Here is a 439,659-nt window from a genome sequence, read left to right as displayed (position 1 = left end):
TGTACTGGTACATACTCGATAGATTTTTGTGTTGTACTTGGTCACCTTCCGACGTTGCACACTGACTCGGGCAAGGCGGTGCTACTATCATCAATACGACAATTGGCCATTGTTGGTGCGAAATGAGTGGATTGACTACGTGGAATGATAACTATCTATGATGATATGAGTATTGAAAAGACAGTACTCTGCGCCGATCACCTTTGCCCGTGTGTTATTCTTCGCCCTCTAAGCTCTCGGTGCGTCCCTTCAATTCAACAATTTCACCCACTCCATAATCAATTGGCCAGGACCCATCGAAATGATCTTCAAATTGGACAGCCGGTCGCGGTTGTTGGGTATTGCCTCGAGACGGGGTCTCAATAACGTCTGATGTTAAGTCGTCGTCACGATCTTGGTACGTGCCTTCCGAGATATCATGGACAGGGTCACCGCCTTCATTCTGACCACCTTGAATCTACTGGGAATGTACCCTCACAATCCTGCCTCCAGTCTCGCTCTTGTCGATTTGTTCCCATTCATTGATGCCTCCTAAGAGTATTCTTCTCGTCCTCGAGGACGCGCAAGTCTGCACGCAAGCCTTCAATGGTTGCTGCATCGGCCTTCTGTTGAATCCTGTGTGCGGCATCTAGAGTCCCTTGTTGTGTGATGATGCGATGGACTGTAGTTGCGAAAGTTACATCACTGTCTCCTACAGCGTATTCGATATGTAAATAACCGCCGGGACTGACCCCGGACTCTGCCGACCCTATGGCCTGGGTTCTCGGTTGAAGTGCTTCATCAAGCTGGTCCTGTAACTTGCGCAGCGATCGTTTTTGAACGTCTGAAGGCTCTTCCCTGAGCGCAACAACTTTGATAAGCTCAGCTCGAGCCGCGGCCAGTTCGACTTTTTTCTCGAGTGAACGTATACTCTGCTCCAAAGCACAAACGACGCTATATTGCTGGGTGATCTCGCGTTTCCCCTCTTCCACTTTTTCTACTAGCCTTCTATTCTCTTTCGTAGCGTTCTCCGAACTTTCTCTTGAACTAGTACACTCATGGGCAAGAACATCGTTTTGCTTAGTGGGTCCGAGGATCTGCGCTTCTTGCTCATTGGTAGAAGCTTTGAACATTCGCATTTGCAGCTGGAAGAATTCGAACATACGCTGGAACCTAGTAAGTCGAGAAGTTTGCGACACGACAAGACTACGCAGTGACGTGATCTCAGCATTGAGACGAGTCTCCTGAGTGCGAGTCTCGTCCGGGACTCTGGCTTGGGTTCGAGCCTGTAGTAAGCGAAAGGCCATTGTTGCGTTGTATTCGTGTACTTTGGTGACGTCTCTGCTCATTGTGTTAATTTCAGTCTGTAACGAAGCGTTCTCTGCGATAAGCTCCTTCACTCTTGCGACAAATGCAGCTTTTTCGTCTGCCTCTGTATCCATGTAAGCACTGCGAGGGGAGTACAATCTAACGTGGCCCGGCTCAGTAGTGTGCAGACGCTCGTTCCCGGAGGCGTGATCTGCTGCGGCGCCTCTGAGGACTCTGCTCTGCTCAGTAATGCCGATGACCTGTTCAGTGATGTCTTCAACGAGCCCATTGGTCACTCTGCTCTGCTCAGTAATGCCGGCAACATGTTCAGTGTTATCATCAACGTGCTCGTTGGTCACTCCGTTCGTCTCGAGCCATGTCTGAGCCCTGATAAACCGCTTTATGCTTGATATGTGTTCCTTAACACTGGCTGGACTTGGATATTTCAGATATACATACAGCGCATACAGCGCGAAGGCCACATGAAAAGCCAGAAAGATTACACGGCCCATACTTAAGTAGAACACCTCAGTAGATGTGCCACCCTCAATCTCAGCGCTGGCCACTAAGATGAGCAGGAAGCCATACAACATCAACAACATACCACCGGAAAATGGTGGCACCAGCTTTTCTATCAGGGTCTCCGATCTTCCAAGTAGGCTGCTTGTCGTAGGTGTACTTTTGTCTAGTTTCTGCGCGTGTTCGTGGTTCTGAGCCGCAGCTTCACTACGGGGAGCCATTCTCACTACCGCTGTCTTGAATAGTCTGCTGAGATTGCTGTGCCTTGTATAGACCTGGAACAAACGGAGTCTGTTCCGCGCTTATCTTTCCAGGATGGGATAGGATGTGCTCTACGATAGAGTCTCACGTGTCTTAATCCGTCTTGAAAAAGGCGTGTACGAAGAGTAGAAGTCCAAATGGAAGCAGTGTCTTGACGCGTGTGATAATCCAAGGTCGGTCCGTATGTGCGGTATAACGAAGAATGAAAGAATGTTGCCTGGATATAGTTCCCAATGTCAAGTAAATTGAATGATACTTAGATAAATGTGTGGGCTTGAGGTTCTATATATACTTTTCATCATGCCTTACTGAAATGCGGTCTGATACTCTCCGATCTCATCAACAATAGACTTTTTGCCTTCGCCATCGGAAGCGGCGATGGTCAGTAAATGCCTGTCTCTGACTGGGTGGACGAGATCTTGGCAAGTGCAGTAGGCGTTGCTCCATTGGTATGTGGCGAGTCAAATCTGCTTTGAGTAATCGAGATACCCCTGTCGAGTTCGCGATTCAGGCAGGTGCCTATGGTGTCGAGCAATAAGCACGTATCGTCTATTCAAGCGACCTCGACTCCGCAGGACCACCCGATTTGCTTACAGCCGTTGTCTACTGACGAGAGTAATGGAGTACAGAACGGGTTGGAAAAGGAAACATTACTTGACCTTGGTATGGATTTCTGCGTCAGGACGTTTAAGCGCTGTAGACCGACGACTTTCTTCAGACTACGAAATGGTGAATATGGAAAATTTCAGCGAAAGGGTTCTGATGAAAATTTTAGATGCTCCAATACGAAGTCCTATATGGATTTCAGATTTCATGGTCAAGCAGCCAGTATAACCACATGAAGATATCATGATTCGGTGATTTCACATGAGTAGCCGCCGTATGTCCGGTAGCATAAACCCGACCTCAGCCGCTTCATTCGATCTTGGTCACAAGCTTGCCAGTGTTTTCACCAGCGAACAACTTCATCCAGGTCTTGGGAATGCTGTCGAAAGCGGTCGGCACGACGGTTTCGCTCTCTGCGCCAAGCTGGAGCTTGCCTTCCTTGTATGCCTGGGCGAGCTCGCCAATCATTGAAGGAATTTTAGCACCAGCGTCAAGGACAATGAAACCTCTGATCTCGATTCTGTTGGTAATGATCTCGGACCTGGTGAAGTGTGTCAGTACTCTGGCAACTAATTGGTGCTCACTGCATCAATCTTCAATATCACGGAAGCACTCACCAGCATTTGAGTCCGTAGACATCAGTGTGGTTGTTGTAGCCAGAGATAGCACCGCACGCGGCGACACGGCCATACGTGGCCATTCGAGTGAGCATGAGGTCAAGAATCTTGCCGCCGACATTGTCAAAGTAAACCTCGACGTAGCCCTTGGTAGCTTCCCTCAAGTCTTTCCTGAAGGTGGGACTCTTGTAGTTGATACAGAGGTCGGCACCCAGGCTTTCGACCCAGCGGCACTTGTCGTCAGTGCCAGCGATACCGATGACCTTCTTGCAGCCGAACATCTTCTTGGCGATTTGGACAACCATGCTACCAGTGGCACCAGCGGCACCGCTGACAACGACTGTGTCCTCGGCTCCAGCCCGAACAATTTGGAGTCCGTAGTACGCCGTAAGTCCAGTGAGGCCAAGAGCCCCAAGGAAGTGAGTTTCGCTCAAGTCACCGACCTTTTGAACTGGGGTGCAGGTAGCTGCGTCAAGAACACAGTACTCGACCCAATTCACTCCAGACACAACAAGACTACCCTTGGGGAACTTTGATGACTTGGATTCGATGACTTCGGCAATTCCACGAGCGCTCATAGGAGCATTGAGCTCGACAGGCGGGACATAGAGGCGCTCACTGCACAAGTATCAGAATCATGAATTCATGGTGATCGAGGACAATAGATAATAGCTAACTTACGGGTTGATACCCTTCTGGATCCAGCCTCTTTGAGCAGGGTCATTGGATAGATATAAAACCTTAGCCAAGACCTGGTCCTCCTTAAGCTCAGGAAGAGGTGCTTCAACGAGCTTGAAGGTCTTCTCATCAGGCATATCCATTGGCTGCTCTGCCAGGATCCATTGTCGAGTCGTTGTAGGAGTCATTGTGCAAGATGATGTTAGTAACAGCGATGATTCACGCTGCTGTATAGGACGAAAGAAATTAGAGAGACAACGTATAAGAATATAAAGTCGGAAAGAAGTCTCAATACATCTATGTGACAAACTAGGGTAGGGGTCCTATGAGTACCTATATATGTAGTGGGCACATAGACACCCACACATCACACACGAAGAGAGTACGTGCGTACGATACATCGCTCTAGCATGAAGCACTACTACCGGGGTTGGCTCCATCCTCAGACCCCTCTTCAAGTAAGTCCGTCCACATAAGAAGCTAAATCACTAATGCTTAGAAATGAATGAAATGAAACAACAAAAGGAACATTCTACCAACACCGAACCGACCTTGATGCGGCTTCAGGGCAACAAAGAAAGTCGACTTTGAGCCTCGGTTCGATAAGGTAACCATAATCAATGCTGAGCTGGAGCTTACTGTCGGAGCGACCCGCTTTTCCCGTTGCGACGTCGCTTCGGAACGACTTCTACAATAGGTTATACCATGGTTCATCACTTAGAAACAGAGTGTTCATTTGGCGAATCTGCTAAATGTATGCATGGGATTCTTAGTGCACTAGCTCCAAAGATTGAGGGGTCGTGGCCAAGCTCACTAAGGTACATGCTTCACTCTTGTTGCACAACTTCGAGCATCAGCCAATCCTGGATGTGGTTAACGTCCGTGAGTGCTCACATTCAGTAAGTCGACATTCAGTATCAACGATGGTAAGATGAGATAGTACACATTCATCAGAAACGCCATCTACAAGCACACGATCCTTGCCTACGGCTTATGATACCTGAACACGTTGTCCATGTCATGTCCTCGAACCCTTGCCATATTTTGTGAGCCAAACGAGTCCATATTACACTATCCTCTCTACTCCGTAATTGCGTTTAAACACTCTTGTGTGGGCTCGACCAAACCATGATGCCCGCCAGAACACTCCAGCCTTAGCGACGCTTTGCGTACGGCTGCCCTTGCACCAAACTTGAAGCAGCGAAAGGAACCATTCTACGTACTCCAGGAACACCAGCCCATATTTTGCTCATATAGGAGTAGAGAAAATCCTCCATTGCACCCCACGACACGACCTCCAACCCGCGAATAGCACTCTTGAATGTGTTGCTGAAGGATAAAGCCGATACCATCAGCTAGAACTTGCCCGCGATGAACTTCTTCTGATATTCATCGGCACCAATCCCATTCTCTCTGCTGGTGGCCGAACCTGCTTTGTTGCCCTTCGATCCAGCTTTACTTCCACTCTTCCTCTCAATCTCCTCGACACGACTCAAGTTCGAGTAGAAGGCACGTACTTTGTCATGGGCGACCACTTTACGCGCATCGAATCTCAATACTTGCAGTCCCTGCATGGAAGTGGCACGACTGAGCGCGACGTAGGCTTGTCCTTTCTCGAATACCTTGCCCAAGTCGACTTTCACGCGATTCAGTGTCTGGCCTTGTGCTTTGTGAATGCTCAACGCCCATGCCAATATTAGCGGGATCTGTAGGCGCGAGGCCTGGACTTCACCGTCAGGCAGCTCGATCTTCCACAATTCAGGCTGGCATAACAAGTCGCGAGACGTGTTGTCAGAAATAGTGAATCGTACAAGTGGGTAGATCTGTGAGGTGCTACCAAACAGATTATCCTGCAAGCGCTTCTGTGCACGGCTCTTCTGATCCGCGATACTATCTGCAGCTTCCCGGAGATCGTTTGCGCCTTGGTTCGTGAGCTGATTAGCTGTATAGTTGTCGAACTGCGTCTCCGACATGAAGCCAATGACTTGACCAAGTGAACCATTTACCAGGGTTTCATCAATGTTTTTGATGAGCATGACTTGTGCACCCTTTTTCAGATGGATCGTCTCGGGGGCCATGCAATTTTGCAGTAGCTTGTCGCGCATGACCTTATCTGTTATGGCGCCACCATCACGAGCTTCGTAAGTCTGAACTTCTCCGACAAGTTGTGACATCTTTGAGCCGTTTGCCCGCTCCACTTCATTGCGGGTGGGAAACAGCTCCGTAGAATCAATGCTGTCTTCATATTCTATCGGGCGGCTTAACTGCGAGAAAGCCTTGATTGAACTAGGAGTCAAGCGCCCCTCTCTCATCTCATTGAGCATGCCAGCAAAGACGGGGTCCTTTTGACGGAATACGTGGTGAAGGCCAATGGTGTGTTCAATGCTGGTGTTCCATGTTGTGGCGTCGAAAGCAAATTTGGCAACCTTGCCACTGTCAGGTACTGGCGGCAGCTGGAAGAAATCACCGGTGATGACGAGCTGAATGCCACCGAACGGACGGCCGTTCTTTCGCATTTGTCTTGCAATGGCTTCAAGTTTATCGAAGAGTTCACCATCCACCATTGAAATCTCGTCAACAATAAGCACCTTAGTCCTCGTCCATCGGATTTTGGCTTTTGCGTTGCGCTTAATCTTCTTCACAAGTTCTGGCACGGGTTCCTTGCCCAAACCAATTCCAGCGAAGGAGTGCAGTGTGACACCGCCAACATTGCAGGCTGCAAGACCTGTAGAAGCGGTGACTGCAACGCGATCAGGTTCTCTGACATATTTTTTGCGCAATGTAGCGATGATCTCGCGCAACAATACTGATTTACCGGTACCAGCTGATCCGGTGAAGAAGACACTCTTCTTTTGCTCTGACACCAAGTCGAGAACGTGTTGTTGCTCTTCGCTGAGAAAGACCCGGGCCACGCTGTTGGATTTCTTTGCGTTTTTGAGGGCGGGCTCAATGCGAGACTCGTCGACCTTGATCTTCTTTCTGTTCTCCTCCTTGAACTTCTCCCTGGCTTCCTTCATGGCGCTCGTTGTCGTGTTCCATGGGTATTTGTGCTTATCTGCTGGTGTTGTGTTGTGCGCCATACGGTTTCGTGAGCCTGTCTCTGACTCACTTACAGGAGGGGGCCCATTTTGATCTATCTGGCTTTCGGCCTTGACCCAAGGTAATTTGTTTCGTTTCGGCACAGGAGGCAGCTTGGCGGTATTTGATACTGTTGTTCTTCGTGCAGGCGTAATGCCATTGTTCAACGAAGAGTCCTTTAGAGACAAAGCTTGTGGCTGGGCTGTGAGATGTTCTGGAGGGGATGATGACCACGGCAGAGGAGCACTGCTTCCTACATGCCTCAAGGCCGCCGACTCCACTGACGCATGCCCTGAGTCGCATCGTGACATGCTGTCGTCTGAACGTTTCGAAGATTGCTTCGGTAGTGTTGGATAAAACATGCCGGGCACTACAGTCGGAGTCGTGTCGATTACTGAAGTCGTTGGTTCCTTTGTCAATGTAGGCAATGCTGGGTAGGTAATGGTTGCTTTGCATGATGGGTCCTCGATGTCGAGATCGATGTCGTCGTCGAAATCATCCTCGTTGAAGTATTCACAGCTGGTCACCTTGGGAGCCGCACACTTGATTGGAGAGTTTTCATCAGTGACGATGGCATTGCGTTGTGAGCCGCGTCCGTCTTCGAATCCTCCCAGATTGCCGCTTAAAGCTTTGGCAACACCACTTGATGTTCGCTTGATGCCTACATTGCTTCCTCGATCCGAGTGGTGTGTCGAACCATTGAGCTGAGAGGGAACGCTGGGGCGAAGTATGGTTTGACCAAGGCCCATGTTGACCTGACTGGCTTTTTGTACAGTCTGCTGTATCGACTGCTGTTGTTGCCTCTCCTGAGGACTCGAGGAGAAGATATTTGATGTTCTCTGCTGCGTTGATGGCCCTTTCTTGTGGGCATCGACAGCTTTATGAAACATGATGGCGCAGGTTGAGAAGACCGATGTTCGTGCTCGGAGATGGTGTAAAGTCGATGGACATGAGGTCTTTGATCTAAGACTCCCGGAAGGTCGCGTCGATCTGGAAAGTGCGAGCGGCGGGTTGCACTTGCCGCTGAGGCGGGATTGAGGAATGGCGGCCTGGACTCCTGATGAAACTCCAGTATAATGCGCGGATCCCTTCCCAGCTGTGTAAGTCCGTCTCCGAAGCATACAGTGGATCAAAAGCAATGGAAGGACGGAGCCCGTCACCAAATATCAACCACAACAATGATGTTCCTCGTAATCACATGCCGCGCACGATTTCGATGCCGCTTCTGACACGAACGAGAGCTGGGGCAAACGCGTGAAACGCGATTCGGCTGACCTGCCCCTCGACCCGCCGAAGATCATCCGAGTACTTTATGCCGAATCGGGCACACAGGCTCGACAGGGTCCTTTCCGACGGTTATCCTTAATTCGCAAATGCGCAAAGGGTTCAGAGTTGGATGGTGGCATGACTGCCGCATGAGAGACGAAGAGCTAGCAGACCCTCAATCCACGGCACGTCTGATCCAGTGCAGGCTCGGTGGCTTGCTCCCCGTCAATTCCAAGATGAATGTTTTGATTGTTCATCCTGATCGCATTGATTCATCACTTCTAATCTATCCTCTCTTGCTACCACCTTTACGTCTACAAGTCAGCTAAGTAACATTGACACCGGTGACGACACGCTCCCATCATCGTGAACGGAGGAAAAGTGACATGGAAAAAACACGCCCAACAGAGACCAAAAGACGAGACAATGACACAATTGCCGGCATGATGCCTAAGAAATGGGGTATAGAACGGAGTGCAGCTAGATGAGAATTGCCAAGTTCATCAACATTGATCATCAGAGATCAAAATGAAAAGGAAATCATCCGCGGGTAGAGATAGAAATGATGAAGAGAAAAGCTACAGAAACTGCAGGAAATAAAAGGTGTCTTTTCGCTCGCCCACGCTACCATGCCATTCAATTGGATGAGGAAATAGACCTTTGGATAATCGCTTCGACGTTGCAGAATGAAAGGGTATGATGATGATGATGATGATGATGATGCAAGGAAGGACACGAGGTGCACAACGAAGCGCACCACCACCCCTCTTGCACAAGAAGTAGAAATCTTCGGACGCTGTAGACTTTTGAGATCTGATATCTCAAGAGAGTGTCAACGTCAAATGTCAGCTTTTGTAAGGAGATTGCATGGATTCACGAGACTCGGGTGCATCATTGCAGCATCTAGCCCTGGTAGCCACCGTACGCGTTGGCGCCGTAGTTGCCGTGTTGTGGGGCGCCCATATAAGGCGCAGGAGCCTGACCGCCGCGACCGAACCCGCCCGCACTTTGAGGCATTTGGCCGTAGGGCGCCATACTGGGAGCGCCAAACGGTGCAGGTGCTTGGCCAAAGTGAGTGGTAGGGGTAGCGGCTGTGCATATGGACGTTAGTGCGCTGCTCTCGCCGAACAAGCTATAGAAGACTAACCTTGGGGAGACATGGGGGCAGGGGCTCCGTATTGAGGGAAGCCGTATCCTTGAGGAGTGGGAGGGAATCCGCTGGATGGAGCAGTGGCAGGTGAGTAGCCATCGAATTGACCAGTTGGTGGGCGATCCTTGCCCCACTGTAATGAAGGTTAGCATTACCGTCATCTCAAGTGCTTGATGTGTTATATACTGACGCTACACTTCAATGGACGACCGTTGACTTGATAGCCGTTAAGCTGGCAGATGGCCATGGCAGCATTCTCGTGAGTGTCCATCTTGACAAAGGCGAATCCACGGTCAGACTGGAAACGAGTCTCGGTGACGTAGCCAAAGTTCTGGAATAGAGGAACGAGGTCGTTCTGCGTGGTGTAAGGGGTAAGATTGCCGACGTAGCAAGTGGTCTGCCATCCAGGAGTCTGTGCAACGATTGTCTCGTAAGACTGAACACCGGCGGTGGGGAATTGGTGGTGTTGAGCATAAGGAGTGGTAGGAGTCATCCCCATCTGGACCATGGCCTGTTGTTGTGCGAAAGAAGGTTGGCCCTTTTGGTTGGCCCAGTTGCAGCGAATGGCGCGCGAGCCGAGCCATTCGCCATCCATTGAGCTGAGAGCCTTCTCGGCTTCGGCGCGGTCCCTGAAAGCGACGAAGCCGTAGCCACGGGAGCGCCCAGTCTTCATGTCCCACATGACACGTGCCTCGGATACGCTTCCAAAGGCGGAGAAGGCCTGGAGGAGGACTTCGTCGTTGACCTCGTTCGAGAGATCACCGACAAAGATGTGGAAGTGGCCCGAGGTGTCCTCTTTGTTCGTGTTGTTGGACTGATATGCCCAGTTGACGCGGATTTCCTGCATGTCATCAGTATGGCTGCTACGTCGTCTGTATGTCTCGAAAACCTACAGATTGGTGGACACGTCTGCCGTTCAGGGTCTGCATGGCTCTTTCCGCAGCGAGAGGGTCGTCGTATTCAACAAAGCCGTAGTTGAGTCCTTTTGCTTGGAACTGATAGCAAGAAAGTGGGTCAGCAAATCTGTCAAAGTAGATTGTGAATGCAGAGTGTTGTGCTATAGATTAAAGTTGCGACTATCATGGTCAATGAGAGAGAGTGGAGGCCGTGTTCTCCCAAGCAAGTGACAAACAAGTCATGTGTTACTGATCAATCTCAGGTATCACATGTGAGTAGCAATCAGATGCGCACGTCTTCTCTCCCAACAAGTCAAGCCAAACGGGGGCAAAGAGTCAAATCGCCATATAGTAGATGTTTTGTTTTTGACTCACTGGTAGATCTGCACGCACATTCTTGTCGGGGATGATCTTGACATTCTGAACATGGCCAGTTGTCTCGAAAATCTGCCTCAAGACCTCTTCCGTAACTCTTGGATCCAGTCCTCCGACATACAAAGCACGCTTGTTTGGCTCGGGAGCCGCACGACGCGGGCCAGCGCTGTTGGGGGACATGATGCCATTGCCGCCGGGAGAGGTGACTGCGGTGGGCGCGGGACCGACGTTTTGAGGGATGCTCAGGGGTGGTGGCATATGAGAGCCATTGTAAGGTGGTTGACCCGGTGCTACACCGGCCTGGTGGGGCGGGAGAGAAGTGGTAACGCCTGACATGTCGGCCATTGCGGGTATGGTGGGGTGGGTGAGTAGTGAGGATGGATTGTCGAGAGATGAATGCTCCGTAGGATGAATTTAGTCCTAGTCTGGATGGAGAGGAGGTGGAAGAGGAGGGTGCGAGCCTTTCTGCACTTGGAAGCCCAAAGACTTTCTGCAGGATAGAAAACAATTGGCCAGGTAAGCGAACAGACGGAGAATGACTTCGGCAGGAGTGTTGGCGCCGAGATGGAAGAAGCTCAAGGGGTTGAGAAAAGTCGGGAAATAGGATGGATGGTATCAAGGGACAGGTCGAAGCGCTTCAAGCAATGTGGACGAGCCGGAAAAATTGGCAGACAAGCTGGAAAGCAGAGCAATCAGGCAGGGCAATGCAAATGGCTGAGATCTGTCTGAATTTTGAGGAAAATAGACAAAGTCGAGAGGCCGGTCGGACAAGGCGGGACAGGAAAGACAAGTGCAAAGGAGAAAGAACAAATTGGCTCCTGCGGCTCTGCCAGCTTGAGTCAACGGGAACAAGTAAATGTAAATGTGACAAGAAAGATCAGTGAGAAGAGAAAAGACGTGTAAAGGTGTGTAAAGGTCGGTCACGGAGGTGTCTCGAGAGCGGAGCGCCGAGAGCACAGCTGGGCATGGAAAGGGCAGGCAGGACAGGCAGGGCTTAGCTCAGAGAACAGGGTACAGCTAGGCAGGGCAAAAGTGAAGGTTCAGGTAAAGGGCTCGTACCTCTAAGGAAACGGTGGCACAGTAGCCAGGGAAGCTAAGGCGAGAACTGGCTCACAGGGCAGAGTGCTACTACTGCAGGTTCAGGGTAAGTCTGGATAAGGGTAAGATGCGCAGTGCGATACAGTCCAGTACGGCAAGCAAGAAGATAAGGGAACAGCAAGGTCAGGCAGGCAAAGCAAGGCGAAGCAAGGCGAAGCAAGGCGAAGCAAGGCAAAGCAAGGGTGAACCAACCGGTGAACGCACAGCTTTGCATTAAGGGTAGAAATTCGAAAAGAAAGCAGACGATCACATCAGAAACAATTAATTACAGTAAGGCAGCGACGACCCGAGCCTTTCCATCTGTGCACCCAATCCACAGTACAAGCACATTAAGTACCTGTCTGTCCCTCTAAACTTTTGCCAGATGCTCACTAAAGCATACTACCGTACCGTACATTACCTCCGTACGCCGGACCTTTGCCATGTGCTTCGGGCTTGCTTTCCACTCGACAACAGAGTCCTGTGCAATTTTAGTTCTCGATGCGCGCTCGCCGCGCTAGCGTCACAGTTCAAGAGTTCAAGGGTTCAACAGCAGAGCCGCAGGGTTCAACAGCCGGTCGAAACTTTGTGCGTCAAACCACACCACCCGTTGTTCCTGTATGTCTCGCCAGTGACTGCCGAAGCCTTTTTCTTATTGGTTCCTTTCGAGAAAGCGATCCCCGAGTCATTCGAGCGTCACATCCTTAACCGCCGTGCTTCGTGTGCTTCGCGTGCTTCGTTTGACATACCATCGCTTTATGTTGGCCAACCATGGATGAACAGCAGCCTCTAGCCGCGTCTTCACCCCTTGATCAACTTGAAGCTCAGCTCAGTCTAGTTGTATGCACTGTCCCCGCTCTGAGGAGATTGCGAATGGATTGCTTACTTGTGGAATATAGTTGGAACACACTGGCCGTATATTCGCTGGTAGGGTGAAGAGCCGAAAGACCCATGGCGTTGTTGATAACTCGTCTCGGCTGAGACAGGTCTTGTTGGGTGCGGATGGTAGTTTTCATGATGCTCTTGACATGCTAGAGTCCGAGCTGGTGAGTTTCATCGCTTGAACACAATGACATTGTTATTTGCGAGCACAAAGCTCACGAATCTGTCATTGATAGGCTATTGCGAGGGCGGTTATGCGACGCGATTTGGCGGTGTGTCGAACGGCGCTCGAATCCCGAGAGTCGGATGCCCGCACTAGCAAGCAAACGGGTGGCGATGGTGAAGTAGATACTGCGAACCCGTCTGGCAACGATCAGACAGACGCGCAGGATCTTGATGTGTCGATGACTGGAGATGAAACATCGAAGTTATCGCCACAAGGTCAAACCTCAAGCGCGCAAGAGTCGACCGGTCTAGTTGCGCAGAGCCAGTCCCTTGACCAAGGATCGGGCGAGGAGCAAACCAAGCAGAATGACGAGCAGGGTCAACAAGATCCTATGCAGATTGAGATTCCTTCTGGCGAACACCAAGGTGACAATCAGACCGACGTTGCAACAGGGACTTATAGCAATTTCGACTTTGAGTCGTTGTTCAATGATCCATCTGCTCACCCGAGCCCGGATGTTGTGCAGCAGACACCATCAGTCAAAGAGGCATCACAGACTGAACCCACTTCTACGTCCAGTGCTCCAGATCAGTCACAGACAGCTTCTAGACCCGGCGAGAATGTCGTGAGTAACGCTAACGCCGACGACAACATCGACACCATTGATTTTGGGGACCTCACGAACTTTGACGGTGGTGACTCCGGCATGCAAGGTGGGGATGACAACAACGACAATATATCTTCTCTGCTCCCTGGTCTAGAATCATACGCCAATGCTTCGACCAATCCCGCCGAGCAGCAGAGGCAAGGCCAACAAGCGCAGAACGCGGCGAATCAGGACTCATTCAACATTTTTGATTCGGCAGACGGTCCAGACTTTGGAAGCGCCATGGACGACAATACAACCATGAACAACAACCAAACTCAAGCACAACAGACTCAGGCCACCCAACAGACAAACGCCAATATGCTCGGTACTAATGACAATAATTCCAACGAAATGACTTCGACGCAAGCAGACGACACGACAACAACGGACCAGCAACAGCAGGAACCACGAGACGACACTTTCGACGCGCTCATGAATTTCGATAATTTCGACATGGGCAGTTTCGGCGACGATATGGGCGAGGGAGGACCGAATGACGGCAGCGCTTTCGACGCCAGTTTCTTCGATATCTAGAGGATTATCACCTTCCTCTCATAGGCCAATCTTGGCTTGGTCTTCACGCGAGTCGAGATTGGCTGGACGTATGGAGCTTGCTTTTCTGCGGCGGGGCAGATCACTTCTCTTTTCTTTCCCTTTTCTTCTCTCCTGCAGATACCCACAAAAAAGGAGACTTTTCATACCATGAGGATTGCATTATACGCAGAAATGCGTTGGAATCGGTTGCATGTTACTCTCTACTTTAGGAAGAAAAACGTGGCGGGGAGTTTTGCTTGGAGGTCCGACCAAACATTAAATGAGCAAGCGAGGGGATATCACAGTGACAGATGAGATTCGTAGACATACAGAAGTGAATGCAATTGTGATTTTTGAACGGAAAAGATCCCCAGTAAATCGCTGCGAACCCCAACAAGTGAATGTGATTGTTGATATATTGGAGGGTGATAGTGACGATGACGATATGAAAGTGGAATGAATTGAGACTGAGCAGAAGGTGAAAGTGGATTCAATTAAGAGTAAAGTACCAGCTTCACCGTCGTCCTCACTACTACTACCATTACCGCTATAGTCACTATCAAAGTGAAACACCGTTGACATTACCACCGGCATTACGACCACTACCCTTGTCGCCAGGTTCTCTGTCCTGCCAGTCCGTCCATGCGCATCCTGTCTGAAGCTCGTTCACTTCCGCTTGACTTCACTCGACCGGATGTCATCAAGCACTGCCCTCTTCTTCTCCTTTCGCTACACCCGTTCTAGTCAGGAGCGTTAGCATCAGCCGCCTCCCTTCTTCCTCCATCCCTTCCTTCCCTCAGGCCCCCAACCACTCAACACCGGCAGCAGCAGCACCATTCCCCCGAATCCTCTTGGCCATATACGGCACGCCGTCAGCGCCGACCCCCAACTGCATATTAACCATCAACGGACCGATGAAACAATCAGGCAGCTCCTCGCCGCCGAACCACACACTGCGAATATTCCTGAGCCTGCCGAGCGGCATGAGCAGATGCGCGAGCTGCTTATCAGGGTAATGGCCGTCGACGGTCATATCCCTCTGTTCAGCAGCGACAGAGACATGGTTGTTGTCTTCGAAGTGCAGCGCGAACGAGCGGAGGGGGTCGTCGGCGGCGTTGCGCGCTACGAAAACGTCGACGAGGGACGGGATCAGTGTCGCGTAGCGCCAGTGCGTGAAGTCGAGCTTCAGGTGGTCGATGGAGCGGAGGATGGCCGGGCTGATGAAGGAGGTCAGGGGTGGGGGCACGAGGGTCGGGTGGATGCGTCCGGAGACCGTCAGGGGTGTTTCGCGGATGACGGACTTGATCTCGTCGTGCATTTGGTGGTTGACTAGTAGGATTGGGGGCGTGGAGAGGGTGGGCAGAGCGGGGATGGTGCCGTCGCCACGGCTGCTGGTGTTGAGCTGCGTCATATAGGTCTCGAGTGCGCCCTGGCTTGCGTCGTTGACGTCGACGATTTGCTGGTAGATGGACCGGCGGAGGTTCAGGGGGAGCTTGAAGAAGGTCTGGGCTGGAGATGTCATCGAGGTGATGATGTTCTCTTTGGATTCCTCGGGCATCTCGGCGTCCAGCATGACTTGCTCGACGCCGTGGAGGCGGCCGACCGAGCGCTTGAAGTTGGCGAGGAACTTCTTGATGCCGCAGGAGACAGTCGGATCGGTGGCGCAGTTGATCAAGTGGAAATTGAAGTCGTCGGCGCGAACGATAAAACTGAAGACTCGGAGGCTGTGGCCGTCTTGCCAGATACGTGCGAGTTGGTCGAGGAGGTGCTGGATGCCATGGAACACCAGGGCGAGATCCTTTCTGGACAGACTGACGCCTGCGTCAGTGACCGTGACGTGGGTCAACTTGCGCAGCAGATGGGGACTGATGACCGAAGTCACGGTGGCGCCAATGACGCCGTGGTAGAAGTTGAGTGGTGTTCTGTACAAAACGGGGAGAGCCTCCCGTGAGATCTCCTTGTTGACCCGAAGGATTCCAGGACATGCCTTTAGAACGAAAGGAGGGTTCCTGTACCTGGCCACCTGTCTGGCAACAAGGCCCTGGGTGTATGTTTCAAAGTATCTCTCGATACTGCCAAAGTCGAGTACCATTCGGTAAATCATCAATCTCAGCTCCAGAGGGAGGTCCATAAATCGAAAGGGATTGAGGGTTCTCTCTTGCCTCCTTCTTGCTTTGCGCAGGATATTGAGTCTTGTTGCGGTGGCGGACAACTTGTAGTCCTCCAGGGATGAAGTGTCCGACATACTGTATGAGTGGTGGGAAAGGGATAGATAGACAATGACAAAAGCGGGATTAGAACGATCAATTAGAGATAGTGCTGTAGCAGAATGAGAAAGGATAAACAGAAGATCTTGTCTGAACCAGCAGACGAAACAGTAGTTTTAACGAAGAAGCAGAGAATATGATAGTATGAGGAAAAGAGGAACAAGAAGAGACAGGAGAGTAGGGAGGATCAAATAGTAGCTACTTGAGGGGGCTGGGGGCTTGCACGCCGCACTAATAGTGATGCTATTGTCGATGCTATTGTCAAGCACCGGCAGGCGCACTACTGGACTGCACTAAGAGGATGTACCAGCCACCTTCTTTTTTTTATGCTCGTCCTGAGGTTTGGGCTCTAAGGAGCCATAGATCCACGCAAAGGGGTGGTCATGCGTAGAGGTGCTGGTACCACTTGCGACTGTGTAGGCTGCGTGAGATAGACTTACAAAAGCATGCGCCTTCAGTAATTCCAACAGACCAGTCTATGCAGTATGTAGTATAGTAGTGACCCCACTGCATCGTCCGTGTGCATCGCCCTGGCCAATGTCATGTGAAGAAATCGTAATCTTTTGTGAGAAGAGAGTGGCTAGGAACACATACATGATGTAAAAGGAATGGAATGAAGCACCGGCATTGCAGCCCGTTCAGACACCTAGCTGTTGGTCACCTCCAGGAGATTCGTCATCAGACCTCCTTATACAATCTCTTCCTGACCGCGAGAGATCTCCGCCTGACATGAGTACCAACGTCGCAATATATCCTTCAGGTCCACCATCTCTGTATCTTCGGTAGAGGTAGCATCCCCTACAATTGTAGTGACGGTTCTTCCCCTTCCGATCCCCTTTTCGAGATCCCAAGTCTGACGTTTGGATGGTTCAAACTCCTCTGCCTCACGTCTCGCCGCGTCGCTACTGAGCTTATGCGATACCTTGAAAAGGCTCTCGGTGACCAGAATCCCGGCTGCGCCTCCCTTCTGCTTGCCCTTGCCAGAAGGGCTTCTGCCCCTCGATGCTATGACTTTGACACCTTCCATCCACTTCCTGAACAGTGGCCTGAGAGTGCAAAGACAAGCGGCGCAAATGCCCAGTCCAGGCTCCACCACTGACCATATGAGCGCATTAGTACTAGTATTGTAAAAGCGCGGCGTGGGCTCCAGACCAGGTATGTACCATGTCCTGACGCAGCTAGCAATGGAGCTGAAAATTGCAAGTCCGATGAGCACGCAAGCCGAGATTTTGGTTGGTCGTGGCAGGAAGCTTCTCCAAAGGACACCAATGGGGAACAAAGCAAAGATGAAGTCGATGAGTGAGTTCAACACGGCATGTGCAACGGCAATGTGCTTGAAGACATGGAATGGTACGCAGAGGCCCGGCGTGAAAGTCTTTTCCAGTTCCTCCCATGAAGGTATACCGCACATGAAGATTACCAAGCCAATCAGCGCAAGAGCGAACAGCGTGTAGCACGCTGTTGCAAAGATGATGGTGTATCTTTGCCAGCGTTCGCGTAGAAAGCGGAGGTAGTAGACCGATAGAGAGAACTTGAGAGTAATGGTACCGGCAATGTATAGAGCTTGTTCAGGCAATATGAGCTTGCGCAACCGTTTGTTAGCTTGCAAAATCACCCGGGCTTGAATAAAGCTTACCACTGCTATCAGCTTCGAATTATACAAGATCTGCACTCCGTCTTGCTCCAATTTTGCCATGGTGATGAGCACGCCGCATTCCGCAGCGTACGAGCCCTGAATGGAGTCACTATGTTAGCTCACTTCGTCCCTCTTAATGTGCTAGTAGCTTGCAGTCATAGGTACTCGAGGGAGAATGCACACTCACCAGGGTTGCCACAGCCCACCAATCGTCCCAGCCCCAAGATCTGAGCATTTTGACCTTGACCCAAATACGCAATGCAAGACTGATACAAGCCAACGGTAGGAACGTACAAGCCACGCCTGTCATGATACGAGGTCTGCTGGGTGCTGGGGGCACCAATGCCTTGAAAATCATGTCAGGAGTCATCTTGTTGTGGTTCTGTATGTGTGTGTGTGGCGTGTATGATTGTAGGCGGTGGTTGAAGATTTTCTGAAGAAGACTTTCAAACCGTTGTCTAATGTATGACTCTTGTGAATAGCCAATCAGGTGAAACTTTTAGGCATGATTCTGCGCAAGATCACTAGTAGTGAGGGTACTCGGTCACAGGATACCCAATGTGTGACGAAAGTGAGGTGTAAAGCGGCGATGTGCTGGCCAGCTTCAATGACCAATTACGGGGCCTTATGAAGAGGCTGACGTGTTTCTCATGCGCGATTGCCTGAGGTGTCGATTGTCCTGACGAGAGTCAGCTATCCTTTGTCGCAGGCATGGAACGTGAATGTTTGTGACATGAGCTCCATCCACATGAAAAGGAGTAGTCGGCTACCATGAGTACAACCCTCTTCACTAGTGGATCTAACGCTCACTCGCAGCTCATTCTTATCACTAGAAGATAGTAAGCACATGCAATGCCCATAGAACAAGGCAGCCATAGTGAGTATGAGTCAGGTGGATCGTGATCGAAGAGCCTATTGTGGTTTGCAGACCGAGAGGTTGGAATAACTGTTGGAAATCGTGAATCTAATGGCAACGACGCTTTGAAGCAAGACGGCCGTAGCGATACGTCCAGAGCGATCAAAGTTGATACAACGTTATGATTTATGCCTAGAGGAGAACAGACTGGCTTACGATTAGCGAGTACGCTTGATGATGCTCTCAATCTTGTGCTGTAAGGCATGTGCAACTTGTGGCTTCGTAAAGCAAAGAAGCCGGGTCAGCAGTAGCAAGCGAACGCCTTGACGGCCATCGTCCTGCTCTAGCATTAGCTCCTGGGACAGGGGACGTAAAAAGATATGTGCTGATCAAGTCAATTGTATGAAAGTTAGGAGGATACATGAGTCCAGAAAAGTGACTTGCGGAAACAGTGTGTATTTGATCTATAAAGAAGAACAGGTCCGAAACTAATTTGGTCCGTACTTTCCATCTGTGACGCAGGCATGCGTTAGCTTGGAGGAACTCTCATGAGATTTGTCTGGACTCACCATGGGTATCATAACCTACCCGACCTCCTTTGTGACTCTATACTCCTCGACGCCTGAGCGCCATGTCAGGATTTCCTAGCAGTGTCACCACTACTTCTACATCATGGGTTGATTCAACGGATTGGCTCCTAAGGGCCGGTAATCCCGTTCCTACCCACCCGATAGACTCTTATTGCGAGATTTTTTGGTCTAGCGACTTTCTGGTCTTTGTTCATGAATTCGTTCCGTGTTATGCAATGTCCATTCGTGGGTGTTCCTGTCTCGCCTCTCTAGTCAACCCTTATATCGGGGTCACGACTCATCGCCCTCGACGCCTTCAAGCAAAATGTATTCAAGGATGTCGCTCAAAGTCAGTAAGCCTCGCAGCTTTCGATCTTCGTCAATGACGACAAAGCGATGGACTCGAGACTTGCGAATTGTGTCGAATATCGAGTCAAGACGGTCGTTCAAGGTGCATGTAAAGATGCCCGGGAAATCCTGACGGGTGTGATTAGCAAGATTCGAAACCGGCAACGTCGACAGAAGGGGAAGGAGCGTACATCGGAACGCTTGAGGAGGGCTTCGCCAACGGTGAGGGAGAGATCGTCATATACACCACCCTTGATTAATGCAATGACATCCACGGCCTCGAAGACATTGACAAGTGTGCCTGTGGGGAGATCGCGTCAGCGTTGATGCACCTCGTCGCAAGTCCCATGAGTCTTACCTTCATCGTCCAGGATAGGCACGCTGCTGATTGAATATTTGACAAACAGCGTGATCACATCCATGACGGGAGTGTCCATGAAGGCAGTCTGCAATCCTTCGGTGGTGGCACATCTGACATCGGCCAGGCGCTTCCTCAGCATCTGTGTCTCTTTGACGTTGACCGCCACGAACTTCAGGATGCGATACTGGGTGACGACAGATACAATCATGCTTCGGTTCGTCTCGTCATCAAAATCGACAAGAGGAATACGGCGAGCACGCGACTCGAGCATACGTCGGCACGCGGTATAGAGAGGCTGCATTGGGTGAGCAGAGATGGTTTCGAGGGGTTGGACGCCAATGGCCTTTTCAATGTCGCGAAGGGAATTGAGTCGGAATTGATCAATGGTGCCGAGCGAGTCGGGATTCTGCACGTAATATTGGATCACATTGATGTAGTCTGAAACAGTCAAGAGACCGGCGAACGTCGAGGTTTTACTATCCCATAGTGGCGCTGAGACAATGCCTGTAAAACAAAAATAAGTATGGAAAGCGACGACAGTGCCGCGCAAGGGCAGACCAAGGAACCGCAGTGATGCGTACCATTCTGTATGAGGATATTCAGACTTTTCTTGACAAGAAGTGCGGTGTCGAAGACTATAAGACGGAAACTGAGGGGCAGGACATCGTAGCTGGTGCGGACCTTGAGGAAGGCTCGTATGGTACGCTGTGGTGAAGCGTGCGGTCAGCGCCTGGGTCATTCATATTTTATTTGTAGTCAGACTCACCAAGCCCTCGAGCTCTTCTTGATCCAATGGACTCATCGGTCTAACACGGAAGCTGAGATTGCTCTGCGCGGGTTGATCGTGACTCTGTTTCGGATCTCCAGAAGCGACATGCGCGGTGTGGTCGGTCGACCGTGGCCTCAGGTATGAACTGGGAGCGACAAAGGGAAGTGGACGCTGCGGTGCGCCGCTGTCGGAGCTCGATGACGCCGAGGAATTGTTGCGCGAGGAGGCTGCTGCTGCTGCTGCGGCGGGAGTGGTGGGAGATGCTGGGCTGCCGGCCGCGATTGCAGTTCCTGTCGAGGTGGTAGAGGTGACGGTGGTCGCAGGCGGGTGGACAGAGGCGGCGGGCGCTGGTGCAAGATCGGCCACTGAAGGTCGTTTGTGGGTATGCGGCGTGTGCTGTCGATGAGTGTGAGGGTGAGGCGGGTCGTGAGCTTGAGGGTGATGGCGCTGGTGGGGCTGAGGTTGCTGCTGGTGATGGTGGTGGTGTTGGTGGTATTGAGAGGTGTGTGGAAGAGGACGAGGATGGTGATGGTGGTGTTGCTGCTGCTGACGATGACGTTGTTGCGGGAGAACAGTCTTGGTGGGAGTGGTTTGGGTGTCTTGAGAGTCGGGGTTATTGGGTGAATTATCAGCTCCCTGCGCTTCCTGCTGTTGCTGGTCCTGATGCTGTTGCTGTTGTTGGACCTGGATTATATCCGCCGTCGTCGTCGTTACTGATGGCGGCGTCGGATTGTGCTCGAGCGCAGCATCAGCAGCTTCAGCTTCAGCTTCAGCTTCAGCCATTATTGTGTCTAGCGCTGCGCTTGGCTGTGCCGTTGGAGTATCCTGGTCCATTATGGGGTAAAAGCAAGGGAAAATAGGGACACTGAGGTGAGCAACCGAGCCCGTCGTCGTCGTCGTCGTCGTCGTCGTCGTACCGCGATTTACTTGGCTGCTCTGTTGCTCGATATCATCTCTCTCTGTCCGAGATCCACGCACTTGTCTTCGTCGTCCCGCAGAGGTCCGTCGTCTCAGAATTTTCATAATCGGATCTGGAGCCAGCGAGGATCATGAGATGCTATCGTCCTAGACCTCTTGGCCCTCTGTTGATCGCCGCTATCACTTACCTAGTTGTATCTATCTTTGCGGGGCTCCACAACTACAATAATCGGGACAATATATCACATGATTTTGACAGTAATTGCTGCACACTACTTCGTAACTTTGTAAAGCAAATAATACCCGACATACTCTCGGGCTTTGTCACTGCTGACCGAGCATACCTTATGTCCCGACAACTTCGTGGGCGACATGTCATGCTCGTGCGAAGGGACCTCCCAGCCAAGCCATTTCCTCCCTTCCCAATCATAAAAATCCCCGAGACCCTCTAAGTCATAGTACTCCATCTGCTACCCTTTCTTCCACCTAACCTTACTTAGTGGCCGGTTCGGGCTTCTTGTCTTTCCTTGCTGCTTCTAAAGCCGCAGGGTTGAGCTCTGGACCTGGCTCGGGTTCCTCTTCTTCGAGGATGTTGCTGGGCACGCGATCTAGGTACTCTCCGCTCTCGTGGAGAATCTCCTTCTGCTTACCGATGATGGCTTCGGTCTCGGTGATGCTGCCTCTCTGAGTCGGTGGGTCACCTTCGACGCCGATCGGCTCCGCCTTGCGGTCGACCGTCTGTTGTACGGCATGGTTGTCGAAGCGCACCACCATACACGACAGGTTGTCCGTGGAGAAGCGCGCGAGAGCGTGGTCCACGAGAGCACGAGATGCCGCTTGCGGGTCTTGTATAGAACGGATAAGGTCTACCGCTTCTTGATCCGAGCATACGTCCCAGAGCTGCCACTCACGTCAGTAAACATCCACTCTGATTAGCAGAGACATTTATTCACTCACCCCATCGCAAGCCAAGATGAGAAATTCATCAATGTCCGGTTGGATCACAGTCTCGGTGGTGTAGGGGTGGCCGGTGACCAAGTCCTTCATGTACGCATCGCCCAGCGCACGAGTGACGGCGAGCACTCCGTTGACACGGTTGTTCAAGATCAAGCCTCCAGCACCTGCTATCCGCTTACCTTCGTTCTCGTCGCTGCCCTTGTGATCATAAGACAGACGCAGCGCCTTTCCGTTGCGGCAGAGCACGATGCGAGCATCGCCCACGTTAGCAGTGTAAAGGACGCGTTGGCGTGTAGCTGCTTGTCGTAACTTAGCCTCATGCTCTGTCATGGCAGCAGCCGAAGACGAGTTTGTGCCTTGAGTTGCTGCATCTGCGTTCGAGTCCTTACTTGACAACGAGGACTCCGATGCTGCCTTGACGGCAGCGGCCGCGGCGGGAGCAATGGCTGTGGAGCCAGTGGCAGAATGCGGGTTGGGTATTCTGTCTTCCCAGCGCAGGACTGCAGTGACAGCTGTGCAGCCACTGTTCTTGAGCGGGAGCTTCTCCAATTGCTGATCCACAGTTGTGAAGGTCATGTCCAAGAGTTCTGGAATAGGTGTGTTGGGGTGTTTCCGGATGATGTCCTCGAGCAGAACGTGAACCTTTTTGCCACACCAATCGGCGGCGAAGGTACCAGCGTGGCCGTCGAAGATTGCAAAGTATCCATTATCGGTCTCGACAACATCTGAAGAGTCGACAGAGCCAATAGACCCCGAATGAGAGGCACGCTTCTCCCTTTTTGATCCGAGAGCGGGTGCGGGTGTGCTGAGGAAGTTGTAGAGATAGGCATGTGTGTCCTCCATCGTTCTTCGACACTTCTTGTTCTTGTCTTCGGTGACTCCTACTCTGAAGGTGGATCTCGCACTGGGTACGGATTCACCAGCAGAGTTGTTGAGAGATCCCTGGGGAACACTGAGGGCGGGATCCGTCCTACCAAGCTTCTGCATGGGTGTCTGAGGCTTGTCGCTCTTGTCGTTAGGCGAACTGCTGAGATGCAATGATTGTCGGGCACTCGAGAGCATATCCCTAGCTCTTGACACGCCGCTGCTTCTCCTCTTCTTGTCGCCAGGAGGGCTTGACCCCTCGCCAGATCCCTTGCGCGTCTTCTCGTCAGCGCCGTCCATCGTAGGGCTTTCTGTAGTGGCCATGGGCTGGTTCTCTGAAATGTGAGAGGTATCAATGGCGGATGCGTCACCTTCCTTGGATGAACCAAACATCCTGTTCAGAAGGCCTCCTTGACCGGAGAAACGACGGTTCTTGGTCCCTGCCAGCGTGATGGTGTTTATCTAGAAGCGGCCGCGATCGGATCCGAAGCTACAGCAGAGGTACGAAGCTGTCGGCGGGGACGATGCTTTGAAAGAAGCAGACTGCACTCGTGGATATGCTCGGATCGAAGTGCAATTGAGAGCAATTACCAATGACTACGCTGAGGTGATGGAGGCGACTGAAGGAGATGAGGTGCTACAAGGCGGGTTATGATATCAGCAAAAATAAAAGCTGTGGTGTAGCTGGCGCTACCGTTGACGATACGGATGACACGAAGATGAGAGGAGCGGGATGCGATTGGTGCCACTGTCTATCGCGACGTGAAGTAGCGGATGATTTGAGGCTGCCACACGCGCCTGCTGTACGGTAGGTAGAGTGAAACCCCAAGTGTGGGGCAATGAACCGATCAATAGATAGATGAGAAGGAAGGAGAGGAGGAGGGGAAGGCCTTGTGTGGGACAAAGGACACGCAGGTACCCACCGAGGTTTGATTAATTTTAATTCGAGACCAAAGCCCAGAATCACGGATCCGAGGAAATGCAACTCATGTGGGTTGCAGCAAGGTCGGAAGATGGAGAAGCAGAAAGGCAACTGTATCAAGGGGATGGGTGAGGAAAAACCAATGTGAAGGTAAGGTATCTCGTCGTAATGATGGTCGGATTAGTTGCTTCTCCTAAAGTGGAACAGAAGCGTGCCTAGGTCGGTGCCCAGGTCGCTCAAAGAGGGGATGTGAGTGACGTCGCAATCGGGCGCTTGGGCCGCTGTTTCCGTCCGAGAGACCAAGAGAGAGCGCCTCGAACACAGGAAGCGCACAAGACCAGAGCAGCGCCAGCGACTTTGTGCCGGGAACATTCAAAGGGGAAAAAAAAAGGGTTCGAGTTTCGTGTGAAGCTGCTCGAATTGCCGGTAATTGTCGTCCTTGTAGCGGCTTTGCGCTGTACAGTCCTGAATTTGTACAAAAGCACAATAATAACGTGTATCGTACCTACCGTAACGAAACGTGAATATCTAACGTGGTCCTTGAGCCACACAGCGTCCGCTTACCTTGTCCACCTCAGTCTACTTTGCTCTCATCACACAATCACTGCAAAGACAAATTTTTATTTCCCTATCCTATTTCTTTGGATCGGCCGCCAGTCATGCGCGAGTGCCGCAAGACATGAGGACATTGGGAACGATTTCCATGCAGGGTTAGCTGAGCGTCCTTACCCAGATGGTTAGCGCGAGGTCACTGCCTGGTCCAATCTAATTCGCCAGCTCTCCGGTGCCACCACCCCGCAGTAACCGCAGCGCAGCGCAGCGCTCTCGACTGCCTATCTGCATTATGTAAGGTCTGCTGCGGAAGCGTGGAAGCAACAAAGAAGTTGGGGTGTATTTGTTACACGCAGACGTAAGAGAGAAGTTATGACCCTGTGACGCCGTGTCATGAGGCCAGTAATAGATCTCCGGCGATATCTCCCCTACCTCGGGGCATCTACTAGTCATGTGCTGCATCGCTTGTTTCGCGGATATCTTAATAGTGTTGAATAATGTATTCATATTCACAATGCTGCATGTCAAGGTGGTCCATGTTCATGCCTGGGCCAAATGCCTAAATGCGCGCCGAACGCCCTGCCTGCTAAAAAGCTCACATGCTATACTCCATCCCATTGCCATACAGGCGACTTGCCTCATTCACCGCCTGAGACTGTCCAGACGGGCTTGGAGATCATCATCTCCAGGGTCGCCGCCGATGGCTTGTGCGACTCTTCCTTCCGGCACATCCTGCTTCTGGATGCCAGATGGAGTTTCGCCGAGCTGCAATCTTGTTAGAAGGAGAACAGATGTGTGTGTAGATATGGTAACTCACTGCCTGCCCGAGATCAACACCGATCTCATCCAAGACTTGGTTCACAACCTCCTCTCCCTCCTCTTCGTCTTCAAGGCCGGTGACGTCGTCAATGGCATCGTCCATCATTTCCTGTCGCTGATCCATAATGTCGTTTTCTCGTTCAAACTCCATGGCTATTCTCTGCAAAGCCGGGAGGTTCATCTGTCGGTTCATGCTGCCGAGTAATTGGGTGGCACCCTTCATCGACTGCATCATCTGCTCGTTGCTTCGAACGGTCTGAACAGGGTGTTAGTGGGGTGTGATGACAGGAGGGCTGTCTGAAGGCGCGATACCTGGATCCGTAGGGAGATGGCCTGAAGCTGCGTGCGCATCTGATAGAACTTCTGGATATATCTTTGAAAAGCCGGGTCAGTCCTGAATGCCAGCGCCTGAAGTGCGCGTTTACTGCGGTGTCGCTCACCTCCTCGTCCTGACCAAGTCCTTTGCCTGGATCTTGACAGCACCCATCTGACCATTTTTGGCATTCTTCTTGATGTCTTGAACCAGCTTCTTCTCCTGGTTCTCAAGCTTTGTGCGCTCGCGGTCTAGCTCTCTCTGCGTCTTCTCGAGCGCTCGTTGATGTTTCCGTAGTCGCTCTGCCGGCGTCATGCGCTTGCCGAAGGCCCACTCGATGACCTGCGGATGACATTAACGACGAGTCCGATTGACGGACGATGAATCGAGTAGTAAGTGATACGTACATTCATTGTGGAATCGGTCGACAACTGTTCAAGACTGAAAGAGTGACTTGGTGGGGGTGTTTTGGAGAGAAAAGACACCACCAAAGGCCAGGCAGAAGCTTGGGCGCAGTGTGACGCTGCTTGTCTCCAACCCGCTTCAGGTTGTTTGACTTGACCCCAGGGCAACGGCACAGTAGACTGAGGCACGAGTATCACTCACTACCAGGTAAGGTTCAGGTATCGTTACCTTAGGGCTCACAGGCGACTTCACGCTTTGTGCTTGCAGCAGTTGGAGATGGCAATGGAGAAAGGGATCCGAGCGTCCCCGGCAAGCGGGCCGAAAACTAGAGTTTCATCCGACAGGGCTGACTTTGGCTGCTGCGGCTGCCTCAGGTTTCAATGTTTCAATCCTGATCTCGCCATTTCCCTTTCTGACTACCTTAATTTTTTGATCATCTTGACGTACTTCATCCGCATTTCGCGCCACCATCTAATACTCCCGCTCCAGAGATCAGAAGAAGCAGAGAATACAGACATCATCTGAGATGCACTAGACCTGTTCATTAATACCAACTTCACATCGCAATCATGGACGGAAGTGATCCCTTTGTCAGCGGATCCGCCTCACCTGCCGGAAGCTCGTCTTCCAACCGTCGAATCTCTGGAAGACCGAATTACATGACAGTCGGCTCCGGATCAACGTCAGAACATGCTGCCCGACTCGCTGCAATGCTGGACCAGGACTCGGGATACGGTGGCAGTGAAGCTGATGCTACGAGCATGGCCCGGGGATTCAACCCTGGCATGACCGAGGACAGATTCACGCCGTCGTCGCCCGCCGGACCCGGGGGTCCACAATGTAAGACTTCCCGTTGACAAACCAGCTGTGTATGATGCTGACACTCACAAACAGCCGACCTGGAGAGGAAGGCGGTCGCCAGCCATGTCCACCAACTATTCTACAACCAAAACCGCACTTCTCTGGCTCGCGCCATCCAGCAAACGGTGGAAACACTCAAGAAGCTACAGGAAATGAACTCCAAGTGGCCCGCGCACTACCCTACAGTCAAGCGTCCGCGAACTCCTAGTCCGACTCGTCGACCCGACGTGCGTCCCGGCCTCATTCATTCTCAGACAACCTTGGACAACCACCGCGAATCGCCACCCTCAGCGCGGCCTCTCGGCCCACGTCGAGCAGGCACCTCCCTGGGCGAGAACAGCCTCGAGGCAGAATCCAGCAAGGATGCCGCAAGAATCAAGGAGCAGGCTGCCGTAGATGCCCCCCGTCTCGTCACTCCCCAGTTGTCGCAACAATTCTCAGTCTTGAAAATCGAATTGAAGATGGAGGGTCTGGCGCAGACAGAGATCGTGCATTCTCTGGAGAAGCAATCAGTTGCCTCTTTGCTCGACAATCAGATCAACAATAGTATCCGACACCTGTTCAACTTAAGAGAGCGCATCGAAGACACATCGAGTAAAGTCCTCATCACAGGAGATCTCAACGCCGGCAAATCCACATTCTGCAACGCCCTGCTACGAAGAAAAGTATTACCTGAAGATCAACAACCGTGTACTGCCATCTTCTGCGAAGTCCTCGACTGTAGGGAGAATGGTGGTCTGGAGGAGGTCCACGCTATCCCCAACGGCTTCGTGTACGACAGAAACGACGAGAGTACCTACGAAGTCTTTGAGCTGAAGCAACTCGAGGACATTGTCATCGACAATGAGAAGTGGAGCCAGTGCAAGGTTTATATCAAGGACATCCGCAGCGTCGACCAGTCGCTGCTAAACAACGGTGTCGTCGACATCGCTCTCATCGATGCACCTGGCCTGAACAACGACTCGCTGAAGACTACCGCAGTGTTTGCGCGGCAGGAGGAGATCGATGTCGTCGTCTTCGTCGTTTCAGCAGCAAACCACTTCACGCTTTCGGCAAAGGAGTTCATCTTCAACGCCGCGCGTGAAAAGGCATACATGTTCATGGTGGTCAACGGTTACGACAACATCCGAGACAAGAAGCGATGCCAGGAGATGATCCTGAAGCAGGTCAACCATCTCAGTCCCGCCACTTTCAAGGAGTCCTCAGAGTTGGTCCACTTTGTCTCAAGTAACGCCATCCCTGTTGCTCCACCTGGAGGGCCACCAGGGGGATCTGGTGGTAGTGGTGGCAGCAGTGGGGGCTTCTCCGGCCCTGACGACGGCGATGGCGACAAACCATCCGATGACGAAGAAAATTCGGGCAAGCATGGCGAGCCCGGTTCCCCGCCTGATTCGAAGAAGGGTAAGGGCAAGGAGAAGGAGGCAATCGACGATTTCAACGAGCTCGAGGCTTCGCTACGTCGCTTCGTGCTTGAGAAGCGGGCCCGTTCCAAACTCGCTCCCGCAAAGACATACCTGATGAACCTTCTTGGCGATTTGAGTAGTCTCGCTACCGTCAACCGCGATGTTGCAACCAACGAGTTCGAAAGAGTGTCCAAGGAGCTTAGAGAACTTGAGCCTGTGTACGAACAGTCAAAGAAAGCCCGTGCTGAGGCTGGTGATGGCGTCGATCACACCATTGAGCGGACCGCATCAGAGATCTATACAGAGACGCGCGATACTCTCAATTCTGCAATCGCCCGTGTAGGTGAGGCCGACCTTGGTGTACGCTACGAAGGCATGTTCAGTGCGTATCAATACGCCGACGACATCAAAGCAGCCATGCTCGACTCCATTTCAGGAACGGTACGCGAATGCGAGGAGTCTGCTCGGGGAAGAACCGTGCAGGGCGTCAATGCGATCAAGTCGCTCGGATTACTGCATCTCGGTGATGACTATGTCGACCTGACCTTCCGTTCAGAGATGATGTTCCGCAGCCGGAAAGACGCACTGGCTCGACAGATTGACATTGATGTTGAGGTTTGGGATTTCTTCGACCTAGCATCGCTCTGGGAGCGACAAGAGAAGGTGGCAGGTACCAGTATGGCCGTCACCGTCGCGGGTGTCGTTGGAGGCCGCATGTTCGGCGGTGTGGGATGGCTTGACGGCGCCCTCGGTGCTGTGAAGGTCATGGGTGCCAACAATCTGAGGAGACTCATCCTTCCTGGTCTCATCGTTGCGGGTAAGTTCCTGAATACGTTTTGTCTTCATTCCTCAGCCGTCGCTAACCATGTTTCACAGCTGGTCTCGCAGTATCATATGCTCTGAACAGCATCCCTCACTCCTTACCTCGTCGGATCAGTGCTAAGCTCTCCCACGAACTCGATGAACTCGACTATGTGCATTCGAACTCGACCCGCATCAGTGGCGAAGTCCGTCGTGCACTCAAGTTTCCTGCTGACAAGCTCCGCGAGGGCCTGCAGCGCGGCGTTGAGAAGCTACAAGAGCAGCGCAAAGAGAAGGTCAAGTTGCAAACAGAGAGCGAGGTGGCGAGGAAGTACTTTGGCAACTTGGTGAGAGAAAGCGGTGACATCAGGGGTAGAGTGGTGAGGGTTGACCTTGAGGGCGTCGCGCCTGGCTTCGCCGGACAGTACGATCCTTGAGCATAACGAAAAAGAAAAATCTCGAAGGCGTGTTGGAGTTATTGGGAGGAACCATGTGAGAAGACGGCGACGGAGTGCAACGAAGTAGGCGACCTGGCAGGCAGGGATACTGTCAGGCAATGATTTCAGGTTCCTAGGATGAGGGATGGTCGATGCTGTTTCCTGCATCCAACTTTCTCTTCTCTGCACACATAACAGCGTCGAATACCCCCTTTTTGGAAAGAAACAAACGAAGTAATATATCAATGAACACCATCTTTTCTCGTTTACCTATCATGATACATCCGCCTGCCCTCTGCTTCAGCTACGCTGTGGCTCTGGTGATTATCTGGACTCTAAGAGTGGCATGACGCTTTCCCTTTGTAAACCCCGATGTTAATTCCGCCCAGCCCTCGAAGGTGACCATAATACACTTAATTAGACAAACCACCTTGATATACACTTGTACATACCATCGACCGCGTTCGCGTGCTTTCTTGACCTTGAACCTGGTATCGGACCTCAAAGCTCACGTGCGCCCGACACTCTACCAAAACCATCATCATGTCTCTGTCATAATCGACCCTCCCATTTGCCTGGACGGAGGCCTTTGAGCATCGACAGCAATCGGTCAGGAAAAGCATAACCCCCCGGTCGAAAAAATGGCCGATCCACGCGCGATAATCACGCTGCTACTTCTCCTCTTCATCCTCTTCTCGCCAGGACCCAACACCGGACCGGCAGAGAGTCAACACCCGTCGGCTCGCACCCGTTTCGCCGCTCTCCTCGCCCGCGAGCACCGCGATCTCGACCTCCTGAACACCACGCGCTATGGAGACTTTGCGGCGGTGAAAGGAGGCCATGGGGGCGGAGCCGAGGGTCGTTTCTTCAATCTCACGGGTCTGCAGCGGGAGAGTGGGTTTGTGTGGGACAGGCTGGACGACGTCAAGAGGAGGAGCAGAGATATGACTGGGCATGCGTTGGGCAAGGAGAATGAGGGCTTGCTGGATGGCTTTGATATGATGTTTGTCAAGGATCCTGCTAAAGAAGGTGGGGTGGATGGAGGCACTCATGGTGGGCGCGAGGGATTGGCGCTGTACAAGAACATCACTGGTGTTGTTCACGGAGACTGGGTGCGTTCGCCGCTTGAGAAAGCGGGCATGGAAAGGCCGGTCCTTGATATGAGTGAATTTGCTGCCGAGGGGCCATTTGGACCCATCGACGTCGATGAGTTTGGAAGAAATGTCAGCGACGAGGCCAAGGCCGGATGGCTGCGTGTTGTCTTCGAGGAGAGTGATGATGCGAGAAGTCTGCTGTCGAGGGTGGTGAGCACTGATGTTGACGGAGACGGCAAGAAAGAGATGGGTACGGAGAGGGATGTGTTGAGAGAAATCACCGCGAGCATCAGTGTGGGCGGCGACGATATCGGTCGCGAAGGTGAGTGGGTTGCGAATCTGTATGGTGTTCACTTCCTCGAGACAGGCAATGTGGTGCTGGCCACTACATCCGACAAGTTTGCGGGAATTTTTGCACTGCCGCACATGACTGTGTCCAGATACAACTATGGGCTCACGCAGCAGCTGCTGAATCGGACGCTGGGCGCAACAATTCGCGAGCAAGAAGATGGCCTCATACATGGCTTCAATCCCTGGTCTTCACTTCCTGACGGCCAAAGCGACAGTTCTGCGCCGCTGCCCAAGTGTGAACTCGTTGTTTATCTTCAGCAATATCCCGTCTCACTTCCTGCTTCGACTCTACCCCTGATCGAGACGGAGCTTCGTCATCCTACGGGCGCTTTCCCACCATCACCTCGCGATATGCGCTTCTCGCTTTTGGCCTTCTCGCCTGACTGCGGCTACATCATCGAGTCCAAGGGCCCACCAGATTATGTCATCAAGGAAGCCAACCACCTCGTCGGCCTCAAGGTCGAGGTCGAATGGATGCGTGCTCGTCAACATATCCTCATCTTTTCGCTTGCTATTTTTCTGCAAGTGCTGCTGCTCGTCCGTCAAATGCGCGATGCCAGCACGCCGAGCACAAGGAGCAGGATCAGCTTTTACACCATCGCTATGCTGGCCATGGGCGATGGATACACTACCATGACGCTCTGTCTCGCCAGCTTGTTCGTGCAAGCTGTATGGGTGCCATTGATCGGAACGGCATTCCTTGCGTTCATGAGTGTCAGCTTCTTTGGGATGAGGTTCTTGCTGGACATCTATACCGTGCAAGCCCCAGAGAGAGAAAGAGTCGAGAGAGCGAGACGCGAAGCAGCCGTCGCTGCTCTTGCTGCTGCTCGTGCCGCGACTGCTGCAGATGCTAACGTTACTGCTGTTGCCAGTCCCGCTCCACCTACACGCCCGATCCCTATGATTACAGCTGCTGGCGCAGACACACTGCCCCTGCCTGTCACGGCGCCTCGGCCGATAGATACGGGTGCGACGCCTGTCTTCATCCCCTCGGACCAAGACATAACCCAACCTGACTCTCCGCCACCAGCAGGCCCTAACGCGAATCCCACCAATACCACTACCACCACGACAGGAGGCGGCGGCGTCGGTCCCTCAGGTTTCGGCGCCCTCTATACCCGTTTCTACCTCCTCCTCTTGATCCTCCTATTCCTGTCCCTCAACGCAACAAGTTGGCCACCAGCACCAAGACGAGCCTACTTCACCCTCCTCTCGCTGACATATCTATCCCTCTGGCTCCCTCAAATCGCGCGCAACGTGCAACGCAACTGCCGGCGCGCCCTCCGCTGGGACTTCGTCATGGGCCAGTCCGCCCTACGCCTGGTTCCGTTCTGCTATTTCTATGGCTACGCATCAAACGTCGCATTCGCCGACGTCGACACACTAGGTCTAGTGATCTTGATCACATGGGTCGCGCTGCAGGTCGGTCTGTTGGGCTCTCAGGAAGTGCTGGGTCCCCGATGGTTCTTGCCCCGCGGATTCGATATCGTGGGTAACTCGGACTGGGTGCCCAAGGCGTATGATTACCACCCGGTTCTACGAGATGGAAACGACGGCGACGAGGAAGGTGGCGGTAGCGGTGGCAGTGGCGGTAATCTTCCCATGGGCGCCGCTGAAGCATTTGCCGTCGCTGACGCCAGTGCTACTTCCTCTCCTGATGTCGCTAGTGGTGGTGGTGCTGCTGCTGCTGCTGCCGGACGCGCGAAGACGCGCAGCGCAGCCAGCAGTCGCCGAGGCTCGGAGAGCAAAAGCCGAGACAAGAACAAGCGAGTGTTCGACTGCGCGATCTGCATGGGCGACCTAGAAGTCCCTGTGTTCCGCGGCGGCGGCGACAACAACAACGGCAGCAACACGAGATTACTAGGGGCCTTAAGCGGGCTGTCATCATCATCAACGGGAGGAGCAACAGCAGGAGAAACATCACTGACGACAGGCGGCGGCAGAGCGCTACTGCTCGAGAGGAGAAAATACATGGTCACGCCGTGTCGACATATCTTCCACACAGCTTGTTTGGAGGGGTGGATGAAGTATAGACTACAGTGTCCTGTTTGCAGAGAGGAGTTGCCTCCTGTGTAGATGGATGTTTTGCTTTCATAATTCCATGTCTTGAACTAAGGTTCTTCTATTTCTCTACTTGACCGCGTGTGTATAAGTCCTCGAGACTATCGTGTGCTGTTTCGATCTGCGTGATGAAGTCCTATCGCACTGTGGTCAACTAGCCGCGGCCTTTCATGACGCATGCTCTGTGGCGACGAGCGACCCTTCCGTCCACAGTGATGTTCAACAATACGAGTCTATAATACTTGGAGTGTGTATCACAAATAAAGCTCCTTGCAGCTCGGAATGTTCCTAAATCTCGACCTTCGCGCTGCATGACCGGGTCCAGATCGCTTCTGTCATGGGCGGTGAAGAAGCTGGATCGGTGGAAGGGGGAGTGACAAGTCAGGCCCTCTTGTAACACAGCTGACTGTTCTTGCCAATGGGACGGCAAGGACGGCTATGGCATAGATCCTCAGTCCGAGGTATGAAGCGTCGTGCACGGCTTTACTTTCAGTACCGCGCATTAGAGGTAAGAGATGGGAAGGGGGTCGCTATTAATTGCAGGCGACCTTCTTCGAGAGAGTTGTCTTGGGGCCGGTGGCAATGTTCAGGTCTCTTCGTCATCGCCAAATGAGAGCTTGATCGGCTTGCCCTTCTTCTTGGCCTTTTTCGCCGGCGCTCGTTTCGTCTTGTCGCCGTCGCCACTGGTCGTGGTCGTCTTCTTCGGATGCTGGCCATGCTGCACTTCCGCAGCATCGTCATCATCGCCGCCGCCGACAACCTTTGCCACTTTCCTCTTTTTGCTCGGGGCGCCCACATTCACGACACTCTGTTTCTTGGATCCATCCCTCAGCGCACCCGAAGCTTTGGGATCCGTTCCCTGTAATTCCCCCTCGACCGCACCGCCAACATCCTCCTTTGGTTCGACGGCAGCCCCGAGACGACCACCTACAGAGCCAGACTCGCCCTCGCTCTGTGTCTTCAACAGGTCCTCATACTCTGCTTTACTCAGGGTACCGCCTTCTTCGTCGACGTATGTCGGCGCGTCCTCTTCGTCGGCATTGGGGTCGCGCAGACGTTGCGGTCGGGCTATTTGTCTCTCGTGGCGGTCGCCGAGGCCCGAGTTTGCCTCTCGCATGCGACGCAGGAATGCGGGCTCTTGCTTGTTGAAGGAGAGGTCTTTGGATTTTATGTTGGCCATTTTTTTATTTGTCTGTGATGGTTTGGTCTAGATTATTGTATGCAGATCACGTGTCTTGTGCATTCATGAATCTCAGGTCCCTCAGTAGCATGAACATGCAAGATGATATTTCGAGATCACGGGTGATTGGTACGGACAAGTCAGATCGATTGCACTTGGCTAAAGCACTTTTGCGATACAACCAACGCCAGCTTGTTCGCAAAGTTGTTGCGGCGAAAGACCTTGGTCCGAGAGTGGTCCAAGTATCCAGAGCCTCTCTCTCACTGCCTCCTCAAACACGGGGTTATGTGCTGGAGGATGGAGAGTGGGAATTGGCGCCAAGATATCGATGCGGCCGGGCAGTGGTGGGTATTGCGTAAGCTCGAGGACTCGATAATTAGTGCTATTTAAAACACAGACCAGCCGAGGGGGAGTCTCTACTGGTCGGCATGGGGAAATGCATTGGTCGAGGCGTAGTTGATGAGCACAACTTCTAGAAGGTGTCATGTACTCGACTTTCTAGCAATAAGCCAGTGTATAGTACCGGGTTGGCTATATGATCCGGAAGAATACAACTCCCACGAACGGAAAGGAGTAAACCTACTACTTACGGTACTCGTGCAGTACTGTTCCTTAGGTTACCGTACTCTAAGGTAGTTTGCCAAAGCGAATAGACGGCCGTTGAACCCTGAATGTCCCAAGCCGGCCTACGCAAGGTACAGTTCAGTACACCGATACAGCACAGTACAGTATTGCTTCTGTGCCAGTTGCTTGTGAGCCGCTGCCGCCGCCGCCGCTACTAGAGTACCTGTGTGGAGTTACCTTCGGTTGCCTTAGAATTAGTACTGCGCAGTAGCTCGCCTCAGCCAAAGGTCTCGGTGCTTTCTACTGCTTCTGGTGCGTGCTGCTAGTTGCTTTCACTCTGCTCCCGCTCCCGCCTGCCCTCTTGCTTGCTACTGCTGTTGCTACTGCTGCTACTGTTGTCATATCCTAAGCCGGCCAGCCCCCTTTCAACGGACGAGCTTGACTTGCTTGCTTGCAATTACACTTTACTTGCAGTCGCGCTCCCCAAGGAACCCACCTCCGAAGCGGCAGTGCGACACCCACACATTTACCCACACAACTCTATTCGACATCTGTGCACCGGTTGCAGAACTCCTTTGCATGTTTACCTGGTGCATGGCTACGTCTTGAGCCCCTTCTCGATTCTGATCCCCGAATTTGCTCGAGGTCGAGACAGAATATACTACTACTGTACAGAAACGAAACACGAAGGAGAGAAGCCTCTCCCGTCGCTCGTTACTTGCACACTGTCTGCATTTCAACGACAGCTAGCATCACTCTCGTCAGCATTGCGACGCTTTTAATACTCTCCGATACCCTTGCACAGTCCTTTTGGTGGTCTGTCTTGGTCACTTCACTGGGGAATTGCGATAACGTTGAGCCTGTCTGGCTACACCTGATCCATTTCAAGTTCCGGTGACGTTTCCCTTCCACTTTCTTCCTCGTCGGCGTTCAAGCTTCGAACCGACCTCACACTCAACATCTTTGTGGACATGAGTTTCATACAGAGTGTGAGGAAGCGCCTGCCCTCGACGCAAAACATCCCTACCCTGGATGGGCTTTCGAAAAGCGCAGAGAAGATCTCGCCCAGATCAATTGCTTTCTTCCGACGCCGCATACGTCTCAAGGACAACTCGCGCATCTCCGTCCCCCTGGGAATTGTACTTTTATTTCCTTGCATTGTTTTAATATTAATCCTTGTCCTCGTTGTGCGGCATCCCTCATCGCCGGGTAGAATCCTCGTTCCCGCAGGCGCGCCGCCGTCCATCAGGTATGGTTGTCCTGTTGTCTAGAAAATCAAACGCCTCGCTGACACGAGCTGCTCTCATAGGAAAATCAGCGAAAAGCATGACAAAGTCTTCGTGACGGGCTGCCTCGACCCGGAAGCCCAAGCGGCATCTGCTCCCCGTGCTAATGCCGCCTTTGTCGTTCTTGCCCGGAATAAAGAGCTGGAGGGCGTACTGCAATCGATCAAGTCCGTCGAGAGACATTTCAACAGGTGGTTCCACTACCCATATGTCTTCTTGAACGACGGAGACTTCAACTCGACCTTCAAGGAGCAGGTGCAGAACCACACCAGCTCGCCCGTCGAGTTCGGCAAGATCGAGCCCTGGATGTGGGGCTACCCTGACTGGGTTGACACCAATGTCGCAAAGGAAGGTATCAGAAAGCAAGGAGATGCCGCAATCATGTACGGTGGCATGGAGAGTTATCATCACATGTGCAGATTCTACTCTGGGTATGTTCTCTTGTTGTTGCCATAAAGAGGTCCCTGCTGACAAGCACGCATAGATTCTTCTACAAGCACGAGCTTCTCAAGAAGTACGACTGGTACTGGCGCGTCGAGCCCGAGATCAAGTATTTCTGCGACATTACCTAGTATGTGCCACCCTGCGACCATACACATCTTATCAGTGAGCTGACCGCGCGCCTTCACAGTGACCCATTCCTCGAAATGGAACGCCAAAATAAGACCTACGGCTTCACCATTGCGGTCAAGGAACTCAAGGAGACCGTCCCCAACATTTTCAGATACGCCTCGGCTTACAAACGTGTCAACAACATCACTTCACAAGGTCTTTGGGAGATGTTCCTGGAGCCAAAGCCCGAGGAGAAGCAAGAAGAGCTGCCCAAGGATGATCCCAAATACAAGAAACCCCTTCCCGAGGACATCCTGCGTACCGAACCAGGTGCCGGCACTCTCGAAGATGTCGATCCCGAGGCTATGGAGGGCGAGACTTACAACATGTGCCATTTCTGGTCCAACTTTGAGATTGCCAGACTAGATTGGTTCAGAAGCAAGGAGTACGAAGACTTCTTCCAGATGATGGACCGCAGCGGAGGTTTCTGGATGGAGAGGGTGAGTGCATTTTGTATGATATTTTGACACAGCATCGGTATGGCTAACACGACACAGTGGGGTGATGCTCCTATCCATTCCCTGGCTGCCGGCGCCCTTCTCTCGCCCTCGCAGGTCCACTACTTCCGTGACATTGGTTACCGACACACAACCATTGCACATTGCCCGGCCAACGCACCAGCACGACAATTACCTCGGCCTCCGTTCTTGGAACAGACGACGACTGACGAAAAGAAACGCATTGCAGAAGACGAGTACTGGGAAGACTGGGATACCGAAAAGGAGAACGGAGTGGGCTGCAGATGCAGATGCGATCCCGAAGTGCCCGAAGTCGAGCTCAAGGAGGGTAGCTGTCTGCCTCAGTGGGTGGACGTGGCCGGCGGGTGGATTACGCCGGCATAAACGGTAATTCTGTTGCACGGAATGGCAGGATGCTGTGATACTTGGGGCAGCTGTAACCTCTAACCTCTATGTCTGGCATAAAACGAGGCGTTGATTGTCTTGACGACAGCGAGCGTGCACGGAATCGGAGTTTTCTTCTTCCTCTTTTCTGTTATTACGTGAGAAGACGGCAACTGAACGGTACATATGAATACAGAGCTGGGTTCATCATGTATTCATTTGGCCTTGGTCCACATGTCAAGGTGGTCTGAGTGCTGAGGAAATGTGTAATGTGCTGACCACTTTCTTACCGCCATGCAAAACATGGGTGAAAACAGGCACAGTAGAAGGACAGAGCAGAGAGAGTAAAAGGGTGTTATAAGGACACTAGCGATGGATCAAAGGACGGTGAGTGGATGAACGTGGGTTTCGGGCGGCCTTCACATGCACCTGTGCACCTTGTTACGGTGACTTGTGATGCCTTTACCCTCTTCCCACCGAAGCCCAGCTGCCTCTTATCGCCGGCTTCCCCCGCAATCATGTCGATCATGCACGGGTTCAGACAACACCATTCGACATTCGACTCACACCTTCCAAGTCGCTACCTTATCCCATCTTATTCTCTCATCGTCAACGTTGCTCCTGCTTGTTTTTCCGCAAGTACAAGCCTGTGACTACTGATTTGAGTGAAAGACAGCTTGATTGCCTCCAGCAAGTTCTGCCTCCCATCGATTACAGACACAACTGAGACAACCAAGCTCTATTCCCATTCCCATTCCCATTCCCATTTCCCCCCTGTTCGGGATACCTTGACTAACACTGCCCCTGCCCTGCTGCCCTGCCCCTCACCTTCCTCCATACATACCTTTCTAGCCAACGGCATCTTAGCATTTTCAGAATAAAAACTATCCACCGGTAAGCACCTATCACAAGACGTCTATCGATGCTCACTCTTGCACGGCTCAAGTGGAGAGTAGAAATATCATCATCGCTTCCGTTCTTACCCTTTACATTCCACCGCATACACGCAAGCACGCACGCACGCACGCACTCTCAAGATCACATACACAATTTGACGTCAACAATACTTCTGCCTTGACCCTTCTTTCCATTCTCATCTTTCGAGCCATCTATTCTGCCTGACATGGTTGGGTCGACTTTCGATGCTGATGCTGATGCTGCAGAGGCCGTCAGTCCTCCAACAGTCGATCTAAAGCTCGAGAAGGCCGAACCGTGTGACAGTGAAGCTCCTTCTCAACCAGCTTCGTGCTATCGTGACGACGTGCCAGAGTCGAGTCTCACACAGGCCCACGATCCGTCATCAACTCTCGAGTCTTGTCCTTCCCTTGATCACATATTGAAATTCCCCACTTCACCCCAAGACACTTTGGACTTTGTTTTACCTCTTGAATATACTGCAACAGCTCAGACTGCTCAGACCGCTGCTGATATGTCAAGCCCGGAGGATCTGGCTGTCGTCGACGACGGCCTCGGCCACGGAGACAGTGACTTTGACGACATGGCGTCTACAGCCTCATCCGAAGCCTACTCCCCAGAATTCAATCCATCTTTACGCTCCCTCATCAGTCGTGTCGTGACACCCGATGCCTCGACCGAGCCGGACGAGCTCAGTCTGAGTGGTGACACCGTCTCCAATGCCGACACCGTCAGTGATCGATTCGATGGACAAGATGACATCTCCGACTCGGTCGATGATTTCACTCGGATCAACCTCGACGATCTGCCCCTTCACATTCGCGGTCGACCTCACGAGACAGAAGAGCTGGATCAGGGCATCATGATGAGCGATCACACCATCGTCCCTTCCACTCATTCTGCAATGACTGAGCGTCTGGCCATGTACGAGACGAGCTCACCGGCTTCTGCTTCTCATGCTGTCCGTCCCGTCATGCCCTGCCCTGCGGCGACCTCGCACAATATCGCGGCCTTTACAAAGGCCGATCAGCCTTATGTCATGCCCGATTCTCCCTTGCATTTACTCTTTGTCGCTGGACAATCCCTTAACGAGGACCATCAACTGCTCGTCGTTTCCAAGATCATGTCTGCCATTACCGGCCATGCTGTCATCCTTGACTCCATCACAAAAGTGTCGGGTTCCACTTCTCATTCCCTTCTCCCTCTATACAATCAACAATTCCGTGTCACCGGTCCAGGAGCAGATGCCGTCGTTGTCAATGTCGACCACGCCGTTGACTACGATCTTCAACGAAATAGAGTCGAGATGAAGAGTGGAGCCATCCTAGATCTCGGCATTGCTGAATTGGTCCCACACATTGCCATCTTCTTTCACACCGAGCAATGCTTGAAGCATCCCGAACAAGCCCGGCACACCATCGAGGGCAATCAAGCCTTGGCTGGATCTCTGGCTCTCGAGCTTTGCTGCAATTATGTTGCCTTGCTTGAGATCTCCGCTCCATGCAACGATGTTCTTGTGCCCTCGCCCGTGCTGAAGGCTGCCATTAGATCTGATCCGCCCTTTTCTTTCCTATCTCTGCGCAATCATGATGGACAACATGCCACTTCGAAACGTAGACAACCGCCTAAAGTCATCTCTCTGCACAATTTTGTCCATGATGTGAACAACGACGACCTGAGCCGTCATCTGGCCGAATGCAGCAGTCTACACCACACGAGTACAGCCATGTACGAAAGTGAGGATGCTGGCACGCCCAGAAGCATGTTCAAGACCAGGTGCCAGATGAAGCAGGCCTTTGAACAATCTCCACTTTTAGGGAGTATCACACGCACAATCAGATTCCTTTTCATGACTTCGTTGGCCCTCTACGCCTTGAGCACAGCAGCCTCGAAGTATCTGAAGTCTGATGCTGTTTCTGACTTGTCAGCACGTCAGGGCGCGCTTGCGATGGCTTTCAACAGGTCATCGGTAACGTCTGTTGATGTTGCAAACGTCTTGCATTATCCAACTACTACTGGGGTCCAGTCAGGCTCTACCACGATCGGTCTTTCTTTTCCGACCAGCATCAATGTTTATGTTGCCAAGCCAGATCAGCTTTTTGTTTCTCTGCCGAGACAGTATAGATCCAACGCCTACATTGGCCTCTTCAGAAACGACAACAGTATGGTCAATTACAATGCCACTAGACTTATCGGAGGTGTATACCAATTGCGGCTCAACCCCTATGATGCTCACGGTCAGGTCATCCTAGACGTCCAATCTACCGCCAGTCCGCGTATCAATGAGACTGTCAAAGTCTACCTGGGAAATCGGCTTGCCCAGCGAGCCACATATGAGAACGTTGCGAGACAAGTACAACAAGACCTTCAGCGGGACGTGGTAGATGCTTCATCTGCTGCGAGGGCGTTTCAGGACAAATTGATTAACAATACTCATGACGCTCTCAAGACATCAGCACTACGTGCGAGATCACTACGCAATGGTGTCGCTGGCTCCGTTGCAAACGCAATGCAAGAGTTGTCGAACAGCACTTCGTCTCTTGTCTATTCTGTCAGCAGCGTCATGTCATTCGTCGTCGAAAAAGACAGGCAGATGCTGAGCACAGCCAGCTCGTTGGCCAATAATGCGTCAACATACATTGGCTCTCTTGTCATGAAACGTATCCCAGCCAAGGAAGGTCTGAATCGTGCTCGGGTCAACTCCCTTAGACTAAAGGAGCGACTCCTCCGTAAACCTTCTGCGCCGTTGCGCAACGACGCTGTCCCAGCGTCTCTACTTGCGCGAGTCAAGTCGTTCGGTTGCAGGGTCAATCAGCAGACTTCGCATATAGTCGCCGACACGATTCGTCCTGGAGTCACCCGTCTGCTGGCTTTACGCCACAAGTCCTCAAAGCAGCCCAAGTCGGATGCTCAGCCTCTTGGTACGGGACCTCGACAAAAGGCGTTGGTTCAACGCCATGGGCTCAAGTGCCAGGAGCAGTGCAGCAAGAACATGATGGGCGATGTCAGCTGCTCTAGGTGCAACAAGGGACCGTCGCATGGACTGGGCGAGAAACCCAAGTGCAGGAATGTCGGGCCTGCTTTCGAGGAAAAAGCCATTGCTCATCCAGAAAGGAAATAGTTCTTCTGATCTATATTGCATCCATGGAGCGGTGACTGTTCACGCGAGCAGGTTTGTGTATTGGGGATGGGGTTCATTGAATAATGACGGGCTGGAGCTACTGGCGTTTTGTTTTGTTTTCTACGAGAGATCCAGGCTCGGCTTTGGGTGGGATGACAGAAATAAACGGATGACTCGACAGCATTATGGCCTTTTCTCCCTTGTCTGGTTCCATTTTCTGTGCTCTGTTTCTGTTTCCGACATTCATGGATCTTTTTCTTTCTGATGGTCCGGCCGGCGACTAACGGGGACATTGGGAAAGGAGGTACCAAGGATGAAAGGATGGGAGGGCACAAAGCGTGGGATCAAGGACGACTCGGAACAGGAAAGAATGGCTGGCTGGTTGACTGGCTACAAGGGAGTTTTAATTCATTCTTTCTTATCTTGTTTCTGTTGTGATCGGGTATTTTATACTACTGACGATACTCATTTTTCCATTCTCTGAAGTGTACCTAGCCTCACTTTTCTGTCGCGTCGTCCTCTTGTCCTTGTTCCAAACTGGTCAGGTTTGATATGCTGTCACTATCACTACCAACGGAGACTCGCTTCGAACCGCAAAACACCTCTTCCTAGCACCCTTAATTCCAATCCTGTCAAGCTTCTCCAGACAGCCCATATCCCACGTCCCGAATCGCACATCATACTTCACTATCCAGTAAGTCCCCATCTTAGAAGGGTAAAAAGAGTACCTAACCAGACAAAATCAACGAAGTCGACAAAGAGAAGATCAGTAAAAGCAGAGCAGTAAGTAGGGCAACCCTGTCCAGTGCAGTCTTTCAACTTCACAATTCCCAACTTAGGAGATCGTCACTAGTGCGCTTGTTCCTCTTTTCTGAATATCAATGATGCGTTTGGGGGTGTTTATGCATCGGTCGGGTCAGGCTTTGTTTTCTTCGTGTCGGTTTTAAGGCAGCGGTGGCGCTGGGCTGGGAGTAAATATTGCTATAGTTGCTGTTGTCATTGTAGATTTAGAGTGAGAGAGGATGAATCGAAGAGACAAAGAGGAAAAGGCGAACCGTCTCGTCATCAGACGAGTAAAGTAAGTTCCTGCCTGCTTTTGCTCTGTTCCTATCTATGTGTCTTGTTACGGTACACGGAGTTCTTGTACTGCTGGACTTGCGGAGCCACTGCGTCTCGTCTAGGTGGTTTCTCGCGGCGCGTGGTCTCTGCTCTTTCGTGGATGGAGTAAGACGACACTCTATACAGTAAGACGTCGAGGTGATGGGCAGAGGCATAGGCAGAGGTATGGTCGACGGCATAGCAAAGACGATTGCACAAGCTAAGGTACAGGCACAGCAAAAGGCAAAGGCAAAGGGAATGGCAAAGAAAAAGGGAGCATGAGAGGGAACAGAGGACAGAGGTTGAAACTGACACGGAGATTGAGGCTGAACAGAGTGATAGAGCAAGTTGGTAGATAAAGAGGTCAGTCGGTGGAAACAGAACAGCGGTAGGTAGGGTAGGCAGAACCGGCCAAATTGCTAGATCAGATATTAAGATATACTCCTCCCTCCCTTACTCTCCCGTTCCCTTTTTCCCCTTTAATCCCATTCCTCGCACTAAACATAAACACATAATCCTCCCCTGCCGCATCCGGATCAATGGCCACTGCTGATGGAAAGCACATGTACATCCCCGTCATCCCCTTTCCCCCACAAAACAAAAGGTCTTTGCTTTATATGACTCTAGAGAAGAGAATCCCTTTTTTAACGTAAAGTGTCCGCCGCTTTTGATCATGACCAAGGATCGGTTTCGCTCTGCAACATGCTGGGCATATCTGCAACGACACACTCGACAACAGCTAGACCCAGAAAGACATGGGCGAACGGAGTCCCTCTTGACACGCAAGCAGACTCCGTCAATATCTTTATTTTTTATTTGTGCTGGCTTCCAAGGTGACATTGGTCGCCAGTCTGTTTCATGGGGATCAGCCAAGGGTATATCGTCAGAACGTCGAGCAGAAACATCATCAAATTTCACGGCTTATGCCGTTGCGCTTGGAAACCTTTTGACTGCCACTGATGACCCGTCTCATCAAGAATTCCGCAGATCGCGTGGTGTCAAGAAAGACGGCGTGAGAGCATTAGATACCATCTAAGCCCACTCACGACAGATCCGCCATGTTGATCTTTGAGCCAACAAAGTCCCATAGCATCTTGATGAGGGCGTCCGGGAGCGTGTATAGATCGACGTGGAACTCGCCGTCTGGGATAAAGTCAGTAAAAGTGGCCAGGCTCTTCTTTTCGAAGCAACTTACTCTCGACATCGTTCTTGGTGTATGTATCATCGCTCTTGTTGTCATGCACCATCTGCACAACATGCAAAAGGTCATCCTCGCCCAGTCTCTCGAGACCCTCAGCGAGCTTCTCCATGTCAACCTGCGTCTTGGCGCTCTTCTTCCTCTTCTCGCCAGCACCACCGGCAGGTTTCGCGACACTTGCAGCGCCATTGACTGCAGGCGCCGCATCACCAACAGGCCCACTCTCTCTTAGACGTTCTAGCAACTCGGGCTTGGGGTTGCGGAAGTTGAATGGGTGCTGAGCCTCGTAGCGCTCAGATTGGAAGTTAAGGTCGTGGAAGATGGTCTGCTCGCCCTTGGGTTGTGCGAAAGGGGTCAGGGAGATTTGCATGTCGAATTCACCCCATCCTTGTTCGGAGATACGGAAAGGAGGCTCCTTCTTGACTACAAACCCACGGAGAGAAGCGGTCAGTATGAGTCCTGTTGCACATGTCTGCTTGAGCGAGAATAAATACCCTGCTTGGCCTTGGGCCCGAAAGACTCGTGCAGCTTGTAAGTGACCTTGTCGAAGCAAGTGGCCGGTAGCTCCTCGCCATCCGGGCCGACAACGAAGACCTTGATGCTCCATTCACGCATGGGATACCCCTCCATCACGGAGGGTGTGTCGGGCCTGACAGCGAGAGCTCAGTCAGTCGATAGTCTTTGCTATTTTGTACGATGCAGGAAGTGAAGGAAGCCCAAGAGGTAGGGTCGCATGTGTCTTCCACCAATGACAGATGCGGTGTTTGCCATGAAACATGGTCTGACACGATACTCTCGGCACAATATATATGCTTAGAAGAGCAAAATGTGGTGATGCAAGCAAGAGACGAGAACGAAAAGAGGCCGTGTGACTCAGTGTCTATGCTAGCATGCAAACAGACACGATGACGATGAAGCGAATAGAGAGATACAATGACTTACAGGACATGTTGCTCAGTGACGAGCTTGACAGTTCTCTTAATCTGTGAAGGAAATACCAAATCAGAATGCGGGCTCCGTCCTATTTACTTGAGAACTTGCAAAAGAAAGGGAATGCGCTCACATCAGGCATGGTTTCCGAGCGACAAATTGTCATACAGAGTCAGAAGCAATAGTGTGCGATCAGGATAATGGTATCAGTTGCAGGATATGAGACTGCAATTGTGGTAGATATTGTCCAGACAGCTGTGGAAACTCGATGGCTGGTGGTTGTTGTCGCGCCTGCAACGCCAGAGTAAAGTAGGTACGTACTGACAGTAAGCTGTAGGGCGAGGAGGGTAGGTAGAGGGGGTCAAAGCGTCCTGGGCCCTTGTCATGGCGGGGTCGAATCACATTGCTCCTTGTGGAGGGCGTCACAGTCAACAACAAGAATGTGTATGACCAGAAGCAATAGCGGCCTATTCAGACAGTGTTGTGCTTGCAAATGAAGAGTGAAATTGGTTGGAACGCAGGGGAAGCTTCTTCGCTGTCACAGGCAAAACTCCACTTCAGTGATCTGCTATTGACCATTCCGTCGCATGTGATCAACATCACTCTTCTCTCGAAGTAACAACTCCTCCCATGTCGCAGTCTAGATATCGCCTGTCATACGTGACAAGGGCAAAGGAACAGCATGGACTATGCATACACATAAGGGAGGATTTTTGGGATACATTATGCCATCTGTTCTATCTAAACACGCAGACAGGAGGCGCGTGGTGATGCTCGGGTGTGAGCATCATCCTCCCCGACTCATGTCACATTATCTGGCATAGCTCAAAACATTTGTGATTCGTGATAAACTTGGTGGGGAAAAAGGGGATGAGATTTGTATGGCTTATGTTCAAGGCATAATTGTTCGATGCTTTGGGTTGGAATGGTGCTTGGGGGGTTTCGTGTGCAGGGGATGTGTGATAGATGCCCATAATGCCTCGATGCGAATAATGCTTGCTCTCAGAATATGGGGGGAAAACACCGGGGAGAATGAACCAGACGGGGCTCTGCAGTGACGTGTCGAGGGATGACCTGCTTGTCCAGAATGTGAAAGCGTGATTGTGCGCATGTCATAGCACGGGAAGCTGCTTCGATCGACGCTGTATTTGGAGCTAGCTGCGTGTGTGCAAGAGGCTTGTTCAAGTCAAAAGAGGTTCGCCAATAAAGCGACAGACCAGGATTGCAAGACGAAACCGCTTACTTGCTCTCCTCCTCGGGCTTGGAGAAGAATTTCTCGTTCTCCTGCTGAGCCTTGATGAAAGCCTCCTTGAACAGGTTGGCGTTCTCGCTGTTGCCGAAGCGGATGGCGAGGGTCTGAGCCTCAGGCTCACCCTCGCTGACATCGGCAGATGCGTTCCAGACCCAACTGCGGTCAGAGCCGACGTTTGGTGAGAGCTTCATGTCAGGGACGACTGTGGCATATATTGTCAGACAAGGACTAGACCACAGACCAATAAGCTCGAAAAGACTTACCGTAGTGGTTTGCGCAGACCTTGAGGGTCTTGTCTCTCCTCATGACCAATCGGGTGCGGCCGTTCTCCTTGTGCTTGAGAAGTCTGACCTCGCCGGTTCCGCGCTCCTTCCACTCTCTGCTGTCGCGGTCGAAACGGAAGAGCTTGGCGCGCATCTTGAAGCTGACCTCCTCGGACTCCTCGTTTGTCTTGGTGTCGACTTTCTCGGTCAGGTGGACGACGGGCTCGAAGTGGACATCGACCTCCTTCTCGGCGTCGTCGGCTCCCTCCTCGGTGGCCTGTGGTTACAGAAATGTCAGCGCTGCGTCTCTTCTTGCTCTTGTCGCTGTGAAGAGAGAGTGTCGTTGTTTCCTTACCTCCTTGGTGGCCTTGGCGCTGCCGCTGGGCTCATCGGCACCCTCGTCGGTCTCCTCCTTCTTCTCCTTCTTGGGGCCTCCACCGAACATGCTGAAGACGTTGTCCTTGACAGCTGTGGCGGCAGAGCTGGCTACATCGCTGGCTTGCTCGGTGACGGTCTTCTCCTCGGTGGCTGTAACCTCCTCCGTGGGCTTGACCTCCTCGGCGGGCGTGGTGTCTGCTGCAACCTCGGACATGGTGACGAAGGCTTATTTGCGAATGCCTGAAAAGTGGCGATAGGATGGGAGTGTATTGTTGGGTTGATGTGGTGTGATGAGAGGCGAGTTGTGATCTGTGGGTTGTCTTTTGTTATTGATTCGCACTTTGTACTCGGGGGGTCAAGACTGTTGTACAGCAAGGTGATGATTTCACTTTCAGGGACAAGAGAAGAGGGGTTCTGAAGAAGTAAAAATGACGAGAGGGAAGATGTATGAGAGCTTGACAATGACGAAGGGGGGTGACTTACGATGCTTTCTACAAGGCGGTGAATAATACGACCAAGAAGTGGGATTTAAGCCGTTGAACAAAGATGTGTGATGTTTGAGCTCAGATTGCCCACATTAAAAACAGTTGCCCCGCCGTGAAGAGAACAGAACCTGGAAGAGACAGCGAGAGACACTTGCGTGCACTGTCCATGTCCACATCTCTCGCCGCCCGATTTCCCACTCGACTGCCAAGATAAATTACTACCTTACCTTACTTGTACCTCGGGTACCTGCTCTACTTGGTAAGGAGTACTGGTTCTCAATCAGAAGAAGCATCATTGACAGACAGAGACAGCTTCATTGATACGCCGGAAGTCTTCTTATTGTTATTATTGCTACAACTACAACTAAGGTACAGTACAAACAGCGAAGCCCGGGCAGGGCAACTTGTCTTACCTTCTTGAAATGCCCTGTCTACCTTACCAATCTTGCCCTGATAACCACCATGGCCCCATTCGGCCAGCCATGTAATTACCGACACAATCCCAAATACACAATGTGTACTATTGTATGCATATTCCATATCCCCTACCGACGATGCCATAATTCGTGTCCAGCGTCAAAATCATCCCATAGTATCAAAGCCATTACTCGCCCGGGGGCCCACTTCGTTCACTCCGAAGTCTCCTGCTCTCCTTCGATGGTCGCTGCAATACTGACCCCACCCGCCTGACCCGCGCCGTCGTCATCGTGCTTGACCGCCATGCTGAAGTCCATACCGTCAAAGTCGTGCATATTGAACTCCATCTTATCGAAGTCCAGTCCACGTCCGGGGCTCATGAAGGAGCCAAGGTCGGAAAAGTCGAACGCTATTCCTCTGCCGGGACTCGCGCCGCTGCCGCCGTTTTCGCTCAATAGCTGTGTCAGTTGTCGCGTGAATGGCGTCATCTCGCCCTTGTTCGCTCTCGAGGGAGACGACAGATTGGCGAACCGACTTGGTGTGGCAGGGAGGCGAGGCGAGAGACCGTAGCTCTGCTTCTCCGCAGAGGTGAACGTTGGCAGAAAGGCACCGACATTGTTGCCGTTCGAGCAAGTGCGCGGAGTGAAAGCCTGTCGTGCATTTGAGCTCAGAGTCTTGAGACTGCTGCGATTCGGAGTAGGCGTCTTGAGCAGATCATCGAAGCTACCTGGGCCAACACGAGGAGTCTTCTGAAGGTTCTTGCTAGGTGTCGACTTGCGAGCAGCGCCTGGACTTCTGAACATACCCGGGGAGCACTCGAAGAGGTGTGCCAGGTCATCGTTGTCTTCGCCCGCTGCTGGGGGAGGCATGTTCTCCTTGTCCGCCAGGCATGGATCCTCGACGTTGGCGACCTCAATAATGGTGCCACTTGGTGGCTTTGAGCCGGGAAGAGCGGTGTCATCGAGAGTCTTGTGTTTCGAGTTGCGTGGTGATGGGAAGAGCAGACGTCGAGTTGGCTTTGGTGTCAAGTCTTCGGCGGCTAGATCGATGGGCGATTCCTGGGTACCTAGAAAGCTACGGCCCGCGGGACTGGACTGGATCGCGCGATGAAGGGCTGCATCGAGGTTTGAATGGGTCCATTGATTTTCTGACTGCGTAGATCTTTGCGCAGGCTGCTCACTGTTTGCCCTCTTATGAATTGCAGGCTGAGGGGCTTCAGGTACTTCTCGCAGATCATCGCACCTGTTGTTGATATCCGGCTCCTCTGCCGGGGCCGCCTCCGTATAGGTCGTGGATGGCGGATCGCAGAAGAAGTCAGATTGCGGAAAGTCGGATTGAGGGAAATCAGACTGCGGTTCCGAAGGACCGTTGGGATCGGTCTCGGTCTTGCGCCTTCTGCCCTTGCCCGCCTTCTTGTTCCACTTATCCGCGGGACGCATGACCTTGTATTTGTTGAACCACAGGCCACAAGCTATATTCGTCAGTTGTAGTTTCACTCTAAAGGTACAAGTGTGACCTACGATTGCAGACCTGAAGGGTGTCATATCCATGAACCTCCATTGGATCTTTACCCTTGCGTGTCGACTTGATTATACGATATTTCTTGATCTGGCCTGTTTGATCGTCACGTTCGATGATTTCTGTGCCCATCGTCACCCCGTCAAGCTCTGGTCCGAGCTGGTCAGGGGATCCCACAATTACCTTTGTGAAAAGTGCGCGCCATGTCGGCGTCTCGATAGACCCACAGTGGCCACAATAGGCCGGAAGTTCGCCTTGTGCGATGGCTTGCACCAGCTTGTCAGCGATGGTCTTCTTCCTCTTGGCGCCAGAACCGCTACGAGGTGCCTTGGGTAAGAGGCCATCGTCTGTTGGAGCAGGGGACGCCGCCTCTGATCTCAGCGTAGTGCTTGCGCGGTTGAGAGGTGGCTTCTCGAAGCTCGACTTCTCCTGCGACTTTTCTTTCTGCTTGGGTGGTAGGGCTATGGATGCTCTGCGCTCAGAGGGAGGTAACACTGCATTACGTGCCTTTTGGCGAGATAGTTCGGCGGCGGCATCTTGTGCGCTCCTGCTCTGGGACACGTGCATCCTCTGTGGCAGGAGATCAGGCGGGCCAGGAGTTTGTTCGATGAAATCAGAATATAGCATCTGAGGCCGAGGTTCCCTTGACTTGTAGCGCTGGGCCATCTGTAGGTCCTCTTCATCCACCTCCCGATCCTCGTCGTCATCATGGCAATCGAAGGCCGAGCTCATGTAGCCCGAGTCCATCATGGGTTTGGGAAACGACAACATGGTGGGCAGGCCCGGGCTCGAGGGGTCAGGCATCATGGGCGGAGACGAAGGCATATCGGCGGGACTACCGTTACGCACGTTGTCCTCTGGAGAGCTCATGGCGGCATCGGAATGAGTAGGCATGTCGACCGGCTGACTGTAGGGCGAATTGTATGATTGCGCTCTCGCAAGTGTAGACTCGCGGCGAAGGAAAGAACCCTGTCGATTCGTATTTGGATTCAGTTGCGGGACTGGAGTGGGAGCCCTGGGCGGCGGCTCGAGGGAGTTGAAGCTGGTCATGCCTGGACGAGTCGGCACCGGCTTGTGGATGCGGATTGACGCTGCGGTACTGGCGGTGACGCGAAGATCGGAAGGATTGCCGCCAAAAGCAGACTTGCCCCTCCATTCAGTCTGGGTGACCTTGACTCTCTTCCTGGCCGGACCCTCTTCCTGATTCTGCTCGTTCTCATTGAATGATTCCCTCCTCCTAGCTGACCGGTCACTTCTGACAGAAGCACGTGACAAGGATCTCGCGTGGGTCGGTTGGGGCCCATATTGGGACAAAGCGGGACTGTTGACACGACTGATGGGTCCGGCATAGGACTGGTTCTGCGTCGAGAAAGATGGTTGATCTTGGAAGCTCGCAGTGGAACCTTGACGGGGTCGTTGGTGGTATTGCATCATGCTCTGGGCATCAAAGGCGTTGGCGTCGAGGGCGTCGTTCCGCACTGACGTTGGGGTGGAAACCTCCTCAAACGGGGCGCCAAGAGATAAGGCAGATGCTTGAAAGGAGGCGGACCAGGCATTGGGATCGAAGCCGGCAGACATGGCAGGGCTGATGCCACGGTACATTTCCATACTCTTGACGTACTCGCTCTGAACTGGCCTGGGCACGGGGACGAGTCGTAGCTTGACCTCGAGGGTCTCCTTGACACCATTAGAGAAGAGGCCCATGACGTTTTGGCACACGCGGCCAGTGATCATCGTCTTGGACTGGTGTGCTGGAGCATTGGGAGTCGGTGACACGGCGGCTAAAGCAGAAGAAAGCATGCCTTGCCCGACGAGCGGCGTTTCGTATTCGGAGTAGTCGTAGGCATAGATGGTGAAGTCGCCCTGGTTGAGTCGAGATAGCAGTTCCGGACTGGCAGAGACAATGGCCTGGATACATTTTCGTAGTTCAATGACACCGATCTGTGTGGTTTCCTCGATCGACACGGTAGGGATATGAAGCACTTCGGGAAACCTTGCTAGACAGTTGGTTTTGTTCTCGTTGTCGAAGGTGTAGAGTATCTTGACTGCAGAGTAATCACGTCGATTAGCGCGTCCTCAAGGCAATTGCGGATCAGAACATGATCAGAAGCTGGACCTACCTCGCATAGGACGCGTCGGGATGTCTCCGAACATACTGCCTGGGGACTGGGCAGACTCCATGTCTGGAGTGAACGAAGCTGGAGAAGTCATGTCTGCCTCAACGAGACGGTATAGTGATGACGAGGAGATGTGGCAGAGGCAGGACTGCCGGGATATTAGAGGGCTACCGGCAAAAACGGCTAGTCAAGTGCTACGGCATGCCTGGCGAGCAAAGCGAAGGGAAATTAGAGATTGATAGAGACGAAGAAAGGGAAGTCACGCGTGAGTAGGAAGGGATGATTGACAAGAGAGTATAAGAAATGAGTGTCAGCAAGCAGTTCATTGGTGCAAGAGCAGCGATGAATATGCGGAGAAAGTGGTTGGTGGGAAGAGATGGTCTTTGCATCTACCGCACCGCAGTCCGTAATTGATAGATTATTCGTTGTTGGTAGCGCAGCGTGTCTGGACTCTAAAGACGCGCTCATCCAGCGCGCACAGCGCGTGCTTGGATCGACATCTAACACATTGAAGATTGCCCTGACCTCATCTGCCGACTTAGCGCGTTTCTGGAATACCAAGCTTTTATACTGCTGCACAGTGCCTGGCACATAAAGCCTGCCGAGACTTGTGCTAGCATGGACCAACGTCCTGCTTTACACAAGGTGATGTACAATTCCATCCGATCCACCGACACAGCTGGTCTATACGATATCACAGACGTAAAAGCTCGAGTCGGACAAAGCATATGTTTATCCAGCACACCTAGAGTCATCATCAACCGTAGTACATCGAAGAAGGCTATTAAGATTGATTGCTAGAGGCAATTTTGATACCAATACTCTGTACTCGGTGCATCATATCTCGCAGGACTACGGCATGACTGGCGTAGATCATAAATAATCCAATTAATCTCACAATACAGTAAGTACCAAACAGAAGACTGAAGACACAAGAAGGTCCTTTGCGCACCGGACGATGAACACCTTGCTACCTGGTATACAAGGCACGGAACATACGCCATATTCTCTACAATCCTTACTTTTTGCCTGTTGGACTATTCGTTTTGTCCATCAGATCCCTATTCACCTCTGAACTGGAAGCAAGTAGACACTTTGTAATCGCCATCCCGGCTGGAGACAGCCTTGCATACCGCTGCCTTAGATATTGTTCATCTGACAAGATATGCGTTCTTAAATGACTATTGATAGCCGTACAGCAGTTTAGTGAAGTGACCCTGGATTTTACCGTCAATGCTCACGCTTATTGCGATAGCATCGTGGATTTTCTCAGTAGAACAGGACTCTCTTCTCGCTTTGTATACCTCGAACATCCTAAGCGCCATGGGCCTGGAATAGGTAAGATACGTTCATGGCCTGGAATGACACCAATTGAACATGGGATTGATTGACAAGCACATGCGGCCGTGGTGTGGGAACATTTTCCAGTGCTCTCCTCTGTCCCACCGACCTCGAAAATCTTGCTCGGCGGTGCTTCCGCATCAGGAATGCCGCCAGCTTTGGACGGATCGGCGGTATCGTCGCCAGGTTCCACAGACCAGCGCTGATCGGCGTAGGGGACCGACGGTGGAGCCCCTCTTGCCCCTCCAAAGCTCCACGCCGGACAGCAGTGATGCGGGGTTGAGGGCAGCCACTGGGGATAAGCAGAATGATAATGTCGATATTAATGGGTCCGCTGAGGAAAACGAGCCTTCGGGAATCAGGAAGAACGGCGATCCTTGTACTTGTGGCATTATCCAAGCTGCGGATATCATTGTTCCGTCACCCTCAAGCAGTCATAACTCGCTGTTCAGGTTCTCCTCACCTTCCATTCTTACTCCAATCCCATATACTGCTCCTTCCCCACGGATCCATTACTCTGCTCCACGTTGCCATCGCAGAAGATATACCACCACTACAGGATACGCAGTACGACAACAAACCGTATCAGCTGTTGCCGTAGAACACATTAGCAGACAATCTCAATCAATCGACACACCAAAAAACTCGTTGGCTATACCATCAATATTAAGCGGCGAGATGTCTAATATTACGGTGTACAACCCTGCAGCCAAACATTTCATCAACGATCCTTCCTCTCTCGTAGTGGCTGCGTTGAAGGCATTGACTCGAACAAATCCCAATGTCGCTCTTGATGAGGAGAACAAAGTTGTCTACACTCGTCCTAACGGTACCTCACAAGTCAGCATCGTCAGTGGTGGTGGCGCAGGCCACGAACCCTCTTTCTCTGCCTTCGTTGGTCATGGTCTTCTCGCTGGCGCAGTCTCGGGAACAATCTTCGCCTCTCCTTCTGCCGAACAAGTGCGAAGATGCATTCAGAGACGAGTAGACAGCACGAAAGGTGTTCTGGTCGTGGTCATGAACTACACAGGTGATGTTTTGAACTTCGGCATGGCAGTCGAAAAAGCAAAGGCCAGCGGGAAGAACGTTGCCATGGTGGTCGTAGGCGATGATGCTGGTGTGGAAAGGAGCAGAGGCGGTAAAGTAGGAAGAAGAGGTATCGCCGGAACAGTGCTTGTACAAAAGATCGCTGGCGCACTAGCAGCAACAGGAGCTGAGCTGAAAGATGTTCATTCTGTTGCGAGCCTGGTAGCCAACAATGTCGTGAGCATCGGCTCTTCGCTGGCCCACGTCCATGTGCCAGGCCGTAAAGTGGGCAGCGAGAGTGATGAGGGGGAGCTAGCATTTGAGGAGGCAGAAATTGGTATGGGCATCCACAACGAGGCTGGTGTGACACGAAGTAAAACCGACCTGAAAGGAACGGTGAAAACCATGCTCAAGTATATGCTTGACACTACGGATAAAGAGAGGGGATTCCTTGACATTAAGAAGGATGATCAAACTGTTGTGTTGGTCAACAACCTCGGCGGGCTCAGCGTGCTTGAGATGGGCGGCATCACTGATGAAGTGCTGGCTCAGCTCTCTGCGGACTACAACATCAAACCTGCGAGGGTCCTGAGTGGAACCTACATGACCAGCCTCAATATGCTTGGGTTCAGCATTTCAGTGCTAAGGTTGGCCGATACGGGGTTGAAGCACAGTATGCTGCAACTTTTGGATGCACCTGCGGAGGCGACAGGTTGGTCAGCAGCTGTCAGCACCAAATCCTGGGAGACAAGGTCAGACAAGACTCGGGAAGATGGGGATGGCGACGATCAGGAATCGAAGCCAAGCAATCTCACAAGTATGCCTACGCTCTCTTCACGTGGTGTAGTAGTACTAACGATGCTTTTCAGTGGACCCAAGCGTTGCGAACAATGTTCTAAAGACCGCACTCGAGAGAGTTGTTGCTGCCGAACCAGACATCACCCACTACGACACCATCGTCGGCGATGGCGACTGTGGAATCGGACTCCGTCGTGGCGCTGAAGGGATCCTCGACCTCATCTCCGGTGACAAGCTTTCTACTTCCGACGCTGCGATCTTCCTGGACCGCATCATTGGTAGTGTTGAGGTCAACATGGATGGTACAAGTGGAGCTATCTACGCCATTTTCCTCAACGCCCTTGCAACTGGTCTTCGATCGCAGAGCAATAGTGGCGAGCAGAAAGTCAACACAGCTATCTGGGGCAAAGCTGCAGCCTTTGCGCTGGAAAGCATGGGCAAATATACGCCGGCGAAGCCTGGTGACCGAACGCTTGTCGACGCACTAGCGCCATTCGTCGAGACTCTCAAGACGTCGGGAGACCTGAAGAAGGCAGCCGAGGCGGCACAAGAGGGCGCCGATCACACCAAAGGCATGAAGGCATCTCTCGGCCGTACTGTGTACGTTGGTGGCGAGGGGCAAGTGCACTATCTTTTTCAATACCAAGTAATATGAACATGAGCATGCTAACGTGGTAATTCTAGGTATCAGCAGGTTCCTGACCCTGGCGCTTATGGTTTATCGAAGTTCTTGTCAGGTTTGGCAGAAGGCACTAGATAGTGCATAAGGCTATGTCATGGGACGGCATTACTCATGCTGTCGCACTGGGAGGAAATTGCGACGCTGTATTGCGTGACGATGAGCACTCTAGATCTCTGGCGTATCTTGTGATGATCTAGGGCTCAATCATATCTAATCCCTTGCTCTGTATATAAGCTGCTCCAGATGTACAAAGTGAATTGCCCACACCACGGCTCTATTCACTCATTATCCCCTCGTGATTTATCTCCATGCCAGATGGATACCGAAGAAGGGTTTATCTACAAGGCTGTGCCTCTTCGTACCTTTCAAGACGATAGTCCATTCTGCAAAAAGGCAATCACCCTTTCACATAATCCATCGACAACGGTATCAGGATCACCATTGAGGTTATGAGTAGCACCAGCCAGCAACTCCTCACTTCCAGCATCAACAGGACACTTGTTGTCCTTCATGACCTTGATCCATCTAGCAAGCATAGCCTTCCTATCCACATGCTCAGGGACAAACTCATCCTTTTCGCCCTCGAGTATCAAGAACGGCACATCAACCTTGCCAAACGTAGCCTTCAGTCGCTCGTCAGAAAGATACGAAGAGAAATAATCGTCCTGGCCCTTCCCGTCGGGGCTCGACAGACTGAGCCATCTGCGAGCGCTGACGGGACACTGCCCAAATATCCCCGCCGCCTCCGACTGAGGCAGACAGTCCTCGCCTCGACCCGTGGACATAAAGTGCTGCGCCAGGGAATTGACCATGGCGAGTTTCTCGGCGCCCATTTCCATGACCAAGGCCTCGGCGTCAGAGACAGGAGCTTGCAAGATGACGCCGTCGACTTTCGCCATTGGAGGCTTGGTGGTTGTGGCGGTGTGGCTACTACTGCACAGATAATGCAGCGAGTCCTGACAGCCCGTCGAATGGCCCATGAGCACGACCTTGCTGCGGCCCCCGCGCCGGAAGTATGACACTATAGAGGAGATCTCGGCGACGTCGCGGTCTAGCGACGAGGTGCCCCAGCCTATGCCTGCGCTGCTGAGACTGGTCTGCGCTAGGCTCCAGTCCGTGGGTAGGCGCGAGGCGAGTGTGAAGGGGTATTCTACATTGTGGTAGGTGTCGAAGAGGCCGCCGATCCAGAGGAGTAGGTTCGGTGGTGGGGTGGTGGTGGTGGTGTTTGTGGCTGCTGTGGTTGGCTCGAAGACGCTGACTGGGGGGATGTGGTGCAGGATGCCTTGAGTTGCTGAGGACGCTCTTGGTGACATGGCGACTGATCAACGCTGTTTGAGTGTAGAGATCAATTGGTCTCTGTAGATGTCGGCGATTGGCTGATGATGCAATGCAGGTTGAATTCGAGGTCGGCGATAAGAGGAATAAACACCTTTTATCGGCGTAGCGGAGTGTTCGGCGCCGGTTGCCGCAAAGATATATTCTTGATCAAAAAACGTTGAATTTCAACGTTGTTGGCACTGTGGCGGAGTGGTTAACGCGTCAGACTCGAAACTCGGAGGTTCACCTCCTGGGAAATAGTTATCTGATACTTTCGGGTGCACAGGTTCGAGTCCTGTCAGTGTCGATCTTTTTGCTTGTGCAACGTCTTCCATGTTCTTTTGGAGATTCGTCATGCTTATGGCTCGATCGCCAGACGTAGACATTTGTCCACTTTCTTTTTGCAGAAAAGCTGCTGCATTATGTGGTGGTATCGTCTCGTGTTCCAGTGCAATGTAAACGAACCGAGGGAGTGGACATGTACTTGTACTTGTACCATACCAGAGTGCCTCGCTTGTCAAGGCTTGGCGTACGATAATAGTACCTAGACTTCAGCTTAATTATTGATTTTATGAAAATTACTGGGACAAAGTACAGGAGATTGTTCGCATCACGAGAAGCACATCAATGTAGAGCCTTGCATAACCTCGATGTGAATATCGATAGAATCCTGCGAATATTGCCTTGATGAACCATGGCTTCGCAGAGTGGTCCTGTCCCAATTTTTACGTGCCGGTCAAGTTTCGATTTCCCTCGACTTCCAAGTAGTGCATGCCTACTCGCAGAATGTATTGCTTATCGACCAGGGTAGTCTCACTCGCACATGGAGTCCAAAATAACAACCCCTTGTCGAACATGATACAGCACACAACTACACGTAGATACACGACGTCCCAGCTAGCAATGACATTGTCTGAGGAGACAAGATTATCTTTAGTAGATTGGGACAGGAAGAGCTTATTGCCCGTTCCCGGTGGTGTTTTTTCTTTGCAAGGTTTGAGTGGAAGATATCGACATAGCAGTGACAACATCAGAGAGCGAGCTTCGGAGCCTGAGTAGGGTGTGTACAGCTCTTACACGACCACCAGCAGCCGATGACGGCAAACGGTCAGATTAGGATACAACGAGGTGGACCATCACTACGGTAGTCAGGTAGAAGATCCCAGGGTCTGATCAAGTAACCTTGATGTCGATACATGGCTGGTCTCTTCACAACGCGGCTTGGTCGAAGTCAGATAGGTCAGAGCAAATGGCGAACACATAGACACTAGAGGACGAAATTGGTATACATCAAAGTTCGAACTCACTTGTGAAACGTACTCGACTGCTCCCCATGCCAACGACTCTTCAAAGGTGGACTGCCGCCAAGTGAGCAGCAAAAGGCATAGACCCATGAAGCGGACGTGCCTAGAGGCTGCCTCAGTAACGCGTGGATACACGAAGGAGCCTAGAGCATATTTTCACCATGGATATGTTTAGGGCCGGATAGATGCAGATTGATAAGGTAATGATTCGATCATTGAATCGACAATAGCCGCTTCGGACACGGAATTGGATATTCGGCCTCGGGGAAACAGACAGTAGCACGAGATGGTGGAACGAGATGAGACAGCTGAACGCGTTGGAGGAGCGCGTTGTTGTGAGTCTATGCGTACGCGATGGTAGGGATGGACGTGCTATAGACTTCCGCCCTGGGCTATGCGGCACCCTCGTCGAGGCGTGCTGCATGTCGGATATTGTAAATGTGAGCCAATAACAGCTTTCAAAGTGCTATAATTCGATGCCTGTGTTCCTGTTGAAAATCCGAGCTGTTGTTTCACATCAACAACTTCTCAAACGAATCATTTGAACATGATATTGTCCTGTTCCTTCTCCAAGCGGTGTTCCATAGCCATGGAGAATAAGGTCCGATAGCGTGTCCTGCAAATTCGAGGCTGGTCTTGGCTGGCGTCGTGACATAACATGCGATGGTCTAAGCGCTAATTGGTCTTTCGACGCGTTGCGCGACCTTAAATGCTCGCATCCCAGCTCTTCTACACCATCACTACACATACCATCAAGAGCCTCTGAATCTACTGCTCCTCCTGACTCTACATCTCTTCAATTCGTCGGAGACTCTCATAATACACCCTCTACACTCCCATTCGCCACACAATGTCTGTCCAGGTGACGCCGTCGAAGAAGGTTCGCGCTCTTTGTCCCCCGAAAGATTTTCTTTATATCGCGTACTAACGCGTCACTGCAGGCTGCCGAAGCCATTGAGAACTTCAAGATGGAGTCTCCGATCAAGAAGCCCGTCTTCGTCCAGGAAGAGAAGGAGAACGTCAGCGACGACGTCGCCGTCCCTGTCAAGGGCATTCCGGAGGACTACCAGCCCAAGGTCGAGCCTGCTCAACCATCAACCGCCGCCACAATCAAGGACGAAGAAGCCGACGAGCCAATTCTCCAAGAGAACCCTCAGCGATTCGTCCTTTTCCCCATCAAGTATCACGAGGTACGCGAAAAACGAAGAAAACGCGTGCGTGACGCGTCGAAGATGACACTAATAAAGTACCCAGATCTGGAACATGTACAAGAAGGCCGAGGCATCATTCTGGACGGCAGAGGAGATTGATCTCTCAAAGGATCTTCACGACTGGAACAAGCGCCTCAATGACGACGAGCGCTTCTTCATCTCTCACGTTCTTGCCTTCTTCGCCGCGTCTGACGGTATCGTCAACGAGAACCTCGTCGAGCGTTTCAGCGGAGAGGTTCAGATCCCCGAGGCACGATGCTTCTACGGTTTCCAGATCATGATGGAGAACATCCACTCGGAGACCTACTCATTGCTCATCGACACATACATCAGCGAGCCAAGACAGCGCAGCTACCTCTTCAACGCCATTGACACAAGTAAGTTTTGCTTAATCATTACATCATCACATCATATACTAATCTCATGTCAAAGTTCCTTGCATCAAGAGAAAGGCCGACTGGGCTCTCAGATGGATCTCTGACAAGAACTCGACGTTCGCCCTTCGTCTCGTCGCTTTCGCCGCCGTCGAGGGTATCTTCTTCAGTGGATCATTCGCTTCCATCTTCTGGCTCAAGAAGCGTGGTCTGATGCCTGGTCTGACCTTCTCCAACGAGCTCATCTCTCGTGACGAGGGCATGCACACGGACTTTGCTTGTCTGCTGGTGCAACACCTCAAGCACAAGCCCGAGGAGAAGCTCGTCAACGCCATCATCACACAGGCAGTGGCGATTGAGCAGGAGTTCTTGAGCGACGCTCTTCCCTGCGCACTACTGGGCATGAACGCCAAGCTCATGTGCCAGTACATCGAGTTTGTCGCTGACCGTCTGCTGCTCGCTCTCGGCTGCGCCAAGCACTACAACTCGACCAACCCCTTCGACTTCATGGAGAACATCTCTCTTGCTGGCAAGACCAACTTCTTCGAGAAGAGAGTCGGCGACTACCAGAAGGCCGGTGTCATGAACAGCGCAAAGAAGATGGCCGACAAGAAGGACGGCACCACTGCGGCAGCGGCGGCCGCGAATGCTGTCACCGGTGACTTTGCCTTTGACGAGGACTTTTAGTCGTCAAGACAGGCGCGGCCAATGTGGCATCTTTGGATTCTTGTTGGGTTTTGGAGTAATGGTAAGCAGTAACAGCGTCTTCTGCATGACGGGGCGTTCAGGTGCGGTTTCGGATATCAGGAGGATCATTCCCTTTGGGAGGATAGGCTTACAGAGAGCGGGTGCCTCGACCCACGAAAACCGGCTAGACCGGCAAATTATCATCATCACTTAGGTTAGATTATGTACTTTATGCTCAACGCAGCTCAATCAATGAAAGATGTTTAGACTGAAGGAAGTGCCGTATGCCGTCTCATCGTGTCACCTCACCCCATCTCGGTGCATATTAAGATACTCAACCCTTGCTCAATATATCTTATTTCCTCACAAGCACCACCACCACCACCATCAACACGACGACGACGACGACGATCTGACGAGTACCTAGACGTCGACCACAAGTGACTTTGATCTGCTTCAGGGTCCGACTCTGTCGGCCAGCGAAGTTCAAGGTACGGTATGCACGGACTGCATGAGCATGACGTCGTCATAAACGGGAGAAGAAAGTCGAGCTCAAGGGTCCAAGGGTCAAGTGTGTGTGGGTGGGTGAATGGTAACCTTAGGCCACCTCAGTGACCACTCCATTAATACACCAGAGACACATCTGGCCGCTTGAACCACGGCCATGCCGCCTCATTATTTGCATCAAACGCCATCTCAGCACTCGCAGTGATGGTGGCCCTTTCCAATGGCTCACCGCGAAGTCACGAGCCTCTCTGAACAACCACTAACCTCGCTCGAGTCTACCCTTCCCGCCGAAACCCAGTAACCATCCGCATTCATCCGCTACAATAGGACAACGGTATCCCGGTCTCATGGCAGCTCGGGGCTGATCCTCTTACCTCTTCTTTTCCTTTGTATGCGCATCGAGGAGGAGACGTACAAGTAGCCGGAGACGAAGCCGAGAAATCAGAAAGAGGAGACAGAAGGCCACAAGGAACAGGACGGAACAAGCGACCCGGCGCGCATTATTGCGGCGGCGACACAATGGCGGAGAGAATACCTGCTATCCGGGTCACTGACCCTCAGAGCCGGGACACGACACCGCAGAGTCCACCGGTCGCGCAGACCCTGTTCACCTCCAATGCATCCGAGACTACTGCGTCGCGGAGCGCATCGCCGAGTGACGGTATGACAATGCTCCCTAGTGAAAAGCGCATATCTTTCTGGTGGAGGGCTTGTATGTGGCCGAGTCTTGGATTGCAACTCGAAGGCGGTCGCATTCAACGGCTGGCGCGATGAGTTGATGCGTGAAGAGGAGCGAACATGAGAAAGAGGAAAACAAAAGGGAGCCAAGGATGACGGCGACTCGGAATGGCCATGTATAGTAGATGCTTGAGAGCTGACGCTTTGTTACACAGGCAGGCCGAATTCATCCAGTGGCGGCGTAGTCTCTTCACCCGCTAAACTATTACGCTCATTATCCGGTACCGTGACGAACCAACTACAAGGACAACAACAACAGCAGCAACAGCAGCAACAGAATGCGCCTACCAAATCAACGTCGTCACCGCCACCTCCCTTAGCGCAACAACAGACGTACATCGAGAACAGAACAACGTCCCCTGATGCACAGAGTTCTCAGATCGATCCTTTATCCCAAGTACGTCGCTGCCGTTTGCCCCGAGCAAGGCGGGAGGCATGTAAAGAATGCTGGCTGACACATTTGTCACTTCGTCTAGTACATCATCCGACGGACCACATTCCCGCAAAACAACCCACCGAGCTTGTTGCGACCTACCACGTCTGGCAACTCTGGAGGCTCGAACACCTCCGACGACAAGCAGGCCGATGACAGGGCCGAAAGTAATGCTGCGCCTCCTCGTCATCATCATCTCACTAGCCGTGCGGATACCGTACTGAGCGTTGCGTCGAAAGAGAAAAAAAAGGGTGTTGCATTTCTCAGTCGCATCATCGATCGAACTAAAAAGAGAGACACAGACGATGACGCCTCGAGCAACTTTTCCGACGCCCAATCCGATCTACGTCCGGAAGGTATGGAGGCAGAGGTCTTCTCCCAGCCGATAAATAACATCGGGTATGAACCAAGGCATGCTCAACCCCCGGCATACATAAGAGTAAGGTCAAAGTACAAGAAGGAACGCGACTTTGATCGTGTCTTTCTCGCGCAAGAGCTTCAAGGATCCAAAAAGCCGGACAAGCAAGACGATGCAAAAAGTATCAGAAGTGTACGAAGTCGTCGCTCTTTCTCTCGCGCCAGACCTACCGAGACTCCCGATACTATCTGGGCTATGCAATTCAGCAGAGACGGCAAGTATTTGGCAGCCGCTGGTCATGATAAGATTGTTCGCATATGGGCCGTCATCTCCCACCCCGGAGAGCGACGTACCTCCATGGACGATAGTGGCTCTGATCACTCGCATGCTAGGCACACGCGACTCAGCGCTCCTGTCTTCCGAAATCATCCCGTCCGCGAGTTCGAAGGACACACAGGGTCCGTGCTAGATCTGAGCTGGAGCAAGGTATGTGGATGCGATCCTGTCTCATGATATGATGCGTCCAGTGCTTACCGTCTCACACAGAACAATTTTCTCCTCTCATCGTCCATGGACAAGACCGTACGGCTGTGGCATGTCAGCAGAGATGAGTGTCTATGTACATTCAAGCATAATGACTTCGTTACGTCAATTGCTTTTCATCCGTCGGACGACAGGTTCTTTCTGGCTGGCTCGCTGGACGCCAAGCTGCGGCTGTGGAGTATCCCTGACAAGACCGTGGCGTATTGGAATAATCTCAGTGATATGATTACTGCAGTAGAGTTCACGCCCGACGGGAAATATGCAATAGGTGGCTGTCTTAATGGCGTCTGTATGTTCTACGAAACCGAGGGTCTGAAGTATCAGACACAGATACACGTGCGGTCCGCACGAGGCAAGAACGCCAAGGGCAGTAAGATCACCAAAATACAAGCCATCAATTATCCGCCGAACAGTAGTAATAGAGTCACCAAGCTCCTCATCACAAGCAACGACTCGCGAATAAGGCTCTACAACCTTCGCGACAAATCCCTCGAAATCAAGTTCAAGGGTCACATCAACGACAACAGTCAGATTCGCGCTTCCTTCAGTGACGATGCGCGCTACATTGCCTGCGGCAGTGAAGACAGCAAGGCCTACATCTGGACCCTGAACGTGGAAGATGGCGAGAAGAACCATCAGCGACCTATGGAATATTTCACAGTCAGCGACACAACAACAACCTGCGTCGCTTTCGCACCCACCAAAACGCGACAGCTTCTCGGGAGATCTGGAGATCCCATGTATGACATATGCAACCCGCCGCCAGTCACCCTCCTAAGCAGGGAAGAAGAGCACGCCGGATCACGGCATTCATCGAGAGCGCCAACGGAGGACGGTGGCTCTCCGCCGGCATCCGAAGCGAGATACAAACGGCCAGAGGAATCGCCGTCTTACCTCGCACGCGCATCTCACAAGAACGGCAATATCATCGTCACAGCCGATTTCGAAGGACGCATCAAAGTCTTCCGCCAGGATTGTGCTTGGGCTAAACGAACAAAGGATAATTGGGACACTTCATCCATCTTCACCAAAAAATCGCTCCGAAGGACCGCTTCTATTGCCACTAAGGGCAGCAGTAGGAGTCTGCGAAGTGCTCAAGGCTCGGTCAAAACACAAGCACCTAGTGAAAGGATCTTGTCTTGGAGACAGGGCATCACTTCTACACCGAGCGTTGCTGGATCGTCGATGAAGAGTGGTAAGAACGGGGGGAACACAAGTCCAAGGAAAAGCAGCAGTCAATTATCTGTACGATCAAACAAAACCCCAGGAAGGCCCGAGACTGCGAGATCCGCAATGGCTCACCATCCGCTCCCGAACGGCACTAAAGGTAGCAGTACCTCTTCTCCCCCCAAGACAGCGCCCGGGAGAACGGCAACAAAGCAGTTTGAAGCACCGAAGCAGACATCTCAACCACCTACGCCAACTTCCCAATCGAATCCATACCTGCATAACTTACAAGCGGACGACCCCAACCCCTTGGGCTTGCATGGCGACCACTCTGCCTTGTGGTGGAAGCTAGCAAAGAACTCGGCGATACTGCATCATAATAACCACAGCAATGACTCGCAGCATGGCCACAACAGAGGCAGGGCCGCAACGAGCCCTGGTCTGATGCCCAATGCGTTGTCAAGAACGCCAAGTGCGGCAAGCAAAGTCTCGACTCTAAGCATAGAGCGAAGTGACTTTTCGGGTAGCGGTAGTAGTGGCGACGAGTTCGTAGATGCCTTGGATGAACCGCACCCCCACCAACATGCCCACAACGACCATCATGAACCCATGGGAGACTATGAACAAGACGCGCACGATCTCCAGCACCGCGGATCGAATTCAGAGATTGTATGCAGGAACTGCAGCAGTAATAGCTTCAAGGTTCGAAAGAGCAGAGACGGACAAACAAAGCTATGTTGTGTCCATTGCGGGCTCCCAGCGTAGACACAAGAAGTGTGGTAGGTCGGATTTATGAAGCACCCTGGAACTCGGAAAGCAATATTGCATATGGATTGGTGTTCATCATGGTACGAGATATACGTTTTGACGATTGGGGGAGACCTATGAGGAGTTGGGAAACCAATCTGTACAGACCTTTCTACAGATGTACAGTACAGTACAATAGAGACAAGAACAAAGCACGTAATTAACTGATCAGTAGACGAGCTCAATTCAGAGCCATTATTTAAGCAGCTGCAGGTCATAATTATATTGTTTTTCGCGAAGAACGCGTCACCCTCGTCCAATCATGTGCGTTGCACGCAATCATTAATCTCTGAAACGTGGGCATATGATGAAACATGTGGGGTGGGGTGGATTCAAGCTGAGACTCCAAGCTCCCCAATACGAGCTTTCCCCGAGCCATGTGTGCGGCTTGCACATGTATCAACCTAAACACCTACCAACACAAGAAACCTCCTCCCTCTGTGACTGACAGACCAATCTGGACGAGACGCTAGACTCATCTCCTCCGCAATTTATTACAGAATATAACACTCTCAACATGTCTGAAGAAGACAGTCCTCTGGTCAAAGCCCTACCTCCGGCATCTGACTACCTGACATATCTTACCATTGTCGAGTACCAGCTCACGCAGGAGAATCTCCCCACCCTTCACAAAGTCTTGCAGGACGAGCAGCTCACGACTAACATCGGATGGGATCTTGTCCACTTGCTCATGCCGCTGCTGCCGGACTCGGAGCAATGCCTGCAGGATATCGCACGCCTTGGCAACCCGCGAGAGGTGATTCTGAAGGTCACAGAAGCTCTGCGCTTGATTGACTTTGAAGGCCTCGCACCAGACTCGGAAGACGAGCAGCAAAAACATCCAGCCAGGACCGAGCCTGTCGTTGGTCATGTTGATGCCGCCACTCACGGTGACTCGTCTTCAGTCACCCAGGCGGCGGAAATCCCTCCGCCGCTTCCGCTTCCTGTCATGCAGTTCACCAGTCTGTTATCGATGTTGGCCATTTTGCATCCGCGAATCAAGACGCAATATCCCAGCCGCTTCCTGTCCACTTCTCTCCAGGCCGTGTTGGCTGCCTTTTCTAACGCAGTCAGCCACAGAGAGGAGCTGGTCAATGCTGCGGTTAAATTCGTCAAGGCGATTTCACCCGCGGGGAACAAGCGTCCAATGCTGCCCCCGAGGAAGAGCAGTCTGAACCTACTCGCACCAACTCCCGCAGTTTCGGCCCCGGATCCAGAACCTGACGTTTCCGCCGATGGCCCGTCCCGTAGTGAGGCGGACATGCAGTTGCGTTTAGTCTATTCCTTCATCACACATTTGCTTGAGGAATATGTGCTTACGTTTTCGTCTGATCTCGACGCTCCAGGCCTTGCCTGGTGCAGCCGCCTGCAGGAAAGGATGCATCCTGAGCGCACTGTCCCCGGAAGAACGTCAACCACCGAGTTGTTCTCGGATGACGAAGGCATGAAGACACGCCTGACTGCCGTGGGAGAGTTGATCGCTCTCTCGAGGGATCTTGATATCAAGGCAGAGGATCTAGCTCCCGCGATATACAGTGACGAAAGCGGAAGCTTCGGAGATCGCACACGCGAAGATGAGCCTCCGACTGCAGCAACGGATATTCCCCTTGCTAAAGTTGGCTCCCTGTTCCTATTCACTGCGGCTAACGCGGGAACAGTGCTTTATGCCACTCCCAAGCATACAGATCACATCAGCATCTTCCCTGATCATCACAGAATCCTTGGGACCTTTGTCTCGAAATCGCCAGAGATGGGCGCTACGGTAGGCACAGAGCCCGAAGCTGTACTGGATGCACTCCTTGCCCTTGGAATCCTTGCCGTTGAAGCCAACCAAGTCGGTGAACCCGCCGATGACGAGCAGTTCAACCAGTATCTTCAGTATCTGTCACTAATCTCATCTAATGCCCCATCGCCAAGCCTTCGTTACCACGCCTTTTACCTCGCCTCTACGATTCTGAGATCGAATCCTAGCGATGTCGAACGGTTGGCCTTTATCCGCGATACATTAGAAAACTGTCCGTTCGAGAACCTCAAGGTAGGCGCTGTCTCGTGGATCAAAGGCGAGACCGTTGAGGCCAACCCACCGGGTGTCTCGCACGACCAGGGGGATGGTAATGCATTAGTCTTTGCAACGCCAGTGGCATTAGATTCACTTGCACCATTCCTCTTTCCCGATCTGACGCGCGAGTTCACCTCGCCTGATATCGCAGAGAGTTACATGCAGTTTGAGCAAAGTCTGAGCTTCTACATGGCCACACTGAACTTCTACTTCCTGCTACTTTCAGCGCCCCATCTGCACGAGACTTTGGCGATTGGGAATCTGAACAACAACAACGATGTCGGTGGATCCTTCTTGCATCCTTTGAGGGTCGCGGCGGCTAGATTCAGGGAAGAGAGCAAGGAAGGTGGTAAGCTGAAGGATGTCTTTGAGGATTCAGGAAGTGCTGCAGCAAGACTAGCGGAGCTCGAGCTATTGGATGCCACTCTAGAAAGAGTGACCAAAGCCGTCGCTGCACTGAACAAAGCGTAGGAGCTGAGGCTATTTACAAGAGGCACACACATGGGATTTCGGATCGAGGCACAGAGATAGGAATGGAAAGACACGTGTCGGGTCAGGAGCGCCATCCTGGCCCTCAATTCCGATATGATATGATATTATCCGAAATATAGTATGCGATATGCCTGAGTTTACTATGATAGAGGGGCTTAAATCTACCCCATCAACGACTGCGGGGCTATTAATCCTGATCACACGAACCAAGTCCGATATGCCGAGCAACAAATGTTGATCCGCTGCGCCTACCGAGTCATACATGGGCAATGAGAAAAATCATGAGTAGCAACGTGCATCAGTGTTACTGTAGCCTACGGAGAATTCTCGCGGTTTGGGAATAAACTTGGATGTATTGTTCAGATAATTGTGGCTAGTAATACTGTACAGTACAGTAATGAAGTGTGGCCGATAAGATGAATTGCATTTTCCAGCTTAATCTGACGGGGGTGGCATGGTTCAGGAACAAGTCGGCTTCGGCATTCGTCATGCATTTGCATGCGCAGACGGACGGACAGGACGGAGCTCGACTCTCTCTCGGGTTTGATCGTCCTTCGGCCCTGCTTGATAGCTGTGAGGCATACAGTGCGGTTGCAGTATAGTACATCCGAGCTTTCCCACCGTTGTTGAGGATCTCATCTGGATATCGTGTTCGAATCTGAACTGATTAGGCGTGCGTGCATCTGCAGTCCAAGTACCTGTTCCCATGCACCGGCCACATTGGGTCACAACAAAGACATCCCCGACCATTGGCCGGATGTGCTGTTGTGCAGCCAGCGAGCGCGGGCCCTTTTTTTTTCCCTCTTTGCGTGCTTGCTAAGCATCTGTGCTTTTTTTCTTGGCTCTGATTCACTCGTTGTTGGATCACCAGATCCGAAGTAGCGCCTTCCTTCACGTGCGATAGTGGGTGCTTCTGGTGAAATGCTCGCTTCCACGCGCGGGATTGTTACAATTTCTCGACTCAAACTCTTGGAGACAGAGACAAATGGTCGAGTGTTTTTGCCTCGAACAGAGAGCCGTGTTCGACATGTCGAGTTGCCGAAGCAGGAAGCTGCGGATCCTACGTGAACCTTCCCCATACCCCGCATAGTTTAATCCCCCCCACGGAAGTCTTCCGTGCCGATCCGTATCCCGAAATGTGCAAGGGGGGCTTGACCCTGTTTTGGAGATGCTACTGTCAATCGGTTCGCGATCCAGACTTGGGAAGTCAGTGTCACTGCGCCTCGGAGAGAGCTCAGGGTTTGGGGGCTTGCTTTGACGATGTTTACCTGGCGCAGGTGGTAGTGTGTCCCGTGCTGTAGCGTGGTATATCGTGTTATCACGGCCGAGGTGCAGTGATTCGACGTATTAAAACCCCCCAATCCTTCGAGTTTTCTCTCGAGGCGTCAGTCATCACCCCCAATTTCAATATATCGACCCAGCTCAACAGGCTACTCCAACACTCACACCACCACTGTCATCACTTTCCACATACAGTAGTACAATCTACTCGAAGAAAAAAGATTAATTGTCCAATTAGTTTGAGAGGATAATCAGTCATATACCCCTGCTCCCTCCATTCCAATACTTATAATTGAATTGTAAATTGCTTAACCTTTCCTTTACTTTTTCCTCCTATCGGCAATAGTGTGCTCTATTCCTGGGAAACATAATTGATATCAGTGGTGTTACAATGGCATCGATACTAAGACAGGCCAGCAGGACTTTTGCTACCAAAATGGCTTCACCTTTACGAATGACTGGCAAGGCCATTGTCGCCCGCGACACCTTGCCTAATGGAGGTATGAAAATCCCACTCTCAGCTGGAAATATGCAGAGATAGCCCCTCGTAGTCTGTACACAGTCTAGCCATTTGACTGACACACACTGGGCAGGATGGAAGATGGAAACAGTTACAACCAGACCCATCAAGTCGAACGAGCTGCTCGTTGAGATGGTAGCGAGTGGCATCTGCCACACTGATGTCGTCTTCGGCTCCATGCCTGCCAACCCTCCAATGGCATACTACCCTCGCATCCTGGGTCACGAAGGTACGTTATCACAATGCAGTTATGCAGTAGACTTACCGAAGCTGTTTTTTAAACTTTGGACCCCTCCATCCCACTTCCTACCCCGCACTATGCGGGCAAATGTTACACAGCATAAAACACTAACACAACAACAACAACAACAGGTTCCGGATACGTCAAGGCTGTTGGCGACAAAGTTACAGTCGCAAAGCCTGGCGATGCTGTCCTGCTTTCGTTCGATCACTGCAAAACATGTGCGACGTGTCAGAACGATACCCCCTCGCTCTGCTACGAGTTCAATGAGCGAAACTTTGGAGAAAGCCCCTGCTTCACCAGCGAGACAGTCGACGGGAATGACACCCAGGCCGAGTCTGAGATGTCGGGTCGCTTTTTCGGCCAGTCCTCCTTCGCCAAGTACAGTGTAGTCAGCGACCACAGCGTCGTCAACGCCACAAACATCATCAAGAGCAAGGAGGAACTACAACTCTTCTCACCTCTTGGCTGCGGTATCCAGACTGGTAGCGGTACCGTGATCAACGTCGCCAAAGCTCAACCCAAGGATGTCATAGCCATCCAAGGACTGGGTGGTGTCGGCTTGGCTGCCATCATGGCAGCAAAGATCGCCGGATGCAGAAAGATCATCGGTATCGACATGGTCGAATCCAGACTGCAGGCAGCCAAGGAGTTCGGCGCCACTGATGTTGTCGACACCAGCAAGCTTCCCGCGGGCAAGACCATCATCGACGTGATGCGGGAACTCGGCGACGGTGTTGGTCCGTCCATCACCATTGAGACGACTGGTGTGCCATTCTTGATCAAGAACGCAGTCGAGCAGACGAGAATGGGAGGCAGAATCGTCCAGGTCGGCACTGCACCTCCAGACTTCGCGCTCGAGCTCCCCGTCTTCAACTTTATGGTTGGAGGCAAGATCCTCATGGGTGCCGTCGAGGGTAACTCGAAGCCTGACCAATACATTCCCCAGATGATCCAATGGTGGCGAGAGGGCAAGTTCCCCTTCGACAAGCTATGCAAGCTCATGCCTGCCGACGACTTCTTGCAGGGCTTGGCTGAGATGAAGACTGGCGAGACCGTCAAGCCCATCCTCACCTGGTAGAGATGGAGACATTGTCAAGGACAAAGTGCATGTCTTTTATAGCCCGTCATTGGAAGAGGGAGCTTTTGTTCTGGATATGTGAATACCGCTGATATCCCTTTTTCTTGTTTTACTCTTCACGAATTGGATGGAATTGGTTCTTGTGGACTTGGGCTCACCTCACCATTAAGTACTCGTCGCTAGGAACGCGGGGGGTCTTTTGGAATCATACCACCCGCTCGTCGCCGGCGACTGAATTGATTAATCATGAAACAACGTATATTGCCAACCAGGGTCGGCCTAGTGTAGTCGTTACTTGACGTGACGCACAACGTGACCAAGTCCCGGTTGTCATAGGTATCGTGTTGCAGATCGTAGGGGAATCCTTGACACTGCCGAGCGGGGTGAGTCCCACCCGCTCGGCATATCTTGCCCATTCTCGACTTGCTATGATGCACTTGCACCACCACATTCGCAGCAATACGTAGCGTGCCAGCTTCCACTGTCGTCGCGTGGTTGCTGGTTTCTCCCGTCGCCGGCAGCCGACGCTGATGGTGGGGACGAGGGGCAAGGAGGGGGACGTCTCTGGACGTTTCTCCACTCTTTCTCTGCTGCTATCCCAAAAACTTCACGAGGAAGGTACAAGCCAGCACTAAGCCGGGTCTGCATACGCTACAGGACCCTGAACCACTCACTTCCGGACCACATTCAGCCAAAGTCGCAGTAGACAGACCCATCTGAGATACACTTTTTGTCCATTGTTTTCCCTCTGAACGCCGACTTCGTCTACCGTGTGGATCGCAAAGTGAGATGATCGCGTGTATTGTTTCTGCAAAGTCGGAGTGACTCAAGTAGGTAACAATTAGCCCCGGACAACAATCGCCCGTTTGTTGGCTATTATTATCCTGGGACGAGAGACAGAGAAGGTCCAAGGAAAGACAGGAAGACGAGCGGCTGTGGATATATATCTCATTCATCTTGGTCATTTCGTCTTCTTCTCTTCTTCCTTTTCTTGCAATACATATATCTATGAGTGATCGTGTCTCTCTGCATCCCCCTTCTATACTCCGTGAAACGTGGAAACAACTCGACGCAGGCATACTCCCCGAACACCTAGGCGGTCCCAAACAACAACCCAGCATGTCGGCCGCCGCAAGGAAGATCAACGCCGTCGTCATCGGCTACGGCCTATCAGCCAAGATCTTCCAGATCCCACTCATCCTCGCCCTGCCCGAGACCTTCAACCTCTACGGAGTCGTGCAGCGCAACTCGACCCAAGCAGCGACCGACCACCCAGGCACCAAAGTCTTCAAGACCGTCGACGAAGCCGTGGCCGACAGCGCCGTAGACCTAGTCGTCGTGTCCACGCCACCAGCAACGCACTTCCCGTTCGCCAGCGCCGCCCTCAACGCGGGCAAACACGTGCTCGTGGAGAAACCGTTCGTGCCAACCGAAGCCGAAGCACGCACTCTGTCCGCCCTGGCAAAGTCCAAGAAGCTGCATCTCAGCGTGTACCAGAACCGGCGGTGGGACCTCGACTTCCTGACGCTGAAGGAAGTGCTGGCCAAAGGCACGCTCGGCGAAGTCGCAGAGTTCGAGTCGCACTTCGACCGCTTCAGACCCGAACCCCCGCAAGATGCGAGTGCGGCCAAGGCGTGGAAGGCAGTCGCCGACTCGCCTGCTTCGGGCGCGCTGTGGGATCTCGGCCCCCACTTGATCGATCAGGTGTATTCGCTTTACGGCGCGCCCAAGAGCGTGTATGCCGTCTTGCAGGTGCAGAAGCGCGGGCTGAAGACGGCAGACTGTCCGCATGACGCTTGCACGGTTCTGTTGCGATATGGCGAGGAAGGCTCAGAGACGCTTGTCACGATCAAGGCGTCTACTATCTCTGCGGGCCCGACGCTGAGGTATTGGGTCAGGGGTACCAAGGGCAGTTTCCTCAAGGTGAGCTTTGTTTCGCTTTCCTTTGCCAATAGACTTTATCACCCGAAGCCGAAGAAATGTACTGATACGTGAGCTAAACAGCACTACCTCGACCCTCAAGAAGACCAACTCGTCGAAGGCCAACGTCCAGGCGACAAGGGCTTCGCAATCGAGCCCGAGAACCGCTTCGGTGAGTTCTTGCTTTTTTTCTATCCCCTTTCGAGGCCGTCCCTCCTTCTCCCTCCCTGCTGCTACTGCAGAACAATGACCAGTCTGACTCCCATGAAAAAAAAGCCACTCTTACTCTCCACGAGCCCGCAACCGACACCTTCAAGACCGAGACGTACCCTTCGCTGGCGACGCCGCCGACATACGTCGAGTACTACCGTCTGCTCGGCGAGGCGCTGCAGGGCAAGGGTCCCGTGCCCGTCGACGCCGACCAGGCGGCTGACGTGCTCAAGATCATCGAGATGGCTGTCGAGAGCTCGAAGACTGGCAAGACTATTGCTTGGTAGATCATATTCTTGCATTGTGTCACAAGTAGAAACTCATTTATGATAAATGCATTCCATTTTCAAATTGTCACTGTCCCAAGGAATACCTGCTACTAAGCTATTGTGAAGTCATGTTAAGCAAGGCCTGTCGCCAGCTTAGAATATACCTGCTACTGAGCTATTGCAAGTCACCTTGAGCAAGTCAGCCCTCGAGATACCTGATTTGATCACTGAGTGGTTAAGCATACTCCCCCGTGAACGCCATAAGAAATAGAAAAACCCCTCACTCCGCCTCTGCTTCTGATACCATGGCTGTCCCAAGACAATAGGTTATATCAATTTCTGTCCCGGACGTGATGCTGGCAGCTGAGACTTGTATTCATGATCACGTACTCCGGCTGTGCTTGCCTTTCCGTCATCCTTGCCAGAGCCGCAGATTGCTTCACTCGCAAGCTTTGTGACCGACAAGAAGCCTCCGGTGGCCTCGTGCAAGACCTTCTCGTACATGTCAGAGTTGGCGATTCTGCACCTCCGTCCGCTGGCGCTACTCTCGAAATGCTGCAGAAGCCCAGTGAGGCTCTTGAAGCTACGGCTGCAGGCTGTGCACCTTTTGGCTACTTGCAGGTGAAAAGTGCGCAAGTGAGAAGTCATGTCACTAGCTATGAGGAACTCTGCGATGCAGTCGGGAAAGGGACATTCGTATTGGCCGAGTGTACCAGTGCGAAAAAGATCGGTCTTGTAGTCGTGATGACTAGGGTCCCAGAAGCGCGAGTACATGAGGTTGGAGTTATCATCCTCGATTCGAGTGCGATCGCGAGAAGCTTGGATAGCCTGCCAGTCACGTTCAACCGATGTATTTGGTTTGGCATCTGGAAACAAGGTACTGGTGGTGTTGCTTGCGGCCCACACGCCACCCCGAACTAAATTTTTGTCAGTTGTCACCGGACTGGGACCACTGGGTGAATTGGTGGAGAGCTTTTCCATGGAGTTCACCATGTCTATCTCGGCGGTGTCCATCTCGGGCTCGAGACAACGAATGCCAGTCTGGCTGATAGTGTCGTCTGTGTCTATCAGTAAGACACCGCCGCCACCCGGCTCAGAGTCCTCATCATCGTCAAGGTTACTGCTCTGGTAAAGCAAGCCTTGTCTGCGTGACTCGCCAGCAAGTGTTTTGTGGCCCTGAAGATTCGCAGCAAATCTTTCGGGATCCTTGAGTATCTCTTTGACGATATGCTTCTGCTGGCGCTCAGTCTCGATCTGGGAATGCTTGAGGAATTTACAGTATCCTCCCTCGATGTGATGGATATACTGAGAAGCTCTAGCAAAATTTCCTTTGCATCGTTGGAATGTCATCTTTTTAAGGCCATCGTCCCATGCTGGGCCAGATCCCTGGCACTCGATTTGTTGGTCTGCTTGATGCTCCTGGAAAGCTGCTAGTCAGGCATGGAAAGATGCTGTGACACTTTTGTTGACTTACCCTCTTCTTGTGCAGATCTCTGCCACCGAGACTCTTGAAATCCAGACCACAGAACTCACAAACAATGTGCTTGAAGACCCTCTTGTTCTGGGGGTCCTTATAGTCCCGTCGCAGCTCAAGTGAGATTAACATTTCGTGTACCTTGTGATTGAGGGAATCCTCCCAGTCGATGCAGTCCATTCTGCAGATCTTACAGTAGTAAGGATGATCGACTTGTGCTCGTTTGTGGTCGATCATGTCCTGCTTTGTGTCAAAGAGGCGGGCGCAGCCTTTGTAAGTGCACCCGACAGTGGGCATCGCGGGTTCCGCCATCTCGACTGTGGAAGCAGTGCCTTGACTACAGATGTGTAATGTTTTATGGTCTTTAGTTCTCGTAATTCTGACCAATGATGCAGAAGGCAATAGAGAAGAGGATGATGAAGATGGCGTTGATCAACATAGCTCAGAGTTTTGAGTGGATGTGTGTCTTGAGCTTGCAACTTTTAGTGTGGTAAGCGTGGTGATAGATTAGGATCTGAATGGAAAAGAAGTGGATGGAAGTTGATGTAGAAAGTGAAGTGATGTGGAGAGAAGAAATGGGAAAGGAAGCAGGTGCCTAAAGTGAGAAGATCAGACCGGCAAAACAGGAAAGTGCTACACAAGTAACGTGGCAGTACACCAAAGTCAAGGAAAGACAACGTTAGCACCGAGTGGCGAATTTGACCTGTAGGACAAAGATTTCTATTCGTACATGCTTGACCAAGAAGTCTCTATGGTCCTTGATTAGGCAGAGAAATTGGTGGCTTCTCTATGGTAAGCCACCGTACTAACCGTCTCCTTCCCGAGAATGCCATGTATACAAAACGACTTACGATACGCCGTGCTCTCCAAGCTCTTTCCAAGCTCATTACCAGATAATAGGTGCCATTAAGCCTAGAAATCGTGCAGGAGCGTCGATTTTCGTGGTAGGGTCAGTCCAACTAATCACAAGCATTTTTTAGGGGAGTCGTGTTAGATCTGTGATCAAGAACCGCTCAAGTTCCAAAACAAGTGCAACGCTTCTTGCGCTTGCCAACGCTGCCGGTTACGATAAGGGTGCTTGGTCTTTTCGTAGCATCATCTTGCGACGCATTCGTAGCCAGAGCCATCTCGCGGAGGTTGCCTTGGCTTCTTTGGAGCATTACTTGGTGCCTTACCCTCTCCTGCCTCTCTCTCATGCTCAGGGGACGGTCCTCCCTTTCTACGTATGCCCGTCGATCGAGCATATGACCACTTGGGCTGCGGACGGCTGCGTCATCGTCGACCAACATGGCTGGGTCTATCAGTTCTGATAGATGTCTGATATGTGGACGTGAAGGCTTCGGTTGGGAAATGTGCTGGATCTCGTCAAGAGTGCCAGTCTGCAGGGTGGGAGATGATTGTGGTCCGAAGAGGGATGCTGAGCGAGAGTCGGAAGGCGAGTCTCCAGCAAAGCCGCTGACAACGATTTCGTTGGGAGTGTTGCACAGTGGACTTGGGAAAATGAAGATTGGGGTTGCTGGGGTCATTGGTGAGCTTGCAGTCTTGGAAGCTGAAGAATGCGCCGAGCCATGTGGTGTTGATCTTGGAGTGTGCTCGGGGAAGTTGGTCAGAAGCGGTGTTGGAGTGGTCGGATTGGAGATGTCATTGGTCATGGGGGTAGTAGAAGAAGCTGAGGTTTGGCGAGAGGCTGGTTTGGATGTTTTGTTGCCCATCGTCTAAGACTACGAGCTGGGAATAGCTTTGGGTCTGTCAGATCACGTCTGCTTTTTGGTGCGCTTGTCATGCTATCAGGGCGATACCTTTGTTGAGTTCTCGGGTTGGTCGCTGCGAGGGTGATCTCGTTGAGGACATGCAGAGGCGAGAGTCACTCTCAGATCACGTGTACAAAGGAGAGTGGGCTACCGCAACGTATTTGAGAAGCATGAATTGGTAAAAGGATTGATGCGAGGAGATGCGAGGCAAAGAAGGCGTGTCGTTCGACCAGGTGCGCCAGATCGCGAATGTTGTCGTTTAGTACCCGAATCGGGCTAGATATAGACGAAAGACGTGCGTGCGATTGTAGCCATCTCGTTGTGTCATACGCTTACGAACACCATTCTCGAAATCGTAAAATGTATGGTGCATACTGTCAATAGTCTCGACTACTTTAGATCATATTCCTCGTTTGATACTTGTATTATATATAGCAATTGGTCGATTAGAAGCGAGAGAAAGGCAACCTATAGGTGTCAGCACGTGCAACATGTTCATAGACCAAAAACTGGGATTGAAGCTTACCACTTGCCGCGGAGGGTAATGACAGCCCAGTCACCCTTCTCGTCGGTCTCCTTCTCGATCTTGGTACTGAAGGAGATGGCGCTCATGATGCCATCACCGAACTTCTCGTTGAGGACAGCCTTGTAAGAGTAGCCGTAGTTCTGGATAATCTCGAAAAGTCTGTAGACCAGAGGCTCTTTGGGAGGCATCTCCATGGTGCGGCCACGGTCGGGGAAACCAGAGAGTTGCTCTTCAAGGATGGATTGGTCGATCTCGAGGAGCTCAGAGAGGTTCTTGATGTCCTCGGGCGAGGCTTGCGCCTGGCCGTAGAACAGAGCAGCGCATGCTACTTCCTCACGGCCGAGCTTCTTGGCAATGGTCTCGAAAGAGAGGTTCTTCTTCTTCTTGGCTTCGAAAAGGGTGGGTGACGAGGCAGGCAGGCGGGGAATGAGAGAGGTCTGCAAGGTATGAGCCTAGAGGATCAAGCATCGAGGAAATGCTGTGGAGCTTTGGGACAGAGTGTCTGACGTACATCAAGGGTGGCAATCGGGAAGCCAGACGAGGTTCCGGAGGCAGACATGATGGAGGTGGTAGTGGTAGTCACGGATGTAGTAGTGGTCAAGAAGAAGGAGAAAGCAGAGCAAAGGACTGGATGAAGAGCGGACGGTCACGGAAAGGGATTATATATATGCTGATCAAGAGGGGTGGCTATTACTGTACAGTAGACGGGAAACTCTATTACACTTTCCAGACGGCAACAGATGTCTCGACTTTGTAATGGAAATAATGAAATAATGCTATGTGGACATGGCGTGGGAGATAACTCGGAGCTGCTATCACCCACCTCGGGCTTCCATGTTTACAGAGAGTCACTCCGTCATACCTGTGTAATGCGGGGCAGAGAGGGGAGGAGAGCTGTCGGCTCTGGGCTTCTCTGTTCATGTCTTCTTTTCTTTTGTTCTGTGACATCGCAATCTCACACGGGCATGCACTGCTTCCGTCTCGACAGAGAACGAACATGTGGCATCTCCTCGGACTTCCAATTGTCTCAGGGCAGGTAGGTGGCATTTCTTTCGTGAAAGCTTCGCTCGACACAGTGTACCTGTACAGATACAAGCAGTAGGTTGGCCCATGCGGCCGTGAAGTTCTGCCTGGTCAGTGCGCATCGCGGAAGTTGAGCCGCCGGCGAGGGCGACCTCTCTCTTTTGCCAAGAAATAATAACCATTATACACATCAGGGACAGAGCATGCCAAGGCCTGAGATGCAATAGAGCAGCTGCAGCTTTATTGTCCTGGTGCAGTAATTAGTCTACCATACACATTATATCCACCGTCACCACCACCATCTCACCCGCCAACAGTCACCGAACATCAATCACTGTACTCTCGCTCTCGCCACCGCTCTCTCCGCCCATCACCTTGTCACCAATCCCCAACCAAAAATGGCCAACCCTCCGACCGCAAACGGTGAACCCAGCCGCATAGTCCCTCACTCAGCCTCGCGACCCAAACTGCCCCCAACAGGCGACGAAGAAGCCGGCGCGACACTCAAGCTGGGCGCCTTCGAAGGCGTGCCGACGCTGAACATGTCCGAGGCGCGCACCATCATCAGCGCCGTGGTGACGCGACGACGACAGATCAAGCAGCGCGTGCCGGAGAGCGAGACGCTGCTCAAGACCCAGGAGTACCTCGAGTGCTTCGCGCGCTTCAAGCAGCAGGAGCACGTCACCGCCGTCGAGCAGCTCATGGCCTCCAGGACCGAGCTCGAGGGCTTCGAGAGGAGCCAGTTGGGCTCGCTGTGCCCCGACACTGCCGAGGAGGCCAAGACGCTGATTCCCTCTCTCGAACACAAAATCTCCGACGAGGATCTTCAGGATCTGCTGGATGAGATGATGAAGATGAGGAATTTCGTCCAGTGATCTTTTTCTATCTTCTCTGTTGAAACACCAATCGCAAAAAATATGACATTATAACGGAAACGACTCGTGGGGAAAAGGCACCGGAAGCTATGCCTAGGTTGTGGGAAAAAGGGAATCAAGGACAAGGAAAAGTGGCACACACCAGAGAAGAGGGATACGCGAGCAGCATAGAGTCCACAGATAAACCCGGCACTCCATTAAAATCCACCATGTTGTCCCTGTTTCGGACAACTAACCACACGAATTACACGCCTACTCATCCTACACCTTCTTCTATACCACAACACAAGATTCCCACCCCTCAACATCTCAGCCAACAAGAACCTGAGCCCAAAGGCAAAGCCCGACAGTGAACCCCGGGCAAGGGGCACTCACAACCAAAAGACTCATCTCAGGCAGGAATGGCATCAAGCATTTATACCCGGCGTTTGTTTTTCCAATGATTCTTTTCGAGCCTTGATGCGGGGACTAGGGCGGGTCGACAGGCGATAAAAAGGGCGTGTTCAGACAATCACGTTCATCTCGATTACGGAGCCTAGTCCCAGTACCGGGGCGCAGAGGAAGACTATGCTTGAATGCACAGAATACAGGGGTTTTCCTTTTTCTTTGCCCCATTCGTTTTGCCCCTGTTGATGGAGCAGCGCAAAAATATCGGTTACAGCGATGGAGGAGTCGGTGTCTTGGTTTGCCAACTTCTTTTGCACCCGCGAAACTGTGTATATATGAAACTTGGCGGACACGGGCTTCTCCCTGTCGAAACATGCAGTCGCATCCTTACAAAATCAAGAAACATATATCCTCATCTTCCCTCTTCATCAAAGGTCCATCTTGGCCATCTCCATCTGCAGGCTGAAAAGGATTGACAAGTCCAGAAACTGTGTAAGAGCGGAAACGTAAGCTGTTGATTTTTTTGGTGTATAGATATTGGTGTTCTTCGGGTATTGTCCTCGTAGCAAACCAAGAGAACAAAAAGGGAAAAGAAGAGAAAAAATTCACAAGAATGAAAAGAAAAGGGAACGGTTGAATCCTCTCCATTTCCTCGCTCCTTCCCATTTTCCTTCCCCTGCACTTATGCCTCTCGCGCTGTCTCACGACCATCAACCCTTGACGATAACAAATGCCCCCCTTTTGCACTGCGAAACTTCACAACCAAAGTGTATGTGAATAGAAAGAGAGAAAGAAAACACAAAAGACAAAAGTCACCACGAAACGCCAATGACACCTTGCTCTCCATGTACACCTGCTCTGACAGCAGCAAGCCAGGAAGAAAAGAAAATTGACCAAGAAAACCTCAATGGTCATATACACAACAAAGTGAATGGATTTGTACCAATTGCGACAACGTCCCAAGTGCCATCGCAGCAAATCTATCGTCAACAAGTAATACTCCGCCCTGCGCTCCACGAAAGAAACAACGCTGATAAGACACAGCCTCAGTCCCTACGTGTGGGCGAACCAGAGGCCCTTGGTGTTGGGTCCGGATCTGGTGTTGTTACATGATGGGGTCTGGGAGTCGGGTCTGGATCACGGTCCGAATCACCTTCGCCGAATCCTGCCGTCTGCTGAAGCTTTGGTGTCGTCGCGGTCGCATTCATTTCAATTCCCTCCACCTTGTTTCCCGGTGCTTTCGGGGATACCTCCGGAGGTGTGAGGCTGATGCCTACACTCTTGCCTGTTGTCATATAGCCTTTTGGTGAAGGCGAAGGCGGGTCATGTGATGTAGCATCCGAAGCCTCGCTGTCTTCCGAAGTCGTTCCAGCCAATAGTTCTTCTCCAGAGACAATACTTCCACGGCTGTTCGTGCGCATCATCTCTGTGCCTAGTTTGGAAGATCGGGACTGTATCGTCTTGCGAGGAGACTTGGCCCTTATCTGCGTGTTGCCGAGTTCCTCGTCTTCGTCGTCCCCAGACTCCGCGCACTCGTGGCGGTCCTTCTCGAGTGAACGCCGCTTGGCCTGTATCGCCTCGCTGGATCTTTGTTTCCGAGGGGCTAGGACTGGGGTCGTTTCCAGCTGGCCAGGGGCAGATACCTGCTCAGTGAGGGATGGCAATTTGATTTGAGCGACCTTCGATTGACTTGCACTATCATCGGGAGAGATGCCAAGGCCACCAAAATTGCGCTCCAAGTCCGAGTCATTCCAATCGTTCGTTGGCTCTCGACTGATGATGACAGGGATTGAACTGAACTGGCTGTCCGTCTCTCCGAACGAGCTCTTCGATCCTATCGAGTCTTCTCTACTAGATCCGCGATAGCTCGTGGTAAGCGTTCCGAAGCCAGACAGGGAGCTGGTCGTCGTTGGACTCTGATCCGGCATGGAAGATTCCTTGCGAAGACTAGAACGCGGCAACATTGACACCTGAGCTGGTGTCCAATCTGGAGGAGGAGGCCTCCATTGGCACAAACGACTCATAACTTCAGTAAGCTTTGCAGTGGTAGGCGGCTTCTCGACGAGTGCGTCGAAATGGTGTGTTCCTTGTAGCTCCTTCAGATAGCCAGTTATACAAACGATCGGAGTGTGAGAATTGGCGTTCTTCGTATCTCTGATCATCTTGGCGACGTCTGCGCCATTGATCTGAGGGAGTCTAAACTCCATCATGATAATGTCAAACTTGACTTCACTCATGGCATATCGTGTCGCTTCTGATCCATTGGTCACGGAGATCGTCCGACAACGTAGCTTCTCCAGCAATCTTTCCATGACGAGCCGCGAGACGGGATGATCCTCACAGATCAACACATCCAACGGCCTGAAGACCGGCCCTTCGGCTAGGGTGACTTGCGAAAGACGTCGCGAACTTTGTCGGCGTCGTTGCACCCGTAGCAGAGCTTCAGTCCGTCTCGTGCGTTGCTCCTCGTTGTCAGAAGATGATGGCGACACGTCGAAGGCCATGCTTCGTCGTTTATGATGAGGCACCATCTCTGGAACTGAATCTTCATCTTGCGATCCTATCGTCAGACTTCGTTGACGAGATGACGCACTGCTATGTCTCGTTGGGTATGAGAGCTTTTCTTGAGAGCCAGCTATCGATCCCGAGCTATTAGGAGGCTTGGGTATCTTGATAGGCGAAGAGGCAGCCGAAAGTGACTTGAAAGCAGCGGGAAGCCTTGGAGCATCGAGCATGTTGCTACCTTGGCCGGGACTGTTGATCTGGTTGGCCAATGCTGAATTGGAGCCAGAACCGGAAGTCTTGCGACGCTCGTGATGGCCAGCACTGAAGGAGACCAACAATGGCGATGATGGCTGGGAACCTCGGCTAGGTGATGAGTTGGATTGACTTAGAAGCGATGGTGAAGCTGGACGATTGTTGCCTTTGTTGGAAGAGAGCGTGCGCTTCAGAGGCCCAGGCATGATCGGACTGGACTCCAGTGATGGTGCAGGAGAGACTACAGGGGGAGAACCAGGAACTTGGTGCGAGTTCTTGCTCTGAGCTTGCATTGCTTCTGCACGGAGTTTCTGAATGACATCCTTGTTTGCTTTTTCCAACACTGGCAAATTCTTGAACTGGAAATTACCAAAGTCATCTGCTGCCATCGGCTCACTCAACCTACGGCTCCGTCCGTCCCTCACATGAGGGGGAATATGCAGTGGCATCAGGCCACGCTTCAATGAGTTGACTTGTGTTCGAACCCTTGAAAGTGCGTCGTGCGGTCTTTCATGATACTCTGCACCGGGCGTGCCTGCCGGCGAGGAAGCTTGATCCTCGAATTCAGCCTGGAAATTTTGCAGTGTGGCGCCTCTGCTATCAAAGTACTCAGTGTCTTCTGGATTCGCAGGCGCAGGGATGAACGACGCATCATCTTCCATCAGGTGGTCCCAGTCGACATCAGCAAACCATGGGTGTGCGCGTATCTCGTCTCCACCAGTCGGATACTCATCCTCGATATTCGCTCCAAGCCGCTGTTTCGGGTCTGAGTTCATCAATTTGTTCATAAGCTCCATGGCCTCATCGGAGACTGGCCATTCTTCAGGGTCCGGCCAGTCTATATTACGTGCCAAGATGTTTTGAAACACCTCTTCTGGGGTGTCGGCATGATAGGGTGGATAGCCGTAGAGACACTCAAACATGATGCAGCCCAACGACCACCAATCACTCATCTCATCTTGACCGATACCCTTGATCGTTTCTGGGGCGAGGTAGTCTGGTGTGCCCACGAATCTCCTGGAACTATCTTGTGGGTCGAAAAGCGCCATGTGAGGTGGTGGCATGCCAGACAGGATTGGAGGTGTGCTGGAGAGACTCCCAGTGATGGTGTTGGACAGAGTCGGCTGGAGCATGATCGGTTCAGGAGATTCCCCCTCACTCTGTTCCTCTTCGATAGGTGTCCGTCGGTAAGGTTCCTCGGCTAGGGAGAAGCGTCTGAACATATTCTGCAGAGCATCACTGTTCTCGCTATCACTTCTGTGTCCTGAAGTACGTCTGTTCGCCTCACGAGAGGTTTCTCGAGTGAGGCTAAAGTAAGAAGGCTGGCCCATCTCGCCGGTAAGAGCTGGTGTGAAGGCCGGTGTGACGACTGGTGATGCATTGACATTGCAATCGAAAGATGTAGACCTTGATGATTCCATGGATGGAGCCCGATTCGTACGGGTCGACAGGCTCATCTTGAGGAGATCTGGGGCTTCGGCAGTCTTTCCATTCTGTAGCCTTTTCTGACGTCCGATCAGGCCCATCCTGGACAGACCGAAGTCGGTGAGCTTCAAATGACCCTTGGGATCGATGAGCAGATTGTCAGGCTTCAAATCACGATGGACGATCTGCCTTTCGTGAAGATGCTGTACGCCCATCACGACCTCGGCCACATACTTCTTCGCCCACTCTTCGGACAATCCGCCGAGCGTCTTGATAAGAGAAGCCAAGTCACCGCCATTCAGATATTCCATTACGAGATAGAGGTAATCCTTGCTGGAGAAAGTCCAGTACAATTTAGCAACGAAATCGCTCTCGCCCTGCCACATCATGATAGCACGCTCGGCTTTCACGTTGGTGACCTGATTCTTGGCTACCATGTCAGACTTCTTCAGGACCTTGATGGCGTAGTAATCACCCGTGACCTTCTTCTTGGCCAAGTAGACACTTCCGAAGGCACCTTTGCTGATCGGCTTGATGATCTCAAAGTCCTTGATCGATGTCTGGACGGCGCGAGGCTGTGGATTACTGCTAACCGCGCTCAGCCTTGGTGACGGCGGGGCGCGGAAGGACTCAGATAGTTGTGCGGAGGACTTGCGACGATGACTGTGATGATGTGAATGATGCTGCGCACGGATAACCGGGGATGAAAAATCGCTGTGGGACAGCAGGGGTGATGTCAGAGGTGATGGGATGCTGTCACCCCCACTCGGCATCCGCTTTGCCATACGTAAAGGAGAGGATGGTACGATGATACTTCGAGTCGGCGAGGGCTGTCTGCTATTGCCCTGTAAGCTAGGTAGCGCCAAGCTCCGCCGTTTCCGTTCTCTCGAGCTTGCAACGCGATGTAGACCAAGAGAGTCAGGGCCAGGGGAATCAGTGCGCAGGGTTGTCGATGCAAGAGACGACCGTACGCTTGAGTCACTGTCCGCACCGGTGTCACTTTCTGGAGGTAGGATAGAACTACGTTTGTGGTGAAGCAAAGAGCTGAGCACACTTGATGTTCCATATGAGCGAGGTGTCCTTGCTCCATGAGGGCTGTTGGATCGAGATGAGCCCGCAGCGGAGGGAGCTCTACGCCACGAATCCGACAAAGAGGAGGAGCTGGGTGCATCGGGTAGTACAAACGGCATGGGTGCTGTACCAATGGCAGAGCTATAAGACCCAATCACAAAGTCATCCGGAGCATTGTCCCTGGCTCTCGAGGGTCGCTCTACATCCAAGGCTTGGTCAAAGTCCTCTTCCTGGCGGTCGGTAGAGGAGGAGCTTTCGCTCGAGTCGCTGATCTCGCCTGCTGCAATGCGGGACGCTTTGGCAAGAGCCTCATCAATGCATTCCTGTACCAGTATGTGGAATTCAATCCTGAGCCGCTCTGCGTACTCCAGAACTCGTCGATGGCGGAAGACGGCCTCGACTTTGGCCTTGGATAAAGTGGCAGTGTCGTCGCACAGAAGCGAAAGGCCCGACTCATTCTCCAGAGTTCCGGCGCTCGGTGACTGCCACTGCATGACTTGGGATATTCTACTCTCCGATTGTGGTGATTGTGTCCGAATCTCCGCATTCGGCAGGCCGGAGACATCCTTGATGGCTGGCGTACTAATTTCAAGTGCTGTATCGCACAGGTCAAGCACAAGCTCCACGATCCGCGCTAACGGCCGGCGAACAGCAAATGAGCGGGCTCTCTGGTGGCCGAGACCGGAGCCCGACGAATCTCGAGATCTGGCGCGAGAAGCTGCGGCAGGAGAAGCACGACCAGACGAAGGACCGGACGAGGGCAACGACATTGGGCCTATGAGCTGGCCCTTGTATTCCGCCTGCAGGGCAGGAGGCGGTGACGCCGAGTCATTCGAAACAGGCCGAGATGGGCGAGCTTGCATCTCCAGAGCATCCAGAACCCTGACTATGGACGAACGGTGTTCGGTCAGTGACTCCTGGACCATCTGGACTTCCATTTCGGCGCGGTGTTCCTGCAGGCACAGCTCTGTGTGTTTCTCAAACCACCACGGAGTGATGTTGCGTTCGCAGATTCGACATAGCGCGGGAGGTGGCGGAGGATGTTGTGCAGGATCGTCACTGCCCATTTCGGCGAGTGTGGTCAGGTATTGTGCGAGTACATGGGCTCCGATCCCTAGACCTTCGATCAACACGTCCGGCAGATCAATGGTAATCTCGCGACGGATGGCAGGTTTGATCATCCACATGGTGTGGCTTTCCTGACCCGTAGTTCTATCATAGACCATAATGCCCTGGGCCTCGAGGTTCACCAGGTGCTCCACGGGCAGGGGTTCTTCGACTTCCTCGTCCAGAATTGTTTCCTCGTCTCTTTCTTGGCTGTCTCCTTCCACATTCTGGCTGGTGCGTCTGGAAGCGTGTATGTGAGTAAGGCATTTCACTGCAAAGCGAATGATGCGACTTTTGCTGTCATCCTTGCGCATGGCCTCGATAGAATCGGCGAATATTGTAGTGTTGTCGTAGATTATATCCGACATGTGTTTGCCGGTGATGGTCAAAGGGTCAACCCCGGTGAGCTCTATCCAGGAAGGGCTGATCCATCGGATGGTGCCGTCCAGGTTCATGTCCATAATGGCATTGAGAGACTGCTCGGCGGCTCTCTTGAGGTCATCTCGTTCCTCGCGGATATCCTCGCTGATAGATCGTTCCATGATTCCGCGGGCAATTCCAGGTCCGAAGGCCTGCTCCTTCAAAGCGGTAACAGCAGGGGGAACGAGTGTGTTTGGGCTAACGTCCTCGGTCATGTCGACCTTGTCACTTTGTGGATGTGAAGTCATCACGAATGTATGCGAACCTGCCCCAAAGGGCAGCCAGAACAGGCCTCTAAGTCAGCGTCTCTACCATGACCATCGTGATTTTACACCAGGATGGTAGCTGTAATGATCGCGCAGCAGCTGGAATAACAAATTCGTGCTGATGCCGTGGCGATTCGCTGAGAAATTGGAGGTTGGGCGAGATAGGTTGAATCGTGGTGCAGCGGAGTCGCAGTTGCTGATCGCCGTCACGGCCCTCGGAAGCTCCAAATCATGCACAAGAACACGAGTAAGGACAAAGCCACTGCTAGACAGGTGTGCAAAAGAAAGGAAAAGATCGCGGGGGAGACAAAGATTGCAGCAGGACGACGTGACACGTAGCTTCTTGCCAGATGATTCGGAGATTTCGCAGATTTCGCAACTGCAACCCGACTCGGATAATATTCTCTGAAATGTGAGAGAAAGAGGAAGTAGCAAAGTGGATTGGATGAGAAGCAGACCAGACAACGACACACCACACACAGAGACACCCACGCCCGGTGCGATACAGTGATTGATTATCATTAGCTGCTTATTCCCTGCCTTAGCCAATGAGACGAGCGCGAAGGACCCTCAAGGTTCCAGCTTACAAGTATTAGTGAAATGCCCCGCAAGCGATGATCCCGTCAACCCGCCAGCCACTCCCTCGTTGATTCGCCTAAGTCATACCTCACCTTATCCTCGGCGGTGTCGTCAACTCAGTGTCGCTATCGTATTGCCCGCGTCAGACTAGCCATGGGGCACGTCAGATGATGTATAGATTCTTTCTTCCTTTTTACCTTAAGGTATGCAATTGAATGCGGGTGCGGATGCGGGTGCACTTTTGCAGTGACAGATTGCACTCCCCGTAGCATGGCTCGCATATCTAGACAGCATTCGAATACGAGTCGCTGCGTGCTACCATCATTCCACCATCAGCAGATCTGCAAGGTCAACTATTCTGACACTATGAACTCATGACCTAGACACGGCGAACGAATGCACGACCCATGTAGGTAGCTTTTGTGCGGCATCTTTGACAAAGCAGCACGACCCCTCTTGCCGTCCGCATTGACAACTCAATACATACCGCTCCAACCTTGGCCTCACCGCTTGCTAACTTAGACAGCATTTTGCCTATTGAGCGACTGCCAGATCTACAATATTGCTCCTCACAGTTCGCGCAATGCTAGCCATCTCGTGTTCTGCTGCATCTTTTTCACTGACTAAGAAGCGATCAATTTTGACCCGAATCCCTTGGCGCCTTCGAGAATGTTGAATCTCCCAGGGGTCCATGTGTATGGCCGAGTGCCAAAACTTCGGACTTGCAGTGCTCACCTCAGTGTAGTAAGATAGTACACATACTGCACACCAAATTTAGGTGCGCCGTGACCATGATGTGGCTCTGCGCTACTTACCAGGTAGATCGTACAACAGAGCAGAGTGACTGGTGTCAGAGCTTGAACATTTATCGACATATAAAAGTAATCTACCCCTATCACCATCTTTGCCGGACTGCCGGGTGTGCTGTCGTGGTCGTTGGCACATTTAAGAAGTAGGCAATAGCCGGACTCTTCCTTATTCGAACTCGCAATCATCTGGGCAACGGAATCTCGGTCCCTGCGACTGATGCATATACCGGTCTGTGCAGTGTCTCTCTCTGATGGTCCCGACATACTTGTAGCTGCGTTGCAGGTCCGGCAAAGCACATGCTCACCTGAGCTGACAGGTTCTATCAAGCCGTTATGATTGATGACTCGAGACACCGCATTTGCCGAGCCCAAAGCTAGAAGCTCGCAATTGACTCGGTCCTCGTGTGCGTCTCGAGAAGCTGCACGACGAACAGATGATGCCGCATTTTAGACCAAGAACGCAAAACACAAAGACATCGACACTTGTACAGCCTTGACAGTAAAGTTATGAAAGCCGACTAGCATAATGATCTCAGAGGGTTGCGACGTTGACAGCTCATGTTCGATGCCAATCCATGTCAGCAACTGATGATCCTCTAGTCACCTGCTAGTACTCGCCTATCGATTTACCAGAAAATCAGGGCGACCCTGTCTTGGTGCCGAGCAAGGTATCATCGCAATCATTCAATACAACACGGGCCCTAGAGAGACCGGTCTATGGGTAGTTCGATGTCATCCAATACTTCCGCTTGCTCTTGAGTGATAGATTGGACCCAGACCTGTACTTCTGTGCACGTGGATACGCTAATTAATGTGCTTCTCGTTGTGTGCTCATCTCTACTGTACTTCTCCACCCGGAGACTCGGGGTGTTCGATGTACAACGCTAGGTAATTTAAAAGAGCACGTGCCGTTAACAGATGTGCTTGAACAAGTGCAGTTATTTAGAGCTCTGCTTCCTCTCTCATAGACATCTCGGGCACTCAGTCTCTCATACTATATAATATCTAACATAAAGCCGGTAGCAGTCGAAAATAGTGGTAGGACATAGGCAATCGAATAAGGTGATGACAGTGTCGCTGGGAGGGGAGGTACTTTGACAAAGCCTAGATCCAAGTACCGAGTACTCGACGGTACGGTACAGTACATAGCGGTACGAGAACAAAGGTTCCTTCAATACCCCGCAACCACATTAGGCAAGACGGATCTCTCTCCTCTCGATCTTCAAAATACTGTATCCCAATCACATGTCCTAATCGAGCCTAGCATAGAGATGCGATGGATCGAACGCGATCATGACGCCAACGCGATCTTGCGCCAGGAATATTCATTCGTTCCCATCGGCGAGACTACTGAGATTCTGTTCTCTTTGGCCGTGGGCTTGTATAGGTAGCTCAGCCGGTGTTGACTGTTCGTCAAGCGTAGCTGATGATGTCACTTTTCACTTGCTATAGACTCATGTTGTCGAGTGTCTTGGGTCTAACCGTGAATATAGAGTCAATGACGAATAAATATTGTCTGCTATGCAGCTCTTCTTGCAAGGTAAGGTAGAAATAAAGACAGAGATACTTGTCCTTGACCTGTCGCATCTTACACATAATCCATAAGTATCGTGCTAGCACACCTCATAAGTTCAATTTTCGTCTGTATACACGGAAGACTTGACCAGACCTTCGAAAGGAAAAGTCACGCAATCCCATCTCGTACAATCATGCCTCCAAAGGAAAAGTACACCGACCCCAAACTTCGCGACGAAGTAAAGGAGGAGATCCATAAGGGCGACAAAGGCGGTGCTCCAGGACAATGGAGTGCACGAAAAGCTCAACTGATGGCGTCAGAGTACAAGAAGCGAGGCGGAGACGTGAGTATCCTGCATTATCAAAGACCACAATAAGTCCAAAGCATTCATACCCAGCTCTGAAGGAGAAGACCTTAGATCAATTCATCAGTGAATACTCGAATCATCCCAGGAGATGCTAACCCAGAGACCTTAGTACAACACAGACAAGAAAGACCAAGACTCGTCGCAGAAACATCTCTCCGAATGGGGAGAGGAAGACTGGCAAACCAAAGACGGGAGTGGCAATGCCAAAAACGACGACGGAACCGAGCAGCGTTACTTGCCGAAAAAGGCATGGGACAAGATGAGCGAGAAGGAAAAGAAAGAAACCGACGAGAAGAAACAAGAGGGCAGTAAGCAGGGCAAGCAGCATGTCGGCAATACTGCAAAAGCCAAGGAGTCTCGCGAGGAAGCCCACGAGGACGCCAAGGGAAAGAAGCACGATGAGGAAGAAACGAAAGCGTCGAAGAAGAAGGGTGAAACCGAGTCAACGAACAAGAACGAAAACTCCGACCAGGATTCGGATGACGAAGAGTACGACGACGACGACCATGACGACGAGGCGGCTGATAGCGAGGACGAATCAAATAACGAAGACGAGGACGAAAATTCCTTGAAGCCAAAAGGTCAAAAGCGCACTCGATCCCAGGAAGACGACAACGAAAACGGAGACGACGACAACAGCAACAACAACAACAAAAAGCAAAAATCCGATAACAAAAGCAACGCAACAGTAGGCTCAGAACACGACCCCGCCACGCCTCCCGCCCCAGCAGGATCCTCGACCCGCCTCCCAAAAGAAAACCAAAACGTCACCTGGAAGGCCCTACCAGGCTACATCCAAGGCACCGTCGTCGAGATAGTGACGACCGAAAAACCAGTCGATGGGAAGAAAGTCAAGGGCAGCGAGAAGGGTCCTAGGATCGTGTTGAAGAGTGATGAGTCGGGCAAGATTGCTGTGCATAAGCCCGAGGCTGTTTTCTTTGAGGACTAGGGGGATGGTTTGGACGATGGAGGACTAGAGTGGTTGAGAGTAGTGTGCGTGTCGAGAGGATGTAATGGCTTTGTCATTCGAGCGTAAAAGTGTATGTTGTGATGATAATGTCAATTAGATAGACCTGTCATGTATATCGTCTTTCGAGTAAGCTGCCCAATGATCTTGTCTCACTACACTTGAATACTGAAGGTGTTGCAATACCATGCCCCAACCTTCATACATCCAATTTCCTATACTGCTAACCAGATATCGATAGTACCTAACTAGACTGTTAGGTAGAAATGGCACAGGAGATATTGGAAGTTGTGTAGAATGAAAATGGTAATGCTTGCTTTTTGTTATTGCTCATATTGTCCATGTGCAAACCTAGCCAAATTAGAAAAAGGCGATAATCCCTTCCATTATCTATCATCGTCCCCCCGAATATCCCGCTTGCACTCATCTCTCTTTGATATATGAAAAGAAAAACGTATGAAAATAAGAAGGCATGATTATACATCATGTTGAACCGCTTAAAGGGCAAGAGCACCGAGGGCAATGGCGCCCATGAGGACAGGCACAGCGGTGGCAGCGGCACCGCTGTTGGCAACCGTGGTCTGTGCGGCGGCGCTGGAGGCAGCGGCGGAGGCAGACGAGCTCATGGAAGAGGCAGTCTGGCTGGCGGATGAAGCAGCTGAGGAGCTGCGGGCAGAGGCAGAAGAGCTGACGCTTGAGGCTGCGGAGCTTGCGCTGGAGGAGACAGCGCTGGCAGATGAAGAACCGGAAGCAGAGGCGGAGGAGGAAGCGCTGCTGGCACTGCTGGAAGCACTGGCGCTAGCGCTTGATGCAGAGCTGCCGGAAGCAGATGATGAAGGAGAAGCGGTGGCGGTGCCGCTGGACAGGGAGATGTCGGAGGTCGACGAGGCGACGGTCACGGTGCTGTCGATGACGAAGTAGGGAGTGAAGTTGGTCTTGCTGGTGTCGGAGTCATCGACGATCTCAATGGCGTAGTCAGAGCCACGGGTGATGTCGTTGGGAAGAGTCCATGTGTAAGAACCACTGGAAGCAAAGAGTGTCAGCAGGTCGCTTGACGAAATCTCGAGCAAGTGTCCATTGTTTACCTGTTCTGGATGCCCTGGGCAATATAAGTGCCAGAGGTCAAGGCGCTGCTTGCGCCGGATCTGAGGATCAGAGACACAGTTCCGGAAGTAGTGGGAGTCCAGGTCAAGTCCAGGCTAGATCCAGCGGCGGTATTGTAACCACCTTGGGGAACATTGAAGGCATTGTCAGCTGCAAAGGCAAGGTAGGCCTGAGCCAGGGCAGCGAGGACAGTCTTGGTGAAACGCATGATGCTGAAATATTATATATTTGAATGTCGATATCTTGGATAGTTCTTCGTAACGACAGTATGTACTCGTACAAGACCTTTATGAATAGCGACAGTAAGTACAGGATATCAGAGAAACTGGAAGAGAGGTTGATTAAAGGAAATAAGATACCCCAAGGCGTTGCGGAGCAGGATCATGCCGTTTAAGATATCTGAGGGAGCAACCAACCTAAATTTGCCTCTGGAGCTTCAATGCTTACCGCGGCCCCAGGCTACTGTAGACAAAACTGCCATACGCCTCTGTGATTATGGGTCATAGCCCAGCCGGAGACGCAGGCGTCCTCGGCGTCCAATATTATGCTGTGGCGAGAGCAGACTAGACAGGTGACGGAAGTTGAAGTATGGAGCTAAGTTGCCAGCTAAAGCTCGCTAGGCGCTTTATCTCGCTCCTAGAGTTGCTTATAATAGGATTAGGTTGGGTGGCCGTTCGAAATAGGGGCTACGGCGCCAGGGTCTATAGCCATTTTCACAATGTTGATGTGAGAGTCTCTCTCGAATGTGCAGCCAGCATTCTCGAAGTAGACATCCATCCTCGTATATAGCTGTATGTACAGCAGATGTGTGTCAGCGCAGCGCCTTGAACGTCAATCGCAAGAGCACTGATCTCGGGTTATCGTGGAGCACTTCGACCAAGAGGCACGAGCCTACCTGTGAAATTACAGGCCGCAAGTGCCCCCAAGTTTAGCGACCAATAGGAAGTGCAGTCAGCCCGGCAGACCCGGAGTGTATACAAAAATGGAGGCCGAGAGTCCCTCCATCTGCAGGCACAAGTGCTTTGATCGTCGTAGAGTGAGGCTTATTTAGCGCGGCCGACGCTCTTGGGAAAAAATCGCTCACGTGTGGACGCTCCCGCGTACGTTGGATGTCTTGATCGCAGTGGTACCGTGGTCTATTAGTCGATCCGCGGTGGGTTTTGGTAGCTTTTACCTCATCGCCACCATGCGGTTGCATGTCCACGCAAGTTGCTTCGAGTTTCATGCTTCACGCTGACAATTGATGCTGGAAATCACCTCTTATGGTGGTATGACCGGACCCGTTGGGCGATACTTGCGGGGTCGAGTTCGAGCGTTTTGCTCAGCCTGTGTTTGTACAGGTACTGTCCAAATTATGCATGCATCGGCAGGGACCTTGGTCATGCACTAGGGTGCGCTGTACTGAATCGCGAAGTCGATATTGCCAAGAAGCCGGAGACGAGACGAAGACGACTTGAGCAACGAATATGAAAAGTATAAGTATGAATGCGAATGCTTGTGAAACAACAATAATGGAAACGAAATGAGTCGTGACTTGATGTGTATAGCGGCAGACTGAAAGGTGTAGAAAAGCAACAGCATACGCTACATTCAAATGGGAGCGCTGCAAGATATATATCAGTCTCTGATCTGTCCCTTGCTCCCCCCTTACGAGTACAGTGACGCGTTGTGTGCCTTGTGCAGCTTACCCTATGGATACTTGAGTTTCTAACTTTGTAACACATACGTTCGAGGCGGAGCATGTGGGATCTGAAACGCTTCACGCTTCGATTCGTAGACCGAGGAATTATTAGAAGCGTGAGTTAGCACAGTCGCGGTCGCGATACTTATTCGTATAATCAACAAAGCTTCCAAACTAGAGTTGATGCAGTACACTTATAGATACTGCTATAAAGTGATTGTAGTTTGCGGACAGTCACTGAGCACTGGGCACAGGACACTGAGCATTGTTTGTTGTAAAATTACTCAAGCCAGAAGATAGAAAGAATAAGGAATTTAAGGAAGAAATGTTTTTGAAAGTAGGTGATCCGAATGTACTACCTTATGATCCAGGAATAGATCAATGCTCAATTGCGTATTGGGTCTTCCGATCTTGTAAAAAGCAGCAAGTAAGAGATCAATCCCGCAGGGTCGGAGAAGAAGAAACCATCCCAGTGTTATGGTATAACGTGGATGCGGTTGGATCCTGGGGTGGAACTTCGTCTCCACAAGTGAGACATCACGGTGGCACATGTCAACTGTTCACTAATATAGTATACCAATCTACCATCGCGTATCAGCATGGCCTTTTTATTTATCTCACATGTTGCATTCTATGGAATCCGTCCTCGCGATCAGCAGCAGTAAATTGTGTCATAGATTCAACTGGACATCGAACAAGTGAAGCGTCTCTGCTACTTGTCATATGCCACCCACCTTGCTCTATAGAAACGTTCGAGTTAGCCTTCCTTCCGTAACGCCGCATTATAGTCATAAGAACCCAACCCAAAACTCCTCGCATGTTCTCAAGAACTTTTTTTACCTGTACCCAAACGTGATCAATCAAATGTCCTCTTGAGCCATTCGTAGATGGCGAAGATCAAGGCGGAACTAGGCGCCGATCGGAAACAAGTAATGCCGCATCCTCTATACATTCCCTTGATGCCATGCTGATGCCATAGTGCGCGTCCGGCTGACCAGAAGGTCTTGCGCTGTCTGCCAACCATCTCGCTCACTTCCTCCGTCTGCATGCGTGACTTGATCGTGTCTGCGGGGTAGAAGAGGAAGTTATAGCTGACCCCTGCTGCAGCACCGGCAATCATTTGCTGATAGAAGTGCAGTGGTTCTTGCTTCTCTTGCTTACCGGTCGCAACCCCGTGTATTGGCTCTCGAAGCTTCAGGAAGGCGGCGGAGATAGCCTCGTATGCACCGAACCAGGCCGCTGAGCCACCAGTCTCTCGCAATAGTGTACCCATCTGTCCATGCCAGAACCCTGCCAGTCCGTGGTGTCGGTACACCGATGCAATCAGCTGAACCGGCCCTGGTCGGGCGACCATTCTCCTGTTACTGTCGGCAGGTACTTGCATCTTGCACTTGATGAGCTCAATCGGAGTGAGAAGAAGAGAAGTGAAGGCCCCTGAGGCGGCACCGCAGGCTACGAGGGCGCCCAATGGAAGTGATTCCGTACTTGGGTAGAGCGTCATTCGCAGCGCATTTTGGGCGAGGCGGTACTGTTCAATTGAGTCAATGATCTGACACTTGGAGTATCGAGACCGGATGGGTCACACGTACACTGAAGAAGAGACTGCTTGTCTCGACAGCTGCTCCGACTAAGGGGGCGCTGATGCCTCTGTAAATGCCGAGAACGCCATCATGCCTAAGTGACTGTCGAAAACAGTCAATTGGTCCAGTGTATCTCAGCGGGAGGTGATCCGGTTGAGACTGTAGGCGAACTTTGACAGTGTCGAAAGGGTACTCGACGAACTTTCCGGCGACGCCAGCTGTTGACCCAAAGACAATGTCCTTCAGCGCGTCGTGTGCTTTTTCAGAGGAAGAGCTGGGAGCGGTAATGACTTTCTTGCCATCTCTGATAGCCAGCACGTCTGCGCCGGCGACAGGGTGAGCTTCGCGAACGTCCATCGAGCAGGAAGGAGCCTTCTTTATAGGGAAAGTGGGACAGGGGTCTACTGGTGAATGGAGAGAATGTTGTAGCAGACAAAGGAGATGGCACAAAGTTGTCTGATGTTATCGAGGGAGCATGGTATGACTATGAGAAGTTCAGGAAGAAGGTGGTCAAGCGGTGAAAGATGGAACAGCAAGGATGGCGCTGGCGAAGGTAGATATGGTGTAATGCAGGAAAGAATAGTCTGCCGTACCCCACACACAGACACAGGAAAATGGTGAGACAGAGAAATGAGTTGAAAAAGATAAACAAAGTCGCAGTATGCGACGACAACCCCCAAGTTACACCGAAGCGACGATCGATGTGTGACTGAGGTGGTATTGATGTCGTACTCGCGTCTCTTCTGGACAATCTGGTAGCGAGGAAAGACCCGAATGTGCAACGCGCTTCTGGAAGAAACTGGGAGATCGGGAGAAGGAGTGGTTTGGTCTGTTATTTTGGCCTCACTTTGACTCCCACATGGCATCACAGCATCATTCAGACTTTCCGACCTTTTCTGCCACAGTGGAAAAGTGGGCATCTCTAACTGTATAGAGCAGGCGGTGACTGATTTTTAATCTGATCCGCATGGAATTATCTGATCCGCCTCCACTTCGCGCCCCTCTGCCAAGACGCTTGATTGGTCTTGCATCGTCAACTTTTCTTCACTTTGTTATCGAACTGCCGAGGCCTTGCTCGAGAAAAGACCATAGTTCATACAATCGCACGATCATGTCGACCATAGTGGCACAGCAAGCCGAGCCCGGCAAGATCGCTCAAACCACCGGAATGAAGAAGAATGGTAAATGCTCACCTGTCAATGATGCCTGTCTCCCAGGATGTGTCTAATACTCGAGTCGCAACAACAGGCAAGCAATGGCACGACGTCAAGAAGCCTTTCCGACCCACCGCAGGCCTGACTGCATATGAAAAGCGCGCCGCAAGAGACAAGGAAATTGCGCTTGTCAAGGCCCAAGAGAAAGAGATGAAGGAGGAGAAGGAAGCTGAGCGACAGGTGAGTAGAGTAGCACCATGAGACCTTCTGTCGGACGGAGACTAACATCTATCTCGCAGCGACGCATCCAGAATATCAAAGACAAGCGCGCGGCCAAGGAAGAAAAGGAACGATATGAAAAATTGGCCGAGAAGATGCACGCCAAGCGTGTAGAACGTCTCAAGCGCAGGGAGAAGAGGAACAAGATGATCAAGTCATAATTTTCCTCCACACGTCCTCTTTCCCTACGGCAAGCCGTATTTTATCATGAAGTGGAAACTCAGAGGAGTGAGTTGGTTGGTTTACTAGTCGGCCGATATAATCGGCGTGGACATATGGACGAACGTGCCATACGTGATGCATTCAAAAGGCGTTTTCTGGATCAAAAGTCAAAAGGATACCCAAATTCTCTTATTTCTATCGTTTTCGCAAAGAATCATTAAGGGGGCATCGAAGCCTAGGGAAGGGAGATTCTGATTAAATAAATAACTCCAGGAGCAGGCGTTGATTGGTAGTTGCTGAAAACATTCAAGCAGGAAAACGGGCACGCATTAATTTTTGGACAGCGATAAGTGCAGTAGACCACGAGTCAGAAGTATGAAGTCTGCGAACCATTTTCCCCCCTGTTTTTAGATCACCGAACAATCTTCATAATTGGGTATCCGTGCTTGCGCACGCTGAAAGATTACAGTACCTCTCTCAATTTCAATTTTTGTCTGACAACAGTCTTACCTCTGGTTGCAATGAATTACGACCGTGTGATAGCATAATAGATCCGCATCTGGAACAACTACAGTGAACCATTATTCTGATCGTGTGGTCGCATCAAATCTGACAAGTCGCGTGGCAACCGGCATATCGAAGCCTCGCCCGTTCCAACAATGCCCTCGACCGTTCTTTTGCGAATTGCATGAGGTACTGTGTGTGCCGTACGACGCACGTCGTGCGCATGCGAGTGCATCGGGTCCGCTCCATCGACGAGCGCGGAGTGCAGATGTGGAGGCTTGCTGGGAAAAAGATAAAAATGAAGACATAGACTTCAGGCTGTAGGCCATGTATGGTAAAGCAAGGTACAAGCATGCCTTGAGATCTGATACTTGTGTACATGTATACACATTCGACTGGAGTCAAGCTTCTGCCACGAGCTTTGTGGGTGGGCGTATGTGTGCCTCGACGTACTTGTACTTGTATATGTATCAAACTGTGTGTCTTGCTAATCCCGTCCCCTGTGCTTTTAGTGCTTGTTGTGGCTAACCTGAAGACTGACGCCGCTGACAGACCGACGTTGTCCCTCTATACCGGGACAAAGCGGAATTTCGATCTCGGTTCCACCGAGGAGGCTTAGCAACACCCGTGTCTGCGAACGATGTCTCTGAAGCAGCGTTGCAGACGGCTTTTGTTTTCAGGGGGAAAATTATAACCAGATCACCTCCACCCGCCGATAATCACATGGAGATACAGCGAAGTACTTCAAGAAAAGATTTGATAATTGATCATGAATTAGATAAAAACTCAAACTAGGATATAATGTTCGAACTCGCAGAAGTGGTTACAGAGAAAAGGAAAAGTAAAGAGGCCCCCCCCAAATGATGTCTTCTGTGCCCGCACAATATGGGACTAGGTGGATGCTCTTTTGACCAGAAATGATGAGGCAGTAATCCTGCAACGCCTCAATATGCACCCTATGCCGTCTAGCCGAGTACCCAATTTCTAAGAAAGCCCCCAGAACAACGCCTGTGTATTGACATCTATCCGTCAGAATACATTGCTGAAGCTTCGGCTCTATGCGCAAAGCTCGTGGAGAGATGGATCTCGTTGGTTTGCGTTCTTAATAACTGTAAGCTCAGGGCTGCCCTTTGCAGAGTCCTGGCGAGCAGCACCTTGAGAGTGAGGCGAGGCACTCCGTACCGAGTTCTTCTCGATAACAGGCTCCTCAACTTCGAGAATGTCACAAATGCCAGACATGCTGGACATGCCGTACATCTCGGGCTGAACGTGGGAGTCCTTGCGGCTCTCAATGGCCTTGACCTGGAGAGGGTTGATAGATGCAGCAGCGCCGGAAGCAGAAAGTCTGCGAGCGACCTCGTCAAGGTCATCCTGAGTGCTCTTTGGTGCAGGAGTGGTGGTCCTCAAGAAGCTTCCTGCTGCATTGCGTGGCACGTAGCTGTTCTTGCGAGAGGCAGCTTGTGACATTGGAGAGACTTCTGTGTACTTGAGGTCGATGGTAGGAACAGGAGGGAGCTCATCCTCAGGGTTGCTGCTGCGCCACCACTTCCTGGAGGAACGACGAGAAGAGATGCTGGCAACACTGCCGGCACGGCTGGTGCTTGACTGGATCGAAACAGCTGCCACAGATGCTTTGGTGGCAGTGGAGTTGTTGCGTCTGTGAATGGTGGAAGTGGTCTTGTCAACTGCGGATGACTTGGACATATCGATGGATCCAACGTTCTCATGGGGCCTGGTCTCGACTTCCTCGTTACGCTTCACGTTCTTGCTGTTGATCTTGAGACCGTCGAACATCTTTCCCCAGACAGATGGCTTGCGGCCTTGAGGTTGAACTGCGACTGAGTGACTCATTTTGAAGGGGAATTTAAGATATTAAACAAAGACTATCGCTCTGTATGAACAATGTAAGTGAATGAGGATGGTCTCGAAGACGGATGAATCGCTCTATGCTGAGACACTCTAATGATTTGCAAAAGAAACTCAGAGACCTGATAATGTTGATAGATGAGCGTTGATGATCGACATTGTTCTTGCGTGGCATGCCCACTCTTATATCAGAATCAGCAACGTTTAGAGGTTCGCAGTGTCCGTTGTTACCAAGCTACCGAGTCGGGACCTCGACCGTTGGACTCGATTACGGTCAAAAAAGATAGGCTGCACGGGCTGAGAGCTTGGTTGGAACAAGTCTACCAGATCCACCGTTCGACTATTGTTACTCCACAAACCGTCAGATACGCCCTTAGACTTTGCACTGAGCTGGGTGTAGATTGTAGACCTAAGCTATTTCAAGCCTATGGCGGCGCCTTGCAAACTGTCCCCGTCGATATTGTGTAGCTGTGGCTTAACACTCGATAATTTGCAGGTTCAAATACCAACATTAGATCATTACCATACTTTTTGCATTGTGAAGTAGGGAATATATGACGACGGGGTTCATGGTCTCGCAAGCCAGTCCCATTACCGAAACGGTCATGGTATCAAGCACCTGGGTGCAATCTCTGCACGTTTGCATCTCCAGCCGATACATACCTCGGAGAGGCTCTCGTATAACGGGGCAAGCGCCGTCTCAGGGTTTCGGATAATGGGGTAGACGCGTGTGTAGAGTCCGCAAGCGGTATGACAGCGAGGGTAAGGGTAAGGTATAGAGGTGAAATCCGGAGGTACGCTGCAAGGCTGCGCTAGTCCTGATCTTATCATTTCTGAGAGGCCCAGACCAGTCAAATTCGTTGTCCAACCAATCACAATCATTCGCTCTTCGACATCTGGTACCTCTATACACAGCACATGCTTGTTGTATATCTACTTGTATGCCTAGTAGCGGCAGAGTCCAGCTGAGATGCACAGAGCCTGAGCGTTATAGTGGTCATGCAGACCTCACATTCGATCCAGAGCTGTCTACATGACTGTGTGCGCAGCTCATGAAATGGCACAGATAACCTCCATTCGTATGCCTCGTTCGGAGTTCTCTCAGCAGCCAAATGGAGAAATGATGGCGAAAATGATCTACATTCGCCAATACCTGAATTTGAACTATCGCCGGCTCGGAGCGTGCTTCCCCAGATCCAAGAATCCATATCAGCGATCTATTGCCTCATCGAGCACGACCCTGTCGATATCAGCGACTGCTTTTGTGGAGTATAACCTTACGGGTGTACGCAGCCATCGAGACAGAGAGTAAGACATCAAAAGCAGATTTCTGAATCCTACTCAAGGGATTCTTCTGAGGACAAGTTCTGGCTCGCCCTCTGGCTCTAAATTAGTCCACAGTGCATTACTGTAAAGAGATAATGTAATTGTGCAGATCAAGTCGTATGATTGTCTCACTTTGCTTTCCTGACTCATCCCTGAGAAGTTGTGCAAGATAAGCAACGCAAACCACCTCTTCAACTTGCTCCCACTCGAGGTACATACTGAAGACCGCGGTACATCTTAAACCCGGGAACTGCGGCCTCGGTCCGTTGGCATCTACCTTGAGGCAATTCGCCGTAGCCAAAGTGTCATCGTCCTTCTTGAAATCTCGCGAAATGAGGTCTTCGACGCCCGCAACGCCCTCCTTTCCACATAACGCTCTATAATGACGACGAGGCAGATGATCAAGAACACACCTAAGCACAATATCAGGTACGTGGCGGGAATGAAGCGCGATATGCATTCGGCCGTATAATATGCTCCGCTTCTCGTTCGTGAAAAATGGTATGCGAAGCCGGTACCAGACAACTCATGTCCTGAGAGATCGAGACTAACAAGAATGCAAATCTATTGCTGGACTTGGGAAATCGCATGCTCGAGTGTCTCAAATATCATCAACCAAGTATGTGAATTTGGAAAATTTCACGGGTTGAAATCAATAAGTCACCGTTGGACATAGCCCTATCCGGGGGGCGGCACGCCTCATACGGCAAAGGCGCTGCCACACAGGGAGTGGCCGATGTCATATGTCTGAGATAATTCATAATTTCTAGTTACCGGTCGTTCAAATGGCTCCTTGGCGAGTCGTAACAACAGTTTTCCTCCATTTTAATCCCGTCTTACCCAGACTGCGAATGCATGATCCACAATGGACCAGACTGCGAATTGCATACAATTTGAGATCGATCCGGATCCTTGATATGAGACAGGGCCACGCGACACCCATCTGAGATTTTGTTGAACATTCAAACGTAGATGGAGAGCACGAACGAAGAACCAAATGGTCACCTTCTCTCTGGACTGGCACAAGACCACCGCTGCGAACTTATCGAGCGAGACGGGTATAATCGTGGATGCCCCCATACACACAGTAAGCGGCTCAGAAAACGGTTCCAATTCAGCATCATCAACTACAATGAGCCGTTGCAAAATTTACCGTCGTGAAAGCCATGGCAAAATTCGAATACATGAGCCACGGAACAAGAAAGCCACCTTTGAGACTCGGGACTGGAAGAGAAAGGAGACACAGTGAGCTCGTTACCGTGCAACTACCGTATTATTGGCATCTTTCGGTTTATTCCCCAATCACGTAGGTACATCCTGTGGGACCCATCCACACTTCATGCCGACGATTTGCATCTACATCTAGCCTGCCATTCTCAACAAAGGTCTCTTTGACCGGGCTTGGGTCATCCGGATAGGACACTGTCAATTGGCCTTGTAGTATAAGGTGCGTCGTCAGTCCGGAATGCTTATGAGGTGGATAATATGCATTCCTGAAAAGCTCAGCGATCCTGTAGGTCACAACAATGTCGCATGGTGCTTACGGTCCATCTCTCCAGGTGAATACGTGCTCGAACCCCCATGATCCTACTTCGTTCTCTGCCTCACGCCGAGACTTGGTGGACATTGTGGCGATTAGGCAGGTTGTTATACCGTGGACGATTCAGCGACCGCCACAGGGTGCAATTTATGGCTGCTGTGGTGGAGGAGGCGTGCAGCGAGGTATGCTACGTCATACATCGCACAACTGCTGTGGCAGCGCCAGCATACCTTACCAAAAGCTCATGTGGGGTAAAGTACCGTACCTCCTCATCTGTTGCTTTACGGCCTCGACTGCCACCACAACACCTGCGTTACACCTGGCAACTCCTGGTCCGAGCTTGCCAAGTGGCTACTTGTAATATACTGTTCGTGAAACTCAGGTATCAGTCTACAATCTGGGATTTTATGAATGAAATAGCATTTCATAAACACTATTAATATCTAGACTTCTTTGGTGTGGCAGTTCACAGAGGGGTCAAGGCTGGTGCTTGGTCCGAGGTCAGCTCAACACTCACTCTTTAGCAGCTCAAGCTGCATACACCAACCGACTTCGCAGACCACATCAGCATTATCTGAAAGATGGCAAGCAACCAAAGTCCACTTTTCTGTCCGGAGATATTGAAATATGCCAGAAAACTTCACGAAGAGACTACACCAGCCACGGTCGACGGCGGTGCGACTCAAAGCGGTCAAGTAGCACTAAAGCCAGATAACAATCATGTGGGCCTTGATGCGTCTATTGAGACTTTCGACGACTTGTTAAAGTATCTTTCGTCACCCCAATCAGATGCCATGGCACCAGTGGCAACCGACACAAGTTATCCGCTGTCGGACTATTTCATCTCTAGCAGCCACAACACATATCTTTGGGGAAATCAGCTCTATGGGAAATCGAGCGCAGAAGCTTATCGAAACGTCGGCCACCGAGTTATACGTTGTCTCTCGAAAGGAAGCTGATTAGAGCAGGTTTTGCATAGAGGCTGTCGATCAGTCGAGATCGATGTCTGGGACCCGAAAGACGATTCCGACTCAGACACCTCTTCGAGCGATTCCGAATCAGAGATTGGTGATGGGGAACAACATTCCCGCTTGGGAAGGCTAAGTAGGAAGGTAAAACGGGAGGTTTCTTTGTTGAAGTCCAAAGCCAAAGCGGAAGGCACGTCTGAACGGTCAGAGAAGGTTGTGACTACCAGGCAGCAGAAGCAAGGTGTTGTGCAGGCACCAGCACCAGCATTGCATCGCGAGCCTCGCGTGTTGCACGGTTACACGGCAACGAAAGAAGTTGCTTTTAGGACTGTTTGTCAGACCATCGCCCAACAGGCCTTCGAGAAAAGGCGAGTCTCTAATTCGGAGTCTACCATGCAGCAAGTATTGACATGAATTCAGTGATCTACCTGTTATTGTCTCCTTAGAGGTACATGCATCCCCACCGCAACAAAAGATTATGGTCGAGATCATGAGGGAATATTGGGGTCCATATCTGGGAGACCTAGACGTCGAAGTAACGGAGAATACGCCTTTACCTCTTCTGGAGAGCTTGCGCAAGAGAATACTTGTCAAAGTGAAGTATTCTGCTCCGAAGAAGGGACAGGAAAAGAAAAGTCTGGCTGTGAACGCGGCAGTGGAAGGCGACTCGTCGGATGAGGAAGCACAGGATGAGGCGGTGCAACAAGGCCACATCATCCCCGAACTCGGCAACATGGGCATCTACACTCGAAGTTACCACTTCCAAAGCTTTGATCAGCCGGAAGCGAGATACCCTACCCATGTATTCTCGTTGTCCGAGAAGAAGCTCCTCAGTACTCACAAACAAGATGCTTCGGCTTTGTTTCGTCATAATCAAGTGTGTCAGTTCTGAACACATCTAAGACTTACACTCACTAACAGCGCAGCGCAGAAATATCTCATGCGAGCCTATCCGAAAGGAATGAGAGTCACTTCGACGAATCTAGATCCTGCTCCGTTCTGGAGACAAGGTGTGCAAATGGTCGCACTCAACTGGCAATACTTGAACGCGGCATTGATGCTCAATCATGCTATGTTCCACGGGACAGGCGGTTGGGTGCTAAAGCCCGAAGGGTATCGTAGTGAACATCACGCCACCTCGCAAAGATCTGCCATCAAGCGTGGAATATTGGACCTGTCGATTGAGTTTCTCGCTGGCCAGAAAATTGGTCCAGCGAACAAGTTCCTCAAGCTGTATGTAAGCTGCGAGTTGCACACTGAGGAACCCGACGAAAGCCAAGGGAGCGAACTACCAGAAGGTGTACAGAGCAAAGAAGGTCAGATCAAGGCTCGTACAGAAGCCGCTCGTGGATACAACAACCCCGATTTCTGGCGCCAGACTTTGCGCTTCAAAGGTGTGCCAGACATCGATGAGGAGCTGACATTCGTACGGTACGTTTTCCTTTTCCTTACACATATGTCATATGCTAGCCGCACGCACAAGCATTCCACTACCTTACTAGCCCTCACCGCTGCTCGAGAATTTGAGCATGTTCGATACGCTGGCGAAGGTTTGCTGTATGAACGACTTTGAACGTAGAGGCTCCAAGCTGTGATCAATTAGCGGTATGCCGGGACCAGCTGTAGCCCAAGCCCTGCTTCTAACATGAACCATTACCATGGTAACTGGGGCTCTGGAGCTAGTAAGGTTCTGAAAAAGCTGTGGTAGCCCAGGTGCCTGGTTCGAACACATGTCACCTTGCGCCAATTTACTCACCCCCCGCGCCACGCAGGTCGTGTCTGTGCTTAGACTTATCGCTTTTGATCGATCAATATGGGGAACGCTGCTGACGCCATGAATAGATTCAAAGTCAAGGATGATGAGACACTAAGTCGGGACGACATGTTTGGATGGGCGTGCTTTCGACTCGACAGATTGCAGCAGGGAATCCGACTGCTCCACCTTTACGATCCCGAGGGGGAGCTCACTGACGGCACTTTGCTTGTGAGAATCAAGAAGAACGTGACCGTGGCGTGAGATTGCTAGAATGGCACATGCCAAGCATCGATACTCAGGAGCTTACCTGAGATCTGTTTCGGAGACTTCGCGCTTCTAGAGCACCTAGATAAATTGCTACGTAACCCGATCGCGGTGTATACAAAGAGTGAGTTGCTCTGGTCGTAAAGATCGCTTACGTTTATGCTTTTGCAACAAAACCCTCAATTGCCAATTTCTGATGAATGGTGAGCTGTGCGGCCAGGATTGAACACAGGTCACACCATCAATCATTATGACCTTAGCATCGCGACAATTGCTATAGTAATTGGAAAATGCATGCTCGTCTCTATCGGAACATGACATTCATTCTTGAGGCTGTGCACTACATCGAAGGTGAACCTTACCTCGAGCGCTTAATGCGCACGGTCGAACCATAATGCACCTCTCGACAAATATGTTCGCAGCGAGACCGATCCACCACCGTGGCTTTCCCGGTCAGTGGATGGAAGCGCGGTCAGTAAGGTACGCAGAACAGGCTACCTATGCGACGAGATAGGACAATGTGGAATCGGTCGGCTGTCGCTACTGCCCCGCTACGGGAAGCTTAGCCTGACCTCGCCAATCGTCCCTATCATGGTGTACCCATGATTATTCTTTTCTTTTGAATCATACGAGAGTGCGTCAAGCATGCGCAACTTCACGATCGGTGAACGGACATCCGCGGGAATGAGATTTGTTTTCTCTCTCGATATAAGACAACTCTGCGTCAATCGGCCCATGATGGCAGATTGAGCAGCGTATATATCATTGCAGGGTGTGGAAATATGAGGAAAACCGAAAAGTGACAGGAAATTTGGCGTTTGGCGCGCGGGAGGGGCATGCAGAAGTGCATACCCGCGACGCAAGAGCCACCCATCGCTCCCAGGCGAGAAGCCCGGCATTGCGAATGAAGCAGACTGATTCAGACTTGTCACCCTCTCCTCCCGAACATGCCTTGCACGAAGCTGAATGGGTACACCTCTGCCGCTCGAATGGTGGTGAGCGATTCCCGACATGAAGGAGATGTGGGAGGTGCAGGATAACCACCTCACTCATGCCTTTCGAGTCTTAGCAGTTATCATGTCGTGTCAAACTTGGTGAAACTAGGAGACAAAAGTTGCACAGGTCATGCCAACGAGAAAACATGATGTAGCGTGAGTATAGAGCAAACGCCACTCTTTTCCGGCAAGCAGTCTACGACCCACAGCATCCACCGCAATTTGTTGTGACAGTACCATTAACCCGGAAACTTGGCTCGATTAAATAGCTAGTGCATCGTGTGAATGCAGATTGATCTCACGAGCGTATCGTCGAGCGGATGACGAGTCTGTCATCAAGGGGTATAAAGCCTACCTTTCACGTCCATGGTCGATATTACTTACCATACAATCGCTTCCTCAAGCATTTAGTATAGTACAACAAGTCACACTCAAAGCTTCCGTCCTTACCAAGTCATACCGTTGACCAATCATTCCATCATACCATTGAACCATTGAGCAACCGATCTACCATCATGTCTCTTGATATGTACCGATATTCTTTCTTCGAGAGATACGGAGTGGTGCAGCTCAACCCCCTCGAGGCATCCGATGAGGAATCACTCCCAGATGATGACTGCGAATTCCCCATCAGAGGTCCTCCTATGACCACTTGCCCGGTGAGTGTGCGCTTTTGCAGGCTCAGCATCAATCCTCATCTTCATTATATCGAAGCTGACTTCTGACTGTGCATCTTGGCAGGTACCTGGACGGAGATGTCCCACATGCAACGCCAAGGGTGATGTCGTCTGGGTCATCCCTGGCAAGAAATGTCCCAAGTGCGGGACCGCTGTCAACTAGCTAGCCGGTGAGTCCAGGAGATGAAGCTGCGTTGTGAGTGAACGGATGCATGCTCATGCTGGTTCCCAGACGCCCCCCGATGCGTGCACTCATCGCCACCTCGACTTGTGGCGGTCGAGAACTATCTGCCTCGATTCCGTCCAGAGCAGATACTTTATACCGGTTGTCGTCCATTCCCTGAAGGTTGACATGACAATTGGTCGCAGATGTTGACATCGGGCGGTATGGGATCTTCGCTTATTACACTGAATTCTTGCGAGCATGTTTTGCTCGCGGCGTCTTGGCGAGCAGGGCATAAAGTACAAGAGATCGGAGCCAAGCAATTGCGGAACAAGTCAGAAGCGCAATGATTGTTGCTGCTTTGTTCTTTTCTTTTTCATCTGGGAGTATTGATAGCGTTGGCATTTTATCAGGCGCAGTATAATTCATTGGGAGTCCTGGAGAACACGGTCTTCCTGAGAGCTTGTTACGGCATGCAGCGGTTGCAATAGCAGGTGTACATGGCATGGGTAATTCCCTCTGATAACCAGTATAGTTACATAAAGGAACTACATTCATTTCCCGCGGACTCATCTCGTCTCCCGCCCAGTGCAAGGACTGTCTGACTGTCAAGCAAGCGATGACGCTACCCTCGAGGACCGTGACCCATAATTGGCGCGGACAAGCAATCATAATGCATGTACAAGTACAGCAAAAGCACGTACGAGGCTCGGAAGATGAGGCCTTTGCACATCCTCGATATGAGTAAGGTATGGATAGGTCGTTGGTTTGCGTGGGATCTCCAATGAGGAAAGATGGGACACAGGCAGTGAAGGGCATTTGAATATATATTCCTTGGGCGACTCAATCTATCTCATGTCGTCCCGCCCACCAAGAGCCAGATTTTAGCTCGCGCCAATTCAACGACCCGAACCGCCAGCCACCATCCCCGCTGCACAAGTGTCGATCCAAGCCACGTTGACCTGACGACGTCTTTGTTTGAAAATGGATGAGGGCGATTGAAGAGAATTTGCATCTAATCTTCAGAGCCAGAAAACATCGGTGTTCTTGTCCACGAGATACTCGCGATGAAGTCAAGAAGCTATATAGAGGGGGCGCAGAGCGTGACACTCGGTGGCTATGCCGCCGAAATCAATGGTAAGCAAGCACGTCCCATCAAGAAGTCGAGTAGCGCCTCTGGCCTATGCCACCCCCAGCACACACGGATCAGGGGAGAAAACAAAGCCGCTTGTTTCACCTTTAGACTTTGAGCTGATGCGTTCCTCTCGTCCACTCTAGACTTGCAATGGAACATATCACAAGTTATCATGACGGATTTCTTGCCCGGCGACACTTCAGATAAATCCAAGAATAATCTTCCACGTGGACTGCCGCGAAGCCAAGGCGTCACGTCCTTCCGACACACGACAACAACAACAACCACCGACGCTGCTGCTTCATCTCCTTCCTCCAACGGACCTGCCACGCCTTCCGCTATGCATGCGCCATACGAAATGCAATCGCAAGAAAATGACCCAAGCATGTTGGGTACCACAACCGAAATGCGGCCTCCGTCTTCTCCATCTTCGAATGCCGGAGAGGGTTCACCCTGGGTGGGAGGCACCGGCCTCGGCAGCTCCTCGCTAGGGAAGTCAGGCAAAGTAATCGAACGTTTGATGGCCGAGTGTGATCGTCTCAAGCGTGACTTGAGATCCGAGGTCGCCAAGCGAGAAGAATTACAACGCGCCGCCCAGACACACAAGGACAGACTGGAATCTCTACATGCCGAGAACGCGAGGCTATCCAATGCAAAGACCATGGACGACAACATGATCAAGCGGAGGGACCGTAAGATCGAAGAACTCAAGAACGAGCTTGACATCGAGCGGCAGAAGAGGGAATCGCTGGAGTCGAGGGTCCAGGATGCGGAGAGAAAGCAGGAGGAGCAGGAACAGCACAGCAACGAACGACTACAGCGCTACCTCGAAGAAGCCAAGCAGGCTACGACAAGCGCCGCCATATACCAGACATCACATAAACAGCTTCGCGAGGAGTATCAACAACGAATAGCCACCTCACACCGATCGCTCAGGGAGTTACACGACAAAAGAGAAGAAGATCAGAAGGAGAGGGCTCGAGACCGCAAGAAGATGCTCAAGATCGATGTTGTCAACCAGCAAATGTCTCAGGAACTAGAGAAGACCAGGAGAGCACACAACGACCTGGTTGCCGCGTCAGAGCGGGACCGCGAAGAAAAGGCAGCACAAGTAGAAAAGCTTCTGGCCGAACTAGATACTTTCAGAGAAAACGACCGAAGGAGAGAGCATACATTTGAGCAGAAGCTGGCTGAGATGCAGGACACTGTGAACCAGATGAAGTGGGTTATGGCCGTGAAGAAGGTGTCAGACGAAAATGGCATGCATTCTCCTCCACCTTCACCTCCTGGCTGAAGGAAGGGGACGCGCGCATAATGAGGGTCAGTCCATTGAACGGTCTACAAGGATGTGGGACCAGGAGGGAAATAATATCATAATGAACGGGTAGTCCGTGTCGCATTGGAGGTTTTTTATATTTAAGGAATCTACGGGGTAGATATTTTGGGTGCTCTTAGAAGAAGAAAAAGCTCTTCAGGTGTCAAGGCTTGATTGGATTTGGTTGGGGAATGGCCTGCTAGGGACCACAGGTGCGTTCCGACCGAGCGAGCTACTATAGCGAGGCGTTCAGGCTTCTTGTCCATTCTCATATGCTCATTCGTCATATGTTCATACACCAGATCGAATGTGTGCTTCACTTGTCTTGTTTTCATGTTGTCGTTTTCTTTTCGTTTTCCATAGAGGGATGGCTCGAATCGTGCCTTCCTGCGCTTCTGCATACAAGTTGTACTGCTCCTGTTGTTTGTATCTCTTGTGTTACCGCGCAGCTGCAGGTCATGGTACACTTTCCTTTTTTGTCGTTCACTTTCATTGCGCGCACAATTTGACGAACTCTCACCCGTTCTTTCACATGGACTCGCTCACTGACTCCTCTGTCCACTCCACAGGTTTCATACTCTGTACCTCACAAGATTCATCTGCACGTGAGCATGGCCATCTCCAATTGGCTGCATGCTACTGTGTATGGCTTCCACAAAGAAGCCCAGGAGGAGCTGATAGCTTCATTTGGGAACTCTTTTGATAGTGCCATGATCACTTGTCGGTATATCGAAGATCTGACAATGTTCGAAATCAGCTACCCTGCACACTTGGGGCAAACTCCATATCATCGCTTCTCCGAACTCTGCGAAGAGTATTTGGCACAAAACAAGAGCACTGGTGAAGGGAAAGTATTTCGTCTTGTGGAAAGTCAAGCAGCAGATGAAATGGACTTTTTATTTGACCTGCAGTGCGAAGAAAATGAGTTCGACGCTGCTGATGAGGACAAGGCAGCCGTCTCATCGCTTTTGATTGACACTACAATCTCAGACAACGGAGAGGACCATACGCATCTACTGTGGGTCCCCCATGGAGACACTGATCTCAGCAGAGTCTTTCCTGCTACAATCCTCAACACTCTTAGCCACGAAACAGGCTGTTCTTTCGACATGAATCTCGAGACCCGGTCAATTTCAATCAAGGGCGCTTTACAAAAACGAGCATACGATAGAGTGTCGAATGTTGAACGGAATTCGAGGAGACAGAAAGTGACTGCGCACACCTTGAAAGCGGAGAAGATGGCGAACGTCTACATCAAGTTCCCGTCCTTGATTGAGCAGCCTGACGACCTCCTCTTGCGAACACTTGCGCCCCGTTCGTCGACTGATCTTACAGGCCGCCTCCCATGGCTGCGATCTGCTCGTGCGGTCCAGCAGCATAGTGCTGCTATGGGCCAAGACTGCAAGCTGTTGTACCCCAGCAGAAAGTCTACTGTCAACACCTCCAACCCGGATTTGCTTCAGACGTGGTCCGATCTCAATTTCCCATCAAGGAAAGCAGTGACTGCCATCACCGAAGGCCGTTCCGCACCTGTCCCAGAAGTGTCTGCAAGCGCTACGCGCATCGCAGAGCCTGGCCGCGAGCATGAAACCACACCTCAGAGATTCACTGGTGGACCAATGCCGTTATCGATCAAACAAGACTCGGTCAACCCCAACACCATGGTCGCGGAAGTTTCACCAAGTGCAGTACTTACGCCAGCCGATCAAGTTGCGGTTGGAAAGCCTCTACAAGAGATAAAAGTCGAGATCCAGCACTGGGCTGAAGGCGTCGAACGTGCCGATCCGCCAATTGCACAGGGTTCTGTTAAGGCTCACTCGGCTGAAGTTCCACAAATCGAGGCTCCTCTAATCTACAGTCATACCAAATTCAACGTCGAGGAATGGGAACGTACTGTGGTGCCGGATGTACTAACAGAGTCGGATATGATTGACATACCAAGAGCAAAACCACTCACAGATCTAGAGCCCGACTCACTGCCCCATTCGAAGGCCAAGCACGAAGTCCCGTGGGTGGCAAGGTTCCTTGAGCGAAGCACACCCGAAGACAAGAATGTACGCGGAAGTGATGACAAGATCATCATGCCTGTACAAGAACCGCCAGCTATTAGAACTATGAAAGGCGGTTGCAGCACTCAGTCACCAACGACTACCCCAACTACACCAGTGACACACTGCGGTCCTCTGCCAGGTTCTGGTCATTCTATAGACGCGCCTCTCATCGATTTCGATGACGACCTAGAGAACTGTGCAATTTTACGCGATACTGCGACCATACCGAAACCGCCACTTCCTTGCGTTGAAAATCATGCTCGCCATGTCCCTATCTTCGAGAACGACGCTTTGATCAGTTTCGAAGACCCTGCTTCATGTCCTTCTATTGTTGACGAACTGACTACCTCGGAAGATCCTTGCCCATCCATTACGATTACACCTACACCAATAGTGGAAACATCAGATAAAGCACAGTCTAGCAAAAGTGATCTCGCGAATGCTTCCACAGGAGAAGTGCAATCACTTATCGATTTCAGCGCTTCTAGTGACAGCACATCTGTAAGCAAGGATATACTTGAGCGACTACAATCAGTAGAGGAGGCTGATTCGAGGCAGTACAAACGAACTATGGGTCAGCAAAGGGGAAAAGGCGGGAAAGCCAAGTCAAAAGCCAAGTCCAAGAACGACCCGATGCGCAGCGTGGACACTTCCGGGCTACCACTACCTGAACCCCCTCCTCCACCTCCTCCTGCGGCATTACAGAGCGCCGCAAGAACGTATATGCGAGTGCAAACGGAGGCTAGATCCGATAGCAGACTGCGGCCAAAAACTGATAAGACGACTCACAAACCTGACGTGTGGCACATACTGGACCACGCCAGATCTCTCAGAGGCGTCCTTCAAACCGAGGTGCAGCTTGGCCAGATTCTGATTCGTGCGGCAAGAGTGGGCGAAGCCAACAACTTTGTCAGGAACGGCGCGAGAGAAGAGAATTTCGACAAAAGCCTAGCGACGTACGAATCTTCTGGAGAAGTGCTCGTCCAATTTTCACCTATACTGACTTCCTCTACAATTGAAGCTTGTCAAATTGTGAATCCAGAGCTGTTCGAGCAGACACCCTTCAATACAGAGGTCTTCTATGAGTTTGTCCTTAACGACAAAAACAAAGGAAGGGTCCATCTGAAGGTGTACGGTGAGTCAGACAGTGTGAAGTTGTCATCAGCCCCAAAAACAATTGGAAGGGTACTCTGTCACTTTCCACGACGCGTTTGGGATGCTTCTGTGCAGGTCATCCATCATGAAGATCTTACACCTTCGGAAGCCATGCAGCAGATTATTGATACACTTGAGATCGAAGTGTCAGCAATCGAAACGGACCGGGTGAAACACCGGGTGCCACGCCTCAAGTTTCGTGTCCAATCGAATGATGTGTCAGTCGAGAGCGTCTATACTAAGCGCAACATCCAGCATCGATCGAAGGAGCGAGATGACATATACCTGTATGTCACAGAAAATCGTCTACTTGACCTCAAACATCGAAAGGACGACCACACTGTCCGAGTAGCTTCATCCGATCTTGCTCCAATCATGGTGACCGAACATTCCTTATGGTACGAGGCAAGTTTGCGCGTGGCCCGTAACCCACTTCTCGACCAAAACCTGGGCCTCGAACTCGGTGTTGATGCTCAGTGGACACCTGACGATGTTTTGGACAAAGGGTTGCTGGATGATCTGAACACTATTACGGAGCAACTAATTACCCGTCTTGATGGAGTGGGTGGAGAGAACCATGGTCCACGAGGCGACATACAGGACTTGCTCGGTATAGAGGCCCATGTTCAAGCTAAACGTGATGAGGAAGTGGGGTTGAATCAGCCCTTCTGGTGAGGCTTTGGATGCTTGGCTTTACTGATCATCGTTGAATTATCGCTATGTATGCTGTCGCCATTGAGCGGGTAGATGAGGTGTTTGATGGCTTCGTCCAGGCGTACAAGTTACTTTTGCCTTCACGAGCAGCGCGTTGCATGGTGAGCAGAGAAGGATATGAAAGAGGTCGACCATACACAGCAGTCGCAATTTTCGCTCAGAGGATCTTTACTCCTCGACATTCTTCGGTCAGGGCTTAGTAAAGACTTAGCGAAAAAATTGGAACATGTATAATACTGTTGAATTAGACGACATGAGCACTGTGATAATGTTCAAGTGAATCTTTGGATGGTGCGTTCATTGTAATCGGTCTCCAGGGTTAAAACTGATTACCCTACGTCATTGGCTTCTGCTTTTGTGTTTCACCGAATCCATTTCCAACTACAAAGCTAAAGTGAAGTATTATTTGCCCTGACTTGCAGTGATCATTAAACAGAGGATAACCTCAACACGACGTGTTTTGTGGTAATTTCTATTTGCAACATGGACAATATCATAGTCTCTCATGTGCAAGTACGTCCATCTCGAACAGCAGGCAATGGTTTATTCGCCACACAAGACATAAAAGCAGGGGAATTGGTTCTGAGCATCAAACGTCCCCTGATCGGTGTATTAGACGTTCCTCGCTTAGAAGACTCATGCTCGAATTGTTTTCTATGGACAGGCGATAACGAAGGTGTCATGAGCTCGTATGACAGTGATGATCAGGCGCAGACCGTAAATGCTTGTACTGGCTGTAATCAGGTCGGGTATTGCAGTAAGGTAATGTTGGACTGGCTCTCTTTTTCTTCTTTGCTAGTAGTATTCACCATCTTCCAACACGAGAAAAATGATGTCTTGATGTGCACTGAGATTCGTTTGGGGGGCTTTTCTGCTTCATCGGTTCAACAGGATGAATGCTTATGTTTTCGTGCATTTAGAAATGTCAAAGTCAAGCTTGGAAAAGAGAACACAAGCATTCATGCAAGTTTCTCAAGGACTATCCGCCCTTGCCGAGCGCGATCAGAGCTGCGCGAGAATTGGCCGTGTTTATGAACAGCGATGCAGACGATGTGGCAAAAGCAGCATTGCGGCAGTTGGAAAAGCACACGGTGTTGACGGTCTCGGATGACGCTGGCGGATCTAGCGATAGCATGAAGGAAGCGTTTGGAGTTTCGTCCCAGGCTACGCAGGATATACTCGTGCGAGAGGGTCTTCATGGAGATGATTCAGGGCAGGGTGAAGACTATATTGGACAGGTAATGAATATCACACCGATGCTGATTATAGATTTCAAGACTGACCCACCTCGCAAGATATGGCGAAACTCACTTACTCTAGTGACTCCAACCTTCGACCCTTTAGGTCTTGCATTGGATCCCCTCATATGCAGCGCAAACCACTCTTGCGATCCCAATACCGTCGTCGTGATGGACGGACCATCAATATCCATCCGCTCGCTCCTGCCCGTTCGCAAAGACAGCGAGATATTCATCTCCTACATCGACCACACCAACCCCTATCTAGTGCGACAACGCGAACTGCGCGAGCGATACTGCTTCACCTGCGCCTGCACGAAATGCGTCCGCGGACCCATGACACGCGAAGACGCCTGGACACGGTCAATCTCGAAGATCTCGGCGCGAGACTTCGACAACATCCTGAAAAACACAGGTCTAAACCTCCCGGCATCCGCATCCTCAGAAGACCCCTTACTGCGTCTGTCCGCGCTCGAAGCCTTCGCCTTCCGCGAACTCGAGACCGCGCGCGGCCTGCTCAAATCCGCCACCACGGCCCCGACAGCAGCGACGATACCCCGTCTCGAGTCCGTGCTGGCCCTCTGCGGCAAGTCAACCCTGTACCCACCCACGCGCCAACCGTACGCCGCAGCGCGCAACGAGCTCTTCGCGGCCCTGCTTGAAAACGGCTCCGACACAAACGTCGCCAAGGCCCTCATGCACATGGTCAAGATCCACTTCTCCATCGATCCAGTGCTGTACCCTGAGCCCTTCCACCCCGTGCGCGTGGTGCATTCGTGGACGCTCGTGCGCTTGCTGCTGTATCTCTACGACCAGCGCGAGGAGCACGCCGTCACGGCCAAACTCGTCGGCCAGGGGTTTGATTTCGTCGTCGTTATATGGAGGCTGTTGCGGGAGCTGTGGGTGCTTGTCACGAAAAGTCATGGGTTGGGAAGTGGGTTCGCGGGCAAAGTGGGCGATACGGTCAGAGCTGTTGCTGAGGAGATTGGGGAGGCGAATTTAAAGGTGTTGGAGAGGGACCCGGGAGGGGTTTGGGAGGTGTTTATTGCTTGGAAGGATGCTATGGAGTTTTGAATGGAGATTGACTTTTGTGGGTTGTACACGGTGATAAGCGGGGGATGGAGGACGTTTTGTTGTCTTGTGGAGTATATATATAGAAGTAACAGGCAAGAACTACTTGGTGTTTCCATCACTTGGGTCCACACGGTTGTCCACGCACTTTTGCGCAGATAGAGCAAATGGGTGAAATGAATCCATCGTAGATCGAGAACAATCTAGGAAGAAGACTGCTGCTGCTTCTGCTCCTGTGTCACCGGCGCAGCACTCCTGAAAAACCCAACCTGACCCAGGAACTTGATAGCGCCCAGCGCGAGCGCATTTTCCTTTTCCTTTTCCTGCTCCACCATCCTCTGAAACAGCGTCGTCCTGGCCTTTCCAGCCTTTTCCCCCCTCCTCCCACTGCTCCCCCCAACTCCACCACTACCACCATCGTTGGTGACGGCATTACTCCTCGCTTGTCTCGTGTGCTCGGTAGCCACGTGCCGAAACCGGCATTTCGGCCCGAAGCGACAATTACCTGTTGTCGCGAAGGCGTTGCAGATTGGTTTTGACGAGTTTGGCGCTGCGACGCGGATCGGGCCTGTGCCGTGCGAAGAGGTCTGCTCGGGGGCGGAGTCCGAGTCCGAGGAGTCTGTGTCGGATGAGTCTGAGGAGTCGGAGTTTGAGGATGGGGCGGGCGGTGAGGCTGCTGAAATGGGTCGGGGTAGGGAGGAGTTGTCGTTGTTGTTGAGTTCTTGGGGGTTAGTGAGTTGGTCGAGGTTTGTATCGTGAGGATGTGATGGTTCTAGTGCTGGCTCTGATGAAGTGGGGTGGGTTGCTGTTGCTGGATCTGTCGGTGCGCTCAGAGCTGCTTCAAGGGCTTGTAGAGGGTCTACCGAGTTTGCTTCTGTAGTCATGTTGACGTCTACCTCTGGCGACACTACGCTTACCACAGGATCTACGGCCGTCGTTGTTGAATCCTTGGCGACAGCATGCTTGTGGATCTCCGCCTCAAGCTGCTTTTCGCCAGCTTCCTGCTTCGAACTTGCTGCAGCTGCGGCGCGCGCTTCGCTCTCTGCTAGCTTCTTCTGCAATTCTTGCACCTCGAACATCTTGAGTTCGAGAAGTCTCCGAGCATCATCTTTCGAAGATACTTCGGGCGTCCCCGACCCTCCTTGCTCCGGACCTGCACCCCGCCGGCCCTTGAGACCTCTTTCGGCCTCGCGGTGTTGCGGTCTCTCACGCTTTCCAGGTAGGGATTTGGCCAGTGAGCTTGTAGGATCAGCAGCGGCGGCTGCCGCTCTCGTTTCCTGCTGGATGCGCTTACGCTCTTCCATGCGCGTCCTTACCTCTGTTTTCTTCTCCTCTATCCGTTGTTTAGTGGGATAGAAGCGTTTTCGCTCGTTCAGCCAATCAGCTAATTCGGCTGGTGAAGACAAGTTGCGCGTCTCTCCATTGTATTCAATTGTCAAACTGGGGCAAATGTCAGTGTCAGAAGATCTGAGAGATGTCTCGAGGAATAAACTCACGGTCCGTTGGAGAGATTAGCGGCATAAGATGCTTCTTCATCCACATCATCTTCTTCGTCTTCACCCTCGCTTTCTTCTTGTTTGGTGTCGTCTGCTACGCCACCCTCAGAGGTCAAACCAAAAAGACTGATGCGTTTCTTCGGGTCTGCCTTGCTGGCCACTATCTGCGCCGTAGCAGTAGCTGGGGTGGCTTTTGGTGGCAAAGGTAGAGGAGCGCCAAAGCTTGGAACGGCAGGAGCTGCTGGTACTTTTGGTGCACTTTGCGGCTTTTTCATAGGATGATGTCTTTGGGCCGGACCACCAAAAGCTTGCTCCCGGGTCCGCTTGTTTCCTCCAGGAGAAGACGAACTGCTCTGATTCGAAGCATACTGTTGAGCAGAATATCCATGTGACTGCTGCGGTGGTTGAACGCCTTGAGTCTGAAGAGGGTTGAATGCCGGATTCACATAGGCTCCCGGGGGAATCGCATAATTTTGAGAGTAATCACCATGCATACTTTGGACATTCGCTGCCCCTCCTCTCTGATTTACCGGAAATGAATTCGCTCCAGTCTGATAGGCTTGATTGGAATGGGCATGGGATTGATAGGGCTGCTGTGGTCGACCGCCGCGCTGATTCTGGCCTCCTCTACCGCGTCCAGTACCGCGACCATCACCCCGACCGCCTCCACGACCACCTCTACCACCACGAAAAGAGCCTTGGACTAATTCTGGCTGCTGGGATGATGTCGCCTTGGGAGGCGGTGGTGGTGGTGGCGGGAACGAAAAGCCCGACATCTTTTCCTGGGTAACAATGATCTTAGACACTCATACGATACTACGGGTCTCCGCCCAGTCCAGCTGTAAGCTTGGAGAAGTTATGGTATCTATATATCTGTAGTGAATATTCAGTTTTGATGAATGATGAATTTAGCAGAGAATACACTGGCGAAGTATAAGTTTGATGCCAAGCATTTGCTTCGATGCCAAGCTTTGGTTAGTGAAAGATGCTTCCGCAAGTATTTACAAGAGAAATAATTGGTGTCGGTATTGATGGTTCTATACAGTGGTGTTATGATGTTATAGCATACTTGTTCCTAATCACGCTCGAACATGATCATCTGGTCTACTAAGGATTTCGTGTATCTGATCATCAAGATTTGCGACTTTTCGTGACAGTCTCATTCAACTTCTTGCACAGCAGATCGTCGAGATGTACATTCTGGTATGTTAATCTTCTCTTCTTTTCCTGTTGATCAGTCAGAGAAAAAGAGAAGCAAGCAAAGCAAGACAAGATGAAGAAAATGATTCTCATTCGTGGGGGGTGCAAAGGTGACCATAGCGGACTTGATCCAAATCGCGCCGCAAGAATTCGAAAAGCGCAGCGCACAAGCAATCGAAGACAACATCAATGCCAAATACAGCGACAAGGTGATCCACAAAGTGGGGTTATGTCTGGGTCTGTATGACATCCTCAACACCAGCGAAGGCTTGATCGGGCACGGCACGGGCATCGTGAATGTCAATGTTGACTTTCGCCTCATCGTCTTTCGACCATTCAAAGGCGAGATCCTACAGGGTAAGATCGTGTCCAACACGCCCCTAGGAATTCGCATCACGATGGACTTCTTCGAGGACATCTTTGTGCCCGCGCCTTATATGCTTTTCGAGCCAAGCCATTTCGACCAGGCAGAGCAGACGTGGGTGTGGAGCGCAGGTGAAGGTAATGATTTCTTCTTCGACAACTACGAAACCGTGCGCTTCAGAGTCGAGGGCGAGACGTGGACGGATCTGAGCCCCGACAAGCAGATGGCACAGGCAGAGCAAGCAGAAAATGATGAGCAGACGGAGACGAGGATATCGCCTTACGAGATCACGGTAGGTCAACATGCGTTGAGACGACATAGATGCGATATTATCACGGAAAGAGATACTAATTGCTTTTGTGACCAGGCTTCTATGCAGCAGAGTGGTCTGGGCCCGTTATTGTGGTGGGATCAGGAAGATGATCCGATAGATGGGGAGGAGTATGCCGAAGAGGGAGAAGGCGAAGCTCAGGCAAATGGTGGCGCAGACGAAGTCATGGAGGGAATGAGCTGAGCAGTGCCAGAGAGATTGTAAGGATCTTCCAGTCACAGGTGCAATGATGCGCCTAAGTATGTGGCGAAATGTCAGAGGCAGTGACGATTCCGCATAGCCAGTCACGAAAGGATATCTGACGAATGCCACCAAAAAGGGAACTGCGTGTAGCGGTGGGCATTGGACGGCAGGACGAAAGCACTTTGAGGGCGTTTCGGTTCAATCAGGGAAACCACATCATATGACAGGCGAAGTTTTGGGGGGTATATGAAATTTAAGCTCAACCACTTTTCTTCACTTTACCCTGCTTGACACGCATCATCTCGGATAACGTGGATCAGTCTTTCACTTCCTTTTGGACACTTTGGACTGCATCTTGGCACCCTGCTGCTTGACGGTCTCAAAGGCTTCGGCGGTGGCATCGGGAGCGACAGTCTGGGTGCTCGTCGCACCTGGGCCTTGCTCGATAGCATTCTTTGGATCTGCCTCTCCGATCAGGGGTACACTGCTTGCGAGCCACTGCTGGAAAGGCTTGGCGACGAAGAAGCCGTCCGCAGTGAACCACTGCGTGAAAGGGGCATTGATCTCGATCTGCTCCGTCTGACTCACGGAACTGGCGGCCTTGCTATACGTGATTTTCAGACGGTAAGTTGGGTCAAGCTTCTCCGTCCGTGAGATTATAGACAACTGTTGAGCAAGAAGAAGCGGGTCAGCACAACAAACACATATGTTGCCCTCGGAATTGATGTCTCACCTTTCGTCCCTTCCAATCTCCTGTGAACACAGTCCCCTTCTCTACAGCCCAAATCCAGTAGGTGAAAACGCCATTCAGAATAAAGTAGGCAGCAACAGTGATGGCAGTCCAATGTTTTGTAGCGTCAAAGCCGAGCTTGTAGTCGTATGCAAATGTGACGGCGGCAATGATGACAGCAGAGTAGCCTAGAGCAAGCTTGACATCGGTGTGGAAGTGCGATTGACGGACCGAGGGCAGAGATGCAAGGTAATTCTGGAGTGCATCATCGGTCGTGTTCTTGCAGTCTGAACGTGAAGATATATGTCAGAGCTGGGGAGGTTCGCAGATGAATTTGAGGAAGGTAGGGTATGTTTTGGAACGTACCTGCAAGATTGTAGGGCGAGATTCTCGAATCGCCTGACATGATGATGGAGTGTTATATTCCCAGGCGATCCTGACTGTTTGGTGTGAATGCTCTCGAGTGTCTCAAGATCGAAGGATATCTATCGTTTTGGCTCGGACAGTTGTTGTCTTCCTGGAACATGTGCCGAGATGCTCTCTGTGTATGAATATGAATATGAATACCTGTACCTTAACCTCGAATGTGGGGAAAGTTCCTTATTACTGTCGGGTAATTACCTTTCAATAAGGTAAGGGCGGAGGACGGAGGACGGAGGACGGAGGTCGGAGGTTCATGACGCCAGAGCCCGACATTCAGGTCAGTGCTGAGTGCGGCGCGCATTCAGACATACCTTACTGTAGCTAACTGTAGGTACTGGGATATCTATAGTACACTCGCTCACTCCAGACACAACAGTGTACGCTTGCTGTGTATTGCGTCGCTTCCGCCGTCAGGGATCTTCAACATGGCCGAACCAGTGGTACAAATGATCCACAGGGATCCAGCTCTCTTGTAAGGAGGAACCCCGACAGTCTTTGCAACGCCCGTCCACATACTCTAACAGAGCTATAGCTACTGGATCCTCCTTCCAATCACCGTGGTCATGGTACGATAGAAGATATGCACCCACATTGGTGGCGTTGTCGTTTAACACATACACACAGGTCTTGACTGGTCTCATGCGACACTACCTCTCGACCCTCCTTCAGTCAACACCCAAGCCTCAGACTCTACCGGTCCTGCGTCAGAATCGCGCTCTCATGCGCGGCGTGAACCTGCGCAACAACTTCAACCAGCTCTTGCCTGCTGCATTCACCGCGCGCAGAGCTTACATGGTCGAAGCATACAAGGAGGGCGTCTTTCTGGCCGAGCCCGACATGCGCGGCAAGCCAAGGCCGAACCCAATGACCGATCCTGCCATGATGGAGGGTATGATGGGCATGATGAAGGGCAATGTCGCCATGATGGTTCCTCAGACTCTGATCATGGGCTGGATCAATGCCTTTTTCGCCGGCTATGTCATCAGTATGTCACAAAGTCCACTGCCAGACCACCTGTCGTCTAATCTTTACTATAGTGAAACTACCATTTCCCCTCACACCGCAGTTCAAGAGCATGTTACAGTCGGGCGTTGGCACCAGAGACTTGGACGTGAGATGGGTGTCGAGTCTGTCATGGTACTTCCTTACCTTGTTTGGTCTTCAGCCCGTGTATAACTTCATTCTTGGCAGCAACAACGGTATGTTTCCTCGCATCACATGCACATTGTTCATGACACAGAGACACTGATATCCCACAGCCGCAAGTCAAGTATCCCAGCAGATGGCTCAGGCTCAGATGGGCAGCATGCCTGGCATGGGTCCCGAACAAGACCCCGACAAGCTGTTCCAGAACGAAGCCGAGAACCTCGAGGTGCTTGAGCACAAGTGCATCCTCGAGGGAGTCGAGGATAGATTATTGGCCAGCTTGGCATGAATATCACCGAGCAGATTCACGTACACATAGACCCAAGCATGATCGAGTCGATCCGCCTCCAATTCATAAAAGTAATGCCAAGAATCTCATGACCTGATCGGCATATTACCCTTGTACTCCACTGTACTTGTGCTGTACTGTACTGTAATGCAACTGCGGGGAAGCTTTAAACATTTCCCATCCTTATTGAGTCTCCACCTTGATGTAATCTATTTCTTATATATACTGTATCTCTTATATATACTCCGTATATCCGACTCTTGTGGATCGTAAAACTCTGAAGGCCACCTCCTCGCCGACAGACACAAAGCAGCGGAATCATGTCTATGATATCCTTCAGTAACCTGGGCTTCGGCATCCCCAATTTCCTTCGATCGAGTGACGCCTCCGCACAGGGTATCGACTTAGCACCGGTCGAGATCCACGAGATTGAAGAATCGCCAGAGAAGAGAGCTCGCACGCTCAAGCATTTCATCAAGGGAAACCACATCAATCACTCCATCATTTACCATCATCTGGAGTTTCACAACCATGCGCCTCACGTAGGTTGATTCCATCCACCTGGAGCCCTTGAATGTGGAAGCCCAGAGCAATAGTAGCAGTGTGAATGCTGAGACGGATGGAATAGATTCTCGGATCCGCTTTCTTGCTCGGAGCAAGCGTGGAGCGCATGCATGACATCTACGAGAAAGAGTCGGAAGAGCTGGAGCCCTGGGTCGACGCCCCTTCCGAAATTTCCAAGCACGACTGGCAAGACTATCTGGGAAAGAGAGAGTATGTGCTGCAACTGTTCGTTTATACAAGACTTGAGTCGAGATATTGATACAAAGCCTGCAGGTACCAACGCGCATGGGTCGATTTCTTCGAGGATCAGCTCGTTCAATTCGGCTATGACTGGAAGCAGCTGCTTTTCCACTTTCTATTTCACCGCAAGAATCCTCTTATAAACAACGTCATCGCTGGCCGTATGTTCACGTGCTTTCCGATGTCAATGTAGAGTCTGCTAAACACTGTGCTCAGTCGGCCATCCCCTCATACATCTCGGCTATGCCCTGGAGCTGAACTCACCCACTTTGGCCATCGAGGCACTCGCACTCGTGGCTTCGTTCTATAACAAAGAGCATGAATACCTTGACGACCCCTCATATACGAAGCCGTCACCGTGGACCTCGGAGTCTCCGCTTGAGGTCTTCGAAAAGATGCGTCAAGACTCCCGCTTCGAGTCCATTGGCCTAGACTCGCCTGGCTCTGAGACGTTAGAGGCGGTCACCAAAAACCCTGACTCGGAGGCCTTGCTCTTGGAATTCTGGAATGCTCTCACTGTGCACGGCCATCCTTCTCAATTCGAACAGGTCCAGAAGGCTGCCATTGCGCTGCTAGTATCACCCCACGAGCATGGTCAAAAGTACGACTTCTTCCTCGTGCACGTGCTGACAAGCACACACGCTCTGCGTGTCGTCATCCCAATGATCCCCAAGCAGTACCATATCGCTCTTGTTCGACAATGGTGGCTGTTTGCCGTGTCAACTTACATAGCTCAGCAACGTCCCAAGATCGATGTGGCAAAGATACACGCTTTCGATCTCAAAGGCAAGACTTGGAAGCACATTGATGACGACGCAGTGAACGGGGAGTACAAACTCGATGCACACTTTGTCAAGGCGCTGAGGGCAATGAAGGTCGCCAAGGAGACTTGGGGCGACCCAGATGAATACTTTCTCAAGGCTGCTGTTCATCTGAACGAGACCTTCGACGGTTGGGGTGGATTTGGCAACCTGACAGCAATCGAACTCGAAGCCATTCAGAAAAGGGAAGCGCTTGCTGCTAAAAAGGGAATGCCGACTGGTTTTTGAGAACCAGTAAGATCTAACTCACATTTCAAAGACATCTGACTTGTGGATATTGCATGGGAATATGGCGCTCATTGTTCTTCACTACCTAGCCCTGTGTTCTTTTCCCCATGTTACCAAAGTGCTTGCACTATAGTCAATGTACCAAGCTTGCATGTACAGCACAGGTGTGTTCAGAATCGTTCAGAAGTGGTTCATGCTATGCTTGGCGTTCTCGGATCTCGGAAGTAACAGAAGTGCAGAAAGCGTAGACCACAATCTTTGAAACACGGACCTTTTCAGAAGAGACCAAACATGAAATGAACCCCCGGTCACGCTTTTTGGTCTTGTGCACTTTCTATTAGCAGGCTAAACACCACCTTCCCAGCTCTGCTGTACTATACTCTTATTCTTGATTTGCTGCCGACAAGTGCAGAGTCGCAGTGATACTTGTGCGATAATTGTACATTCCACCCTGTCCCGGGTAGACACATTCACACGCAGCTTGCGCGCATCTCTCACATCCGAGCCGCTTATTAGCTTGCGCAACATTTCTTTGCCGTGGCAAATCTGGAACTCGAGACTGCGCCTTCCCAGGACCTTCCCAAGCTAAGCTGGATTGATTGGGGTAGCACATCAGCAGCTACATCAAGCAAGCTTGATCACAGAATCTTCAAGCAGCTTTTCGATTGCAGAACAAGAATCCGCAATAAAGACGGAAATATGTCACCTCCAACAGCACCTCTCTATCACCTCTTCATCCTAGCCAACTTCTACGCGACCCTGGTGCACTTTCCCATCCCCCGCGCAGGCCTATCTTCTCCCCAAAAAGCAGTAACTCTGTTCCTGCTCTCCTTGACCTCAATCCTCCTATCCTTCGGCCCTGTCATCCAGAACCCCCCATCCGCACCTACGACGATCGAATCGTCCATCTTCGGCAAAATCGGCGTCTTCGGTCTCGCCAGCAGTCTCTTGCTCTTCATCTGGACCGCCGCAGTCACAGGCCGCGGCAACCTGCCCTGCGTGTTCGCCAAAGGCGGGCCTACGGCGCTTGTTGTCTCCGCGTCGTCTGCCAGAAAGGACGCTGTTATCGTGCGCGGAGGCTCTTATGCTTGGATCCGCCACCCCTTCTACGCGTCGGAGTTCCTGGGCTTCGTCGGCGTTCTGGGTGCTACTATGGGCGCTGTCAAGCCTGAGGCTATGGCGCGTGCGTATGCCGGTGAGGACGGCGGCACGATTGGGTTCAGAGTCTGCGCCCAGATTGTCGTCACGGTCGTGCTGACTGTCATGTTGATTGGTGCTGCGGGCGCTGAGGAAAGGGCGATTCTAAAGGGCGAGGGCAAGGATGTTGCTGGTGTCAAGGAGGTTTATGAGACGTATAGGAGGGAGGTCAAGGCGAAGTTTGTTCCGGGGCTTTTTTAGGTCTGTGAGCCTCATCTCCCTGTCTTTCTCGCGCTCTGGTGAAGTGTTTGCGAGATTGCTCCGTGTTTGAGTCTACTAGTTGATGTGATGGCTTTTCTCTGTGTGTTGGGTCCAAGTCAGGGGGACGAACGAGTGGCAAAACGAGGCACAACAGACATTTCGCAATCAGTAAAATAGAGAGGACATGCATCAAGGCGAACCATATGTCAATGCCAACTACCTTGTAAACGCTAATGAACAGAAGAAGTATATATAATCAACGAAGAATAAGAAGAGTAGCAGTAGTAGAACCGGATCAAAGCCTCGGCGTACCTGCATACAACTCATGCACGCCCCTCCTCGCACCATCAGCAGCATCCATCTCATGCGCCGCCACTTCCCTCGCATCCAGCTCTCTACTCTTCTGCAGGTGTGCTTTCGAGTCATCGCTACCACCGCCCCCCTGCTACCGATTTCTGAGTTCATAGTCTGGTGGACTGCTGCTGTGATTGGCTTTATGCCGTTGCTGGTCTGCCAAGGGCAAGTCTTCGGCTTCTGCCTCTCCGAATAGGAGCCCTCGTTGCTGGTTCAGTTATCTGCGGCGGCGGGATCGTCGGAAGAAGTAGATGAAGAGAAGCAGGGCCAGGAGGAGAATGCCTAGCGAGGCACCGACGCTTGCACCTACTGTTGTTGCTAGGGATGGAGAAGGTGATGGTGATGGAGTGGGAGACGAGATGGATTGTGAGGAAGGAGGGTCTGTGGTTTGAGGGCTTGTTGGGATGGAACTGGATGATGCTCGTGCTTTGCTTGGCGATGATGTAGTGTGCGGTGTTGATGAGGCTGGTGATGTTTGGAGGGTCGTTGATGGCTTTGATGTCGTCGATGGACTCGTTGTCGATGGGGTCGTAGAGCTCGATGTCGTCGACGACCCGAAGCCGATCGTGGTCAAAATCGAAGCTCGGCCTGGGGAACCATATCAGTCAGATCAGCATAGCCTTCTGAGCTTCTTCTGCTTTGTTTTGGACAAAACGTGTCATGACTCACCCGTCGCTAGTCGGGCGATGTTGGATGTTTTCGCGCAGTCTACCGCGTCCATATTGAAGTCGATGCAATAATATAGCTGCATGTCACCCGTCTCATCACACTTGGCCATACCCTCTCCACCACTAAGCAAATAATTCGCAGGGGCTTCGCCATTGACGCAGAAATTGGGACAATTCGAGTCTCTCCATGTCTTGTCTGTGCAGCTTCCTCTCACATATTCAGTCGCATTCGGAGTCTCTATCGTAGCCATGCAGATTCCGTTGTCTAAACAAGCATATCCGAATCCGCAGCACCATGAGGCTTCTGGTCCTGATAGACATGGTACGTCTGAATTTGTGACCGTTCCGTCGGGATAGTAACATGTTGAGAACACGCCGATTATGAAGAACTGGATGAGACTGATCCATGATATCATGGTGTATCGACGTCTGTCGTACATCTGGCGCGCGTGTGGTAGCTTCGCAACGATCCTTATTGCTGAAAGCAAAGTCGAACTAAACAGATGAAATGGAGCGAGAGCATGCTGAAGGGGACAGAACTACCAGACCCAAGTTACATACCAGATATCGGAAAGACAACCCACGTCTTCACCTCAAGTCGAATGGACTAGCCTTGTGATCTGAGATAAATTGCAAGCTGGAAGGGGCATTTATAGCATACGTGAAGAGAGCCAATGGCGACTTACTGTTGACGCCGATAAGCATCCCCAAAGGTGGTGGCGGCGGCTACATACACTTGTGGAAGCGCTTTATTCGCAAGGCAAACAACATAATGATAGCCCTCTTGAACCTGTCACAATGGAACAGTTGGACTTGCACCTAGCTTAGTACTGCTTATGATCTTATTGAGACTCGAGGTCAATGCCGCGACCACGCGAAGTTGTGACAGTCAGAGCATATAGGAGCTCTCGACGAGGTGTCGCAGATTGATACACATGCACCAGGCAGCTGCACAAATTCGAGTACCCTGGAGGCAGTATAGCGGCAGCGGTAGCATGCTTGCTTCGAATCGTTGCACATGTGCGACGGGAAGTGATAATTGGGACGCCAAGACGTGAGGTCTAGAGAGAGAGGCATGACGAGCCAAAACTTAGGATGAGCCCAATTCTTCTCACACCACCGTACTACAAATATACTGTACTGTTAAGCCACATCAATGCGGTTGGACACACTACACAATCCCTTGTGATGTGGCGCGTGGGAGCTTCCGAATGTGCAAAGGGCGTGAGCTGCTCTGGCGGCTATGGCTAGGTGACAGCGCTAAGGTATCGTGCTCAATGCTCAATGCTCGCATGTATGACAACAATCCCAATCATGGCACAAACCAATTGACGCCGCCAGGAGCACTCTCATCTGCATCGAGATATATGCAGCCTCAGATTTCCCTGTTTTACAATGGCGCTCACGCCACCTTGAGGTGTCTATTCCCATATATATGATCGGCGACCGGCAGAGCAGCCGCAGCCGCTCGTGCTCAGATATGTTACTTGTATATCACTATCGCGCGCGTATCTACGAATCAATGTACAGCATGCGGATGAGCGATGGGTGCGCTCACCAGCGCAGAGAGCCTCAGTGACGCCGCGAGGGTTGTACACGGACACATTCACTCATTGTAGATTCTTCACTTCATCAACATCCATCATATTTCTCCCCCAGTCTTCCATGCTGGTCTAGTAAAGGTCATCATGCTGCCTTCGACGCAAATCCCGGCATTCTTATCGGGACGTCGCATCGTCGTAGTCGCGGGATGTCTTGTTCTTTTTGTTCTGTTGTATGAGACCTCTTACTTCATCGACACGACCCCTTCACATGCATTCGAAGAGTCCAAGGCAACTTTGTCGCTACCTCCTTCGCCGGATCTTAATGATGGCAATTTTCACTGGCAGGATGTCAAAATACATTACCCCGTGATATCTCTAATACCCCTACCTACAGGTCAAGTATCGCCAGTACCACGAATTCAACATGCTTTCGGCCGTGAATCCCAAGCAGCCAAAACCACTCGAGTAGAACGTCAAGCTGCTGTCAAGGAAGCATTCGAGCATGCGTGGAGTGGATACAGATCTCGAGCCTGGATGGCGGATGAAGTAGCGCCACTCTCTGGCGGATCCAACAATTTCTTCGGAGGATGGGCCGCAAGTTTGGTGGACGCATTAGACACGTTATGGATCATGGAAATGGGGGACGAATTTGCCGAGGCAGTGGCAGCCATTGAAACGATAGATTTCACGACCACGGATGAAACAACGTTGAATCTCTTCGAGACGACGATCCGCTACATGGGAGGATTCCTGGGCGCATATGATCTATCTGGTGGGACTTACCCTACGCTGCTTCGGAAAGCAATGGAGCTTGGTGAGATGTTACTGGTCGCCTTCGACACGCCAAACCATATGCCCATCACGCGATGGGAATGGAAAAGGTAAGATTGCATCCTCTACAACTTGTGTATTATGCTAACATATTCGAAGGTCTAAGAATGGTGAGAGGACGGAAGCCAGTGCAAACACTTTGGTTGCAGAAATCGGATCTTTGACGTTGGAGTTCACTCGACTTTCGCAACTCACGGGTGATATGCGTTACTATGATGCTGTGCAGCGAATCACCAATCACTTCGACGAGCAACAGATGACCACTAAGCTACCCGGCATGTGGCCAGTGTTGGTAAACGCCAGAGACCTCAAGTTTGGAGAAGATACAGGGTATACCCTGGGCGCCATGGCCGACTCCTTGTTCGAATATTTCCCCAAGGAGCACATGCTCCTTGGAGGACAGTCTCAGCAGTACCGGAAGTTGTACGAGCGAGCGGCCGAGGTCTTTTCCAAGTACAACTTCTACAGGCCTATGGTCAAAGACGAAGCTGATATCCTTTTCTCTGGCGGTGTGCGAGCAGATGGCTCAGGCGCCACTCCAGTGCTTGATACATCCGAGCAACACCTAGTCTGCTATGCTGGAGGCATGGTGGCGATAGCAGCTAGGATATTCGACCGGCCCGAGGATCTGGCGACGGCTCGCAAGCTGACCGATGGATGCATTTGGGCGTATGACTCTATGCCAAATGGACTCATGGCCGAGGTTGCACACTTTACACCATGCGCCTCGAAAGGTGGGCGCTGTCCGTGGGAGGAGGAAAAGTGGCATTCCAGCGTCATGGCGTACGAATCTGACTCAGACCGTGCATCGGGTCTTTCATATGCTGAACGTGTCGACATACGCATCAAGAACGAGCGACTTCCACCAGGTTACTCACATATTGACGATCGCCGGTACATTCTGCGACCCGAAGCGATAGAGTCGGTCTTTGTGCTGTATCGCATCACGGGCGACATGAAGTATCAAGACGCAGCTTGGAGGATGTTTCAGGCCATTGAGAAGCACACGCGGACGGAGATTGCAAATGCGGCGCTGGATGATATCACCGCCTCGCCACCGACGAAGTCAGATCGCATGGAGAGCTTTTGGATGGCGGAAACGCTCAAGTATTTCTATCTGGTCTTTGCGGAACCAGATCTGGTCAGCTTGGATCATTATGTGTTGAACACTGAGGCGCATCCACTCAAGCGGTCTTGACTGGAGAGGTTGACGTGGAAGTAGTGCTGTTTTTGTATTTGATAACTTTCTCATCCTGAGATAAGATAAAACTGTGGTAGAAACAACAGACCATAAAGTACAATTTATCTACACGCGGGTATTTTGTGGTCGCATGATGATGCAAAGCGAGTATATATTCTTGCACATGAAAGATGGCTACCATCAATTCTTCCGTGGCGCAATTGGCTAGCGCGTTCGACTGTTAATCGAGAGGTTCCTAGTTCAAGCCTAGGCGGGAGAGACGTTCCGTTTTGCCAGTTTTGTTCTTGACCTTGACACCTGGGTCTTGCTTTCTGGCATTAAAGTGTGATAATTTGCTACCTTAATTTGATGTTTGCTATCGCTTACCTTACCTAAGGTACCTTACCTTACCGTACCTTGTACTTGTGCTAGCTGAGGTAAGCTTTCTTATGGCACATGCGGTGTCCTGTCTGTCCAGGGTCTATTGATAGCGGATGATTTGTAGGTGCACACGATAGAAGGTACACACGATAGAAGTGCAACGAAGTACGGAGTACAGTAGATCGCAAAAGCTCAATTCAGTGGCACTATTACTATTCCTAAGGAGATCCAAGAGTCTACCAAGATACGGTGCAAGCGTTCTTCCCGATCACGGTCAGGAATGAACCCAAAACGAATCCTTATCGTTTGCATCGAGTGGTGGTATAGCGCAAAATGACGCAAGCGCCAAGGGCTGATGGGTTCTGGTGGGCTGTCGTGCAAAGTGATTGTAGCTAAGCTAATTAAGCGTGTGAGTGACTTTGTAGGTTAGATAGCGCATCGTCAGTTAATGGTAAGAGAGCTGGCAATAGAGGGGCGGCGGAGGTGGGAAATGTTTCCCTTAGTCGCACGATTGCTGAATCATCACCAATCATCATCATCATCACTACTGTTACTCTTACTATTGGCGTTGTTGCACGATTTGATTGCTAGAACCAATCTTATAATAGAAACAATTCTGCTTCTTCTCCTGATCAACAGCGTATAATATTGCAATCCTCTGCCTGAAGTGTAATAGGCCGAGAATAAACCACTCTTCTTCTCTCCACTGGAAAACATCACCTCGTTCCTGCTTGAAGAGCATACAACAGAGCGCAGTCTCTTGCATCGGGCATTAAGAAAGAAAAACGAAACATTCCCACAATGGCGACGTGCACAGTCAACGAAGTGATCTCGCCCGCCGACTTCTCAAATGCCATCTCCAGCAACCCGAGTGCGCTGAGCGTCATCTACTTCCACGCCTCATGGGCGGAGCCATGCAAGCACATGAGCAGCGCAATCGAAACTCTGGCCTCGACCTACCCAGCCACGAACCCGCCCAACACCGTCTTCATCCGCGTCGACGCCGACGACGTCAGTGATGTCGCCGAGCAATACGACGTCGCCTCGGTGCCCTACATCGTGCTGCAGAAGAACGGCCAGGTCATCGAAGTCGTCTCGTCGCCCTCCATCGCCGCCGTTCGCGCAGCCGTAGAGAAACACGCCGGCGCAGCCTCAGCCTCGTCGGGCACCACCGGTCTTCCTCCTCCTCAGCAGGTCCAGCAGACGACCAAGAACCTCGGCGACTACGCCCCCTCAGCCAGCGAGCAACAAACAGCGCCTGAATTCTCCTCGGGCGACCACGCGGCGGCCGCAGCGCAACAGCAAGAATCCAAAGAAGAGCTCAACGGCCGCCTGTCGGAGCTCGTCAAGGCCGCGCCCGTCATGCTGTTCATGAAGGGCACCCCGAGCTCGCCGCAGTGTGGTTTCTCGCGCCAGACGGTCGCGCTGCTTCGCGAAAAGGGCGTGCGCTATGGTTTCTTCAATATCCTCGCCGATGACGATGTCAGGCAGGGCCTCAAGGAGTTTTCGGATTGGCCCACCTTCCCGCAGGTTTACTGCGATGGAGAACTCGTCGGTGGATTGGATATTGTGAGTTTCTTTTTTTTCCCCCTCGTTTCCCCTATCTTCTCCCCCCCCCCCTCCCTCCTCGCCATGTTATGTCGCTTTTTCAGTCCTCGAGACAGAAACAAGGGTACCTTGCTAACAAGAACAACAGCTGAGAGAAGAATTTGAAAACGACCCCGAGTTCATGAAGGACTACGCCGTCGGACCCAAGGGTGGTCCAGGAATGTAGAGTACTTCCCAAAATGATGACAAAAGGACTTATTCCTCACTCACACAAGACACGTCAAAGATCAGATCAGAATACATGAATAAGGAAGAGAAGAAAGTTGGGGGGAAAAAAATGAAACAAAGGTTCATCTTCAATGGAAAGGAGACACGATGCAGTGGGTCGTTATCCGCTCCTCCTCTCTCCTCGACCCCCTCGACTCGGTCGTCTACACGAAGTAGTATAAGTAGTATCCTTTGCTTTCTTATCTTCAGTTTCTCCATTTCTGGCTCCAGAATGAGGTCCATCGAAGAAAAGCAAGCGTAAAAGGCTGAGAGACATCAGACTTCACTCCGCAGCACAGGACCAGAAACACAACAGGCAGAGTGTATGCAGATTCGATGGATATCTTTTGATTTGTGTGACTATCCCCTGTCCCATGTTTGCCCATGTCTGTGTTCCACTTCCCTGGTTTTCTTCTGAACGCATCTGACGACGAAATGAGGACTTTCTTCCCTTCTCTGCCTTTTTCATGCTATTGCGCTATGCTATGCTATGCTGATCACGAACTGATTTGTTTTCACCCCTGTCTGTACATGAGACGATAAAATGCGCGGAAATTCCAGATCTCCTTGATTTCTGCCCTGTTGTGCATCTCTCTTGTGCATATGCTTTTATGCTTTGTACGTCGATTGAGCCCCTGTCGAGTTCCCATGTTCTGCTCGTGATGAGACTTGTCGCTTTCTTCGAGGCCTTCCTGGCTCTGATCCCCTACTTCGCCTCTTGACCATTACTCCCTCGCCTGCACACTCTCCTCCCACACCATCTCAAAGTCCTTCTCATCCTCCTGCTGCTGCTGATCAATCGAGACCTCACCCTCAACCTTCTCCAAAAGCCCATGATGCGCGCCGAGGACATGTTCTCTCCACGCCTCTTCACCGTCAAAAAGACCGTCACACCCCTCATGCACACAAGCCAGTTTGTTCTTCATCTCTGCATTGTTCACCAGGCTGTACTGATAGCCTGCGCGCAGATGCATGTGGCAGCCGATGTAGGGGCAGTGGAAGCCTGAGAGGGTGTCTTTTTCTTCTTTTTGCTGTTGTTGTTGTTGTTGTTGTTGTTGTTGTTTCTGACGAGGTAGGGTGGTGGATCTTTGTTGGGTTTGCTGGGCGACGGGGGACGATGCGTGGTCCATGAGTGCGGCGCGCAGGTGCTGGAGTTTTGGCTGCTGAGAGAGGGGCGATGATGCGTGGTCCATGAATGCGGTGTGCAGGTGTTGGAGGCTCGGGATCGCGGTCGTAGATGTTGTGGTGCCTACTCGCTGCTCGGTTGCAAGAGGGGTTTGGATGTGGGAAACACCCTGGAAGCTGCTGAGGTGTTGCTGTTGCTGTTGTAGGTTCTGGTACTGCTGCTGGGACATTCTTCGTAGTCGGCAATATGGACCTTCGGCGAGGAGAAAGTTCCAGTCTTGACTCAGACCTTCGCCGTGGCAGACTTGGTTGTACCCCATTTCGAACACGGGTGAGACTGTCGACGCCGCGATAGCCGACGGGTCATCGACTTTCTGCTCCGATGAATTGGACTGCTGTCGAAGCAAGTTAGAAGCTGCAGCGTCACGTGCTGCCAGATGTTTTGAGACGAGCTCGAGTCTCAGCCTTGCAGTCTTGCTTAGCGTAGCGTTCCGCTGCGGCTTCTCTATCGGGTCGGTCGATGCGGACGTCTTGCTAGCATTGCGCCAGTGAGTATCGAAGTGAGCGGCTTCCCTGTTAGCGAGAGCGGCGGCAACTTTTCGTCTCTGCGCCGAAGAAAAGTCTTGGTAGATCGGCAGACCATCTGCCAGAGATAGATGCTCTAGTGACTCTTGTACATCGTGTCGAACATCTTTCTTGATATCCATGAATGAATCATTTCGAGAGCTGGCAAGTTCGTGAGGCCGAGCTGCGTGATGCAAAGAACCATTGGCAGTAAAGTCCTGAAGATCAGCCGTGTTCCATTGAGGAGGAGTCTGGTGGCCATCATCGTCCCGACCAGACAGAGGGGAAACAGATCTAGAGCTAGAAGCGCCATCTTTGTCGATAGCACAATCCCTCCTCAGAAAATCCAGTACTTCGTCTTCGAGTTCCTCGCCACCACTTTTCTGGTACCGTCGAGGGTTCTTCAGTATGGTATTCGCCTTGTGTCGTTTACTCAGGTACTTCTGCTGTTGTCTCTGGCCGGGAAGACCTCGATTGTGGTCGTGAAGATGGTTGTCGCCACCCTTTGCTTGACGAAAACTCTGTAGGTCGCCAGTGGCAGCGTAAGCAGCATCTAGAGATAACAGGTCATGAGTGAGCGAGCCGGCGGATTGAGCGACGCGTGAGAACCATCCTTGATGTGGCGATTGGGTGTCTGTTTCGAAATTCATGATGGATAGATGTATGGCCCCACGACGCGAGAGAATGCTCGTTATGCTTTTGCCGACTACTTTCTTTTCTTCCTCAGATCTTAGACTTTCCAGTCCTTGTATGGGTATGCGTAGTAACGTTTCTTACAACTATCCCCATATATGACAACGACTTCCTCCACCAAGAGCGATATATATATGGCGTTCTCCCCAGCGAAACTTTGCACAATCTCTCTGTCTCACAAAGAAACAAGGGTTCATTGACAGGTAGGAAAAGGAAAGAAACAAGAGGACACAGGCAACAAGAAAAACAGCAATATAGATCTTATCCCTAGGCTTGTTTACAACAGCATGATAATCAGCAAGTCAAAAGAACAAAAAAATCAGGGGAATTATTACAAGTCACAATATGTCAAGAGAAAGAACAATCGTGGGGGGGATCGCGCAAAAGGCGGACGGGCTGGCGGACTTTTTGTCCCTAAAGAGAGCGCAAGAGAGGTACTACTTGTTCGCGACTGTACCTTTTCCCCCCCTCTCTCTCTCTCTCTCCTCTCGCTCTCTATTTCCTTCCATCAGCGGCAGGGACTCGCTCACTCACTCGTAAAGCTGCCGTTTACGGTAGGACGCGGCCGAAAACCTACTTCCGAAATGCGGGGGGAAAGTACCGTACCTTGCTGTAGTAAGCGCTGCAGAGGAACAGGGTCTTCTCTCTGCACGGTGCTGCTGCTCCCCGATCAAAGCCGAGGCTTACCTACTGCGCATTAGTTGTTCGAGGACGATAAAGATAAGAAGAGATGTAGATTGGGTGATCATACAGAGGATATCGTCGGATGGCCTCGGTTGGTTGATGCACCTAGTCAGTCTTGTATTACTCCATATGATGCATGCATGATGGACTGATGAGTACCCTTACGTATGTAGGTACTGTACAAGAGACCTACCTATCTTGCATGTTGCCGAAGTAGCTCGTATGATGAGAGCGGTCCTCGGTACAGTGTGCTGCGAAAGTCTCGCGTCATGAATGACAATACTTGCAGACGAAAGAGCGGTCGTGGACACTCAGCAAAGGAGTTGTGATTCATTATAAGTTGAGATATAGTACACGACTGTTGTTGCTGGCGTCTATAACTCGTCCTTGTAGGTCTCCTCGCTACCTGCCTCGCCTCCTCCTTCCGAGTCTTCAACATCGCTCCTTCTGTCCTCGCCGTCTTCGCCGCCTTTTCCCTCATCACTGCCCCTTCCCTCCTCGTCCTTGTCTTCGTCTCCGAGCAAAACACCTCTGTATTCCCTGCCCTGAGGCGTATCGAACACGTCGAGTTTCCACGCCTGACCATCAGCGATCTTCTCGAGCTCTTTCTTCAGCTCTTCGACACTCTTGGCGTCTCCGAGTCCCATCTTCTTCAATTGCTCGGGAGACATGAGTTTGCCCATGCTATCGGCAATTGTTTCGACGAAGGTCTCCTTGCCTCCGCCGACAATGGCTGATCTCTGGATGTGGGCGTCTTCCGACACCCATTTGTGAGCTCCGAGCATGATGCCGCCGATCACAGGAGGTGGCTTCGACTGTGGCTCCTCGAAGGGGTTCTCGATATGGTCGCCGTGATCCTCATGGCGCTGTGCTTCTTTCAGCTCTTTCTCGTAGTCGGCAATCTGATCCTCGGCGATGACGGGTGAACAAGAAATAGTGTTGGGTTTGTCTTTGCGAGGCGGCAGAAACGCGACATCATTGCACAGGCGAGGCGTCTTGATGATCATGAGGTAGGCACATGTCGCGATCTCCTTTATTCCAGAGATCTTGTCCGATGATGTCGGATCGCAATGGAACTGGAAAGTGAAATCAGTAAGAGTCCTGCGCAGTAATGGAAAATACAAGATCGTACCTGAACTTCCACCCGCCTCTCTCTACCCGTGAGATCGCAGACTGTGCCACCTCCCAGGCGTTGTACCAAGTATCTGTTCTCTCCTCTTGTCTCCAGCGTGCCCAATGCCTTGCTCGCCTGTCCAGTCTTGCTCTTTGCGACTCCCTTCATCTCCTTCGGAAGCGACTCTTCCACCGAACCCAACGTGAAACCCGTGACACCTGGATCCTCGACAGGCGGATACGCCGGGATTCCCTGACTGGGCGGGAGCTGATGGAACTGCTTGACGCCCTTGCCGTAGCAGTATTGATAGCTCCACCACCCGCTCCAGAAGTAGACGCAGCTGCCTTGCATGCCCTGGAGCAGCTCCCAGCCCCGATCATTGGCCCGCGCCAGCTCCTTCTCCTCTTCTTGCTTCGTGAGCGTCTGGTTGGCGTCTGGCCTGCCGGCTGCGACGTCGATGATGGGTATCCGACACGAGTACCGTCGGTTTCCTAGGATCATCTCCTCGTACTCATATTTCAGCGGGTCTTTCTGAGCGTGCTTCGAGTCGTCGTCGTCATGCGTGTTTCCTCCATTTAATGCAATGTCTGTTTCCGACGTGGGGTCTTGTATGATGCTCTCCTGGTGCTCCTTGTGGTCGCCATTCCGTAGCGCCTGGGCTTGCGCTTCTGTCAGATAATCATCGCTGTAGATGATCTCGAACTGCAAAGTTTCCTCGTCATCAGCATCTCTTGTCGTCTGCGTAGATATCAAAGTGATCACCTACTTGGGGATACGCCAATACGTCGTCTTGAACACTAAAGACATGCTGGCTGGCCAGCACCACGCGAAGGACGGCGGGCAAGGCCCAGAAACTCCTCATTGTGTACAGCTCTCAATCTCGATTATTCCGTAGTTCCCTTTCGCTCTGCAAATAGATAAAACGAAACACTCCCTTGGGTGCTTCTTTCTATTGTTGACACATGTCATCATGCGGAGAAGGACGATGGAACAATTCCTATTCGGAGTTACGGTGCAATATACGGGAGTAGCTGACTTGCCTCACATGCCTTGGTAGTACTTCCTTATCTTATCTCCAGCTTATCCTCATGCTTTGATAGTCCTCCTCTCATCACAATTCAATTCTCAACACAAGCAGTCAGGTATAAAAGCATAGCGTCGTTTGTACTTAGGGTTTCATCTCTGTGGAAGAATGCTACGCAGCACATGTAAAACCAGGCTGCAGCAACCAGGCGCGAAAGTCGCGTGAAAAGATGAAGCAACGGAAAAACACAAATAGCCGATGCAACGTCCAGCAAATGCATCTTCGTCAGTCCACTCTTGCATGCCTAAGGTCGCGCGAAGATGCTCTGGATCATGGCGATGGTGCTCCTGTATCGTCAAGCACGACTTCCTCCTCGACAACCTCAAACGGCCTCCCTTTGCGGTCAATGTATTGCTTGACCTTGGTGATCCTGAGCCAACCAGGCTGAGTCTGGCCAACTCTCTCGTCGATACCGGGCATCCTCGCTGTTGAGCCAAGTCTGTATCCCTCGTGTCCATCGTGACTTCTGGCTGGACTGCCCTCTGTGAGGACCTCCATGCTCATGGTCGGGCTGATCTCTGCTCGAAATGGTCCATGTGCATCTGACGGTATCTCGACCTTGACACTCTTCTTTTGCTCCGCTCTCCTCTTGAGGTCTTCTGCACGTTCACGAGAAGGAGATTCTGACAGAGCTCGAGTCAGAAAGCGATTCGTCGCTGCTCTGTATGTCTCGATGCCCTCTACCGGACCATAGCGATGCGAAGTTCGCCCACGTCCACGCTCATAGTAGTACTCGTCGGACCCGGACCCGCTGCTGTTCGGCCCATCTAGGCCATGACCATGAGCGTCTCTACCACGTCGGGATATACCAGCAGTGCGCGCTGACCTAGATGGTTGAGGCGGTGGAGGTACACTTACTGGAGCGATATTATCCCCACTTGCGAACGTGACATGAGCATTCGTATATAGTCCGTCAGCTCCAGGGCTACTGGAAGGTCGCAGGATCCCTCTTGGCCTTGTTGCTGGTCTTTCTTGTTCCCTTGTGCCTTCGTGAATGATGGCATCTTGGTCCAGGTTGTCATCTTGTTCAGGTCGATAGTGCCTATCACGACGCTCAGGCGAAGTGCAAGACATTCTGACAAGCCTCTCGGTCACTATGCGTTCTCTCGAGGGGGTCCTCTCGCGATAGACACGTCGACTTTCCCGGAGGACATCCTCGTCTCTGGGCGGGAATGGAGGCCGTTCAGTCCTTCCACCTGGAATCATGTACACATGATCGTCTTCAACGATCGGACGGTGCCTCCCACCATGGTTGTGTTTCCTATGCTGTTGCTTATGCATCGCAAGAGAATCGAGAGGATTGTGCTCAGGCTTAAGCCCACTGCGACTCTCCTTCTGCCAAACAGTCATCTCATCGCTGTCCTGTGTGACATAGGTCGGGGCTGTGCCATAGGTCTCGCGGAAGAAGGTTCTATCTCCTGCTGGACGCTCATCGACAATGGCAGGGCCGACATGTGTGGAAGGTCTAGGTGCTTTTGACCCATGATATGGAGCTTCGATATTCCTTGTGACGGCATAGTCCGAGCGACGGCTGCCGTGTCTATCCATGATCTCGTCTCGAGAGGGACCAGACTCTTGCTGAGACGAAATATAAATCCTGTCTTCTTTGTCGACATCAGCATAGGATTGGGCCAGATGAGTTCCTGATGCAGCAAACTGTTTTCCATAACCTTGACCACCAATCTCAGTATCATCATAGCGACGGGTGGTTTTTCCATTATTATGGGACGCGACATTGTGCTCCTGGTCAAATCGGCGTTGGGCACGTTGACTTATGGATGAATTCGGGCCTATAGTACCCGAGGCTGCGGCGTGTCTGCTCTTCTGACCGGCAAGATCATCGTAAGTGACTTCTGTGTCAAGATGACGTTGTTCATGCGTCGCATCATGCCATTGTTCGAAGGCATCCCTTTTGACTACGTAGTATCTAGTCCGCGGTTGCACAGCAGAGGCCGCACGAGGTGCTGGAAGATTCTGGGGCGACATTACTTCTGATCTCCGTGAGATGTAGAAGTACTCTGGTCCATCAGTCGTCTGTGTCGCGGCAGTATATGCGTGTAGCGGTGTTCTGCTTGCAGTAGGCATTGCTTCAGTGTTGGGTTGTAATGGGCTGCTGCGACCTGGATGTCTCTCAAAGTCCGTCACGGGACGGCTTTTGGCATGGCTTGGTCCATCTGGGCTGAACGGAGCGCTCTCCGAAGGATTCATACCACTATGCGGTTCCTTTTGTTCCGTAGCTACCATACGACCATGGCTATAAGGGTTGGCATGAGCTTCAATAGACCGCTCAGCTCCTCGGTAGCTCTTGATCTCGTCACGCGCAATCCTGCACACATCAGATGCAGTGATTGAGGAATACTTCCTGTCCTGTGTGCTCGGACAAAGGCGCGATGATGAGATGCTTGCTACGTGCGGTACTGTTCCTTCCTTGACGTTCATGACATCCTCTGGCAAAGTCGAATATGTTTGAGGTATGATGTAAGCCGGCAAGAACGGTGGTGGCATCGCCATGAATTTAGTGTTCGTCAACTCCTCCTTGGCAATCTCACGAACCCTCGAGGACGTGATTGACGCGTTCTGAGGAGGAAGAGGTGCTTTCACTGACTTCGAAATATGGTCATGAGTGGGCGAGGTGTAGAGCGTTTCCACACTTGCTGCGAACTCAGTTGCTGATTTATGAGGCGGGCCCTTGTCGGAGTTGGCATTGATATCACTCGTCGAAACACGAATACTGTCAACATGAGACGGCACTTCACTATGGTGATAATGAAGGGCCTGCGATGATGCCTTCTGTGAAGCTGACGACCGTACATTTGCCGCCACCGAGGCGGTAGGAACTTCCTCTCCATTGATGTAAATTTTCGTTGTTACTTTGGTGTGACTCTGGCGCTCTAAAGGGTGGTGGGATCCCAAGCTCGGTGCACCAACATTCACCGGATTGGTTGTCCAGCCTGAAATATTATCTGATTGTACAGCCTTGTACTGCACGCCTGTCTCGTCATCATACTTTGATCCTGGCGGCAATGCCTCATCTCCTCCGTTGGTAGAAGTAATGGTGACTTTTTCGCGAGCACGATGTTTTGACTGGCAACGTTGGCACAAACTAAGATCAGGGATTGGATCGCCAGGGTGAACAGGATTGCGATGATGATAAGTCTTGGATCTTGGTTGACGGCAGCCATGACAAACATGGTATACCAAGAACGGAGAGCCGGTACGAGTTTGCGCATGAAAAGGTATCGCAGGAGGAAGTGACACTGACGTCGCTTGGTATGACTCAGGGGGCGGTGGTGGTGGGATCGTTAGTGACTGCGAGAACTGCTGCATGTGCGCTGCAGCGTGTGCACTTGACGATTGGTAGTGAGAATGAGCCCGCTGAGAGCTAGGGGCATGCGCATCGTCTCGCATAGATGCCATTGAGGGCCTTGAACGAGACGATTTGTTCGTGATTAGTGTGGGAGCAGCATCAGAGACAAGATCAGAGTACGAAAAGTTGTTCTCATCGGGGTATCTCCTAGGTTGAGAGGCACGCTGTGCTGTGTGAGAATGAGAAGAGCGAGTGCTGCCAACCATTATTGTAGCCAGCGCCTCAGGAGAAGACTGTGTTGGACGTGGGAGGAGGGCTGACTTAGTCCATTTGCGACTGCCGGATCTGAGCGGTGCCTCACAGGGAAGTTGAAGAATGATGATGTTGGTTATCCGTCAGTCAGAGGGTAGGTTGATAGGTGTTTTGTTAGGGTGTTGTGAGTACTGGTGCTTTTTGGGGCCAGTCTAAAAACAGTTGCGTTTGTATGGCGTTGGCAGGTGGCAGCCGTCAAGTGAATTTGAAAATGGAAGGAGCGTCGAATGGAACATGTGAAGCACCACAAAACAGATCTCGCAATCCTGTGTCGAATCTTACGACGGACGACCTTGGGCTTTCGAGTTGCTGACTCTCTCAGGTTTAGGTGGAAGCTCGCGAGGCCGCGGCCGGTGCGCCAGAAGACACGACCTCAGTGGTGCGTCCCGCAGGAGCGGTAGTGGCGGCTGCAGGAGCAGTCGTTTCTGTCACTGTCTGACCAGTGGCAGGATCTGTCCTAGTCACGACTTGTTGACCACCTGAAGGACTAGTGCCTGCCGGTCCGCCTGTGGTCACAACCTGAGTGGTGCTTGCACCTGCCGGACCAGCCCCAGCTGCGTGCTGTTTAGCTTGTTCTTGGTCGACAGCTACCCTCTTCTGATGCTCTTCTTCGAGCCTCTTCTCTTCTCTCTTGTACTTTCGGTGCAGCAGTAGAAGCGTAGTGAGTAAAACTAGGTAAGAAGCAAAGGGAATGGCGATGCCGGAAGCGATAGCCACTGTGCCTCTACAACCCATCTTCAACTGTGCTGTCTGGCGCGTTAGTTCAGGGATCGGTGAGACACTCTGACATATCGACATACATTTGTAAAAGTCCACAACACACTCGACGCTGAAGGTCTGTGCAAGCCTATGAACTGCTGTTGTCTTCGCAGGTGCACCAGGAACGAAAGGTGACTAAATCAGGAGATAGACGCCAGCTTCGAGGATGACAACGCTCCAATTGAAAGAATGTGAGTGGAATTATATCGCCTGCGAAGAATGGATGACTATGAGGAGATCAACGAGAAGTCGGCCATGTTAAAGGCGTCTATCATTCTGATGGCTTCTGACACTTCCCGATTTGCACCCATGCCTGCACCCGTTGTACAAAGGTAGTCGCCACCAACCTACCGCGAGGTACCATTTGGGCAGGTATGACGATGATTCCCGCAACGGAGCTTGACTTGAACAAAAGGACTCAAAACTCTTGAAAGCTTGCCCGATCTCAAAGTACCTTAGCCAGAACGAATATCAACAACAGAACGGAAGGCAGATCCGTCAAATGTGAACTTTTCTTCATGCATTTTTTCTAAGCAGATTCTAACATATACAAACCCTTTGTGGGCTAGCCATTACAGACATCTAGTCCACACGGAGGACTCTGGCACCCCTGCGCTTGCCAGCCTTCTTCTTCTTCTGACCCTTGTCGAAGGCAGCCACGCTCTGGTGGTTTCTGCCAAGGTTGTCGTAGTCCTTGACCTTGTAGATTCTGATGATCCAGTTCTCACTGGTAAAGGCCTCCTCGACAGTCGTGAGCTCAGGACCCTGAGCGGGCAGGCGTGAGTTACGGACACGGTCCATAGCTTGACCGGCGGGGAAGAGAGAGTCGTAGTTGTAGTACGACATCTTGTACCTATCGCAATAGTTAGTGATTTTCCTGATAGAAGGTAGGGATATTCATCTTACATCAAGCTGTTCTTCATGGTCTCAGTGGCACCATCGTCCACTCTGTACTCGCCGCGAGGAGTGAAGTAGTCGCGCTCCTTGATCTCATCGGGCCATATGCCCTCGGCAATTCTGACCATCCAGAGGAACTTGTTGATATCATCGCCGGAATAGCCGATGAGACCTCCAAACACGACAAGCACGTAATCGACCTCGTGCTCCTTCATGATAGGGTATGAGACCTCTTCTCGAGAGCTCATGGCCTTGCCGACGGTCGCGATATGGGTGTTGTTCCAGGTGTTGTTGTCGACAAGAGTGGGGCGGTCGGCCATACCACCGATCTGGTAGCCATAATCCCACCATGACATGATCTTGGCAGTGGGCTCGGTGTTCTGGCGCAGCCAATAGTAGGCCTCACGGTAGTCGTCAATGATGTGTTGAGAGCCATCGGCCATGCGGGAAGCCAGAACAACGGATGGAGAAGAATAGGCATTCGAAGTGACCCAGGTACAGTGCAGGACGAAGAGCAGGAGATAGGTGGCGATCGTGCCCGTCATGGCAAACTTAGAAAGTGTCGAGTAGATTCCGACCAAGGGCTTGGTGGTGGACCTGAGTCCCTCGGGGAATGCAGCAGCTGCGGCCTTGACGACATCGGTCTCTCCCTTGGCGTTGCCGTTGCTCTGTGCAGGCTCGACAGGCTTCTTGGTTGAGACAAAGGTGTCCAAGATCTGCGACAGGGCCATAGCAGCTGCGACACATACGACCGGAGTCAGAGTGAGCATCAGACGGACCATGACGCCGGCGAAGTAAGAAGCCAGGACAGCGTAGATGACAATGAAGACTTGCTCATCCTTGAGTTGACGGAAACACATGTAGACACCGGCGGGGAAGAGCCAGATGAGCATGTTCAAGTCAAAGAAAAAGGCAGGCCATGCGGTCGGCTGGTGCTCAGAGACCGATGCGATAATGGGGATGTGGATCTTGGCATAACCGGTATCCCACAGAGAGTAGAAACGTCCACTCCAAGGCGCAATGACACCGGAAACAGTGAGCAGGACCAGACCTCCGAAAGCGACGACAAAGATAACGAGGACAAGGGCGCGGAGCAGGGTCTGGAACTGCTTGCTCGGGACCTGTCCACGGACCCACTCGACGAATGCGACAATCTGGAGAAGACCAAAGACACCAAGGGCGGCCATGTGGTCACTGGACCTGATGGGGAGGAAGCCCACGAAGGGGATCTGCATGCTCGCGAGAGTGCCGAGTCCGTACCAAGTGGTGTAGCTGACGTAGAGTCTCGGGCTGTATCTTCCCATGCAGATGAGGACGAAAGCATGGAGGGGGAGCAGGTTGGTGATGAAGACGTAACCACCCCAGGCGGAGACCATGTAACCGTAGAACAGAGCAGTCAAAGCTCCCCAGGTAATCGAACCCAGCTTCAAACTCTTGATCCACAGGAAGAAGGTGAATACCAGCAGGAAAATGGCAATTGCCTCGTTGTCGTAACTTCCAGCCACAGAACGCGAAATGTAGCCAGGGGTGATACCCATGAAGGCTGCGGCAAGAAGTCCAGCAGAGGGCGAACTCGACATCTCCGAAGTAAGAAGATAGGTCGCGTATGCGGTAAGACCCGAGAAAGCAGGGGCGAGGAGAACGCAAATGTTGCGGATATCAACAGGGAATGTGAGGAATCGAAGGATGTGGTAGATGACGCCGCTGGTAACCATCAAACCCGGGTAGAGAGTGCCACCGGTGACACGTCCAAGAGGATGCCATGTTCCTTGATGCTCGTCAGTATGTGCTCCAGTTTTCTCCCTCTGGTGTTCATGCAGCATCAATTGAGGCAATTGCAGGACACAGGGCAGATGAAAAAGGAAGGAACTCACGGTCGTCGAACCAGTCCCAGAACTTATAAAAGCCATTGGAGACGAGGTACTTGGTAGCTCTGAAATTGAACCACGGGTCGACTACACGGATCAATCACATCAGTATGTGCTCGTCAAGATGAGGAGACTGTGTTATCTTACATTCGTGAATGATACTCTCGAAGCGAATGACCGAGAAGAGACGACTGCTGATGGCAGCAGCAGCAATGGTGACCAGGATGATCAACCTGAGTAGACCTCTGGTGTTGCGCCCCGTCTCTCCCGTGAAGAAGAGACTTCCAGTCTTTTCGGCAGCCATGTTATCGCAGCACACGAGACGGAGATAATTGGGGTGCTGTGACTGTACTGTAGCTGTACTGTACACGGTGTTCCACTGGCGAACAACGTACTGTACCCCAAGTCGCTCCTACCTTCTTAGTCCGCTGCTACCAATTCGGGAAGAGCTTCGGGGCGACAAGCTGGCCTCTGAAGTCTTGGCGTTCAGGGACACGAAACAATGCCATAAACGCGTCAGCAAGCTAACCTTTCTGCAACGACATGAGGAGGGGAAGCTCCAGTGCCTAGCCGAGTACGAGTACCTCTAACCACGCCATTTACTTCTGTACTGTATAACATGTTCAATCCTGCGATTGTTACCACGGTGGTTGACATCGTACAGTACCTTGAAGTCGAAGCATTTAAGGTCGTGGTCCTACCCTTGTAACCAGCAACGAATTTCTGGTTACATATAACAATGGTGCATGACTCTGTATTGCACTGCACAGAGCTGTAGCTAGATCCAAATCAACGTCCTTGTCTGTGACCATCACGACTACCTACCTTGCATTCCTCACTTTGCGTTATAGCGTCTTACCTCGGATACTTTGTTTCATTGGACCAAGTCTATTCTTCTCTAGCATTGCCTTTCTCAGTCATTCTGATCATACTCCTTGATCTTGGTGGAACGAAAAAACACTCAGAATTAGCAATCTATCACTATTCGTTACGTCATTCCCATCTCATCCTATATCGTTCCCCCTCATTGACACCATCATTATAATCATCACCGTATCCACCACCCTTTCAGACCGCTCTGGAAAGAAATACGAATATGTTAATCATTAAAATCAAGAAATGTTGACGTCGGCGATGCAAGTAAGAGAAAAGCAACGGAAAAGAGGTATGGTTCTCGACGTATGTTGCAATCTTGTACCGTCTGTCCCTCCTTGAGCAAGTGGTCGCCTCCAGCGTTGATCGTAGAGATAGTCCATTGCTCGAAACAGCTGACATGAGCGGGCTTGCTTCAGTGCGACGTCGCTGTCCAAGCGCATCCAAGATCACATCGCTCTGGAAGTTCAGTCTCCCTGATCATCAGAGGTGGGGCTCTCATATCCGGCCTGTAATTTTCCAAGTGTCGACGGCACAGCTGTTCATCCTTCGTCGAAGTGGTCGTTCTCCCATAACGTGTTGAAGCTGGACATAGGGTCCGAATCCATGGCCTCAAAGTTCTCACTCAGGCTGCCAAATTGCCCGCTCTGGCTGTTGAATTGGTCCAAGGAAGGTGCCACAAGTTGCCCAAAGCCTTTCATAAACGACTGGGGTTGAGACTGGACATAAGAAGACTGGCAGCTAGGTCCCGATGTTACGCTGGATTGGCTGGCTGACTTGCTGAACAACGACTCCGAATACATGTTGCCGCTCGGATCAACACTTGGATCGTAACTTTGACTGAATGTCATATCTGATCCGCTGGGGTTGCAGAAGGCAAACGGCATGATCGTGTCGTCACTCACCGACACGTTCGCCTGGCGGCTATTCGGCTGTTGGAGATCTTGTCCTTGCATGGTGTTGTTGTACATTAGCACATCTTCTCGAGCCGCCTGCACGTTTCGCTGTCGGGATATGGCGCTAGCGAATATGCGCCGTTCTAAGTATTGCGTTGGTGGAAGTGAATGAAACATCGACACTTGCTGCAAAGTCGATGGCTCAGCCATGCGAGTAGCATCGCTCGATGCTACGAAGCTGTCCTGGCGAGCGTAGGGATAATATGGTCCGGCCCTTGTATTCAAGCTAGGCTCCTTCCCTCCGCTGTCACTTTGTAACACAAACTCGGACTGTGGGTGGTCGAGGTTCCACGCATGATCCGACATGTCTATCCCGGGGCCCGCAAGGGCAAGACCGTCCTGGAATGGCTGCCTCCGACGACCCGGGATGGTAATGCCGACTGGGGCACTGCTCGCTACTTCGCTGACCATTCGCATTGGCTCTGCCGTCGTTGCCGCAGGGCTGCCTACGGACGAAGCTTCACTTTTCACCCGAGTTTGTCTTCTGGGTCCAGCAGAAGACCTACGAGCTACCGCCTTGGGAGATGATCTACGCGCGGACCTGACTATGGAGGAACCTCGCATTGATTTCTCTTTCTTTGCAATGAGAGAATCCTGCACTTCTCGCTTGGTCGGTTTTTGCTCTGATCTGGATGCGGATTAGTGACGAAGTCCTAATGCTGGTACGGGTCTCACTCACCGAGCAACGAGATCGTAGATCTCTGCTGCTGTCACATTGCCATGGCGACGCTTGATGTGGGCTACGAAATTATCTCGTCGGTCAAAGTGCTTGTTGTTCTTAGAGCACCCGGGATATGCGCATTTCCACCACTTCTTCAGGCCTTTTCCATGCACACACGCTTTGTGTCTATCGAGATCGTTCTGCGTTGCAAAACCCAGGACGTTTTTGTTGCAGTTCTCGAAGGGGCACTTATGCGGTTTGGTGTGCGTGAGAATGTGCTTCCTGAAGGATATAGTTGTAAGTGTCACTCCCTCTTCATTGCTTCCTCGGCTTCGATGATATCGGGCTTACCGTTTGTTAGAGTTGTTCTTATACACGGTGCCACATTGCTCGCATGCATGTGGTGAGGCGAACACGGAATCCATGATCGACGTTACCGATGTGCCATCGTCAGAGGGCAGCGAACTTGCTGGGGTCGTCGACACCGCAACATCTTGCTGCGCAAAGGCACGACGATTCGGGATGTCGATGCCCAGGGGATTCCATGGCTGATGCTCCGCCTTGTGCATATTGGTAGTCCCACTCGAAATCACTCGAGTGTCTGCCCTGCTGGGTGGCTGAATCTGGATATCAGGGATCAGGGTCTCGGATGCCAGTAATGTCGCGTTATCGAAGCCAGCCAGGATGTCATCTTCTTCCGCCTCAAGGCCAAAGCCATATGCTTCCATGTCAGTGGCCCCGCCAAGGAAGTTCTACAAGACGTTTTAGCATTCACTCTCTTCAGGCATGATGGGCTCTCGCCTCGTACCATGTTGTAGTCGTCCATGTGGAAGTCTTCCTGGTAGTATGTCATGAGGTCTTTGATGGTCACCAAGGATGGTGATCAAAGACTTCACGGAAGGACTTGTGATAGACTACAGTGTAGTATGGTCTGGTTGGAAGTGTACGTGCAAACGGTGGTAGGGCAAAGGGGAAAAGGAGCAGAAGCAGGTGAAGAAGTAGGGAGGCCGGGGCTTAAGAAATACTCGAGGCCTCAAGTCGTTGGCTGAGTGTAGTTATGATGTATGTATAATGTACAGCACAGCAAGTAGGCGGAGCGAAAGTGCGATCTGCCCTGTAATTGTGGCTGTTGCAGTTGCAGAGGTACGGCACGAGTTCTGTTTGGTAGCCGAGTGCCAACCGGTGTGCAAGCGGACCTGCAGGATTGATGGCAGCCCGTGGGCGGCACTTATTGCCGCTGCACCATTTACACCACTCACGATGACCACTTCGCAGACTCGCTGCTTTGTGGCATGAAAACCCGAGGTCGACTCGGTGTCGATGTCTCTCTTGTTACTCAATCATTGTTTACAGTTCCACGTTCTGATCGGTAAACACGGCGTACACTTCGCATAACGTCGACTTCAACGCATGTCATCCTCCATCGGAGGACAGCGAAACCAAGGAGCACTCTTACCCTCTGACGCTCGCGAACAACGCTGTCCCTGCTATGTGTTTACATCCGAGCCTATGGAATGCGAGAGAATTCACCCGTGGGATCAAAAGACTAGGTAGATTGAAGACCGAACTACAGTACAAGACTCATCAATTCACCGGCGGTCCGAGAAGTCAATGATCGCCATAAGGATATAGCACTTTAAGGAAGCCGTATGATCACTCCAGTAGTGTTCCCGCCGCAAATCCACACTGACCCATGCATTCGGGTGATAGCTTGGTTCATAAGCGCTATCTTGGCTACCATACCTTACCTACCTATGCGCAGTACTCTTCGTGTGCCCCGAGCAGCTACGTGTGATCGCGCTACTTGCCGCAACTGCGCAATTGCTGTGTACAGGGCGATGACATGTTACATGTATCAACACTAGCGCGAAAGCCAGGTGGGCGTTCGTGCTACTACTGTAGGACAGCCAAACCTGTACTCGTAGCTAAATAGATGGTCTCTCGCCAAGTCAGATACGAGTAGCGAGTCGGACGAAGCCATCCCGCACTGTCTCGCTTGCGCTCACCCACCCCGGACAACGAAGCCATTGATGGACATCAGACATTACCTCACCTTAGGACACATAGCAGTCCGTCCATTTCTGAAGTGGCATAAGACCTGGAATGGGAATCCTCCTGTATGCACTGTACTGTGCCTCAATGCTCCGCCAGCCCATATCACTGCAAGCCGTGAAACCAATCATCGAGTGAACATCATGCCGGTGAAGTCCTATCCTTGCACCACCAGATATGATTGGAGACTGCCGAGATAGATTGTTTTCCATGTCTACGTTCGACAATAGAGCAAGACAGAGCTAAAGCTGAAACGAAAAGGTAAACATACCAAGCCCGCTGTTATCCGCAAGCAATCCGCTTGTGAACATGCCCTCATACCTCGCCTATGGAGGTAAGTTACGAACACATGCGAGCAAGAGGTTCATTGAGTCATACTCGGACGTACCATTCAGCCATCATCTTAGTTTCTCACCCGCGAAATCCACAAACCGGTCAGTGGGAACACCCATATGGTCGACGCTACTGTACCACTGTACATCTGCACCCCAGATCGCGGCCAATGATTACGGGTCATTACTGCGCCGGCCATTGACTTTCCAGGTCGTTTCTCGCTTCACTGCTAGCACTGCTAACGCATCTGAGTTTACTTGAACATGCCCCGGCTTGGCTGTCGTACTTGCACCTACCTTGCCTGTCAAGGCTAACTAACCCTGTCCATTGCGCATGAAGCTAAGCCCGCTGCAAACCCTCCGCGGTTGCCTGGCTGTGTCGCCAGTGCCTTTTGGTTGCCTCGCCGTCTCCTTGCCCGCTCTGCCGCTGCTGATGTCCTCAAATGATCATCGTCTCCGTCTCGTATCCGCGCCCCCCCCCCGATCTCTGGTCACTTCTGATTTGCGCGGTAGAAATCCTCTACTTGATTGATCGACATTATGTTTCGGCGCACTCCGAACCCGGGTATACGGGACTTTCGTATGCTTGGTATGAGGGTGCAATTGACTTCGCTCTTGTATCCTTCTCGAAGGATGCATGGATGAAAGTCAAATCATGAACCCGTGCCAGATGTGACTTTCTTGTGGTGGTGACATCTCATTTTACCTTTCGCTGCGATCACGGGGCTCATTTCGCACGTGTTATAATACGTCAGGTTCGTCAGAGCACCTCAGGGGTCGAATTATGGCGAGGACGAGGCCCGGCTCTTGTAACAGAGTCAGCCTGGATTCCACTTGACAAATGGGTTGCACATGGGACAGTTCGAAGGACACGGTGCACATAGGCAAACGCCGAGGCACGCATGTATACCAGCGAATGAGGAAGAGTTACACAGGCATTACGTCTATAGCTGACAAAAACGACCCGTCCGATACGATCAAGTGATTGACTCATACTATCAGCAAGCAGGAGATCGCTTGCCCGTCTCCGATGCTCCAATGCGAACCTTGCTGATTGAGGTTGCGCCTAGCTTTACCTCCTGCTGTTCGACAGCATCCCACTCACTGCGCCTTGGGCACCTCCTTGCCCTTCAGGTCCCAGTTGTTCAGGTAACCGCAGCCTGCGCTAAGATAAGTAGCGAACGACAGCCAACCGAGGTATGGAACGAGCGCATAGCCAGCGACCTCATCGACCTGACTCCAGATGTAGGCCATATAACCAGTCACACCAGTCAAAACGGCAACATCAACAGTTGCGGCGATAGGCCGCTTCAAGTTGAAGAACAGTGGCATCCAGATGAGGTTGAGCGCGAGTTGAATGGTGTAAAGAGTTGCACCTTGCTGTGATCGGAGCAAAGTCCATGTCAATTTCTCATGTCAAGCGTTTATGTGGAGCAAAGTCGCGCGAATTGGATGAAGTGCTGACCTTGGTGAGTTCGATCTTAGCAGGATCCCATGAGTTCATACCCGTGTTCCATGCGCGGTAGGCGGCATAGCCCATCAAGCTGTACAGAGCCGTCCAAGCAGGGCCAAACACATATGGAGGGGGTCTGAAAGGAGGTTGTTTCATCGCCATGTAAGTTGCTTGTGTGTCTTTGGCTAGATTAAGTCCATGTCAGAATTGCTTGTCAGGCTTCTCTGCTGTCTCGAATCCCTGTGAGGACACGATGGAGTTGCAAACATACGTCTGTTGGAGTACCCAACCGCGGTCCCAAGGGCGACAGGTAGCAAGATAGAAGCTGCCGGGTTCTCGAATATGAGTCCGGGCAGCGTGATGGATGGAATGTACGCGGTCATGGTGTCGGGTCGGCGTGGCTATGTAAGAGGCGTGAGTTAGACTCAATTGTGGTATTGTTTGTCAAGTGTGAAGCTGGCTTGCTTACCACTTTGAGCCAAAGGTTTGTGTATATGTTTGACTGAAGACGCAAGCAATTACAGTGTGGATTAGAACGGTGATGGGTAAAGCTATTTGAGAGACTCTCGACGAAGGTATAAATCCCCCTCGCTCAAATCTTACTCTATCGATTCACTTTGCTAGCAAGTGTGGATGACGGCTGCGTCACCAGTTTGGCCCTGACTGCTATAGCACTGCACCTCGATCTATACCCTTACCTGACCTTTGAGCTTTCCCCACATTTACCTTAGCCTCCACTCATTAACTGTCAGATTCCAAAACAAGAGCGGCGCGTCGCGCGCGTTAGTAATACGTCTGCAACACGAGAATCCGATTGGCTGCCTAGCAGTGTCGATCAGGTTCCTGATTTGTGCTGAACGCCGGATCGTCTTGGCGCCGCTCTGAAGCTGTGGATCTGTGCTCCACACCTGCCATTGACCGTCGCACCTGCCTACTCCAGCCATTCACCTCCATACCCGTCCTTGCTGGACACCTTACCCTATACACCATCTCTCCATCAATCATCGGATCAGACGTAATGCCCAGCATCGCGTCGAATCTGTAGAGTGGACTGGAATTGAATTGTTCTTTTGGACTCACGACTACTTCTTCGCTGTCTCTACAATTGTTCGTATGTCTCTATTCCTTATGAGACTTCTATCACGTCTACCAACCTCCACTCGTGTCCTACTCATCCTCCTCTTCCACTCGTGCTATTCTTCTACTTCATTCCGAGCACTCACTCCCTTCTTTTCTGTTTGAATCTACCTTTCCGCTGCTTTCTGTCAATCATTCCGGCGTTGCGCTTCAAATCCATTTTCAGCTCTGTCATATACCTCGTTTCGCCCACCGATTTGGCATATTCTAACGCGTCATGCCCGACTACAGAGCAATTGATCCGCCGATCGCGTGTCGGCGACACAAGTTGACAGGAAGGTAGAACAACTCGAAGACTTGATCTTTGATAGTTTCTGTTGTCGTTCCCCTCATTCCCGTCAACGCCTCCTTTACATGCGCGCCTTGGTCATCAATTACCACTAGTAGTTCATCACGATGGACAACTACGATACTTATCCCGCTCCCTCGCCGAATGACTTGTCTCGTATAGACAGTTATGAGCGTGAGAGCTACCCTGCTCGTGAAAGAGAGCCATATAGAGACTCGCGGCGCAGAAGTCCCAATGGTAAGCTTGTCTATGATACAACAGTCAATCACTATTCCTCTCTGTCACACAGCAAGACGCATCGGGGCGCTGGGCACGTGGCCTCAATTGATTGCACTGCTACCCGTGGCATGCGTGGTCTCATGGGTTAGCCGCATAAACGATCAGCCCGAAGACAAGAGTCATAACCACTCTTGGTTGGCAGAGAGCTTTGACGCTTCCGCGGAGGCTATACACGATACCCGCATGTTCAAGTTGCTGACGCTCCCGGTGTCGCAGGAGCTGCTGGCAGGAACAATCGCCGTCGCTCGCGTTCGCCAGTAGCCGGTTACAAGGTAGACCGCTATCAACCCGACCATTCTCGCAACGATCACTATCGAGCTCGCGATGACTACCGCCGCGACAACCGCGACAATCGCGACACCCGGGACCGCCGTCAATCCTCCCCTCATGCCTCGCATGGTGCTTCACATAAGAACATCGATCGATACGTTCCTGGAGAAGAGCCAATTCCTCGGCCGATCCCCGTCAATCAGCTCAGAGACCCTCTTCTCGAGCCCACCCAGGTCGGCTTCAGCTGGTTCTCGGAGTGGTGGAAGACGGAGCAGGAGATCAAGGCAGAGCGTGAACGTCAAAAGACTGGAGGACGTCGTCAGGACGCAGTCAAGGAAACCCGCGAGGAACAACGAGCCAAGATCCAGGCTGCCTACGACCAGTATAAACTCAACTGGAACACACGAATGTCGAAGATGTTTGTGCATGGTCACAAATACGATACTTGGTTTCGCGAAAGGTATGTGCCGGAGATTCGCGACCCGTTGCGTGCAAAAGTCCTGGACTTTAGACGTGGTCTTTACAACCTTTGGGAGAATGATCTCGGTTCCGGAATCCTTGACGAGTTCACCCTCGAGGGTATCTACAAGACGGAGGCGAACGGTTCTGGTGGCGTTGTTGAGAAAGAGGAAGGCGAAGCTGTAGCGGCAGCCGAAGTCCTCGCTGTTTCGGATCTCATTCCAACCAAGGGCGCAGACATACGCGACCCCGTAGCTTACCAGCCGACCTTGCTTGTCAAGACCATCACTCCAGCGGTATCTCGTGAGAAGATGGAGGAATTCTGCAAGGAGCACCTCGGCGAGGGCGAAGGCGGATACAAGTGGCTTAGTCTGAGTGATCCAAACCCTGGCAAGAAGTTCCACAGACTAGGATGGATCATGCTCAACGCCGCCTCGGAGTCAAATGATGAAGGTGAAGACCGTCGCCGCAGCAGCCGTGATGAGGAAGACGGCGAGGATCAGGACAATGCCATGACTGATGCCAAGCCCAACTCGACTGCGTCTACATGCGAAAAGGCACTCGCTGAGATCAACAACAAGACGATACACGACCCCGAGAAAGGTGACTTTACCGTGCACGTTGGTGTCCATCACCCACAAGAGAACCCACGCAAGAAGGCCCTATGGGATCTCTTCTCGGCACCCGAACGCGTGGAGCGTGACTTGGATCTTGCTGTTCGCCTCGTGAAGAAGCTAGACGAAGAAATTGGTTCCGAAGTAGACGGTCTGAGCAAGGTCGAAGACAGAGTTACCGAACTTGCCGGCAAGGGCTATCTCCAGCCTCCCATCACAGCCGCTGCTGCCAAGAAGAGTGAAGGGGTTGACGAGGACGATGACATGGAAGAGGGCGAAGAAGAGCAGGTGCCTGTCGACGATGAAGTTGATGACGAAGAGCTTCTGATCAAGAAGAAGAAGCTGGACCTATTGATCGAATACCTTCGCCGCGTCCACAACTTCTGCTTCTACTGTGTCTTCGAATGCGACTCGGTTCACGAGTTGCAACGCAAGTGCGCTGGAGGCCATCTCCGACGCCCCCGAGCCAGCTTGACGTCCGCGGCCAAGGAGACTGCCAAAGCTACGGCGAATGGCGATGTTTTCCCGTTCAAGCGCCAGGAAACAACCGCCACAGAGGGTGAGGAAGGCGCGTCTCCGGTCGAAGAGAAGAAAGCTCCACCCACACATGGCAGAAACCAATTGCAGAAGGCATTCAATTGGGTCAAGACCTTCGAAGAGAAGCTCTTGCAGGTGCTCGAACCTGAGAACGTCGATGTTAAGAAGCTTGGCGGCAGACCTCTGGAGGAAGGGCTCGAAGAGGAGCTCAGCAAGTTCGTCAAGCAGGAGGACGAGTCTAAGTTCCGATGCAAAGTACCGGATTGTCCGAAGATGTTTAAGAGCGCCGGATTCTGGCGTAAACACGTCGAGAAGCGTCACGCAGAGTGGTTCGAGACGGTCAAGCACGATGTAAGAAAAATTGGTTGCACTTGGCTAATTGGCAAGACTGATACTGACGTTCTACAGATTGAACTGGTCAATCGCTATGTACTCGACCCTGCACGTCTTGCTCAGGGGCGTAACGATGCTAGTAGCAACGGACACTTCCCCATGAACAACAACATGCCATCCGGGACCCCACGCGGATTCAATCTCAACAGCATGTCTTACCATAACGGCGGACAGATGCTCGTGCCTAACCCCATAGGCTTCAACCCCATGATGGGACAATTCGGTGTCAGCATGCCTCCCTTTGGTGTGGCGGGTGGAGAGCGTGGAGTTGGTCCTATGCGCAGCAACATGCGCATGCACAACCGCGCTCCCGGACCTTACGATAACCGTGGCATGGGACGAGAGCCTAGACGCAGCATCTCCGGACGTCTCACACCTCCTCGTGGACGTGGTATATTCATGGAAGGCGGAGAGGGCACATTAGGTCCCAAGCAAGCAGTCGAGGGAAGGACGATGAAGTCTTACAACGATCTCGATGCTGCGGGTGGCAACACTGGCACTACAGAACTAGACTACTAAGGGCAGTCTCCTGCCTGTCACTTGGCAGGTAGATAAGAGCTGTGATGGCGTTTATGTACGTGGGGCTGCTTTTTTCGTTCTTCGGGTAGTTGGATCAAGTGGAGAGAAGTGATTGGGAAGGGGACTGGAAATAGCATGGGCATAGTGGCGCAAACGGACGCTGCTAGGGCTCGCGTTTGGTCTAGTACCACGCAAGCACGCCATGTGTAAAGACTGTACGAATGACGGGGAAGGTGGGCTTCGGCGAGCAGAGGCAAGAGAAAAGGGAAAAGGGAAAATTCTAATAGTAGCAAAACTTGAGCCATAGTGGGTAGCAAGTAAGGACATGAAAATTGAAGTCGACGGAGACAGGGTAAAGAAACCAGATGTGATTGGATTCTGAATGAATGTGACCAATTGATGGTGTGTATGGGTACGGTAGGTATAGAAAGCAGCAGATGACCTTGCTTTCGGTGGCTGTGTTCCTGAGTCGACCACGCGTCCACAGGCTTTGTGCTTCATGCACACTGGGATAGTCAGAACGCACGGCATCGGAGGCGCAGTAATGCTCGCCGGGGGGGGAGCAGATGCGTGTGCATAAACGGGTAAGGCGGGCGGGAAGGGGGAACAAGAGGGGCAAGATGGAAGATGTGCCGTCTGGGCAAAGTCCTTTCTCAGGATGAGAGGCGAGGAGCAAGAAGCACGGAAAGCCAAGATCTGGTATGAAGCCAAGAATTGAGATCAGGTAATAGAGTGAGCCCTTCCCCCAGAAGTTGGTGGGGCTTTTACCTTGACTCGCCCACTATCTTGCTGTAACATTTGTGACTGTACTTGTACCTTGAGGGAACCAAGCAAAAGCAACGTCATTTGGTCTACGCGTTTGTGTCATGCCCACATGTTGAAGCAAAAGTAGGTACAGTAGCGGGCAGTGTGGGAGGAGGGAAGGAGAGATGATGATGATGGCTTTTCTTGTTGTTTTGTTCTCGTTTCTTCAGATATATATTCATCTCTCACTCCTTCGGCCCCTCCATACTTCTCCGTCGGAAACAATATATTTTCTAGAACAATCGTCATACCCTCTCAGCTCTCTCCACTTACTTTTGTTGACGATCATCGCTCGAGTCCCGCATCGCACCGCAACGCAAAGCACAGCAACGCAACGCCCTTTATCGATTAGAACAAATAACCTGCTGACTCTGGAGTCTCGTGGTGGCATATAGTGGGTCAGTCATAGTCACACAGTACCTTAGCCAGGCTTGCTTGCTCTGGAGAAACATAGTGGAGGTCGGATAGCAACGCTTCTATCCCTCTCTCATCGGTGTCCTTCGCACCGCACTAAGTTGCCTCATTGTCTTCTCTTCCCATTTATCTGCAATTCCAATATCCAATCAAGCTCGGCGCTTATTCCACTACCAGTGGTACTCTCATCTCCACGGAAAACAGCAACTGAGGCTTTGGAATGCGAAAGCGCTAATACACGCATTCAAGTCGTCATCGCAAAGAGGCGCGAATCATCATTACATTTGCTACATATAACCTTTCCTGCCAGTGCCTGGTTTCAAACATACCCAGGACGCACTTTTAGTTACACAAGTCGCTGTCGCACAACTTGTCTGCGATTATCCGAAAAGGACGACATTAATTCATCAGATAGACCGCCATGATGAATTCCTCACCACACGCAAACAGCACCCTGGCCATGTCCTCGGGCATCGTCGAGCCCATGAACAACAACGACATCGACTCCAATGTGACGACTCTGCCGAGCCGAGACTCGCGACCGGCGGATGACGGACCGCCGACAACAGGCATTCAACGCTTTGCTACTGCGCCGGAAGAGCCAGAGGAAGTACAAGACAGTGACGACAGGTCGAGAAACGCCAGGGTTCAATTGCAGTCGTCACACGCCATACCGAGACGGAGAGACACCAGAGCGAGCATTTCCACCTTCTCTACCGCGAGCAAGCAGTCGATACCTCCGCCTGGATCGGTCTTGACGGGCAAACAAGAGCATTGTACGTAATGGCTCAAAAGACATGATATGCTCTTCAATCCAATGCGCATGAGTATGCACGATCCAAATCACAAGACTGACCTGAGACGATTCCAATGAACAGATCTCAAGCGAGAACTCATTTCGCAACAAACAGAATGGGAGATCAGCGAGCTCTCCTCGCCCACGGCGCTACAACGCTTTGGCGCACCCTTCAAGTCAGATGCTGGAGAAATAGCACCCGAGGACTCGGATCTGCCCTTGCTGAGATACATCTTTGTGCATTTTGTGCGCAATTTCCCATTTCTGGATCAAGCGAAAGAGAGGGAGTTCTGGCAGGACAAGCTGCAGGTGGTGAGTTAAGCCGTGCTTTTGCATTCGTTTGTCCTTTTGTCTGACACATGCTCATCACAGTTCCTCGAAAGCTTCGCCAACAAGCGCATCTCGAGTTCGGAAGACAGATCAGAAGAGACAAAGAGACGCAAACTCGCCGTCAAGGCGCATAAACTAGTCGAGTTGATGATGGTCTCCGGTATACCCACGGCTTCTGGCTACGAGGAGCGAATACGCTTCTCCGAAATGGAGGTCGTCGATCGAGGCGCAAATGAGCAAGGTCTGGTGGTCAATGCCCCGGAAGGACACTACATCAACGGTTGGGATGTGAATGTCGCCGGTGTGAGGATGGTCAGCGAGAAGAGACACGTCAGAAACCACAAACATGCAGTAAGTCTTTGATTATGAGAGAGAGAGAGAGAGAGAGAGAGAGAGAGAGAGAGAGAGCGAGCTGACATTTCATCTCAGCTGTTCTTGCTACGGATAAAGCGAGCAGGACAGCCTGAAATGTACGTCGGCCGGAGATACGGAGACTTCATCAAGCTGCACAAACGACTGCGAGTCGAGCTGCCTGGCAAGGTCCTACCACCTCCACCGCGAAAGAACCGTTCGCAGTCACTGTATACTGGCAAAGCCGATGATTCAGATTCGGACTCGATGTCCTCAATGTCCACTGCGTCTGCGGATCCATTGGCGGTACCAGCTCCCGCCAGTGGAGGCTTCAGAAGTTATTTGCCAAATCCATTCAGTGGCATGGGTGGGGGTGGCCACAAGAGAACTCCGTCGCGACCGTCACCCGTTCCATCTCCCAGAGTCTCAATGGACGCTACGTCGTCAACAAATCTTCGCTTGTCCGGAGATCACAGTAGGAACAACTCGCCGCCGCGCGTCCTACATCGTGAAGAGCAGCGTGTCTCGCTCCGTGCCTTCTTGAGGAACTTCTTGCAGAACGAGAACATCGCCAACAGCGCGGCTATGAACGAATTCTTGACCAAGGATGAGATTCAGCTGCACCACGAAGATTGGGACGACGTCAGACGCAGAGTCGAGATGGACGAGAAGCGTATGGAAGAGCAGAGACGATTCTATGAAATCGCCAGAGCGAGAGCGCGAGAGCTTGATGTTCACATGGAGAAGTTCAGACGTGATATCGTCGAGCGCAGTAAGTCCTTTCTCCAGAAAGTAACTTTTCTCGAATGATGATTGTTGACCTGCCCTTTACAGATGGCCTTTCAAGACTGTTCCAGGAGATCAGGCAGAAGAACACCATAAACGAACTTTCACCCGAGTACAAGAAGTTTGCCGAGTGGCTACGGATCGAGTAAGAAAGATGTTCTCAAGCTTTCGTGCCATGCCACCTCCATCTAATAAGACATTTCCAGGGTTGCTGCTACCATATACCATCTCTTCCTTGCTGAAGACAACAGTCCTGAATTATTTGCACAATTCAAGCGCATTCATTCTCTCATACCATATGCCGCACTGAAACAAATCATCCGCTTCGCCAACCCGGCAGCGGTCATGGCAGGTGTGCTGGACCTGTTCCTCGCTCAACCTTTCGGAGCCAAGTCATTACTACAACGCATATTCGGCATGGCTCTCAACGATGGTGTTCGCTCAGTGCAAAGAAGTATCGATTCCCTGAAGAACAAGATCGATGAGCCAGTATTCGCCGAGAAGATCCGGAATTATGTCGAAGCGGACGAGCCAGTCAAGGACACCATTCGGGAAGAGTCGGCATCCGATGGCACTGATCTGCTCGTGTCTATACTTCGAAGCGAGACGCTGCAGCCTGAACTTGGTCCTGAGGATACGGCTAGAGTGGTGAACTCTTGGGTCGCGTGGAACAGTGCTGTTGAGAACGTAAGTACTACTTGCAGCCCAGCGAGTGTGATCCTCTTGCGCAATACTGACTTGCATCAACAGGTCGATGAGGAAATGCGACACGGTGCTGAAGACTTTGCTCATCTGAAATCTCTCCTGAAGCTCGAGACACGCAAGCGGGACAAGACAATGATGCTGCGCATGATCGAAGAGCCCACAACACTGAGGCTCTTCCGTGACCTGTTCACCATTTTCTACGAACCCCTCGTTCGGGTGTACAAATCTGCAAATGTCTACAACAGCATAACCGATTTCGCGCACTTTGCCGATGATGCAATCGCCACAATCGAAAAGTGCCAACGACAAGACGTATCTGCAGATCCGAACCAAACAGTCCAATCGTTTATTGATTTGTGCGCCCGTCACGAGCACAACCTCTACAAGTTTGTGCATGAAGTCCACTGTCACGACAATGGACTCTTCGACAAGCTCATGTCTTGGATCGAGAGCATTCTTGGTTTCTTGCGCAACGGACCGCGCGGTGGAGGAAAACTAGACATGAATGCGCTCTTCCTCGGTGCAGTCGACATGAACCTGATCGACAAAGACGAGACCATTCGCGAGATCAACTCTCTGATCAAATGGCAAGAAAAGCGCAAGAAGTGGCACCAAGACAAGACCCGCCAGAAGATGGCCGCGACCGGCGACGACAACTCCCCCGGCGGCACAGGAGACATCACGATGGGATTCCAGCCAGGAGACTTTGGTCTGCACGCCATGGACCTGCAGGACCTACAAGACGACGAAGACGACGAATTCAGCGACTCGGATGACGACGACGAGGACGTCGATCCTATCGTGGCAGAGAGGAAAAGACGAGCGCGCGCCTCGGATCTGTTGAGGGCTAGAGCGGGCGAACCCGTCAAGCCTGATATCCATGAAGTGGTTAAGATGAGAGAGGGTTTCGTCACCATGCTGAGAATGGTGTTGGCAGAGTAGGAGCGGCTTTGACGATTGACACGACTGGTTTTGGTTTTTTGTCCTTTTGGCGAAAGCGGGGTCATTGAAATAAATGGAAGGTAACTGACAGAGGAGAAGTCATTCTCATCCACACATTCCTTTTGTTTTTCTTTGATTGATATCTACATCACGGTCGTCGCTGTTCTTCCTCCCTCTCATTTCGTCTTTTTCTGCTTTTCTGTCACAGCTTCACACGACGGATGAGACAAGTCTTGACACCTCCCTCATTTCCTTTCCTAACTACTTCCCTTTTTCGATCTCATTTCTTCACTCTCACTGCTTCATTACTTTTCTGTTTCTGTTGTACAGCTGCACTTATGCCTGTTAGATACCGTAACATTAGAACGTTGTTTTAATAGCAAAAATGCCGCGTTTCGCGTGGGAATTCAGGTTTCTTTCTTTTCGGTTTCTTCACGAACTGTTATGTTTTTTCAGACGAGCTCTCTAGCTAGTCTCGTTTTGCATCATTGTGCTTATTGCTGGCTTTGGTTAGCTTGGGTTGGGTTTAGTGTGATGGGTTCTAAGTCCCGGTAGCAATTAGTTATGATGAACTTCACGAATCAAAAGGATATGAGTTTACCTGTAGCCCGTAAGTGATGGTAGGCAGTGCTGGCCGAGAACGTTTGCTGTTCTTGCATTACAAGGTGTAGCATGGAATGGCAAAGGTACTGTTTTGCTACGTACTGTACTGTACTGTACTGTACTGCACTATAGCGTACAGTACTTGTACCCGAGGCGTGTGGCGGAGAAAGTAACATACCTTATACAGGACGCTACGCTGCTGCGTCTGGCCCCACACACACACACACACACACACACACACACACGAAGATCGAGGCTTGTTTGTTCAGCTTGTAATTCTCTGCCGAAGGATACTAGTGTGCACTCTCCACTGAAGTGTTCTTGCTTATGGGTGTTGTTCTACTTAGTACCTGAAAATATCGAAAGCTTGTAAGGAAGCGACGACCAGGCTTTAAGGGGGGACCGAATGATGTAGAATCCTCCGGTAGTCAAGTGCTGGGCTAGCGGAGAGCATCTAGGTGTCGGTATACAGAGGCTAGGCCACTGATAGCGGCGTAGCACACAAGCCCAAATCGCAAATTGCAGTAAAGTCTGAGGGTCGTGCCTAGCATAATAACCTGGACCCTCCTCTCGGGTACAGTACCGGTGTCGCTCAATCAGGACAACACTTGTGGGTTACTTGCATTGTGGAAGCAATGGCGTTCGGGCTAATTGTCCAGACCTTCTTGTACAGATCTATATCATCCGATATCAAGACATGGTCGTTGCTGCGATGAAGTGTTGTCGATAAGCATTTTCATTCAAGTCGTTTGCTCAGCAGGTGTTGAGATGCCCGGTCAGACCCATAATGTTGATATGCCTGTATTAAAACCTACACTTTCTTTGCTACGAGGCTAGCCCGAGCCTCTCCGGGTTCTCCGAGGAACTTACTGCACTTGTCTCTTGACAGACAATTTACTGTACACCGGAGCAGATATGTAGAGTCAATGCTGCAGATGGGTACTGCATGGAACGCGGGAATAGCATAGACCAATGATCGCTAGGATACTTGTCCATACCATGGATGGAAAAGCGCCATCTTGATACATAAGTCAAAGTTGGGAGATCGTGTGGGGTCCCGCTTAGCTCGTATCATACCCGTAGGATTCAAAAGTGCGAACATTTAGCTCGATAAGTCAGTTCTCATCTTTCGGGACGCGACTGGTAGAGGTCCATGCAACTGCACGACGAGAACATCAACGACTGGCAATCACTTCAACCACTGCTGTATTAGGCAAATGTGGCGTCTGTAGTCTCGGCTATCTCAAAGCTTAAATTCGGTGGCTGTCAATCTCGCCTATCTGCAGATAAAGTAAAGTTAGCTAGATCGCTGAGCAGACCCTAAGCGCTTTGTGCCAACCGAGCAGTGTTCCATTCAGACGTGGTAGAAGGTTTTCATAAAAGGTTTTCGCCGAAAAGTGGACCAGTAGATACGCTGCATGTCATAAGTGTCTTCGGAGACATTTCCGGCTGCGCTATACAGAGGCAAACTCCATACTGGCCGGGTCATTCGCTAACGAAGCGGTGAATAGCTCGTTAGGCAAATCAAGGCCCATGAAGGTGTCGAAAAGCGTGTCCATAGCCTGCAAGGTACCGTCCTCATTCAGTAGACCTGGAAATTTACCAAAGTCATTTACTTCTTTGTATGGCTGGACCACGCTGTGGCTCTGCTGAGGAATTACCCTTTGCGCGCCACCATGACCGAAAGAGCTTGCACTACGATTCTGAGACTGCGAGCTTGTACCCTGTGTATAATCAAGCTGTACCGTGTCTTGCGCTTGAAGTGCCGCTGTTTCTTTTAGTCGTTGTATCTGCGTCAAGACTTTCCTTCCGATTCCTGCCATTGTAGATGCGGATTGATAGTGCTCGCTTAGATCTTCCAAGGCATTAACGTAACATTCTAGCTGCTCTTGCGCGATAGCTCGCTTGAGACTCGTCCGACTGCGTCGTAATTGACGATACGTCTGCGACATTGCGAGTGAGATTGCATAAGGCACCCCGAAAAGTGGTATTAATGACTGGAGAGGCGTATGCTTTAGTATGCTCATCACATGCTGCGCGGACAGAGCTTGTCGTAGACTCGAGGGCGTATGTTTTTCTACGTATCCCTCATCTGTGCTTCGCGTGCGGAAGGACAATATGCAGACCGCGTTGTAACAAAGCTCGAGACTTGTCTGTAATGAAGGCTCTATATCCCAACCTTGGTTCTGGTGTAGGATGTACTCAAAGCTGGGGAAGTCATCATCCAATCCACTGACTTCGGGATCTGCTGTGGGCTGGTAGAGTTCAATGACCCGTGACAAGATGCGGGTCGTCGCAAGATTCACTCGAAAAGCTGGATGGCAACTGTCAAGAACATCCTCTACCTTGAGTCCAACGTCTCGATCATTGATAAGTCGAGGTCTCCCACTGCTTGCAGCATTCCATACAGAAAGCGTCCATAAGCACCAGAACAATTTGTCATATACCTTGCGATAGCCCTTGGATCTGCCAAGATGTAATCCGATCGTATGGGCGTGATGGACAGCTTGAGCTAGGTGCAGAGAAGCATCCTCAACACCGGTTGGTCCCCGCCCTGAATGGAGACATAGCAGCGCGAGCACCTGGATAAGCCGAACGCGATCACGTTCGCGGCCTTGCGCAATCGCTTCCAGGAGATCATCGTGCAGACGCGAAGAGAACTGCATGGGTGGAAGAGGTGATGGCGGAATGCCTCCTAGGTTAAGATGCGGTCTAGCTCTCGCATCTTTGGACGTGGCTAGGAACATGGCTTGTTTGACGATAGGGGATGCAGTCCCGTTAATGCAATCTCTTCTCATCTGGTGCTCATCCAAGATGGGTAGTATTGGATGAATCCTCGCAAAGTAAATGTCCATGAGCGCCATTTGCGCCACCGGGTCAGGCAGCAGAGATTTGGAACTCGCCCCATCAGAAGTCCACGTAGAGGGCCGCTCTTTGGCACGAAAGTCATGGGATCTCCCCAACGTACGCTCTGATACATCGATCTGATCCTTTTGATCGTGTTGCAACCATATTCCTAGATTATGCCGGTCACGACTCGGCGCCCTAGATGCCTGTGTTTCCGCGATCATACTTGCTTCCGGATTGAGATCGCCAACAAAGCGGGTCATGGGAGGTGGTGTCGATGTACGTCTACGTTTTCGACTTTCTGCTTGCCGCTCGTGTGGCGGACCATCGTAGCGTTCGACCTCTATCTTTGTGTCTTGGGTGCCTCGAATGCTAGACCTTCCTCTAGAGGATGGACTATAATTCGAGGCTTCACCGTATATTTCTTCATCGGCCTGACTCTGCGTAGAGTGATGTGTGCATCGTTTCTGTAACTACCCGTTCAACGTGTCGTCTCACGTGTCATGTGTGGGCGCGATTGCCTCACCTTGCGCTTTTTGCATGTCTCACAAGCTCCCTGCACAGTCCTCCGCTTACGACTCTCGTGCTCGCCATTGATTAGAAATGTGAAGTCCATTCTGATGTATCCGGTGCACCGCCATCCAGTTGTCGGAGGTGAAAGCGCGGGTGCATGTCTGTAATGGGCGATTGCGACGACACGCTAGAGCGGAGCTTGGAAGGCCTTGGCAATGGTTTCCACCACCGTCGGCATATTGGCCGGCTCCAAAAGTATTCGAGGCCACCAAATCGAGTCTACGCACTGGAGATGTTGAAGACCTTTCTATGAGCTATCCAGTAATCAATTCAGCGGTGACACAGACTTCTCCCATCTGACACGATGCAATGGCTAGTCCGTACTAGAAGTGGCATGTAAGCCCAGCTCTTTGTATACCCCCCAAGTAGCTTTATGAATGCTAAGATAGTTCCGGTGCTGTACAGTACTTCACCCTACCAGTCCCTCACTCCATGAAGACCTACAGGCATTACACATACCCCGCGGGGTCTGGCTACGAAGATCCATTGTTACGTCAATCAATACCATTTTAGATTTACCCCATGTTTGAATGGTGCGGAGGGCAGTTCGGAGCTACCAAAAGTAGAAATCACCGATTTCCAATGGTGACGGAGTAAGAAGACCAATCGTTTGAGTACCATATAAAGAGTCGACGACACGATGAGATTGGAGTATGCGAAAATCTTCACATGCTCTCATTATATTATCTGTGAAATCTGCATCTGCACCGTCTTATCACCAATATGTTGAGTACCACGGTTCGAGTCTTGCCTTACTTAAGCAGGCTTAGGAAAGTGACACAGGTGCGAACTGTTGCGACTAGTGTCCATGCGAAGAAAGAAGGCACCATTGCGGATTCGTTTGCGTCCTTATCTGGACAGCAGTTCGAAGCACTAGAACCTCGATTTGCGAGGGTGAAGAGCAAGCTAATCAAGGGTCACGAAGAAGAAGTGAAAGCTTCTTGGGATCGATTGCTATTGCGTTTGAGGGACGAAGTCGAAACCATCAAACACGTAGGATCTGCCGTCATACCGCAGATAGACTACAACGACATTGGCGAACCACCGAGGAATTTCAGCGAAGAATACAGGAAACGTGGCTGTGCAATAGTCAAAGGTGTCATAGAACAAAGTGAGGTCGCCCAGATGAAGTCAGATCTTCGAGAATACGTCAGGGCGAATCCTCAGACCAAAGGCAAGTGCCTACTCGAAAACAGCAATTTTATCAATCTCTGACCGAAATCATCTAGCCTTTCCTGCAGATAATCCCCAAGTCTTCGAATTGTACTGGTCAAGAACGCAGATTCGTGCTCGAGCTCACCCGAATCTGCTGAAAACACAGCAATTCCTTCTCAGCTATTGGCACTCGAAGGATTCCAACGCGCTGATATCATCACGACCGATCACCTACTGCGATCGATTACGTATGCGCCAACCGGGTGATGCCAAATTTGCGTTAGGTATGTCAAGACGACCGGAAGAGCCGACACATCTGCTGACACTTGTTAGGCCCCCATATAGACGGTGGAAGCTGCGAACGCTGGGAGGAACAGGGATATGGTAAAGGGGAGGTCTATGATAAGATCTGGAAGGGCAAATGGGAGGAGTACGATCCTTGGGAGTCTAGCTGTCGTCTTCCAGTGAATTCTGATCTCTACCAAGGTCAAGGTGCCTGCAGCGCCTTCCGCATGGCTCAAGGTTGGCTGAGCATGTCGCAAACCAGCGCTTTTGAAGGTACATTGCTTGTTAATCCTCTTCTGCAGCTGTCTACTGCGTACATGTTGCTCCGGCCTTTCTTCACTGCAAAAACACCTCCACCCGCTTCCGAGGCAGGTAGCAAGGCCGGAAGCATCTCTGCTCACGAATATTTGTCACCGGACAACTGGACACTCGAGTCCCCAACATCTTCGTGGCTTCAGGGTGCTAATCTCGGCAGAGGCCAGGAGCTGAGCACTCTATTACACCCTCACCTTGACCTTGCTTCTACCATGATTCATGTTCCCACTGTTCAGCCGGGCGATTACGTTGTATGGCACTGCGATGGCATACACGCTGTTGACTCAATACACCAAGGCAAGGCAGACAGTTCGGTGCTGTACATACCTGCTTGTCCTTTGACTGTCGGGAACGCAGCTTACCTACACAGACAGAGGCAATGCTTCTTACAAGGTAAGATCACTCGAATCAAGTAGATGATCCCACCGTTGATAAGGGTACAGGAACTCCCTCGCCAGACTTCCCCGGTGGCGTCGGGGAGTCGAGCCATGTTGGTGTTGCGACATCTGAGGACATTGCAAGAGTTGGTGGATCGCGAGGCTTGAGAGCCATGGGACTCGAGCGGTGGAATGTCGAAGAAGCCGAGACTGCAGGCGAGCAGGAGGTCATGCGACAAGCGAACGAGATACTTGACTTTGTCTAGATCAAGCATTCGCTCGTTCAAAAGCGTCTATGCTGGATCGCATGATGATCCAGGCTACTGTTGACATGAAGTTCGTAATATCGTGCTGGAAATACATCATCCGCGCGTAAGTGTTGGTGTAACAAGACTGCATAAAATATCGAACGAATCGGAGTGCGCGAAACACCCAACAACAAATTTGCGGTCGGAAACAGTCGGCCAATCACTCTTTCGTAGCACAGAAAAGACTTGTAGGGTCGACTATGAATATTTTAGCAATGTTGGATATGCATCGCTTCGATAATGCATGTTGTCGTTAACGCCGATAAAAGTCGAGAAGGCGGAGAGCATCTGTTGGTGCGCGACAAGGATATACAGATCCAGTGTTGGCCACGTGCGACCTGGGTCTACTGTACAAGTCCGAGCAGTCATCCGAGAGAACGATCCTTCAGGCGGACGAAAGTTGGGCCAGGTGTCCTGCGTTCTGGAAATAGGGTGGCGGCCAGCACCGTACCATATCAGAGAGGTTACCGACCTGGTGGTACGCACGTGGGATACTCCCTAGCCTTTGTAGACGTTGTGTCAGCAGCAGAGAAACATCCTTGAAGGTGCATATCACAGATAGAAGCAAGATTGGAAAAGCAAAGGGGCTTTCGGGGCACATGGAAAGCTAGCAGTCGTACGACATCCTGTGCAGCAGCATGCATTCTCCCAGACCCGAGTGTAGGGCGATCATGCTCAGACTGACGTACAGGTTGGCTTCTGGCGTTGTAGCAGATCGAGTTTATCAACGAGCATGGAAGAGTGATAAATGAATAGGCATTATGTACACGTGTGAGGGACGAAGCTACCATATATGCTCTTACTCAGCTTGCTACGACACCCGCATCGAAGCGAAGTCATTCATAGGTCTACCTGAGTCCCTATTGTATCCGTTCTATATGAAATGATGCAGTAGCTGAGCATGCCAAGAGGGCCACCATTTGAAGAAGTCGGTTCGCGTTGAAAGAAAACCATGGGCGACCAGAGATGTCGTCTTATCTCCATGCGATAGCTGCCTTGACAGTGATCAGAGACGCGATACGGATCTCCTGCGAGCATGATTTGAAATGTGTTGCAGTGCGGCCCACTTTGCATGCATTGCAGTATGCAAGGTGGTATGATCCATTACCTTTGCTGATTCATAATGCCTCGCTACGGCCGCAAAGGCCGCAAATGCCTCTACAGCAGATAAGTTGTAAATTGGAATGCACCGGACTGCGTTCGCTGCTGAGGGGGATCTTGCATCAGCCAGAGTCCTGACAGATACTCATCAAGAAGGCACGGGACAGACACGCTTCAGCTTGCCAACCTCGTGTTCGGATGGCGTTTCGAGACCGCTGAGAAAACCACGTGCATGATTGTACAACGGTGTAGTCGACCATGAACCTTCACAGATGTAGTGGCTTTCCCGTTGACCGAGTCAGCAAGAGGTGTTATAGTTCACTGGTATATCTGCTGAGGAGAGGCACTTCAATCTCTTAGGGCTGAGATACTGAACGGGTTCGCTTGTGGGGCGTTGGAACAATGCACTGGTTCCAACGGGTGCCACGTTCCTGTAACTTACCACAGGTCTCGGCAGCCAAAGTGAACTGTGGGGACCGGATCGAGGCAGCGCAAGTCGAGAGGAACGACATAACAGTCGAACGATCCACATGCATCCTGGCCAACGCTGTCGAGTGCCTGCCCTGGCGATAATGGCCAATGAATATACCACGATCCTGTTTGATGGAAAAACTCCCACGTCTGCCATGTTCCTGAACACGCATTTGGGCTGTACCTGATCATACTCGTCTAAGGTAGCGTTGTCTTACGAACGCCCGACTGTACAACACAATCTTGGCGAAGAACTCAACCGTCGACCGTTAGGACAGTTTGGCTTGTTAGTACTGTAGATGTTCGAGTCTTACCTTGTAGGGTGCTATCAATAAACAGGCTACAGGGGTCTGAGCCCCCGATGGAGTGGCGCACCCCATGATTGGTAGGTCGATGCAGCTTTTGCTCCTCACTTTCCACATTCAACCTAAGTTCATACAGTACACTCATTGGATCAGAAATGTACCGCTACACTCGTACACCCTGCAGGTCTGGATATACTTTCGCCCATTCGCTGACACTAGCCAACCGGTATGTAGATGGGAACCCGGCACGCCTAAAGTTGGGAAGTCTAAGATCTCTGAGGATGCACGACCCAGCGGCGCATGCCGGCATGCTACAGTATCACGTCCCCCTCGTGCAAATCGTCACGTCGAGGTCTTTCATGTTCCGGCAGGGTAAGCTCAGACATTGCCCCACGATCATGATCAGCTAGCGAACGCCGCCGCCCACTGATATCTAGCTGTGGATCAGTCATGCACAATGTCCAGCCCCAACCATAAATGGATACACGTAAACCTTGTACACTGCCTCTGATCCTGCCTCTCGTACTAGTCCTGCCTAACCTCATGGGCCCCGATCCTTTGCATATGAATAGACCCGGGCATCCTCGACTTTGACATATGAAACACTCTCAGATCTTCATCAAGTTCCACTCATCAATCTATTCTAAACATTTCTCATTCCTCACTTTCCCACGATAAAGAATCCAACGTCTGAAGCAGACCATCACTGCTCATGATGGCACATTCGCGTAGCCATTCACAGCCGGTACAATACCGCTATCGGCCTAACGCTCCAGCGAGGTCGTCCATACATACTACACAGGCTCCAGTACCAATTCCAAACGCATGTCAGTCTCGTGGGATGCTGGTTGACAGCCAATCATGCTATATGATTGGAGACGATCAACTCATGCCTCAATATGTGCATCCTACTTTTGAGAACGATGTCAAGTATAACATGGTCTTTAACACCCCCTTCACCACCGGTGTGGATCAACCAACAGTCGATTTCCAGAGTGGTCTCCAGCAGATGGGCTACCTCGCTCAACTATCACCCAGCACTGCACCTTGGGAGTCTGACCATAGCAGCATCAGTGGCGATGCGTGCAGCGCGGCATGGTCATCTTCCGGGTCAAGTACAGGCTTCTCACCGGAGCCCACATACCAAGTTCCCTTCACCGATGCTGGGTCTTGGAGTATGCAAAGTTTCAACTCTTACATCGGTACAAACTGCGTGTCAATGCATGAGGTCTTCCCAACGACAGGCATGGACTTGGTGTATGTCGAAGCCCCCCTCCTACAGCCAGAGATGCCACAACGTTGGCAGTTCCAAACTGCCGATGATTTGAACGTGGCGAAGTACGAATCACCCGAGTATTGCAGCCCTCATAGTTCTCCGGAGAGTGTCACCGACTCAGCATTCACTTCTAGCGAAACAGTGACAATGTCAAGACCTCGAACAGAGAGCACAACGACGTGCTCTATGTCTCCTCAACCACACGTCAAGGAGTCTGGCTCATCTTCCACCTCGCCCCAGACGCGTGCAAGCCCGCCGCAGCCGCTGGAGCAATTACTCGAATTTACTTCTCCCGTGGCCCAGACCAAGACGAAGGGCCCAAAGTTCGCTGCTCTACCTTGTCCTATCGCGGCTTACGGCTGCAGTTCCTCGTTCATTTCCAAGAACGAATGGAAACGTCACATCAACACTCAGCATCTACGACTGGAAGCATGGTTATGCGATCAGTGCCCCAAGCGAGACAACAAGCGCGAGTTCAACCGAAAAGATCTTTTTATTCAGCATTTGAAGCGAATGCACCCCCCTCAGAGCCCCCCTCAGAGCTCATCCCACGGTTCAAAGCCTCAGCCAGCTGAACCGAAGGCGACCAAGTCAGGGTCGAGAGGCGAGAAACTAGGAAAAGGAAGCAAAGGTGACGATTTAGACCCCGCTCTGCTTAAGGCAGAGCAGCGCTGTCACGTTCTCCTTCGCCAGCCTCCGAACGCCAGTGCATGTCTGTTTTGCTCCACAAATTTCTCGGGGCGTGGTAGCTGGGAAGCACGCATCGAGCATGTTGCTAAGCACATGGAGCAGTACAAAAAGGAAGGCAACGAAGTACCGGAACCGAAAAGCTGGCGCGCTGATCGATCACTCGAACAGTGGCTTGTTACGGAAGGCGTCATAACGAAGGTGCGGCAAAAGTGGAGTGTCGTGTGAAAGCACATGCCACGGGATGGGCACCATTCAGGTGAAGATAGAATTGATCCGGCGAGGCGTTATCTGGAAAGGGCAAGGCATGACTAGATTGGCGAGACGGAAAGCATGTTTCGATGTTGATCAGAGCAGAATAAGGTCCGGAGTGCCACATTCAGGCAATGACACTCGGAAATATTTCTCGTTTCCGCTTCGTCAGATATTGTACAGAACCAACAGGACAGACATGGACGATCATTACGCTTACGACACTAGATACCCGAGAGGCTTGCATGATAGCGCTGCTCATTTACTCGCTTGTAGTTATTTTCTTTCGGATATCACTACATCATTACCCAATGTATAGACCAAAATGATTTTTTCGATATACTTCACCCATGGTGAGCGATCATGTCGTCTTCGAGACTTAGAATATCCAACAGGCGCCGTGGAAGGTGACGTCCGCAACTGGATGACGGTCAGGTACTGGCAAGTGCATCAGCAACGCCAATATTCGAGGACAGAGTAGTCAGCTCCTCGCATACGGACCCCGCCTCAGAACCCGGAGGCGCGCGGTAGTCTTCTGCTCGTTCCAAGCAATGTTAGCCGCATCTCGATTACGACTTGAGGGTTGACTAGTGGGAGGGCCCTGCACCTGCGAACTGCACCCTTACGCCACTCCGGCCTGTCGGCGGAAAGCCTCAGCTGAGGGTGCGAGCGAAGGGTAGTGCTACACAGTGGGTGACAGAAATCGTGACCCTTGACGTTACTAGATAAGCCCTCTGATCCTCGTTCTCAGCAGCTGGAATAGGAAAATCGTAAGAGCAAGAAATCCTGTTAACCATTGTGCTAGCTACCTGAGGCACGATAGGATGTGTGCGCGGCCGGAGTGCGTGGGTCCATATCATTGATGATGTCCTTGGCAGAAGAAAGTGCCGATATGCGCGAAAGGATATCTCGCCGGAAAAGGCCCCGAAAAGTCTACTCTCCACTCTCCTCCACTTTTCTCCCTCCGCGCGACAGCTTTCATTCGGAGAAGCATTATCCCCATCTGGGAAAATGGTATGCTTATCAGTGCATATTAATGCATAAAAGTGCAATCGTTCTCGGGAGCCTATCTGCTGGCCAACTTTGTTGCGCATCTCTGCCCATCACTTGCTGCAACCTCTGAGCTGTCCATTATTGGCAAGGAATTGAGGGGTGGTAGAATTGATTAGCTACAAGTCACCAATATTTTCCCAATCCGTATGGCGTATTCGGCTCCGAAAGGTACTACACGCGTCATTCCGCAAATCGCAATGGCCTAAACGAGCTGAGTACCTGTACTGTTGTGGCAGCTAGCATGGCGGACGAGGTGTCAGCAACATTGCGCCATTGGTGGGAAGACGGGGGGCAGACGAGATCGTGCGCTAGAGCCAGCGGATTGCGCTTTTGCAAATTGACTTCCGGCGGTGCGTTCAGCATATCTACTAACACGTGGGAGCTGGGGAAAGACGTTCGGCTCAGAACTTTACATGTGCACCTGAGACAAAACCGAAGGATTGGACGCTAACATGCAAAGTGCGGTCTCAAGCGAAGGTGACGAAGGATTTGGGCCAATGAAGGAGCTTGAGCCAAACCAAGCATGAATGATCAAGCTGTCGAATAAGGAAACATAACAATGGCATTCTCGGGAGAATATGAGCACGCAATGATGAGAATACAGTGTCTAATCTTGCGTACCTATCTGCTATGCGAAAAGAAATCGAGCTTTATGCACATAGGCTTCGCCAGTGATGCTTCTAAAAGAGTTCAGAGGGTAGACGCCTGGCTACGAAGGATTCTACGCATCGTGGGCTCGATGGGTAGGTAGCTTTACATCTCTGTTATATTGTTACATAAAAGAAGCAAATCTCTCTCGCCTTACAGATGGACGGCCAAAAGATATAGCAAAAAAGAAATCAGAAGAAATCAAAAATTTACGTGCAGCTTCTGTGGATCGAACACAGTACCTCCAGATACCGCACAGAATGCTTTGGACCAAAGTAAACTTCAGTCTGGCGCTCTCCCAAGTGAGCTAAAGCTGCTTGTGGTTGCCCTTTTGACCACTTATATATGTATATATAGATAACATATAATCACCTCGGCGGTGTGCTCAGTTCAGCATCAACAGCTTCCAGTCGCCTCATGTCCAAACGTATGCCTCTGCTCAGGCCATATGGCTCTTCACGACAGCACAAGTGGTCATAATGATCAACAAGAAGGCCTCCTGAGTTACGTATGGGTAGAAATCCTGCTTCCATCAGATTTTGTCGCGACCTAGACCTGCTACCTCTACACATTTACATGCTACCTGTGTACTTGTACCTCACCCTTGCCCATTATATGACTACGCAAGCCACCTAACCCCTCATATGCTTCTTTACAAATCGTCAGGACCAGATGTTCTTGGTGCTGGCCGAACTTGGTTTACACCTTATCAGGTACGTTACATGGCGTACCTTGTGTTGACAACGCCGCCCACGTCGCTCCCTTATGCGCAAATCAATCCCAAGCTGCGGATCAGCGGTGAACACTCACTCTTGAGTATAAGATACGTGTAGTCTGCTGAGGCGGAAAGGCATATCATGTACGAAATAGACCGAATCTAGCGCTCTGGGGATCGACACCGATTACCGGAGCGATAGAGTTGCAAGCTGTTCATTGACATGGCGACGGTCGAGGGCTTACACGGCAAATCTGTAAAACAACTTGTGAATCGATAGAGCGCTGCGTGCCTGGTTTTCTTCCCACCACATGTCAAGTCCACACTCGACTGGCTTACATATTCGCAACAGGCACACTTAATATGTCCAAAATCCTCTTCGGATCTCGCATAGAAGTAGCTCGATAGGACCTTGAAGTATCAACTACAACCGGCACACTTGTATCGACCCACAGTATGTCAATTCATACCATCATTCCCCTCCAAATACGCCTCGGAACGACACTCCACATACCAAGGTACTGTACTGTACCTGTACCGCTGCCGTTCTGTCCTGTACCGTTAACTTGCGCAAGGGGTGAGTTTCGATGGCAGTATTGAGCTCCGATGTCAGGACCTATGCACTTCCTGAACTATTCGAAGAGAAACGTATATCTGCAACATGGATATTCTTGTACAGGATGGGAGCTTGCAATGGCTATTTACAGCAGCTGGTAGTTGTATGCCTGACCAGCAGGAACAGATAGCTTTTAGGCACCAAAGGCAAGTCGAGAGCAGATGACCTACCATCGTTTTCCCTATACTCGTATCACTGATGCAGGCACGCTGATCAAGCATGTCGCTTTTGCGTACAGTAGTCTTGCGAATAGCACCAACGCTGAGTCAGACGCTGACTGGAGCGGCCCCAACCGCTTATCGTGTGTGAAGAGGTACCATTCTCGGGGTCATCCTGTCATCGCAACACAGCACTCATCCAGATCAAAATCTTGTGTCCTTGGGCACAGGTCTTCCTCGGAGCATAGGATCTCAGGGACAACTTTGATGACCGTAGGAATCGGGCCGCCTGCCCATGAGAGATTTGGCCCCTGCCCAGCATTCGTTGCGCAAATATTTAGAGGCAGACTGATGCAAGTAGTGTTGTTGTGTTGACGGCTCATATTGCGCTATCTCGTAGAGGATCACAACTGGATCCATTGTGGATTATTGTATTGTTCGCTACTGTCCCGTAGCGAACATGTTCGGTGAGCGCGTCTATTGCTGTCCATTTCCTTGATGTGGGCAGAGTCTAGGTCCATTCGAGTAGTTTGGCATGGCTTGGAGGTAGAGGACTAGCATGTATTGGGACCACTCGCAGCTCCCTACGTCTCCTTGGGGGCCCTCTGCAATAGTCGGTAATGGTACCTATGTACCGCCAGTCTGAGAGAGGTTGGCGCCTCAATCGCCTTGTACAGGTACATTTTCAAGGGCTTTCGTGAAGCACCAACGCACTTGGTTACTCTGGTGTGAGTTGATCTAGTCAACCGACTTGAAAAGTCTCATCGCTATTGCTGCTGCCACTGAATATGCACAATCTTCTTGATGCACGTCGTAGCGATAGATTTGACCACCCAACATGAGGACGTGAGCGGGTAGGGCTAGCGTGGTATGAAGATCGTGCGCACCGTTGAGCAAAACAAGGTCGTGTCTTGCAGAACATTGATCTATTCCCTGTCGAGCGATGGCATGAGTCAACGAGGGGCACGCCCTGATGACATCGGTGCGTTGAGATACGAGCTGTCGAACTGCACCCTAATTGCTGCTGCAGAACCGTTTGCTGAATCATGACCCATTGTGGCTAAAGAATAGTTCCCAGCTATCGTACCAGATCAAGAACAACCGAAAACGGCGTTGCATATTCGTGTGCATCATGTGCCGAGTCTGTTGCTTACCTTAACGGATACAAACCCCGTCTGCTGGGCCATCAGAAGCACCTACGTTACCTTAGTGTGTATGTGATGGTTGTGGTGCCGTCTGTTCGAGTCAAAACAGGTTCCACTCCGTGTCTGTCAAAGTCCGGTAGCTTGCGGCCGATATGACGACCGCCGGGCCGCCTCCTGTGCTCTTTCGACAACTGCTACGGAAAATTGATATCCACCATTCATCTTGCTTTAAGGTGTATCGAGATTGTTCGAAGCTTATCTTGTTTACTAACACATGTCTCCATCGAGCTGTCTGTGCACAGAAGCTCCGTCTGTTTGTTCGATGCAGCACGCACATTGCATACTTGTACCTTCCCCACGAGCATCCCCCACTGTTCCCATCAGCGCACCAAATACATCACCTCTCGTTCTGCCCGAGTCTTCCGTTCCGTAGGGACTGACTAACAACGCAGGGCCAAGGTCGAAATACCCCCGAAAAAAGAACGCGAAGATGCGAGAAAGCCGGGTCGCCCTTCGGACATTATTCATTCAGCTCGACTTGATCGAAATCTATGACGCCGACACATGAACGCCGCCCTTGTCGTTGCTTTGGTAGGGTCCTGGCTAGGCTTTTCTTTTATCATGCTCCCTGCATTTACTTGCTCAGCTTCCTTTGGACGAGGACTTTACCCACATCAGCTGCCTCTGGATGGACCCTTTCAGCTTCTTGTTGTCGTCGTCGTCGTCGTCGTCGTCGTCGTGACTTCTTCTTATCCTTCAAGCTCGCCGTCTTTTCCGTGCCACGTATGTAAGGGTGGGTGGGTGGACCTGTCTTCCCTGAGTTTCCGATTTGCCCGTTCCAATTCCCGCATTCTGTTCCTTGCGCCTTGTGCCTTTTGCTCGCCGTGCGCTCTCATACAGGACAGGCCGTCCCCCGAACCTTACTTCTAGTGCAAGGTACGCGATCAACTCCGACCCGGCTGGCGTTCGTCGTGCTGAGCAATCGGACTGACTGTCCAAGCCATGAAGCGAGAGCGAGGCGAGAACGAGACAAGCGCGAGATGAAAACGAGACCCACAGGTTAGTGGGCAATCGAAAGCTTAGCGACGCGATGAGATGGGCATGTTGCAGATCTGCATGACCAAGTCCCTCGGAGCGTTCGCCGAGCCCGAGAGTTGGAGTTTCTTTTCTGTCTGTGGTCCTGCGGCGCGCCAGCAGACGTCCTTGCTGATCTGCGCCGCCGACCCAGGAAATCACCAAGGGCTTGCTCGAGAAGTGCAGGCAACTAGTTCATCGCCGACATTGTTCTGTCAGTTGTCATGGGATATAGCCTTCGACACTGGACGTGCCTGGTACTTGTCTGCCGAGTTCATTTTTGTCGATTTTAGGTTGGCGATATTGAAGAGCGTCTCAGGGGTCTGTGCTATGTCCGCGAGGTAAGTAACAGTCCTGGTAAGGGAACGCAACGATCTAGAGCTATAAACGGAGTGTATGTCTATGCATGCGTTTATGCGTATATGTAGACACCTACGCCGGTGACAAGGAGTGCGAAGGTGAAGCATTCCCTGCTTCACCTCGAAGACCCCTCAATTGACAACATGACTATATCACGTGATTCATCTGAACATCAATGAAAGTAAGAGATTATTTGCAGGACAGTACCTGCTCAGCTAGCCTAAGAACCCCCAACCCCCGCTGGTTGAATGAGCAATTTGCTACTCAGATATCGACTCGTAGCCAGTCCTCACGTGATTTTCTTTGCATAAAGCTTCTCGAGAATTCCTCAATAGACTGAACTGAAACGCCTTTCAATCGTCTTTACCGCCAAACTACCTCCTGATATTCATTTCCCCCAGAGGAACAATATTCGCTCTGTGCCTCGAATCTCCATGCCGCCCCCGCCTCCATTCAAAAAACACCGTGACCGGGCGCCATACAGAGAGCCTCGCCTGGACGACCTCATCTCAGACTGATTCTCTGCATCTTCTTCTTCTTCTTCTCCTGTTTCTCCAGTTTCTTCTCCCTCTGTCTCTGCTTCTGGTCGTAGTCCCCATCAAGGCAATGATAAACCCTACTGGCCCGACCACACCGTTTCTCAAACCCCGCCACTGGTACTGGCACAGTCTCTGTCTCCGCTGATGACGATGGCGACGATGAGTCTGAAACGGAAGGCGACAATGAAGTTGACAAACAAGTCGACGACGCCGACGAGGTCGAAATGTCTCTGTGGCAGTACGTGCAGTAAGTACCAGTACCAGTCTCGTCGAGGCCGTCGTTGTCATGCTGGGCATCAGCCGGAGGCGATCTGCGCCACTCGCCCATTCCCAGGAACGCAAAGGAGGGGGAAAAAGTAGAAGTCGAAGGAAGCGATGAAGACTTGACGCGTCGTTTGTTTCTCGCGGTCTTTTCGCGGTTACTAGCGCCGCCGCCGCCGCCGCCGCCGCGCTCGGATAGGGGCGTTTTGCGCACGAGTCTGTTGCGCTGTCGCGCTTGTTGGGTCACTTTTGGCGCTTGTATGAGGGGCATTTCTGGGGCTGGGGCTGAAGACTCCTGGGATGAAGAGCGAGAAGATACTCTGTTCTCTGGTGTGGGTTCGTAGCTGTTATATTGTTGTTGTAGATGAGGGGATGCAGAGGACGGAGAGGGACACGACGACAAGATAAGGTCGTGCTCGTCTTGTTCTTGCTTGGTTTGTGTTTCTTCGCCAGCGGTACCGTCCAGGGCAAAGGAATTCATGAGCGCTGTCGACGAGTCAAATGACAGCATTCCTGGACCATGCTTCTCTACTTCTTCTGTGCCGTCATCATCACCATCACCATGATCATCATCCTCATCATCCTCATCATTGTGCAGGCCGTGGGAGTCATCCGTGCCTGTCCTCTGCATAACGGCAACACCAGCTCGCAGCGGCAAAACGCCCAGTGACGATCTTCCGTCGCCGCATTTATGCTGGTTCTGATAGACGAGACTCTCGCGCCTTGCGCGCGCCAGGGCGGTTTCGACAAGAGTGGGTTCTTGCGTTACCGACGCAGATTGTGGAACTGTTTCGTCGCCGTCGTCGTTCACTGCTTCGACAACAGAGCGAAAAGGCGCGGCCTGCGAGAATGATTCACTCCAAGAGTGCACTGTGGGGTCCGAGCCAAGACCCTGTGTATCGAGACGACTGGTTCCACTTATTCCTGTGTCGACGTTCACGGGGCTGATGGCACGCTCGCGGTCATCCTCGTGGACACTTTCGTCATCGTTTGCCGAAGGACTTGCGCCGGAAATCGCATGTCTAGGCCCCTGCGGACCAAGCGAGAGGACAGGGAAATACTCCTCCCTGACGTCAACATCTCGCCTGTCCGGACCAAAGTCCTCGAACAGCGAACGAGAGAACGGAGAGCCCGCAACCGGCGAGTGAGATCCTGGAGACGACAACGATACAGTGGATCTATCGTCGTAGAGACTCTGTCTACGTAGCGCTCCTGCAGTGCTCATCGTGGTGGGTGAAATCGCTTCAGCGCCGGTCGATGATGGCGACTTTATATACTGCAGAGATGAAATGGCAGGGAGTTTGGACAGACGAGCAGCTGCCTGGCGCTTGATCTTCGGAAGACTGGAGTCACGGCGATGGACTGTGAAGTCTGCTGAGTCCCTCTTGGGAGACTTTGGGGGGAGGGGAGGGGCAGGCTCGGTAGGAGTCCCTGAAGTCGCAGTGACGGTGTCGGAGGATGAAGAGGAGCGAGAGCGAAGCAGCACACCATCAAATGAGCCAGGCCGAGATGCAGCGAGAGCTCCAGAGACAGAAGAACAGCGCCTCGCAAGCTCCCGATCGAAAGCCAGGCCTTCACTCGCCGCCTGCTCCAGCTGCCACTGCCAATCCGACTGCTGAACGAGTTAGCTCTGAGCTGTACATGAGGGCATCGCATTCACTCAGCACTCACCTGCTGCTCTCCACCCTCGCGACCGGCGACAAACTTCTGCCGAAGGTCGACACCAGCCCCCTGCCGCTGCCTCTTCGCAGGCGTTCTCCGCATGACGGCGGAGATGTTCCGCGCCGGCGCCTCCGTCTCGAGACCAGGACCGATGGCCCTGACGTGCTCCCAGGGAGATGCAGACGGGGCCAGCGACGGCGTCAGGTCCACGGCGCCACCCCGCCTGTGCCCGTGCCCGGGGCCGTGACGCCCGCGACGAGCGTCTCCGTCTGTCATTGTCTGTGTATATGCTGTTGTGTGGCCTGCGCAGGAGCGGTTGGTTTGAGGTTGCGGAAGGGGAGAGTCTCTAGGCTTTGGCGTGGACCGGGGCCAGGTGAGGGTTAGAGAGGCCTTGTGCAAATTCAGTGTCATTCTCGAGTCTCGGCGGACCCTGGGTTCTGTGGTCGAGGCTGCCATTTCGAAGTTTTCTTTTTAGGGAACAATAGCTGGGAGGGTGGAGTGAGGGGTGGTTGTATACTCGATAATAGGGAGGAGTCAGTGGTCAATGAACGAGATATCTGGATCGAACGAGTGCTATACCGCTGCCTAACCTGTATATCAAGAAGTGAAGGCAACGACGACGATGATAGAACTCTCGCTCTTTTCTATCAGTCACGAGATATAACACAAGATGAGTGATTGTTGAGACGCTGATAGGAAACCTGGAATGACCATGATCAAAGTATGAAATCCATTTTCACACTCCACTGTCACAACACCCCCCAACTTACAAAGACAATTTCAATGCCAATGTCAACGTCAATCTATGGCAGCCAATCAATCCATGTTCCAGCGAGCAGGTTGCGTACCTGATCTGCCCGATGGCAATCGTCAGACAATGAGCGTAGCACCATTGACGCCGCGCCTCCATCACATGAAAGGACAAAAGTTGATGTCTGATCTATAGCTACCACAATGCCGGGAGAGGGGTCGTCCATATCAAGTATAGCAATCATGGCAAGACGGCTTGCGAGGAGTGGTTGCTGATCAATACTTGATGGATGTCCATTGGGAAGTTCTCCACATGTAGTGGATATTGGCTTTGACGCCGGGAAAGCTTCGAGCAGATATCAGACAGAATGTGGAGTGCTTCGACATTTCATGTCTATCAAGATCTGGTAGTAGAAGTCCGTGAGGTACGCCTGTCTATAACATTCATCATTTAGCGTTCGGGTATCTGAGGGGCGTGGCAAGATTGCAGCATTACAACGCGCACATATATTGGTGGGCCTTGAACTATAGATTATCAGCTACAGTGATCTGACATTGGCACACGTCTTTTGGTTGTAATTCTTTCTCCATTTATGCCATTGATTACCTCTCTGGGGTCGTACACCAAGACCACTCAGCAAGAATCTGTATCGTCACTCGTAGCGTCGGACGATCATTCATCTCATTATTCCTCGTCGGAGTCGTCCTGCTCGAGATCCAGCCAGGCAGTTCTGCACTTGACTGCCTCAGCTCTGACATAGCGCTTCTTGTCATCCAAGCAAGCCAGTAGTCTTTTGATGACCTGTCTCCTGAAGGGCACAATTGTCTCGAGCTTGAACTGCGTCGGCAGCAGCGCCAAGCACCTCAGCGCTCCCCTGCGCACTGACGCAGTATTCGTGGGAACAGTCGTGCATGCGAGGAGGCGCGAGATAATCGAAGAAGCATGCTCAAACAAGGTCGAGGGAGATTGGGAGATGACAGAACCCAAGGTCGACAGAGTCGCCGCTTTGACATCTTGATGTGCCTGGTCTTGCAAGTCCAACGACTGAAGCAAAAGCGGAACCAAGCTCGAAAGCGACGGCTCTACAATGGAGTATGACACCCATCTCAAGATACCAGACAAGGCAATCAAGTAATTCGGCTTGATGGCTGCATCTGCCGTCTTGGTGGCTGTTGAAATTACAGGAACAGTCTGGCTGAATGTTCGCTGCTTGTAGAGACTGGAGATGACACAGTGATTCTCCTTAGTCAGAATGTCATCGGGCGCAAGAAGAGTGACAAACCCGCGTGCGACCACGCCGCCGTATGTGCGGTCGGATAGGAGCTCCAACAGGCTTTTTAGATAGCCAGATGTGGACTTGCCACTCTTGCCCTGTACCGTCAAGCCTTTGAGGATGGAGAAAGCAAGCATGATCGTTTCTGCCGTGGGTTTCTCGCTCAGGAGTGATGCGACATCGGCGCCTGTCTGGACGAGACTCTGCTCTAGCTTCGCCGGTAAGATCAACTTGTTCACAATGAGTGACGCATGTCGTAGAGCGGCCAATCGAACCTGGGGCATTGTGTATTGATACTTGGCCACCACAGCGAGTCGTGCGAGTAATGCCGTTGACACAGCCGGATCTGTGGTATCCCTTTGCACAGCTGCGTGGAGGTGGAGTGATGCGATGACCGCTGTACTGCCGTTCTTCCCAGCGCTTTCTTGTCCGATAGCAGTGAACACCGGCTCATACTCTGCCAATATCTGGTTCTGGTAGTGCATGGCCTGTGGTCTTATGACCAAGTTGCAAATGCGGCCGATAATGTCCACGCTAGTCTCGTCGCTGAGGATCGAGACGTCTTCACTCGTCCGACCGGTGGCCTGATCAAGGAAAGGCTTGATGATGTCGGCAAAGTACGAAAATCGAATGATGCCATCGTCCTTGCCAGGTGAACCTTCAGCAAAGGCGAACAGCAGTGCCATTAGAAGAGCGTGGATGTAAAAGTTTTGCGCTTTCTGGTATACAGCGGCATTGAGCTTGTTTTTTAGTCTTAGAACAATAGTGTCAAAGATCTGAGTTTCTGTGCTGAGCTTTGCGAACGCCTCCAAGACACGTTCGTAGCCACCTGATGTTGCCGGGGCGTCAGGCAGCTCGGCAAGGAAAGCAGGCAATGCCTTTTCTACAGTCACGCCCGGACTGTGATGTGCAATCTCTGCTAGACCCTTGATAGCCGCGGTCTCGACCTCGTGTGAAGCAGAGTCTCGCTCTTGTATGATGATATCGGTGCTCGCCTCGATGATGCGAGCGACATCGGCGTCCGCTAGGAGCTTGCGTACTTTGACCAGGCCAACGAGGCCTTGTAGTGCGAACAGACGGAAAGAGATCTCGGCCTTGGGTGCATTGATCACTGCACGAAGCATAGCTTCCAACGCTTCGGAGCTGAAATCGCGAAGAGCGCTCTGATCTGCCAGGTCTTTGACAATGTTGCCGTTGTCGTCGGTGACACGCCAGAACTCGGAGACCTCTATGGTGGCCTCCGTGAGTTTATTGAAAACCTCGATCAATCCACGACGCTTGGCTATCGACTCGGATGCCGAGAACAACTGGAACAGGTGCGGAAGGACAGCCTTTGTGATTGTGTTGGCGATGACGGAGGAGGCTTTGGCTATGTGATATAAGATCCGGCCAGCCGCCTGAGACTGCTTCGTCGGGGCGTCTTCAAGATGCTCGTTGCATTCTTTGATGATTGGCTTGAGGTAAGCATTAAGCGGGCCTTCTCCTGCCAGATACAGCTTGCCGGCAATGAGCGAGAGAATCAGCAGCGAATCTTCTGCGAGGTCTTCCTCCTGAACGTTCAGGATCTCGAATTTGAGTGCATCCCACAATGTCACAGAATACAAAGAGATGGTGCGCGGCTCATACGTCCTGACACATGCAGCAACGGCTTGCAGGACGTCCCGCTATTAAACGTCAGTTTTTTTTTTTTTTTTTTGGTTTGAATCATGGTTGAATAGCAACGGCCTACCTTTGTGTTCATCGAGCTCGAATCAAGCTTATCTAGCAGTGCAGGGAATGCGTAGGGAGCAAAATCAGAGGTGGAAGAGATGCAGTCCCTGAGACGGTCCTTGAGATCCTGCGCGGTGATTCCATACGGATCACCAGGTGGCGGCTTGAAAGTAATGGGAAAGTAATTGAAGACCGCGTCGAACATTTCCTGTGCGTGAGGGCCGAGTTCCCACTCGGCCATGGGTACTTGGATGATGGAAAAGACAATCATGAGGTTTCGAGGATCCTTTTCGCCTTCGAAGAATGAAATGAATCTGGCGAGGAAGTCATGGTCCCCGTCATGCACAGCCTTTACCGCTGATGGAGAGTCAGCGTCTGTTAGCAATAGCGCATGTGCAGCAAACATACCTTTTCGGTACTTTGCAAGAAGCAGATCGATCAATTGCAAGATGGCGAATCGCTCGCTCTGTAGTTTGTGCTCCCGTAACGTCTGAGCATCGGTAACAAACCTGCGAATCAAAATCAATGCCACATTCCGTGAGTTTTCTTCGAAAGGGTGAGGCAAACGTGTTTATGATCTCAGCAGCAGTATCCGAATCCCACTTGCCTCTCTCCTCGAGTGCAATCAATGCTCTAGCACAAGACGCCGTGCCCTCGGAATCATCCTTGACCCTGGACAGCACGAAATCGCACAGCAATCTTCTCTGCTGCAGAGTCAAGACTTTGGGGGGCAATTGAGACAAGACATCGGCCAAAAACGCCAGCGAGTTTTTCCGCAAATGCGTGTCGTCGCTGTTGATGTATTCGCCGCAGCTCTCGATCAGCTGCAGCAATTTCAACCCGCCTTTCGCCAGACGGTTGGCTGTCTGGGCGGCAAGTACGCGCGCCTCGTCTCGATCTTTGTTGATGGTGACGAGATATAGCTGGATGTCGGACATGGTGGGGGGGGTGGAGACTTCGTTCCTGCTACTACAGCCACAAATGAAGATGGTGGGGGAGAGGAGGGAGAACGAATGGATGTGTCGGTCAGCAGGTCACACGGGCACGACCATGGGATTTTCTGGTTGATGCCTCTTCAATCTACAGGTGTTTCAGCGAGTAAGACAGAGTAGTCTCTGTTACTTGACAAGTACAGTTGTGAATCAATATGGCCTGTCCCATGAGCCGGGCTTCTGTTCTATCGGGCTCGGCCAAAAGTGGCAGCAGAGACCGCCTGTGCTTTTTTCGAAGCACCACCATCTGCCTGACGTAGAAGATCCATCTTATCTTATCGGTAGAATAGTCAGGGCTCGGTCCGCAGATCCGGCGCATCGAGGACTTTTTTTCTTTTTGCCAAAAGTTCCAGGGCATTTTGTTGCATTATTCTGCAGTAAAAGAAAGAAACAATTGCCGAAGCAGCAGCAAATGGTAATTAATGACTGTTTTTCGTCTCTTTCTGTCCCACGACCAGCACCACGCGGTTCAATCTAGTTCCCCTACGAGAGGTTCGAATTTACTGAAATAACAATACGAAGACCACTACGACTGCGACAATAACATTTTATTCGAGTCTCGAAATGAGCGCTCCCACTCCGACTCCCACCACCCGCGCCGCGGGCGCTGCTGCCCCTCCTCCAACAGCAGCATCAGCATCAGCACCAGCACCCAACCCCACCAATTGCAAAGTGATTCTCGCCAACAACATTGCCAAAAGACTGCATGGCGAAGTGCAAGACGGCCTGGCCGCACTGGGGCGAAAACCGCACCTGGTCGGGTTCCTGGCGAACAAAGACCCCGCGGCGAAGATGTACGCCGACTGGACGGGCAAGACGTGCGTGGAAAAGTGAGAGACATACCCCTTGCAACCAAAACACCTTCGTCAGTAACTACCTACCTACCCTGTGCAAGGCGGCTGATTATCGTGACTTGTCTCTTTCCCGCGCGGGTGAACAGTGGCTTCGACTTCACACTGCAACAGCTCGAGCGCGAGTCCCTAGAAGAAGCCATCCGGGCCGCGAACCGCGATGCCGCCGTCGATGGCATCATCGTCTACTATCCCGTCTTCAACCCGTCGCGCGATCGCACCATCCAGTACATCGTCGATCAGCGCAAGGACGTCGAGGGCCTGTCGCCGTATCTCATCAACAACATGTACCAGAACATCCGCTTCCTGGACCCGCCCGCCAACGTGCAGAAAAGCATCCTGCCCTGCACGCCGCTGGCCATCATCAAGATCCTCGAATACCTCCAGATCTACAACACGATCCTAGCCTACGGAAACCGCCTGCACGGCCGCAGAATCACGGTGATAAACCGCAGCGAAGTCGTCGGGCGGCCCCTGGCTGCACTGCTCGCAAACGACGGCGCCGAAGTCTACTCGGTTGACGTCACGGGCGTTCAGAGGTTCAGTCGCGGAGAGGGCATCAGGAAGCAGCAGCACGCCGTCGAGGACAAGGACGGCTGGACGCTGGCGGACTGTCTTGCGGTCAGTGACGTTGTGATTTCTGGCGTGCCGGGTGACAAGTATAAAGTCCCCGTCGAACTCGTCAGGGACGGTGCTGTGTGTATTAATTTCTCGAGCGAGAAGGTGAGTTTCTGTCCATCGTTCACTCTGCTACTCCTTGAAAGGAAAAGAAAGCTAATCAGCAAATCAGAACTTCACACCCCAAATCAAGGAAAAAGCCTCCATCTACGTGCCCGCCATCGGCAAAGTCACCATCATGATTTTGTTGCGCAATCTATTGCGTCTGGTGCAGAACCAGCCCGGCACTGGCGGTTCTTCCGATGCTTGTGCTGCGCCGGAGGCGTCGTCGTAGACTGCATGATGGCTAAGTGCCCGGCTAGATTAAACCCATCGAGCGGAGGTTGGAGGGGTCTTGTCGTCAAAAAGACTATATGAGGCTTCAGATAGAGAAGGAGCGAAAAAAGACAAGCATGCGAAAGCGGCGTTATCATTTCCTCGGCACAAAAGATAAAAGCAAAAATAGGCAACGGAGGAACGGAAGATACCACCTTTCAAAGACGGGTGTCAAAAACAAGGTGGCAAGAAATAGGATTTCAAGATTCTATCCCATTCCTCTTTCCCCTTATTGCTTTGTATTTGTTTCTCCCGACCTCTCCATCCCTCATCCTCCTTTTTTCTTTGCCCGAAACGCCACGCTTTCTTTTTGAAGAGGAAAGGAAAAAAAAAATTGTGAACATGTGATGAAAATTACAAGACCTCTCCCCCTCGATGAGCAGATGATGATGCAGTGAAGAGTGAAAACCAAAAGGCAATTTACGCCTTGACTCTCTTAAGCTGAACACCGCCTTCGTCGTCATCGTCAACATCATCACCTCCTGCATCCATGTCGACGTCTCCGTCCTCGTCGTCTCCGCCGCGACTTCTCTTGAGACCCTTCATTTTCCTCGTTTGCAGCTCGCCGAGGTCTTGCTTGCCCACGTGGATGCGGCCCACCTTGTCGCCCATGCTGTCCATGTCGATGTTCTTCTTTGTCTTGGCCTGTTTGGGTTTCTTGTTAGTTTTCGCTTTTTCGTAACAAAAATGTGGCTAGACAGAAAGGAAACAAAAAGTACCTCGGTGCCTCTGGGCTTCTTCAATGCCTCCTTCAACATGTTGGGGTCAGCCTCTCTGATCCTGCCCACTCTGAAGTCAATCCTGGGTCCCATCTCCTCGACCTCGACCCTGGGCAGACTCTGCCCGCTCTTTTTCGTCTTGATCATGTATGCCCTGAGCTGGATCTTGGGCGCGGGCTGGCCCTCGACCTCCTCGGCGACGGAAATGTGAATCATGTACTGCAGACCCTCGACGTCGACGTTACTCGTGTCCTCGCCCTTGAAGAAATCCAACAGCAGCGACTTGGCGAGCGTGTATGCGTTGTCCGTCGGGCTCTCGAAGGCGGTTCCAGAAAACGAAATCAAGGGCTTGAGGCCCACGCGCGCCTTTGCGTTCTTGAACTGCGACAGTGTGCGGAACGTCTCCGGGTCGATGTGCAACTCGATCATGTCCAGGACTTTGTAGTCGAACATGCGCGCCAGCGTGATGGTGTGCGGGCGCTTCTTGCTGTGGCTCCCGAAGCAGAACAGCGAGGCGTCGTTTTTCTCGCTGAAGAACTCGAGCGACGACGGGTCCTCGAAGGGGTGGATGTCGTTCTTCTTGCTGAATTTGACGCACAAGGGACGCTTTAACGAGTGCAGATCCGTCATGGCCAGGTTGACTATCTCGGACGTCGATGTGTAGCGCAGGAACAAAGTCATTCTGTGGCCCTCGTGCACCTGAGGCGCCTTCTTCTCGAGAAGACGCTTGCTGCGTGCAGTCTTGGGCTTGCTGATTGAAAATAAATCATTAGCGAGACAGATGCAGTAGGGCTTTGGCATTGACGACTTACATTGCTTTCAACATCTTGCTGGTGTATATATGTGCGGTTTGTGATGGACAAAGATAAAAAAGAATAGATTTAATTGCAAAGCTGATTTCATCGCAGAAACAGCAGCCGCGAGAAGATTATTATTTCTGAAGAAGGCATTTGCGGAGATCAGCGATAAGATAAAAACCACATGTCCGATATCTCTTGGCAAGATTCACACCTTCAATGTCCCATGACTCTTGTACTTGATCAAGCCACTTCTTAGACGGCTGGTCTGCTCGTTAACAGGTTGATCGAAACGATCTTTCTTCGGATCTACTCTTTTCAACTCAAATACTTGCACACTGTCTTCACAGAGTATAAATAATACGGACAACATTGACAATATGAACAACACCCTCCAATTCACCCAGTAATCAAACCAAACTTGCCTTTCCCCTCCGACACTCTGACCCCCCACTTCCCTGCCTTCGTCCCATCTCTGAGACTCATCTCAACCTCAAAGGGATCAGCAGGCGGCGGAATAGTAGTCGCCACCGCGCTGGAGTTAAGGTTCTTCGGTTCCGCCCATTTGCCCCCGGCGGGCGTCAGGTCGAATCTCAGAATCATCATGGCGACGAGGGCGAGGATCTCTCCGGTAGCGAAATGTCGGCCGGGACACAATGCCGGGGCAACTCCAAAGGCCATGAAGCTGGATGGTCGCACTTTTGCCGCCGTGTTCGTCGTGGGTGGCGCTGCTCCGTCGGTCGTGGTGGTGGCTGCGGCAAATCTGAGCGGGTCAAACACGTCTGCTTTGGTGCCCCAGATGCCGGCTTCGTAGTTGATTGACTTCGAGGGCATGAATAGTAGTGAACCCTTTTTGAGCAGATATTCTCCGTTTGCGATCAACACGTCCTCCGTGACGGCACGTGAAGGTGAGGCCTGGGATCTGAATCTAAGGGTTTCTTGAAAGGCCGAGATGAGATTCGGGCAGGAATCTCTGATGCGGGCGACATCGATCACGTTTTCCACTCCTTGCTCTTCAGGCTGTGTCGTGACAACGGCATTCTGCTCGATTTCTTCTCTCAAGCGAGCAAGCAAGTCTGGTCGAGAGTATATGTCGAGTACGCTGTAAAACGCACTGACAATCGAGTTTGATACTACACCAATGACAGTAGCGGTCTCCAGTCTCGCAATGTCTTCAGTCGAACATCCGCCATCGTGCTGTACTTTCCAGCGGGCGTGGGCGAGTGCTGAAGAAGAATGCTGGCCGCCCTTGTTGTAGAAGTCTGTGAATGCTTTGACAACTACCTCGCGGGCATTATAGGCAATGGGTGATGTTATTTTGGGCAGAATGTTTAGGATCAAGGTACCCAAGTTGGCGTCGAAATTGCTGTTGATGTGGTGAGCATTTTGAGATTGATGATGACGCGCACACGATCAAGAGAAGATGGAAAAACCCACTGGAATGCTTGCTCAACAGCAGGATCGTTGAGCGGATTCAATGGTCCCCACGTCGCTTCTGCGCTTGCGACGACAATCGCCTGTTGACACCACTTGAACAGATCCACTTTCTTTGTCGCTGATTCGTCCATGGTCTTGACAAAATCGTCGATGAACGTATTAAGTTTACTAGCCATGGTGACATTCATCTTGTCCAGTGCAGAGCCGAGCAAGGCAGGCTGCATGGCATGAACAATCTCCTTGTGCATCGAGTGCCCGCCGTGATGAGCATGGGCGAGTATCTTGCGGCCTGCGACGTCAATACCGGCGATGCGCTCTCCTGCCGTTTCGAGCAAGTGGTCCACGGAGATGACATTGCTGCTGCGTTGGACCGCTTGCACGATCTTCGACGAGGTCACGACATAGACTTTCTTGACACCGAAATCGATGGTGAATATTGGAGGTTGGTTTTTTCGTCTGTTGAGCCGTGCAAGGAAAACAAGGAGACACTATATGAGCTTTTCTTTCTTGTCTTTTTTGGTGGCGAGTGGTCTTTGGGAAAGATGTAAGGCGCCACCTACCTGTGATTTACAACATAGGGAAAGCCATAACGTATCAGACCAATGACATGGCCAATGACTGGTAATTTGGTCGGCAGCAGAGGTGGCTCTCTCGCGTCGTGTTTCGGACGAATGTATTGTATGATATAAACAATAAATGACGCCAACAAGACGAGAAACGCGAGTAGTGAGACATCCATGTTTTGCAAAAGCAGACTCCTCGATGAAGCGATGCCGCAGATGATCTGGAAAGAAGAGCCCGAGACGATAGGACGACCAAATATAAGGAAGACTTGAACCGCCAGAGCAAAAGTCTATGGCATGGTTCTTCTGGTAGGAACTTGAATGGAAGCCGAGGCAGATTAGACGAAGCCAAGACTACTTACAGCCCTCTGACCGACTATGGTTTTGGTTGAAGGACAGGCAGCGCAGACAGTCATGCATTGTTTACAGAGTGAGGAAAGGGGCGATTATTCACGAATATCAGCGACAAGCGTGGACAGATACGAGACGACTCATTAGCACAGCAGCATTTGTCACAGAATAGGCACATGCTGACTCTCTGATTTGCAGCAGTGGAGGTTGAAGCAGGAGAGGTGGGGAAAAGGCGAGGGCAGACGAGTGCTCTAGCGGAGTGATCTGCCGCTTAACGAAGTACGATGTGCGAGATACGAGGAGTGGACCACCATAGGGATATGTTCAACAACATACCTTGACAAATACCTAGGGTGTCAGGAGACAGGAATACAATACATAGGAGTAATCATGATGCATTTTCTTGGGTCAATATATTATATCAACAAGATAAAGCAAGCGATCATGACTTGACTTGTCTTGATGATTTGAAACCAGAACAGATTGATATTTCATTTACACGTCGCCACGCAGCTCTTTTCTCAGTCGCTGAATGCTCTCCATCATGACGACCAGTTCCTTCATTGTCTTTTCCACCTCCTCGAGGTCTTTTCTTGCGGCAGCCCAGGGATCGGCGACCTTCTGGCCCGTGTTCTTGTCGAGAGCCTCGAGTAGCGGGTCGTTCAGCGCAGCGTAGGTGTGTTCTCGGATCATTTCCAGATCTTCCATGCTGGCGACCTGGTCGCGTTCCAGCTCATCGAGGAGCTGCAGCGTGTGCTTGGGTACTATCTTGGAGCTGTCCGCGGGCGGGGCAGGGATCCAGGCAGACTTGTTGTCCGAGTCTTTCAGTGTCTTGAGCTGGAGCTGTGTTTTTTGCGAATCGGCAATCATCCAGTCGAGCTGTGAGATTTCGAGATAGGCGTTGATGTGCAGGTGGTTCATAACTTCGAGACGGATGCGATCCGCCTCCTTCTTGTCGTCTTTGGCGTGGTACTCGGCTTCCTTGACGGCCATCTTGTGCCAGATGAGTTCGGCCTCTGACTTGAGGCTCTCGCGACGCCGGCGCAAGACTTGGATGTGGGCGTCGAGGTCCTCGGGGGTGCCGGTCCACTGGTAGTTTGTGTCTGGGCGGAAGACGCGCTCGCCGTCTCTCATCTCCGAGTAGTGCGGCTGAGGATCCTCTTCGTCGAGCTTCTGCTGGGAGGCCAGACCGGCCAACTTCTCGACGTTTTCTTCCGTAGTCTTCTGTAGGTCACGTAGCAGTTGTTGCATGCTCGTGCTCCCGACGGTCTTGCCCGAGGCTTCATCTGACGTCGTTGAGGGGTTTTCCGAGACGGACAGATCGGCAGAGGAGCCGCCCTGTATGGAGATTCCGTATCTGCCCATAACCTGAGCGGACCTGAACTGCTTAAGCTCCTCTTGGTACAAGGCCTTCAACTGCTTCTGACGCTGGTAGACCTCGGCGCAAGGGATGACCTGGCGCCAATGGACGGCGTAGTTTGCCCAGTCACCGGCGAAAGCGCCGAAGCTGAAGGCGCCCACAGCCCTCTTCCAGCCGGTGACGGACCATGGTTTTGCGATGCTCCTGGCCAACAAAACACCGGCGATTCCACCGGCGACAACAAAGGTGTCTTCGTCGGCGTGTAGCAGTCTGGTGACCAGCTTTTGTTTCGGGACGGTGATGCCTTTGCTCTCTAGGTACGGGCGGGCGTATATCCTACCGGCGAGCTGCTCTGCCGCCAGACCGAGCGCGGCCGAGAGAACAGTCGCCCATGCGGCAGCCTTGAGGCCAGAAGCGGGATTGCGACGGAAGATGGAGGCGCCGGTGGCCCAGGCGAGGCCGACGGTGCCGCCTATGATGGGGGCATTGGTGAGAGAATTTGTGTTGAAGGGGTCGGGGCGCTTGGGAAAGGCGGGGTGCAGCCCTTCCCAGGGGGGCGGCAGGATGATCATGATGATGAGGAGAGATGTGTAGACATGGCCTGCAGACAGATGGTGATGAATTGATGGCCAAAAGTGCTATTAGACGATTGCAAGAACAAGATCCAGAGGCAGAGAGCACTGGCCAGATTGGCGGGATCGGCTGCAGCGGGTAGATCCGCGATTATCTTTTCGGATCTGGGATAAGAACGAGAAAGAGAAAGATCCAGGGTCCTGCGACTGCCGCCGAGATTTCGTGCATACCAGTGGTGCCTTCCATTCGAACCTGTACCTTCCTCGACTTGCTCTCGTTCGTCTGCCTGCAAGTCTTGTCTCTGTACAGCTCCACCACATTCTTTTGCTCTCGCTTCGTACAACATGGGCCGCGGCGACAGCTTCAGTCGTGGCGAGAAGCGCAAGAGAGATGCTAAAGAAGGCAGCGAGCTGATGGGTCTCGGCGCCACAATCGAGAGACTCACTGGCGCATCCAGCACCACCCCGAAGCCAGACGACGGTGACGACGACGACGACGACGACGACGACGACAAGACCGCAGTCCAGAACGGAAAGAGACCTCTCGATGCAACCAACGACGGCGGCGGCGGCGGCGGCGGCGGGCAATGGCAGACAGTCGAACGCAGGAACAAACGCCAAAAGAAGGAAACTGCAAACTACCCGGCCATCACCCACTCCGCCAGCGCCAGACTGCAGAGCTTCGTCAAGATTGGAGACCTGCAGAATCTCGTCTTGTATCTGTTGGCCGATGGAAATGGCCCACAGTGGATCAGTGTCAGGCACAAGAAAGAGATTGAGCGCGTCGTCTGTCTCTTGGTCCCTGGGCTCGAAGCAGACATGTTTAACGGCAACATTTCTCTCGACCGCCCCGACCAAGACAGAGCTGAACAGAAGAAGACGGAGAGTACAGAAGACGAGACAAATACTTCCGACAAGCCTCTCAAGAAAGTCAAGTTGAACATCTCGCCCGACGACTATTATCCCACCAAGCTGGTCCCGGACAAACTGCCTGCTCCTCTCGTGCCGCTTGCCGACATCTTCCCTCACATCTGGCCCATCAAGACTCCCGGAGAACACAACCGCATGCATTCTCCTCTTCATTCCATGCTCAACGCCCCTCTGCCAAAGTCCAAGGAAGACAAGAAAATAAAAGGTCCCAAGCCGCCCATTGTCTCCAGAGACTTCCAGAGCAAGCGCACCCCGGTCACCGAGTATATTGCCACAAAGGAAGAGCTTGCCGACAACGGCTTTTCCATCCATCCAGCCTACCTCAAAACTCAAGAGGAGAGAGACTACGAAGCTGCTCGCCGCTACAAAGCATGTCGTAGCCCCGAAGATGGCTGGATTGACCTGCCTCCGGACATGACTGACATGACCGACGCCACCGTTCACTTTTCTGAAATCGAAGCTGGAAGCATGACTGCAGGTCGCAATGTTTTGTTTCTCGATTGCGAAATGGTGACGACGACCGAAGACAGATTTGCTCTGGCCCGCCTCTCTCTTCTTTCCTGGGACGGCGAAGTTGTCATGGATGAATTGGTGCAGCCGCCTGATCCAGTCAAGGATTACTTGACACAGTACTCTGGCATTTCCAAAGAGATGCTTGACCCTGTGACTACCACGCTATCAGACATGCAACAAAAGCTCAAGACAATCTTGACCCCGCGCACCATTCTTGCAGGCCACAGTCTGGATTCCGACCTCCGAGCTCTGAAGATTAGTTTTCCCTTCATCATCGACACGACACTGTTATATCCCCATCCGAAAGGCGCGCCTCAAAAGTCGAGCCTGAAGTGGCTCACTCAGAAATACCTCTCGCGAGAAATCCAGAACCGAGGACCAAAGGGTCATGATTCCATCGAGGACGCGCGCGCTTGTCTGGATCTTGTCAAGCAGAAATGCGAAAAGGGAAAATCATGGGGCACCTCCGAAGCAACTGGAGAAAGTATATTCAAGCGACTGAGCCGATGTTCGAATCTCGACGACAACGACAACAAAACAGCGGAAAGGACGAGCGCCTTGATAGACTGGGGCGACCCGAAGAAGGGCTACGGCGCCAACGCCCACGTCTCTATTCCGTGCGAGAATGACGACGACGTCGTGGCCGGCATCCGCACCGCCATCTTGGGATCCGCCCACTCTTCGCTCTCCGATTCCGAAATCTCTGACGCGGTGCAGAGAGATATACCACAGCGGGGTGTCGACTTTATCTGGGCCAGACTTCGAGAATTGGAAGCGCTGAGGGGATGGTGGAACAAGAGCAAGACGGCAGACGCCACTGAACGGCTCGCCAGAGTCATCCAGAATAACGACACTGCCGACTCCGAAGCTGTGAATGAAGACGAGAACAACAAGAACAACACAAGCAAGCTCGCCCAAGCAGTGTCTTCGACCATCTCCAAGATCTCACGGATCTACGAGTCCCTGCCGCCCAAGACGGCGTTCATCATCTACTCTGGCTCAGGCGACCCGTGCGAGTTACGGAGATTGCAAGAGATGCACGCCGAGTTCAAGAGACAGTATGCGACTAAGAAATGGGACGAGTTGGACGTGCAGTGGACGGACGTCGAGGAGCAAAAGTTGAGGAATGCGGCGACCAAGGCGAGGAGTGGAGTTGGTTTCGTTTGTGTCAAGTGATGAACTCTCTTTTCCCTTTCTCTACTCAAGGCTTGAATTTGTGGCTAGGACATGATAGAAGAGCACTACGAGAAGACAATGACAGAAAAATGACTCGGTCCGTCGCTACTCGGCGATGAGCAGTGTAGATAGACAGATGGGGAAGAACAACATGCACCATCGCCTCTTCCCTCTCACTCTCACAACTTCTTCACTAATCTTCCACTCCTCAATCTCTATTCCTGCAAACGCAAGAGGTTTCATGAGTCAATCATCTCATCGACTTTTCTCTTCTTATTGTCTATGGACTCTGCATGCATGCTTCCACCAAGTTCCAAGATTGGTGGGAAATGTGTTTTTCCCGGTTCTTCGCTGCTTTGACTGGCTACGCTTCCTTGGGCACCTTCCTTTTATGATAGGTAGAGAGGTGGAAGTGAAGGGCAATGATTGGAGATGCCTGGATTTGGCTCTTTCCTTTCTTGCTGTCTCTCTGTGGTGGTTCATGTTCACTCATATTCTGCCCCTTGATTCGTTCTTGTTCATGACTTCTGTCGAGTGCATGCGTGAGATGACAAATCGAGTGACATTTTCTTCCTCCATCGTTAATTTCTTTCACATCCTTGCCATGAGTGTTCATGCCAATCCATATCCGATTCCTCTCCCAATGTTGTTCTTCTCTGAAACCTCGGTCATGTTCATGCAGACCCACATCGACTAAATAGTTTCTCTTTCTGCCGTTGTTGGACTACTTCGTCTCATCTCATCTGAATTTTGAGATTCCAAGTCATCACTCCCCATCCTCAAGCAACCCCAACACTCCAATCTCCCTCTCCAAAATCTCTCCAAACTCGGCGCGGTCGATACCCACGCTCTTGGCGAGTCGGAATAGCGACTTGATCTCTGTGCTTATGAACTGTCGGACACCCGTCTCCGCGCGCACAGTTGGTACGTCGCCGTTGTTGTGTCCGTGGCGGACTGCCGTCGCCGCAGCGTGCTCTTCTAGACGATCGACAGATGATGTGCGGCTTGAGCTTGTCGTTGCTAGAGGCGCGTGGATGGTTTCTCTTTGCTGTTGTTGTTGTTGTTGTTGTTGTTGCTGGTGCATGGCTTTGGTGAGTTCGTCGCCGATCAATGTGCTTCCTTGTGTCTGTTGCTGTTGTTCGTCGTCGTCTCCTCCTAGTAGTAGATCTTCGTGTTCTTCATCCGGGTCGTGTGAATCCAGGGCTGGTTGGACCTCAGAGGCGTAGCGTGAGAAATACTCTAGTTCTTCGCTCGTGGGTCCAACCTGAACTTGATTGCGAAGTGATGAGGTTTGTGCAGCAGCCGTGGGAGCCGGCGAGTGTTTCGCAGGTGTGCGCGCCGGCGTCCTGCCCGGCGTCCTGTCGTATGCATTCCAATAATCGTCGTCGTCGTCGTCGTCGTCGTCGTCATCAATTTGTGATTCTTGTTGCTGAGCCAGGACCGACGCCTGAGCAGACCCAACAGCAGCTTTCCCGCTCGCCGTAGCAGCAGTGGCTTCCTCAGCACTGTCAAACCACTCACTCTCATCCTCACGCGCATCGCCCAACACCCTCAACTCGGCCAACCTCCACCCGGGGCCCTCGCCACCACCAGGTCCCTCATCATTCTCGACCCACAGATAAACAGGCAAGAGATCAAACTCCTTGACCTCGAGTCTAGCCTGCAGCGTCTCCTCGTCCAGCCTCCTCCACTTGATCGTCTCGACGTCTTGCTCGAGCTCGAGCTCGCCAGAAACCGGATGCGCCTCGAACTGCACGCCCTCGAGATGCTTGCCTAGTTTCGACGCCCGCGACGTGTCCCATGACAGCAGCGAGAGCCAGCCGCCGTTGCCGCTGCTGGTGTTTCCCGACAGCAGCGTCACTCGTTGGCGCAGGATGGGGCTCAGCAGGGGCAGGAGGGCGGGCGGAGGGTGTGGTGACACGAAGGCTGTGGGCAGACATGCTAGCAGAGGAGGGAGCAGAGTGCGGGGCTCGGGCGCTGTTGCTGTTGCTGTTGCCGCCATGCCTTTTTTCGGTTTCTTTCGGTTTTCCTTTTCTTGTGGTGCAGCCCGCAATCCTGACTGTCCTTTTCGAATCGTGGGGCCCGCTCCCTGGACTTTGTATGTTGCTTGCTGTAGTACAGTACGGTAGGTAATAATCAATAATGTGGGGCAGACGCGGTGTGTACAACGATAAGTGGATAGGTGTATCAGATAAGATCGAGATTTACCGAAAGCTCTCTCACAAATACTGCTACGATACTGCTCGGTTGTACGTCCCAGAGACCACGACAGCTTTTTGACTCAAACAAAGACAAGAGAAAGAAATGTCGCGCAATGAATTTGAGAAATGGACATCCAATGTCTGTACTAGGTAAATACACAGAAACAGTCATTCCACGGCTATAGCTGGCTATGCGCAACAACCCGAAATCCAGAACAGTTTAAGCTTTGGTCCTTTTGTCCTTTTGTCCTTTTGTCCTTTTGTCCTTTTGTCCTTTCGCCCGATATCTCTGTCTCCATCTCTGTACAAGGGAGGCGATGTACATTTTGTGGGAGAGATATTGCACCGGATGGAAGTTATATTGCTTGTCTCGCGAGTCATGGACATGTCCCGAACCGAATGAATGGAAGCTCTTCTTCTCAGGTACTGGAGTAGTTAGTGTTTCGAGAAGTGGTAGTAGCAGTAGTAGTGCATATTGGGATCGGGTGTTTGGTTTTACTATACTTTTCTGAAGGCAGCAGCAGCAGCAGCAGCGGGACTTGCACTCCAGTGAGTGTTATGATAGAGAAAGACCGAGACTCCTCTGCTGCAGCAGTGTACAACACATCTGTAGTACACACATCCACTGGCCACAAGAGCCGGGCTGATAATTAGTCTACCTTGTCCAGATACGAGCACCTACAGTACCTTAGCTTACCTAGCTTACCGTACAAGTACCTCACCTACAGTGAAGATCCCTCACGGCGACTCATACTCTACCAAAAGCCCCTTGCTCGCCCAGTCATGTCTCGGACAACCCCCATCCCATCAAACTTTCTTTCTCGTACAAGTATGGCCTTGTGGGGGAAAACAATCAAAACTAAAACCATGGCCTTTCTCCGCCAGCACGTGTGGAGATTTAACCCAACGCGAGTTTTTGCGGAGCGGCTCGTCTTGTTTCCTCTCTTGCTTTGACGTACAGTACAATAACTATGCTGCACAGCCAGAGAGTATGGTATGGTGCCACCCGCACCTACGCCGTCCACAATCTATCTAACAAGGCTCGCTGTATCAGACTTTCCTTTTCGGCCCGATAAGACGCTGTAGTCGTCGCCCTATGCGCATAGTGCCTGTACAGCTATACAGTACATACGTACCTTAGGCAGGGCAAGGGCGCCGCCACGGGACTGGCTCCGGTTTCATCTCGTTGGGTAGACCAGACCGGTCAGTTGGTCGGTCAATCAATCAATCAATCACTCATTTTGTTTTGTGTTTCGTGGGCCAGGGAATACGCAATCTATCCTTACGTGCGCAAGAAAGACCACTCAATAAGGTTTCTAAAGGGCTTCGAGACGAGAGGTCGGAATTGATATCGCAGAGGTTGGAATGCTTCTTGGTCTGTGTCTCTCTCTGTGTGTGTGTGTGTGTGTGTGTGTGTGTGTGCGTGAGGTGCAGATACAGGACTACTGTACAAGTACTTAAGAGGTACTGCGTACGTGGATGTTCTCTTGGTAGTGCTGCTCGAGGTGCAGTAAGTACGAATAAAGCTTACTTTGCCTACTCTGGTAGTCAAGTACTGTACAGTCCATGGTCAATACAGGAATTATTGGCATAAGACCCTTGTTTTGCTTTGCGTTTTTCTTGGCCCCCCGGGTCTCTTCCTAAAACAATAGCAGCCATTATACTCTGTAACGGCTTTTTGTTTCTATATTTATATACAAAGTGTGTCTCTATATTCTCGATATGGAGTATCTATATTGGATATTTATTGATTGACTCGTCGCGGCCACATGGGAAGATCAAAGGGAAAGAAAAAGCTATGACAACGGCGCCAAAAACGTCGGACCACGCCGACGATAACGAATTTTTTTATTTTACTCCAGTCGGTGCATTGTGCATGCGTATGCGCATCATCATCATCATCATCATCATCATCATCATCATCATCATCATCATCATCATCGTCGTCGTCGTCGTCGTCGTCTTCTTCGTCTGATACCTTTTTGCCTCTTGGTCTGCGCTGCACTGTTCACGCCCGGTCTGTCCCCCCTCCAAAAACCGTCGTTGCACCACCCTGTGCCCCATGTCCCACATCACACACTTACGCCCTAACCCGTCCTCAATGTCTCGGATCGGAGCTCTTTTTCGCTCGTGCGCGCGCATATGCTCCCGGCGACACTTTTGCTTTTAGCCTGGTGTGGTGACTTGGTGGTGGTAGTAGTGTGATTGCAGCAGCATGGCATCTCCATCTCTCTTTCGCACGTATGGCCTTCCCGCTTCCGCCCGTACTGGCCCCTTCCCTGCTTGCTTGCTTACCTGATTCCCCCGCGTTTCTATTCCGCACTCTTGCTTAACCTCGTCCGTCTCGAGGGTCCTTGCGAACAGGGCAACCGATTACCTTACTTTAGCAGGGGGGCACATCAGCTGCGGCAGTGGCGGCGGCAAGCTGGGTAGGGCATGTAGCTTTCCATGGCAAGGACAGCAATTTAGCCGGAAGCGCTTGCGTCTGGTCGGTCTCAGCTTTCATCGTTTCCGTTTACTGTCTTGTCTCGGGTTCTTGACAACGTTGATTGTCTCTGCCATTGCTTTTCGGCGCGCTTGATGCTGCTGCTGCTGCTGCTGCTGCTGTCGAATGTCCCAACTTAGGATCTTTGGTCTCATATCCCATCCCTTCTCAGGTCCCGGTAGGTCCTAGATGTCATGGCATGTCTGCGTGTCTTGCGACAGCGCAGTGCTGTTCTTTGGTACTACTCCAGCGCATCGCAACGCCAATGTTTGTGTGTTCCAGAACAGTGGCATTGTCATGTCCATTCATGCGCTGTATGGGCTGGTCAGTGAAGTGTATTGTCTGTTTGGCCATTACTGCGATGCTTACGGTCAGTTGTGCTTTTGTTTCTTTTTTATTTTCTGATTTCCTTTGCTGCTCTTTGTATATTCCAACAATACAGTTCATTCGAGAGAGCGAGAGCGAGAGCGCCAGTAGCTTTTCTCTTCACGTTCTCTATAACTGCGTCCGAAAATTCAAGAGGCTGGCCCTCTATCTACATGGTAATATAGCAACATGTCGATTATATGCAAGTTGTTGTCTCTTGTCCTCCTTCTGCCATCTATCTTCGTAGTGCCGGCCACTGCGATCCATCATGCCGGCCATGAGCACATAGTCTTGGTGAACAAAACACATCCGCATACGCCCTCCATCGATCATCTCCTGGCTCGGCTTTCCCTCTCCAGAGTCCACAAGGATGTTGTACACATCTACGACAATACAGCCTTCACTGGCTTCTCCGCCCGCATGAACTCGCATTGTCTGTCCTTGCTTGCAAATACTTCTTATGTGACCCACCTGGAACCCTCTGCACGCCTCACGTATGCGGGACCAGTGACCAAAGTCAAGAGGAAAACGGCGAAAAGAGAACCTACTGAGCAACTCAACACCAAGCCCAACTCCCCCTGGGGCCTCCAGCGCCTTTCATCTTCGTCGCCTACCATAAAAGGCAACAGAACAGATCTGACCTACACATACACATATGCGAGCTCTTCCTTGGGAGCAAACACGAACATATACCTTCTCGACACGGGCATCTTTTTTCAGCATGCCTTTTTCTCCGTCGACCTAACCCACAGTCGCGCAACCACGGCATGGTCTTTCGATGGTCTTTACACTGATGATGGAGGACACGGAACCCACGTAGCCGGTGTCGCCGGCGGCAGCATAGTGGGTGTAGCCCAGGCCGCCAATCTGATCGGCGTGAGAGTTCTCAGCGCCAACGGCGGAGGTTCTAGTGGAGACGTGATCAAAGGCGTGGATTGGGCAATTCAACACCACTCGTCTGCTGTTGGCAAGACCGTACCAGGCGCAGTCCTCTCGCTCTCGTTAGCCTCGAAGACCAAAATTCCTGCATTGGCGGCTGCGCTGGATGCTGCCGTTGACGCGGGCATTCATGTTGTCGCTGCCGCTGGCAATGACGCTCGTGACGCTTGTGCCTCTTCCCCTTCCAACCTTGGGGGCACCAAAGGGGCGGTTATAGTCGTCGGCAGCGTAGGCGCTGAGTCCGCTGCTGTGTCTCCGTTTTCGAATACAGGTGATTGCGTTGACGTTTACGCTGCTGGAGAGGACATCGTGTCTGCCTGGCCACCCTCTGCTTTCTTGTCAGCAATTGCATCTTTCCTCTCTTCTTCTTCCTCTTCTGAAAAACAGGAGGAAAATGTCCAATCATCATCGGTGTCGGCGTCAACGACCAAAAATACAGCAATCCAACAAGCCCTCCACGAGCATGTCTTAGAAAACGCCGAGATCAAATCTCTCGATGGCACTTCTATGGCCACGCCCTTCGTCACGGGTCTTGTTGCCTACGCCATTGCAGCAAACAGTACACTGGCTTCTTCGCCTGCCCTGATGAAGCAATGGGTGCGTGATACCGCGCTCGCTGGGATTGTCACTAGCAAAGGTAAGAAAAAGGCTCAGCTGCTGCTAGCATCCAACGGTGTCGTAGGAGCCGAGAAGCAGGTCAACACTGGGTCCAACGGGGCGGGACGTGGTGATGAGCTCAGTGACAAAGACGGTGCAGAGGCTAGCGACGGGGGTATCATCGGATTGTGCAAAGGCAAACTCAGCCAATGCAACGGCAAGGCTGGATTATGACCGCGGGACATGTCTCATCTTCAGACGAGAGCAACAGACGTGTACCAGGATCAGCAAGGATTTAGGAAGGACCGGTGAAAAGACGAAGGATAAGGTCCTTGGTGTCTCCATCCTCAAGTGAGCGCGTTGCTCTGTCTGGTGTGGACTGACGACTCGAGTGAAGTCGGCTGTGGACTAGCTCAAGCCTCCATATCTCCAGAGGCCCACCTCATGGGTTAACATTACGCATCCACCGATGCGAAGCCTATCCACCCAACAATGGGACTACCTTGCCTCTTTTAGTAGGAACATATGAACATGTCTTGTAGTTTAGCACACATACAAGGTGCTGTAACATGGCTCGTCTGCAGTATAAGCGGTGACGATAGTTCATTACCACGTCGTCGTCGCAACCAATTGTGTCGGCGCAAGCAATTCCTTACATAGAGTAAAGCCTGCGCTTACCAATTAAGAACGATTCGTTGTTGCTTCGCATGCATGGTGATCTTTGGCTTGCGAACAACCAAGCTCGAGCGAGACTCGCACGGCTTTTGCCTCGAGACGACCTGCTGTTCACGATGTTGCAATCATGCAGACCACGGCTAGCGTGTTGCCCAATGCTTCACCGGAACTTCCCATTCTTCGAGAGGCAATGCCAGGCTCAAGAGGTGAAGGCAGTGGACCTATGAGCTGATGTACAATAACAATAGCCAGGCGCTTTCTCGTGTCATTACGCTTGTGGAATCAGCCATCACTGCGGGGTGCAGGTACCGCAGACGTCGCCATCGTTCACTCCATGGACACAGCCAACCCAGACGATTGTCGGAACAGCCTGTATGCAGGGTTAGATAAGCTCTTACCCTGGAGCAAAGCTTGCTATGAGCCATTGGTGAAACTACCATACTCCGTCATATGGCATGGCGGACGAAGAGAGGTTCGATCCGTGAGAGCCAAGGTCAACACCTTTGTGGCTGAGCTTTGCTACAAGTACAAATGCGTACCACAGAAACTACGTATTGTCCATCACAGGGGTAAGCAGGTTCTCCATGGGGCGTTCTCTAGCCTTCGGGGGGAACCCTAATTAGTGCCTGAGTCGTTCATCCGCCCATCCAGATAAAATGTCGAGCGAGGGGTCAGTTACGCGAGAAGAGGCGTAAGGCTTTTCTCGCAAATAAAAGGGTTTACTATCTGGTAAAATACGAGGTAGTGATCGCGAAGACCGCGACTAGATGGGGGTCCCACAGGCTCGTTGAATCTGGAATGGCATCGAACGCTACAATCACAAATGCAATAAACCAAGTGACTCCTATGAGGGCAAGGGAGAGCACAGCTGCACCTGCGCGGAGACGCCAATAAGCTGCAGGAGCTAGCGTTGATGGATAAGAAGATTCCATTCTTAGGGCTAGTATTTGCAGGAAATGGCGATTAATTCGAGTCGATTTTCACATTCTTTGCCCACATGGATGCAGAGGTCTGGGCAACGTAGATCATGGGGCTTGGGTAAGATGGACAGGGATGTAACTAATGCATGATATAAGAAACTACTAAGGACGGGAAAAGCTAATATAAAGTTCCATCTCGTGGTCGAGGGTCATGCGGGCGGAGTGAACGCAGAATGAGAGGAACATTCCAAGCTTCCAAGCAGCGGTAGACAGAATGACAGAGTCCCAAGTAGGAGAAAGCTGCACGCCGTCTAAATAAGCATTCTCGCCGAATGATCTCCGAAGTTCATCTTCCTTCGCGTCATACTTGATGGTCTGACGCGGTACGTACCCTCACAAGTCACCCGTCGAATTGGAATATTACAAGGCAGGTAAAACAGAAAAGAGAAAAGCTCACTCCATAGCTTCGAGTATATAATCGAGTCAGAATCCATAGGACGAACAAACGAGAATTACAGAGACCAATCGGCCCTTACTGACCTTCCCTGCACTCTTCCACTCTTGATTACGATCATCATCATCATTGCTATTCATCAAACCCCTCGTAAATCGTGGCTTTCCATCTCGATTCCTTAAAGTATCGGGATAAACCCTGTTTCTGACTTCGATCATCCTTTCCGGCCTTTGCCAATCAATTCAACAAGACATTTGTTGAAATCACTATACATCTTTCCCTGGCTTCCCGCCGTAAGTTCGCCCAGCATGGCCAAGACGAACCGTATCTACATGGTAGCCTTGGCAGAGAGCGCATCAAGCACAGATCCTCTAGGTGCCTCGTGGGCGCTGTTGGTCGAGCCGAAAAAGTCAAATAAATGGTTCCATTTCGAGACTGCCCCGGCTTCGCTGGTGTTCGAAAGCCATGGCAGATACAACGACGTCCGTAGCGACGCCTTTTTGCTCAAGGTGTTGCTAGCGGAAAATGAGATTGCTTGTGTTGACAAAAGAGCCGAAGAGACTTTGCATCATCAGGCCATCGCTCCATCTCAGATCTGGGTTCGAAACGCTATGGATGCGCTCCGGCACGCAGGGCTGGTTGATGATGATGTCGATGCCGCCCGCGTGATGGATGTTTCGACTAAGGCGTTAAACAAGCTGCGGAGTGAGTCTCGGCAAGCCACGCCCGCACACATCGACCATCTAGGGAACTCAATACCAGCCTTAGATGCACAGGTCCATAAACAGCATGAGAAACACAAGAAGAAGTTTGGGGGCATGTGGGTCAGCTACGGTCCGAATACAATGATGGACACGCCTTGCAGCCATCGTCCCAGATCTCGAAATTCATGGGAACGTCCTGACGATGCCTATGGTGGATTGATGTGACCGTTGGAATGGTTAGCGCAACAAACAATTGATCGGCTGTTGTTGGGCTCTCTCGGAGAGAGAAAAAGGCGACGAATGTACACATAATGGGGGTTTTCCGTCGATTCTGCCGGTTTCGGGTGATTTGCCTTGGCATTTAGCGGGAGCTGCAACCGTTATCACGGCTTCTTTGGAGTTTACAGGTTTACAAGTCTCACGCATGGAACAGCACTGCGTCGCGTCGGTAGTAGAAGTTAATAATGTAATATTCTGAGAAGCTAATGATGGTCCTGCCATCATTTCTTAGTTGTGCCGTTCAATGTGTAGAGTAGCCTAGACATGCAAGAGCGAATGGTTGTTGACTGTATATCTCTCATCGGGATCGGCTATCCTACATCGAGATCTTGCGGTCTAGTAACACACCAGTCTCGGGCTCTTTAATTTCGGCTCAGGAAAGGGACCAGGTTGGACGATCCCCGACGCCCGTATGTGAACGAAAGCTCGTTCGCACCAGATTCTTTGTTCTTCGTAACCAGACGAGTCGAAAACCTCATATGCTGCGACGAGACAGATCAAGCCGCATGCCATCGATAGAGGCCCTTTAGGTCGCTGGCAAACGTAAGGTACCGTTTGGCAGACCTTGGTAGCTAGTAAGAGTAGTTCGGATTCTGCCTTGTGTGCCTCATCTATAAGGCTCATATCAAGGCGACTCAATCGATATGCCCTCATGGTCTCTGTCACGCACTTTGATATGGTAAGTCTGGAAGACCAATAGTACAAGTGTAGGCAAGCCGATCGCACATCTGGAAAGGCATAGTGAAGCGGCAGGGCTTCCTTTGAATTCGTGTCCCAGAAGGAGGGACTTCGTGTCTTGACTGTCTCGAAGCCCCAGTGTTGTTGATGTTTGTCCGCCCATGAGGCAAGCTCCTGACGGAGGTTGTCGGCCAGCTCCAATACTCGCATTACGTCTTTTGTGTCATTGGTGTCGGTCTGTCTCGCGCATTGGTCCAGCAGCGTAGGAATCCGCACGCATATATCCATTATCGCCGAATAACTATCGCAAGCGGAATCCTCCCTCGTGACACTGAGCCAAGTTGGGTCGGCGAGGAATATGCTCTGACGATGCTGTGTACCGAGTAGGACGGAACATATCCGGGCGTCCTGTAGTAAGAGTCGTCTATTTCGATTATTGAATGCCGATGGTCCATGGGTCTGTAGAAAGCTACCGGCTCCACGTACGTGAGCCTCCCACCCGCTCCCATCCCCTGAAATTACGTGGAAAAGCTGATCACTTTAGTCAGTATTTGAATTTAGAAGATTACATAGGCGGCATCATACCTCACAGAGCGTCAACAGCATAATTGCAGCTAGCGTCTCTTCGTATTCGTCCGGCCTTGGTCGTGCTACAGCCAGTGATAGCTTCTTTAATGCTGTTGTGTAGTAGATGCGAGATGCTTGTAGAAGACTCGAGTCCTGGTGAATAGTTCCGAGATATACACTGCAGAGTACACTGACCGCTGCAGGCAATGTATCTCCTCGAGGGGTCATGCTGGGAAGCATTCTCATCCACTCAAATTGTGGAGGAACATGTCTGGAACTGCCATCGGGAAAACTCATGTCGAGAAATTTACCGAGTAGTTGTATTTGATTCATAGAAGAGGCACTCATGGGAGAGACTGTCCGCCATCGTTGCCATTGTGCACGTATTTGGTAGTCTGTTGTGACCAGCGTTGGTGAAGCACTTGTGGATGATGAGCTTTGCCGTCTTGAGGCTCTGTCGCCGTGCTTGCTCGTGCCACCAGCAGCTCGGGCAACAACCTTGTCCGTCTGGTCTTGGAACTTGTGACCAGGAGGGTCGATTGCAGGGCGATAGCCCAAGCACTCGCGAGACCTATCTACACAGTTCCTGCAGAAAGGGCGAGCGAAATCACAAAGCACCTTACGTCGGCGGCACGTATAGCAGCCTGCAGACCTCTTAGGCATTGGAAATGAGATAGCTTGATAGTCCTTTTAAATACGAAAAGTATAGCGAAGATGGCAACTGTAAAATGGCAAAATTGGACGTGAAAAGTCCGGCTTGTTCTTGGTGAGGGACTATATACTTACTACCTTTGATATCTCGCCATGGCCCTCAGTGCACATGCTGAGGTACTGTTAAGAGCCTCATCATAGTCGCGAGGGTCACTTAGTCCTAGTCAACCATCGGCTCCAGTATACGATAAACTTAGGTGGCCTGCTCGTCGTAGACTCAAGCTGGTACGAAATTTAGGCTCGCTAAGTCGCGGCAATGATCGGTGTCTTGAGCATAATACGGTAGTGGCAATCGTAAGCTGTTTCCGCTTGGCATATGCGAAGGATTCGGATGTTCAACCTTAGAAGTCTTTATTTATTTTAGATCAGGGTCGACGATTCCACCGGTTGCTAGTACCAGCTGACAGGTCGATGATCCACCAATGAGGAGCTCTGCTGCCAAAGATGGGAAGGGGTTCCAGTGATCTGGCAGCCATCATAAGAACGTTTCGGCGGTATAAGAAGAGCCGTGATTTGCACAGGGCTGGGACCGTCCATGTGCCAAGCTGTCTGCGCTTTCATGACCTCGTTTGACACCTATGAAACAAGCCAAGCTACTCTAAGCCATGAGGCCATGCTGAGTTTCTCCAGGAAAGGACTTGCGCCGTCGTCTTAACGGCGTGTCTCTCCCCTCATTCGGGTGTACATCGAGCACACCCCAATGTCTTAATTGTGATGCCCAGCACCCGAGACGTCAGTGAACACAGTTGGGGAGAGGGGGGGATTTGTCCACGTACTTGCCACTTGGGTGATTAGCGGTTAGAACAGTATCTCTTGCTTGGCGGACTAGACAAAAGATATGGCATTCTTTAGCGACACGATTCAGTGCTATGCTACGAATCTGAGAAGCTTATGAGGAGAAGGTCAGCAAATGGACCCTTTCGATCTGTGGGAAAATGATAGATTACCCATAGATCGCGCGTCATAGCAGATCGTCGACACTCGTGCATGCACAATGGTACAAGTATCACAGTATCTTCCCCTCAGCCCATTGGACGTCTCTTGTCTATTGGTGGTGCGACGCAGCTTTTGCACATGGGGGACGTAGCCCGTTGTAACAGCAGACCCCTTTCGTTACTCTCTCTCGGCTATATGCAATTACCCGCTGCACAAGTACTTGTACCGCTACAGGTACTTTATCTCAAGGTACGTTCGAATCAACATACCGATATCAGGATACAAAACCTGCTCAGCCATGCTAGATCGACAAGGTGCATTAGTTCAATTTCGACCCATGAACTCTAGCCAAGGCGGAGCAGCACGTGTATGAAAACCGGGGGTCCGTGAAGACGCTATGTTCTACCTGTCTACACAGTGTCTACACACCTTCAACGGGAAGTGCCTTAGGTACAGTACCTTGGGGAGATTCCGGTAAGGTTGATGGCTGTACCTACGCAAGTTTCTCCGCGAACTCTATTCCATGGGTCAGAGGGTGGCATACTGCCCAAGCAGATAATCCGCCCTACGCGCGGTGGGTCCAAGCACTGGAAACCCTTACCTCCATAGTTGTCGTATCTTGCGCGTATTTCATCTGCGGTGCCAGATTGCATCATCAAAGTAAGTCGATCGAACGAATCGGAATGCGTTGGTGGAGACGACTGCTGCTCCCTGTTCGAGATTGCCCCTAAGCGGTATGAGTACAGACCAGGCAAACTTCACATTGGGCATCAACCCCACTGAAGCTGTACTGCAGATGGAAGAGCATTACAAGTTCTCACACATGTTTGAACCCAAAGCTTGCGTTGATCTGTTCTAGGTCTTGCGGAATCTGTACTGGTGGCATATTCTGTTACATCTCATCAACAACGAAGGCAACTGTTCGTGGTCCTCTGAGGCTGTGAGTGGGCCATTCTTCTACTCGTATCAATTACGCAAACCTGACTTGAGCTGTGCGCTGTGTAGCATATGAGACGGTTGTTTTAAAGCATAAATCGGAAAATTGAGAGGCGTGGTAAGACATGGCAATCCTTCAAGCGCACCTCGCAAAAGTCTTTCGTACGGAAGAACATTTGTATACCTGCTTTATCCACAATTCAGAATATTCTGGCTACATCACGTCTGTCCATGCCGTGCGCAGTCCGGACGCGCGCACAGGCCTTGAGTCATATGCATGCTATTATTGTGATAAAAATCTATGCTCCAGCCCATACAACAGGACGACAATATACTTGAATCCAGTATACTGCTTGATTCCATGCCGGAATGCATTTACCAGCGATATCCGTCACCTTTCCGGATCCGATCGCATTAGAAGTGTGTCAGTGCAAGCACTATTAAGTGCGAAGATTCGGAAGAGGACCTCAAGCAACCACTGTACTGTACAAGCAGCATGGCAATTAAAGATGCTGCGGATCGACCGCAGGAAGGCACCAAATCGATCTGCAGGCTAGGACTTGACGTAGGTAAAGGTGAAGGCAACTGCGAGTTTGGCCACCTGGCTGTACAGGGGACCAGTCCAGAACTTGACGGCTGGTAGGATCGGAATCATGAGTCGATTGTCACAAAATTTAAGGACGACACTTAATGCTGTACCTGAACTGTACTTGAGAACATCTATACCACTTCTTCGTACGGGAACATGTGTCCCAAAAGAGCTAAACGGGCACAAGGGCCGCGCCGGGAGGTGGAGGTTAGTCTAACCAAATTGATCTTTAGAAGCTGCGGGTGAGCGTTAGGTAATCGCGCCCAAAGTAGAATCTCTACGCGCGCGATCGAGTAATCCTTGACTTCGTCAATTTCAACAACACGCCCTTGCCGATGTGACATCGCTGTAGTCCCGGTTAGCATTTGTAGCCATCTTTGCGGCGCGCGAGTTGTACTGTCGCTACATCGAGGATTGTCGTATGCCTGATCGAATTTGAGGCAACCATTGTCACATCTCCTAGACAGTCTCTCCGCTGCCTGATCTACTAGCGTGTAGAAATCTGAGACAAAACACCTCCACGCCCATACACAACCTCGACATTGACGTGCCCTTTTTGGCCCTGGGAATCCTACCAAGAGTTATTGTTGTTGGACAATCTCCATCATAACCAAAGGGCGAATCACGTTGTCAGCTTCTCTTTTTATCTAACAAATACTCGATCTACACCCCGGCCCTAGTCGCCCGTGGGCTGCGGCTGGGGTTTTCTCAGTCAATAGACCAATATTATACCCAAGTGTCGCATCGTTGAAGACACCATATTGTGTCGAGACCACAGCAGCTTCACGTGCGTGGAGGCGGAATCGCTGCGTACGTTAGGTAGCTCGACCAGGCGCGCCACTCTTGAGCTGCGCCTTCCCGTCGTTATCTGGCGATTGTTTACATCGGAAATTTTGTTCATCGTCCCTACAATATTCTGGTTCAAGCCTCGAGCATATTATAATGCCAACGCACCCAAATAGAGCTGTGACTAGAGCTACCGAGGACGATGCTGCAGGTTTAGAAAATGGCACCCCGACCCAGCCTACACAAGGAACCTATGATCCCAGGCGTTCAGATACTCCCGGTCCAACACCTAGCGACGTCAATCTCGCCGATGTTCTCTGTATCTTACATCCTTGTTCTCCAGCAGCCTTCAGTATTGTAGAGAGCACTGCTCGGACATTGCCCCAGCACGTTCTACAGAATGTAGCCGAGGTCTACAATGATGGTCTAAGCCAGGCTGAAGTCGAAGAAGTCGAGACATTCATTCTGAATGGAAGAAATCGGCCCCAACCCCTGGACCTGGCATTGCGCTTCTCGTCTAGAAGGATGGATCCCGCTCGTGGTTTTGTCTTCGGGCGCAATCGATCTCGTTGCGATATTGTCATTGGCACTGACACTGTCAAGCGAGTTAGCAACACACATTTTCGCATTTTTGTCAATTCTAATGGAGTCTGCATGCTTGAAGATCTCTCTACGAACGGCACTGTGGTCGACACAATCATTCTCAAAGGCAAGGGCAACCCTCAGTCAGCCACCCGGATGCTTAACGCTGGTTCCATTGTCGAGATTCTCTCCCCTAAGACTGACGAGGTCGTCAAATTCATCCTAAGGATTCCTTCGAGAGAAAGTCACATGGAAGAGTTCAACGCAAGGCTCTACTCATTCATGCAGGATACAGCGCTTGCGGAAGCCGCCAAGGGCCATCAACTTGCTCAAGAAGGAGGCATAAAAGCAGCCTATCCACGTCTTGCTGCTACAGGAAACTTGCCGATGGTCAGACCGTCCATGATCCAGAACACGTGGGGCATGAAGTGGAACGGAGGCGATCACTATAATGTTGTTGGTCATCTTGGCAAAGGGGCGTTTGCAACGGTGTACAGGCTCGCTACCAAGCGTGATGGTCAACTCTTTGCTGCTAAAGAACTAGAGAAGAGGAGGTTCATGAAAAACGGAATCCTTGATCGGAAGCTGGACAACGAACTACAGATCATGAGGACCATCGATCACCCACATGTCGTCCGATACGTCGATTACAGGGATGTTGAGAAGCACCTGTACATTATCATGGAATATGTACCTTGCGGTGATCTCCAACAGTGGCTACAAGCAAACGGTGCATTGCCGGAAGATCTGGCAAACATCGTGGCCGAACAAGTCCTTAGCGCTCTAACTTACTTGCATAAGAAGCGTATCACGCATCGCGATATCAAGCCCGACAATATTTTGATCGCTAATGATAGTGATGATAGCTTCTCAATCAAGCTCTCCGACTTTGGCCTTTCGAAGGTGGTAAAGGATAACGACACCTTCTTGAAGACATTTTGCGGCACCCTGCTCTACTGCGCGCCGGAAGTTTTTCCCCATTACGATAACTTCTTAGCTGCGCATGGAAAATCTGGCAGCAAGCGGAAAGAACGCAGGGGCGGTACCCCTCAACGCCCAAAGTATCACATGTACAGCCAGTCCGTTGATATTTGGTCACTCGGTGGTGTTTTGTGGTATGCGATGTGTCTCAGACCACCTTTCGAGGGAGTGGCGGATGCCACTGGGAGAGGCATGTTCGACAAAATCATGACAACTCGACTTGATCCTACCTTACTCCATGAACATGGGATATCCGAGGTCGCAATTGACTTACTGGAGCAAATGCTAGACACCGATCCAGCTGAACGACCAACCCCAGAGAAGTGTTTATTACATCCATGGTTTGAGCGCTCGGGTTCTCTCATCGATTCTCCAACTTCGGAAATGGGCTTGGGTACTATCAACGAAGAAGATGAAGCCGACGCAGGCGCTACCCCCGACTTTTCACAGCTGAGCCTTCGCGACGGCGGCAAAGAAGGTAGCGATCATAAAGCAGAATTTAGCTTCAGCTCTTCCGACCTTGAGTACCTTGATCCCCGGCAATCCAAACGTGTCAAGCATGCTCCTCGCCTTCACCAGAAAGCTGCCACTCAACCTCCAACGAGCACGCCAGCATATCATTTCAAAGACCAACTATTGTTTCCCCCCATTACCGGCGCTTTGGTTTCTACTAGTCAGGGAGAGCTGGATCGACCTCTCTTTGGCGAGATAGAGCCGTCTCCGTTGAAGAGTTCTGGCGTCTTCGGCATGCGCGGCACCCAATTTATGCCTAGACTCGACGCGCCGTCAGCGGGTTCTTCTGCATATGCTACTAGCAGCATGGTTGCGCATGAGCAGCTCTTCGCGTCCGCGGCGAGTCGGTACAATCAAGCGCTAGGGGAAGACTATCAGCAAGGCAGACCCATGAGTCGTGGCCTACCTGCTACGCCAAGCTCGTCCAGCCTAGAGGGAGTGGAGCCTGATATGAGGGATTTGAAGATGGACTCCCCGGGAGGCTCCGCAGGATCGCCTACGGCTGATATCAACGAACCGCAGACTCCGAAGACCCCAGAAACCCCGCCACAAGCTTCGCTAGGCCAAGCTGGTAGCGCTACTGAGGAGACCCCGAAGCCTGCTGAGTTGACACCAAAGGAGCCACGATACAGTAGACAGATAACCTTACCTGTCACTGCTTCCTTCTTCTACGATCCGAACGACCCAAGTACGCATAACCCGGAGTACGCGTCGTCAATCTCCGGGTATGACTTTACGACCAACAATGTAATGCCAGCCGAGAGTTTCCACTCTCTTCCTTCAACCAGACATAGTTCTGTTGGATCTCTTTCGTCATCCGAAGCCAGCGAAATAGAAGCACCGCCTCAATCGATAGGACGCGTTTTCGTACGCCCTGCACCACGACTCGGCCGTCTGAGTAGCACACCTGACAGTTTTGTCGATTACAGCATGGATCTATCATCGCGCGTTACCAGTTGGGGTCGCGCCTTAGGCAACACTTTCGTCTTTCCTGACCCAGTGGATACCCGCGTCCCCAAAGTTGGATTCATCCTATACTTCCATGCCAAAGGCATCGAACAGGCGGAGCGGCTCGGCGACGATTGGACTAAATTACCGGGCCTCCACTGTCTTCTAGCCACGGAGGGAAAGTACGGCATCGGTGTCAATGGACATAGACTATTGCCTAAAGACAAGGACGGCCGGAAGCTCTGTGGTCGGGTGTATACTGGTGATATCATTACCATCTGTTCAGGCAAAAGTCTGTTGCAGTTTCAGTGCACCTTCTTTCATGGCGAGGGAAAGGATACGAGACCCGAGAGCGCCAGCAGATTCCACGTCAGCAAGGCGCAAGCCAGTACCTCGAGATGATGAGCGCAGCGCTTCTGACGCTACTCCATGTAAACATTTCAATGATGCTAGGCATATCTGATCACGAACACCTTATACGATGGCATGCGCTAACGTGACTTCCATGATATTGGTCATCACCTATAACGCCTTCTTTTCGCATATGCTTCCCTTGGACAACTGGATGTCGGGACGACTGGATGCCGACAATTGCAACTATTGTACAAACAACGAGCTTTCCTCCTTATCACACATACGAATTACATACAAAATTGACGCCCCTTTGATGACGCCGAGCTTTAGTCTGCTAAAACATATATATACGTTTACCTTAAAAATTGCACTTCATATCACAATTGATACTTCCTACAAGCTATTCTGTCGATGTGTGTTGTCACTATTCATTTAGAGGAGCAGGAGAAGATTTGATGATGTCCATGTTTTATTGACACGGGGTTGCGTCCACTTAGCGCGTAAACATGACAGCCATTGATACACATCCTAACGTCTCACACTTCTATGTACACCTTCACAACTTGGACCTGGCCCCGCTCTCACAGCAAGAAACCTCATCGGAAGCTCCCTTCTGGTCCAGCTTCACAGCAGGAACAGCAAACGGGTCCTGAACAAGAGTGCTCTTGTTGAAATTTTGCGTAGAGACAGGCACATCCAGCGCAGGGTTCCTGTCAAAGAAATCCGCCGGCTTCAGACTGATGGTCGTTATCTCGACGGGCATGACAGGGAAATCCTCAACTCTGGGGTTGTGAGTCATGCCGAACGTATGCCAGACCACGAGGTCCTGGTTGCGGACATCTTCGTTTCGCGCTGCGTAATCGTAGACGCCATCGGTTTCCTCGAGCGATTGATTCGGCCATTTGCCGCCGGCCCAGAGGTCTCCGTCGCGGTATCGAGTCACCCAGATGTGGTGTTCGGCGAACCGGGCTCTCTTGCGCGCCACGCTTTGCGGACCCGCGAGGATGAGTTGGCAAGGTTGAGGGACGAGCTTGTAGCCGACTGGGTTGCCGGATATCTGATTGCGCACGTTCTCGTTGACCATTTTAAAGGCTCGGTTCGTGAAGGGTGACGCGTCTGCTGACCCTGAGCGATCGAAATATGTCTTTTGTATATTCCAGGCATTGCCGTGCGGATTCTCTTCCTCGGTTTGGGGAACGGGAACGCTATCTTCGTAGAGTACCGTGTTCTGGGGTCCGTCCATCATGGGATCGATGCGAAGAGAGAAAAGGTGTTGATGGTTGGGCGCTAGCACGCCAGGTGACACTACATTGCCCCAGGGAGAAGTCTTGTTTGGATCGATGAGGTGGGTCGAAAGAATGCCCGTTGCGCGAGTCTCAAGCTCTATGTTTCCATTCTGCCAGAAGATCCATGCGAAGACGTATTCATAATTACCTACCGTTAGGATGCTTTGCAACACCAGATTTCGTGCTCGCACGACAGCTGGATTCTGCGTCCGATGATTCGTATGTTTCCATCCTATGCCGTAGTCTTGTTCATGTAGACAGATGACATTCTCCGCCGGGACGGGCTTGCCTTTGTCATTGTTGAGCCAGCCACCGAAGTATTTGATCGCGCCCAGGCAATCACAGCCCAAAGAAAGATTGTTGGCTGTGCTTCCGGCGCCAGCATCTCCTAGGTCGAAAGCCTGCTTACGGTGAAATGGACTTCTCGGGTCGCCATAAGGGACAGTCATCTCGCTGACGCTGAGTCTGTAGAAGACTGCACGTCCGTCGTACCTGACATCATGCACAGTCATGCCCTCACGATAGTTAAAGCCGACTCTAAACCGCCACTTTTGCCACGAGATGCAGTTGCCGTCTGTCACTGTGAAACTGGGTCCGTCCGGTTGTACCACATGAAGAGGTTTGACATCCGTTCTAGGTGGTTCGGATTGTAGAGTAGGATAGTACTCGTTTGGCACACAATGAGCCATAGGATACTCGCCGGCTGTCTTGTAGGCAAGCCCATCATCCGCGCCACCAGTGGCTAAATCATCAATCCGAAGCACCTTGTCCTCGAAGATGTCAAATGCGGGTGAGATAGGCAGAGGGAAGCTGTATTGATTCGAGTCAGGCTCATTGCTTGGTGCCCTAGCATAAAGCAGGACTTGTAGCATCTTATGTGTATTGACATTCGAATACTTGTCCGCGCCATACATCCATGTATCGGCCTGTACAATCGTGTCTTCGGGCAACTTCAATTTCTTGATAGCTGCCAGGACCATAGGATCCTGCAAGATTCTAGTCGCTGCACCTCGAACCTCATCCCTGCGAGAGTGTTAGCAAGCATGTGATATGCTCAATAGAACAGCGAACTCATACCTGTCCAAGGAAGAGTGCTGTCCAGGCAAGGCTTTTGACTGAGACACCACAGTCTTTGCATCCAAGCTGACTGTTGTCTCGTATATATCACGTTCATTATTGATGGCCCAAACCACGTCTACACATCGAGGAACGAAAGGTCGCTGGTCTACCGGAATGCCGGATGCTTCTGCGTCAAGGTAAGGCAAAAGTATCGATTTAGGAGGCTCATGTTGCGAGATATTTTTGAATCTGAGTTTGCTCTGTGTTCCATTGGCCTTGTCGCTTTGTTGGACAAGCTCGCGGACTATAGCTGAAGCTGCAGAGACCTCGGAAGCAGTGATAGAATGCAGAGGGTGCGGTCGAGCCATTCTGGGCGTCCTCGATGTAAGTTCTTTCAAAAGCCGAGGATGCAGACTTTAGCATTCACGCAAGGTACGCCAGAAGGTTCAACGATCTACTTCGATGCCGAGAATAACAAAGAAGTTGAAATCAGTATTGCACAGACATGCAACCTATATCATTGACATTGCTCGCATGGACCTTCTACGTTCGGTTAATGTTATACATGCTGTCTGACTTTCCGGAAAGTTTATGGCATACATGGGTGTCGTCGTGCACTGCACAATCTCTTATATCGACATGTTATGTCAACGTGATTGGTGGGCAGCTCTGTGACTGATATGCATGTGGGGAAGCCAGATAGGTGTTGGCCTGAAGCTTGTGGACTGCATCTGCGGGGAGATAACCATATCACCTCGCCTCGAGTATACAGATCGAGCGCAAAGTCTTATCATCATACCTCCCAGCTACAGCATCGAGATTAGGGTGCAAATACACGTCTGATGTGCATCACACGTCGTTCGATAAATGCTATCAACCAGACTACTACGATAATGGATGCGTCGATCGACCTGGATGCATAGTGACCTGGACCCATGATTCTGTCTTCGGTGTAGAGGTCATTCAGCAACGAGCTATATCGTTCCCCGCCGAGACCGTACATCATCTATGTATTCCTGGATGCAAATGCTGAGTTCCTGAACCCTATCTTACAGTATCGAAGAGTGCTTTGGGCAAAATTGAGAGCAACAGAAGCTCACGCCTAGCATCGAAACTAGCATTCGGGTCTACCATGTTAAATGAGTCTATCATCTAGCTTCGAACGACACTCTCGACCAGTTTAGCTGCTCTGAGAAGATCCTCGTCTTGGAAATGGTTGTCTGAAAGTTGAGGTGTGATTGGACCACCATCAAACAGGTCCGGCGAGTCAGGATAGGTTAGTGAATAACGTGTGGTTTTCATGAGGAACGGGCTTTTCATTTCCTCTCATCGATCGCATTCGATGGCTCGTAATTCGACTCGATCATATTGAGCGTCTTGTCTGCAGACATGCCGGTCGGAAATACAGCAGCTGGGTGGTCCAAAATGTTCCGGATCGCTGGATATTTCCAGTATTTCGCTTCTCCTTGCAAGACACCTACTCCGGGATACGTTGGGCACAGGATGATATCGACACCTTTCCACTTCACCAAGGCGTGATACTCGCGCCTATAGGTTCTCGCTTCACGTTGAGGTCCCAGCCGCCAGATAAGCCACCGGGCGATAGGCGAAGAGTCCAAGGATTAAGGCCAGTCCGGTGATGTTGTTGTCACAATCTATATGCTTTCCAAGATTTCAGCTGTGACCAGTATTCAACATACTAGGGAACAGACGTACTACGAGCGATTTAGGACCATTCGTTCGGACCGTGAACACGCCACCGGCTTTCTTCAGTAGCTGTACCCAATGCGCGTCTTGGGCAAGTATATTACCTATCTTTGACACAAATGAGGCATGGACTAGCTTTTCTTTGAGCGGAACATGTTCTGCAAGGTTTCAACATTTGCATTCTTGTGTTCATGGCAGAAAAGTCAATATATCACAACGGAAATTGGTAAACCATAGAGCTTGCTAATCAATTCGGCGGTGGTCTTGAAGTAACGATCTAAAGAGCGTTCTGTTTCAAGCGCATCGTCCGTCAGGAACTAGTTTGCAAGTCGACCTGTATGATGATCAGAACAGATTCAGTCAAGAACAAAGCTATGTACATACCAGCTGCTGACCGATCGCTGCCTGTTTCAGGCAAGCAGTTATGACTTGTTCTACAGTCCATTTCCCGGGCTGGTATGATCTTCTCAGACCCGAGGCGTCTTGCTCTGTCATTTCAAGTTCCTCGTTAGGCAGTACATTGCTGTCGTATGGTACACGAGTTACATTGACCTTATGCATTGATGCGAGTTACTCGTTAGGGATACACTACTATTTGGATTGACATTCGTTGAACATCCCGGCACGAGCGCGCTTTGCTTCCCTAATCTCTGCCTGCAGGCATAGTCACGACCTGGTATTCAATTTACTAAATAATATTGAGGTTATAATCCACGAATAAGGGCACATGGAACCCGGCGAGATTGGAGATCGTAATACATCTACCAGGGGAAGAAGTGATATTTGATCTAAATGCATGTTGCACTGACTATGTTCATGCGGCCTCAGCAACGTTCGACCAATCCTTCATACATATCAGCGTGAGGTTGGATTGATAGGGCAAAGATGCCACACGGTGCAGTAGAGATGCGGAGATGCGATAAGCTTCAGGAAGAGCCCCACAAGTCTCGCCCTTGGGAACCCCTCGCCGTCGGGCAACCTCATCTGAGGGATCATCGGAGCATCATATAATTACGATCGTGAGGCAAGGTAGGTACTCTACTTGTAGAAGCGTGTAACGCGTCGGAGAATGCTTGCCTAAGATGTATGTGCTCTATAAGATGCCTCTTTTGCCCTATCTTTCACAGATCTTGGCACTTGTCCCAGCTCGACGATCAGGACATTGACATTCAAGACAACCCCGGTACGTTTGTTGGGGCTCTAGGTGCAGCTGGCCTATCCTGTAAGCGCTATCAGCTTTTAAGAGGTCATGTCGGGGTGATCTCCAGTGCCTGAGTTCAAGAAGCATGAAAGCACTCATACATAAGTAATGGCGAACGCCCATAGGGACTGATGTGAGGCTCCACTTCTGCGCATTTCGGCTGCATACTGTAGCATCAGGTAACTCCGGGTTTTGTAAAGAAATGGCTATCATAGAAGATGACAAGACACACCCTGGCACGGTCAGGCTGGTTGATCTCGATCACGAGCTCAATGTCAAACATTCGGACAGGGCGCAGGACATCGTCTTGGTTCCTACACCTTCTGGTTCGTAGTATACTACAATACCGCGGTACGATGCGACTGAACAGAATACACAGATGATCCGGAAGATCCATTGAATTGGACCCGTAAGAGGAAGCTTGTTCACGTTTCATGTGTAGTCATGTACACCCTGATGATGGTTTTCCCATCCTCAGCTGTGTACTCGGTCACCACACCAATCAGCAAAGCAACAGACCTCACCGTCAATGATCTTACACAAGGCACTGGAGCCATGTTCTTATTCTATGGTAAGATTCGTTTCCTGTTGGAGCACAGAGTCAGGCATGTAGCTGACTGCGAGTAGGTTGGGGATGTATTGTCTGGCAAGCCCTTGCCCTGCAGTATGGCAAGCGTCCTGCTTATTTGATCTCAATGGCTGCCTCGGTGGTCATAATGGCTGTGACACCACTTTGTACTACAGTCGGTCCGTACACAGGCGTCAAGATTCTGCAGGGTTTCTTCGGTGCGCCTGTGGAAAGTCTTTGTGAGATAAGCATGACCGATATCGTTAGTCTTCAGCGTCCCATCTATCTGTAATTCCTGCTAATATCGGACAGTGGTTCGCTCATGAACGACCACTCTTTTTGGCTGTCTATGGTCTTACACTCGCAGCTTCTGGTAAACTTGCGCCGCCGTTCGCAGCTTTCATCAACACTGGTCAGGACTGGAGATGGACGCTCTGGTGGTGTGCTATTGGCATTGGTATTGCTCTCGTCTATTGTTTCTTTCTGATGGAAGAAACCAACTACGATCGTGTATTGCCGCGTACAGTGAAGGTGCCGGAATCTGTTGAGACTGTAGACGTCGAAAACGATGCAGTGCCTGAAACACCCGACAGTAAGACTGAGAAGTCAGGCGTCAAAGAGGGCGTCGACACTGCGACCGTAGAGATGGGACAGGTCGTCTATCCTCGTAAGACTTATTGGCAAAAGCTGGGAGTTAAGGACAAGAAGCGACCGAACCGCATCCTTGATGTGATGTGGGCACCCTTTAAGTTCTTCTCTTTTCCCGTGGTTGTCTGGGCCGGTTTGATGTATGGAACCAACGGTCTCGTTTGGTCTGGCATTCTCAACGCCACCGCCAGTCCGCTCTACACGAAAACGTATGGGTTCACCAGCAACGACGTAGGCTTCGCTTATTTTGGAGCTGTGGTGGGTATGGTCATTGGCTCTCTTTGGGTGTCGGTCGCTGGCCCTTGGTTAGTCATGAGAATGGCCAGGCGGAACAACGGCGTGGCAGAGCCTGAGCATATACTGTGGCTCTTCCTGGCGTCCTTGGTGTGCGTTCCTTTCGCTATGATCCTCTGGGGTGTCGGTGCAGGCAAAATCCACTGGTTCGGCATGGTCTTCGCCCAAGCGCTTCTTGCGATCTCGAGCACTCTTTGCCTGTCGACCGCAATTCAGTACGCAACTTCCACATACCGAGACCTAGGTGGCGAGCTCGTCACCACAATTGTTTTGATCCGCAACACTCTCAGCTTTGCGATCAATTATGGTATCAATCCCTGGATCGAGGCACAAGGGATGCAAAATTGCTTCATCACAGTTGCAATGATCGCGCTTGCGGTCAATGGCACTATGTTCATCTTCTTGTACCTTGGTCGACGGATCCGAGGAGCCAGCGCAGCGAGATATTGGAGATACGTAGAGTCTGCGAGAGCAAAGGGTATGGGCCACTAATAGTACAATATGCAAGATATGCCTTTATCATAACGAAGAATGAAATCACTACTTGAAGCGAGATGATCTGTCACAAGCGATCCATACATCAAAACCTGCTTATCACTACCTCGAAGCACTTTGCAACTGCTATAATCAGACTATAAGCGAGCTGCGAGCTGCGAGGTGGAGTACGAAGAGCGATATACTAGGTACGACGAACGACATTCAATGATCGAGTAACATGCAACTCCATCCTACAGGACAAAAAGCAGAATGCGATACAGGACGCAATATCAGATGATGCTAAGTATTAGTCATGTGGACCGCTCTCGACTCCAATGCAGTATAGTCTAATTGGGATGCTGCAACGAATGACTTACTATCCGCAGACGATTGTGGATCATGGTCCTAGGAAGTAGCCCATGCGTTTGCAATACCGAGACTGTGGCATAAGCATGTAGCGAGCCTTATCGTCCAAGCAAGGTCTAAGTCGTACGATCTGTCTGAGGACTCGCTTATCTTAGTTTTCGTGGTCATTGTTGATCCATCCCTCGACATATATATATGCACCGTTAAGCATTGTATCCTCCTCACCAGCGAATCACTATTCTTTGTGAGTCAACGTGCAAGCAACCTTGGTACCAAACTACAGGCTGTCCTATATGAGTTCCATTTCTCTCGATAACCTACTTGGCAAATATATCGAAGATGCATCCCTCACAAGATACCCAGCGTGATGCCGACTTCGTCAAGCTGATGCACGGCAAGTCAGCAGTGGAACGCAATGCCTTTATGTCCATGCTGAACAAGGACGGAGATGCTCATCGTGCTATCACAAACGACTATATCTGTCACTGGGAGTTCGCCAATGGTCTAGCCAAAGATAGCGAGAGCGCTCGTGAGGGCAGAAAAGGAGACTATATGTCCATTGTCAACAAGTAAGCTTACTTTTAACATTGCCAACGTTCTTCCGCTTGTGTCTCGCTATCATGACGTGCTTGCCAATTTATCGACATGTTTAAGTTATTACGATCTAGCCACCGACCTTTACGAAGAGGGCTGGGCTCAGTCCTTCCATCTCTGTCGCTTCGCACCCAACGAATCCCTTCTCCAAGCGCTTGCCCGACATGAGCATTATCTCGCCCACAAGATCAACATCCAGGAAAACATGACAGTTCTAGACGTAGGATGCGGTGTGGGTGGGCCTGCTCGCCAAATCGCGACCTTTACAGGCTGCAACGTCACCGGAGTGAACAACAACGGGTATCAAATCGAGCGTGCTACCGCACACGCCGCCAAGGATGGACTATCAGACAAGGTCTCCTTCGTCAAGGCTGATTTTATGAATCTGCCCTTTGAGGAGAACAGCTTCGATACAGTCTACGCTATCGAAGCAACGGTACATGCGCCCAGTTTGGAGGGCGTGTACAAACAGATGTACCGCGTGCTGAGACCGGGAGGGACTGTCGGCATCTATGAGTGGGTCATGACCGATGCCTACGACGACGACAATGAGCATCATCGCGCTATCAGATGAGGTATCGAGCGTGGGGATGGCATCGCAAACATGACCACTAGAGCCACTGCTGAGGCAGCCATGCGTGCAGCAGGCTTTATAGTGGAGCACCTGGAGGATCTTGCCGAAAGGAAGGGTAACGACATCAAGCCTTGGTATGCGCCTTTGACTGGAGAATGGAGCCATGCGTATGGATTATGGGACATAATGTCGTGCCTACGATTAACCAAATTGGGCAAGTGGAGTATTGAATCACTGCTCGCCGTACTGGAGACCATCAGAATGGCGCCACCGGGGACAAGAAGGACTGCGAAAGAATTGGCGGCTGGGGCGGATGCGCTCGTCGCTGGCAGCAGCGAAGGGCTCTTCACACCCATGTATTTGATGATCGGAAAGAAGCCTCTATAATGAAACAACAGAGGTGGTATGTAATCGAAAGCGAACATTAATTTAACATTGTTAATGCATGAATAACGTCTAATAGCTCATGTAATCTGTGTCTATCTTACGTAGAGATACGAGAGTAAATCATTTCTTTGGACATGTCGCCGTATCTGGCTTCCCATAGGTCTCTCAGGTAATGTGATCGTCGCAACCACGGGGCTCTGTCACCAGCCTTAGGTAGATCTCCTTCAGCTTCCTTGACGTAAGTGGAAGTCAGGTTGAAGATAGATCTATCTTGCAAGCCGGTCGTTCGATCGACCTTTGCCACAGCTTGTGTAATGTTGTCTCTCTTCATTTTGTTGAGCAATCGGGTCACGAATTGTGCGCTTGCATCAGAGCCTAGAGTCCAAGATGCATTTGTGTACCCAAAAGCGAAAGCAGCATTCGGTACATCTTCGAGCATCACGCCTTTCCACAAATGCTTCTGTGGCACATGGACTTCTTCGTTGTCGACGGAGAGCTTGGCGCCACCTGCTACCATAATCTTGAGGCCGGTCGCTGTGATGATGATGTCTGGAGTCAAGACTTTGTCAGAGTCCTTGAGATGGATGCTCTTCTCGTTGACCTGTTTGATGTTTGCAGTGACTATGCTAGATTTGCCGTGGCGCAGACACTCGTAGAAATCACCATCAGGACTGACACATAATCGTTGGTCCCAGGGGTTGTACGAGGGCTTGAAGTCCGGATCTATTGGATAGCCTTCCGGCAATTGAGCCCTTACTCCCTTCTCCAGACCTCTCTTTGCTCTCTCCGGAAATGCTTGACAGAATTTGAAGAATAGGAAAGGGAGTACGATGGACTGAAAGCGGATGACCTTAAGTGCCCAATTCAAAGGTAGTATCCTGCGAGTCCAGTATGCGAGCTTGTTGACCTGCGGTAGTGCCACAATGTATGTGGGACTTCGCTGCAGCATTGTCACATGTCCTGCTCCACCCTTGGCCAAGTTGGGAAGTAAAGTGATAGCAGTAGCTCCACTGCCGATTATTACAATATCCTTATCCTGGTAGTCGAGGTCTTCTGGCCAAAATTGAGGATGGATCACTTGGCCTTGGAAATTGTCGATACCGGGAATCTTCGCGGGGAGTGCTTCGTTATAGTCATAATATCCAGTACAGAATATCACAAACTTGGCGTGGAATTGTTTCTTGGTTCCCTCGTGATCGACACTGAGACCCCAGTGTTGTCCATCTGTAGACCAGTTCGCCGACAAAAGTTTATGGTGGTAGAGGATGTGCTGGTCTATGCCAAATTGATGCATAGTATCCTCCATGTAGCTTTTGATGGACTGGCCATCAGCAATGGCATTCTCCTTCTCCCATGGGCGAAAAGGGAAACCAAAGGTGTGAAGGTCTGAGTCGGAACGGATGCCTGGATATTTGAAGAGATCCCAAGTACCCCCGATCGAATGTCTTGCTTCTAGAATGGCATAGGTGCGATCTGGTGTTTGTTCTTGCAGTCTGTAGGCTGCATTGATACCAGAGATACCCGCGCCAATGATGAGCACATCGAAGGCATTAGATGTTTGGTCCGCCATTGCTACACTATAAGAATATGGTGTAGAAGTATACAGACGTTGAAAAAACTTATGTTTGAGCTTTGCCTAGCACTTGCTGTCGACAGTAAAAGTATATACAGAACATCATGGCATATGGTCCTATACTTATGTCCAGTTCGGCATCTACCCCTCAGCCAGTATCAGGGCTGTGGGCATTACAGTAGATCATGCGGAGACAGAGTTCAACGTCGCCACCAAGTATGAGAGGCTTGTTATGGAACTATGCGATTACCCATCCAAGACTACCTAAGGAAGGTAATTTCGCTGGCTACAGGAAGGTAATTTCGTTGCCTACAATTCGACGACGTGACTTAAGCTCGCAGTTTGCGTTCCCTCCTTCCGAGCACCGAGGCGCCTCGGCTTTGTCCACATTCGTCATAGTCAAAGGCACCACTTCTGACAAGCGCTTCGGGTCATTCATCTAGGTAGTCCATCTGAGTTACTGTAGAGCAAGTAGGTACCTTACGTACGGTAGGAAGACTAGCAGCTATTGTATCCCGAGTATCTAGGGAAGGATCAATGACTGTAGTTCAGGAACAGTGCAACTAAATTATGTATGTTAACTATGATGCATGGTGAATGTTATAATGCATGAAGCCGAAAGCCATGTACTAGGTAATTCAGCCTGGCGGATGTGTGGAATGTTCTCATCAAGCACTCTACTATGTCCGAAAATAACGGTCAGCAGATGTGGTATAGACACGAGATGAACAGGAGAGCATAATTTTGGTCGACCCTCTAGACGAGCTACCACTTTGTCGTCTCCATTGCCAGAATAAGGTTCCCCGACTATTCAGTACCGCTGTTGGAGTGAAGACGTGAGATAGACAATAACCTTCTTATTACACCTCGGCGAACGATTTGTTCACCTTGTGCGCCTTTGTGGAGTTTGCACCTAAAGGGAAAATCTTCAGGGTATCTGATATAGGTGACTCGATCGGTACTTGAATGACTACGATATGGTCTTCTGAACTGCAGAACTCATGAAGTCACGCACGACTCGGCACGGTACAGGTAGGTATCTGGAGTGTTGCGACGAAAGAACATGACATGCTCGCTAAGAAGCTATCATGAGGTCATTGAATGGTGTTACTGTAATTGTGCGTGTTCGTGGCCTTGCTCTCGAACAAAAGCTAAAGTTTGGTTGGAGATCGTCGCCTCGTCGATCCCCCTCAATCGAATGTCTACATGGACTCTTATTGATTTATTGTATTTCATTGTATTTCATTAGTGGTAACAAAGCATCATCGCGGACATAACGGCAGAATTGATCAAAGCATGGACATACACCCATGAAGGCTATCCGAGCGCACTCGGATTGTCAGACATCCCAGCGTACTCGAGCGCATCACCGACACAACTACTCGTGCGCGTGAAAGCTGCTGCACTGGACCCAGTAGACATCCAGCTCATGAACCTACCAATCTGGGCCTATCTCCCAGCTTCAGTCTCGCCTCCAAGAAAAGGCGTTGCAAATGACTTCTCAGGTATTGTCGAGGTAGCAGGAGACGAAAGTGGGCTCAAGCCTGGAGACGAGGTGAGCCTAATGGTCCATAACAAGAACCCTGTGAAGTGCTCCGGTCGCAATATACTCAATTGCTCTTTTTCGAACAGGTCTTCGGCATCCAATTTGCGGTGACGACTGGCACACTTCAGCAATTGGTGTTGATTGACACCAAAGATTCAGCGAGCCTAGTCGTCAAGAAACCTTCGACTTGGACCTGGGAGCAAGCTGCGGCTCTCCCCTTGGTCTGGTTAACGGCGCGCACAACTATTGCAGCAGTCGAGCCTGATGTTGTGAAACATAAGAGGATCGCAGTCCTTGGAGGCAGCTCCAGCACGGGCATGTATGCGGTCCATCTAGCTGCTGCTCGTGGTTGGGATATCCTTACCACTTGCTCTGGCCGAAATGCCGACTTTGTCAGATCCATGGGCGCGTCAACTGTGGTTGACTATATGAACACATCTGTTCCTGATGCTGTCAAAAAGTATGCCCCTGATGCAGTCGTTGATTGTGTGGGTGGTACAGAATGTCTTGAGCTTGCGAGCAGGTACGTGACCATTGTTGGCGATAAAACTAGCCGGGCAAGTATGGGAGGGTCTGCAATTTACCTCTAGTATCCAAGAATGCTACTCAGGAATACATTGGGAAGACTGGGGTTGAGCAGGATCAAGTATGACTGTGTGAACCTTATGTTCAGAAGAGACTGGTTGGAAGAAACGACGACGCTACCACTTGACAAAATCGTCATCGACAGTATATGGGTGTTCGAGCAGGCTAGAGAGGCATTTGAGCGATTGAATACCGGAAAGGCGAGAGGCAAAGTAATCGTTTCAATTTAGTAAGAGGATGGTTTTTATGATACATTGCTTTTCTTCTTGAAACGCCAATTTTCTGGCGTCTCATTTTCATCAATAATCTTCGGAAACAACATGCTTTCTTCAAAGCATGGCCATTTCATGGTCTTCTTCATTCAGAGGACTGTTACCATCTGTCTCGCTCCTGATAGTTTTGCTTCTAGACACACCCGAGTGTCTCATAGCTGCAACATCCCCTTCCGAAACCAAGAACATTGCTACAGATCTTGCATAATGAAGAAATCTTCCGAGCATGCTGACAGCCCGGACGCTGGAAGTTACCGGATCAGTCTTCTAGCAGAGAACAACAGCAATATCAGCCTAGGTATTGTCAGTGAGTGTTGGCCTTTTAACATTGAAGGATGCCTTACGGTGTCGGTGCAAGTGTGGACTTGGCCATCATAGGCGGTAGCATTAGTACAAGTCGGCTCCGAAGTAGCAACAAGGAAGGTGTCGAAAGGGCTGCCATCAACCGAAGTGATTGACCAATAGGTCAGACTAGCACTGGTGGAGTCACTAAATCCAAAGACAAATTTTGGCGATTGAGTAGAGTAGTAGCTGGGGTCTGTCGTGATGCCAAATTGGTTGCCCATACCAGCTAAAGGCTGACTATAGGTGCCGTTGGAGGCAATGGTGTACTGAATCGACATCATGCTTGAGTTGGTGACAGTTACATAGATGGTTGTGCTGCATAAGTTCTTGACGCCAGCAACAGCTGCAAGAGCACCACTGCCCATGGCGAGAAGGGCGGCAGATCCAATGATGAAACGCATATTTGCTTATAGGTAGTGTGATAGTTTGTGGTGAGCTGGTGATGCTTGAGATTGCTGTTGGGGCTTGCAAATATTTGCTGTCTTAGGATAGTAAGGTGGGTAATTGATCAATTTATTGTCTGAGGTGCAGAAAGGACAGGGAGCAGAAGGACATTATATAGCCATGCGAGGAAGGAGCCACCAGCGTAATGAGCACCATTGCTGTTGCCACGAACAGGAGATATGAAGATTCTGCTATTGATACCTTGAGATACCCTTCGTTTCCTTACCTGCCATACGGTAACTTCTCCGAGGAATGTTAGATTGCGTCATGTATGCAGCATCACACAGGCAGAAAAGGAGTTTATTTGGCTACCTACTTACCTCAACACTTCCATGCATACACCTGATGTGTCATAGTTTATTGTGAAGACGGACAGTGTAGTATAGGTCGTCGTGCTTACTGCAATGCAGTTCTAGGATCTCCGCCGTTAGCTCTTGGCAGGGAGGGCATACTACTAGACTGGAGGCGATAGGCCGTGTATGCGATCAGGATTATCAGAGTGATGCATCATGTGGACAACGGGGAGCTTTTGCTAGCATTGCAACGTGGTATGTCATGCAGTAGGACTGCTGGTAGGCTGTCAGTGAAACGCGCCAAGTCATACCGAACAGGCATGGACAGCAACAATCATAGCCATTCTAGGACATAACTTTTCGAGTCTCGTCCCACGAATAGAAAGCATCAGCATATAGAACAAATGACTTTCGCGCTCTTGTGTCGTGTCTTAGTGGCACAGGATTGCATAGCGCATATGAACGATCGACCATTTCAGTAGGTTGATGGGAGGGTCTCAGGTACCAAAGTAAAACTATATCCCTTGCTTCGGCGACAGTTCGACGCTGCTGAATGGAACCTGTTGCGGTACAGCGGAATGTTTGTCGCATCTCTTAGCTTGAGTCCAATCCGAGAATCCTGCGATGGTAAGGTGAGGTATTCGTCACAAATTGAAGATGATCATTGCATTGGAGCACAAAAGCTCATCTCACATTGAGTGCGGGGGATCGTGGAGGTCTGCACGGTTGTTCCCGTTCATGTTCATGCCACCTTCCACATTCAGACGACCCCAAATTCAGGCCTGACTGTTCTCTGACCATATCGCCTGCGATGTAGATAGAAGATCATCTACCACTGGGCAATGTCCCTTTATCACACAGGCACAAGCTTTGCTAGGTGTTCACTTTCGAGACACGTAATCATCTCTTGTCGTCGATCTTCACAACATCTTCCAAGAAGGTTTTATACACCACCCAACCAGAGAATGGCGGCGGCAATCACTCAAGAGGGCGTCGAGAAGACAGCCAAGGAACTGGGCAATGGCGATGTAAAGGTGAACCAGTGGTCAAGTCCTGGACCAGCAGCTTTTGACCTTCGAAGTGACGTCGTTACGCGTCCTACCACTCGTATGCTGGAAGCAATTGCAGCTACGACGCTGCAGGACGATGTCTATGTTGAGGACCCGACCACCAACAGTCTCGAGTCTTTCATGGTCGAGCTGACTGGAAGAGAGGCGGCTCTCTTCGTGCTCTCAGGCACTATGGGCAATCAAGTAGCGTTGAGGACACAGCTCCTTGCACCACCACATAGTGTTCTGACCGATCATCGGTCACACATAATACAATGGGAGGCCGGTGGAGTAGCGAGTTTGACTGGAGCAATGATCATGGGCGTCGTACCTGCCAACGGTACCTACCTTACCCTTGAAGATATCAAAAAGAGAGCTGTCTTAAGTAATGACGTCCATGCTTGCCCTACGAAGGTCATAAGCCTTGAAAATACATTAGACGGCACGATATTGCCTCTCGAAGAGTGTCAGAAAATCAGTGCGTGGGCAAAGGAAAACGGGGTTCTGTTGCATCTAGACGGTGCCCGACTCTGGGAGGCTGTCGCATCTGGCGCCGGGTCGCTGAAGGAATACTCCGCCTGCTTTGATAGTATGTCTTTGTGTTTCAGCAAAGGGCTTGGTGCTCCAATTGGCAGTGTCATTGTTGGCACCGAGGCGTTCTGTGAAAGAGCTAGATGGATCAGAAAGAGTATTGGTGGTGGTCTGAGACAGGCAGGTGTGGTCACCGCTGCTGCACGCATCGCTGTCGAGGATAATTTCCTTGGTGGTAAGCTGAAAGCCACACATGACACCGCGAGGAAAATCTCCCAGATGTGGCAGGACATGGGTGGTAAGACGACGAATCCAGTCGAGACCAACATGGTATGGCTGGACCTTCAAGCCGCGGGGATTACGCGTGAGGACTTCATAGCAGAGGGTCAGAAGGTCGGACTGCGGCTAAGCGGTGGTCGTCTGGTCGTACATTACCAGATCGGCGACGATGCTGTTTCTAAATTAGAAAAGCTGATGAGGGTCATTCTCAAGGGAGAAAAGTCCTCAGGCATGGTCGAGCACAGTCCAGCTGATTTGGCAATAAAGGTAGAATAGATAATGCGAGGGCACATAAGATCGAAACGGTACTTTTGCTGGTTTTCCGTGCCTCGGTAGCTTTAACAATGCTCATTCCCATGATACGATTTTCCAGAAACGTTCCCCTACGATAGACTGTTATCGGGCAATGCATACATGTCACCTGGCTCAACCGGGAGGGGGACCCTGTCTATGGTTTCTTCGGATGACTTTGATCAGAATCACACTCGCTCACGACCGCCTGACGGCATGTATCCATTTTTAAAGGTCAAAATAAGTCTAGTCTGTTGCTTGAAAGAGTCAGGAGTCATCATTTTGCTCCATCGTGCTGCAAAATGACCCAAGCAGGTGTTTACCTCGTTGTCCTGTGGGAAAGTATAGAGCTTGCAATGACATACCTAAACGAACCAACGCTTGCCTACGTGACCAACCATGAAACAAAACATTCACGAGGCAAGCGTAACTAAGTGATTGGTCAGATAGTAGCAAGTGACAATACAGGCAAAGATGAAGTACATAGGCTATAGATGACTTGAATGGGATCCCATTTAGAAAAACAACATGTGTTTATTGTCTCTGGTATCAGATGCTGCTTGATTGATACGGGAATATGTATCAAAAAAGTTCGCCACAGTTCATCGAAGCCGGACTGGCCAAGCGGTAAGGCATCCCACTCGTATAACATCTGATATTCGAATGTCGCGACATGGGAAGATCGCCGGTTCGATCCCGGCGTTCGGCTTTCAATTTTGCGCCCTCATGTCAAGCGGCTTGCAACCTTGCCTTGCAAGTGATTGTTTTACGATTTTGCATACATTGGATACCGTATATAGCAAATCAGTGTAGCAATGACGACCTACTATGGACCTTACTTGCTTACAAAAGATCATTAGAGAAATTATTAAAGCTGCCCGGGACAATGGTTGCACCCATGTTTAGTTAAGGGTATATGCATCATAAAAGAGCCGAATCGGTGATGGCTCGAATACTTCTCTTCGCTGTAATTTGTAGTTACACTACGCGCAAACATTCAGCAACATTTATTGTCAAGTCCATATAACCAGTTATCTTAACTTGCTATAGAGGCATATCGATCGGCTGGATGGGGATGAACGGATAATGATATCGGGCCGAGTCAGTGCGCATAACATATGTTTTGTGTTTACTGCGTTCTGTTTCAGCGTCAATACTATTTCAGTAATTGTGAATATAGCGGCCATGGCACCACTATGCCATTGCGCACACCAGCTATATCGGTAGAACAAACCACAAAAACTCGACAAATAGAAAAGCAATGGACTGGCTTGCGAATGATGACTACGCGGCTAGCACAGAATCTGGGCCACGATTCAACGACTGGCAGGATAAACTCCTCGTGGATCTGAGTACAGGCATCGAGCCCAAGCCAACGAATTGGTCGTTCATATGGGGTCTACGCAAGATTTGTCGATCGAATGAGTGTCTACATCGTGTGATGAATGGTCTCGGATCCGAAGCACCTAGCATAGCAACACCAGGCTTCAAAGCCAAGAAACCTGCTGTCTACAAGAAATATCTTCAGGATGCCTATGGTATGGCAGCTGGAACCCCATCGGCCGAGGACGGTGCAACTGGGCTCTCGAGATTCTCACCCGAGATCTATCTCACTTTCATATATCTCGTAACATTGTATCATATCAGATTCGGCAACGATGCAAGAAAAGTCACCCAGGATACGGCCAATTTCCAGTATTGTCTGCGTGAGTTTGATCGAAGACTTGTGCCGCATATACTGCCGTCGAGATCGGAGGACTGGCCCGAGAGCAGATACAGCGGCGTCTTGAACCGGCTAGCCTTCGAAATGATTAAGCTGGACATTGCTGCACGTACGTTTGACTTGCAGGGCGACCTGCTCAAGCGGCCATGGTCAGATCCGCGATACCTAGGCACCTATACTGAATTTTTCGAGCGGTCACAATATGCCGCGTATGAACTATGGGGACCTGGAGTATATCCTCTCGAGGAAACACAAGACGATCTCGAGACCGGCCGTGCTCAGTCATTACATGCGTGGGCAACTTACAAGCGATACGAAATCACCGTACTCAGGCATGATATAGAAAGTGGATTGGCTTGTGATCTCGAAATTGACAGACTATACTGCGCTTTTCTAGAGTACGTGACGGTAAGTTACCTACATAGCACTGCACTCCTATATGAGATACAACGCCGGAAAAACGAAACTCATGCTAATACTAACGCATTGCCACGGCCAAAAAGAAGCACATGCAATTAATACACTTTGCAATGCGCGAGACGTCCGAAGGCGCAAACGTGCGCCTGATAGCTTGGGTGCGATGCGCTGTTGCCCATTTCAACGCCGCAATACTCGATTTCCACTGTACCGCCTACCCAGATCGAGATCCCCTGCCTAGTAACCTCGCGAGAAACGCGCTCGATGGCATCATTGTCATAGCACTGAAGCTACACGAGAGCGACGATGTTGCCGCACTCATGCGCATCGCGTGGCCTCTACTGGTTGCAGGCCTGGAAACGCGAGCACCGCTACATCAGGAATGGATCCTTGATCGATATGCTTCGCTCGCTGAGCTGGGCACAAATTTCGCTCGCGCTTCGGCCTGCTTGAGGTATGTGATTGAGCGACAGAGGAACGGGGAGCCCAGGCTGGATTTTCGAGTTTTGGTGAAGAATAAGATTCTGGAGCCCTTTGTTCTGTTGTAAGAGGAGCACATTGACAACTCAAATATCTCAATAGCATTCATGTTTGCATACCAGATGTGAACTATGAACATATATGAGCGCTGCAGGGCATTCACTTTGTCGTTCCCGAAAGCGAGAAAGACAGGACATCCGAGCCTGCCTTTGCAGCTCTGGTCCGTAATTGCGGATGGTCGTCTGCCCGAAAGATCGAGCAGATTGGCCGTAATCTCTGCATGACCAAGCGTTCATGTATCAGGGAGCCATACCACCATTGGCCTCGACGACGCTGCCATTCATATACCTGGCTTCATCACTCATCAAGAATGCTACCACATCCGCGCATTCATCGGGTGTGCCCATGCGGCCAAGCGAGACCTTTGCTTCGATTCGCTTGATACTCTCTTCGCCAGCTACGACACTAAAGAACCAGTCAGTATTTTGAAAGAGCTGCACTGAAGAAACCACCGAAAATCAGCAGGGTGCTCACCTCGCATTAGTGGGCGTATCAATGAATCCTGGGGCAAGGATATTCACCCTGACACCCTTCTTGCCCAACTCCAACGCCATAGACTTGCTGAACCCAATGATAGCAGTCTTGGTAGCGCAGTAAATGGCAACACTAGCAGTCGGCCTGATACCACTGATACTGCTCACGTTGACAAAACTGGGCTTCCCCCATCTATCCTTGCTCTCCGAAGCACTCCGCTCAAGATGAGGAATAGCAGCGCGCGTGACAGCATACATGCCCCTCACATTGACGTTGAACAACCGATCGTAGTACGCATCGGTCGTATCCTCGAGAGCATATGGGGTAGGGTTAATGCCTGCGCAATTGAAGACATGGTCGATACGGCCGAGTTGCGCGACGCACGCCTCTATGGCCTCTGTGCAGGCGGATGAGTCGCCCACGTCGAGCACATGCGTTTGGTGGGATAATGAGCTGTGAGCCGAGGAGCATTGGGACAGTGTCTCGGTCAGGGCGGAGGCGTTGATGTCGGTCAGGTACAGAGTGGCGCCTTGGAGAGCGAGCTTGATGCTTGTTGCGCGGCCGATTCCTGATGCGGCACCAGTCACGAAAATGACTTTGCCTTGAAACCTTTGTGCCATGGTATTGGAGTTGTGGAGGGGTTCTTGTGCTTTTGGTATGTAACCTTTCTTTGGATATCTGTTTGCTGACTGCTATAAGAGTCGCAAGTATAAGGTCGTTGCTCCCAAAGTATCGGAGACTATATGTTTGTCGGAATCGTGACCCGTGAGGTGTTTCAATTTCTCGCTGGTCTATAGCCTTTACTCGAGACTTGATAAATTCTGTTTCTGCTGTCGAAGGGCAATTGGAGATGCTACAACATAACAATCATGTGGGATAAGGATTGTTTATCATGACGGAGGGGGAAGTGGGGCTTCGGGCGTCATAGCTTCCTACTGCGGGCCTACTGTATCACACCCCCATTCTTGCTACCATTTTGACCCACCGTCTTACCTAAGATATCAGGAAGACAAATGTGAGGCTCAGTCGATGCATAGAACGACTCTGTATGAGGATGGGTATTTATACTCATGGGTATGAAATCGCTTTTGTCTGACTTTTGTTTCTCCCTCGCAAGCAATGCTTAACGCCTGGTCTTCTTCTTGTCAGGACCATCCTCTTCCTCGTCGTCCGATACATCTCGATAGATAGTCTTTGGTTGCGTAGTCGCCCAAGCATTAGTGAAAAGAGGGTCAGTTTTCGCCTTCTCTTCGTAACGTAGCAATGCCTCTCTAGGATCCTCATCACGCATGCTACTCAGCGGTATAGAGTCCTTGACGAAGCCGGCATCTGGATTCGTCTTTGCGAAAGGCGTAGTGGCTGGGATATGCGGTCTTCTCGGATCGCGCGACTTGCCTGATGCGGTCAGACCCACGGTTGGATGTCTGGCAGCAAAGGAGGCAGCAGACGGGGCAGAGCCACCAGGTAGGATGACAGAATCGCCAGATATGCCGTGAGCGAGGTCCATGGTGAGGTTAGGATCGTCGTCAATGTGACGGCGCTTCGGAGCTTTGAGCATGACTGCCTTGCCACCTCCGTTGGAGATATCTGGATTGTAAAGCACATGAGTCTCAGCGTTTGCGGAGCCTGTGATTATCTGATTGAGTTTCGCGTGCCATAGCACTGTGATTAGCGGGGAGCCTGGAGTAACTGGAGTGACGAGCTCTGGTCGCAATGTCGCCGGATTCAAGATGTGTAGATGGCCGGTCTGCGAGCCTGTTATGATATAAGCGCCCGTAGGCGAGAAGCGGATATTGCTGGTTTGATATTGAGAGGATGTCGAAGAATGAGAGACCGTGGTGATGGGATGCTTGAATTTACGTGTGTCCCAAAGCTTGATGGTGTCGTCTCCACCACGTGTGACAACAAGACGGCCATCCGGACTGATGTCTATACCACCAGTCCAAGTATCCTTGGCGTGTGCATCACGGATCTCAGCAGTGGGACGGTGATATGGACCGTCGCCTTCCCACATGACAATACTGCCGTCGTAGGCAGCGGCGACGAGGATCGGGTTTCCACCTTGCGCCGGAGCGGCCCAAGCTATGGCAGTAATGCGTGTCCGTCCAGCCGATCCAGCAGCCCGAGACTTGTGGACAATGACCTCCTTCTGCGCACGTGGATTGTTGATGTCCCATATGCGCACTGTGCTGTCTGTGCCGGCAGTAGCACATATGTCAGGATTTGTCGGATGCCACGCACCACAAGTGACCTCGGAGATGTGGCCTTTGGTGTTGTGCATATCTCGCAGATACATGTCTCCCTTGACAAATTGGCAGATTGTGTCTCCATCGCGATCCAGCACTCTTGCTTGCGGTAGCCCTGTGACCACCAAGACGCGGCTGGGTGATATTGGATTGAACAAAACCTCATGAACAGGGTGTGTCTCTGAGTTTGCAGCACCTTTTGCTGATGAAGGATCGACCGACTTGAAGGCGCGGACTGTTGTCGGTGTCATGGATGCAAAGTCGTGGAGTTTGAGGGTACAATCATTGGATCCTGTAATTAATCGTGACCCAGATGGATCTATTGTGACTGTCGTGACTGCTCTATCATGTGTTTTGATGAGCAACTCGTGCGACACGGGAAATTCATCTTCATCGTCGTCGTCTTCATCACTGTCATTGTCATCATCGCCGCCATCGTCGTTCCTTTCCTCCTCATCACTGTCGCCATGTCGATTCTTCGTTCCTTCCTCTTGCTGTCCTGACACCTTCCTCTTGCTTTGCTCGAAGCGATCTCCTGCCTTGGCTGCCTTGGTCTGCTTCCCAAAAGACGTCGTCCCTAGTAATTGCTGTAGAGCTTCTTCCTCTGCATCTACAGTGTCTGCCATTATGAATTGTCAGAAGCTCCTTCCGCGTCACTGCACGCGTCTGGCAGCAAATGGCTGCAACGCGTCAGATAGCCGAAATAACTGTAACGTACAATACAGTTCCTCACTCAGGAACGCTACAAGTATCGAAATCTGCTAGCCACTCTCTACGTCATGCACCAAGACTATCGGCTTATCTCTTAGTACTTGTATAGCACGAGCATCGATCTAGCAATTTAAGAAGTGCAGGGATGTGAAATGCTCCATCACAGCATGCATGTGCCACAGAGACACCGACACGTGAGGCACGGAGATACTAGTCTTCCCCAGCCGAAAAAGTATCTCCGGCAGCAACAGGCGTCCGACGGCCCGGGCTGGGATAAGAAGAAGAACAAAGACGACATGAATTAACCGCTATCGGACTAAGCTACGTGTATCCCGCAAATGTCGCAGGATGAGGCGACTCGGTTGTCCCTGTTCGACCAGTCCGTTGTCAGCCAAAGCACCAATTGTGATCCGGATACAAGAATAGTCCGGGCACATCTTCATTGACCGTCCCGTGTCTCGCTCAAATGGAAGAATCGGCGAATCTTTGATTGCGACTCAGCCTTACCGTTTCTGGAGACGCTTGATCGGATTTTTGCTATCCTTGGCATTCGCTTGATGTCTCAAACCGCGCCACCACCTTCTCTCACAGTGCACGTCGGAATTATTACCTCCAAAGCTACCTTTCTATCGCTTGGGCAGTGAAATAACCAGTACTGTATGATATTGAAAGTACCACAGCGACCAAAACCTTGCGCCCGAGATGAGACCTATTCGTATGCGCTCGCATGGTCCACCTTCCGCCACTTCCGGAGTGCTGTGCTTGTGCTTGTGCTGCGATACACGTGCTACACGACTCTTCACCAATCTCCTGGCTGCACAGCTGGTGTGTAGTGAATTTTAACTTCCTCAAGGTTCCTGAGACCGTTCTTCACCGAGGCGAACTTTGCCCGCTGTCCTATGCTCATACATGACGTAATTATTGTTGCTGCAATAGCTTACGTTGGAATGCCGAACAGTAGAGGTTCATCTGTATTCGTCTACATACCAACTGCAATTGATTTTATTGTAACCGAGCACCCATTTGTCCAATCTTCATCGTGATCCGTGACCTCGCAAGAAAACAGCCGGAGTTACTACTGTAAGAACGCGCAGCTGTGTTCATATCTGGTCCAACAGTCAAGCTGCAAGTACCATGTTCGAAACGTCCTTTTCCCATGTTTCCGAGTCCACCATTGACACGTCCACTCCCTCTGATCTGATCATCAAGTTGATGCATGACTTCGACCTGATAGTCAAGCTCAATCCGGACTGCAAAGGATATGTGTTGGTGGCCCAACATGGACAGGACACCTGGGAGTACAGGGTGGAAGACTACTTGGCTTTCATCCCAAAGAAGCTCTGGAATGGTGGTGTCTCTTACACGGCGACCTACAAGATAGTCGAAGACGGATGCGACATTACTGTCAAAGCGCCCGGGGGCTTTACCTCAGTCAACCATTGGCGATTGGTTGTACTTGCGCCAGATAAACGATTGGTGCGCATAACGAGCGACGCCATCTGCAATCGCACTTTCGCAGGCTTCGTCAAGAAGTTTCTAGAGAACAGCCACGGCCAACTACATCGAGGCTTCGCGGAGCGGGTGGCTCAGATCTCTAGACCGGGCTTGCTGAGGAGACGGTCAAGTTGGCCCAATAATGACCACTGAGGCCATAGCCCCCATCTCCACCATTAAGGTTTCGAGCAGCGTGCACAATGCTGTGATGCTCTGTCGGTGTGAGTCCGTTTTCTGCGAAGATGCCGCAGGTGACCAAGGTACATTGCTGCGGATAGTCGAAAGTCCAAACGACTAAGGTTGATGCCATTTTAAGCATCCGAGTCACATGCCTGGTGAGACCTCTGCTGGGATTGTACACGTGGTTTCAGGGAGCATTACCACTTAGATAGCGTTGGCATTGGATGCTTGGTTTTCGTCGTCATCGGGACCCAGGTCTCGGCAACGAAGTGGACTATGGGAAAAGGGCAGGGAAATTGCTAGATTCCCCGGAGTTTTGAGACTGCCACAAGCAGTCGATGGTCAGGTGTGGAGAGTGAAGCTGCCATGTCCATTTTGGTCATGTGTATCGCCAAATCCCGCGTTCCATAGTGTAATAATACTCCTAAATCTCAACCTGTGTCGAACCACATATCTCGCTAGCTGATCAATTGCCCGGAACATCACGATCTACTGCTTCGATCGTACACGCCGAAGACGCCCGAATCAATACTAAGAGTTCTTGGCGTTTTTCTCCCTCATGAGATCGTTGGACCGCGAACCAGGGATCATGTTGTCTCTGGAAGTTTACCCGATCGGTTAGGTGCCCGCGGCCGCCAGTCCTACTTTAGCGCAGGCAAAGCTGAGACCAGCAATCCATCATGTCAATCGCTCTTAACATGTGCCTGCCCCTCGATTCAATTTCACTTCCATCGATAGCAAAATGTCATTCGTCTCTGCTGATCGACAATAACAACAAACATGTCTAATAGTGGATCTGGAGTGCCTCGACGGCACGACTCCCACGAGTCTCACGCCGATGCTACTGGCAGAGATATAATGTCGACAAGGTCACCAGAGAATGATGTTCCCAAACAAGAAAATACATTCAATTTCGTCTTCGAAACTGGATCCGGCGTGAGAAAGGGCGGTCACAGTGTCCGGTCTCAGGCAGCAAAGTACGGCTGGACGAGTCGTCAGAGGAATTCGAAAAAGGCAGCACCAGCAAGGCCTCCTCCGAACAAGCGCCGCAAAGTCCAGCATCATACAACCTTTGAAGGAGTGCTATCGCAACCCCCGACTACTGACTCGTCCGTGGACCCAGTATGCGGAACAGGCTCTTCGAATCTTCAAGTACACGTGCCTATTTCGGATGCGCCTGCGTCCTCTTCGCCGCCCGTCTCGAATGTCTCAAATCGTGAGACGGTTAACGCGCCTGCCGCGCGGAATCCTCGTCGCTCGCCGTCAGTGGCAAGTGCTGTGATACCATGGAACCCGTATCACGAAAGCGGATTTTCCTCATTCCCTTTGTCCTTACCTCGACATGATAGCGCCATGAGTGATGTGGCCGACGATGATCGATCTAGCTCGAAGTCTCAAGAACCTCCTGGTTGGTCGCGTCGTTCGCGCTCACCCTCGCCATTCTTCGAGGTCGTCCTCAACGAGGACTGTCCCTGCTTTCAGCAAATGAAGCATGACGGAAATCCGTTCAGCAGATTTCCTGTGTCGTGGACGCCGCTTTATGGACGCATGATCGAAAGATGTAAGCGGCCCATCAGAATCTGATCATACTCACGTTCTCACGAAGCTGACAAGACATAGACCGTGCCATCACCGCTGCTCAAATCAAAGAGATCCATTCGGATTCAGAGTACCAGAAAGCTGTATGTGATCTGCCTCTCCAACTGACAGTCGCTGAACACGAACCTGCTCTACTGTTCGCTCTCATGTCGACCACCTCGGCTATGCTTGAGAGAGGCGGCATGACCATGGAAGTCGCGCCTCGAGTATTCCAACGTCAGACTGTCAAGTTGCTCAATGATGCTCTTGAAAATCCGAAACGTGTGCTTAGCTCTGCTACCATCTTGGCTGTGACCTTGATCGCACTGGCTGAAAGCACACAGGGACATGCTGGCAGTCCAGTGACTTTATATCAAGCCCCTCTACGCAGAATGATTAATGCCCGGGGCGGGCTCGAGGTCATCTATCATACTGATGCTTATGGGCCTACGCTGGTGCAGTTCCTGGTCTGGTGTGATAAGGTCATCTCAAGTATGACTGGAAACGATCTCACTTTCCCTGACTGGACTGACGAGTCCGTCCGCAAAACTGAGTGGACTGGAGTATGGGAACGCATGCGGAATCATCTGCCACATCCAACGACTGTCACAACTCCTGCCGAGGAAGGGCTGCCGTCATGAACTGAACTTCAGTATGTCAATATGACCACCCAGCTACCTCGTTTTAAGGCATCGAAGCTGAAGCCAAATTCGACTTTAAGCATTGGTCGAGACACAGGTCGTGATAGCGACCTCGCAAAGATGAGCGTATGACTCCTAAATACCATTTCACATGCTTCTATTCTTCATGTCTCAATGAAGCCACTGGCTGAAAGTCGGTAGAATGGCAGATGTCTGTACCACGACACTAGCACCGCTCTCCGCAGACAGCTAAAGCAGAATAAAATGCCGATGTCTCCCTAAGGCTTGAGATTTGAGGCCAGATCGCAATTACCATCGCAATGTCGAGCACGTGGAGCATCAAAAGAAGCGTCTGTGATCGATCTACGGGATCTTATCGCCACAAATCAAAGATCGTGCAGTGAATATAGGAATGACAACACAAATGGTACACACAACCTCGATCCTACACTCTGGTAATTCCATTCACTCTCGATTGTCACATACCAAGCTGAACGCTACGAAGTGTAAGAACAATCAAACGATCAAGCGGGCCATGTCTTCGAGCTTTTCCCCACATTAAGACAAGTTCATGTGCACCATAATCGTATAGCAGAATCAACGCTGCTAGGGATTTAGATGGGGATCGAGACACAGGCTCAGCTTCGCTGGAGCGAATGAAGATCATCCCTGAAACGGTATGTCGATCCCTATCATATCATTGCAGACCAAACAAAGTTTTCTAGCCACCTGCTGGCGCACGAATAGTGTACAACACCTGTCCGTACGAGTACAAGTATGCTGCAACTTGATTCTTGTTTACTGCCAAAAGTTAACGTTATCATACATACTATCGTAAGGGCAACAGATGGACGGAGGGATGTGCAAGCACATCACTAAAGTTTAACCTTCTTTCATTGCTAGCATTAGACTCATGTCCTGCAATCTTAAAAAGAACCACCTCACACGACGAGATCACCTTGCTTTTTCTCTGGTCGTTCAAACTTTCGCTTTCCACACAGACAATTAGTATCGTAGAGCAATGGAATAAACAAACGCAAGCCAGGAGTGAACAGACGTCTCTCGGATCCAACCAGCGACGCTTTAGCCCCACATGACTTCACCGTAGCCCAAGATGGACTCGGAGTTGATACCGAGTGGAGATCTGCATCCCAGGGATTGCGAGCATCGCAATGCGAGTCTTATTCTTTGGTTTTGCGCAATTTGTACATGCTCGATTTTTCATGGTATGCACTTCAGCAGTGGGAAAACACAGTCGAAGAGCAGAGGTGAAGAAGAGGACATGAGGTCCTACTTGCAGGCAATGCGCAGGCGCTAGTGCACTGCTAGCCCGCGGGAGAAGCAAAAGTCTAATTTTGATTGACCGGCAACCACCATTCGAGGCACACACCGTACCAGTCATCGCTCAGAGAGGACCTAGCAGAGAAAGCCACTAAGGGTAGCTTGGCGGCCGGCCTACCACTGAATCGAAGAGTCGTATGACAAGCTCCCCGCATCCGTGTTGCCGGACGGGCTTACCTTATTGGACTGTACTTGAAAGGTACTTGCATGTCGTGCATGCGAGGACCTGTCAAAGCGGCGCAGTCATGGAAAGAGGGAAAAAGCTTGAGACCCCTGTGCATGTCCTACCCAGCCAATGAAGACCTCTCGGTCCGAAGTGCCTGGCTGCCACGTGGTCTACAACCTTGGCCCCGTCGTGGCTTTTGTGGTTCATGACCCTTCTTTCCATTTATCCTCGCCTTCACTTACCCTGGTCAGCTACGTAACTTTCCGACCATGGAAGTATACGTAGTCCTAAAAAAGGTAAGCCAGCACTGGGGTGAACAATGTGCAGAGTAAGACAAAGCATCAGATGAACACCGAGTTGTCTCTGCCAGTCTTTCTCTCTCGCGACGGTCGTGTTTTTTCCCCTTCACACAATGCGTGAGGACAGTGAGTGGCGGGGACCAGAGCAGAGACCTAGCTTACATTATCTCTCTTCCTATCTTTGTTATCACCAATATCATTGTTGTTGTTGTTAACGATCTGCACATCAAACGTGCAAGGAGGATCAGCTTCTTCGGCATTGCCATACGTGGAGTTGGCAGTGACATACCGTACCGCCAATTAAGCCGAGGCTGGCCGAAGTCTAACCCACTTCCCTGCGTCGTCCTTACCGTGGTCCTCGGTTAAGCACAGCCCTATATCGCACATCCACGGTTCGACCTTCCGTACGGATAAATGCTCGAAGTGGAAGCGGCAGTTGCCGCACACTATTACCATACCATTACCGTAGAGATACACACACACATGCTCACATCACACAGAGGTACACACAGAAACATGCTACTGTGTGGACTCCAGGCTACGTGAGGACGATCGACTCTTCGCTTTTCCGTCTCTTCTCGACCCCTCGGCGCGATCTACGGAGAACCATAGAACGCAAGACCCAAAATTCCGCGACCGTGCCATTGAGCGGAAAAGTCGCCGCATCTGAAGCCTCTACCGTGCCTTAACCTTTCCTCCCTCTCTGCCTCTCCCGCCTACCCGTCCCATCCACGACTCAAGCAAGTAAGGTAAAGTAAACATAAACCCCTCGGAAGCACAACCCACTCCAAGGCACAAAAGGGGGGGGAGGGGGGGAACCCGCTCAGTAGTGATCAGCAGAAAAGACGCAGAAGAAACAGGGTTCATACGCCCAAGTCCGGTAAGTTTTTTTAGACTTGCGAGACCTCGTTGGATGTCGGAGAGGGCTCTAGGTTTGCGTTTGTTGCGTTTATTGCGTTTGTTGTTTCTTTGCTGTGGTCTGGTCGGCTTGCTGGACGGGTCTGGTTAGTGGCGCGGTTTTGGATGCGTGAGCTTTGGAATATTACTAGGGACGTACTGTATCTTGAAGTCCTCTTTTGATGAGGGCTGGCTAGGCGGGTACGGAATGAGTCGGTCGAGCTGCTTTAGGAACTCGTCTTGCTTTCAACGTATTGTTTTGTACAGAATAGCGGTGGTGGTAGGGTGGATAGAGTAAGGTAGGTATGAACAACGCAGCATGGCGAGCATGGGGTGTCGTTGGAGAGTATGGCATCTATCTATCTGAGATAGACGATGGTCTTGGACTCTTACTGTATCTCACAAAAGCTGTTCCATGCTGGCTGGTGGTTCCAATGATTGTATGATTTGTGACTATTGAAGAGGGAAGTTGCAGATTGAGAGGTCAACTCTGACTCTGACTCTGTTGCTGTTGGCTATATATCTGTTCTAAGCAAGATAAGATGCGGCTCGGTTTGTGATCAAGAGCATGTCAATGTCTGTGTATGTTTGTATGGGTACTGCTATTATATCTTTTATAAACGTGTGAGATATGTCCTCGACAGCGTCGCCTTGATTATGCCTGATCATGATATCGAGCAACATGTGGGCAGATGCAGCTCCTTCCTCCAGTAGATTTGGTCTTCCTCGTCCAACTTAACGTTCAAACCTTCGTACCGAAACAAACAGATGTCGTAGAGAAGAAAAAGGATAATGCAAGTTATTGTACAAGCTGTGAAATGACAGAATACCAGTGCTATGCCTTTTGATCCCGAATAGTTCCGCACAGAAAACGCCAGTCATGAAACTCGTCCTTTAACAATAGATGAACCGACCAAACGGACAAAACGCCGGTCACAACCACTAGTATGCGGGCGGGCCGTATGGAATCGGCCGACCGTATTCGTCGATATATTGGACTCTTTCTCTTCTCGGATCGTATGGCAGCTCCGTTGGAGGTCTGCCGTAATCATGCTCTGCTGGCGGTGGCCAACCATACTCAGGCCCAGACTGAGGTGCTGGTGGAGGTGCGGAGGCGTACGGATGGCCGTGATGTTGCGGCATCACGGGAACTGCGGCGTTCACAGCAGGGGCAGCAGCGACATGCCCATGAGGATGTGCTTGGTGAGGCTGTGGGTATTCGTACATGGGCGGAGGACCACGGTCGTACAGGGGTCTCTCGACGACTCTGACCACTTCGACCGTACGACCATACTGATCCACGTATCTGACTTCCTCACGTGGAGGAGGCGCATATTGGATCGGACGACCGTACTCGTCCACGTATTGAACTCGCTCCCTTGGCTCGTAACGATACGGATCCGCAGGTGGCATCGGCTGACCATATTGATCAAGAGGAATGTTGCTATAGCCTGCGGCATCTGCATGTTGGCTTCTACCACGAGTCCGGTCTATTAATTGAGTCGGCGAGACAGCAGGTACCAAGCCGGGATGTTGTGCGAGACTGGTCGACGAATAGTCGCCACCAGTCGCTGGTGCAGTCCTTATCACTTGTGTGTAATCCTCTTCTGGTTCCGTGGGTTCCTCGCGGTCACTCATGCCGGCGCCGCTTCTCCTGTTCCTGCCCTTTTTCTCATCACGATCGCCACGTTCTTTCTTGCTATGCCGCTTATCCTTTTCCTGCGAATGTCGGCGACGCGATTGAGCACTGTGTTTCGCAGCTGGATCGTCCGGGTGGTATGCCGCCCTCTGATTCCTTGCGGGTGTAGCCTCAATCGTGCTCGGGGCCGATCGTATATCGTTCGCAACAGCGTTGACCGATCCAAGAGACGCGGAAGGGGTGAGATTGAGCGCAGGCGCCAGTTTACTCAATGCTGCTAGCGTCTCAGGCGTCAATACGGATGGGTCGAGCACGGAGGTTTTCGGGGTAGGATTGCCATTACTAGCTGCTCCACTCTGTAATTGACGACCATGAGACGTATAGGCAGGAGTGCTAATGAAAGCGGGACGACGAGGATCGTATTCGTCTTCGCCCGCTTCGGGTAGATCAGACTGCTCTGCCTCTTCATGTTCGACAGCAACTTGTCGACTACGCTTATTGTTTTTCTTTTTCTTTTCCTTCTTGTTGAATTTGTTATAACGGCCAGGGCCATTGTCTGAATCGAGCGAAGCAACTTCTCGTGCAGCGATCTTGCCGATCCGTGGCAGTGGATGCGGAAACACGGCTGGGAAAACAGCAGCAATTATCGCCAATTTGTCGTCATCCATGCCAATAGCCGACACAAGGCCACTGATCTGGACCTCATCGGCCATTTCAATCATGTCTTCCTTCCAATCCACGGAGTCTGCGTCTTGACCGATGAGATGAACTGTCTTGAAATGGGTGATGAGTGATGAGATGCTGTAGCTCTTATTGTCGGCAAGCCGGTGGTGATAAGGCTTATACGCAGTCGATCCAAGTGACGCCGATATGCAAGTCTTGCACGCCAGAGGGTGGGCATCCTTGATGGGGCGCATCAAGATGTGATTTGCCAGGGCATCGGTGAAGAGATCCAGAGATGGTTCAATGGTATACCGAGCTTTGAAAGCCTTGATTACATGTAGAAGAACAGTCTGCATCTTGATGCTTTCCACCATGCTTTTGACACCAGCGATGCCGTCCCAGATTTTTCTGGCCACTTTGGCTATTTTATCCAAGTGTTCCTGGTACTGGTCCATGGAAGAAGGCAACGTGGGGTGTGAGGCGTCTGTCTGAGCGCTAATTTGTTGCGGCTGCTGCGCAGAATATGACAAGGAGCGTCCAGGATCGTGAACTTGAGTGTGGATTCCAGCTGGAAGAGCAGGCGCTGCTTCTTGTCGATTCAAAGCGACATACAGTTGTTCGATTTGCCCGGGCATCAAGCTCGACAAAGCCGCTGTTGGAGCTACATACGGCAGGTATTGCGAGTCTGAGCCTGAAGGATGTGAGCGAGCTCCGTTTAGTGCGCCTGCAGTATATGCAGTAGCTGAGTTTGAAGCAGTCCTATCGGGTAGTGTTGGATCGGCATCGCCAATTGTAGGAATGAAAGGCGGATCATCAGGCCAGTCAGCAGTTTGCCAATGGACAACGATGTTGCCCTGACTGAAGTCACTAGTGTGCTTTGCGCCAAAGTGCTGTATCAGGCCTTCGAACGCATAACCTTTGGTGATGCCCTCGCATTCTGCACACATGAAAAGTTCGCGACAGTGCCGTTCCGTCAGGGTTTTGACCTTGTTATCAAACAGCCATCGCATATTTTCCAGTGAGATGAAAGCAGGATCCGAGGGACTTCGAGGCCCTTCATGATTTTCCTGGTCCTTGGGGGTATTTCTCTCAACGTGTTTATTGCGAGCATAGAGTAAGACTTCAACCGCGAACGCTGGAGCGGTGTCACGGGTGAGGCCTTTCCCATCGTTCCACTTTGCTCGGATGAACTCTTCGGCCAGCTTGCCAAGCTTCTTGCGGATCGGTCCCTGTTGGTGCTCCCATTGTCGCTCTGCAGCTTCATTTGCGCTTTTGGAGTAAGCATCGCGATAAGAAGGATCCGGTATGGTTGCCTGCAAAGCACGCAGCTGTTCCCCACGTTGGTACTCTATTTGTTCAGCAGCATCTCGTTGCATATACAATCGTGGCTTTAAAACCTCCCATGCCTGGTCAATGAGAGGAGTGACAATCTGCAGAGCCGCTCGGAAGGATTCCATATGTTGTAGGACATTCGGCATCAGAGGAGGGTAGAACTCTTCGTAAGCTCGACGTTCGATGTCGGCTTTTCTTGCTGCCCTCGCCTCTTCGACCTCCCTCGGATTCCTCGGCGGGCGATATGCAGGAGCTTGTGGTTTGTTCAGTTGGCTTTGCTGACTTTGCGCGGGATACTGTTGAAGCGTCGAGCCGTTCTGACGACCGGACAATGGGACAACAGATGGCTCTGCTGAACTGGCTGAAACCGCTGGAGATGTTGGAGTGACAGCTGCTACTACCCTGGCTGGTAATGGATGTTTCACTGTAGAGCGACAATCAATACTTGCGACGGCGCACTTATGAGATGGTATAGGTGCAAGCGAAACCACCGACAGTTCTAGAAGCATGACAGAGACGATACGATAGTTCTTCGAAATAATGCAGCCAGTGGCCGAAAATGCAATAATGAAGGCACCAGTTGGTGAAGACTTACTTGGTTGCGAAGAGAGTACTGGAAGCGAAGTACCGCTTGACGACGATACAGCCGCAGACGCTGCAGTTGGAACTGCAGGAGAAGCTGCAGCAGGTGACGGGTGACTTACTGGTGCTGGACGAGTAGAAACAGGACGGAAATACTCCCTTAAAGTTGTGGCAGGATGGGAGCCTGGAGGCTGCAGGGCCTCCCATCTTTCCCAGCGAGCAGCGTCTGCCATCTGCTGCTTGCCATTTAGAGGCAAGCCTTTGACCCACTCTTCTGCCGCAGCCTCGCCAAATTCTTTGGCTTCTCTGTATTCACCCTGCAGCTCCTGCACGTGTTTTCGGAAATAGACCTTGAACATAGCACCCCTCGAAGCTCCGACTGGATTAGCTTGCAATGTAGTGGCTGGGATGTAATGCGAATCGTGAGTTCGGAAGGCATGGGGTAGACCAGCACGCAGCGGTGCAGCAGCGGACTGTAGGATGGCGGTATCCTGTCTGTTGTTAGCAGCAGATACAGTGGTTGCGGGTAACGAATAGGTGGCACCTTGAGCGACATGGCTTCAAAACATTGCCCGCATATGCGAGTGCTGAATGACCATATGATGCGAACACCATGCGGACCAGGACCGGCATCGAAAGGAGTCCTAGCATTCAGTGGTGCCGTGGGTGGGTGTCCACAGATCTCGCAATATTTACCTCCAAGCAGTTGAAACATTTGCATCTCACTAAATCCTGCTAGCGGACGAGGCAGATTCGGAGCGAAGACTTTCCTGGCAGATGTCCATATGGCATCAAAGTCCATGAGCTTGAGACCCGAGCGCCCAGGGGGAAGAGCAGCGCTCATGCTGGCAGCTACAGACGTGAGATAGATGTAGAAGCCTTTGTTAACTCGCAAGCAAGAACTTAGGCTATCTGGAGGGAGATGAAGAAAGATGTACTGCCAGAGTTCAGCAGGTAGGCCAACTGTCCCCGAAACAGCTGTGGAAAAGTAGTGTTCTGGGACAGTAACGCTCTTGTTCCTCTTCTGAGCGAGCTCAGGTTCACTATGATCAAGACTGTGCTTTCGCTTGCGCGTAACAGCAGTTGAAGAGGTAGTAGCACGATCCGGACTGTCGGGAGAGCTTTCATCCATCGGCATGGGGTCTGAGCCGGGCGAAGCTGGCCCACTGCCATCTGAGGCGACCTTGTCATGTGGAACTTGAACTTGAACTTCTACTTCCCCTTCCTCACCGTAAAAGTCCGACGAATCGGATGGTGCGGGTGATTGGCTCATGCTCACCTCTTCAAGATCACCGAAGATCGCTACTCGCGCGAACCTGTGTTACAGGTTCAAACTCGGGCGGAAGAGACAGAAATGATAAAGAGGAGTGTGATGATGATGATGGATATGACGATGGATATGACAACAGCGGGGAATGTGGCAGAGCAAGGGAAAGCAGAACAAGCAAGCAACTCGAGAGACTCGAACCAACTACTTGATTTTTCTCGTGCCGGCAAAGGTCTGACGAAAGGAAGCGAGAAGAGAAGAAGAGGATAAGGAAGTACGGAGACGCGCACGGAACGAGTGCATGCGGAAGGTGTTGACCCGCAAGCAAGCTGAGCATACCACCTGACAAGATTCGACTATGATCAGATGACAAAGGTCAACGAACGCGAGCGACGGACAGTGGTCAGTAGAATAGGTAGGGTAGGGTAAGGTAAGGTGAGGCAAGTAGGTATGTAGACCAGGCTCGCGAGGCAAAGAGCGACAAGGAATTAAGCTCTTTCGAGGGAGTCAGTCGCAAAGTGCGGGCGCGGCGGACAGGCTGGAGCGGATTTGAGCAAGCTCGAGGAGTAAAAGGATTAATCACAGTAAAACGAGTAGCGAAACACAAACAAAACAAACACTGTACTCCGTGTAAGGCTCAGGTAAGGCTCAGGTACCTTTTAAGGTAAGTTATGCCGCAAAGCAATGACGAAGCCAAGTGTGGCAGGGCAAGCTGGTACTGTATGGCGACCGGCCGAGATGCAGCAATGCTGTGTCCTGCTGCTGCTGCTGCTGCTGCTGCAGTGGTGCGAGGAGGTCTGTTCTGTGGCTGTGGCTATGGCTGTGAGGTCGTTCGTATACTGCTACACTCTGTCTTAATTACGTCGTGTTCATTACAACTTCCACGGACTCTACTGTACTCTCGAATGCTCCATCTTAGCTCCCACCTTTACTGAATCTATATTGCGAAGCTTCTGAATACATCATCTCCTCCCAACTAGACCAATTTCCCAATTAGATTGATCTGGTATCCTCTTCTTATTATTGCGACCATATTCCACCAACCCCTCCACATCGCGTTGCCCTACACACCTCGATTGGCTGAACCTCTGTTGACACAGCAGCCATGGCAACACTAAACCTGTCCAGCAATGGACCTTCCATCAATGCCAGCTACAAGAAGGTCGTCGACTCTCCACTCCCTTCGGGCGCCGCAGCTTCCTCTGCGACTTATGGCCAATGGGCCGTCTTTACCGTCCAGGCACCACTTATGAGCGCTTTCCAGCAGGACTCGGGAAAGGAGAGCGTGCTCAAGGTGCAAACCACAGGAGGTCGGTGTCTCTCGCCATAGTGTATGTGGCCTTGCCGGACTAATCTGCGATACAGAGGGTGAATTGGTTGATCTCATAGACGAGTTCTCCGATGGCCGAGTGCAGTTCGGATTCGTCAAGGTCAAGGACCCCAACACAGGCTTGCCCAAGAACGTCCTGATAGCATGGGTAAGATGAGGCCTGACCATGACGTACAATTCAATGCTGACCCGGGTCCAGTGTGGTGAGGGCGTACCGGAGAGAACCAAAGGCTACTTCAACACACATCTCGCTGCCGTCACGAAGCTCTTACACGTACGTTGGTGTCGCCGCTGCTCTCTCTGCCGCTGCGCCGTCAGGCATCAACATGAAATGCTCACATAAGTCCAGGGGTACCACGTGCAAATCACAGCACGCTCAGACAGCGACCTCACCCCCGAGGGTATCGTTCAGAAGGTCTCCGATTCTTCCGGTGCAAAGTATGGTGGAGGTTCGACGCCTGCTCCCGCAAGCTCATCGAGCGCTGCACCGCCTCCAATCGCCACCAAGCCCGTCTTCATGCCGACACGTTCCTCTGCCACGGGCGGCTTCAATCCTCTTGGCTCGAAGCCTCGCGCCGCCGCCGCCTCCGCCTCTGGACCCACTGACGATGACGGCTGGGGCCAAGACGCGCCTCAGGTCACCAGATCTCAGCTCGAGAAGGTTGCCCCAGCATACAAGCCCACAAAGGTCGACATGGCAGAGCTCACTGGCCAGAAGCAGGAGCCGTCGCGTTTCCAGCCTCCTTCTCCTCCTCGCAACAACGGGCCCAGCGATGTCGTAAAGGGGGGTTACCAACCAATCGGCAAGATCGACATTGCTGCCATCAGGAGACAAGCACAAGAGCAAGGCAACACTGTTGACGACAGACCAGCTCCGGTCAAGGGATCCTATGAGCCCATTGGAAAAGTGGACATTGCTGCTATCCGCGCCAAAGCTGGTGGTCCATCTGCAGCCGCGCCTGCTCCCATCGCTGCACAGCAGTCTGGGGAACAGGATGCACCGCCAAAGTCTCTTGCCGAGCGTTCTGCCGCCTTCAGCCAGTCCGAGCGCATCACTTCTCTGCCAAAGCCCAAGGTCGCCAATCGATTCGGATCCAGCGCAAGCACTTTCGCCGGTACCAAGCCACCAGCTCCTGGCGGCTTCGAGGCCAAGCCGCTCGCGACCTCTGCTCCAATCGGTGCTGCAGACAAGAACTTTGCTGCTCAGGGCGGCAAGACTCCTGCTCAACTCTGGGCCGAGAGAAAAGCTCGTGAGCGTGGCATGAGTGCTTCGGGAGATGCTGCACCCCCATCCAGCAGTGGCGCACCCGCCCCTGCCTCACCCATCAACGCGCAGCAAAGCGGCGGCTGGCAGAGTGGTTATAGTGGAAAGAAGTGGGGCGATGTTGCAGTCAACCGCACTGGTGCTAGTAACATTAGTGCTCAAAGGACTGGTGCTAGCAATGCTGATGCTCAGAATGAAGAGGCTCACGAGGAGTCAGAAGTGCCCAGCGGTGGGGTGAGTGCCATCCGCGATCGCTTCAAGAACGCTGCGCCAATGGGTGCAGCCAGCGGTGCTTCTGAGGAACACAACGACTTCGCTTCGCCCCACCCTCCCCCAATGGACCTCTCAAGCAAGCCAAATGCTGGAGCTGCTCGCGGCGTTCCTATGCCAGGATTGCCTCAGCATCCGGCAGCATCTGAGGCACCTGAGGATTATCCTGAAGATGAGCATGTCAACATTCCACCTCCACCCCCGCAGGTCCCACGATCGCCCTCTCCTGAACCAGACGAAGACTTTGCTCCTAGCAGCCCTGTCAGAATAGTCATGCCAGTCGCCCGTAGCGCGGAGCCAGCCCCGATGGCTCCTGCTGAAGAGCATGAGCCGCCTATGCCCGCTGCTTCCATTGCTGCCGCAGTGGAATCGCATACAGAAGCGGAGCCAGAACCTCAGATCGGAGCAGAAGATCCCGCTCGTGCTGCGAGCGCAGCTGTCGCTGGTCCTGGCGCTGCTACTGCAGATCCAGGCGCGGCTGTCAATGGTAAGCGTGCGCTCGTGCAGTACGACTACGAAAAGGCCGAGGACAACGAGATTGAGCTCCGCGAGGGAGATTATGTCACGAACATTGACATGGTGGACGAAGATTGGTGGATGGGTCAGAACTCTCGAGGCGAGACCGGTCTGTTCCCAAGCAACTATGTCGAGATCATCGAGGACGATGAGACTGGTGCTGGCGCTGGATCTGCTCCACCTGCCCCATCACAGTACGAGGAGTCCGAACCCGCCGCTCCCGCCGCTGCGGGGGCTGCTGGCAAGACCGCTGTTGCCCAGTACGATTATGAAGCCACCGAGGACAACGAGCTTAGCTTCCCTGACGGTGCCACAATCACCAACATTGTAAGTACAGCTCTTTGCACGAGAAACTTTCGAATCTAGTGACGCTAACAATCGGGATAGGAATTCCCCGATGAAGACTGGTGGCTTGGAGAATTCAACGGAAAGCAAGGTCTTTTCCCTGCCAACTACGTTGAATTGAACAACTAAACACAAGTATCGTCTATAGGTGGGCTCGGTACAGGAGTGTGGACAAACCCGAAATAGAGTGAACAAGAAGGGCTCATGTATCACAAGACTACAAAGTGAAGGCATTCACGCCTTGTTTAAAATAGGAAGCCACGTGCTCATACTTTGGCTCGAAAGTCCATTGGATATCTGAATTATCATGACTATCGTGATATGTCCCATATCTGTCAAAGAAAATGCCAATCCAGCGCCATGGATTTGTCATGTCTTCGCCGTGCTAGGTGACGAGGTATGTGATTCAGGCCCTGCGATGTCTACAATAATGCCACCGCCGCACGATGATGGCCTTGAAAGGTGCTTGGAGAGGTGCCGAGAACTTCCTACAGCGTACCCGAGTACAAGGATACAGGTACCTCGAGAGACCTAAAGTCAGGTACCTTAAGTAAGGTACCAAGTCTTGAAGGTACAGTACCTGCACCTTATTATCATGACAATCTAGGCACCTGTAGGCAGATCGATACACGTACTGTAACTTCATGACAAAGTACCTCAGGGTGGCTCACTGTCGACCCTGATGAAGATGCACCACATCAGAGACCAGTACCGACACAAGGTCAGATCATGCCAAGCTTCCCCACACGATCCTCACTCTGCACCGCGAAGGCGTGCATCGGCCTTCACATCGGCCTTCCCCCCTTCCAAATTTGAGTCTAAAGAGCGTACGCATTAGCACATTAATTGCTCGCCTTCTCGTCTACCCATCGTTACTCCCCACTAACGACCTCGGTACACAGCGCGTGTACGAGTATCGGCGCGGGACACTTCGCTTGTGCTACTCGATATCAGTCACCCCTAGTGCTTTCTCTGTGTCTGTGCCTGCCTGTGTGACAACACTGCCCTATCTTACGTTATACAAAACATCAGCCTCAGGGCTGCCCTATCCCAAAATTATCCGGTCAGGAGGTGATGCCCAACTGGACCACCACGGAGCATGAGACGAGATGGTATTGCGGAGGTGCTCAATTTGTGATCAGAACTTCACCAAGGTTGGCAGATAAGCCCGCGTGCCGTGCTGTTGTTCATCTCGCTGACCTTTCGACCAGGCCGAACATTTCTTACGCCACAAGCGATCACGTAGGCTCCACCGTGTCTGAGTGACATTTCGGGACTTTGACTGACCCAGATTTTAGATACCGGTGAACGTCCGTATGAATGTCCCATTTGCAAGAAACGTTTTTCACGAAGGTAATAGATGTGAAATACTGCCACTCGATTGGTTTCGCCTTTGAGGTGATGCTAACTTTTGTGGTGACGGTAGCGACGTGCTTTTCCGGCACAGTAAGCTACACACCGAGCAAGGTGGCGATGACAGGCCCAGGAAGCAATCAACCAATGGCCAACAGTATGATGCAGCATCAGCAGCAACAGCACCAACCCCACCTCAGAAGGATAACCAGGATGTCCTTTCGAACGAGCGAAATGACCGCCCTGAGCGGGTGAGCAACACGAACATGATAGCGCCGCCAGCATTCGAGTCTTCGCACACGGATCAGATCAGCCACCTCTCCATCCCGGACATGCCCCTTGGTCATATGGAGTACGAAATGTCCACAGCACAGCAAAGCTCAATCTCGCATGTCTCCACAGGGCACGCGTATGAGACCACGACATATGGTCAAATGCCTGGATTTCCTAGCTCCTTGAATGGTCAAATGTCGGGACAAGTCTATGATCCTCAATTGGTCACTATGGACTCTCGTATGACACGCAGTGACATGATGCCAAATCACTATGGTCAGGCTACAAGTGTGACTAATCCGGAGAACCAGTCGCCTGATATGCTCCAATACTGGCTTGCTCAAGCAGACGACAATTTTTCTTATGCTGCACTCAATTTCTTGGAACCTCCGGAAGACTTGTATAATAGTACCAATGTGAGCACGTCGATGCAGCCACCCCTGCACCCTGCAGTCTCAGAAGTGAGTGATGGAACGACCTCGACAAGCAATATACCAAATGAGCGCTTCGGCCGTGTGGAGGCTTGTTGGCATCCTGTGTCTAGCGGAGCGCGATTTTTTGGTCCTAATTTCTGGGATGATGTTATCACAAGTCCCGGGCCAAACATATTCATGCTTCCGAGCGCTGCAGGTTCAATTCCTGCTCCACACAGACGGGACAGCCGATGGGGCATAAGTTCGGAATTGAAGCAAAGACTCGAGGCAGAATTCGGTGTTTCCAACCCCACCGCGACATCTGGACCTGGCAACAGCAGCAGCTTCCCAAGGCCCAAAGACTCTGGTGTTCCACCTCCAGAAGTTCTAGAAATCTGTCTCGATGCTTACTTTCGTCGATTTCATCCATTAGCACCCTTTATCCACATTGCCACCTTTAGCGCGAATTCGACTCCATTGCCCTTGTTATATGCGATGTGTCTGCTCGGTCTCAGCTCCGTCAAAATGGGGGGAAACTATATAAAGCACGCTTTCCGGACGATTCTGCGTCGCGTGATGAAGGACCTTGCCTTAGATGCCGTCTCAGACGCAAATGTCGGACGGCGACTGTCCACCTATGCGGCAGGATGCTTGACTTTGAGTCTGGCTGCGCTGTCTGGAGATCATGAACAAATCACGCACGCACAATCTCTACATACGGCACTCTTAGCACAGGCACAGACGCAAGGCCTGTTCGCCGTTGATGAGGTTCGAGTTCAGGGTACCTTTGCCAGATCGACCTCGAGAGATGACCATTGGCAAGCGTGGGGACGCCTGGATTCGGTCAAGCGGCTTACCATCTGCCTACTCAGCAACGATTGGTGGTATTCAGCATACTTTTCAAGAAGCCCCATTGTGCGCCCGGAAGGCATACAAGTTTGCATACCATCCGACAATGCTGTTTTCCGAGCCGATTCACCCGATAGATGGGAACAGCTCATGATGACAGACAAATACAGGCTGACATTCCCCGTCCTGCGACCCCGAACCTTGGTCTTAGAGGGGTCGCTTGAAATGATCACTGGCATGAGTCCTCCATTACATGGCTTTGGGCAATACGCTCTACTGTCCATTATCAAACTCTGGCAATGCGATACCCAATGCAGACACTTTCTCATATCAGATGACTGGGACAGGCATGATCATCTGATCCCTTGGTGTTCATACGACGATGATATGCGGGGCAGATCGCTGATCCATGTTGTCCTGGCGCTTGCACCTATGCTAACCTCAAGGCCTGAGCTTGCGGATCTGAACGCGCTGGTGCTGTGGCATAACATTTGCATGACACTGAACGCCAATATTCACATATTCGAACTTGCGGCAGGTCGAAGCGGCGCTGAACCTGCGACTAAGGCATTGGCCGACATTACGGAATGGACCCAGACCTCTTCCGCCCGGCGAGCGTGCGTCCATGCAGCGCAGATACTGAAACTACTTCACAATCGTAAAGTCTCGGAACCTATTACTATTGATACAGTGACTGCAATTTTCCATGCGGCCCTCGTGCTGGGACTGTTCCTTTTCGTTCGGCCTGAAAGCGAAATCACAAAATGCGACGTCGTTTTTGATGTCTCGGAAGACGTGAACTGGGTAGCTGTCGGAGCCGCGGGTATGTCGGGGAAAAACGAGACGTGGAACAGCAGCTCGACCACAGCGGCGAGGAACGCCGATATGTCAGAGCCTGCAACAATTTTCATTGAACGGGGAGGGGCAGTGTCCCTCGCGGGCTCAGTCATTGCCAATGGCTATCTGGCCGCAAGGCGGACATTCTTGGATTTTGCGCATGTAATGGACGAGATGGGCATGTGGAAGCCGAGAAGCCTGTCGAGGATATTGCACATAATGAGCGATGTTCTAGAAGGCCCCAACTGATCGGGCCCGCAGGACCATCGGAAAGGCTCATCATGGTCAAAGCAGTCGATCGATTCCGCGTATGACTTGGCGTCATGAAATGAACAGTGCCGGTCATTGCGGCTAGTCCTGGTCTAGACTTTTTATGTCGATAGTGCAGTCCGCACACATCCATGATATTGAGTACATGTATATAACATGCATCATAGGTGGAGCCGCGAGGATCCAAGGCTTCGCGCATGCGACAGGACAACAGGATTTGCTGATGCCAGGCAGCACTCACAGTGTTCCGTATCTTGGATAAAGATAATGCAAACATGACCTCGGCGGAATGGATCTACTCACATAACATAGAACCCACATATCTCCGCATAGTCAAAATTTGGTTGCGAACATTGTCATTGGAGTATACTTTCAGCACAAGATACTAACGTGCAAATGCTTTTATTGTACAATCTATTACTGTAGTTCTTGCGACCAACGTTCACTGCCTTGACTTTCTGCTCTGATGATATGTCAGACACAGAGTCGGTTCGGCCATTGACCTCTTTCTACCTGGCAATTTGCCTATTCCGGTGTGCTCAATGTATTCTACCAGAGTGCTACCGGAGGAATTCGCTGAGGTGGCAAACCTAGACGGGTCTGAGCGACTTGATGATCTCGTGGCTTTCTTTCCATAGTGTTTCAGGAGCCTGCAGGATCGCAAAACTGTTTCCCTTATGGGTTTATGGTAAGTGGTAACTCAGTGGAATCACTGGTCGGAATGCTTAGTTGCGGGGCTTTATGCATCAAACCTGCAGGGGGTGAGCTGATGTGTTACCTACTTCGCCAGACCTTAGACACACGATTGGCTTGACCTACGGTTTAGGCAACATGCACGAACCCGAATGGAGCTAATTTCTGACCAGCTTCTGTGGTGCTGTTGAACACCGTACCATGTTTTCTTCACCGTTCATCGAAGACATGTGATTGACTTTCATGCACGCTTTCGTGGTGCGACACCCCCGACCTTCAGCCTACTCGTGCCAATCTCGCTGTTCAGTGAGATACAGGGATTCGACAATCGCCTCAACCAAAGCCTCAGTAAAGAGACGGCCTCGGGTCCTGCTCAATGCGCATTCCGGGAGTGACCCCGCCATAGCCACGCCTCCGGTAAATACGAAATTCATATGCAGATGCAGGAAAGTCGAGGCGTGCACAACGCGACGCTACAGGCTTCAAATGGACTTTCTATGATCCAGCCACAGCTACTTATCTGAGGCATGCGGCTGAGGAGGAGACATTCCGCTAACGGTATAAGCGGGTGTCCTGTGAGATCTTATAGGATACTCACCATGCAGCTCAGTCTTCTTGCATAGACGACACCAACACCCATCGCCCCCACCTCAGCGCGAGTGTTCATGGCACTGGACAGTGAGGACCATGCACGCTGAACCCTGTCGGTGTGTTCTTACCTCTGACAAATTATCACGTTCATGTGTTGCTTACACAGTCAAGCCTTTCCACTCCCAACCGGTGTCGAGTTGAGTGATTCGAGGCTGTGAATCTGAGACGTCTTCTGTCCATGTTGATGTCGTTCAACTGCAATTCAGTAACCTAACGGCTCATTGAGAGCATCTTCAAACATGGCAGCGATACGATTGCGGTCGCTTCTCCTGTTCATAGCGACGCTCGTTCGCCTATCGCGCCAGCAGTATGATCCTCTCACAGACTTTTGTCGCCGTTTTGCTCACCAGACGACCGTGATTGACCGCAAACTGTACATCGATGGAGGGCTTGCCAATTATGAGAATCTCGCGCAGAATCCGACAAACTATACTAGTGAGACTCTTCTATGGCCCTGATGGTGGAGCAAAGCTAAGTCTTTACCAGACACCTGGCTATTGTATGCAGACCTGGACGTCGACAATCAGCACTTTCCCCAGGAATATGACAATCTGACGAAAAGCGCGAGCACTCCATCGGTTCAGGGAGGCATACTCTGGGCAGACAATGTTAACAAACTCTTTTATTTGTATGGTGGCGAATACTACGATAGCCCAGCGCAACCTTTCCAGCTCTGGTTCTACGATACCCTCTACGATACATGGAACTCGACAACGACAGATAATTCTGGCGTTTCACGTTTATCGTTTGGAGCAGGTGTTGCTGTAGATGACCGAGCGCTTGGCTTTTACTACGGAGGCTGGCTCAGCAACGCTTCAGTACCAGGGTGGAGTGGACCGCCACTTGCGACCTCGACCTTGCTACAGTATGACATGATAGATAATACCTGGAGCAACAATAGCGGACCGGATTCAACGCCGCGAGCGGAAGGTGTCATGCTGTATATCCCAGCTTCTGATGGCGGCATGCTGGTATATTTCGGTGGTGTGCAGGCTCCATATGGATCTGGTAACAGTACTTGGATTGGGGTAAGTCTCTTCTGATCAGCATGACGAGTAATTTACTGACTATTGTTAGGTACCGATGGATGTTGGTATTATCTGCAGATATCCGTATAGTTGGAGACTAACAGCTAGCAGCAAATCTTTCTCTATGACATAGCAAACAGCAAATGGTATACCCAGACTGCAACGGGAGACGTACCGGACATGCGTCGAAGGTTCTGTGCCGGAGCCACCTGGGCTGCAGACCACAGTTCATACAATATGTAAGCAAAAGAATATCAACTGATTTTACGACGCTCACATACCATAGTTATCTCTATGGAGGTCTATCTATGCCTCCAAATACGCTCGGCTTCGATGATGTCTACATCCTGTCCTTACCATCGTTCAAGTGGATCAAGGTCCGTCCACCTCGTCCAACTCGTTTGATCAGGATATGTATCTGATGATCTTTAGTGGTTTCCTACCGACAACAATGCCACTGCATTCCCACATCATTCACTCACGTGTAACGTGATCGATGGAACTCAGATGATCATCATGGGGGGGACATTCACCAACTCCTCCCAGTGTGATGTACCGCATGTTTATGGCATACACAACCTTAACCTCGGAAAGCAAAATGTCGATGATGCCGAGTGGTATTTTTTCGAGCCAAACATCACGAATTATCAGGTACCCTCGGAGATCATATCTGCTGTGGGAGGAGGGTGAGTTAGACTTGCATGCCTTTAACGACACATTTATGGCCTTTCACTTACTTATCGTGCAGGCTAGCTGGTGGAGCTTCAGTGACAGCACCTGCTGATGGCTGGGCTGCAAATGATCTTCCCGTCTATTTCACCCGGGTGTACACAGCATCCACGAGAACTCCCACTCGTTACATACCAGAATCGACTTCCACACCGTCCTCCAGCCCAAGTCCGAAACCAACTAGCCACACAGGAGCTATCGTGGGCGGTGCAGTAGGTGGTGGATTGGGCCTCATAGCCGTGGTAGCCTTAGTATGGTTCTGTCTACGCAAATGGTACAAGAAAAAGCAAGCAGAGCGTGCCGAATCTTCGCGAGCTGGTCGACCCGGTACACCGCTGCGAGAGATGGATACTTCGCCTAATGGGTGGGCACATTCGATCCACAGCAACAAGCCACCCGACCTGTCATCCATCTCTCGTCATGGCACAGGCTTTGACACCTACTACAACGCCACCGGATCTCCAGTGCTGAGCCCAGCGTCAATAGACAGCGCTAACGGCCATGCGGCTCGAAGCATACCGCGGAATGTTGAACCTCAGGAACTAGGCGGTCACCCGGCATCACCATTTCTCCCGCAGCAACATGGAGCGGTTACAGCTCCTTATTTCCCTCCACCGGGCTCACAAGGGCAGACGTATTTCCCCCCTCCCTCAGCCGCACGAGAAGTAGAGACCCCAGCACCAAATTACGAACTACCTAGCGTGCGAAGTCCAGTCAACACGTACGAGAGGGACCAGCAGCGTCAGACACAGGATACTATGCACGAGAAACCTGCGTTCCCTGTTCTTCGAATCCCTTCTGCAGACGACTAATGATTTTCTGGTTCTCTATCCGTGTCTGATTCAGCATCGTTTTGGTCTTAGCCGTTCGGCAGTTCTCTCGAGAAGAAAGCGCTTTGATCGTGAGATGGGATGTAATTCTAGAGATATGGGCAGGTGTTTGAGGCGTCATTGCGTTTGACGCGAGGAAAAAGGGCTATCTTAATGCATTAATTAGCGACGCAAGTGACTTTAGGCGCTGGCAGGAGTTTGAGTCTGGGTCAAAATATGAGTGAATTAATTACTATTTTGCAAGTGCGGTAATCTAGATCTTATCTAATCTCACAAGTTGTAGCCTGTTTACCCTCGGACCACATTGTGGAACGACCGCGACCCTGTCTCTTACGTTGTAAACAACACTCCTCGAGAAGAGAACTAATAAGTACATATCATTTACCATGTCCGGCCTCATGCAAGACAATAATATCTCACTTACAGACCTGTGTTTGCTTGCATCTTGCTGGCAAACAACCTATCTCGACAGATCACGATTGAAGCCATATTTGTCACCGATCGAGGCGAGCAGCTGACATCAGTGACTTCCCTCCACATCTCCAGATACAACAAGCTGGATTTCGAATGCTGCTTCGATCATGTGACGTGATCGCGCCTGACTATCTTAGCCGAAGCGTAGATGGTCCTTGCCTGACATTGTGACTCAACTCTCCAGACTCCATGTTGACAGAAATCATACTACACCGGTAACAGTGATATGATATGCTACCGTCATCAATATGCATCTCATGCATAGCCTCCAACACTGCCTCAAGAGCGATATGCCAGACTGGACAGAAGTGGCTGAGACGCATGCAGACATGACCAATCACAGAGCGACACCCATCAAAAGAAGTATCCTCGAGTAGTGAAGCTGCCTGGTTTCATCTGTCCTTGACAGCCACTTGAGGTGAGCGACGGTATGTGATATATTTCATCAAGAAGCTACCTTATCAAAGCCGTCGAGTCCACTCCTGTTTCTTCTACCAACCTAACCATTATACGATGATTGATCCTTTCACTTTTGCAACTGGACTTGTGGGCATCGCGTCCCTTGCCATACAATTAGCTCAAATCACTGGAAAGTATGCTATCGAGGTGAAACATTCCTCAGAGGCTATAAGAGATCTGTCTGCAGAGCTGGACCGTCTTGCGCATATTCTCAAACACCTCGAAAATTTTCTAAAGGAGCCAGATGCCACAAAACTTGCCATTAACGAGAGTGCAGTGATGTGTAAAACGAAGATAGCTTGCGAAAGAACACTAAAACAAGCTCAATCCAAAGTAGTCGGTCAAGAGAATGCCACTGGCGTGAAAAAACACACCAAGCGGATGCTCTGGCCCATCAGTAGGCAGAAAACAGCACAGTTAGTCCTTGACATTCAGCGATATACAACGACGTTTCAATTCAGTCTCAATATCCAGGGTTGCCAACTATTATCGAAAACTTCATCAGAGGTGACCGAGGTGCTCAGGATTCAGGAAGCCCAAATGCAGCAGACGAAGGCTCTTGCAGCATCTCTGCCTAGCCTTGGGATAGAACTGGAAGCGTCCCTGAAAACATCTAAAGCGATACTGGAACTTTTGAACTCCGATGCGTTCACGCAAACTCTGGCTGGAGTGATTCAAGATAACCAAAGTACGTTGTTGCTGGAAGCCAATGACATTCGAAGAAGAGACGATCTCCTCGCGTGGCTCACACAGATCGACCCGTCTTCCTATTATCAAGCAGCCCTCGACAAACACCTAGCTGGGACGGGTGTATGGCTGTTGAATGACTCCCACTTCCAGGAGTGGCGGAGCGGCCCAGGTTCGATATTGTGGATTCACGGGATCTCAGGCAGTGGAAAGACCAAATTGATGTAAGTCATTTGTATAGTTTTCCGAGTGCACTTGCTAAAGAATACACTTGCTGAGAATTGAATAGATCGAATCTGATATCAACTCAAATCAACCATTTTCATCAGATGATTTACTACTATTTCGACTTCAACGACGTGAAAACACTCTCAATCACGAGTCTGTTGTGCTCATGCATCTCGCATCTAGTACGAAGACTGCCGTACAAGGAGATACCCGTCGATGTCACTCAACTATTCTCGGAGCAGACGAGCAATAGAGAACCATGGGCGGACCAGGTACCTGAACTCGTGATGGCCCTAGAGTCAGCATTATCGCTTTATCCTTCTGTCCTCATAGCCGTCGACGCGATTGACACAACCGAATGGGACATCGGCTCCTATACCATAGAACTTCTCGCGAAGTTGACAGCCTCCGGGAAAGTGCATGTGGCTGTTACGGGAACCCCCAGTAATTATATGCTTGGACCACTGGAGGCCTGTGCCAGTACTAAAATCGCGGTTGATGGTCTATCACACGAAAAAGATATCGCGTACTATATTGATCAACGTTTAGCATCTAGTAACTTGCACAAATGGCCACTCACAGCCAAGGACAGTATACGTAAAGGGCTTATGTCATCTGCTGGTACTCTGTAAGATTGTCGCTTTTTCGATTGTCGCCGAGGGTACGATGAATGTCTGACAAGTACAAGCTTCCGTTGGGTAGCTCTATCCATCGATGCACTGGAAGGCTGTCTTACGTTACCGGTACTGAAACGTACACTCGACAATCTTCCACATGACTTGTTTGGTATGTACAGGAGGACTCTAACAACAATCGACGCAGACTGCGTCCACCTTGCAAAGAGAGCCCTGTTTTGGTTGATGTGCTCTGGATTCTCACTAACGGTTGAGGCGGTGTGTACTTTCCAAGATTTATGTCTGGAGCTATGTCAATACTTTAGAAGATTTTACTAATCGTGTTCCTTGGCCAGCTCGCAGAAATAATGTCTATTGGTGGAGATGAATCATGAGATGTCATCTGACTGTGTCCATCCATTGCTAGTCGATGAGCGGAATGCGCTTCCGGGACAGTTTCCTGACCCCGATGATGTTGTGGTTATCGTGTCACATGACCATCGTTCGCACAAAAAGAAGGCGGGTCTCGATGTTGAGGATGCATCGTCCGGAACAGATGATGCTCACGCCTCCGAGGTGGAAGTCCGTGATGATCCTTACAAACTGAAAGACGAGGCCAGTGAGGTTCTTGTGCAACAAAATCTCAACGAATCTGATCATTATATGCGCCCCACGCTGCACAAAAGGAAGACCAATTTCCACACCGATGATGCATCTTCTGGAACAGAGGATTCTCGCGCCTCCCAAGTAGAAGACCACGACGATCCTTCCCGGGGGGGGGGGGGGGGGGGGGGGGCAGTAACGATCATTGAGATACTCAGGGAACCATCCACCGACCGATCTACTGACCGATCTTCCAGAAGGCCTGAAGCTCCGCCTATCGAGGAAGAAGACTACGATAGTCCTGCCTAGAAGTTAGTCCCTACTTTTCAGGTTTTAGTACGTTGGTCTTCGCAAGTACCTCTTAGCTTTTCCTGACGATGAATTTACAAAATGAAACATTCCTTCTTTCTTAGAGTCGTCTGGCAGTCATCAGCGCCTCGACCTCCTTCGCCCGTCAATCTTCCATTTCTTCGCGAGGAAAAATTAGTCCCAAACGTGATGCCAAATTCCTCATAGATCACAACCACTCTGAGCGAACATCTTGTCCATGAAAATACACTTGACACGACTGGATACTCCAGCGATATCCCTGAGACGAGACTGCGTCTCGTTACCGTCTCGTGACAAATACGCGGAAAGAGAGGCTAGGAGAGAGTGAGAGGCCAGGAGAGAGTATGAACCAATCAAGACGATGAAGTCTTTCATTCGTCATCCGTTCTCTCCACTCTCGTCCTCTCCCTCTCTCCTATATATCGTTTCCTTCTAAAATGGTGAGAGGAATAAGTAGACGATTAGGAAGATTACATACAATATACAATAGCAAAGACTAGTAGGACAAATGGATATCGATATTAGTATCCTTATGTCACGCTTTTCCACCTTAGCAAACATCCTTGTATCTTGTTCTACTCTTAAATTGCATATACATGTATTCACATCTACACATACAAACACGTACATCGACGCCTCTTACCTACACGAATCACTATCCGTTGCCTACTTCCTTCTGGTGATCACTTGGCAACAATCATCCGTCATCGTTCTGTTAATGCTCATGGTAGACACTGACAAAAGACGGATATGAAACGAGACAGGCAAGAAACAAAAGAAAAAGAGGCACAGAATATATATTTTAGATTTGCATCATTTTCCATTTCTTCCAAATTCTCTCTATGATTCTTTTTCCTTTTGTTTCCCTCTTGTTCTTTGGCGGGGCCTATTTTACACACAAATACAACAAAAAAGCAAAAACAAGAGGGGGTTTCGACACAAAAAGAGCAAGAAACTTCAGAGAAAATGGAAAAAACTTGCGAGTGGATATGAATATGGTGGGGGAAAAGCGGAAAAGGGTAGATTGGAGAAATAGCCGTTCGATAGGCTAGACATTCCAAACCAAAGCCATCAAATCAGGGGCGTTTGCTTATATCAAGAGTCTAATAGACGACTAATCTATAGGAAGCTCTTGGTGAAGTCGACGGTGACCTGCTTGAGCTTGGCCTCGAGCTCCTTGGAGAGGGAGCCCTCCTTGTGGATGGTGTCGAGGATGGACGTCTCGTTGGTGCGGAGGTGGGCAAGGAAGTCAGCCTCCCAGCTGAGGATCTTGTTGACGGGAACGTTGTCGAGGAGACCGTTGACACCGGCGTAGATGAGAGGAACCATCTCCTTGACGTCCATGGGCTGGTACTGCTTCTGCTTGAGGAGCTCGGTGAGACGCTCACCACGGTTGAGGGTCTGCTTGGTGGCGGCATCGAGATCGGAACCGAACTGAGCGAAGGCGGCAACCTCACGGTACTGAGCCAAGAAAAGCTTCAGGGAACCGGCGACTTGCTTCATGGCCTTGAGCTGGGCGGCGGAACCGACACGGGAGACGGAAAGACCGACGTTGATGGCGGGACGGATACCCTTGTAGAAGAGCTCAGCCTCCAAGAAGATCTGGCCGTCGGTGATGGAAATGACGTTGGTGGGAATGTAAGCGGAGACATCACCACCCTGGGTCTCAATGATGGGGAGGGCAGTGAGGGAACCACCGCCGAGCTTGTCGTTCATCTTGGCGGCACGCTCGAGGAGACGAGAGTGGAGGTAGAAAACGCTGGAGGTAAAAAGGTTAATTTTGAAAGGCTTTGATGAAAAGATAAGAAACAAGACTTACTCTCCGGGATAGGCCTCACGACCGGGAGGACGACGGAGGAGCAGAGACATTTGACGGTAGGCGACGGCCTGCTTGGAAAGATCGTCGTAGATGACGACGGCGTGGCGGCCGTTGTCACGGAACCACTCACCTAATGATGGTTAGCAAGTGTGATGATCATGATAAAGTAGCAAAGAAATGTGAAGTGTGTGCAACGTGTAACGTGTCAAGTGGCTTTGATGAGGTGCTTCTTGGAAAGCTTGTGTGCATCAAGATGCTTTGCCTGGGCGACCGATTTGTCGCATGGCTTGCAGTAGTGGGTTTTATTGGCCTTTTCGTGAGCGGAGTGCGCCGGCCGACGGTTGACTTCCAGCAGCACCATGAGCGATGGCGACTTGCTGTGCGTGAACGTCGGAAGCGTTGTGTCGTCTGAGTGCAGAGGAGCTCGCGAGGGGTTCATCGCAGATTTTGCACTCATATCTGCGTTGAGCTTTCGCCTTGTTGCGAGCACGAGCATGGGAAGCATTGACTTTGGTTTTGTTCTTGTCGGTCCACGTGCTCCTCTCCATCCGCTCTCTCGCCAGGAATGCCTCAAGATCGATTGCACGCTCGCGATCGTAGGCAGCCTTGCTGATGAGTTTGACCCTCTGCGTAGTGCGGTGACTTCTCCAGGTGGGGGGAGGTAATGGTGCCGTGAAAAGGGAAGGTGCAAGTGGAAGAATCACGTGAGATATGGGGAAAGGAAAATAAGAACATACCCATGGTGCAACCGGTGAAGGGAGCAAGGTACTGGAGAGGAGCGGCCTCAGAGGCAGTGGCGGCGACGACGATGGAGTACTTCATGGCGTCGTTCTCCTCAAGGGTCTGGACGAGCTGAGCGACGGTGGAACGCTTCTGTCCGATGGCGACGTAGACGCAGTAAAGCTTGGAGGCTTCGTCGCTGCCAGAGTTCCACTTCTTCTGGTTGAGCATGGTGTCGAGAGCGACGGCAGTCTTACCGGTCTGACGGTCACCAATGATCAACTCACGCTGGCCACGTCCGATGGGCACCATGGCGTCGACGGACTTGAGACCAGTCTGCATGGGCTGCGAGACGGACTGACGGGGGAGAATGCCAGGAGCCTTGAGCTGAGCACGGCGCTTCTCGGTGGTCTTGATGGGACCCTTGCCATCGATGGGGTTACCGAGAGCATCGACGACACGGCCGAGGAGCTCGGGACCGACGGGGACATCGACCTGTTGGGGGGGATTGTAAGCAAGACCATGACTTTTGATGAATTGATAGTAAAAAGGACAAGACGTCGGTATACACCGGGTGGCGACGGTGACAGAGAAACAACAAAAGAAAGAGATAGACACATACAATCTCTCCGGTACGCTTGACAGTCTCGCCCTCCTTGACGAGTCTGTCGGAACCGAAAAGCACAACACCGACACGGCCGGCCTCGAGGTTCATACACATGCCCTTGACGCCAGAGGCGAACCTGTTAGAGAAAGTGGTCAGTGCTCTTGCTCTTGCTGTTGCGCTTGCGCTTATTTTCGCCGCAAGCTGCAGAAGCTCTGGGATGCGGCGGAAACAGAGGGACGATGGTGTATAACATACTCGACAAGCTCCTCAGCCTGGACGTTGGCCATACCGTGAACACGGGCGATACCATCACTGTTGCAGTCTGTCAGCTTCTTTTTCTCTTTTTCTTTCCGTCTGCTCTTCCATGTTGCCACGAGCCATTGACGGTCCAGAGACAAACATACCCAACGGAGAGGACGCGTCCAGTCTCGGCGAGCGACTGCTCATCCTGGACACCGCGGATGCGGGCCTCGAGGAGAGTCGAAACCTCAGTGGGAGTGGCCTTGGCGTCGGCGGCGTAGCTGCGGATGCCAGAGGCGATGGGAGCGGCGGCGCGAGTCTGTAGTCAAGAGAAAAAAAAACCAATCAGTCTTGTGCTTCCTCGTAGCCATCATCTAGAGTCATTGTAGATGGAGAAAAAGGGCAGTAAGGTTTTTTAAATGTCCTCCAACACCACCAACCACCGGCTGCTCTTTGCCCGGCGCGTCGACCCGGGCCCGGCGGCAAGCATTGCGAGGTGCAAATTGTCTGCAATAGCTCTCAATGCTCTCCGCCGTGGCCATTGATGCGGGCGACCAGGTTTTCCGAGAGCTGCAGGTGGTGGTGGCGGCGATGGAGGTGTGGGCGACGACGTACAGCAGAGATTGCCTGGCGGGCGCCGGCGACCGAGGTGGCCTTTCCGGCCTGTCGGAGAGCGGTTCTGAACATTGTGACTTGTGTGTGAGAGGTACAGAGGAAAAAACAGATCAGAAACCCCTTGGTGTTGAGATGGGAAAAGCCTCTGAGGCGGAAGTGGGAGATGGGATTGGAGGAGTGGAGATAGGAAGAGGGAGGAGAGATGGTCGGAGAGTCGAGGTTGAGACGAGGAAGGTGCGAAGCTGCTCTTTCCTGCCGTGCTAAGCCTAAGCTCAGGTAGGAGCCCTTTGCCCTCTGCCCTTTGCTTCCTGCTTCTTCCTGCCCCCGGCCTGCTCTTGTGGCTTCCTGCTTCGCTGCGAAAGCTTCCTCTGAAATTGATCCGTGCTTTCTCTGCTCCGTCCTCGTTCTTCCGATCACATCCCAGATCGCACGGTCACGTGCAGATCATCCGCTTTTCTCATCCATCACTCTTGTTGGATTCTGTCGTTATCTGATATTATCTGCTATATCTATATGTGAACAAATGTCCATGCTTCTTATGCTTCTTCTGTCTCTGGTATCCACCCTTCCTTTTGTTGCTTGCGACATGTGCTGCTAAACACTTTGTCGAACATCCTCTGCTGGACTGATCTGCCCCGAGGCTTGGCGGTCAATGATGTAGAAAAACACCCACACACGCACACACACATATCTTGGCAGTAGTGGATCCACAACTCGGACTTGGAACCACCTTACTGTACTTGCACACTACATCCGATGAATCATACACATATCTATGCTCCACATACTGTAGTATCATCGAAGTTAACAAAGAGAGAATGGTCACATAACAATCACGCGAGAATCAATCCAACGGAATTCCGTTCATTTCCTGTTAAAGAGCTACTCCTTCGGATTACATTCAAGTGTACCTACTCGCCAATAGTCACAGATCCCCATCCTTCCCCCCTTGCAAATGACATGCCCAGCAGAATCATATCCTCGTATATCGCAGAAAGAAAGAGAACCCCACTTGGCTCCTCAAACCACTAAACACCCTCCCCTCTGTGGCCTGCACCTACCAGCGTTGCTTCGATGAGGAATATAGGGTAAAAGCCAAGCAACAAAAGAAATAAAAGACATCCATACCCATCCGTCCGAAAATAACATCAAATCGTGCGTGACCCGTAAATCATTCGTGAAAATCAGTCCAGGAGTAAACAAATGCGATTCATGCGCTTCTTCTCCTGCCTGCTTGCTCCTCTCCGTTCTGCTCATGCGCCTACACCCACACTCCTCGCAACGGAGCTGAGGCGCAGCTTCTTGAGCCCCAGTCCTGTTTTGCCGACTTCTCGTGCGCATCCGCTGACTTCGCCTACCTCGCCCATACTGACCTCGAGTCGCCCTGCTTCCCTGCCCAGAGAGTAGCCGGCCGAGAAACTGAGTGCGCTGATCACGACACCCACCCCCGCCACGACAACCCACGTCAGCAGCGTCGGCGTCACATAGAAGTCGCCTGTTCCATCCGTGTACCCGGCATACCCAGAAGGTGAACTCCGTCGCTTCTTGGTCACTCGGCGATCCTTGGACGAGCTGCGTCCGGATGGAAGTGTCGCTCTTCGCTTACCTTCAGCTTTGAGCGCCGCAGCGGATCGCATATCAGCAGAGCCGGTCGTCGACGTGCTGCTGCGACGGATGGTAGGCTTGAATGCCGGCTCGTCAAGTGCTTGTGCAGCGCCTGGCACTGAAGCCGGCGCATCTGCTTCTTGGCTCAGAGCTGACTCGGGCACAATGCGTAGACTCCCTGGCGCGGGCCGGTTTGACACAACCCGGGGCGCAGAGGTCGGTGCTGCCTGTTTCTTTGGCAGGCCTCGCGTTGCTCCTGCGAAAGATATCAACGTGTTGAGACTAGCGCGCAAAGCTGCATCGTGGTCTGCGGCGGCATCATGGCTCGGAGACAGCATGTTGTATGGAGAATGCTGCGTCTGACGGGATGGGTAAGAATGTCTGGCTGCAGAGCGAGCAGCAGGCCTCTCTATACCGGCGGGGAAATAAGAGCCGGGCACAGCCTGACTTCTGCCAGCGCTTGAGGCATGCGAGAAGGCGTTGGGCTGGGGCGTGAACATGTGGTCGGTGTGGATGGGGTAGTTGATTGCCGTCCTGTCGTCCTCATCCTCGTCATCCTGACCCTCATCGTCTTCATCCGAAGCTGTTGACTGCACAGCAGGACTTCTCGCAGCAGGGCCGAGTCCCATGAAAAGACCCTCGTTGGACGAGGTCATCACTCTGTCTGGCTCGCTCTCACTCTCGTCGTACTCTTCCTGGCTGCTGGTTGCTCCCAGGCTGGGCGCTCTGTTCGTGATGTTGAGGTGCGAGGGATCACCTCCATGTCGTAGTCTGTGGCGACGCCTGTTGAGAGGTTGCTGTCGCACACGCAGTCCAGTAGTCACGATCTCGTCGTTGACCGAAGACAGTGATGACGACGACGGCTGCGACGATATCTCAATCCACGAATCTGTGTCTGAAGTATCAGTGAGCGGTGAGCTGGCAGGACACGGCCATGACCACGCAAGATCCATGGCAAGTGTTGCGAACTAGTACATGGTGACAAGACAAGAGAGTAAGGTATATATGTGACGAGTCCATGACAGCCCAACGACATCAAGGGGATTGGCACAGTCAACATACCTTCTGACCGCGGCCTCTGGTTGTTACATGACGATCGCTGCGCCAGAGAAAGGGCGTGACCTGCTCGTTGGTGATGCTCTCTGGCACCGGGCTCCCCTGACACCATCATAGGCGAAGTTGACATTGATTATCGTGAGGTTCTGTGTCCGAGACACCCAATGCAGAGATATAGAAATGACACGGTGGTTCAACGACGAGAGATGAACTCGACTGAACGCCTAAAGGGCTAAGGTTTAGGCACGGTTGAACAGGCAGAAGGCAGAGAGCAGCGATAGAATGGTCAAGGGAGGTTGGTTGGCTCCTGTGTCCACGTGCCCGAGGGGCTCAAGGCTGAGGTGATGATAGAGAGAGCGATGACGATGTCCGCTCAACTCCACTCGGGGACGTTGAAGCCTAAACTCCCCCCAGATCTGGCTGGGCAGGTGACTTGCGTTGGATGATTGAGGTTGATATCTCGGGTTCGGCGAGCGGAAGAAGGCACCAGTGTGGTCGGATCACACACATACACACACCTACCCGAAAAAGGGGGAAGGGGGGATGCGATCTAGTTATATGAAACTAGATGATGACTGGACACTGGCTTGATGAATGATGCCCTTTGTGTCACCAGCGGTGAGGTGGTCGTCGAATGATGGCGTGGGGAATGGGAGTGGGGATGAGACGCACAACGCCTTCTCTCGGCCCGCCGCCCACTACTTTGGATGCACAGTATTTGCAGATTGCAACAATAATGCAATAACTACTAGAATGTCGCAGATAAGTGACAGGGTCTACGTAAACCTGCTTGTGCGTCTGCGCGCGTAGATGTCACCTTCTCAGTCGACTGTACAGCAAATATGATGATAAATGACCAGATGACAGACCCGGTGCGATAGGTCAAGAGAGGGGCTGCTGCAGCAGATACCAGCTAGGCTTCGAAGACCCTGGCTCTGGCCCGCGTCTTGGGCGGATGGGCTTTCATGCATACAGTATCATGCAGTGCAGCCGCCTCCTCACTCAGACGTTCACCAAGGCACGCACGAATCGGGAGAAACGTTATGGAAATACATGCAGGCGGTCAAGCCATCATCTAACAGAATGCGCTGCCACCGATTTCGGATGCTTTGTTTAACGCTATCTGCGACTCATTGGTATCCTCGTATAAAGCTACTGTACGCCCATGACTTGGTCGTAGGCCCACAAGTGCTTGCGCCGTCGAGACACTTGATAGGTCAGGCGCCATTGTCGGACGGCTCCCAGAGACATTCCACACCTTGACGGGTGACATGATCGAAGCATTAGTGTTTCTCATCATCAGACCACAGTGATCCTGTACGACCAAGGCACGCTGATAATCGTGGCAGGTATGCCTTGTGTGCTGTAGTCGTGACTCGAGAGTGTATGGAGATGCTGTTGTGGGCGCAATTGAGACAACGTCAACGCGCATGAGTCGGACGACTTGCGCATCTTTCTAATGATTGACAACATGACCATCACCCAAGGGGCATGACAACACAATCACAGAGGGACACGAGTGGACGACAGTTGAAAGTACTTGATCTTGAACTCTGTCATATCTCAGCTATTACTGAACTACTACATAGTGCCCCACAGACGTGAATGAGTATAAGACTGCAAACCGCAAAGGAGACCCCTTACCTATCCCGTGAGCAAAGAGGGAGAAAGTACCCCGTGAAAAACGCCTAATATACTTTTAACCGTAGCCGTCATGTACAAAATCAATACAGGAGACAAAGTGAATGCCTTGAAATGGTGGAAGCGAAACGCTTAGTCGAAAGAGACCTTGCTGCCGGCGAAGGCGCCAACTCCACCACGGTTGGTGGAGAAGTTGCCACGGCCACCACGGGAGTCACCTCTGCCACCACGACCACCGCGGCCACCACGGTCACCGAAGCCACCGCGACCGCCACGGCCACCGCCGCGACCACCGAAGCCGGAACCACCACGGCCACCACCGAAACCGCCACCGCGGCCACCAGCGTTGCTGTTGTCGCGAGGGGTGGAGAAGTCGAGACGGATGGGACGGCCGTCAACATCGGCACCGTTCATCTGGTCAAGAGCACCCTGGGCCTCCTCGACGGAAGAGAACTCAATGTAACCGTAACCCTTGGGGGCTCCGGTGTCACGGTCGGTAGGAAGACGGATACCGTTGATGTTACCATACTCGGAGAAGTAGCCAGTGAGGCTGTCCTGGGTGGTGTCGAAGGAAAGATTACCGCAGAAGAGAGTGGCGGAGGGAACGCTCTTCTTGTCACCGTACTGCTGGGCGCGGTTGTTGACGCGGTTGCCCTGGTCCTGCTTGGGCTGGCGGGGCTGGCTGAAGTCGCATCTCAGAGCGCGACCGTCAACCTCGGCACCGTGCTTGTTGTTGAGAGCCTCAATGGCAGCATCGGTGTCGGCGAACTCGACGTAGGCGAAGCCCTTGGAGCGGCCAGTGTCGGCGTGGGTGATGACACGGACGGAGACGGGACCGCACTCCTCGAATTCACGGCTGAGCCAGTCCTCGTCAACGTTCCAGGAAAGACCACCAACGAAAAGAACGTTGGAGGGAGCGGAGAACTCGCCCTCGTGCTTGACCTTCTTGGTGGGACCGGCAGATGCCTCGGTCTCCTCAGCCTTGCGCTTCTTGGAGGGCTCCTCGACCTTCTTCTCGACCTTCTCCTCCTCCTCCTCGTCGGAGTCGTCGGAGTCGTCGGAGTCATCGTCGGATGAAGCCTGGAGAACGAAATGTCAGTCATGTCCCTTCACGATGTTCTGGATGTGTTGTGTTCGAAACGTACCTTGGCGGCAGCCTTGGTGGCGGGCTTCTCGTCCTCGGACTCAGAGTCAGAAGAGTCAGAGTCGGAAGAGTCCTTCTTGGCGGCAGGCTTCTCATCCTCGGACTCGGAGGAGTCAGAGTCGGAGTCAGAAGAGTCGTCCTTGGCGGCGACCTTCTTTGCAGCACCGTTGGTCTTGGGGGCGGGCTTAGCCTCGGCCTCGGCCTCGGAGTCGCTGTCGCTGTCGCTGTCGCTGTCGCTGTCGGAAGACTCCTCCTTCTTTGCGGCGGCCTTCTTTGCAGCAGGCTTGACCTCAGCCTCAGACTCGGAGGAGTCAGAGTCAGAGTCGCTGGCCATCTCCTCGTCGCTGTCGGACTCGGAGGAGCTGGGCTCGGGTGTAGGCTCCTTCTTGGACTTCTTGCTGCTCTTCTTCTCGGTGACCTTGGCGGCCTTCTTTGCGACCTCCTTGGACTTGGCCTTGGGGGTCTCAGCGGGCTTGGTGACACGGCCCTCCTTGACGGCGACGGGCTTGACGGCCTTGGAGTCGACCTTCTTGGTAGACTTGTCCTTTGCCATTGCGATGGAGTTTGATGGGAATACTAGAAGTGGAAGGATTAGCTGGAGTCACTCACTGGTAGGTTCTTTGTGGTGGTTTCGCATCAAGACGCGGCTTGATCGAGTAACGAATGTCGCAGGATGCAACAGCGACAGCGCTTCTTTGAGAAGGAAGATTCGAGCCGACTTTTGTGATGAAACAGCAAGTCGACTCTTGTGCGGCAACGCCCTCAGTTTCCCCAAGATCACTCTGGTAGGTGATTGGTTCAAAGCCAACAAGCCCTCAAGCCCACTGTATGTGCACAAGTCTGCAAGGCCAATGTGTTCCCACAAGAAAAAGTGCCGAGAGACGTAGGATGTGACATGGTCTGATGATAAGCCGTCTCTACTGATATCGCAAACGCCCACTGCCCACTGTGTACTTGACAGTATCTGCTTCACGCAAACCCGATCTACGCGAAGAGAAAGTAAAAACCCACTGGAGAGATGCCACGAACCCACTGAAAAAGTGTCTTTTGAAATGTGAAAAGTACGAAGGGAGCTGTGAGATGCTTCTTCGTGGAGGAAATATGCGAACTTTTTCTGCTCTTGATAAAAGAAGAAAAGGATAAAGGTGAGAAGTTCTTGCAAAGCTGAAGAGGGAAGGAAGGAAGGAAGGATGGGTAGGTGCTCGAGTTTGGAGACTGCATTTAAGCAACTTTTTGCGCCCGCCTGGCAGAAAATCTCGGATTTTTCGAAGCTGGCGCCACAATCTCCGCACGTGCGTTCGCGCTAGTGAGACCCTGGTTGCTAAGTTTCCTTCGTTGCCTCGCCTCGGCGTCTGGGTGAGCTGGGGATGCGCATTATATTGAAATGTTTGCTCGCTTGCCCGAGACGATTGAGCATTGATAGGGATCAAGTGAAGCAAGACTGGGAACAAACAGCCGATGAAACACGTCTGCTTCCTCTGATAGACCAATGAACCAGAGAGCACGTGCACAAGAAGACCACTCTTCTACCTCTATCATTATACCAGTTTGTGAGGATGCAGACCAGGTCCATGACCGAGAGTGCAGATCAAAGTCGACAATGTATCTTCCGAGAAAAGGAGATGGAATTGTGTCACGCCTGCTTGCGCTCTGCATATTGAGCTGAAGTACCAGTAACGTGTATTCGTATTGTACTACCTATAGTGTCTACAGCTGCCAACGTACTAGGATGGGAACCCCAGGGCTGAGAAGATCAGAAGCGCAACAAATGCGACGAAGAAGCGATCAGCTGATTGTTATATAGAAGTGTATATATATCCGAGAGGAGGACGGCGCGGAACCATGGAGCAGAAGCACGAATGAGAAGAAAGATGAAGAAGGAGTGAGGTATCATTTATATGCTTATCGTGCAATGGAATATAATGTACATGGAAAGTTTGTATCTTATTCTTACAGCCACACCCTGTCATGCAGCCACCAGCGCGCATCTCTGCCCTGTCCTCTCCTCTCGTTCTCTCTCTCGATATGACTGACGCCTGCGATGATAACGACATTGACGACGGCGATGATTGTTCTCCTTTCCTCTACGGCAAACTGAACCCGAATCCCTGCATACAGCTCCTGTATTTATCCACCAGACTCACACAGTCCTTTTGCGGATCAGCGGCATTGGAGAACAACATGCACTCGTCGCGCGCGGCTTTCTCGTCCTTGCACACACAGCAGGGCTTGGGCTTCGCCGCCGTCGTGTCGGGCGATGATGGAGAGGAGTTGCCGACTGTCATGGAGGGTTTTAGGTCGGCGGCTAGGTTTGAGGTGGAGGTTTCTGTCTTTGAGGTTAGATGGAGAAGAGTGAAGAGGAAGAGAGGGAGACGTACGCGTGGCGGACATGATCGAGGGTCTTCTGTTTTGTGATTAAATCCGGTTGTATGGATTGGTAGGTAGGTAGTCTGATGGTGACGGAGTAGACTGTCAAAGGCGCGGAAGGTGGCGCACTGGTTATTTTCTCGTCGGCGAGGAAGATTGTAGTATTATGACAGTCTGCTTGATTGACTTGTTGACGAGAGGGTGTGATTGTCACAAAGATACAATAATCGAAGCAAAGCAGTGAACTGGTATGATGGAAGTGGTGGATTAAACCGTGGTGATGATTATCAAGCACGTCAGTTTGCGCAACTACAGTACAGAAAGACCCGATTCGCCGTTGCGCTGCCCTTTTGCTTAGTCGCCGTCTACCCTGATTGCCTTACTGCACTTGGTGGAAATCGGAACGACGGCCGGTCAGTCGGTCGGGTTCGTTTGTCACCGGCCGGTACCTCTAGTCAATCAGCCTCAGCCGCCATCGGGATCATCGGAGGGCATTTTCTACGGACTGTCTTGTGAATGGCCTGCCTGCCATGCCCAGCCAGAGTGGATCATTATAAGCCTTCTAGAATATGTACAAAAGTATGACAAGCCAGTGATGAGGTAAAGTACTTGTAGAATAACTCAGGGTGATCCACCGACCTTCCATGCATAATGCACAATGCACAATATGCGGTCCGTCGCAATAGATATGAGAAAGAAAGAAGAGGGTCCAGGTACAATCTCTTGGCTGCCGCCCCTCACTCGAAATTGCTAAAGCAAGACAAAAGGCGAAAAGCAAATGGTCACAGTATTCTTGTTTTCGGTAAAGGTAGGCAAGTATAAGGTCAAGAAAAGAACAACGGTGCTGGGCAGCCAGCCAGAGAGCAAAACAGAAAGACGGTTACTGTTGTATCGATACCTTACCTACTGTACAAGTACGTTGTCATCTGAGTCTAGAAGAAGAGTAAATTGCCCCTCGCTCGCCGATCTTCTTGTTACCTTATTATTCTTGTATAGTAGCTAAGGTACGTTACTGTCCTTTTCGCCTTGTGACGATTGAATAATAGCAATAGTAATAAACATAGCAACCGACTTTTCTTTTTCCTCTTCTTCTCTTCACGCACCAACACTATACATTTACCTCCATAAATACGCACACACAAGTCCGCTACAAAGACGTCAACTCCGTCTCTCTGACTCGACTGAGAAAAAACAAAACAAAAAAAACCGACTGTGAACGGCAACCTCCTCGCAGTCTGGAGTGATTCTTCTCACACGCAATGTCTTCCACAAAGCTCTTCACCCTGGAGGGCAAATCCCTCAAGCTAGACTCTGCCGCCGACATCGAGCCTCACCTCAAGGATCTCGTCGCAAGCAACGATGTGGAAGAGGCGCGCTTCCAGGGCAACACCTTGGGCGTCGAGGCATGCGAGGCACTGGCCAAAGTGCTCGAGACAAAAAAGACTCTGAAGACGATCAACCTCGCCGACATCTTCACTGGACGCCTGCTGTCCGAGATCCCCACGGCGCTGACACACCTGCTTACCGCTCTTCTCGCCCTGCCGAACCTCACCACCGTCAACCTCTCGGACAACGCATTCGGTCTCAATACCGTCGAGCCTCTGCGCCCTTTTCTCTCGCAACACGCCCCTCTGCAGCATCTGATCCTGAACAACAACGGGCTGGGTCCAGCAGCAGGCACTTTAGTCGCTGAAGCCCTGACCCAGCTCGCCACGAAAAAGCAGACGCTGCGCGAGCAAGGCAACGCATCAATCCCCGACCTGGCGACGGTGGTATGCGGGCGCAACAGACTGGAGACCGGCTCCATGGCCGCCTGGGTGCAAGCCTACTCGGTGCACACGTCGATCCAGACGGTCAAAATGGTGCAGAACGGCATCCGACAAGAGGGAATCTCGTCTCTGCTCCAGAACGGCTTGTCTAAATGCCACGCCCTCAAGGTCCTGGATCTGCAAGACAATACCTTTACAGCAATGGGCGCGCGCGCGTTAGCCGACGTCGTGGGCAGCTGGACCCGCCTCATCGAGCTGGGCGTCGGCGACTCGCTGCTCAGCGCACGCGGAGGAGTCATGCTCGTCGACGCTCTGTCAAAGGGCAAGAACACCAGCCTCGAGATCTTGAGGTTGCAATACAACGAGATCGACGCCAAGGGCCTGGACAGGCTCGCCAGAGTCGCAGAGGCCGGCCACTTGCCTGCGCTGAGAAGAGTCGAGGTCAACGGCAACAAGTTCTCCGAGGACCACCCTGCGCTGGAGGTGTTGAAGATAGTGCTGGACGCGCGAAAGGCGCAGCTCGCTCCCGACGCTGACGACGAAGACGAAGACGCATGGGGCATCGACGAGCTCGACGACCTGGAAGACGAAAGCGACGAAGAAGACGGAGACGGAGACGAAGATGAAGACGAGAACGAAGACGAAGACGAAGACGAGGAAGAGAAAATCGTCAAAGAGGCAGACCTCGCAGAGAGCGAGCCCGTGGCCGCAGACCACGACAAGACCATCGACGACTTGGCGGATCGATTGGGAAAGACCGGAATCTAGTTTTTTCTTCTCTTGTTTCTTCTCTGCCCCTTTCGACTGCCCTGCTCCTTTCTCGGTCCGATTCATCACATTGTTGTGTCCTGCTCAGCACCGCGACGACGACGACGACCGGAACATCTTGGATTATCCATCTCCGGCCAAGTTTCTGTCGCTTTTTGCACTTTCGTTTCTATATAGATATATCCATCCTTTTCCACCTTTGCTCTTCTTTGAGATGCAGAACGGAAGAGAAGAATAAAGCCCTCGAAGCCCTGACTACCGGGGAACATGGAGGTTGAATACAATGTGACAAATTACACGATGATCACAGTTGGCATGAAATGTCATGATCTAGGACGTGCGTTAAAGTGTTTAGGTGCGTGGTGAAACCCAACTTTGCTTTGGAGACGGGGGTTGAGGGAGTACAGTATGTGCGCATCTGATCCTTCCCTTGTTGCTCTTGTGGCTATGACACGGGTAAGAAGTGCATATAAGAGAGGACAAGCAAAGTGGTTTATTCATTCCGTTTCCTGATCTAACCCAGTCCCAATCCCGATCCGCCCTGGTCACATCCTTTCTCATCTACTAAAAGAGAAAAAGTACCAAAAGAAAATTCCATCATTAATCGTTAAAATCAATCAAGTCCATATCAGTCTCATCCTCATCACTATCACCTAATGCGCCACGAGCTCGCCGAGCGCAGGACTCGAGCGCGTCTGCAGCAGTCCAACAAGCGACTGCATCCTACTGGGCGGCGCCGGCCTCTGCTGTTTCTCCTCTTGCGCCTGCACTTCGACTTTCTCTTCTTCGTCCCTGACGAACCCAGGCGCCACGCGTCCGTCGCGTCTGCTCTCGCGCAGCCACACGTCTTTGCCGACCGGATCGGCCCAGCTGAGCATGAATTTGGGGAAACGCACTCGGCGCATCGCGCAGCGTTGACGCTCGCTGAGTGCGTATTTCAAGAAACACAGTGCGTCGGCTGTGGACAAGGAGATGTCGACGGCCGAGTCTGACCATGTTCGTCGGAAGGCGATGGCGGAGATTGTGTGGTTTACGAGGAACAGAGATGACGGGTAGCCGCCGACGTGCCATTTGTGGACTACGGCTCCTGACGAAATGTCTGACGCTGTGCAAGGAGACTCGGTCTCCTTCCGCTTGACGCTTATCACTGGTTCGTCTGCCGACGATGGAGTGATTGCGTAGCCGATGATGGTGTCGAGGATCTCGGTTGGTAGGTCCATTAAAGAAGCTTTCTTCTCCTCGTCTTCGGCAATTGCTGCATTGTCGCTTTGCTCGGAGATGGTCCGAGGTGGCAGTACCGGAGGTGTTGCGAGCGAATAACGTCTGCTGTGGTTCACTCGCAGAGCGTACCTGCTGTCGGCCTCATGGTACGTCGAGGATCGAGAGGGTCCTCGCTGGGTACGTGATGAAGGTCTCTGAGGAATAGACTTGAGCCATGAGAGGGTCTCCTCGGGGATTGTGAATTCGAGTTGTGTCATTGTTGTGTGAGTTGCTGTGATGTGGAGCAAGGTAGGTATGGAATCAAGAAGAAAGGGCGTCGAGGTGGCTCAAGATTATAATAATAAACTCAGGTCAAGGCCGAGGTAAAGTATCAAGGCAAACGGTTGCCTTTTCAGATGCTGCACACAGCTGCACCAATGTTTGTCTTACGGAAGTAACCACAGACCAGAGATGTGGTATGCTTGACACTTCCAAGCTGTGCTGTACTGTTTTGTTGTGGGTAATTAAGTGGAGAACTTTCAATCTCAGGGTCACACAGGGTATACGAGTCGGATTCTTCGTTTATAGAGTATCAACGGTGATGGTGCTAATGATGATGGTGGTGGTGTCGAAGTGGATCCAGATAAACGTCGATCTTTCCGAACTTGTCTTGTATCACTTCGTATGCTGCATAGATATTGCAGTATGGGGGAGGGGCGAGAGGCGATTATCCGGGGCGCAGGGAGTTCGATAACCTATCTCCGCCTTTTCTAATCGCTGCCAAAAAGAAAAGGAAGATGAGAGTGGCGAAATCAAGAGCTTTGTCGCTTCTGGACCCGACAAGTAGAGCGAGGACCGACAAGAAGGACTCTATTTTGTTTTCACAACCATAATAAGAGAAAACCCATCGGAGTTTTGTACCGCATTATTAGAAAGCGACCCGGGATCAAGTATCCTATACAAGAGCATGTACCTACTTTTCTCTTCGACACCATCCAAAGTAGCGCAGCACGCGCAGGGGAGAAAGACCCTGAAAACATGGTACAAATGCACAGCACGCAGCTACATCGCAACGGTTTTCCTTCAGGTTCCGAACGCCACATAGAATCGTCCTACTTTCCAGTCTTGATGCTCGATAAGCACGGCAATCGCATTCCGACGAATTGCTCAATTTACTGTTGCCCACTTCCAGACACTTCGAGGTGTCTTTTGCTCTGCACGAATGCACACCTGGAGCTGCCCAAACGTATCGTATATTGTTTTGAAGAGAGGAGCAGCCAGCGTGTGGATGGGTGTTCCATAGACTATAATCCTCACTCATGTATGTCCGGACCCTTTTTCTTTCCTTTCCGCGAAATGCGAGGCAAAGCGCGGATCAACGGCAAATCGCATTCCAGCTCCGGGTAAAGAAGCTCTACCGAACTTGACTTGAAATGTAAAACACAGGAACACGAAACCAGTAGGCCAGACGGCAGACAATGATCGCCGTCGTGCCGAGTCTATTCTTTCTTCCTTGGTATGTTCTACCAAGACTCAAGACGAAGACCATGACGACTTGGTTCCTGTGTTTTTCCAGCATACAGTACCTTAAGGTAGCGTTGTGAGCAGTACGAGGGCACTTGAAGGTACTGTACCTTACGGTAGATAGCACAAGCTCCACGGTCTGAAATGACCCTTGGTAGCATCATCATCATCATCATCATCATCGTGTATGCATCACAGCATGCACAGCTAAGCTGCAGTAGACGAAATGATAGAAACTTACAGAGCAGTCATCATGCATGGAATGTAGATCCTGGCTCTTGCTTTCCATATCTCACCGCTTCCATTTCCATGCATGCAGAAATTACAGGTAGCTGTTGACACATCATGTAGCTGTACTGTAGCTAAGCACCGCGGGAATAATGTGAGCTCCCGCTTTGATTTATCCCATATCTGCAGGGAACACTACGCTTCCTTAACAGCCGAATTTAGGCTGTTTCTATGATTGAAAGTACATTATTGAGTAAGGTACTACCTTAAGGTATTTGTGTGTCGCTTTGCTTACAACTTCTTGTCTTGTGACGCACGCAGCAGCCGTGTCTTCTAGAAACCTGGAAACAAAGCTCAAGCAGTGGTGGCGCTCTATCCCTCTCTTAAGCCTCTGAAGTGACCACACCGTTCGAGTGATTGAATTTGAGGTCCATACGGACCTCGGGCATTTGTTCAAAGACACGAAGCACTATGATTGTAATTGATGAAGATGAGACAAGGTATACAAGCTGTAAGCGCTCTAGTCTTGTCGCTGTGTCGTGAAGAGAGATCACATGCACGGTCGAGGCCGAGGTCTGATATCACAGTGTGCAGATGGCTAGAATTGCGTCGTTTTCACATTCATATACTTGACTTGCAGGGTTTATGCGATCAAGAGCTGAAAGAGACACATGCCATCTCACACAGATAAATGAAGAGCCATGTGATTAGATGCTTGCCTAGGTTAGACTTGACCATTGTACGAAATGTTGCGCGAAAGGGTCCAAGCAGGTGAACACATTTGTGCAAGCAGTCAAGGGTTATCCTGTATTACCATTGCATTCCATAGGTGTACAGTACAGTAAAGTCAACGAGGCGTGAACAAACATATAGGCAAGTGATTACATTACCTTATGGAGTATGTATAGATACTCGAAGACGAATAACAGAGTGGAAGAACCGCGACGTCAGGTGTCAGCCACCCCCACAAATTACTGGGGGCCACCAGCCACACATGGGGCCAAAGCTGTGTCTATACCATCACAATCACATCCCAGGTGTATCGCCGTGGGTGCCTGATATCTGTCTGTTGGATCTCGGTTGATTGCCTTGGTTTTGGAACACAGAGGACATAGTTCAAGAGAGTGGACGAGCGCTGAACCCTTTCTGTATCGACGAAATTACTGCACATGCATGAGTCGTCAAGGATATATATGATACAAATGACATGAGAAGAGGGTTGTGATCCGAGTACGGTGTGGCGTGGACTGTGACTCTGCCACTGCGCATATCCCCAAGCATTTAGACACAAGGAAAAGAAAGAGAATCAAGAAATAACAAAAGCAAGATGCCGCCCGGAACCGCGTCGGACAACGCGTCCATCTTCTCGGGCATCTCCAATGCCCCCTCGCGCATGACCTACTCGCGCCAGCCCCAATTCTCCATAGACACATTCAGCAGCGCCGACTTCATCGTCAAAGACTTCATCGAGGGTCTCTCAGATGCCGCCATACCCGCCTCTCGTCGTTCAGGCATCGGTGCTGCGGCGACGGCAACATCGACCCAGGCATTCGACCCGAAGCCTTTGATCCGCACCTTTGAACAAGCATTGAACAAACTAAAAGGCCTCAGCGAGGATCTAGAGCTGCAGGAAAACGAACTGAGCGGCGGCGTCAGACGCGCAGAAGCACAGCACAACCAAAACATCCGCGGCCGGGAACGCGAGCTCGAAGCCGCCGTCGACAACTTCCACAGACTAGAACGCAGTCTGGACGGCGGCGACTCAGAAGGGGGGAATGCGGCCGTCAGGATCGGTGAGCGATTGGAGGAACTGGATCGTCAGCGTCAGAGGGCGCAGGACGCCAAATTCATACTTCAGTGCTGGATCGAAGTCAGCGACAGGGGTGATCTGAGCAGTCTGGAAGAAGTAAGAAAACTCGGAGGCGGAGAGGGAAAGGTCAGATGCGCCCACATTGCGAGACAACTGCTCAAAATCAGTCAACGACTCGAACCAACATCTCCATCCATCACTAATGGGCATTCGTCTGCCAATGGTCTCAAGATCAACGGTTTGGACGGCAGCGACCAGGACCTCAGACATACAGTCAGCAATAGTGGTGGCGGTAGTAGTGCTAAGACCACGGAGCTCATCGAGAAGTTCCTCGAAGCCTTGGAGAAAGATCTGTTGAAGCAGTTTGATGACTTTTACCGAAGACAAAACTTTGAGGGCATGAAGGTAAATTCCTCTTTCCTTCCTTCCTTCCTTCCTTCCTTGATCATGTCTTACCATCATTGTCCTCCTCTGTATCGACGAAACCAGTGCTAATAAAAGCCTTGCAGGAATGTGCCACTGCACTCAAGGACTTTGGAGACGGAGCCAGCGTCATGGCCCTCTTTGTCAATCAACACCAGTTTTTCATCGACAGGAGCCAACTCGTCACCGAGGAGCTGGCCGCAGACCAAGACACGTGGGATCGCCTGGCCGATCCAGACACGGAACCTCCAGGTGTGGAGCCAAGTCTGCAGAGCTTGGTGGACGAAGTCAAGCTTGTCGTGCAAGAAGAGAGTTTCATCATCCGAAGGGCCTTTCCTTTCTACGAGGAAGTGCTCGCTCGTTTCCTCCAACGCATCTTTCAGCAATCGGTAGGCTCACTCAATTATCCCATCCCCAATATAATTGCTGATATGTTCTCCAGATACAGCAGAAACTCGAGATGGTACTGGACAAAGCAGACTCTGTTTCCTCGCTGGCTTTTCTGCGCTCCCTGCAGGCCAGCAAAGGCTACATCGCCGCTCTCGTGGACGATCTCAAGACTCATGGCTTGACCGAGCATCCGGATCCGGTAACGCCGACCATTGCTGCTGTCATCGACCAGCAGTTAGAAGACCTGTTCGTTCCTTATTTTGTCGGATCATCATACATTGAACGTGAGAAACGCAGCTTGGAAGAGCTCTATTCTTCTCTGCTGTTCAAATACACCACCTACCACGTAAGACATGCCGACCTTGTCTCCTGCTCGTCAGATACTAACACACTTTCAGACTCGACGGAGGAAAATGCCAACTTCTTACCTTGGCTCACTATCAGCACGAAGTCGTGAGCTGATCTCTAGCGCCCGCACAAGCTACCTTGATCGACTAGACTCCTCCGAAACACCCAGCGCTCAGCGCTCCATGCTTCTTCGTATCGCAGGACTGCACACATCCGCCGCGCAGGACAGAGCCGACATTGCCGTGAGCGATGAAGATGGCGCCCTGAGTTTGCCTTACACGAAACGTATGCTCAAGTGGCTAGCAGAAGGTGTCGGTCGTGGTCTCGAACTCACGAGCGGGCACGAAACGCCCAAGGACGTACGAGAGCTCTTAGCTCTACTCATAAACAGCATGGGTGAAGTCTATCTCGAGACTGCACTAGACGCACTTATCGATACCTCGACAACCCAAGAATCCTCGACCAAAGTCGAACCTGATCTATCATTTCTCACAGATTTGCGACCTGCAGTGTCGATACTACACCTGCTGCTAGCGACTATCCAGACATTGCTTATTCCTCTCAGCAGCACAAACGTCACGATCCGCCGAGATCTGGAAAAACAGACAAACAACTTCGTAGACAGGATGGAGAATAAGATCGACACTGTGCTCCAGAAGTCCATCGATGCTTCTTTAGCATGGACGCAGAGATTGCTGTCCCAGCAGAAGAAGACAGACTTCCGACCCAGGGATGACGCGCAGCTACAGTTTGATCAACTGCAAACCCCTACGTGTCTCAGCATCTTCAATTTTCTGTCAAGACGTGTCTACGCACGTGCAGAGGTCGCTCTCAGCGGCAAAGTGCTGGAGTCGTTCTCTCTGGAGCTTGCAATTGGCCTACGAAGTCTCTTGCTCGTCCACCTCCGCTCTTTTGTCATATCCTTGACCGGCGGCCTGGTCGTGTCCAAAGACTTGGCTAAATACACAGAACTCATGCGCATGTGGAAAGTTGGCACTCAGTTCAAAGAGAGTCTCGATGTCCTCAGCGAAATAGCAAATCTGTTTGTCATCAATCCCGAGGCGCTGAGGGAGAGAGTCAGGGGAATCGGCGTCCAGGGCAGTGGTGGCATGGTAGGAGTAGAGAAGGCCGATCTCAGACCGTTCTTGATGAAGAGAGGGGACGCTAATTCTGTAGGCATGCAGAGTGTACTGGCTAGTTTGTAGAGTTGGTCAGGCGGTGGCACTGTTGCGAATCGACTTTCTTTTTCGACTCGCATCCTCACTTCTAGGTCTCTAACGCTTGGGAGACTTTTCACTCAAAAGGACTCGGACAATGCTATCGAGCAATGGACAGCACAGCGCATCAATCCTCAGACCTGACGTCCTGTCCGGCGCCGCTAGACCTGATACACAAGCATATAGTCAACGTGCAAAGTCCTCGCGCGCATGCAGGTAGTTCTCAGCATCGATCGCCGAACCCACAAGTTTATTGCACCTCGAGGCTTCATGGATCTCGTCTCTCGTGTTCTCTTGCATACCATGACGCTCCGAGCGCGACCATTCATAAGAAAAGCCAAACGGATAGCAAAGCTAAATGCAGTACAGAAGACATATAAAAGTTTGCCTCCAATTGATCTTGTGTTCTTTATCCATAGACAGATTGACACTGCAGTCTACTCACATCGAACCTTGATCCTCGAACGAGATTCAAGCAGCACAGCATACAAACAACAAGACTCGGAACACACGTTCTCGAAGCATTCAATGCCAACCACCTGGACTCAAGGAAAAATGCACCATTCAGTCGAGTTGACGCCCAGCATGGCCAGCACCGAATGCACCCCAACCCCAGCTCCACCAGGAAGTATGGCACGCATCAAGCGCTTCTTCAAAGCCGTCTACAAAAAGACATTCACCCTCACGAGTGTCTTCTTCCTGTTCATCTTCAGCATGATCTTCATGGCCTGCATCTGGATCGCTCTGAGTCCGGCTGACAAGGTCCTGATCATTTGTTTCGAGGGCATCGGTCCCAAGACCGTTCTGCTGCACACGAGCACAGAGGTGGTCAGACCGGTTGCTACTCTGCATGTCGCTGCTGGAGCTCCTCTTCCTCTTGCTGCTGCGACCTTTACTTCTGGCACTGGAGCAAAGCATGCCAGAGCCGCGGAGCCCACCAGCCTGTCAACCATCCCAACTACCACGCCTCTGGACTTTTCTTCGGCGTCTCAGACTACCTCAGCAGCAGGAACTATGATGACGACTACCATCTACGCCAGCAAGACCCTGCACACGCGCCAGGTCGTCCTTGTTCCTCGCTCTCTTCCTTTCCCACCAACCCTCTCCGCCAATCCGGCTACTCCAGCCGCAGAGAACAAGACTCTGAAGGCCGTCTTCGCATCCGGCTTCGTTACTCCAGTCCATAAGCTCGGCGCCAGGAGCACCGCCCACCACTGGGCCTCCCTCTCTAGGGCCTCCCTCTCTAGGGCCTCCCTCTCTAGGGCCTCCCTCTCTGCAAACCCATCCTTCTCCGCTAGTTCAGTCACTCCAGCTACGTTGGGCGGAGGAAACAAGACGACTCTCAAAGGCGCCTTCGCAACTGGTTTCGTTACACCAATTCACAAGCTCAGCACTACGGAAATCGTCCCGCGCTCCCTTCCTTTCCCACCATCCCTCTCCGCCGATTCGGCTACTTTGCCTGCAGGAAGCAAGACGATTCTGAAGGCTGTCTTCGCAACTGGTTTCGTTACCAAGCTTCACAAGCCCAGCGCCAGGAGAGCCGTCCTCACCCCACGCTCCCTCCCATTTCCCCCAACCCTTTCCACTACTCCAACCTCTTCAGTTGCTGAACCTACAGAGAGCAAGACCTCAAAGGACGTCTTCGCCTCCGGCTTCGTCGCAGCAATCAACGATCTCAGCGCCAGGAGACGCCTGCGTCATGGCGATCGCGTGCCTACCTCCATGAGGCTTTACATCCATTCTGGTGCTGCTAGGGCGCATTGGGATGCGGCTCATCCTACCACCACTGCCTCTGTCTCTGCCTCTGTCTCCGTCTCTGCCTCTGGCTGCGCCTCCAACTCGACATCCACTTCCACCACCACATCTCACACAAGCTACAGCTTCTGGTCCGAAGTCCCAACCACGGACAATGTCCGCGCCGGACCCCTGATGCCCCACGGCATCGGCCCCAGAACAGTCACCAGACCCACAACATTCTCCGAAGCCTACGTCCCCATCACCGACGGTCCCGGCGACAAGTCGCGCAGCGATTACTTGAAGGGTCTTCGCCACTTGGCCAGTGCTACCTCAGAATCATCCGTCATGGCCAGTACTACCTCAGGAACTACTGTCACAGCCAGCTCAGCGGCTACGAAAGAGGCCAGGAACGCAGTGTTCAAAGCTGATACTGTCAAAATGGGGGTCAAGATCGCCAAGACTACCAAGACCACGTCGACGTCTACTGTTGTTGTCACTACGACCACGAGGACCACCGCTACTGTTTTGGCGGTTGTCACTGGGGTTTGATCTGCAACTTGATTGCTGAAACGTCCTCTTTGAGGGCATTAAGGGGGGGGGTTCGCAGGTGATCCTGGTTTTGTTGGTCGGGGAAGATTTGTAGGGCATGAGGATGGCGGTTGGGACATTCGTTTTATGATCTCGAAATGGGGATTGATAACCAAGGGGGGGAGGAGTTTATTCTTGTTGTTTTTAGTGAGACTCGGTTGTTTGACAGAGTCTTGTGTCTGGATAGTCATTCTCTCTTCATAGTCGTGTGTATACAATTGGGTCGTCGTGCTCTGCTCCACTTCATGATTTCCTGCCGGCTACAAAGCCAACAGCTAAACCGTAGACACAAGCCACAGCATACGGGAATTGGAAAAGGTGACGAGGCAATTGGTACAGTTCCTATACAATAATGTGCCTACATACTGTATATGTATAAATAAAATATCTTCTCCCATAATTCTCATATTTACGTGAAACGAAAAACACACAAACATGTACACGGCAAGCCAAGACCAAAAGCAATCGCTAGTAGACACGAATGAAACGAACCCCCACGCTTCTTCGCTTTTCGCCCATCTGTCTCTCCTACCATTCTCAATGCTCACTCCTCTCGCTCTCCAGCGTGTCCGCTCTGCTCCTTCGTCTGGCACTATACCTGAAGTAATCCGAAAAGCTCCGCTCTCTACCCCTCATACTCTCCCGCGTAGGCTGGGCATGTTGCGCCTGGCCGTTCGCTGCAGCTTGGCGATCATGCGCAGCAGAGGACGCACTGGGTATTTCCGACGTCGTCATTCTGAGCGGGAGGAATCCGTCGTCGTTGGCGCCATCGCTGCCGCCGCCGTCATACCTTCTGGCGCCGGACGAAGAAGAGCCCGAAGGACCACCGCCGTATGCGCCAGGATGGAGAAGAGCAAGATTGTCCCCTGCTGCGAATGAGCGCTGGGGACGCACGGAGCGGCGCGTCGTCCGCCGGCGCTCCATTGTGCGTGGGCGCGTGTGGATATCGACGCCGCGGCGCAGAGAGTCGGCTACGATTGCGCTAAGGGAGGAGGATAGCGGTGCTACTAGGGGTCCCGGGAGGATGTCTGCTATACTCCTTCGGCCGGGCGTGTTGTGCGGTTGCTGCGCCTCGCTCGAGTCTTGGTGTTGAGGAGGTCGCTGTGATGGAGAGCGAGGAGCGTAGGACCCGGCAGCGCGGACGGGCGTCTCTGGGGCGGGACTGGTGCGTTGGCGTGCTGGAGTTGACGGTCTTTCGATGGTGTTGGAGGACAGTGTGGCGGCTGTAGGTAAAACAGGAGCAGAAGTCGTGGCGTGCATTCTCGGTGGCTGCTGTGGTCTGCCGTCCTCTCCTGATGATGCTGGAAGTTGCTCTGCGGACTTGATGTGGATTGCAGATATGTTTGTCGGCACTCCTCCGGCGAAGGCTGGGTCCACAAACGAGGAAGGACCAACGAAGCTCCCGTGGTAAGACTCGGCGTCGTTGGATGTGATGACCACCGATGGAGTGTCTGATCTCACTACCTGCATTCGAGGCTTGCCGTCTTCGCGTGCTCGTATGTCCGACTGTTGTCCCGTTTCGTCCACAAGATTGATTGCGTCTCCGTTCTGCGAATCTTCCTCGCCTTCGTCGTCGTCTTTCTCAGTCTTCCTCCCGGATGTGATTAGCCATACACCAAAAAACGTGAGTGCACAGCCTGCAACAAATTTTATTGCGTCCTGAGTAGTCTGGCGCTCAAAGTCCCGGTATAGCACTGCACTACCGAGGATGACGGAAATCGTAAAGAGAACGAATTGGGTAGGAATGACTTGGGTGGAATCGAACCTCTGCAAAGCTCGGTTGATGTACTTGATCTGCATGATCGCAGTTCCAACAAGAATGGCGACCAAAAGGTAAGTGATGGGAAACGTGATGGCGCGCCACAACGTATTCGACAACAACGACGCCACGCCCTTTGTCGACAGAGCAGTATAGCCGCCGAAGAGGCCTACCAATCCCAAGTCCACAAGGATCGACTTTTCACCAAATTCAGTATTGCTACCGACCATCAAGACGATGATGAGGAAAATAGTAATGCCGAGGTACGTCTCGAACTCCCAAGTTGTGATCAGATCCCATATCTTGTCAGGGGCGAGTTTCGGATTGCTATCGCTGGCGCTGAACACGATAATGACGCAGCCTCCAATCGCGATGATGACTCCGAGTCCATCCCTGATCCTGAATCTCTCGTGTAACATCCATGGCGCAATCAAGCAGTTGACGACAAGAGCAACGACACCTAACGGCGAGACGATTGAGGCAGGAGCGAACCCGTAAGCAAGAAAGTTGCCGGCTTCGCCGACTGTCATGAGCGATATGCCCAACCACCATATTGGGGACTGCAAATACGATTTGGTGGACGCAGAAGACGACGAAGAAGAAGACGCAGAAGGCGATTTCTTACTCGGGCGTACGGTGGACTCCGAGTCGTGGGACATGGACGAAGTCCGACTATGCGTGGATGGCAACAGCGGATCCGTTTCGGAAGCCTCTCTCCCTGCTCTTTCCTCATTTGCGCCATTGAGAACGTCCAGGTTCTTGTGTGCTCTATCTTCGGCAATCTCGCTCTGATCAGACAGGTAGTTTGCCGCATCCTTCTTATCTTCCTCATCCTCTTGCCGTTCACGTTCTCTTGCTAGTCGAAGATGCGCATATCGTTGCGTGTTGAGCGCGAAAGAGATCAGGACGTTGCCAATAATGGCCGTGATGATGCCAATAAGAGAAGACCAGCCGCCGGATGGAGATGCATCCCCGTCTGCATTAACATAAACCGACGTGCCCTCCGTAACAACATTTCTACCCATGACCATAGCCATACTCAAAGTGTTGGCGCGCAAGCCGCCAACGCCGGCGTTGTGAGGCAAGTACATGGCGACGCGATGTTCCTTTCCTAATGCGGATAGAGTGGGAGAAAAAAGAAAGGCGTACTACCGTGACTTCATGTTCGTCGTTATCTCAGAAACACATATAGAGCAAAACACTCTGGTTCATGAGAAGTAAGTTCCTACAAGAAATAACCCGCCTACATCAAGCACCTTTGGAGATCCCTGCTCTATCTTCCTGCTCAAGCCATTTTACCTGCACGATGATGTTACCGAAACTCTAATTGCATCTCGGAGCCTGCAGGCCGCCGACCTCTGTCGCGGTAGCAAATCATCCCGGTCCGAGCTTGCCGATAATCATCTCAATCATTATTTCGCAGTTCAGAAGAGAAACCCCCGTGCGGACAAATCCATCTTCATGTGCGACAGTGGAAAGCGGTCTGTCCGAGTCTTCGAATTACATTGACAGACCAATGCACTCTTCTCGTATGAGGTTATGTCCTCACAGGACTGGCTGTTTGTCTACAAGGTGGAATGTTAAACGCGTATGTATACATAGGTTTGCCTGCTTCACCGGTGTTCATCTCGGGGGACACGCTGCCTTCGACGGCTTTAGGCAAACGCATTACCTTTGTAGACAAGACCGATGCTCGCTGCTCGACAATTAGGCCCCGTACACAACTGTCCTGACCTTTGTACTTGTAGGTGTTTACCGTGGCATGAAATGTGAGTCAGAAGGATCAAGCTAGCTCAGAATGCATACCCGCCCTCGAGCCGCCCTTCATGCGGTGTGGCGTCCCTGATGCCAAGACGTGGTTGCAGGCAACTACTTTCCATCACTCATGCTACATTATATCTGTCTCTGGTTATGTGGGTGGCCCATAATTCACTTACATACTTTAGTGTACAGCTCGATCAGTTTTCAGAGCAGATATTGTACTGGTTGCTACTCATAGAACTTTAGTTCCGATTTAACACATTGCATCGCTCTAATATACACTGTTTCACTTCCTTCCGTCTCGAATCGATGAACGTAACTCCACGACCTAGTGACTGTGTCATGAACGGGGGTATGGAAAAAGTACGAGACCAGCTCCATGAAGCATGCAAGGTGGCAGATACAGAGCGTGTGGCACATCTCATCAATGCTGGAGCCGACATCAACCGTATGGTGGGACCTCTGAATGAGCTCAACTACTGCCTGACAACAGCTGTAAATACCGGATCATTAGCTTTTGTCCAGTACCTGCTCGACAACGGAGCACTTCCGCAAAGTAGCGCGATAAAAGCCGCAGCGAAGAATGGAAATGTGCCGATCCTGGAACTCTTACTAAAACCGATCAAAGCTGAGATGGCCAAGGGCGGGCAAGAACTGCCTGGTTATAGGTGGCGTACCGCCATCACCGGTGCTCTGCGTGCCGCCCTACTCGAGGGTCGAGCGCAAACTGCAGAAGTAATGATGATCTTCAGATGGAGACTGACAAAGGAGGGAGGCCCGAATGATGATTTTGGAAAGACAATCAGACCAGGCTTTATCGCAGCGTTGGAACGTGATGATCAGGTCTCCATGGCTGCCTTCTTGGAATGGGGAGCGTTCGGACTTCCAGACTTGTTGCAGATCTTTGCGACTCATCGGAGGCTAGACCTGCTTGAAGAACATGTACGGAAATACAACACCGGAAAAAGAGCTCTGACAGATGTATTGCCAACTGTCGCCCGGACTGGAGCCTTGCGGACCCTACAATTTCTCCTTGGCCGAGGTGCCAATGACGACAACGGTCGGGCCTTGATCGCTGCAGCTCACAACTCTAGAGCAGCTATAGTTCAGAGACTTCTACAAGTTGGCGATTACCGCAAAGTCTCATTGTCCAACGCGATCTGTAAAGCTGCAGAGAAGGGCAACTCCCAGATATTCCTGATGCTTTTGGACTCCGGTGCGCACCCAAATGGTGCCCTAGAGCTCGCGGCGAGACACAACCATATCGACATAGTCAAAATTCTGCTACGATCGTGCCCCCATCAAGAAGAAGTCTCAAATGCTCTCATTGCAGCAACAATCGTCTGGGCACAACTTCAAAAGCAGGATAATGATGCTACACGTAGAATGGAATGTCAGTCAGTCAACGAAAAGCATCATCACATGCATGTGTCTCCAGTCATGATAATACTTTCGGAGGCGGGAGGCAATCTACCAGGCAGTCTTTACCTTCAGCTTCTGGAGCTCTTCATTGTATGCGGAGACGAAGAAGTCGTCGAATCCCTACTGATGGACTACGGCAAGTATACCATGATGAAAGGCATTCCGACTGAACGCCTACTGGCAATGGCCATTTTTCATCGAAGGCATAAGTCCACATCTCTGCTTATTGGTCTTCCCTTAATCGATTTATCAGACGTGTATGAAGATGACAATCTCGAAGTGGCCAGTATTAAGTCCATCTACTCGAAACGAGGCGTCAATATGAACGGTTTCCGTGTTGGATATCATCCTACGCCTTTACTGGCTGCAATACTAGCAGAGAACATGGAACTTGCCAATCTCTTGCTTAATCCATTCAATGTGGATGTAAACACGTATTGCGATTACCAACCTAGAGAAGGGACGCCAACTTTTCTCCCTAAAACTCCACTGCCGACGTACTTCGAAGAACTCAAATATAGCTTCGGAGAAGAGCCATTCCTGCACAATCCTCTTTCTGCAGCTGTACATCTCAAGAACATACCTCTGATCAGACTGCTCTGTGGTCACGGTGCTGACCCTTATCGCGCCCCATCTGTCTTGGAAAAGGCTGCGCAGAACGGCATCCTCCGCGAAATGATCTTTTGGGACCGGAAGGATGCTGCTCTACATGTTAATCAATGCGAGCAAGTAGGAGGCAGAACTATACTGCATCGGGCTGCCGCTTATGCAGATCTGGGCGACGGAGAGAACCACAGCGATAACATTGGAGATGCCGACCTCATCACAGAACTCATCAAACAGGGCGCGGACGTCAACGCTCGTGCCCAGGACGGTCAGACGCCTTTATCCGTTGCCGTTCAGGCCAAGTCCTTGAAGGCGGTCAAACAACTATGTTGGGCCGGCGCCGACCTAACCTCGACCGCCACTGGGTTTCTTGGCACCAAGGTGGGTTTTTCTGGAACGGTTCACGAGTACGCAATCTGGCTATCACAAGGTCACAATGATCCTCATAATGGAGGAGAAGAGGTGGTCGAAGAGGGAGGAGAGGACGCCACTAAGAGACACGCGATTGCGGCATTCTTGACACAATGGGAGAAGGCGGGAATACAAAGCATGAATGTCGATCAAATCAAAGAGAACTACGAGCGATGTCTGAGGGAAGAGAAAAAGGAGCGCAGTGCTTCGCTTGTGCAAGCGGAAGACGTGATCTCTGAGCTCGGTGATGACGAGAGCCTCTACCTAAGCGAAGACGAGGACGAGGACGAGAACATGGAGAAAGAGGGAAACGATGAAGCTGGCGACGAGAGCGACCGCATAGCAGCTCAAGGCCCAGCTCAGAACATGAGTGATGACAAGACCGATGACACCGACGACGAGAAAAGCGACGAGGACTGGGAACTGATCGACGAAATCTCGGAGCGAGCCTGATCTAGCTCATCCTACTTCTTCTAGTCTTCAACTACTTACCAATTGACGCGAAGCTATACCGGAAAATGCCTTACTCGAACCTACGCAACAAAATATCATACTGTTAATCTTTCCCTACAAATCAGGTATCTCGGGAGTTCTTTTCTTCATATCACCCTAGCATTAGCATTGACCGCATAGAGAGCTTTTCTGTATATATCAGTCATCTCACAGTATTAATCTCATGCAGCCCGTCTCTATCCATCAGCGGACACAGAGCTTTCACATACCGTACTTGATGTCATCAACGTGACGTGGACGATTAAGGTCATGCGTCGTCGCGTGGTCACTCGCTGGAGATTATTGAAGCCATGTGTCCACGGAGCTGTAAGTAGGGAGGAAGCAAGATGGTCTCGATTTCATCGCCTGCCTGCTCGGTGATCGACATGCCGATATATCTTTGGGGTGTCGTGCATTCATGTTATGTTGTATGTCAATTCAAGCGATCGTTCCGCCACCTGCAGAAGACAGGAAGGTGGGAAGAAATAGCACAGAGAATTCAGGACACTATTATATGTCGGATGATGCAAGAGTCTCAAAATTATACCAAAAAGAAGATAAAAGAGATGGAAAAGAAATTACCGAGTGTTTCAAGATCATATGCAGAGATGCAATGAAAAAAGACAGGGGAGAAAAGGCAGGCTTGACATCCATCCATCCATTCACCACCGCTGCCTCCTTTCCCCCTTTCACAACTCACTTCCTCTCCTCCAAAGGCGACGGCCCATCAAGTGCCAATAGCGCAAAATGCCCACCAACAACAGGTCTCGCGACAAAGGGACCGACGCCGAAATCCGCCGTGCGCACATCATACAGATCCGTCAACGCCCTATTGCTCGGCGTCTCGTTTATGAACCTCGCCACGTCCCCGATGAGCATCTCCTTTGTCTCTGGACCTGCCACTGCCGCGCAGAACATCTCCCAGTCGCTCTTGGTGTATGTGTGTCGAGTGTCCAGAGGGACGCCGTAGGCTAGATTCACGAGCGGGTAGAAGTCTGATTGCATTTGGTAGATTTCTGTCGGCACGATGTTGGTTTGCAGGAGGGCGTCGGCGTACAGGTTGTACAGCAGGCCGTAGGTTTCGTTTGCGCCGTAGTTGAGGGTCGTGTGCGGTGCGGAAGAAAAGTTTGATGATGAGGTCGATATCGCTAGGATTTGCCATTGCGTGATGTAGTCTAAGGCAATGCTGCTGTAGTTTGCTCCGTCTGAGTCGTGGCTCGTCATGTTGGCTATGGTCGCCATTGCTTGGATGCCGATTATGCCTTTGATGGCTAGGTCTGTCTGGTTGGCTAGAGAGCCAGCGAAGTCGTCGGTCGAGATTTGGTTCGAGGGGATTAGTGAGTCGTTGACGAGGAACGTCGTCCAGTCGGCGAGTGTGTCGTAGTGTTGTGTCAGATATGCAGTGTCTCCTGTTCTCTGGGCGTAGGCGAGAGTCATAATGACCATATTGCCGCTTTCTTCGAGCTGTTGCATCTCCGTACCGGCTTGTGTAGCATTGGGATAGAATCCGAGATCGTGCAGAGCGTAGTCTTCGCCGAATGACCCTGCTTCGGTATAGATGAAGATTGGATCCAGCAGGTTCCTCAATAGATCCGGATTGAGGTATAGAAAGATGGGCATGCTGGGAAAGATAACGTCCACAGTCTGAATATCACCATCGCTGGATATCTCCTTCAAGAAAAGGTAGTACGAGTCGTTCGTCCCAGCGAGCTGTGTTGCCGCGAAGGCTTGTCGTACAGAAAGGGATGTGATCACGTTGTAATCATCACCTCCGGCTGCAATAGAGTCTGATGTGATCTTGTCGTCCAGAGTAGATGCTACGTCTTGGGCGTCACTGAAGTCTCCATAGAAGAAGGACAGCATAGCAAGCTCATCGGAGAAAGTATCAGTCCATAGTGGCGATAGAACCTCAGGAGGATCGTCGCTTGACTTGAACTGAATCGCTTCTTCTTGTGCCAAGGCAATGGTAAAGAGCGTGCTTTGCCCGGCCGAGTCAACACTGCCATAGTCAATGCTGAAAGCAAAGACTGGGTAATCGTCGCTGATAGCTCGATAGTTGGTGTCTTCCGTATCATCAAGGGTTCCATTGGCAACGAAAGCTTCTCGGGCCACTGTATCGGGAGCACCACTCGAGTAAGTCATACCGTCTATCTCCTCGGTAGCATAAAGCCAAGATCCCCACTCAGCTTGGTCGTTGTTCTGCGTGAAGACCTGCTGGACCTGGCGCTGAAAGCGGTGGTATGCAACATCCCCTGTGAGTCCATAATCCCATGTGACAGCATTACTACGATCGCCTGAGGCCCATTCTGTTATATATCAGCGTATGCTCGTCATATGTAGATAAGGCACAACAATACCAGCTGATATATCGGTATACAACTGTACCTCATGTTCGCCACCATCTATGGAAAACACCTCAAGATCCATGTAGGTAGCAGCAATCGATTGTCTCAGAAGATCCGTCGGGGTAACTGGGGTCAGGAAGGTGACATTGAGCCCGACCGTGCCGTTGACAGACAAACCAAAGATCGATTTCGTCGAAGTGTACTCGAACGAGTTTTGATTCACAGTGTTCAAGGGCTCACTCGGTGCGCCTAGCCAGGTGTAGCTCTCACCGTCCACTCTGATGATACCCTATATGAATTAGGAATCTGATCGACGCCGACAGTAGCAAGATCTACTTACCGTCCAAGCCGTCACTTGATCGGTCCAGAATCTGATCCACTCGCCAGCTAGATAACCGCCATTACCGCCATCTGAGCCAACATTCAGCCAACTATCAGACTGATTAGTACTTTTTCGTAGACTAGAGACAAATCTGTTCTACCTGTTCAGATAAGGACTTGACACCGCAATGGGAATGGCTGGCGGTCCTGCCCATAGATTAGCATCAGTTGAGCAAGAAGGTGCGATGGCAGCCTACGAGCAGGTGAAAAGGACGACTGGGCCGTCACTGCAGGGACTGCAAATCCAGCGATCACGATAGGAAGCAAAGTTGTCAAAGACATGCTCAATCGAGTCTTATCAATGGGCGAATGAAGGACGCTTGAAAGAAGAAACACAAAAATTGAACAACTAAAGGCACTTTTCAATTCAAGCCTCCAACGGCACAGTATGATATATGCTCTACGAAAGGCAAGTACGGCATTCCAGAGGGGCCAATGGAGGTGTACACAGGTCAGCCTAATGTTGTCGATGATCATCTTGCTACATTACCTGCAGTAAGATAGGATCACTTGTGTACTGACTCGCCCATCCCCTGCATCTCACCTATATTTGCTGGGAATTAGGTGTTGTCCTATGAAAGTGACCAGCAGACTACCTCCGAGCCAATACGACCCACTGAAGCAAGGACAGTGGGGTATGTGACATTGTTGATGGAGACTGCAAGACATCCTTGGATCCACTGCCAAGTCAATGAGTAACTTCTAGTTTGTGTGAGAAGACTAGCATGACTAGCATGAATGGCCAGGTACACCTGATAGCAATTTGCCCGTGGACGAATAGACTACTGCAGGTCCGGATATTAAGCATTACAGATGACCAGATCAGGAGTCTGCTTAGATAGATCCAGTGGATACCAAGCTCGACCCCGCAGCAGACCGCGCAGGCGGAATTGTGTGGCGTTGAGAGACTGCGACATCAAGAGTAAGAGGTCTGTAGGATAGAGAAGAGCCCTTCCCATACTAGTGCAGGGCGCATGACCGAAAGGCAACAAGAATACTACTTTGCGCAAGAGTTCCTGCGTTCGAGGGATCGACAGCAGATGCGGTACAGATATAAATCATGTGGTGCGACATTGACCTGTGAGATGGCCGACATGCCAATATGCCCATCCTTTACGTTATATTATACGCTGCTGCATTCGATCGAATATTCACGAGTAACGAGAATCAACGGACGTCAAGAGACGTGGTCCCGCAAGACCGAAACGGGCAATATACCCTGGCCCAGCGTCTTGGCAGCGTCGGGGCGTTTTGGAAACCTGCAATATGTCGAGCACCTTATTATATTACTGTAACTTGCTCCAATTTGGCATCGGATCAGGTATCACTAGACATACGAGCGTCCTTCCAGGTCTTCTGCACTCGCGCAAATGACAACGAGAGATGAGCTAGACTACCCTGAACAGGATCGTGGGTTCCTGGAGTCCTTCCTGCCTAGTCAGAGAGTGCCACGTGGTTCGCGCGTGGACGCTAGCTTGCCATGGGTGACCTTGACATTTGCAACCTCACTAGACTCTGCGTTGTCAATTGCTCCCGGTGTACAGACTGCTCTGTCGGGCCCTCGGTCAAAAGCCATGACACACTACCTTCGCTCGAGACATGATGCGATACTTGTTGGAGTTGGCACTGCAATCGCTGATAATCCAAGCCTCAATTGCAGACTGACTGGTGTTGGCGGGTACGGGGGTGAGGATCTCGTCGGTCAACCAAGACCAATTGTCATTGATCCACAAGGACGGTGGCAATTAAATGAAAATACCAAGATCTTGAACCTTGCACGACAGGGACGTGGTAAAGCCCCGTGGGTCATCACGACGAGAGCACCCAGAACAGACGCAGTGAACCTATTACAGCAAGTCGGCGGTCAATTTGTTGTCATTGATTCGAACCAGCGAGGTGAGCCAACGGCCGATCTAGGCTGGCAAGATATACTCCAACACATTAGGAGTATGGGTGTCGAAAGCATCATGATTGAAGGTGGTGGCGGCGTCATTAACGCTCTTCTTTCACCAAATAATGCTGCACTTGTCAGTTCTGTTATTGTCACCATAGCGCCGACATGGCTAGGACAAGGCGGCGTGGTCGTTTCTCCTGCCCGTCCAGAGACTCGAAGCAAGCTACCTGTTGCAAGGCTGAAACAGACCGTCTGGCAGCAACTAGGGGATGATTGTGTTCTATGTGGTGCGATGGAGTAGACGCAAGTCGAGCATTCACGTGATATGGCAGACACTAGGAGACAAATGGTGCAGATGCATCAGAAATGCATTTTGTTAATCACTCAACCCTGACTTGATTGAGATATTAATCGTATATTGGCACAGATTGTTGTGAAGAGATGATGAACGACAGATGTGAGATACCTCGCGGACCGTGTCAACGTTCTCGTGGAGCGAAGGCTTCTTGGTGTGCACAGTTCTTCCTCCATTTGGGTGACTGAGGTGGGCGACGACGGAGCCGAACTTGTCAGCTCTTTCCCTTCTCCCAAAATTCGATGCTAATTGCATGTCGAGTCACAGTCTATCAAGATGGCATTGCCATATATTGATACCAGACACGCAGTCGATGCCAAAACTGGCCATCCATCCCACACGTTTTGCTCTCAGGAGCATAACAGCACAAATGTTGAGGCGCAGGCGCTCGCACTTTGCGTCTTTTGGACGACGATCTTAGGTCTTTTTCCTGTCAGCCTTCCTGAGTCTGCGGCCCAGAGTCGTCTACGACCAAGCTTCTTGTCATGTTATGAGGCTGACATACAAACATCTCGATGGCCAATCATGACTTATTGTAGCGGTCTCTTGTATATCGCGATGTACCAATTTGCTTTCGAGGCACCTATAGAGATAGATGAACCACGATAATCTGTCTCAGATCTTTCGGCTGCTGATCTTCATGATGTTATAGTACTTGTACAAGTATATTGTCGAGCCCTGGTCAATCTGCGCTAGCGAGCTTTGCAACGAGCGCTTCCATCCTCGGTAGTAATTCCGGAATGCGAAAGGGCTTGGTGACAACCTCGTCTACTCCAGCACCCAACGCACTGGCGATCTGCTGATTTCGAGCATTCGCCGTGACCGCGATGATGGGCACACTGCGTTTGATGAAGTGATCCTTTTGTAGCTGACGAATATGTTTCGTACAGTCAATACCGTTCATTACTGGCATTTCCACGTCCATTAGAACGATAGACAGTGGCGTACTCCCGCCTTGGAGGTTTGTTGTCGCGATCAGATCCAATGCTTCCAGACCATGATTTGCGACATGTACAGTGCATCCTGCTCGACGTAATTGCTGAGCCATGACTTTCTGGTTGATCGCATTATCTTCGACAACTATAAGTCCGTTAGCGGGCGATCGGAGGATATTCACATATAGCAGCTGCACGACATACCTAAGACGTGAAGACTGCTGACACTTGTCATGTCGTGATTTGTCCGCTTTGTCTTCGTGATCACCTGATCGATTTTATTCTCCCGCCGACCATTCTGCACAGATTCCAATGCCACGGCTGCTTCTACACTCACTTTCTGGGATAGAGCTTCGGAGCGTGAAGACTGGACATAGAAAGTGAAAACACTACCTTTGCCCAACCCTTCACTTTTCACACCAATTCGGCCACCTTGCAGTTCGGTCAACTCCTTACTGATATACAGTCCTAGACCGCTCCCGCCGTATTTCTTATATGTTTTCGGAGAAGCTTGAGAGAATCGTTGAAACAGCCTATCAATCTCCTCTTGTGTAAGCCCGCGGCCGGTATCTTTCACGGCGATCTGTAGGTAAATTGCCTCTGATGGCTCATTCTGACTTATCGAGTTGGATCGAGAGCCCTGCAAACTTCGATTACGCCGTTGAGAAGCAAATTGTATGTCGTACTCTTTGCCCGTGGGCACAGATCGATGAGCAGCAAGATGTATTGTGATCTTGCGATCTTCTGAGCTCTGAGTGAACTTGATAGCATTTCCAAGAAGATTGATAACGACTTGCAGCACTCTGCTCTCGTCGAGGACAACCAAGCTGAGTCCGAGGTCTAGATAGCTTTGTTCGATCTGCATATGCGCATCAATCTGTGCTCGACTGAGTTCGCTCTCAAACATCTTCAGACATTTTTGGATGATGTCAGGCGGTCGACATGCATCTGGTGACAGAACCAGCAAATTGGAGTCGAGTTTCGAGAGCACGAGCACGTCATCGACGATCTTGCGCTGGTGATGAGCACACAGTACGATGGTTTGAGCGGCATCGAGGACCTGCTCTGAAGTCTTGCCTGCTTGAGACTCGACCGATGTAAGTATACCGTCTGCCAATTGCAGGATTGCCGACAGTGGGTTTCGAATCTCATGTGAAACCATGTCAATGAAAGCCTCTGACGCTCTCTTGGTCTCGAGGGCATCCTCGAGGCGCTGTGCCATCAAATTCTCAGCGAGCTTACGATCGCTAATGTCAACAAGCCAGCCTTTGATACTGATAATATTGCCGGTCTCATCGAGGTCCGGAAATGCCGTTGCCTCGAGCCAGCGGCACTGTCTCTCAGCTCCTGGTGACATCCATGCTGGAAGTCGCACTCGATGCTCATGTTTTGTGGGGCTTGTGGACGTCAAAGCAATCTGCCAATGTTCGGCCATGTAGCTAGCATCTTCGGGGAAGATTCTATCGTCCCAGAAGTTGCCCGAACAAGCGGATATCTTCAGCTCTTCCCTACTGTCAAATCCACTCAAGCGCAGCCACTCTTCGTTGACGAAAGTTGGGGTTCCGTCTGGCTCAAAAGTGAACATTCCGAAAGGAGCGTTCCTGTAGATGATACGTTAGCACTGACTTGGCTTGGCGGCAGAAAATTACGTGAGATCGAACCCACTTTGCCATCCTTTGGAAGTTCTCTTGCGCTCTCAGGGTTTCTCTTGTGGAAAGGTGTAGTTTGTGAGAGAGTTCCAAATTCAGCGCCTCAAGGTCCTGCTCACTGGAGTGCTTCTCAGGGCTTGCCACAATTGCGCATGCACCAACAACGACATCACGCAAATGACTCATTCCTGAGCGGTCTTGGTTACTCAATGCCAGCTTTGGATTCATCCCTAGAACGATGAAAGCCAGTGGATGTTTGTCCGTACTGACGGCGATCGGTAGCACATAAGCAATGGTTGTAGTCCCTCGTTCGGGAATCTCTATTGCTAATTCTTCAGGAAGCTCCCCCTTGCTAGCTTGTAGTGCAGTGACACCTGAGACTTCGACAACCCTATGTAGCGTAGCTGCAAGACCGTGAGGTTGGTCGGCTCCCGGCAAGACAAGGCTCTGTGGAAGATCTGTTCTGTCAGCGCCAGCAAAGCCGCCTAATCGATACGACTCCGGGACCTCGGTATCTGCGCCATTGGTGTATATAGCAGCATATGAGACGTATTTAGGTTGATCTGTCAAAGCAATCACAAGGTCTGACCACAACGTGTCGATATGCTGGACGTGCATGAGCTTCTTGAACATCGCAGTTGCCACTTTTTCCTTCCGCTCCTTGATGACGGATATGGTCGTCTCGTGGAACTCAACCACCATTGCCATAACTCGTCCATCATCTCCTGGCAATGGTGAAATATGGTAGTCAAAGTAGGCTTCTTCGTCGAAACCATACCGGGTCAGGATATATTCGGCATTGATTCCCTTAGTGAAGGTGCCAGCGGTCAGACATCGTCTGAGATGGTCTAGGTCTTGCTCCACAACCGCAGGACTGAGTCCATCGGCAAGTGGCTGACCCAAACACGCTAGATATCTCTGGCCCAATATCTGTTTGGCTGAGTCGTTGAATACCCCAAGCAAGTCGTCCCCCCAAAGTATCAGGCGTGGATCAGGTGAACTGAGGGCATAGACAGCAAGACGACGAAGATCAGATGGCCAGTTGTGCATCGGCCCAAGTGCTGTTTTCTCCCATTTATAAGCCCTCATGAACTGAAGCCAGTCGTCGCTGCTGTTGTACGAATATCGTATCCAGTCGAATGACCAATCGCTGATCCTATCGCTACTATAGTCCATACGAGACTCCTGTCCTCTAGACACGGTTATCTCAAGTGGAGGAGATGTAGCATGTTCCGCATCTTGTGGAGTTTGCTTGCTGTCTAATGAAGTGCAGTACACGGTGGTATATCCGAGATCCCCAATTCTCTTACTGATCCAACTTTTCCCTTGAAACAAGCCAGCAGGCCTGAACGAAGATGTCTTCCCAGATGTATCTGAGTCGTCAAACCATACGGCCACCCATTCGTTGACGAGATGCTCATCAGCATTGAGAGCCAGGAATGAGGCATTCCGGTAGGCTATTCGCCAGGGTCGAGACGTATGTAATACAAGCGCTGGTCGCTCATCGTCAGACAGTAATATGATCAGGCCTTCCAGTTGCGTTGGGATCGAGGATTCGTCCATCTCCAGCGCATTTGGCCTTCACGATTTCACTTGAATTGAACCCTGATGCTTGCGATTACATCTGCAATGATGTGCCTATTGCCGCGCAACCACAACAACACTCTCTGCGTCGTTGAGACATCTGCGCAGGAGAAATAAACCGCATTAACCTGCTTGTAGTAGTGAGCAAGCGGCCGCGGGGGTTTCGGCGCCCGTCTTGCTTACCTGCTCTTACCTGAATAAGTTCTCTACAGTAACTTCGTTCTAGATGCTTTCTACTGCGCTTATGGGTGCGAAATTTCGTTGTCAGCCACAAAGTTTGTTCTACAATTAGGTTCGTTGCGATACGACGTGGCAAGCTTTTGCTACCTGGACACCCAGATTAGGATAAGGCATCCTCGCGCATTGTATCAATTGATCAAATGCCTGCATTTGTATCAGTGCTCGTCACGATCTGTATGTATGCGGTAAATCAACACATCTGTCTTCTCCTTTGGAGTTTCGTGTAGCCTCTGTCCCTGGACGTTAGTCGTTTCGAAAATCCTCGTACAGCGCTACATGATCTGACTCAGGCATGGAGCCATGGGCCGACGGCCAAGCATCATTTTTTGACCAACTAGCCTAGACCTGCTCGAATGTCATGACGGGTATTGCGTTACCTTACGGCTACGGGAAGGCAGCTCAAGTTCACTCGATCGATGGTCTGCCTGCAAAGGAAAGCTTATCCTACTTTATTTGTGCACTACGAGGTTCTGGCGACTCGACGAGATCTTGAGATGACTCGCGCATTCTTTTAGATGACATCATTTGAGTAGGCCCTCGTTTCGAGGTCGGCAGCAATATCTCACGTATTTTGATACTGCATCGGATAGAAGATTACTCTCATCATACAAAATTGATACAGATAAACCTGAAGGTATTGATTCGTGAATACAATAGGACTACGTGAGCCTTCGCACGCGCTTGGCTCAACAGTGCTATAGTTATGACATTGCTGTTAGACAATCACCATTCTCGTGACAAGGGGTCTCTCATATGCTGGTACTACCATCCCACTCAGCACTGACGATGAACCTTCTAGATCTCGTCGGCGAAAGTTATGGTTTTGAGTTTGAGGACTAGCAGAAGATGTCAGTTTTATGTTTCAAGGAGTATGCGAGTGGGCCAGGAAGTGACTTACATTCATCGAACCCATTCTCTGCGTTGAAACGTCCCCATCCGCTCTTTTTCGAACCACCATGGGGCAAGCAGGGCTCGTCGTGGATTGTCATCTGGTTGATATGCACAGCGCCTGAATCGATTTCCCGAGCCATTCTGATGCCACGAGTGAGATTGTTTGTGAAGATTGCGCCTGTGAGACCGTACTCGGTATCATTCGCCAGCTCAAGCGCCTCCTCGTCGTTCTCGACAGTATGGAGCGAAACTGACGGACCGAAGGACTCAGTATAGTACAGGTCCATACCCTTCTTGACACCAGACATGATGACAGGTCTGATGCGGTGAGGGTTTGGATCTCTTGCCGCTAGGTCGCCATAGAGCACTGTCGCGCCCTTGGCTACGGCGTCCTCGTGCAGTGCGCGAATCTTCGCAATAGCTGGTTTGGCGACCAGGATCGGTCCTTCGCCCTCTGAAGGGTAGATTCTTTCCACAGCCTTCTTGAGCTCAGTTGCGAATTTCTCCTCGATGCTTTTGTACACGATAATGCGCTCCGTTGACATGCAGATTTGTCCAGAGTGTGCCATCGCGCCGAGAGCGCATTGTGCAGCAGCAAGCTCCAGATCGGCGTCTTCACAGACGATCGAGCTTGCCTTACCTCCCAGCTCCATACAAGTAGGTTTCAACTCCTTGCCTGCCTTGGCGGCAATGAGACTGCCTACAAGGTTCGAACCAGTGAAGTTGATCTTCTTTATAGCGTTGTGCTCGATCATGGCGTTGGTGACCTCGGCTGCGTCCTGGGGTCTGTGGTATATGACGTTCAAAACACCGTCAGGCAGACCGGCCTTGTGCAAGATGTCGCCGAGAGCCCAGAAGCAACGGGGGGAGAACTCGCTGCCTTTGAGAACACATGTATTTCCTGCAGCGATGGCGTAAATGCAGGCACGCAATCCGAGAATATAAGGACCGTTCCTGTACAGGAATCAGCAATGCACACCGTTTTATGGTAATCTCTTTCGCATACCATGGAGCAATGCCCAGGATAACACCATATGGCTCCTTGAACACCAACGCACCACCATTGGCAGTGTTAGGGATAGTACCTGTTATCGTTCCGACTCTGCCAGAAATATCTCTGAGCAAGGCAAGGACTAGAGGAAGGTTGAACTCCCTCGTAACGAAATCAGGAGCGCCGGTCTCTTCGCCCTGGTAATGCACCAACTCTTCAAGACGTTCCTCGACGATAGCAGCAGCTTTGTTCAGGATCTTGCTGATCTCTGCAGGTTTGGTTTTCCGCCAGGTCTTGAAAGCACGCTCGCTAGACTCTACTGCCTCAATGGCTTCTTTCTTGGTGACACCGGAAGCTCGCCATATATTCTTGAGCGACTTGGGCGATTCGACCTCGATGTAGTTGTCGGTGAAAACTTCTTTGCCGTCAATCCAGAGTGGCCTTGTTTCCCAAATCAGTATATCGAGTCCACATTGTTCGGTCTGGCTACGGTACTCACACAATGTGCTCCTCGCCATTGGCAGTACCGTTAGTCACTGCCATATTGATAATGAGGAAGCAAAGGTCAAGTAATGCGTCAAGTAGTTTTGAGACAAGATATAGATTTTGTACGTGTGTATGTAAGATGAGCGTCAGGGAAGATGGGCTTGAGATCAAAAGAAACGTTGAAAGACGACTCGATACCCAACCTTCGATTTCCCTCTTTATATATCAACCAAAAGACCTACCGTACGTCAAAGCGGACCTCTTCGGCGCCCTTCCAACAACACTAGCCCACGTTCGCCATTGTTCCATAAGAATCTCGGGAGTGCAAATATCAATGCTGACGATTGGGTGGGGCGGCTTCGCGGGGGTAAAGATGGTTTTTGATCCCATATCTCCGCAATTTCATTTGTCCGCATCCGATGCCCTTGAAATGTCCCACTCACATCTGCTTCCGAAGCCATCGGTACTGTTTGCGAGGTTTCTCGGGAGCCCATTGAACTCGCTTACGAGCTTCTTGATATTGATTAATGGTCATAATATAGTATCTTTGCGATTTCGATATATCATAATGGGAATAGCGTTCATCATTTACACATGCTGGCATGCATGCGACCATATGGTTCGTGGAAGGAGAGTCCTTCCTCATCATTACCTATCTATGCTCGGCCTTATGCAACAAACGTATATCATTGCTGACGCCGTACATCCGTATCCGCGCCATGCAGACATGAACAGCGCATCGTCGCTAGGTAGAGGAGCATCTGACCCTTCGAAGTGGCAATTTTCACTGAAGCTTACTACAACACTCCGGAACATGGAATAACCGGAAGGCTAATGAATTAATATTCTAGGTATGATGAAATTACGTATTATTAGGACTATTCACGACTATCGTACAAAACTACTCCATACTCATGCCATCGTTAAAGTTCATCGTCGTCTCAAGTAATTCGCAAAAAGATTCGCTGCACTTGTAGAAGACATTGTCGATCGCGCACACTGGCGGTGTCAATGTCTAAAAGTGCTTAGCAGCACCAGTGGTCGGGACAGCGTTGTCATAGCCGTAGGGATTGGCGTCTTGAGCATTTGCGTTGTAGTAGTCGTGGTGAGCAGCATGGGGAGGGTTGTAGCCAGCTGCGTGGGGTGCGTGACCGCCGTGACTGAGAATCTCGGTCTCCTTCTTGGCAAATGGAGCGTTCGGTGCTGCAACAGTCGAGCCAGTGTAGGCAGTGTCATGAGAAGGACGGAGATCGTTGGCATAGCCGCCACGGTTGGGAGAAAGACCTGCGCCGGTGCCAACAGCTCCGATCTCCATATCCTTCTCAGTGGCGGTCTTGGGCTTGCGCTGCCAGAACTTGCGGTTGGTGGTTCCGGAGGTGTAGTTGTTGGCAGGAGAAGGTCCGAAGCGCTTCTCCTTCTTGTGGCTGCGTGCAAGGACGATCTGCATGATCGCAGTGATGAGGAAGATGAACGCCGCGATGATGGACACAGCGAAAGCAGCAGTGTTCAGCTTGCATGCCAATCCCAAGTCGGGAGAGTAAGTCAGGTTCTGGTTGTCACCAAATCCGAAGTTGTTGGCACCGACTGCGTTGCTGTTGGCAGGGCCTGAACCAAGAGGAGTCTTAACGTTGCCGGAGCAGCTACTGGCACCGTCTCTGGTCATGACTGCCACGGCAATCATGGCGCCAATGAAGAGGACATCGAGTACCAGACCAAGGAAGGAGAAGAACGTCACTCCCGCAAGGCAGCAGGTGAAAAGGACCGCAAGAATGGTATAGAGGACTGCAGAACCGCTGAGACCCTCAACTGCACGCCAGTGCTTGTCGATGGGAAGGTCCCTGTCCGCAAGTACAGCTAAGAAGTAACTGTATATACCTAGGATGATTGCTGCGCAGCAAAAAGCCAATGTGTACAGAAAAGTCTAATTTGACAGTATCAGTACACATCAAAGCGCCGAAGTTCATAGGATTCTGATGCTTACCTGGAAGAGACGAAGAAAACCGCCTTTTAGGAGACCCATGATGAGAGATTGTCGAGAAAATGTAGGTGATCGTTGTGAGTGTGGTCGAATGGAGCGAAGAAAACAAATCTAGACCTACAACAGAGAACAATGCAGATATTTATCAACCTGATGTGCCTTATGAGATCACTCAACCTCGCAGGGCGGTGTCCAAGGCTCCTTACGATTTTGTGCAATGATCAACAAAGGGTCTCATGTGGCTTGCATGTGCCGTCTCATGACGAAATTCAGGTATAAATCCAACCGTTTTATGTCGCTGAAAACCTGGAGTCAAAGGGTAGTCTGCAACCTTGTTAGGACCTCGAATCGTACAGAGCTAACGTCAATTCTTCCAAACTCGTCGTACACATATATGTTGCTTGGGTTTAATTCATCGATGTCCTTGTGCGGGTTTTTCTTCGACACACAGTACCGACAGTGACCAGCACACCATTATTAGAGACATGTGTGGAGCCACGAGACAAACGCGCATACGATTTGCACGGCCACCTACTCGATGGAACTTGGCCCCCTAAGTAGGATCAACTCGCCAAGGCGCAGCGAAGTCTGGGCTCGAGCCTGACATGGCCACAGCTTACACGTGAGCTTCACCGGTCATGCTGTCCCATCGTTCTGTTTTCCACTATGGCTTCCAAGATCCATGAGAAACAAAGAGTAGTCCATGAAGACGGGATAAACTCTATCGCATAGTATGACCGCATCCTACACCTTATTTTTCATGGTTTAAAAGTTCAATTAACGGGACGTAAATCTACTTCGATTTATGTTGATTCAAGGGTGAACCTCCGTCAGCCTTGAGTGGTTTGCGGCACGTTAAAACCAATTTACACTCTAAATCTTGCTTCATGACAGTTAGGTTGTGACGCTGTGCTCATCGTCCAAGTATTGCTTTCAGCTCCCGAACCTTGGAACTCAAACTTTAGATGCAAGTGACTTCGCGCTCTCCGAGGCGCAATAACATAGTGCAATATGTTCCTTTTGCCGCATGTTGATGACTTTGCTGAGAGCTGCGGCCCGGCGACATCTGCGAACGTACTGTTTAGTGGTTCGATAAGGTACCCTTACGAATTACCTCAGTCATTACTTCAATAGGCACCTTGTAGGTCTGGCACACGCAAGCTACTGTATAATGCATCAGCTTTCTGCCTTGGTTACAAGAATAATCGAAGAAATAGCAGAAACAATCGAGATCATGCTTTCCCCGCTTTAATCATGTTCAGGAACAAAATCGAAGTCTTAGGCGCTTTTTCTTGGAGAAAAAAAAGGTGACGCTCGATCGAAACTCAACATGACGTAGTTTGTTGACTTCGCCGGTCAAGGCACCTCAGTTACGTGTAGGTAGGTACCTTACCTGCCTGTACCGCGGTAACCCACCATATTTCACCCTCATCAGAGGTCAATCTTCCGCGGAATGTTGTTTTGCGTATCTCAAATGATATCTTGGGAGTCAATATTCTTCCGCGGAGCGTCTCGAACGTATGACTCGGAGAAGCTGTATCTTATGATCCTCTGGTCCGTTACCTTGTAATACGATTATAATGTATTGCGATACTGTGAATAGAGACTACCTGGCTTATGGTGTGAGCAAATTTCTGTCGTCAATCGTTGAAGCTCAACATAGACATACGCATATTCTCAACATTCGTACTGTATTTTCCACTACAACATGTACTGACATTACCTGACAAAGGCCCGACATTGTTTAGCCTCCTGCAGCCTTGACTAATACTTTCACCTGGTTATCTTTGTCCTCTATCAGCGACTTGAATCCCTGATCGGCTACCTTGCTTAGGTCGACTCGCTTGGTTATCATGTACTCTGGGCTTATCTGCCCACTGCCGATGGCTTCTAACACCTGCTCAAAGTCTCCAGGTCTGTAGGTTGCGACAAAAATCAACTTCCTCTCCTTGAAGATGAAGTCATTGGGGGAAATGTAACAAGGCTTCTCCCAGATGGCGATGTTGACAATCGTACCAAGGGCTCTGACAGCCGGTATAGCTTGATTGAGAGCTGCTTGGACCCCAGCGGCATCGAAGACACAATGTACTCCCTGACCATCACATAGCTCTCTGCATTTGGCGGTGATATCAACCTCTTGAGGGTTCAGCACATGAGTCGCACCGAAGATTTTTGCAAACTCTCTCCGTTTTGGTGACATCTCGGAGACGATTATCGTGCCATCTCCCTTGGCTTTTAGAGCTTGGATCACAGCTAGACCGATCGGGCCGCCTCCAAGGATGAGAGCTGAATTTCCGGACTGATATGGGCTCATATCGACAGCATGAAACCCGACTGCGAGAGGCTCTACGAGTGCTAAATGGCATGCATGTCAGTCATCTGAAGGATATCGGGAGCCAGCCCTCAACTTTACGCACCCGCGACTTCAAGAGTGACATTATCTGGAATCTTTATGGCGCAGTATGCCGGAACCACAACAGATTCGGACAATCAACCGCCGTAACCACTCAAGCCAATGAATCCAGTACTGTAGCAGCAATTAGGAGCACCTGCAGCACACGCGCCACAATCTCCACAGTACAAGATGGGCTGGACACATACTCGATCCCCTGGCTTTATGTCTTTGCTGACCCCGTCTCCAACCTCCTCAATGGTACCAGAAAATTCATGACCAAATGTTACGGGGACAGCTTCACCGGTTATAGGATGAGGAGTAGTTGGGCAGATGGAAGGCCCTCCGAGAAATTCGTGCAAGACTGATCTATGTCAAGAAGTGCGTGTACAGCAAAATAGTAAGGAAACCCACCAGTGCCACAAATGCCGCACCAGGCAGGCTTGACTCTGACCTGACCACTTCCACATGCGACATCAGGAACATCCTCGTATCTCAAATCATTTTTGCCGTGAAACCGAAGCGCTTTTATAGTTCCCAGTCGATTTGGATGAGATGCTGGCACATGATCCGTTTTCTTCAACGGAGCATCATACTTCTGCTCTGTATGAGCTTCGCCGACTTCGGACATATTGACAGATAGAGGATAGTGGTCCCACAATTGGCACTGGCCTTATCAAGATGCGACAAGTCTTCTGTGCGATGATGTTCATAGATGAAGAGACACAGATGAAGCTGTCGATCACAGCTATAACTTCACCGAGCCCCACCTCTGTATACATAAAAGTAGCCTTCTAGGCTGTCACAGTGAACCCCGCATGCTACATGTTGCTTGAATCGTCGGGTTTACCCTTTGATCATTCAGGTCTTGTGAACGCCCGGGATCCCTAATTGGGCACACTAAAGAGCTTCCTTCTTCAGAATCCATGAATTGTCATGTCTAATGAAGGTGAATAGGACCTAAGCCCCGTCGTTCATGCAGTCACAACGAACCTCTACGACTTTTGTATCTCAATCAACACAAATATAGTGCAACACCGGGTTCAATATGTTAAGGTACTTGTATTTGTTCGTCGTTCTGTGTCTGATAATGCACATGGGGGGGATGTTTGCACCATTTGTTCGTATTGTGCGGGGGGAGCTCCCTCGAAACCATTGTGACAGCATGAAGACGTAACCACACCTTACCCGTCCAGATTCCACAATTGAGGTATTTGTGTTTTTACCTTGCACTCTGATCATAGCTCGTCCCCATTTTAGTTGTGTCACAGAAGCAACGCCGTGGTAAAGTAATCGTCGCATCATGATGGTCTTAAGGTTCGGGGAGGCTAGATAGATAGATGACCATGATACCTGCTGGGACCAGTGCCTGTCCGGCGTTAAGATCGGAAGAGCCTCATATCTGACGCATCTCATTGGTGGGATGTTCTTTGTTGCTCGCACGTCATTATGAGACGCTCCCGCAGTCTTAACGGGCGTGACGGTTCATGTTTACAGATGCCGACAAAATGTATGAGAGTGATGGCCTCTCAATTGCATGCAGCATGAGCAAGGTGACTTGAAAGTATGAGTGCTTGGTATAATCCAACGTCTTGAGCGCATCGAACATGATATGTCCTTGACAAGCACCGACGTGAGCAATGGGATATTTTTCCGTGTGGGTCGAATGCGATCCTTGTATGAAAGCATGCAGTGGTACTATAGCCTATTGACTCTAATGGTAGCAAGACCCACTGATGTCAGCAAATCCCCCCGCTATCGCTGTGCCCATCCTAGCTAGGTAAGATCGAAGTTTATCATGGCCCATACGTTATATAAAGATATGTAGATCTCACTACATTTTTCCGTCAGACATTACACGCTTACTTTCTTCACTCTCTATCATTTTCATTCAAATTTCATCAAGATGGTTTACCCGGAGACTGCAGAGGGATTCATGATCCACGACACCAAGAAGTGGTCGACATTCAAGAAGGGCGAGGTCAGTCTGAGTGATCTAATTTTGTGCAGCCGCGAGTATTGACAATCTAAACAGTTCAAACTTAAGCCATTCGAGGACAGAGATATCGATATTGCCATCGATGCTTGTGGTGTCTGCGCTTCTGACTTGCACACCATCACTGGTGGTTGGGGCGATGTTCCCCTACCTCTCTGCGTCGGTCACGAAGTTGTTGGCCGTGCAGTGAAGGTTGGCAAGGCTGTCAAGACCATCAAGGTTGGCGACAGAGTTGGTGTTGGTGCTCAGATTGGTGCCGACTTGGATTGTATCAACTGCAAGCAGGACCAGGAGAACTACTGCCCTAACGCTATCGACACCTACGGCGCACCTTACCCCGACGGAACACTCTCTCAGGGTGGTTATGCGTCGCACATCAGAGCCCACGAATACTTCACATTTAAGATTCCTGACAACATTGAGACATCCATCGCAGCCCCCATGCTTTGTGCTGGTCTCACAGTCTACTCGCCTCTTTCGAGACTTGGAGCTGGTCCTGGCAAGAAGGTCGGTATCATTGGTATTGGTGGACTTGGTCACTTTGCTCTGTTGTGGGCAAAGGCTATGGGCGCTGAGGTGTGGGCCATTTCCCACAGCCCCTCAAAGAAGGCCGACGCCGAGAAGATGGGCGTCGACGGTTTCATCTCCACCAACGAGAAGGGCTGGAATGAACCTCACAAGTTCACTTTCGACTTCGTGATCAACACAGCCGACGCAATGGACAAGTTCAACATGGACGACTACCTCAGCATCATCAAGGTCTGGGGTAAGTTCCACATTGTTGGATTTGGCGACAACCCTATGCCTCAGATGTCAGCACAGCAATTCGCCCCTAACGGTGCTGCCCTGGGTGCATCACACATTGGTAACCGCCCTGAGATGCTTGCCATGTTCGAACTTGCCAGCAAGCAAAACATCAAGAGTTGGGTCGAGACCATCGATATCAGCGAGGAAGGTCTTAAGACAGCGTTGGAGAGACTCGCCAAGAACGATGTCCGCTTCAGGTATTTACATCTCAATCCAACATCCCTTTCGAGCATCGCTAACCCCTCACAGGTTCTGTTTGACCGGCTTTGACAAGGCATTCGGCAAGCGCGAGTAAGAAATATTTGGTGGAAGAACAACTTGCCATGATCTAGTTATTCATGATTGACGACTATATTGACGCTTGGACCAGCTCGAGTAACGACTTTATCTTTGTGGAAGTAATGTCGTTGTTTCATAACATTTTGGTAGCAATAATTTTGTTGTAGATTCTATAAGAGTCTATGTTCCAACTCTCTTCGACCTTGAATATCATGATCCTTCAAGTATAGAAGTGATGAGATAAGTACAATAGCTTTGTTGAACTTGTCATATGCCGTAGGTGCTCACAATCACATATCGCTGATACTCAAATCAGTGCTATGCAGCCTTACGTTCGACCCCGCTGACATTGTGCATGAAACTTGGGCATAATTCGCTGTTCAAACACGTCTCTAAGTACGTCAGCCAGCATTTGAACACTCTCAGCTTGTCACATCCTTGCAGACTCAGCTCAAAAACATGGATGCAAGCAGCTTCAGTCCTCATGGTTCTTTGGAAATGGATACTGGACAACCTGGCTTGGTTACGGCAGATATAGAACAAGCTGCTCACGGTGGGCAGCTCCGGCTGAGATCTTACCAGGACGAGATGCTGGAAGAAAGCTTGAGACATAATACCATCGTCGTCCTTGATACAGGGGCGGGGAAGACGCAGATGTAAGTGTGCATTGCATCAGATTGGTCCTCTGTAATATATGGTTCCGAAAATCTGAAAGCCTACACGGAAGTTGACCCAAAATAGTGCAATGGCTCGCATCAGAGCGGAACTCGAATCCTGTGACAACGACAAGGTGAGGTGTCCCTATACTTTGATCCATTAAGGAGATGTGACTGATAACTTCTTAGCTCGCGTGGTTCATGGCACCTACAGGAACGTCTTCCATACTCATACATATCGCAATGAGCGCTAATTGACAACAGTGGCCTTGTGCCTGCAACATAGCAAGTCCTTCCGGACGAATTTACCGGAGTATCAGATACGCATGCTGAGTGGAGAAGACGAATATGATCTATGGACTGAACAGAGTCTATGGGACGCTACCCTCGCCAATGTTCGAATCGTCATATCGACTTATGCGGTCCTTCTTGATGCTCTTACTCATGGCTTTGTGCCAATATCTCGATTAGCACTGTGTGTTTTCGACGAAGGTAGTCATACCATTTACCTGAAATGTCCTTGTCTGACTTGAGAAAGCCCACCACTGCAAGCAGGAACACCCGGCGAACTTGATAATGCAAAACTTTTACTATCCAGCGAAAAGCAGATCGCAAGCCGTCCCGCACATTCTGGGCTTGAGTGCCAGCCCCGTTGTCAATGCTAAATCCGGTGGGCTAGAGTATGATGATCGAGACTCAATGCTGATGCTAAGCTGACTATACTGGTGTCAGGACACTTGAAAGGAACCTTGACAGCCACGCGTGCACCCCGAAACGTTGTAGAACTGAACTGATGCAGTACGTACACATTCCTGAATTGCAGAAGCACTTCTATTGCTCTACACCCGAGTACGATGGGTCACAATCCCCGCTTTATGTCTGCTATCGGCAGGCTCTCAGGGAGTATGATATCGAGAATGACCCCTACGTTCAAGCTCTCAAATCAAGTATTGAGGCATCTGCGATGGCTAAGATAGCGGACATCCGAATGAGCCGCAAGACATACTGCTATAAACAACTGAAATCGTTGTGGATTCGGATGAATGTCATCTTACAGAATATCGGATCTGCTGCACTGAAATGGTATTTCGATACGTGCTTGGACCGCATGCATCGAGCTATGAGCCATGCTGATAACCACTGGATGCCTGATCTTGCGGAGAAGGAAAAGCATCACCTCGCGACCGTCCTGGATCGCATCAACTCGCAGGCCTACTTGGATCCTTGCATACCAGACACCAATCTAACTCCGAAGACCCAACTTTTATTGGATATCTTGCATCGTGAAGCTGGCCCATCCTTCACGGGCATCATATTTGCTGAGCAACGCTCCACAGTCGCAGCATTAGCCCATGTAATCTCGACTCAAACGCTGACAGCTACCTCGTTCAACATAGGGACGTACGTCGGTAGCGCATCCTCAGCCAGATATTCACAAAACATTGGCGATGTCGTTGAGATCACAGACCAGCAACAAGATCTGGAACTCTTCCAGTCTGGCAAGAAGAATCTCATTGTTGCGACAAGTGTGCTTGAGGAAGGAATCGACGTTTCCTCGTGTCAGACAGTGATATGTTTTGATCCGCCGATGAACCTGGTCTCCTTCGTTCAACGTCGAGGTAGAGCAAGGAAACAAGACTCAAGATACATCGTACTGCTTGACGACAGTGATAGAAAAGCCGATCCAGCCAAATGGCAAGATTTAGAGGAGAGGATGAAAGCTGCGTATACAAGTGATCTCCGCAACGCACAGCTTGCGTATGAGATGGAAGGACAAACCGATTTCGATTCTGAGTCCTATACAATTCCTTCCACAGGGCAAGTTTGTCATACGCTTCGCCTCCGCATCACACTGACTAGATTCGCAGCGCAGTACTTACAAGCCAAAATGCAAAGTCACACTTGTATCACTTCTGCGCAACGTTACTGACCGCTAGCCACTGTGATCTAAGGCCTGTATTTTCCTGTCGGGAAGACGCCTCAACTAAAATGGTGGTTTCCGACGTAGAATTGCCTGCGGCGGTCCATCAAGATCTCAGGAGAACAAGGAGCTCACGACCTTTTAGAACTGAACGTGGTGCCATGGCAGACGCGGCATTCGTGGCCTACATTGCGCTCCATAAAGCAGGCCTGGTCAATGACAACTTACTACCCCTGCGCACGAGGTATGAGGATATTCCTGGCGAGACCACGTCACAGCCATCGATGGTTATGGTCCTGCCGAGGCTCAATCCATGGTCGTTGCACGTATATGATCAACAAAAGTGGTCAAGTAGCAGTGTCCAGATCGATATCGCAGGGGAGACGTTTGGAGAGCTTTTGATGCATTTACCATTGGAGTGTAGGGATATTCCTCAACTCCGCCTGTTTTGGAGTGGGAATCGTCATGGCGCTGCTACTATACTGCCTGGCGAACCTGACCAGATGGAAGGACCGGCACAGAGGAACACTGCTAGGAGAGAAACACTGACCTTGCTCGCGAGCATTTACCAATCAGGTCGCATTGATTACAGCCGCAGTGACTTCGCTGCGCTGTTCCAACCTTATGGCTATGACGCAAGCCAGGTGAAAGCGAATGCCTCGAAGTCGTTATTGGATCTCCCTCACACAGTCTCTGAAAAAGACTTCGGACTTCTGAGGGTCAAGGGACAAATTGGCAGAGCCTTTATATTTGATCGAATGGTCCTGGCTTCAGACAGCTCTCTGAACCCCATTGTGTACGCAAGAAAGTTCCCCAAAAGTCGGAGCTTTTTACGTCGACCATATGTACAGTCCTCCAATGAGAGCGCTGCTGCCGTCGAGTTGGCGCTCGATGATTGTACCATGGATGTTCTACCGTCACGCTATGCTTTTGCTGCAGCATGTATCCCGAGTATCTTACACCATGTGGAAAATACTTTGATAGCGAGAGAACTTCAAGAAACTATCTTACGACCTGTCTCTATCACCAACCTGGATTTACTCATGGAATCAACCACTTCGTCATCAGCGAATGCCGAACGTAACTACGAGCGTCTAGAATTTCTTGGAGACTCGGTACTAAAGTTTTGTACTCATGTTCAACTAATGGCCCAGCACCCATTCTGGCCAGAGAGCTTTTTGACTTCTGATAAAGGCCGTACCAACAGAAATGCTTCTCTGGCGAAGGCAGCTATGAGGACCGGAGTGGACAGATTCATCACAACTACCATGTTCACTGCCCATAAGTGGCAACCACCCTATATATCGGACTGTACAATGACAACAGAGGAGAAGGTGCCTCGTTCTACCAAGACCCTCGCAGACGTTGTAGAGGCACTGATAGGGGCATCATATCATGAAAAGGGCATCGCTGGAGCACTGGAGTGCATCCGAATATTCCTACCGGATGAGATATGGACCACACCTGATGAGGCTCACGGAGCGCTCTTCAATGCCGGCCCAAGAGGAGACTTGCCAAACTCGGAGCTTGTGGAAGAGATAGTTGATTATCACTTCGCGACCCCACTATTGCTCCTTGAAGCGACAACACATGCGTCGACAAAGAACAGCTCAACCCTCTGCTACGAAAGGCTTGAGTTCCTAGGCGATGCTGTACTGGACCAGATCATCGTGCCAGAGCTTTTTCGTTACACGCCACCACGCAAGAACCACGAAATGCATCAGCTCAAACAATCGGTCGTGAATGCACACCTTCTGGGCTTTCTGTGCATGGAGCTTACTGTTGCGCAAGAGAGAAACGATGTGGTCAGAAGCGCAAATAGCACTACCCACTTCGAGATCGCACCTTCCTGGCACTCATATTGTCTGGCGGATTTCCTCCGTTGTGACTCGGCCGTGTCTGCGCAACGTAGCGCTGCTCTGTCGAAGCACAAAGATCTACGTCTACATCTACTCAAGGAGCTTGGGGAAGGAAAAGAGTATCCATGGTCGCTACTCTACGAGCTTCACCCGCCGAAATTCTTCTCTGATATGATCGAGTCTGTGCTTGGAGCAATCTACATCGACACCCATGGCTCTGCCGTAGCGTGCGCTGACTTCATGGAACATATTGGACTCATGAAGCTGATGCGACGATTCCTCAACGAACATCCCGAAGTTCGTCATCCAAAGGAGAGACTTGGTATCTTAGCCGACAAGGAGAGAGTACACTACGATCTGAAGAAGGCGACAATTCCCGACGCCACAGATGAAAGAATCTTTGAATGCACGGTCAGGATTGGGGACAAGGAGGTAGTCAAGGTTGGAGGATGCAGGCACCCTGATGAAGCTGAAGTCAAGGCGGCCGCCGAAGCTATCAAAGTGCTTGAGGTGCGCGGGGCAGGTGATGAGGACGCAAGGGATGGGAACGGACCGAAGTCTGATGAGAATGATGATGATGACTATGATAACGATGAACACGAAGACCATGACATGGATGAAGCTCCGGTGTGAGCACGTGCTACCATAGTTTAGATAGCTACTGCCGGTTCTTTCCATCAATTCATCTCAGAAGAAGCACTTGGGACAGCTTCCCTCTGTTTATGCCACTTCGAACGGTAGTGAAATAATCTCAGCGGCCTATGGGCCTGATATAAGGCTGTGTCAAAACGCTTCAATAGGTACTGGCAAACGTTCCGACAAAGACAGGGTCGCCCTCGAATTCTCGCAATCCTATCAAGTGACATGCCAGCATCACATCGGGAAAAACTCGAAATCACTCCAATGGTTCTCAGTGGAAACACTCACAACCTTCTCGAAGGTAAGCAACAACAATACTTCGTCAATGTGACATCTACGTCGCTGACGAAGCAATACGATTATATAGCAAGTCTCCCAGAAGAAATGTTCCTCTATAATTATCTATGTTTCAGCCTGCTTCCAAAGCAGTAATCACGCGCTATATGAATGCTGGACAAAGACAAGATAAATTCGTGGCAGGTCCAGCCCCAGATCTGGTGGCCAACAGGCCTGTAGCGCGGAATGTCGGGGTCTAACACCGACGGACTCCCAGCGTCGAAGGTGTCGTCCATTGATTATTGGGGGCATCTATGGTACTGCCGTCGTTCGTCTGAGAGGAACCACTGCCGGATTCCGTGAAGCTGGGCCACTCAACGTTCACGGCTCGTTCTTGCAGGAGCATTAGCCGGGGGAATTCAGAAATGGAGAAGTACGGCTCCCATGAAAACACCCATATCTACCGTGAGCGGCGTGACGGCAATGAGACTTGTGCCTCGGTAAGTGGGACTATGTGGGGTGTGATGGACGAAGTAGAGTAGCATGTATACCGAGATGCCGAAGTCCCGGAGAAGAATGAATGTCACTGCAGATGATCTACCTATATGTCTTATTCATTGACTGGGTGCAATATAGTCAACCAAGGATCATGCACCTGCCTTATGGAGGGATTGCATTCGTATTCAAAAGAATGGGGCAAAGTCCCGATGGTTCTTCTTCGTCGAATCACAGCTAGAATTATGGTCAGAGGTCAGCTCTCGACTGCACCTACTTGTTTTTGGCAAGTGTTGCTCATTGCCGTGTCTGGTCTACTGGCGGTTGGGGAGGTGAGACTTGGGGAACTTAGCCAGCAGACCCACTGCGCTGGAATAATTCGGTTCATGATGTGTGAAACGGTCGCCTGCGCTCACGGTGATTCGATAGATAAGATTTGGATGCTGTGTCAAGGCAAGTAAAGAGATAAAAGATAGGAGGTGGGTCAAGGACAGCTTTGGTGACCTGAGAGCTCCAGAAGGGGATGTACAAGACAGTGTGACTGGACGCAGATTTCAACTCCTGCCACTGTTTTCTGCATTAAACACACACACATACACACACCTATATGTATGCAGCCTTATGGGCAGTGACAGGACGCGGATATACCTTCGCCTGGATGGAACAACTCCGGGAGGCGACAAAGGACTTCACTAACGGGAAACGGGGGCGGTCCTTCTCGCTGGACTGCAGGGGGCCCCATCAGTCTGGCGTTTGGCTCAACGTAGGTCTGTCCCGAGACAATTTTCTACTAGTAACTCGTGGATGATGCAGAGCCTGAGACATCCTGATCCAGGTAGAGCGCACCACTATCTACAATATACCACGTCCTCTATATGGTCAAGGGTGCAGCTGAACGGCGCACGAAGAGCCAGCCTATGACCAGGCCTCGAACGAAACAACAAGAGCTCGTTCGCCACGTGGGATTGAACAATCACGATACTTAGCTTCATGGCACGTCGCCATTCACAAACTCGACATGGAAGGTACTTACATAGACATAGCAATGGGATAGGCAAGCGAGCACATATGATTGCTATGAATGTTCTAGGTGGTCGGTATCGAGTCTGTACTCAGACCTGTCCATCTCTACGCTATGTATACATTGTGTCCTTTTTGCTTAACAGACGATGTCGTATGATTTGAGCATTTACAACAGCCATGCGATATAAAATAGCGATTCATGTATGACGTTATAAGCCCGCCTATCTCGTATCTGCTGCTTGTCATGAAGGAAGCTATCATAAGGCAAGTCTAAACACAATATAGCTGACAGAGTAATAGATGAACTCACTGCATTATCGAGGAGCACACACAGTTTGCAGCCTGACCGTTGGCATTATCGATAACCCGTTGCGCGATGAGAGACACGGCACGTGGGGACGGTTTGCTCTCCTCCCTTCGCGTGCGATGAAGACGTTATAGTACGCAGCACATTTATGATGAAGTACGCTGGGACGCCGGTCCATAAGCCGAACGCGTAGTTCATGCCTCGGTCGAGATGTGCTGTGGTATTGATGGTCGACAGAATGGTTCATGCAGCCGGGCATTTATTGGCCCTGAACCAAGCCTACTCTACCCTTACCGAACGTGGCTTCCGAACGAGGCTCTCCAGCATACCTGATGCCCGAGATGCACTTCGTTATGAGACCGTGGCGAACTCTCATTGAAGGCTATTGTGTCCATAAGCTATGATACGACAGAATATACATCACACACGAGGCAGACCGTGGTTGAAGTCACACACGAGGCAAACCGTGGTTGAAGCAATCCGTATCTGAAACATGCCTTCTGTCATATATACAAAGTGGTCCACCATGCAAATGAGCAGGAGGGCTCCTGTCCTCTTCACGAGCACCACTACTCATCCAACACTCTACTACATTCGAAAATATCCAGCATCATGGATATGACAAAACCTGTCCCGGCGTCTGGGAGAATTGTGACGTCCTGTCTCTTCATAGTGACCATTGTAATTCTCACTTTCTGCATGAGTACGTCAAACAACCTTTTCTGGTTTTCGAGGACACACATTAATTTACAGACAGCCCACCGCGTACAGCGTATTCAATCATGGCGGACTCTACCCTTGGCTGGCTGGCTCATCCTTGCGATCTATATCGATTCAATACTCTTCACCTTCAGCACCATGATATTGGAGAAAGGATTCGAGTTGAATGCGTCCTTCAAGATATGTGACGATGCAGCGCTAGGATGTAAGTAATTCACCAACTGTAAGACATAAGACCATCAGAGACTGACCTGCGAGGATAGGCATAGCATTCTATCTCTCCACGAAAGTGGTAGGTTTTGTTTTGCCGGGAATTGATATTGAACCTAATCTGACATCTCTCGCATAGCTTCTTTACTACTTCTTCGTGGAGAAAGTTGTAAGTTGATGGTTATCATATAGAAGCAGGAACGTCTTACTCATTGATTACAGCACATCATACGCCACCAGAACAAGTCAAGATTTCACAGCAAGCTTTGGCTCTTCAACGCTATCGTCGTTTTGGGACCGTATGTCATCATGGGTGTATGCGCTTTCTACTAGTAAGTTGCCGCTCTTTTCGCATCCTGCGAGGTCAAGAAAACAGTCGACATAAGCTGGACGTACTTAACCATGCATCAAGCTATACGTCCACGAAGCTTTTCAGTCAGATTCTAACCTGTTGTAGTCGACTCGCAGATATTGACACCGAGGGAGTCTGCAAGATAGGCTTGGATAGGCGAGTTCTGGTCTCAATAACCGCATATGAGGTCATGTTAAACGTGAGTAGATGAAATACAGTACATGTGAGGTATAGTCTGTACTAACTGTCTACCTTCAGGTCTACTTGACTGCATTATGCTTGGCCCCCCTGCGAAGTAAGTATACATACAACAGTTCAAGCGTGAAACATCGCTGACAGGGCCATTAGAAATGTACGCCTACAGATACTGCTCATCAAATCGAGGTCTGCGCCGAATGGCTTTCCGAACAACCGTCGGCGCCTGCATCACTACTTTAACCATGTGTCTGAACCTGTCAACTCTAGCTGCTTTCGAACAAGAGCCAGGCTGGATGTGTCTTATGTTATGCAATCTTGACAGTAAGTAGGACGAGAGCCGTATCCTCCTTCCCGACTAGACGCTTACATATATCAGTCCTCTTGACCGTCGCAGTCCTTCACTGGGCCACCTCATCAGATACTGAGTCCCAGCGCGACTCAAAAGCAGTGCAGCAGGCACCTGCCCCAGTGTCCATCTCGTCGCCAAACCCCGATGCATCGGGTACCCAAGGCATTCGTAGCGTCAGTGCAGCTACGGCGGCCAGCACGTCCAAGAGTGAGAGACGCCATACGATCACCCTGATCTATGGAGATGTAGATCTTGAAGCGGGATGCACCACCGACGACGATAGCGTACTCGGAAAAGGTATTGCTGTTTTGGCGAAGAAATCGGAGACTTGAGGAGCTCCATGAATGGTGTTCGAACAGAGAACCTCCATGCCCACGACCTTTATGATATCAACAACCTTGGCATAGCATAGCGATGAATCTTCACGAATTTCATGTCGTAGACTTCTGTAGCAAGTCATTCCCATGCGCTCGTACAATGTTGTCCAACATAGAGCGGATTTGACGACATCCATCCAGACCCACAGCGATCATTGCCTCGAGACGCGAAGTTTGTACTCTGGTCTCCATCATCAAAACGCTGATTTTGTCTTCTGTACCAAGTGTGCCAACGGTGAGAAAAGGAAGCTCTTGCTCTTCCTGCCCATTGAGATCCAATAGCGGATCTGCTTCCTCGTCGTTCGAGGCATAAGAAGCAGTGCTTCCAGCAGTACAGGCTGCTATGTAGTCTGTCATGGGAATACCCGCATCGATGAGCGCTAGAGTTGCAGCATTAATACATGCCGCCAATGGCGAACCATCCTGGGAGAGAATGTGCAGATTGATCGTGATGGTAGAGTGAGGATATAGATTTGTCGACAACGTTGAGGCAAACGCAGATGCTATTGTGTGCTGCATCTCCGACGTGCGCCTAAAATGGATCAGAATGCAATTGAACAATGGACACATATAAGATAAGGTGGTTCAGAAGTCTCGAATCTCTGCATCCAACTCACTTGTCGCCCTTGCCACGTCGCTTCCTTTCAATACCACTGAAGCCCGCGAGGTTGATCTCGACCTCAATCTTCGCCTCTGCATTTTGTGCACTTCCGCCACCTCTTCTTGACTCTACCGGTCCCTGAATTGTGCAGATGACTTTTGTATTTCCCATCTCTAGATAACTCGATCCATCAGCGGCGGCCTGGGTGCTGATCTGACCACTCATGCGTCGCAATTCGTTCCATCTCCTTCCATCCAGGCGCAAATGCGCAAGCGTGTACGAGGAAGTGTCAAGAGGCATTCTTCTCGACAGACTATTGCTATGTAGTTCTGCGTGGTCGCGTAGACGTGTAGGGTGTAGTTGTAATTGGAACTCACTGTTTTCTGCAATTACGAAATCTTGACGCAGATGATGATCGATCTTATCTTATCTTATCTCCGCAGTCTTCGGTTGCGACTGTCGTCGCATACCACAAGTCGCGTCGTCCTGCCATGTCAAATCGATGCCTGTAGTACCTCAACTATGCGATTATGGAACAACACTTGGATACTTATTTATCATTGATTCTCTTGACACAGACTCGAGACAAGGAGAGTAAAGCTCGGGTTGAATCACGGGTTTATCTAAATAAATACTATGATGAACTGCGACCATGGCTCATATAGAACCCAGAGGTGATGGCAAATCCCCACCAACAACCAGCGTTCCACCGATGGATGGCACAGATAGTGATGAAGAAAGTGATCTCGATATAGTCAGGACTTCCGCAAAAGAAGTAGATCTACCAGAAGTGCTAGACGACCAACCTGAGACTCAAAGCTCAGATAAAGAAGTAGGGCCTCCGGCGAAACGTCGTCGACGCGACCATACACCTGAGGGAGATCGAGTTGGCTTCTCAGAAGACGATGAGGGTGGAAAAGATGTCTACCAAAAGTTCAAACACCGTCGGACCGACCAACGTAAGAAAGCAGCTGCTCGTACGCGAAAAGCTAGAGCTGCTGCAAATGAATCGTCAATCGTAGGCCGAAAGCCAAAGACGCTGAACAAACCTGAGGACCGTAGACCTGCGAAGCTCGTCAAGGGAGACACCTACGGCACCGACTCGGATGATGAAGCACCCGAAACGGCATTGCCACAATTCCTCAAAGAAAGACGTAGTGCATGGGAACTTCGGCGTGAGAAATTAGGTGAAGCAGGTCTAAGTTTGCCACCGGACTATGAGGAGGTAGACTTCTCTGACAATGAGCATCTTGAGAGTCTTCCTGAGAAGCCTGTGTTCACTGGTATACAACCACCGAAACAATATCAGGATGTCGAGTTATCATACTCTGCCGGAATCATACCGGCACCGATTGCTCAATGGCTTCGTGACTACCAAGTCAAAGGTGCCGAGTTCTTGCACGAAATGTTTGTCTGGCAGAAAGGCGGGCTTTTGGGCGATGACATGGGTCTCGGCAAGACCATACAAGTCATTGCATTTCTGACAGCCGCGTTTGGCAAAACTGGCGATTCTAGAGACAAAAAGAGGATGCGCAAGATGCGACGCGCTCAGCAATGGTATCCAAAAGTACTGATCGTCTGTCCTGGAGGCTTAATGGACAACTGGCAGCAGGAACTCCGCCGCTGGGGATGGTGGCATGTTGACAAGTATCATGGACCTGCAGCTGTGAGAGAGGCCTCTCTGAATGCTGCCAAGTCCGGCAGACTGGAGATCATGATCACCACTTACACGACCTACCGTATGAACAAAGGAGACATCAATCTCGTAGAATGGGATTGTGTGATTGCCGATGAATGTCATCAAGTCAAAGAGCGCAATTCTGAGGTAACAAAGGCGATGAACGAAGTCAATGCTTTGTGCAGGATTGGACTTAGTGGTACTGTGGTGCAAAACAAATACGATGAACTATGGACGTTACTGAATTGGACCAATCCTGGTAAATTTGGACCTCTATCGGCATGGAAAGCGAGTATCAGTGATCCACTCAAGCTCGGCCAGTCCCACGATGCCACCGTCGCCCAGCTGGCAAAGGCGCGTAAGACGGCGGAGAAACTAGTCAAAAATCTTCTGCCAAACTTCTTTCTGCGTAGATTAAAGACGCTCATTGCGGACCAGCTTCCTAGGAAGTCAGACCGGGTAGTCTTCTGCCCTCTTACAGACGAGCAGGCTGAGGCTTACGAGAATCTGGTTGATAGCGAGCTTGTTGACTATATTCGCAGATCTGCAGACTTGTGTGACTGCGATTCTGGGAAGAAGCGTGGATGGTGTTGTTACAAGTCCATACCTGGTCATGGGCCATGGCAGGCTAACGTTTTCCCGACAATCATGGTCCTCCAACGTCTATCCAACCATCTCGCGATGCTCATACCCAGCAGCTCAGACCCGAAAGACAAGCAAGAACAGGCAGCGGAGATTCTGCAGATAGCCTTGCCCGATAAGTGGCAAGATTTGTACCGTACAAGAGACAGCATCGTCAACTATGCCAACCAAAGCTTCTGCGGCAAGTGGCGTGTCTTGAAGAAATTGTTGCGTTTCTGGCATCAGAACGGCGATAAAGTACTTGTATTCAGCCATAGCGTGCGCCTGCTCAAGATGCTTGCAATACTTTTCAAGTCGGCGACATCGTATAATGTCTCGTATCTAGACGGCAGCATGAAGTATGAAGATCGGTCAAAAGTTGTCGAAGAATTCAATACCGAATCTACTCAATTTGTTTTCCTCATCTCCACCAAGGCAGGAGGTGTAGGTCTCAACATTACCTCAGCAAACAAGGTTGTCATATTCGACCCCAACTGGAACCCTTCGTGGGATCTACAAGCACAAGACCGCGCCTACCGTATAGGACAAACCCGCGATGTCGAGGTCTTTCGCCTCGTGTCTGCAGGCACAGTAGAAGAGATTGTATACGCGAGGCAGATCTACAAGCAACAACAGGCGAACATCGCATACACGGCATCACTGGAGAGACGCTACTTCAAAGGCGTCCAGGACCAAAAGGAGAAAAAGGGCGAGATCTTCGGCCTTGTAAATCTCTTTTCCTACCAAGGCGACAATGTCGTACTGAGAGACATTGTCAACAAAACCAACATAGCAGAATCCAAAGCCGGCGTCTCTGTCGTGGGACTAGATAGCACGCAGGACTATGCCAACGACGACGACGACGATGACGACTACCCAAACGGCCTCGCCTCGTCTCTCCGCGACGAAAACAGCGTCCACGCAGGAGAAGACGCAGTAATGTCGCAACTAGCCGCCGTAATCGCCGAAGGAGACCTGAGCACGCCAAGCAAAACCAAAGAGACCCTCCAAAAGAAAAAGAAAAAAACGACGACAACACCAGACCGCAACATTGACGCCGTGCAAGCCATCCTAGCCGGCGCAGGAGTAGAATACACGCACGAAAACAGCGAAGTCATCGGCTCCTCGAAGATGGAGACCAAGCTGTCCAAGCGCGCCGAACGCACAGGCAACGACATCGATCTGAGCAACAAGAGCGTCTTCGAGAAGTCCTCCTCCCAGCTTCTTGAGCCCCATCTTCCTCGTCGCGACCCCTTAGGCCCCCTCCCAGTCCCCGCGGCACAAGACCAACCCTCACCGGGAGGAAATGACAGCAGTGCAGTGAAATGGCAATGGCAACCCCCCGAACAAGTCCGCAAACGCCAGTTCTGCTCCATGGCCGCCTGGGCCGGGTATCATGGCCAAGACGGCGTCCAGGAGTTTGCGCTGCTCGTCGAGGGCTCGTGGACGCAGGCGCAGCGCAGGCATTTTCTCGATCGGTTCTATCGCTGGCGGAGGCGCGAGGTTTTGGGGTTGGCTGTATGATCTGACATTGGGTGATGGGAAATGGTCAGATAGTAGGGGCTAGAGGGGGAGTGGTGGTCGATGTGGGACGACTAGAGCTGGATTTACATGTATGTTCAACGATTCGACATACAAGGATGACAACTTACTTTTGTCAGATCGCTCACTCAATCTAGCACTTGAGCCATATTCAACGCGGAAGAAAATCATACAGAAAAGCCCATCTTCAATTTCATCACACAGATGTACGTCCGTGTGGGGTTCTTCTTCTGATACGAAACGTAAAAAGAACTACATGTACAAATTTTCAATCCTCCCACTGTCTGATTTCGAAAGAAGAAGAACACATTACAGTAATACGCCTGCGACCTATTCTCGAACCCCAATTCTCGTGTTTGATTTTCTCTCGTAAACTCGGGGTGAAGAGGCCTTGAACCTCCCAGTTTTTCCCATCTCACGATATTCCTTTTTCATTTCCCTGTCTGTTTCCCTTTTATTCCCCCTTCCATTCACCTCAAGTTCGATCTTCTACTCCAAGTTATCAGACCGGTCAACCCAGACATCCTCGAGCTCTGCAAAGTTCTGGAAATGCACGGGGCGATGCACATCATCGTAGAACCGCTTGGGAACGCCGACGTCGACGTACACGCGACCCTTTTCTCTATCTCCAAAGCCCGAGCCCATGAAACTCCAGTTCCAGCGCTCGTCGTCTGGCACTAGGAAGAAGCCGCGGATCTTGTCGGAGAGCAGGAGTTGGCATTTATCACCGAGAAGCGACGAGAAGCCGGCCGGGTTGTCCGATGACAGGTCTTTGTTCTCGACGCCCCATTTGTAGCCGTCGGGGGTCAGGGACCAGGCGGAGAGAGAGACGGAGCCTGGCGTGAAGGATACTGTCATGGTCACCGTTTTATTGTCCCATGACTTGTGTGCGTCCATGAGGCGCGCGTGCTGGGTCACGTCTTGTGGTGTCATGTAGTTTGTTTCGTTGCCTGCTGAGGTGTGGATTATGCCTAGGGGCTCGAGGCCGTTGAGGATGTCGTTCTCGGGCAGGTTGCGCGGTAGTTGGATGTCTCGCGTGTTGCCAACTTGGGGGACCATGACGATACATTTGATCTCTTTGACTTGCTTGGCGTCTGCTGGCGAGGAGCCGTAGATGTAGCCGGCGACTTGCACGCGGAGGTCGGCGATGGTGATGAAGCGCTTGAGGATGTTCTTGGGCATGATGTACGTGTAGTGGGCCTCGTCGTCGCGGATGTCCTCGCTCGAGATGTAGATGTTGTTTGAACGAGTCCGCAGGTTTGATGTTGCGATTGCCCGGGTTCGCCATTCTGTCTTCGAGGCGAATGTCTGCTGCTCAAATTGAGAAGTGGTTGTGACAACAATGTCCTCACCGAGGGCGTTTTGGGTCTTCGTTGTGACAGCAGTAAGCTGAGCTTGCTCTTGCTGTTGCTTCTCAATCTCGGCGGCTTGTTGTCTTTGCATCGACGGTGCAGAGATCTCCATACCCAAGATGATGTCCCGTACTTCCGACTGCGTCAGAGACGATACGTTGACGTTGTTCTTCTTTCCATAATCATTAAGGATCAGATCACGTAATTGCGTTTCAACCTTGATCCAATCATCATCTGATAGCGTTGGCCAGATGTGGTGCTCCTGAGTGATGACGGTCTTGTCGGGACGTAGCAACAGCTTCGTCTTGTCTTGGTTCACGTGTAGAGCACGCAATATCAATATCAGACGCGAGAAAGCAGTGTATGACGAGATAGACTTTAGCCATTCGTCGTACAGGTTAAACAAAACCATCTGCGGCTCGGTAGCACGAAGAATCATGTCACCAAGCTTCTCGACCTTCATTGCAGCTTGGAAGGGAAGTTGCAACTCGGAAGCACGAATGGAAATGTTGGGGAAGTCAAGCAGATGCACTTCGAGAGGGTCCAGAAGACCCTTTCTGGTGACAATCAGTTGCTTGGGCTGTTCCTCTACAGGCAGCGAACGGATGAGAGCAGCAACTTCCTCGGCAGTCTTCCACTTCGCCAATTGACCGAGACGCTTCTGACCGGCCCATACACTTGTGTGGATGATCTTCAGGAAAAGCTGGCCTGTTCTGGGGTTGAAGATGAAAATGGCACCGTTGATGGGCTTGGTTGTCAAGTTACCCTCAAAGGTCTTGTGAATCGTCACACGGTACACGTTAGTGTCGTCAATGAAGAGTTGGATCTGGTTGCTGAACAGCTCCGAGTAGTTCTGCGAGTTCAAGAACTCTTGGTTGCTTTCAGAAGCGTAGAGCTGGAGACCCTTTCTAATGCGCTCACGGAGAACGTAAAGTGCAGGGTTTGCCTTCATGATCTTGGCCATAGCTTGCTGCACGAGCTGCTTCAGACCAGGGAAGTACTGTCCGTATGCAGAGTAAAGGTTGTAGGCCAGATCAATACCAATCATGAGACCAGTAGCGGACGGGTAGATACTCATGCTGTCAGAGGTGTAGTCAAGGTATTTGGCACGAACGTAGCGCTCGATGTCGTGAGAATCGTAGTCACCATATCGAAGCTGGACATCGACCCAGAACTTGTTTGTCGTAGTCTGGCCCATGTTGTCCTTGGTGTCGTACAGAAGCGAGGGTGTGCTCACACTCCACTTGTGACTGGCAAAGAGGAGAATATCGGCACAAGACGAGTTCATCTTGTACGATTTTCTCGGATGGATAGTCTCCTTTTGCACTGTCTCGATACCAAGCGCCTCAAGCTCTTGATCAAAGACTTGGCACAGATCCATCACAACACTCTCGTGAATCTTCTGCCACAAATGGGCACGGAAGATCTGAATGAGCGAGATCTTGAGCGTGGGAATCTTACCGTGGAGGAAAATACCAGTCAGATCAAGTTGGACTTGGAAACCAACGTACACGTTCGCTCTGTTAATGGTTGGTGACCACCAGAGGGTGAAACGACGGTTAGGGATCTGGTTGAGACCAGATCTCTGAGCGTTGGTGAGCTTTTTGAACTTCATCGATTCTTCGAAACCAGAGTTGTGCAGAACAACGCGGTCATGACGGAGATACAATTGATCTTCATCGACGCGGAAACCAGCCCATCCAGTGGGCTCAGCTTCGAGAGCAATCTCCTGGACAGCAAAACTATGGGATTGAGCATCGAAGGCACCGTCGTTGGGCGACATGAAGAGCCGGTACTCGCCTCGTTCCTTCTCGCTCACAGCTGCGTATTCAGCAGCAGTAATCTCGACGGTCTCGGGTGATCCTGCAATGCCTCGGTGGAAGACAAGGATATGGTTGGCTGTTACAACGAGATCCTCCACGCCAGCGCCCGTCTTGATGCGGTAAAGGCGATCTTTGCCGCTGACGATGTTGAAGGCGCGGCGAGGTCCGCCATCGGGACCAAGCAGCAGGTCACCCTCCTTCACATCTTCGACCGCGATCTTTGTGCCGTCGTGACGCAGTAATTGCGTTCCTTTCGCAAGACAGGCCTTCTCCCAGAAGAGTCCTTCCCAAGATGGGAAAGCAGTGGCCTTGAAGAGTGTATGTTCAAGAATTGTTTCGACACCACCAAGTGCCTGGATGACATCGGTTCTGTAGGCATTGAGATTCCACAGTTTGCCGTCGTGGCGCTGGCTAGTCCACCAGAACGGGTTGCTCTTCATGTGCTGGTAGATCTTGAACTCTGTTCTCGTACGGAAGCCCTTGTCGAAACTGAGCGTGCTGCGGTCCTTTTGGAACAAGGTGTTGATACGGGGCAGACCGCGGTCCCAACTGTCCTCAAGATCCTCGAGCGTCAAGCGACGGTTCTGTTGGTTGGCCTCGAGGCGTTTCTGTGAGTATTCGGTCCAGACGCGTTGAGAGTCAATGAACTCGGCTTCCCAAGGAATAATATAACGGAAGATGTTGGGGATTAACGTCTCCTCATCGTGAGACATACCAGCTCGGTAATGCGTGACACCGGTATCAGTCTGCTTGGACCATCTCTTGTCACTGGTGGGGATGAGAATGTGAGAACCAGAGATCATACCAAGACCACCAAGCTCTTTCGGCGTGTAGAACACAGCAGGTGGGAAACGACTAGGCATCTTGGAGTTGAGGCCAATCTTGACTCTGGTCTGAATCTTGGTCTCACACTTGACGATGGTATCGAGCAGGTTGACAGTGCTCACAGCAGCTTCACGATAGTAGGTGAACAATGCAATGAGAGCCGTGTTCCACTTGTTGGCAATCTTTGTGAAAGTAGTACTACCAGATGACATGAGGATCTGGCGAATGCGGTTGTTGAACTTGGCAATGTCGTCTTCGGTGACCTGCAAGAAAGCATGTGCAGTCCTCTCCTTGGTCGAGTTCTCCACAAGTGACCAGACACTGTCCTTGGTGGGGAACTCCTCATTCAGGTTGCGGATCTTAGGCAAGATGCGGACTTCGAAACCAGACATGGAGAAGAGCAGGTTAGGGTTGTCTCTGCTGTAGACACTTGCAAAAGTGTCGTCCCACTCGATGGTGGTGACGGATCTAGGCAGACGGTTCTTCATGTCCCAGAACACAGCTCGGCCAAGGTTCACGTCGTGGCGCATAAGTCGCATGCGCGAATCCCTCGGCCAGCACTTCTTGTTCTTGTATCCGATCACGTTCTCGAAGTTGGGGTCAGGTTGTTCGGTGAGGAAGCGCTGGATAAGGTCGCGCGACTCATCTGCACTGAATCTGAAGAAGACCCAGATCTTATCGATATAACGAGTGTAAAGACGAATGGGATGTCTGGTCTCGGTGGCACGGTCCTTGAATTGCAGGAAGTCATTGGGGCTGTTTGGAGGGCCGGCAAGTTCACTTGCGCGTTGCAGACCAAGAAGTAGCAAGTCAATAACCAAGCCGTAGTATTGGAAGACAAATGCTGAGAATTGCAGACCACGGATCATTCCATAGCTGTTCGTGTGGTTCATGTCCTTGTAATTGAGCTGTACGTTGTTCTTAGACGAAATGTAATCCGCCAAGTTGTGGTCCATGATAAGTCGAAGGAGGCGGTTGAGGAGCGTCAGATCGATCTTTTCATACACCTTTGAAAGTTGAGTTTCAATCATGACATTGCATTCTCCGTCGGCGGTCTCCCAGACTTTGTCGAGGTTGTTGATACCCTGCGCCCACTTGTATGTGAGAAGAGGAGGCACTTCGGAATCGGATGGTTTGATCCACGATGGGAACAAGTGTCTTTGATCCGCCTGGTACCAAAGATATTGATCGAGGTAGGCATCGGTGATCTTCTCGATGGGCTCGATGTCATACACGGGGTTGATCGTGCTATAGTTGTCGTTCATGTCGATGCCGACCTCCTTGAAGGCACGTTGAGTGAGTAGGAAGCGCTTGATACGTGCCAAGGTTGTGCCGGGAGAGTCATAGGCCTGCTCGATCAGTGCCAGTTCCTCACGTTGGCTCTGGTTCAGACGACCCTTGACAGAATAGGCTTCTCTTAGACGCTCGAGAGCCAGGATCAGGATCTTGGTATCGTGCTTGTAAGAAACACTGGGAAATGGGATCGGCTGAAACTTCCTCGACTCGAGCCAATGCACAGTAGTTGTGTAGATGGCGACAGCCTCCTCAGAGGAGACATACGGGCCGTCCTTCATGTAGTTGTGCTGACGCTCCTGTTCGGCCTTGAGCCACAGACGTGTGAGACGTCCCAAGTTCTTCTTTGCGACAGTCTTGTCGACAGTGGCGCCTCTTCTTATACGCTCACGGTTGTAGTGGGCGACAGACACCCACCAGTCGGCTTTGCTCTTGACGTATCGCAAGATGATGTTCTCGATGGGGGCAGGAAGACCAGGGACCTTCCATGGGATGTTACTCTTCCAACATCTCCAGGCCTCGGACAAATGGGACAGTACAAGATTGACCTTGTTCTGCTTGACACCCTCGGGCATCATGTCCATCAGGTCGGCCATGACGGAGGCACGCAGCTCGAGATCGAAATGCGATTCTACTCTTTGTTTGGTGACGGTCTTTGCAACGCCCTTGCTGTGACGACCTTCGAACTGTCGCGACAGGAGGTTACCAAGCCAGCGTTCCAGCAGTGGGATGATACCTCTCATGAAGAAAAGCCAGACTCTCCAAGCGGGCGCCCAGAAACCGCAGCCCGGACCCTTACCGACAGGGCCCGAATTGAATCGGTAATAGATCAAATGCTTCAGATCCTTGCAGGTACGGATCTGGTGCATCAATTTGTATTTGTATCGGTACATTCCAGTGAGCTGTCCAACGTGGTTGAAAGCATAGAGGATACCATCAGCAAGTTGGAAGGCATCGATGTTGCCAAGGCGATATTGGACCTGAGCGTCGACGATGAGCTTGGTCAAACGGAGAATTTCACGCATAAGATGGAAAGCGTTTCCGAATCGTGACTTCTTGCGCTCCTTGGTCGTCAGGGTCTTGATGGGCTTCAAGTTGAAGTTGTAATCCAGATGGAGATAGGTCAGGTTCTTGCGGTGGATCAAAAGATTCAGCATATTGAAACCCTGTCGACAGACCTGCAGACCGGCCTCGACCCAGTCGATGGTGGTCTGTTGGAAAAACTTGGTCTGCTTGAGGGTGCGCATCAGGTTCTGCTTGTTCTGAGCTTTGGCACCCTGGTTGTGCAACTCGTTGAGCACATAGGTCTTGAGCAACTTTTGGTAAGAGACCCTGACCTTGACGGGTTGACCTCCAGGTACGTGCTCGAGGTACCACTGCTTGACCAGTGGTACGTCTTGGGCGCGCACCATCTTGCCGGAGCGCCTGTCAAAGGGGAACGGGGCCCACCAGAGGGCAATGGCGGAGGCGGTCTCGTCATTGTAGAGCTCCTCATCAGCCAGGAAGGGCTCGACCTCATCGGGAAGGGTGAACGCGTCGTCCTCGTTGTTGCCCACTCCAAATATCTCGTCCTCGTGGCTGATAGTCAGGTTCTTCGGCGCGACTTGGCGCGATGAGATGGGATTGATGATGGGGTCGAAATAGAAGGCGGGGAGACTCGGGTCTTCTGTTCTGGTGTAGACGGTCTGAGGAAATGAGTACCAAGAGATCTTGACACTTCTCGGTAATGAATTGTAAAGGAAAGGGAAGGCGACACGGTACTCTGTCCTGATGGGAGATCGGAAAATGATGCGGTCGATGGCGTTGAATTCACCAAAGTCTTCGTCGTTGGGATCGACATCCTTGTACAAAGGCTCAAAACGCGGGCCTCCGGGGATGGCGACGTTCAAGGCTTTTGCGGTGAAGAAGCTGGGTAGATCGAAAAGATGGAAATAATTCTTGTCCACCAGGTCGCTCAGCAACTGGTTGCTCAAGCGGTATAACGCAGCCATCTGCGGCAGGGACAGATTCCACTCCTTGTAACTCGGGCCGTTCACGTGCGGCGTGTCGAGCAGCGGCCTGTGCTCGTAGAACCACTCATATACAGCAGCGTCTTCGTCCTCGTCGAGTTCCATCTGAATAGGCTCCAAGGGCTCGACATCCTCGATGTTCTCCGACCAGGAGAGGGGCGGCTCCTCGTCGTCGAAGGGAGGGAAACGCATGCGCTTGAAGTGTCTTCTGTCGCTCTTCTCTCGTCGCATGCACACCCACATTGTCGCCCATTGAGCGTGGAAGACGGGCTCGATGACTCGAGGGATCTCGTTGACCAGAGTCAGACAACCGTTGACGTGGTACAGCACCTTGACCTCACGCGCACTCTCCCACGGCATGGGCATGTTCTCAAGCAGCTTCAGGACAGCATGAGGCATGAACTTGAGCGCGCCCAGATAACTCCTCTTGTCGCTGCTGAATTTCTTCTGCGACACATCTCCAATGTCCTTGACGATCTTCCGTAGATGCTCGGGCGGCATGTCGGCCTTTTGCGTCTCGACAAACCCACCACGTCTCTTCTCGCCAAATCGCTGTCGCTGTGTCCGTAGCCATTGCTTCTTCTTCTCGGCAAACTTTGCCTTGTGAGGGTCGGCCTGTGGTCTGTAGCCTGGGGGTGGCGGGGCCAGAGATGAGCCCGGTGGTGCAGCGCCTGGCGGCGGCGGCGGAGGGGGCGCATCCCATCCCGGAGGAGGGGGAGGGGGCAGGCCAGACATGGTGGCGACTGGCTATGTGGGCGTGTAGTCAATGTAATGTGATCGATGAGTGGCGACGATGGGAGGAAAGATGGAGATGGTGTATGGTGTATGGTGTATGGTGTATGGTGTGTGGCGCTCTCAAGATCACGGTCTAGGGCGCTGTCTGCGTTCCCTGACCGCGACTGACTATTGTTCAAGTCCGCTTCTGGACCAAAAAAGGCAGACAAGAAGCGAAACAAAGTCGAATGGATGGATTCGACAGAAACAAAGGCGGTTGCGACGACAATAAATCCCCTTCTTCTCACCTGTCGCGCGTGTCTCTTTCGCTGCTTCCTTGTACAGAGTCGAGCTTCACATCTTGATACTGGCAGCACAGACCACCGCATCTTTACATCTTCTACTTTCTGCTTTCTGCTTTCTGCTTTCTGCTTTCTGCTTTCTACCGAAGATCATCCAGAAGGACAGTCCGACTGAACGCCAAGCGTCTCCTTAGCGCAGCTTGGCAGACGACGCACACTGGGGCTTCCTGCTTCAATTTTGACCAGACGAAGACGTGAAGAATTGCAGAATTGCGACTGTGACCTTGTACCAGCGACTCCACGACCAACACCGCCGCCGATATGCCTTCCAACAGACTCACCTACCGCAGGCGCCAGCCGTACGTTTGATCCTATTCTCCAGGTGTTTTCGAAAATGCCAATACCCAATTTCACCATCAACTCGCACTTCGAAGAGACAAGGCAGCGAAGAGCACCCTCCTGCTCCTTGCGCTCTTCACAACCCACCGCTCTTTGCACCCACCATCAGATCCACCTGGAGACCGAAACAGAAGAAATCAAGACAGGACAAACCGCTGACTTGTTACTTTCCACAGTTACAACACCCGCAGCAACATCACCCGTGTTGTCAAGACCCCCGGTGGCGAGCTCCGTTACCTTCACCTCAAGAAGAGAGGCACCAACCCCAAGTGCGGTGACTGCGGCATCAAGCTCTCTGGCGTAAGTCTTGCACCTCGTACATTTGCAACTGCCATCTCGATCCTGGAAGAAGGCTGCGCGACAGAAGGCCTCAGGACAGGGCTACTAGCGTGTGAAAGGGCTGGTCGGAGAAAAAAAAAAAGACGGAGAAAGAAGCTGTTGAGATTGCACGCAGCCCGAAAAGAGCCCTTTTCTAGACATCGTTGATTGTCTTTTCCTGTGCAACACAAGAGCAGCCTCTAATCTTTCTTTCTGAATTACAGATCCCTGCTCTCCGTCCCCGCGAGTACGCCACCATCTCCCGCCCCAAGAAGACCGTCCAGCGCGCCTACGGTGGCTCTCGTTGCGCCAACTGCGTCAAGGACCGCGTCGTCCGCGCTTTCCTCATCGAGGAGCAGAAGATCGTCAAGAAGGTGCTCAAGGAGAACCAGGCCCGCAAGAGGTAGATTGTTTTGACGCACATGATATCATCTCTGGGTGTTGGCGCTGGCAATGCAATTTTCTCGAGCGTGAACGATGGAATTGAGCATCATTGCATGTGGAATTTATCAAGGGCTCAATAACTCGTCCATCAAAAAGGCGTAGGGACATAAAAATGCAATGCTTCCTTTTTGCTCGAACAGAAGCTGAGATTCACCCATTTCGGCCCACCCTGGTCAAGAATACGACACTTGGATCGGGGCGGTCGAAAGTCAGCTGGTGGGCAGGGACGGTCACGTTAGCATGCAATGAATCTGAATCTCGTTCAAAACACTGTTCCGTTGACAAATGCAAGACCTGATGAACATGATCACCAGCAATCGCTGATTTTGAACATGACTATGACCAGCATTGTTGCATATGAGCGATCTTTGAGGGTAGAGTGGATTGTTTAGCAATTGGTAAAAGTCATGCATCGCATGCCCACCTACATAATCGCCTACTTCCAGAATGGCGGGTGGAAAAGGCTGCTGCCAGAGCTGATCCTCCAGCAAGTCAAGCCAATCGCACGTCACTGACAGAACCTCATCCCATCAATGCCGTGTTCACAGCGAAAGAGTCCGGCGCTGACCAAAGTCCGGTTTCATGCGAGATACCTTAGTGTACAGTACTTGTAGCATCGCGATTCGTCACCAAAATCCTCGCGCTACGCTACAGCCGCTGACTGAGGGGCACAACATCGGCACCTCTTCCTTTGCGGCCGACAGAGAAAGACCCGGTGGACACCGGGGCCCAGACGGATACCGAGTCCATTTCGTTCCTGGCATTCCGGAAGGCCTACCTTACCTTACAGAGTATCAAAGGTGTTGTCTCACCATCAATCACACTGGCTCGACATGCGTGCCTTCTCATGCATGCACGACTGACACGGAAGAGTCAGGCCAACGTGTCGCTTCTGCCGGGGTACTGCCATCATACTCGGCTAACAACATTTCCATGCATCTTGGTCCGCGTCGCTAAAGTCGACTTCTCTTTTCTCGTGCTGCAGCGACAACAACTTTCCGCAGTCGGTCCCCGTCGCATCTGATACTGCAATAGTGTAGCTTGCTTGCAATCGACCTGCCCATATCCGCCGAGACGCCTTGGAGGCCTTGCCTTACCTTCTTCCCACGGCATTGTAATTGGAGCAAGTCAGGTAGCTTGCCGGGTCGCATTTATTGTCGGTACACATTCCACCCTTGCAAGATTGTGATCTATCTGTCTCCCGTGCCGGTCGGACGCGCCAACAGTGCGCCGCGGGTGGACCCAATCAGGCAAGGAACTGCATCTTCACGTCACATCCCCGTCTTCTTGCTTTCTCACAATTGTCGCACCAGTCAAGTAAGTTTGCCATTCCCTCCTTCGCGATCAAGCCTTCTGCGTCGCCAACACGAGAACTTCTCCTGGATAGTGTCCTCCTGCTTTTCCCGCACACTGTCTGCTTTGTTCTGCCCTTGCCTGATCCCTGGTAGTCTACGCGTGTGCTCAGGTTTCCATCAAGGATCGGACCGAGCATGCCTTAGGTAGCTGCATGAAACCACAAGTGCGCAGCGAAGCCGTTCAGCTCGACAATTTCTCAAAATATCATAATTAGCCGCGCGAGGGATCTAGCTCCTACAACGACTGTACATCTTCACAATTGACGATAGCTGCAAAAATCTCCACTGTGAACATGCCCATTCCCTAGGACGCAATCACCAACCGTTGACCCTTCATGCGATTGGTCGCTCAATTTCCTTTCTGTCTCTCAGGATGAAATACGTAGCATGACATAGCATTCTTCCCATATCTTTCCTCTAGCCAAGGCTCTTGTGCCAACTACTCAAATCTGACCAGCTTTGTTCTCCTGGTGTCACCATGCCAGACAGGCAGTACGATGATGCCTTTGCCCTCCTGGAAAAGTCATTCAACAATTCATCCTTCATGAGGGCATATCAATCGCTACCCTTCAAACAAAAGGAAGAGCGAAATCCCATACGCCCAGTCATGAATGACTTCACATCATCGTCTACAGTCACGACGATTACCACGTCGCACCAGAGAGGAGGTGGCACAGATGAAGAGGACGAGGACGAGGACGAGGACGAGGTCAATGACGATGATGCAGCAGATGACAGCGCATCTGATGGGAGCCTACACGAGGGATATGGCAACAAGGCTCACATGCCTATTAGTCTGAATCACAAAATTGCTACTCTACCACCCACGCCTCCCACCCAGATGCCTGAGCACTCCGCTGCTGGAATGGTGCATGTCGGCCCCTTGCCTGCACAGAATTCGAGACTGAGCACACCTGTATATCCACCTTGTCCGCTCACTCCCGACCTGACCCCACCCTCCAATCGCCCAGAGATGTTGAACGTCCCTCGTCCACCAATGCCCCAATTCAGTTCCTCACGCACAGAATCGTTCGTCACTGCGAGAGAGGATCCGAGCCTGTGCAGCACTCAATCGAGTCAGATCAGTCTACCGCTGGCGGAGAATGCTGCTGACAGGAATTGGCTCGACGCTTCAAGGAGTCTGCGGTCGGAATCTCCTCGGCCACCTGGTTCTTCCAGTACGTGCGACGAGAAGAGTACTGGGAGTAGTGCCGATGACGATACGCCCACGAGACGAACAAGTCATGAAACTCTAAGGCCGCGTAAGAGTGAAGATTTGTCCACCCCGCGAAAGTCATTGAATGGTTCTGGAAGTACGGCCGATGTATCCCCCACGAGGAATGTGACTGTTCGCAAGCAACGGTCGAAGTCACTACTTGAATCTCATGCAATCGACATGCAGGTACGACTAAACGGGGAACCGTTGGACCAGGCACCGGCAAATCTCGTTAAACAGGGTCAAACAATTTCACGTGAGCACGATGGACAGAATTATAAAACCAGAGGTTCTCTTGACTCCTCGTCGACAAGTGACAAGGATGAGCACACATGGCATACTGCGATTAACGACATGCTCTACAAGGCAATTCGAGATGAGAAGTCCAAGAGGCTGTCTGGGATTTCGCAGACATCGACCACGGTGGAGGCCGTCGTTATACCTGGGCCCAGGCCGAAGAAAAGGATATTACGACATGCCGGGAAGAATCTAGCTCTCCGAGACGATATTTCTTCCAGCCGCTCTTCTCTTGAGTCTACAGTCAGCCGTAGCCATTCTCATTCATTGAGGCATAAGAAAGCGAAGCTTCCGTCTCGCCTTGAAGCTTTGGATGACACGGTGAGGTCGGTGTCCAACCCAGAGGCCAAGCTTCCAGACAAAATCCAGGTAATCGTCATTCCCGGTCGATGCACATCGCTCAATTCTGCTTCGTTTCTACCACCCTTTAGCCATGACAAGACGCCTTTGCTTACGGATCAGCAGCACCATTTGCACCACACGAGACCTTCGGGGCATCTCTCGCAGAATGAGTATGAGACTGCGAATAATACGACTTCACAAAATTTGTCGCATAGAAAACAGGCGACAACTGCAAATACGCATGCGGCACCGGAGCCCTTGATGCGAGGGCCTTCTCATAGACTTCGTCATGCCTCCGCCCCGTTGTCGGTTGATAGCTACGAACATGCTGCCAGACCGGCGGCGTTGTCCTTGCCTTATGGGTCCAAATCGAGTGCTAGAACGCTCGAAACTCGTGACTCATTGGCTCCACCTTCTGATCGCCGCTCAGCATCTCTTGATAATGCTTCGACTGGTGGAAATGTAGCGGGGCCATTGTCTGATGTAGCGAAAGATCTTTGCCGCCCAAATCTGTATGATCAGATGCCCATCTCACCACGGATATCCATTGACCAATCTCACGCCAATGCCCGCCATCTTCATGCAAGTAAGACTCCGGGTGCTTTGTCTCAAGTGTCTGATCGAACCGACGCAATTGATATCAGTGAAGCTCAGGCTGTCAATCTGTATCCACACGGCAATGATAGCTTACTGCTCGTGCAACATCCGTCTCGTCGACACAATGCCGAGTCATTGGCAAATTCAAGGCTACCATCGGCTATAGACGAGATCAGTACACCGACTGAAAGCGACTCGTCCTCTGCAGAGCTTGTTGGACCGCTGCTATCAATCTTCCCTGCCTCAACTCTTAGACCCATCACTCCTTTAGCACACCTTGAGAGCAAGCACAACACCACGAGTGACAGTCCATTGTTGAACCCACGACCTGCACCAATGCCTCCTGTGGTGGTCATTCCTCCCACTCCTGTCCCAGACCTCGAGGCCCAAGCAAACGCGACTATCGAAACAGAACGACCAGAACGACCAGGTGCTCCTCAACGCCGAGGGTCTCTTGTGCAGAGAGCGCGCCGCTACTCTGAATCGTTCATGCAGCCTTTCCTACCTCTACGTATCACAGAAAGCCGACGATCAACGTCCTCGCAACGACCAGTCAGTGAGCATGATCGTAATCACACTTTACATCCTTTCTGGCGCCCTCGTGCATTTTGGGACGACTTGGAATCGGACGACTCCGAGCTTGGTGACTATGAGTCCTACCTTGATCCAGACCCTGAGCATGATCGTCTGCCCCCGGGTGGCGATACAAGTGACGTAGCATCTCTGAAACGTAAGCAAATGGGCATCAAGTGGCCTCGAAAGATGTCTGTTCGGATGCCCGGCTTCAGCGGCAGTGGAGGTTTCTTGGTTGGCAATACTCTCGGCATCGATAGACATGGCACAAACAACCGTCGTCATTACATTGATCTACGGTACTCATTGATCTGTAGCAAATCAGGTGACCAAAAACTGACCAATCGCAGTGCACGCGGGCGCAGAGAAGGGATCGATGAAGACTCTAGCCTTGCAAAACAGAAAAGATCGCACTCGACTCCAGCAACGACCTTCGTATTGCCATTTTTCGCCAGCTCGTCTCCACAGATGCCAGCTTATGGCTTGACCAGCCCAATCAAGGGAAACACGGCAAAGCGAAGTGCCTCGCCTGCTGCTCCTGCTCCACATGTACCAAGGGAGAGGCACTCCTCGAAACTCAAGTCCAAGTCCTCGACCGAGTCGCTTTCCCACCGCAACGGCACTCTCCGCAAGCGTCCGAGCCAGCGCAGTCTCCGCAGGCAAAGTCGAGGTGGCGTCATGGGATACAAGATTCCCGGGCTGGGTCTCCAGGTGCAGGCATTGAGCGTGCGCGAGATTCAAGACCGCCTTGAGAATCGACGTGTTGAGAGAGAAGAGACACGACGTGAGGCTAGGCGGAAAGAGTTGAGAGGTCTCATAAGCAAGCCTGCTTTGATCGAACATTGAAGGGTAGCAGATGTAGGACAAACAGGACGGGGTCAAATGTCGTCGTACCTCACGACTAATGACAAGAAACGAATGGCAAGGCTAATGAGGGGGCGCTGTGAAGCGCTGTGACGATGAATGACACTACGAGCAACGAATCTCGAAGCATAACGACAACGAGATGAAATCTTTTGGGGTTGGGGAAGGTCTCAACCACATCACTGATGCTACGAGCATATTCACTTCAGATTCAGTGACTTGATACTCGGGCTCTTGATTTTGAAAGAACGACTTTAATGAATTTGGTCCTAGGAAAATGAAAAAAGGAAGGGATCAGAATGCTACGCGACCGATGCTTATCATGAAATGTTTTCATTCTTGCTTCTTGAGTTGTTAGATATGATTGGCACGCCAAATACAATGCTATGTCTTTATGCTCTATATTGCGTCTTGAAGCAGTATTTCAGTATTATTGGCATGTCTTCAGCATATGGCTACATGGAGTACTTGTCATAGCGATAGCGATGTCTGGTATTGGGTTGTACAAGACTTGCATTTCTACCAGCAAGTTTTATATTACTGTCTTTCTGTGCACATGACATGACAGCCGCATTCCACCGACTTTATCATCGACTAGGTAGTAACATGCCAATGGACAACCAATGCCTAAATGCAGTGGGTTTTTCCTTTACGAAAATCCAGACAGCGTACAAGAAAACACTGCGATATTACAGGTGTCTGCAACAACGATACATTCACTCATGACCGCCACCCCTTCACTCATTGAATTGACAACATCGTGAGATTAAAGTCAATCTCATCTGGACCAACAGAGTAGGTCACCCTCCGTCTCCATTATCGATCACCACTCATGCATTCATTTGCTTAATCAACGCTAAAGCTTCGGACATGCGTCGTTATAAGAGCAAGTTGCTGTACCTTAGTCCCCCTCTCCGGACCCTTTCTCTACGCTTGTACCCGAATGTACCTAGACTACTGTATAAAAGGGAAAAGGTACGGTAGGTCAAGACGGACTAGCGTGTAGTCAGGGACGAAAGATTGCGCGATATTGCGATGTGTTAATTAGCGGGGGAAAAAGATAAAAAAGCGAAACAAGCTCGTATGTTGACGGGTAACGCGATGTTCGCATATCTGTGTTACCGTACCGAGGGTTCGTCATCTGCTTATCTCGATAGGCAATGCTTCGTCTGCTGGACTGCGACAACAGCGGGCATGATACACTACAAGGTACGATAGCTATGCATGCCTTGAGTTTCGCGAAGAAGAGAGAGCACGAAAAGTAAGAGGAACAAATTGTCTAAGCCGGGGTAGGCGCGATATGCAAGGTACATCAGATTACTCTACCTTACTGTACCTACAGTACACGACGACTCATCCTGGTTCTCTTTCTTGAAATAAAGCCCCTCATGTGCTTGCTCTCAACGAAAGCGATGAGGAGAAGCTCTAGCCACTACCACTCACACCCCTTCGATGTCTCAACCCTTTTTCTTGTCCGGTGGCTGCTGCCTTCTCTTGCGTGTCGCTGCCAACGCAAAGGAAATAAAGCTATAGGTCTTTGGGGGAGCTCGAGAGAAGAAGCTCGTTATGGGCAGAGTTTCTCAGAGATAAGACAAGCATTGGCGTTGCATGGCTTGGGGGATGATAGGGAGGGATCTTTTCTCTCCTTTTATCGCGCTGCAGTACAGTAGTAGGTCTTTCGTTGAGCGGTGTATGTGCTGTAGAGAACGAGGAGTCGTGTTGCGCTTTTTCTTGTTATTTTGTTTCATTACGAATACATTGCCTGCGATGCAGATTGGAGTTGTGTAGGTGTGCGGTGTAACGCCTTTGTTTTTCGGTTGTCCTTGTGCTGCTATGTGCTAATCTTGGGCCTGGCTTGCGTGATGCATCGCCATACATGACGGATCTGCCGCCATAACATCGGACAAGGCGATATACCTTTGGTTGGTACTCTTTCGTTTCTTATTACTATTTATCTTCTTCCTGCTCTCTCTTTTCTCTATTCATATAATTATTGGTGGTGTTGTGAAAGTCTATTGTACTCCAGTGTTGAATATCCACACTACAATATATCTCGTCGCTGCATCTTTCCGGAAATAACTGTATAAGCAAAATAAGTAAGAAAGGCAAAATGGCCGTATGCGCTGGACCAGAGCTAGGCCGTCTGATAGACTCACAAGCAAAATGGTCATCAGTCAATGCACTCGAATGTCCCCGAAAGGCATATTCCCAGCAGCCTCTGTTGCCAATGCCATTACCGATCATGTCACGTCTTCCCGTTTCATTCGACAAAGAAGCATATGATGAGGCAGAGAGCGAAGACTCAGATCTATATCAAGACAAGCAGTCCTCCTACCTGCACCCTCAGAAGAATCGACGGATCCCAGGGACTCTTGCATACGAGAGCATAGACCCAAACCTAACATATACGATATCTCGACTCCCGACCCTCGACTCGAAAGATTATGATCTATGGAAAGCACTGCACTCCCTGCGCCCAACGACAACGAATCCCTTTCCCGCCTTGTCGCGACTATCCCGAGTCCCACCATCGTCTCACCATCACTCCTCTCCAACCACTGACTCCACAGCGCAAAAATGCCCCTTCTCAACCCTAACCGCTACGTCCCAAGAACCCACCCTCGCTCTCTTGCGGCTTCTCTTCAACTGGTCATCTCTGCAGTTGCCAGAAGACCAAGAAGCACGCTACTACGGCGTAATCTTCCGCAGTCGTCGGCGCCCTGCCCCTCCCTCTGCCTCTGCCTCTCCTTCCACCCCCGACCAACAGCAAGAACACCAGCAATCACACCTCCAGACCAGCCAAACGCTCTACTCAAGCGACAAAGCCGCCCACGAGGAAGCAGTCTCCTCGGGCGGACTCCTGATGTATTTCTACTTCTCGCCCGACCCAGTCTCAGGCGAGAATCTAGCGACGTGTATCTGGACTGGGCGCGAGGAGGCACGGAACGCAAGTGCGTTAGAGTGGCATCGTGGCGCGGTCGAGTGTGCGCGGTGGGCGTATGAGTGGTTTGAGCTGGGGCGGTATGCTGTTGTTAAGAAGCGCGGAGAGAAGGGGTTGGGGGTTGAGGGGTGGGTGGATTGAGAGGTTTGTTTCTACTCTTGCTTTTGTGGTTGGAATTCGAGCGGGGGGAGGGGCGTTGAGGTGCGGCTGAGGGTTTGTGGTGATTGCTTGCTTTTTCCTTAGGCAGGCATTTCGTGCGAGGAGTTTGGAGGGGGGGTTTATGCGGTGTTGGGCTTGATCGTCGGTCAGAAGACCAGTATCATCTTTTGATAAACAATGGCTTGGGCTTGGACGTTCTGTAGTGGAGACATCTAGACGCGCCCAAGCTGAATTCGAGTATCGATATCATTCCTACAGGCCGATAGTAACATAATGAGTATCTAGTACTTCGCAGATAGGTCCGCTGGATGGCCTTGTAGTCTTTCACTTCTCCCCTCCCATGAATAAAATGACCGGTCTCTTCCGGTCAACATCATATACTTGATGATTCCACGAGCATAGAATAAAAAGAAACAAGAAGAACGAGGAGAAAATAAAGAATGACTACGACCCCCGCCCTCGACCCCGCTGACTCCACGATTGCCCGCTCCAGACATTTCCCGGTCGATTTCCTGATGTCGGAGGATTGGTGCTTGAGGGATTGGTGCTTGAGGGATTGGTGCGTGGGGGATTGGTAGTCGATGGTCCGCCTCCTCTTCCACTGGCAGAAGAAGTAGGAGGATCAGCGCCACTGCCACCACCGGTCTGTTGACCCCGGGATTGACCTGTCCAGACGTTTCTTGTTGGAGTTGGGTTGTGCGACGGTTCATTGCCGGAAGGCCCTCTGCTGGATGAAGGGCTGCCTCGACCAGAGGGAGCGCCACGACTAGATGGATTGCCACGACTGGAAGGTCCGCTAGCAGAGGGTTTACCTCGACCAGATGGATTGCCACGAGCGGAAGTACCGCCTCGACCAGAAGGATCGCCAGGACCAGGGGGATTGCCAGATGGGGGACCACCACGTCCAGCGGGGCCGCCACGACTAGATGGTCTACCACTGCCAGAACCACCGCTAGGGGAACCCACAACCACCGGATCCGGCAAAATCGGCGTCTCAGCCACAAACTGCGTCCACTCAGGCTTGAGCCCCTGCCCAGCATCCAACCAAACCTCCTTGTCCCAGAACCTCGTATCGGACATTTTGCGAAACCACTGCATAGCGACCGCTCTCCTAAGCGACACATTCGGCCCACCGACAACAATCGGGCTCTTGCGCTCATAATACACGCTGCCCACAGGCGGCTAGCGTTTACCCGCGAAATCAGACATGTACGCGCCCCAGGCGAAGCGCATGTCCGCGTGAGTTCCCGCCCCGATGGTGTCCATCAGGCCGCCGAAGACGACTTGTTGGTAGGCCCAGCCGAGCTCGCACATGTGGTCGTCACGATAGAAGAGTTCGGGGGGCTGAGGGTTTGCCATCGTGCCTCTGTCGCGGAAACTCCCGAATTCTCGCGCGCTGATAGGCTCGTAGGCGAAGCCTGCTGCGTGGGCGAGTTCATGGCACATGAGCACGGCTAGGTGCACTGTTGTTCGGAGACGGGCGTCTTCTTTTCGTAGAGTCTCGCTTAGGATGTTGGCTTGGTCTGGTGCGGCGAAGGGGAGGGGTCCGCCTTTGGTTGTGTATTTGAGTTGTTGCGAGTGGCTCGTTCCTTTCAGAATGTCGAGGAATTGTACTCTGATTGAGACGTTCGAACTGCTTGTAATTCCTGCAATGTTGCCTGAGGCCCCTTGGATCCTGTTCGTCACGAGGAGGGTTTGAGGCCCTGGTGGATCGACGAACTTCCATGTCACATATCTGCTGAGGTCGGCGAGTCTCCGCCATGTCTGCTCTGTCTCATCCCTCCTCATGGGACCCCGAGCATCCCCGAAACTACGTAATCGACGCCCGAATAGCTTGACCCCTTCAGGATCTCTGATTCTAGTCTTTGGTCGAACTAGCAAGTCGCAGAAAAAAGGCAAGACACTCAGACCAGTCAGGAAACAAGTCGCTAGCTGTACGACTGGCCTCAGATACGTATTGTAGTCATGTCTGGTCAGGCCCTGAAACCGATCATAACGGAAAACAGGATGCACCGGGTCATTCGATCTGGGTGGCGTCCATTTCCAGTCCTCGTGACTTAGGTTTGGCTGAACCTTTTCGTACTGAACAGGTTGCTCGAGATTGATGAATCCTTCTTGGTTGAGTCTTTCGAGTCCGTATTTTCGGACCAAAGGATCTCTCCTCAGCCGCTCGATTTCGGGCAGTTGTTGAGGAGGTTGAACAGAAGTTGCCATGTTTTCCCAGCCCTTTCGACCGCTCGAGAGTATCTGGACTGTTACATGATACTTCATGAGAGGATTGCCCCCTTTTTACGTCGACTACGCCATCGAGGAGCAACGAAATGTTCTTTGTTAGTTACGGCCGCATACGGCCATGTACGGACATCTGCCCCTTTGTCCTCCATCCCAACTGGTAATGGTATATCGAAACCATCGGTCGAATACACCACGAGTATCTTGCTCTCTTCATCGTGACAAAGGAATTCGAATCCCAAGTCTCGCAGTCACTTCTAGTCCAGTAGCTTCAGGGGGCTCACTGCTATGCAAAAAGACGGATCCGGGGCCGCCATGAAAGAAGTGACTGAAAGGCATTGAGTGGAGGCACATGATAGTAACTGCTTCTTTGTTCGGATCGCAACGAATCCCAATGCTCAAAAGCCATACTTTCAGGTGAGATGGATCTAGTCGATACACCTCTCGCCAGCCTACCAACAGTTTTCGAGTCCATAATCTCAAGAGGCGTATGCCACTTTGAGCTAGACTCCACCGTAGATGGATGTTCCGATCTTGTGAGTGTAGATCGCGCATTCATCAACAAGGCCAGCAGTTGTAGTGCAGATGAAGGATGCACGGCGAGCTTGGCAGGTTGTATGCTTACCCTACTTTTCAGCCGGCTTGTACATTCAAAAGGTAGAGTAGAGTTGTCACAGTCGAGCTTCACAACCGTACGGCGACTCTTTCTTATCATTAAAGTAAGAGGTAAGTGTACGTGCGAATAGAGTGAGTCGAACGTGATGCACAAGGAAGAGAGAGAAATGGTTGAAGAACGTAGATTCTCGTAACAACCGAACGAATCTCGAAATATTGGCTCTCAGCCTCGCTGAGAAAAGGAACAAGGAAAAATCGGTCTATGTACATTGCGGCCCTCAATCCAACTCCTTGCTCTCGTATGCAATGTATTTCAAAAGTATAGCAGTTCGATAGTCTGTACTTTTAACTAACGTTTGGATAGAAGGGAAAACCCAGGAAAAAAGAAGATAAAAGGGAATGCGTCTGATTATGTTCTTCGTCGTCATTAATATAAAGTAAGGAGTGCTTTTGCCACAGCTCCTCGTGCATACTCTTGGCGTATGCAGCCATCATCCAGGCGGCAGGTATGGGCAGTCCATAGGCTCATGTGTGCGCGAGAGTCGATTTGACGTGCGTTTTATCGAGCAGTTGCCCACACCAATTTGTATCCGGAACGATTGACAGCATAGAGCTGTTGTATATTCCAGCAGGCCGACAAGTAGATGATGGTCGAAATAATGTGGTCGCACCAGGCATCCACACCATACACCATCATCAGTTGGTGCCGATATGTATTCTGGCAAAAGTGCCGTTGTGTATCAAAACCACAATTGTGATGACCACACCAGCGACTATTGCACTGAGCAAGAGCCAGAAGATTATGCATACCAGCGCATAGTTGCCTCTCTTTTTCTTTTGCGTCCGTATGAGCCATTGATCACTAGTCCACTTTGTCAGCAATATTCGAGGATGCAGGTTGGCTCACACAATGGTGTATTGCAGGTGGACATACGATTCTTTTAGCTCACGCTTTCCATCTGCGGCAAGCCATTCTTCGTCATCTTGGTGTACGGCGACGCTGAATCGTTTCCAGAACTGAGGATCCCGTACGCCCGTCATTGTGTCGTGAGGAAGTAGTGTGTTGAGAGATATACCACGCTGGTGTCGTCTTTTCCTGTCCGTTGGGCGTCGGTGTTCCCGTGAGCGCTTATCACCCTTCACTTTTGATTTTGATTTGTAGGTATTGGCCGGGACTTGGAGTAATGACTGAGGCGAAGACTGGGGGTGGAGCGTTGGTGTGTAAGAATAGGAAGGTGGCGATGGTGGTGATGATGATGATGGCAACTGTGGTGACGATAATGCTGCTGCCGCAGGAGTTTGGGAAACATCAAGATCCTGAATGCCTGCCACAGCGGGCTAAAGAACAAGAGATTATGAAAAGAGAACGGAAAACTGGCAGTGTTCGTGGAATGTACGCAGCGTGCATGCGCCGCGTAAAAGCCGTGTTACGAGAGAGCGTGATGGTGGTGAAACAGTGGTGGTTTACTGGACCTTTGCTTTAGTTGGACCTCAAGTAAAGAATGCAGTAAAACAACTCGATGGTGCGTTTGTTTTCTCGAATATTCATAGGTCAATAGACAACGACAATTGAGTTTTGATGAATGAGCATAGTTACACGGAAAATTAAAGGAGACTATCCAAGTAGTAGTTAATCGACAGTGGAAAACGGTTTCCAACAGTGGTGACAACGCGCGCGCCGGAGGAGGTGAGGCGTAGTTCAACCACTTGCTCATACTCATCTGCTCCATGGAGAAATACAATGCAGTCACGGGATGATCGATCGCCTATCGTCGGGCAAATCTTCTTGAGACTTACGAAAATGAACACGGTTAGGGATGCGTATGCAAGCCTCGAAAATATTACCTACCATATTCGCTTCAATTGTGACAGGCGAAGGAGGATGTCTGGATCCCTGAAGACGCGAGCTGGGGCGACTTGCATGGATCAGTCCCTAAGCGAAGCGCACTTGCCACTTTCGGTCTGATCTCGACTATCAGACCGTGCACCCGAATCCCTTGATGTCGCGTGTCCGCCAATCGCGCGTTACAGTTTGTGCGATGGGAGATTGTTATGGAGCCTCTAATCGAAGTGGTTGTTAGAACAGAGCGGGAGAACCCACAATTATCCATGTACGAAAAAACGACTCGTCGCACCTGGCACGCATTGTTGTGATGCCTAGAGCGGACGCGCAAGGCCAGTGTTTTGCGTCGTGTACTCATACTAGTCATTGCACACATCTGCGGATTGACTACTACTAGATCGATGTGCATACGGATTCACATAAATTGCGACATAATCGCACGCGTTTCGAGAGCAATGGGAGCTCGGATCTTGCTGATTTATTATTCTATCCAAGATCTATGTGTATGATATTAGTTCTCATTGCCGTCATGCTTTTATCCAAAATTTAGTCCAAAATTTCTAGTCGTGATCCAGTCCATCGGTTTAATGAACAACAGATTTAGTTCTCGTTGACGAGAACATATCTGTAACGAGCCTTGCCGGCCTCCAAGTCCTGGATGACCTGGTTGGCTTCCTTCATGGGCCTCTCCTGGATCCAAGGCTTGATCTTCTTGTCGGCTGCGAGCTGCAACATCTTCTCAATCTCCCATGGAGCACCGATGGCGCTACCACCGACCTTGATGCCGTTGGCGATAAGGACGAAAGCGTTGATGTTGGGTAGTTCGCCGCTGTCAGGCAGGCCGACTTGGATGAAAGTACCCTTGACCTTGAGAAGGGTGAGATAGTCCTGCAGAGGCATCTTGGCGCTGGAAACTGTGCAGACGATGAGGTCGAGGCTGCGCATGTTGTTCTTCGCCCAGTCCTCATCATCGTCGGTGGCGATGTAACGATCGGCGCCAATCTTCATGACCTCCTCTCTCTTCTCAGCCTTGCGAGAGATACCAACGACCTCGTCGGCACCGAGAGCCTTTGCGAAGAGAACAGCAAAGTGGCCGAGACCACCGACACCAACAACACCGACCTGGACGGCTGATCAGCATTGCATCGGCATATCCAAATAGATATTAAACTTACCTTCTTGCCAGGACCGCAGCCGTTCTGGATAAGCGGTGAGTACACGGTGACGCCACCACAGAGCATGGGAGCAGCATCAGCAGACTCGAGGCCATCTGGAATCTTGACCACAAAGTGGCTAGGGGTACGGTTGTATGTCGCATAGCCTCCCATGGACTTTCCAGACTTGGGTGACTTGTAGACGGAGCCATAAGTGTTGATGGTCTTGGCGCAGTGAGGCTCGTTGCCGGCCTTGCACTCTTCGCACTCTCCGCAAGAGTCGGCCTGAGCACCAACGCCAACGCGGTCGCCGACCTTGATGTGCTTAACGTTGTTGCCGACCTTGACAGCCTTGCCAATGATCTCGTGGCCGACACAGCAGGCTGTTCGTAGTTAGCACAGCTGAAGAAACACTAGCACCAGTGGCCACTTATACGTACGGTATGGGGTTGGGAACCAGCCAGAGCTCAAGGTGTGGAGGTCTGAACCGCAAACACCGCAGTGAGAAATCTTGATATCGACATCATCTTCGTCCCAGGTCTTGGGCTCGAATGCTGCAGACACAGTTAGTATGTTATGTCATACAGAAATGTACAAGTGTCACATACTGCCCCACTCCATGTTGCCCTCGACAGACTTCTTGTCCTTGCCCAACCATCCCTCGAACTTGTAATCGGTGGTAGACATGATGAATGGTGTAGTAATAGTTGTTGCAGGTGTAGTGTGACAATAGGTTTATACTTAGGGGCGATAACGTGGTGGACTTTTCCAGTGTCTTATATTTCATTTCCACAACATCTTGCCCCAGCAAAATGACAAATTTACCTTTAGCAATACGTCAATGGCATCTTCTCTGATAGCTGTCGCAGCGCTTAACTCCGGTGACAGACAAGGGAGCGGTGATTGTCTTGGCTCACAAAAGCATATATCGCCCTCATGTCGCTAGAGCTGAGATAGACGGGCGAGCCTAGCAGCGTTATGGTTGATCCGACCGACAGGTTCATGGGCAGCCCAACGCAAGGGATGCGACAAGCGCGTACGCGATAAGATGCTCCCGCTCCGGGAATGAAACACGATCTGAATACTTTTCCAGCAAAGACTCCTTCAATAATCATGACGTTCGTGGGGGGAAGAACAACTCAGTATTGGAGACCTGTGCCGATATCACAGGGCGTTACGCATCTTAAGTCCGGACAGAGTGTTTAAAGTTGAAGCCATCGTTCAACAAAGACAGATCAACCGTCATGGAAGCACAGCAATCCGCGGCGTGTGTAGCCGAGATATGTTGCATTTTGCAAGGCAATCAGAGACAGAACAGTTCTGGAAGCATCATTTCCTGCAGCAATTGATGCATCATCGTTGGTCAGACTCAATTAGCACTGAATTGCGGTGATGTATATCGTTGTTTTGTTATGCTAACCAATACTTGATTTGATTCCTATACAGGCTGACTGCTTGCTTGCATGACGGCGCATACTTAACACAGCGTGGAACGATACGAACTAGGCGTAGAACAGTATAGATTTTTGGACTGCCGCAGGTGGTTCCAGATTTCGAGCTTTTTTCTATCGGTAGTGCTTTAGAAGCAATGTCATGAATGCAGTGTCGCCATTGCGGTTTCAAGTCCGATGGATTCACTAGATTCAACAGCTCCCGTCCAACCACGTATGGGACCCCATGCTATTCTCCGGTGAGCCCGAAGGATTGCGCTGATGAGGCCTTTCACCAAAGGTGCATCCTTCGAAACTGCCTCCCATGCATCAAGTTCGACAGTCTCGAGACTCGGGACTTGTTCAAATATACCCTGTAGAAGCCCAACACAAAAAATCATATAGGCATCTTTATCATTGCCGTGACCCCGAAAGCCGTCGAAAAAGTCGTTGCTCGGATCGCATTCGATGAAAATCTTCAGTACCCTCAAAGACTCGCAGTCTTGAAGACCATGCTCTTCACGAGTATGCCAACATCTAGGTGGCTTAGACCATCCTGGGCCAAGCCTGAGCTCCAAAGTATGAACAGCTCTTCGATACGTCGGCCCAATTCGCGCAAGTAGCGGTTTCTTGGTGTGGAAAAAGCGGCCGTGAATAGGATACAGTCGCAGCGGCTGCGGAGGTGAGCCGTAGAAGATATGATAAGCCTCATGGTGCATACGGCGGCAAACCAGGAAACATGACAAGCGCGGCTTGATCAAGCGATAATTCAGCGGATCCAAATCAATAGTCCTTGACTGGACCAGGGCGTACTGGTAGATTTTCAATCGAAGCTCAGTAGGCAAGTCAAAGAAACGAAAAGGTCGCTTCGCGATTTCAATGTCCGAGGACAGGAGTGACGAGATGGAGGAGTCCATGCTCAGCTATAGGATAGCCACGAGCGCAATTAAGAAATTGTCAATAGGATATATAAACAAGGCGTATGTAATTAGGCTTCTCTGAAGAGTCTGTGAATAAAAAGATCGGACCCTATAGGTCCCGAAACACACTCCAAGTCGGCGACAGTGGAGCAGCTACGAGTCTGGCGGAAGCCATAACCTTTTGGCTTCGCCAGCGAGTCAATCCATCGAGAAAGCCAGGAGCTGTTCTCAGAAGATGGCAAGTATTTAAGGAACCACAGTATGGTGGTGGTGATGTATCGCTCTTACGGAAAACCAGACTCAATGTCCGGAAACTCGTGGGTCTTCTTTTATAGAACGAAGAGGTATGTTCTCCCCAGCTTATTTCATCGCGGGACTCATAGAATGGTAGTCCAGCGTCAAATTTCCGTGGGTGTAAACTTTCATGGAGATTCAAAGAGAGTGAGAGGGCGAACGCGAAGAAATAGAAGATGCGCGCTTTGACCATTGCCAAGGCATCGTCGAGTAAGTCTGCCGTGCGGGCGGGGCTCTCAGCGGGGTTATGGTTAAGGTAATTAGTGCAAGTTACAAGCGCAGTCGAAACAGGACCATTCCTCGAGTCGAGCGTATAAGGTATACAGCCGGCAGTGACATGTGTTCCTCCTCCGCTTGAGATGCAAAGCCATCTTTGTGTATCGGTCTGTCTACGTGATCTTACTCCGACCCATTGACAATGTAAGATCGAAATACATGGTGTTGTTGCCCTCACTCCTATCTTGCCAGTGGGCTGTAGTAATAGGTCAAGTATGATGTGTCGGGACATTCCTGTGTTGTGTCTTCTCATCCTCGTCAGTCCGAAGATGATAGAGCGAGGCTTGACAGCGTCGCCGCACACACGTAAGCTCCGGAGAAGATTAGGGCGACCTGATGCGACGGGTGATAATGATCTAGAAGAACATTGGCTATGAAGGCGCAGTCTGGTCCACGGTGTGGGACTAATCCGTCACGCCCAAACCATAACCATGCTCCAAGCCATACTACCCCGCGTGCTCCCCGCAGTGCTGCAACCTTGAGTTGTGTGAGCAGTCTTGGTGCTGCCGTCAGCTGCCATTAGCCTCGGTGCGAGGATAGATGTTTCGTCGAGTGCTATCATGTTTATCTATCAGACAGTCGTCTCTCTTGACTTCCTGAACATGAGTCTGTAACTCTCGAAACTCTCAGAAATCCTCTCCAATTCATATCAAGCACTATCCCGCAAGATGTCTATCCCTGCAAAGTACAAGGCCTGTATCTATGACAAGCCTGGCGAGATCTCCACAAAGATCGTCGAATTGGATACGCCTGAGCCAGGAGCTGGCGATGTCCTTATCAATCTGACCCACTCGGGTGTGTGTCATTCTGACGTTGGCGTCATGAAATCCAAGTATGGATGGAGTCTCCTGAAACGCGACCGACTGTTCCTGACATGTTCTTCCTTGTAGTTGGAAAATGCTCCCGCATCCGACGCAGGCGGGTCAAGTAGGTGGACACGAAGGCGTGGGAACGATTGTAAAGATGGGCCCCGGCACCGAGAACGCCAACGTCAAGATCGGACAGCGTGTGGGCATCAAATGGATCGCATCTACCTGCGACAACTGCCCAGCTTGCCTGAGTGGACACGACGGCGTGTGTTTCAACCAGAAGATCTCGGGTTACTACCACCCTGGCACCTTCCAGCAATACGTCACAAGTCCGGCAAGATATGTGACTCCAATCCCGGATGAGCTGGACTCGGCAGATGCGGCGCCAATGCAAGCTACCTCACTTGACAAGTTCTCCGAGGCGATGCTGACAATCAAAACCTAGGCTTTGTGCAGGTGTGACAGTATACTCGGCTCTGAGGAAGAGTGGAGCTCAAAGTGGAGACACGATTGTCATCCTCGGTGCAGGTGGCGGTAAGCATCATGTCCTTTTTTAGTCGGTGACTTCCTTGTACTGATCAACATCCCGTTCCAGGCCTTGGTCACCTCGCGTGCCAGACAGCGTCCAGAGGCATGGGCATGCGCGTCATTGGTATCGATCACGGCAGCAAGAAGGATATAGTCCTCACGACAGGAGCCGAACACTTCATCGACCACTCGTCCAGCAAGGACCTAGCTGCTGATGTCAAAGCATTGACAGGTGGACTAGGTGCACAAGCCGTGCTTGTGCTGACCGGAGCCAATGGTGCTTACGCGAGGTATGTTGGCATATTGGGCCTTCTCAAATGCACCAACTGACCGTCCCTTAGCGCAATGTCCCTGATCAGGTTCGGCGGCACCTGCGTCTGCGTCGGCATTCCAGAAGGCGACTTCCAGGCCATAGCGGGCGCGTACCCTCAGCTTATGATTGCCATGGAGCAAAAGATTGTGGGGTCGGCCGTAGGCAATCGTCGTGAAGCGATCGAGACACTCGATTTGGCTTCCAGGGGCATTATCAAGACACATTACAGGACCGCTAAGATGGAAGAGTTGACAAGCATCTTCCAGGACATGGACAAGGGATTGATTCAGGGACGAGTGGTTCTGGAGATGAGTGGATGATTCGTAGACGGGCGCTGGTTTCCTGTTATTGGATCATGATGAGAGAGGACAGACAGGTGCCAAGGGGAACGAGAAGCTCTTGGACTTCCATTTCTGGGTCGCTCTGTGTGGTCAAAGTGGCCCAGAACGATGTGGAAAGGAAACACCTAAGTGAAGATGAACTTGTCGGATCGATTGAAAGTATAGGAGAGACCTTGACAAACGAAGAGATGCTTACAATCAAGTCATGGTGGCGGAACACAGCCCTCGTCAGCCTTGTCAATAAACTCGTCCTCTACCTAACGGAGGCCTGTTTGGGAAGGCACTCTCCTCCCACGTCGATTTCCATCATTCCAATATCGAAACATCATCAAGGGTATAAGCCTTGGCCCTGAAACGCCTGATGCGCCTATTTCTCCATGCACTTTTCCATCCGTCCTTGCTGTCTCGTGACTTTAAATACGAATAACCAAGTTAAGATGACAATTGCTCACGCTCAGAAGATGGAGCTCGAACGCCCGCAGCATCAGGCTTCTCTTGTATATTTCTGGCGGAATGCGACAGAAGTCTCCTAGTTCGCGCGGTCATCTACACAATGACGAAAGCAATATGTTTATGTTGCTGGTGCGGCGAAACGTCGTTCGTCTCTTCGGCGTTATTTGATACGCGCAGAATCACAGCGACTTCATCCACGTCTTTTGCTGGGCTCAGGGGTGGCCGATCTGGAAGCACTCCTCTCGTCTCTGCCCCTCATCCTCAACCATTTCTTGGTGCTGAGCTCAAGCTCGCGGTCTAGTTCGTCTGACGGCTGCTTGCGATGAATGAAGTTGCAGAAGCCTCCGCGCACGCAGCCCTCGCCGGAGTTCAGACGACAACAGGCTTCGCGGAAATCCGTGACGGGCGAGAGCTCGCAGTAGATGGGACGACCGGCGTACCAGCGACTGTTCAGGGCGTCGCAGGCTGCTTGTGCGCTGTCTTCGTACTTGAAGCGGGCATAGACGTTGCCTATGAGATCTGTCGTGGCGAGACTGTCAGCCGCCTGAATTTACATATATATATAATCATCACAGGGGAGACTTACGATCGTTGTTGTTGTCGCAAACGACGACCTCCTCTATCTCTCCGTACTTGCACATCTCGCACCAGAAGTCCTCGTAGAAGGCGTCGAAGTGGTTCTGCAGCTGCGCCGGGTTCATCTTGCTCTTGGGGTCATATGCAGGGTTTTGATAAAGGTTGGGCAGGAGAATGGTCTGCGAATACGAGGGCTTGACGTGTTTTCTGCTGCAGCGATCGCCGTGACGACAGGCTCCGATTTTGTAGTAGAAGGAGCAGTTGACCTTGTCTTGCTCCGTTCCGAAGATGGAGGCGAGGTAGTTGGCCATGTTGAGGGTAGGCGATGAGTATGTTTCGTGTGTGCAAAGTGGGTGTCTGTTCTATTATTGCTACTCGAGATGGCGATGGATTCGTTCGTAGAGCGGAGTGCTGGGATGGGATAGTCAATGTCAGTGTTAATGGTATACACTCAAGTGGAGCCCAGACGCGCTCGCCGCAGTGGAAGTTTGATGTCTTGGCTGACAAACGCGCCAAGGACTCTTCCAGAAGCTGCCTCTGTCTATCTTGATTATTGAGGTACACACCACATATTATTGTAATCATTAGCATAGCCGTCCATGAAGAAGTATACTAAGCTTGTACACTTCTTAATCAAGGCTTAACACACACACATGTATATCATTATATAAGGCGAAAATTATGCATGTAGCATGCGATCCCTTTAGCTATTTATCTGTATACTAAACAACCCCTGTTGTCTGTGCCTCTTACGTCTCCATCTACTTATACCCTTATTACCTCAAGTAAGTTACTTAGACTTAGATTGTAGACATAAAAAAGCGCTCAATACTATTAGCGTACCAAGGGAGAAGAACAGATTGGGTGTTATAATGTTGGTTATATCTAGTAGCAGGTTTTAATAGTGCACATACTCGCATTTAGCAAAGTACATAGCATAGGATATTCTCGCGTTCTGTCAGAGAAAGCTCACGTCTTCTTCTCAACCTCTCTGTTCTTTGCGTTACTTCTCTCCTTCTCGCGTTTCGTTTTCTCCCTTTTCGCTTTACTGCAGTCATCAGTGTCTTGAAGTTATCTTGCGGTTATACTGCTGATAAGGTTTGAGTAACGGTATATATGCTCGCACAAATTTGTGCTACTGAGCTTCCTTCGCCTTTCATGGTAAGGATTTTACAAGCAGGGATTTTGTCGTGGATCATGCGAAGGCGTGAAGGAGATAAATATAATAGCGTTTGATCTCCATTAGGCATGTACTTTCACATGCGGGAGATAGGATGTCCTGGAGTATCAGCCCATATCCAACATTCGATGGCTCAAAAAGTTGGTGCTGGTTATCCATGCATTACTTGTTCGCTTATGCAATAGTTGACGTTGGCCAGCCCTTCGCCACTGGGACGCTTGTGTAGATATTGACGTTAGCCGATCCTGCACTATTTTGACAGTCATTCGGCAGTGGAGATAAGAGTTCACTATGGGATAATGGCCAGTAAGGCGTCGCTATTGAAGCCACTCCCTCAGGTCGTCCGATGTGACAGGTATATCGGCGCACCTATGCAGGCGCGCTCTTTGAGAACGGAGCTCGTAGGTCTACCAATCAAGATCAATAATCAAGATCAAAACGATAGAATGCAGTTTATCATCTCTTAAGACCCATGACTCCTGAGAGATAATCGGCATATAAACCACTCGATTTGGGGCAATTTCAGGGTCTCACGAGTGGAGTGAGCCACCTGGGTCGGCGAAACAACCTGTACCTCTCGCAATTTGTGTTTGTCCTAAGCCACGCTCGTCCGGGATACCAACACAGACTTAGATCTTCTAGTAGCTAGGTAAGCGCTGAAGCAGCGACACCCTTGCCGCGGAGTCAGACTTTGTAGACAATAACGTATCCCAGGAGCAGACCAATCACATGCCGAGTCTTTCTTAGCAACGTGATGAAATTTGGTGATGGTGCCTCGTCTCGCCCTGGGATACGTTAGCGACGAGTTGCCAAAGGTTGCGCATACACATCGGGCGGCTATCTGTTGGCTACCATAGCTGCACGACAAAAAATGATAGCTTGAACACGCGCAGTTGAGTGTTTGGTGGCGTATGCTATAGTCCTATGCATACCATCTTTACCACTTCCACCTGGACTACGAACTACGCCGTAGTCTATAAAAGCAACTACAGTCTCCCTTGAAGGTAAAAATCACAGACGACTTATACACAGTCAGTTGGAAATCTTGTTTTCATCCGTTCACGATCCCTCGTCGACTTATAGCACTCCCTTAAGGCAGACCTAGAGTTGTTCAAAGATACTATATCTCTCGACCAACTTTCAAGCGCATTCGCACTGTCCTGAACACATCATGCCACCAAAGATCTTCGGACATGCCTTAAATTTGCTCCCACCGGTATTCAAAAATGGTCTTGAGACATATCTGGCAAACGGGGCCATAAAGGTTTGCAGTCTAAACATGTATCTCGAGGAAGAACAAACTAACATGTGACTGGTAGAAAGTTGGCGAAATTGAGTCGGCCACAATCAAGTGAGTGCGCTTCCTTCTCGTGAAACTCTTCCACGATTTGATAAGCGTCGCTGTTTTAGGACCAGAGGCAACGAAAGCCCCGTGCACAAGTCGAGTTTCAATCCCAAGGATGAAAAGATATTATCAGCGTCCGAATCAAGCCGAAGGACGGGTCGCCAGCACTCACACACCATGTTTACGCCAATGGCCAAGGCACCTTCAAGAAAGGGAACAAACGGGGATACTCCACAACAGCAGAGAGGAAAGAATAAGGTGGCATCTCGCGTGGCGACTCGGTTTGGTCGATTGGTAGGTTGGTTGGTAATATCCTACTCGGTTATGGCCGCTTCCAAATCAGCGGGACAGCCGACGCCCTGCCGACCGGATCAGCATGCTCTATTTCGTGCTACCAGAGTTACTATCAGCTGTCCCCTTCCCTCCACTTGCAGTCTATCTGTATATACGTCTATCTGCATCTTCAAATGTGAATGTGGTTTAGTGCTTGTTCTCCTCCATGTGTCTCTCTGCGATCATTCCCGTAGCTCAAATGGTGCAGTAGGATGATCCAGCGCAGCGCACGGATCACGGAGACTAGCGTACTTGTTTGTACGTATTTGTATACATGGTGAAGTCGTGTAGATGTACGGTACGGAGCTACTCCATATTGTGATCTCATACCTAAGGTAGGCAGGCAGGTAAAAGTATTAAAGGCAAGGATACCTACTGTAGGTCCTTTGCGGGCGCGTCCTTGGCACGCTAATCAAGTACAGTACCACGTGGCTTGGGGTCATATCTAGGTAAGGTAACTTTCAGTAACCCGCTCCTGCTTGACGAGCCTAAATCCTACTGCATTTATTGATCTTGCTTTCGCAACAATCCGACCTCAAAGATACCTCATCTTGTGGCAATAGGCGATGCGTCGCGAATGTATGCATCATGGCTTCTTCGCTCCTTCACCGCGCATGGAAGTCAGTCCACCGTCTTGCTTGGAAGCCTTTGGTATTCCCAAGGGAGGGGTTCGTCTCCATAGCTGCCGACGAGAAGATCGAGGAGGAAACCATCCCAGGATACGTTGCAACGCGGTACTATCCTGTTAGGATTGGACAAATCTTCCAGAATCGATACCAAGTTGTTGGTAAATTAGGGTTTGGAGCCACCTCGACTGTGTGGCTGGCACGAGATCTCGAGCAAGTTCTCCCCTCATTTTTTATGACGACTTGGGACTCATCTGTATCAGCGAATGCCAGCATGTTGCTCTCAAGCTTTATATACAATCAGATGCCTTAGGAAGTGAGCTAGATACCGAGCTTGATGTTTACAGACGCATCGAAAACTCACCCGAGCACCATCCGGGCCGTAGTGCCGTCCGCTCCCTGCTCGACTCGTTCGAGGTTGACACGCCTAGTGCGAGACATCGATGTCTGGTACATACCCCCCTTTGGGAGAGCGCACTCAATATCAAGAACCGTAATCCTGTTCGGAGATTGCCACAACCAGTTATGGCCTTCCTGCTCAAGCGCCTATTTCTTGCGTTAGACCTCCTACACCGGGAGTGCCACATAGTTCATACCGATATCAAGGAAGCCAACATTTTGCTTCCGGCAGATTCATCCGTATTGACACAGTTCGAGCACCAGGAGTTAGAAGAACCTAACCCCAAGAAAGAGGTCGATGGCGGTGTCATCTAACTCTCCCGCGAAATGGGCATGCCGAGAACCTTCGGTGCGCCTCTGCTGTGTGACTTCGGATCGGCTGTGCCACTTGACGATGGGCTGGAGCATCGTGAGGACATTCAACCTGATATCTATCGGTCTCCAGAAGTCATTCTTGATATCCCATGGGCATACAGCGTGGACATCTGGAATGTGGGGTGTATGGTGAGTGTTGTTAAGGTGAACGCATAGGTCCGGGCTGAATCTCACTATTTCTTAGGTCTGGGACACCTTTGAAGGCGAGCACTTGTTTACTGGTCGTGATCCGGAGCACGACGCATATCGGGGAAGGGCCCACCTCTCCGAGATAATCGCACTCCTCGGGCCTCCTCCACCAGCTCTACTTGCTCGAGCAAATCTGAGGAGCAAGTTCTTCTCTGAAAAAGGTGAGCCGAGACTTGAGTCCAACTGGCGGCCGCAATTTTTCTTTTGTGACGCTAACGATGTGCTTCTCAAAGGCGACTTCTCCGCTGGGATTCCTATACCTTGCACAAGAACACTTGATCAACGGGAAACATCTCTACAAGCAGAAGAGACTGAAAAGGACAGGGAGTCTTTCCTACGTTTTATGCGGAAGCTGCTACAATGGGAGCCGGAAAAACGCAGCTGCGCCCGCGAACTAGCAGAGGACGAGTGGATTTTAAAGCACACTACATGAAGGTGATTATTAGGCAGATGAACAGGAATCTAGAGAAAGTCAGGCCTGACTACCTAAGCCCTACTCAAGTTCTCTGTCATGTATTCCATATTCTACCATGTCGGCATTGTGGGCGATGTATAGGTCATGAGGCTAAAGGATTGGACCGGCGCGTTCTTATCATCTAGCCGAAGTCTGCGGGGTGGGGGAGGGCGCTAAGCTCAATTATAGGTAATTCACGGGCCTCGAACTTGCGCTTTATCGCTTGCCGTGTTGTAGTCTTTTCAGCAATCAGTCAATCCGGGAATGCCCTGGCAGTTCGGAAACCCAATTGCTGAAAAGACCGCAAAATGCGGATGTACTCGACGCTTGACTTGGCGCACGACTCAAGTACGCTGTGCCAGATTCCAGAGAAGTACGGAGGCCGTACTAATGTACGTAAAGGACTTCGACTTTTCGTAGGGGCTTCGTGTCTCCTACTAGGTTCGCTATCCTTTGCGTAAGGTACGGTATAATACACTGTAGCTACTATATACCTTCGCGAACATCGTGGACTTCTAGGCCAATCCATCAGGTTCTATGAATTGAGCGAAGATCCGTTGCTCTGATCCATCAAATTACCCGATCTTGTTTGCAGCCATAGCCGAAATGCCGGTTCCCACCAAGTGTTACTTCGAAACTATGGTACACTTTCTTGAAACAATAATATACAACGATGTCGACTATACGGAGTACCTGCACACCATATTTAAAATGAAATAAAATAAAAAAATAAAAAGTACGCACCACATACCTTATTCTAGCCATTGATGGAATGTGAATCTAGGCGTGGCGCGATCTAACATCGCTATAGCAGTAAAGACTTCTCCCATGTTCATGACGACTCTGGAAAGCTAGGTTTAGATTACTACTTCACAGCCCTCATTGCTTTCATGCATGCGCTGTTAGAGCATCGTAGAGGTCATACAGTTCTATCAGAAAATCTATATCTATGTCTAGACGGACGTCTGTTCGCTCTATCTTCGAGGGTTGGTCTAGCTCTCCCTTGACCCTGCTCTGAACCTCCTTGAAGCACAGGTGCAAGCATGGTGCTCAATGCTTCGGAGCATTTCTTCGATGGTTTTAGCTTCAAGTCCATATGTTGTAACGCCTACTGTAACCGTGCTAGGCAGTCGGTTCTCACGATATCTTTGCCTATCACTCGGCCCATCACTTAGGCAGTCAGATCGCGGTTTCACTGTGCCGGTCTTCCACCACGAGCGCCACCGCGGCCGCCACGGCCTCCACGTCCACCCCGACCACCGCCGCCGCTGCCACCTCCCCTCTTCTTGTCAATCCTGCCACGGTCTGCGCCACCGTTCATTCCATCGGATGTGCCGTGCCGAGGTCCATCGTTGCGCGGTCTTTGCGGAGCGCGAGCATTTGACAAGTCGCTGCCACTGGCGTAGTTGAAGCCTGGCACTCCCTTCAAGCCCATCTTACCGACGACCTTTTTGTCCATCGGGGGAGGCTCTGGGCATGCCATGCCCTTGATGGCCATCTCGTTCGCAAGTTGAACAAGGCCGGCTTTGTCTAGACGAAGAGGCTTGAGTAAGCCAGATCCAGCGAAGAAGCCAATGAATGATGAGTATGCGCGTTGCTTGGTGACCTCATCGATCTTGTGCATCGCTTGCTCAACGGCAGGGGCACATGCTGCAGCGCCATTGACGATCTCGGCTGTATGCGTGTGCGGTTTGATGGGCAAGTGACGGTTGATATTCATGAAAAATGACTCGCCCTCGGTGAGAAGGATCACCGCGCGACCGTCGTTGCCAGCACGAGCGGTACGACCTACACGATGAACGTATTGTTCTCCGTTGGACGGTAAACCCACCTGTACGACCAGATCGACATTAGGGAAGTCCATGCCGCGTCCAATCACGTCAGATGCGAACATGATTCCCTTCTCGGCTTCCTTGAATTCCGCTGTCGTCCTAGTACGGATGTTCTGATTTAATCGGGAGTGGATCTCGAACACTTTAAGCGGCGTCAAGCCCTGAGAGAAGACTTTGGCAAACAGAGCGACCATGTTTGCGGTCACTCCGAACACAATGATCTTGGAAGCACCCTTGACTTCGTAGTTGAGGAGAGATGACAGCGTCGTGAACATGTCTGCAACCGATGGGATGAGCACATGGTACTGAGGGACTCTTTCGTGGGTTGGTGCCTCGTGCTTCTCAATCGTGGAGATGTTGCTATATCCTGGCTTCAACACCACGCTTACAACATCCTTGACCTTTGGGGGCACGGTAGCAGAGAAACACATTCCTTGCCAGTTGGCGGTCCTCTTGGCCGGGATGAGTTGCAGGATACGTTTCACATCAGCCAAGAATCCGGTCTCAAGCATCGTGTCGGCTTCATCGAGAATCAGCGTACGAATGTGAGCGAGCTTTTGCGCAGTGGACTCTTCAGAGAGGTAGTCCTTGAGTCTTCCTGGCGTTGCGACAAGGATGGATGGGGATCCTTTCATGAATCGTGAAAGTGTCGACGCGCGAGCGGTGCCGCCCACAGCGATGTGACACTCAAGACGCTGTGCAAGCTGCGAGGTTAGATGGTCACATTCCTTGGCGATCTGCTGAGCAAGTTCGCGAGTCGGTGTAATGATCAAGATGGCGACCTGGCCTCTTGGTGGCGGCGTCGGATCTTGGAGAAGGCAATGTAGCGAAGGGAGCAAGAATGCAAGTGTTTTGCCTGTTCCTGTCTTTGCTTGGACGAGGCAATCACTGCGCCAATTCGGTAACTCTGTGAGTACGCGTCGTTGCACAGGCGTCATGAATTCATATCCCATTACGTTGAGAGCCTGAAGAAGTCTTGAGTCCAACTTTCCAGCCATGGTTGCATACGGCTGGGCGCCATTTTCGGCTATTGGGTTCTCCATTGAAGGTAGTTGATCTGTATGGACTACAGCGATTCTCAGGGGTGAAAATAAATGTGATGATCACAAGATAAGCAAATGTTGAGACAGAATACAAGAATATTCGGGTTTGCAAAGTACTCTGGTTGTGAGTTTTGGACAAACTACGTGCAGTCACTACTTTCTCAAGACTTTATCAAACAAAGAAATTGTATTGTCAAGGTTGTGCAAATGCGGTCGAATGAAACATGTAAGATGTCTCTGAGAAACGACTCAGGAAAATTCACATGAAGATTCCACTGGCGCTGTTTTCGGTGTTAAGCGGGTGTTGCTAGCGTCCATTCTTGGATTGTCTGGACTGTGCGTCATCGTTCCTGAATGCTGGCGTTGAGAGGGGGACCCTGTCTATGAGCAGAGTAAAATGATGTCGAGGGCTTATGACATTTCGACGCATACGTTTGTACCAAAGCCTGAGAAGATGAAGGATTACGTGGGTTATATAGAGATCTAGTACTGGCCAGGCTATGTACGGTTTTGGGGCAATGGGCATAGATCGGCATTCAAGTTCCGCATTCTGCAACATTATCAGATTGAACCCCGAGACTATATCTCACATCTCTGCCATGTCATCGTAGCACTTGTCCTCTAGCATCTGAATACATGCGTATATATATGCTGAGATAGAACAGATAGACGATTAGATATTTAAAAAGACAAGGATCCTTGAGCATGAGTCCTTATCGAGATATGAACTCATCAGGTGAATAATTTTAGAATATATTGCAATGACTCTACGGTTCTCATACATACGGCCACAGGCAGCTGAGAACTGGGCATCCCGTCCGCTCTGCCAGACATAAGCAGTTGACCGGCAGATTAGTACTACGGTGGGTGACCACGTGGGAATACCTGCTGCTGTATGTTTTCATTTTCCCTTTTTTGCACTTTGAATCCCTTTTTTTTTACTTCCATTTCTGTTCTTTTCTCTCGTGTCTACGAGCGCTGGCTGGCTTTGGCAGTACGCTGTACCGTAGGACAAAGTTTTGAAAGACACTTTTCATAAGATTGCGATACTGTTAGGCACTTGGAAACCAAAGTCTTGGCGCTGGAGGGTTTGCTACAACCAAAAGATATGTACCAATTCATTTACCTCTGAACAAGATGGGTTATGCTCGCCAATCTCGACCTCATCCTGAAACGATATATCCATTGACACCTATAAAGTTGCCGCGGGATGCTCAGCACTATCGATCAGCACTCGCATGACGACGCTGATAGACTTCGCGTTGAAACAGCCTCGTCATTTGCACTTCAACGTTCACAACGTCTATGGGCTTTCGATCCAACGACTTTTGCACCCTGGAATCTCTTTCGCATGTCCGGCATATCGCCTCTACAGCCACCACGTTGAATTGCCACGACACGAGCGTTCCTCGGTAGTCGTATGCGGTCCAGCCATGTCAGCGCTCGTTTCTGCAGCCTACTTGGCGGCCTACTGGCTGAAGACAACCCCTTCGTGTCCCTTTACATCTCTACAGATAACACCAGAAGTGTGTCGAGAAATGCTTCCACCAAAGACACAGTCAGATGTTTAGTTGTTCTACTGTGCCAAGTATTCATCAACATTGTTCGCATTTTGCTGACTATCTGCCAAAGCGGTGTCACAATATGAACAGTGGCGACATCGACAACTAGTCTGCCTGACGGTGAAGCCTCTTCAATATCCCCGGTTTTGACCACCATTATGAACATAATCGATGTACCGTATCCAGGTATCTCAGCCGCCAGGTAAGTTGACGAGTCAACATCTTTGAAGAATCGATATGAGTACGTGTGCAATGGTAGGAGGTAAAGCAGTGGCTAGCCCGCTTTACGCTTCATATCAATAGCCGCAACGACTTCCAACGGTTGAAGATTGGCGGTCGCCATGCTACTACTCGACAGCCAAATTTGTGGGTTTATATTCTTTCATGGCTCTCATCACCCTCTTCCATGTGAAACATATATCGGTATAGCTGGCCGTCATCTGTCGATCATTCGTTCCATAGTGCTGTTTGTGGTCTCGACTCATCAACGTTCATTATTGTATTGCATCTCAGTCCTACATATATCAGAGGGCCATTCCAGCGCCAACTTTGCTTTTGATATACAAGTATATCTTGAAGATATACCAATTATCCATTCGCTCGACTAAATAATACTAATCATGAGGGCTATCTCAACTTCATTCTTAATATCGGCTCTAGCTGTGCTAGATGCCTCTGCTCAGCGTAAGATATACCTACCGTATCATCGAGTGGTTACTCAGGTGCTCATAACTTCTTAGCTCTGACTGGTTCAGCGACGACAGACGCTTCGAGTGCCTCTACTACTCCAGTATGCGGACAGGATTTCGCAGGCTACACGGTCAGCTGTGGCCAGACCTTCAGTGGTAGCACAGTCGGATCGACTACATCCAAGTCCTCCTTCCAGGACTGTGTCTCCAGCTGTGATAGCACGGGCTCATGTGTTGCCGTCTCCTTCGTGTCTGGGCAATGCACCCTACTGTCTGCAGTAACAGATATCGACAATGCGGATGGTGCACAAGCTGCCCTAAAGGCTGCTCAGGCGTCGAGCGTGCTTCCTTCAATCGGATCGTCCATTATTTCTTCAGTGGCGGAAAGTATTTCTGCTAGCGAGGTCCCTCCTCAGGAGACTACCACTACTGCAGCATACTCTAATGCAGTCGCCGACTACCTCGCCCAGCGTCTCGCTAATAATGCTCCAAAAATCACTGGAGCTGATACCCAGGTCTACCTTACTCCTGAGGCTGTGGCGACCCCGATTGCTAGCAGTGTAGCATCATCATCATCATCATCATCATTAGCCTCATCCTCCTCCTCTTCCTCCTCTTCGCTGTCAGCGTCAACATTGTTGACATCAGTATCAACATCGCTGCCACCTGACAACTCTCCCTCAAGAGTCTCTATCAAGTTGCCTGGTGTCTCTCCTCTCCTTTCGAATGCCCCGCTCATCACTGCCCGCGCAGCAGCGGTGACAACCAAGAAGACTTCCGCCATCAACACAGCCACGACTGGCGCATATATCCACAACGGAGGCAAACGTGGACTATGCTACAACGACCCCCAATTGACACAGTTCTTCGCTCACGCCGGGCAGCAATCTCGCGTCCGCTGGGCCTACAACTGGTACCTGTCTGAATCCAGCAAGGCCTTCAACCCTGTTCTAGAATACGTGCCCATGCTCTTCAACAACGACTCGAGTCTGCTCTCCCAATGGCCCGCAGCAGCCAAAACAGCCATAAGCAAGGGCGCCACAGCACTAATGTCAATGAACGAGCCCGACTGGTGCGTCTCGGGATCAGCCTGCATGTCCGTCAAAGACACCGTCGCAACCTACAAGAAATACATGATGCCGTTCGCCGGAAAAGCGAACCTCGGCGCCCCAGCAGTGACCAACGCCGGCAGCCCCTACGGCCTCACCTACCTGCAGCAGTTCATGGACCAATGCACCGGGTGCCGCATCGACTTCATCAACCTGCACTGGTACAGCAACAAATACGCCGGCGCAGCCTACTTCGAGTCGTACATCAATAGCGCGCGCAAGATCAGCAGGGGCAAACCCATCTGGATCACGGAGTTTGGGCTCGACAACTCGTATCCGTATACTGATGCCGAGTTGCAGAGCTTCTTGCAGACAGTCATGCCGTGGATGGATCAGCAGAGTGATATCGCGCGGTATGCGTATTTCATGGATTCCAAGGGCATTTTAATCTCGAGTGATGGAACCAGCCTGAGCGGTACCGGTGCCGTGTTTAATTCTTTCTTTAATGGTACGAAGCAGAAGAACTTGTACTAGGGTTGAGTTCGACCTGGGGGAGTATGATAGTGTTGGTTGGCAAGTAGTATATAGATTTGAAGCCAGGTTTTCGTAAATGTATTGTATAATAAATCCATTGTATTGCTACCATATCTGTTAAGTTACTAGCAAGGTATTATCCCATGCTTCACTTCTGGAAACTCTGTCGAGCAGACGCATCTCGACAGGCGAATAGTGTCCCCCCAATAAACGACCCAGATCCCAGAGGTCAACACTGCCGTGCCCACCCCATCGGATTTTTCTCTTATTTTTCTCTCCTATTTTTCTCTCCTATTTTCCTCTGACATCGTCCACGGTAGACAGCTACCGTAGCTACGAAGCAGAAGGCCTCGGTCAGATGAAACAGCAAAGTAGCCAGAGCGGTAACGAAAGAGAAAGGTCGAGGTAAGGAAGGCAAGGACACTTGTATCATTTCCCACTTTTGCGTCAATGTCGTCTACTTTATTTGATCGTCTTTCTATTCACGTGAAAGAAGTTGTCGTGTCATATCATATCACGTTATCTGGAGGAAACAGGGCGAGATCAGGGGATGGGGTACGACCAATGTTCGCAGCCTTTTTTTTTTTCTTGCAAAATATACGTTATAGTGTGCACCGGGAGGGAATAGTCGTCTGGACGTATTATAGTGATGGACTTTACTTCGTATCGGTTTCTTGTTTTTTTCTCATCGTATCGTATGAGGGATAAAAGTGAGACACAGTCAATTGAAGTGGGTATTGTATTGTTACTGGTATCTTCATGTTTTTACTTTTATCGTGGTGCGCCAGCGAGAGAGGCGTCCGCTTGTTCCTTTATTTGACATTTACTTGTCCTCTTGGCATCAGCAGTGCAGCACAAAACCAACGAAAGGCAAAGAGGTGGGCCAGGAGGACCAAGACAGATCAGAGAAAAAAAAAGAAAACAGCCTACTGCAGTCTGACTCCAGCCTGTCTGTTCTTCCTGGCCTGAGCGCCCATTGCGTTATTCATGCCAGTGTGTTGGCTAGAGTCCAGACTGCTCATGGCCTCTCTCTTCCTCTCGTCCTCGATCTTCTTGAGTCGTTTTTCAGTCTTCTGCTTACCGCTGCCTTTGCCGTGGAACATGTGACTAAGGTGCTTGAAGGCTTCTTTTTGGTTCATGTCGCGGCCGAACTCGTCATTGTAGCGTAGCTTGACGTCGGGCCGGTACGAGCGACGGTAGTGGTCCGCTTGCAGCTGGGCGAGGTATTGCTCTCTGCGCTCGTTGGCCTGGCGGTTGTAGGTCTCTTGGTCTGCGCGCGTCATCTTGTTCCAGCGGCCCGAGGAACGGATTGCTTCGCGGTCGACGCGCGAGCGCTCGTCGTAGTCGGCGATGAGTTGGGCGTTCTCCGCCAGGAACTGGGCGCGCGCTCGGTCCTTTGCGTTTTGCTCGCCGGCGTTGGTGTCGGCGACCAGACCACGCTTGCGGAGCATGGACAGAGATGCGCCTACGCCTTGACTGATCTCTTCTTCGGCTTCGAACCCTGTGGATGTTTGGACGGCATCTTCGGGAGCGGGAGTGTCGGCTGCCGAAGTGGTCATGGAGGGAGTGGCTTCATCGTCCTGTAAGGCTGCATAGGATTGCTCGGCCATGGTCGTGTCGCCATCTTGATCTGCAGATGGAGAGGCAGGGGTAAAGGCGCGTTTTCTTCTATCGTTGTCGCTGTCGCTATCGTCGTCTTCGACTCTCCTGAGGTTGGCGACAAATTCCGTAGTCTCGTCTATGATCATACCAGGCTCACCACCCTCTGTGTCGTCCGTCGCTGTTGCACTCTCTGCTTCCTCTTCCCGGATCCGCCGAGCCAACTCCGCAGCATCCGTCTTCTTGCGCTTCTTGAGGGCATGGCGTCGCTGTTCGGCCAGTTTCGCCTGGAGGTCGTCATCATCGAATTCGAGCACTCTTTTCTTCGTTGTAGTGGAGCTACCGGGCTGTGCATCGACATCCATAGCTCCATCGGCAGGCGGCGCAGGTGCCGTCGATTCAGGGATGATCGGAATGATATCGTCTTCGTCGACGGCCTTTTGCCGGGTGGTTTTCGGCTTTTTGGCCTTCTTGGGCTTGCGTACTTTGATTGTTGATGGATCCAGATAGTCGGAGATGGGAGTGTCGTCCTTGAGAATGTCCAGACTGATCTTGATGCCCTTGCTGCGGTCTCCCTCGGCTTCGTGTTGCTCGATAGCCGCCTTCGCAAGGCTGCCCTGACCGTCGAGGGTGAAAGCCTTCTTGTTCTTTTTGCCCTCAATCTCTTCATCGTAATGCGCAAGGATGGACTTTTGTCCGTTGGCCTCATCGTCATCGTTCGGGTTGTAGACGGGCTTTTTCTTCTTGAGCTCCAGCTTCTCCTGCAGCCGCTCCTTTTCGCGCAGATCCAGATTCTCCAGCTCATCGTCTTCCTCTCCCTCGCCAATCTCGGTGTCCTTGAGTGTCAAGACCTGTTCGTCGCCGTCGCTGAGGTCGTCCATGGTGTGGCCAACCTTGACTCCTGCCAAGTCCTTTGCCGTGTACTCTGCCTGAGCAGCGCGTTCCCTCTCCATCTGCTCTTCCTCGTACTTGCGCGCCTTGTCGATCTTCTTCTGGCGCTTCTTTTGTTGTAAGAGCCAAGTCTTGGTGTCGACCTCATCTCCATCGGCATCACCCAGCCCTTTGCCTTCTAGCACGGCATACCGTTGAGCAGCGTCGCGCGCCTTTTTAGCTGCTTCTTTCCTTCTCATGCGCTCTTCCTTTGCTCGGCGCTCTTCTTCTAGCTTGGCCCAATTGTCGCCGGCTGCAGCCTGTCGCTTTTCCAGCGTCGAGATCCTATCGTTCTCGTCGGATTCATTGCCGTCTTCGTTTGCGGACTTGAAGGCGAGTCCTTCCTCTCCGGGCACGGGCAGGGGCGCCAGACCCATGGCGACTCGGATCTTGTTCGCATCTTGGATGGCGATGGCGTCCATGGTCGGGTAGTGTAGGTCTACCGCTGCTTCACGTCGTTTCTTGTTGCTTTGGACTGGTTCTGTGACTACCAAAGAACGATGGACAGAAGTCTAGGCAGTACACAGTCAAGTGGCGCCTGAGGTGTAATGAATTTGTATTAAATATTGATGACAAGTAAGTGAGGAGGAGAGGCAAGACAGACAGAGAGTGAACAGAAGGAGCATTAACCAGTGCCAAGCCTGGATTAGATACCGACGAGTAAGGCAGTCACGGACAATCGGCGCTTACTGTTCAGGAAGTCGCGGTGCTTGACAGCAAAAAAGCCCGTGCGCATCCAAATCCTGCGTCTTATTTCTACGCGCAGCTCTCTTCCAATCTTCTTTCTCTTTCTTCTTTTTATCTTATTTACACCAGATCTGTGTTCGGTGATCCTGGCGTCTGGGATTCCATCTCAGGCTGTCGGTTGTCATCGCCGTTCAGCTCGACCGCTACTATGGAGCCATCAATTTAAAAATATCCTTGCAAGAGGAATGGTGTCAATCTTCCGGTCGACAGATCTCAGAATCACTTCGGCCCTGTTGCAGCCTGACGCTCGCCCTGATCGCAAGAGAGGGGCTGAGCTCGGTGTAGACTTGTTTGCTGGGGGCGTCATATTCCTGATCCTTTTTACTGAGCCCGTCGGGTGCTGAAGTTGGGGAAAAACCATGACTGCCTACATACCCTCTTTTTTTTCTCGTTCGATTTTTTCCTCACTACTGCTTGTCGGACTATTGCATTAGCACCGGTACTTTGGAGAGGAAGAGCTTTTGTATTGGATTGAGATGCAATTCATACTATTGGAACTGAACATCGATGACAAGAGCGAGAAAGTAACATTCGTGGTACATGTCACGATTGAATTTTCATGTCTTTTTCTATCGAAACCGAATCTATATCCTTTCAAGTCCCGCTGTTTGATTCATCATCAGCACGTTTACATAGGCTTTATGCTCCTTCGTCGAGCTTGCAATGCGCCATGTGAGCGCTATGAGGCTGTCCATCGTGAAGACCTGGCCAACGGGCAATAGTCATCGTGTAGTCGTCTCGACATAGTTGTGTGTATATTGCACGAGCAGCCATGTCGCATCTCTTCGTGACCGGCTGCGCGTTCGTCTGAGCAAGATAGCGGGCTGATTTCCGTGAGGCCCCCGATGTCGTTGGTGTTGGTCCCATCAACTCAGGCGGCCAGATCGCGTGTGACCATGTGCTGGCCCTGTACATCTGTTCCACCACCGAGTGAGTGACGTGAAGATGCCCAACTCGCCGGACCCTGCCTCAAGTATGCAACGCGATGGTCTCCAGAGCCTCTTCTCTCCTCCTTCGCCTGCTACAGGGAGCTTCTTCGATGCAGAGAAATTCAAAGAACCTCCTCACAAAAGCTTCAGGTGTCCCGTGACGGCGTCGACCTGACTCTTGGGCGCAGGGCCAACACCGAGTACTGTCGCACTGCCGCTCGCAATCTGCGTCCTGCCAGCATCATGGATGATTTGCGCGCAGATTCCCAGGCTCAGAGCGGTAGCCTGAAGTGTTTCAAGTTCCTCCTCGCTCTTGATTTGCAGGGCGACCTTGGCTTGGCCGTAGCGCTCCCATCTCTTGAGGATTGGTGAGTCTTGTTTCAACAGTGTCTTGTAGCAAGCGAGTGTCGCATGTCCGCATTGAGCAGCAATCTTGCCTGCAGCATGGATTCCAGAAGGTCAGCATATGATCGATCGTGAGCTTGCGCGTCTGTCATCAACAACAGCACCACCACCACCACATGCAGGCGTCGTCTCTCACCTTTGGTCATTCCTAAATCAGTGCGCACAACCAACACCAATTTACATTCCTCCTGGCTATCCCCAAATTCCTTCAGCTCCTGATCGTCGAGATCATCCTCGTCCGTTTCACTCCCGGCGTCCGATATATCAGACTCGTCATCTTTGGAAGCTTTGGAAACAGCACCAGCAGCAGCGGGTCGGGGTGCGGTGAAGACACCAATGGACGATGCCTGTCCAATGAAAAACCCGGCAAGGCCAGCTACGATGGCACTGGCAAATGCAACAGCCAAGGCCGATGGAGGCGGTCTTTCGGCCATGTCGATAGGCTTTGATGTCTATTTCAGATCGGTATCCTTGTGATGATGATATGTCAGGCAGAACGTAAGCCGATAATGTCAAAAAGAGTTGGCCGAACGCCTTCCGACCGATAGAGTCTTCTTTTTACTGGCGTCAACCGCGAGAAGAGCGTCTAGACTGCCAGGCACGCACGCATCGTACAGCCATGAAGAGTCGGTGCAGTTAGGATGACTCTGCCCTGCGGAAGTCGCCTCGGATGTCGCTGACCCTCTGCTTTGTTCTGCCCTTCTTCCATGCGTACCCTACTCACGAAATCATGGGTCGCGTCTTTTGTTTCTTGCTGCAGGTACCATTCTGAGAGCCGGGTGGCAGTCAGGACTACGTAGCCATCGCCCCGGATCGACTGTTTGCCCCAGGTTTACAGTATCCAGGGATGTGTGTTGGAAATACAGTGGCACAGTTAGGCTAACCGAAATGACGGAACTTTTTTTTCTTTCTTGGTAATCTGTATGGTGTATCTACTTACGGATCCATAGTCGTCTGTCATGTACTGTAGCAAAAGCAGGAGCAGGTGGCGTTGGTTTTGTCAGATCTCTACTATCAAAACAGGCGACCATGAGGAGGATGGATATAGCGGAAGACACACACAGTCATTATGTGATCAGGACCGAATGGCATCTCTGGATATGTGGGGACGCGTAGAGGAAGAAGAAGCACCTACCGGGCGGCTGTCACGGGGCGTTCTCTTTAGTTGCTTTAGTTGCCGTGTTCCCTTATTTCTGGTAGACAAATAGTGGGCGCGACATCCGCGATTTGCCATGGTAAGTGTGTAAGAGTCCCCGCGTGCCCGTATTATGCTCCCCGTACAGCCAAAGCAGAGAATCGACCAGAATATTGCGTGCTCTCACACCATCACTGTGTCACTGTCATGATCTGTAACAGTCGCCGCGTAGTCCCCTGGTTTCCTTCTAGCCCTGGTGTATCTCCCCTGGCCATGAGCAGGCAAAAGTTCCATCTACATGCACACCGCCGATCCGACATCTAGATAAAAGGAAACCGGCACCCCCCCATCTTCCTTATCAACTGCCCATCAATCCTCCCAAGCTCTTCCTACCCGAAACAGGAAACATCCCGGCATTGCCCTTTATCTCACACTCTGTCGCGTGCCTACCTAATCTCTCCCTGTTTTCTTGGCTCCTGCAAGGAACAACTTAAATACTTCCATACCTTGCTGCAATATTTCCACTTCTTTTTGGGCAACACAATCTCTACTACTCTTCCGCAGAATACGCGGTCAAGACTACCATCAAAACCTGTAACTCACTCATCCACAAATCACAATGGCTAGCACTCCTCCAGAGACTCCCCCAGTCGGCTACATTGGCCAGAATGGCTTCTCCACTCCCCTTGTCCCAGACACGCCAAACATCCTCTTCATCATGGCGGATCAATTGGCCGCCCCTCAATTGAAAATGTACAACAAGAAGTCACAGATCATCACTCCCAACCTCGACAAACTAGCCGAGAAGTCTGTTGTTTTTGATTCGGCGTACTGCAACTCTCCGTTGTGCGCTCCTTCGCGCATGGCGTTAGTCACTGGCCAGCTCCCCTCGAAGATTGGAGCCTACGACAATGCTTCCAGCATTAGTTCCGAGCAGCCCACGTATGCTCACTACCTCCGCTCTGCCGGTTATGAGACTGCGCTTGCAGGAAAGATGCACTTTATCGGCGATCAACTGCACGGCTACGAGAAGAGATTGACTGCGGACATCTACCCGGGTGATCTCGGCTGGTCGGTGAACTGGGACGAGCCGGATACTCGCCTTGAGTGGTACCATAACAGCAGCTCCATCCTCCAGGCAGGCCCCTGCGTCAGGAGCAACCAGCTCGACTACGACGAGGAAGTCGTGTACAAGTCCAAGCAGTTCCTCTACGACCACGTCAGACAGGGTCCCGACAGCAGACCCTTCTCTCTGACTGTCTCCTTGACCCACCCTCACGACCCTTACACCATCGAGCACAAGTACTGGGACATGTACGAGGGCATGGACATCAACCTACCTGAGGTGAACATCAAGAAGGAAGACCAGGACCCCCACAGCAAGCGCCTGCAACACGTTTGCGACCTTGAGAACTACGACTTCACTCCTGATCAGATCAAGAGAGCCAGGCGCGCCTACTACGGTGCCGTCTCTTACGTCGACGACTGCATTGGCCAGCTTCTTGATGTCCTCGAGAAGTGCAAGCTCGCCGACAACACCATTGTCATCTTCAGCGGTGATCACGGTGACATGCTCGGCGAGCGTGGTCTGTGGTACAAGATGTCTTACTTCGAGAGCTCTGTCCGCGTTCCTATGCTTATCTCCTACCCCAAGCGCTGGGCCCCTCACCGCGTTCCCCAGAACGTCTCGACTCTCGATCTTCCGGCAACGCTTTGCGACATCGTCGGCACCAAGCTCCACCCTTATCTGCCCATGGACGGTGTTTCCATGATGCCACACCTCAAGGGGCTGAACGGCAACGACACGGTCTTCGCCGAATACATGGGCGAAGGCACTGCCGCTCCTCTCATGATGATTAGACGCGGTGACTGGAAGTACATCACTTGCCCTGTTGATCCACCACAGCTGTTCAACTTGAGCGATGATCCCAAGGAGTTGGTTAACCTCGCAACCAGCACAGACCCCAAGACGCAAGCGGTTTTCGAGGCCTTTGAGCTCGAGGCAAACCAGAAGTGGGACTTCAAGAAGATCACCGAAGATACCCTTTTCGCTCAGCGCAGACGTCGATTCGTGCACGGTGCGCTCAAGCAAGGCGAGTGGCACAGCTGGGACTATATGGTTCCAGAGAACAGCCAGAACAAGTACATTCGTTCTCACATGGACCTCGACGATCTGGAGCGTCGCGCACGCTATCCTATTGTCGACACCTATGGTCGCGAGAAGCCTGTCACCAAGGCTTTTCCCAAGATCCCTCACCAGGCCGGATCTCACGGACAGTAGAGGGTATCCTTTCTTCCGCCCGATGTGAACATAATCATTTGATTTTGTTGTTTCCTCTTACTGCAGGATGACTACGACCAGATTGAATTCCGGGTCATTTTCGCACTATACCCAATGGTTTTCTTTTATATTATTTATCGATCCGCGTTCCAGCGATTTGCGGCCAGCGGGGAAATTGTAACTTATCTGGCGTTTATTTTCTTTTCTGCTTGTCATTGCTTATCTCGTCGATCACCCGCATGCTTCTGTTTTGCATTTACGGGACAGATGGGCTTTTGCATTGGAAGTGCATACCTCGTTCAAAAATGGCATTGGCATTGGCATGGGCATGGCTGTATTACTCGATGGCATTCGATTGTTTATGGCTGGCTATCAGGGCGGGTGCGGGAGCAAACTTTCTGTCCTTGTTTTACTTATGGAGGAGATTGAAGACGACAACGTAGCGATCGACGACGTTGATGACGGAGGCGGGAGGATCACTGAGATGGAGATAGTCAGATCACCACAGAATGAGTGAGACTGATTGTATAACATACAAACAATACAAAAACATCCAGTAAAATCAACAGTGCATCTTCATCTAAATTGTTGTCTTGTGCTATATTAAATGTTTTATCTAAGGTATTCTTATCTTAATGGCAGATTACAACAAAGGGTACAACCACAGAACTAAGAACGCAGCCCTTAAAAAAAAGTTGTGGCTTGTTTATCAGATAAAGCTACAACACAACAGAGATAAGACGAAGATACTCTCTCGTACCACTGAACGTCTATGCCGTTGTGCGAAAGAAGTCCTGTGTTACATATCAGTAAGAAAAACGAAGATACGAAGCGAGCGCTGTTACTGCAAATCGTACGTTATGTGTTATAAGGGAAACTTGAACGTACAGTATCTCATCTCACCTTAGAGGCTTCAGTCGATCAGATCTGAAGGCTTTTAATATGATGTGGATGTATGTGGTTCGCTCTATACCACAGTTTAGGTAGCTACGTGGGGGGAATTGCTTGCTACATCGCTTTCTTGCTGTTCTCTACTTGTCGATGTTCTCCACTAATCCTTTTCTTTTATTCTGTTCGCATGGTTCGGTATCCTTTCATCGTCGACTGAAGTTGTTGGGTAAGGTCGAAATCTTCATCTGCGACGAGTACTTGGATTGCCTACCCTATTCGAAAGCAGAAGCTCTGAGATAAGGCATCTTAAGATAGCTAGAGCGATAGCAACGGAAATGAAGACTCAAGCTTGAGCTCTATATCTCGTCCTAGAGCTCAGTGTTCTTTTACCTGAATGTGCAAAAGGTTCCATACTCGTTGTATGCTTGCTCTACTCTGCTGTTTCCGACTCGATAAGAAGGAGAAGAAGGAGTGAGCGCTAGACCGAACAAGGTGTTGTTATCACTCTGGTTTTCCTTGCTTTGCCAATTCTTTCTGCTGTCCTGGTGATGTTATGACGATGATGAGGAAAACGATGATGCGACAGAGAAGCTACTGTACGATAATTGATCGTCTTGCCACTCTGCCCGCTTCTCGGATCACAGAAATGAGGAGAAGATTTGTTTATCGGGCTCCATGGGTTTCACGGTCTGGGGCATCCTTGCTGTGTGCTGTTGCCTAGGAGCTTCATGTGGCACAATAAATGTTTCTGTGAGTGAGCTGTTTTTGTGCAGTTGCTGGCACAGCGGGAATTGCTGATGGTGTGAGGCCTTTTTATTGGCTCTGCACGAGACGCTGTTGTCTTGTGAGAGGATGAAATATCGTACATCATGTTGGGCTGCACGTGATGCTTCATATCTTTTTTTGCCACTCGTTGCCTAGTCACTTTTCTTTCGCTGGTTATTGCTGTCGATGGGAATTCGACCCAACCATTGGGTTCACTATCAGTGTGATTTATTGCTTACTCTCGTCTGTCTGCAGCAGGTAGCCTGACTAAATCAGAAGACAATAAGCATTCAGATTCTTTTTTCTTTCTTTTGATCAGTCGGCTGCACTTGACTTGATGAAGAGAAAAGTGAAACATCGCAGAGAATGCCACGACCGACAGAAACCTCTGTGCAAGTCATCCGAATACGGAGCAACTCGGAGAAACCGCTTCTCCAGAGGTGACCCATCTTTCAGATCCATTCCTATGGCAATGAGCGTCTTTGGTTACGAGGCCCTGGCCCACAAGTCATGACGCAAACTGTCACGTTTCAAGTCTGCTGGTGCGCATTGGGATGGAGACCCGTTCCGCATCGTACAAAAAAATGATGCCGAAGCGACGGCGAGGATATCTGTCTCACACGCGTTGGGCGTAGGAAATCCTGCGTCGACACATCATCGAAGTAGTACGCAGTGCTATTGCTCTGTTTGCAGTCATTTAAGTGGAGCAAGTGGACGAGTCTGGCAAACCATTCGAGAGATCAGCATATACTGCTATCAGAAACTAGCAGACGTTGTAACTGCTTACCCTCGGGTTCGGCTTGCGGTGCCGTTAAAGCAAGCGATATCTGATACGCATGCAAGTGAACTTGTGCTTACGCTGCGAAGATGATGGAGACACTCATTGCTCTCACTCACTGGAATATGGAATCGTTTTCTACAGCCCTAGGATCCTCTATCCACTACGCTGGGCTAGTGTGAGTTTCGACAACCATAACCCTGTAGATTATGGCCGAGAATGAGGTACTTGTATTCGCGGGACCAGTCTGTACCGGCTCTCGTGACTTGAAGTACTGTATTCGTATCGAGATACGCGCGGACAGCTTAGATCAGCATCATTCATGATGGAGATAGCGAGTAAAACCCATCGCCGTTTTCTCATGTTTGAGTGCTATCCAAATCGTTTCAGGCACCAAACCTGTCAAGCAAGAACACAGTCTCAGCTTGAAATTTACGTTGACATCCTGGCCTTGCGATCTGGCGACTGTAAATTGCCGTGCGACGCGCCATACTATATTCTAAATCACGCATGGCGCTCTTACATTGGAGTCATCATCAGCTGTGAGTGGAAAGGTGTGCTGAAGTACTCGAAGTCTTGTACAGCTCGAGCCAGGGCTGTCTGGCACATAGCGTGGTGGAGCCGCAACTTACTCCACTTTCGCAGCTACACTTCGCCACAGGTGTATTGGTAGGACCAACTCGAAGCAGCCAAGCGTCGAAGGCTACTCGCTCTACTTTTGCAATATTCTCTCCTTCGACCTCTATTACATTTGCAAATTCAAGCAAAGAGCCAATAGTTCTTCTCGTCACAAAACCTAATGGGGAATCATGCTCTGCGGCCATGCCCGCAAGGCTGATCATTCTAACCTCATCTGGACATGCCGAAGCCGCCGAGATGTCAAGATCTTGGACTACAGCCAGCCACGACCCCCTCTTCATTCCTCGATACTTCCTTACAAATAGCACCATGTGATGACCATGAAGGTACCAAAGCCTAGAGTCTGTTGCCACAGGTAAGTGAGTAATATGAAAGGGAGTTGCCTGCTACTTTTAAAATGCACGAGGAAACGGCGACTCTTATTACATTGTAATTTCCCCCTTGCGTGCGTTCCAACGGCTGCGTTGCTCCTGAAAAGAAACGAACAACAAACCGCAATCGGATGTTGATATAAACGGTCTTGTCTTAGACATACAAAACGATATTGTCTTACCCAACAACGAGAGAGTGCCACCTCTTTCTCTCTCAGTATTGCCTGTTCCGATTTAATCGAGTCCCTCTTTTCTTTGACCTTGCTGTTCTTGTTGGCAATTTAGCCGAGTCTAACTCTAGTCTGTCTCTTTATACTTGCGAGTCCTCACTCAAGTCACTCTCTATACTTACTATTCACCGTTTCTTTGTTCTTTTGTATACGCGCTGGAACATTTAATCAGACGAAATGTCTTCTGCAAACATCACAACTGGCGTTATGCCCCAAGTCGACTCATTCGGTTCCATGGCTGCTCTTGCCTCATGCTTCATCTGGGCTGCACTCGAAGTAGCGATAAGTGTAGGCTTGATCGCTGGATATGCTCACGTCCTCTGCTTCGCCTGCAGCCTGGTTCTTCGCAATGAACAATCCCTTGAACACAGCAATGACCCGGATCTTCCCAAGAAGGAACAGACAGCCTCTCTCATGCTTACTGGATTCCTCACTGGCCTCCATCTTGTCATCATCTTCGTCGCTCTGCCACTTGCGGGACATGATTCCGACTCATTCATCATGAAGGTTGTACTCTCTTGTGCCGTGCTCGCCGCTAGCACCACTGCTGCCGTCATCGGAGGCATCATGCTCTACCTCATCGTGCCTGCATTCTACCATGGCGCTCGCTCAATCACAAGACGTGTCACTGGTGGATCGAAGAACGGTTCTGACATCGAGAGTGCTGCTGCCACGGCCGACGCGGAGGTCAAGCAGGCCTTCTTGGAGAAGGAGTGAATCGTCAACATTGGACAGTATTCAGTCATCAATACGACCATTCTGGCATCGATTGCAGTGCTATGATGTGCATTCGCAACATCTCCGCTTCCTACTACTCCATCAAATATCGTCTTTTAACAAGACACCTAGCGGCCTATCGGGGTACATATCGATACCTTGGACCGCTCAAGCCAAGCTAGCTGAAGTGCATCTGAACCTCCGCATCAGACACAGCTGCCTCGTCCCTCCGCCGTGGCGAGATGTGGTCAGATTTACCTCGCCACTCCGCAAAGGGGACACTACCGCGGTGTCGTGACGACAAAGTCTACGCGGCCAGAACTCGCCGAAGCAAAACGCTTCCAGCCTTTGCATGCTACTCAAGCCCCTGCAAAGATGCCCATATATCCTCTGGCAAGCAAGATTTACGGGTCTCCAAGCTCTATCAGAGCTACGAACGCCGCTCACCGTCAGCACGATACTAAATCCAGGACGGATCATAAAACAGATCGACATCGATCGCATATTTCTATCTAGTATTTCATTATAATATATATTTCTTAATGTATCACATATCACAAACAAACAAAACCTTCAATTGACGTTTTGTAATGCCCTCTGTAAATTGCCTGGAAGTTTGCGGTCCCCCGTCGTGAGATGTCGTTTATGGGTTTCGTCGAGGCACGCGTGAATAGTGCAGCATCCAAGCTCGTTTGTCCCATCAAGTAAATCTCTTTCGTTCAAAGACTGATTTATCGAGTGTTGCACATGCAGTCTATGCTTGTAGAGTAGCATCCTCCAGTATATCTAGCTGTGGCATTTGACTTGACTATTATGAGCAAGGGACTAAAACACAACAACAGAAATCGTATGATCCTTTGCAAGACTCTCGAGAAGAAGCAAGGAAAGGCGACAACTTAAACCAAAGATTGACCTTATCCGGATTGTTATCATCGTCATCATCAAATATGGGACATACATGCTCAATACAAGTCCTCAGAAGATAAGCGAAGATGCTGACTTCAAAGCATAATCGGTGTTTTATGTGATCGATATTGTTCTTTGATTCGTGAAACCACGTATCGTGGCCTTGTGGTATCGTTTGTTCATGACTATGCTCCTGGACTCCCCCATTCCTCCTCTCCGCCGCGGTCTATGGAAATCGAAAAGAAGAAAAAACAACGAAGCTCGGTGATAAATCGAGTTTCGACGGTAGTGATTGAATCGTGAAAGCGGTGGTGTAGTCAATACTTCAAGACACACTCGCGCAAAGCGAGTAGAGACAGATGGTAGAGCAAAGAAAAAGGGAGAACAAATCTAGTCCTTGGCCTTGACGATCTTGTCGCTAGGCAGATCGCGACAATGCGGACAAAGCCAGTCGCCCTTGGGCTCAGCCTTGAGCCCAACACAGGTCCAGTGAAACCATTGGTACGGACAGAGATCGTTGTCGCAAGCGACCATATCGCCATACGACACTTGCTGGCAGACACAATAGATTTCGTCGCCCTCGGCGTCCTGCTCGGGCTCGTCGGCTTCCTCGTCTGATGCCGCGGCCGAGGTGGCGTGGCCCGCGCGACGACGTGCTGCTCGCGCGGCGGCTGCTGCTGCTGATGCTGATGCGGCTGCGGACGCGATCGGTGTCGAGGAGGCGATGTCTGATCCGCCGTCGTTTTGGGGCAGGGATGAAGGCGCGGGACTCACGCTGCCCCTGCTTGACGATGGGGTAGGCGAGGTCAGGTTTCGGCGCTTGTCGCCCTTTTTCGTGCCTGCTACCGAGGCCGACGAGATACCGCTGGCGCCGCTTGTGCGTATGCGCTTTCGAGAGGCTGAGGCTGCGGCTGCAGCTGCCGCGGCGTGATGCGGAGCTACTTTCTTTATTGTTGGTCCTTTCTTAGTCGATGAATTTGCAGGACGAGCGGGCGGTTGCGCGGACGCGGAACCTGCACGACTGGAGCTGGGCGCGGGTGTGCCGGCTTTGGGGGTGCCACCCGATGGACCTAAAGATGACTGTCGCAGGGCAGACGATTGTGTAGGCGTGGTACCGGAAAGTGATGTGTTCAGCCGACGGCGTTTGTTGGCATCGACACTGCTCTCGCGCTGAGAGCGCGCTGCTGAAGCATTCAGATGCGGTTGGTTAAGGAGAGGATTTGGCGCCGAGACTGGCGAACCGCGTGCTGATGGGTTTGAAGCTACCATACGGGCCATGGCTGCATTTGCGATGTTAGGAGCACCGCCAGCCTGTGCCGAGGCGAGCGCCGAAGACTTGTGAGGAGTGACGGTGCCCGTCGTATTACTACCACTGGTAGCGCCAGGTTGCAGAAGAGATGGCAAAGTTGAATCAGGCGCAATCTCTCCTTTCGATTCAAGCTTGCGCATACTCAGATCAAAACGCTTGATTTGACGATCCAGCACAATCATCGCTTTCTCGCTCAAAGCCAGCTTCTCGGCTTGAAGGATCTCGACGCGATCGTAGCTCGCGAGGATGCCTTTGGTCAGGCTGTCTTCCTTCGGGTTCTTCACGTGACCTCCGTTCTGACGGACGAAATTTTGTATGGACTTGTCGCGGGAGGCGATGAGTGTTCGCAACTCATCGATCTGTTGGTCCTTTGCGGACACTTCCTCTAATAAGTGAGTGATTTCTGCGGGTAGATTGGCGACTTGTATTGTTGTTAGCTACATAGACATTTGCTACAGAATCTTGGGAATCGCAAGGGCTTACCATCATTGCAGAATTGCTCCAGAACAGTGGCGGGGTCTTCCGAAGCATTCGCCATATTTGTGTCGAGACAAGCGTTGCGACAGCGGAAGCGAAAGCAGGACCGAGGATCAAACAAGAGTTCGGCGAAGTGTCACAGTGGACCGAATGGTATACGGAGCAAAGGCGGAGAGTATCAATGAAGGAGAAAGCTTGGCAATGGGAAGGTGGACGGTGTGAAAATCACGACAGAAGCTACCACAAATGTATGGACGAAGAAATGGACCGAGTCACTCTTTTCACACGGATAGAGTCCTGCTTTAGTTTTGAACCTATCTGTGCTCGAGTGGATAAAGTAAAATAATCGTGGGTTTCTTGCGCATGTATCAAAGTCGCGAAGTTCGAGGTTCTAGGTTCACTTGTGGCTGCACTTGTCCATCGCCTTGAATCTGGGGGCGAACGCGCAACGGAGGGCTGACTAAGGTTGATCCTCGCCCAGCCCTATGCACGACAGACAGCAAGTCGATACGAGCCGATGAGGGTCGCTGCACGAGCCTCAGCGCAACATATGGACAATCCTGAATGCAGGTGCAATTGTGTCAAACCACGCACCCACACTTGGTATAACAACGAGTCCAGGGAGGAGGAAGGAGACAGGAGAAGAACGAAACAACGAAGACAGAGGACTCCAGAATTTAGATAGCTCGGGGAAGGAGCGAAATGTGTTCTCGTCTGACACTGGATTCAGCGACTTTTCTACCGAAAGCAACAAGAATTGAGACGGCAGAGTGAAGGAAGGAGCTCACGACCATCACCGGAACAGGAAGGCCTGTGCCCTCGACTACCAGAACCACCAACAAGTGGAATCACACATATAAGATATGGCAGCCCAACGTACGACGAACGGGGTTGCGCGACAATCTGTTCGCGATGGAATTGTGCAGCAGTGGGATCCCTCACATGCGAACGGCGCATCCACCGCCGTCAATACGTCACACGCCCCTCTCACGCCGCCCATGAATGAGGCCGACGAATACCAGGTACGACGACGTGTGCTCGAGGAGAAGATCATGCGCCAGGTAGAGGAGAACGGGATCGAGAGACCAAAGGGCTACAACGTCAGCTTCCACTACAACCGTCGCGTCGAGAATATGCATTTTGGAAGGACGCATCCAATGAAACCCTGGCGACTGACCCTCACAAAACATCTCGTCATGGGTTATGGCTTACAATATGCAATGGACAACTACGATGCGCTGCCCGCAAGTAAGGAGGCGGTGGAAGCCTTCCACGACCCGGAGTATGTTGATTTCTTGTCCAAGGTTTCTCCAGAGACCTTCCCAGAGCTGTGCAAGATCTACGAATCACGTATTCCGCCCGGTTACGAAGGCGAAATAGTCAGCCTCGGCCCTTTCAACTTGTCGACATCTCCCGGCGCCGATTGTCCTGTTTTCGACGGCATGAACCAATATCTCTTTTTATACACAGGCGCGACCATGGAGGCCGTGTCGACGCTTGTCAACGGCCAATCGGACATCGCCATTAACTGGTCTGGAGGTCTGCATCACGCGCACAAGTCTGAAGCATCGGGTTTCTGTTACATCAACGATATTGTCCTTGCCATACTCGAGTTACTCAAGGTGCACCAACGTGTCTTGTACATTGATATTGACGTGCACCACGGTGATGGTGTCGAAGAGGCATTCGCATCGAGTGATCGCGTCATGACTCTATCGTATCATCGCTACGGAAAGGTTCAAGAAGACAAGAACGTTGAGAGCCACCTCTTCTTCCCAGGCACTGGCGGACTGACCGATAATGGCAACATTGGATCTGTCGGACACCACTTTGCGCTGAACGTGCCCATCCCTTCTGGGATTGACGATGCGCAATTTCTGCATTTGTTCGAAGAGATTACAGGCAAGACACTGGAGAAGTTCAGACCTCAAGCCATCGTCCTACAGTGCGGCGCCGACTCACTGGGAGGCGATCGTCTTGGCCAGTTCAACATAAACATCCGCGCACATGGCGAATGTCTTGCTTTCGTCAAAAGATACAATGTCCCTCTGCTCATCGTTGGTGGAGGCGGATACACCGCACGAAACGTAGCGCGAGCATGGACCCACGAAACCGCACTGGCCGTCAACGCTACCTTGAACGAGGACCTGCCAATGGAAATTGTGCCTCGCCCTCAGGCTTTCCAAGGTCGTCTACACGGAGATGGCAAACTCTACCCTGATCTCTCGGGTTATCACAAGAACGCTATAACACAAAAGGAACTCGAAGTATTGATCGCGCATTGTCACGAGGAATTGCGTTGCATCGAACACGCTCCCAGTGTGGTCATGGAGAGACTTCCCAGTCGAGCAGTCATGGAAGCTGCCAGACGACAGGTGGACGATGAGATGGAAGCAGATCAGGCGGCTGAGAGTGGTCGTGGCGAAGCAGATAGGAGACGCCGCGAGAGAAACCCGGCCGGCAGAGGTGAACTGCGATAGAGGTATAGAAAGCCCAGAGCGCATTACTATGTCGCTTGACGAAGAGAAGTAGATAGAACATTGATGGCGTTTCAGGCGCCTTGGACGGTACTGTAGATACCCAGGGATAGCAATGATGATGATTTTGTTTCGTGCATTTTGTTTGCCTTATACCTGCCATGTATGCAGCGAAAGCTCAATTTTAAAAACAGCCAATGACAGTAAAACCAAAGGTCAGCAAAGATGAACATCAAATCCATCTTCGAGTCATTGACCGAGGAGAAGGTATGTGCAAACCGAGAAAATCGATCCTTCCGGATACGACCTCGGACGAAGACTCCATCGACGTTGCACCTCATCTCAGGTGACACGAAAAGCGCATCAACGGTTCATTCTCGTAGTTTTCTTTGCTTGTCTCTCAGCTTCGTCGGAGTATCTCCGCGGGGGGAGAACCACAAACGACGACCATGTCGAACTGCGCCATTGAAAATGGAAGAAGTCTTGGAGTATACCTTCCGTGTCGCCATGCTTTGTACAGATATACGACACACGTGGTTCTTATGAAAGCTCATGTACTTTCAGCAGGCACTGCAGCAATAGTAAATAAAATAAACGTACAGTAGATCAGCGGAGATGTCTATATCGAAATACCTTGCTCGAGGTACTTTTCGCTGCTAAGCGTGACGTCTACCCCGGTCACGTCCGCATCCATTTAGGGCATCGCGACCCGAGTCCCGTAGTCCTCCTGAGCGTCTTCGCTACTCTCCGCGATTGTTCATCTCTGCCTCTATTTGTGGTCATTGTACATACCCTTGTGTACACTACTGTGTGTAAGCGGGTGAAGAAAGGGTATGAAGGAATAAGGTAGGTAGGGTTTATCCGGCAGACTAGATGTGTTGTAGCTTGTGCAGAGAGTGTCAAGATATGACATATATATATGATAATAGTCCTCGCTGTTGATGATGTAGGTCTTTTCTTCCATTGAATATTTCTTATCCTCCTACTCGCTTCCTCAAAGACGTCTATCTGCCGCAAAGCATATATACTTGACCCAGATCACACTTCCTAGCTACACATACTCTACCACACTTACACAACAAGAGCCATGCCGTTAACACCCCACCAAACAACCCTGATAAAAGCCACGGTGCCGATCCTCAAGGCTCACGGCAACGAGATAACAACGCGCTTCTACGAAAGCCTCATCTCGGAGGTTCCGTCATTGAAGAACATCTTCAACCTGACAAACCAAAAGAACGGACACCAACCTATGGCCCTGGCATCTTCGCTATATGCGTATGCGTCTTATATCGATGACTTGGGCGTGCTTAGTCCGGCGGTCGAGAAGATTTGTCAGAAACATGCGGCGCTGTTCGTGAGGCCCGAGCAGTATGATGTTGTAGGGACGTATCTGCTCAGAGCCATGGGGGAGGTGCTGGGGGAGGGATTGACGGATGAGGTCAAGGAGGCTTGGGCCGTGGCGTATCAGCAGCTGGCATCAATCGTGAGTTGCATTATCGAGGTGAGGTGAGTGATGGACGGACTCGCTGACGATAGCAACGAGTAGATGATCAACCGCGAGGCGGAACTGACAACTCAGTCTCCCGACAACTGGAGCGACTGGCGCGACTTCCGAATCGTGCGCAAAGTCCCCGAATCATCGAACATCACATCTTTCTACCTCGAGCCTGTCGACGGAGGCCACCTGCCCTCGTTCAAACCAGGGCAATACATCTCCGTCCGCGTCGACGTGCCGGAGCTAGGCTGTATGCAGACGAGACAATACTCGCTCTCTGACGCTCCAGGAAAGCCATACTATCGCATCTCCGTCAAGCGCGAAGACGGCGTGCTGCGTTCCAGTGCATCGAAAACAGAGAACATGCCCGGCGTGATTTCTAACATCTTGCATTTGTCAAAGAGCCAAGGCGACATCATCCAACTCTCGAACCCAGCGGGCGATTTTTTCTATGACGGCGCGACGGACAAGGGCCCTGTTGTCTGCATATCGGCTGGTGTGGGCGTGACGCCCATGATGAGCATTCTGGAGTCTCCTGTTGCGTCGCCCGACTCATCCTCAGCATCAACGAATGGAGCGACAGGAAACGCCAAGAAAATAACCTTCATCCACGCAACCCACGACTCCGAGACGCAGCCCTTCACCTCTTTCCTGTCGTCAATCTCAGCCCGAAACCCGGACTCTATAAGGACAATCATCTTCAACCCGCGCCCTTCTTCTTCGCCTCTCTCGTCATCACAACCAGCAGCAGCAACAGCAGCAGGAGGACTCCAAATTCACACGACCCGCCTAGCCCTCTCCGTCCTCAACGCAGCACGCGATCTCTTCCTAGACGACAAAGAAGCAGTCTACTTCGTCTGTGGGCCCGCGAGCTTCATGAGCGACGTCAGGGCGTGGTTGGAAGGCAAGGGCGTCGAGAGCACGAGAGTGCGGAGCGAGACTTTTGGGACTGGGGCGTTGTTGGGGTAAGGGGTTCTTTTGCTTTGAGTTTTCTCTCTTTTTTTTTTTTTGCTTCTTTTGGGCTATCTGAGAGGGGTGGGAGATGGGGCTCGTGTTGGATGATGCGGAGTGTTCGGCGGTGATGGGGGGATTGTACGAGTCGAGATCCCATGTGCTATAGAAGGGGTGATCAGGGGTCTGGGAATGGAGTCCGAAGGGGAGGGTGTATGCACGATACCTTATAGACGGATAAGAATCTCTGTAACAATAGAAGTGAGATGTACAGTGCTTGTTTACTATTGACGATGCATTCAGGGACAGTCTACTGTAGGAACCACGAGAAGGAAAATAGAAACAAAAACACAAGTCCTCCAAAAGCCCTGGAAGCAAAATTAATTATTATTATTGGAATGTCTGGTCTAGTCTACACCTGTACACACAACAAGCAGTTGCAAAGACCAGAAAACATACGTAAGCGACCCGTATTTTGGCCCGCGTGAAAGAGAGAAAAAGGTACGTGATACATGAACATGACATGAGCCCTCCCGGATGTGGCCTCGGCGTCGTGAGATCGTTGCTCTGCCCTACCATGACTTTCACATTCCAACAGAGAAGAACATTACAAAGCCAAGGCGAAACCACCAGCCGCGAGCGCAACGACCGCCCAAGCGCGCGCATCGCCCTTGCCCGCCGCGGCGCCCTCGTAAACCGTAGGCTTAGGGCCCACGCCGCCGGTCGTGTTTGACACACCGCCACCGGTGGAGTTCGATCCAGGGATAACAGTCGAGTTTGAGCCGGGGGGAGCAACGGTAGAGTTGTTTGGGAAGTAAGACTCTATGCTCGGAACGGTGATGTTGTAGGGCACGCAGGTCGAGGCTGCGAATGCGCCGAAGCCTGGTCTGCTGTTAGATACACTGTCACCGCAAAGAGAATGGTTGCAGGACGTACTGGAGAGATCGGACAGGGTCGCGGTGCCGCAGGTGGAGTTATTCAGCACGCAGGGAACAAGAAAGGAAAACGTCTCGGCGGCGTGTTCGCAGTGGCAGAGGTTGTCTGTTGCGCTGCAGCCTACTTTCGCCAGAGCTGCGGTGTCGCAGGGCAGGAGACATGCTGCGAAGGGTAGAGCGGTTGTGTTTTGCGCGAGGGCTACGCTTGCGCTTGATGTGAGGAGCAGGATGGTGGCGCTGAGGGAGAACTTCATTTTGGTTGGGTTTTGTGTGAGGATTGGATTATGGGTAGAGAAGAGCGGTCGAAGCAGTGGATATGTATATGGACGATTGAGTGCAGGGATTGGAAGCTGAGCAGATAGGTGGTTGGGTATATAACAAGCAAGCGAAAAGCAATTCGTTAAATGGTTGAGATGAATGGCAGGACGGCGCCTCGTCTGATATATACAGTACACGACAAAAAGTACCTTGCCTTACTCACCTCGTCAACTGGTGACTCTAGGTAACTAGCTCGCTCGCCCGCGCGCGCGGCCTCTGCGGATAGCAGCAACCGAGACGCAAGAGAAGAAGAAAAAAGCCTACCTAAAGCAATCTAGATTTCAATAATCCTCCGGAAGGAATGATCTCATACCTTGCCTTACGCAGGTACAAGAAACGGAACACTGGGACTGGGATCGCAGCAAGGTAGCATGGCGCGCGAACCGAAACGACAGATCCCACAGTATTGCGATTCGGGCTGCATTGTTCCTTGCAAGAACGCATACGGTGCGGCCGGTAGGCATGGCACCACGACAAGCCACATCGGCGCTGCAGCATCTTGTTGTAGTCAAGTAATGCACGAGAGCCTGGTTTCGCAAGGCAACGATGCATGCGCGCTGAGGGTTGGGTTGGGATGGGATACAGAGATGGGGTGGTGGCGCTTTGGCCGTTTTTTTCGGAGCATGTGAGGAGCCGGATATATACACCGCTACCTCGAGATACCTGAGGCAACTTACCTTGAAAGCAGACAGGTACACATGGCATAGCGACCACTGGTTTTATTCTTCTCAGCGCTTGACTGTTTTATCAGTTACATACTGCGTCTTTTTGGTTCATCGTCAGTTCGTCTTTTCTATAACCTATTGTGCGGAGCAGTATAGCTGAAGGTGATAGTTTCAGGTAGGTGAACCAAAGGTATGAGGTCAGAGGGCGGGCAGGCGGTAGCAGACGGAGGAAGCGAGCCCGTGCGCTTCTCGGTTCGGACTGGGTCAGGACGGAGCGGAGGAACAGAACATCGACGACGACGATAATGATGATGATGGAGAAGGAAAAGGTAAAGAGGACGACAATGACGACGTCTGGGGGTTGTTCTCTGCTGTCCTGTGACAGCCGACCTGTGAGGAGGGACATAGAAAAGGTAGGTAAAAGTAATATGATCCTGTGTTGAATCGAGCAGCGGAAAGACAATTACAAAAGGTAGACAGACGATAGTGTAAGCTTGGCAACCTGAAGTTGGTCCCACCTACCTTTGGTGCGCCTTGGGCCATACTGCAACCTTTGGATGAAATATTGGAATATTCAATGGATGAAATTCAACTCAATTGCCATCCATGGAGGCATGCCTCTATGGATATATTTTTAAGGGCTTCTGCAGCTTTTTGAGCATCTAAATTAGGTTGCTTCGCTACCTTCAAGGCCTTAGAGGCCTCATATTCAATTGTATAGCTTCTTGCGAGGTTCCATGAATTCGCGCGGCCTCGGTTTTACGTCCGATTACAGAGGCAATCCTTGGATTACGCTTTACGAACTTAGGGAGCCAATTAACCCCTAAAGGTTTGTTGTCGTTATGTAAACGAAGGATATGTGTAGCCATATCGCGAACACGCTTCGGAGAGGGGGCACAACCTTGCAAATCTTGCTGTAATATCCAATTGACGAGGAATTCTTCTTGAATAGGAACAAGCCTTTGTGTAGGCTCTTGAGCAGTACGTTGATTAATGCCTCCGTCGCGACGACGACGAAGGGTTGTTGCGGATATGCCATATTCTCGTGCAGTGCCTTTGATTGATTTTTCAGGGTGATTTTGAAGCTCTTGAAGGGCCGCTTGCAACATGACTTCGCGTTGATCCATTTTATCAATGATATAAGGTCAATTCAATTGAATATAATAAGTAACGCGACGTAGAATGGTTGATTACTGTAGAAGGTTGCAGTATGGTCTAAAGCGCACCAAAGGTAGGTGGGACCAACCTCAGGTTGCCAAGCTTAGCACTGAGCCTACGATAATCGATGGTTAACTTAAGCATAATTATTCTGAGCCGAATTCGACAATTGTTCGGCCACTGGTTTCCAAGGAGAACCCTGATTAATCTGCAATGCAATGTGATCCGTGAAATTGTTTCCATTTTCATGTCATTTTTCATGTGTCAGATGCCATGCATGCTGTGGTCTTGTTCTGATGCACGCTTCCAGTGGTACATACGAGTGACAGCCATGAGGTCATGGATTCCAAGACCCAGCCAAGTCACAGTAGTCAGAGTGATAGTAAGGAAGACAAGCGGGATCTTTCTTCATGGTCTTTGTATCTTCATAGTTGATGAAAAGTCCAGGAGGCATACAGACATTGGGGATTGTGGATCCCATGAAGGCAGATCAAAGCAGCGGGGGAAAAAGAATAGTACATGAATAATGATACAGCCCCCCTCCTCTCAGAGGCGTCTATGCATGAAAAAGCCAGCTCGGCACTTGAGATGGAAATAGCGCAAGGTAGACCACCACTACGCTGACAAAGAGCAAACAGCAAAGAAAAGCTAGTTGCTCTCAGTCTCGTCTGCGCTCTTGATGTCGACCTGCTGGATCCTCAGAACGGTATACCTGTGCTTGGACTTGACAGTCTTTGTCCTGCGCTGTCTGCGCTTGGTCTTCTCCTTGATCCTCATGGGCTCGGCCTCGACGCCCATGACGACGGCGCGGCAGACGAACAATCGATCATCCAGATAAGTGGTCTTGCCTTTGGCCTGATGCGGCACAAAGTGGTCGACCTCAACTCCGTCGGCGCCCAGACTCGCAGAGGGCTTGTCGCCGGGCATGACTCTGCTGTGGCTAGCCAAGAAGCTGCCGGGGGTGGGATCGATGACCAGAGTGGTGCTGGCGGTGGGGCTGCGCGAGTTGGGGGTTGATGCGGCGGCCTTGAGGGTGAAGTCGCGGGAACCGATCGAGGTGGCGCGGTTCAGGCGGAGAATGTCGCCCGGGTTGACGCCCTGCATCAGGAATGGCAGACGCACTGTGTCGCCGGCGGTGACGAGGTATGGACGGTCGTAGATATGCGCGGTGATGTAGTGCGGGCCTTGAGCGCGGAGTGCTGGTAGGAGTTCTCTGACGCTCGGGCCGAGGACAGGAGCGGTCTGTGAGGGTGTGGGAAGCGGCGACGGTGATGATGGTGATGCTGGTGATGCTGGTGATGATGACGATGATGGCGAATGCGATGACAGTGGTGATGTGGTCTTGACCCTGGTCGTGGTCGTGGTCGTGTCAGGAGAAGTCTTGGTGGCCGAGTTGACGAGGACGTCGGGGGCATTGGATGCGTCTGTCGTGTGCGAGACGGTGCTGAGATTGGCGGCAAAGGGCAGCAGGAAGGTGGGCGGCAGCGTCCATGACTTGTCGAGGCAGGCGCGCTTGATGTGACGGGAGAGTAGCGAAGCCATTGTGGATGCAATAAATGTCCAGCAGTACAGCAGCACAGCAGTACAGCAGTGGTCCAGCGGAATCTCCGAGACTTTTGGATGATTACATTGATTGAATGGAAGAAAGTCGGTCGTTGTCGGTGCCAAGCCCCGACTCTCCTCTGAACTCTGCCAAGACTTCACCTCCCGCTTTGGGACTTCTGAAACTTTCGCCGCCTGCCTCGACCGCTTTTTTCCCTCGAACAACGAAACAAGAGAGACGAGGTCAATCACCCAGCCACTCTTTCTTCACCGCAAACAACACCAATACAAAAACCAACCAAAACCCCGGGTCCTCCACCCGCCATCAACCGCCCAGCATGCCTCAGAATGAGTACATGGAGCGCTTCACCAAGCAGCACGGCCGCCGCTTCGACCACGAAGAGCGCAAGCGCAAGAGAATCGCCCGTGAAGGCCATGAACAGAGCAAGAATGCACAGAACCTGCGCGGCCTGAGAGCCAAGCTGTACCAACAAAAACGCCACAAGGAGAAGATCCAGATGAAGAAGCAGATCAAGGCCCACGAGGAGCGCAACGTCAGGAGCAACGAGCCCGCCGAGCCCTCCAACACCCCTCTGCCTGCCTACCTGCTCGACCGCTCGCAGGAGCAGAATGCAAAGGCTCTGTCCTCGGCCATCAAGAACAAGCGTAACGAGAAGGCCGCCAAGTTCTCCGTGCCCCTGCCTAAAGTCAGAGGTATCTCCGAGGAGGAGATGTTCAAGGTCGTCAAGACGGGAAAGAAGACGGCCAAGAAGAGCTGGAAGAGAATGATCACCAAGCCTACCTTCGTCGGCCCGGACTTTACGAGAAGACCTGTCAAGTACGAGCGCTTCATCAGGCCCATGGGTCTGCGCTACAAGAAGGCCAACGTGACACATCCCGAGCTCGGCGTCACTGTGCAGCTGCCCATCATTTCCGTCAAGAAGAACCCCCAGAACCCCATGTAAGTCTCTTCTCTCACCTCCCTCTTCTCTTAAACACCCCAGCACTGACATCTTGTCCCCACAAAGGTACACCCAGCTCGGCGTCCTGACAAAGGGCACCATCATCGAAGTCAACGTCTCCGAACTCGGCCTCGTGACCGCCGGCGGCAAAGTCGTCTGGGGCAGATGGGCCCAGATCACAAACAACTGCGAGAACGACGGATGCGTCAACGCCGTCTTGCTCGTTTGATTTTTCTGCTCTTTTTTCGCTTTCTGACTAGAAGAGATGCATTGACATCTGGGAATATGGCATTGGCATTGGGCGTATTTCGGAGTTCTTCTGGCTGGAGTTCATGTGGTGGTATGACTGAGGTGCGGAAAAAGAATCGGCATCATCGCTTTGTGTTTCTTACCTCAATAGTCGTGCAAAGGGCTTGTGTGTTTGAGAAGATGAGATTGACAAGGAAGCGTCATATATTCTTCTTTTTTCGGTAAAATAGACAAGAAACAGAAAGCGCCAGAGAGCAGCGCCTTTCGTTTTTTACAACCGTTGAGCAAAAAAGGGAAATAGGAACCGAGGGGGGCTCATCAACTAGGATTAAAATCAGAACGATACCAAATGAATTGAACACCATCAAGTGGGACTTGCATCCACCCGACCATACAACTCTTTCCTCTTGATTTCAAGTTGCGCTAAACAAATATAAACTACAGAAACAGGGAAATCTCTTGGCTCTCTCACAACAAAGTAAAGAGGTTCGTAGCCAGCACCGACGAACAGGTGGATCTCTCAAAGCGCTGGCCGGTCCTCCTCTTGCCAGACCCTTGCTCTTGTCTGCGTCACATCTCGGTTTGCAAGAAACGACTGTCTTTCCACCACTGACCCTCTGCTCTATGTCATGGGAATGACTGAATCGTCAATGAAAAGAGTGTGTGCTTGTGTGAATCAAGTCTGTGGAAAAGAGTGTCTCTCCTCCACTGTCCCTCTGCTCTCCAAGTATTGGGGGTCAAAAGACTATGTTTCCATCCACTATCCCTCATCTGTCTCGAAAAGGAAATATATATATGAATGTAAGAATGAAAAGAAAATGAAAAGTCTACACCAGTCCCTGCTCCTCTGCTCTCCACATGTACATGAAAGTCGTTCCAGCACGGGTCCCTGCTCGCGATCCAATATACACGAATGTTATCCTCCACTATAGCCCCAGTCTCGTCAAACTATAGAGACAGCAAAGTACGCTGACCATACAAACACCTTGTCACGCCTGTATTCAGAGGTGGTGGCGGGAAAAGAATCGCTGATGAGAATGTGTAGGAAGTAGAATGTCAACGAAGAAAAGGAAACCCAAAATCAAATGGTCACCAACACCAACGCCAAAGAGGAACCCTAGGGTGAGAGAGAATGATAGGTCGACAGAGGTACATAGGGCTCAGAGAGGCATAGGGAAGAGGCATAGGGAAGAGGCATAGGGAAGAGGCATAGGGAAGAGGCATAGGGAAGAGGCATAGGGAAGAGGCATAGGGAAGAGGCATAGGGAAGAAGGATAGGGCAGGGAGTGATGTAGAGAAGCAACGTGCATAGGGCAGAGTGATACAGGGAAAAAAGTACGACAGAGAAGGAGGATGCACAGGGAGGAGAGTGACGTAGGGACAAGAGAGACATGGGTTCGAGAGTAATGTAGGTAGGGAAGAAAAAGAAAGAAACCCAAAACAAATGAAAGAAAAGAAAGAACAACAGAATCTCTACCACTCACCTGATCCTGCTCATGCCACACTCGCAACCACCTCAACCAAGAGTCTCCTGTACCTCCGCGACCCTTCCTTCCCAACTTGCTACATAATTTCCTGTATAGCTGTTTACAAACTCCTTTGGCGGCCTTGGCCATCTTCCTGACCGATCGGTCAACATCGTGAGGTTGTTGTGGGACCGGAGTCCCGCCAATGGATCTCGAGTATACAGATGACGCCGTATACATGGATATGAGGTCGTAGACATCCTGGTCATAGAATGGGGGAGGGGGGCAGCGGGGAGGACAACGAGAAGGCATGTTGGATGCACGCCGCAAGCGACAACACCATACGCAGGGATTGGGCTGTGTTCTTCGACGCGATTGTGGGTCTGATGGCGAACGGCTTAGTTCAGTCAGGCATTCGCGGCCACCCTAGTCGCCTTAAGTTTGAATCTGAGGAGAAACCATTCACGGGGGGACACAACATCGTCAGCAAGTCAGTCTTCAAGAAACAGGCAGACTACATCATCAGCAAGGGCACCTTTACTCAGGTCACCGGCATCCCTGAATCGTACTGGCGTGTCTTCGACGAACAGGGAAGACACCCGAAGGACAACGAGACCATCGAGGATTTGGAAGAATACTGGAACGAACAGCCTACAGGCAAGGCTAGGCAGACCCTTGCGATGTGGATGGGCTGGGACGTGATGGGGAAATGAAGTGCTAGTGATAGGAATACGAAATGGACGTGATGTGATAATGAGACGGGGATGAGAGATCAATGAATTTACACTTTCCTCGATCTTGTTGATCGTGTTGTCGTCGATGGTAATGATGCTGATGTTGCTGCCAATCTGTATGTCCGAGTCAGTGATGTTGGTGTCAACGATGTTATGACATGTTATGGGGGTACGAGTAGGTATGGTACTGCAGGAGAGAGGGCAGGAGTGATGAGAGCGTAAGATGTGTAGGTGAAGGTGCAAGAGCTTGAGGTGGAGGTAGTCAACGATCCGTGAAGCTGTGTGAAGACGCGAGCGACAACAACAACAGCAGCGACAGCGACAGAGACAGTGACAGTGAGGATGGAGAGGTAAGAGGACATTGACAGTGCAGTGTAGATTGTAGAGCAGGTCGACATTGACATGCCAGAGTGGCTAACGTACCTTGGCCGCGTAGAAAATAATTCGTGAGTAATGTGTGAGAGAGAAAGACAGGAAAAGCCCGACGCCCAGGTATGTCTACATTTTACTTGTGATGAAGCAGCTGCTTTTTTGACTTCTTGCCGACATTGCTTTCCAAACTGGAGAACCTCGGTCCACAGGTGATGTGATGGGTATGAGCGGTATGTGGTTCAGCGGTATGCCTATTGCCGACATGCCGCGAGTAAAAGGGTTAGCGACGGCGAGGTCGAGGAATTGGAAGACTCATAGCGCTGTGCCTCTTTGGGGGTGTGAATACAGTGAGAGCAGCTGCCGAGGTCTGATGACGATGGAGTTTCAGAATTGTTGAAGTGAGTCTCTGGTAACACTCTTACATTTACTACACGTAGTGCGAGCATGTATACATAAGCGGCTCTATATTGTGCTAGGTCTACTTTTGGCAAGAATCATGTCCAGAAAATTCGACGTCATGTCATGTATGTCGGAAGCATACCTTATTGCGTTGATATCGTTATATTCGGATATGTATAGCTCGAGTCGATAGCAACAACAACGACGACGACGACTCATTACACATATATTGAGGGAGGCTCATAGTCACAAGAACATTGAACATGGGTGGGAAGAATATCACGACTCTGTGCTGTATCGTGTCCAGGACAAGCAGAACCTTACGTAGTCAAGCTACAGATGATATAGCAGTCAATGGCTCCTCGGCACTATACTTGAACAGGAATAGTAATATGTATACAACTAATGAACCCGGTGATTCCACAATCTATCTTGTTCGGGTTATGCTGGAGACTGCTGTGCAAGGCAAAGCGGACATATACTGTGGTCCCAGAATTGTAGTCACTTGTGTCCGAGTAGTTACGACCTTGAAGACACATTGGTCTTCTATATCATTGCTTCATGATCGTGTCCACCTGCAGATACTGCCACATCATGGCCAAGTGGATGTTCGCTCACGCAACGATCCATACACACATTATCCACTTTGTGCTGTCTTCCCAACACACAGCGCTTACATTGCCGTACCAAACTCGTTCAGTTCCAGAAGCGGCCCTTTCAATCATTCTATATACCACCAAAAAAACAGAACCGTGGAATTCCTCATCACAATGCTGCTCTATAGGAATTCTAGTGTGCGTGGTAGTCCTCGAAATAGGGGTAACCTGGGAACAAGGCACAGACCACACGACAATTCAGGGCTCAGGTATAGCAGGTTTCGGTGCTGCGATTTGTCGAGTCCAGGTGGACCAGGCGGGTTTCAGATGCGTCATAAACCGAATCTGAAGCTGGGTTGTGCCAGCTAGTTAAACACAACGCTGTAGCTTTGCTGCGGTATATCTCACGGATCTTCTCTATGTTGATAGATTCTCAAATGCAGCTAGAAGATGATCACTGTGTCGTACTCATAGCTCACTGAAGCGTATGAATAGGTTGCTCAACCAAGTAGCCTACCATCGCTCTGCCCCATGTCCACGCCGTTTCACGCCTCGTCATTCGTACTTGCCATAGTACTGACCTCTGAAAAATTTCATCTACAGCCCACAATCTCTCAGGGCCTTCTTACCTACGATCGTCACCCCTCCAAGGAGTCAGACCGGACACCCTTCGAACTCGCCAAAACAAAGAAAAGCATTCGCTTCCAGCCATCCGTAGATCTATCTCTTCGATCTCCATCTGGAACGAATTATCTATAATTCTCTTGCACTCATGTAATCCTAGTCCACAAATCTCACCTCTTGTATAAGCCAAAGGCAAGATCTTGCGCACTCACTCGGCGAAATAAAGGCAGCCATGAATTCCAGCCATCCATAGAGCCGTCTCTCGAGTCTCCATACCATATCCATACTCTGCTCTACGATAAGAATGCTCCTCCGCGATACATGCCCCGCGTGATGAAAATACTTTGCTTTACGATACATACCCGACCCGGCGAAAGCAAGCCTCCAGACACAAACCTCTGCGTCCGGACGAGTACTTGGCCCTCGGGGCGCAGTCTCTACCAGCGTAGTTCGGCCGAATAATCTATATGTGTCGCGTCGCTATTCCGCGTGAAAGAAGGCGGTCACGAGTTTGTGATATCCTTATCTTTGTCGCGGGACCTCGAATATCGAATTAGTCGAATACTCTGATATTTTCATATGAAGTGATGCACGTGGTTCTGCAATGGAGGAGCTCTATTCAAGCTGTTGTTCTCGATCAACTGATCTAGCTTCGCTATAGTATATAGACGTGTTCAAACATTGACTTGTCAAAAGTGGCGCCCAAGGGTGGAAATGATCCATGAAACAAAATCAATTAGACGAATAATCAGTGAAATAACTATCTAAATACATACAAGGATCACTCGGCTCTCCCACAATCGAGTGTGGAAGGTTCGTAGTCAGCACCAACGTACAGGTGGATCCCATTGCTGACCGTCCTCCTCTTATCAACGAAAGTCCAAGATCATACCCAGAAGAGCCCAAAGCAGACACGAAAAGTGCCCCCACCGAGCCCTGAAGATACGACGAGTATCCTCCCTCTTGATATCCCTACCCATCATGACCCTCCGAATGCAGCAAGATCAGGTAAGAGTCCATCCAATCGCCCATCCTGCCACAAAAAAAAAAAGAACAAAGCTATGTACTTATAAGACCACCACCAAAATTGCCAAGGTACCAATACCGTTGCTTCAGCTGCCACATCCACAAGGCGTGATACCCGGGTCCCAATGACAGGCAAGTCAACAAAAGAAAAACGCTCGATAACCGAGGACCTTACTGCCCAGAGACCACCCATTTTTTGCCTCCACAATTTTGTTACCATGTTTACAAGTTTTTTTGTACGAGGCTCGAGTCGCGGATACTGAGGCTTGCTTCTCCCCACAAAAAGGATTGCACAAATGCAGCAAAGCGTCTTCACCGGTCATCTTGCCCAATATCTTTCTGATTGTGAAAAGAAAATGAAAAGAAAAAAGGAGAAGAAAACAATGGACAACACCGACAAAGGAAACCCAAGCCTGTTGTTGCTGCACTCCAAGTCCAAATACTCATGTCTGCCTGAAGATGTTAGTAAGGGGTGAATAGAGCAGGTGATGAGGAGAAGAGAAGACTTACTATTCGATGCAAGGCACCTAACCCAACCACAGCGAGCCCCATCCACCACTCCAAGCACCCTCACTGCCGGCTACGAAGTCACGGGAGATGTCATAGTGAATGTTGAAAAGAGAGAAGAGAATGAGTGACAGCCCTGACCGCGCAGCCAAACGATCGAAGCCAACCGGTCTTCCCAAAAGTCAAACGAAGGAGTGGGATGCACAGTCAAAATCACCAAGAAGAAAGCACACTCACAGAGACTCAAAGAGAGAAGAGATGCAGGTGCCACCGGAGAAGAACCTGCGATCTTTTGGACGAGTCCGAGGAACGAGGGGTGGCCGTGGGATGCGAGAGAGCTGGTAAGGCCGGATCCCAGCACGTGCCTTCCATTCTGCCTTCATGGCGGACCGAAGATTGCTCTCGGTATGCCGCCTTGGGATCCTTGACGGCGGAAGCACACCAGTCTGTGATGCGGCATCGAGAGATGATGGTGCATCGATGCAGTGCCTGTCCTCTGGGTCGAGGAAGAGACCGAAAGTTGCGAGCTGCTTGCGAAGCTCCACTTTGCTGTCGCCAGCCTCAGCGTCATCCTCAGCGTAATCCATAGCCTCCGAGGCAGCAGGAGTGACCTGGTCTGACGGCTCAAGGGGCTGGATAACCAGCGCCTTGAGGAGAGAAGCCGACAAGCTGCAACGAGATGTGAGCATAATGTACCAGAAGCAGAGGCATGGAACACTCACCAAGAAAAGGACTCCTCCGGCAGTGGGAGCGTGGCCTCCACCATGGGCTCCGGCGAAGCGGAGATGACCAGAGCCTTGAGAAAGGAGCCGGACAGACTGGTCGAGAAATCAGCAAGGCGCGTCAAAGAGCAAGGCAAAGGCAGAGATGACATACCCAGAAAAGCTTTCCCCAGCAAGCATTGAGCCTTGCTCCAAACAAAGCTCGGTACCTGCCACAAGATCGACCCAGGTGGAGATCTCAAGGGCTTTGGCGTCTCCGACACAAGAACCGAACGGCTTCACGGTCTCGTCGGTGGTGAGCTCAGCAGGCTCCATGAGCGCTGCAGGCTCGGCAACCTCTGCAGGTTCCAGAACCACGTCTGGACACAAGTCAGCTATGGACATACGATGGGGCAAAGGATAGGAGGGCAGAGGACAGGATGGCAGAGGACAGAAGGCAGGCAAATGAGACGCTGACTTACCCTTCTCCACCGGCTCAGGTGCCGGTCGAACCATTTTGGCTGCCGCAGCAGCTTGGTTCTGAGCTGCAATAGCAACTCGTGAAACCAGAGGCTGTCTGGGAGCCTCCTTGGGTGCCTGTGAAGGCTTTCCAACGCAAGCAATGCGAGTGGCAGCTCGCTTTGCAGAGGTCTGTATTGAGAAAATCAGTATTGAGATCAATGAGAAGAAGAGGAAGAAGAGTAGATAGATGAATGAAATAAAACTTACTTTGGTGGCCTTCAGGTAGCCAGGGACCTTCTTCACCGCGGCCTTCGAAGCTTTGGCAAGCTTCTTGACCTTGGCGATGGCTCGAGGGATCCTCGAGCCCTTGACATCGGAAGCCTTGCGGCTACTGATGATGGTGGTGGTGGTGTTGTTGTTGTTGTTTTTGTTTTTGTTGTTGTTTGAGCCTTGGACGGCCCGGACAGGGATGCGAGAGGGCAGCATCTGAGGCTGCGGAGCAACGGAGTAGTTGGTGAGGTAAGGCATTTTAGAAAAAATACCTTTGAGAGTAATGGAAGTTTTGAGTGTTTTGGATAACGTGATACCGAGTGACGAATAGAATTCTATTGAGAGAATACATCAGCCATGAGAATGGTGATTGAGAACGAAGAGAGTGGATGAAGAGAGTGGATGAAGAGAGTGGATGAAGAGAGTGGAGGAAGAGAATGGATGAAGAGAAAGGATGAAGAGAGTGGATGAAGAGAGTGGAGGAAGAGAATGGATGAAGAGAAAGGATGAAGAGAGTGGATGAAGAGAGTGGAGGAAGAGAATGGATGAAGAGAAAGGATGAAGAGAGTGGATGAAGAGAGTGGATGAAGAGAATGGATGAAGAGAAAGGATGAAGAGAGTGGATGAAGAGAGTGGATGAAGAGAGTGGAGGAAGAGAGTGGATGATGACAGGAGATGATGAAGGTGGCAGATGATGGTGAAGGTCGAGGGATGGATGATGAGTATGAGGGAAGATGAGGGTAGATGGGGATGAGGAGGACGGGTTCACGCGTCAACGTGCAAAAACAACCGCCATGATCGACAGCAACAACAAGACGCGACGGGAGCGACAGCGACTTGAAGCGACTTGTCAAGGCAGGTAGATGAGATGCAAGAGGTAGCGTGTGTAGAAGGCATGTGGATGTATGGGTGTAGGATATGCATGTGTGGAAAGAGGATGTTTTGTTTTTCTTTTGCTGATGAATCTGAAAATGTGACAGGAGATGTGCTTTCTTTCTTTCTGGAGGCAAATGGGCATGTGCATGTGCAGGAAGGACAGGACGTGTGATCAGCTGCAGTGGTAGTGCATGTGTAGAGGTAGCATGAGTGCGTGAGGGAGGACAAGTCGCGAGGCAACGACACAACAACAGAGGCAGAAAAGACGCGTCTCAAAGGACGACGACCGCACTGCATGAGAGTATGTGCGCTGACAAGGACGAAGAGGTGCAGAGAGATGCAGTGCATGTGCTGAGCAGGTTTGTGGCAAGGTGGCGGCGAAAAATGGGTGCGGGACTTACTGTGTAAATGCCGCGTGGTTGAGGAGAGAAAGGAGGAAGAAGAGAAGGAGAATTTGAATATATATGGGTTTGCGAGATCGCGGACTCGACGACAACAACAACAACAACAACAACAACTTGAACAGGTTAGCTGCGGTAGACGGAGTCGGAGTTTGAGCGATGCGCGACACAGGATACAGGCTTTGGAACCGAGTGGGACGTACGGAAGCGGCGCCTTGTGCAGGAGTGAGGAAACAATTTTGGGATGGAGTTGGGATATATATTCCGAGATGTGGCGAGTATTATGTGCTGAGTTCCATTGAGAGTATCCTACAGTTGATCGAGTGGTGTTGCGATTCATCTTCGGGCGTCGCGAGGCTGGAATTCCGTTGCGCCACAGTAACTTTCAGCAACGGTCCTTGCACGACTTGAATTGGTTAGAAGGCACCCTTGGCTTTTGTCGGAGGTCCGGCGACCAACCAGCATCGATTCACTCATCCATACGCCAGGAGCCTGTCATAATTCGTACGCAGCGACGTCGGGCGACGGCGTCGGTCAGAGCTGGCAGAGGCGAAGGGTCGTGCGGCGTAAGGAGAAAGTGTATTCAGGGCAGCGACGACGACGACGACGATATGCTGAGTCCGCTGCAATCATCGTTACTCTTGAGCATGATGCCAGATCATATATTGTCGAGAGTGTGCGATAAGATGCATGTCATCCGTAAATTGGGGTTGTATACCAGGACGTCAAGATGATGTAGAGATGGGTTGGCGCCATAGTGGTCCGTGTTGACGAGTAGTCGGGAGTGCCAGGTCCTCAGGTATCCTTCTCTTTTAGATCGAAATGGTGGTGCATGTTGTGATGTTTTGAAATCTGTGAAAGCATGACATGGTAGAAGTGGTCGATGTATTGAGGTAGCTTCAATACGAGAGTGTGGCCCTGACTGAATTTGGGTAGGTAGACGAAAGCGCAATGGACATGATCGAAAAATGAAAAAGCAAGACAAACGCAGAGCAAAGCAAAAAACCATACCCTGAGCAAACAAAGACTGCAAGAAAGCAATTGACAAAACCTACAATGTAAGGCTAGGTAGTCATGAATATCAATGGAAACATACCTTATCAATTCAAGCATCTCTTTGGCAACGCAACGGGTAATCCAAGTCGCGCCTTCCCTCTCGTCTTCTCTGAACGCCACAACGAAGCAGAACTACCACTATACTTTACAGCGATGATAGCACCTACGACCGTCTCAAGGTATCTCAAGGGGTCTCAATACATACTTCCACCAGCTCCATGCATTATCGCCTTCGCGAGCGTACCCGACGGTGGTTACCACCACCATGTCAGATCGTCATCACCACTAGCGACAGCGACAGCAACGGTATCCTTGGCAAAATTGAGGAGCAAAGTGTACAGCCAACCTCAAAACACCACACCAAGAGTTCAGGCAGCCATAATTCCCATCTCAAAAACCCAAGAAGGCATGATCAGAAGACATCAGACGTACAGGAATTCCATCGCACGAAGACGTGAGGTCAAAAGAGTGTTTTTTGACATTTGACAGGAAACCGTCTTGCATTAGCGTGGCGCTACAGCCCACGTGGGTCTGCGGCAGATTAGGTTCCATGGTTTCATTGTTTCATTGTCTCACGATACTGGTTGTGCTGATCTGACTAGCACTGCAGTAACGTGTTCACGATGTTGTCCGTAGACGATATCCTGATGCGAACAATGCTTGATTATTGACAGTGTTGCGCCAAGGTAATGCGATAATGGCTACAGAAGTATAATTGCATGAGATGCAAGGTGCATCTTATTCGCGTATCCAGCAATTCTCTTGCGATTGCAGGCAAAATAATTGCCCTGCTCAATAGTTTAGGCAATGGTGACTCCTATACTGCATGTCTGTCAGATCTAGCGATATGATCATAGGGTGTACCGAGAGTAAATGCAAGACAATCGCCCAAGTCCGCGCGGCGCGACGGCAACACTGTCCACGGCTTCGGATATTACTACCACAGCCGCCCAGGCTCTTGTTCTATTATAAACCCTCCGTGCCGAAGATCATGACACAAATATCATACAGTCTTCCACTTCCGCTATTTGGTATCTCCAAGATTATATCATATTGTGCCCTGATCCAATAAATCTCGTAATCGTCGCGTACTCGAGAATTGACGCCAGTTGCGCTCTGCGTATAACCGCTCTGACTAGTGATATAACTCTAAAGTACCAGTCTACCTCCAACAGTATTCCTACACCTCCCATTGGGAAGCGCTTGAAGTTATCCACTTTTCCATTTGTATCAGAGACAGCATCTACAAGCAAGGTGTAAATACGAAAAGTGAAGGAATAAATAATCATGTATGAATGGATCCGTGCGCAAGTCAAGAAGCAGGAGGGCAACACTGTCCCCTCTCTCTCCAATCATACATTCGTCCCACGCCTTTCGTTTCTTTGACTATCGAGGACTTAGTTGATTGTCTGTATATGTTACATGGTTTCAATTCAAATTAGTATAGAGCAGTCTTTATATTTCCTGTAGATTTGTTTCTTGTATGTATATTTTCGTAGTTGGATTGTGTGATGGCATCGCTGTGCGTTCAGTAAACAAACGACATCAACGTGACTCTTTTGTCATTGTTCCACGTACTGCAGCAAATCATTTTTCAAATCACCTCATACAACAGATAGCGTGGCAGCTTTACGACTTATGTTCATTTTATTCATCAAGTTATCCAATGCGAAAAACCATTCCTTTCTCAAATATCCCTTTCTCCAAAAAGTGTTCCTCAGCAGACTGAAGGTAATACAACCCCGACCAGCATTTTACACACCACACCAGATATCCTTGTCGGCAAACAGCGCCCATATCTTCTCCTCTTCAGACAAGGCTTTATCGTCCAATTTGTTCAGCAGTGCGTTGATGGCATTTTCGGTATCATCTTCACTCTCCATATCAAGTAGAGTGATGGACTGGTCTCCCTGGCTTGACATCTCTAAAGCGGGTAAAGATGGCGAAGACTCAGTATCACTGCTGCTGTCTTCCAGTTCGGGACACTCAGACAGACCAGGGAGCTTATCCCGATACTCCGAGGTCCTGGCTGCAGCAGCCTTCGAATCCACGAGCTGTTGCAGCATTCTCGCGGGAGGTATAGGAAGGGTAGAGGCGGGGGGAGCAGGAGGGCACCACGAGGCATAGCACTTCTCGGGCCGAGTAGGTTCATTGAGCTTCATAAAGCTCTTGTCGAGGGATGTCAATGCCTTGCTTCTCTGCCTGGGTGTCTGAGGCAGCGGTTCTGGCGGCTCGCTGTCGATGGTCACAGCCGGGACCTGTTGTAATGGGCCGGGGGAAGTGACAGGGAGAGCGTCGAAAGGGAGGGGCCCGGCTCTGTCGATGTCGTGCATTATCTTTGCGAAAGTAATTGTAACCTCGTCGGGGAGGTCTTCGAGTTGAAGAGCCTGAGAAGGCGAGAATCCTGCGGGGATGTAGATCGGCATTTTGGAGAAATGGTTCGTTTATGCTGGTTAGGGGAGCCTTGTGAGTATGGTGTAGATCGAGGCAGGATGATGGAGAGCTATGTCTTCTCGGTCCAAATGAGTTGCTCCAGAAGAGTATGGGGGTTCCTCAAATGCTCAAGATGAGGCAGGCGGCCTCTGGGATTGACTTTAGAGTGTATTGGTGCAGTCACGATAGAACTTTGTTCTCGGATGCTGTGATCAATGTGAGTGCAGAGTGAATGCAGAGTAAGCTGATACCGAGAGTAACACTGATGCCGCAGCAGCATCTTATACACGTCCTGGAAGTTAGTTGTGGAAGTTTTTAAGGGAAGCTTATTGCAGCCGCTCTCTGCGGTTTGTTGCAACCTGGATCGACCTTGGTCATTTCAGGCTGTCCACGCAGAGTCATAGGGAGTACCGGATCTACCAGGATAGCTGGCTGAATAGCGATAGAGCGAGGATTCTCATCCCGTGAGTGATGAGAAAGGATGCCGGCAAAGGAAGGGCGATGGATTGCGAGTATATCGAGTCAGTCCATGCAAAGACCGCAGCATACCGCAACAGTAGCCTGCTTGAAGAACCTACATGTCTTGCTAGGGTGATAGCGGTGGATGGTTGAGTTGCGATTGTACAGTAGATGTCGTGAGTAAGTCCAAGCATCGGTGGCGGTGATGGCTATGCTTGTCAAGGACTAGCATTTCGTGTGGGCTCCCAGCCAAGGCTGCGAGTTGACAAAGTGTTGTAAAACATACTGTTGCATGAATATGTGTCCGATGTCTTGGGAGGAAAGATGGGTTATCGCGCGGCGGATGCGTGATACTTTGTATGGTACATTGGGACATTGACAGGAGTGGAGGCAGCGGCGATAACGGGATCGAGCGTGCTGGACCGGAGAAGCTCATGTCGAGGATGGGGATTTGTTGCAATCTGCAGCCACATGACTGTACTCCTTTTTCCTACTAAACTACAGAAGGGGTGCTACAAAAGCAAAACCGCGACCGTTCCGCTCTCCCATTTCGAGTGGCACGAGAACCTTATCTACAAGAGCAATGATCTATCACTCACAACGCCGTACGCCTCCCGCTATGCCCCTGATACCTAAAGACATGAAAATAGCATTACCGCCTCATGTTGACATTCAATGCACCATGTGCTGAGCATAAAATTCGGGATGTTGCTGCTGGATCATGGTCGTTACTTTCTCGACCTCCTCAGTAAGCCCTTGCACATTGCCGTCCCATTGTCTCAAATCCTTGGATCCGATGGCACTGGCAGAAGCACCGCCCTTTTCTCCAGAACTCTCAGGCTCGAAGTAGATGAGCTCGTCGATCTGATCCATGTAGCCGGCCAGACGACCCTGCTCGATCATCGCTCTGGCGTAGCCTTCAGCTCGCTCGGGATCGACGCCGAGCAGTTCACCTAGATGGGAGAAGCCAATGTTCGAATAGAGGCGCGAAACTCCGAGCAAATTGTGTTCAAGGACAGCTTTGTCGAGGACGGTACTGCCATCGGCAGTCTTGGCCATCTGATGAGGTCGTAACTTCTGACCAAAGGCTTTAATCTCATCCTGGTCGAGAACACGATCGAGGAAGATCTTTTCGAGAATACCATACTCCTCGACCTGGCTCGCCCTGTCGTCCTTGTACAATCTGGCCAACTGTTTTCCTCTTTTGGGTCCTGCTGGTGCCAACACAGCGCAAATGATGGCGGCAGACAAAGACTGCAACCTGTCCTCCTCATCGATAGCAGGCTCATTACTCAGATTGAGGTAGGAGGTCGAGGCGTCGAGAAAGTTGCGGCGAGAATCGGAAATGCGTGCTTGAGAGGCCTGGAACTGAATGCGCAGGGCTGAATCCGTGACAGAGTGAATGACGTTCTTGACTCTGTTCAGGTAGGCCAAGGCGTTGGTCGGATCGTCTTCTTCGAGATAGCAGCGAGTGATGCGGATCCAGATGTCAGCCTTCTCATTGTCGCTGACGGCTTTCTGCGACGAATCGAGGACAACAGTCTGGAGAGTCTTGGCGGAGCCGGTGTAGTCTTCATTGGCCTCGTATGCATCGGCAACTATGAGCTTCAGAGCCGTGTCTTGTGCTTCATAGCTGACGACTTTAGGTGCGATGGCGCTGATGGCCGCATTTCCCACTTCGATCTTTACCTCCGAGTCGCTGACTGTCCGGAACCTGTCGACAAAGGAGGCCAACAATGGTCTCGAAGCCACGATGCCGACATTGTCACCAAGGATGGATTCCGCATAGGCGATCAAGTCTGCGGCGAGTTGTTCAGGAGGCGAAGTGGAGATGATCTTGTCGAGGAGCTCTTCATAACCCGCTTGTCTCTTGGAGGCGGGGGCATCTTCCAGAGCCAGTAGTCTGTCTGTGACATGTGCCGAGGGAGCTGCGGTGGCCATGATGTGCGATGACTGATTGGCGCAACGACAGAGAGGCGCTTGCTTCGGACTGAATCTACCTTGACGCCTGGGCGATGCTTGACGCACCGTAAGGTAAGGTATACAACACAAGTCCTCCGTAGTAGACACCACTGGCTCGTGCTTGTGGCTTATGCTTCACACAGGTGCGTCACTGCCAAGAACTCTGGGGTATCCTCAGATCAGGAAGGTCCGAGCGTCGACTTCCGCATTCTGCAATCGTGATTCCCGCATCTTGACAAAGGGACTGTGTGCCTTCTCCATACAGTGTCGGGGTATTACGCTATCTCCCTCTGCCTCTGAAGCAGTTTGCGCCTTTCTCGTCCCCGTCAACTCACCCAGCTGCACCTGTAGCTGTTGATTTCTTGTTCCCGGACCATGGCCAGCAACGGAATCAAGACGGAAGATGGCGTGTCCATCAAGCGTGACCCGGAGCTGTACGAGGATGAAGAAGACAAGTACGTCGACGGAGACGAAGATGGAGAGTTGCAAATCCAGGATCCGCCCAGGGACGTCTGGTTAGCCAAGCTGCCCAAGTGGTTGTGGGAAGCCTGGTCGCAAGTGGCCGACGATGAAGAGTTTGAGATTGGAAAGTTGCGCGTGTATGATGAGAAGCATGGCTCGAAGGTCAAGCTGGTCTTGCACGACCTGCCTGGTGGTCAACATGCTTCTGTTCCTAAAAAGTACGATATAACCGTCAATCGCTCTTCGTACAACAACACCGTGGTCTTCTCCGAGAAGGACCAGCCTGGATTCAAGTCATGGCGACCAAACCGCGTCTTCAGAAAGGAGGACCGCCAGGCCAATAGGGATGAGGCTCATCGCATAAATAAGAACAAACGATACTCTTCTGCTATTCCTAGTACGTCTCCCGGCTCCCTCTGTGTCTCCTACTATGCATCTTCGCTCCTCGTATCACTAATACTCCCTGCCTTTTCCAGAACAAGTGTCTCTCGCAGGCCAAGTACTCAACGAGGTCACCGTCACCGCTGTCGAGAACGAGGAATACCGTCGCTTGACCGACGCTCGCTTCAAAGCCATGTTTGCTCCCAAGCGCCAGACCAACTTCGCCACCGGCGTCGATCGATCCATGCATCCATCCATTATTGCTAGCAACAGATTCTCCGCATTCACCACCGCCGCCGCTCACGGCAAACCCGTCAAGAAGAAGCAGACCGAGAAGGCCGTCCGTATCTCCCAGGAAGACTTGCTCGACAATCTCAACCAGTGCTTCAAGGAGTTCAGATACTGGTCTTTGCGTGCACTCAAGCAGCGCCTGCATCAGCCCGAAGCCTACATCAAGAGCGTCGTGGAGAAGATCGCTACTCTTATCCGTCAAGGTCCCTTCACCATGCAGTACCGTCTGAACCCCGAATACGAACGCAGCCTGGGCACCGATCTGCAGCCGGTCAAGGAAGAGGCTGCCGTCGAGGAAGACTTTGATGAAGATGACGAGTCGGAGGGCGAAGGCGATGACTTTGAGGATGTTAAGATGGATGACGCTTGATGCATGGTTTTTTGTCTTTCTGTCTACCCTTTCTCATATCCTTCTTTCATCATTAGAAGAGAGAGCTTTCGATGCATTTTTTTTCCATCACGGAGTTCTAGCAGTGGAGCGGCGCGCTCCTTCCTTTCTTTTTACGTACTGCATATATTGTGGGCAAGCAGGAATTGCGCCGGTCAGCGCATAGGGTTGGTGAGCTGAATCGTCCGGTTTCTTTGAGACGGCTGAGCTCAGGAGAGGAAGGAGGGAAGGCTTGGCTTGATTGAAACAAACACCACAGCCACAGCCACAGGCACGGGGCGTCAATACATATACCACAAGGGAAACCGACACGATCTTAGTATAAACAAAAAACATCACAATTTCTGAAACGGACTAGGCGTCTCTAGCGCCTCTCAAAGCAAGAGTCGACGAAGTGAACACTGTCTCTGATCTCCTATTTTGTTTTGCCTACTGTTGCGCCCGATATGAAACCCTGCGTCCCGACAGCGATAGTCTACAGCAAAGACAGGCCATGAACTACCGCTCGATCTCCTTCACCTCGCTCACCCCCAAGTAAAGGGCCTGCCGTCAGGCGACAACACACGCGCTTTGAACTCTGGATCCTCGACTCCGAACAGGAGGAATGGCAGATGCGAAGACTGATATCCCGCGCCTGAACTGTCAAGCCTCTCAACCCCACCAATCTCCTCTTCTCTGGGATTGCCAATCACAGTCGTCAATCCGCTCCGAGGTGCTGTGGATACCAAAAATCTATGCTCGAGCAAAGCGGACCATTCCCACTCGTTGGCGTCGATGATGAACTCTGATGGCTGGGGATGCAGCTGCTGCTGTCGACCATGATCATCATAATGATAATGGTAGGAACGGAGCCGCTGATGAGGGAAATTGCAAACACGAAGAGGCGGCGGAGTCATGGTGTTCATGCCTCCGAATACGAAAGACATTGCTTGATAGTAGATATTCACGGTAACGAAATCCACTTAAAAGAGTTGTCCTGCGCAATAAAAACAGCTAGTGGACGTCGGATGAGATCTTGATAGGCTTTGGGATATTGGACGCACACTTCATCGATTGTATGAGGATGGGTCATGTAAATATCTAGGAGAGAACCAGGGGAGCATTGAAACTTATGATATTTCTCTTGAGATCGAGACTAGTAGGATAACTATCAGCGCACAAGGACAGGTTGTAACACGTCCAGGGTACCTGTCGTTATACTACTATGCTTACACGTGTGCTCACAGTTTGCTGCAATGCTATAACGTCCGGAGGAAGAAGACAGTAGTCCTATGATCTATATCGCAAAGATGTCGTGGAACTAAGATCCTGACATTGTTATTTGTTCAAAATGCTGTCAGTAACGATTCGCGAGCATGTTGAATCGCTAATGTTGTAGTATATGGACGAACGGTGGATCTGTCCATTTCTCTTGTTTGTAATAGAGCTCTTTTGCTTTATGTTTTGTCTTCGATAATAATGTTGGTAGAGTCTACGAAGCGAAGTTTTAGCCATGGAGTAGAGTAAGAGGGTAACGCTGTCAACAGAGTCAGGTAGTATAGCTATCTCTGTGTCTTATTGCCTTCACTGGATTCATCCCTGTAGTGTTGCAGTGCACTAAGCAAAGTCTACCTGCTCGCGAACGAAGCGAATGTGTCTTTTGACGTGCAGTACAGTAGGTAGCATTGAACGCTGATTCGGAATCTTCGACTGTCACGGACTACTACTGCCTATGCTGTACCACGGCGTATGCATACAACCACACTTCTTTCATTTTCCTTTTTCTTTTTGGGATTTTTTGCCTCGCAGATTGAAGGTCACTCTCCTGTGGAAAGTCTTGCTTTGGAATTGATTGGAGGTGTTTGATTTGTTCCGGTGTACAATAATATAAAGACAACGTGATTATTCACGCGGGTTCCGAAAGCGCTGAGGAATGCTCCACACGAAAATGACAACTGAATACCAATCGAAGACTGCGGTCGTAAACAGCAAATGTCATTTTTTTTTATTCTAAATATGAGCATTTTTCCTAGATCACAAGATCAAGAGTTCTACACCGCAAAATGCTACCTGACGTCTTATATTGCGAAGAGGAGAAATTACAGATTGATAGGGGATCTGCTCCCTCCTCACTTGGATTCGGAGCGAGAACAGAAAATAAAGCCAGCGAAGTTGGCATAAGGTTCGTCGTTGATGAACGTATGTATGATGTAGAAAGTATGATATGAGAATGTTCCGGCTGGGTCGAGTGCACTTGGATCAAAACTCCCCGATGGAGTATGTGACAGCATATCCAATCGTGGTATGACAGCTCGTAGAGAATCCTTGCACGGGGATGTCAGGAGCACGTGTACCGGCATGCATGTGTGTTGCATGTGAGTTGCCTACTTTTTTGTGCAACCACTGGCTACTCGAAATCAATTTCACCCCCCTGTTCTCCCTTTCTGACCCAAGACAAAAGGGAGAGAAAATTCATTCGTGAGGCTTCGTTGTGCCTCCCAAAGTTTCGAGGGTGACTCAGAGGGGCCTTGACCGCTGGACTGCTTGACAAGATGGAAACACACACCTACACGCGTGACCAGATCGTGGCGATGCAAATGGGGGGACTTTGCGACTCGTCGTAAATTTTTCTGCTGTCGGATATTCGTTACTATGGGCTGATCTAGGACCTTCACTTACACCTAGCGGAACCACTATCTTTAGGAACATTCAATGAATTTTTTTCTTTAACGTGCAATCATGGACGAAAACGGAGCCTGGTCAAATGGCAGACACTCTCGCCGTGCTGAGTCGTGCGGACCGTGCCTAGTCGTCTTAACGCAGCTGAGGGAGTGATCTTCTCTTCACTCGAGATGTCGAGACGGATTGAAATCAGATAAGCAACGGAAGTCGGTCTAGCCGCAACTTGAAGACCAAGCCGTCGCAACGTTGGCGCGAGGCCATCGTCAAAACTCAGACGACTATCTTTGTCAACAAGCCGGCGCTTGACAGTTACCGTAGAAAGGCTGGTATGTGCTCCTGGTTGACTTGGCCCGTGGCTGAGTTTGATCGTCGGTTATTGGTATATAATCGATTCGTGCGCTCGTTGCCCCGATTAGTAATATATCTAGCCGCAAACCACATACAAGCCGTCGCAGATGGTTGTTGTAGCTATACGCTACTGGATGAGGTTTGCGAATGGCATAAGACGGTGCTCCGGGCCACTTTCGGGAAACAAGCGCGAATAGAGCATTTGCAGATAGCGTTGTCGCTCACTTAAAGAGTCAAGCCGAGCTCTGTTGCATTAACGCCGGTGGGCAGAGGAAAACAACGGGATCCATCGTCGACAAGGTGACTGTGCTCGGAGATCTCACATATTGGATGTATGGCAACTCCAGTCGTCCACGCCCACTTGCGTACGTGTGTTGCGAGTGTCGTTTAGCCAAGTTGTTTGCCTGATTACTGCAGCAAGATTTGGCAGCCTGACAGGCTATTGACGGAAGTCTACAAAGTCCGACATGAAGCAAACTCGGCCTGAATGCCGTCTCGAGGCGGGTAAAGCATGGATGGGATCTTGCTCTATCACGCGTGATAGATTACAGCAATCGGACCAATTGATAGCCAGAACGGGACAAATCGTCATCGGAAGTACATTAATATTGACAAAATGGGTAAATAAACATGATGACGCTCTCCTTGGCTGTTCTCAATCAAGAGCTGTTGGGCATCGACAACAAGTCGTACCAGACCGAAAAGGGAGGAGGAAAAATGACTGTAGCCTTATAGTAGGGTAAGATCTCCCTGATTAAGGTATCAACAAAAAGTTCAGGTTCTGTTCCGTATCGACAGGATCAACGGAAGACGCGTCGGGACGAGAGGCCCGCTCCGGCAAAGGGGCCGTGCGAATGACAGGACCCACCTATCGAAGCAATCGTGAAACCCTTCGACTTAATGGATTTCTTGACTGCAGTGGCTCCGTCGTCTGAAATCAGTCATGACAAGCCATCGTTTCACTCTAGAGGAGTCAGAGGTCTACTGTTTATGCTTGGTCAGAGCAAATTGCGAGTCCTCCACTGCCTCGACTCTGATACTGAGGCCCAACTCATGAGGGAATCTGTCCCTCGCTTATGGTGGCTTTACTGCTGATAGGATCCTTCTGGTCAGCTGTGCTCTCCAGTAGATATAGAGAGCCAACCACACACACACCTCAAACAGATGCCGTCTTGGGCTGGATCGCCTACATGCGGTATGCAGGTGCTTGCAGTGACATCGATCTCAATAGCATAGCCCTTGGCAAATCACAGCACGCTATGGTCCTCGAAGAGGGTGGTCTCGGGACAGATTCGTCTTGCGGGGTGGTGGCTGAGGCTGCAGGGCCCATTACTTCGCGCGCATCCACCGACCACTTGTTTGCAAGCCCCACAAGCACTGTGCTGCATCTCTGCCCAAAGGTGACAAGGGAAACTCCGTCCAGAAGCATGTGCTTGTCATCGCGAAGGATCAGACTTTTTACAGAACATGCCGAGCTCATGCCCCTCGTGGCTTCTGCGTCACTCATGTTCTAATCCAGCCAGGACAGCTCGTGAAGCCGCCACGCGAGTCACCTGGGATTCTGCCCGATGTTGCTTGCGCGACACTTGTATGGACCTCTCTCTCTTCTGCTTACCTTACTGTTTGCAGTCTGTGACTATATACACGGCCCGCGAGCGGAAGTGCATATGAGCACCTGAGCCGTGCCATCGCTTGACCTTGACTTTGCTTTCCACTTCGCTCTTACTCGTTTGATAACTCTAAAGTATCAACAATCCCACAATCATCCTTGACCGTTCTTTATTTCTGCTCCCACCCCCCCCGATCCGCACGTTCATTTATCTTTCTATTCCAAGAAACCACCCACTCTACCCATATAAAAACTAAATCCCCGATTCCCTTCGCTATCATATCACTTGGTCACTAAAGTCGTTGCCACCGCCAGGAATCCCGGAGCTAGCCGTTCTACACCGCCATTCGCTGAGCCTTGGTGCATACAAGAACTCCACCATGGCATACCAGCAAAATCAACAACGACAATTTGAATTTGATCTTAACAGCACTAACGACACGAATCATGACGACCAACAACTAGCCTACCACGATACCAACTTGCAAAATCAGCCACTGCAATCCCCCACTTCAGAGCCCCAGATCATGTCCCATGGGGATAGTCATGCGCAATATCGCAAAGACTCCTTTGCGACCAGCATAGGTGTACTCTCGCCTTCGGGTAGTCTGCCAGGCTGGGAGTCCAAGTTCATGTCACATGGCGGCAACGATCATGTCAATGCCATGCCGAATCAAGCTTTTCGCTATGACGGTGGCACGTTCATGCCACATGACTCGAGTCAGTACTACCACTCTGGAGGTTATCTAATCGATCACTCGAACATCAGTGCTTCTTCTGTGTTTGATGGCCTGCCCCAGAAGTTTGAGACGACGCAGTTCTCAAATGGTGGGCATGTCCAGCCTCTCACGAGTCCTCCGACGTTCACTCCTATCCAACGCGAGCAAACGTTCAAGGCCAATGCACAGGTCCAGACACCCATGTCTCCTCATTCACATGAAGACTGGGAGGCCCTGCGGTCGTTGGAGAAGGAAGGCCGTGCTTTTCCGACGCACTTGCGCATCAACAGTTCTCCCAAGACAATGGAGAAGCGCAGGGGTGATGGAGTCCGGAAAAAGAATGCCAAGATTGACATTCCGGATGGGAGGACCGTTCCCGTGATCGAGGAGCTGATGGCAGCCGAGAATGACGAACAGCTTCTGAAAGAACTGAAAGGGCAGAAAAGACTGTTGCGAAATAGGGAGGCTGCGTATGTATTTCCCTGCCTACTGACCATCATAAATACTGACCTTTCCAATCAGACTTGCTTCACGTCAACGCAAGAAGAAGCACACCGAAGACCTAGAGGTCAAGGTCAATGGACTCAACAGCGTCATCAGCAACTTGCAGTCTGACGTCCGGGATTATGCACATCGCTATGAGAACGAAGTGCAGACAAAGCAGTACCTCGAACGCAGTCTACGTGAAGCTGAAGTTGCCATGGAGGGGATGCGCCAAGAGAAAGAGAACATGGTAATCCAGCACACCCAGCTCACGACAGCTCTTCGACAGAAGATTGCCTTCTTGGAAGATAGAATCCATTCTCCTGCCCCTGCAATGTCTGCAGCTCCGAGCAGTACAGGCTACACCGATCTCAACTCGGACCTGGATCATTTCAGTCTCAACGCTCCTGAATGGGACAAACCTTTCAGAATGTTCAATCCGGAGCACGATTGGGAGATGATCGGCGAGTGTGTAGCATCCGAGGCGACCATTCAACCTTCCAAACTGCTACCCGACTCTGTACTTACCGAGAAGGCCAAGGGGAGTGACGCTGACAACCAAATCCCGAATGGGGTTTTGTTCATGCTTCTGCTCTGTGGTGCTTTCGTCGCAGCCAACTCCGCCTCGTCGAAGCCCCAGGTCATTCCCTGCATGCCTGAGAATGTTCGCGCAGTCTCGGACACTGTTCTTACGAACCTGCTTCAAGACGTAAAGACCGATGTCCCCAACAAGCCCAGCCAGTACACTATGGACTTCACCGATCCTACCAGTCTGATGACAGCTTGGCAGTCCAACATGCCGGAAAGCAACTCCATCGCCGACATGCACCGACACTTGACAAGCCCTACCAGACGTCAGCTGGCTGAACAGACCTCGATGTTGACCCCAGAACAGTACAACTCGCTTACCCAACCTGGTCCGTCTCCTGAGCAGTCCGCAAAGCCTGTCTCCCGTCCAGGTAGACGCAATCTTGCCGATATTCTCGGCAACATGCGACAGGATAGTCTTGCCAAGGGCAGTACAGCAGACGTCTACACAAGGTCTCTATTGTGGGACCAAGTGCCTGAGCACGTCATCAAGCAGTTCAAGCAAGCCGTCCAAGACAGCAGAGCCCAAGCCACGACTTCCAGCACTGGCAACAACAACAACCTAGACAACAAATCCAACAATGACTACATGTCAAGAAGTTGAGCATAGCGACGGCTCCATCTGTATCAGATGGAGTCGCAGCGCGACCCACACATTTTCGACAGATACATTGTTCCAGCAGAACGGCGGATCTCCCCTTTGTTATCTCTTCTTTTCCTTTTGTATAACGACATGATGGACGGAGCCTTTGAACCAATTTCCCCTCCCAAGAAACTTCGACACACTCATTTACACCTTTTTATCTTTTCAAATTTCGGAATCCCCGATTATTACGATAGGAATGACATTAACGATCATGGCACATGATGCAATCACCATTTTGCTACAACAACTCATGGAGCGACCAATACAATCTACTTTTCTTCTTTCTTCACGATGCCAAGATCTCGACATGAGATGACTTTTGTTTCTTATCTGCCTTGTCTCTTCTCCGAAGAGCAAGCGAGGACTTTTGTCAGTCTTACTGGAGCGGCCAACCGTTTTTGCTTCATGTAAACGGTGGTCTGCGTTGCCTCTTTTTTCTTTTCTTTCTATTAGCGGGCAAAGGTCTCACGACGAACATTCGATTCTGTCCTTGACGAATTGTTTTCTACAATCTTGCTACATACTATTCGAATTTGCCTCTTTCTTCCCTTTTTCTTTTTCTCTTCAATAATGACTTCATGATCTGATAATTAGTGATCACATATTCGTCTTTTTCTGCTCTTGTTTTCATTTTTCATGTTGTTTTGCTCAAGTATTATTGAGAAAGCGTTGGTTACATTCGTGTTATTGTTGATGTTGAAATGATGACTGACTCTGAGAGAGTTGGGCGAGGGCGGGAGGGGCTACGATCGAAGATTGACGACGAGAAGTTGTTCTTGTTTCTCCTTTTTTTTTTCTTCTTTCTTCTGTTCATGACACGATTATAATGAACCATGACACCTTTTTGCTTTCTTGATCATGGCAGGATCAACAATGATAACGATAGGTTGAATCTTTTCTCTTGGAAACAACAGAGTTAATGAAACTTCTTCTTCTTCTTGGGCTCATGACTACTCTGAACTGATTGAAACCTCGATCTTTATGAGTGCATTTACCATGTACACGAAAAGTCCAGTAAATCGATAAACCAAGTCGCAAAGCACAACGACGGTACTTGCATTCTCATGCGTGTGGACTTCACTCATAGCTAGCTGAGGAAGCTCACGCACATCGATAGAGAACCACGATAAGGAAGTCCATTCTCTACCAACTGGCTCGCTCGCTAGCGAATGATATGACACATCACGTACGTACATGCAGCCGAGACTACTTACGCTATAATGAAAGGCAGACTGGAGAAACTGTTCTGTGTATCAAAGGGCTGTCATCGAGTGAGTCATGCGTTATAGACTATGATATGCTATGCTAGACATTGTTGCTTAAGGTACACTTAGACATACAGGTACACATCATACATACATGTCATGCACGTGGAGAGGCGAAGCGAAGACTATCAATTCTGTCTGCCCTACGTATCGTAGCTAAATCAGCCGGCTAGCTAGCTATTCGGTTGGCTGTCTACCTGATAGTGATGGACACGACGACAACAAAAGGCAACCGGAAAGAGGTGATCAGGTTCCTTTCCTGTACGCTGCGATGCAGAGGGACTCTTGCGTCGGTTCTGTATCGCTTTTACCGAGCGAGGCCTAAGTGGAGGGAGGTAAGAGTGATGTATGCGTGCATGCACAAACAGAACAGACTGGCAAGAAGTAAAACATCGCCGCGGAAGTATGCTATACAGAACGTCTAGTGTGCGTGTTTTCGAGTACCTTGAACTCCAGCTTGATATTAGGGCAGATGGCTGGGACGACTTGGCGTCGTCCGCGGAATATCTTCGACTTGCCCCGTGGGGTATGGAGGTATGGCATCAATACAATGGTATGATACGTGCAGAAATCGCAAGCTGTCTAGCTCCAGGCGATGTGCGGTCGAGAGTGGTTGACTGAACAGCGATAAGCATGCAAGGGCTTCTCTTCTTGGATGCGCGCGCCCCGAAATGCGTCGTAGGTACTATGTGGGCACTATGTTGGGTTGTAAAGGCAAAAGCCCAATGATAGGTGGCTTGGTCGTTATGCCAAATGCTGTTTTAGGGGTTTGTAGACCTGCTTCCGGTATGGCATGAGGCTTACTCTCGTGGGATGGCCAGGCTTGTTCGTATCTCGGCACCGGGAAAAAAGGCACGCAAGGGAGGGTCCTCGTAGCTCTTTCTAGCGTGTAACGCGCTAGCTTGCAAGCATTGGGAAGCATCAGAAAAGGACGTCATGAGCTAGAGGGTTTCGGTCATATTGGAACGCTAGGTCCTCCGCGGTCATCATTTTAGAAAGAAAAAGGGTCATTCATCTACCATGTTCGAATATTCGTTGCTTGTGTCAAAAGTCATGATGCCCGAATCGCGGTCTCATTAGCTCGATGGAAGCGGTATATTGTACTTGTCCTTCCAGATCCTGTATTAAGCAAAAGTCAGCCTGACTGGATTCCCCGTATATGTATGATAAGCGTCAAAGGTGCATCCGAAAGTGACCCAGCCGGTTAGAACGAGGCCGAAGAGCGAGTAATTAGCAGAAGACCACATCATTGGGTAATCCGTTCTGAAACGTCGGAATCAAAAGTAGTCGGATCGAGTAATAGTCGAATTGGAACTGTTCCCGGACGGCTCTTAGCTCACCCGAGACCAAGGCAGGCACACACGCAAGTGCACTTTGGAGCTTCGTCACGACTCTACTGTATCATGCATGCATGTTTGTATGAAGTGCAGTGAGGCTCGCTTCGGAAACGCGCAAGAGGTGCAGGTCGAAAGCGGTGCCGTCTGAGCTTGGCTTGTTGCGAGGTTTCGGCTGGCAAATAAGAACGAGAGAGATCAAAGCCGCCGGAAGCCGCTGCAGGGACGCTTTCCCAAGCGCGAAGGTCGGCTCAAAGATAGCTCATGAGGCGGTGCAGCCGTAGTGAGTAAGAAATGCTCCGAGGAATGTCGACCACCAATGAGGTGGATTGTAGGACACGAGGGAGCGAATTGCGGGTCAAGTAGCGGGTAAAGTGAAGAACAGTAAAAGAAACCACGTGAACATACCAACTTTCGCCGACCCGCTTCCTTCCCGCGCATTCTGCTAAACGATAATACTGGGCAGCACGTAGCTGTAAGGTAGAGCAAATCAGCATGATGACTTCGGTTCGCTTAGACCAAGTAAATAATCGAAAGAAAGTGCGCGCGCAAACGCAAAGCAAAGCAAAGCGAAGCAATGCGTTCAAGAATAGGAAAAGTCAAAAGTAAGAAGAAAGAAAAGGCGAGGCCCGTGGTCAGCAGCTTCTTCCTTGCGCGCATCTGCAACAAGAAACGTCACCGAGGCCATGGCACACGGGCTTGCAGCCAGGCATGGAAGAGATCGCACGAGTAGGGGAAGGTCGGATTCAGGTGCCGGACCAGGTTTCGCAAATGTCATCTCCTTGAAGTCACGAGCTGAATGCAAGGAGGACGGAATACTGGCGGTCAAAGAATATATCAGGCTGCTGGATTGCTGCCCGAGATTTCGCGTGCTAGAGAGCGGCTTCATTCCGACAGGACGACGATACCAGGCCAGGATGTGAGGAAGGGAAGGTGTTTGCGCCAGTCGCAACCCTCTTTACCGCCGTTGGTCGGAGCGGTGACGAAGACGCCAAGCTGCACAGATGCCCGACGGAGGAAGGAACAGGCTCTCCCAACCTCCTGATCTTGGTTCCTTGGCAGCTTATAGGATAGGAAGCAGCACAAAATGAGAGTTTGACATCCAACGCGAGCTGAACAAAACGTGCGAAAAGAAAACGCGAAAAAGACAATGTGAAAACAATGAGAGAGGCAACTTGCACTGACCTTGTCTTTGGGACCGCCAAATCCTTCCATTAAGCACCAAGCGATCTCTTCAAGCGCATCCGGATCGCCCAAGTTCGCAGCCACCTCGTAAAAGACTCTGGCGGCGACTTTGTCGACCTTGCATCCCCAGCCGAATCGATAGCAATTGCCAAGCTCGAACATGGCGAGGATCAATTCGCCTCTTGCTTCCCCTCCCGTCGACGACATTTGTTGTATCTGAGCAGAGGTACGTGCGGCGAGCGAGAGATAGAGAACGGCGGTCTCGGCGGAGGGTTCAACACCCCAGCCATGTCGCAGCGCGAGTCCATACAGAACCTGACTGAGCGGGTTGTTCGCTCCCCTGGGATCTGCCAGGCGACCGAATATGGCGGTGGAACGGTCCAGCTCGCCGGACTCGTGTAGTATGATTGCCTGTTGGATATTGACTTCTTCTTTCTCGTCGATGAAACTGCCTCGCTTCTTTCGCTCTGGAGTGCCCGACATGCCCCAGGGACCAGCAGTGGGAACATGTAAATGTGCAGCCAATTTGCAAGCGCGTCGCTCCCACAAGTCTTCTCTCCGTGCTCGAACCTGCTTGGTCTCATACTCCTTGACTTTGCCTCTCGCGTCGGGTCCTTCTGATGGTGCGGGTGCAGGCTCTGGCGCGTCGCCTAGGTCGTTGGGTAAGTTTGGAGATAGCTCTTCTGGTCGCGTATGCGCCGGGCTCTTAGAAAGATGTAGTCGCTCAGACAGTTTGCGCTTAGCCTCTGGTCGCGTGGGAGTGACCAGAACATCAGAGCCTTGAGGAGGCAGTGGAGGCGGCACATTCGCATCCGTATGAATTCCATTCTCGCTCTTGACGCTGTTCAACGATTGCGTGCTGGGTGAGCGCGAGGGGAGAGTGCCACTCCTGCTCCTGAACAGACTCCTTCTCTTCTTCTGCTTCTCGGGACTCTTTTCCACCAAGGTGCTCTTTGCGCCTTTAGCGTGATCATGGTCATCCTCGGGGTAATGAGGCGGCTTGATGACCTCCTCGTCGTGTGTCGTCGTTCTCAGAAATGTAAATTCGGGGATAGGAATGGTATTGTCGACATCGAATGATCGGGGACGCAGATCAGGCCCAGCACTGGATTTGTCCGAAGAAGGGCGCGTTGTGTCATCTGTAGATCCTCTGGCGGGGTGATTTGCCGACGATGAGGCTGTCGTGGCTGTCGCCGTCTCTTGGAGCTGTTTGTGCTTGTGGAGGAGATCTTTCAGCGTCATGTTGGGTGTTGCGACGATGACGGCTTCTTCACTTTAGAATGGTGGGAGAGAGGAATGAAATGTAAAAAGAGAAAGCAAGCAAGGAAATCAAATGAATGGGACACTCTTGTTGTCGCACAGATGTTATCCTCCGCCAATGTCTTCTTCGAAACAATTTACATCCGTAATTAGCTTTTGATGCTGTCAGCGCGTAACGAAATGACAGCGTCGCATCGCATTTCAATCCCAATTCAGATCTGGTCCACTATTTTACGAGAGAGAAAGGGAATCAGAGGAAAAGGAGAAAGCCTGGGTGGATCGCCGTCAGAGTTGTATATAATTCTCGCGATTGGGTCTTCTAGCTCCCAAGGCGTGCAACCACTGGAGATTTCTCTTTGTACTCGAGTATTGCTCGGTGCTTGATCCATCCATACCTACCGTGTCTCATGACGATCAACCGGTCGGGGTAAACGCTGTTGGCTGACTTGCGGAGGAGCTGTCGGATTTGAGGCTGTGCCACCGGGCCAAGCCAACATATTGTGTCGCAGTCGACATTTCTCCATCCTATTCCTGCTGTATCTACTCGTGATTGAGTATAGCGCTCGTAATGGGTTACTGTTTATAGAAGCCGCGAGGGGCAAGGGGGCTTTGCTGTGGATTCAGAAGGCTGGGGATAGATGAACAAGCGCAACCTGTCTAATGCGGTCATGGGAGTCAAGCAAGTGGACAGTAATATATATAGTAGTGATTTTTTTTATTTCTGTTGCTTATTATCTACTAGTCGACATAAAGAATCGATAGCTATCCAAGCCGAGAACAAGTCCAGAGGCAGGGTATCAATGAAAGGCCTAGCAAAGGCCCAAAACTCCCTCCGGCGCCAAATGCGCGATCGTGCGGCCAAAGATACATATCAAAAGGAAATGAAGTCTTGTTGCTGAGAGAGCTCGTGGCTTTGTAGGCCAGAGCCAGTCATGATCACATCCTCCTCATCCAGGTCATCAGAGTCGACATCGTCAGAGTCAATCTCTTGATAGTCGTCTTCGTCACTGGACAGATCAGAAGCATCATTGGCAATGGCGTTGGGACTACCTTGTGAGTCGCCAACCTTGACCGCTTCTGCCCTGCGCTTGTTCGCAACACTGTCAACATGAGGCAGACGGCAATCGCGTTTACGACAAACACCTGTGTTAGCATAATCTGGACATTCATTCACGTGACGACCTTGACATTCGGCGCCCTTTTCGCAGTACCCCATGGTGGCAAAGGGGCCGCAGACAGGTGCAGTCGAACTGGGACGGACGTGCAGAAAGCGACAGTCTTCCTTGGTACAGTGACCACGGATGAAATGTATGCACCAGGGAACACGTTCAGGGGTGAGGTCATGCGAAAGGTTACACTCATCTCCGGCGGCGCATTCTCCGTGGCGCAGAAAATGCGGACATATTGCGATCCTGCTGACGTCGTGGGTGAACCGGCAACGCGGCCCAAGAGGGCATATACCTGCATTCAATGTCAGTGATTGTCCATCGGGCCTACCAACAGTATTCAGGAGAGGATTCGTCTCATGTCTTCCTGTCAATCGTCGACTGGCCAGAGATGTTATGGAAGAACGGGTACCAGTAGATGTGAATTTTGGACAAAGCTTCACGCTCTTTGCCGGTTTTGTTTTTCTGTCGCGGTCAGTAAGTGACCGAATGGTGCCCAGGTGAGGCTTTGCGGAGTACCTCATGGAGCTCTTTACAAGGCCAGCGCGGTATAGATTTCCATGCTTGCTGCGATGAAAAGTGACACCTGCGACTTTCGCTTGTTTTGGAGTGGATTGCGCGTCCTTGTTGGAGCCGTCTGCTTCATTGAGCGTATATCCTGGAAGGCCAAACCGATCTGGAGACTCACCAAACACACGTATGAGTTTACTGCCATCAGTGGACACGCGGAACTTCAGATCGTTGATGACGATATCTCGAGGAGTTGCTGCAGCCGCCGAGTTTGGCTGAGCAGTGGTGGTTCCGTGTACATGTCTAATGACCTTGTTTTTCTCCTGTTCGTTTCTCAGACGCTGCTTCTGTTTCGCTGTTTCCTCCATGTCCATTTGTTTCTGCTGCATTTTCTGATCGTAGACGTTCGTGTTGATGAGTTGCATATGACCTCGATCACGTCTTGACACCCAGCCAGGCGAATCTGCCGCTGGCGTCACATGTGAGTCATCGGTTTTAGAAGGAGGTCCAGCAGCATTATTCACTACGAGGGTTTTGTTGCGATGGGCAGAATACGACGGTCGCTGATAAGCGCCATCTCCTCCTCTGCTAGGATACGGTGAATGCGACTGCGCATACGGAGTCCATCTGTTCTGAGCTGCACGATGACCGCCGCTGTAGCTATATGCGTTAGTCGGCGCAGAGCCATCGCTCTGTTTCTGCTGATTGATGCGCCCTGTTTTCGACGTGTTACTTCTTGCGCCAGTGTTGAGTGATTTCGCGCTCGATGACGACGAGAGGTGGTTGATCTTACCAGCCAGCGCTGCGATCCTTGCTTGTAGTGCTGCCTCTTCGCTCATCCTGCTCTCTTGCTAGAGGCTCACTGTCTCTTCTTTTGTTTCTTTTTCCTTCTTGCTTTGCTGTACTCTGTTTCTGGAGTTTTCTGTTCTAATTTGACGGACTATCTGTGAGGCAAGGTGTTATGCGGTCAGTCAAAGATGATAGAAAAGGAAAACCAAGGAAAAGGATGAATAATCACTTGCATTCCTCCGTTTGAGGTGTCAATGAGAGGTGGCGCAACCCGACCGGATTGGGATAGCGCGGTACATGCGCATGTGATCTACCCGAAGACATGCCGGTATGGTGCTACAACAGATCTACTCGTACTACATCAAGGTAGGGTATACATATATATATATATATATATATATATCGACGATCAAGCATTTGTGTGATTACAGTGGAGCTCGCAGACTGCCCTTGAGTAGTATCTAAGGAGCTAACCCTTTGATCTCTGTCCCGGACGATTTTCACGCCGGGAGTGTACTTCACGTCCAGGTCAGTGGACTACATCGGCTATATACATTATATCTAAATTCGCCACTATAGAGATGCCTCACTGGCTGGACCAGTACGCCAACAACTACCACTCATGGCATGAGACAAAGGACAAAAAACGGACTGTAATCTATCGGCCACTAGGACTTGTGGAAAGTGCATTCGATACCGACGGTCGATACTTTGAGGGGCGAGCCGACATCAATGCACTTCTCGAATTGCAAGTCAAATGTCATCTATCTCAGACACAGTTTCGCAGGAGAATCGAGACTGCTTGGGCACTCATACGATTGCATCATGTTCTTCTCATGTGCAAGGCAGTCAACAAGCAAAAGTACATGATATCGGACCACGCCTCACACAACAGGTTCTTCCTTTTGAGTCCTCCTCGAACGCCCCAAGAGGCCATTCAGGAGGCGTCGAGTCAGATTGTATATACTCAAGACCACTACAGCCAATTGGATGGCAACAAGTTGTTCCTGCATGCCCAAAACACCGGCAGAACATTCGACTCGGCAGAGGCACTGGCAAAGCTCTTCGTGCTACCTTTCCATCCAGGCCCTGACGGTAAAGCGAAGTTGAGCTTTTTGTTTGTCATCAGCCACGAGATCTCCGACGGACTCACCAACTTCTCATGGACGAGCCATTTCCTCCGTCTCCTCAATCTTCCTCTCTCGGACTTGAACAAGCAGCTGACGGACGCCTGTGACCTGGCTGCAATCCGCAAGCGACTACCTTTGCCACAAGAAGACCTCTACCCACGTCTAAGCGGGTGTCGGGCAAAGCAGCGCTGGTTCTGGCTTCTCACCATAGTCTTGCGCCATGTCAAAAGGCCTCTGCCAACCGAGTTCCCCAACCCCCTTCTCAAACCCACTCCTTCCCCTGCCCTTACGAACCTTGCTCATACATACCCAAAACTCTTCGACTACAGCGTCAGGCCTCCGACAAGGACCTTGACTTGTCCACTGAAACTATCACCCCACGCCTCTCGCCGTCTCTACAGTCTATGTCGCGAAACAAGAACGAGCATAGGAGCCGGATGCTTCACCCTAGTAGCCTTAGTCATGATGTCCATGTACGAAAGCGCCTTCCCCTCGATCCCCCTCTCGCAGCGCAAAAATTTCCTCGGCGGCTTCCCCATCAACCCCCGTCCGTTCTTCAACCACCACGAAGAGCCAAACAGCATGATGCTCGCCTTCTCCGACGGCGGCGTCTCCCTGCCCTTCCTGCCCAGCGACCTCAACACCGCTCAAAGATTCAGAGTCCTCGTGCGCCAATCCCACCGCCAACTCCGCCTGTACCAGAAGCGCGCCTCTTCGCCTGCTGCTGAAACAGACCCGATCTCCTACATGGGCAGCAGAGGCGCCGGCAGAATGCTAGCGACGAACTACATCTCCTCCGTCGAGCGCGCGAGGGATAAGCTGCCCACGACGGCGCTCAAGCAGGCTTTGACGGGCGCCAATAACGCCTCGCCTCAGGGCAGTCTTGTGCCTCGCGCGCCACCCCAGAGAGGAACATGCGGTATCAGCTCGGTGGGCAAGACGGGCTGGGCGTCGGGCGTCTACGACGTCTCTTCTTCTTCTTCTTCCTCCTCTTCTTCTTCCTCCTCTTCTTCTTCTTCCTCTTCTTCTTCAGCTCACACCACAAGCACTCAAGACCTAGAAGAAGAGCAAGAAGACCCCTTATCCTTCGCAGCCGACTTCCTCTCAACGCGACAAAACGTCCGAGCCCGCGAGGGCGAGTTCCTAGTCGGCATAAGCGGGTCTTCGTTTTCCGCAACAGACAAAAACAGCTTCAGTATCGACGTCAATGTCAGCTATGATGCTGACGCTATGGATCAGGCGCTTGTGCAGGAGTGGAAGAGGAGGATGGAGAGGGTTCTGCTTGATGGTTTTGATGATGGTGATGATGAGGAAAGAAAAGAGGGAAAGGGAAAGGGAGGGCGGAATACAGTCTTGGCGAAACTGTAGAGTTGGAGAAACGTGCGTGTGGAAATCCAAGGTGGGTATTGGTCCTGCTATCAACGTGTATATACTTTGCTCTTTATATCGCTGTCTATGTACTGTAGACACAAAACATGTTGCCGAAACACCCATCGTTGAGTCCACGAATGGGTATGCTTCTAGCACTGATCTGGCAAAAGTCCTTCGTTCTCTATCTTTGGCAAACATGACAACACACACAAGCCTTGTTCCTCTCCTTGTTCATGTAAATAATAATATTTCTTTTCGTCTTTCTAACTTCTTACAATCATCATTCACCATCACCATCACCATCACCAATCTCAGGTCTTCGTCTTCTACATAAATAAAACATCAGACTTCCTCCTCGCTCTCATCCCCAAGCAACTCTCCCTCGTCAGGATCAACGATAGCGTAATCGCCCCTGCCCCTCTGAAAACTACTCCTGGTGGTATACGGTCTCGTGTATCCCGAGCCGCCTCGGCCTCCGAACCCGCCGAATCCACCTCCGCTAGACCCGCCTCTTCCGAAGCGGCCGCTGACGCTTCTCCAGATGCCGCCAACGACCATGGGGATGGCGGCGAGTACGGCGACGAAGCCGCTGAGAGCGGCGACGGGGTACTTGACCCATGGCGCGTCGGTGCTAAACGACGGTCCACCGCCGCTGAGGCCGCCGTATGAGTCGCCCAGACGGATGCTGCCGAATTTGCCTTCCCAGTTCTTCCATACCCAGTAGCCTACGCCACCGGCGGCGGCGATAGGTAACACGATTGCGAAGAACAGTCGTACGCCAGAGATGCCGCCGTGTTTCTGCTCGTATTGTGGTTCGCGGCCTGGGCACGGGTGGGAAGTGCTCACGTCCAGTTCGCGGCCTCCTGCGCAGGTCGTCAATGGTATGCGACGGTAGCCGGTGGGTTCGTAGAACTCGATGAGTTTCGGGTCCGCGGCGCACTGTGCTTGAGGATCGAGGGGCTGCTCGCCGGGGACCAGAGCACATGAGGCGTCGTTCTGACGCTCGTAGTTGTAGTCACTATAATATCATTAGCACTTCGTTCTGCAGATCGACAGAAAACAAATACTCACCATTCGAAATCTTGCCTGGTGCAGGTGCAATTCTCGACAACCTTGTGCAGACGCTCAATCATTGGGCCGTTGTAACATTTGCTGTCAGACTTCTTGCGGTGGTATTGAGAAATGTGGCCAAAAAGACAATTGTTGTCGGAAAGAGGATGCTTGGGCTCCCACAGATAGTAATCGCTGTCGGCCGCCTCCGGATCTTCGTCGTCCAGATGGCATTGCTTGTCGGTCAGACCGGTAAAGTCGAGGTTGATCGTAACAAGGCTGCCCTTATCGTTATGGGCCCACAGCAGAAAGTTTCGGGATGTATCAGACGGCACTGTTGAGATGTCGTCGACAAGCATCTTGCTCTCGCTGAACTGGTATTCGGTCCAGTTGTCACCCTCGTCGACAGTGTAATAGACCGAGTTGACGGCTGCGCTTTCTTGTACAATCACGATGATAGATCCCTGATCACCATACTCCCACATGTAGGTTCCCTTGAAGACCTCATGCCAAGTGACACCTCCGTCACGGGTGATGAAAGTGTCACCCTCCTTGTACTGACCAAGATTAGGCCCAACGTTGCCGACGCCCATCATGAGACCGACGGCGGAAGGAGAAGAGTACGTATCCCGGGGATCCTTTCGCTCGGTGTAACTGTGGAGATGCAGTGAGCAGTGTTCGAGAACAGCGTCCTTGCAATCGAAGCCCTTGCCATCCGAGTCCTTGGCAGGAGGATCGATCAAACTCCACTCGGCGCCATCATTGTGGGTGATCATAGTCTTGAGCTTCTTCTTCGAGCCTCCATCTACTTCAGCAACATTGGCTACCACGTTGACAATGGCAACTCCCTCAAGTCCTTGCATCTTCTCGAAGTCGACGTAGCCCGGAGTGTTACGGTTGACGTTGGAAATACTCATCACGTATGATGTGCCATTGCTGTTGGACTTCACAATGCTACCGTACTCTTGATCCGGCTTGTTGTTGACGGTCACATGCAAGAAGATTGAATGCGTGGAACTATCCAGGACAGTGTATGCTTGCTGGTGAGGAACCTCAAAGTTCTTGGGGAATTTGGCATTGGCGAAGACTTGTCCATCGATGCTGGTATCCACGCGAAGCGACTTTTGGTCCTCGTCGCGTAGCGCCACAATAATGAACTCGGACATGGTCGCAAAGTTGATGACATCTTCGAAATATGTGGTCTTGTGCTCAAACCAGTCCTCGCTTGATACCAGCTGAAGAGGGTTCTCGGTGTCTTCGTCCTTGAACTGCTCGCAATACACAAGCTCTTCTTTGGCGTTGCGACCCTCCTGGGCCACCCACTGACACTTGCGAACATATCTAAGCAGAGTGGTCCACTGCTCGCCGTGCTTGGTCGACACGTGAGCAACAGAATGACAGTCAGTGCCAAAGCCACTGCAATCTTTACCGCCGGTCCAAAGGAGCCAATCGGGTTCATGAGGGTGGAACGACAAGATCTGAAGTCTGTCTTGATTAGGAGCTTCAGGGGCGTCAAAGTGGTGGATTGCCTTTCCGCGGTTCTCGGAGTAGTACACGCGCTTGGAGGCAGTGATCATATACACCCTGTCATTGATGTATTGGTGAGGATAGATGGCGACAATCTCATCGTCCACCGCCTCCTCCCAGGTCTTGCCATGGTCGTACGTGATATAAGTCTCGCGTCTGTCGGTACGCATGATAATGGTCTCATCAGTCCCAGAGGCCGAGTCTTTGCGTTCGAGATAATAGTACTCGAGAACGGAGTCAGCCTTGAAAGTGCTGACTTCATTGGTGATCTTGCCATTCGCGGGGGCCTTGAAGGTGTCTTTGCAAGGTCTCTTTTTCGGTTCGTCCTTGACAACTCCATCCTTCTTGATACATGTGTTGCCGGGGATGAGGCGGAAGCCCGAACTTCCCTCGTACTCGTCGTCTGGACTCTTGCAGACATCGGCAGGGGCCGAAAGCGGGCCGGCGGGAAGACAGTCTTTGCCATCCTCGGATTTGATGAAGTTGTAATCGCATTCGTAGTCAGCATCGGTGCACTTGCAGTCCTCGAACTCGGGCTGGGGATCCTTGAACTCTTCGTCGACAAAACACTCGGCGTTGGCCTTGCGCCTGCGGTAGAACTGCTTGTGTCCCATGATACAGCTTGGCTTCCCGTCTTCGTCGACACGGGCGGGCCACTTCTCAAAGTCGTCGCTGCCACACTTGCGCTCATGCATGTCAGAGAAGTCGATGGCGATGGTGAAGTACTTGAGCCTGTCGCCGCCACCCTTGGAAGCGACGAGGATAAACTTCAGACTTGTCGAGTCGGGAACAGTAAGCAAAGCCATGGGCTTGACTTTGCCCTCCAACTCGACAGAATCCCAGTTCTTGCCGTGGTTGAACGAGTATCTGACCTGATCAGTCTCTCCATCCGCCACAGCAACCAGGACGGCTCCTTGATCACCGATCTCGTACAGATGAGGCTTGCTCAGCGCCTTCCTCCAGGTGACACCTGCGTCGTCGGAAATATAAGTGTCTCCTTCGTCCCACGTGCCCAGGGACTTTCCAGTGTTGCCGACGCCCAGGACGATGCCGGGTGCAGGGCTGGAGTAGATGCGACCATAATTGCGCTGGTCGGTGACCGAGTGCAAGTGGAGGTCGTGCTTGTCGACCTTGAGCGGCTGCCAGGTTCTGCCGTCGTCGAAACTGATTGAAGTTCTCAGCTTCCTGTCTGCTTGCCACGACTTGTCGACTTCATCGTAATTGTCCACAGTGTTAACCAAGACAATACCCTGGATGTTCTGAATCTTCTCAAAGTCAACGTAGCCGCGGAAGTTACGATTGGTGTGCTCGATGCTCTTGGTGAAGTAGGTTCCGTTGGAATTGCTGGTGAAGAGGACTCCCATGGCCGAGGTGGGTTTCGAGTTCATGACGTCGACCTGAATGCTGTAGTTTGTAGACTCGAGCAGAGTGTAAGCATCCTCTTCGAGCTTGTGGTCCCCAAACTCGGCTCTGTGCCAGGTGACGGTGTCGTCTGTAATGTACATGGCGAGCTCGGTTGTTCCCTCGGACTTTGCAGCCACGGCGATGTATTTCTTGACAGCGGCAACATTGATGACACCAGGGACAGCGCGACCATCGAGCAAGTCGGGCTCGACTTCGTGCTTGTCGAAGAAGTCGCTGGACATGAGCAGACGGTAGTCCTTCTGCCATATCGAGTATCTTCCTTCAGTCACGCAGAGGACCTGGTTCTTGTCGAGGGTTTCGTCACCAGTGGTGAACAAATCAGTGCTCTTGGCCCAGAGACACGAAATGGCCTTGTCGTGGAGGATATTCAGAGATCCGAAGCCGTCGAGGGTGTAGTAAGCCTTTTCCTCACAATCCAGCAGTTCCATCAGACAATCAGCAACATGGAAGATGATGCGGTCCGGGTCCGAGGCGTGGAAACTGAGGGGCGGCCGCGTCATGACGGCGGGATACTTTGTCTTGAACGACTTCCATGTCTCTCCCTGATCTTTGGTGATCCAATGCTCCTTCTCGATTCCCACGGCGACGGCGACCTTGTTGTTGTACGGATTCGCTGAAACACCCAATATCGCGCCTTTGGTGAGGTCCTTGACGGCCTTCCAGTTCTGGCCCGCGTCGGTGGATCTATACACGATGCCCGGCAGCACATCCGTCACCAGGACCACGTCGCTGTCGTCAAAGTAGAACAGATTCGACGGTAGAGAGTCGAAGCCCGTCTCGCCGATTTCTGGTTTGTCCTTTTTGGCAGCGGCCACTGCTCCTCCGGTCAAGGAGGAAAGAGCCAGACCCAGCCATAGGAGACTCGTCTTTATCGTCCCCAATCGCGCCCTCGCCATTGTGGGTTTCTGCGTGTCCGGTGATGCTACAGATGACGGACTGAATTCATCCAACCATCAGGCAGAATGAGGGAGATGGAGATTGTGTTGAAATAGACTGACGCGTGACTTGTCAAGTCTCAGCTGCCTTATGTTAACTCGGAGCTGAACTCAGGCGATTACAAGCAGGCAGTTGCACAGCAATAAGCAGCGGCGGCAGTAGCGATAAGTAACAAGCAGGAGCCACAAGCGGCAATCCATCAGCCACAGCTCAGGCAGGCAGGCGCCAGCTTTCTCTCGCCTCTCTCCGCAGAACATTCCAAGGTTATTACAGCATGACAGCATTGCAGCATTACAGCATTACAGAATGACAGCATTACCTCACGTTGCCAAGATACGCGTCCATGTGGCGCAACGATGCCTTTGCCTGTCATTTGTCCTTGTTCCAGCCACAGCTGCTTATATACGTCTATCCTATAAACTCTGGTAGGCATTCTAGACGGCCACAAGACAGAGAAACAAGCGCTCACTGTTCTGGGGAAGTCACCAAGGATTGTGGGGACGTCTAGACGTGGTCACTGCTGTCTCCGATCACGATCAGCAAGTCAGATATATGGTACAGTAGTTGATGTTTCCTGGCATTTTCGCCAGTAGTAGTTTAGAACATGTACACAGTGATATTTTACATGAGGTCCCTTTACCTCGCTCGGTACCTTTTTGATACATAAATTTCCTCGCACTCCTTTTGTCTAGTTGACGCGCTTGCCGTAAAACGGAATGCCGAAAGAGCTGAGAAGCAGTCTGGCGTCTCTGTCATTGGTCGCTGTCGTGTGCACAACGACGTGGCATCCAGGGATCATGCGAGGCGGGTAACTGTAATCTCCAGTCAGTTCATGTTCGGCGGTGCGGTCGCAGGAAATGACAAAACTCACGCATCATAATTAACTTCAACTTCGGGGAAGAGAGCGACCTCCTCGCTGGAGAAACCAAAGGCAATGTTTCCGCTGGAATCACCAGAGCTACCCTTGACACCTCTCCAGTCCTTGATCTTGGGCATGATGACGTCGATGCACTTGCTCAGGAAGTGATACATGTCCTCGCCCTTGAGCTCGGCGGTGACACTGACGTGCTGACCCTTGCGGATGCCGAAACCGGCGACCGACTTCTTGGTCTTGTGTGCTGTGGCGCGCACGTTGGTGATGGCCTGGACGACCATGCCGGCGACGTGCAGATGGGCGCTATCGTCGAGGGCGCCCTTGACCATGGTGTGCACGGTGATCTTCTCGATGTGGGGGATGTTGCGGAAGGTGATGGGCTTGCGCAACAACCTCAAGACGTCGGCACCTCTCGGACCGCGAAGGGGGCGGTTCTTGTAGTATGGGCTGGGGCCCTCCCACGGACGCAGACGGGGTGACTTTGCAGGGGCCTCGTAGCCCGGAGGATAATGCACGTAGGCGAGAGTCATCAAGTCTGGAGCGAAGGTGGACTCGTAGGTCTGCTGAAGTCGTGGAAGGGTGAATGGTCCAGGCTCGAAGAGTCTAGAGGAGGGGTCCGAGGGAGGAGGCGGCTGATGGGGATGAAGAGGTCCGCGGTAATACTTGGGAGGTCGAAACTTGTATCTGATGCTGGGTCAGTGTGTGAACGAGTACGGGGGCGGAGACGAGGCTGCTGACCTGCTGGGTGGTAGTTCCCGATTTCTCTTTGCCGCTCTTGCGACGGGGTCATATTTGGGAAGAGAGCCTGCTGGCGTGGATGTTGAGGCCAGAGAGGAAGCGGCTTCGAGGTCTTGGAGCGCGGACGACTGAGCATCTTGGTTGCTTGTTGCTGTAGAGCCATGTCGTCGCAGCGGCAGCGAGTGTTGTTGCTGGAGTGAGGTGTGTGCGAATGACTGGTGTGAAGATGAGGCCAGACATGATGATGGCGAGGATGAGGACAGGGTTGATGTATTCAATCGTCTGGTCTGCCTGACAAAGGGCCGCGCAATTGATTGCACCGACATGACGGGCTGTGTAGTTGTGTGGTTGTTGTCAAGCCTCACTGTCAAGACTCAAGACCTGCTGCCTGTGAACTTTCTCACGCTCTTTCCTAGACTTTGTTCGACTTTCTGCTGCGTCGGAGCAATTCACGCCCATCCGCCGACGCTCCTTCCAAGACGGGATCAAGACTGCCCGGCTGCCCTTCTGCTTTCTGCTTGTGCTGCCGGAGCTGCGCAAGTCAGACTCAGCCTTAATGCCGCGAGGACCTGACACACGTCCGAACGCGGACGCGAATCTTGGCATTTCTGACCAAGACCTTACCTTATGCAAGCATTAATTAGATCAGATCTTGATGCACAGGTGTCGAATAGGGATTATGCAGATTCCACTCTGTTTCGAACCCCGATCCACACCCTCGGCGTTAGGCCTCTTTTCTCCTCTTCTGCCGTTTCCCTCCATCGTTCGATTATCTTCCTTCTCGCGTGCACCTCTCGTGCGCCCTCACGTGCGACTTTGCTGACATGAGGTGCTTTTTCGCCTCTTTACTCGACCAGATCATCAGGTCACGTAAATCACCCAATCCGGCGAGTGTGCACAAGGTTTGCCAGAAATTCGTTCGGTGAGAGACCATACGGAAGCATCAAAACCAAAAATTAGCCGCTTTTTCTGTTCACGGCAAGTATTGCCTGCTTGCTTAAATTGTCTGCCTGACGCCCGCCTCGGCTAGGTACAGACCTGCGACCAAGAGTACAAAAAAGCAAAGCAATCGGACGAATCACTTCCTCCCGCCTTTTCTCTGCTGATCAATAGATGGATGTGCAAGCGTTGCGTTTCACAGCCCTCGTCCAGCGGCACGGGTGCAACAAACCACCGTCTTGTCTGCAGACCCTTGCAGCCTACGGCGCAGGCTAAAGGTCGATCTCGCAACTCTCATGCCATTGACATCGGGGCACACGAAGACCAGCCACGAGTCTCTCCAATAGCCCCGCCAGGCCCAAGCGCCTCGTCGTTCATCACCGACCCTAGTACGAATGGTGATTCGCTGGTGGGGGGGGCTGTGGCTACCTAGAGCCATGCTAATGCTGCTAATGCTGCTAATGCTACGCCCAGCCTGTGGGCGCGAGTTGCTGATTGATGATTGATGAATTGGTGAATTCATGGTTCCAGTGATAACGAGGTAATGATGGATGGACTCCTCCGCTTTTTCTGTCAGTCTGCCCTGTGATTGTGAGGCGCCCACAATTGTCAACGTCACAGCCCTCTTTTTAGCCTCCAATTGCGTGCACGCTGTATACCTTTCCTCAGGTTGCCTTATGCTGCACAGTGCTGCTGTTGTTGCGCTGCTGCCTCCACTCTTGGCCTGAACCTGACGCATATTCCCATCTCGGTTCATTCTTCTGCCTGTCGATTCTTCATCATCGTCGTCTTCTACTCTACTCCACAGACACTGCTGAGGCGTTCGGAGTACATGTAACACACTCCTCAACAACCCTTGCTTTCTTGACCTTTTCCGTCTTCTCCACATTCCTCACCCTCGTTTTTTTTTGGCCAAACAGTCACCCCCGATCCCTGAGGCTCTACGGTTTACGAGGGTTCGCTTGGGCTACTCGAACTAAATCACAATTAAACTCTGGACCAGATTTACCAGCCCAGACCCCGAATCTCCGTTGTCTCTCTGCCCCGTCGTTTACTTTGAGCATCGTCAACTTTACTTTTGTGCCATAACATCTCGACCCGCTCTTGCTCTGGCCCTTTTCCTTCGACCCTGATACAGTGTCTCTGTTTCCCAAATACTGAACAAAGACTCTTGCTATTCCTGCGACTGATGGAGGTTGGCTGGCTTTTACGGTAGCAATTCACCCTGCACTCTGCCTGGAAATCGCATTCATTTCCCCCCACCTTCTTTCTTGCTCTGCCACCCACACAGCCATGACCGGCAACATACATCGCTTCCTGTCCAGACGCGATCGCCGACCGAAAGTAAGACCATCAACTACATCCTTTCCTGTCTTCCTCTTGCTGACTAGGCTCCTTCCAGTCCACCGCCGATGCGCACGTCGATGCCCATGTCGCTCCAGATGTCGGTACCTTCGCCGGCTTCTTCCTCCCGGACGAGGAGAACAGGAAGAAGAAGTTTGAGAAGGACGAGGAGAAGACGGTGAGTCTCACGAACCAAACACTGCCATGTCTGCTCGAATGCTGACACCCGCAAAGATCAAAACCATCCTCGCTCGCTTACACAGCGCCGGCATCACAATGTTCAACGAAGCAAACGTAGATTACGCATTACGATCAAAAGCCACCCAGGGCAACATGGACGATGCCTTCCGTCTGTTGCTGTTATTCGAAGACACGCACGAAGGCCTCGTCAAGTCCTACAATCCCAACACCAAATTGCTCGGCGCCGAGAACCGGTCAGGAGTCACCTGCTATCTAGACGCTCTGCTGTTCGCCATGTTCGCAAGACTTGACAGTTTCGAGGCCATGCTATATAATGCTTTCGAGGACCCGCCGCGCAAGAAGCTCGCCGGTCTCATGCGCCTCTGGGTCAACCTGCTGCGAGACGGCAAATTGATCACGACAGACATAGTGCGTCGACTCTTTCTGCTTGTTTTATCTGCACATGCACTGACACTCAGCTTTTCCAGACCAAGATCCTTCAAGACGCCCTTGCCGAGTGCGGATGGGAGTCGGCCGCCAAGCTGGTCCAACAAGACACCTCGGAAGCCTTTACCTTCATTACTGGACAGCTCGAGCTGCCACTATTGACCCTCAAAATGGATCTGTATCACACCGGGAAGGAGGAGCCCGATGATGACCACAGATTTGTGAATGAGCGATTACTCGAGGTGGCCATTCTCGAAAGCCCCGTGGAAGGAAGCGACGTCATCACCCTCGAAGACTGCCTTGAGAACTATTTCAACAATCGAATCGAGGTCAAGCGACACATGGAGAGGACACGAGGCGCAATGCTGCAATCGAGGCACTCTGCCGAGAGGTTGCCGCCTACGAATGACGAGAAGTCGGAAGCCCTGCAGGTGGAAACAGTCGAGTTTGCCGTAGGAGAGATGGCCGAGTCGCCGGCAACAGAGGTTCCTTTGACCCCCGTCAAATCTACCCTGGACAAGGTCCGGCCAGGCTTGGGTCGCAATCGCGCCGACAGTATATTCAGCCAGCGTCGCATGGCTCCGTTGGATTCCAAGGCCAGCGATGATGCAGACCTGTCGACTCCTGAACGACAACGCAAGGCCTCGGTACGGACAGAGGTTCTGATGCCAGCCTGGCAATTTTTCAAATTGCTGCCTTGGTACACGGATAATGTTCCGACCTCGGATGCTCAAGTCGCTGCCCATTTCAGTCACAAACGCCCCGTGCTCGGCATAGCCCTCAAGCGATACCAAGTCACACACGAGGGCGTCGCGAGCAGACTCAACACTTACGTCGACATTCCCTTGGAGATTGCGGTGCCGGCTTTTGTGTCGGACGACAACATCGGTGACGACAGCCCCCTGGTCGGGAACTTCAAGCTTGTTCTCCAGTCCGTCGTGTGCCACAGAGGCTCGTCTGTCAACAGCGGACATTACGTATCCCTTGTCCGTGGCCAGGCTGCGAACGCACGAGACGGAGGTTCGCTGGATTCACGACCCGATAGTCCCTTTAGCGATGACGAGCCGGACCCGTGGATGTTGTTTGACGATCTCGCCAAGGAGCGAGTCACCTACGTCAATGTCGAGCAGAAGCTCAAGGAGGAGTGTCCATACCTCCTTTTCTACCAGGTGCAGCCCATCGACGATCTCCCGCCGACCTACGAAGAGAGTTGCGACAGGGCACCATCGAATGTCTCCGCTTCACCGGAGAAACAACGCATGCTGGGCTCATTCGACGAGACGGACGAAGGTGATTTTCCAGACACTGTCATTGTCGAGGACGAGTCGGGAACCTCACCGAACGGCGCGCCAGCCCTGAACACTGAAGTAGTCGATTGGTCTACCTCGACCAGGACCTCGATTGACATCAACACCATTCTCGACGAACAAGGTCACCAACCCCCGTGCGAACATCGAGGTCGTAACTCGACATCATCAAATCGGTCCTCGGCTGGAACGGATTTGATGTCTCCGACGTTTGGCAGTCACAAGGCCGCTACTTCTGTACCTGTGACACCCGTCGACGAGAGCCGAAGCTCTTTCCTCGGCCTCCCCATGTCGCGAAGGGGCAGCAAAGCTATCAACGCAGTCAAGAGCAAGAGCCGACCGAGCAGTCAGGGCGCCGAAGAAAGAGAAGGCAGATTCGGTCTGAAGTTCAACATGAGCAAGATCAGCAACATCGGACGAGTGTCGAGCAAGAGTGACCTGGCTTCTATGGTCAAGACGAGCGAAGAAGCCGTCACAAGCAGCGCTACCACGCCGGTCGCGACCCCTTCGGTGACGCCAGCCCTGGAGTTGAGTGAAGAAAATGTCACAAACCCAATCGCCACCAACGCTACCACCGAAAAGGAAAAGAAGCATTCCGGGACCGCCAGCGTCGACGGATCAGTTGCCAGCCTTGGCATACTGACCGGCGGCAGCACCGAGAGCTTGGGCAGCAAACCCGACACGATCGCGATAGCTGATGTCAGCGATGAACACAGGAAGCGCAACTGGAAAGAAAAGATGGGCCAGAAGCGCGAGGAGAGGAGTCGACTGCGCGAGGAGAAGCTCAAGGGCAAAGAAGAGAAGCTGTCGCACAAGAAGATGAAAAAGGCAAAGACCGTTGCCAGTGAAGTTCCCGACAGGGAATGCACCGTCATGTGATTATTATTTTTTTCTTTTCTTTTCTCGCACAAAAGTCTTATCTGTGAGCATTCGAGACTCGACGGCGAAAAGATGAAGAGAAGAAGGGGCAAACTATTAATGCATCCGGAACGAGATTTGTTTGTTGTTTTTTTCTGATGATCTGTTGTTGTTTGGCATAGCGTGGGGCTGGGCAAGGAACCGGACGAGAGGGAATGGCGTTTTTTGTTTCGAGATTCATTTTCTATTCATTCGTCTGTTGTTTTTCCCGTGGCTGTAGAGGGGAAACGCTACATTTTCTGTCACTGCTGCTTCCAGCTTATCGCGGTTGATTCGTCATCAGGACTTCCCCTTCTTTTTTTTCGACGCATGCATGCATGGCGGTGCGCGTTCTGACGTATATATATCTTTCTTCCACATTCCCCTTTTTTCTCCTCGAGTGGAAAACAAAAATACAGTCTTATGATCCAGACCTCAACAATTCCCTTTTTCTTCTTGTCTCGAGTCTGATAGAGATGACGAAAGCGTCGAAGGTTCGACCGTCTTTCTCGACTCTGTTGCTTTCTGGTTTCTATTCTGAGTGACTTCCTCGCTTTGTCGAATGGTACTCTGTTCGTCTTCTTGGCTTGAGTGGCTCTGGTACCTATGCTTGCCTGCCTGCCTGCCTGCCTGCTCCACACTCAATTCATCGCTCTCGACTAGCCAGCCTTTGAGAGTCTTCGGGTGTTTACGTGTTTCGGCGTCACCCTGTCCACGCAGCACAGACAGGACAGACAGAGATGTGCCGAGACCTTAAGGGAATCATGGATAGAGAGAGAGAGAGAGTATGTATGTGTGTGTGTGTATGTATGAAAGGAGAAATAGTAGTGACTTGGTATTGGTATCGGTAATCCTAGAGAAGCAAACGAAGGAACAAACGCATCGCTGATGATGAACTCCATCCCCTTTCCTTTTCCTTTTCCATAACTGTTCCTCTTCCATAAGCACCCTCCACCCAGCTCGATTTCCCGTTAAAAGACAGACAGAAAGGAAAAAATTAACGTAGTGGGATATAAGCGAGCGAAAATGATGCTCTTGAATCAAGACACCCTGAGTATCAATAAGGGCTAATGAAAAGAGGGGACATATCAACCATTTGTTCGTCTGTCTCTCCATCGATTCCAACTCTTTCTTATCGTCGAGTATGGCAAACTCATACATGACTTGTCTTTCCTCATTATCATCTTAGTCTCCTCTGAATAAAAAAAGAGCGAAACAGCAAGAAACAAACGAAACAATCAATCCTTGGAGACAGCGACCCCGTCAAACTCTATCATTTCCCGTATTTTACCCATGAAACTCGCGGGATAGGCCTTGACCTCTTCCCTGCCGGGGACTCCTCTCGGGTCCTTGCATCTCTCGACGACCTTGTCGATGATCTGCGCCAGCAATTCTTCGCTCATAGAGACACTGTTACCGGCTTCAGGATACAGAAAAGGGTCGTTCCGCGCTAATAGCTGAGAAACAGTGGGTCTGGCCGAGGGGTCTCGTTGCAGGCATTTGCGCAGTGTGTTCTTGACTGCCGGCGGCACATTGACGCCACCAACGCCGGTGGATGGGTATTCGATCACGACGCGCGAGTTTGTGATTGCCATGATACGGGAAATCTGGTTCGCAATGTGTGCGAATGGGGGACGGCCATAGACCATTTGGTACAAAATACAGCCTAGACTCCACACGTCTGAGGGTTTGCCGAGTTTCATCATCCTGCCGCCGCTGCCGTCGCGGGCTGATCCAGGCGTGGGCGCGTTTGTGTCTGTGATGCTCTCTGGTGACATGTAATTCGGAGTTCCGATGTGCGTGTCGCGATGAACGTTGACGGTATTGTCAATGTCGATTGCGTTCGCGATGCCGAAATCGATCAACTTGAGTTTGCCTTGTACGGAAAGAAAGTTTGCGGGCTTCAGATCCGAGTGTACAATGTCATGCTCATGAACTGCTTGGACACACTCCAGCATCTCTTTCCAGAAGAACCGAGTCAATACCGGGTCGAACTTGGGGTCAGACCCATTGAGCTGGATGGTCAGAGTGCGGTTCAGATCATTATCGCCCTTTTCCATGAGCACGGAGAGAATCTGCTTTTCGTTATCCAGTTCCCAGTCGAACAAGCGGACGACTCGTTCGACATCTTTGAGTTTCTCCAAAAGGTCGATTTCTCCCTTGAACCCGCGCATGGCTGTCTCATCGCAATCTTCGAGTTTAACTTTCTTCAGGGCAAAAAGCTTGTAGTTCTCTGCCATGACACAATACACGTCACTGCTACCTCCCTTGCCGACTTTGTTCATTTGTGTGAAAAGCTTGCCGTTCACCAAGATGTGCTGTCGTCGCTTCTTGCTCTTAGTAGTGCTAGCTCCTGCTGTTTTTGTGGCCGCGTCAAGTACGGACATCTTAGGCGGCGGTGGCGGGGCCGGTCGGGCAGGCGTGTTGTTGCTAATCGATACCAGAGGTCTGCGTGGCGAGTGTCGTGAAGGCACGGGTACAGGCGTCTCGGCAACGTGTCGTGCCTTTTCGACATTCTGTAGAGACACCTTCTCTAGTTTCCCAAGCAGTTTGAAATCGTTCTCCTTGTTGTTGCGTCTGAAGGTTGGGGGCGGCATATTCTCTTGGTCTGAGGCTGCGTCGGTATGTCTTGAGGACGGTCGCATAGGTGGCGGACGGGACAGGCTAGGTCGCCGCTGCTGCAGTGGTAGTTGTTGGTCGATATGCGGCCTGAGGCCTGAACGGTCGTTGCTTGGTCGTCTCGAGGGATTCACATGAGCTGCTTCTCGTGCCAAGGAGCCATTTCGTTCTGGATTTGATAGAAACTCAGCGCTTGGTTGTCGCGAATGTCGCTCTGTGCTGATTTGTCTGTTGTCCCGTTCCTGGCTCGATTGCCTAGATTCAGACCTCAATCCCAAACTTGAACGGCCACGTGGACGCTCGAGGCTCATGTCTCGCCTGCCAGGAACAGGTACGTCTCGGCTATGGCCTCTAGACGAGGCAAACTCGTGTCGGGGCTGGGAAGGGCCAGAGAGCATGCTCGAACTGTTGCCTAAAGACCCAGCCTCGGGTCCTTCATTCTGCTGGTCTTCGTTGATTGTGCCGTCGGCCGCGGTCGGCTGATCATCTGGGTTGACGTTGTCGTCGCTCTCACGACGGCGGAACCCTCGCCGGACCGGCGCACCACGGAGGAAACTACCCGCTCCTATGGGGACCCTCTTGACTCGCGTTGATCCAGGAGGTGGAATGGGCTCGCCCGACACGTTTCTCGATCGCGCCAAAGTCGATGGAACATGTCTGTACAAATGGTCCGGACCACGTGACGTCGAAAAGTGGTCTTCAGTCTGATCCTGATTCTCTAGATGGTGATCCTGGCTGGATGCTGATCGTGTGGCGGATGCTTCATAGCCGGTCATAGGTG

General features: G+C 51.1%; 128 protein-coding genes across 151 annotated transcripts; 65 read left to right on the top strand and 63 right to left on the bottom strand.

Annotated features, from left to right (window-relative positions):
- Positions 1-2,982: 2,982 nt before the first annotated feature.
- AAFC00_006272 (uncharacterized protein) lies at positions 2,983-4,156 on the bottom strand (the record flags this gene model as incomplete). Its single annotated transcript, XM_069346204.1, has 3 exons — positions 2,983-3,214; positions 3,291-3,908; positions 3,972-4,156. The coding sequence occupies 3 exons, from the start codon at positions 4,154-4,156 to the stop codon at positions 2,983-2,985; spliced, it is 1,035 nt and encodes a 344-aa protein (XP_069197414.1).
- Positions 4,157-5,323: 1,167 nt separating this feature from the next.
- AAFC00_006271 (uncharacterized protein) lies at positions 5,324-7,936 on the bottom strand (the record flags this gene model as incomplete). Its single annotated transcript, XM_069346203.1, has 1 exon — positions 5,324-7,936. One exon carries the CDS (start codon positions 7,934-7,936, stop codon positions 5,324-5,326), a length of 2,613 nt encoding a protein of 870 aa, XP_069197413.1.
- Positions 7,937-9,215: 1,279 nt separating this feature from the next.
- AAFC00_006270 (uncharacterized protein) lies at positions 9,216-11,078 on the bottom strand (the record flags this gene model as incomplete). Of its 2 annotated transcripts, none has more annotated exons than XM_069346201.1 (5): positions 9,216-9,403; positions 9,460-9,595; positions 9,653-10,303; positions 10,356-10,457; positions 10,734-11,078. In XM_069346201.1, the coding sequence occupies 5 exons, from the start codon at positions 11,076-11,078 to the stop codon at positions 9,216-9,218; spliced, it is 1,422 nt and encodes a 473-aa protein (XP_069197412.1). The 2 variants fall into 2 exon arrangements, with proteins under 2 accessions (XP_069197412.1, XP_069197411.1); XM_069346200.1 differs by having other exon boundaries at positions 10,752-11,078.
- Positions 11,079-12,581: 1,503 nt separating this feature from the next.
- AAFC00_006269 (uncharacterized protein) lies at positions 12,582-14,041 on the top strand (the record flags this gene model as incomplete). The annotated part of the gene is made up of 3 exons (XM_069346199.1): positions 12,582-12,650; positions 12,710-12,856; positions 12,929-14,041. 3 exons carry the CDS (start codon positions 12,582-12,584, stop codon positions 14,039-14,041), a joined length of 1,329 nt encoding a protein of 442 aa, XP_069197410.1.
- A 2,955-nt stretch (positions 14,042-16,996) lies between these two features.
- Positions 16,997-18,314, bottom strand: AAFC00_006268 (uncharacterized protein; the record flags this gene model as incomplete). Its single annotated transcript, XM_069346198.1, has 3 exons — positions 16,997-17,890; positions 17,945-18,040; positions 18,132-18,314. 3 exons carry the CDS (start codon positions 18,312-18,314, stop codon positions 16,997-16,999), a joined length of 1,173 nt encoding a protein of 390 aa, XP_069197409.1.
- Positions 18,315-19,660: 1,346 nt separating this feature from the next.
- Positions 19,661-21,870, bottom strand: AAFC00_006267 (uncharacterized protein; the record flags this gene model as incomplete). Of its 3 annotated transcripts, none has more annotated exons than XM_069346197.1 (5): positions 19,661-19,846; positions 19,909-20,018; positions 20,076-20,582; positions 20,660-20,783; positions 20,845-21,870. In XM_069346197.1, 5 exons carry the CDS (start codon positions 21,868-21,870, stop codon positions 19,661-19,663), a joined length of 1,953 nt encoding a protein of 650 aa, XP_069197406.1. The 3 variants fall into 3 exon arrangements, with proteins under 3 accessions (XP_069197406.1, XP_069197407.1, XP_069197408.1); XM_069348317.1 differs by having other exon boundaries at positions 20,845-21,630; XM_069346196.1 differs by having other exon boundaries at positions 20,845-20,880.
- A 387-nt stretch (positions 21,871-22,257) lies between these two features.
- On the bottom strand, positions 22,258-23,979 carry AAFC00_006266 (uncharacterized protein; the record flags this gene model as incomplete). 2 transcript variants are annotated; one of them, XM_069347829.1, is made up of 3 exons in its annotated part: positions 22,258-22,665; positions 22,723-23,018; positions 23,112-23,979. In XM_069347829.1, 3 exons carry the CDS (start codon positions 23,977-23,979, stop codon positions 22,258-22,260), a joined length of 1,572 nt encoding a protein of 523 aa, XP_069197404.1. The 2 variants fall into 2 exon arrangements, with proteins under 2 accessions (XP_069197404.1, XP_069197405.1); XM_069346195.1 differs by having other exon boundaries at positions 22,723-23,979.
- A 1,723-nt stretch (positions 23,980-25,702) lies between these two features.
- On the bottom strand, positions 25,703-26,605 carry AAFC00_006265 (uncharacterized protein; the record flags this gene model as incomplete). Its single annotated transcript, XM_069346194.1, has 5 exons — positions 25,703-25,825; positions 25,878-26,135; positions 26,192-26,252; positions 26,320-26,534; positions 26,600-26,605. The coding sequence occupies 5 exons, from the start codon at positions 26,603-26,605 to the stop codon at positions 25,703-25,705; spliced, it is 663 nt and encodes a 220-aa protein (XP_069197403.1).
- A 561-nt stretch (positions 26,606-27,166) lies between these two features.
- On the top strand, positions 27,167-30,099 carry AAFC00_006264 (uncharacterized protein; the record flags this gene model as incomplete). The annotated part of the gene is made up of 3 exons (XM_069346193.1): positions 27,167-27,437; positions 27,492-29,678; positions 29,738-30,099. 3 exons carry the CDS (start codon positions 27,167-27,169, stop codon positions 30,097-30,099), a joined length of 2,820 nt encoding a protein of 939 aa, XP_069197402.1.
- A 641-nt stretch (positions 30,100-30,740) lies between these two features.
- Positions 30,741-33,620, top strand: AAFC00_006263 (uncharacterized protein; the record flags this gene model as incomplete). Of its 3 annotated transcripts, none has more annotated exons than XM_069346191.1 (1): positions 30,741-33,620. In XM_069346191.1, one exon carries the CDS (start codon positions 30,741-30,743, stop codon positions 33,618-33,620), a length of 2,880 nt encoding a protein of 959 aa, XP_069197401.1. The 3 variants fall into 3 exon arrangements, with proteins under 3 accessions (XP_069197401.1, XP_069197400.1, XP_069197399.1); XM_069347828.1 differs by having other exon boundaries at positions 31,260-33,620; XM_069346192.1 differs by having other exon boundaries at positions 31,620-33,620.
- A 571-nt stretch (positions 33,621-34,191) lies between these two features.
- Positions 34,192-34,785, bottom strand: AAFC00_006262 (uncharacterized protein; the record flags this gene model as incomplete). Its single annotated transcript, XM_069346190.1, has 1 exon — positions 34,192-34,785. One exon carries the CDS (start codon positions 34,783-34,785, stop codon positions 34,192-34,194), a length of 594 nt encoding a protein of 197 aa, XP_069197398.1.
- Positions 34,786-36,320: 1,535 nt separating this feature from the next.
- AAFC00_006261 (uncharacterized protein) lies at positions 36,321-38,089 on the top strand (the record flags this gene model as incomplete). The annotated part of the gene is made up of 5 exons (XM_069346188.1): positions 36,321-36,598; positions 36,659-37,066; positions 37,120-37,206; positions 37,267-37,687; positions 37,745-38,089. The coding sequence occupies 5 exons, from the start codon at positions 36,321-36,323 to the stop codon at positions 38,087-38,089; spliced, it is 1,539 nt and encodes a 512-aa protein (XP_069197397.1).
- Positions 38,090-44,265: 6,176 nt separating this feature from the next.
- Positions 44,266-45,517, bottom strand: AAFC00_006260 (uncharacterized protein; the record flags this gene model as incomplete). Of its 2 annotated transcripts, none has more annotated exons than XM_069346187.1 (5): positions 44,266-44,366; positions 44,419-44,844; positions 44,916-45,070; positions 45,364-45,404; positions 45,485-45,517. In XM_069346187.1, 5 exons carry the CDS (start codon positions 45,515-45,517, stop codon positions 44,266-44,268), a joined length of 756 nt encoding a protein of 251 aa, XP_069197395.1. The 2 variants fall into 2 exon arrangements, with proteins under 2 accessions (XP_069197395.1, XP_069197396.1); XM_069346186.1 differs by having other exon boundaries at positions 45,485-45,493.
- A 988-nt stretch (positions 45,518-46,505) lies between these two features.
- On the bottom strand, positions 46,506-47,458 carry AAFC00_006259 (uncharacterized protein; the record flags this gene model as incomplete). Of its 2 annotated transcripts, XM_069346184.1 has the most annotated exons (4): positions 46,506-46,527; positions 46,595-46,805; positions 46,867-47,143; positions 47,222-47,458. In XM_069346184.1, 4 exons carry the CDS (start codon positions 47,456-47,458, stop codon positions 46,506-46,508), a joined length of 747 nt encoding a protein of 248 aa, XP_069197393.1. The 2 variants fall into 2 exon arrangements, with proteins under 2 accessions (XP_069197393.1, XP_069197394.1); XM_069346185.1 differs by lacking the exon at positions 46,506-46,527 and having other exon boundaries at positions 46,591-46,805.
- Positions 47,459-48,358: 900 nt separating this feature from the next.
- AAFC00_006258 (uncharacterized protein) lies at positions 48,359-51,875 on the bottom strand (the record flags this gene model as incomplete). Its single annotated transcript, XM_069346183.1, has 3 exons — positions 48,359-49,617; positions 49,667-51,709; positions 51,785-51,875. 3 exons carry the CDS (start codon positions 51,873-51,875, stop codon positions 48,359-48,361), a joined length of 3,393 nt encoding a protein of 1,130 aa, XP_069197392.1.
- Positions 51,876-53,800: 1,925 nt separating this feature from the next.
- On the top strand, positions 53,801-55,706 carry AAFC00_006257 (uncharacterized protein; the record flags this gene model as incomplete). Its single annotated transcript, XM_069346182.1, has 3 exons — positions 53,801-54,965; positions 55,018-55,564; positions 55,631-55,706. The coding sequence occupies 3 exons, from the start codon at positions 53,801-53,803 to the stop codon at positions 55,704-55,706; spliced, it is 1,788 nt and encodes a 595-aa protein (XP_069197391.1).
- A 287-nt stretch (positions 55,707-55,993) lies between these two features.
- Positions 55,994-56,941, bottom strand: AAFC00_006256 (uncharacterized protein; the record flags this gene model as incomplete). The annotated part of the gene is made up of 1 exon (XM_069346181.1): positions 55,994-56,941. The coding sequence occupies one exon, from the start codon at positions 56,939-56,941 to the stop codon at positions 55,994-55,996; it is 948 nt and encodes a 315-aa protein (XP_069197390.1).
- Positions 56,942-59,099: 2,158 nt separating this feature from the next.
- AAFC00_006255 (uncharacterized protein) lies at positions 59,100-60,521 on the top strand (the record flags this gene model as incomplete). Its single annotated transcript, XM_069346180.1, has 4 exons — positions 59,100-59,129; positions 59,191-59,439; positions 59,504-59,837; positions 59,893-60,521. The coding sequence occupies 4 exons, from the start codon at positions 59,100-59,102 to the stop codon at positions 60,519-60,521; spliced, it is 1,242 nt and encodes a 413-aa protein (XP_069197389.1).
- A 1,026-nt stretch (positions 60,522-61,547) lies between these two features.
- Positions 61,548-65,032, top strand: AAFC00_006254 (uncharacterized protein; the record flags this gene model as incomplete). Its single annotated transcript, XM_069346179.1, has 4 exons — positions 61,548-61,689; positions 61,922-62,163; positions 62,243-63,043; positions 63,104-65,032. 4 exons carry the CDS (start codon positions 61,548-61,550, stop codon positions 65,030-65,032), a joined length of 3,114 nt encoding a protein of 1,037 aa, XP_069197388.1.
- Positions 65,033-65,591: 559 nt separating this feature from the next.
- AAFC00_006253 (uncharacterized protein) lies at positions 65,592-67,604 on the top strand (the record flags this gene model as incomplete). Its single annotated transcript, XM_069346178.1, has 1 exon — positions 65,592-67,604. The coding sequence occupies one exon, from the start codon at positions 65,592-65,594 to the stop codon at positions 67,602-67,604; it is 2,013 nt and encodes a 670-aa protein (XP_069197387.1).
- A 1,738-nt stretch (positions 67,605-69,342) lies between these two features.
- AAFC00_006252 (uncharacterized protein) lies at positions 69,343-70,748 on the top strand (the record flags this gene model as incomplete). The annotated part of the gene is made up of 3 exons (XM_069346176.1): positions 69,343-69,406; positions 69,500-69,655; positions 69,799-70,748. The coding sequence occupies 3 exons, from the start codon at positions 69,343-69,345 to the stop codon at positions 70,746-70,748; spliced, it is 1,170 nt and encodes a 389-aa protein (XP_069197386.1).
- Positions 70,749-71,867: 1,119 nt separating this feature from the next.
- Positions 71,868-73,165, top strand: AAFC00_006251 (uncharacterized protein; the record flags this gene model as incomplete). The annotated part of the gene is made up of 3 exons (XM_069346175.1): positions 71,868-72,671; positions 72,753-72,840; positions 72,945-73,165. 3 exons carry the CDS (start codon positions 71,868-71,870, stop codon positions 73,163-73,165), a joined length of 1,113 nt encoding a protein of 370 aa, XP_069197385.1.
- A 309-nt stretch (positions 73,166-73,474) lies between these two features.
- AAFC00_006250 (uncharacterized protein) lies at positions 73,475-74,933 on the bottom strand (the record flags this gene model as incomplete). The annotated part of the gene is made up of 2 exons (XM_069348316.1): positions 73,475-74,566; positions 74,622-74,933. 2 exons carry the CDS (start codon positions 74,931-74,933, stop codon positions 73,475-73,477), a joined length of 1,404 nt encoding a protein of 467 aa, XP_069197384.1.
- Positions 74,934-75,634: 701 nt separating this feature from the next.
- On the bottom strand, positions 75,635-76,333 carry AAFC00_006249 (uncharacterized protein; the record flags this gene model as incomplete). Its single annotated transcript, XM_069346174.1, has 1 exon — positions 75,635-76,333. The coding sequence occupies one exon, from the start codon at positions 76,331-76,333 to the stop codon at positions 75,635-75,637; it is 699 nt and encodes a 232-aa protein (XP_069197383.1).
- A 485-nt stretch (positions 76,334-76,818) lies between these two features.
- AAFC00_006248 (uncharacterized protein) lies at positions 76,819-77,457 on the bottom strand (the record flags this gene model as incomplete). Its single annotated transcript, XM_069346173.1, has 3 exons — positions 76,819-76,840; positions 76,899-77,335; positions 77,410-77,457. 3 exons carry the CDS (start codon positions 77,455-77,457, stop codon positions 76,819-76,821), a joined length of 507 nt encoding a protein of 168 aa, XP_069197382.1.
- An 862-nt stretch (positions 77,458-78,319) lies between these two features.
- Positions 78,320-78,796, top strand: AAFC00_006247 (uncharacterized protein; the record flags this gene model as incomplete). Its single annotated transcript, XM_069346172.1, has 1 exon — positions 78,320-78,796. One exon carries the CDS (start codon positions 78,320-78,322, stop codon positions 78,794-78,796), a length of 477 nt encoding a protein of 158 aa, XP_069197381.1.
- Positions 78,797-80,229: 1,433 nt separating this feature from the next.
- AAFC00_006246 (uncharacterized protein) lies at positions 80,230-86,211 on the bottom strand (the record flags this gene model as incomplete). 2 transcript variants are annotated; one of them, XM_069346171.1, is made up of 1 exon in its annotated part: positions 80,230-86,211. In XM_069346171.1, the coding sequence occupies one exon, from the start codon at positions 86,209-86,211 to the stop codon at positions 80,230-80,232; it is 5,982 nt and encodes a 1,993-aa protein (XP_069197379.1). The 2 variants fall into 2 exon arrangements, with proteins under 2 accessions (XP_069197379.1, XP_069197380.1); XM_069346170.1 differs by having other exon boundaries at positions 80,230-86,178.
- Positions 86,212-89,326: 3,115 nt separating this feature from the next.
- On the top strand, positions 89,327-90,449 carry AAFC00_006245 (uncharacterized protein; the record flags this gene model as incomplete). Its single annotated transcript, XM_069346169.1, has 2 exons — positions 89,327-89,476; positions 89,610-90,449. The coding sequence occupies 2 exons, from the start codon at positions 89,327-89,329 to the stop codon at positions 90,447-90,449; spliced, it is 990 nt and encodes a 329-aa protein (XP_069197378.1).
- Positions 90,450-90,964: 515 nt separating this feature from the next.
- AAFC00_006244 (uncharacterized protein) lies at positions 90,965-91,779 on the bottom strand (the record flags this gene model as incomplete). Its single annotated transcript, XM_069346168.1, has 2 exons — positions 90,965-91,490; positions 91,553-91,779. The coding sequence occupies 2 exons, from the start codon at positions 91,777-91,779 to the stop codon at positions 90,965-90,967; spliced, it is 753 nt and encodes a 250-aa protein (XP_069197377.1).
- A 2,329-nt stretch (positions 91,780-94,108) lies between these two features.
- AAFC00_006243 (uncharacterized protein) lies at positions 94,109-95,189 on the bottom strand (the record flags this gene model as incomplete). The annotated part of the gene is made up of 2 exons (XM_069346167.1): positions 94,109-94,780; positions 94,842-95,189. 2 exons carry the CDS (start codon positions 95,187-95,189, stop codon positions 94,109-94,111), a joined length of 1,020 nt encoding a protein of 339 aa, XP_069197376.1.
- Positions 95,190-95,943: 754 nt separating this feature from the next.
- Positions 95,944-96,426, top strand: AAFC00_006242 (uncharacterized protein; the record flags this gene model as incomplete). Its single annotated transcript, XM_069346166.1, has 3 exons — positions 95,944-96,013; positions 96,081-96,226; positions 96,286-96,426. The coding sequence occupies 3 exons, from the start codon at positions 95,944-95,946 to the stop codon at positions 96,424-96,426; spliced, it is 357 nt and encodes a 118-aa protein (XP_069197375.1).
- Positions 96,427-97,987: 1,561 nt separating this feature from the next.
- On the bottom strand, positions 97,988-98,782 carry AAFC00_006241 (uncharacterized protein; the record flags this gene model as incomplete). Its single annotated transcript, XM_069346164.1, has 1 exon — positions 97,988-98,782. One exon carries the CDS (start codon positions 98,780-98,782, stop codon positions 97,988-97,990), a length of 795 nt encoding a protein of 264 aa, XP_069197374.1.
- Positions 98,783-101,414: 2,632 nt separating this feature from the next.
- Positions 101,415-101,750, bottom strand: AAFC00_006240 (uncharacterized protein; the record flags this gene model as incomplete). The annotated part of the gene is made up of 2 exons (XM_069346163.1): positions 101,415-101,616; positions 101,668-101,750. 2 exons carry the CDS (start codon positions 101,748-101,750, stop codon positions 101,415-101,417), a joined length of 285 nt encoding a protein of 94 aa, XP_069197373.1.
- A 494-nt stretch (positions 101,751-102,244) lies between these two features.
- On the top strand, positions 102,245-104,648 carry AAFC00_006239 (uncharacterized protein; the record flags this gene model as incomplete). Its single annotated transcript, XM_069346162.1, has 5 exons — positions 102,245-102,580; positions 102,632-102,999; positions 103,052-103,508; positions 103,563-104,062; positions 104,474-104,648. 5 exons carry the CDS (start codon positions 102,245-102,247, stop codon positions 104,646-104,648), a joined length of 1,836 nt encoding a protein of 611 aa, XP_069197372.1.
- Positions 104,649-106,161: 1,513 nt separating this feature from the next.
- AAFC00_006238 (uncharacterized protein) lies at positions 106,162-106,486 on the top strand (the record flags this gene model as incomplete). 2 transcript variants are annotated; one of them, XM_069346161.1, is made up of 2 exons in its annotated part: positions 106,162-106,305; positions 106,388-106,486. In XM_069346161.1, the coding sequence occupies 2 exons, from the start codon at positions 106,162-106,164 to the stop codon at positions 106,484-106,486; spliced, it is 243 nt and encodes an 80-aa protein (XP_069197371.1). The 2 variants fall into 2 exon arrangements, with proteins under 2 accessions (XP_069197371.1, XP_069197370.1); XM_069347827.1 differs by having other exon boundaries at positions 106,174-106,305.
- A 1,067-nt stretch (positions 106,487-107,553) lies between these two features.
- AAFC00_006237 (uncharacterized protein) lies at positions 107,554-108,915 on the top strand (the record flags this gene model as incomplete). Its single annotated transcript, XM_069346160.1, has 2 exons — positions 107,554-107,623; positions 107,765-108,915. 2 exons carry the CDS (start codon positions 107,554-107,556, stop codon positions 108,913-108,915), a joined length of 1,221 nt encoding a protein of 406 aa, XP_069197369.1.
- A 764-nt stretch (positions 108,916-109,679) lies between these two features.
- On the top strand, positions 109,680-112,817 carry AAFC00_006236 (uncharacterized protein; the record flags this gene model as incomplete). 2 transcript variants are annotated; one of them, XM_069346159.1, is made up of 2 exons in its annotated part: positions 109,680-111,488; positions 111,546-112,817. In XM_069346159.1, the coding sequence occupies 2 exons, from the start codon at positions 109,680-109,682 to the stop codon at positions 112,815-112,817; spliced, it is 3,081 nt and encodes a 1,026-aa protein (XP_069197367.1). The 2 variants fall into 2 exon arrangements, with proteins under 2 accessions (XP_069197367.1, XP_069197368.1); XM_069348314.1 differs by having other exon boundaries at positions 109,680-112,817.
- A 522-nt stretch (positions 112,818-113,339) lies between these two features.
- Positions 113,340-115,168, top strand: AAFC00_006235 (uncharacterized protein; the record flags this gene model as incomplete). Of its 2 annotated transcripts, none has more annotated exons than XM_069346157.1 (3): positions 113,340-113,618; positions 113,777-114,094; positions 114,152-115,168. In XM_069346157.1, the coding sequence occupies 3 exons, from the start codon at positions 113,340-113,342 to the stop codon at positions 115,166-115,168; spliced, it is 1,614 nt and encodes a 537-aa protein (XP_069197365.1). The 2 variants fall into 2 exon arrangements, with proteins under 2 accessions (XP_069197365.1, XP_069197366.1); XM_069346158.1 differs by having other exon boundaries at positions 113,538-113,618.
- Positions 115,169-115,368: 200 nt separating this feature from the next.
- Positions 115,369-117,437, bottom strand: AAFC00_006234 (uncharacterized protein; the record flags this gene model as incomplete). Its single annotated transcript, XM_069346156.1, has 2 exons — positions 115,369-116,605; positions 116,662-117,437. 2 exons carry the CDS (start codon positions 117,435-117,437, stop codon positions 115,369-115,371), a joined length of 2,013 nt encoding a protein of 670 aa, XP_069197364.1.
- A 415-nt stretch (positions 117,438-117,852) lies between these two features.
- Positions 117,853-118,739, top strand: AAFC00_006233 (uncharacterized protein; the record flags this gene model as incomplete). Its single annotated transcript, XM_069346155.1, has 3 exons — positions 117,853-117,864; positions 117,972-118,517; positions 118,593-118,739. 3 exons carry the CDS (start codon positions 117,853-117,855, stop codon positions 118,737-118,739), a joined length of 705 nt encoding a protein of 234 aa, XP_069197363.1.
- Positions 118,740-119,063: 324 nt separating this feature from the next.
- Positions 119,064-119,875, bottom strand: AAFC00_006232 (uncharacterized protein; the record flags this gene model as incomplete). Its single annotated transcript, XM_069346152.1, has 3 exons — positions 119,064-119,405; positions 119,473-119,756; positions 119,836-119,875. 3 exons carry the CDS (start codon positions 119,873-119,875, stop codon positions 119,064-119,066), a joined length of 666 nt encoding a protein of 221 aa, XP_069197362.1.
- Positions 119,876-120,317: 442 nt separating this feature from the next.
- AAFC00_006231 (uncharacterized protein) lies at positions 120,318-121,327 on the top strand (the record flags this gene model as incomplete). Its single annotated transcript, XM_069346151.1, has 5 exons — positions 120,318-120,364; positions 120,425-120,458; positions 120,517-120,877; positions 120,930-121,091; positions 121,152-121,327. 5 exons carry the CDS (start codon positions 120,318-120,320, stop codon positions 121,325-121,327), a joined length of 780 nt encoding a protein of 259 aa, XP_069197361.1.
- A 320-nt stretch (positions 121,328-121,647) lies between these two features.
- On the top strand, positions 121,648-123,180 carry AAFC00_006230 (uncharacterized protein; the record flags this gene model as incomplete). The annotated part of the gene is made up of 4 exons (XM_069346150.1): positions 121,648-121,869; positions 121,956-122,101; positions 122,165-122,292; positions 122,348-123,180. The coding sequence occupies 4 exons, from the start codon at positions 121,648-121,650 to the stop codon at positions 123,178-123,180; spliced, it is 1,329 nt and encodes a 442-aa protein (XP_069197360.1).
- A 699-nt stretch (positions 123,181-123,879) lies between these two features.
- Positions 123,880-124,578, top strand: AAFC00_006229 (uncharacterized protein; the record flags this gene model as incomplete). Its single annotated transcript, XM_069346149.1, has 1 exon — positions 123,880-124,578. One exon carries the CDS (start codon positions 123,880-123,882, stop codon positions 124,576-124,578), a length of 699 nt encoding a protein of 232 aa, XP_069197359.1.
- A 2,710-nt stretch (positions 124,579-127,288) lies between these two features.
- Positions 127,289-129,173, top strand: AAFC00_006228 (uncharacterized protein; the record flags this gene model as incomplete). Its single annotated transcript, XM_069346148.1, has 2 exons — positions 127,289-128,025; positions 128,075-129,173. The coding sequence occupies 2 exons, from the start codon at positions 127,289-127,291 to the stop codon at positions 129,171-129,173; spliced, it is 1,836 nt and encodes a 611-aa protein (XP_069197358.1).
- Positions 129,174-130,337: 1,164 nt separating this feature from the next.
- Positions 130,338-131,310, top strand: AAFC00_006227 (uncharacterized protein; the record flags this gene model as incomplete). Its single annotated transcript, XM_069346147.1, has 2 exons — positions 130,338-131,105; positions 131,233-131,310. The coding sequence occupies 2 exons, from the start codon at positions 130,338-130,340 to the stop codon at positions 131,308-131,310; spliced, it is 846 nt and encodes a 281-aa protein (XP_069197357.1).
- Positions 131,311-134,791: 3,481 nt separating this feature from the next.
- AAFC00_006226 (uncharacterized protein) lies at positions 134,792-136,393 on the bottom strand (the record flags this gene model as incomplete). The annotated part of the gene is made up of 3 exons (XM_069346146.1): positions 134,792-135,493; positions 135,550-136,233; positions 136,298-136,393. 3 exons carry the CDS (start codon positions 136,391-136,393, stop codon positions 134,792-134,794), a joined length of 1,482 nt encoding a protein of 493 aa, XP_069197356.1.
- A 5,182-nt stretch (positions 136,394-141,575) lies between these two features.
- AAFC00_006225 (uncharacterized protein) lies at positions 141,576-144,062 on the bottom strand (the record flags this gene model as incomplete). Its single annotated transcript, XM_069346144.1, has 4 exons — positions 141,576-141,846; positions 141,900-143,658; positions 143,765-143,845; positions 143,906-144,062. 4 exons carry the CDS (start codon positions 144,060-144,062, stop codon positions 141,576-141,578), a joined length of 2,268 nt encoding a protein of 755 aa, XP_069197355.1.
- Positions 144,063-145,173: 1,111 nt separating this feature from the next.
- On the bottom strand, positions 145,174-147,101 carry AAFC00_006224 (uncharacterized protein; the record flags this gene model as incomplete). The annotated part of the gene is made up of 4 exons (XM_069346143.1): positions 145,174-146,215; positions 146,267-146,530; positions 146,600-147,000; positions 147,057-147,101. 4 exons carry the CDS (start codon positions 147,099-147,101, stop codon positions 145,174-145,176), a joined length of 1,752 nt encoding a protein of 583 aa, XP_069197354.1.
- A 2,632-nt stretch (positions 147,102-149,733) lies between these two features.
- On the bottom strand, positions 149,734-150,468 carry AAFC00_006223 (uncharacterized protein; the record flags this gene model as incomplete). The annotated part of the gene is made up of 3 exons (XM_069346142.1): positions 149,734-150,012; positions 150,098-150,270; positions 150,357-150,468. The coding sequence occupies 3 exons, from the start codon at positions 150,466-150,468 to the stop codon at positions 149,734-149,736; spliced, it is 564 nt and encodes a 187-aa protein (XP_069197353.1).
- Positions 150,469-151,618: 1,150 nt separating this feature from the next.
- On the top strand, positions 151,619-154,582 carry AAFC00_006222 (uncharacterized protein; the record flags this gene model as incomplete). The annotated part of the gene is made up of 3 exons (XM_069346141.1): positions 151,619-151,748; positions 152,007-154,021; positions 154,079-154,582. 3 exons carry the CDS (start codon positions 151,619-151,621, stop codon positions 154,580-154,582), a joined length of 2,649 nt encoding a protein of 882 aa, XP_069197352.1.
- A 1,639-nt stretch (positions 154,583-156,221) lies between these two features.
- On the top strand, positions 156,222-159,710 carry AAFC00_006221 (uncharacterized protein; the record flags this gene model as incomplete). 2 transcript variants are annotated; one of them, XM_069346139.1, is made up of 7 exons in its annotated part: positions 156,222-156,576; positions 156,679-156,908; positions 156,969-157,277; positions 157,356-158,049; positions 158,112-158,208; positions 158,270-158,750; positions 158,814-159,710. In XM_069346139.1, 7 exons carry the CDS (start codon positions 156,222-156,224, stop codon positions 159,708-159,710), a joined length of 3,063 nt encoding a protein of 1,020 aa, XP_069197350.1. The 2 variants fall into 2 exon arrangements, with proteins under 2 accessions (XP_069197350.1, XP_069197351.1); XM_069346140.1 differs by having other exon boundaries at positions 156,225-156,576.
- Positions 159,711-161,767: 2,057 nt separating this feature from the next.
- On the bottom strand, positions 161,768-163,776 carry AAFC00_006220 (uncharacterized protein; the record flags this gene model as incomplete). Its single annotated transcript, XM_069348313.1, has 2 exons — positions 161,768-163,627; positions 163,687-163,776. The coding sequence occupies 2 exons, from the start codon at positions 163,774-163,776 to the stop codon at positions 161,768-161,770; spliced, it is 1,950 nt and encodes a 649-aa protein (XP_069197349.1).
- A 680-nt stretch (positions 163,777-164,456) lies between these two features.
- Positions 164,457-166,131, top strand: AAFC00_006219 (uncharacterized protein; the record flags this gene model as incomplete). Of its 2 annotated transcripts, none has more annotated exons than XM_069346138.1 (4): positions 164,457-164,907; positions 164,975-165,172; positions 165,222-165,881; positions 165,932-166,131. In XM_069346138.1, the coding sequence occupies 4 exons, from the start codon at positions 164,457-164,459 to the stop codon at positions 166,129-166,131; spliced, it is 1,509 nt and encodes a 502-aa protein (XP_069197348.1). The 2 variants fall into 2 exon arrangements, with proteins under 2 accessions (XP_069197348.1, XP_069197347.1); XM_069346137.1 differs by having other exon boundaries at positions 164,963-165,172.
- Positions 166,132-168,762: 2,631 nt separating this feature from the next.
- Positions 168,763-170,241, top strand: AAFC00_006218 (uncharacterized protein; the record flags this gene model as incomplete). 2 transcript variants are annotated; one of them, XM_069346136.1, is made up of 1 exon in its annotated part: positions 168,763-170,241. In XM_069346136.1, the coding sequence occupies one exon, from the start codon at positions 168,763-168,765 to the stop codon at positions 170,239-170,241; it is 1,479 nt and encodes a 492-aa protein (XP_069197346.1). The 2 variants fall into 2 exon arrangements, with proteins under 2 accessions (XP_069197346.1, XP_069197345.1); XM_069346135.1 differs by having other exon boundaries at positions 168,766-170,241.
- Positions 170,242-179,931: 9,690 nt separating this feature from the next.
- AAFC00_006217 (uncharacterized protein) lies at positions 179,932-183,168 on the bottom strand (the record flags this gene model as incomplete). The annotated part of the gene is made up of 4 exons (XM_069346134.1): positions 179,932-182,184; positions 182,250-182,587; positions 182,639-182,739; positions 182,798-183,168. The coding sequence occupies 4 exons, from the start codon at positions 183,166-183,168 to the stop codon at positions 179,932-179,934; spliced, it is 3,063 nt and encodes a 1,020-aa protein (XP_069197344.1).
- Positions 183,169-183,786: 618 nt separating this feature from the next.
- AAFC00_006216 (uncharacterized protein) lies at positions 183,787-185,025 on the top strand (the record flags this gene model as incomplete). The annotated part of the gene is made up of 3 exons (XM_069346133.1): positions 183,787-184,052; positions 184,163-184,796; positions 184,864-185,025. The coding sequence occupies 3 exons, from the start codon at positions 183,787-183,789 to the stop codon at positions 185,023-185,025; spliced, it is 1,062 nt and encodes a 353-aa protein (XP_069197343.1).
- Positions 185,026-185,486: 461 nt separating this feature from the next.
- Positions 185,487-186,611, bottom strand: AAFC00_006215 (uncharacterized protein; the record flags this gene model as incomplete). Its single annotated transcript, XM_069346131.1, has 3 exons — positions 185,487-185,711; positions 185,786-186,536; positions 186,598-186,611. 3 exons carry the CDS (start codon positions 186,609-186,611, stop codon positions 185,487-185,489), a joined length of 990 nt encoding a protein of 329 aa, XP_069197342.1.
- Positions 186,612-186,981: 370 nt separating this feature from the next.
- AAFC00_006214 (uncharacterized protein) lies at positions 186,982-188,758 on the bottom strand (the record flags this gene model as incomplete). Its single annotated transcript, XM_069346130.1, has 3 exons — positions 186,982-187,948; positions 188,020-188,475; positions 188,580-188,758. The coding sequence occupies 3 exons, from the start codon at positions 188,756-188,758 to the stop codon at positions 186,982-186,984; spliced, it is 1,602 nt and encodes a 533-aa protein (XP_069197341.1).
- A 670-nt stretch (positions 188,759-189,428) lies between these two features.
- AAFC00_006213 (uncharacterized protein) lies at positions 189,429-190,865 on the bottom strand (the record flags this gene model as incomplete). Its single annotated transcript, XM_069346129.1, has 1 exon — positions 189,429-190,865. The coding sequence occupies one exon, from the start codon at positions 190,863-190,865 to the stop codon at positions 189,429-189,431; it is 1,437 nt and encodes a 478-aa protein (XP_069197340.1).
- A 345-nt stretch (positions 190,866-191,210) lies between these two features.
- Positions 191,211-193,484, top strand: AAFC00_006212 (uncharacterized protein; the record flags this gene model as incomplete). The annotated part of the gene is made up of 1 exon (XM_069346128.1): positions 191,211-193,484. The coding sequence occupies one exon, from the start codon at positions 191,211-191,213 to the stop codon at positions 193,482-193,484; it is 2,274 nt and encodes a 757-aa protein (XP_069197339.1).
- Positions 193,485-194,250: 766 nt separating this feature from the next.
- On the bottom strand, positions 194,251-195,486 carry AAFC00_006211 (uncharacterized protein; the record flags this gene model as incomplete). The annotated part of the gene is made up of 1 exon (XM_069346127.1): positions 194,251-195,486. The coding sequence occupies one exon, from the start codon at positions 195,484-195,486 to the stop codon at positions 194,251-194,253; it is 1,236 nt and encodes a 411-aa protein (XP_069197338.1).
- Positions 195,487-202,429: 6,943 nt separating this feature from the next.
- Positions 202,430-203,050, top strand: AAFC00_006210 (uncharacterized protein; the record flags this gene model as incomplete). The annotated part of the gene is made up of 1 exon (XM_069346126.1): positions 202,430-203,050. One exon carries the CDS (start codon positions 202,430-202,432, stop codon positions 203,048-203,050), a length of 621 nt encoding a protein of 206 aa, XP_069197337.1.
- Positions 203,051-212,241: 9,191 nt separating this feature from the next.
- Positions 212,242-214,398, bottom strand: AAFC00_006209 (uncharacterized protein; the record flags this gene model as incomplete). Its single annotated transcript, XM_069346125.1, has 2 exons — positions 212,242-213,994; positions 214,049-214,398. 2 exons carry the CDS (start codon positions 214,396-214,398, stop codon positions 212,242-212,244), a joined length of 2,103 nt encoding a protein of 700 aa, XP_069197336.1.
- A 2,742-nt stretch (positions 214,399-217,140) lies between these two features.
- Positions 217,141-218,940, top strand: AAFC00_006208 (uncharacterized protein; the record flags this gene model as incomplete). The annotated part of the gene is made up of 4 exons (XM_069346124.1): positions 217,141-217,264; positions 217,318-217,509; positions 217,566-217,768; positions 217,819-218,940. 4 exons carry the CDS (start codon positions 217,141-217,143, stop codon positions 218,938-218,940), a joined length of 1,641 nt encoding a protein of 546 aa, XP_069197335.1.
- A 690-nt stretch (positions 218,941-219,630) lies between these two features.
- On the top strand, positions 219,631-220,459 carry AAFC00_006207 (uncharacterized protein; the record flags this gene model as incomplete). Its single annotated transcript, XM_069346122.1, has 2 exons — positions 219,631-219,860; positions 219,946-220,459. 2 exons carry the CDS (start codon positions 219,631-219,633, stop codon positions 220,457-220,459), a joined length of 744 nt encoding a protein of 247 aa, XP_069197334.1.
- A 30-nt stretch (positions 220,460-220,489) lies between these two features.
- AAFC00_006206 (uncharacterized protein) lies at positions 220,490-220,846 on the top strand (the record flags this gene model as incomplete). 2 transcript variants are annotated; one of them, XM_069346121.1, is made up of 1 exon in its annotated part: positions 220,490-220,846. In XM_069346121.1, the coding sequence occupies one exon, from the start codon at positions 220,490-220,492 to the stop codon at positions 220,844-220,846; it is 357 nt and encodes a 118-aa protein (XP_069197333.1). The 2 variants fall into 2 exon arrangements, with proteins under 2 accessions (XP_069197333.1, XP_069197332.1); XM_069346120.1 differs by having other exon boundaries at positions 220,520-220,846.
- Positions 220,847-220,943: 97 nt separating this feature from the next.
- Positions 220,944-222,416, bottom strand: AAFC00_006205 (uncharacterized protein; the record flags this gene model as incomplete). The annotated part of the gene is made up of 1 exon (XM_069346119.1): positions 220,944-222,416. One exon carries the CDS (start codon positions 222,414-222,416, stop codon positions 220,944-220,946), a length of 1,473 nt encoding a protein of 490 aa, XP_069197331.1.
- A 1,432-nt stretch (positions 222,417-223,848) lies between these two features.
- Positions 223,849-224,555, top strand: AAFC00_006204 (uncharacterized protein; the record flags this gene model as incomplete). The annotated part of the gene is made up of 2 exons (XM_069346118.1): positions 223,849-223,974; positions 224,052-224,555. The coding sequence occupies 2 exons, from the start codon at positions 223,849-223,851 to the stop codon at positions 224,553-224,555; spliced, it is 630 nt and encodes a 209-aa protein (XP_069197330.1).
- A 534-nt stretch (positions 224,556-225,089) lies between these two features.
- On the bottom strand, positions 225,090-225,568 carry AAFC00_006203 (uncharacterized protein; the record flags this gene model as incomplete). The annotated part of the gene is made up of 2 exons (XM_069346117.1): positions 225,090-225,116; positions 225,167-225,568. 2 exons carry the CDS (start codon positions 225,566-225,568, stop codon positions 225,090-225,092), a joined length of 429 nt encoding a protein of 142 aa, XP_069197329.1.
- A 1,178-nt stretch (positions 225,569-226,746) lies between these two features.
- AAFC00_006202 (uncharacterized protein) lies at positions 226,747-228,039 on the top strand (the record flags this gene model as incomplete). 2 transcript variants are annotated; one of them, XM_069346116.1, is made up of 1 exon in its annotated part: positions 226,747-228,039. In XM_069346116.1, one exon carries the CDS (start codon positions 226,747-226,749, stop codon positions 228,037-228,039), a length of 1,293 nt encoding a protein of 430 aa, XP_069197328.1. The 2 variants fall into 2 exon arrangements, with proteins under 2 accessions (XP_069197328.1, XP_069197327.1); XM_069346115.1 differs by having other exon boundaries at positions 226,870-228,039.
- Positions 228,040-229,315: 1,276 nt separating this feature from the next.
- Positions 229,316-230,742, top strand: AAFC00_006201 (uncharacterized protein; the record flags this gene model as incomplete). Its single annotated transcript, XM_069346114.1, has 2 exons — positions 229,316-230,185; positions 230,284-230,742. 2 exons carry the CDS (start codon positions 229,316-229,318, stop codon positions 230,740-230,742), a joined length of 1,329 nt encoding a protein of 442 aa, XP_069197326.1.
- Positions 230,743-230,973: 231 nt separating this feature from the next.
- On the bottom strand, positions 230,974-231,828 carry AAFC00_006200 (uncharacterized protein; the record flags this gene model as incomplete). Its single annotated transcript, XM_069346113.1, has 2 exons — positions 230,974-231,139; positions 231,209-231,828. 2 exons carry the CDS (start codon positions 231,826-231,828, stop codon positions 230,974-230,976), a joined length of 786 nt encoding a protein of 261 aa, XP_069197325.1.
- A 503-nt stretch (positions 231,829-232,331) lies between these two features.
- Positions 232,332-234,080, bottom strand: AAFC00_006199 (uncharacterized protein; the record flags this gene model as incomplete). The annotated part of the gene is made up of 1 exon (XM_069346112.1): positions 232,332-234,080. The coding sequence occupies one exon, from the start codon at positions 234,078-234,080 to the stop codon at positions 232,332-232,334; it is 1,749 nt and encodes a 582-aa protein (XP_069197324.1).
- A 1,219-nt stretch (positions 234,081-235,299) lies between these two features.
- AAFC00_006198 (uncharacterized protein) lies at positions 235,300-235,812 on the top strand (the record flags this gene model as incomplete). Its single annotated transcript, XM_069346111.1, has 1 exon — positions 235,300-235,812. One exon carries the CDS (start codon positions 235,300-235,302, stop codon positions 235,810-235,812), a length of 513 nt encoding a protein of 170 aa, XP_069197323.1.
- An 807-nt stretch (positions 235,813-236,619) lies between these two features.
- Positions 236,620-238,058, top strand: AAFC00_006197 (uncharacterized protein; the record flags this gene model as incomplete). The annotated part of the gene is made up of 2 exons (XM_069346109.1): positions 236,620-237,400; positions 237,460-238,058. 2 exons carry the CDS (start codon positions 236,620-236,622, stop codon positions 238,056-238,058), a joined length of 1,380 nt encoding a protein of 459 aa, XP_069197322.1.
- Positions 238,059-241,703: 3,645 nt separating this feature from the next.
- AAFC00_006196 (uncharacterized protein) lies at positions 241,704-246,250 on the bottom strand (the record flags this gene model as incomplete). The annotated part of the gene is made up of 3 exons (XM_069346108.1): positions 241,704-244,819; positions 244,991-245,468; positions 245,522-246,250. The coding sequence occupies 3 exons, from the start codon at positions 246,248-246,250 to the stop codon at positions 241,704-241,706; spliced, it is 4,323 nt and encodes a 1,440-aa protein (XP_069197321.1).
- Positions 246,251-247,349: 1,099 nt separating this feature from the next.
- AAFC00_006195 (uncharacterized protein) lies at positions 247,350-250,098 on the top strand (the record flags this gene model as incomplete). The annotated part of the gene is made up of 5 exons (XM_069346107.1): positions 247,350-247,554; positions 247,610-247,722; positions 247,774-247,848; positions 247,924-249,951; positions 250,012-250,098. The coding sequence occupies 5 exons, from the start codon at positions 247,350-247,352 to the stop codon at positions 250,096-250,098; spliced, it is 2,508 nt and encodes an 835-aa protein (XP_069197320.1).
- A 980-nt stretch (positions 250,099-251,078) lies between these two features.
- On the top strand, positions 251,079-253,943 carry AAFC00_006194 (uncharacterized protein; the record flags this gene model as incomplete). The annotated part of the gene is made up of 4 exons (XM_069346106.1): positions 251,079-251,123; positions 251,181-251,211; positions 251,268-251,322; positions 251,396-253,943. 4 exons carry the CDS (start codon positions 251,079-251,081, stop codon positions 253,941-253,943), a joined length of 2,679 nt encoding a protein of 892 aa, XP_069197319.1.
- A 5,425-nt stretch (positions 253,944-259,368) lies between these two features.
- AAFC00_006193 (uncharacterized protein) lies at positions 259,369-260,752 on the top strand (the record flags this gene model as incomplete). Its single annotated transcript, XM_069346105.1, has 4 exons — positions 259,369-259,739; positions 259,805-260,371; positions 260,432-260,636; positions 260,714-260,752. The coding sequence occupies 4 exons, from the start codon at positions 259,369-259,371 to the stop codon at positions 260,750-260,752; spliced, it is 1,182 nt and encodes a 393-aa protein (XP_069197318.1).
- Positions 260,753-262,409: 1,657 nt separating this feature from the next.
- AAFC00_006192 (uncharacterized protein) lies at positions 262,410-265,363 on the bottom strand (the record flags this gene model as incomplete). Its single annotated transcript, XM_069346104.1, has 7 exons — positions 262,410-263,049; positions 263,110-263,239; positions 263,847-264,324; positions 264,452-264,572; positions 264,692-264,748; positions 264,841-264,995; positions 265,292-265,363. 7 exons carry the CDS (start codon positions 265,361-265,363, stop codon positions 262,410-262,412), a joined length of 1,653 nt encoding a protein of 550 aa, XP_069197317.1.
- A 1,181-nt stretch (positions 265,364-266,544) lies between these two features.
- AAFC00_006191 (uncharacterized protein) lies at positions 266,545-268,082 on the bottom strand (the record flags this gene model as incomplete). Its single annotated transcript, XM_069346103.1, has 2 exons — positions 266,545-267,791; positions 267,959-268,082. 2 exons carry the CDS (start codon positions 268,080-268,082, stop codon positions 266,545-266,547), a joined length of 1,371 nt encoding a protein of 456 aa, XP_069197316.1.
- Positions 268,083-269,725: 1,643 nt separating this feature from the next.
- On the bottom strand, positions 269,726-271,290 carry AAFC00_006190 (uncharacterized protein; the record flags this gene model as incomplete). Its single annotated transcript, XM_069346102.1, has 2 exons — positions 269,726-270,673; positions 270,739-271,290. 2 exons carry the CDS (start codon positions 271,288-271,290, stop codon positions 269,726-269,728), a joined length of 1,500 nt encoding a protein of 499 aa, XP_069197315.1.
- A 1,531-nt stretch (positions 271,291-272,821) lies between these two features.
- On the bottom strand, positions 272,822-273,128 carry AAFC00_006189 (uncharacterized protein; the record flags this gene model as incomplete). The annotated part of the gene is made up of 2 exons (XM_069346101.1): positions 272,822-273,063; positions 273,116-273,128. 2 exons carry the CDS (start codon positions 273,126-273,128, stop codon positions 272,822-272,824), a joined length of 255 nt encoding a protein of 84 aa, XP_069197314.1.
- Positions 273,129-274,363: 1,235 nt separating this feature from the next.
- AAFC00_006188 (uncharacterized protein) lies at positions 274,364-275,641 on the top strand (the record flags this gene model as incomplete). Its single annotated transcript, XM_069346099.1, has 1 exon — positions 274,364-275,641. One exon carries the CDS (start codon positions 274,364-274,366, stop codon positions 275,639-275,641), a length of 1,278 nt encoding a protein of 425 aa, XP_069197313.1.
- Positions 275,642-276,294: 653 nt separating this feature from the next.
- AAFC00_006187 (uncharacterized protein) lies at positions 276,295-277,119 on the bottom strand (the record flags this gene model as incomplete). The annotated part of the gene is made up of 1 exon (XM_069346098.1): positions 276,295-277,119. One exon carries the CDS (start codon positions 277,117-277,119, stop codon positions 276,295-276,297), a length of 825 nt encoding a protein of 274 aa, XP_069197312.1.
- A 2,801-nt stretch (positions 277,120-279,920) lies between these two features.
- On the top strand, positions 279,921-282,769 carry AAFC00_006186 (uncharacterized protein; the record flags this gene model as incomplete). Its single annotated transcript, XM_069346097.1, has 4 exons — positions 279,921-280,808; positions 280,913-281,215; positions 281,269-281,562; positions 281,615-282,769. 4 exons carry the CDS (start codon positions 279,921-279,923, stop codon positions 282,767-282,769), a joined length of 2,640 nt encoding a protein of 879 aa, XP_069197311.1.
- Positions 282,770-292,253: 9,484 nt separating this feature from the next.
- On the bottom strand, positions 292,254-294,565 carry AAFC00_006185 (uncharacterized protein; the record flags this gene model as incomplete). The annotated part of the gene is made up of 5 exons (XM_069346096.1): positions 292,254-293,863; positions 293,915-294,191; positions 294,243-294,333; positions 294,385-294,430; positions 294,481-294,565. The coding sequence occupies 5 exons, from the start codon at positions 294,563-294,565 to the stop codon at positions 292,254-292,256; spliced, it is 2,109 nt and encodes a 702-aa protein (XP_069197310.1).
- Positions 294,566-295,653: 1,088 nt separating this feature from the next.
- On the top strand, positions 295,654-296,478 carry AAFC00_006184 (uncharacterized protein; the record flags this gene model as incomplete). Its single annotated transcript, XM_069346095.1, has 1 exon — positions 295,654-296,478. One exon carries the CDS (start codon positions 295,654-295,656, stop codon positions 296,476-296,478), a length of 825 nt encoding a protein of 274 aa, XP_069197309.1.
- A 736-nt stretch (positions 296,479-297,214) lies between these two features.
- Positions 297,215-300,679, bottom strand: AAFC00_006183 (uncharacterized protein; the record flags this gene model as incomplete). Of its 2 annotated transcripts, none has more annotated exons than XM_069348311.1 (3): positions 297,215-297,612; positions 297,672-299,068; positions 299,133-300,679. In XM_069348311.1, 3 exons carry the CDS (start codon positions 300,677-300,679, stop codon positions 297,215-297,217), a joined length of 3,342 nt encoding a protein of 1,113 aa, XP_069197307.1. The 2 variants fall into 2 exon arrangements, with proteins under 2 accessions (XP_069197307.1, XP_069197308.1); XM_069346094.1 differs by having other exon boundaries at positions 299,133-300,292.
- A 1,056-nt stretch (positions 300,680-301,735) lies between these two features.
- On the bottom strand, positions 301,736-303,365 carry AAFC00_006182 (uncharacterized protein; the record flags this gene model as incomplete). The annotated part of the gene is made up of 4 exons (XM_069346093.1): positions 301,736-301,776; positions 301,839-302,785; positions 302,838-303,263; positions 303,322-303,365. The coding sequence occupies 4 exons, from the start codon at positions 303,363-303,365 to the stop codon at positions 301,736-301,738; spliced, it is 1,458 nt and encodes a 485-aa protein (XP_069197306.1).
- Positions 303,366-304,323: 958 nt separating this feature from the next.
- On the bottom strand, positions 304,324-305,328 carry AAFC00_006181 (uncharacterized protein; the record flags this gene model as incomplete). Its single annotated transcript, XM_069346091.1, has 2 exons — positions 304,324-305,229; positions 305,290-305,328. The coding sequence occupies 2 exons, from the start codon at positions 305,326-305,328 to the stop codon at positions 304,324-304,326; spliced, it is 945 nt and encodes a 314-aa protein (XP_069197305.1).
- A 4,256-nt stretch (positions 305,329-309,584) lies between these two features.
- On the top strand, positions 309,585-310,776 carry AAFC00_006180 (uncharacterized protein; the record flags this gene model as incomplete). Its single annotated transcript, XM_069346090.1, has 3 exons — positions 309,585-309,659; positions 309,714-310,678; positions 310,731-310,776. 3 exons carry the CDS (start codon positions 309,585-309,587, stop codon positions 310,774-310,776), a joined length of 1,086 nt encoding a protein of 361 aa, XP_069197304.1.
- Positions 310,777-311,219: 443 nt separating this feature from the next.
- On the top strand, positions 311,220-311,674 carry AAFC00_006179 (uncharacterized protein; the record flags this gene model as incomplete). Its single annotated transcript, XM_069348310.1, has 3 exons — positions 311,220-311,416; positions 311,502-311,550; positions 311,606-311,674. 3 exons carry the CDS (start codon positions 311,220-311,222, stop codon positions 311,672-311,674), a joined length of 315 nt encoding a protein of 104 aa, XP_069197303.1.
- Positions 311,675-311,742: 68 nt separating this feature from the next.
- On the top strand, positions 311,743-315,829 carry AAFC00_006178 (uncharacterized protein; the record flags this gene model as incomplete). 2 transcript variants are annotated; one of them, XM_069348617.1, is made up of 4 exons in its annotated part: positions 311,743-311,908; positions 311,955-312,096; positions 312,149-313,234; positions 313,285-315,829. In XM_069348617.1, 4 exons carry the CDS (start codon positions 311,743-311,745, stop codon positions 315,827-315,829), a joined length of 3,939 nt encoding a protein of 1,312 aa, XP_069197301.1. The 2 variants fall into 2 exon arrangements, with proteins under 2 accessions (XP_069197301.1, XP_069197302.1); XM_069346089.1 differs by lacking the exon at positions 311,743-311,908 and having other exon boundaries at positions 311,993-312,096.
- Positions 315,830-318,548: 2,719 nt separating this feature from the next.
- On the top strand, positions 318,549-320,097 carry AAFC00_006177 (uncharacterized protein; the record flags this gene model as incomplete). Of its 3 annotated transcripts, none has more annotated exons than XM_069347826.1 (9): positions 318,549-318,639; positions 318,694-318,861; positions 318,920-318,948; positions 319,006-319,035; positions 319,089-319,198; positions 319,324-319,417; positions 319,477-319,513; positions 319,567-319,737; positions 319,793-320,097. In XM_069347826.1, 9 exons carry the CDS (start codon positions 318,549-318,551, stop codon positions 320,095-320,097), a joined length of 1,035 nt encoding a protein of 344 aa, XP_069197299.1. The 3 variants fall into 3 exon arrangements, with proteins under 3 accessions (XP_069197299.1, XP_069197298.1, XP_069197300.1); XM_069346088.1 differs by having other exon boundaries at positions 318,636-318,639; XM_069348616.1 differs by lacking the exon at positions 318,549-318,639 and having other exon boundaries at positions 318,795-318,861.
- A 99-nt stretch (positions 320,098-320,196) lies between these two features.
- AAFC00_006176 (uncharacterized protein) lies at positions 320,197-321,043 on the bottom strand (the record flags this gene model as incomplete). Its single annotated transcript, XM_069346087.1, has 2 exons — positions 320,197-320,674; positions 320,760-321,043. The coding sequence occupies 2 exons, from the start codon at positions 321,041-321,043 to the stop codon at positions 320,197-320,199; spliced, it is 762 nt and encodes a 253-aa protein (XP_069197297.1).
- Positions 321,044-321,455: 412 nt separating this feature from the next.
- On the top strand, positions 321,456-324,566 carry AAFC00_006175 (uncharacterized protein; the record flags this gene model as incomplete). Its single annotated transcript, XM_069346086.1, has 1 exon — positions 321,456-324,566. One exon carries the CDS (start codon positions 321,456-321,458, stop codon positions 324,564-324,566), a length of 3,111 nt encoding a protein of 1,036 aa, XP_069197296.1.
- Positions 324,567-325,073: 507 nt separating this feature from the next.
- Positions 325,074-332,621, bottom strand: AAFC00_006174 (uncharacterized protein; the record flags this gene model as incomplete). Its single annotated transcript, XM_069346085.1, has 1 exon — positions 325,074-332,621. One exon carries the CDS (start codon positions 332,619-332,621, stop codon positions 325,074-325,076), a length of 7,548 nt encoding a protein of 2,515 aa, XP_069197295.1.
- A 602-nt stretch (positions 332,622-333,223) lies between these two features.
- AAFC00_006173 (60S ribosomal protein eL34) lies at positions 333,224-334,026 on the top strand (the record flags this gene model as incomplete). The annotated part of the gene is made up of 3 exons (XM_069346084.1): positions 333,224-333,261; positions 333,478-333,601; positions 333,844-334,026. 3 exons carry the CDS (start codon positions 333,224-333,226, stop codon positions 334,024-334,026), a joined length of 345 nt encoding a protein of 114 aa, XP_069197294.1.
- Positions 334,027-335,896: 1,870 nt separating this feature from the next.
- Positions 335,897-339,289, top strand: AAFC00_006172 (uncharacterized protein; the record flags this gene model as incomplete). Its single annotated transcript, XM_069346083.1, has 3 exons — positions 335,897-337,300; positions 337,397-338,742; positions 338,794-339,289. The coding sequence occupies 3 exons, from the start codon at positions 335,897-335,899 to the stop codon at positions 339,287-339,289; spliced, it is 3,246 nt and encodes a 1,081-aa protein (XP_069197293.1).
- A 6,661-nt stretch (positions 339,290-345,950) lies between these two features.
- AAFC00_006171 (uncharacterized protein) lies at positions 345,951-346,295 on the bottom strand (the record flags this gene model as incomplete). The annotated part of the gene is made up of 2 exons (XM_069346081.1): positions 345,951-346,116; positions 346,189-346,295. The coding sequence occupies 2 exons, from the start codon at positions 346,293-346,295 to the stop codon at positions 345,951-345,953; spliced, it is 273 nt and encodes a 90-aa protein (XP_069197292.1).
- Positions 346,296-347,697: 1,402 nt separating this feature from the next.
- AAFC00_006170 (uncharacterized protein) lies at positions 347,698-348,938 on the bottom strand (the record flags this gene model as incomplete). Its single annotated transcript, XM_069346080.1, has 4 exons — positions 347,698-348,219; positions 348,273-348,634; positions 348,692-348,805; positions 348,860-348,938. The coding sequence occupies 4 exons, from the start codon at positions 348,936-348,938 to the stop codon at positions 347,698-347,700; spliced, it is 1,077 nt and encodes a 358-aa protein (XP_069197291.1).
- A 2,901-nt stretch (positions 348,939-351,839) lies between these two features.
- Positions 351,840-353,141, top strand: AAFC00_006169 (uncharacterized protein; the record flags this gene model as incomplete). The annotated part of the gene is made up of 5 exons (XM_069346079.1): positions 351,840-352,003; positions 352,062-352,370; positions 352,426-352,514; positions 352,576-352,798; positions 352,850-353,141. 5 exons carry the CDS (start codon positions 351,840-351,842, stop codon positions 353,139-353,141), a joined length of 1,077 nt encoding a protein of 358 aa, XP_069197290.1.
- Positions 353,142-353,805: 664 nt separating this feature from the next.
- AAFC00_006168 (uncharacterized protein) lies at positions 353,806-354,502 on the bottom strand (the record flags this gene model as incomplete). Its single annotated transcript, XM_069346078.1, has 2 exons — positions 353,806-354,134; positions 354,202-354,502. 2 exons carry the CDS (start codon positions 354,500-354,502, stop codon positions 353,806-353,808), a joined length of 630 nt encoding a protein of 209 aa, XP_069197289.1.
- A 3,135-nt stretch (positions 354,503-357,637) lies between these two features.
- On the top strand, positions 357,638-358,389 carry AAFC00_006167 (uncharacterized protein; the record flags this gene model as incomplete). The annotated part of the gene is made up of 2 exons (XM_069348308.1): positions 357,638-357,888; positions 357,939-358,389. 2 exons carry the CDS (start codon positions 357,638-357,640, stop codon positions 358,387-358,389), a joined length of 702 nt encoding a protein of 233 aa, XP_069197288.1.
- A 12-nt stretch (positions 358,390-358,401) lies between these two features.
- AAFC00_006166 (uncharacterized protein) lies at positions 358,402-359,071 on the top strand (the record flags this gene model as incomplete). 2 transcript variants are annotated; one of them, XM_069346077.1, is made up of 3 exons in its annotated part: positions 358,402-358,578; positions 358,634-358,799; positions 358,872-359,071. In XM_069346077.1, the coding sequence occupies 3 exons, from the start codon at positions 358,402-358,404 to the stop codon at positions 359,069-359,071; spliced, it is 543 nt and encodes a 180-aa protein (XP_069197287.1). The 2 variants fall into 2 exon arrangements, with proteins under 2 accessions (XP_069197287.1, XP_069197286.1); XM_069348307.1 differs by having other exon boundaries at positions 358,576-358,578.
- Positions 359,072-360,284: 1,213 nt separating this feature from the next.
- On the bottom strand, positions 360,285-361,922 carry AAFC00_006165 (uncharacterized protein; the record flags this gene model as incomplete). The annotated part of the gene is made up of 1 exon (XM_069346076.1): positions 360,285-361,922. The coding sequence occupies one exon, from the start codon at positions 361,920-361,922 to the stop codon at positions 360,285-360,287; it is 1,638 nt and encodes a 545-aa protein (XP_069197285.1).
- Positions 361,923-364,149: 2,227 nt separating this feature from the next.
- Positions 364,150-365,801, top strand: AAFC00_006164 (uncharacterized protein; the record flags this gene model as incomplete). The annotated part of the gene is made up of 2 exons (XM_069346075.1): positions 364,150-364,213; positions 364,270-365,801. 2 exons carry the CDS (start codon positions 364,150-364,152, stop codon positions 365,799-365,801), a joined length of 1,596 nt encoding a protein of 531 aa, XP_069197284.1.
- Positions 365,802-366,727: 926 nt separating this feature from the next.
- On the bottom strand, positions 366,728-368,752 carry AAFC00_006163 (uncharacterized protein; the record flags this gene model as incomplete). The annotated part of the gene is made up of 1 exon (XM_069346074.1): positions 366,728-368,752. The coding sequence occupies one exon, from the start codon at positions 368,750-368,752 to the stop codon at positions 366,728-366,730; it is 2,025 nt and encodes a 674-aa protein (XP_069197283.1).
- Positions 368,753-370,141: 1,389 nt separating this feature from the next.
- Positions 370,142-370,845, bottom strand: AAFC00_006162 (uncharacterized protein; the record flags this gene model as incomplete). Its single annotated transcript, XM_069346072.1, has 2 exons — positions 370,142-370,443; positions 370,548-370,845. The coding sequence occupies 2 exons, from the start codon at positions 370,843-370,845 to the stop codon at positions 370,142-370,144; spliced, it is 600 nt and encodes a 199-aa protein (XP_069197282.1).
- Positions 370,846-372,165: 1,320 nt separating this feature from the next.
- Positions 372,166-373,827, top strand: AAFC00_006161 (uncharacterized protein; the record flags this gene model as incomplete). The annotated part of the gene is made up of 1 exon (XM_069346071.1): positions 372,166-373,827. The coding sequence occupies one exon, from the start codon at positions 372,166-372,168 to the stop codon at positions 373,825-373,827; it is 1,662 nt and encodes a 553-aa protein (XP_069197281.1).
- A 3,851-nt stretch (positions 373,828-377,678) lies between these two features.
- Positions 377,679-378,218, top strand: AAFC00_006160 (uncharacterized protein; the record flags this gene model as incomplete). Its single annotated transcript, XM_069346070.1, has 1 exon — positions 377,679-378,218. The coding sequence occupies one exon, from the start codon at positions 377,679-377,681 to the stop codon at positions 378,216-378,218; it is 540 nt and encodes a 179-aa protein (XP_069197280.1).
- Positions 378,219-379,514: 1,296 nt separating this feature from the next.
- Positions 379,515-380,971, bottom strand: AAFC00_006159 (uncharacterized protein; the record flags this gene model as incomplete). The annotated part of the gene is made up of 2 exons (XM_069346069.1): positions 379,515-380,854; positions 380,917-380,971. 2 exons carry the CDS (start codon positions 380,969-380,971, stop codon positions 379,515-379,517), a joined length of 1,395 nt encoding a protein of 464 aa, XP_069197279.1.
- Positions 380,972-381,773: 802 nt separating this feature from the next.
- Positions 381,774-383,390, top strand: AAFC00_006158 (uncharacterized protein; the record flags this gene model as incomplete). The annotated part of the gene is made up of 1 exon (XM_069346068.1): positions 381,774-383,390. The coding sequence occupies one exon, from the start codon at positions 381,774-381,776 to the stop codon at positions 383,388-383,390; it is 1,617 nt and encodes a 538-aa protein (XP_069197278.1).
- A 1,084-nt stretch (positions 383,391-384,474) lies between these two features.
- Positions 384,475-385,854, top strand: AAFC00_006157 (uncharacterized protein; the record flags this gene model as incomplete). Its single annotated transcript, XM_069346067.1, has 2 exons — positions 384,475-384,873; positions 384,937-385,854. 2 exons carry the CDS (start codon positions 384,475-384,477, stop codon positions 385,852-385,854), a joined length of 1,317 nt encoding a protein of 438 aa, XP_069197277.1.
- Positions 385,855-386,443: 589 nt separating this feature from the next.
- On the bottom strand, positions 386,444-387,025 carry AAFC00_006156 (uncharacterized protein; the record flags this gene model as incomplete). The annotated part of the gene is made up of 2 exons (XM_069346066.1): positions 386,444-386,718; positions 386,773-387,025. 2 exons carry the CDS (start codon positions 387,023-387,025, stop codon positions 386,444-386,446), a joined length of 528 nt encoding a protein of 175 aa, XP_069197276.1.
- A 2,535-nt stretch (positions 387,026-389,560) lies between these two features.
- Positions 389,561-390,454, bottom strand: AAFC00_006155 (mitochondrial 54S ribosomal protein bL21m; the record flags this gene model as incomplete). The annotated part of the gene is made up of 1 exon (XM_069346065.1): positions 389,561-390,454. The coding sequence occupies one exon, from the start codon at positions 390,452-390,454 to the stop codon at positions 389,561-389,563; it is 894 nt and encodes a 297-aa protein (XP_069197275.1).
- Positions 390,455-390,792: 338 nt separating this feature from the next.
- Positions 390,793-391,645, top strand: AAFC00_006154 (uncharacterized protein; the record flags this gene model as incomplete). The annotated part of the gene is made up of 2 exons (XM_069346064.1): positions 390,793-391,415; positions 391,483-391,645. The coding sequence occupies 2 exons, from the start codon at positions 390,793-390,795 to the stop codon at positions 391,643-391,645; spliced, it is 786 nt and encodes a 261-aa protein (XP_069197274.1).
- Positions 391,646-404,719: 13,074 nt separating this feature from the next.
- AAFC00_006153 (uncharacterized protein) lies at positions 404,720-405,988 on the bottom strand (the record flags this gene model as incomplete). The annotated part of the gene is made up of 1 exon (XM_069346062.1): positions 404,720-405,988. The coding sequence occupies one exon, from the start codon at positions 405,986-405,988 to the stop codon at positions 404,720-404,722; it is 1,269 nt and encodes a 422-aa protein (XP_069197273.1).
- A 396-nt stretch (positions 405,989-406,384) lies between these two features.
- AAFC00_006152 (uncharacterized protein) lies at positions 406,385-407,513 on the top strand (the record flags this gene model as incomplete). Its single annotated transcript, XM_069346061.1, has 2 exons — positions 406,385-406,868; positions 406,948-407,513. 2 exons carry the CDS (start codon positions 406,385-406,387, stop codon positions 407,511-407,513), a joined length of 1,050 nt encoding a protein of 349 aa, XP_069197272.1.
- Positions 407,514-412,529: 5,016 nt separating this feature from the next.
- On the top strand, positions 412,530-414,543 carry AAFC00_006151 (uncharacterized protein; the record flags this gene model as incomplete). The annotated part of the gene is made up of 2 exons (XM_069346060.1): positions 412,530-413,338; positions 413,391-414,543. The coding sequence occupies 2 exons, from the start codon at positions 412,530-412,532 to the stop codon at positions 414,541-414,543; spliced, it is 1,962 nt and encodes a 653-aa protein (XP_069197271.1).
- A 2,383-nt stretch (positions 414,544-416,926) lies between these two features.
- Positions 416,927-419,611, bottom strand: AAFC00_006150 (uncharacterized protein; the record flags this gene model as incomplete). The annotated part of the gene is made up of 3 exons (XM_069346059.1): positions 416,927-416,969; positions 417,593-417,657; positions 418,370-419,611. 3 exons carry the CDS (start codon positions 419,609-419,611, stop codon positions 416,927-416,929), a joined length of 1,350 nt encoding a protein of 449 aa, XP_069197270.1.
- Positions 419,612-420,500: 889 nt separating this feature from the next.
- Positions 420,501-422,144, bottom strand: AAFC00_006149 (uncharacterized protein; the record flags this gene model as incomplete). Of its 2 annotated transcripts, XM_069346057.1 has the most annotated exons (4): positions 420,501-421,260; positions 421,315-421,432; positions 421,484-422,020; positions 422,099-422,144. In XM_069346057.1, the coding sequence occupies 4 exons, from the start codon at positions 422,142-422,144 to the stop codon at positions 420,501-420,503; spliced, it is 1,461 nt and encodes a 486-aa protein (XP_069197268.1). The 2 variants fall into 2 exon arrangements, with proteins under 2 accessions (XP_069197268.1, XP_069197269.1); XM_069346058.1 differs by lacking the exon at positions 422,099-422,144 and having other exon boundaries at positions 420,501-421,730.
- A 531-nt stretch (positions 422,145-422,675) lies between these two features.
- On the top strand, positions 422,676-424,592 carry AAFC00_006148 (uncharacterized protein; the record flags this gene model as incomplete). Its single annotated transcript, XM_069346056.1, has 1 exon — positions 422,676-424,592. One exon carries the CDS (start codon positions 422,676-422,678, stop codon positions 424,590-424,592), a length of 1,917 nt encoding a protein of 638 aa, XP_069197267.1.
- A 345-nt stretch (positions 424,593-424,937) lies between these two features.
- Positions 424,938-429,493, bottom strand: AAFC00_006147 (uncharacterized protein; the record flags this gene model as incomplete). Its single annotated transcript, XM_069346055.1, has 2 exons — positions 424,938-425,613; positions 425,667-429,493. 2 exons carry the CDS (start codon positions 429,491-429,493, stop codon positions 424,938-424,940), a joined length of 4,503 nt encoding a protein of 1,500 aa, XP_069197266.1.
- Positions 429,494-430,221: 728 nt separating this feature from the next.
- Positions 430,222-431,471, bottom strand: AAFC00_006146 (mitochondrial 54S ribosomal protein uL5m; the record flags this gene model as incomplete). The annotated part of the gene is made up of 3 exons (XM_069346054.1): positions 430,222-430,345; positions 430,405-431,091; positions 431,146-431,471. The coding sequence occupies 3 exons, from the start codon at positions 431,469-431,471 to the stop codon at positions 430,222-430,224; spliced, it is 1,137 nt and encodes a 378-aa protein (XP_069197265.1).
- Positions 431,472-433,377: 1,906 nt separating this feature from the next.
- AAFC00_006145 (uncharacterized protein) lies at positions 433,378-436,241 on the top strand (the record flags this gene model as incomplete). The annotated part of the gene is made up of 4 exons (XM_069346053.1): positions 433,378-433,428; positions 433,487-433,606; positions 433,663-434,037; positions 434,097-436,241. The coding sequence occupies 4 exons, from the start codon at positions 433,378-433,380 to the stop codon at positions 436,239-436,241; spliced, it is 2,691 nt and encodes an 896-aa protein (XP_069197264.1).
- Positions 436,242-439,659: the final 3,418 nt, after the last annotated feature.

Source organism: Neodothiora populina (assembly GCF_041146345.1).
Source record: "Neodothiora populina strain CPC 39397 chromosome Unknown canker_contig_7, whole genome shotgun sequence".
Taxonomy (NCBI): domain Eukaryota; kingdom Fungi; phylum Ascomycota; class Dothideomycetes; order Dothideales; family Dothioraceae; genus Neodothiora; species Neodothiora populina.
This window is presented reverse-complemented; position numbering and strand designations above follow the sequence as displayed.